This window comes from Temnothorax americanus, unplaced genomic scaffold (genome assembly GCF_048541705.1).
Source record: "Temnothorax americanus isolate GAGA-0224 unplaced genomic scaffold, ASM4854170v1 Scaffold22, whole genome shotgun sequence".
Classification (NCBI taxonomy): Eukaryota; Metazoa; Arthropoda; class Insecta; order Hymenoptera; family Formicidae; genus Temnothorax; species Temnothorax americanus.
Window position 1 is genome coordinate 256,479 of NW_027509360.1, and position 563,598 is coordinate 820,076.

General features: G+C 39.6%; 53 protein-coding genes, 4 long non-coding RNA genes and 1 pseudogene across 180 annotated transcripts; 26 read left to right on the forward strand and 32 right to left on the reverse strand.

Moving 5' to 3' along the window:
• Positions 1-33,211: 33,211 nt before the first annotated feature.
• LOC143898024 (membralin) lies at positions 33,212-83,654 on the reverse strand. 3 transcript variants are annotated; one of them, XM_077407041.1, is made up of 14 exons: positions 83,426-83,654; positions 82,086-82,495; positions 81,694-81,929; positions 81,366-81,591; positions 80,968-81,097; positions 80,488-80,722; positions 80,266-80,356; positions 77,914-77,971; positions 72,467-72,550; positions 65,760-65,892; positions 63,752-63,874; positions 41,244-41,343; positions 37,027-37,414; positions 33,212-36,060 (listed from the first exon to the last, which is right to left on the reverse strand). In XM_077407041.1, exons 2-14 carry the CDS (start codon positions 82,350-82,352, stop codon positions 35,882-35,884), a joined length of 2,250 nt encoding a protein of 749 aa, XP_077263167.1. In that variant the 5' UTR covers positions 82,353-82,495; positions 83,426-83,654; the 3' UTR covers positions 33,212-35,881. The 3 variants fall into 3 exon arrangements, with proteins under 3 accessions (XP_077263167.1, XP_077263169.1, XP_077263168.1); XM_077407043.1 differs by lacking the exon at positions 63,752-63,874 and having other exon boundaries at positions 81,366-81,588; positions 83,426-83,652; XM_077407042.1 differs by lacking the exon at positions 63,752-63,874 and having other exon boundaries at positions 83,426-83,652.
• On the reverse strand, positions 74,538-77,009 carry LOC143898027 (cytochrome P450 9e2 pseudogene; annotated as a pseudogene).
• Positions 83,655-84,252: 598 nt separating the features above from the next.
• LOC143898070 (FYVE, RhoGEF and PH domain-containing protein 3) lies at positions 84,253-86,996 on the forward strand. Of its 5 annotated transcripts, none has more exons than XM_077407152.1 (8): positions 84,253-84,588; positions 84,654-84,784; positions 84,882-85,103; positions 85,281-85,479; positions 85,587-85,999; positions 86,083-86,220; positions 86,428-86,682; positions 86,766-86,996. In XM_077407152.1, exons 1-8 carry the CDS (start codon positions 84,459-84,461, stop codon positions 86,904-86,906), a joined length of 1,629 nt encoding a protein of 542 aa, XP_077263278.1. In that variant the 5' UTR covers positions 84,253-84,458; the 3' UTR covers positions 86,907-86,996. The 5 variants fall into 5 exon arrangements, with proteins under 5 accessions (XP_077263278.1, XP_077263281.1, XP_077263283.1 ...); XM_077407155.1 differs by having other exon boundaries at positions 84,253-84,555; XM_077407153.1 differs by having other exon boundaries at positions 84,254-84,588; positions 85,293-85,479.
• A 392-nt stretch (positions 86,997-87,388) lies between these two features.
• LOC143898023 (E3 ubiquitin-protein ligase Topors) lies at positions 87,389-93,577 on the forward strand. Its single transcript, XM_077407039.1, has 7 exons — positions 87,389-87,649; positions 88,600-89,058; positions 89,189-89,416; positions 89,544-89,815; positions 89,895-90,110; positions 90,249-90,465; positions 90,666-93,577. Exons 2-7 carry the CDS (start codon positions 88,637-88,639, stop codon positions 91,777-91,779), a joined length of 2,469 nt encoding a protein of 822 aa, XP_077263165.1. The 5' UTR covers positions 87,389-87,649; positions 88,600-88,636; the 3' UTR covers positions 91,780-93,577.
• Positions 93,328-95,196, reverse strand: LOC143898035 (putative dimethyladenosine transferase). The gene is made up of 5 exons (XM_077407069.1): positions 94,998-95,196; positions 94,539-94,911; positions 93,901-94,246; positions 93,651-93,757; positions 93,328-93,464 (listed from the first exon to the last, which is right to left on the reverse strand). Exons 1-5 carry the CDS (start codon positions 95,053-95,055, stop codon positions 93,422-93,424), a joined length of 927 nt encoding a protein of 308 aa, XP_077263195.1. The 5' UTR covers positions 95,056-95,196; the 3' UTR covers positions 93,328-93,421.
• A 14-nt stretch (positions 95,197-95,210) lies between these two features.
• On the reverse strand, positions 95,211-125,021 carry Wun (wunen). Of its 5 annotated transcripts, none has more exons than XM_077407063.1 (8): positions 124,471-125,021; positions 111,314-111,465; positions 107,068-107,172; positions 106,632-106,834; positions 101,757-101,814; positions 100,957-101,133; positions 100,359-100,466; positions 95,211-95,919 (listed from the first exon to the last, which is right to left on the reverse strand). In XM_077407063.1, exons 1-8 carry the CDS (start codon positions 124,529-124,531, stop codon positions 95,827-95,829), a joined length of 957 nt encoding a protein of 318 aa, XP_077263189.1. In that variant the 5' UTR covers positions 124,532-125,021; the 3' UTR covers positions 95,211-95,826. The 5 variants fall into 5 exon arrangements, with proteins under 5 accessions (XP_077263189.1, XP_077263190.1, XP_077263193.1 ...); XM_077407064.1 differs by having other exon boundaries at positions 100,349-100,466; positions 124,471-125,020; XM_077407067.1 differs by lacking the exon at positions 124,471-125,021 and adding an exon at positions 124,214-124,301.
• Positions 125,022-126,133: 1,112 nt separating this feature from the next.
• Positions 126,134-136,973, reverse strand: Raptor (regulatory associated protein of MTOR complex 1). 3 transcript variants are annotated; one of them, XM_077407037.1, is made up of 23 exons: positions 136,418-136,973; positions 136,165-136,267; positions 135,228-135,469; positions 134,981-135,127; positions 134,712-134,887; positions 134,554-134,613; positions 134,367-134,467; positions 134,158-134,291; positions 133,628-134,011; positions 133,451-133,525; positions 133,095-133,352; positions 132,637-132,780; positions 132,302-132,560; positions 132,153-132,194; positions 131,787-131,932; positions 131,612-131,709; positions 131,424-131,529; positions 131,070-131,224; positions 130,790-130,960; positions 130,455-130,699; positions 130,091-130,255; positions 129,664-129,946; positions 126,134-129,505 (listed from the first exon to the last, which is right to left on the reverse strand). In XM_077407037.1, exons 1-23 carry the CDS (start codon positions 136,664-136,666, stop codon positions 129,316-129,318), a joined length of 3,933 nt encoding a protein of 1,310 aa, XP_077263163.1. In that variant the 5' UTR covers positions 136,667-136,973; the 3' UTR covers positions 126,134-129,315. The 3 variants fall into 3 exon arrangements, with proteins under 3 accessions (XP_077263163.1, XP_077263162.1, XP_077263164.1); XM_077407036.1 differs by having other exon boundaries at positions 136,406-136,973; XM_077407038.1 differs by lacking the exon at positions 132,153-132,194.
• A 560-nt stretch (positions 136,974-137,533) lies between these two features.
• LOC143898029 (uncharacterized) lies at positions 137,534-141,305 on the reverse strand. Of its 2 annotated transcripts, none has more exons than XR_013257086.1 (7): positions 141,023-141,305; positions 140,588-140,748; positions 140,201-140,360; positions 139,539-140,108; positions 139,139-139,429; positions 138,705-139,038; positions 137,534-138,471 (listed from the first exon to the last, which is right to left on the reverse strand). XR_013257086.1 is itself a non-coding variant. In XM_077407050.1 (7 exons), exons 1-7 carry the CDS (start codon positions 141,078-141,080, stop codon positions 138,433-138,435), a joined length of 1,488 nt encoding a protein of 495 aa, XP_077263176.1. In that variant the 5' UTR covers positions 141,081-141,298; the 3' UTR covers positions 137,534-138,432. The 2 variants fall into 2 exon arrangements, 1 of the variants encoding a protein (XP_077263176.1); XM_077407050.1 differs by having other exon boundaries at positions 138,830-139,038; positions 141,023-141,298.
• A 203-nt stretch (positions 141,306-141,508) lies between these two features.
• Positions 141,509-144,834, forward strand: LOC143898028 (malonyl-CoA decarboxylase, mitochondrial). Of its 5 annotated transcripts, none has more exons than XR_013257083.1 (12): positions 141,509-141,609; positions 141,760-141,916; positions 141,995-142,135; positions 142,410-142,550; positions 142,680-142,832; positions 142,928-143,081; positions 143,181-143,320; positions 143,458-143,593; positions 143,663-143,875; positions 144,010-144,115; positions 144,183-144,445; positions 144,648-144,834. XR_013257083.1 is itself a non-coding variant. In XM_077407049.1 (11 exons), exons 1-11 carry the CDS (start codon positions 141,524-141,526, stop codon positions 144,298-144,300), a joined length of 1,545 nt encoding a protein of 514 aa, XP_077263175.1. In that variant the 5' UTR covers positions 141,509-141,523; the 3' UTR covers positions 144,301-144,834. The 5 variants fall into 5 exon arrangements, 1 of the variants encoding a protein (XP_077263175.1); XR_013257082.1 differs by having other exon boundaries at positions 144,183-144,374; XR_013257085.1 differs by having other exon boundaries at positions 141,527-141,628; positions 144,183-144,374.
• Rga (CCR4-NOT transcription complex subunit regena) lies at positions 144,478-149,084 on the reverse strand. 4 transcript variants are annotated; one of them, XM_077407052.1, is made up of 9 exons: positions 148,596-149,084; positions 147,491-147,565; positions 146,903-147,413; positions 146,585-146,811; positions 146,001-146,243; positions 145,615-145,876; positions 145,147-145,254; positions 144,830-145,055; positions 144,478-144,584 (listed from the first exon to the last, which is right to left on the reverse strand). In XM_077407052.1, the coding sequence occupies exons 3-8, from the start codon at positions 147,226-147,228 to the stop codon at positions 144,836-144,838; spliced, it is 1,386 nt and encodes a 461-aa protein (XP_077263178.1). In that variant the 5' UTR covers positions 147,229-147,413; positions 147,491-147,565; positions 148,596-149,084; the 3' UTR covers positions 144,478-144,584; positions 144,830-144,835. The 4 variants fall into 4 exon arrangements, with proteins under 4 accessions (XP_077263178.1, XP_077263177.1, XP_077263179.1 ...); XM_077407051.1 differs by having other exon boundaries at positions 144,478-145,055; XM_077407053.1 differs by having other exon boundaries at positions 144,478-145,055; positions 148,577-149,084.
• A 682-nt stretch (positions 149,085-149,766) lies between these two features.
• LOC143898100 (protein MEMO1-like) lies at positions 149,767-153,936 on the forward strand. Its single transcript, XM_077407237.1, has 8 exons — positions 149,767-150,250; positions 150,728-150,809; positions 150,899-150,967; positions 151,306-151,418; positions 151,627-151,738; positions 151,935-152,154; positions 152,258-152,362; positions 152,453-153,936. Exons 1-8 carry the CDS (start codon positions 150,199-150,201, stop codon positions 152,588-152,590), a joined length of 891 nt encoding a protein of 296 aa, XP_077263363.1. The 5' UTR covers positions 149,767-150,198; the 3' UTR covers positions 152,591-153,936.
• A 242-nt stretch (positions 153,937-154,178) lies between these two features.
• Positions 154,179-163,360, reverse strand: Obe (activating signal cointegrator 1 complex subunit obelus). Of its 5 annotated transcripts, none has more exons than XM_077407221.1 (13): positions 163,220-163,357; positions 162,329-162,763; positions 161,764-161,911; positions 161,551-161,639; positions 161,210-161,358; positions 160,875-161,120; positions 156,584-160,786; positions 155,998-156,489; positions 155,722-155,912; positions 155,474-155,636; positions 155,095-155,355; positions 154,644-154,986; positions 154,179-154,562 (listed from the first exon to the last, which is right to left on the reverse strand). In XM_077407221.1, the coding sequence occupies exons 2-13, from the start codon at positions 162,330-162,332 to the stop codon at positions 154,474-154,476; spliced, it is 6,378 nt and encodes a 2,125-aa protein (XP_077263347.1). In that variant the 5' UTR covers positions 162,333-162,763; positions 163,220-163,357; the 3' UTR covers positions 154,179-154,473. The 5 variants fall into 5 exon arrangements, with proteins under 5 accessions (XP_077263347.1, XP_077263346.1, XP_077263351.1 ...); XM_077407220.1 differs by having other exon boundaries at positions 162,329-163,123; positions 163,220-163,349; XM_077407225.1 differs by lacking the exon at positions 162,329-162,763 and having other exon boundaries at positions 163,220-163,360.
• An 80-nt stretch (positions 163,361-163,440) lies between these two features.
• Positions 163,441-168,909, forward strand: Sccro3 (defective in cullin neddylation 1 domain containing SCCRO3). Of its 3 annotated transcripts, none has more exons than XM_077407234.1 (4): positions 163,441-164,366; positions 164,824-164,990; positions 165,206-165,513; positions 165,715-168,909. In XM_077407234.1, exons 2-4 carry the CDS (start codon positions 164,906-164,908, stop codon positions 166,312-166,314), a joined length of 993 nt encoding a protein of 330 aa, XP_077263360.1. In that variant the 5' UTR covers positions 163,441-164,366; positions 164,824-164,905; the 3' UTR covers positions 166,315-168,909. The 3 variants fall into 3 exon arrangements, with proteins under 3 accessions (XP_077263360.1, XP_077263361.1, XP_077263362.1); XM_077407235.1 differs by having other exon boundaries at positions 164,933-164,990; XM_077407236.1 differs by lacking the exon at positions 163,441-164,366 and adding an exon at positions 164,409-164,570 and having other exon boundaries at positions 164,933-164,990.
• Positions 168,910-169,578: 669 nt separating this feature from the next.
• Positions 169,579-184,375, forward strand: LOC143898096 (uncharacterized). Of its 2 annotated transcripts, XM_077407226.1 has the most exons (16): positions 169,579-170,507; positions 170,966-171,149; positions 171,277-171,511; positions 171,642-171,881; positions 172,268-172,434; positions 172,542-172,925; positions 174,462-174,723; positions 174,856-175,105; positions 175,206-175,512; positions 175,854-175,923; positions 176,044-176,331; positions 176,418-176,666; positions 176,764-177,069; positions 180,876-181,127; positions 181,304-181,537; positions 181,779-184,375. In XM_077407226.1, the coding sequence occupies exons 2-16, from the start codon at positions 170,984-170,986 to the stop codon at positions 184,306-184,308; spliced, it is 5,940 nt and encodes a 1,979-aa protein (XP_077263352.1). In that variant the 5' UTR covers positions 169,579-170,507; positions 170,966-170,983; the 3' UTR covers positions 184,309-184,375. The 2 variants fall into 2 exon arrangements, with proteins under 2 accessions (XP_077263352.1, XP_077263353.1); XM_077407227.1 differs by lacking the exons at positions 169,579-170,507; positions 170,966-171,149; positions 171,277-171,511; ... (1 more) ...; positions 172,268-172,434; positions 172,542-172,925 and adding an exon at positions 174,154-174,384.
• Positions 184,376-184,784: 409 nt separating this feature from the next.
• On the reverse strand, positions 184,785-186,386 carry LOC143898101 (centrosomal protein 20). 2 transcript variants are annotated; one of them, XM_077407239.1, is made up of 3 exons: positions 186,222-186,386; positions 185,714-185,923; positions 184,785-185,556 (listed from the first exon to the last, which is right to left on the reverse strand). In XM_077407239.1, exons 1-3 carry the CDS (start codon positions 186,247-186,249, stop codon positions 185,420-185,422), a joined length of 375 nt encoding a protein of 124 aa, XP_077263365.1. In that variant the 5' UTR covers positions 186,250-186,386; the 3' UTR covers positions 184,785-185,419. The 2 variants fall into 2 exon arrangements, with proteins under 2 accessions (XP_077263365.1, XP_077263364.1); XM_077407238.1 differs by lacking the exon at positions 186,222-186,386 and adding an exon at positions 186,010-186,176.
• An 81-nt stretch (positions 186,387-186,467) lies between these two features.
• Positions 186,468-187,426, forward strand: Rpii18 (RNA polymerase II subunit RpII18). Its single transcript, XM_077407240.1, has 3 exons — positions 186,468-186,631; positions 186,890-187,042; positions 187,130-187,426. The coding sequence occupies exons 1-3, from the start codon at positions 186,603-186,605 to the stop codon at positions 187,338-187,340; spliced, it is 393 nt and encodes a 130-aa protein (XP_077263366.1). The 5' UTR covers positions 186,468-186,602; the 3' UTR covers positions 187,341-187,426.
• A 618-nt stretch (positions 187,427-188,044) lies between these two features.
• Tom7 (translocase of outer membrane 7) lies at positions 188,045-188,713 on the forward strand. Its single transcript, XM_077407242.1, has 3 exons — positions 188,045-188,304; positions 188,378-188,426; positions 188,516-188,713. The coding sequence occupies exons 1-3, from the start codon at positions 188,205-188,207 to the stop codon at positions 188,529-188,531; spliced, it is 165 nt and encodes a 54-aa protein (XP_077263368.1). The 5' UTR covers positions 188,045-188,204; the 3' UTR covers positions 188,532-188,713.
• A 142-nt stretch (positions 188,714-188,855) lies between these two features.
• On the forward strand, positions 188,856-192,020 carry LOC143898098 (aurora kinase C). Of its 3 annotated transcripts, none has more exons than XM_077407230.1 (5): positions 188,856-189,474; positions 189,827-190,438; positions 190,562-190,696; positions 190,780-191,170; positions 191,239-192,020. In XM_077407230.1, the coding sequence occupies exons 2-5, from the start codon at positions 189,849-189,851 to the stop codon at positions 191,329-191,331; spliced, it is 1,209 nt and encodes a 402-aa protein (XP_077263356.1). In that variant the 5' UTR covers positions 188,856-189,474; positions 189,827-189,848; the 3' UTR covers positions 191,332-192,020. The 3 variants fall into 3 exon arrangements, with proteins under 3 accessions (XP_077263356.1, XP_077263358.1, XP_077263357.1); XM_077407232.1 differs by lacking the exon at positions 188,856-189,474 and adding an exon at positions 189,481-189,763; XM_077407231.1 differs by lacking the exon at positions 188,856-189,474 and adding an exon at positions 189,481-189,675.
• A 144-nt stretch (positions 192,021-192,164) lies between these two features.
• Smid (nuclear valosin-containing protein-like smid) lies at positions 192,165-196,915 on the reverse strand. Of its 2 annotated transcripts, none has more exons than XM_077407229.1 (11): positions 196,579-196,915; positions 195,814-196,056; positions 195,327-195,710; positions 194,913-195,218; positions 194,445-194,664; positions 194,086-194,368; positions 193,540-194,002; positions 193,140-193,307; positions 192,729-193,055; positions 192,414-192,632; positions 192,165-192,337 (listed from the first exon to the last, which is right to left on the reverse strand). In XM_077407229.1, exons 2-11 carry the CDS (start codon positions 196,051-196,053, stop codon positions 192,206-192,208), a joined length of 2,742 nt encoding a protein of 913 aa, XP_077263355.1. In that variant the 5' UTR covers positions 196,054-196,056; positions 196,579-196,915; the 3' UTR covers positions 192,165-192,205. The 2 variants fall into 2 exon arrangements, with proteins under 2 accessions (XP_077263355.1, XP_077263354.1); XM_077407228.1 differs by having other exon boundaries at positions 196,229-196,915.
• Positions 196,916-197,516: 601 nt separating this feature from the next.
• Positions 197,517-200,798, reverse strand: Lic (dual specificity mitogen-activated protein kinase kinase lic). 6 transcript variants are annotated; one of them, XM_077407135.1, is made up of 7 exons: positions 200,664-200,798; positions 199,912-200,081; positions 199,664-199,829; positions 199,352-199,588; positions 198,961-199,140; positions 198,648-198,865; positions 197,517-198,552 (listed from the first exon to the last, which is right to left on the reverse strand). In XM_077407135.1, the coding sequence occupies exons 2-7, from the start codon at positions 199,974-199,976 to the stop codon at positions 198,408-198,410; spliced, it is 1,011 nt and encodes a 336-aa protein (XP_077263261.1). In that variant the 5' UTR covers positions 199,977-200,081; positions 200,664-200,798; the 3' UTR covers positions 197,517-198,407. The 6 variants fall into 6 exon arrangements, with proteins under 6 accessions (XP_077263261.1, XP_077263260.1, XP_077263262.1 ...); XM_077407134.1 differs by having other exon boundaries at positions 200,578-200,670; XM_077407136.1 differs by lacking the exon at positions 200,664-200,798 and adding an exon at positions 200,645-200,663.
• A 983-nt stretch (positions 200,799-201,781) lies between these two features.
• LOC143898144 (uncharacterized) lies at positions 201,782-205,688 on the forward strand. 7 transcript variants are annotated; one of them, XM_077407400.1, is made up of 10 exons: positions 201,782-201,911; positions 202,069-202,255; positions 202,440-202,510; positions 202,635-202,771; positions 202,951-203,065; positions 203,212-203,267; positions 203,347-203,633; positions 203,730-204,001; positions 204,112-204,231; positions 204,377-205,688. In XM_077407400.1, the coding sequence occupies exons 2-10, from the start codon at positions 202,193-202,195 to the stop codon at positions 204,867-204,869; spliced, it is 1,614 nt and encodes a 537-aa protein (XP_077263526.1). In that variant the 5' UTR covers positions 201,782-201,911; positions 202,069-202,192; the 3' UTR covers positions 204,870-205,688. The 7 variants fall into 7 exon arrangements, 6 of the variants coding, with proteins under 6 accessions (XP_077263526.1, XP_077263527.1, XP_077263525.1 ...); XM_077407401.1 differs by having other exon boundaries at positions 201,809-201,825; XR_013257120.1 differs by having other exon boundaries at positions 201,832-202,255; positions 203,730-204,015; positions 204,377-204,517.
• On the reverse strand, positions 205,416-210,075 carry Fer1hch (ferritin 1 heavy chain). Its single transcript, XM_077407419.1, has 5 exons — positions 209,730-210,075; positions 206,463-206,581; positions 206,189-206,350; positions 205,928-206,083; positions 205,416-205,847 (listed from the first exon to the last, which is right to left on the reverse strand). Exons 1-5 carry the CDS (start codon positions 209,800-209,802, stop codon positions 205,692-205,694), a joined length of 666 nt encoding a protein of 221 aa, XP_077263545.1. The 5' UTR covers positions 209,803-210,075; the 3' UTR covers positions 205,416-205,691.
• LOC143898150 (uncharacterized) lies at positions 206,823-208,866 on the forward strand. The gene is made up of 3 exons (XR_013257121.1): positions 206,823-206,948; positions 207,037-207,305; positions 208,718-208,866. It is a non-coding gene; the product is annotated as an uncharacterized LOC143898150 (long non-coding RNA).
• A 157-nt stretch (positions 210,076-210,232) lies between the features above and the next one.
• On the forward strand, positions 210,233-212,419 carry Fer2lch (ferritin 2 light chain). Of its 2 annotated transcripts, none has more exons than XM_077407417.1 (4): positions 210,233-210,568; positions 211,166-211,270; positions 211,532-211,809; positions 211,911-212,419. In XM_077407417.1, the coding sequence occupies exons 2-4, from the start codon at positions 211,171-211,173 to the stop codon at positions 212,199-212,201; spliced, it is 669 nt and encodes a 222-aa protein (XP_077263543.1). In that variant the 5' UTR covers positions 210,233-210,568; positions 211,166-211,170; the 3' UTR covers positions 212,202-212,419. The 2 variants fall into 2 exon arrangements, with proteins under 2 accessions (XP_077263543.1, XP_077263544.1); XM_077407418.1 differs by lacking the exon at positions 210,233-210,568 and adding an exon at positions 211,082-211,106.
• Positions 212,420-212,817: 398 nt separating this feature from the next.
• On the reverse strand, positions 212,818-224,207 carry Sl (small wing phospholipase C gamma 1). 7 transcript variants are annotated; one of them, XR_013257114.1, is made up of 22 exons: positions 224,030-224,204; positions 223,812-223,931; positions 223,535-223,652; positions 219,358-219,555; positions 218,723-218,872; positions 218,497-218,635; positions 218,171-218,333; positions 217,760-218,073; positions 217,469-217,675; positions 216,933-217,353; positions 216,482-216,793; positions 216,166-216,341; positions 215,899-216,076; positions 215,707-215,778; positions 215,412-215,603; positions 215,101-215,322; positions 214,820-215,026; positions 214,308-214,689; positions 214,070-214,209; positions 213,869-213,976; positions 213,650-213,762; positions 212,818-213,561 (listed from the first exon to the last, which is right to left on the reverse strand). XR_013257114.1 is itself a non-coding variant. In XM_077407395.1 (21 exons), the coding sequence occupies exons 1-21, from the start codon at positions 224,171-224,173 to the stop codon at positions 213,748-213,750; spliced, it is 3,978 nt and encodes a 1,325-aa protein (XP_077263521.1). In that variant the 5' UTR covers positions 224,174-224,205; the 3' UTR covers positions 212,818-213,747. The 7 variants fall into 7 exon arrangements, 1 of the variants encoding a protein (XP_077263521.1); XR_013257115.1 differs by lacking the exon at positions 213,869-213,976 and having other exon boundaries at positions 224,030-224,207; XR_013257116.1 differs by lacking the exon at positions 224,030-224,204 and having other exon boundaries at positions 223,535-223,705; positions 223,812-223,827.
• On the forward strand, positions 220,658-245,943 carry Klp3a (kinesin-like protein 3A). Of its 3 annotated transcripts, none has more exons than XM_077407397.1 (13): positions 220,658-220,929; positions 240,739-240,964; positions 241,084-241,519; positions 241,661-241,926; positions 242,038-242,478; positions 242,565-242,952; positions 243,028-243,394; positions 243,534-243,828; positions 243,936-244,063; positions 244,174-244,308; positions 244,417-244,608; positions 245,019-245,198; positions 245,303-245,943. In XM_077407397.1, exons 2-13 carry the CDS (start codon positions 240,739-240,741, stop codon positions 245,354-245,356), a joined length of 3,108 nt encoding a protein of 1,035 aa, XP_077263523.1. In that variant the 5' UTR covers positions 220,658-220,929; the 3' UTR covers positions 245,357-245,943. The 3 variants fall into 3 exon arrangements, with proteins under 3 accessions (XP_077263523.1, XP_077263524.1, XP_077263522.1); XM_077407398.1 differs by lacking the exon at positions 220,658-220,929 and adding an exon at positions 235,624-235,765; XM_077407396.1 differs by lacking the exon at positions 220,658-220,929 and adding an exon at positions 239,972-240,113.
• LOC143898147 (putative odorant receptor 65b) lies at positions 222,106-223,527 on the reverse strand. The gene is made up of 5 exons (XM_077407416.1): positions 223,174-223,527; positions 222,969-223,097; positions 222,748-222,838; positions 222,415-222,551; positions 222,106-222,342 (listed from the first exon to the last, which is right to left on the reverse strand). Exons 1-5 carry the CDS (start codon positions 223,428-223,430, stop codon positions 222,150-222,152), a joined length of 807 nt encoding a protein of 268 aa, XP_077263542.1. The 5' UTR covers positions 223,431-223,527; the 3' UTR covers positions 222,106-222,149.
• LOC143898146 (odorant receptor 22c-like) lies at positions 224,204-227,892 on the reverse strand. 5 transcript variants are annotated; one of them, XM_077407413.1, is made up of 9 exons: positions 227,281-227,892; positions 227,056-227,175; positions 226,273-226,390; positions 225,896-226,157; positions 225,699-225,827; positions 225,435-225,600; positions 225,191-225,333; positions 224,969-225,101; positions 224,205-224,888 (listed from the first exon to the last, which is right to left on the reverse strand). In XM_077407413.1, exons 1-9 carry the CDS (start codon positions 227,425-227,427, stop codon positions 224,838-224,840), a joined length of 1,269 nt encoding a protein of 422 aa, XP_077263539.1. In that variant the 5' UTR covers positions 227,428-227,892; the 3' UTR covers positions 224,205-224,837. The 5 variants fall into 5 exon arrangements, with proteins under 5 accessions (XP_077263540.1, XP_077263539.1, XP_077263541.1 ...); XM_077407415.1 differs by having other exon boundaries at positions 224,208-224,888; positions 225,435-225,525; XM_077407410.1 differs by having other exon boundaries at positions 224,359-225,101; positions 227,281-227,527; positions 227,632-227,892.
• LOC143898176 (uncharacterized) lies at positions 228,424-234,893 on the reverse strand. The gene is made up of 17 exons (XM_077407478.1): positions 234,394-234,893; positions 234,211-234,330; positions 233,565-233,682; positions 233,212-233,473; positions 233,028-233,144; positions 232,839-232,929; positions 232,553-232,689; positions 232,229-232,484; positions 230,728-230,928; positions 230,547-230,666; positions 229,953-230,070; positions 229,567-229,828; positions 229,349-229,486; positions 229,140-229,230; positions 228,842-228,978; positions 228,632-228,764; positions 228,424-228,559 (listed from the first exon to the last, which is right to left on the reverse strand). The coding sequence occupies exons 1-17, from the start codon at positions 234,535-234,537 to the stop codon at positions 228,509-228,511; spliced, it is 2,496 nt and encodes an 831-aa protein (XP_077263604.1). The 5' UTR covers positions 234,538-234,893; the 3' UTR covers positions 228,424-228,508.
• On the reverse strand, positions 235,033-239,472 carry LOC143898145 (odorant receptor 22c-like). 3 transcript variants are annotated; one of them, XM_077407407.1, is made up of 9 exons: positions 237,774-239,472; positions 237,563-237,682; positions 236,714-236,831; positions 236,340-236,601; positions 236,046-236,177; positions 235,795-235,885; positions 235,568-235,704; positions 235,294-235,426; positions 235,033-235,208 (listed from the first exon to the last, which is right to left on the reverse strand). In XM_077407407.1, exons 1-9 carry the CDS (start codon positions 237,915-237,917, stop codon positions 235,158-235,160), a joined length of 1,188 nt encoding a protein of 395 aa, XP_077263533.1. In that variant the 5' UTR covers positions 237,918-239,472; the 3' UTR covers positions 235,033-235,157. The 3 variants fall into 3 exon arrangements, with proteins under 3 accessions (XP_077263533.1, XP_077263532.1, XP_077263534.1); XM_077407406.1 differs by having other exon boundaries at positions 235,033-235,426; XM_077407408.1 differs by lacking the exon at positions 237,774-239,472 and having other exon boundaries at positions 235,033-235,426; positions 237,513-237,748.
• A 159-nt stretch (positions 245,944-246,102) lies between the features above and the next one.
• On the reverse strand, positions 246,103-252,908 carry LOC143898089 (uncharacterized). Its single transcript, XR_013257094.1, has 3 exons — positions 252,722-252,908; positions 249,878-249,912; positions 246,103-246,264 (listed from the first exon to the last, which is right to left on the reverse strand). It is a non-coding gene; the product is annotated as an uncharacterized LOC143898089 (long non-coding RNA).
• Positions 252,909-253,178: 270 nt separating this feature from the next.
• LOC143898086 (monocyte to macrophage differentiation factor 2) lies at positions 253,179-258,749 on the forward strand. 6 transcript variants are annotated; one of them, XM_077407209.1, is made up of 6 exons: positions 253,181-253,840; positions 254,218-254,617; positions 254,690-254,737; positions 255,788-256,033; positions 256,203-256,455; positions 256,632-258,749. In XM_077407209.1, coding segments are annotated over exons 2-6 (807 nt in total). In that variant the 5' UTR covers positions 253,181-253,840; positions 254,218-254,615; the 3' UTR covers positions 256,890-258,749. The 6 variants fall into 6 exon arrangements, with proteins under 6 accessions (XP_077263332.1, XP_077263335.1, XP_077263334.1 ...); XM_077407206.1 differs by lacking the exon at positions 254,218-254,617 and having other exon boundaries at positions 253,179-253,840; XM_077407208.1 differs by lacking the exons at positions 254,218-254,617; positions 254,690-254,737 and having other exon boundaries at positions 253,186-253,840.
• Positions 258,750-259,166: 417 nt separating this feature from the next.
• LOC143898076 (katanin-interacting protein-like) lies at positions 259,167-264,593 on the forward strand. Of its 2 annotated transcripts, XM_077407168.1 has the most exons (14): positions 259,167-259,789; positions 259,906-260,019; positions 260,135-260,547; positions 261,121-261,470; positions 261,617-261,754; positions 262,008-262,151; positions 262,258-262,414; positions 262,528-262,790; positions 262,878-263,064; positions 263,164-263,325; positions 263,534-263,673; positions 263,748-263,849; positions 263,943-264,049; positions 264,128-264,593. In XM_077407168.1, the coding sequence occupies exons 1-14, from the start codon at positions 259,695-259,697 to the stop codon at positions 264,231-264,233; spliced, it is 2,478 nt and encodes an 825-aa protein (XP_077263294.1). In that variant the 5' UTR covers positions 259,167-259,694; the 3' UTR covers positions 264,234-264,593. The 2 variants fall into 2 exon arrangements, with proteins under 2 accessions (XP_077263294.1, XP_077263295.1); XM_077407169.1 differs by lacking the exon at positions 262,008-262,151.
• A 72-nt stretch (positions 264,594-264,665) lies between these two features.
• On the reverse strand, positions 264,666-268,751 carry LOC143898075 (kinesin-like protein KIF23). Of its 5 annotated transcripts, none has more exons than XM_077407166.1 (14): positions 268,498-268,751; positions 267,820-268,374; positions 267,535-267,705; positions 267,240-267,438; positions 267,012-267,150; positions 266,724-266,923; positions 266,535-266,639; positions 266,376-266,455; positions 266,147-266,277; positions 265,837-266,045; positions 265,599-265,745; positions 265,346-265,507; positions 264,995-265,231; positions 264,666-264,901 (listed from the first exon to the last, which is right to left on the reverse strand). In XM_077407166.1, the coding sequence occupies exons 1-14, from the start codon at positions 268,506-268,508 to the stop codon at positions 264,725-264,727; spliced, it is 2,523 nt and encodes an 840-aa protein (XP_077263292.1). In that variant the 5' UTR covers positions 268,509-268,751; the 3' UTR covers positions 264,666-264,724. The 5 variants fall into 5 exon arrangements, with proteins under 5 accessions (XP_077263292.1, XP_077263293.1, XP_077263290.1 ...); XM_077407167.1 differs by having other exon boundaries at positions 265,358-265,507; positions 268,498-268,750; XM_077407164.1 differs by having other exon boundaries at positions 266,376-266,449; positions 267,820-268,751.
• Positions 268,752-269,235: 484 nt separating this feature from the next.
• On the forward strand, positions 269,236-271,288 carry LOC143898082 (uncharacterized). Its single transcript, XM_077407185.1, has 3 exons — positions 269,236-270,041; positions 270,167-270,651; positions 270,726-271,288. The coding sequence occupies exons 1-3, from the start codon at positions 269,585-269,587 to the stop codon at positions 271,014-271,016; spliced, it is 1,233 nt and encodes a 410-aa protein (XP_077263311.1). The 5' UTR covers positions 269,236-269,584; the 3' UTR covers positions 271,017-271,288.
• On the reverse strand, positions 271,222-272,102 carry LOC143898087 (uncharacterized). The gene is made up of 3 exons (XM_077407213.1): positions 271,942-272,102; positions 271,566-271,669; positions 271,222-271,480 (listed from the first exon to the last, which is right to left on the reverse strand). The coding sequence occupies exons 1-3, from the start codon at positions 272,008-272,010 to the stop codon at positions 271,306-271,308; spliced, it is 348 nt and encodes a 115-aa protein (XP_077263339.1). The 5' UTR covers positions 272,011-272,102; the 3' UTR covers positions 271,222-271,305.
• Positions 272,103-272,223: 121 nt separating this feature from the next.
• LOC143898088 (uncharacterized) lies at positions 272,224-273,594 on the forward strand. 2 transcript variants are annotated; one of them, XR_013257093.1, is made up of 3 exons: positions 272,224-272,468; positions 272,750-272,847; positions 273,520-273,594. It is a non-coding gene; the product is annotated as an uncharacterized LOC143898088 (long non-coding RNA). The 2 variants fall into 2 exon arrangements; XR_013257092.1 differs by having other exon boundaries at positions 272,224-272,847.
• On the reverse strand, positions 273,479-276,971 carry LOC143898074 (ankyrin repeat domain-containing protein 27-like). The gene is made up of 2 exons (XM_077407161.1): positions 276,138-276,971; positions 273,479-276,064 (listed from the first exon to the last, which is right to left on the reverse strand). The coding sequence occupies exons 1-2, from the start codon at positions 276,482-276,484 to the stop codon at positions 273,769-273,771; spliced, it is 2,643 nt and encodes an 880-aa protein (XP_077263287.1). The 5' UTR covers positions 276,485-276,971; the 3' UTR covers positions 273,479-273,768.
• Positions 276,366-284,033, forward strand: LOC143898080 (uncharacterized). Of its 4 annotated transcripts, XM_077407179.1 has the most exons (10): positions 276,366-276,505; positions 279,697-279,832; positions 280,203-280,343; positions 280,880-281,129; positions 281,493-281,645; positions 281,754-281,889; positions 282,217-282,344; positions 282,464-282,754; positions 282,889-283,146; positions 283,544-284,033. In XM_077407179.1, exons 2-10 carry the CDS (start codon positions 279,749-279,751, stop codon positions 283,663-283,665), a joined length of 1,563 nt encoding a protein of 520 aa, XP_077263305.1. In that variant the 5' UTR covers positions 276,366-276,505; positions 279,697-279,748; the 3' UTR covers positions 283,666-284,033. The 4 variants fall into 4 exon arrangements, with proteins under 4 accessions (XP_077263305.1, XP_077263308.1, XP_077263307.1 ...); XM_077407182.1 differs by lacking the exon at positions 283,544-284,033 and having other exon boundaries at positions 282,464-282,767; positions 282,889-283,071; XM_077407181.1 differs by lacking the exons at positions 276,366-276,505; positions 279,697-279,832 and having other exon boundaries at positions 280,260-280,343; positions 280,856-281,129.
• On the reverse strand, positions 283,726-301,016 carry LOC143898083 (band 7 protein AAEL010189). 15 transcript variants are annotated; one of them, XM_077407196.1, is made up of 11 exons: positions 299,837-299,851; positions 299,598-299,758; positions 298,418-298,541; positions 290,381-290,487; positions 289,716-289,788; positions 288,907-288,989; positions 288,440-288,643; positions 288,282-288,337; positions 287,635-287,713; positions 287,444-287,545; positions 284,699-287,291 (listed from the first exon to the last, which is right to left on the reverse strand). In XM_077407196.1, the coding sequence occupies exons 3-11, from the start codon at positions 298,497-298,499 to the stop codon at positions 287,190-287,192; spliced, it is 888 nt and encodes a 295-aa protein (XP_077263322.1). In that variant the 5' UTR covers positions 298,500-298,541; positions 299,598-299,758; positions 299,837-299,851; the 3' UTR covers positions 284,699-287,189. The 15 variants fall into 15 exon arrangements, with proteins under 15 accessions (XP_077263313.1, XP_077263322.1, XP_077263319.1 ...); XM_077407187.1 differs by lacking the exons at positions 299,598-299,758; positions 299,837-299,851 and adding an exon at positions 300,365-300,789 and having other exon boundaries at positions 283,726-287,291; XM_077407193.1 differs by lacking the exons at positions 299,598-299,758; positions 299,837-299,851 and adding an exon at positions 300,854-301,016.
• A 1,120-nt stretch (positions 301,017-302,136) lies between these two features.
• On the reverse strand, positions 302,137-311,563 carry Gdh (glutamate dehydrogenase, mitochondrial). Its single transcript, XM_077407170.1, has 8 exons — positions 310,828-311,563; positions 306,683-306,883; positions 305,006-305,239; positions 304,525-304,682; positions 304,237-304,392; positions 303,763-303,973; positions 303,519-303,673; positions 302,137-303,137 (listed from the first exon to the last, which is right to left on the reverse strand). The coding sequence occupies exons 1-8, from the start codon at positions 311,273-311,275 to the stop codon at positions 303,021-303,023; spliced, it is 1,680 nt and encodes a 559-aa protein (XP_077263296.1). The 5' UTR covers positions 311,276-311,563; the 3' UTR covers positions 302,137-303,020.
• Positions 311,564-312,280: 717 nt separating this feature from the next.
• Positions 312,281-316,216, forward strand: Dic1 (Dicarboxylate carrier 1). Of its 4 annotated transcripts, XM_077407203.1 has the most exons (10): positions 312,287-312,649; positions 312,808-312,869; positions 314,103-314,218; positions 314,290-314,459; positions 314,657-314,812; positions 314,909-315,075; positions 315,148-315,355; positions 315,451-315,531; positions 315,605-315,661; positions 315,749-316,216. In XM_077407203.1, exons 4-10 carry the CDS (start codon positions 314,364-314,366, stop codon positions 315,863-315,865), a joined length of 882 nt encoding a protein of 293 aa, XP_077263329.1. In that variant the 5' UTR covers positions 312,287-312,649; positions 312,808-312,869; positions 314,103-314,218; positions 314,290-314,363; the 3' UTR covers positions 315,866-316,216. The 4 variants fall into 4 exon arrangements, with proteins under 4 accessions (XP_077263331.1, XP_077263330.1, XP_077263329.1 ...); XM_077407205.1 differs by lacking the exon at positions 312,808-312,869 and having other exon boundaries at positions 312,281-312,649; positions 314,304-314,459; XM_077407204.1 differs by lacking the exon at positions 312,808-312,869 and having other exon boundaries at positions 312,282-312,649; positions 314,295-314,459.
• LOC143898078 (uncharacterized) lies at positions 315,961-320,878 on the reverse strand. Of its 6 annotated transcripts, none has more exons than XM_077407174.1 (10): positions 320,578-320,878; positions 320,238-320,413; positions 319,754-319,830; positions 319,138-319,274; positions 318,861-318,969; positions 318,699-318,757; positions 318,307-318,617; positions 317,973-318,217; positions 317,752-317,871; positions 315,961-317,621 (listed from the first exon to the last, which is right to left on the reverse strand). In XM_077407174.1, exons 2-10 carry the CDS (start codon positions 320,361-320,363, stop codon positions 317,180-317,182), a joined length of 1,626 nt encoding a protein of 541 aa, XP_077263300.1. In that variant the 5' UTR covers positions 320,364-320,413; positions 320,578-320,878; the 3' UTR covers positions 315,961-317,179. The 6 variants fall into 6 exon arrangements, with proteins under 6 accessions (XP_077263300.1, XP_077263299.1, XP_077263302.1 ...); XM_077407173.1 differs by having other exon boundaries at positions 320,238-320,431; XM_077407176.1 differs by adding an exon at positions 319,916-320,046 and having other exon boundaries at positions 320,238-320,878.
• Positions 320,879-321,021: 143 nt separating this feature from the next.
• LOC143898079 (uncharacterized) lies at positions 321,022-323,773 on the reverse strand. Its single transcript, XM_077407178.1, has 9 exons — positions 323,487-323,773; positions 323,291-323,361; positions 323,071-323,207; positions 322,806-322,908; positions 322,632-322,690; positions 322,256-322,554; positions 321,911-322,167; positions 321,669-321,788; positions 321,022-321,539 (listed from the first exon to the last, which is right to left on the reverse strand). The coding sequence occupies exons 1-9, from the start codon at positions 323,553-323,555 to the stop codon at positions 321,092-321,094; spliced, it is 1,563 nt and encodes a 520-aa protein (XP_077263304.1). The 5' UTR covers positions 323,556-323,773; the 3' UTR covers positions 321,022-321,091.
• Positions 323,774-323,998: 225 nt separating this feature from the next.
• Positions 323,999-336,511, reverse strand: LOC143898165 (uncharacterized). 2 transcript variants are annotated; one of them, XM_077407457.1, is made up of 4 exons: positions 335,617-336,511; positions 329,648-329,965; positions 328,757-328,935; positions 323,999-328,550 (listed from the first exon to the last, which is right to left on the reverse strand). In XM_077407457.1, the coding sequence occupies exons 2-4, from the start codon at positions 329,913-329,915 to the stop codon at positions 328,089-328,091; spliced, it is 909 nt and encodes a 302-aa protein (XP_077263583.1). In that variant the 5' UTR covers positions 329,916-329,965; positions 335,617-336,511; the 3' UTR covers positions 323,999-328,088. The 2 variants fall into 2 exon arrangements, with proteins under 2 accessions (XP_077263583.1, XP_077263585.1); XM_077407459.1 differs by lacking the exon at positions 335,617-336,511 and adding an exon at positions 330,766-330,902.
• Positions 330,907-333,198, forward strand: LOC143898168 (uncharacterized). Its single transcript, XR_013257129.1, has 3 exons — positions 330,907-331,009; positions 331,818-332,253; positions 332,314-333,198. It is a non-coding gene; the product is annotated as an uncharacterized LOC143898168 (long non-coding RNA).
• A 150-nt stretch (positions 336,512-336,661) lies between the features above and the next one.
• On the reverse strand, positions 336,662-343,970 carry LOC143898164 (dual specificity mitogen-activated protein kinase kinase 4). 2 transcript variants are annotated; one of them, XM_077407456.1, is made up of 10 exons: positions 343,146-343,970; positions 342,834-342,884; positions 339,738-339,809; positions 339,514-339,628; positions 339,336-339,431; positions 339,092-339,269; positions 338,840-338,959; positions 338,464-338,763; positions 338,150-338,376; positions 336,662-338,063 (listed from the first exon to the last, which is right to left on the reverse strand). In XM_077407456.1, exons 3-10 carry the CDS (start codon positions 339,778-339,780, stop codon positions 337,898-337,900), a joined length of 1,245 nt encoding a protein of 414 aa, XP_077263582.1. In that variant the 5' UTR covers positions 339,781-339,809; positions 342,834-342,884; positions 343,146-343,970; the 3' UTR covers positions 336,662-337,897. The 2 variants fall into 2 exon arrangements, with proteins under 2 accessions (XP_077263582.1, XP_077263581.1); XM_077407455.1 differs by lacking the exons at positions 342,834-342,884; positions 343,146-343,970 and adding an exon at positions 339,947-340,492.
• A 736-nt stretch (positions 343,971-344,706) lies between these two features.
• On the forward strand, positions 344,707-346,260 carry Mrps7 (mitochondrial ribosomal protein S7). Its single transcript, XM_077407460.1, has 5 exons — positions 344,707-345,202; positions 345,334-345,519; positions 345,591-345,825; positions 345,891-346,028; positions 346,132-346,260. The coding sequence occupies exons 1-5, from the start codon at positions 345,138-345,140 to the stop codon at positions 346,210-346,212; spliced, it is 705 nt and encodes a 234-aa protein (XP_077263586.1). The 5' UTR covers positions 344,707-345,137; the 3' UTR covers positions 346,213-346,260.
• Positions 346,248-347,512, reverse strand: LOC143898167 (transmembrane protein 186-like). The gene is made up of 2 exons (XM_077407461.1): positions 346,690-347,512; positions 346,248-346,607 (listed from the first exon to the last, which is right to left on the reverse strand). Exons 1-2 carry the CDS (start codon positions 347,015-347,017, stop codon positions 346,303-346,305), a joined length of 633 nt encoding a protein of 210 aa, XP_077263587.1. The 5' UTR covers positions 347,018-347,512; the 3' UTR covers positions 346,248-346,302.
• A 503-nt stretch (positions 347,513-348,015) lies between these two features.
• On the forward strand, positions 348,016-374,322 carry Fra (neogenin protein frazzled). 6 transcript variants are annotated; one of them, XM_077407450.1, is made up of 26 exons: positions 348,016-348,695; positions 363,330-363,495; positions 363,623-363,762; positions 364,739-364,906; positions 364,999-365,121; positions 365,213-365,375; positions 365,453-365,580; positions 365,666-365,825; positions 365,923-366,038; positions 366,295-366,709; positions 366,777-367,053; positions 367,139-367,345; positions 367,437-367,746; positions 367,828-367,986; positions 368,078-368,283; positions 368,404-368,559; positions 368,635-368,797; positions 368,856-369,050; positions 369,277-369,306; positions 369,492-369,621; positions 369,710-369,939; positions 370,230-370,334; positions 370,538-370,743; positions 370,820-371,030; positions 371,413-371,552; positions 371,685-374,322. In XM_077407450.1, the coding sequence occupies exons 1-26, from the start codon at positions 348,638-348,640 to the stop codon at positions 371,781-371,783; spliced, it is 4,461 nt and encodes a 1,486-aa protein (XP_077263576.1). In that variant the 5' UTR covers positions 348,016-348,637; the 3' UTR covers positions 371,784-374,322. The 6 variants fall into 6 exon arrangements, with proteins under 6 accessions (XP_077263576.1, XP_077263579.1, XP_077263575.1 ...); XM_077407449.1 differs by having other exon boundaries at positions 348,017-348,695; positions 370,532-370,743; XM_077407454.1 differs by having other exon boundaries at positions 348,021-348,695; positions 366,535-366,709; positions 370,532-370,743.
• A 19,073-nt stretch (positions 374,323-393,395) lies between these two features.
• LOC143898113 (uncharacterized) lies at positions 393,396-408,706 on the forward strand. Of its 4 annotated transcripts, none has more exons than XR_013257097.1 (17): positions 393,396-394,952; positions 396,730-396,924; positions 397,930-398,219; positions 398,515-398,791; positions 398,871-399,290; positions 399,841-400,441; positions 400,682-400,857; positions 401,004-402,073; positions 402,486-402,671; positions 402,750-402,903; positions 402,993-403,183; positions 403,272-403,445; positions 403,528-403,690; positions 403,763-403,943; positions 404,037-404,140; positions 404,316-404,436; positions 405,208-408,706. XR_013257097.1 is itself a non-coding variant. In XM_077407318.1 (17 exons), exons 2-16 carry the CDS (start codon positions 396,909-396,911, stop codon positions 404,342-404,344), a joined length of 4,032 nt encoding a protein of 1,343 aa, XP_077263444.1. In that variant the 5' UTR covers positions 393,397-394,952; positions 396,730-396,908; the 3' UTR covers position 404,345; positions 405,208-408,706. The 4 variants fall into 4 exon arrangements, 3 of the variants coding, with proteins under 3 accessions (XP_077263443.1, XP_077263444.1, XP_077263442.1); XM_077407318.1 differs by having other exon boundaries at positions 393,397-394,952; positions 404,316-404,345; XM_077407317.1 differs by lacking the exon at positions 404,316-404,436 and having other exon boundaries at positions 402,759-402,903.
• A 1,067-nt stretch (positions 408,707-409,773) lies between these two features.
• On the reverse strand, positions 409,774-487,117 carry Pio (zona pellucida domain-containing protein piopio). Its single transcript, XM_077407345.1, has 9 exons — positions 486,119-487,117; positions 482,224-482,261; positions 475,546-475,612; positions 444,990-445,204; positions 414,580-414,750; positions 414,125-414,330; positions 413,824-413,986; positions 413,329-413,511; positions 409,774-413,102 (listed from the first exon to the last, which is right to left on the reverse strand). Exons 2-9 carry the CDS (start codon positions 482,257-482,259, stop codon positions 412,899-412,901), a joined length of 1,245 nt encoding a protein of 414 aa, XP_077263471.1. The 5' UTR covers positions 482,260-482,261; positions 486,119-487,117; the 3' UTR covers positions 409,774-412,898.
• LOC143898090 (uncharacterized) lies at positions 453,061-456,567 on the forward strand. The gene is made up of 10 exons (XM_077407214.1): positions 453,061-453,251; positions 453,448-453,567; positions 453,687-453,804; positions 454,358-454,631; positions 455,155-455,271; positions 455,339-455,429; positions 455,674-455,813; positions 455,971-456,103; positions 456,295-456,406; positions 456,517-456,567. The coding sequence occupies exons 1-9, from the start codon at positions 453,108-453,110 to the stop codon at positions 456,340-456,342; spliced, it is 1,185 nt and encodes a 394-aa protein (XP_077263340.1). The 5' UTR covers positions 453,061-453,107; the 3' UTR covers positions 456,343-456,406; positions 456,517-456,567.
• A 1,799-nt stretch (positions 487,118-488,916) lies between the features above and the next one.
• Positions 488,917-492,579, forward strand: LOC143898123 (gamma-glutamyl hydrolase A-like). Its single transcript, XM_077407348.1, has 8 exons — positions 488,917-489,510; positions 490,367-490,490; positions 490,873-490,923; positions 491,008-491,082; positions 491,157-491,311; positions 491,499-491,605; positions 491,743-491,971; positions 492,048-492,579. The coding sequence occupies exons 1-8, from the start codon at positions 489,381-489,383 to the stop codon at positions 492,209-492,211; spliced, it is 1,035 nt and encodes a 344-aa protein (XP_077263474.1). The 5' UTR covers positions 488,917-489,380; the 3' UTR covers positions 492,212-492,579.
• A 356-nt stretch (positions 492,580-492,935) lies between these two features.
• Positions 492,936-509,088, reverse strand: LOC143898115 (uncharacterized). 11 transcript variants are annotated; one of them, XM_077407325.1, is made up of 11 exons: positions 508,549-509,088; positions 507,131-507,236; positions 505,814-506,239; positions 504,685-505,190; positions 504,471-504,612; positions 504,052-504,384; positions 503,725-503,969; positions 503,262-503,527; positions 499,037-499,174; positions 496,739-497,124; positions 492,936-496,424 (listed from the first exon to the last, which is right to left on the reverse strand). In XM_077407325.1, exons 2-11 carry the CDS (start codon positions 507,179-507,181, stop codon positions 495,945-495,947), a joined length of 2,973 nt encoding a protein of 990 aa, XP_077263451.1. In that variant the 5' UTR covers positions 507,182-507,236; positions 508,549-509,088; the 3' UTR covers positions 492,936-495,944. The 11 variants fall into 11 exon arrangements, with proteins under 11 accessions (XP_077263451.1, XP_077263447.1, XP_077263452.1 ...); XM_077407321.1 differs by having other exon boundaries at positions 498,953-499,174; positions 508,549-509,086; XM_077407326.1 differs by having other exon boundaries at positions 498,953-499,174; positions 505,814-505,913; positions 508,549-509,085.
• Positions 509,089-510,764: 1,676 nt separating this feature from the next.
• T48 (FU domain-containing protein T48) lies at positions 510,765-538,322 on the reverse strand. Its single transcript, XM_077407341.1, has 5 exons — positions 538,091-538,322; positions 513,639-513,963; positions 513,403-513,555; positions 512,934-513,078; positions 510,765-512,656 (listed from the first exon to the last, which is right to left on the reverse strand). Exons 1-5 carry the CDS (start codon positions 538,182-538,184, stop codon positions 511,985-511,987), a joined length of 1,389 nt encoding a protein of 462 aa, XP_077263467.1. The 5' UTR covers positions 538,185-538,322; the 3' UTR covers positions 510,765-511,984.
• A 1,233-nt stretch (positions 538,323-539,555) lies between these two features.
• Positions 539,556-551,954, reverse strand: LOC143898112 (uncharacterized). Of its 9 annotated transcripts, none has more exons than XM_077407306.1 (7): positions 551,801-551,954; positions 548,251-548,418; positions 546,764-547,984; positions 544,547-546,685; positions 544,269-544,450; positions 543,615-543,936; positions 539,556-543,492 (listed from the first exon to the last, which is right to left on the reverse strand). In XM_077407306.1, the coding sequence occupies exons 1-7, from the start codon at positions 551,856-551,858 to the stop codon at positions 543,290-543,292; spliced, it is 4,293 nt and encodes a 1,430-aa protein (XP_077263432.1). In that variant the 5' UTR covers positions 551,859-551,954; the 3' UTR covers positions 539,556-543,289. The 9 variants fall into 9 exon arrangements, with proteins under 9 accessions (XP_077263432.1, XP_077263438.1, XP_077263433.1 ...); XM_077407312.1 differs by having other exon boundaries at positions 548,295-548,418; positions 551,801-551,951; XM_077407307.1 differs by lacking the exon at positions 551,801-551,954 and adding an exon at positions 551,352-551,400.
• A 1,141-nt stretch (positions 551,955-553,095) lies between these two features.
• Positions 553,096-562,661, forward strand: Inpp5e (Inositol-3-phosphate synthase). 3 transcript variants are annotated; one of them, XM_077407336.1, is made up of 6 exons: positions 553,096-554,954; positions 556,072-556,287; positions 557,226-557,538; positions 557,609-558,168; positions 558,272-558,740; positions 558,852-562,661. In XM_077407336.1, the coding sequence occupies exons 1-6, from the start codon at positions 554,480-554,482 to the stop codon at positions 558,964-558,966; spliced, it is 2,148 nt and encodes a 715-aa protein (XP_077263462.1). In that variant the 5' UTR covers positions 553,096-554,479; the 3' UTR covers positions 558,967-562,661. The 3 variants fall into 3 exon arrangements, with proteins under 3 accessions (XP_077263462.1, XP_077263463.1, XP_077263461.1); XM_077407337.1 differs by lacking the exon at positions 556,072-556,287 and having other exon boundaries at positions 553,097-554,954; XM_077407335.1 differs by lacking the exon at positions 553,096-554,954 and having other exon boundaries at positions 554,994-556,287.
• The last annotated feature ends 937 nt before the right edge of the window (positions 562,662-563,598 follow it).

Sequence of the window (563,598 nt, forward strand, 5' to 3'; positions counted from 1 at the left end):
GTAATGAAACATAAGAAATAAGAAGTTTCCTTACAATTGAACTCACACTTCCACATTAAATATGTATAAGTACTATTTCCATATAAAAGAATCTATATCAAAAAGAATAAATTTTATTTCCTATATGAAGGGAAATATGAGAAGTAATTTCTCATCAATGAAAAATTTTATTTTTCATTTTATTAATTCTTTTAAATATCTTCCAAAATATCTCAAAAAGGTAAAAGTGTATACTTGTTTTGAAATCCGACTTACTTTCCTGGCAGGAAACAAGATTTTGACCAAAAGTTTGATCTATCTAGCACGAGTAAACGCAGAAGTAAGAAAGAGTAAGAGAAATGAAAAGAGGATGGGAGAATGCACAGGAAGGGATGGAAGGGATGGAAGGGGAAAGAACAGGAGAGGGCTGGCGGAACAAAATTCATTTGGCCAAATTAAACAGAGTTTAGCAATTTGCGCTTAATCCATTTGTCGGGGATCCGCCGTCCGTCAGTCCGTCCGTCTGTCTTTACTTCAACCCTCTCTCTATCTCTTTCGCATTCTCCCCTATCTTTCTTGTGTCCCCTATTCTGCACCCTTCTTCTAGCCGTTCATTCTATATACCTTTTCGGTACCTCGATTTCTTCGCCTTTTGAAGCTGCACGTATTATAGATTTTATTTCAATTTCTCTTTAGAGAGAGAGAGAGAGAGAGAAAGAGACTTATCTATATATATATGTCATGGCCATTTTTCTCGCGATGATATCATTCTATTGAGTTGTAACACTAATATCAGATTATGTATACGTATTATATTAATTAGTATGTCATACGAGACATCGCGATAAAAAAGCAATGAGCTAAAACATGTTACGCTTTGTTCGTTTATGTATGCAAGACACGACGTTGTGTTTGTTTTTTTATTTACTTAGTATGCAAATCATTTTTGCGCGTACATTGAGCGTATCTTATAAAGAGAAAGATCTCAAATTTATTCCATTAGGGTGAATCATAAATCATTATTCCCTCTCGCGAATATTCCCTCTCTCTCTCTCTCTCTCTCTCTCTCTTTCTCTCTCTTTTCTCAACTATTACGCCTTAGCATTACGCCATTCCGTACCGTCTTGCACGTTACAGTACGAACGCTCTTTCGCTTGGATCTTGTTATCACGGAATTGTTTTCGTTCTCCCTCTCAGTTCCACACCGCCGTCGAGCTTTCTCTTTTTTTAGACCAGCAAGAACAGCGAATCTCACCTAAGTGTATTGGCAGTTGTGTCCACGTTTTATTTCCATTCAATCGGGTGAACACCTTTAAGATCACTTTCCCGTAAAGTGCTCGGCATTAGATGTTCTTGATTCTTGGTCCTGTGGCAACCATCCATGGATCCGTTTAACGCCGGTGTCCAGCGTTCATTTACCAATCGGTAGCATTGGTCCACTGATGTTTTCAACGTTCTTACACTTTACGTCTTCTTGCGATTATGCGTACGCTTTCTTTATCGATCTTTGTCGAATGTGCGTTTTCTTTGAATGTCTTAAGTAACATTTTCTGAATATCATAACGACAAAATTCCACGCACAAAAACCTATAAACTGCTATAATGAAAGGTTTTTGAAAGATGTCTAAATCGCCAAAAGAGAACAAATCAAATGGATGAGTCGCGCTCTGATACGTTACGTGTACCTACTGATTTCTGGATTTCTCTAGAAATAAGCTCCTTCCCTCCTTTAGATGGGGAAAGAGTAATATACTTTACAAACCAAACACACAGTAAAAGGCAATCATATTTGTCTTTAGATGCGCGAATGGTAGACATTCATAATGGTTCATAAATTAACCGTTCCACAATCGAATCACTAAGCATCGTTTCTCTTTTTACCGTTCCGATTGTTCCCGCTGCTAGTTTTGTTTTTCGATCAGAGGTGAAATACTGCAATGCGTTTACATACAACTTGGATATGTACAATATAGATGTGTACGGATTGTGCGATGTAGTGAGAGAATGTGAAATATATATATATATATATATATATAGGTTTCTAAGAAACGCCGGCGTATTTATCAGATAGCAATTCTTAAATTGAACGCTCATACATTAGCGCGGATATCGCGCAGGTAATGCGCTTCGTTTTTAAGACTAACACGTTTTTAATATTTCGATTTACCATCCCCACGCTGCCAGTAGTTTATTACGATCGAATTTAAAATGCATTCTGTGTAAATGGATCGTATTAATAAACCGCAAGAATGAAATAATAACGTAACGACGTTTAATTTATCGCATGCACCGTATTTCCCGTTACATTAAGATTTTACTTAACGATTTCGATACTAATGCCTTTTTTTCCGTTAGTATATATAAATCTCAATGATCCGAGCGTAAAACTAATGGAATATGGGTGTATCGGTACAAAGTCGTACGGAATGAACTCGAAAGTTGTCGCGCGTATGCTCACGGTGTACTCACACAAGTCACACATAACGAGAGTTTAAGTATCCGTGAGGAGATGGATACTAAAACACGGATATATAACGCGCGCGACTAAAATAGACGAAGTGAATATTATTGCTGACTTTCTGGCTCCTCGTAATACTCGGTTCACGAGCTTAAAATCTGACATATATATCGCCATATATCCGGCTATGGTTCCATGTGTGATTTATTTCACTGAGTTATTTAATCGCGCATTTATCGCGCATCAATGTCCCTCCCATCTCTTCCGTCGGCTGCGTACACTGGCGTTGCACTCGCTTAAATCTTTATTTCTAACATCCATAATTCTCCATAATTTCTAGACTACTATATTTATTACGTTTTGCAGGACACGTCGGTCCGAGTGTAAAAAACATTTACATATAGGTCGCAAAACGGATTACAAGCACAACAAATTGATGTTGGAAATTTTTTTTATAATAAATGTAGTTGGGTGATGTGTGTGTGTCGCTGTCGCTACGTCATATTTTCCATTCTCACAAGAGTCGAAAATTCTCATAATTCGACCGAGAACGGAGTCCTGCATTCTCCCGACTCGATATATTTTTGTCTTATCCAAAATATATCCTTGATACAGCCAGCTTCTTTTATTAATTCGTATAATTAATCAGCTGCTAGTTCTGTGATTTTAACTTTTTATGTTTTAGAAATATTTATATGGTATGTTTTCCTGGTGTTTATCTCTCTAATTTTGAGATTTATATCGATATTTTTCTTGAAAAAGCCAGTAATCTACGCACGAATTACCGATTAGGGCAAAGATTATAGCAAAAATTATAGCAAAAAGGCATGTGTGTGTGTGTGTGTGTGTGTGTGTGTGTGTGAATTAAATAATGTCGACATACCAGCATCAAGTGTCATCGATTGTCATTCTATATGTACCTATATCCAGGAAGCAATATCGGCTTGGACCTTCAAGAAAGAAGACGACGGACGCTTCTTCGTAGGTCAGGTTGGCGACGCGTATTCTTGGGGAATTAACACACATTTGCGATGTTATTGCTTGAGAATACACGTATTTGGCCTGGCCGGTCACGTCACACAAGCAGCGACTCGAATAATCGTCCGCTAGATTCCTCATGAATCATCAGGCGCGTGAAGGAATTGAAACTATTCCTTATTGCGTACCAACGAAGTAGTACGCTCAGTGATAGTGATATACTATATAATATTCGTGTTAAATAATAACCACGTGTATAATTTTTCCACATTCTTAAAACTATAAAAATTGATTAGTGATCAAAAACATGTTTAATTTATTAAATGAACTGGATTTTTTTTCAGATGTTTGAATAATGGCATTTGAAAAGTTCGATTTAATTGACCACTATCATATATTGCACAGTAATTTCCGCTTAAATGATCAATTTGCGATTTTACTATATTCTCGAGGTATCGGATTTTATATCGTGCTTGAAATCGTAAGCTGGCACAATACAGCCGGACAAAAACCGCGATAGAAGCATGGCGAGAAGAGGGAGTTTATCCCGGCGTGTAAATCACTCTTTAGCGTGGGCTTTGTTGAAAACTTAACAGGCCGAGTAATGAGCAGGCCGTTTTCCCGCCTTACGGACTACATTGGCGCCTCAGGAGTGCTTTTACTTAATGCTTTCAAGTTGTTTGGAGGGGCGTTGAATAACCGACTACCGATGTACATACAACTAAAGGTGTTACGCTTTACATGAGAGACGAGAATTGTGTCACTTTCTTTTTATTATAGATAATTATTGTTTTCATAAAGAAATCAAGTCCAAATTTAATACAAAAAATCACGTTAAACCTATTATAAGTGATTTTCTTTGAGTATCAGAGAGAGAAGAGAGAGAGAGAGAGAGAGAGAGAGAGAGAGAGAGAGAGAGAGAAAGAGAGAGTTGAATAAATAAAGACAATTATGATCGAGTATTATGCTATGATGCTTTTATTACGGTCTTAATTTTAGATAAAGAAAGTATCATTAAAATTTATTATAAGAATACTGACTTTTAGTAAACTGATACTAGTAAAGTGATATTCATGTCTCTGAATCGATATAATCTGATGCGTTCGAGTTTATGCAGGAATATCAGTATCGCAGCAAAATAATAGAAATAATCTAGGCTACAGAGCGAAATTATGGCAATCGCTTGTTGATTGTCGATCATTTCATGCAGCTGGCAAATCTCACGGATATATTCTCCTCAATAGGATCAAACGTACATATTAGGGAATATTGCGCAGTTAATGAGGAGTAATACATACCAAGAGCGCTCCAGAAGCTGCCTTCAAAGAGACGCAAACATAAAGCATACATGGTTAATATGTATTCTGTTACAAACACACACACACACATATGTATTCTGTTATATATATATATATATATATATATATATATATATATATAATATGTAACAGAATATGTGTGTGTATACACATGTGAAATAAGGACTCTATCCAGACGCACTTAAATATCTGTAAGATATGACTGAAATCTATTATTATTAAGATTTAGTCGGTCATCTCAGTCCAATAAAATTGTAAGAACGTAGAATCTTTTGTTAAAAGAGTGAAATCTGAAAAGAGAAATGTTTATGAAACAATTGTATAAGTGTAACTTTTTTAAATATTGCCCTCCACTAAAAAGATGTGAAACGATTAGAGATGTCTTGATAACAGATTTTGCGGATATTATCACATGTGCTCGAGAAAGGATTGCTCAGGCAGTAGCGGATTAAACGCAAATCTTAAACACACGATCGCGCGTTAATTGTGTTCGATTGAAGATATTAAGGAAAGCTAAACGACATTGTAACGCGTCGGAGGGAATGCGCGACACTGAGAGACGTAGACTCCAACAGCCATAACTTGGACGCACGTGTACGTGCGCGCATAGATGTGCGGAGGGATATATCTTATTAGACACCCTCTAGTCCAAATCATCAAAGGGATCTTGGAGTAAGGCCCGATTAGCTTTGGCATCCCGTAGCACCGGGATAGGATATGGAGTTGATGTAGATGTTGTCGAGAGAGCAAATTGACGGTGGATAATGCCGTATAGGTTGCTTAGTTGGGCACTAACTAACTAAAGCTAAATAGGTATAACCATAAACGCACAAATGGTCTACGCTGCAGCACGGTATATTCATGATTGAATATGCGACAAATATTTTCGATCTAATTTTGTTTCCGCAACTGAAACGAGCGAAAGCTTAAAAGCTCTTCCGGCTCTTATTGATCGATATTTCCGGATTGCACGATTTAATATGCGACATTAGATTAGATTATGGTAACAATTGGCATTTAATGATAAAAATATATGTAACATTATATATATACATATATATAAATTAAAACTTATGTATGTAAATATTCTAATAATAATAATAATAATACACACACACATTTAAATCTTCTACAATTTCCCCTTTTTAGAAAGAATAAAGGTAGTGCGTTTTATTGCACTATACCTTCAAATCGATCGTTTGATTAAGGAATACAGACATGGTAGCACTCACGTTTTACGTCTCTTATGAAGTGTCTACTATCGATCAGATAATTCATTTTAAAAGCCCGTGCCATTCGTATGCACTTTTCGAAGTAATACGACATTTACTAGATAAACTCGGGGCGCTTGTATGTACACTTCGTAAACCGTCTTTTACATATTTATTACCACCGATACTGCTACGTGTCCCATGGGGCACATTGCGCTTTAAACGGCCGATCTCCTTTATACGTCTCATATTTACCTAGCGAATGGTAGGACAGATCGGTTGATAAGAAATATACTATGTAATAAACTTCAAGGCAATTATCGCAGCACGAAAGTAAGAGGGACGGAAATAACGAATTAATTGTATCGTAATTATATTTTTCTTTAAAGCTATAAATTCGAAGAAATTTATAAGATATAGAACTTACAAAATATATATTTCATTTCTGTGCCGCTAGACCCGCTATAGACATTGTCGCCGATAGCATGAGAACATGCGCGCATACATATACTTTAGTAGAAATAATTTTATACTAATATCACTCCGACATTGATCTCGTACAACCTTGGCTTCAGGCAAGACGGTACATTACTCCTATTACTGCGGTACGCAATAATGTCGGTACATACGAGCTGCCGCCACAACCGCCTCATTTAATAAGAGCAAGAAGTTCGTACGCGGGGCTGTACAAAGCCGGCTGTTTACGTCGGCGCCGCAGTGCAATTATAATTATAATGCTATTGTCGTTGCATTGCGGTGGTAAAAGGTGGGGTAGCTGCGCGGCGAGGATGGCGACGGGGGACAACGGTGAAAGCCGATGTCAAATTAGCAAATCAAATTTCGCCCGGAATTATTTCAGTACGAGCTGCTAAACACCCTGCAGCGAAACGAGAGACGACGAACCACGCGTATAACAGGACGTAGCGAATTTAATTCCCTCCTCCCCCCCCTTATTCGTCCAGAAAGAAAATAAAGATCATCCAAGTGACGTCTTACAATCCGTATATCTTCTTCGTATCTTCATTAAATTAAATTCGCAGTAAGTCATTTAATGAAGACGTTCAGCAATATAGCATCAAATTTTTTCAATGTCTCGTCAATTTCGAGAATTCCATGTTGATTACCTGTATATTCCTTTTCTTGTTAATTTTTTATTTAAGAAATTACCTGTATCTTTTAAAATATTTTGCGCTCTTATAGACCGAAATAAACCGATCTATAGCTATCTCTAGCACGTTAATTAAGATTCCGACGGTCCGTCTGTCGCGAAAGTCAAATCATTCAGTTGAAAATGCAGGCCTATTTACTTTCTGACACGTGAGATTACGCCAGACCCGTATTACATCGATTACAAAGACGTTCATGAATATTTAAATAGGGTAGTGCAGTTCAATATCTCACGCCAGCGGTCTGATGCGCCTGAATAGCTAATGCGCCTACAATTTTCGAACCGTCCACCTGGTCGATCGTTACGTGCGAGTAAGCTTCCACGAAAATAATTTTATGAGCTTCTCATTTTTCTTCGTGCACTCCAAGATAAAACCATTTTTTGCGTGAGAAACCGAAATCAGTTTATTTTAACACAAATAAAAATTAATTCTCTGACGGCCGCAAAATATATATAGAAACATACTCTATATAAATCGACATGGCTGATTAACTCACTGCATCGGTAATTCCACAAGAGCTATAAACTGCAAGCTGCAAGCGAATTCTTTACAAATATCAGTCTAAATGTAGTCACATCCATCAGACAAAATATTCAGAAATTTAACGTACTTGGCTCTGTTGTAATATAGATGTAGCATGCGCATGTCAAAAAATAACATCGCATTAGTAGCAATCGTTACAATGATAAATGTTCGATTCTTGCAACTAAGTATCACCCATCAAAACATATTCCGGATTATATTGTGAAAATGCAAACCACCCTCTGTGTCATAAGTTTTCGATTCTCCATTAGACGAGAAACAAGGGGTACCGTTCTTTCCCTCCCCCCCTCTCTCTCTCTCTCTCTCTCTTTCTTATAAACAATTATAGATAGATAAATAGATCGATATACAGATAGGGTAGATAAATAAATAGATAGATTCTGATCAAGGAGAACGCCGGAAGTGGAACTGTACTTGAAATTATCTTCCCTAAGGGATCAAGCAATCGTCACTATATCGACTCCCAAGATAAACTCTTGGCACGTCTTCATTAGAGTTTTCCAGTCTATTTACGAGAGAAACTGAACTTCTTTTATTGCCTGGTCAGAAACAACACACGCACATTCACCGCAGCAGTTCTTTCCGGCTATATATTTAAGGGTATTAGTGTCATATCTGGATTCTATCAACACAAAGCTATCGATGGTTCTATATCACTTTATCTTAAATTAACATTTATTTTACGAATCATTATTTCTACATTCGCGGATTTCTTGACAATAATTGCTCAAATCTTTTTAGACCTTACATCTATAGGTCTCATTTCTTTATACACAAATCTCTAGAATGGAAGTTTACTACGTAATATTCTTTTTTTGATTGTTTGCATCGCATATTGAATCGCAAATTTCGACCAAATATTCGTTTAATAGTGCTTTAAAAAAAGCTATTCGATGGCAGAATATAAGAACACTCGCAAAATGAGCCAATAAAACTAATCATTCTTTTTAAGTGACGTTGTCGATAATCGTCTTCCGCGCGACAATGGAGAAATAATGATTACACTAATATTATTCTACTATATACAATTACTTGTTAACTGACTTTATTTCTTCAAACTTTATTTGACAGAAAAAAAATTTAATTCACTAAATATTTAATTGTCCTCTAAGTGTTAATTGCAAATCGTTATTTAAATGTGCCATATCAATTACAAAAACGAAATGAGCAATTAGGTGGTATATTTAAAAATTAACGAATAAAATTGTTTACTATACATACATTCTTTCGCTCTGGTAATGTTAAAATTTTTAATATTACAAAATATTAAAAAATATTTGTACGCTATTTATACGCCATTAAAAGTATAGAAATTTTTTAAACAGAAAATTGAAATATCTACCGCTCGATTTAATAATATTCTTAATATATAGCCACTTTTGTTTCAGAATCTTTTTACCAGGTAAAAAGAACCGAATTTGCTTGATTACAGCATACACACTATCCATGCGCATTAAGCGAGTGGTGTGTGTAATTTCTAGTAAAAGTTATAAGATATGTGCGGTTACGTAGTTTTCCCCGCAATAAGAACTGGTTTACTCCATGACATTATACCCTACATTACCTCACCGGGGGGGAGGGGTTGAAGTTTGAAGTAATATGAAGCTACGCGATGTTGCGCGTAATTAACAATGTTGGCCTATCCCTGGCCACCAACATTGCGTTATACGTGCTCTTTCGTGTTCACAATAAAGATCCCGGAAACGCTACAGTCGACTCAAATTAATAAAGAGAGAGTCTTCACTTCTATATTTTATGTTATTTAATTACATTGATTACTTTGTACGTTGCTAAATACAGAACATTCATATGATAAGCAAATGATAAGTGCCTGCTAAATTTTTTCCCATTTATTTGCATATATTCCTATTTATTTGTGAAAAAGTATATTGTTCAAATTTTATATAATTTTTTTTTCAATATGTTTACCACTTGTGTGATTGTGTTTCATATTAGAGTATTATTATAATAAAACATGAACACAAGATTTTTTTGCCAAAATTGATCGTTCGAGAATTATTATCGGATCTTCTCAGAAGAATCATATGTATGCTGTTTAATCGAGAAACGCGAAGGATAGAACTTTAAGAATAAGTAAAATGTGACCCAAGACGAAGCAGGCTAGAGAAAAGGGAGATTCGTGAACGGAGGAGAAATTGAACAAGAAAAATACTTCCTGGGAGGGAAATTTCAATATCCTGCGGCTTGTGCTTTGCCTGCCTACCTACAATCCCCTTGCTTTTGCGAGAGGAAAACGGAGTAACAGCGGGGACTTTCTTAACACTCTCGAGAGGTTCCTCTTCGTTCGTGACTCCGGTAGACATTGGGGGATCACTTCTTCCTTTTTGCCAAGCTCCACAGGACAGCTCCACGAGCAACGACTAATTTAATTGTTAAACCGGGTACAGAAGCGACGAGTATGACGAGAAAAAGACAGCAAGTGCGTATCGAGGGTGTCGTCGCGATAGGACACGGCCGTCATTGTCGCAAAAAGCCCGCTTTTCTTCGGATTTGCGTTTCGACCGAAATAAGCGTTCATTACTCGAATCAATATCGTATTTCCGATAGTTACCGATAGTTGCCGTCTCTCTTCCTCGTTTCATAAGAAAGAAAATACGCACTCAGAGAGTTAATTTATTTGGCTTTCTTTATACAAGATTATACGTAATTAATACAAAAAATGAACATAAAGAAGCACTTAAAAATCTATTATAACTTAAATGTAAAAAATCAGAGTTAAAATTGCAATTGTCTCAAATCTCTGTTTTTTTACATTCTCTATTCTAAAAAATAAAATAATCGGACAAGGGAATTTTGTGTGAGACTCGCATATATGCAAGATACTCGCGCCAAGTTTGCGAACTTGTCGATTGCAATGATTTGCCATTCTCCGATGTGCTTTGGTCCGATGAAACTCCCAGAAGTGTACGAGTTTGGTGAGTAAAGGTTCTAAAATATTTGGATCTTCCACCGAAAGAAACTTTAGTTAAGGAACACATTTGTGTGACATGAAAGCCGGAAAGTAGACGTCGTCTGGTTGGCTGAAGAAAAAATAAAATTCTCTACTGATTTTTAGTTACCGTTACCGTTGAAGATTTTAGTCGCAAAATATATTTTGCAGATCAACTTAATCGACCTATATACCCAAATACGATTTTTATGTTACTATAAACTTGAGAAATAATAATCAGTTAAATTGATAATGGAAAAATGGTGCAACGATTATTTAACTAGAATTAATTAAAAGTTTAGAATAAGTATACTCGATAATTCAGTTTTACTGTAAGGTAATAAAAATAAGTGACGCATTTATATCGTAAGCAAGCTTGAAAGCAACACACGAGCGAGCATAACGACGTATCGTGGTAAACGCGTTAGACTGCGAAAATAAATTATTTTATCCGCCTTTTAAGCTGTCTGCTGAGAAAACCGGCATAGCTGAGAAAGGAACGAAAGACACTCCCTAACGACATTGCGGACACTGGTCGACCACACGTCTTCTCTACAAATATTATTAGAACGTGAAAATTACAGTACGGAAAAATCATGATAACACATTTATAATTTTAAGTGAAAATATTCGACGTTACGCGGGCAAAACCCGTTCGAGTAGGTACTGACGTACTTTCGTACCTTCGTTCTCTCTTTACATTCGCAGTTCGCAGCTCCTGGAAAATAAACGATAGTGGAATAAAAAAAATTTTAATCAATAATAGTTCTGACAATAAAAACTGATATAAAAGAAAAGCGGAATATATGTATAAATACGTATATTACATTTTTTCTTAGGATATATCTCTTTTTTAGAGTCGATTAATGCTGCATTCATCATATTGCATTCTGATGGAAAATAATTGATTGCAGAAACGCGATGGATCATTGTCGGATTGTTCATTGTCGGAGGGAAAATATCGATAGGCGAATGTGCACTCGTTGTCTTGTAACCTTACCATATCTTACCTCGTAAAAGCGCATCTCGCGACGCGGCGGCGGCGGCGGCGGCGGCGCGGGTCGCACGACGACGATCGACGGTCAACGGTCGACGATCGACGATCGACGGACGACGGACAACGGGCCCCTTAACAAAGGCGACATACGTTACATAAAGTGGCCTCTTACGTTCCCGCACGGTCGGCTATTCTTTACCGCGACTTCGATACAAAGGGCACAGGCGTCCCCGCGCGCCCGACACCCCCATGCTCCCCGTCTACCACGCGTATACATGTTACATACGTTTTCACGAAGAAGACGGAGTCATCGGTACATGTGTGTGTATAGAGAGGGTGTAACGCGGGTAACGAATGTTATTGATGTGCGACGTGGTACAACGTCGGCCCCGTGGATGGCACGCCCTTATTGTCATTTTATACGATACCTGCCTCTATTTCCGGCCACAAATATTCGATAACGGCGCGACAGCGCCGGCTACGGGGACGTTCCTTTTTCGGGACGGAACACGGACGACGACGGCTATTGGCTTTGAGCTCTGACGTACACACGACAGCAAATTGGACGACGAAGCGCGTTGGCGTCTGCGTCGGCGTCGACGTCGTCCTCGTCCTCGTCCGACGTGCACAAGGAAATTCGTTGGTCGTTGAAAAGAATCGAATCCAGCAATGAAGAAATTGCTAACATATACATATTTGCGATTTGATGCCCCCCTTTAACGGTAAACGTACAATCCAACATATAACTCCAAAAAACGTTCCTATCATGAATCCACCCTTCTCCATTCGTAGTTGATAAAACCGTGTCCGATTCGAGCTCGCATTCCCTCCGAAAAATACACAAACGGCGCACTTCCTGGCGCGTACAAATTGTACGATTCTACCGGAACCCAATGCGACTGCCGAAGAAACGATTGATCGCGGTACAGAAATTCTTTTTTAGCAAATTGCTCGGCCGTATCGATATATCTGGCCGAGCATTTCATAGTTTGAGCGATGCAGCAATATACGTATACTAACCGTTTACATTTGACAGAGCTTGTAAAAAAGCTAAAATCAATGTCGAATCCCATACGTGTTTAAACAGATTTGTTTATCAAAATGGCAAAGACACGGTAAACCAATTCTATTTTTTTTTATCTTTTATTAAATTACTCTTTTATTATATTTGTGAATTTTCCAAACAAAATGTCAACAATTTTTTCTCCATTTCTTTGTTCTTGCCGCGAAGTCTTGGCTTCCCAAACGAGAAAACCATTCAGCCACTACCGCGCGACAACGCGACAGATATTCAGCATCTGTTGGCACGTGGATTCATTCTCTCAATATTCTCTCACTTAGCACGATACGTTCGCAACGTTGCAGTCCGATATGGTTTCGTTGTTTCTATATACTCAACACAACAAAAGGAAACTTTAAAACGGAGAAAACCTGTGAAAACAGCATGTTTAGTAATTAGAATGTCTATTGATTATATATACAAGACATTATTAAATTATAGAGAAAAGACAATTTATAAAGACATCCTAGTAATAATGCAAAATTCTTTTTACAACTTAAATAAAAAAGATCGAGACTTTTCTTCTTTATAAAAATACTAATTTTCGATGTGTTTGATCTTTTTTAATAATAATACTATTATTATTATACAGTAAAAGTATATTGTTGAAATACAATATTAAAGTTAGGTTCAAAGTTTTTTTTTAAACAATTTTTTACAAGATGTGACAAGTTCAGTTTCCAAATGCTTAGTTGAGAGCCTCTGGCAATATGCGAAGAATGTAGAGCTGACCATGGAATCTCTCATCCTCTTATCCATCCTTGGTAGTCTCTTTCTCCCTCTTCCGGAAGGTTGATTAACTCGACGAAGCTCGCGGCATACTTACTTAACAATACCTGCAGGACCCAAGCGAGGTCCAGAAGGAGCTCTTTTCCTTCACAGTGAATGCAATCCAACATTGCATTCTTTTTTTTTTATTTTCGGGAAAGGGTGACTGAGAGACCATTGTCTTCGCCGCAAATGTAAGACATTCCTAAAACAACGGCAGAATCTGCTTTAAAATCGAAAAATTGAACAGTTATTCTAGGACTTGCCATTTATGGCAGTTATTGGCAATAATATAGCTTCCTGGTAATATAGGCCGAGAGTAATTGTCCAACATTGAACAATTATAGACCGATATATGGCCATTACGGAATATTAAGACCGCGAATGTGGTACGAGACAAATATATGTAATAGGCTTATAGAGAGAGGTCGCATAGCGAAATAGACTAATATTAATTCATGGATTAGGTATTTCATTTTGCGTTTTATTTAAATTCCGCAAATTTAGACATTAATTTTCTCAATTCGTTACATTATTTTGCTTTAAAATACATTGTTATAAATTAATCAAAATTTACTTACTTTTTCTACAATAATTACCTACTTGCGAAACTGCAGTTATTATTCTATCGGCAGATTGTGCACAGTTTCGAACATCACGCTTCTCATACATTCATACGGAAACTATACCGTTTCGAAACAAAGGATGATTCATGACACAAAGTTTTCAGACATCCCTAGAAAAATTACGGCAATATTTTTTTCGATGCTATGCTATCTACCGAAATTATCAAGCTTTATTATATTATATATTTTTTATTATATTAAAACTGTGTGTGTGCGAAGCGGATGTAGCATAGCGTCGCGTCATCCATTCACGGGATTCCTTCACGAAGGCAAAGAATTTTTGATGCGAGATCGTACCAGTTTCCTCTTCGAAGGGGATTATGGAAATGATTCTCTATATGAATTCTGCTTATTTCAACGCTGGTGAGAAATACTTATAACGGTAGAGAAATTCGCATTACAGAAGCATATTTCCAGGAAGGAATGACTCTGCTCTATGTAATAAACCTGCGTTACTATAATAGTCTTTTTTATGAGGTAAAACAATAATAATGTTTGTACTTAGATAACACGTTATTTTTCCGTGTCTCTGAAGCCACAATATATATACGAATCCAAGCAATACAGATTGTCATTGCTAGAAAACGTTGCGTAGGTATATGTGTGTGTGTGTGTATGTACGAGTATATTGATATTAAGTCTACATTGACTTAAATCATAAAGCTTATCTCAGGACAGCTACGCGGTTGAGTGGATCGCAAATATTGCATGCCCAGATCCACTTTTCTACGCGTCCGTCCTCCCGTATCAATTCTTAGTATCCACGCACGATATTCGCCTTCGATTCTCTTTCGAGAATGTACAGTTATACAGCGTTTCCCATTTTCCGTTTCTCGTCGTCGTCTTCGGCACACTTTATTTCGCAGTGCGTACAAACGATAAAACTGCGTTTCCCATTTACTTGATGCTGCGGCTCTGAATCATCAAATATTTACCCACGAAGGCAACTCCGCGCGGAAGGAAGGAATCGCGTTTACGGATTTGTTACGAAATAAACCGACTATTACGAAGGAGATTCTGACTGGCAAATGGATGCACCGTACGAATTTACAATGTGAGGGAATACTTATCGCATGGCACGACAAGAACGAAAGTCTATTTCTCGACTGATATTATGCAGGTTTCGTGACAAGAGGGATTTGACGAATGCTATTCAGAAATTGTAAGTATTTCTATGCAAAAATGCATACCTAAAACAATTTGTTATTTAATTTAGATCTTTAGGAGAAAAATGTAACACAATTAAATAATTCTTTTGTTACCTAATAAATACGATTTAAATTGTGTTAATATTTTATTTTTAATAAATCTCTGTAAAATATTCATTTTTCTTTTACAAGATGTATTGGCTACAGATGACGTAATTATATAAACTCATTTTATATTGGTTTTAAAATATATAATTTAAAGCTACAAACAATAAACGTGCATTTATAGATCGTAATGTATTCTGTTGAAGATGTATAAAAGTTCTCAAAATTTATACAGTCAATCTTGTCCTATCAAACACTATCAGAAATTAAAAACATTAAATACTATATTCTACATTTATTAATTGTTATACTGTATACAAGGCGCAATCCTCGAATTATCCATATTATATCTTTTTATTATAAATAACGAGAAGGTAGATAATATAAAGCTTATATTTGTTAATATGCTTAAGCTTCCAAATCAATTTTAATAAAAATAGCGCACTCTTTTTTCTCGTATGCAGATAACTACATAGCTTAAAAAATGTTTTAATGTTTAATTATTAATGGGCCAATTATATAACTTGATAAGAAAACTTAAAACATCTGCATTCCATTCGAGAACTGTAATTAGCATTTAATCTGCAAAACAAGTTAAAACACATATTAAAGATGTATCATGGTATTAGCAAGAAAGAAGTCGACTTTTCGTTAATAACGAAATGATGTAGCTCGAACGAAATCGGTTTAACGAGCCAGATCCGTATAGCGAGAAAAATCTCTGCAGCTTTATCCGTGAGTGCATCGTAAAAGTTTAACGCAAAACCGAGAGTACTTTCGTATGTGCTGGCCTCCGCCTTTAATTTCTTCGTTAATCGCCCTTCCTGTCTTTGGAGAACACAAAGATCAGAAGTATCGAAGCTGAAAGACAAAAGAAAGACAAAACCCACCGTCATGTTTTCTTTGGAATAAATCTTCAATTCTTTAATTTTAAAAAAGAAAAGAAACGTACACTGGGGGGGGAGGCAAAAAATGTATACGCATATAATCAGATTAGCATGACTTTCACATATTCTGTATAAGCACAATTTTTATTTTTTTACTAAAATTATCTATAATATAAATGTATTCTGGCAGTAACACAATATACTTTGATTATTTTTTAAATATTATGTGAATTCGTTTCTTTCAAACGTTCTGATTTAAACTCGTTAGCGTGAAAAATCATCTGGAATACCATTGAGACAGCAGATGTCGAGGAAGCTCAGGTGGAGAACGAAGGATAATCCGGAAATAGAGGAAAGCAATAGCGGGCGGAAGAGAAATAAGATTCGTAACAGGAGCGAAGACGATCGTCGCGCACTAGTAAACAGATGCCACGTATATAGTAGTAGCTTCGTGTAGCTTCGTCCATTATTCTATCTTAGTGTATATATAATATATATACATATATTCACAATATATACTATATACTGCTTCCTTCTGTATGTGGATTACGTCATTAAATTCCTCGGTTGTAGCTGTATAACGTCTGATGGTTAACATTGCATCCTCATACGTCGACATGTACTTTCTTTTCTGCAGTTTAAATTTGTCGACTCAGAAATTCTTCGATAAACGTCCAAAAATGTTGGCTTAATATTGGAGGAATATTTCGCACGAAAGTGAATAATCTTTGATAAGCGATAGTAGATAAGCTAAATCCTCAACTTCCCTCTTTTTTCATAAATTATATATTTAATAAACTGTGCTACACATATTCTATAATTTTATACACTTCTCTGGCTGCAGTAATCTACGAATTAATTTATACGCTGAAGGGTTTTAATCGTCATTATATCAAAGAGCGTGCGGGGATACATCTTTCCGGCAGTTGAACGAAACGGATTGTTTTATACGTTTCACTTACTTGCGCGGTTTCCTACCAAGTGGCAACATATTGGCACCTACGCTTGCCGAATAGATTGTCCGATCGATCACAAAGTTCGCACTCGATCGACCGGCGAGATATTTGTTCGGATGACAAAATACATTGCACCACGGATGCTTGACGTCCACGACCGATCGATCATCGAATGGCATGTGATCGATTCGCCCAACGTCCGCTGAAACGAGGTTCATCGCTTCGGATGCGTCATTCGATTACACGTGAATTTGTACATGGCATATCGTAGAAAAAATATTTCGCGACCATGTTGACGCGAGATATATTTAATTTCTAAATCAAATACAAAACTTTTTTGTTAACACAAATTATATTTTGTGAAAAAATAACGCGATATGGTTTATATTCCATTGATTACATATTATTCAATTATTTTTTTGTCGTATCAACAAAGGCAAGATGAAATAAAGTTTATAAGCAAAAATATAAAACGCAAATCGAAAATACATATGTACAATATTTTTCATATAAATCTCATCAAGTGCATCATCCATTGTTTCGTATGCGATTTTTATATACTGAAACTTTCATTTCGCAGTTCTCGGAAAATGGTATTTCCGTTGTATATCGTGAGAGCATATTTGTTTTATTACCGATTTGTCGACGCTCTCCATAGCGCGTAGCGCGACTTGATACATAGACAGGCAATATCTTTACTTTAGTATATCGCACATTGTGGAAAGACAATAGGTACTCCTAGTAACCCTGTATGACAATCTTGACTCCCATAATAGCGCGTATAGCGTGGCATCCATCCCGCATTCGAGGGTTCCACGCGCGGCCACCGATGGATATAGACCATGCGAAATCCCACCTTGATGAAAACCCCCATGCTCACCCCATATATGTCGACCCAGCTGACTGGATTGCGGCGGTGAGACAGTCATGACATTGCTCCCCAATTGCATAGGAATTGTCGGATATAATTTCGGAAACCCTACTACGCAATGCAATCGTTTGATTTGATCCTCAAATCGACCGCCTGCGCCTGTCGAGCTATATGTCAAAATCGATTCGCTCTCGCGTCCTCACCCTCACACACACACACACTTTCCATATAATTAATATATAATTAGAAACGCAAATGAATGATAGAGATATGGTATCTCGTACATTCAATCAGTTTGCAATTTGGTAAAAATTATTAACTTCAAATTTACGGGTTTACTATCATAATAATATATTCCGCTACCATAAACGCGCATTATTCATCTGATTTATTCATTAGATTAAACTCCATCGGATACCTACTTGACGCGCACTGCTAAATTAATAATACCCTACACTACACCCATGCGCTACACTATCCTAATACTTTTATTAATCAAGTATGCCGTGCTGGCGTGCTTTGCCGTTAACGCTAAGATCTTTGCATTCTTTTTTCGTCGTTTGCGCCTCGTCCTCGATGTAATTGGTTGTCAGAAGGTTGTCTACGTAGGAGGGGTCAGGCTAGGTGCCTCGAAGCAAATTACGAGGGGCTGATTCTGTCCATTGCAATTCGCCTCCAATATATTATCTTATCCTCGTGGCTTACCCGCCGGCCCATCGACTTTCTTAAAATTACTTTTATCAGCGCTTTGTTTCACCAATTACTAAGACTTTCATCTTTTTTGTGACCGGCCATGCGTATTGCCGTCCTCACGACGAAAATTAAAGAAACGCTGATTTGACGTGAAAAACAATTCAAATATAGTTTTAAATCGCAAGATTTGTTAGGTGTTAGAGAAGTAGCAATCCCCGTTTATTAAACATATTTTTGCTATTAATTTCTACGCAGTTAAAATCCATTAAATAACTTCTTTTGTCAAATAATCTTTAATTGTTAAATAGATCAATTTTGAGATTCTGTTAAAGCAAATAAAAACACGGATCGATCACAAGGAAGGATAAAACATAATGTGAACGTAATCCAAGATGAAACATCAGGGATACATTACTATAGCATGTTACTCGGCCGATCTATTTCCGTCCAGCAACCACCCACGAAATAACGAAAGTTACATCATTAAGTCTACACTCAGCTATCGTAAACGAGGATAGGATTAACGTGACATCGGCATACATATACATATAGGATCGGCATGAGGACCCTTGTTTTAAGTGCCGAGCAGTGTCCGACAATGTACAATCGAGACCAAGTCCTCGCAATTAGCAGTGCCACGTCGAGTTGCACCATTGAGTTTCCTAGGAACGAGCATGATGATAATTATAATTAGTACACGGCGACGAGCCTGAGCGCCGTTACAGCGACGAGACGCGCGACTTCCGAGACCAACTAGGAGCAGGATTTTCGCTTCAATGGGACGTAGGTATACCAAACGTAGTCATTAAACCGCGCTCTATTCACTGGCGCCGTCCTCGTCCCCGAACCTGTGTCCACTAAAGGCGTCCTTCGTATTAAATCATTGATGCAAAGTGTCCACAATGGACACTCTCGCTCGGTCTTATAATTAATAAAGCTGATTTCTCATATCGCACACTTTATATACTCATGATATGTGTATATATATACATACCTATATATATACTTACATCAAATAAAATCATTGCATAATATCGCATGTAAAAATGCGAAAGATACCAGTTGAACGTTGGTATCGTGACTACTTCTTTCGGCTCACAATAAGACAGAGGTAAAGTAGAAAAAGAGAAAACGGTGAATTGGAGAGAGGGGGGTAAGAGGTGAACGCCAAGCGCGCGGATTCTGGCTTTTAGGACGCAACTTTTCCGACTTATTGGCACTGCCTGAATAAATTTAATTCCAACGTTTCCTCCCCCCCCCCTCTCTCTCTCTCACTCTCTTTCTATCCGTCTGTCTCCGCTTATCTCTCTTTCGATGTGTGTATGTGTGTGTGTGTGTGTGTGAATGGCGCTTTTCTATTCTCAACAACCTCGCTAAGAATTTCATCCTTGTCTCCTTTCCTCTGTGTCCTTTTGACATCACTACGCCTTTCCGATCAACAATATCACTTGAAATAAATCCTAAGAAAGAGGCGAAAATTAATCAATCGTGGCATGTATTATAGCGTATATCATTAATGTGTATAATTTGTAGGAGCATTATTTTATGTGGAATATTAATCTCTTGATTTACTATTTTCGTGAGTTGCAGAGAATCGAAAAGCTTAAGAAACATTTACCGTTATAAATTATGGAAGATAAAAATTTTAATTTTTCTGCAAGATTTAACTTAATCGAATAATAATAATAATCACAATTTACTTTCAATATCTACATTCTCGCGACACGCGATGGCGATATACAAATTTAATTAAATGCGATCGTACGAAATGCGAAGAGCAAATACGACATTGCATTTGATATGTCAATAAAGGGAAAGATAATAATGCGACAAAAACGGCATTTTATTCGATGGAAAGCATCGCGGAAATCTGTATCTTGCATTCGCGTTCACCCATCTGTAAGAAGGACGCAATGCACACGATATTAAAATTACCCGTAGAGATTCCATATTTATTAGACCGACGCGGCACGGCGGCGCGACGGGGGAGGTGTCTGACACGTTTCCTCGCGCGAATCTATGTGTCTTTCGATGAGTTTGTTAATAATTCGCATGCTTTACCATTACGTACATACATACACATACATATCTCATCGATCCAATCAATGTGACAACAAATGAATGAGCATCGACGATTATTCTCTCAATTTGCATTTTTATTTCTTCCTTCATACAATTCATATAATTCTAATAATTAAAAAAAAAATAGCTTTGTATACGATGCAGCTGGAAAGCTGGCGAATATCGATAATTCTCATATGAAAGACGTACTCATGTATGTACGCATAAACACGTCGCGTACGCACTTACGCACGCATATACTCGCCACTCGGGAGCACGAAGCGTATAGTAGGTATGTGAGAGAGAAACGCACACGCACAGATACGCACGGTCTACTTACGCCTTACGCGGGACTCGGGACACGTTGCGGTTCACTATAGGTATGTTACGTCCATCGCGATGTCGCGTCGCGTCACGCGTGTAGCGTGTACTCGTATGTCGTATCGTATATATACGGGCACGCATGAATACACGCGTGTCACATAGCTCGTACGCGCAATATACGAACTGTTCGCGCGGCTTAACGCGATCGGCCACGGCAGTTTCGCGAAAGGAAGAAGGGACGCGTTGCTGTTATAAATAAAGCGCCACACCACCTGCTACACACTGATAAACTCGAAAGGCCAGTCATGCGCGAAACAAAGGTTAACTTCGACGGGCACTACCCCTATGCGACTCGTAGCGCTGAGAAAGAGTACGCTCTCGTACCGGATGTATCTTTCGATAAGTATTATAGACGCTTCCGCCTGATGCCATTAATCCGTCGACTATGTAATGCCACATTTATTTACGTCCTGCACTCACTCGCCGATCACTCATACAGCGCAAAATGATATGTTAGTTTCATATAGATATATTTAAAAAGAAATATACATATTTATATTATTCATATTATATATACACAATGCTCCAGAATGCTCCAGAATACTACGATTAAAAGAAGGATAATTTCTAACGAAAGAATTAATCGCGAAAATAATATGGAAAATAATAGGATTTCTTTTGTGAAATTTCATTTTCGAGTTATGCTTTTTTGAGAAATCGTCCCCCCTTTTCGATTCTTTTTTCAAAGATATATATTCTCAAAAATATTTTCAATCAATCGTCAAGTATCAGGCAGAGCTCGCTTCGCGTGCTCCAATTGTTCTTCATCTAATTGTTTAGTAATATCCTTTTCAATCGACTGTTTTTCTTCCGTTTATCATATAGTTGCTTATTTTATCGTATGCTAATAATTATACTTATCTTTTCTATAGTTTTTTTTCCATTTTCCAATACTGCGTATATATAGCATTGTGTCTTGTGTTTGCATAAAACTCGACAATGCATTATAGCATAGCGCAGTGTGATTTTTCGTGACGCGACCACTCACTTTAAAGCACTTTCTGAAATGCCACGGCCATATCGCGCCCACTCAGTCGTGAATTCATTCGCATCGCACATACGCGTATACAGTATAATTTGCACGAAGAGTATATGCATACGAGGAAGGTTGACCACGGGTGAAACCGGTGATCGATTAATAGTAAAGTGAACGAACTCTTAATTTCGTTAGACCCAAGTTGGAGCAAATATGCGAACGTAGATCGTGAACCCTTCAAGATTACGTTTTGCCGATAAGAAATAGAATTAGAAACGACACACCGATCGTTTGCCTAAGCGATAATATTTTCCGTTCCAGCGCGTACGAGCTAACGCACGACGACGCGTCCGCCACACGTGACTGCTTGATTCAGCGCGTCTCTCCATGCGGAAAACATTATAAATCGGGAATTTAATGCAAAACGCCGCTCGACATTTATGCGTAAATAGAATAAATTTGCGGTAAATCGATGGAAGAGACACTCGACGGGAGGACACAATCGCGTCTCTCGTTAATACACACATTTATAGGAAAGCTGTATAAAAATTTCATAAATTAATAACAAATTCAAGCGATTTTGGATATACGCGTCTACAGATATAATTTCTTCTTATTCTTTTATTTTTCTAATGCATTGTACTTTGTTACAATAAATATACTTTCCTGTTTCTAGTTTTCTGTATTTTCAATCTGACGTTTTTTCATATCAAAGGCACAATTATATTATAATGTATGTTGCATAATGCGCCATAATGTACATTTTAACAGCTCGATTAGCGTGAGAACGAATCGTAAAATATTGCGCGCTCTCCGTCAGTCGGAGACAACCGATTGCGTCAAACGCGAGTGTTGAAGAGTGTCGAGTACAACTAGGTGCACCATAGATCGTAGTTTGGATGCAGCATGGCACACATAATCATATTGGCATTCTATTAGGGGGTGTCTTCTCCCTCTGCCGGCTTCTGCTTCCTCCCTTCCATCTAACGCGCACCCTCCTTTGCCTCATACCAGGTCATCCTGCAACCCTCCGGCATACGTCAATCGATAGTGTACAACATGATTATAATATATCTCGTACGTCGAAATAAGAAACTGTCCTGCTTTTTTTTCGGACGTCAATTAATAAATTAACATTTACGCAAAAGAACATTATTTTATATTATCGGGTTAATAACTGAAAAAATGGTGCAAATCGAAGATTTCGATCGTTAACTTTTTTCTCACAGATCGGGACCAATGACATGCATGCGCACAATCTTTCTATCTCTTTTACATATAATAAATTTATGTAGTAAATAGTTGTAGTATTTATATAAATTATTTTATATATGAATGACTAATTTCTCTTTATCAACACATTCAATCGTGTTTATCATGTTTGGAATCCTAATAATAAGAATGAGAAACACCTTCTCAACGATATATACAATTATTTATTTGATTTAGAATACGTTGATATGTTAAATCGATATGTATGAAAGAGAAGAAGAGAAGAATCGAAACAGAGCAGTATCGGGATACACGGGGGACAGCAGAATAGACTATAATATGCGTTAGATATAAGCGCTTCCATTACGCGTCTTCTTTCAAACAGTTCGAAATGTGGATTATAACGTTAGGCGGAATTATTAGGTAACGTGAATGATAGTGTTAACTTGCTGGATGCATGGATTATTAACACGGCTTACATAATTTACGGTTAATAGCTAATAACCACGTATTACGTAACGACGTTGATGCGGTTACCATCTGCTATTTTGGTCTTGATTGCTGACTATGTGCCTCCACAACCAATTCAGAGGTATGATACTATAACGTTAATAAACAACAATTACCATGGAAGATAACGTAAGATATTTGTGCAAGAGTCACAGTCTTCATTTATCACTTCCTTCTTCGATACGTGTGTTCTTTTTTTTTCAGGGAGGGAAGCTTTTTTGATCTAAATGAGACTAAATTACATAAGAGTATTATATAATTCTGATATATTAAAGTGCGCTCAGTCGTATGCTAATATGAGTTTTATCTCTTACTCACGAAAACGACCAAAATGTTTTCATTGCGTAACTGCTCGAATGAAAGGAGTCGATAAGACAAATTTATCAAATTTAAAAAGAAATCGCCTTTGTGTGAACCGGAACGGCATGAGTGCAAGTGTACGCAAATAATAACAGCAAACATTTGCCGACAAATGTACGTTAGAAGTTTAGGAGGAAAGTGAGGAACGACGATAAACGGTATTTAGTAAGATACACATTCTCTCGACCGCATCATACATAATTTAACGCAAACACGCGCGAAGCGAGATCAAAAGTCAGAAATACGTAATTTCACGCGATGAACGAATGCATAGGGATTATTACAGCCGAGCTAACACGAACTATGAGATTCCACCAATATAAATCATCTTTCATCTCTTTCATCTCAATGTACATAAGAAAATTACTCAAATTTGTCTCTGTTTGAAAAAAAACTGGGAGATGCATTGAAATGATAAAAAATTCCGAGACCTATAAAGATGTCCAAGCAGGAAATTCTTTCTCGATTATTCAGTTATCTATATATATGAAATAAGGCAAAGAAAATTTCATTTATTGAACGTACAATATTATCTGCCTTAAACGTATAATAATTGTCTATTGCATTACGAGTCCGCGTGCGTACTACGAGAGAGAGAGAGAGAGAGAGAGAGAGAGAGAGAGAGAGAGAGAGAGAGAGAGAGAAACAGAATACAAAGGTTAAACGGAGTGTAACACGCGTGGGTGGAACTGCGCTAGAGTGGTGGAGTTGAAGAAAAACGAGAGGGAACGAGTAGAGAATAGAGAGCGAATTCATACGATCGACTGTGCGTAAAATTATTCCAAAACTTATTACTCTTGCTGGCTATGACCGTAGCTATGGCAACGAGACGCGGATATGAAAATTAATACGCACTGGGAAAACAGAAAGTTTTCAGAATGTTTTCCCATTACCGGCAGCACTCGCGATGTTCGTACCGATTCGTTTCTGACTAGCAACTAATTCGTCCGTAGTTGTGTAATTAACTGCATTTTTATAACGACGCGACGTCGTTCGTGTCGCTTTTTTCTTTGAAGAAGCACACATCATCTATGCTATGTCGCCGTCTCAAAATCAAAACTAATACGACTTTCAAACTTAACTTCAAGTTACTTGATTGTCAATTATATATCAACTAATGATCAGAACGACAATATGTGCTTTAAAAGAATATTATATTTATATTTATTGTTGAAATTACCTCAATCACTTTAACAAACTCGTTATACACGCTAAACATTTAATTCGTCCAAATCGTAAAATGCAATATCTTTTCACGATTATGGAATAAATCTATGATTTACTATGTAACTCCAAATATATTTCAGTGCGCATATAACGGTTACATTGTTGATTATCATGCAATTTTATTCTTTTCAACTAATAACAAAAATCATTTCTTAATTATATGTCATTTTATGCAACAGAAATAAATAAAAAAATCTCTTGGATCTGTAGTTTTTTAAATTATTAATTATTATAAAAAATACAATTAAATACAGAATTCCGCAAGTAAAAAGAATTGTAATGTGTATGGTAAAATAAAGCAGCGTTGAGCAACTCAACGTGTATTCGTGCATCGTGAAAGTCGCTTGAATATTTTAATCGCGAGAAAATGATAAGTGATTTTAAAAGGCTTATAAATAGACCGCGTTTTTTTCCCCCCAAAGACTGCTTAACGTTGCTACATTCTTTCTGCATCTTGAAAAATACAAAAATTTGTCGTATAATTTTTAACATAACACCAGCAGCAGCGGCGACACCGAACAACGAGAACGAACTAAAGTGACGTGAATCGATAATCGAACGCTGAGAGAGGGTGTGAAGCACGTAGAAATTATATTATCTTTTTCTTGTCGCGTACTACGTCGAACCTAATAGCCTGACGTCATCGATGGGAATTTATAGTCTTTCATAACGAAAGATTTATTTTTAAAAATTATATGTCCTGCATTTTGAATAATACAGGAAAATCCAGATTGATATAAATTTGTTTATAATTGAATTTATAATGTAGATTTATCTCATGCTGTATTATAAATAGATTCATTTTTTTTAGAGTACGCTATAAACAATTTCGAAATATATTAACAACGGTCAGCTGATTGCGTGTGCAGTACGATTTGATTTATGCATGAACTTATATAGAAAAGTTAATAGGAGGCTCAAGATTCAAGCATTGAGTGTTATATAGAGGTGTCGTTTGAAATTTGCATACATTAATAATATAACAACGATGCGCGGCGACACTTACAATTAGTGAAATACGCATTGTAATACGTGCGAGTTATTAATCTCTAGACACTGTAAAGATTATTTTAATTGAATCTTAACACAATATTGAATATTTTCATCGAACGAATAATCGTATGTGATACAAAATATGTAAAAAACAATATAAACAATAATTCTAGATTTTTTTAGGCCTCAACAGTCTTTTCTCATATTCTCAGAATTTTACCCTTTAAACACAACCATCTCACATATACATACATATATTTTAATTTTATATATTTCATTTACCTGATATTCTTGAATACTTTATGAATACAATGCCAACAAAAGATAAACATTCTTGACACAAGATACATGACCATGAATAGGATATTGCGACATACAAATTTTTCCATTCTAACAGAACTCCAAGGTCCGATTTTCGCTTGGAGACAATTGAGCTACGTACATTATGTTTATATATCTTTAAATAAAGGACAATATTGTCTCGCTTTGCCGATATTTTCTGTTTCCCTCTTTTTGTGTATAACTGGTTATCCTACTTACCCTATATAAGCCTTATTTCGTCGCAACTGTGCGAAGTGACGCATCTGGCAGAAGGCAAAGCTGAAACTGGTGGTTGAATGGTGGCAGTAGCGAGAAAAGATATTTAGCATGCACGGGAAGCGACCGCTGCTCATAAAGGATAGGAGGAATCCACAATGAACCGATAAGCGAATAATCTCGCGAGAAAAAGGGAAGAATATGAAGGGGTAATGGAGCAGGGAGAAAACCTGTCAAGTTGAAGCAAGGCGGAGCGAGTGCTTTAAATTCAAGATCGTCCCCCTGCCCCTCTAAATTTTTTCAAAAAATTCATTAATATTTAATACTCTGAGATACACGTCGTGTTGTCACAATACTACTATACTACACATAACTACTGCTAAGTATATAATATTTTTTACAAAAATATGCACAACCATGATAATAAATATAAACAATAAGACCAATCGTCTTTTACATTTTCGAAGTATATACGAATAGTTTTATATAATATATAATGGCAGATATAAATATGAATACTTGGAAAGATTTATTCAAATATCAAACGCACCTCACTGTCGCGCTCTTCGTTTTTTCATCCTCTCGATTCACAGTTTTTTGCTTACATACGCGCACACTCTTCTTTGAAACGTCAGGCAATTATATTTATCCTTCCACATCGGCACCGAGAGATCGGCAGAATTGAGCGCAAACTACTTTCTCATTGGATTAAGAGGAGGATTTCCAGTTCAACGCTCACGTGTCACCTGCGTAAGAGAGAAAACGACGAGTTTCTATATATAGAAGAAAATTCATCCAAACACGGAACAACTTGTCATTATAAAGTCGTAAAAAGAATCTGCTTTCCAGATTAAAAAAAAAAAAACTAAGATTGCGTTATTGTCTCATTTTGGTCACGCGCCTAATTGCGCCGGATTGCGCGGGAAAATATGTATTTCATTGATATTTTCAACTGCAACTAGCGATATTTAATGACCGCTACCAATGCTGACGAAAATAAATCAATATGCAATAACAAAAATGAAAATCTCAATCGAAGAATGATGTATAATATCGTTATCGTTTAAACATGATTATTCTATATTCGTTACAAAATTCACACGTGCATGAAGCGAGTGAATAAATGCTTTCCGTCAGTATGTAGCATAATAAAGTATAATAAAAACTTGTACGCTGATTCAATTTAGTCCATAATCTAATTAACAATAAATTATAACTAATGAGAAATATCATGCCTGTATTAAAAATTCCATCGCGTTCCGGGAACTGACGCTGTTTCAGTGCACAATGAGTACTTTATAATTGGGACATAGCGTAACATCGAACCCCATATAATTTCGCTGAGGCTGAGAGGAAGCCCGGCGAATAGAAGTTATACTTGCCAGAGGAGTACCTCGGATATGTTATCTCCATTAAAACATTGCGAGGATTCGGCGTGAACGTCGTATTCTAAAAAGTATAATTATAATTTGCGTATATAAAATTCAATCTCTTGTCTATTCAATGTTTCATTCGCTTTATTGAAGGAGCGTACGAACCATAAAAAAGAATATACATCACGAGAAGATAATAAATCAACTATATATACGGCACGTGTATAAACTTTTGAATGACAGTAATTGCTTATGATTAATTCGACATAGCACCGACAAGATATTATTTCGTACGCAACTTATCATTATCGAAAATTTCTGGAAGGCAAGACTTTGATATACGTAATTGTAGACGTGACACAAACGTTTGACGCTTTAAACGATCATTTGATGTAATTATACAAATTTTCAATATTGTGCAGCTTTTCCCTTGCGATCTTGAGGGATCCTGTTACTTATAAAACTTATAAAATTACCATACGTGCGCGTTTTTAATGACACGTCTGTCGATAGTATATGAATGTTTATATCTTTCTTTTATCATTTTAATAAATACTATAATATATATAATACATTATTATTTTATGCAAAATAATTAAAAAAAATTTTTTTTCATAAATCATAATTTCAAGTAACAAAAAGACAATGTTAAAAGTAATAAATACAAGTTATATGTAACTTACCTTTGAAGCTATTAAATATTTGCTTTAAAGGTATTGAAGATAAATTATGAATGTAAATCTACTATAGCCGTAGCTGCAATATTAGAACACGATGAAACCATGTAGCGTTCTATTTGTACACTGACGTCATTACGAATCAATAACATTAGTGTCAAATTGCAAAACAATTGAGATAGTATAATTCAGAAGAGCAATGCACTGTTTTATTCTGACATGTTATTTTAGACCGTTTTATCTCACGCGCGATTTTTATTCATTTTCTTACAACGCTGCATATGCATGGCAGATATTACAAACGCACATCTTCTGTCATAAGAACATCACAATAGGATGTAGAACCTAACAAATTGATTTCTCGACATATATATACTCGAGAATGATAAATATATATTACGTTTCATTGGATGCATATGTATATGTATTATAAAGCATACGATACGTCTCAATGGTTTACGTTTTGTCAATTTGTTATCATGAATATTCGAGATAATTGAGTATTACTAGACACGTTCAGACGCACGTTCGAAACAAGCTGTGAAAAGTATCGATACGGTGTTCCCTGAAAATAGTTCGCATGTGAAATTAGACGATTCAAGCGATTTGATTAAATTGGAAATGGATTAATTCAATCAAGCAGAATCAGGAGATACAAAGTTAGTATATAACCTCTGGAAATCAAGGGTAGACTCCTTGATATGAGAATAGGCAGCGTAAAATACGTGAAAACCGTGAAGTTATATTATGCAATCGTTATCTCTATTTTTATATGATACCACTTGTCAATTTTAGCTTTGTGTGTAAAAATTTATTGTAAAAAGGAAAAAATCTAATGGTAAAATCACTGGTTCATTTGTCGTATTGCTAACAAACGAATTTGCAACCATGACAATTTAATGACACATTAGAAGTAAGAAGAATACCGATACTCGTTGCGTGTACCATATGCAGCATACATATACCTGAGAAGACTCGGAAAGCCATTAGCTAATTAATGAGATATCCTCCGGCGATGCTCGGCTTAAAGTCCGGAAAACACGTACCTAATGCTCCTCGAAACTGTGCAGCCGACTTTCGAGCACCAATGAAAAAAAGACGCAGAACAAAGATACTTTTTTTTACATTATGCTTCCAAATGAAATGAAGATACAAACTCATAAAGAAATGAATATGGCTGAATATCATCATTCATCCTAGCAGCTAGCTCAAACTACCTATTTAAAATATATAATGACAAATTTACATCTATAGTTAAAATTGTTAGAAAGGCATCGACCTATCAAGCATCTTATCATAGTATCTTATTATTTCTTTGCCACTCGCATTTGCATTGCTTATTCAAAAATAATATAATTATCGTATATCTTGTGCATGCGCTTACGAGATTCGATATATCAAAGAACGCGGACTCGGTGTTATCGAGCGACGCGTCGCGCCGCGCCGAAGCGTGGAAAGGAAACAACGCCCCAAATATAAAGACCCAAGAAAAGGTCAACTAACGATAAGATTTAGCGATTCATTTTTATAACGAATTTATATTTCTATACAGTTATCATAACTTTAATATTCGTTTTTATACTTGAAAATCAAATTCTAAAAAAAATCACGTAAACATTTTTAAATATCATTTTAAATCATTTCCATACTTTTATGACTTTATGTGATTTAATATGAATCTTAACTGATTTTTTTTTTTTTTTTTTTTGCATTATTTTAAGCAAAATAAAAATTCAAATGTAAGATATACAAATGTATAGAAAATATATGTATGGAAAATATAAAATATATAAAATGTAAAATACAAAAACAACTGCAATAGCAATTGTTTTTGAAAATCAGTTTTAAATTAAAGGAAAAAATGTCTTTATCGCGAAGTCTTGTTAAACAGAGAAAAAAACGGATTTGATCTGATTTATAAAACTTGGCAATATCTCATAAAAATCAATAGATCGCTGGCATCTCGTATTTTTATGTGCCACCGTGAGTTTTTTCATTATGGCTCGGAGCATGGTAACGCGTTTCCAAGAATTAAGTTTTTAATTGCGTCAGGAAGAAGATTTAATTTCAGGTACGCCGTGGAACTTGAAGTGGCTTCGTATTAAGATACCTTGTTTTAGCGCGTAGCGAAGTAAAGCTAAAAAACGGCTTAACTCTTAGGAAGAGCCGAATGAACGAGCGAGCGGACAAGGTAGGTATTCTCACGAAAGACAAGCCACGATGCCGCGACACCACGTGCTTGACGGTCCTGCGAGCGACAGTCCATTGTTTCGCGGATAAGCCGTTTTTATTAAAGCGGATGATTATTTCGACGTTGAGCATCGTTGCTGGACAGGACGAAAGCATCGATCGATGCCTCTGCCATTATCATTACTACCATCTTGGCCGTTTTCACGTTTTACATCCGATCAAGCAACAAAGTTACGACATCTTTATTATCTTATTCCTGATATCTTTATTCCTGCAGCATTATATATTTGACTTATTGTCAAATGTTTGCGAGTAATTTAACATTGAGTACACATCGCGCAGAAAAATCTCCATATAAAATTTAGTCGAGGACAAATATTTGTTATTTATTTCCTATTGAATTTTAATTTACTATTCTAAAAAATATCGGTTATCAATTAGAATTAATCAAAAAGCACGTTTGTGAATTTTCGTCAGTTAATTAAGAATATCCTCTAGATCAATTTCTTCAAAAAAAAAACGCTCTAAGAACGAAGCTGCTAATGCACGATTCGTTGAAGTGCGTTTCTCGCGACCATCGTCGATATGATTCCGATAGGAAACCTATCTAGTGGTGAGCAAAGTGGCCGAAGATGAGAGAAAGAAAGAAAGGGCAGAGGGACAATTCCGAAAAAACAAAATGACAAGAGAGAATGAGATGGAAGTGAAAAAAAATAAGACGTGGACGGAGAGAGGGAAAAGAGAAACACGGAACGATCCGTGTAGGTTCGTCCATGTAGGGACAGAAGGCAGCCCTGCGGGCAGCCAATCAAATAAAGTAGTCCGAGGTTGCTTTGCCGGATGCAAATTTAGCCCCTGTGGGCTTTCTGTTTCCATCCTCCTCCTCCTCCTCCTCCTCCTCCTCTTCCCGCTGTCGTTCTGCAACTGCTGAGCTGAGACTCTATACGAGTTTCCGGGACATATGGAAGTGGCTCTGTAGCCGTTCACCGATACACAACCCACTATACCCTCCTACTTCTCCTTCGCGTCTCACCCTTTCGTCAGATTATTCATTCTGACCCTTTCCAATCCCGATCGTCGAAGAATCGCTATCACAAGGAATACGTGGAATCAGTTGCGCCTTTATATGCAACGATCAAATCTTTTTGTGACACTATAAGAAAAAAATGCACATAATTAGTTATATATAATTTATTTGCTTCATGTTCATATACGATGAGAATACAGATTTACGTTTCGAATTACTTTCCATTAGAAAAGAGATAATCACACAACGCGCGATACAATAACAATAAATTCCATGACAAAGAAGATAATCCTCGAGATAATCTCTTGATAATTGCTAAAGAAAATGCTATGTATATATATATTCGCGACAAAATTACACATCTTTGAAATATTAAGCTCAAATGGTACCAATGCGGCGTGTCGCGACGTGCTCCATACCTATATATACCATACAACGGAACAGTGATACAACGGAACGGAGGAGGATTCGAGCGACGAATCGGATCGCGATGCGACTCACTCCTATAATTATGTCTTAATGAAAATAAATCGCTACATTTGTAGGAGCACCATGTCTCTTTGGGCATTTCCACGAATCACCCGTACCTCCAACCTTTGCCCACGCAGTTCGTCTTCCCCTCCACCTTCTCTCTCTCTCTCTCTCTTTCTCTTTCCATTCTATCGTGTTATCTTCGTACTCCACGCCACCTGTTTGATTCCTTCAAAGGGATACCAGTGTCTATTTGTCTATTTCGGTTTGTCCCGTCCTTCCCCGCCAATCCCATCCACACGACTTGGACGGAATCCAACACAGTTCTCCCTATCCACCGCACATCCTCTGCCTTACGTTCCAAGTTGAACAATCAATTTCAATTTCGCGAGAATCGCTTTTAAATCTCGAATTTGCCGTGGTGTTCGAAGCAACGCGATAGTATAGGGATGGGACGAGTTAAATGCTGAATCGATAATAAATCAAGACGAAACATAGAATAAGATCTCTGCATTTATTTATAATCTAATAATAACAGCAGCAATAGTAGCACAATAGGGATAATAGTAACAATATCTAATAATATATATACAACCAAAAGAAATAAAATATATAAATAATAAAAAAAAAATTTTTTACAGAAGCGCTCGTCTACAAATGTGACTCGGGAGACAACAAACAAAACGATAATCGGAGCTTTTACAGTTGATATTCTTAAATAATCTTCTCTTTTCGAGCTTCTTTGTATCTCTTAACTGAGCACATTCGTATAATTTGCGCAATTGTTTCTTACGTTTCGTTATTATGTCATTCGTCGGAATATCGCTTAGCTCAGCATCAATATCATTTATAGTTTCATTGTTCCTAACGTCGGTCTCCAATGAGTGTGCTAGCTCGTCTCGTTTTCCTTTGCACGAATCGTTTCAATATTTCACACATGTCCCAGTCCACGTAATAAAAAAAAAACATGCCATTTCACTTGCCAATGATACATAGTATATATCACTAAATGACAAATCTCCGGAACGGATAAATTATATCACTGTAAACTTACATTATAACGATTATCGTTAATCCTAAGTAACAACGCATCAAGGTGGAGAATGCGGCACCGGCGATTCCGTCAGAAGCGGTTTCTTTCGCGATTTATATGTTTCCGATCTTTCTCATTTTCTTTATCTTTATCTTTATTTATATTAATAGCACGCAACGTTTTGTCATTCCAGCAAACGGGAATTGCAACTCAAGCTTAATTAAACCCGTGTTAAACTGATTGGTTAATTATAAAATAATAAGTTAGAAATATCCGTGGAATGAACGAAACATTCGAAAAAATCCCAGATCCCAAATACGCTATATCATAAAGAATAAGGGGGAAAAAGGACATGTGAAAGATATACTATCGATTTTACTCGTTTTATCTCGCTACATCCTTATATATAGCATTGTCGTCCGAATAATTTGCTACTAAGCACAAGACAAGATTAGCTACATATGAATTTATACCAAAAAAATATTCTTACCCAGTCAAACAAATGTTTACATCATTACAAGAGTATTCGGTAATTTCAAAATGTTCATTAGTCAAAACTCGATTGCATGTTTATTCCATACCTGCGTGCTCTATCAAGGCAGAGTCTAATCGAACGAACACAATCGAGCATCGAAAAATATTATTAAGAAAAAAGAGAAAACACACCAATTGATCGCATAATGATCTTCATGCATGTACGATTTTACTTATCGTAGTTATGTCCGTTGATCTAACATTATTGATATAATTAATACATTTATCATGACATAAACCGAAGAAATCGCTTTATAATATTCTCTAATGACGCGATCTTTTTGTTCGATACTTAATTGTTTTAAAAAATTTACTTGCGAAAGTACTTGTTAGCTACTATCTCATCTCTATTTCGGTAGGTCGTAATGTATATGTAGAGCAAACAAAAAAGGGAATCGCAAAGAATATTCAGAGGCATTCCAATTGTGCTGAAAAACTGCAATCTTAGCGGTCTCGCCGACAAATGCTTCCCTAACATTTTCAAAAGACGAAGAGTGCAGAGACAAGTGCGAAGAACAGTTCAACGTTTAACTATCTCGCTGTAAGAATTTGTACATAAAATTATTCGTCAAAAATTTTGGCGCATTCCAATCAATCTCAATGTAAATATAATTTCCAGTAATCTCAATTCTAAATATAATTTCTTGTAATCTTTTACTATAGTCTTTCGAAGTTCGATAAAAGTAATAATTGTAAATGTTTCTTATTTCAACCATGTTAAAAATTTTATAGTCACCAAATGAATGAGACAGAACAAATACGAAGAATAATTAAATAGAAACATATATATGTGCGTGTGTGTATACATATATATATGGAAGAAAAATGTCAGAAATTATTCATCACTTCATGCAATAAGAGAAATATATTTATAAAGTGAACAAATTACAAATCAACAAGAATCTTTAGACTACTCGCAAATGTGCATTTCAATCGGAAGATAATATTTATCGTAATATATTTTGCACTCGTGTTTAACGTATCTTTCAACAAATAAGTACAAAAACTCTTGTATCTTGTATCATTAAATATAAAATATATGGAATATTAGATACATAAAAAAATTACACGTATTACGTTACAAAAAATCATTATATAATTCACGTACAACCGCGATAAATTAAAAACTGAGTTAAAAACATAGTGTTTTATCATTTCTGAAATTACTATCTGAATTCATACAGGTAACTTTGCTATTGTACTTTGACTTGTAATGAATCTAACATGGAAACGTGTAACTGCATAAAATAAAATCCGATCGAACCCTGATATTGCCATATATTACTGCCATAGAAAATGTATTTCTATAATTACATCACTGTAAAAATCTTTGCCTCTTCGTCCATTATTTCTGATTTCGAAGCGTGATATTTATGACATTTTCAAAGAATCGGTTTCTAAGTTTATCCTGATTGAAATTAAACATTGAACACGTATCTTGTCCATTCTCTTACATAAAGAGACCATATTACTTTATAGTTAAGTTCCCTTGACAAAATAACTGCGCCGATTTTCTGCGAAAGGAAATCGACGGAAGCAGTCATGTGGAAATGATACACTCTGTGCTCTGACTGTCACGCACTTGGCACGATTCAAGTCTAATGTTTCTTGTCTTCGACAGACACTTCCTTGCGTACCACTTCGGCAGACTCGATGACCTCGAATCCTTCGGAGGACGAAATATCGGTGAAGGAACTCGTAGATCCAGGCGCTGAGGGCACTGCTTCCGTTTTCGCAACGGAAGCCGATGTGGCGAGCACTGCCGTGTCTTCCGACACTGCGATTTAACACGCAACATTGTTTTTTATTATATATCGCCACATGAAGAAATATCATACTTTGAAGATAATACGATTTAGAAGTTTTAGATGGCAAATATCCGTAATAAAAGTCGGTGTGGTATAAAGAGCGCGCATCAACTGTAAGTCAAACCGCAGCTGTAAATAAATAAACTGGTTCCCGACGCTCGCGGTAACGCTCGCGCGCGTGTTAAAACGATTATCGATTATCCGAGCCACGAACGCGAAACGAGAGGTGAAATTAAAAGCCCAGAAAAATAATCAGTGCTAGTTGGATCGTTCGAATTGAAACACGATAGCGCGGTATCGCGTGCCAAACTATGTAGGCGCTCCAAAGCGACGAGTGTCAGTGACACAGGATCTACAAAGTGCTCATTCAAAACTCTAAACCGATGAAACGCGCGCGTGATTTCGCGAACCGGCACGCGGAATGCGTAATCACGGAATTATTGACGATTACAACACGGTTATACGATATCTCAAAAATTACTCAATATTTTTCTGGTATCGTTGAAGCCCCAAGAGGATCATTTTTCGGCTGTTGGCTTGTCGTTCCAACAAAGTTTTTTTTTCGTCGTTCTCAATAATGTGTAAATCTTAATATGTTTCATAAAATTAAACTCGCGAAAGCGCAAGTGTCAGAGAGGAAAAAGTTTTTTCCTATTGTATAAAGTTGTATAAAAGTTGAAATAGCTATACGTATATACATATATCTATATCTATGTATATAATTAAATGTGCCATTTTTTAATTTGTTTCTCTACATTTATAGAAAAAGTATGTTGAGTGTCGAAATTTGATCAAATATACTGCAATATCAAATATCCGATATGGTACGCGTTTAATTCTTTCAAGACACTAGGAAATAAAATTTTACTTGATCTAGCCGGTGACTCAATGAGAAATAACGCAAACGTAAGATAAAAATATTAAAATTGACTTACCTCGAACAGAATTGTCTCGACGGTCAGCCGCCATTGTCGCGGATGTTTGCTCATTATCCGCATTCGCATGTTGTTCCTCCGCATTGCTAGGTTCGAAGTCAAGCTGAGAAAGCTCAGTAATGTAGTTTTGCTGTGTCTGTTCCGTCGTCGGAGGTGTCGACGGATTCGAACTCGACGAAGATGAAGGCAAAGGCGCCGCTGACGGCGACGGCGACGGCGTTGGCGAAGGTGACGGCGACGACCCCGGACCCGGGGTGGCCGGGGCCGTACTGGGCGTTGCTGGTTGCGCTTGAGGCATAGCATGATTACGAAACAGGAGCTGCTGAAGCTGCGCCTGCTGCAGAATTACTGGTAGCTCATAGTGATGAAAGAAGTATAGCATTGAGTGCTGAAACAAAAAAAAAGAATGACATCTATAACATGCATGGCATTTTGTCTCTCTGTCGCTATATATAATATAGAATATCTCGCTGTGTAAGAATTCGCCACACCCCCTGCATCCGTGTGTCGGACACCGTTGGAGAAACCGAAAACAAAAATTCACCTGGCGAGCTGTATCTCCCGGCACACGTGGCTCTATGCATTCGTTTATTCCATGTATGTGAGCCGTGTGTGCCGCTTGCGCCTAGCAAATTTATATGGAAATTCGCCAAATTCGTTCTACATCAGCGCTCTCTTTCGCCGCAATCGCTTCGAACCTTGTCTCCGCCGATCGGTATCGATCGTGATACGTGCATCGTGATAACGACGACTGCACACACAACAACGCAGCTTCTCTTCACACGTACCGCGCGGAACCAAATCCTCTATTCCTAAATTGCAAAATCCTACTACTTTATTAGGTAATTTAGGAACGTCTCCTGATTAAACCAAGCACGCGAGCTGCGCGCAGTTGGAATTATTTATAGAATCGAGACGTGACAAACTGTGTCAACGAGAACCATCCAATCGCATTTATTTTGACGTTCCCTCTTTTCAAGATTGAAAAATCTAAAATGAACAAATAACACGGAGGTAGAGGGGCAGAAGCTACAGAGGTAGGAGTGAAGGTGGCGAGCGGATGAGCGAGAAGAAAAACCCTGGATATGGAAAATAGATATCTCGGGTCCGGGCACCTGTCGACGACGCGGAGAAAATGGTATTCTCGGTGATTCGTCGGCAAGAGCGGAACGATTCCGCACCGTTTGAGAAAAAGAAGACTGGGGGGAAGATTGGTGAAGAGCGGGAAGTGGATCCCAAGGTGGATGGGGAAAGAATGACGGGGAGCGGAGTGTAGGAACGGTTGCGGGAACGGGAACGGGAGCGGGTATATCGAGTTTTCGTTTGGTGGATAATCAACGCCAATGACACCGATATCGAATCGGTGTATAATGACGCCGCGGGGCTAATCGGCTGAACTCTGACCTACAGCAACAGCCGGCGCCGGCGAGAGCTTTGCCATCCGGGAATCAAAACGATTCTCGGCCGACGTGCCCCCGCCGGGCTTTTCGAATTTTGCCGCTGCACGGTATTCGTGAACTCGTTGCCAGGAAATAATTGTCGCTCGTTAAACGGTCGATCATGTTAACGAACCTGTAACTCGCTTGTCGAGCAAAGACCGTCATCATCGACGTAGGCTTAAGCCGCGGTCTATTTACAAAGCATACTTATATTCGATCATATTCTCAAATGTGCCGACATACTATTTTTACCTAGGCGCTTTTGAAAAATCACTACACCACACATACGTTTGATAATATTCTATATAGTAAAAAAATTATTGAAAATTATTGAAAATAAAATTATATAATTAAATAAAGTTATAATGTACAAAAACAACAATAACAGATAATTGTTGTCGTAATACTGACACTGAATTTTAAATTTTAACAGATATATAATCTGAAAAATCATGGATTATATCGTGGAATACATTCTGAAATAATTATCAATTTGTTTTATAACGATAAAAATAATTTCGAGAAAAATATGCAATTTTTGATACACTATATTTCATGTAGAATTTTATCAAAATTATCGCGCTTCGACAAATCTTCTTTACATTAGGCTACTTTTTAGACTAATTTTCAAAATAATTGACAATAAATATGTTCAACAATTGAATGGCGAATACGACATAGTAATGTAATCTTTTTCCCCAGCGCGTAATGATGCAGTATCGTGATGCATTTACACCTTTTATCGAGTGAATTAACCACTCCATTAAACTTTAATGGTATTCAGTTTTTACGCGTGAAATGTACACAGTACATATCGAATGTAGTTATTAACGTAGCGGCTATCTATCGTAACGCCGTTATAATAATACCCGTTAATACGGCCATCGCGATCATCTAATTATAAGTTATTGCGTTATCAAAGTACGCTCTCCAATCAGATTACCCATCGTATTATTGGCATAGCAGGCAAATTTGTTTCTAAAATTCCGGCGGCTTATAGCAAATGTTCTATTACGATCGATCGTTTGTCGTAACTCGATAGATATACTTGACTTATTATGCAGAGAGAACGCACAATTATAACCGATGACTCGTCAACGTTGGACATGATGACGCGAAATGCAAAGAGCGAAAAAATCTCAAGTATATATAAATTTTGTCGCAAACAATGCGATACTGATGACTGATGACAAATAAGGGCAGTAACAATCCACTTTATAGTAGATATAAAAGACAATAGTAGCGCGCGGCTTAATAAATAAAAATAATCCTAAAGTTGCAAATGAGTAAGTTTTAAGGTCAAGAGCATTAACGTATACATATTATTCCTAATGGAACAGCCAATGGGAAATGACAGTATCTCACGGTTACTTAACGGACTGTGTTCTTAATGGAAGAAACGGGATACGCCCTTCTCGATGAGAGAACGAGATTCCCGCATTAAAGTATCCTTACGCGCATTTGTATATGGAAAGTGGAAACCAAGAAGCCGCATTAAATTATTTCTATCGATCGAGCTGTCAGGAGCATTGTCCCGGTTGCGTTTACGTAAGTTTGAGCGATAGCGGCTTTAGGCTATCCAGTCAAGCGACCACGGTCGTGGCACGGCTCGTTCTTCGTCCTGCTACCGTTGCTGTCAATCGCAAGACTCCCAACGGTAGCCGACGAGATCGCATGCAAAATATGCTCCCATTCTCCCTCATCTATCTCGACGCGATTCCTAAAAGCGGAAGTAGCCCAGTGAAATGACACGAAATTTGTCGATCTTGAGGAAATAATACTGACTGGGCTGAAACTTTGTAAACAAGCTTGTTTTAGGGTACTATTCAACATATTAAAAGTCCCCACGTGTAGACGCTACGTTGCGGGCAGGGGAGGGTCCAAAATAAATTTATGTTTTTAACATTAATTAACGCAATATAGAAACAATGAAAAAGATTAATGTTGCATCAGGCGTACATTTATTTTATCGAAACCACACTGGACAATAAATATAACCTGTATCTCTGATATTCTCCGGTATTCTCTCTTTAATGCTTCAATTCAAATGTGATTTATATTCGAAAGCGCAGCACTATAAAATTTGATTTTTTTTGTCCGCTGCAGATTTTAATTCACTCTTACTTCCCAATGCACGAAACTTATATATAGTCGCTAATTTAAACAGATTATTCAGAAGTGAATATAGCGTTCATCAATGATCGTTCATCAATCTAAAGGTCAAATATCGTCTAATTAACGTAATGTAGAATGCCTATATTACTGTCCGGAAAGATAGACAAAGAGTACCCATGACACAATTTTTCAACAGTTCAATTGTCGCATGAGTTTCTTGCTAAACTTAGCCCGACCATATCGACTAAAGTATTCGCAAGTAGGTCACGGAATATTCGTGATCAATGTCCGTTTCAATGCAAAAGAGCAATTTTTCTTGGGAAAACTTTTCTATTTTCTCGTAGGAGTTTCTTTTCTTTTATTATTTTTGTTTTTTAACGCGAAGACGATTGATTCACGATCCGACGGCGCGCCACGCTTTAATCCCAAAATACACCGCACAAATACTTGTGCCTCTTACCAAGTACTCGAGTTCGCACACTTTCACCAAGCAATTTATTCCCAACCGCATCATTCTTCCTTGATCATACTTTGCGGGACCGTATCAAGGGTAAATTTCTCAAATTTAAATAGAGACTTAATAAAAGGATCTTATATCCGCCGTCTATCACTGTGACGTTTAATGAAATAACAAAGATCGATGAACGACAACGAAATACTCACCTGTATAAAAAGCCAAGATGTGACCAGCGCCAAACTGCTGTACTGTCCATTAAATCGATAATGATAGGCGTAAAAAGAGAAGTGATACAGGTAGAAAAATCTGAAACAGAAACGACATGTATATACGGCTTAGACAGCTCAGAAATGAGAAAAGAGCACTTATACCTAGAAATTAGTACGAAATAAAAATACGAGCTTTTGTAATACCGCCGAGACAAATAATAATCGTTATTACGAATGCACATCGCAACGATATATGAATAAATAGCGAATTAAAGCGCCGCACGTACATACGTAAAATCACGGAATGCAGCGAGATTTATCCCGTTGATGTACGCGATAATCTCTAAAATCCGTAACAACATCAAGCCACTTAACAGGTTACATAACGTAACGATATACATGGCACGTTCCCACCCCGTGGCAACAATATGGACGAACTATCGATCAGATCGTATCGAGTTTCAGCCTATTGAAATATCGAGGGTGACGCGGCGCGTTGCGCGGCTAGCGGCTTTGCGCCGTTATTACGCCCGAAAAAAATATCGTATAGGTAACGCAATATACGTTACCGAACTATAGTGACACGCACAATTCTCATAAAAAGTCAAGTAAAAAGTATCGAAAAGTATTGGAACAATTCTTCGACCGGCATGCAAGCACAAGTATATCGTATTATGAGTAACTGAATAAAAGCTGAATTGGTATAACTTGGAGGTTTTAGAACTATAGGAATTAAATATCTTCAATTTATGTTCGCAGAATCCACGGACAAAATGAAGCTAATATCTAGACCTTCTTTTTAAGGATTTCTAATTAATGTAATTAAACAATTCTACACAGTTCAATTTAAACTCAAAAACTTCTCGTCAATTTCATATTCCTAAAAATGAATTGTATAAACATCTCTCTCATCACGTTGAGAATTAATTCACTTTTACGGTTCTACGATTAATAAAATGTCAAAATGCGATCTCTTAATCTTCACTTTTGTTACGCTATTTTCTAAATCGCTTTTCAGTCACGAAGCGAAAAGATGCTTTCTTCGTAATCATCGTTCTACATATTATTCGGACCAAACTAGCCCCGATTATTAAATCTGATTATGACCATCAGCGATTATTTTAAAAGTTAAAAAATATGGAATTTAAACTAAAAAATTCTCAATTTTGGCATAATTTTGTCACGGTTAAAATTATATACACGAATAACGTAATCTTTTTCACTATATATTTTAAATAATTATATAAAAAAAAGCGCTAGCGCCTACTTTTTATTGCAATTCTCCGTTGATGAACGACGTTTGGATGATGAAGGGAGGGGTTGTAATCAAGTGATTTTTACGAGGAGCTGTTACGGGGTCGCCAATATTTACGGATCAGGGCGAGGTTGAGGCAACGCCACCACCCTTAACCGAAGAAAGAAAAGCGATCAGCAGGGGTGTGGTGGAGGATGATAGAAAAAGAAGTCCAGGTTTGTAGGTATATCCCTTCGACGAGTACGACGAGTACGACGACTAATTTTCTAGAGTATATGACGAACCTTTAGTGTCTCAATTAACCCTTATATTGGTTACGTGTACCATAAATTATTGTTACATATTGTCATACTGAATAATATTTTACACTTAATAAAACATTTTCGCGATAAAAATACATATTATTTTGTAAACACTGTCAGAGAGATTATAATAGAATTATAATAATAATACATGTAAATAAATACATATAGTACACACAATATGTAAATTAAATTAAATTTATAATAGCACACAAAAACTTCTAACGACGTTACAAAAAAATTAGAAAAAAATTAAAAAATAATAGCAATGGTAATAGAACGTATAATAATAATAATTAAGAAGACAGTTATACAAATATGCTGCATGCGTCGATATCGCGAAATCTGGAAAAAAAACCGCCAAGATTTATATGTATGTGGTATATATATATATATACCACATGTATATATATATACAAAAATATTAGATATAATATGCACTTAGAAATTGAGGATCTTCTTCTATTCCTAAGTTACGACAAAATCATTTGTCCTTAAATAACACGTACGAAATGCATTTGTCAGTTCGAAATCTTATGACGTGTAAATTTATGTACGACGGGCGTTGGTTCGTAAACGTTTTGCATTACGTTTTACGACGCTGCCAGTCGTAAAGCGCAGTTTAGGCGGCTGGTGCATCCTATTTTCGTTCGCGACGACACAATCCCGGACAAACATCCAATAAATCCAACCATGTTTTGTTAAGATCAGAAAAGGCCAACAAAATATCGCTATGGTTAAAGCGATGTGTTGATATCGCTTTTTAATTGGTTATTGACATAAAGTAGAATGTTGTTAAAAACATGCATTTAAGTAAAATATTCATTGTATTCTCTAATGTGTAATGTCGACAAGTTATATTTTTACACTATAATACGGCGGAATACTGATCAGGGCAGTTCATCTAACTCAATAATGAAAAACTTATAATTAATTAAAAATCTATAATTTCTAATATAAACAGAAATAATACGATAAAAATACTATTCGAAATACAATCGCGTGAGTCTAATAAATGTGGCGCGCTTGCATAAGAGAGAAAGATGATTTTAATATCCAAAATGCTGAAAAGAATCGCGACGAAATAAAAGGTGGAACGAATGAAGGTTGGCAGAGGGATGAGAAAAAATGCGCCACCGAAATCCCACGTTACGTATTCCGGGGACATAAGCTCTAAAGTGTCCCACGCTCAGGGAACCGCAACCATCCGACGACGATTCATACGTCTTTTCTGGAAAAAGGGGTGGGCAAAGAAGGAGCTGGAGACTCTCCAAACGCATTCTGAATTCATTGAATAGTGCTACCCCACCGAAGAATGGCAGGGGTTACTTTCGGACTTGAAACGGACTCTGAACAAGTCCCAAGCCGCCCGACCCGCGCCCGATGCAACCGAGAAACTTTTCATGCCGCGTAATGCTCAAACCATAGTTCCATTAATGTCGGAAATCGCTATCGAGAATGCATTAATAATTATCATTCGATTACAATGCGATTAATCAAGTTAGTAGCGCAAAATCGCTTTATCGACTAATTGCATGTGTTTACTATAACGATGTATCAACGCTTGCCGCGTTATTTACTTTGTTAAGCGTAGGATTCCCACTGCCGAGTGCTAATAGGAAATGTCTATCACATAAAAGTGTAAATTATATCTTCAAAACGTTTAATTTTAATACGTACATCAAAAAAATGTTTTTGCATGTCTGTTTCTTCGTCAAAAAAAAAGCCTAGTATATAAGATGTAACGTGGAAAAGAAGAAACACTTATCCCCGAAAATTTACGTCATCGCTCGGAATGGTCATGAATTTATGATATTATAGGTCTTTTACGTACGTACGTACGTACGAAAGAATATTCACTAGGCCCACTAGGGCATACTTTTCTTATCCTCGCCTTTGACCGGATGCAGTTCGTAACAATCAGTTTCGGCATAGGTGTGACAGATTTACAATATAATAAGATTTACAATACGAAAGGTAGAATTCAAAAGAAGCATCGTAAAATAAATCCAATAAATATATTATATTTCAAGAAGCCCTGTGAGTATTCTTTTATTTTGGAAACAGAATGAATAAATAAGTAAACTATATATTATAGTTAATTATATATGTATAACAGAATTAAAATAAAATGCCGCACAATCATAATTATAATAACCAACCAAGAATTAAATCATTCTTATCAATCTTATCCGAATTCTAATAAATTCCGTTCATAATAATACAAAATAAGTTGTTGTAGGTAAGCCATATTCTTAAAACTGTTTTAACTTAAAGCTGCAGTTTGTAAATTATATTTACAAACCTACCAGCTACCACTACCAGATCAATACTATTATCTTTAGTACACAGATCGTTTCGATGAAAAGATTAAAAAGTAATCGTATTATATTTGATTAGCACATGCGGCGCGCATCCGATCACGAGAGTAAAACTGTACGCTTGTCTAAGAACGTGCTCGTGTTTTCTTTCGGAAAACGGTATCTTTCGAAAATCGCTTACTTTCACACAAGTGAATGAACGAGGAAGAGCGAAACGAAAGAAAAGGAAGAGTAGAAAGATTCCGCGGCGATGTTCCAGCGAACAGAAGAGGGTCGCGCTTTAACGGCGGTGGCACAGGGTGGAAACAGGAAGACGGAGAGGGTGTAGCAGTCTCCATAACTGTACGGTCCACTCGGCTAACGTAAGTATATTGTCAATCAATCCATGGTATAAAAGCAATCTGAGCTTCGGACGACGGGGTGGCGGGTTCCCGCGGGGCGTAGAACCAAGGGACTAAGGTGAAGCGATGGAAGAGAGGTGAGTGCAAACAATCCCCCACGCGTTCGTTTCGAAGAAAAGGAAAGAGGATGACGAGGAGGGAAGGAAGAAGAAAGGAAGGAAGGAAGGAAGGAAGGAAGGAAGGAACAAGTCCTTTCCTCTGGCCACTCGAAAGACCCTATCCAACAAGTAGGATGAAACGAAACTCGCAGCGCCCCAGTATCAGTCTCGTACACATATATGTACACACATGCGTCTGTGTACGCGCGTATATCTATATGTATACAGGATGCCTCAGAAGTTATACGCCATAAATAAATACATTAGATATTGTACCGTCATACGAGCAAATTTTCACGATGAATGTTAACAATTACGGGGATTAATAATTTCAAACAATTCTCTGCTAAGAGAAACTTATGACAAATTAAAAATGTCTGAGAGAAAAGAGTGAGTGATTCCTGAGCGATCCTGTATAATGTACAGGTTTACGCTATAGTGCAAGCGAGTCTGTATGCATGTGTACGTGTGCGGTCAACCCGGCGTGACCGGGCGGATGTGGCCGATGCGCGATGGTAGGATATATCCGAAGAAGCTGGTAGAGGGTCCTATATAGCGTTCTCAAGGCGACGCGGTGTTCTGTTCACGGGGAAGCCCCGAGTGCTGAGAAAATATATCGGTCTGACCGCCAAGAGACGACGACGACGACGACGACGACGACGACAACGTCGCTGTCGTCCGATCGCGGATTGATAGATCTTTCGAAGAATCTTCCTAAAAGTTGGAAAAAGCAAGATACTGATATAAAAACACGAAAGAGACTTTTGGCAGAGTTTATCTATTTTAAACGGAAATATGTCATTAAAAATATTAAAATCTTTGTTATTAATTATATTGAAAAAATCTCATAAAAAAATGTAGCAATAATCTAATTTCAAACTAACTTTTGAAAACCGAGTAAACGACCTCGCGCGTTCCTATATTTAAGAAAATCGCAGAGCGATTCTGCCAGTCCTATAAACGAATTTACAGTTTATCGATCCTCGAGTGTACATCGGGAAAACACCAGTAAATGAACACAGCCTTTATCTTGGTCAAGACAGCGGGGGTGGTCGTGCACCGGTAAATAAGGTTACGCCCCCATTGTGGTCCGATGGGAGACCGCCGCGTCGCGTCGCGTCGCGTCGCATCGCATCGGTCCCGTTGTGTCCCGGGACGGCAGGACTAGCGGAAAATGAAATAATATCGATGTAAACACATGGGATCGTACGGACGAACGCCAAAGAGGTCGTACGTAAATAGGTAAGAGAGTTTACGGCTATAATACAGAAGGGAGAAAGAAGAGGGACATCGAAGGATAAGGAAGACAGAGGGTGGAAAGGAAACGTCGTGGGACACCACCATGTGGCGAATATCCCCCGAGAACCGCAGATTGTCGATATAACAAATCTGGATAATGTATTTACAAAATCCCATGTTCGATCCTTCTCACATCGAACATCGAACGGACCATGAGGAAATGATCAAAGTAACGTATCGAACAAATTGAGCTTGCAGATATTTGGTTAAATACTGGCGGCTGTTACCTTATTTGGTCATCCTCGACGAGCTCGCGCGTAGCTAGTTGTTCAGAGAACAAAAAATTGTTACGCATCCCGGATTACTTGGATCAAAAATCATGGGAGACAGTCCATTCAATTTTCAAACGACCGAGAACTCATGAAAATTCTAACGCGAAAGGGAGCCGTCTTAACGACACACGGAGAGCGCAGGCATATATTGTTCGGTCAGCATTGTCACGATATTCTCCCTCACGCATCCACGCGGCATTATACAACGTACGATAATCCCGCACTTTGCGGAATAAGCAACGATTTTCGAGTCCTATTCTATATCATTGCGGCACGGAGAGAAATGTGTGTATAAGCAGCATAACGCGGCGGACGCGATAGGCTGCATTAAAGGGCGGATAAACCTGCCAGGCATACAATAACGCGCGCGCGCACGCGGGCTTTGGAGATCTCCTCTCAATGCCATTCTCGCTCTTCTTTTTCGTCCGCAGGTGGAATCGCATGATTAACGATCCTCAACGACGCCTTACTCGGCCGGCTCACTCGGAAGGGGATCATTTTATCACGCTCAGCGGATTTCGCCGACCGGGAGTACGTATTTTCGCAATTCTCGCGTAGGAAGCACTCGGCTAGGAATTCAATCAGCAATTGTTGAAAAAGCCCGAGTCCATACTACGACTAATATAAATACTAGTAGAGAGAATTCTGTTTCCTAACATACAGTATCTATAATATCAAGCTCCAACGTTAGAGAGATTTTGCTTCTTTTATTCGTAATTTACGTGTTTCCTTACGTGTACCTCGTGACTAAACGTCTTCTTCCGATAAGATTCCTGCACTATCGAACTAGGCGTCAGAAACCCGCGAACATCTCGACGTGGTCATCGGAGTTACGACCAGTTACAACATCCAAAACTTTCTCGAGATTATTTACGATCGTCGACGGACCATTCGTGTCCCCGCGGAGTGCGTTGATTACATGGATATGAACTCGTGACTGGCCGGTAAAGCAAATTTCGAAAAGTCGTCGAAAGGTCGCGCCAATCCCGATAACCGGACTAGATATCGTTAATATTTCATCTCGCACCGGCGAGAAACTTGACGGAAATACGTTCGCTACTAACGATACCGATTTTCGTGCTTCCTGGCGGTGCGGCGTCACGTGGACACGTGGCTCGTAACAACTCATAATCCGCGAGCTGTATTTGCCACGTGAGTATACTCGGCGAGATCTACATTTGTAACTGCGCTCACTTTGTCGGTCCTCCTTTCGAGAAATACTCCACGATTAAACTATTAACTACCGCGAGTTAGAATACCTTTACCTGACTGCCCGCCTAAGGGGATAACGAACATAGTTTCCTTTATATGAGTTCCATTTGCTTTCACGGGTCAGTTAGTGTATAAAATATATAATTAGTATTAGATGATAGATATATATATAACGTTACAGAATTTTTCGCGCTGATCTTTTCACGCGATTATTTGACAATTGATCGCGTTAACAAAGTTGCAGGTTGCAAAATCGAAGAAAAAATTAGCGTTAGGTCGGACAGAATACAAGCTTGTAATAAACATTGAAGGACGCGCTAATCGTCTCGAAACGTTATTTAATCATCTTTAAACTTTTGTGCTATTCAATTAACGAGAGTGTACGGCTTTGTAGCTGCTATAATTATATCGAATGTAAAATATTGCACATACCGCGCTGTTTTGCAATTTCATAAACACTGTACAGCTTTGAATCGAAAAGATCACTCGAATTACGAATTACTGATGAGAAATGTAAACCAGTCGCCTTCCATCCGCGGGGAAATGAGTATTAATGTCGAAGCTTGACTGCGAATTGACCTCGCGTTTCGCTCGGATCGACTACGTCGCGACCGAATAAAGAGAGAATTGCTTATTTTCCTTCCACAGTGGCGGCGGAACGATAAAATGAGTCTTTTAGGTGCCATAGTGGCCACTTTGCGGCGCGGGCGGCCACTATATGTGGCTGAATTAGAGTTTAAGAGATCGCTGGCTATTGGCAGGCAGCTCGTGTAAGCCACGGATGGTCTCGCGTAGGTCCTCGGACCTACACGAGACCGCGCGTTCTTTTCAACTATTATAAGGTAAAGGTACCAATACCCGCGGGACATGTACCTATATCCGGGCTCCACCTTTATTATTATAAGTATAACGCGAATTAAAATCAAAGATAAAAGTATTTTTTCTTGTAGTTTGAAACTTTAGTTATAATATCCAAACGTTTATTTCCATAAATTTATATTTTTTTAAAGGTATCCAGACACAGATACGTGTGTCCAGGTATTGTTACATTTCCTACGCTTAAGTGTCCGGGTATTGGTACCTTTACCTTAACAATACTTTGACGTTCCTTTCACGTTTCCGTTCAGAAATGTTCATTAAAAATGAACATTTCCGAAAATAAAAGTACTGCGAGGAAGGGGAAAACGTAAAATTTATATCATATACATTTTATCCGCATTTAATCTGCGATCTTCGCGTGTCGTCGGTGCGCAAAACAATGAAATAATATTGGTTAAGTTTCAGCGACGTTAAAAGAATACTTAACAGTCTCTTAGACGTGGCGCGCTATATGTTATTGCCCGCACAGATAGGCGTCAATCGCGCGCTTGTATCCAGATTGAAATGAAAAGAGCCGATCGACGGGTGGCCGATGGAGTGACACGAATGGTGCATTACCTCGCACCCCCCGAAGCACTTTCTCCAAGGACTCCTATTGCGCACGAAATCGATATGCTATTCCTCGGAAAAAAAAGATCGTCTTTTACTTGAAACGGTTATTGCAAACGAAAAGCTCACATATGCTATAATTAATATATGTATAATTGCTACAAGTCGTTATAAAAGTTACGCGACGTGATGTAAATCTTAATTTAATAAACATTGAAAAATATAGATATGTATCTTTCTTATTAATTATCACCGTCGACCCAAATTCGAATAATTGACGAACGGCAGTATTACTACATAAAATAAGGTACAGACATGTAGCTGCCGATCAAAGAAGCAATGATATTATCGAGTGCAAAAATGGATAAACATTAGGAAGCGAAAAAGAAGCACCGCGCGCGATCTCTCCTCCGCCTAGTTACCGCTGGCGCTGCGCGAGTTATTTTTAGGATAGATGAGTAGAGGAATAGAGAGTCGGCGATAGCAATGGCGAGAGCGACGACGGCGATGACGATGGCGGTGGCGGTGGCGGCGACGACGGCGACGGCGACGGCGACGGCTACGGCTTTCGTCGCGACGCGATACCACTCCACTAATTAGGCATTAGCGCAACAAACAACCCCGAGGTACCGTGTACCCTGCCTGAGCTCCGCCGTTGCCCCGCTACCGCCCTGCCGCCCTGCCGCCCTGTTTCCCTTAGCCACCTCTAGAAACCACCCCGATCTCCTGGACGGAATGCTCAAGTTACAAATTAACTTGTAGAGATCATCCGTTTCCACCTCGTGCGGTTCCACGAACCCGTCCCCGTCCACGGAAATTCAAATGCCGAGATGCAGAAGAAGGAAAAAAGTGAAACAAATGGAAAAAATTCCCTTTCTACCCTGACAACGTTTGAACCGTCGCGGTCGAAATCCACAGATGCTCGGATTACAAATAAACTTTGTATTAGAGTGATTTCGAAACTAACACAAGCCTTGTTATCTCGTAGCTCAAATAAAATCCAAAGCTGCATGATAATAATTTTTGACTTTGTGAAGAAAAGAAAATTCAATTCGGCATTCTCCGATGACCATAAGTTACAATTATCACGATTCCTATATCACCTGTATCACCAAACTAAATCGTTAAAATAACGCAACATGTTTGGAAAAGGATAAAGATAAAAGAGGAAGCTATAGCATTTTTTCCCACAAGCGGAAGCATTAGCGGAAACTATTCGCCCCGTAAACGTTAAATCGGCTAGATGGAGATACAGCGAATTTTCTCGCCTGGAATCTCACAACCGTTGGCGCGAGCATTTCTTTCGCGTCCTTTATTTTCGTTTCTCGTTTTTCTTCGTTACGCGAACCAAAGGAAGCACTCGTTAAGAAGTATCGAGCTAGGAAGGTCGGCCTCTCCCCGCGAAATGACGAATCAGCGAGGCGTCTCGATTACGTAAGAAATCGGGAAAGTAACGAGGTCTCGACGATACACTCTGATCCCATGGTAACGCCGCCCAATAGACATCCTCGTACGCTTCGTAGCTCGAGGCGTTTCGAATCGTCGCAAAGAGGAGAGGAAAAGCGGGCTGAAGCGTCGCGTCAGCGTCGCGGCAGCGAGCCGAATGTTACCAATTATGAGGAATCACGCCTGATCGATTTCAGGATGTGAAATCACGCTGTACGGCTCTTGCTACATCTTGTTAAGGGTCTGAAATTGAACGTCGCGAGAAACACGAAAGACAGAGAACAAAGAGATAAGACGCGGAGACGATATCGGGGACAGATTCGTCATGTTCTCTAATCTTATTAAGTTTGATTTTACACATTCTAGAAAACAATCCGTCACAGTTCCGTCGTCAATTTAAAAACATCTTGTCGTCAAATAAATAATTCTGGAAAGAAATCAAATATATCTATACATACAACCTTAATATCAGCTCTCTTTCATTTTTTATTAGACTGAATTTTTAAATCTGCACGCGATATTACACGCGATATACAATTAAAGTTTCGCAATTTAACTCTATCTCTCGGTCTAACTAATATAATAAAAGTTTAATACAAAAAAATTTACTCCAAGAAAAACTACGTACAAATTTCCAAAGTCGAGTTCGGATTTGTCGGTAGCTTTAGAAGTTATCGCCGAAACAAGCAAGTAGATCATGGAAAGTCGAGAATAACCCTTCGAGAAGAGTCACGAAAGGCAAGAGTAAATGAAGTCCCTTTAAAGTTCGAGTCCTGCTGTCAAGGAGTAAGAAATTCGTACTTCCTTGGCTCTCGCCTCGAGAAATATGCTAGTTGTACGGCGGCAAAGTGCCGAGCGCAGACAAGTAGACGATGTAATTCCACATTTCGCGAAACTTGCTACCGCGAGCAGGCTCTGATTCCGTCTATGATACGCGAAAGGAGTTGTAATTTCTTGGCGATAATCGCGAGTAAAATTTCCGTCTACAAATATGAGAGGCTTTCAGCCTCTCATATTTACATCGTTAGTCTTCTCAATGTTTGGGCATCGATTATGTTATAATTTACTTGTATACCATAAATATAATATAAATTTGATGCCGACTTGTTGAAAATAAAATTATATGCGTACCTATATTGTATTACCTATATAAATCAAATTTATATTTCCACAGAAAAAAATTATCGTTATTAATCGGTTATAACATGCATAACATTTTTATGTATGATAATTAACTATAATAGAAAGTAATTTTTCTTAAATTTATTATATTACATTATTGTTGCAATGTCTCTTCAAAGTTTTATTATTCTACGCTGCATCCTAAAGTAAGACGATTTTCAATCGCATGGAGAAAAGCGGATTAATAATGATATTTTTTGTTATAAGTTTCCCAATAAATAATAGCCAGAAAATTTTGGAAAGTTCAGGATTATTCGTCGATTCGATGCGGAAAGAACGTAAAGTATGAACAACGTTGATAGCGGAATTAAAGAACACGAGACGACCGAGTTCTTATAATTGGAGGAAGCTTCGATTCCTTTGGGTGTGACGGTAGCTTGGCAACCAAAGAAGACGCAGAAGATGGTATGGAAAGAGAGAAAAAGAGAGAGAGAGAGAATACAGGATTTCCGATACTTTTTTTTATTTCCGATAATCTTCCCAATCTTCGCAATCATCCCTCCGTAATTAACCTCCATTATGGTTGTTTTCTGTGTATTTTTCCCGCTCTCTTTTTCTCTCTCCGTTCATCGACCCGCGTGAGAGGAGTAAAGTAGCTGGTTTTCTAGAAACATCACAGAGAGAGCGAGTTATCGGTCATAGTTCATTGTCGTCATAACAAAAAGCGAGCGCATCGTTCCTGCCACCTTGATCGCCGTCTATGTTTCCCCGTTCGACATTTTCGCTCCTTTCGAGCTCCCTAATTATTGCGAACTTTGTCCCGGGATGTGCTCTCATGGAGAGCTAAGACGGAACATCGCGGATTTTCGCGACGAATCAAAAGTGAGGGATAATTAGGATTACGATGAATAATTGGGGATCGCACCTAGTCGCTCCAGCGAGCACCGAGTCTGACGTTCTGTTTCTTGCTCGAGGAAAACCGGTGCCGTTTTCAATAAGATTCTAATTATCACAAATATCCCGCTTCGCGCGTCGCGTCAGGTTTGCACAACTTCCTTCGCTCGACTCAATCCTAAACTCTCAAGTGCCGGAACTATAACTGGAACGCATCTCCCGAGACAATCTCCCGAGATAGCTAATTTCCATTCACGATTATTTCGAATTTACGTTGTTTAATTTCGTAACGCGAAAAACGATGCTCGATTTAAATCTTGAGCCTTTTTCAAAAGGACCTGTACATCACGCGCACGCGTGTGTTATTAGTTATTATATATGATAGTCGTTATAATATTCGTCACGATTCGTTCCGATTTGTCACTAAGCAACACAATAGCAGCTTCAAAACTCGTTGTAGCTGCTATCTGATAAGATAAAGTTACTCTCTTATATTCGTAATCACAAACTGTTGCTAGATACGACCAAAGATATCATATTTCCAAGACAAGCTTGTCTCTTAACAAACGACGAATGACGTTTTATGAGAGATATACATTTCGAGCAGCGATTACTGCAAATAAGCAGCTCATATCGAGAAATTCTATCGAATCGTCGCGAAGCAATTAGCAACGACCCTGTGCTATCGCACATATATTCACTGTCGGCAACATTTCCCAGAACATCCTGATATTATCAACTCCTGACGTTATTAATACGCTCGTTTGAGTTTCGGGCATCTTCCGCAAATTATCGTATCCTATTACGAAATGCTACTAACTGATAACTAACAAATGCAACACCAATCTCAAGATCGTTAGCGTAAAATGATATATAAGGAATGGAGAATACACACTACAAACTAGAAGAATCTGACAACTATTTATACGTGTTTATTATAAACATGATAACTTGATAAGGCATTGCAATTGAGAATGATTCAGAAATTCGACGTGTGCAAAATATACGGTAGGACTTAAATCTAGAAAAACCACATTAACGCTGATCCCTCAAATTTATGCAATGACTATTCTCGTAGAGTGTTTTCCAACGAGGAGAGAAGCAAGCGCTTTCGGAAATCTTTCACGGCCACGGGAAGGAACAAGGCGAAGGCTTCGTTTCAGACGGACGGCACTTCCTATGACAGTCCGCAGCGGTATTTATACGTAAAGGGGTTGGAAGGAAAGCGACGCGCGGCGCCATTACTATGCAAATAGATTCGGAGTGACACGACGAGAATGGGCTATACCATGGTGCACCTAACTGGCGCCCGTCAGGACACCGTTTAATAGTGTAGTTTCGCCTGCACACGCCACTGCGCCCTCCACTACCACCGCGTACCATCAGCAACCCCCCAATACGAGTAATGAAATTGTCCATGCGCGAACCAACGGGACGGGACGGGACGCGAAGCGACGCGAGGCGAGGCGAGGCGAGGCGGATGCGACGCGACGCGCCGACGAGCTTCCGCGATCGAGCGAATACGTCGTTGCGTGCCTTTTGCGCGCCAAACTAGATTCACGAGGATTTGTTGGAATTTCAGGTACACAAATGAGTGCAGGTACGCCTGTACATTCACAATGGAAACGCAACATGTACGACACAACCATACCTCGACCGCGATACGCATGAGGTCAAAGTAAACGTAATGGTGATACGAATAATATTATAAGCGCGTGGAATTTCTGATGGCTCAACTACTATTTATCTGCGATAAAGATATTCCAGTTTTACGAAATCACAATCATAGGTACATATAAAAATCAGAATGCATGAAAGATAAAACTAATTATTCCAAGCTGAATTAACGTTCTTATACAAGTTCTTACAACACAATGGAAAAGCTTGGAGCAGTTCTAGAAATTATTACATACAAGAATAGATCTAACAAAAATGGAAAACCAATTGTCATTCTTGTCCCACGTATTACATCGCTATTCCTCTCTCCTCGTAAAGAATAAATATCCCATTTAGTGAAAACAATGTAAAGAACACAATAATCCCAGAGAATAATTCATTTAATATTCATTATATGTATAAGGAACATTGGAAATGGACGTACGTCCCTCTAAAAGTGTCGGGATTAAACAAATGAGTTCTGTAGCAGATACGCAGACACGCAAATACGCACATAGGCAAATACCAATTAAACTTATAATCTCAAAACGTACGATCTCATGTGAAACTGTCCACACGTGCCATTTACGTTCAGCGGCAGATTCGCGAGGATTTGCTAGAATTTGAGATACATAAATGGCTAACTATATGCGCGTACGTTGTACGATGGTAGTGCGAGCGAATACGCATCGACGGGCAACGGGCATGCGAAACAGACGAGGTGAAAATAGATGTGATAAAAATACAAATGGAACGACCGTGACGAGAGAAAGGAATCACGACCGGTGAAACAAATATCGTGGGAAATGTTTCCCGCTAGATTTATCGTGTATTTACGCTTGCATTATATTTTTCCGGTCGGTCTACTTTTATTTTATTTTATTTACCAGCCGCAATTTTTTATCAATTTCGGTATTTGATTTTACTCGAATTGCAATGCGTCCTTAGATTTTCGTAGCGAAACTTGGAGAGATTTTTTCTTATATGAGTTACTTTTATATCTATAAAAAAAATTAGCACGTCACTCATCTTATCTCTTGGCATTTTGACATGTTTCTATTTTTTCGCCATAATCTTCCGGTAGTTACGAACAATAACAATTCAACGCGATATATAACGTAACACGGTCTTCATTGTTTATTAATTTTTACACAACACATTTTGAAAGTCCCAAGAATTGTCGCATAGCATCGCGTAGCATCTCCGCATAATTCCCGCGAAAATTTAACAGTTCTCCCTTCGTCTTACGATATTAATTAAGCGGAATATATTACCATTCCTTTTCATAAAATACGCTTCGTAAAATGTTGACAAAATATACGTAGCAACGACCATTTATGCTCTGTTCAAAAACCCGTTTTGAATTACATATGCCGAATGAAAATTTCATTTTGACAACGTCATAAAACCAACCTTTGGCAAACATGCGCTGAAACCCAGTTTTAATGACACGCTGAATTAATACCCGCATGACGAATCTTCTTTCTGTTGCTTTTTATTGCCATAAAAACCCGTGTATGTTAAATCTCACATGTGAAGCTTTGCACACTTACGGAAAATACAATTATTGCAAACATTAAGAAAAGAATAATTTACATATCATAAACTATAATTATTAAAACTGTATAAGGTAAACTAAAATAATATAAAACCCGTTATAGTTTAAAAATAAAAGTTGAGATGTCTTATTTTAAATAAGTTTAAGGTATGCTCCTCGATATCAAAATGTGAAATATCAGTTATCCTATACGAAGTAGAACTCAACGAGTAGATTTACTCACGATAGAAGCATCATATTTTGCAAATTAGGAAAAAAATCAAATGTGTTACGCGAGTCGATTTACTTTGTGTGTGTGTGTGTGTGTGCGGAACATGTCGAAATATATTCGGTTCACTGTTTCGTGCCTTTTTAGAGTAGCTTAAAAGTTACTCAGTTGAGAAATGAGAAAAAAGTCAAGGACGATCACAGAGATTTAATGTTAAGTGGCGAAAGAGGATGCTTAAAAGTGCACGAGAAAGTGTCGAGAGTGCTTAAAGTGCGGTCGGTCAGGAGTACTCCCAAGTTTCGAGAGTGATAAAATTACCGTGTTGAATGGCGATACGAGTTGGCTTAGGCGACCTAACCGATCGAGTTGAGCGAGCGTGTGTAAAGTGTATAATACGACGATAATAGTCATTTATATAGATCATAGAAGAACATAAAATAAGTAACGCTTACGATAGGGCGCCTAAGTAAATAAACTAACAATAAGACAGAGAGAGTTTATTCCTGAGAATGTCTCGCATAGTAAACGTATATATACACCGCGCTTTTTGCAATCTTTATTGATAGTTAAAGCAATGCAGATTTGTATTCATTTTACAGCAGCATAGAGATCGGTCTGTTCGACCGATCTCACACGGAGAAGGCGGTATCAAGGCGCGCGCAGATTGCTGTCATCGTCGTTAATTCTCATTATCTCTTAATTTTATAAGCGCGTCTCCCGCGCCTCCCGCCACGTTGGCGCGGCGTTCAGTGCATACACAACCGCTTCACTTAGGATACAAAATTGCAAATTTCTTTGTTCTTCGTTTCACTCTAGACTTTAGAGTCTAACGGAATATCTCAATCTTCTTTTGTTAATTTCTTTCGCCTCTTGTGTTTCCAGGATATTCGCGCGCGACAACAACTTCCACAATTAAGTAAACTAAAGTCACATATCGTTTCTTTTGATATCAAGAAATTAATAAGTTTTTCACAATAAAAAAAATAACGGTAGTTTTATCATATTTCTAATTAAATCCGAGGAAATGAACTATTAAAGTGTAGAAGCGATCAGCTGCGAAATATAGCCAACTTATTAGAATCTACCGATTACTAAAGGGTGTTTCGACTCAAGATTGATGTTTCTTCGCTCTGTAGTTCCAGCAGATTGAAACGTGAAAGCAACACCCACTGTTACCGCCAAATCACTCTATCGATTAACCCTATCTCGTATCAAAATATGATTAGTCCGCCTCGATGACGAACAAGTGTACTCGTTCACTTATTCCGTGCATTTTCCTTCGTATTCGCATGTTATCGATCAATCTGGTTATCGACATAAGGAAAAATGTGAGACGAAAAGCATCAATAATTCCAATATTTCGTAAGATTTAAAATTTAGGTATAACTCTCGAAAATATATTGGTTTAAAGTAACAATGGCAAAAGAAAGATAATGAGCCTTCAGCCGAAAGACACATTTTTCTGGGCACGGATGACAGTCTGTTTAGCATTCCAAACTGTGTGGTTGGGAGTCAAGACGATTAATTATACTGGTTAATTATCTCACGAGGACTAATTTTCTATCCGCTGTTTACGATTAATCATGCACCTTGTCACGTGGCAAATACCATCCCGACTTTTCATTTTGGACGGAATACCGTAAAACGTACAGTGCCGTTAAACGATATTAATCACGAGTTATAACATAATTGTTTCTTTCAGCGCGTTTGGCCAACCATTAATGGCAGAAAATATAGTTTCGAAATATATAAAATATTTCAAATACGTTATTGATAAATAAATAACATAAAAAGATAGATTTTAAGTTAACGTATAAATTTACGTATGTACATTTCCAAAAGCTAAATAATTGATATAAATAGTAACAAATATGCAAAATATGCTTTAAACCAATTTTTATTTGTAAATACGCATCGATCCCAAACAAAAATGTTATTTGATATTTCATTAAAAACACCATGAGTTTAGCATCAGTTTTGCATTAATATGCAAACTAGCGTTTTTGAGATAATAATGGATCTTTGTTACTACGAATAGACGAATCAATAACAAAATGTATAATATTATAACAAATGTTAACTATTTTCTAGTTTTATATACGTCATACTTTTATGAAATAGAACCGCGAATGCTGATTTCAGACTTATATTGTTGAACTGGCGCGCAAGATATTAATTTATTTTTAAAAAATTCATGTAATTTTTTGTTTCTCGCATAATAATTTGTTTCTTGCATAATAATTCAAACAAAGGTCTTAATTTTCGATTCTCTATAATTTTACAAACGATTTGATAACGATTGGTTTATGACTCGGCCTATGATTATTCCGTTTAATGTTTTTGTTTTCTAGACATACTAAACAACAGATATTCCTTTTTCGAGCGTCAAACGTAAATGTAGATCCATATGTAGGTATCCATATAGCACGAGGAACCTCCGTAGAGACATTGTACTGTATTTTGACACCCTGTCGCGAGGACAAAAGTGGCGACCGATCGCGTACGGTCGACGGAACGGGAGGATGAGAAGACGGTCCGCGAAAAATAAAGTCAGTTCTCGGTTCCATCAAGCGGCCGTCAGGGAGTCGATCGTCTGTACCGTTCGCCTGGCGCCTGTCTGACGCCCCCTTTTTACCACCCTTTCGACTATCCTCTCCGTCCCTTCGCCCTTCCCCACCCCCTCCCTCTCTCTCTCTCTCTCTCTCTCTCTCTCTCTCTCTCTCTCTCTCTCTCTCTCTCTCTCTCTCTCTCTCTCTCTGTGTTCGAGATATCCGAGACCGAGACGAACGGGACACCCTGATTAAAACGCCAACTCCCAGGATATCGAGCTTCGCGTCTAATCTTCTTTTTTTTCTCACCTCCGTCTTTCTTTCTTACTTCCACAGTGTCCACCTTCGGAAAGTAAATATCGATAGAATAGAAAAACTAATTATAGTTCCTCAGACGAACGTTCCCGCGCAGTCGAATAAAGAGACATGGCTTAAGGTTTCACTGTTGAAATCCGGTTGCCGCAACGGGGTGTACTCGTAAAATAGAGGAGTGGCCTAAGATCGCTCGCGGGATTAAAAGTAGAAGCTAAAAGAACCCCTGAGACAGAGACCGATCGTGGGTGTTCCAGGAAAATATTTTCCTACGTTCGTCTCGCTCCATTCTCTTCGAAATATACTAAGAGCGTATAGAATCTCATCGCAAATGTAACGAAATTATATTATTTTTCAGAGAGAATTATACGTGTAACGATATGATTCTATTTCTATTTTACTTGGGCAGAAAATCCGTTGAAACAAATTGTCGAATCAACTTTTACAAAAATCGATATCATAAAGCAGCTCTTGCAAAAATTATTAATTACGACAAAGCAGACTATTAAAGTACGGCGTGGAAAATATCATAATCGTATGATATTTATTACCTTAACTCGATCAACGCTACAATATCGTCAAATCCTCGAATAAAGTCCCATAGAGTGGAAAATCTCTAAGAAATTATTCGCTGATAGACGAATCGGAATCGACAAGACGGTACATGACAATCGTGCATGACACAACGTGCAATTTCGAGCCAACAATCAGATCAGTTTGTCATGACAAACGCGATAAATGTTGAACGGTGGACACTATTTTTTAATCGATTTATTCCGCAGCGTGATATAATTTGGCGATGCGGCCAAGATTTTGTATAAGCGCGAGCAATTGGAGATGATCGGCCCCGCCTCACGTCACGATATATAGGTATATACGTTATGTTTGCACTGTAATTTTCCACCCAACTCGTCGGGGCGCTCCCGGACGACGGAGTGGCGGAGCCACCCGACCATCCACCCTTCACCCATAACGTTGAAATAACACCCCACGCAGCCGCGTCGCCACTCGTGCTATGTGTTTACGAGTGCCTACATCCGAGCGTGAGCGCGTGTGTACTGGGTCGTGTGTTATTTATATAATTGCTCAATAGCCTCAATTACGGACCTTATTCAATCATAATCATCCTCCGGTGTTATTTGCGGACAAGCCCAGCTGATTGTAAGCACTCGACGCTCCGCTCGCGTCGCGTCGCGTCGCGCCACGCCGTCGATCGACGCGCGCGACGCGTGGCGTCGTCGCCGACGCCGACGCCTGCGGGGCGCGAATATAGGCCCTTCCGCGAAGCCCTTCTAGGGAAGGTATAGAAATTTATACGCGTCATCCTGTCGTTTCACTGTCTCATCGTTTCACCAGATTCATCTTCGTCTCTCTCAATCTCCTATTGAATAGTAAGAAGAATGCTGTTGCTTATTATTCATTACTCTGTGCTATACTTCATTTTCTTTTCTATGCGATTGTTTATCATATTCAAAATTATCGTTCACTCGCTCACTTTGGCCTCGTTAATAAAGAGAAATTAATTTGTTGACAACTTATCCCTCCCGTGTGGACATTCTATGTTCTATTAGATATGTCCGTGAGACGGAATGCGCGAAATGACGCAGCGAAAGATATTCTCTGTACCCAAGTTCAAATGGAACTGAACGTGCATGCGTTCGAATCAAAACGAAAACCGTGAAAGATTCTGGTCTACATTATGGATCTAAAGTGCAAGGCTCTCTTGGCTCTAGGTACTCTTATGGTTCCACGTATCGCGAAACGTTTCACTCTTTTCCCTATCTTCGACCGTACTGCTGCCGTACTCTCGTAAAATGGACATGTCCTAATTCCATCAAGAAAGTGAAATAATCATGGATATAGAGAAACCGCGCACAGCCGGATGAAGAAAATATTACACCGCATATATATGTGTGACGCTGAGATAACTTTCCTTAAGAGGAATGTTCCACAATACCAACGTGTCGTTTCGCTAATACCGATGAGAAAAAAACACACACACACACACGCGTTCGATATTTACTCGGTATATATTACTCAATACTCACAAGTGCAAACGTCATCCATTATACTTGTTCATTTCTGCCGAATTTATTCGCAGAAAAATGTCTGTTTATATAAATTTATTCGTAACCTCGTTACGTAAATTTATAGAAGAATTTTCAAGAATACTAGTCGTATACCGTTCGACGATTAAGAACGCAAGAGTGTACATACCCTGGCATCCATCATATTCAACGATCCATTCACTTCAATCCTTTGTGAAGGATCGTCTGACTTTTCATATCCACTATTCACTTGAGCAACTTCACTTGAAATTAATTTCAATCCTTAGATCTATTAGCAATTACATCTATTTGCAATATATTAAAAATGTACAACAGTAATTTTCAGGTATTCAGAATACTGTAACTTGATGTTGTCGCGTTTTGATAATCGCAAGCACGATGAAAACAGAATTATATTTCTATGAAAAAACAAGCGAGAAAAGAAAACGGCTGAGAAACTTGCTTTGGCGAAAGATAATAGAAAAAAGACTAAAGAGAGACCTAGCGAGAAGCTCTGCTTGAGTTAAATTAAAAATACATTCTTTTCAACTACCGAGCACCTAAGACCATCTCCGTCTTCGGACGTCACAGTGGTCGTTTATAAATTCTTGGTTGCATCGCAATACATTCGGAAAAAATTATATTTCTCATGAAATAAATCCCACTTCGTGCCCTACTATCGCGTGACGTAATACGCCGCAAACGAGCAGAAAAGTGAAGAGTCAAGTCAGATAATTGGCAATTTTATCATGATAACGCGCACTTGTCAACATTTTTGTTAGCTTTTGTGCACAGTTTTTTATCTTTCAAAATAAAACTCGATCTAAAAGGAGAAATATTTAACGAGAGATACTGAAATCATAAAACACAATAATTATTGTATCAATATCAAGAATAATCTTCCAAAAGTGTACCGAGTAAAAGAAAAGTCACTGTGTGTGTGCGCGTGCGTGCGTGTGTGAGAATAAATGTGTGAAGTGACAGAGACATTAATCCGCCGAGTTTATTTCAATCAAAGTCGAGATGGTTTTTTTAACAGATCTCGTGTAACGAAAGGCACGTACGATCAAAATATTACGAAATATCTCAACAGAATTGTTATTTATAATTCCGCTCTTCAATCCATGATGAACAATAATAAATGTCTCGTAATTTATCACGTATACAATCTTTATGAAAGCAAACATTGATGTTATATACAATTAACTCGAGTAAGATAACGATGGATTCGAGATTATCCAACGAACTCCAGCGAAACTCTTTTCAATAAAGCACTTTTCTAATTGTTTTCGAGGACGAACTCCGCGCGGCTTCGCATGTGTGGTATAGTGAACCTCCGTCGAACAAATGGATGAAACTCTTACTACGGGGTTGAGGTTTTAATGTCGATCGTATAAAACCAATTGTTCAATTGCATTTACCCTACAATTTCTCGGAAATAATTCGTAAACATTCAATAAACAATTAAAACGTAGGAATTAGGAATGCTTGATTCGCATATCGATATCAGGAGACGCAATCATTGAACTTTCTCAGTAATATTCGCCCTTGGCAATATCTAGCCGCCACATCACGCATGGTACACGACTTTTCCTCTCGTATTCTTTATTCTGACTTCACTTCAGTTTTATTTTAACCCATAAGAATGACGTCGGCAGAAAAAACCAAACTTACCAAGTTTTCTACGATATATAACGCATACAAAAGTGATATTCAAGAAAAAAAATAAGTGAATTAATCCAAAATATCTGCTGCATTCGACACGCATATTAACGAAGATCGTTATGCATTTTCCTAATTCTTTCCGTTCAACGCAATTTTTCCTCCGTCGTCTTTGCGCGGAGATTTTAGTTTTATAAACAGCAGCAGAAACATAATAGAAACTAAATACGGACTATTTGACAAACCGTTCGTAAGCGAGAAGTCGGATTTCTAATTAAAAGCGGATGACCCGTGAAAACAGTCGACGGATAGTATTCATTGCATTGGCATCCTAATGCACATTTAGCGTAACTCGCGCCTAATCCGTGAATCGCGTTTAATGCAAAACGCCGTGTACGGAAAGTCCGCGATGCAATTACGCAAATACTTCAAACATGGGGAAAGTCGCATTAGTCGACTTACAGAAACGAGTTGCCACAGATACTATAACGCCAATCTGACAACGTCAAATGCTCATGTCGGAAGATGGTACTCAATAGCTTCTCTGCATGTACGAAAGATGTTGGTGTTTGGTATTTCATAAACCTTGAAAAAATTAGTATAAATCAATAGATACTTTCGTTATAACTGCTAAAACTGATGATACCAAAAATTTCAATCCCGCTGAATGTTATAACGTTTAAGGTTATTGTCGTCGGCATAATCGCTGCTCGCGATCAAACTAGTTTTCTCTTGTTTTTTTTTCTCTCACAATCAGTCTTTTACATATCGCACAAAGTGATAGTAACATAATGATCGTTTCGTTACGTGAGTAACAACACGTTTCACGAGACAATTCGATTTGTCTTGCAGACACGCGTCGCCCTCGATAACGATCTCGATTACTCCTGCCCGAGACACAGCTTCGCTCACGCGATTAGAATTGATTCTAATTAGACCTCAGTGTAAATCCCGTATTAGAAGACTACGAAGCAGGACGCGCGACGCGTACTTGGGCTGTTCGGAGACTCGAATACTATTACCGGCGTCAGATCTATTTAATTGTTGCTAATGCCAGTTCTAATGATCCGTTTCCAATCTCCAGTCCGACTGCACATCCAGGTTCCACCGATTCTCACCAAGCCCGAATACAAATCGAAAATAGATCAAGCGTAAATTTCTCGTCTCGCGAATTTTGTGAAACGTTGCGTTGATAATTTTCCAACGCAAAGATCCAACGAGAAGATGTGACTTTGTGCATTTTTAAAACAGTAACTCTCTTTAAAATATTTAACTAAATATTTAGAATTAATTGCATTTTTTTCATGAGATGCAAGCAAAAAAGTCAACGAGAGAATGAGTTTAAGAATTTCTTGTATTTATATACTTCAAATCTTTAGAAGAATCTATTTAGGACTCGTAAAAGTAGCTTCGTAAAAGCGGACCAATAATAATAATCCGTATCATAGGAGTTGCGTCCGAGTGGAAATACAGGATTTCTGGACCAGTGTAAGTTTGTCGTTGGTGACGGCTTTGTTTAATCGTCACCTAATGTCTCTCTAATGTCCCAGTCTAACCCTTCGTTCGTCCCAGGGAAATTGCCTCGCGGTATAGTCCTTCTGGGAGATCTAAGCTATACCGAGCGTAAAGCCCGATCACTATTGTGAAGTTCTCAGCCCAACCTCGCTTTGACGTCTCTACGTAGGATCAACTAGATTGTTGAATCACCGAATTGCTGTTCGATGTTTGCGGAATGTACATCGATCGTCGTACGTTTATAACCACAGATCAACGGGCAGCCCCGTACAGAAAGGACGTTCAAATCCGATCGAACTCGACGGTTAATCGCGCACATCATCAGAATACATCAATAATCAAATATAAAATACATTCGTATGTATTCACCGAATCGTTAATATAATCATAGTTTTAGGCTACTCAAAGTTTACGGAACCGAGCAAAGCTCAGGAAAAGCAACAAAGAGATTACGGGTAGATAAACACATTGAACATTATATTTTCTTTCGAATATAACTATATATATATAACGCAAGACATATGCCTCATGTTTCATATTTTCACATAAAATGCCTCTGTTGTTCAAAATATATGCACCTCTCTCCGTTTTGTGCAATCACAATTATAAGGATTCAAAATTCCCTTAAGACATTTCAAATATATAGTTTTGAAAGAAGCCTGTGCCGGAATAGGTCGTGGCAATTTTAGCCGTGCTATTGGATTAAAGCGAAAAAGGTTGCTCGCTAGCAGGTTAGCTAACATATCCGACACGCAAAGCTCACTTTACTTAGTACAACTTAATCCTATTTAATTAAATGCCCTCCCGATCATCTTGTTCTCTACCGAAAGCTCTCTTTTAGAGATTTTTCTTTTTTACCAATAAACCTTCTACTGCTCGCGATAACCGCAACGCAAAATACGAAAAAGACATTCGGTATTACTAAAATTGGCGAAATTAATCATTAATCACATACCTTAGCCAGTGTCTCTTCGTAAGAACCGTGTGACAGCAGATAGCATCGTATTGATCGGCAAGCCACACTATCAAGATTATGTAAAACGCAGTGGTTGTGTCATTGAAAAATTCAGACATAAGCGCCTCCATCCCTAAAAAAATAAGCAGAAATATCTAATGTAAGTAATAACAATTAATGAAAAACTGTCGCTCTTTTCCGATATTTTATATTAAATAATTTCTCTTTTTGAGATATTTAAAAATGGTTCAACACTTATAAATTACAATGATATTATATTTCGAATTCAAAAATGCCCAAAATGCCAAACAGACAATCGATCCCGACGTTATCGAATGGATACGAGCATGTCCTATTAATATCGGATAGTTTCCACGCAATTAAAACTCCGACAGTGTGTGAGATTCGTTCTACGTAAATTTACCGTCAATGCATGGCCGTTATATGTTTTAAAAACGATGCACCGCATCGATTTTTCTTATCGTTTTACAAACGCTAAACATTCAATCTTTCTTAACGAGTCAAACATTATTGTAAATTAAAATATCTACGGAAACACAATGAGAATGCAAATAAAAATACATATATGTATGCATATACAACATATTTGTCAGGGTGTTTTCTAATGGCTATGTAACGATACGAGCATTCGTGGGAAATCATGCAAAAGTGACAAAAGAATATGATCAACAGCGATCAACGGCGATTAACAACGAGAAACAAAGGAAAGAATTCGTTCTTGTGTGCGATTATCGCCCTTTATTTTCGCTGGTGCGCGTGGTCGAACCGGTATTGGAGTTAGTCAGGCTCCATTTAGTCGATTTTCGAAAAATGCTCTCGTAAGTCGGAAAGGAGTAGACATGCGCGTACATTACGCGAGAGATCGTCGTGGCAGTGCTAGATGAAGGCGCACCAAGCGCGCGACCAGGAAGGATGGATGATCCCGAGACTAAGGGCGCGACGTTAGATAATTAGTTTCTCGATCGGACACAACGCGACGGAACATGGAAAGAAAACAACGCCGCGGGAATGCTAATGAGCGGGGCTCACGTCGCTCGTATCCGAGCCGGGACGTACACGCAACACGGGCCAAGATACAGAAGTACAAATCGACGAAGAGACGTGGTCTGACAGCGCTCACGGGGGTGACCCGACAACGTGAGAAATTACTTCTTAAGAGAGCAGGGCGGCCGATTGTTCCACGAAGAAAAGGAAATCACTTATGCCGCTATTGTAACAAAAAAGTAATGTTTGCATTGGGATTTTTACAAATATACAAATGCTCTGCCTACAAATTATCGTGTTTATTTTTATCTATAGATCCTTCGATAAATCTGGAGTCGATTTATCCCTGTCAAAAATTCACCGAAAACGATCGCTCAACGCGATCTTTTCATTTTTCTTCTTTTTTTCATCCACAATGTCAAGCACCTCGGTGAGAAAGCCACGAATAAAAAATTTCTGTTAATCCTTAATAAAGTACCCTTGATAAAATTTCGCATACCCTGGAGCTTAAATTTTATTTTCCATCTCTCGTTTATATAAAAAGTAAGTAAATAATTAAAGATAATAATTTCAATGCAATAATCTTTTTCGCCTATTTTTCATGTTTCCCGAGACCTTAGAGATAACGTAATAAATATTATATTTAAAAATTGGCCGTAAAAAGGATAGAGAAAAGACATAATTGCATCGACTTTTTCCACGTTACACCAAGCTAAGGATCGAAGCAACTTTGGGATCCATTCATCCGACTTGGTTGATAACAGGATGCGCGTGAATCAGTTACATATTGACCTATGCCGAAAGGATCGTTAATATCGAATAATGCGCGGATAATGCACTCGTTTAAATGCATACTAGTCGAACATTACCGCACCGCGTAGGTAAGCTTCTCGCACCTTTAACGCGGTATTTTGCCGGAGAACCATCTAACTCTCTCTCGATCGCTCGATCCTCATTCTCCTTCCCCCTCAATTTTTATAAAAACGCTCAAATTCCGGACACGACAAACAGCGACTACGTACAATCTACGTAATGTCCAGTAATCTTTCAAGATTGAAATTGCACTCGGTAACGTTATAATTTATATTCGCCGATATTTTTCTTGCGATAAAATACTATATTCACTTGTGTGTAGAGCGCCTATTTTCCTTTTGACAAGAGCGTAATTCGCCCCTTGTATTCAAATCGCAGTCAAGCTTGGAAGCTTCAAACAAAAGACTTGAAATTTATTACATCACCGGCGGAACCGGATATTGCTATAATGAAGGTAAAACATTGCGCAAAACATCGTGCTCCAAATTGACGACGGAACGGCACAGTTACAGTTATAGTTTCCCAAAACTGCTGACTGACAGCTGACAGCGGGTTCATGAGTCATAACTAATTCGAGGCCGTGCGCGAGAGCGCGCACGGCCGACACGGGCTCACGCGTAATTGAATGCGTGTATATATGGTTCACGCGCGCCGTCCACCGGTCCACGGCTCGCCGACGCCGACGCCGACGCCCAACGTCGATGTCGGCTGATCGAGCGTAAACTTGGGCCTTGTAAATAGGCAACAGTTCCAAATTAATACCTCTGTTGATTTTATGTGACAATACGAGAGCGGTGGAAATGCCAAACGCTTCGAACACGAAATCTTTGTCTCGTCTCATAAATCCTATAAATCTATAATGGAAAATTTACAGATAACAGTAAGGTAATTGCACAATTTCCGAGTACGGTTATACTACAACGACTTTTGTCATTTCCTGCCGTATCTCCTTTAGGAATGTCACGTTTAAGATAGATGTTTGAATATCACAGGCTATCAGATTTCGAAAATAGCTTCTATTGGTAATTTTTATAAAAGTAAATTATAAAAAGTCAAATGTTACGTTATCAGGCTTCTAAGAAGGAAACAAAATATCAGTGAAATATTATTATTAAATAGCACGCACCGTTGTCCCAAGCTCATCCATTAGTGCGATTATAGTCGCGCGAAGAATTATGCGTATTCGTGCGTGTATATATAACACGTACGTAAATACATATCTGACGCAACGCGAAATAATACTGGAATGTTCGTCGCGCGCATATTTTCTGAAGAGGCGGTAGCTAATAATGTGGTTAATCAATGGTCAACTGTGTACGGCCATCGCTCACGTGTCATCAGCATCGAATCGAACTTGGCCGGTGCCAATATTGCGCGCAACTCGGCAGAATTCACTCCCTCTCCCAACCCCTCCCCCTTCGCTCTTCCCATCTAATGGACATAATATTTCCCGTTGACCGACCACTGCGAACACGTTTGAGCCTGATCGAACGCGAGATTCGATATATTTGATCGAATGCGAATAAATACGAGCGGCTGGATCCTTACGGAATTCTTTTGCCAAAGACTACTGTCAAAAATGTCAAAATTTCGACACTCGCTTGCCAACGTTACTCATCGATCTCTTGTTTTTGCGGTATGAGCCGTATATCCCAGACGAAAACTAATCTCACTGTCAGATAAATTCGCGAGTATTATGTGCGAAAGAAGGAAGCTGCTGTTACAACAAGACATAAGCTGTAAATTTCTTTGAAATAAGTTTACAAAGCTCATTATTGCGGATCTGTTACCTAGATCTACTGGCGTATGATTGTTAGCCGCTGCTGCGACTGTAAACTATACGGGTTCTATCTCCGTCGAAGACACGTTCGCATCTTGTATAACGCTCGACTGTATAAACTCGCAGATCTCCTTTCGCCAAGTGACTGTTGACGAGATAATTAGGAGCGAAATCGTATTCGTCAAAGCATGGAAGATTTAATCAAGGACCAATCGGGACTCGCGTTAACCGTCGTACGTCAGAAGCAGAGAGCGGTATCGCGGAGCGGCGAATCCCGGCCAAATTATCCGCCGCTATACCAGGATGTACCAGGATCTTCGCCGTTGATGCTATTTCAGCACGGCGCGGCGCGCGTGCGGCAGAAGCGGTTTTAGAGGGAGGCAGAGGGCTATAGACTGCAGTTTAATCTGCTCTAGCGCCATGATCTAGCCATCCCATTGCATACGTCGGCACCTCGCATACGCGGAACCGTAATCACGATAATTTGCCCAATCGTATAAGCATTACGAGAGCGAACTATATTTTACATTACCAACATTATATGTGTGATATTGTGAAAATCACACGAAAAGCAAACTTGGGGAGCAAGCTTGCTTGATACGTCATCGGTCATATATGTAAAGAACACGCGTAAAGATGCGCGCCTGGAGATATCCTGCTTTCAATCATTTTTGGGATCGTTAATTTTTACACCGTTTACACCGTGAACCGTGATTATGCCATGTCCTAAGCATACCTTGGGAATTTTGTGATCGTTTTATCGCGATGACAGTCAAGCTAGTCAACTTTATTAAGAGCTATTTATCCCCTTTAATCCACAAAGGTTGCGACGCTCGCGCAGACGCTCACGCGCCTGTACAAAATATGCTAATATGTATACGGCAGCTTCGCATCGACGTTGTAAGCAGATAAACGGAATGGCTCGACGTAGTGCAACGTGTTCTGACCGTCTCTGAAAATGTGTTTACGGCATGTTAGGCGGTCGATCATGCGTCACTGATGCACAGAGGCGCCGGTGTGCCTTCGTTCTTTGACGTTCCATTATGCAAAATCGTCTTCCACGTCGTACCTGATGCCAAATGCCGAACGACGCGTGGACGATTTGACGTGAATTCACGCTGATGATGCCGCAGGCACCCGCCAGACAAAATACTGCCCGCATCAACGGCATAAACGCAAGGACGAAAATTGAAAAAGAATATACCGAGCGTTTGGAAACGCCGTTTTGAATATAGCGTTGAGAAAACATTACGCAAGATATGCGATATCGAATGTAACGTGTAATCTAAATGCTAACGTAAACAATGGCATACATTGTAAGATTATTTTTAAAATTACTAAAATACAAAATACAAAGGCGTCGATGATTATAGAGTTACTTGCGCTCGAAAATTCAAGGACTTTTTTATATTACAAGGCGTGTTATATTATTGCAAAGACATTTCAAGAATATTCAAAAAACTCAAATTTTTTAACCAAAAACATTCTACAACACTGCTAGATGGTATGACTTATATATAGTGCTTTCCAACTTTCCATGCTTCTGATTATCATAATAAATTGGGAAAAATTGAAAAAGAATTAAAGAAATACAGAAATACTTCAAATACGAGAAAGAAAAGTAACGATATATAGCTTCTTTAACCGAAAAGTAACGTGTGACGAAGGAGTGAGAGAAGATTCAGAAGACGGAGTGAGAGAGTCACGGGATGACGGATGGAGAAAGCAGGAAGCGACATAGGAACCGGAACCTATTACTCCAGATAACAACTTCCCTAAGACTCCCTTCCCTTTTCCTACTACTCCAACTACGTTACATTATATATATATGTATATATATATATATATATATATATATATATATCGATTTTTGTACAGACGATTCTCTTGGCAATTCCCGCAACAGAGGGAGAAGAGTGCGGATCCGGAAATTTACCATTTCTGTTGCCATTTCGCTTGGCTGCCTGCTGACCACGCAACTGTTGATATACGTATAAATGAATGGATTCCCTACTGGACTGTATATAAACAGTTTTTATCGTGAAATATATAGATAGAGTTGCGATCTTGATCTTTATTTAATAAAAATTAATGACTAGCGTGTTGTTATGGCATTGATAGATAAGGTAGAAGAAAATATCATCGATAATGCTGCGAGCACACAAGCTGAGATGTATTATACACTTGAAATATATTGCGATTCTCTGTGCTTGTAAGTGTGCAGTTTTACCAAAGATAAGAAATAAGAAGAGTTCAGATTAGATGGTAAATTGAAATAGTATCTAATGTTTCAATATATTATGTCGAAACGGACATGAAAATTCATGGGATAAAAACGGATCAACCAATTGAAACTTGAGAACTGGAAATGATATATTTCTCGAGAGAAATAATTTATTATGTACAAAAGTATCGCGATGCAAGAAGAGGAAAGGAAGATTGTAAATCCAGATTTTATCAATGTTTTCAGAGCCGTTGGATGGGCAGAAGGATATTATATAGAAACGTCGTATTTTATGCAGATCAATTGGACCATTGGTACCAGTGGACACGCGAAGCGTGAAGAGGAGATATTCAGGTCAAAATGGAAATGGGTGTCGCGCAACGTCGGCGCCGCGGCCACCGCCACTGCTGCTAAATGCCATGGGCTCCGAGCGGGTTACCCAACTGTTGCGCCTTCATCAGAAATTTATGCAGAATCCTGGGTTAACCGTCCCGGCCAATCAGCTTTGTAACCGAGCTAACGTTCTACCGGTGAGAATACGAGAGAGCAAGGGCAGTCGTGATTTAGTAAAAAGGTATTTAATATTTCACTCGCACATCGTGCGTACCAAACTCCAACGTTTTCGCTCGAGAATTCGCGACCGATTGATTATTCTAGCTAAAACGAATCACCTCTCATCGAACCGTTTTTCACTTTCAAAAAATTCGCAATATAAGAAATAAAAATAACGCACGAAAATCTAAGAAACATGTTTGCATATAAAGTCCGATGAATGTAAACGCTATTCGACAATATTTCACTTTCCATGAAACATGACAAAAACATGATATACAAGTGATATACAAGTAATTAAAACTGAATACCTAAAAGATATATGAAACTTACCTACTAATGCCAAGACCACTGTCAGTAGGGAGGCAGCTGGCAATGATACAGTTAAATTAAACTCCAGCATTTGTATGAGATCAACTGAAACAAATAGAAGAAAAATGAGTTTTTAAGATATTTTCTATATATATATATATATATATATATATATATATATGTATATATGTGTATACACACGCACATGCCGTCGCATAAGTTTATCGCAAGGATAGAACGCTATGTGGAAATCGTTATTCCGGTCGAGAAGAACGGCTTGAATTTAATATTTATCAGGCACATCGTGGCGAAGACTTCGCGAGCAGAAGGTTATTACGTAAGTTTAACAACACCGTGAAGGAATCGTGTCGCGTTCGACGAGTCGACTCAAAGCTTGATACGAATTAATTTCGAAACTTCATCAATTCTGATTTAAATTTCACGAAACTTTCTATCGACGCTTTAAGCACTCCTCGCACACTTAGTATTGATTTATTTCTCGCGCCCATCTTGCCAATAAATAAATCAGTAGGTATATGTGCGTAATCTCTCGCATAATCGTTCAAAAGCATTCACACACGTAGATATTAATAATTAATAAATCTAGAAATTGATGCTGATTTATAGGGGCGCGACAATTTTGTGTTTACAACTTGTTCGGATAATCTGCGACACCGCGTCTTGCAACTCGATGGAACCAAGACTCGAGGATAAATTAAAAATTCATAATCGCATCGTTCCGTGCCGCGCCCGCCATGGGTGCAACAAAGCAATTAAAAAGTTAATACCGTCACTCGTCCTGTGCGGACGACCCACCGCGAGCCGCGCCTTCTTTATATAGGATACGCAGTGTCGTACCTTACTTTGCGCGACACTCTTGGCGGTTCAATTTAATGAATTTTAGATTTTAACTTATCATCTACTAACTCTCTACCCTCCGGTTATTAAAACTTCGCCGCAATCCTTCGTCCTGTCCCGCATAATCCCCTCTCTAACCAACGCCACGTGTATCCCTTACGTTTATTTCATTTTTCTTTTCTTTTCTTTTTTCTTTTTTTACACTAACCGCTCTATCCGTTTCGCTTCCGCTCTAATTAGACCGAATATATATATCATTGAATACATTATACATTGTACATTATTATATGCAGAAAGCAGTTGTAAAATTCATGTCTTAAGCAGCTAAATTATATTAAGCTTCAATATCGAAGAAGTTTAATACGAAGTTTACATAAAATTATGTTTCTTTGATTTTTGCAAAAAACACATTTGACTTTTCGATTCAATCACGTTTTGCGTTTGACAATCTAAAGTAAATTTCTTAAAGAAACATTAAATACAAAAAACAAAAAAATAACAAATAAAAAAAATAATGTATTTCAATATATATATCCGGCATGAAATACCCAAAACTCGCAAATGGATGAAGGAAGCATACCGCCTTTCACGCTGTTTTTCTATGCAAATTTGTATTTCAAACGATTAACCTGCGAAAATAACTTCCCTCGATGCTCCTGTTTAAACTTTCAAGTTTCTCTTTCTTTTTTTAAGCTAATTCCCGAACTGTGGCCTTGAAAAAAATCATCGAGCACACACCATTTTATCAAACTTACCAAAAACAGCGATTAAATTAAAATCAAAACTCTTCGATTCATCGATGATATTGAGTCTTTTCAAAAATCACTTAATAAATATTGTTCCAGAATATATTACAAAAAATATATAACTTACCGATTACTTTCAAACATGATTTAAATACAAAGTGACTGGTTTTTGAAAGTAATTAAAATTGAGAAAACTTCATAGTTTATGGAAAGTAATTAAGAAAATGCGAACGTTGAACGTCTTATTATTTAAGTTACAAAAAATATTATCCAAAAATATTATATCAGTGCGTAAATAGCAATAAATTATTATTTTTTAAACCGGTTTTTAAGTTGATATATCAGGCCAAATCAAAACGATTGAACGTCGCTCGAAATTAATTTTAACAAAGTGACATTTTCAATAAAGAAATAAAAAAAGTATACATGTAAATCCTAATTACTAAAAAATAAGAATGAAAAGGAAGTTAAAATATATACAACGTATATTTACGAAAGAATAAGTTGTATTTATATAATGTAGGTGGCTTTCCAGAACATTGTTGCGATAGGAAGTCCATCTTATTTCCACATTACCTTATCATTCTCGCATGATACATCATTTGATAACAATATGACAAAATAACATTATATTTCTTTAATCTCATAAAAAATCCCTATCAACGTTAAAAAGATATCTCAGAAATATCGCAACCAATAACAAATTTTTATTTGTAACGTTTGTACTGATAATTAATTTAATTATTATCTGCGCATTAGATATATCTAATCCCCTAGAGAATAAATCATATCTGATTAATTATCTTCAAAACATGTCAGATGCAATTATGCTTAAATTTAGAATAAATTACATAATTTAAACTTTTTATATAATTTAAATAAGAAAATTTTTTCGAAAGAAAAAATAGTGCGAAAGACGTTTGTGCGATAGAGATATTCGTTCTTACGTAAAGAATAATATCAACTCTATTATTTCTACTATACTTTTGGCGACAAGTGGAAGTTCAGGAAGTTATATAAATCATTAAAAATGACTGACAGTTAACAACACAATCGACTAGACTTGAGAGTCTACGCAAATTATGATGTTTATCGCAAGTAATTAATATTTAATTGTTTTAATTCCTCATTATCAAAAACTTGGTTATTCGCTTTGAACATAATGACGTAATACATCGCAAATAAATCTTATTGTATCTATATATCCTTCAATCATCTTCCAAAGTGCATACACGCGTTGAATATCTTGAAAGTTAATAATGCGGCAATATTTTTCCAAACACAACTATATCACACGATAATGTATTGCGTACAAGATTTTCACGTTTCTCTCTTCTCCAAGCCGATCCAGAATCCGCCAACAGGTTGCAATGGAAATTCCTTATCGTATATGATTGGATTGACGGTTCGTTCCGTAGCCTTCAGAGTAAACTTTTGTAAAAGATGAGCTATCAGAATCTTAGTCTCCATGAGAACAAATCGATTGCCGATACATTTTCTAGGTCCATGACCAAATGGTAGATAAGTGTACGGTAAAATGTTGTCTTTGTTCTCCTCGCTGAACCTTTCGGGATCGAACTTATCCGGGTTCGGAAAGTACTTCGGATCGTGATGTAAAGCATAAACGGGAAACACCAACACATCGTTAGGTTCGACGATCACATTCTTGCAGCCTGGTTGCGACGGAGGCAGTTCATATCTCTTAACGCAAAGCCTATCGAGGAAGATCACCGGTGGATGCTTTCTGAGAGTCTCGGAAATCACCATATCCATGTAAGACATCTTCGACAGCGTCTCGTAAGAAATCTTACCGTTTCCTTCAGCAAGATGCTGTTGTACTTCCTCGCGCAAACGATCTTGTATATCTCGATTAATTGCCAGCTCCTGAGCAACGAAACACATCAACGTCGAAGTTGTGTCGAAACCAGCGAAGAAAAAGCTAAAAGCTTGCGAAACTATGTCATCCAATGTCATTTTGTGTACATTGGCACCTTCTTTGTCCCGAGCCTGCATTAATAAATGAATCATATCTGGTCTGACGATATCTTGCTCTTCCCGCGCTCTAATGGTTTCCCCCACGATCTTCTTGAAAAACTTGTACGTAGCCGACGGGAAGAGGTTCAGACCAATGGATTTGCTGAACCGTGGACACGTACGTATAAATGTAAATTTGATGATCGCTAGAGCTCCAGAAAAAACTTTGCTAGCTTCCACTCCTCTTGTGTAAAACTCATTGTTTCGATCCTTCATAGAATTCTCGCTTATGCCAAATGCTGCTGTGGCGATTACATCATTGGTGTACCGTCTGAAGGCCTCCTTCGTATCGATCGTATGACAGATTTCCGGATGATCGACCAAATAATTAACGAAATCGTGAGAGCATTCCGATATCAAATCAAACATAAACTTCATTTTGCTGGCGGTGAAAGAGGGGCTTAATGTATTCCTCATTTCTTTCCAACGGTCTCCGCGCAAGAAGAAGGTGTTCCTGCCAAATAGCGGTTCCACGCTTTCGTCAACGAAACTGCGATGATCCGGGAAATATTCAAAATCCTTCACCATGACGTCTTTAATCAGCTCAGGATCGCGAAATAACACATTAGGCGTGGTAATATCCATCATTCCTACATATTTTGCGTCCGGGAAGTAACTGTATATATATTGGCTATAATCGACAAAACTGATGCGACCTAGAAATACTTTCCAACCCGTTGTAAAAGATGATAGCGAATCTGGCAGGTAAGGTAGACTCTTATTCTTCCAGTAAAAAATCATGTGATGCAGCACAGTGACAACTTTCAGGATGCCGATGACGACCAGAGTAGTCAATAATAGCGCAAACGGCGACGAAAGCAACGACGAATCCATCGTGATATACGATGTACGACAGTATAACAGACAAACGAGATACTTGGTCGGCCGTCAGCCGTTGGGCGCGGCGTAGAACGTTATAAATACGTGTTGCGTAGATCTTATCGTGAATAAAACGGAGATGGGAGGGAGAAATTATCGCGGTATTATCGCGATGATGCATGTTGCATCAGTATTGCGCGGGATTTATCAGTCAGTTTAAACGCACGAACTTTTGAATATATCGTGACACAAAAAAATCAATCATTAATCTAATTCAAAAAAATTTATTTCATATTTCAATAAAAAAATTAACGACGTTTTCGACGCGAAAATAGTTCTTAATCCTAATAATCGTAATCACATATAATCGTTACTAAATTCATGCACTTGCGTATAGTGGATTTACTATCTGACTGGGCCGTAGAACGAGATAGAAATAACCAATACAGATTAAAAAATAGCAAAAGAGTATGAAATGAAAGGTTTCATTCTCTTGCTTCATTCTCTAAATCGTCAATCGTCATTGTTTGAGAAAAGAGAGATCAATATGCCAGATGACTTTTTTATCTCTGCAAATTTAGATGAATTTTTTATTCAAAATCACACAACGCAACGTACGCGCAAAATACTTATGATGAGCATCAATTAAGCTTTATAATATAATCCTTATAATCTTATTAATGTACTCATAATATAACTCGAGTTACCTAATCTCAAGTTTAAAATCACGCGGATTTTAAATAGCTGAACCGATTACGAAATAAGAAACGTCATTCGATTAACTGAAAAAGGTAAGCTCATAAAATATGCTAACTAAACAAATATAGAAATTATCAAACTTGGATCTTTACCTCTGTTAATCATATAATAAAACTTTCAATCAATTGTCATCAATTTGTTTTGCTACTAAAATACACGTACACATTTTCTCTCTCTCTCTCTCTCTCTCTCTCTCTCTCTTTCTCTCTCACGGCAAAAATAAATTAAAATGTTTAAAATTTTATCACTCACCGATAAAGACAAAGATCTGGTGATGCGAGTAGCGCAGTAACATTGAGATTGACACCGTCTGAAACAATAAAGAGCAAAAACTTTATATCAAATATATCTGAAAATACAATCACGTCGCAATTAACACAGACACGATTGATATTGATTAAAAATGTCAATCGGCATTATAAATTACTATTTTGAAATTTTGCCCGAGTAACTTTGACAAAGTTACGGCGTCACGTAAATTGCGAACTGGTCGCTCGTAGTCGGTTAGCGCGTTGAGCGAATGTTGAAATTGAATTGCGATCGGTTCAGATTGAACCAGCACCTGACACCCTCGAAGATAATCCGTTATTTGCAACAGGCAACCTTACTAGAGTCGTTCGATTCCATCTTATACAAATGCGCAGATGTTATTAAAAAAAAGGAACAAGAAGAAAGCAAAAGCAAAAGAAAAAGAGAGCTAATAAAAACTATTACCTTCTCCGAAAGAATGATATCGATGTAGTAACTTGGCAATTATTTTTTCACTCGAGCAAAATATCATATTATTAATATACAGAGTAAGTGTGGTGTAGTGGGATCTATAATACTAACAATAAGTAGATACTTATATACATAAATACACGAGGATTTTTGCAAATCAAATTTTCGAAGTAAAAATGTAATTCGGAATAAACATCTTTATCTCTCCGCGTCATCTTTGATTTGATGTAAACTGCATTCTTCGTATATCTTTTTACGAGTTCTCATTAAATTAATATTTTTCTAAATTAAATCCTCTTTCGCTTTTTTTTTATATCGCGCGACTAATAGACATCTTTATGGTAAATCTGAGTATTCGACGGTATCTGTCACGGTACGCGGTCAATCGAATTCGATATAAGAGATGCGAATTCACCCCGGAAGATGAAGCACGAATGCGAGCGACAAACGCGCAAACACAGAGGCAAACAAGGAGAAAGATAAAGGAAGAGGGAATAGTATTTCATACTGGATCATATTGTAACGGAGCGCCGGACGTCGCGTGTACATGACAGAGGAGATACACGATGATACATGCACGACGACAGTCGTGTGCACGTGACTCGACGGCGCGGCGGGCCAGCGGGGGTGGCTCAGGGTGAACCCTCCAGGCAGCCGGGGCTCGAATTCACGTGTCGCGGCACGAGCGCGCAACCCTTTATCCGATATCGGCGCCGCATTCGCTCCGCTTCACACTGTAAAGCGAACCACATTGTTCGATCTAAAGAACAAAATATCTCACCGCTGAGCGGCAATCCGAGTCACGAGTTGTACCGTGGACTGTGGAGGCGAGGACGCGAACCCTATCATGTCTGATGGCGACAGCGAGGAGAATGAGCTCTCCCGTGACGTTCAGAGACATTCAGCTCTTATAGTTGGTATGATAGAAAAATACCTCCTTTTATAAATGCCATTATTAGAATCTATGAGGTTTTTTTGTTGTTGTAGGCAAAAAGCAGAAAAAAAGAAAAGAAAAACTCGCGACTGATGCGTAATTGTAAAGAGTAATGATTTTAATTATAATCGTTATATCGCCCGAAAAATATATACATTACTATTAAAAGTATCGTGTCATCATTAGGAGTTTCACACCGGTGATCTCGACCATAGTATGCCGCAATCTATTCCACCACAATTTGATACAAAATTACCGACATGGGGCCACTACGACGAATACGATGCCTCTAATAACCTTGATTTATACCCGACGGTTCAGCTCCAAAGGGATCGCGCGTGGATGAGGACACTGGGGATAGGAAAGCTATGCGCAGACAGGTTACTTTAGTGGATGGTTAGCTTGGATTGATTGCTATATCATTTTACACGTGTTAGACTGTCGTATAGGTGAGCGTGAAATCGTTTCTCCGATGGCGAGAAATTTATTATCGTCAAAAAAAAAAGGATACAATCTTGCAATTCGATGGCACAATGATCTTAGAGTTTCGTATTTTTGGCAAAATATACCGTGTACTTGGATGAACTCATTAATTTTGTACAAAAAAAAATCATTGTATTATATCAAGTAAAAAAACTCAGATTTGTGTTATCGAACATAAATGATAGACAGGATAGCTTTCATTTGCAAACTGATAATTTAGTCACGCAAGCATGCAAGTGCGCACGCGCACGCGCATGTATAGGTATAGCCTAATGATAAATTAAACTAATGGCTATTTACTATGGTTTGGACAATTTCTTGCATTTCATATTTTTTCGCCAATGTAACGTTTCACGTAAATATTATTTAAATATTTAAAAAAAATATATATATATATGTCAAATTCTATAAATATATACGCATACAACTAACCGACAAGTCAAGCATAAAATTCATAAAATACTTACAAATACGAGCATAACGAAAAATGCAGCTAAATATGATGTTCGTGCCATCCACATGCTCACAAATCGATAATGTTCTCCCGTTACCACGTTCCTGTCAAAGTGATCAAAGTTTAAACAAATTATTTTTTATCTCAATATCTGTGTTTCTAACACGTTTTAATACATTTTTAAAACGGTTAAATAACCATCATTGTATGTATTAAACGTAAAAGTCATACCTACCGTAAAAAACCTTTGTTGTCTTCATGTTCCGCTAGCGTCTTGATACTTGCCATCAACAAATCGTCATATCCCAAAAATTCATCTAATATCAACCGCGAAAACGCATCACCAAAACATTTGTCGTTCAATGGATCCAAAGTGACAATTTTGACCGGAATGTTTAGTCTTTGTCGAGCCGCTGGTGATAATCGTAAGAAACCATATTCCAATGAATATTCAACAATATATCCATCCTCTGGAATATAATAAAAAATTTGCGTTAGTAAAAAAACATTAATTTATCTATCCATATATATATATATATATATTCCCATATATATGAAAATTAATGTTTTATTCATATGTAAAATATTTTTGTATTAAAATAATGCCATTTAGAATCACACACACACATGCGTAACTTAAATGTGAATTACATCTGTAGTAAAACTCTCGCACTTAAAATTATATAAAATATATTTTACGTCCAATGTTATTTACCTATCCTAGTTGTTTTATCAACATCTGAAGTACGATCTTTTAACCGCACAACATTATCTTCATTTAAATGATCAGGCACTTCCGTGGAGTTACCTTCCACATTCGTAAAAGATGACTTTTCTCCGGACGACTAAAATAAAATGTATATAAATATTATTTCATATTAGCAATTTATATTTATTGTACGTATTGCTTTTCATATAAAAACGTTACATGTTTATCTAAGTTAATAAAAAATAAGTATCAAACATTTAAAAAAATGATTGCGTTCAAATTGTTCCCTAATTATAAAGTGCTACGATATTCCAAAGTTTTCAATGTTCGTATAAAATTAAAAAATATTTTGCTAAAGTATCAAGTATCGTTGTTAATATCTTTAAGACGGAAGACATACGTACTATTTTTTTAGCTATCGTTAAACCATCCCAAAGCTTCGTCGACAACGATGGACTCATCGTTGTATTTGATGGGCTTAGATCAGGATTTTGCGTCTCTCCAGAGATTGTCGCACTTCTCATCAGATCTTGCTCAAGTAATGTTAAATTCTCACGATTCCCGTCGGCAGAGGTGTTTACAGTGTCCCGTTCTTCATCAACAGCCGATGGTTCAATATTTATAAATCTGCTACAACAAATAAATAAAAATATATGTTTACTCTCTATACACAAAATTAACAAAAGCATCAATGCATTTTTATATCTTGTAAATATTTATATTTTAACTTACCCGTTTCTGGTCAACAATGCTAAAGCAACAGAAAAATCATGAACATTTCCTTGTCTCAATTTCTCCTCTTTGGCATAACTTTTCTCTATGCTATAATCTTCACCGCCATTCCTAAGAATTTCGACTCTCAATATGCCATCCCGTGGCCAGTCGTCTCTTATATGTTCTAAGCAATTAGTTGGCGCGCGTGAAAATACTATATGGATATAAGCCAACACAAAAAATGCCAATATAGCCTGTAAACAAAAGAGATTTATGAAATTTTTTTATCAATATCCGTCTAGTTTATTTTGTCACTCGTCTTATTTATATTTATATACAGAAATTAGTTTGGTGTATGTATATATACATATATATAATACAACTTTAACAATAAATAATGTGTCTCGTACCTTTAAAAGGACTATAAATTCTATAAATCTCCTGACAGGCCTCGGAAATGTCCGTGCATAGGCTAGCGCCGCTTTGACGAATAACGTATGAAATAACCTATCCCGTACGTTAATCAGCGGATTTTGATTATTGTTATTTCTAGCTATATTCATGTTATTATTATTCAGGACCGGTCCTATAACACCAGCAAGACTGTGAAGATTATGTGCTATCGCACCGTTTTGATTATTAGGCACTGCGACAGCAGCACCATCTCCTTGCGACATTTTTAAATATTACATAAGTAACTCTCCCACAAATATGAGAATTCAGAAGAATTCATATAATCGAATAATTATCTACGTAGAAATCACCATATTTACACATACGTTATTTGTCACTTGCAGTTAATGCAACAAAGCATTGTATCCTGAAACAAATAACAGATTTCCAATTAACAATTTAATTAGCAATATCAATAAATTCGTTAGACACACGTGTGTGCGCACGCGCGCGTGCGTGCGTGTGTATAGATTGAAGTATAAAATTTGCGAGTACCAAGATATAAAAAAAAATCATTCCCCGTAGAGAAACAACTCGTAAAATAAGTAATGTTCACGGTGCATAACCTTGTTATTTTGCATCGACATGAAAATATTTGGAAAAGAAAGATAAAAAAAATCTTGAGAAACGACGCTTTAGAAATTGATCTTTAGGGGAACAACGAGATTATTTGTATAACCATATTGAATACCACGTACAACGAAACATAAAAAGTCGCATACATAAAAACACATATGCAAAACAGTAAAGCCTGATCTACAATGTGCTCTTTGCTTTCTGTTTTTTGCTCTTAACCTGTTTGCGACTATCCTGTATTTCGCAATTGCGTCGCGTAACGCGATGTTTTTTGCTCTCTGTCGCCTAAGATAAAAATTGACGAACTTCAGAAGAGACAAGAAACATCACGTTACGCGACGGAATTGCAAAATACGAGATAGTCGCAAAGAGGTTAAGAGCAAAACACAGAAAGCAAAGAACACATTGTAGATCAACCTTAAAGTAACAGTGACTGCTGTTTATCACGTTTGTTATGTAATTTCCTGGTCGAGAAAAAAGAAAACCCATCGATCGCCCAGACTGAATATCAATCGTACTGTGCTATCTCCTCTCGTATGATCTTCTCAATGAATATTCCGCAGAAAGAAAGAAAGAAAAATCAAAAACCGTGTTGGCGATCGGCAATCGGCAATCGGCATATGACACGCGTGACGTTTGGCGCTTGTCAATAAGACATGGTCAATCGTCGCGAAATTTTCAGCCGTCTTTCAAGTAGAAGAACGAATCTGGCATGTCGTACCTCGTGACGAACGCGCGCGATAAATACGTCAACGCCGTGATTCTGAATTCCGATGGCACCGTCGGCGTCGCGTCTTCCCACTACTTTAAATCGAATCGTCGCGTCGGTGCGAAAGTCGCGCGTTTGCCTAGCAGCAAAGCGTTATTCGCGAAATTGTCACTTCATCGTCGCATATGTTTTCCATCAGTTTTGACGCGCACCGAACGTACTATATACTATAGATCGTATATTCGCTAATTCCTACACGCGCAGGTCTACCAATCGCGAAAGATTTTACCAATAATTTGCAAAGGGAGCCTTTGCGTTCCAAAATTCACACTCGCTGGATTACTAAAATCTAAAATCTATAGTTTACGTTTACGCCCACGCACTATAGTATTTTAGTTAACTCTAGAATGAATTTTGGAACGCAGGAGGTCGATTCTGTATTTTGAGATTTGAGACGAGTAGGTGAAAATTACGAAAGTAAACATATTTATTAGATTTCGACAAATGAAATTGTAGATTCTCTAGTGAGAATTTCCTCACTTTTGTAATGTTCTGGCGATCTTGCCTTGAGGACCCTTGAGCTGCCTTTGAGGGTCTTGAGCTTGAGCCTTCTTCCGTATCGACTGTCGCGAATAAACATGTCCAATAGAAGAACGCGTTTTCCCTAAAGCTCGTATCAGACTACGGATTGGGATTGGGATTGAGAATTGAGATTGGATTGAAATTTTACCAATCGGAGCAAGGTTCACTAAACTAGCAGGTGTGTCTGTCGAGCAGTCGAGCACCATTTAAATTTTTACCGGTTGTGCGCACATAACATATACGTTGCATGCATATACATATACACATACCCACTGTGTCAAAGAAATATTGTGTAGTAACGGACGTAACGGTAGCGAGTTACGTTTACTCCAATTTTGGAAAGAAACTCCGTAACGCTACTCACTCGTGTTATATTTTAAGAGTCATGGAATAAAACACACAAAGTTTAATCATATTGCTTGTTAATTTACTTTCTAAATACACGAAAGTAATTGGTACGATCATGTATTCACCATTGTCGCCTCAAGCCAGCCTCAGTTCAGAATTAAGACAAGTTATAAATGAAAGAAATATGTTGAGCATGCGGAGTCGTATGAAGGGTATAATTTATTTATCGTATCTCTTTTATGTGTGTGTGTATATTCTTTTATAATTGTTATTATTCAACTCCAAGTTCTATATCGTGATTTTTTTTCAGTTCTACACGCTTTGAATAAGGATAATGAGAGGTGCGCGGAGGAAAAGGAAAGAACTCTGAGGTCACAAGCTATTCGAGAAATATTAACCACCGAAGTTACTTATTTACAACAATTGGAGACCTTGACAGAGGTATGATTCTTAGTACATATTTTTTGTTACAAAAATTACATAATATTATTAATATTATTATTAAGATATGTATGTGTGTGTGTGTGTATCCCTTCAGTTTTTTATACAACCTATTCTTGAGAGAAAGTTATCGGATCACCCATTACTCGCTACGCTGGGCGAGAACATAAAGACGTTGTATAATGTGAGCGGCGAACTGGTGGCAGGATTAAAATGTAATCCTGATAATATAGCTGGAATATTTCACAAACTCGCACCGTTCTTTAAATTATATTCCGTTTATGCATACGATTATACACAAGTACTGAATCTACTACGGGTAATAACCACAAATATTGTGAAAAAATTATTTGTTAAAATTTATTTGCATGCGAGATTTCTTGAAACTTTTTTTAATATAGATATGAATATTTGTTCAAAAATATAAAAACGATATTTTTATTGAGAGTAGAAACAAAAAGATAGACTTTTTGATATTAAAGTTTGTCTATAAAAGTTATCCTTTCAGACAAGTCAAGAGAACGATCCTGCCTTAAAAAAATTTATTTGCGATCAAGAAACAAGACCAGAGGTAGGAAGGAAATTGTCTTCATTGTTAATTACACCAGTGCAAAGAGTACCGAGATATCAGTTACTTGTTAAACAAGTGTTGCGACATACCCCTTATGGACATAGAGAATATAGACATTTGCAGGGTAATTATATATCGTTATGATCGTTGTCATATTTACCAGATAACTTATACATATGTGAGAGCGTATATTTTTTATCTATAATTTTAACTCGGTCCTTTTATTTGTAGCATGTTTGGTTGAAATTGAAAAATCTGCGAGACACATAAATACTTTAATCGCACAGAACGAAGAAACGCAAAAATTGTTAAATCTTCAGAAGCGTATTGCTACTTCGATTAATCTCGTGAAGCCTGGTAGAATATTAATCAAACAAGGACCATTGATGCGCGTTTCAAGACGAGGCAATTCAGCTTATAGGAGATATTTTGTTCTTTTGAACGATACTTTGCTATATTGTAAAGGCGAACCAGGAACATCGTTGAGCATATCTTGCGTTCTACCGTTAAACAAGTGCAGTTTAACTTGTGTTCTGAGTAAAAAACTGTTCCGTATAACGTGCTTACGCGAAACGTTCTTACTGTACTCGGAAAAAGACGATAGCGACGAATGGATACAATCTATACAAAGCGCTATTAAAAAAGTATTTGTTATGTTATTAAAAATGTAGATATCTTGATACTTGACTTTTCTATTAAACATATTTATGTACTGTTTTGTTTTCAGTATACCGAATGTAGGCAAACCTTGAGAAAGGAGAGTAGTTCGAGAAAGCCACTTAGACATAAGAATATTAACGAATTTTCGTCAGATAATATACCAAAAAAGTCTATTAAAAGAAAAAGATGTACGAAAGATGAACAGGTAAACATTATTATTTCTCGTGTGTACGTTACTAGTACTACTTTTGAAACATTTAATACAAAGTGCCAATTAATTTAAAATAGAGAGTGCGTTACAGATTTATATATATATATCAATCTATAACGCACTCTATTAAATAAATTGGCACTATATATACACACACACATATCACATAATAGTAAACTCTTTTTCTATATTACGTATTAGGTATCATTGGACACTTCCAGCATAATATATTTTAGAAAGGATAATGAAATGGACGAGGATGTTCAAAGCGATAATACTTGTTTACCTCGTTGTACCAAAGCCAAAAGATTTAAACAAGATGAGTATTCCAAAGTTGGCCAAGTTGCTTCTGCAGTAAAAAATACGAAATTAAAATCATGTAAAAACGGTAGAAATAAACGGTATACATCTGCGTATAGATGTTTAAAAAAGTCAAGTAACTGCAATTATAACGAGGTGAGTAGAAATTTATTTTATATAAATTTAGAAATGTGTACGCGCTACGCATTTACTGAAATAACATTCGATCTTTTCTTTAGATTCCAACGACAACGAGGATATGTGGAACCAGTTTATGTTCGATCACGTCCAGCGCCGAAGAACACACGTCGCCCTTCCAAATGATCAGTGATTTTTTTACATTTATCGGTGCGACGATAAAAGACCTTTTCACATTCTAATAATACAGATGTTATGTATAAAATAAAAGAAATTTGTATCATAATTTATAGAATTATAAAAATAAGTGGGTACATATTATATTTTATTTCAGATTCACAGATAACTAAATTTTTTTTTACGTGATAATCAAATTTTCAAGAAACTAAAATGAATGTAGCGTTGAATAACATCGATTTATGCGAATGATACGAAATAACTGAATTGGACTCGCACTAATTTTATTTATTGACACTCACTCAAAAGTGATTCAAAATACGTAGCGAGAGAGACTGTCCTCGGTACACATTTGAATTAAAATATTTATTTTCTATAATTTATGAGAGAGAGAGAGAGAGAGAGAGGAAATATCTCCCTAGATTGAGACAAAATGCACGCATGCCGCGCATGCGCAGTAGCGTCAGCTCGTCGGACGTTTCGTGGTTGAGTAGTGAAGTTTTTTCCTCGACCCTGTCGCCCTGTCGGAACTGGGAACATTGCGTTGGTAACACCACAGTGATACACGACTATCATCGTATCGTAGTCGTAGTTTTCGCTTTATGGCTAGAGGCTGGAGCGGCCGGAGTTACCGTATAAAGTTACTGGAGGTTACGCGTTACTGTGAGAAGTGTGAGAACGTATTTGTTCGCGCAGGCAGGCGGACATCACGGTGAAAACACTGAAAACGGAATAATCGACATTTGCGAATTTTTACGCACAGTATCGTATGCCTAACACCGGAAACGAGAGACGAGAGCAGTAGCAGGTAAGGAGGCAGAAGGGTGGAGAGCAACGCTCATACAGAATACAGAAAAAAGTCAGACACCGACGCGACGACGAGAAAAAACGTCGACGATGACGATACGTCGTACATCGCGAACAGTCAGTACTGTCAGGTCTGTCGGTCACTGTCAGTAGATTTATAACGCTTCTTCTCTATGAGGATTATATATTCCTCCTATATAATTATCTACGGTGTGAGAAATTATATATATGGATGATCGTTCCATATCCATATGATTTCTATATATATATATATATATATATATATATATATATATATATATATATATCTTATATATATATATAATCGGACATTCGCTATTCTCTGCACCAAATCTGTCACTTTTTGTCTCGTTATGTCTGCCATAAAATGAGAAAACTCTTGTGATGCACAGATGAACACGACTAGACGCTCTATAAGCGTCCGTCTCTGATATTGTTTCCCTTTCACGCGCAATACAATACCAAGGTATGTCGTAATATATACGCGAGATATAGGCTGACACTCACGCGAATCAAAGATTTGTGAAAGAATCTTGTAGAATTTTTTATGCTGCAATAATTGTAAGTAAGTTTTGAAAATCAACAAACAAGTTGAAAATAGGTTTTACTGATCGACTCTATGATTTTTTTTAATAATCGGATTTACATTTTATCATCGCTAATTAATTAATTATTATTTTGATATCAATAATGAAGTTTTATGTTTGTACAATTTTAAATATCCTAGTCATCTTTTATTTATTTGTATATACAACTTGCTTTTGCACATGTCTACTTAACATCTTAACTTATTATGTATTAATAGGATTAATAGTTATGTGATTTATTTGTAACGACTGACTTTTCTACAAATGTCTTTTAGATTTCTTCTATTCTTGAATAAAAATTACCGTTGTATATTTATATATGTGCACCTTTTTTATTTTACAGAAATTTCTTTACGAATGGACATTTGCAATAGATAACGATGGAAGGCCCATTAGAAATGAAAAACTCCAATGCAGGCACGGAGGAGCCTATAAAATCCGAAGCTCCCGTACAAAATTCTGATAATAGCGAACGAAACGACGGTGCAGCCTCTCCACCTCCAAATTGTAGCATTTGCCTGGGAAAGCTAATTAATACATCCTTCACGGATAGTTGTCTGCATCAGTTTTGTTTCACTTGCTTACTTCAATGGTCCAAAATTAAAACGGAATGTCCTTTGTGCAAACAAACATTCAAATCGATTATACACAATGTGAGATCGGAAGAAGATTACGATCAGTATCATGTACCGCACGAATTGGTATCGCAAATTCCTCAGCCACAAGTGACTGCTACTTTGGACGTCAACTTTGATGTCGGTTGGGATGTTGCCCCTCTTGCCCCTCGTCGATTTGTTTACAGGTATACAATTCATATTGCGTATACCAAGTATGATTCGTGCACCGTAGTAGAATACTTGTACCGGGTATTATAATTTGTTATAATTTGAGTGCACATTTATAACATAATTCTATACAATGCTATGTCTCAGAACAACGATGACTGGCAATCGTCGACATGGAGTGTTGTTAAATCCAGAGCAAGTTACAAGACGCGAGCAATTGCCCAGTATAGCGCTTCAAGTGCCAAGGGAAGAACGTAGACGTAGACGTGCTAATCCTACAGATTATCGTCGTACTATTTATAGGCATGGTATATGGGCTACTTCATTACCTGACATATTTGGACGTTTCCGCGAATGTAGCCCTGAATATTATAGGTAAATAAATATTTCTTATAACTTGATCTTTATTATTCCTTAATCCAAAATTATATAAATCTGCATCTAATATTTTAAAATTCTCTTACACGTAATACTCGAATTTTTTTTATCAATTTTATTACAGAAGACAACCACAAGAATTAGATCGCCTTATACCATGGCTAAATAGAGAGTTGCAAGTTTTACTTGATAATGAACCAACCCATGTTGCATATGTGTTGAGCATAATAATGGATGCCTTAACTCAATACGATATTAGAAGTCCAGAATTTCGGAATATTGTGCGGCCCTTTTTCACTGTACATACAGATCATTTTGCACACGAACTGTTAAATTTTGCCCAAACTAACTTTGATTTGGTTGGATATGATCAGTCTGTTACTTATTTGCCACGTGGTTCGTAATTATTCATACATATAAATATTAATAACTGCAAATATCAAGGTACATAATTATATACGCGTCATAACTATAGGTTTATCAAATGAATATGGGACTCGTATTGAATCACCCACTAGTAGTGTCGGCAGTAGCAGCAGTACCAGTAGCAGCAGCAGCAGCAGCAGCAGTAACGTCAGTAACAGCAATCTTATATCTGACAACTCTGATGTTCGAATACTCGCCGAAGCGATCGATTTGAGAGTAAACGCTGAGATTCCGAATACGTTATCACATCCTATTAGCATGCCAGGTGAGAAATAAATGACAAATCGCATCCTGCGTTACATTTTCTATGCCTAACGTATGCATAAATATAAACTTTAGTCGAATCTTAAGATACTTGTATGTATTACGATAAACGCATATAATTGCGTGTATAATTATTTAGGTCATAGTGCAGTGGGACAGATGTTTCGCAGAGTAGAAACATCTAATAATATACCAGAGCTCTTAATCATTTCATCGAGTTCCTCCGAATCGGATGGAGAATGTGAAATAATTGGCTATGTAAAACCACGCCATGAAAGAACACCGGAAATCATAGAGTTACTTTCTTCTGATTCTGAAAATGTGTCTGTTCCTCATACTTCGAATGGAAATACGCAGTAAGTTATAAGTTATAAAACGATCATATAGCAATGCGTTCACAATTTTTTAATCGTTTCAACATTGATATTGTAAGGCGTTTATATATATATATATATATATATATATATATATATATATATATATAAATCGTTTTCATATCAATGATATAAACGTAATTTGCAGCTTTAAATGTTTGTTATCATACTTTTTTTACTAGATTGGCCGTAAGAAGACATTTGGAAAATGTGTCACTACCAAGCACGTCTCATGTCACAAAAGGATCGTCTTCGTCGTCTTGTTCGGCAACAAGTAGCGATGCTACTTCTGACAGTGATTACAATCTAAGACAAAATAGTAGGCGAAACCGTCCGAAGAAATCAGAAAAAAAGACAGTTGCACAAAAACATAAAAGATCGTATGGAACAGAAAGCCGGAATAAACTATCTAAGAAAAGGAAAATATTCAGTTCTAGTGAGTTCTATTCCAGCTCGTCTGAAAGTTCACTAAAGAAATGTAACGAAAAACGAGTAAGAAAGGCACGATATAAGGTACAGGCTAAAGGTACAGGACGAATAAAACTGATTAAAAGACAAGAGAGTTATTCAGATGAGGATTCATCTAGTAGTGACAGTAGTAGCACGGAGACCGATAGCATGACGAACACCAAGAAGTGTTATAGAGAATATAAATCGAAAAGGGATTGTCCCTCTAGTGCAAATAATCATACAGCGAAAAGTGGGAAAACAACGAGAAGCAAAGAGAAGAAAACTTTGAATCTGGAAAAGTTGAAGTCTAAGAGCAAAGATTCCAAGTGTAGCGAAAATGGACAATCTAGATCTAGAAGTAACAGTGTATCTTCTAATACTTCTGAACGAAATAAAAGGCCGAGCTGTAGACACCGGGAATCTCGAAATACAAATGAGTTTGGAAGTCAAGACGACAGTGCCTCGATAAATAAAGATATGTCAAGAAGTGGTGAATATAAATCTAAATCAAAAAAGAAAATGTGTTATTCTTCGGACTCGGAGGATGATCGTTTAAGGTCTAGTAGTCAGTGTAGTAATTATTCTAATAAATCCTATTCGCTTTGGAGAAAATCAAAACGTAAAGATAAACATAAAGATAAGGCGCGTCATAGATTCAGTGGTAGAATATTTAATTTATCGCAATCCAATGCAAGTACAATTTTAACGATATCATCAAAAAATGACGTGTATCCAACGAAACATTCCGATTGTAAAGAAAAACACAAATCACGCAAAGAATCGAAGTATAGAAAGTCCGAAAATGAAAAAAAGTCGAGACCAAAGAAAAAATGGCGACGTCTTTAATCTTCTTCTACTTCGGGATAATATCATATTATGCAATTTGTGTTGCTTAACATCATAGAATAAATTTTGATTTAACAAAATGACATTCAAATTTTTGTAAGAAAAATGCAATGAATAGTATTTAATCGGATGAATTTCACATTACTGTAGATTGTGTCATTTTGTTCGTACACATTGCTCTCCATCATGATGCTAATGTCACTTTATGACTCACAAATTTGTTATATAATTTCAATAATGTTCTAAAAAGATTATCTTTTTTTCTTACAAATTAAACGTTTATATTTTATCTATTTGTGGTACAAAAATATTTCAATTTATATTAATAAAAGCAAGCAACATCTTATTCTTCATAGTGAAATGTGTATATATTAAAATAAATTTGTATTTGCACACTGCAAATTTCAACATAAAACATTGTCTTGTTATAACATCTGATGCAAAAATTGTTACTGTATAATTGCAATACGAAATATGTACTATATTATCACGATACCTTTCATGGGAATATAATATTGCGCACAGTGATATATATACATAAACATGCAATATACGTATGTGCGTTGTGTATGTATGTGTACATGCGTGCGCGTGTACAATACCATTATGTTGGCAATTAAAGAACGGTTTGTGCATATTTTATCGGAATATTGTAATAATCCATATGGAGACCCAAAGATTGTAAATACGTGTATCTCGTAAATTATTAGTTTAAATAAGATTTTTGCACATTTTATACATACCATGTGTACACGTACATACATACATACATACGTTTAAGATATGATAAGGATAATGTTCACACATCTAGTAAAATTAGAGATATACGTTTATATATTTTTGCTATGTATGACAATGGCTTTTTATAAAGTATATTAGAATAACTTTTATTTCTTTTCTCCAAAAATTTTATTAAAATTATTTTTCATAAAGAGATAAATTCCAAAAGAAAGGAGAAGAGAGATTCTTCGAAGCATTTGTAGCGTTAAGCGAACCGCAGCTATAACGATGAAATGTTTCATTATTGAATTATTGCTTTTTCATGGATGAGCTGAATTTTAATCCGTTTTGCAAATCTCACGTTTTATAATATCTGAGATATAACTGAAAAGATGAAAGATGTAAGACTACAATAAAACAAAAAGATCAATGTGCGTAAAGATTATTATGAATTTGTATCGTACAAACATTTACGTGTATAAGATTGTTTTATAATATGTGAACCATAGATAACAGTTAAGTATAAATATATTGAAAAATAGATCGGTAAAAGAGTATTATATCATGCCTGTGAATCATATAAAATGATACCTATAAGTAATTCATATATTTTATGTATCAAATATAAATATATAGGATGATTCTCAATTATATATCAATATTTCACGGGGTGAATCTAAAGTCCGAAGTAAAAAAGAAATAAGCGACATATATGAAGTTTTTTTTTTTACATACGAACGATTTTTTTCGTTTTATTCTCTGAAACATAAGAATTGCCTTATATAACAATGAAAAAACCAATTACAATTCCAAAACAAATGCTTCTTAAAAAAATAGACCAATTTATTTCCTTAACAAATATTTATTTGCACATTGTTTATAAAAATTCGTTTACAAATAGTGTGTATCTCAATATGTAAATTTATGTAAAATGCACACCTTCCGCATTAAATGCATGTAAAAGGCTGAAAAAAAGATACATTTTTGTTAATTTTGATATTTTAGTATTTATAAAGTAACTGTATGTGTGATCATATTATATAAAATATCTAAATATAAATAAATCTTTAGATTTAAATTTTGGATAATGTTTTCTACTAAAGTCGATATACACACGACACGTACAAACTCGTATATTAACTTGTTTATACCTGATAAAATCATCTATGTCCATAGTCCTAGCTCGTTTATTCTTAGCATCAGCTTTTTCTAGTACGTGATTTATCAATTGCTTGATATCAAAATTTTCTGACATAATCTGTGTAAATGTGTGACAATCAATATAAAATACGATAACAAATATTTTAATATAAACAAGCATTTGGTCCATATATCCAGACTTGGCGTCTGGACCATGTATTTTCACATCTGTCTTCGTTTATAATAATGTGTCAAATTTACCTTGTTGTTCAAACTACAATGAATTTTATAATTTTTCTCTAACATAGTGACAACTGTGGTTTGCTTGAAAGCTGCAGATAGCGTTTTATTTTTTCTCATGAAACCGATTCGTGTCAGACTATCCCATTCTTGGTAATTGATCGGAGGTGGTGGATTCCTCGGTTCGATTCTCACTACGTTTGATTCTACCTTAGGTGGAGGTCTAAAGTTATTCTTCCCAACCTTCATCAACATATCTACTCGTGCCAATAATTGCGTGTTAATGCTTAAGCGACAATACAATTTGTCACCAGGTTTAGCTACCAAGCGTTCTGCAAATTCTCTTTGGAACATAAGTATAGCACATCTGTAAAAAAGAAAAAATTAACGTGGACATCCCTCTCGCATTGTCCGCGTGTTAAAAATTTGTTAGGTCTACCTAAAATATAAATTGTCGCAATATACTTCTCAATGCTGTATAGTTTATAAATTTGTAATCTATTACTCTTTCAGAACAGAAACAAGTATCTACCTGAGAAGTAGAATCTAAAATATATCTGTATGGTAGAAAAAGTAATGCCTGCTTTTGGGAACTCGTATTTCGCTTACGTATCTACAAAGATCTATGCCGAAATAAATATTCACAAATATATAATTACCTGAAAAGTGGTTTATGCGAAAGTAATTTAAACACTAATGGCGATGATATCTGATATGGGATATTAGCGACGCACAAATCGAAAAAAGGTAGCTCTGATTTTAATACATCTCCAAGTACTATTTGTAATTTCGATTGATGAGCAGTTCTCTCTCCTTGAACACGCTTTTGTAATTCTGCTACCATTCTTGGATCAATTTCGCACGCTATTACTTTCTTTGCTTTCTCAAGCATTTTTACAGTCATATTGCCGGTACCTGGACCGATCTCCAGTACGACATCGGTCGGCCTGAGCGCAGCTTTTTCAACCATACTTTGAATAATTAAAGGATTTTTCAGTATATGCTGACCCTTATCCTTATTGAATAAAATTCCTGTAAAAAAACATACACACACACACACACACACACATAATGTTTGTGTTAATTTGTAAATATGTAGAATATTTTAACAAACATACCTTGTCTCGCTACTTCTGTATGGACGCGAGAAGTAATTTGCGTGCGAACTTTCGGCATTATGTCCGATTAGAAATCAGACGGAGTATTTAAATTATGTGTAAATAAAATAACAATTTGATAACCACATGAGGTCCACTGTCCACTACAAACAGTACGTAAGAGGTTATCCCGGCCAATCCCGGCCCCGGCCTTTTTCGTGTGTCGCGTCACGCGTGTCGCTGTGTTGCATTTTCCGACGCGCCGCCTGAGAAAGTGCAATTCAACTACGTCGTTTCGCTCGGTAACCGCACATGGTTTGCGTCCGTGCTAATGGTTCGTAAATTTACATGATGTTCCAAAATTAAAGACAGAATCTATAATTACACAGGATAATAAATTATTAGATACATAAAATACATTTGAAGTACGTCAGAGGGTTTTAAAGTTTTTATTATATATATTTAGAAACTAAAAATATGTATATTGCTGTGTATTAGTTTAAACATATCCTTTTCTAGATTTACATATTATATATATATATATATACATATATATATATAACTATACTAACTACATTTACTTTCATAAAACTTAGTTTTAAATATATAAAACAGATTTATAATAGGAAACCCTATACATGTATATGTATATATAGGTATATGAGGTAAGATAAATGTACCTAAATACATATCGAAGAGGGTCTTAAGTACACTCAATAGTTACTTGTTTTCTTATATAGAGAGATCCTTGTCTTAGTATTAATTACATAAAGAAAAGTTCGATATCTAAAAGATGTAATCAAACTATGTATAAAGTCCATTATATTGAATGGATCATTTATGTGAAATTTTAATTAGAATCGCGTCTGCGTGTGAGATCTTCCGTATTTCTATTAACTCCGCCATACGTTTGCATTCTCATTTGCAGCGGGCTTGTTTCGTCCTGCAATTAATAAAAATAATTGGTCAGATCAGAATTGATAGAAAAAATTTTTTTTTATATGAAACATTAAATTATGAAAATAAAATTTTAAAAATTATACAGTATAGTATCATAAAATATGTGAGAAATGTATATATAGAATTAACGTTACATTTAATGATGAATTATTATCAGTGCAGAATATAATGCGTTTATACAGTAACAATTATAACGATTACTATACAATTTAAAAAAAAAACGTAATAAACTTATTAATTATATTTATTTGATTAAGAAATATATACGTGAAATATGTAATTAATAATTAAATGAGTAAAATGGGATAAAATGGGATTATATTTCTATATTTTACGTAAAAAAATAAGTATATTATGTGAATAATATAGAAGCATGTATATGTATATAATACGTCTTAAACAATAAGATTATTACCTGGAATAGCTCAACAAAATTATAATGCCGCGAAATAGAAATACAAAAGTAATTTATCGTAAGCAATCTGCGATAGCGGAATTTAAAATGCGTTTTACATAAACAACATTTTAATACAATACATATACGTCTATTGCAAAATACTACTGGTATTATCTATTATTGCCAAATTCGTATACTTACAGTTACTCCGTGATCAGTTAAAATTAAAGTAACTTTGATTTATTGCGTGCAAAAGTTGATGATCCATATCTATTTAATGCAACTCACATTCCTTCTTTTCTCAAAAGTTTCAAAGCTGATTGTTTCTTAAATTTTTCCTATTTTACTTATAATTATTTAATGTTTAGCATTAAATATTAATTGCCGTGATAAAACGGTGAACTAAATTTCTGTTAAAAGAAAGCCGAAATAAAATTAACGAAATGAAGTACTTAATTTTATTTTTATACTTTAATCGCTGAAATTTACTGCAAATGTGCAATTCTTCTTTTTACATATCTAATTTGTTATAATCTCTTAGTTTATAACATTTAACATTTTTATATCCAACAACTTTGAAGATAATTACTGTTTTTTGTTCAACTTATAGAAGTAATTTATCGTCAGAACAGCGCGATTGAAAGACTGGTCGATAAGCCTAGGACACTTTGTATAGCCGTGCTGAAACTCACGTGTACAGAAACTCTACCACAGCGATGAACAGCTGTAGAGATTAAATCGACTAAATGACTCGCTTAAACATTAATCACGAGTAGCCGGCCGTGAAAGGTGCTCGCTTTCTGACTTGAAGGATGATGCGCGGCTTATCCCACGATCGCAGTCGCCGCGGCGGGAATGTCTTTTTCGGTGGTGTGAATGTAAATCAAGGACACAACATGATGCGTGATTCATAACTCAATAATTTATTTCTACTATACAGCATTTATATCAGCGAAGCTGCCAAATGATGTGACACTTCGCGTGATTGGAAAAAAAAAAAAAAAAACCAATGACGGTGAGTTTTGTATAACATTTCTTACAGAAATTAATTCGTAACACAATTTCGACGTATGTTTCACGAATTTGTGAGTATATATATATAAGTGTAAATCGCTGAGAGTTGGATCGCAGATTAATTATTCAAAAACTTTAGTCTTGTAATATAGTATGATCCCGTTTCAGTTTTTCAGTTTTAGTATGTGCTATTTCTTAATGCGATCAAACGTATAATTTATCATGTGCGTATCGTCATCTAAATAAAGAGAAATAATTGATCGCGGCGATCAATCGAATCGACGCGTAATTCGTAATAATAGACGTTGATAACCTTACTTGTGCTAAACATAGATTTAATATTAAATAATATAATATCAAACAAATCTTAACTTTAATTTTTGCTCAATTCTTTGATAAATCTCGAATTAACTTACTCTTTATATTTATAGTAACTTTCTAATATTTTATTTTAAACATAGTGTAAAATAATTAAACTTGCAATTAATATTTTGAAACAAAAACTTTACTTGTCCATTTTAAGTAAATAGATAATAAATAACGTTTTTTTCACAACTCGCGAATTATATTAAATGGTTCAGTATTTTAATTCGAGATTCCTGGTTGATCCAAGAATTGATTACTAAAAGTAAAATTAAGAATTCTGAGATATCGTGTATCACGCGCTTATTAACAATATTTGAATGCACTATATCATTCAAAAGATAAAACAAATATCTTACATATAATACAAATATTATAGGAGCAAAATATAGTTATAACAATCTTCGATTCAATTTAATAATTAAAATTTCTTTATCGAGATTTTTAAAGCTCTGCTCAAACCAAGATAACAACAATTAAAGTATCGACACGTGTGTGTCCATATAGGAAATTTATATACATAATATGACGTGTAAATACAATTTTTCATAAAATAAATAAAATTTTATATATGCGGCTAGTCTTATATCGTGTGATTTTCTATACCATTATTATTGAATAATGAATACTTTCAATATTAAACTATAATATATTGCCATTGTACACTTAATTAGAATTTTAAAGCACCATATACCATGTATATTTGACTACTTTAATTAAATACATTTCAGGATTAAGATTACGTAGACATCTTCAACATTCGCGCATCGATTAATGCCGTAAAAAGTCATATAGAAAGTCGACCTATGGCAACAATTCCTAAATATAAGAACCTACCTTCTATTAATCAATGTACCTATATATTTTAAAAAGTCTAGTAATAAATTGACCGAAATTGGAAGTAAATTAGTCTTCCTCGCAAAAGTCAGATGGATTAAAAAAGATTGGTACAAATTTATTTCATAGATTGTGACAATTAGATTCCTAATTGTCGGAATTAGCGAATGGCTTCAATAATATTGAACTTCGTCTTATCTTCATTTGTCCATTTCATAATTATCGCGCGAAAAACAATTAAATTCTAGAAAAAAATAAATTCCTTATTTACCTTCATCATCAAAGAAATATAACATTATAATATATTATAGTAATATTAATATAATTTTTATTTAATACAATTCATTGTATAATATAATATTGTTATTTAAAACAATAAATATTTATTTCATTTATTATTAGATATAAATTAAATTTTATGTCAAACTTTTTTTCGTTAAAAATGCTTGAAATACATATATTAAAAAGAAAGAAATAAAATAAAAATTAAAAAGTTATAAATAATCAATACTCCTGATGCCGAAGAGTTTAAGTATTTATTGTCACATAAATAAAATTTATCTCATCCGCGTTAAACCGTAACACGTTTATAGAGTGAGATCGAGAACGATTTAAATCTTAAACATTATCGACATCTCTTTCCAAGTCTCTTTTACAATCCGAATGCACCGGCGTCATATGGCGATTCTACTACGATCTATCTATTTTGCAGATTAGGCCAATGTAAAACATAATGAGGAGATTTTTGCTGTTTGTAGAAAAACGGTCGTCTCCTCAATGTATATTCGAAACATTTTTCAATATATACCGAACACATTTTAATTATCGCACGAAATAGGCGAGCTATTAAAGTAATAAAGCGAAGAGAATAATATATAAAAAAATTGTAAGAAAAATATACATATATTAATATAATACAAACGTGTACTTCCGATCATCGAGTTTCCAGTACTCATAAATAAAGGAAGGTTGATCGGTCTACATTACGCTAAACGTAAAAGGATCAAAAGCACCGATCTATCTATTAAAAATAAATATGTCACAATAAAAGAAAATAAATACACCTTTATCGTTATATATCTAAAACTCCGTAAATATCGACTATAAAAATAAGAGACATTCCTCTTCATTTTCATTCAATGCAAACTGATTCTTCGTAAGATATTCTGATCTTTCGCTAACCAGTCGCGAAAAACGTCACACAAACATACATCTATCCTTCGAGCACTACTAAAAGCTAAAAGATAAAAGCATAATAAAGTAAAAAAAAATTATCACTCCTCGTTGCAACAAAAGTCACTGCGTTCCATATCAGACACGTTCGCATAATAGATCACACAAAGCTCAACGAAAAACAAACAGTATTTAGCAAGCCGTAGCTACATTGCGCTCTAATTCTTTTTTCTTCTCTTTCTCATGATCCGTACAGCGTCAACGAAACTCAAATAATTTGTATAACAATTAGGAAAAAAATACGGCGGAAATGTAATGGTTGGGAAACGAATTCCAAAATAGTAACATGATTTACTATTTTGGAATTAGAAAAGTATTTCCTGAAGGTCTTCCAAAGCTCTCTCTCTTTCTCTCGTCGAGAGCTAAAAACGTCTGAAGAAGAAACGCTGGAGAAGGCTACGTCGATAGACATGTCCGGACTATCTGAGATCTAATCTCATCTAATGTTTCATGAGAAATCCAGAGATCTTTTTAGCTTCTCGAGGACAACTAGAAGACAGTTACGGCATTGTTGAGATCAGCAAGCAAAGAGCGAGCTCGTTATGTCAACAGTTGCGATTACCAGTACCATTATTCACCTGTATGCCGGTGACGCCAGTCTCTGCTTCGTAATCGGTAGTTCGATGCTTCTCTGTGGGGCAGTGTTTCTCCCTGTCCTCTTTGAAAAGATCTGCCACGCAGTGTGCCTAGGGAAACATTCATAAAAATCGCTATCGCTCTATTTTGCCTTGTTAAGTAAGTTTATATACGTACGTCAATCAATCTGACGACATCACGATTAATTATATTTATATATTAAAGGGTATGACATCTGATCAGATTTTGATAGAAAAAAATTATTTTAGTCTTCAACCAGAGAAATATTGTTGACCAAGTGTTTATATTAATATTTTAAATTACTAAACATCTAAATATTTTAAAAATTTAATCATACAATTATCATATTATTTCCGAACCTTAAATAATAATTATATATATATATATATATATATATATATATATATATATATTCAAACATCTTTCATAATTCGCGCCAATTATACGTATTAGATCTTAAGAGATTGATATTTCAAAAGATTAATTTTTAAAGATAATATTATAAAATCATATACTTCAGAATTATGTTTTGCAATTAATCTTCTGCCATAGGAATATTGTATAATATGATCGACTTACCATCACTAAAGCGCTGATTATGCCGAGGACAGATCCAGCGAGCACGTCGCTCCAATGATGTTTATAATTGGAAATTCGTGTCATCGCGGTAAACCAGGCCATGAGCAAGCATAGAAGTTGAAGAAAGTGTCTAAGCAGTTTACTGCCCTTCCATTTCATTCTTAACTGTAGATACATCTAAATAATCCCAAATTCGATTATCCTAAGATATTATCAACTTGATCAATTAAAAACTTGATCGAATCACGCGGCAGATAGTTTTAATTAAAGTTTTAATTAAACAGAAAAAATCAGCCGAAACATTTTCCTAAATGCTATCTTGTTATGGATACAAAATAATAAAAATAACATACCATATAAGTATAGATAAAACGCAAATAGAAAATTTCAGAGCGCCAAAGAAGAACTCAAACAATTTAACAAAATTCTACAATTCAATTAAATAATTCGCACTTTTACTTTATTCATTACAATTATTTTCGTTTATTATATGTTGATAAAATATAAAATCAAGTAATTCAAATTTAATTTAATATATTCGGAGTATAATTACTTTTATAATCACCAATATGATTATCGTATTGACTTAGCTTTGTCACGAAAGTGGATCGAACTGTAACCGAATGTAACGTAATCGATGCTTCACGTATTAAATTATGTAAATTGGTCCTTGCAGCCGGAGATTTTAAAAACCGTCCGCAGACTGACACGCTCGTATTAGGTCAGTTGAATGATTACGATCCGACTCGTACGAATTGTATAAATCAATGCAACACTTGCGTAACATGAGGATTACTTACCGCAAGATAGATCATGGTGTAGGCCGAGAAGGACGAGTGACCGGAGGGAAACGATAATCTGAAACGATCGATCGTGCTGCGTCAAATAAATCCCATTTATCGATCGGAGTATATTATAGAAAGAGTGGAAAAAAAAAGAAATTCCTTCCTCTCCTTCGATCTCTTCTCACGATCCTCGCGTATGTACGCGCATGCATTCCTCCTTGCGCTCTCTCTCTCTCTCTCTCTCTCTCTCTCTCTCTCTCCCCCCTCCCCTCCTCCCTATTAATTTTATCGCGATTAATTCCGAGGCGTATAGCGTGCCGATTACGATCGACGGGACGACGAAGAGCAGCGTACAGCCGCGAGCGACGGAGAATACGAAGAAAAAGAGGCCGAACCGCAAATAATACGAGCAAAAAACGCCAGAGAAAGGGCGGAAAGAAGACTCGATACCTTATATCTCCCTCTCGCCCTCCATCTTTTCTCTGTTCCTCTCGAGCTCGAGAGACTTGCTCGTAAAAAAAATTCCGACGGCGCATTACATTAATTAGGACCTGCAGCTCGCTATTCGGCAGCGACTGTCGGTTTGAAACTAAAAATTATGACAGCTGTATAAAAACCCTTGGGTCACGCATAAGAGTGCGTGAAAGGTTTTCAAGACTTGTGACAATATATTTATTTTTATTCTTCCAATAGTTTACAAGATCAAATTTTCACCTTCCTTTAAATGATTTACAAGAAAACTTTAAAGCGCTATTTTTCGACAGGATCTAATTTAAAATTATAAAAATCATTCTTCTACTATTTTTTTGCGAGTTTTGAGAAAATTTATTAAAAAAAATCACGCATCCAAGATTTAACCAGATTGTAAGGAAATCTCTGTCGGAGAAGTTTTCGTCGTTAAAATTAACATCTCGCGGAGTTGTACTCTAAATATATATCTCTCAACACGCTAACGTAAATTCAAGAACGTAACGATATTGGTAGAGTTACGTTTAAGTACCTTACGATATTGGTGGCAGCGAACGAAGAAAAAAGTTCTTTCAAAGTGTATTTCTGCGCACTTATGTACTCGTAAGTCTCAAGGAGCTAGACAACATTGGTAAATGATGGATCAATGAAAGATACTGCTCGCCCTTTTCGTTTATTCAGAGCTCCCTTTCTCCTCTCTCTCTCTCTCTCTCTCTCTCTCTCTCTCTCTCTCTCTCTCTCTCTCGATTCTTTCACTTGGCGCGGTCCCTTCGCCTGCTACCGTGCGGAGAAAGACGACCGAGGGCTCGAACGCACCAAGGGATCATGAATGAATTCTCTGTGTGGCGTCGCCTCTTTATCGTCAAGATTCCTCAAATCTCTCTATATACATAAAACTGTCCCTGTGGCGGCCGGGCCACGCGAACCAAGAGCGGATGACCTGTGATACGGGCGAGTACGCGTGTACGTGGCACCGAAAGAGTACCGGCTTCGTTAGAACTCGTAACGCACAAACCGTCCCTTCTTTTTGTTCGCTTACACTTTACACGATAACGTCCGCTTCATCTCCCCGTCTTTCTCGAGGGCGAGGAAGAAAGGAGGAAAACAACGAAAAAGAAGAAAGGCGAACACGCATGACGTATAAGCTCGTATAGCGCTACAGTATACAGTATACGCTACGCTGATCGCGACTCGCGACGTTTCGTGGACTCTGGAACCTTGGAGTCTGGAGACTATACTGAAGACGGAGACTACCGAATGCGCGGAGAGAATCGAGATCGATCCCCTATGTAGCTGTATAGCTGTAGTTGTAGTTGTAGCTTTTCTTCTTGCATATTCGACCTCGCGAATCCGAGTTAGACTACTTTCACACGATTTCGACGTAACATCGGGGTGCTATGTGCGATCGACACACATGTTGAATACACACGTACAGTTCATGCGGACTAAAATGATGTTAAGAAGAATTTGGCGCAGCTGGGCACTGTGTATTCCATCTACTTGCCCCAGAGAATTTCAAAAGATCAATACAAGTTAAGCTTGTTGCGAATGAATGAAAAGTTAAGAATGACAAATATATATTATACGATATGTTATTTTGAGAAAATTAAGTTTTCCAATATTAATTTTCTTAATTAAAAGAACGACTAAAGCTAACAATAAATGTCGGCAGTCTTTCAGGAAAGAAGCAGGGGGGTTTCGAGGAACGCTACAACGCTTCTCCTTTCCAACCGTCTCTGTTCAGCATCCAACATCCGAATGTGATCCGTCACATCAATCCGTTAAATCAATTTCGCGAGTCGCGGGCGTTTATTTCTTACGCATTTCCTTGACTTCTAAAAGATAATGACGTAGGTAGGTATGCGTTAGGATGTGTTGGTGGGCTCGGGGTTATTTCTAGTAATAAGCCGTATGTAATCCTTCGCACGTCTCCTCGAATTCACGCGTGTCTAAACGTCCTAAGTCCTAGGCGCGTCTCGCGAACCCCTTACTTTGAGCTCTTCGCACTTCGTCTCTGAGACTGTCCCTTTTCGCGTTTCGCGTTCACTGGCACGGTAAATCGGAGGAAATTGCGGAAATTGCAAATGTACAAAAAGAAGAGTGACTGAGGCACCTTTCAGAAACTCCGCCTTCGTTTCTGCTTTCATTGCAGTTTTGGGGAAAAAAAAAAAAACTTATATGCTCAGCTTATTGTTAACTACTCCTCGCGAATGTCATCATGAAAAAATATTTATCGTATTTTTTATACCTTAATCCCGAAAGTTAATAATGACGATATATACAGTGTTTCATAAACTGTAAGAATTTCTAGAAATTCAATAAAAAATGTAAATCTCGTTAAATCTAGTTAAATTGAGAGAGTGTAAAATTTTTTCATCATTTATCATTGATTGTATTCACTTTCGCATTACGAGTTTTCAAATCGCCGATCGCTATTATTGTATGCTGGCGGCAATAAGCGGGATGCATACGCGGATAATTCGGGCGTGTAATAGCATTTCCGTTAGCCAAGGGAAAGAGAGAAGAGAAGAGAAAGAATATTATTGCACGATTTGGCATGAATCTCGTTCATGCGAATCGTGTCGGCAAAGCCCGCAGGCAAAGCGCTGCTCATTGTCATTCGCCATTCGCCATTCGCCATTCGCTACCGTGGCTCTTTTTGTGTGCGCGTGCCCGTATCCGTTAAAACCGGCCTTCGGGGTATGTATGTATGTATATCCGGAATGCGCAAAAAGGTTTCCCTACCCGACCAACAACAAAGCTCGCACACGCGAAACAATCAATTCAGAAAACGTTATGAAAGCTTGAACTTTATCCAAACTATAAATAGCGCGTTAAATAACATCAGTGATGTTAGCAAATATTTTTTCAGATACAATTTTACCAGGAAATAAATTTCACTTTTTAAGTTTACTTCAATTTTTTATAATCTTGAAAAACTACCATCTTTCTGCAATATTAATGAGATAATTTAACACTATTTCAATTATATTTTATCTCTTTAAAATATTTAAATTTTTGAGGTTTTTAAATCAAATTTTTCTCATAGAGCCTAATTATTATTTTTATAATATAAGCGGAGATTTTCTTAATTTTTCTATCCAGACAAATGTATTTTAATTTCAAAAATTCATATTTCTTGTTTTTCTTCCGAAAGAATCAAATTTCTAAATGATATTTCATTTCAGAGTTACCGCCTACAAAAAGAAATACACAAACGAATACTGCTATAATTAAAAAGAGAAATGCGTACAAATAACTCGAAAAGACATAAGCGGGATAAATGAACTCAAAAATCAATTCAAATGACAATCGCGACCGTCTTTCTTTCCGCCCCTTCTTTTTGCCTCGAAGGGAGTCCCCAAGGGGGTTTGCTCCCTTAGACTATAGCGAATTCGGTTAGACGCACCAGTGCGCACTCAGTGCACATTAAAGCCGTCGTACGCACAAATCAACGTAAAGCGTATGTTTAAACGAGTCAAGTCACGAAATTCTCAATATTCTTTATTGTGCTATTTGGTAAAATATGTATTGGGCAATTTGGGCATTTTACTTTAAATATTAGAGATTAAATCAGTGTACACAATGGCTTTAATGTGCACTGAATGTGCACTGGTGCGTCCAACCGAATTCCCTATTTTAGATTATCGCAAATTATCGTTTCGTCTCGTGTTCATAAACTTGTTTCGTACAAGCGCAAAGTCCGTAGATCATTAATAAAGTAAAAATAATGAAATACGACGATTTCCCTTCTCGCTTCTTCGTTCAATCGCACGCCTCGCCTGTAATTGTTGGCGCAATTGTCACCGTCACGCGATCTAAGTGACAAGTAGCCTTATGTCAGGCTTGTATTGTCGAACAGCATCATTTCAGGGTATTGCCCTGAAGATCCATCGATGCCGGCAGTCGGCTGGCTGCTGCCGACCGCATCGAGATCGAGAATAAAACTGCGAAAAATCTGCGATATTTGTGTACCGAAACTATATATAAACGCTGGCCGTATCGCCTAACTCTGCAGCACGATTAAGCTTTATCGATTTGCCACGAGCAAGTTCACGTCACGATTCATATGCAGTCGCCGTGTAAAGAGGATACTTTCTCCCCGATCGATTATGTAACTTCAAAAGAAAGGAAAACTTTACCTCGCGGTTAATTGATGTTAATGAAGAAAATCGCGGACTATGTACATAGTAATATAAAAAGTTATATATTTCCACGTATAAAATATAAATATACTAAATATAGTAACAAATTTCGAGTAACTATTTGTCAAAAGATTATACGACGGATAGACACACTTCGAGACACGCGGGATTACGATCGAGAGACCAGATAACATTCGTGTTGCGGCAGATTAAGATACTCTATCTCCCTTTAAGCTGATGAGAAATTCAGAAATGTTTCTCGCAACAGATCTCTTACCTGACTTCCTTTAGCAACTTGGCCGAGATTCCCGATGCGGTACAGTGAAAATCCTCAATATATTTGTGTTGATACTCAGGCAGGTTGCAGTCAACATTGGGTACGCAGAGCTTCATGAAATGTGGCCGTAGCCGACCTATGCTGTACTTGGCGATGTCCGTAATTAAAACGGTGCAGGCTGCACCGAAACCGAACACACCAACCTGCGAATGTTACGTTATTTTTTATATAGTTAATTTACATTATTTTTATAGAGAGATACGAATTGATGAAAAAAATGATTGATCAACTTTTAATGTAACTTTTAATTAATAACAATTGGAAAGTTAGGAAAGAAATCTGGATAAAAATTAAAATTAACTTTATATATGATTATTTTAATTCATAAACATTTTTAAATAATACACAAATAACTTTTAAAATTAATAAAACAAACCTTTTGATAAGCATTCCACAGCCATGGAGGTATGGTGTATCCAAAAAGCACATTCGCCGTGTGTCCAGAGAAATGCCTCCAGTGCAGATACTCCCCTATGATCATCTAAGATCAAAGAAGATCGAAATTGCTTAATCAAAGATTGCGTAATATCGAGCATCATTTATACAGTTCTTCATTTATTAATACGTTTGCGACGTTAAAAAACGTCCCGTTGCAATATTTTCCTAACATTGATTATATACACAGGTATTTGTAAATACTATAACTTATATGTATAACAAAAAATGTGTATTTCACAATTGTCATAAGTAATTTAAGAAAAGACCGACTTTAGCTTCGTGGAAGAATCGCTACTCGGACATCTGACATGTTCCAGACAGATGTACGACATGTAATCTGATATAATTTTTTTTTCAACATTTTAAAAAACTGATGCCAATGTCAGTGCCTTGTGTCAAGAGCATTTTGTGAAACTTCAGACCACGAGGAAATCTCGATCGAAAAGGTATTACAGTTCGAGAGAGAGAGAGAGAGAGAGAGAGAGAGAGAGAGAGAGAGAGAGAGAGAGAGAGAGAGAAGAAAAAGAAGAAGAAACTCAACCCTCTTTCTCCTCCCTAGATTCTACCGATTGGTCATATTTCTGACGAAAGCGAGTTAACTAGGCCAGATCCCGGATAAAGGTCTGCCGGGTGATACAGCGATACAGTACCCAAAGTTCACGAGGCATGCGTAAAATACGACGGTGAGCGCGCGGCCGTCCTTCTTTCTACCTGTTTCTACCTGAACCTGAACCCCTCCTTGATCCCGAGGGAACGTATCGTGTAGAGCGCGAGCAATCTGTTTTCCCTGCGAGTGTGAGTAGGGAGAGATAGATAATAAAGGTAGCCGGCTCCGCGAGAGACTCGACATTCTCGACAAGGACGAGGAAGGGGTGAACCCTTCTCGGATTGCTGCGCGTCCAGGTACAGGAATGCGTATATCTATAAAACGTATAAAACTGCACCAAGGAACGTCAAAGTAGAAGGTGCAAGAGAAATAATAGGAGAGATGCTGAATAGAGACAGCCCCAGTGTCAAAAGAGAAAAAATGATGGATACAAATAAGCCATCGTAAAATCTATTTATTATGTGGTCAAAACGTCAGAAACGTCAGAAAATAATAAATTAGCCTTAAATCTTTTCACAAAAAATTGTTCAGATAGGTTTAAATACATAATATATAATTTTAAATGTAAAATCGTACAATACATATATATATCGTGTATATATTCACCTATTTTTGTAGGATTCTCAATTGCATTTTTTTAAACAAATGTTTTCCACTTAACAGTTCTTGGGATTTTGTGCATTTCGCGAGATCGTATCTTGCGCGCAGATTAATGAGATTGCGTTAGACCTAGCTAGGCCAGTTGGATTTTTCCCCGAAGGACTTGTCCATTCCGAGGAACTCTTTGAAATCGCGGAATGGATCTCACAACGTGTGCAATCCCACGTGCATGAAATAAGAGGGTTGAGATTTATTTCGGCTTTGATCACGACATATTTTCTCGCGCGCGATATAATCACTTGTCATTCTTTCCCAGCATAAAACACGCTCGCTTAACGAAGTAAAGGCGATTGTGGAATCGGAGAAGGATTCTCTTTCATCTTCATGCTTTCATACTGCTACGTAAATAAGCGTGACCACATCCCCCGAGAGAGAGAGAGAGAGAGAGAGAGAGAGAGAGAGAAAGTCAGACGCGGCATAATGTGGCGAAACTATTACTTGAATAGACGCTGTTTACCGTTCATTTTAGCAATTATATCTGCTAGATTTGTAACGGCCACGCGAGAAAACGTTTATGAGGCGCGCGAGCGGAACATTACATGACTATAATCCGAGACTGATTAGATATTCGTGCATCAAATTGCGAAAAATAAAAGATTGCTTCAAAATCGCGGTAATTCCAAAATTGTTTAACCGCTGAAAATAGCAAACATGAAAGATAATAAGATTAACACGATATAATTTTTTTCTTTAATTTCTTTAACTTCATATTTTCATATATTGATTTCATTATCGTTCTAAGTACATCATTAATTTCATAATTATTATTCTCTTATTAGAAAAATTATTTAAGATTAAAACGTAATAGAATTTTCTCTCTCTCTCCCTCGGACACACGTACACATTCTTTATTTTTTGTTTACACACACACATACACATATATGCACGCAATTTCACATGCTTTGAATTATGCACGACGTTTGAAATTATTTGCCCCGCGGCGACAGCGTTAATTTGAACTTCACGCGACGGTCGAGAAGAGAGCAGAAGAACGGAGTGGGCACCTGACGACCCTGACGTCTGAAGAACGGCAACTCTTTCGTGGCCAACGGTGAAGTGAGAAACGCGCGAGAAACGCCGACAAAAATGGAGAAAACCAAAACGATGTGTTTTATTCTCGTGTAAATCTGATTATGGCAATAACTTCCAGCTCTTCGTTTTCGCCTAACAATAAGATTAAAAAAAAACAAGATTGCATTTATATTTTACGCCTTGCCGCAAAGAGCAGCAATCGTTCCTCGACAAATAATTTGAATATTTGCATAATTTCAATAAAACGCAAAAATAGAAATTTTCCTTAAGTAGCTAGCTTAAAAAAAAACTACATCAGCAATGTTGTAATTAGCGACATTTTCAGGTATTTAATTATATTATTAAAATACGTTCACGATAAAAATATCATTATTTAAAATGGCCATAAAAATGACCACATAAATTGTCTCGTCATATTCTTAATAAAATTAGACAACCACGAACGTAGTTTTTTATTTCTATTTTTCTGACATCGGTTGAAAAGTTAATTTTGGAGTGATGGAATAGACTGTAATATAATAGAAATTTAAGCAAAAATTTATAGAGTAGAAATTCGATGCATTCGTTGAAGCTAATTGTACATTAGATTTATAAACATTCGAATAAGAGAGAATACGTGAAATTTATAAATAGCCGCAAATTACGTATGGAAACGTGCCGATCTCATAAACAAGTCACGTGATGACGATACTTGGAAAAGGGAAAAAGGGAAGAATTATTTGCAAATAAACAGTAAATCATAAACATACATTCCGTTCCCTTTGGTCGAATCGACGACCTCCTTTGGCTTCGTCCCTATATTCGGCAAAGCGCATGCAGATTGCAGTCAGCCTCTTCGAGGATACAGTTAGAAAATACACGCACGAAAAAGATAGTTTCCGTCTCTTTTCACTTTTTTTTCTTTCCCTTATATTCTCTGAGAGCTCGATAAAAATAGTGATACTCGGATAGTGAATACATGTGCTGCGAATTGTGCGAACCCCACCGTCCCCACTCCCCACTTCTACCGTAATTGGTACCGTAAAGTAAACTGATTCCCACAACCCAGCACAAGCACCGAAAACGAGCGTACTCACTTCCCGCCAGTCTACTCACATGTGCAGGCAGCGAGGCGCGAGCCTGATATCACTCGTCTTTCGTGCGTGTCTTTCGTATTCTTAGACCACCACCTCTGTCACCCCTCCTTTTGGGAAGAGTTTTAATAAAAGCGGCACGCGACAGGTCCTTATTCGAGTCGCGTTCGTTCGCGATCGCATCTGCTATTGATCATTGCTGGGTCAACGCGTAAACTCAAAGCACTATGTCACGTTGTCAGAATTGCACAAAGACGTGCGTGACACAGATGGTCTCCTAACATTTTTATTTTCGCCTGAATAGAGAATTTTTAATTTTAAACCAACACGTTAAAATGTTAGTTAATTGTAATATTCATAATTTCAGATTCATTATGTTAATGCGTATCGCGAAAGAATCAAGAAAATATTTCTTTAATACAAATGGTAAACTTCTGCGCATTAATTTTATATTTTTTATTCAAATTGAAAAAAGAATATCAGTACAAATTAATTTTTATTTTCAAGATACATGTAATATCTTTAAAGTAAAAATCTCGGAGAAGAAGAGAACATTAAGCCAATCCCTCTTGAAAATTAAATACCACTTCCTTTCTGAGACGAGAGAAACGTTCAACATTAAATTATAATAACTTGCTAAACGATGGATATATATTTCAAATGTCAACTTTTACATGTTGTATATACAAGCGAGTAATGCACGTAAAAGAATGGTAATGAGAGAGATAAGGTTCTCGCTGTAATGGTAAGTTAACAGGTAATTTCTCACGTGTCTTTTATCGCGTGCGTATCGCAAACGCAAGGTGACTCACCGTGCATATAGGAAGGAAAAGGCCGATGATGTACAACATCGTGCTCGTAACCGTAGATTCGTGAAACGGATGATAGAGTGACTCATCGTTGCAGAAGAAACCGCGTTTGTAAGGTTTGCCGAATAGGAAGAACATCAGCACCGAAATGCCCACTGAAACATAAGAGAAAAACAATCTCGTTAAACACCGCGTCGATCTCACTCACAATATCAATAACAATCCATACAGTAATAATGTTATCGTTCGAGACGCAGTCGATCTATGTATAGCGATCGATTGATCCGGATTGAACGTCGTCTCGTCAACTCCGAATTAACATGCAATTTGTCGCACTTGCTCGTATTACAGCTGTTGCTACTGCTGCTGCTTCAGTAGCAACAGCTGACGCGACGAACGATAATGTCGTGACTACCAATCAAGATGGCATGCGTTAGCATGAATTCGTCCAACCATAACTTTCAATGATGCTCTTTAATCTTCGACCGAATCGAAACCTTATTTCCAATTATATGTTTCTGTAAGTATATCGAGAATCATTATATCTATTGTAGTTTTATTTTATAGCTACATTTTTCACGAATCTCGAATAAATCTTATGTAGCTATATAATTGTTGCTTTGATTAAAAATTTAGGAAAAAAATTAACAACTGTTTTGTCTAGGCTCTGGGCAATTATTATTTCTCATGACTTCTTAATTGTGCGTATTTCGATCATCTAATCATAAAAATATGAATTTTTATTGAAGTAAAAAACCATCGAAATTTTCTAAAAAATATAATATTGTTTCTTCTATATTTATGCTTTCACAATTTATATCTTGAGTCAAAAATTTATACTTCTTGGATGTCAAATATTCTATATGTTTAAACGTGCTTTAGTGTAAAAAATATTTCATTAAACTAATATTTATTTTATTTATTGCAACACGATAATTATCTAAAGATAATTATCTAAAGCTTAAAAATATAATTGGATTTAATTAAAATTATTTTAATCTTAAACTTTTTAACGTCAGTTATTACAACGGCTTCGTTATACGGTTATACATCAGATAATTTCCGTCATTTGCTATAATTTCTACCATGTGTAAGTATACAATACTACATTCGTAACTATATATATCGATACTTCTCATGTATAAGACTTTATTAATACTGGAGGTCCACACCCTGCTGTTAAGGCTTGTTAACGAAAACGGTGTATCGTCTAATTATCGAGAGTGTTTTTCTTCTCGTATACGATATAATTTTTTTCAGCCGTATACCCGTCATCGACGCATAAATTAAAGTTTAAACGCGCAGCTTTACGGAAAATCATTGGGAAATCAAGAGACACGGTAGTGTCTCGCGCCAAGTACACGCGGAGCGAGACCGACCGTGACTCTTTTACGCGACGCGACGGGTTGCGAGTACCCGAGATGTTGAGATCTCGATAACGAGTGAACGGATCAAGTTCTAAGTAGGCTTGATCGATAGCTTGGGGTCCAATTAGGGGGGGGTTTCTCTCATAATATTCCGCTACGTGCCTTACGAGCGGAGATATTGCGACGCAAAGTCCAAATGTGAAAATTTATTTTTAAGATACTCCTCCTAACGCTGCAATCTATCAGAGAAACGTCACTTTCACTTTTTCGACGCTGGCGGCGCAGGTATCGCCAGTTTCGATATCGCGCGCGTATTTCAAAATTAGGTCGATAAACTTATCGGTCAGGAGGAAGATTTCTATTTAAGTAAAAATTAGGTATATATATAAAATAAATATTGAGTCAACGGAAAAGTAGGTTCTCTATGCTTGGCAGAAAGTGCCGCTAGGGAATTTTTAAGTCGATTCTTATGAATCAAGCTTGAATTTGATGTCTATGTATCCCAGGTTGCCGATGACAAGGTCCAGATAGTGCGCTTTATAGTTTTCGGTGTCCAGGTGTAATAATACGTTGAATTCGATGTCTACGTGTCCCAGGTTGCCGATGACGAGGTCCACATAGTGCGCTCCGTAGTTTTTGGTGTCTACGTGTATTAATATCTTGAATTCGATGTCCACGTGTCCCAGGTTGCCGATGACGGGATCCAGATAATGCGCTTCATAGATTTCGGTGTCCAGGTGTAATAATACGTTGAATTCGATGTCTACGTGTCCCAGGTTGCCGATGACGAGGTCCACATAGTGCGCTCCGTAGTTTTTGATGTCCACGTGTATTAATATCTTGAATTCGATGTCCACGTGTTCCAGGTTGCCGATGACGGGATCCAGATAATGCGCTTCATAGTTTTCGGTGTCCAGGTGTAATCGTACGTTGAATTCGATGTCTAGGTGTCCCAGGTTGCCGATGACGAGGTCCACATAGTGCGCTCCGTAGTTTTCGGTGTCTACGTGTATTAATACCTTGAATTCGATGTCCACGTGTCCCAGGTTGCCGATGACGAGGTCCACACAGTGCGCTTCATAGTTTTCGGTGTCCAGGTGTAATAATACGTTGAATTCGATGTCTACGTGTCCCAGGTTGCCGATGACGAGGTCCACACAGTGCGCTCCGTAGTTTTTGGTGTCTACGTGTATTAATATCTTGAATTCGATGTCCACGTGTCTCAGGTTGCCGATGACGGGATCCAGATAATGCGCTTCATAGATTTCGGTGTCCAGGTGTAATAATACGTTGAATTCGATGTCTACGTGTCCCAGGTTGCCGATGACGAGGTCCACATAGTGCGCTCCGTAGTTTTTGGTGTCCACGTGTATTAATATCTTGAATTCGATGTCCACGTGTTCCAGGTTGCCGATGACGGGATCCAGATAATGCGCTTCATAGTTTTCGGTGTCCAGGTGTAATAATACGTTGAATTCGATGTCTACGTGTCCCAGGTTGCCGATGACGAGGTCCACACAGTGCGCTCCGTAGTTTTTGGTGTCTACGTGTATTAATATCTTGAATTCGATGTCCACGTGTCTCAGGTTGCCGATGACGGGATCCAGATAATGCGCTTCATAGATTTCGGTGTCCAGGTGTAATAATACGTTGAATTCGATGTCTACGTGTCCCAGGTTGCCGATGACGAGGTCCACATAGTGCGCTCCGTAGTTTTTGGTGTCTACGTGTATTAATATCTTGAATTCGATGTCCACGAGTTCCAGGTTGCCGATGACGGGATCCAGGTAATGCGCTTCATAGTTTTCGGTGTCCAGATGTAATCGTACGTTGAATTCGATGTCTAGGTGTCCCAGGTTGCCGATGACGAGGTCCACATAGTGCGCTCCGTAGTTTTCGGTGTCTACGTGTCCCAGGTTGCCGATGACGAGGTCCAGGTATCGCGCTCCGTAGTTTTCGGTGTCTAGGTGTAATAATACCTCGAATTTGATGTTCACGTGTCCCAGGTTGCCGATGACAAGATCCACATAGTGCGCTCCGTAGTTTTCGGTGTCTACGTGTATTAATATTTTGAATTCGATGTCCACGTATTCCAGGTTGCCGATGACGGGATCCAGATAGTGCGCTTCATAGTTTCCGGTGTCCAGGTGTAATCGTACGTTGAATTTGATGTCTACGTGTCCCAGGTTGCCGATGACAAGGTCCACATATTGCGCTCCGTAGTTTTCGGTGTCTACGTGTATTAATACCTTGAAATTGATGTCTAGGTGTTTTAGGTTGCTGATGACGAGGTCCACATAATGCGCTTCATAGTTTTTGGTGTCTAGGTGTATTAATAACTTTAAATCTGAATGGGTGCGTTCAGCCGATACTCCGCTAGCCTAGCAATCGTGAGCAGTTGCTCGTTTTTGCTCGTTTCTTCTCTTTTTAATCCAGTAAGTCAAAAAGAGGAAACGAGCGAAAACGAGCGACTGCTCACGATTGCTAGGCTAGCAAAGTATCGGCTTAACGCACCCAATGTAGGACACGTAGATATCGAATTCGAGGTATTAATACATGTAGACACCGAAAACTACGAAGCGCACTATGTGGACCTCGTCATTGGCAACTTGGAACACGTGGCCATCAAATTCAAGGTATTAATACACCTGGACACCGAAAACTATAGAGCGCGCTATGTGGACCTCGTCATCGGCAACCTGGGACACCTAAACATTGAATTCAAGCTTGATTCATAAAAATCGACTTAAAATTTCCCTAGCGGCAGAATTAAAATTATGTCATGACATAATAAAAATCGCTGAATTAAAATTATGTCTAGACATAATAAAAATTGGACAAAAATTATGTTTAGACATAATAAAAATTGGATGAATTAAAATTATGTCTGACGTAAAAATAATTATCAAAAATATCGATACCTGAAGATATCGGTACATATACAGTGGCGAACAACATTCAGTAAGACACGCAAATAAAAATAAATAAAGAATTTTACAGTTAACGACTTATTAACATTAATCATGCTTTATTGCGATTATGTTTTATGTTGAAATTGAAAAATATATACAAGGTGTACAACTAAAAGGGTTACAGATTATTATTTTTAAAAAACTGAGCAAAATATTAAATTGTTGTTTTCTTTAGAAATAATAGTTCGTAACACTTTTAGCTTCATACCTTGTATTATATACGGTTTATGAAATTATAAGATATATTGTTTATAAGATTAAGTTGCGTAACACTACAAAAAGGCGTGATATCCGTACAAAATTACCTTTTTAAAAAAAAGGTAAAATGAGCGCCAAGTACACGCATAATAGTGTATATGTATTATGTTGTTACCCTGTTATGTTGTTACCTCGAAAAAAACAAAGTGGTAGTATTATACCTCCAAATAGCTTTATCCTGTACATACTGTTTATACAATGCGTAATATACTACAAAAAGGCGTGATATCCGCACAAAATTACCTTTTTTAAAAAAAGGTAAAAAAAGGCGCCAAGTACACGTATAGTAGTGTATATGTTGTTACCTAAAAAAAAAAAAGAAAGTGGTAGTATTATACCTCGAAAAAACCTAAGTAACAAGTGTTAGATCTTTATATCTCGAAAAATCTCGAAAAATCTAAGCAGTAGTATCTTTATTTCCGAAAAATTATAACCCAAGTGATACACGTCACAAAATTATGTTACCTTATCAAAAAGAAGAGTCGCGCTTCAAGTGATCTATTACAATTACAAAAAAGAAATGATATCTCTTTAAGTTAGAGCGCCAATTACAGAGAGAACATGTATATTGCCTCAAAAAATAATTGTTGCACTACATTGAAAAATCTTTACATTGTGTCAATTAGAAAAGAATGTATAATAACAATTTTATAAGATTAAAAAATTTTATTTAAATTTAACAAGGGAATACAAGATATTTAAATACAAAGTTATTTACATGTGTATTTTTTAATGGCCACAAAGAATTACAGAAGTAACAGTACAAAATAAAAATATTTTATTAAAATACATAAATTTTTCTTGTAAAAAAACTTGGCGCTGCTAGACCTTGAAATTTTAAATAAATAAATAAACTTATTCTATACTTAATTATAAGCCGCATTATCCGCCGTCCGCGTAGTCACGCACACCCATATCACTCACTCCCACATCCACGCTGATAATCATTTAATATTACTCCCATTGTATTCTTCTCTGAATTATTTTTATTTATTGTTGTTTTTATTTATTTAAAAGGTCTAGCAGCGCCAAGTTTTTTTACAAGAAAAATTTATGTATTTTAATAAAATATTTTTATTTTGTACTGTTACTTCTGTAATTCTTTGTGGCCATTAAAAAATACACATGTAAATAACTTTGTATTTAAATATCTTGTATTCCCTTGTTAAATTTAAATAAAATTTTTAATCTTATAAAATTGTTATTATACATTCTTTTCTAATTGACACAATGTAAAGATTTTTCAATGTAGTGCAACAATTATTTTTTGAGGCAATATACATGTTCTCTCTGTAATTGGCGCTCTAACTTAAAGAGATATCATTTCTTTTTTGTAATTGTAATAGATCACTTGAAGCGCGACTCTTCTTTTTGATAAGGTAACATAATTTTGTGACGTGTATCACTTGGGTTATAATTTTTCGGAAATAAAGATACTACTGCTTAGATTTTTTCGAGATTTTTCGAGATATAAAGATCTAACACTTGTTACTTAGGTTTTTTCGAGGTATAATACTACCACTTTCTTTTTTTTTTTAGGTAACAACATATACACTACTATACGTGTACTTGGCGCCTTTTTTTACCTTTTTTTTAAAAAGTTATAGACTACCTAATAATCGGCCTGTGAATTTATTTGCGCACGTTACACCAATATATGAAAATTACGAGCGTAGCCGGTTATTGAGATAATTGTTACACCGCTTTCAGCAAGAAGTAATACACATCAGTGCACGCGGCTAAAGTAACTGCTCGCGTGATCGCTTATTATTTATGTAGCCCATCAATCGGCTGTTTTGCAAGCCAAATCGCGCTCCCCCGAAAAATTCCAACTTCTAACATAATTATAATCTAGATTTCTAGAAAAAAGAAAAAAATGCCACGTAACGGTATCGACATTTCACATTACACTTTCTGGTCTATAAGTAAATTAAACTTAGAACTTGACGACGTTATGCTCTTAACAACAAAAGTATATTACTTGCGACTTGTAAATAAAAATAATTCAATACTTTTGCTTGGAAATATGCATGCAATATCGAAGATATTTCATAATACGTATAATAATTCATATAACCATGAGGACTGTCTGCATGGTAGTTCTTTGACTCTGTGAGTCAAGTGTGAACGTATAATAAAAGAAACTCGCGTCCCATGGCATTTATGGTTCGTTGCGCCTTATATACATTTATATTACATAATAAGAAGAAATTATCATATGCTGTCAAGCGTTATAACGTCGTTCGTAACACGACGGAAAAGGGCCAAGGACGATTTATTTTATTCGACAATTAAATAATACGAAGTCAACGTTTATAATTGAAAACTTGAGGAAATTCTGGAAATAATTTGTGTATTACGAACATATATGAAAGATATTCGCGAAAAAAAACTCAGAGTGGGCGCATAAAATACAGAAATATCGCATAATATGATGTCACAAGGATGATCTAGCAAAGATAACGTTTATAAAATGGTTACAAAATGTCAAAGTTTGTAAAAACAGGAAAAGTTTCGTTGTACTTTGATTATTCTCGCATACAATTATTACACGGATGCAATGACTGCAGATGCGTTACGTAATAACTAATAAGAGATACATACTTTTTTAGTATATATATGTATACTTTGCGTGGACATCTAGCTGCATACGCATCACTCTATCGATGGATTCAGATTTTTAGATTACACCTTGACACCCATTTATAGACGTTCGTGTTTTGTCATCATTACAAATTTGTATGTATACGTCATTGTTAGTGGTGATGACTCAATGCGAAACCGCTGCCTTTCTCGATCCATGAATAAAGTACTTCGTATTCCATTAAACCATATCCCTCTTTGTGAAATATCGTTTTTCTTTTGGCTACCGAAAAAAAAGATGAAATACCCCTTCAATATTTTAATCTTTATTATTTATAATTTATCTCGTAATCATTGGTCAAAGTTTGTAATTATCTTACTATGATACTCGTATTTTGTGTTTCGTTAATATTTATCGAAACAAATTGATTTTATTATATAGCAGTTATATTGTATGTGTGTAAATATATTGCTAAACTCGATAGTGAATATATCAAATTTTTGCAAGTTGAAAACTTGTTACGTTTGTTGCATTATAAACACTTCTCCCGCGAACATAAATCTGGTTTTTTCTCTCCCTCTCTTTGGTATGCAAATATAAAAGAGCCTGCGGCTCATAATAAAGGTCCGAGAGTCCGTTCAGTCTTGGTGAAAAATGTTTTAGCAACGTTAAATTTCAAACTTTTCAATCTCGCAACACACGAATAATTCTTCATCGTTATTTTTACATTGTTTTATTGAACATTTTCAATTTTAAGATGCCATAAATGTAAATACTCATAATTTGTACAAAAAATATATGAAGAGCATAATAAATTCATCATGCTTAGCAATTTTGACAATTAAAAAAAAATGGATCATCTAGATTCTATGGTATACCAGATTTATCTGTTTTACATAATAATTAATTTTTAAATTAATTAAAAAAAATTAATTTTAATAAGTAGTAAAAGTAGTAAAATTCAAACGCATGTTAATTTAGGAGGATATAATTATAGCAAAATTATAATTACAATGAGAAAAATTCAACATTATAGATTATAAATATATATATTATATAATGAAATCCCGAAGAGACGGAGGCGCTTTAACTCTCGCATCTCATAACCGTGTGATTTTTATTCGTACACGTCCGATATAATTACGAGTATAAAATTACGAATTATTACAAAATTTCAGAAAAATTCTACGTATTAGATATGCGAAATCACTCGATCTGTTACGGAGAAAGAAACTTGTCGCAACACAAAATATTATCCGCATGTTTACGATACAAATGTAGCAGCAATACCATTACATCTATCCCGTATACCTATCTCGTTATAAAGGGTTTGTTTCTTTCGTCGTCATGCATAATGCTTCCATAATCATAATGTCAACGGTCCTTCAAAAAAAGCCATCGTCTCTGCTACTGATTCAAGAGACCTGCTTATTTCAGCGCAACACGCGCTATATATCACACGGGAAATCGCCCGCATAAATCAGCCTACGAACAAAATTGCGATCCATAAGGAATGAAAAAGTCTACGAAATACAAACACCGCCATAAATCTTGAGTCGATTAAGATGAGAAATGTAAAAGAAAAGAAGAAAATGATGCGTACGTGCGATTATGCTGAAATTTTGTTATTATTAATTCCTCACGCAAACACGCGACTAATTGAAGCGATATATTTCATTGGAGAGACAACAAAAGAGAGATGTAATTGAATAATTACGCGTATTATTCATTAATGCAAAGCGCGCGCGATCTCGGTCCCGGGACTATAGTCACCAAATCGAGAGAAATCGACTTATTTTAATTGTTGTAGCTCTCCCTAAATGAACTCGACACACACTTGCCTTACAGGGCATACAAGTGCCGTAGGTTTGGCCTTTTCACAACCTCTTCCTTTCGACTGGTCGAGACCGCCAGCTCTTAACGAACTCTGAAAGGAACCGATTATTGAGCCGGACGCATGAAAAATGGTCACGTTTCGCGTAACACATTTACGCTTAAAAGGAAAGACGACCCGATGTGGCAAAATAACGACCAGCCTAAATTGATTCTAAGCAGAACGACCCGCACTCTATATGCGTGCATGCAATGCGCGCATGGTACACGCGTTGTCTGTACGTCTATAAAAATATATTAATCTTTCAATCCGTTCCTACGGAGGAAGAGAGAAGAAAGGCTCAAGGTTTCTTCATCGCGGACCGATATTAAATTGCTTACTACACGTTTATTTTTACCTACATGTAAGCTCGAGAAAACAGTTTACGCGCGGCTGCTCTTGTGATTTTTTTCTACGAAAATACGTCACGACACTTCAACGCACACGAGTGCAACCTAATCGGGTCGTCTAATTTGATTCGGGCAAACTCACAATCGAGCTTACAACTTATAATAAACAGCGTCGTGCAATGATTAAAAATTTCATCGCCACTTTATCGTTCTTAATATATATCTAGACTTCACACAATCATTCGTTAATACGCATAGGCTCTCAATCTCTTCAAATTTTGTAAAAAGAAATATTTATACATTATACATTTATATAACTCAAATATGAGGATTAAGTTCATAAATGATACGATTCTTATAATGATAATAAATATACTTTTTATTATGATGCGCTCCATAAAACTTGTTTTTTTCCCCCTTTTCTTTTTCTCCTCTTTCAAAATATATAATAAATTACGATAAAATTAATGTCCATTGCAATGAATGCCAAGACTTGCTTTTGAAAGCGATATTTGTGTGTAATTTTTTTTCCAAAGTAAATTCACTTATCAAAACTTTGCCGATTTGGTATGAGGAAAGATTATTTCATTGATTCACATACTTGAATGATAAGCTTTTCTTGCACGATGACATCATTCGTCGCGATTTTAACGTATTAAAAAAACTCGGATATATATTTATCTTCATTCTGCGTAATGTGATTAGAAATCATTTAAAAATGATACAAAGTTCGACCATCATTTTATGCGATTATCAACGAATGATTTCGAAGTTTAGATATCAAGAACGATAAAGTGGCGATTTTTGATACGCTCCGTTGTTTTCGATCTGGTTTTCCCATCGCACGATTCAAAAATTCGAATCAAGAGACACACAGCAATGTCTCGCGTCAAGTACGCGCGGAGCGAGATCGACCGTGACTCATTTACGCGACGCCGCGACGCGACGAGTTGCGAGTACTCGATACGTTGATTAACAAATTCTCAGATATCAAGACTCAAATTATTCAGACAATATCCACGAATGGACTTGAATCATTATTCACGTTGTATATTTCTCAATATGCGATGGATAATAATTATCTTTTTCTTAATATTAAATTTATATTAATCTTTGGATATTAACAATGTTGATATCGAGAACCGCCCTAAAATTGATGCGGCATACCTATTCATTTATTTGCATCTCATTAAAATTCAGAATTACATTAGCGTTTTTTTCAAGGTAAACGAGTCACCTGTTGAGATAACGGCAAACATTTACATAACTTGCCGTTATCTCAACAGGTAATTCGTTAATTTAATCGATAATTTATATACAACATATATATATATATATATATATATATATGTTGTATATAAATTATCGATTAAATATATTTTACAATATCTCCGTAAAGTTTACGAACTTCTTTATGCGCAACAACCCGAAAAGATAACGGTCTAAACAAGTAAGTTGATCTCATAGGTTAGTAAGCAAAGTATACGTGTGACAAAAGTGGTATAACGAGCTGTTAAAATACGCGTTTCTGAAATACAAGTTATGTAAGCGAAACATAAAAGACCTTGCCTTCCGATAATGTTATCGTAACTTTACGGAACGATTTGCGGCTTCGCACAATTTCCTCGCGACTATTATAAAAAAATGCGTCATCACAGATTGTAAGCAAAAATATGTGTATTTTAAAACGTTACCGACTTATCCACTTTATTTAAAAAAAATAAAAGTGTTATCGTTCACGAGAACGATATGAATTAAACATAAATTAAAAATCGCTCATCAAAATCAAAGATCGCGATAATGACAAAGTCACTAAACTTATGTTTCTTATCCGTGCAAAAAAATTTACTTAAAAAAGTAACCGATTAAAATTTGGTTCCGAACTCTTTGTGATTAATTAATTTAAGTTGATCTTGTCGTCACAAATATTACTAAATACGAAAAAATGACCAAAAAATTTACTACTTTATCAAAGTTATTCATTGTTCTTTTGTTCTCTCTCTCATCTCTCTCTGCGGAGCTTTGAGCAATAACCATTCTTCGCTTCACACGTAGTACTCGATACTTGGATATTTTTTCCAAGAATGTCGTATACGTTTTCACGCCGAGGGTAATATTACAGATGTAGTTTCGCGATGGACTGTATTTTAACGGGAGCGACGAAACGTTATCGCGCAGTTTCGCGAGGTAAAGTTGCCGTATCGTCTCTCCGTATATCGCGAAACTGTGTCACCGCGGTACCGAGACCGAGAGATGATATCGATCGAGCAACAGCGATTCTATATGCACCCCGTTATTTACCGGATGCACATTCGCGAGATGTACTACATTTTCGCGAAACATCGCGTATGCCGCGCTAATCAACAGTCACGCCGCTATTACGATGAGAACTGATAACGATGGAAAACCACGCGGAGTGCGTGCTTCCCCTCGCGAAACGCGAAATCACACGTAATTAGGCTTAAAACGCTGAGACCGAGTGTTAATCTATTAAGACACTCGCACTCGAACGATTTATCTTTCGTTTCTTTCGACGGTATATCTATATCTGTATACGCTTACATTGTTCCTACTCATTAATATGTTATCATTAATCCACGTACACGCGGTCATATGGGGATGGACGAATTGCCGCGACGCGGCAGAAAGAGATGTACCGTATCGCACGCTAATATTGCGCGCGCGCGTGTGTGTGTGTGTGGCTCGTAAATCAACATTCGTGTAAATCATAATTTAATTATAATATATATATGGAACGAGATAAAAATATATCTATTAACAATAAGAGAACAAATATTTGCAAAAAAGTTTTGTAAATAATATAAATGTATTATAATTTTTGTGAGTTTGTGAGTTTACTTTTATTACGTGGTGCAATATCAAGCGCAATATGCACTCTTTTTTACATTTATTAACCGTGTTAAATATAAAAACTGTTTGCTTCCGGTTTCTTGTATCGCTGCAGGTCGCGCAAGTCGCCTTGCAAATTTACACAAGTATACGAGAATGTTCGCGGTCCTTGATGGAAAATCTATAATATAAAAATCTCTATAAATTCCGAATGACTAATAAAGTTTTGCGACAATAAACTTTATCTCCGAGAATTTAACAATCTTTTTACACGTATATGTACGGATGTTCCGGCGAAGCGTATCGTTTTGAAAATTTCCTCCCCGAGAAAAAGCACCTTTTAAGTAACGCCAAGATTAAGACCGTTAGAGAGCTCTCGCGCACGGTATAAATACTATAAATTGACCGAGGAGATTCCATTAAAGCCCGAGTCGGCCTGAGTGCTACTCCGGAATGCATAGCGCCTAAGAGTTGAAAACCCGCGTACTTTCGACACGGATCGCGCGCGCGCTCTTTCTCTCTCCCCCGTATCGCGCCAGCGCAACGCGCTATATAGGTATCCGTCGAGAGGCAATTCACGGAAACCGCGCTCGTATCGCAACGAAGAGAGAAGCGGAGAGAACGGTGCTTTCGCATGGACAAAACGCACCTGCCAATTAAGAGGTCACACCCTCACGTCGCAGCCCTGACTCGGCGCGGCCGGAGTGGCCGGACGTCAAACGAACCGCGTGCATACACGGCGCGGCGCGACGCGACGACTGTCAACGCTGGCAATGCTGACAGCCGGTCGCTCGACGCGCGACGCGTGTGACGTTTGAGAATCGTGTGCGAGACGCGTTCCTTGTTTGAAACATTGTCAAGTTTATAAGCGACGATTCCACAGACGAATCTGGTACTTTTACTCACCGACGAACAGGCAGAGGAAGTCTATGACGAGCTTTAGAATCAACTTGGACGATCGATCCATGGTGCCGCGCGCGCTCGTTACGGCCGGGGCCCGTCGAAGTCGAATGCCGAACGCCGTTGCCTGGTTGCCTCCTCCGTGGGTGTCTTCAGGTGTCTTGGGCCGGTGACGATCCGACGATGGTCGTTGACGGAGTCTCAGGTCTCAGGTGCGGGTGTTAACGCGCGCGCAACACCTGCGCGAGACAAACGTCGCGCGACACGATTTCTCAGAGCAGACCGAGCCTACTCGCTGATCCGACCGATGACCGTGTCGCTGAGAACACCGAGCGCGACGAGCGTGGCCGAAAGCCGAAAGCCGACTGAGCGCGAAGCGCGGCCGCGAGGCCCGCGAGGCCCGCGCGCCGCGCTCTCCCCCCCCCCCCCACTTCGTCTTTTGCCTCGCACGGCTCGCACCGTCTCGGGGTCTCGGGCGTCTCGCACTCTCGCCTCGTCTCAGTCGCCTTGAGTCGCCTCGTCGCCTCTCGCAGCTCGCGGCGACGTTCGCGCGTTCGCACACACACAACTCCTCCCTCCGGGCGAAGGGATGGCACCCCGCACCCATCGCCATCGGCCATCGCTGGGTCGCGATACTCGCGATTGTCGCGAATCACGAATCAACTCGATCGAGAAATCTGACCGCAACGACCAACGACGATTGACTTCTCGCAGCTGCGTTTGACGATTGACAAGAGACATATATGTATAGGCCTAGTTTACATCGATCTCTTAATCTCTTGATATGCGTAAATCAGCCAATAATCAAACTAATTTTTACTAATTATTTACTATTTAATACGCGTATATCAAGTGATCGAGTGACACAGTACATATACATATTGTGTACATACATACGTATGATTCCATTCTACTCTGATTTTTTTATTCATCCCTCGAATTACGCGTTCTCCGAGAGAACGCTGCACAAACAAGATTATTAATCTGATTTTCTGTTTATCTAACGAGAAGAGCAGCACATTCCCCGATTCCCTCCTAATACGGTTCGTTATACGTTGTACGTATATATATAATCGCGAATAATGGTCGCTCTGTACGAATAGCGGAAATTTTTTCAAACAACGAGGACAGATAAGATTAAAATGTGAAACCGAATAAAGCAAATATTTTCGGTGCAAATAGGAGCGCCCGTCGCGGTAGGGCACGGGCCATTAACCTTGATTAACCTGCAGAGCGCAGACCTGCCTGCATATCCACAGCCGGATGCTTTGATTCTGCAGAAATACGCTCAAGTTCTCGACAATCGTTTGTAAAATACTCGATCACGACAACGCCCGCGCCCTTACGAGTTCAACTTATTGTTGGCGAGACTTGAAGCGGTGGCCGCGGTGCAACGCGAATAAGGGAGGCGAGGGCGAGCCTAAACGATATGATTAATGCGACGCGAACGATGACGCACCTATTATTAGCGTAAGGTGCATTATCGTTCTCGTGCAAACCATTGAATTATGTAGCTCTCGAGGCATGGCACCTGTCTTACGCAACGAAACGAGTCGGGTCGACATCGACGTCTGATTGCGAGCGGGATCTGTATAGGATTTGCGGAATCTGCGGGATACGATGATTAAGATTATTCAGAATATATAAGGAAGTATGCGAAAAAGAAAAATGAATGTTACGAATTTATGTTATTAAAACAAGATCGGCACAAGTAACGTCATCATATTATATTTTACTACGAGGCAATTACATAATTACACGAATGTACAACGGCGTATACGGTGCCAAAATCATTGATACTTGGTATTCTCGCCTTTTCTCCAGCCTTATCCCCTAAGTGTCTGCGAATCCTCAGCGCGATTTTATATATATATATATATATATATATATATATATATATATATTATTGCTAGTTAACAATATACATAGGTATATAATAATAATAATAATAATAATAATAACAACGGCGCGATCCGTCGAGTTATATCCGTATACGGTAGAGCGGCTATCGTGCGAGCAACTATTTTGCATTATATTTACATTTGCCGAAAAAATAAGACATCGACCGGTATAATTTCGCCGAGTTGATATTTCGAAAGAACGCGATAAACCACGTGGTTGCGAAAGACGTATGTATCGTACGGTGGAAAAAAGAAAGGATTTCTTCCCCATTTTTCGCTACTGACACATCTAATCATAATTTTCAGTCAGAGGGCTACAAGGAGAAAACGAAAGCTAAAGCTTTACCGTTTAGAGATTAAACTTGCCGAAATTATACACTGGTTTAGTTTCTTACGCGTCTTATTTAGATCTAGTCTCCTCTTCTCTCGAAAGTTTAAACTTGAAAATTTATAGCTGTTACATAACCGTAGCAAAATTTTCAAATCAATCTTTCTCGTTTACTTTGCTTTAGTACTTACACGTAATAGCGTTTTCCTTTAAAATCAACCAAGATGTGTTTTTTTCCATAGCAACATTTCAGCGGCAACGTAGCTTAAAATGCTAAAAGGGTTCCCGACTGGAAGCATCTCAATTAGTTCTCTTGTTCTATTATAATTGAAATGACTCAAAAATTCACTCTTGCAAAACTCGTTTGCTACTGGCAAAAACGGGAGTTGAACGACTAATTTAGCAGGCACAGGCACAGTGGAACGTACTAAAAATAGATAGCGTTTATCGAAATAATCGCGCAATGGATAATGTTAACGCCCAAATTCGTTAGTAGCGAAATGTAGAACGAACAAATCGTTTTGATAAAAAGAAAAAGTAAAAGAAAAAAAGAGAGAAACGTATGATTTTTTTTCTTTCCCCACGATCGACGGTGAGCGATTAAGTACATCTAGCGCTACGTATTGCATCTGCATATCTATACAAATCTGTGATCGGTTGCGATACCGTGTGCAAATCCATCGATCCCCGACACTTTATCACGCATGCCATAAATTACGGCGACGTATCGATAACAAAATTATCGTTTAATATTAAGTGATACAAAGCTATCTGTGCACTTCTCGCACCTCCTCCCTCTTTCTACGGCGAGAGTTTCCTATTACGTATTTATGTATTTACAATGTATTTATCATTACATACTAATATAACCGATTTTTGTTCGTATAACGTCAACGTGCTCTACTTGTACTGTCCTAGCTTAGCGATATAACTTGTCCTATATATTACGCACCGTAAAGAAGCTAAATTGCTCTTTCTTTTTTTCTCTCTCTCTCTCTCTCTCTTTCTGTCCCCGTGAATATCGGCATATTATACATTTTTCGCGAAAACGGCAGCAACTTCCACCGAGAATTAAACGGAACAAGCTAGTATATATTAATAACATAATTGCTAAATAATCATATTGTTGTAAAATAAATTAACGACCTTGTCGTTATTTTTCGACGATGCAATTGCGCAACTGCGATCACAGATGCGGTCGTTAATATTTTCTAATAATTTTGCCACATATCGTTTGATGCATCAGAGGAAAGAATTGCGGTAATCTCTAAATACTTTGCTTAATTCTTAATGAAACATATGTAAGATGGTTAGATTTTTTTTCCTAATGGCTCTTGAGAAGTAAAAATTCGATCGATACGCTTCGTTGTAGACGCAATGTGTACAATTAAACATTCACGATTAAATGCTTTTTGTAAAATAAACTTATATAGATAATAAGTATAATTTTGTTAGAAAGTTGCATATTTATGTAAAAAAATATGCGCTTTCCGCTCTCTCCCTCCATAATTTTTTGCGTTTTTTCTTCTTTTTCAGCTTTATAAATATATTTTGCGATTTCTGCTGTGCTGTTGTGTATCTAGATCGATATATCTAGACGACGATCGATCTACAAATATTGCACATATACATACAGTTTATATCTAATATTGCCACGCGAATAAACATATAAACGTAACAAATATGTCCTTCGTCAAAATCTTACCGTTTACAAAATTATACTTATTTAAGCAAAGCTTTGTACGATATTGGTAATGGCTAAAATTGTTCAAAACGGAACTAACGTGTTTTATTGGTCAGGAACACGATGATAGAAGTATAATATTTAAAAACGAAAGATGACAATATTATGTCGACAAACAACAGCGAAACGTATATACTCTAGCAACAATTGTCACTCACGTAGTTTATAAAAATGCATGTAACGCGAGCCGTATTTACACAGCCACATCGTGCTCGGTTCGGTAATTAAAATATCTTTGTTACGTCAAAATCTGTATGGAAACAGCTTAATTCTGCTGCAGTAGGAAAAGATATTACGTGGCACGATAGATGAGTTTATCTCACCGTACAGTTTTCGTAAAGTTTTCGTTAAACGTTAATCTTTCTCTCGCTTGCACACAAACTCGCCTTAACCTTTTATCACAATGTACATATATTATGCAATTATGCATCAGCATTTCCCGGTACACCAAAGTTCTGTCGACAGTCACTATCTTATGCGCAAAAATCGTACCAAGATGGTTAATCGTATCTCATTCTTTGGTCGCCTCGAAATACTTTGGTTAACCCCGCCCGTCTCTCACTTTTATCACAAAAGCTACAACTATGTCTTCGCTCCATCTTTTGCGCGTGATACCAACCAGATTATCGATTTTCTAACGAGAAGCTAGAAGAAATAGCAGGAAAAGGGAGGCTACTTTATCATCGTCATAGGAATTATTCTGTGTTTCTCTCGCGGAAACACCGAGGACGAAAAGGCCCTAATTTCGCCGATAATATCGCAACAGCGTTCGCGCAAAGACGGACGCGAACAAAAAATAGGGAAAAATATATGTATATAGCGCTTTTATAAATTTACAAAATTCTACAAGGCTCTTACACGAGTTCCATCTCTAATAGTCATCTACGTGGCTCGTATACCGTGAAGGTACTGTCCACGAAGCCGGCCGCCAAAGTTACGCGAAATGGATGAAAATTCAGACAGCTTACCGGACTGAGGCGCGTACCCATAAATCCTTCGTGAAATTTTATCGTATTGAGATGTTGTCCCGATGTATTGTAGACGCTGATGCAATGATTTGTGGTGCCACTAAAACAAAAACATATCTTTCTCTAATTCAAGACAACGCGAGAGATATCGTCATTAAAGTAATATCGGGAATTACAGCTAATAAAATCTACAATGGTCATATTGACACACAAATAATACTAATATAACTAGAAAAAGATCAAGTTAATCGCGCTTACCAGGCAAAAACATCAGCTATTTCGTGCACAGTCAATGCCGCGATGCCCGGTGTTATTTGAATCGTGTTCACGGAGGAATGTTTCCTAAGATCAAAGATTCTTATGTCGCCTGTGGAGGATCCGGTGAACAGTTGCGGTGCGGCTCCTTCGGATTGTCTTAAAAATGTGCCCAACACCCAACCGGTGTGTTCCCTCCAAGTCATAACTCTTGCATCTGCCGGAGGTAATCTTCGATCCAAGAGTCGAACTGATCCGTCGCCGCAGCCCAGTGCCATTATTGCACCTGAAAAATTTTGCAGAAAACATTTTTAGATGAACAGGATGCTCATTTTACATTGTTACTGGCGTAACAAAAAACGATATACAGTAATATATAAAATGTCTCGTAATGTGAGGATAGAAAATATCTCTTCTTTAAACAACCAACCTGTGCCGTCAACGTCGATGCACGTGGTACAACAATCGGCGCCTGTTGGAATATCTTGCTTCTTCAATTCAGTTTCCGCATCCCAGAGCCTTACAATACGGACATCGCCCGTTACCGCTAGAGTGAGCGATTTCTGTTCCCATTTTGTGACGAGTCGTGCTGTCACTGTCGACAGGTAGATTATTGACTATTATTCGCTGCAATACTGAATATAAGTATACTGTACGAAAGTATACAGAATTATTATTGAGTAAATATAATGTAAAAAGCTAAAAAGATGTAAGAAGCTAAAACAGCGGTTATATTCTAGGCATTCTAGAAGTAAATTTACAACCGAGTCTTAAACATGCTCGCTGATATGTACCACTAGAAGTCTTTGTTGCGGGTTGCACGTCCGCCAGCGCCTGCCAAGCTGTGAGTAAAATCGGATCGCGACTTATCGTGCCACTGTAATTCTTCCAGATTTGTACGGAACCGTCGTCGGAACCTGCCATCAGCAGAGTCAAGTCGTGAGAGTTGATGAATTCAAGTGCCGTGATGCGCGATTTTACTTTGTTTCCGTAACTTGTGCAATAAGTTAATTTTGTGCCACTCTGATAATCCCATATGCTAAAAGAATTTTTAATAAATGTTAATTAAAACATCTTTTTCGTATGTACGTTAGCAATTGTTTATTACGGTGACAGAAAATTCAAATACCCGAAACAATCTTTCAGCGCCACGGCCAAATGTGGTTCGAATGGATGAAAAACCAGAACTTGAGGTGACTGGGAACACCTCGCGTGACACACTTGCGATTCCATCTTATTTTGCGGCGCGCGTAATTGTTCCTCCCTTGCGTCTTGTCTTTGCTTCGCGTTACGTATAAATCTGCAACGATCATGTATAACATTTTATGTAAAAACGCAAAAGCTCATTTTATAATTAGAGAACTAGCATTTTTAGTAGACTTTTATATACATATATAAAAGTTTCTTACCGCCATTCTCGCTCGAGATATGGTCTGCTCTCTACATCGTCCATTTCGTCCTCTAGACTGACGGGCTGAGCAAACTGCGCGCAACTCCATTCAACAAATTGGGAGGTGGTCAATGGAGTTTTAGCTCCAGGTGCTTCGTCCGTCTCTTCGGATATCTAAAATTATAAGTGAATGATTTTTCATTATATGTCAATATTTCTAGTACTTGGAATAATTTCTTAATTTATTGTAACTTTAAAAATAAAATTTAAACGATTTATGTTTGTACGTCCATTACTTTGCTGTCTTGGATCGGTTACAAAAGTTAACGGTTCAGAAAGAGATTAAAAAAAAAAGAAGACAATCGATTCTTACCGTATTAGGAACAGGTTTCCTCGAACGACTACTGTGCGATAGAACTCTCGAAGAACGCAAGAGATCCGTTCCAGAGTTGACAGTCGCTGGTGGTGATTCTCCTTTGCTATTGTTAATACATAAAAATAATTGTTAGAGTTAGAGATGAGACAGAGATTAAGTCTTATATAAGGTAAATCTTGACTGACCTCAAATAACCAGTCCGATTTGACGGAGACGGCGGGAGAGACAATGACGAGGAGATTTTTGTTTCAACTACTTCCTTAGGGATGGACGATGCTTTTACCTGAAATTTTTAATAACGTGCTATATAACGAAAACTTTACAGCCGAGTTTTAAGTGACACAAGTTTGATATTAATACCTTGTTACGAATATGATTGGTAATTTTTTGAGACATAGCACTGACTACCGGATGAGGATCGTTGTCGAGATTGCACAATCCATGCCATAATTTCATATATACACTACCATAGGAGAGACTCGGTAAGTTCCCAAGAGAACTGTGACCTACGATGAACGATTTGATAAAATTCACGAAACGTCGTTATCGTTTATCTTAATAAAATTTATTTTAATAAGAAAGAAAAAAAAATGTCGCTATTATATACAAAGCTTGTGCAAAAAGCACTCTATCAGTCTATCAGAAAATGCACAGTTGCAAAAACAAAAAGCATAATAATAAATTATAGGTACATGAACGTGCAATGAAACTTCCAATCATTATTACCAAGTGACTCGCAAGGTTTCCTCACGAACTCCCAATTATTACCTGACACACGAAAGAATCAATGCAAATAACTGTTCGATCCAGTGCTCAGACAGAAAAAGTATTAATTGATTTTCGACTTTTCTCGAAAATCGGCAGGCACTCCTTACCTAGACTACTAATGGATGACGAAGACGATACTCTTTTGATGCGATCCTGCGGTCCAAACCCATCGGTCGTATCTACGGTGTATGTATTGTTAGGGGACAACATCTTCAATCTGTCGCGCGAGCTAATGCGTCTCATACCACTAAATGGGGATAGAGTTTCTACGACGAGATCTTTCCGACTGTTCTCCTCGGCCATAGCTAGCGTAACGAAGGAATTTTCAAAATGTAGCACCATCCATTGGAGAGCCACAACCAATTCCTGCATAACAAATTTCGTAACAATTTGTCAGTAATTTGTCTATGTTTACCAATTCCATATTGCAATCCTGACTTACTTTTCTAACCAATGGACACATGTCGTGAGAAACTGTATTGATAAGTGTCATAGCGATAATTTGATCGATATTATTCGCGTGCTCGCTTCTGGTCGTAACACTGTTTACAAATGTGCCCAATGCGTACACACTAGCTGCCCGGACCTGTATCAAACAACATTTCTTTAAAATTACGAAATTGATACGTAACGTTATAATAAAACTGCCATAAGCTTTCTGGCTCGTTATCACAATCATATTAAATTTATATTAGAAATTTAAAAAATTATATAAACTTTTTTGTGCTATAAAATGGCGTTATGAAGTAACTGTAAAATAAATTGATATAAATCACAATTATCTATATACATGCAAGTCTAATTCTGGAAATTTATAGATATATGCAATTATTTTATTGAGCGTGTGCGTGTGTGTGCGGTGTACATATATATTTATATATATATATAGTGTCGTGTAACCTCTGGGACGGGATCCTTTAACAAGGTGAATAATTTTTCATGAGCAATGTCCCTGACGCCGCACCATCTCGCCTTATCGAAATTATGCCAAAGCCGCGCTAGGCACAAGCAAAGCCATTGCCGTAGCAAAGAATTTGTATCTCCTAATTGTTCCAAACATATCGAAACGAGATTGCCTTGATTCGCAGCCACTTGACCCGGCCGATAATCGTTTACGATACTGGCCAATACAAACGCAGCTAATGTTCTGTGCTCACTCTGGAATCATTATCAAACATACTTTCGTTACGAGAAACTTTAGCCGTTGTAGTCCGGGCTTAGTTACCGAATCAAATTAAGTATAATATATAAGCTACCGGGATAGAAGTATCCTGCAGCACGGACAAGAAATATTTATGACCACCATCGCGTACAAGGTCTGCTTGGCAAGTCTGCAATTGAGAATCACATCTAAAATTAGAATTGTTACATATGAGGAATAGTGTGTCACATTATACGCGTAATAAATAATAATACAGAAATATAGGACTCACATTATCCACCGCTAGAATTTTTGCCCATATATATACAAGCAGGGGTCGAAGTTCTCTGGCGTTGCTTTGTAATAATTTTAAAACATACGGAAAGATGCCGACGCTAAGTGCTAAGTTCACAGCCCACGGACCAAGGTCAAGGAAACGCCCTAGCAGCTCCAGCGCTCTCAGTCTATGAACTTGACTCAACAGCACTTGGAGGACAATTGGAAGCTGCTCAGGCGGACTGCGATTTTTCGATCCTAAGTTGAGCCATACTTGGAAAGCTGTGAGTTGATCTTCAAAGAATGACGAATGCACGTATCGGTCTTCATTTTCCAGAACCGTTGGCAATTGTGCCAAGCACAGATCAAGCGCCATGTCCCAAGCTTGCCACATACGGTGCTAAAAAAAAATGTGTGTGCAGGAAAATATTAGTTTTATTCCAAATTTAAAAGCAAGAAAAAATAATTCAAAATTTTGGCACATTTAAACGTTACAGCAAAGAAATACATTTATACGTTATTTTTAGGGATAACAAATCAATTTACCTGATAAGTTGGCGGTAATTTTGGGGAAGAAACTGGCGTGCAATCGTAAGAACGAAGTATCCTCTCTGCCAGCAAGAAATTTCTGAAGAGACTGGCAACCAATAAATCTTGTCTAAATAATCTTTGAAACAAATCTGTAAGACATTTTTATAATTATCATAATCATACTTTTAATTTGCGTTAATAAACTTTTAGCTGAAATCTCTTACCTCTTGGTAAGGTATTCCACGCTATCGTGTCGGTAATGGCGGTAAATATCCAATTAAGCTCGCCTAGCATTGTTCTTCTATCGGTCAATTGCCCAGGAATTCTAGACCATGTATATATAAAGATATTTATAGACTAGTTTCTCTCTACAAAATGATAAAATTTAATAAAAATTTGACATAATCTTACTTGTCAATGAGATCAAGCGATATGTTGGGAACTAATTTGGATGTGGGCTGCATTGCAAACCTATGTAAAACAAAAAATGTATCGTACGGGTAGGTGCGTACACTTCTCAAACTAGCGTAGCAATAGAAAACAGCCCCATTATTTTTAAAAATTCTTACCAGCGTATCGCAATTTTTATGGGTGTAGTGAGACACGAAGTAAATATATCTGCAGGTAGATTCGGATTCATAGGTAAAATCTGATTAGCCGCGCATGCTGCTAATTGAATACAATTTTTGTAACATGGTGCTGCAGGACACGTCACCCCGGTCGCGCGATTTTGCTGCTTTTCCATCTGTAACGCATAATCTCGCTCAATAATTACATTTACATTCTTTATTAATATTTAGAATTTTTAATTAAAGAAATTTATACACATCATTATTACCTCGTACTCCTTTTCATGTTGGTCGGCAAATTGCTGGAAAGATTCTACTATAATACCCGCATTGGAACAATCGTATACATAAATACTAGGCGCGCCCATCCAAGTCTGCAAATCGTACACCGACAATGGAATGTATTGCGTATATGTCTGTGTAAAAGCGGATAAAAGCAACATTGTTAATATAAACCCGAATTGCATCAGATACGACGAACATAAATTCATTTATTTATACCGAGTCTGTACTGACCCTATTAAATACCCATATTTCACCATTAGTAGTAGGTTTGGGCACTCCATGACCGTTATAGTGAAACAAAACTCTTTCTTCTTTGGCATTTCGCCTTAAAGACGTACATAACTTTTTAACTTCCTCAACAGTTGGATCCAAACTTTGTTTATAGCGGGCTCTTGGCTGCCATCGTTCGTATTGTTTTTGCAAATTCGAACCTATAGTCTCGAGAGCTTTTTGAGGGCTTACCGACAACGGATCTGGAAAGAGATATCAGTCTTGACAATTTTGCATCCAAGTTTATCGTAGAATTATATTGATTATACAGATACATAAAAATTTGCGTACGTTTATACGTTGTTCGATCATCATTCGGTTAGTATTTACAATTATTTTGCAAATAAGAAAGAAAAAAAGCCTTATTCTATAAATAATGTTATAAGATTTTTACATACGTTTCTGCTTTACATTATAGTAATTAGAATATTATCGTTATAACAATAAAAACGATTCTACTTTATATCGCATACAGAGTTTGAAACACAGTTTGGAGAAGGAGAACGACATTAGGGTAAAAGCCAATAATATTATAATTGATCCTAGTACATTTGTATATCAAACGATAAGTATGCAAATGATAAAGCATCAAATTTGAGTGTTTCTTCTATGAATGTGTCTCTATGCCGATATATGCATACTATACGCAATATTTGATTCTTTTTCTCATTTTTCGAATTTTTTGGTGTCGGCATATCGCATCATTCCGTATCGTATGTATAATCGCGGTCTAGCTCTAGCTGCTCCAGTCGAATCACTCGGCACTCGGCACACCGCGCCGCGACGCACGGGACACATACCTAACAACCTAACCTAACCTTAAAATCGCAGTTACATAACGATAACGATAGAGAAGGAGGAATGTAAATAAACTAGGAAGGCTATTTAATTCAGTTACCTATCCAGCATTCGAGGCGAGCGCACGGCTGCGTCTTGACGATGTCCGGGGGGTCAACGCCAACGTTTAGGCACAACACCAGAGCGACGCTCACCGTTTTCATCTGAAGAGAAAAAAGCACATATAAAGCATGTACGCGATCACATAGCTTCATTCGCGCTCTCGTTTTTCTCTCTCTCTCTCTCTTTCTCTCTCACTCCGAGATGAACCGTCGCGTCGTAACGTCGCGTGTAGTACGTACGTATGTACGTACCCGCTCCTTCATGCGCCAAGTCTGACTGATACAATTGACGTATTCGATCGTGGCGTTGTGACGGGGCTTGCAGAACGCCAGCTGCATCCGCCAATCCTCCTCGTCGCCGGCACGCCTGGGCGCGTTACTCGGCGTAGTCGTCGACGGCGTCGTTGGCGAGGTCGGCGACGTCGGCGTCGTCGGCGTTGTCGGCGACGTTGGCGACGATGCCTCGTGGCACGATTTCATCCTAGCGTAGCTGACCGACATCGTGGCCGTGTTGTGCTATCGGTCGCGTCACGGTCACGGGTCACAGAACCACGCAACAGCACGCAACACTTTACACCACACAGCACAGCACCACGTGCAGAGGCGGGAAGACGCGCGTCCTCGACGTCTTCGCAACTGCACCGACACGAACACGAACGACCCTCGACCTCGAGTACTCGAGAGAGCCTCGAGTCACACGCACGGCGCGCGTCAACGTCAACGTCAACAAACGTTCACCATGCGATCGCGACTGCGACCGCGACCGAAAGGGCGCGACTAGCCCGATTTACCGCACAAGTCGCCATGTTGATATTCCTTCCCCCCTTTCCCCTCTAGCTGTCACTCTCGTCACGGTATATGTATATAACCATGGCTGCGTTCCGACAGGAGAGAGTGGAGACCTCTGTCGGGTTGAGTGAGCGCTCATTATGATCGGTTCTTGCACTTGGATCCGGAAAAGAACCAAAGGCAAGAACCAATCATATTAAGAATCACTGTGCGCTCTGTGCGTTCGAAAATCTATTGCCCGTGAGAGAAAAAAAACAAAAAGTAGAGATAAATATACCTATCTTTACAAAAAATGTTGAGTAACATATTAAATTAAAGTATTTCAATCTTGATCAAAATCGCTATATCGATCGATAGTTTAATGCCCGATTACAAAGCTGTTTTACCTGATGTTTACACATCACGTCTTATTTTTCAAAATTAGGATACTATTTTAATGAAGATATAATTCAAGATTATTACAATAATTTAACAAGTTACATAACTGCGATGAGCTCGACGTAACGTATCGATAATACCATGACAATCCCCCCCAAAATAACGATAATGCAGAAACGGCAACAGCATAACACTTCTCCGTCCATTAACACTTGTCTTTATTAAAGATATAGCAGATAAGTAATTACTCTTACGCCACAATAATGCGATTATTACATTTCCAGAATCCTTCTCGCTTATAACGTCTCGTAACGTGTTCACGGTAGTTCGCGCTTCATCTATAAATGAATTTCTAAAACAATTCTATTCGGATCGAAATCTCTTGAAAAATCTACTTGTTAACAAATAATAAATACAATGTAATATTTAAAAAATTTCTTAGCACGACCCTGATTTTACTCTGCTTCTCAATAAAGCCTCTTCGTATTAGCAACTTCTATGTATACGCGTGTGCGTATATATGTGACATGTGTGTGTAAAAATGTTAGACAAGTTAATAAAGTGTACTTTCCTTACTATTGTTTTCTTAAACTCATCGCTATTGTATCCCGTACGTGCGCGAAACATATACAATCGCTAATAAACAATAAACAATTGAGAATAACGCAGGACGAATTATAAAATGGGATGTGTAAGTTGAGATAACTCCTGTGTTGCGATTTTCTAAAAAAATATAAAGTTCTCCCGCGTATCATGTTAAGAGCGACTCTAATATATCGTTGCGTACTATATTCACAGCCTATATATACATCGTAACTTCCTCATCTATGTACAATCTCGATTTGATCATTCGCTGGTTGATTAATTATCGTGCAACGTTGTCTTCTTCCTTTCTTTTTACAATCGCTGTTTATCTTTATTAAACGAATTTGCCCAATGTTTGTTACCGCACAACATTCGACAGACCTCTTCATTAGCAGTGTTGTCGAATTTGCCAATGGATATTTCTGCTTGGCGCATTACTCGTTTCCGCTCGTTCCTCACAAAACTTTGGTTACAGTTTAATGTCGTTTTTAAGAACATTGCTTCTCGTTCACGCATCACTGAAGCGTTTGTGGATTGCTCAGTGGTTTATATCCCTACAATAAACATAGTTTATATATTAGTTACTAGCCGATCGATACAAATCGATAGAAATTTGCGATCAAAAGCGGAAGAAAGTTGTCTGTCGTTGAAAAAAATTTCGTATTAGTCGTTCTAACCAGTTCTCCCCTCCCCCCCTTCCCCCATCAGACTAAATCTGCGACAAGAAAATAAAAGTTAAGCATATTAAGATCAACCAAAAGATGAAACGAAAAGAAATAGATCATACTGCATTTAAAGGTAACGGAAAGATTAGATGGCGATAGAGATCACATAGCTTCGCACAGCCTGTACGTTTCAGTGATTCGTGCTGCCATAATAGGGTACGCTTAGCCGTTTGCTGCCAGGTCTTACAGTGTTATTAAACGAGTCGCGTAAGCGTTCCGTAAACGTTTTGTACTCCATCTCTGGATTACTTTGCCCAAAATCAAAATCCGCGACTTCTATCGTGAATCTCGCTCTGCTTTGGATGTAATACGCCACGCCGAACACTATCAGCACCACAGCGACAACCGAGCAAGAGACTGGCACTATGATAACCGATAACTGCGGTTTTGTCGTAACTGTAAGAATGTTAAATGCAAATATTATTGTAATCGTGTCTATAAATTATAATAAGGAAATTTGGTAAATTTGATAAATACATCGCTGATAGAAATTTACCTTTGTAAATGTTTATCGTTAGCGGATAAATTTGCGTACTAACTTCGTTGTTCAATATGATTAATATCGTGTAGACACTGGGCTCGAGGAAATAATGGACGATGGAAAAATTGCAAAAGTACAAGCGTTCCATATTGTCACACGTTTCATTTCCCGTTGCGTTATACTTGCCACGGTGAAATTGAAGACACTTGGAAAACGGACCTGACCCTTTGCAAGTCACGTTCAAAGATAGCATGTCCCATGGTTGGATCCAATTCGTACCTTCCACTGAGATATTTGACACGGGAGCTAAAATCATTTATTTTGAAAAATTGAAAAATTATAGATAGATTCACACACAAAAGTATATTCAGGATGATTCGTCTTCTATAATAAAATATTAATTGCATATACTAACCACGAATATGAATCTTCTTAGAAAAGTATCCATACGTTTTGTTAGGATCCGGTGGAATAAGAGACGTGTTTGAGCAAATGTACGGCAACGATACGTTGCCAGGATCTATCGTACTTGTGTCAATTGGAAGCACAGTTGGCGTAGGCTTTATCGATGGTTTCGCACTCGTAACAGGTATTGGTAATGTTACCACTGTAACACGAGTCCCATTGGAATTTGCCGTAGTAGCATTTGGCGCGATTGTCGTCACGTTAGCAGGTACGGCCGTAGTTGTAGGCGTCAACGTGGTCGTGGTCGTTGGCAGATCGTACGAAGCGATCACTAAAGCTCCTATTTCGTGCGTTACGCCAGGACTGGTAAAATTATAAACGAAAGCGAAATCATTTGTCTGACCGTAATACTTGCAGTCGATAAACCAATACGTCGATATCGCTGTTGCCTCTTGCGTTATAAAGTCGTAATCTCCCTTACGCATGTCTATCATTAGTTTCGTCTCGTTTGCAGAGGAAACGTATTCGCCTGTTGTGGTTTTGTTAGCCTGTTTTATCGTTACATTGCCATTGAGACATTCTGAAATTGAATGATACGATTAAATGAACGACGATAAGACGTGACATTTGAAGAAAAGAAGCGGCAAGAGAAATTTTCTCGACAAAGGTTACCAGAAATCTCAAACTCGATACGAGCACTTGCGTCAAATATCCAAAAAATTGACAAGCTGAGATAGGAAACTTCTAACTCCACCATATAATTTCCAGGAATGTTATCTCTGCGTGGATAACTTATGCTCCAAAATGTTGTTGTATTTGATGTATCTTTGCTCTAAAAGGTTACGCGATGTAAAAATGTAGAAATGTATGTGTAAAAAATAACAATTTACAATATTAATATGAAAAAAAAAACAAGTAAACGGATCCACAAAAAGTCACAAAATTAAATAATATTATTAGATATTAATGTAGCTCTAAATTTAAGAATCTTTTATGCCAAAGGGTAAATAAAACAACTGTTTATAACGCAATTACGTATCATCGTGATATAACTATAACCTGATATTCGTGTTTCATTAACGAATCGTCAGTCCATTTGTATCTGAAAGTCCCTCTTGGTCGTTGGCCGTCCTCTCTGTACAAATCCGCTCTAAAAGTGATCGTCCCACCCAGCACAACTGGTCCATCGTGTGACAGTTTAATATAGTCCTTGGCAGTAACTGAGAAAAAAAACACACACCCGATGGAGAATTGAAAATACGATAACGCTACGCGTGTCTACGATGTCTCGCCTGTCGCAAGCAATTGACAGTTCTCAATCTATAAAGGAGAAGGAAGTGACTCTGTACAACGCGGAGGCTGACGCGGAAGTAGACAGGGAATAAAGGAAACATCGATGTAACGGAACGTGACAGGTGACAGGTGACAGCTGACAGCAGGACAAGAACGGGAAACGTGTTCTAGAATGTGACGCAATCAAGCACGCGTTATCACCTTGGAAGAAACACCAAACGCTCCAAACAAGATGGCAATAAAAACGCGCAGTTTGCATTCTGTACGTTATTACTATTATCGCGGCGCGTGTCACATTTGCGATCGCTTTCAGACTACTTTCATCGAGACATTCGTCGAGAAAACACTGACGATAATCTCCTCGCTGATGCTCATTGCTCACTCATGCCACAGCTCGCTGAGTCGCCGTCACCGCCAATCGCTAATCGCCATTCGCCATATTTATTCGCCATTTTGCCCAGGGATTCCAGAGAATCCAGGGATCACCAGTTCACCACTATTCGTCATGGTCAAGGGGGTAGCGACTGTTGCGCGTCCCTAGCGGCCCCGAACAGAACCCTTCAAGTCGTGTATAAACACAGTCGCTATACCCATGACGAGTCCACGACTTCTTTATCCAAGATGGATATAACCAATATAAAATAATTACGATTTTACCTACAAATCGAAATATATATATATATGTAACAGTGAAAATCTATAATGACTGTGATCTGTGACAAAACAGACAAAAAGACAAGTCATTCAAGTCACATGTCACATCAGCTGATATATGAATATATGTATATGTACGACACCTGTTGAAAATTAAGTATCTAATATCTGCTCTAATTCATCTCGATATAATTGAAAGCGCAGGCAGATATAATTGGATCGCGATTTACGATCATGTTAGGAAAGCTTGCCTTCGAGCTCTTACCGATTACTCGTCGTTGCAGACTCGCGACGGAATTAAAATTCGTCAACAAGTTGAAGCGCAACGTTAAACACGGATATGGAACGTCATCCAGTTTACGTGGCGAAGTGAACGTGGACGAGGAACTGCGGGAAATTTTTAGATTCAAGGACACCAAGATCAGCAACTGGATCATAGAGGTTACAAAAAGCGCGCAGTCTCCCTTTCTAACTTTCTTCTTGCGACAGAAATTGTATAAATGACAAAAGTATTTGCAGAACAAAGCACGTGCGCTGTGCGTCAGATATACCGAGAGCAACAAGGATAATCGCCAACGGATTTTACGCGCGTTAGCTTCGCGGTATGCCGTACAACACGACGATATATGCCAAGTGGCCAAGAGATTGGTCTGCACCGAGGTATATATGGTATACGCATACACATAGTACATACTGTTTTCTGCGAGTTATGTGTGCAACGCTTTAATCAAACTATACGTTCGAGTATCAACTTTTATATCGATATCGACGTAACCAAACGTGTTTTGCCACTGCCACGTTATAAAAGTATTTTCTCTCTTTTGTTATTGGATTGCCAAAGAACTCTGTGATCGTCCCTTATTAAATAATACGCGTATCGCGTATCATATGTCGCACTTGTGCAAAGTATCTATATCCCAGCCTTTTATTATAGCCTGAAAATGAACGACAAATGATTGTCCACGAGAAAACTTTGAAGAATGTTCTTACGCCTGCTTATCATTGGTTATTCGTTGTTATAGGAAGATTGCAGCATGGCGTCAAGTTCTTGGTCGACCTAAGAACCGATGTTCTGGTAAGCAAAATAAAAAAATATTTACCTATCGGGGGTGCATTGCGACCCAAATCTTATCATAAAATGAAATTTGTATCAGAGATTGAGTTAAATTGTTATTTTTATCGATTATTATTTGACTTTTGTTAGGAACTGACATCAGATGTAAAAGATGCCGACGAAAGTATAATAATACAACAACTAAATCATTATCTGCGAGATCTGCTTTTGCTTTGGTTTTCCGTGGGTTTCTTACGCATGGAACGAGTAACTTGGGAAAGCGCATGTGACATATTGCAAAAAGTAATTACAAGCAATTAAATATTTTATCTCTGCAATTCAACATCTACTTTCAATTTCCGACATGTGCTTCTTCTTCTTCGTTCGCAAATCTAAAGGTCTCCGATTACGAAGCTATACATCCCATGAGAAATTGGTTGGACTTGAAACGCAGAGTTGGGCCATATAGAAGATGTTACATATTTATGCACCCATCCATGCCAAGAGAACCTATTGTCGTGTTGCATACAGCATTGTGTGACGTTATACCAGGCAATAAAAAAAATGTTTTTAATTTTTTTAAATAGAATTTGTTTTCTAGGAAAGAAAGAGAAGGGTAACTGAGTACATTTTTTTATGTATATATTACAGATAGCGTAAAGGGTATTGAAGAAGCTGAAACTAGAATTCTGGGGAGCGCAAAAAAATATATAACGTTTCTAGAGGAAGATAAATCGAAGATAAAAGCAGCAATATTTTATTCTATAGTATCCACTCAGAAAGGTTTGCAGGTAGGATCGCAGTTGATTTGCAATAGAGATTTTAATTGGTTAAAAATTTCAAGTTAACATAAATTATATTAAAGTATGTTACAACTCTGCGCCGCAGAAAATATATGTGACTGTAAAGGTGTTTTTTTTTTGCGCAGGGAATTGAGCTCGGTAATTATTTGATCAAAAAAGTGGCCAGCGAGATCATGACTGAATTTCCAGCTATACAACGATTGTCCAGCTTATCGCCGATACCAAATTTTAAGAGTTGGCTATTTGATAAATTAAAGCGAGGTAACTACTGACCGTTGGGGAAAAAAAGAAAATGAGTAAAAATGATATATAAAGGTGTTTGTTCCATAGACATGGCGTTTATATTTACCACGCAAGAATGTAGAATTGCAAAAGATATTTTACAAACGGAAAACGTGACAGTAGCCTTAAAAAAGATTCTGGGTACTTCGTTATGGACAGGGGACAAGCAACTGTCAGAATTTTTAAAACAACCACTGCTTCGAGCTTGCGCATGGTACTTGTATAAAGAAAAGAGACGTGGCTATGCTTTAAATACGGTCGGTACGTTCCGCACTTATTTTTCTTCTCTTCTTTCATACCAATATTATGAATATACAAATTATGTAAATACATTTTTGAAGCAAGATCAACACCGTGAGATAAATAATTTCTTCTTCATAATTTGTTTCGCGTAGCTAATTTCCATTTACGTAACGGAGCTGTGATGTGGCGAATAAACTGGATGGCTGATCCTTCGCCACGTGGAGTGGCAAATAGTTGCGGCATAATGGTCAACTATAGGTATACATTTGAAAATTGACTCGAATTAATGATCAAATCAATACAGAATTATTGCTTTTCTTTACAGATATTTCTTAGAAGATTCTGAGAAAAACAGTCGGAATTACATTGAACATTTTGTCATAAATGCTACAGAAGATGTAACTAATCTCGCGATGCAAGCGGAAAAATTAATTGTATTGTAATATAAATTATAATTGCGAAAGGATCATGAAAACGTGATAAATATCGCAACTACGAGCGGAAAGACGTTACAATGGTAAGGTAGTAATGACGATGATGGATGACGATGAACGATAGATAATGAATTATGACGGTGAAGGGGTGAAGGTATCTAATTGATCGATTAAAAAATTAGGAAATTACTGTTCAAATTTTATGTTTTTATTAAAGATTATTAAATTTGTTCATTTATACAATAGCTGATTCGTTTCCAGCTTAAAGACAGCACAATGGTCTGCAGACAAGTCTAGAACAGATAATATAATCTCTATTATAATTTAAAAATTATCTCTATTGCTTTTTCTTGCAGAACAATTGCAGAGAAGAACACAGAGAAGCAAGAGGAAAGTGCGATAGTGTTGCGGAACGAAAACGTCGAACTTCTTTTCCACAGATTTGTATCGATTGATGTGATACAATTTGTGTGCGCGTGTGTCACGCGTGAATATATGACGTGTTAAAGAAAAGGAGGGAATAAAATCGAGTACGCACCTGTAGTCAAGGCTGAGTTTGGTGAAAGTTCGAAGGAAGATGAGGTCTACTTTCTAGTTTTGCATAATCCAAATGGAATTCCTTAGCTACCTTTCTCCAGTTTTGCGCATCAAAATAATAATAAGTACCACGTTCATACGTCGACGTCTTTTCTACAATCCCCAAACCTGGTGCCTGCGTTATCCAAACTTTTTCCTCCATATGATATCGCCACTCTCTGCTGTACCTGTTCGTATCACGTACAAAGAATTACACAAGTATCGCGCATAATTGCGCTAATATTTCTACGTGTAACAATCAACTTTATTTTTACTTACAGTTCCGCCGCAGCAGCTAATTGCAATACATCCCCAACATTCGTATAAAACATATAAAACAGTAGATCATCTTTATATCGATTTAGTTTAACTGGCGCTAGCTTATCCCTATAAAATAAATATAAGAAACTTAATTTTGTTGATAAAATTAATTATATGCAATAAAAAAACATTATGTTACAAATAACATAATTCTGCTTGCGTATACAATAATAACAATTATATTTTATTTCAATGCTAAATACTATACCATTGATATTTCGTTTTAATACATATATTTTAATATGTGATATAATATAATGGTCATAAACAATTTCCATTCAATATCTACTGGATCTCTATCTAACAATAGAATTTAGAAGCACACTCGCTCACAAATATATGCAATTCACAAATATTTGTAGATTTTTATCACAATGCAGGTAGCTTCAACGTGATAAATTAGATAACGCATTGAAATACCAGTACCTGATCGCGGCATTTATAAGATACTCCGGTGGTACGTGAAAATCTATATCCTGCGGTCGACACGGAGTTTCCGCCCAGGGGCCACCGAAATTCTGATAAAGATTTTCCGGTGAATTCAAATTCAGTCCTAATGCGGTAAGATCTTGACCTAACGCCAGCGACACCAAGTTCGGATCGGTCTCCGCCGCTCTGATAAACGTCAAAAGCCCAACCATGCCGAATTGATCCTTCACCATACTTGCAGGTATGTTCGTCACCTTGCCTGGGTGTACGAGTACACAATTATTACAACGAGAATTAAACTCTGAAGAAACCCAACCATCTAATCGCGTTTAATGATAATTTAATCAAGACAATACGCTCGCGAAACAAATCTCTAATTTTACCATCGGGCGATGTTTGGATGCCTCTTTTAGAAGATTGAGATTTCTCAGATCCAGGTGCTCTGTTGGCCTGCAACACGTCCTGCCCGATTTCCGGACCAAGTCCTACAGGAATATTCTTGTCGCCAGACATGCTGCCGCCAGGTGACGGGCCTTCTCGATTCTGCGTTCCCGGTAATGCTGGAAAATCCTCCGAGCTCATGGTAAATTCGCTCGACTCGGACGTTGGTTGTTTTACCATTCCAACTGTAACACACGTAAATAAAAATTACATTAGCAAAACGATCTTAGGTAGGTAGTGTCATCTTAATAAAATATTTGGAAAGGTCTGCGACGCATATGCATACTATCGCATTATATTCCGTTTAAAAATTTTAATACTTCAACCGAGTATGGTTGCTCGTTTTGCTTTAAACGTAAAATGAATTACGAATAAATTTACCAAATTAGACAGCTTGTAGGAAGCCTTCCAAGTGAGAAAAAAAAAAGACTGATGCTTGAACCAAATACGGTGCGGTATAATTTGATCGTTTTACAATGTGCGCAAAAAAAGTTTGCTTTTGTATCAACGTCTTATTGGCACTAACCATAAGGCTGTTTCCCCGGCATGGGACTAGGTTGCGGCATAGAATCACCTTGACCTCTATTCGTTAGGGAGGGAAACTCCGAGAGATCTAACAGAGGTGGAGTACTCGTATCTCCACCGCCTCCACTCCCGAAAACAGAGTGGAAATTGTTAATCGCACCTTGAGATCCGTAATTGCGACTTGGAGGTATTCCGAAACTGCCCATACTACCCATTGGATTCGAAGCTCTGCAATACAGATGGAGATGATTGCGGAGGGAGGGGGGAGGGGGAGAGAGAAAGAGAGAAATATACGTATAGAGAGAAGAGAAACGCTAACCCAAGAGCAGGCATCGTACGTCTATCGGTAAAAGCTCTCTGCCCAAACAGTCCTCTACTGCCCATAGGAGAGAGTTGCCGTTGTTGCTGATGACTATTTTGTCCGCCGCCAGAGCTCGACGCTCCGGGATAAACGTTAGTGGCGACTATCGCTGAGTTGACCGTACTCGAAGTGCTCGCGGACGAGCCTGAGAACATGCCCGAGGTAGGCGTGACATGACCCGCGAGGGCCACGGTATTCAAACCTCCCCCGCCGCCAGCTGCGCGTGAAGCGAGACCTGCGTTCGCGATACTGCGTGGCGGCTGTTCAAAGTTCAGGTTGGCCATATAGCCCGGTGGCACTACTATTTGAAAAATGTTTTTGCCCGTAAGCAGGCACACCAAGCACTCTCGTTATCTCGCAGATTCGATCAGCGCATCCACTTTTCTCTCTCCGATACAACACTCGACAACTCGATACGTTCGTGGAATCTCCAATGATCCATGACAAAAATCCGTGATTACTCGGTAAGCTGGAACAAGAAGAATCTCTATTAATTCCTGGCTCGACGACCGTTCAGCGACTATCGAGATATACCGCGTTACTTACCTCTTTCTTCGCGCGCAGGGGTCTCAGCGCGACAGTTACATTGAAACGCGGTAAACAGACGCAAACGCACACCTCCTAGAACGACAAACGAAGAATTATTTTTACCAGATACAACCTTCTAACGTCTAACGAACCTCGCGTCACTTGCATACGATACATACTTAAGTTTCCTACGTCTGACACACACGGGAATAAGTATAAATATAAATATGCCTACGGTGCGTACTCGAATTCCGATTTTGCCTGTGTAACGATCGTTGAAATTTAAATGTGCGCGTCAACCTATCCATTGAATAATGTATTTGATCAACGTCACGCGTTCGCCGTAAACAGATCTTTATAACCGTAACAACTATACGGATGGATACCTCTCGCATATATTTTTTACGTGTCACACGTGCGAATCCACGCTCGACGCACACAGCAATGCAAATTCGCAAACGAACGTCGAGTCCAAAACTCTGTCTCCGTAGCCGCTGCTATTCGTCTCGTTGGCGAAGCACGGAATGCCGATTGCCGACAGCGGAAGCGAATATGCTACACGGGTACGCTACTGTCACCGTGGTCAATCGCTAATCGCTACCTCTGCTTTACAGAGACGGATACGCGACAAGGATGCTCGGTACGGTATATGGCGTACGCTCCCGAAAATTGCGAGAGAAACCTAAAGTCTGTCCGCGAATGTAGCCGCGAGTCGCCCCGTCGGCGTCGCCGGGCGTCGAGTAAACACACGAGCAGCGCGAGCCGCTATCGGAGGATTCGGAGGAATCGGAGGACGCGTTGACAAGCGCAAAGGGGGGCGAAAGGTTATACGGTGCGCGAAACGTCAAAATAACGTGAGAGAAAAGCGCGGGGTGTCGCGATCCTACCTGAGACTCTGGGACTCTTGAACGAGCGTCACCGGCTGCGTATCACGACGCCGAACGCCGACGCGGCGAATTCCATCGCGTTCGCAATGATAAATAAAGTGGACGAACGTTTAAAAAAAAAAAAAGAAAAACATTCGCTCGCTTGCTCTTTCTTCCCCCCCCTCTCTCTCTCTCTCGCTCGCTCGCACGTGCACGCGCGCGGAGACGTCGATGTTACCTCTCGTTGTCGAGGTTACCTCTCGTTGTCGAGGTTGTCGAGGTTGGTTGGCGATGTTGGTAGACTCTCGGCTCGACGAGGAGTCTCGCGCGATTCCGACCGAACGGAGAGCCCGTGATTGTTACTCGAGCGCGCGCTCTCTCTTCCTCTCTCTCTCTCTCTCTCTCTCTTTCTTTCGTGCGCGCGTCAAATAACGAATTCGCACGTGAACGTCGGGAGTCGGGACGTGCGCCGATCACAAGCTCATACACATTACGGATCACCGATCACCGATCACAATGCATCGCAGTGCCCTTCGGTTGAGAGGACTTTACAGGGCCCACTGTTCACTGTTTTGTCGGTTGTCACTCCAGTCACTCGCAGTTTCACGAACTTAAACAACACTAGAGACCCGAACGTCTGCCATATTTAACAATTTGTACGACCGTGGTCAAGCGAATGGCCAAAAAGCCAAGTGCTCCAAGTGGCAGACCGGCAGATGCCTCATCAGCCTCGTGCCCGTATTGCCCGTAGTAGGCGTCGTCGGTCGACGGGCTCGAAGCCTCGAAGCGCTGCAATAATATTCCATTTCCATCTCGATTGTGCGTTTTGCCTCCCGAAAATATCCCGCTACCTCGGCGTCGGCACCACGGCACGCGCGCGACAGTCTCGAATTTGACTCTGACTGGAGATTCTAGGGTATTTTCTGGGGAATTCGGTACCAGCCACAACGCGAAACAACGAACTGCGCTCAAACGCGATTGGCTCTTTTGATGAACCGTAGCACGCGAAGGAATTTCAGATGAGACTTCCGCCTTTTCCTCTCCGTCACTCCGTGAAGACCCTATAATGGGTGGTTTTCATTTAGCGACACAATAGCGACTCAAATCGACACGAGCGTCATTGGTCGCGTTCGGCAGACCAAGCCGCTGAGTAGCAGTCGAACGTGCGTGACTCTTTTAGGCTGAGTTTCCACTGAGCGCGTCGCGCGTCGCGTTGTCACAAATTAACCACGCAAAACATCCCATTTCATTACATTCTTGTGACGGGATCGAAATGGGACGTTTTGCGTGGTTCAACTCGGACGACGCGACGCGTGACGCGCTCAGTGGAAAGTGGAAACTCAGCCTTACTTTTAGAACCAACCGCGCAACGCAGAGTAGTGTTGCGAAGCGAAGACGAACTCAACAGTTGTGTCTGCTGAACGCGGCCAATGACCAATCCCAGCGAGATTGCAAATCGGCCATGTTGCGCTCTTTGTTTCTTTCGGTCAAGGGAGTCGAGTAAAGTCGAGGCATATCGACTTTAGCTGACTTTAGCGTTTAGCATTCACCTGTACCTGTATAATCACTGAATAATCTATGGAGAGAGGAGAGACCAGTAGCCAAGGATTTGTGACAACGATAACGTTTTATAAACATTTTACACTCGATTAAAAAAAAAGATATACGTACATACATATTGATATATATATATGTATATGTATATATATATATGTGAAACTCTATCTCGCTTGCCTCGCTTGCGATCGTGATCTCGCCGAGGTTGACAAGGCTCTCCTCGCTCTCCTCGGTGCTCTCGCCGCTAGGTGCTGGTCGAACGCGAAGCTAGAGTACGTGCGAGACAACGCGTTCGGCCCAAAAATGGCATTAATTAGGAGAGCCTCTCACGCTGGTAGTTGGTACTCGGACAACGGTAAGAGATCGAAAAATGCACATTTTACTCCTCGCTCATTCTTCTCCTCGCGCTCGTCGATGACCGTTTACTCGTTACTCTCGTTCTCTCGTTAAGAAATCAATGGATCAATGGAAAATATTTTAAATTGCAAACTTTTGCCATTTAGCGAATTTGTTAATTGATCGCGCGGTATAAAAATAGAACCGCGACGATGTGATGTGGATAAAATAATTAAAATTTAGCTTCATAATTTACCTCTGTGGAAATACATATATACATAGATTATCTCTCTTGCTCGTTACACCCTACACGTAATATCGCATGTGTGCGTGCGTCGGGTGATAAGAATCGTATAAAAATAGGTTTGGAGCAGAGGGTTGTGCGTAAATTTCTATAATTGTCGCGTATAACGAATACACGTACACATATGTATTTATCTATAATAAAAATTTTCGACTTGTATATCGTCAAAATCACAAAATCCACGTGTCGTAGGTTTGGAATTGAGTAAACAGTTGGAAGGTTGGTTGGGTGCGGCCGACTTATCCCATGGACCTGCTAGAGCAATCATTGCCCCGTCAGTAATCATCCGATACAGTATATTCTTCAAGTTTTTCAAGATACGCGTATGTAAAACGGCCATAAAAAAAATGTACAATTTTACAGGCACGCGGGATACAGCTATTGTGGGGCGTGTGCTGGTTTTGCTTACCGACAAATTAGTCCTGTAGTCGTGTAAGTGTGAATTACGTTAGCTGTGTTATTTTAGCATTTTACCAAACAAGCGTCTAGTTGCGGTTTACAAAAAATTATATACCTATATGTATAGAGACACGTGACTTAAACCTGTCTTTATATCTATATTATTTGCATATATTATTTTGTATTTGTAATAACGTTTCTCGTTGTAATCGTGATAAAAGACTCACGTTAGTCTAGGTGATATTGCGATAGTTAAATAATTGCATCGATGTAAATTTTTATCGTATAAAGTAGCCTCTATAATATATAGTTTAGTTTGTAATTTTTCAAATTTCTCAGTCAAATGAACCGTGCAACGTGCTGTTATGCAGCCGTAGGATATTTATTCTAGGGCCTTCTCATCATGTGAGATTACCAGGTTGTGCCCTATCTTCGGCTTCCGTTTACCGAACGCCGTTATACGATCTACATATTGATCAACAAGGTGCTTACGTGTAGATCTTGTTACTATCCCTGCTATAATGTCATATTTTCTTTTTTTGAAATGCTCAACTTGCAACAAAAATATTGGGAAAAATATATATATTTTTTTTTTATGTATGGAAAAGTGCTTCTCTCTTGTGCGTGTGCGTGTGCGCGTGTGTGTATAATTTGATCGATCAAATTCACTAAAACGCATATATGTTTAACAGTGAGAAGAGAACTCGAAGAAACTGGTCATTTTGAATGCATGGATCTGAACACGGACGAAGAGGAGCATAGCGTTGAGATGCAGTTGCCGTTTATCGCAAAAGTTATGGAAGGGTACGTAAAAAAAGTATAAATTAATTCCCACCTATATATACACGTACAAGTACTGAAAATTATATTGATAAAAAATTATAGTAAATAAACGAGGCTCTCTCTTGTACAATCTTTCTATTTATTACTAAATGACAAGATTGGGAAATATAGTTACCTTATTTATATCTCATATATATCTATATATATATATATACAGATTCAAAGACTCATTTACCATAATCCCGATTTTGGTGGGATCTTTGAGTCCGGAAAGAGAGGCGCTTTACGGGAGACTGTTAGCACCTTATATGGCTGATCCGCAAACATTGTTCGTCATTTCTTCAGATTTCTGTCATTGGGGACAACGTTTTCGCTATACTTACTACGATAGATCATGTGGGCCTATACATAGATCTATTCAAAATCTCGACAAAATGGTATGTTTTTGAATCTTTGAGTAAGAATGGTAGATAATCTCGCTCGTCATAATTCAAAAATATCGCAAAGTTTAATTCCATATTTCCACGTTTATCAAATTAGGGTATGGACATTATAGAGACTTTGAATCCTCCGATGTTTACTGAATATCTTAAGAAATATGGTAATACTATATGCGGTCGGCATCCAATCGGCGTTTTATTGCAGGTAATACGAGAAAATTAAACGTTCGCGTTAGATAAGCGAGTTAGATCTATCTAATTCTTCTGGATAATATGTTGTATTTTATCTTTGCAGGCAATTCACAGTCTTAAAGGAAATACGAATGGTCAAAGAATGAATCTGAAATTTTTGAAATATGCTCAAAGTAGTCAATGTAACAATATGAATGACAGTTCTGTCAGTTATGCTAGTGCTTCCTTAGTTCTCGAGTGATAAAATTCCAACTATATATGATTCAAGTATATGGTCGTTGGTCAGTCTGAGTGTAAACACTTTTTTTTAAGTGGAATGATGTTTAACGGTAACATGTGAACGGTAAAATTCTATAAATTATTAAACGAGATTAGGCTGAACGTTGAGATTTTATAACGCAAGAGGAAAATATGAAGACACTGAATTTAACTGCTATAAATCTTAATATTATTTGTATTATGTGGCTATTAACGCGACAGGTGTTGGGGCGAGTGTTAATTCTTGCGCTACATATAACAGATAGAAATGTACCATTATTGAAACGTTTTGCTTAAATGCATTTCGGTTTATTACTTACAAAAGATATTCACGGTACTTCCAGATTTCAATATGGGAAGGAGCTTAAATATTTCTTTGCTTTGATTCTCGATACAACTTTTTTAGAATTAATTTTAGAATTAATAGCCAAGTGTGTTTCATGTGCACTTTTGAGAAAGCAGACTTCAAACTATTGGCAAAGAAGAGAACATCGTGTTGGCATTTGCAAAAAAAAAATAAGATTAAAATATTAAAGATATATTAAAATTGTTAACTTGCGTATCTAAATTTATATTTTAATGTGCTGTTTGTGTTAAACATAATTTTTGCGGTGCTTGAATTTTGTTACGTTTAGGCTATTATGAATTAGCATAATTTTAAAGTTGAATGTTTTTAGGTTGACATAGTTTAATATAGACTAGAATTACGAAAATACATACCGTTATAAAGATAGTTTTTTCGCAATTCTCTCTCGCTCGCGACGCTCTTAGAATCATTTCATTCTTGTTATTTGTCAAATAAACAAGGACAAATAATGCTCACGAGCGTTGCGAACGCCAAGTGGAACGCACCTTAAATCTCTATTTTCTTCAGGTATAATTTATCATATAAACAAAGCTTGTTTGCTTTATTTCAGCATTTTACTGTGATTTAAATTAATTAAATTAAATTAAATGCACCACTGGAATCGGGAACATTTTGTTAAGTCTCTTCTGTGCCCTTAGTACGAACAATCTGTATCGCAATCGATATATCGAGAATTTTTGGACTTGGGATTTAAAATACATATACACATAGTTTTCTTTTTCTTTCTTTTCATGCAAAGCAATGGAACGATCTCATATCCTTCCTATTCTATAATCTATTGTTACCTAAGTGTAGAGGGGAGGGAGGGGAAATAAACCGAATAAGCTAAATGTTATATTACTGTAACACGATGTAAATTTGAAAAGGGGTCAGTATATATATATATATATAACCTACATGTATACAATAATTTTTAATTTCCAATGGTTCTTTTCCTTTTTCTTTTTTTTCTTTTTTTTTTTTTGCAAACTTCTGCATCAAATGTATTTCTCGAGACCATCGGTAATCTGCGATATATAGAATCCTATCTCACTAAAACATTAATTGAAACGAATGATATACTGCAACAGATTCATCTCGCGGTAAGAAAACTCATTTGTGACAAAAATATTGTACGAAATCGTACAGCTGATCCTGCACGTGTTGCTTTTTCTATCTTTATATACCGAGGTAATAAGGTTTATATTTGTATGAAAAAAATATATATAATCCATACATATATATATTTCATAGACGTGTAATAAAATTATGTGAAGAAAAATATACAAGTTTCTGTACACAACTTGCTATAAATATCCCGTAATTATCTCCGTATACAACTATAGCAAATCTCATCTTTCGCTCATTTCAAAATATATATGTGAACAATTTCATAAACTTTCCTTTTCATTTCTTGTAATCCTTATATTAACGATATAGAAAGATTTGCGATAATTGAATACAATATCGTCTGTTGGTTTTTTAGTCTTAGAGATGTTTGGTAACTGTTAAATATATATTTAGCGTGTTACATCTAGACAAATACTGTATTGTTGATCCAATCCCATGTAGCAGTCAGAAATCAAGTAGAACGTTAACTTCGTCAGTCCTAAAATAAATGTCCAAATTTTTATTTCAAGAAACTCGTGAAGATACGAGACAGGCGTTACAAACAAGCTGATAGGTTTACCTAAACTGTCGGGTGCAGTAAATAGCAATTGATGATATCTCTGCTGACTATTTATACCAGATACTCTTTTTAGAGCCCATAATTCTCTATTTTGAATGTCGCCTAGTACCAAGAACCAGTTTTCATCTTTTCCTTTTAAAAACATTGGACAGTGTGCTTTTAAAGTTTTAGAATTGTTCATTCTTTTCAACCCAACAGTTAATGTACACTCTTCATTTCGTCGAACAACTACAGAATCGTCGTTGTCATCAAGCTTCAACGTTATCCTCTTATCGCCGTTCCAAGAATTCTCCAACATTAAATCAACAGATATTATCGGCATATTTTTAATTACTTGATGTATCTAGAAAAATAGACGTTTTAATTTTTTAAATATAGATTTAACATCTCGCATAACATAAGTATAATATAGATAATAGACATTAGAGAGATATCTTTTCAATTCTATTACCTCGCGTATTTGGTCTACCCGATACTCTCCTTCGCGCAAAATCTTTGCGAGTCTGTTATAATTGTCGCATGTGATGGAACATAATAGTGGAAGAGCCGAGTTCAACGGCGAAAACAAGTGCAAATCTTCCTTCCTTATATGTGGTAACGTCATAATTGCAGATTCATCTATCCATCGTGCTTGCACGATCATTTGAAACAGTTGCATTATCCTTAATGCGCTCGTTAACCATCCACGTTCCGCGACTGTGTCGATCATTGCCTAAAAGATCTTTCCTGTTAGTTTATCGAGTCCAAATTATAATGAAAATGAATAATACGTATGAAAGGCGTTAGTATGTCTTTCGTATATCTTTCGTAGGAATCAAATTTATTCGTACCTGTATTATTCTGATTGCTTGATCGAGCACCGATTTCAAATCGGTGATATAATCGGTGCAAGACAACGGCAGCCTTGAGAAATGCGCTTGCAGCAAGAGAAACGCTTTTGTATTTGGAGAATCATACTGATTCACGGAGTAACGGCACAGTTTCGCTAGTTCCCTAATTCAAACATTTGCGCTTGTAGATAACAATAAGCGAAAGAAGCGGATGGTGAACGCGATTCGTCACACTTTCAAAGACTTACTCGTTTAACAATTCCTCGTTATGTCGCACGGGTAACTCGTTGTATTCGTGCGAGTTGCAGAGTATACGTAAGTACTGATCCAACGTCAAGTTTTCCTCGAGCGATTGCGTAAACATCAACATCGTATTGTGCGACAAATAATAGAATGACGCTATCTTACCCATCGGTAATGAAACTAGAGTTTGCTCGTCCTATATAGGTAGAATCGTATCAGAGCGTTACATCTATCTCTACTGTATAAACCATTACGCTACTCCATTGGATTTGTCATCGTACCTCATCGCAATCGACGCATGACGAATCCATTAACGACTTTACGGTAGTTTCTACCAATCTCGAGAGATATTCGTTGATACAGTGAGGCTCCAAGATATCCAGATCGTAATATTTCGGATTTTTCATCAATCTTCGAAAATAATATGTCCACGTTAAGTAATCGAGAAACTCTTGTTTGTTCTTGACGGTGCCAGCAACGATCTCGGCATTGATGTGATCGGGTAATACTCCCATCAGACTCGACTCCACGGGGAATGGTTCGTACAAAAATTTCTTGTAGAAATTCTTCTTTAAGTCGTGAACAAGCACGACCGCCACACCGGAATTATCGAATTGCGGTCTGCCAGCGCGACCCATCATTTGGAGAACGTCCGTTATCGGCATATCTACGTAACGTTTCAGCTTGCCGTCGTAATATTCCGTGCCCTTAATCACCACCAGATGAGCGGGGAAATTGACACCCCAGGCCAAGGTGGCCGTAGTGATTAGTACCTAAGTTAACAATCGATTAATACACAACATTCATACGGCGCGGGATAGTGATTTTTACATTTTTACAATACTTTTCGAAACTGTGCACGCATACCTGTATCTTATTATTGACAAACAATTCCTCGACGGTTCTCCTGTCTCTGTCTTGAAGACCGGCGTGGTGAAGGCCAATTCCAAAGGCGAGCGTGAGCTTTAGGTTCGAGTCATTTATATTCTCCAGAATGTCGTTCATCTGTTCTTCCGGCATGTGTAACCACTGCTTGGGATTATCCTCCGCCGCGAGATAGGCGATCAGATCTAAGGCGGTCAGGCGCGTTTGCCTGCGAGAGGATACAAATACGAGAGAGGGACTGGCGGGCGCGTGTTGTCTAATCGCCTGGAAGGTTGGCCTATTCATGGTCGCCATCCGGGGACAATAGTGGTTGCCAGGAAATCCGCTGATGTGGACCTCCAGCGGCACGGGTCTCACGGACGGCCGGAAATTGTAGAGGCCCATCTCTTTGATGCCGAGCCAATTGGCCAGGTCTATCGCGTTAGCTAGCGCGGTCGAGAGCCCTACGACTCTGACCTTGTTGCGCGTGTGGGAGGATATGAAATTGGTGCGGGAGACGATCACCTCGAGGACCGGTCCGCGGTCCTCGCCCAGCAGGTGAATCTCGTCGATCACTATGAGCGCCACTTTCTTCACGTAGCTGCGCGTTTGCCAGCTCCGGCTAATACCGTCCCACTTCTCGGGCGTCGTGACGATCACACTCGCGCCGGCTATCATCTTTATGTCGGGCGACACGTCCCCGGTCAGCTCCACCACCCTCTTATCTAGCCGCTTCTCCAGTCGTATCTTCCAGTCGTTTATGCGCTCCCTGACCAGAGCTTTCAGGGGCGCTATGTAAACGACCTTCCGATCGGGATGCTGTTTGAACACGCGAAACATGGCGATCTCAGCCGCGATAGTTTTCCCCGAGCCGGTCGGAGCGCCGAGGAGAACATTGTTATCCGTGTGATACAGACAGTGGAAGATCTGCGTCTGTATCGGATTGAAGTGGGAAAAATTGTACAAGCTCTCCAAGTCTGGACTTTTCAGGGCGGTTATCGGTAACGGCTGCAATTCCAGGAGATTGGTGTGCGGGGGAAGAGTCTCCGGAAGAATGAGATCGTGTAAGGTCAACGGAAATGTGGCCTCGCAACCGAGCCAATGATCGCTCGTAACTTTCACCAAATATTGCGACGGCAACGACTCGGACAGCGGTATGGTCACGACGAGTTGTTGCTCGAGGTGCTGACAGACCATCTTCTTCGTCAGGATAAAATACTCGTGATGATAAATAAAGTTAGTGTCCGGATCCTCGATCCATATCCAGAAGGCTTGCGAATTCTTTCCGTGAACCTTGTCGTTCCAGTGGAACTGCGGGACCACGTTCAGCCGTATCCTCAAGACGGTGCGCGTGATAGGTTGTAAACTATAGTCTACGTCCAACGCGGGCAATTCGTCGCAACACTTCTTCACTAGGCTCGCCGCCCGCTGGTCCCGCAAAATATCGCCGACCTCCTTCGCGTCCATCTCCTGCAACCGATAGATCTCGAGGTCCCGTCCCTCGATCTTCTCGACGATCTCCATCGAGAGGCAATCGAATTGGCGCAGCGGCGTCAGAAAGTCCCACTGTCGCGCCTCAAACATCTTGGCTATCCGCAGCAGCCGCCTGGCCATTATCGCGTTGTTGCGCCTGAGCATGATCTCGAAGAGTGCCCTGGCTATCCGGACGGCGTTCTGCGTAACATACGCCTGATCGGATATCAATGACGCCGTGTCCACCCGACCCCTGGACAGATAGGTTTGCAGCAATATATTGACCTTACCGTGGACATTCTCCACGCCGCCTTGCGCCACGAGCTGGCAATCTTGCATCAGCTGGTCCAACTCGTTCACCTCGTCGTCTCGTACCTTGAGCTGCTCGAATTCCTGAGCGCGCGATATCATCGCCAGAATCTCCGCCTCGGTCATGACAGACTTCTGGAGCTCGTTGAAGATCTCGACCGTGTCGTACTTGAGGTAGTAGTGGCTCGCGATACGTCCCAAATCGGTCGCGTTAAGATCACCGGTGCGCGCGTCGTACCTGATCATCCGCGCTTTGTCCAACGCCTTGGCGGCCACGTCCACGAGCTCCTTTCGCTTCTTCTCGAGATTCGTGTCGTTGACGACAGTTTGATATAGCATGCCGTACGCCTGAAAATTCAATTTCATCCGTACGAAGAGGTAGGTGTAGCTCAACCATTCGACCGCTTCCGTCACGTTTGATATCGTGCCTAACGCTATCTCGGCATTCAGATTGTCGGCCAAATACGTGACGAAGCTGCTCTCGATCGGTATTTGATTCGTCAGCAGTGACAGATAGTGCGACAGCTTGTCGTGGGACGTAATGACGACCGCGTGTCCCGACTTGTCGAATTGCGGCCTGCCGGCACGGCCGAAGATCTGCAGGACGTCCAGGATGCCCAGGTCCACGTACGAGCCGTGCTTCGAATCGTAGATCTCGGTACCGCGGATTATGACCGCGTGCGCGGGCAGATTCACGCCCCACGCCAGCGTGGAGGTGCATACCAGCACTTTGATCAGGCCGTCGGCGAAGTATTTCTCGACCAGATTTCTGTCGGAGCGCAGCAAGCCAGCGTGATGTATCGACAGCCCGCTGTTGAACAACTCACCGAGATGCCTGTTGCGCGACTTTGCAAACGCCTTGTTCACGTACTTGGCCTGCCCGTCGGCAAGAAAGTACTTGAGCGTATCGTTCCGCGAGGCCAGTTCCCTCAGAACGTTCGCCGTCCTCGCGGTAGCGTTGCGCGCGTGCACGAATACCATTACCTGATGGCCCTGTCGCACCATCTCCACGACTTTGTTATAACACACGAGGTCCATGTCGGTCATCTGTTGCAACGGCTTGACGGCCTTGACGCCGATGAAGGTTTGACTGAGAGGCACCGGCCGGAAGCGATGATCGAAGTAGAACAATCCCTTGTACGGGTTGACGCGCAAAAATCGCGCGACGTCCAAGTAATTCGGAAGCGTGGCGGACAGCCCGACTATCCTGATCATGCTCTGCGACGATTCCACCTGGCGCAGGGTTCTCGCGACGAGCGCCTCTACCACAGGTCCCCTGTCACCGTGCAGCAAATGCACCTCGTCGACGATGAGCAATCTCACGATACTAGTGAGGGAGATGTCGCCCGTGCCCTTTCTCGTGACGACATCCCACTTTTCCGGCGTGGTCACTATCATCTGAGTCTGTTGGATCTCCCGTTTCGTCAGTTGCATGTCGCCGGTCAGCTCGCGAACGCACACGCCCAGAGGGCCGAGTCTCTCGTTGAAGTTGGCGGTCATTTCCGCCGCTAGGGCCTTCATTGGCGCGATATAGATTATTTTAAATTGACTCTTCTCCAATTGTCCGTCTCGAACGTTCTGCTTCAATTGATTCACCACAGCCAGCATGGCCACGTTTGTCTTTCCCGCTCCGGTCGGGGCGCAAATCAGGAGATTCTCGTTAGTGTTGTACGCCGCGTTGAAAACAATACTTTGAATTTTATTTAACGACGTTACGCCGCTGAAAGCAATTCGGCCGATCTCGTCTAGAGAAGATATCGACACGGGATCTATCTTAACGTCGATAGATTCTTGCTTCGATATCGGTATGTGTACTTGTTCGCAGAGTTCGCTATTCTCCCTTTTAACATCTTCAGCCAGCAGCAACTTTTGCCCCGACACAACGCTCGCTCGCTTAGCGCTCGCTTTAGAATCAAATACAAATGGAAAGTTTTCCTGCGCGCCTCTCTCCAAACTATTTTTCTTAGGAAATAGCGGGGCACACGAGGCTCTCAATGCTTCCCGTTTCTTAAATTGCAGCTCGATCGAATCTCTTTCCTCGGCTTCCGACTTGCCGTCTCGCTTGTTCGCCATTCGGTTGATTTTCTTTTCCTCCTTACGTACTTGCTTGCACAACTGCTTTTCCATTTCAGATTGTACAGTTACCTGGCCACTCATTATAGGCCCATGCGCAGTTGTTCGCGGTCTCTTGGTCACTTTTGCGCACGAATACGTCGATACGATGGTCTTTCGATGTTCAATAATGTATTTGATAAATTCAAAGTGTCCGCAACCCAACATATCGAACAGTTCCGTTTGTATATTTTGAGAGTTCATATATTTTAATTTTTCTATTATTATTATTGCAAAATCCTGATACGACATTTCTGTATCGCAGTTGTCGTAGCAACTTTGTAATCCTTCCGTGAACGTCGCTTTGTCAAACTACAATTGAAAGATGAAAGATGATTAGAAAATTGATCGGAGAAGATTAATTTCTTTTTTTGTTCAAGCATTCAACAGATATACTCACTACTCTCTTCTCTGTCAAAGGTTTCGTTTCACGTATCATCATAGTAAATTTATCAGTATTCGAGCTTGTCTTTTCCGTGGACATATCGTGAAGTTGAACCGTATCTGGCCACATGGCTCTGGCTCGATTATAAGGAATATCTGTGCCAAAAACCTGTGAAAAATCTGGAACATTTGCATTCTCTTTGGATTCCGATAACAATGCTATCGCTTCTTCACGACATTCCGTCTGAATTTTAGTCACTACCTACACAGGAATGTGAGAAAATATTAACAGTCAAAAATAACGTACGTTGCGCGACAAAAATCAAAGTTGTAGAATACATTGTATCATACCCGCATCATGGCTTCCGCGCATTGATACGTTAAATTTCCCGATTTTTGGCCAAGTATATCGTATTTCTTTCGCGACAAATTTTTGTCTTCGATCAATAAACGCAACGCATAAACTGTGAATTCGTTAACAACATCTGGGCAGTCGTTTGCTGGAAAAAAAAATTTTTTTTTAAATTAACGTACAAGTTATATTTAGCTGCAAAATACTTATTAAACAAAATACGTTAGCCAATAGAAAGTAGAGTGTCATTGAGTGTCGTTAGTTTTTCAAATCTAAGTTAAAAAGATCGTAGGTATTTGTTAAAAATAAAAGTATATCTTAATTATTATTTCGTACTCACCTAAAGCTCGTCGCACAATGTTTCTTAATGCTTGCAGATGTGTCATAAGATGTTTAGACGCACTTTTGCTTACGTAATGCCAATCAAGACTGCTCGTAACGTACAAATATACTAATATATTATACAAATAATACGTAAGATGTACGCGCGCGCGCGTACAAGATTTGTCGAACATTCCATACATATTTTTTTCAACGTGATATATCCATTTACCTTTTTAATCTTTTTGTCCGTTCTTCTCTTTTTTTCGCCAAGTCATTTGGTTCCAGGTCTAACGTTTCTCCTCTGCGTTCCAGAGAAGTAAACATCCGCAAAGATCTAGTGATGCGTGGTAATTTCGGCATCGTGTATTGTGTATTATCTATCAATCAAATTAGATATAATTAATACGTAATATTACATATATATTCTATACTATATACAAAATGTCTATTGCCCATATAACGTGGGTGTCGTAAATACACATACGTTATTTTGCATATCTCTGACTTGCAAACTGTTATTTGTAGGTAACATACAAGATTTTCTGCGTTACAGAAAGACGGAGAAGAGAATATTTATCATATTATTGCATAAAAAATAGCTCTTTGTATTAATATTATATTATTTGCTTTCACATTTTGAAACAGATACGCAAACCAAGATAGACGATATAACAAATGAGATTTTGCAGGTTACCAAAATTATCAAACATGACGAATTATAACCTAGATGATAATTTACAATTACATATTCAAATCAAACGCTTAAAATCAAATTGAAAGATTTAAGAGCGCACACATATAATTAAGGCTTTTATCGTCCCAATATCCCAATCATTTGACGACGGTCTACGAACAGTTGACCCAAGTTGACCAACAGTGACGAACCAGACGAACTTTTAAGTAAATCCGAGAATGCGCGGCTTGGCTTATCGCGACATTATGATTCATCATCTCAACGGGACCAGATAATATAAGAATAATACAATATACTTTTTTTATATAACACTGGAAAACTGTTCCGTACACGTAGGCGCGCGCTTCTTCTTCTTCTTCTTTAATTTCGTTGGCTCCTGCCTCTAACCGAGGACAATACGGCCAGCTTTGTCCATCCGTAGGCGCGCGCGTATGCGAATTAATATTATTAAAGTAACAGCGATAGTGATAGCGCCCCACACCACACGCCGCACGCCACACATATGTACGTTACATCCATACGACGCGTCCGAGACCTGTGTAAAAATCAGTCTTCTCACTTACACGATATATAACGCGCAATATTTCCGCGAACACACTTTGGAACGAAAACATATATTGCTCTTTCGTTTGTTTAATTATAATCTTATAATTAAGCAAGTATCGAACGTTGGTTCAAGGAATGGATCGAGTAAACTGATAAAAGTGAGTCGTAAACGCGGTTAAAAAAAAGCGTTTAAAAAACACGGAGGTATATGTCTCTCATCGGAGAAAAAGGTTAAATTTCTCTCTGCTCTCGTAAACGAGTCCGATCACGAGTCGAGGCGTCGAGGCCTCGACGCCTCGATCTCGAGGCGGAGGCGAGGACGAGGGCGAGGGGCGAGGAGCGAGGTAATCTGGAAAATATTGGTCACGCGTCAATGTCAATTTCTATCGCTACACACGCGATAAGATCGGGTTATCGGGTTTCGAATTTACACATATTTACATACCGGAAAGACGAAGCTTCGATAACAATTGAAATTGCGCAAGAAAGACCGCGGATCGTCGACTGGCTCAACCGCTGAGTGCCGATACCAATCTTTTTCCGACTGTCAGCAGTAGCAGAGTTCGTCAGTTGTCACATGTTTATACTGCAGAGTGCAGCGATTCGAATCTGCCCCTGCCGCCCCTGCCCCGTTCATTTTCTAGTCCATTCTAGTTGATTCTAATCGTGCCAGGATGCCAACGTGAGAAAAACGAATCTCTGATTCGCGCAAAGACTCGCCACTCGCCAGCGAAACCCGAAATGCTCGAAACAACCTACAACCGATAACGTTAAAGGGCTTCTTTTCCCTCGGACCTCGGATAGCCCGAGGCCCTGAAACGCGAGGAACGTCTTCGTCTGGTCTCGCGCGACTCTCGCGGTGGTCGCCAGTCGCCAGCGGTGTTTTCCTTCGAGACGGTCTGAGGTCTCTCTGATCTGAACCAGTCCGAAGACTCCGAAGCGGTCGGTCGTCGCTCGCGGTGGTGATTTGTGATTTGTGGTGAATGCGACGCGTGACCCGTGATCCGTGGATTCGCGATCGCTGCAACCGTGGCCGCGTCCCGCGATCGCGGCAGATCGCGGTGGACGAGCGTCGAGCCTCTCGCACGTCGCACGCTTGGATCGCTTGGAATGAGATGGAATGAGATCGCTTCCGCCCGCGCCCGCGCCGCCGTTGTCGTCGCACGGTCTCACGGAGTTACATCCTCGCAAATGACGCAGGCCGAGTTTCACCGCCACCGCCGCGCGCCGGACGCTCGTGTTTGGCTAGGAAAAATGTCCGAGGACGCGAGGAGTAGCGCGGCGACCTTCCTCCGCCAGTTCCGCCGTTGACCCGTCGCCCGCGCGGAGAGAAGAACGACCAAGCCGCCAAGCGTGCGGAGGAACGCGCGACGCGTCTGAGCGTCTGAGCTGGGAGCTGGGAGCACTCCTCTCCTCCGCTGACAGCGCTGACCGCTCTCTTGACTCCAGACTCGGTTGACTCGATCCAAGGATCGACGGATCGATGAAAGCGGAGACGAGGCGACGCGACGCGTCTCGCTTGATTGAGATTATCGCCGAGCGTCCGCGGATCAACCGGAGGAACCACGACAGACGCGTAACGATAAGCTGAGGTATCTTGAGCCGTCGTCTACTTTTACGTCGCGTGCCTTTCTCGCTTTTCCCTTCTAGAATGCCAGTCTCTCTCGTCACTCGTTCTCCACCTCCACCTCCAAGAAGGGCAAGTGGAACTTGCCCTCTCGAAATCGCCCATCTTCCCGCAAACTTGCTTTCGCCGTCGTTACCTACCTACCTACCTACCTCTCCAAGATTAATCGGTAAGCCTAAACCGATCTCGCACCTCGCGCGGTCGACGATTCGGTATTCTTGTCCCTCTGTCCTTGGCATTCTCCGTGGAAATCTCCGCGTGTCGTTAGCGCACCAAATCTTACGTTGACTTGAACGTCGAACGTCCGCGTTTAATCGAGACGAGTCGTCGATTATGCGACGAAGCGGAAATATTAGGATTTTACATGGACGACGAGCGCGACGAAAGTAATAATGCCAGTTATCAATGTTGTCGTTCTTCAGCTTTCCATCGAGACTGCCAATGTAAGACTGAATTACTGATGCGTGGCATAATCGTCTTTGATGTCAAGCACGTTCAGCATCAATGGGAAACTGTTTTTCGTGCTTCAAGGTGCCACTTCCACCGTCGACCAGCGCTGCGCACGCGATCGTATCGGAGCACAAAGACGGTAGGTACAACTGAAATGTCAATATCGATCTCTCGCTTTCTTCCATACATAATTACATTTTGGTAATCAAGTTTGTTTTTTCTTAGCTTTCGTTGGTTAAAACTATACGTGCAAAATGATTCGGTCGTTAGTTTCGTCAGTTCCGACTATCGCTCCTTTCGCGCTACGTAAATGTAAATGTAAATTTACAATTTGTTTTTCGTCACCTTTCGTAGAAACGATGGAACTCAGAGGTTTGTTCCCAAATTCTTGCCGGCACGCCGGTTCTTTCGTGCCCGAAACACATGCGAACGGGAACAGAAAGTCCACAAGTACGTTACCTACGATTAATAATGTAGGCTCGGATAATTGCGGATCTCTACCTAATGCGCAAAGTAATCTGCGTTTGTCGCGAGGATTCTACGCGCGATTGCAGCCATTGGGACGATCTGGTACGTCGTCGGGTCTTAATTTAAATACCGAACCTAGGCAACAAAGGGAACCATCGGAGAGCAAATTAAATGCCCTTTTCGACCAATACAAGGTACGGCATGTGGCGGATACGCACCGATTTCTATTTAGATGTGTGTGTGTGTGTGTGTGTACGCGCTAAAAGAGACGCTGCTATGTAAAAATTAAGAGAACGTTTGTGGAGATTACTGTAGCGAAAAATTGCTTTATAATTTGAGATTATTAAGGATTACGCGATACGCGTGACTAATACGTATCGTGTGTTTGCTTTAAGGATCCTCGCGAAGATGTGATATTAGCTGACGGTGTAGAAAGACTCTGCGATGACTTACGATTGTCACCCGATGAATTTAAAGTACTCGTGCTCGCATGGAAGTTAAATGCGGAGCAAATGTGCCAATTTACGCGCCAGGAATTTGTCACGGGATTAAAAGCGATCAAGGTCGACGGTATACGTGGTATACAGGCACGGTTGCCCGAGATCGTTCAAGAATTGACGATCAACGGTGATTCGTTCAAGGATCTCTATCGATTCACATTCCGATTTGGCCTCGACGTGACGTCTGGCCAAAGAATCTTACCGGCTGATATGGCGATCGATCTTTGGAGACTCGTTTTCACGATACGCGAACCTCCGCTCTTGACGAAATGGCTCAACTTTCTCGAATGTCATCACATCCGAGGGATACCTAGGGACACTTGGAATATGTTTCTAAACTTTGCCGAGAGCATCGGAGACGATCTTGGCGCTTACGACGATGCGGAAGCGTGGCCAAGCTTGTTCGATGACTTTGTAGAGTACGAAAACGACCAAATGAACCAAAATATCGCTAAAGATGACATTGCGAAAGATACTTCCGTCGACGAAGCTTAATGTTCTCGTATTAAGAAAAATGACGATGAGAAGCGAAAGGATTTGTTATCTTAAATCTGACTTTTGAACGGGATCATCTGGAATTATCCCGCAATTGATATTTTATTCTTATCGGTATGATCGAGGAAGCGACACTCCTGATTATTATTATTATTACACTTTTTTAATATCTATTTGTTATTGCGTCATTCTGTTTGTACATATATATTCGGTACTCTATTTCCTTATGTAAATATAGCCTATTTTGTGTAATATTTAATTGCCTGTACGCGTGCGTGCGTGCGCGCGCGCAAGATGCTAGAAATACGCATAGAGAAATCTCCATATTACAAATTTTAATGTGCTAGCGGCATATTGCGTGTTATATATTTGTTTTGTACGAACAAAGCACGTTTATTATCGAAGTTGTATTTTTACACTTTGAACGTAACGATATGTATCTAACAACGTGTCACGTTCTATGCAATTAATACACGTGCTTGTAATAATGAGCGTGATGAACAATCCGTATCGAGAGATATAATTGTGCTTATTTATTGTGGTCAGCTACGCGAACGCGCGATATCAGATAGATTCTTATCCGTCTTACGAAATGGTATTTTTACGGAAAATCTTGGAACGCATACAAATAATTGCATAAGACTATCGCTTTTTTTTTCATTAAGTTGTGATATATAAACAGCGTATTTTTGAATTATACATATGAGTAAAGAAGAGAGATACAAGATTATGAAATTTTGATACAGCGATGAATAGATTACAGCTTTGAAAGCAAATAGAGCTGAATATTGCCAATATCGTGATATCCGTTTGTATATTGAATTATATTTATACCGCGTGGAAAGATGATGAATTATACTATTAATCTAATAAATTGGAACATTAATTTTTAATTCACAGATATAGCATTGTTGCGCTGTAGATCCTTCTTTGAAATCCGCGGCTAAAGGGATTGCGTGTTTCCACGTTATAATACTATCAAACGTGGAAAATGCTAAAACGCGTTATACTTTCAACACGGAGAATTTTAAGTCTATCCTATTTATACGTTAACAGATTAAAATAAGTGTTGAATTTTATTCAACTTTTGCAAATTTATATTAATATCTGTAGAAATTACTTTTGACGAGTCGCAAAAAATCATAGATCGAAAGAAGGATATTGTGCAAGAACTGACGTTAATTGCGCTACGGCACGTCCATAAATTCGTATTGTAAAAAGAACGTTTCGATGCAATGTGGAAATTCTATATTTAAACTAAAATCTCTATAGAGAAATGATAGTTTTAGCAGACAGTCCTGAGAAAATTCTATTCAAAGGAGTTTGTTCACGGAAACGCGAGAAATGTAATTTTACATTTGAGAAGAAAAGCTTAGAAAGAATTCTCACGATTCGAATTTGTGATACAGCGAATATAAATATATACAGTCCCCAATTAACATTTCTTACATCTTTTGGACATGTGAGAGAACAAATTTAAAGCTATATATATATAGTACACAAAAATTTTTAAAATTTACCTCGGATTAACTACATTGATGTATCTTGCTAGGATATATAATGTTGCATATTTAAAATTTACACAAATATACTTAATGTAACGCGATGTGCTTGCTATAAATTTTGGTCATGTGCAACTCTAACATTTATAAGAATATTGCGAACAATGGAAGGTGCGTACTAATTTAACTTTAATTGTTCCTATTTATTTACTTTTTTTTACTTTGTTTTTATGAAAAGTCTTAATAACACGGTCAGAAAAAGATATATTAACTGATGAGTAAGCCAATATGTAGTGACTTGCATATTATTAAGAATGTGGAGGTTTCTTTTACATTTCGCGAGCATATAAGATTGTTTATATATGTGTATATAGTGCCATGTCTTTCTGAGACGACAAGGAGATCTCGATCGAATTAATATCGTGATAATTTATTGAAAAACCAGGATATTACATTGGTTCAACGAGAGAAGCTTACATGACATATAGTGCAATTCAATCTGTTGCAAATATATATATATATATATATATATATATATATATATATATATATATATGTATATAATACTGTAATCTCGTCAATTGCAAATAGTTTTTTATTTCAATGTGAGCCTGAAATGAAAAAGAGTTGACATTCTACAAAATCTACAAAGATATATTTTCAGAAATATCGCGCTTGAAAATATTCACCGTCCTTTTGTCCAGTGTACCTGATATGGGTGCAATTAGTATAAAAGGCTTGGAAGTACGATTTAGATTTTGAAACGACGTTTAAGCAGAAAATTCAACAAAATATATATCGCGATATATGTTTAATATCTCTAAATTTCAAGTATTATTTATGTTAAGGAAATATTATAATAATTTTTCACGTTATCGTTGAACATGTATTTATCTCGTATTTTATGATTACTCTTCCGATTTTTTAAACTTGAGTTTATAAAGTTTCCACACTCCCTCGAACAAATTGTGTGTGTATTTGATACAATTTTTTAATATAATTTCAGTGACGATTTATAATTGAATATGATTTGGATTGAGGTTATTGATATGATGACCGTGTGATATATAAATTCACTTGGATTTATTCCAGAGTCGAGAATTCTCTTTGCGTCGGCATGATCTATTAGCTAATAAAAAATTTTTTTAAACATGTCCTAAATATATATGAATATGCGCTATACTTTCGATAAAAAGAGACAAATTGATATATTTTTGCGTGGTCTATTTGCTGCTTGCTGCTGCAGCATTTCACTGCCCATGAAAAGCCACCTTAATGCCCGTACCACACTAGCGATTGGCGATTGCATCTACGTCTTTTGACCAATCGGAACGGAAATCGCGAATCTCGCAATCGCCAGCAGCTACTTTGCGATTGGTCAAGAGACGTAAACGCAAACGTAGATGCAATAGCCAATCGCCAATCATTGTGCCGCTTTTCCGTAAGAACCACAAGTTTATTGGCTACCGCGTCGCTTCTTGTGCCCCGCGCAGCAAGAGTTCCGGGGGGGGGGGTCGATAAATCTGTTCACTTTTGTAATTTTCGGCATTTTTCACCTCATTTCAAGATACACAATCGATCCCCTGTAGCGTCCTATGTGCAAAGCCATAAAGGTTATTCTACATAGAAGTCGTAGTCGTGAGTTGTAAGAAATTGACCAATCACAATCGAAGTTGAGGAGAATATCCAATCTGTGATTGGTCAATTTCTTACACAACTCGCGACTACGACTTCTATGTAGAATAACCTTAATGCTTTGTATACAGTATCGCTTTAGACGGTCTTGGCAGGATAGAGTCGGAAATCCAACGGGTCAAAGGAAAGGAAAGGTCTTGGCAGGATGGTAGGAATACGATTCGAGCGTCATCGATGCTCTCCCAGCTCACCGTAGATTGCCGACATTGCCCGACATTGCCGTTGGCTTGGTTCAAGTTGGTCGGCGAAGTGGTGCGGTGCGGTGCGGTGCGGTCCGGAACGGATTACGGATTCTGGCGGAAACCGGAGCCGGAGACTGGAGACCGGAGATACAGAGATAGACATCGATATACTTACATAGACGTGGCTTGGTCGCTGGACTCGCTGGTGGAGCACGGCGCTCGTCGTTCTACACGCTAAACCACCGCTCACCGCGCAATTTTCACGTTTCGTAGCCGCACGTTGTCGGACTCTCGGAGCAGTGCCGTTCACTGCCTCTTTAGCATTGGAAAACTCGCGCTCGGCACGCGTACGGTACGCTAGTGCGAGGAGTACGCGCGTACTCCTTATTCCTTATCGCTCCTTATCTCGTTCGCACAGTATTGTGATCCGCCGATAGTACGTCGCGAACATTGGCGCGAAGCGAACAGTGAGAACATTAAAGAACAGTCTTGGTCAGTATCGTCACTGGTCCGACTGGTCACATCTCGCATCACAATCACATCGTCAGTCTTCACTCTTCGTGGAGCAGTTGGGGGTTGGGGCACGTCGTCCGGTCGTCGTTCGTCGTTCGTTATTTGTAATTTAGCCTAGCAGCCTAAGCACCTAAGCGAGGTTTGTCGCTTGTGCACAACCGTGCGTTTTTACGTTTTTGCATTTTCCTCGTCTTGGACAGTCTTGAAACATAATCGCGGGACCGACCCTTTGCGCTCTGTGCCCTATGAGATCTCTTCGCGTTGCCTACCTGCGATCGTCGTCGGCCGTCCTCGCAAGGAGGTACGTTCATCCATATACATATGTATGTATTTCATAGTGGGGATTTCGAGTAAAGCGAAGCTTCTAGTTCTAGGTTGAAAGATGCTTAGATGCTGGTTAATACGCGTGTAACGCACGTTGGAGTTCCGTATTATACCGTCATCAATGTTTCTCTCTCTCTCTCTCTCTCTCTCTCTCTCTCTCTCTCTCTCTCTCTCTCTCTCTCTCTCTCTCTCTCTCTCTCTCTCTCTCTCTCTCTCTCTCTTTCTTTCTCTCTCATATATACATATATTCTTATTATACAAGCTTCTCCTTTTCACCCTTATTATATACAGGATTATACAAGAGAACGTATCAACACGGATCGTTAACGTTCTTCATATTAGAATTAGATAATCTAGATTTTATTTTTTACGCCGACGGGACTAAAATAAAATTTTTGCCTCGATGTCTACTAATTTTTTTGTGCGCATTTTTAGGTTATTTAAGTAGCAACGATGTCCGTACACTACAAATTTAAATCTACTTTGGACTATGATACCGTGTCGTTTGACGGACTGCATATTTCGGTGGCAGATTTGAAAAAGGCCATATTTCATCAAAAACGTATCGGCAAAAATACAGACTTTGATCTGCAAATTACAAACGCGCAAACAAAGGAAGGTAAATGTCTCACATTGTTATGATATTCTTTTCTTTTTGCTTCTGTCCCACGAAACTATGCTACTGAATACTGTTAATCATATATATATATAATTCATAATATTCAATAATTATATTTTCTCGCCAGATTATACGGACGATAACGCGCTAATTGCAAAGAATACCAGTCTTATTGTCGCCAGAGTTCCATTAACGGTACAGCAGAAACGTTCTTGGGATCGAAATGAAACTCCTCCGTTTAGTAATGTAAAGGATGAAACTAATTTAGGCAGAGCCGTAGATCTCACGAGATTAGACGGCTCAGAGGAGGATAAAATCCGTGCCATGATGACGCAGTCGACTCAAGACTACGATCCATCGAAGTACGCTATTTTCTATTGATTTACACAGAAGAAATACTTTTGCACACGAGCCAAATTATATGTGTATAAAATATAGATATAGAACCAAAGTAAGCAAGGTCTGATATATGTATATTTAACATTTTGTTAGTTATATGAAAATTCGTGGAGCCAATCAGACTGGGGATGTGCCTGCAAATTATCGTTGTTACAAATGCCACCAGCCTGGACATTGGATAAAAAACTGCCCACTGGGCACGAATCAAGAGCCGATTGAAATTAAGAAAAGCACTGGTATTCCCAGAAGTTTTATGGTACCAGTTGAAGGACCTTTGGTGCCTGGTGCTATGATGACACCTACGGGACACTATGCTGTTCCCGCTATTGATCAGTGAGTCTCGATTATACTGTGCATTACAAAATTTACATATATGTGCCATATGTACGATACGTCATATGAATAATACACATCGCTCGTTTGCTGCAACAATGACGTAACTCAAAAATTTTCATTTTTGAATCGAATTTTTGCCAAAAAAAAAAGAATGAAAATCAATACACCGAATGAAGAGCTAATATATAGCTAGATATTTTTGTTCCTCTACAATCGGTTACCGCACCAAAATCGCATTTAAAAGTAATGTTAACCAATTTTAATGATTCGAAACATTCAAACTGATTTTTTGGAAAATTTTGTTTCCCGAGTTATGTCATTGTTGTAGCAAATGAACGATATGCTGTATTAATAATTATTATTTTCTTTTTCCTTGTCTTTAGTCAAGCTTACAAGGAAGGTAAGAAGGAACGACCACCATTTTCGCAAGATCCAGAACCTGTGGTAGAGAAGCCCGAGATACCAGAGGATTTGTTATGCAATATCTGCAAAGATCTTTTAACGGATGCAGTGATGATTCCATGTTGCGGAAATTCCTTTTGTGACGAGTGTAAATGTTTATCGTTCAATTATCATATTAACAATTAATTATTGTTAATGTTTCTACGTTAAATCGTTACATTTATATATGTCTTCTTTTTTCTTTTTCTGTGATAGGTATTCGTACATTTTTGTTAGAATCCGAAGAACACGAATGTCCAGATTGTAATGAGAAAGATGTATCACCGGAAACACTTATACCAAATCGATTTCTACGTAATGCGGTAATGAATTTTAAGAATGAAACTGGTTACGCCAAAAGACAAACGTATCGGCCTCCCGCTCAAAATGCTGGACAAACCACTGTACCAACCGATCAGCCAAAAACTGAAACGCAGCAAGTTGCGGGTCACGTATCTTCTCAAGCTAAAACTGTACAGTCGTCCGTTGCTCCTGACGCACCGTCGCAAGAATCTGTAGAACTGCGATCCACTGATCCTGAATCTGCTTCGCAACACTTTCCAACCAACGTCTCTGGTTCGCAGCCACAGTTATCGACCGGTAAGTGTCTTTTGTTAACCGATGTTATCGTTTTGATGTACGTATAGAAAAAATAAATAGATCCACGTAATATAGTAATAGAGGATTCCGCAACATATATCGGACAACGCAATGAAAATGGCTATATCTTATATAACCATAAAGTTTCACGTTTGGTAATATACAACATAGTCTTGATTAGCTTGAGATCGGTACGTGACAGCGTGCGATTGTCATTTCTTGCTAAAAGTGTGGTATTTAGTTAATCGTGTTACAGATTTTTATATAATGATTCCGATAACACGTTTTAGGCACGTTAAAGTTTTAAAATATTTTAAAATTTATCAAAAGTCTACTTGTGTGGTTTACAATTGAACATCTACCTATAATATTTTGTGATATATTATTTCATAAGTCTAACAATAAGAAAAATATATATGTGATAGTATGACTATACGTGAAAATATTTTTACACGTAGCAAGACTTAAATTTTAAAGCAGATTTATTAATTTTGAACTTTTCGTAGTATTATTACTATTCGCGATAATATTTTTAACAGTTATTTTGTGCTCAAAATTTTATACATATATATATATATTACAGAAATGTATTTATATGTATCGTCATACGTATGACTTTAAAGTACAAATGTAAAAGAGTTATGTTATGTCTAAGATATATATACACGTAGTATCTTTTGAAATCACAAGGAATTATTATACTAATATTAAGATAATTTAATTGGAGTTAATGTGTAAAATATAAATATTATAATAATTTATCCATATAAACACAGAATATAATACATTATTAATTGAGTTATATTTATAGATGTTTATTCGTATAAATAACAATAAAAAATATTAATATGTGTACGTATGTGTATTCGTGTGCGTGCGCGCGCTTTTTTAATCAATTTTAATTAAATATTTAATACTTAAAAAAAAATTAAAATAATGCAGGCGTATTGATTAACGATATCTCTTTGATAAAATATTAAAACTTATGCGTGAATTGATCTATCTATCTATCTATCTATCTATCTATCTATCTGTCTATCTATCTATCTGTCTCTCTTTCGTTTCATCGCTCGTATATGAAATATTTTGTGATACGTAGCATATATATATATATATATAAACATGCATAGTGCAATGTGTGATGTTGAATACTACCTCGCCGTATATTTCTCGTACGTAAACAGAAAAGGCAGGCGCCATTATATCCGAGTATGTAATCAATGCAGTTTTGACTTTTCTGATTCATATGGCGCATAATACGTGAAAAAAGCATCGTCGCGATGGAACGTGCTAAATAACGTGTTTAATTTCGCTACAATCCATGTATTGTTGACGATGTATTTCAAGTTATGCCGACCAGCTGACGATATTAAGCACATAACCTCAAATGCACTATGAAAATAAGGAGAGAGCGCGAGAGAGCCCTGTACGCGGCAATTCATGGATGGATTTCATGAATGTATAGCTAATCCGCTCTCTAGTAAGCTATTATCGCTAATTTTATTCGCCTACTCATACGTGATGTGCTTCTGACAGCTCTGCCTGAATCCACTTCGGAGTCACACTTGCAAAGTGACTCGGTAACAAAACTAACAACTGACGAGGAAACTGAGGTGCCTCCTCCTCCAGGAACAGAGCCGCTACTCCCGATCCCCGCCCTCGTGAGTTCGCCAGAGAGAGAACGCGAGCGAAGCGATCCCTCTAGCCGCGATAAGAAGGAACGAGATAATGAATATTCGGGAGAACGTCAATCGAGAGAACGTCGACGAAGTTTCAGTAGGGATGGACATCGTGAAAGGTAAGTGGTGGCAAGTCTTGCTTCTTTTTTCTTTTTTTAGCAAACTTGCAACATCGCGAAATCTCTATCGCTACGTAAACGATGTAGCCGAGTTAAATTGCATTCCACTGATTTTTTGCAACAATTTTGCAGAAGTGGAGAGCGTGGTCGTAGGATTGAAAATTTACGGCCGTTAAATCGCAACCGAAATCGATCCTTATCGCCCAGGCACTCCCAGCACGGCGACTATCCATCCTCGAGCGTGGTGTTACCTCACTTGATGAACCCACCTCCTTCCAAAAGCTATCAGGGACATTTAGCGGACGATGGACATTATCCGCCTACTATGCATTATGACAGTGGAATACATAGATCTAACGAAGACCGTGCGGGCACTCCAACGGTATGTGAGAGCGAGAGTATTCTCTACGTAAAGAATTTGTTACTTGAACATTTTTCCTCATTAATTCCTCGCTGCACCTAACTCCGCTGTGATATTTCAGGTCGATGAGCCGCATTTGCACGTCCCTTCATCCGGCAATCAACCACCGTTATTGCCTTTTCCACCGGGCGAAGAGCGTATTCCGCCGCCGAATTACAATCAGCCACCGCCAAATGTACCTCCGCATAATCCTCCACTTTTGCCGGATCCTTACATGAGTCATCGAATACCGATATATCCACATCAGCAGGGGTCGCATTACGGACCGCCGAGGTACGATAGACCTTATCAGCAGCAGGGATATCGACCGTCTCAGCCACCCCGAAATTATAGCGGGCCACCGAGACCGATGAGAGGATTGCATCACAGTAAGCAATTTGCGTTCAATTCGATAGTTCATTTACTTAAATACAAAAACGTGTTTGATTTCTGAAAGCATTTTCTGTAAATTTTTGTTGCAGAAGCAAACACTTTAGGTAACAAGCAAACGGTTTTATTTGATTTTGACACTTATTCGTATTCTTTAAAGCATTACATATGATTCGTTTGTATGTACTTTGATTTGTTGGTTAGTATCTCATTTTATTTGTATTTTGTCGTTCGGTGAGATATAGAGAAATCTGTTGGTATATTTTTCTTTTCTTTTCTTTTCCTTTCCTTTTTTTCTCTTTTTTCCCATTTTTAGCAACTCGTTTGTATTTTGTTTCAGTGGGGTATAGAAATTTGCAACCACCGCCACCTGGACTAGGTAGAAATATACACAATGGGAATCCACCTGGGTAAGCTAATTTTTCATGAATCCTCCTTGATTAGTGAAAATCTTTAATTGTTCTTTGAAGAACAATTAATACGCGTACGCGTGCACTTATTATGCACCTATAATATACACTTTTCTGCAGAATTATTGACGATCCATTGGAAGCATTCGAACGAATGCTCAGAGAGAAGGATGAGAGAGATCGACGTTTAGGGAAGCACAGAAGAAGAAGCAGAACGCGATCTCGATCACGTAGTTACAGTCGATCTAGATCGCGCTCCTTTGGCCGCAGATCACCTTTTGCATCTCGCATCAGTCGATCTCGTAGTCCGCCGTCGAAGCGGAGATCGTCGAGGTCACCGTTACCGCTCCGACCTCGTAGTCGCACCCCAAAACGTAGATCGAGAAGCGGCAGCTTCTCTATCAGCAGGTATGTACTTGTGTAATTTTAATGAAAACAACGCGATATTCGCTGTGTCGTTGTGATCGATTCTTCAAGTTCATCTGACTTTGCAGATCTAGATCGTATTCCCGCAGTCAGTCACCAAGACTGTCTCCGTCGAGAGACAGAGATAGGGAAAGAGACAGAGATCGGGAGAGGGACAGAGAAAGAGATCGCGACCGTGACCGGGACCGCGACCGCGATCGTGATCGCGACCGCGACCGCGACCGCGACCGTGACCGCGATCGCGACAGAGACCGCGAGCGGGATCGAGATCGCGACTTACTGCCCAGATATCGATCGCCAGTCAGGTCACCTCCAAGGTATATCTCGCATAATATTCACCATCGTATAAAAAAACACCCAAAATGCATTGTAAATACGTATTGAGGTACGATTGCGAATGGCTTAATCTTTCAGATTTCAAAGAGAGAGGGATCGCGAGAGAGACAGGCCGCGATCACGTGAGCCTCGAGATGGATACAACACTTATTACGGCGACTCGCCGGCTCATGATTATCCATTCCGTGACCGTGAGCGCGATTTACCGCCTAGGGAGAGACCACTGCCGAGATATCCTATAGGAAGAAATCAGCCGTCCCAACACAATATACCACCGTTGATGCCGCATCTAGTCACTGGAGGTCACCCACCACCACCACCACCGCTTATGTCATTGGGACCTTCGCCTACGGACAGGAAAGACTATTATGATTCCTACAACAGGTATTTTCGCCTCAATAGTATTTTCATTCATGTACACTACGCTATGCAGATGATCTATCGACATGTTTATGCCACTAGTTTATTTAAGCAAAATAGCTCCGAAACTATGGCTATTGAATTATACAAAAGCGATATGACATATCAATCGAATTGTCTTGTTAGCGAGAAATGCCGACGCACAGAAACGATCCTGAAAGTTATTTTGACAATCCATATATAAATTAAACACGCAGCTACATTGCATAAATTTGACAATAAGCATCTCTATGTTCCATCCAATTTTACATTGATAGTGTATTGTTGCTAAATTAAGAGATTATTTCCTAAAATTTTCCTATGCATACAATATGATATATAGTACAGTCTCTATGTATGCCAAGCGTCTCAGCTCGGACGCAACATATATATGTTTATGTATGTATTGTACCGAGAAAATACAAATGCCCATCAATTTCAAAATTGCAACAATATACAAATTCTTAAATATAATTATTAAAATATAAAAGTTACGAGAATTATTAATCTTTTTCCGCGTCTTCCGTCTTTTGTGCATAAATTTTTCTTTAGCTACATTTATTTCTTTATAATTTCTTAAATTATTATTATTTATTTTTCTCTGAATGAAGATATTTTATTGTTCGTATATATAAAAAAATTATTGAAGAAAAAAGTTATTGAATATTGTAATATAATAAAGCGCATAAAATATGTATTGATATGTGGAGCTTTTGCTGTATGTCAAATTTATGCAGCTCATATATTTTACTACAGCAACGTTTTAATTTTTACAAGAGTGATACGTTGGAAATTGTATGCTGTGAGATTATTATGTTTAATTAATTCGTATCTCGTGATTGTACAAATCGATACATTTTTCTTTATATACTTGTATGCTACTTGTGAATACTGAGAGAAAGACTGAGTTAAAAAAGATTGCGTTTTCAACACCGCATACTTAAGATACTTTTATATCTCAAAAGTAAATTGTTACTTGATCAATTTAGGACAATATTTTTAGGACAATATTGATAGCATATTATGTTTGGGACAGTAATGAGAGAAAATAAAGTATGCTAATGAGAGTGTGATTTATATGCACAGCGAAATTTTTCATCCATATAAATTTTTTTGTATTTTTTTATGTATTTATGTTTTGCTATAGGTCTACTTTTGACAGAGATTTTTTACGTCAAGTAATAATCTACAGGGTGTTTTAGAATTGCACGGCACTATTTTAGGGAAATATTTTATAGGTCAAAATAAAAAAAAAGTTTATATAAACATATGTCCTAAACTTATTTATTAGTAAGATATTAAAGAGTAAAGATTATGTTTAACAGTAAAACATTTAAAGTGTGTTTTCGAAGTGGCCACCGTTTTGTTGAATTCTTCTCGCATGCCAATAGGTCTACACAATAAACTAAAGACTTCATCCAACCCCTAACGGCGTTAGACTATTTTCTATTGGGGGGTTGGATGAAGTCTTTTATTGTAGACCTATTGCCACGCAAGAAGAATTAAGAAACCGCGTAGTGGAAGCTGCAGCCACTCCAGCTGCAGGAATAATCCTGATGCTATAAGACGTACCAGAGAAACATGGATACATCGTGCGGATACTGCATTCAACAAAACGGCAGTCACTTCGAAAACTTTAAATGTTTTACTGTTAAACACAATTTTTAGTCTCTAATATCTTACTAATAAATAAGTTTAGGGCATATGTTTATATAAACCTTTTTGTTTATTTTGACCTAGAAAATATTTCCCTAAAATAGTGCCGTGCAATTCTGAAACACTCTGTATATTAAGATTAATAATTTTTTAAAATATACATGCGCTATCGCCTATACGTACACCTACAAAACACACAACAAACACACACTCACGCAAAATACATATACACAATACACATACATGTCAATATTTAACTATGCTCGTGCGAATCGTATCTATATATTTACGCGAGATCTCATAATATTTAATTATTTATATATATTGTAATAATGTGAAAATAACAATATGTTTATATAGTTGTATTAAATATGTTATACATATATTTGTATGAATTAGTATGTATGTATGTATGTATGTATGTACGTATATATTTTTGTATATGTTATATCTTATACGTTATATTTCATACGTACAACGTATTTAGAATGTACCTAAGTATAATGTAATATTGTCACTATTGTAAATTTCTTTCTACATTACGTTATTTCATTAACTGCGATTCATTAATTTACGTGTGCATTTAATTATATACAATATTTGATAATTATTATACTAGAAATATCAAGTAAGAAATTAATATACTAGGAAGATCAAGTAAGATCTATTTCTAGTTTAATAACTTTACTACATAATTAAGTCTTGTTATAAAAAAAATTCTTAATTCAAATTTAATCTCGATTCGCATATTATGTAACATAATGTATTATATAAGGATTATATATACCATAGTAAGCGTACTTTATTTATCTACGAAATAGCATTACAATATTATTGAATTATAGTTATATTATATAATTATAATTGAATTATAGTTGTAAAATGCATATATATGTATAATTTGCAGTGTTTTATACATGTGTTTGTGTGCGTGCGTGGATGTGTGTGTGTATGACGTGTGCGTGCATGCATGTGTGTGTGTATGACGTGTGCGTGCGTGCATGTGTGTGTGTGACGTGTGCGTGCGTATGAATGTGTGTGTGTGTGTGTGTGTGTGTGTGTGTGTGTGTGTGTGTGTGTGTGTGTGTGTGTGTGTGTGTGTGTGTGTGTGTGTGTGTGTGTGTGTGTGTGTGTGTGTGTGTGTGTGTGTGTGTGTGTGTGTGTGTGTGTGTGTGTGTGTGTGTGTGTGTGTGAGAGAGAGAGAGAGAGAGAGCGTGTGTGCGTGTGTGTGTTACATGCATATTGTGAAATGTAATTAAAAAGTGCAAAAAGAGAAGAAAGAAGCAAAGAAGAGTATCGAGGACCATCGTGGAGAGAAGCTAGCCAGCTGATTGACACATCTGCATGGTTTGTGAATCAGGTGAATTCAGGGCCAAATCAACATTTGTAATGAAAAAAAGCTTGTTTCCATTTATCTTTAATGTCAAATTTGGGACACGTTACTGAAAATTTATCATATCATAATATAAACAAATCAAACGTAAATTGGAAAAGGCTATTCGACGAATCCGGCAATTTCTTAATTTATATATCTGTACTTATTTGAATATTCAGGTGATTCTAGTTATGAAAATACATATTTTTTATTATACCTTAAAGCAGTTCAAAGTTACAAATGTTGCTTTCTGTACTTCATAATTTTATAATTTTATAATTAATGATTTTAACAAAGTCTCGGCAATAGGTGATTGCGATTACGTCCTGTTTATTCTTTCAGCTTGTATGGAGGTTAAAAAGGTGCAACAGTCTTATAAAAAATTAACACATTCCTGTCTCAATTATTTGAATTTTTATTAAATAGGTGTCTTCCGTACACCGCAGGTATAGCAAATAAACCTCGGGATTGGCAGAAGAATGGAAGAAAATTTAAGGAACAAATTATTCTCTTGGTTACTTTTTTCTCTACGAGTACTTTAACACGATTAATTTTCTCGATATAGCTAGAGATTGCATAAATTCGTTACTAACAACTATTCTACGCGTTCTTCGCGTTCTTCGCGCGCTGTGTCATATTTTCTATAAAGACACATCATGTATTTAAGATAGGAAATGAAAAAAGAGAAAGCATAAGCATATATCTAATGTTTAGCAGGATAACTAACATATCAAGTGCTGTACTGACTTTCTGTCAACAGATATTCCGGACCTCCGCCGCCGCAGCGTTTTAGCAGTCCTCTGAGGGATTCTTCGTCACATAAGCGATTTGACGACGTAGCACCGCCTGGTACTGAGGGCTATTACGATCTCTCGCCACCGGGTGTCGAACATTCCGAGAGACCGTCGAGGGACGATCGTGAAAGGCAACGCTCCCTGAGGGATCAGGAAGATAGAGAGCATTCGTCGAAGGATCGCGATAACGACGAACGTGATAGATTGAGAGACGATAGGTAACGTTGTTAGACATTATATCGAGTCTGAGATGACTACTCTTTAATAAGAAGAGCATTCTCTCTAATTACTATGCATTTCACCCTAAAATGAAAAAAATATAAAAATATAAAAAAAAACTCGCAATCGCATTACAAAGGAATATGTATTTATGATGCATCTTGCGTTTCAAAAGGGGTCGCGAACGTGAGGATCGTATGCGCGAGAGGGACGACAGAGATCGCAGAATCGTAAACAGAGATCGCGAGGATCGCGACAGGCAGGTTCCGCCTAGAGAACATGAGGATAGGATACGAGAGAAAGACGAGCGCGACAGAAGAGAAAAGGATAAGGAACGAGACGATAGACACATTCGCGATCGTCGAGATGATGATAGGCATGTCGAGAAGAAAGATTATGACAAAGACCGGTACGTTCTACATAATCCAAGTTAAGCAATACCATTGTCAATTAAAATCATTGTTAATTAAAATTATTCAGCTTCTATTGTCATGGATCAATATGGATGGATGTAAATTTTAACATGTTTGTTACCTTAAAATATCATGCTCGGAAAAAGCACATGCATCCTTAAGTTAATTTGCAATTTGTTGCAAATGTGTCATTGCAAAGAAGATAATAATCTTCCTATGTGATATGTATTGTTACAGTTATAGAGATGATCGAGATCGCCATAGGCAGGACGACAAGAACCGGCTGCGAGAGAAGGAGAGACGCGAACGCGAATACGAGCCAGAGAAAGACAGAGATCGTCACGAACGATACGAGAGACGTTCGGTAGAGCGGAAAAAGAGCAGGAAGAGCCTAAGTCCATACTCGCAAAAGTCCAGGGGCGACCCTAAAGATTTGTCGCCAGAACGAAGTACGAAGAAGAAGGAAAAGGACCACGAGGAAAAGGTGGAGGAGAAGAAGAAAGAGAAGAAGATAAAGGAGAAGAAGAAGAAGAAGGATAATGATGAGAAGGAGAAGAAGAAGAAGAAGAAAAAGGACAAGAAATCGAATCAGAAAGAAGCAGCCAAGGACGATCCGTCGATCAAGACGATGGAGACGGACGACCTGCTGGTCGAGAGTAAAACAAGTAATGATACTTTGTCTTCGCCGCTCAACAAGACCGACTCCGCGAAGGCGTGCAACGAGGAGGCTAACATACAGAATAGGATCGAATGTATCTCCAACCAAATATCTATCGTGCCGATCAAAGAGGAATTCGAGGATAAGTCTTTGGCGATGAATCCGGAACCGCCGGAATTCAACGAACCCAGCCCTGGCAGTGGTCGGCTAGATCGTGCGGAATTCGGCACGAATCCACCGAATCCAAACTTTAAACCGATCCCGGAACTCAAGTCGGATATGAAACCGATCGACAGCCTGTACGGAGGATTGGACGACACGGAGATTAACACTGTGATCACGGAGAAGTATTCTCTACTCTCGGAACACTCGCAGACCGAGACTAAGGAAGCTATCACCGTGCTGGCGACGGAGAAATCACCAAAGAAGGATGAGTTTCTGGCACCACTACCCGAGTTGTCCAAGTGGGAAAGAGACGATACGATCGAAAAAGCCGAGGACGACGACGACGACGACGACGAGGCGAGCGGATCGCCGACGGAGAAAACACAGAGAGAGGACGAGCCGAAATCGACCAAGATGGTCACGTCGGAGGTGCTGAAGCGTGCGGAGAACGCTATATTCCAAAAGGCCATTAATGCGATCCGACCGATCGAGATCAAGAAGATCAGCGAAAGCAGAAAGATATTGTATCAGAATCCTGAGCCCAAGGTGCTGGAGACGGTGGAGCCCGCCAATCGAGAACCGCGAAAGAGCGTCAACGTGACGATCAACGTTGGTAGAAACGAGAGGAATGTCGAGATCACCGAACCGGCGAAGAAAGCCAAGCTCGATCGTACCAAGTTCAAACCCGTGCCAGAGACAGCCTACTCGCCGACCAGGCTGTCCGCCAAGGAGAGACTCGGTGAGAAGATCGAGGACGGCAAGGAGAGAAAGGTCAGTCCTACAAAGGGATTCGTGGAGAGGCGTGACGGCAAGAACGAGAATCAGTCGAGAAGTCGATCGCCCAGGAGGGAAAAGAGGCTCTCCTCTCCGCTCTTGGAGTCGCGACGCGTAGAGTCCTCTTCGTTGGGTTTAACTACGACGAGCGGCGAACGAAAAGTTTTCTTGGAAGAGAGAAAACGGGACAAAGATAGAGGCGATCGGTCGAAGGAGAGATCGGATTTCCGAGGCGACAGACACGGCAGCGAGTTGAAATCCGAGAGGGAGAGTAGAGTCGATTGCAGAACGGACTTTCGTTCCAATAGAAACGACGCGAAAGGAGAACGCGTGGATAAGGATCGCGACAAAGAACGAGACCGCGAGCACAGAGGTAGGACACCCCCCTCGGCTAGCGCGTTTAAGAAAACGGAAATGTCAAAGGTCAGCTTGTTGAAATCGAAAGATGACGAGGAAGAGAAGAAGCGTGACAAGAAACCGCGGGAGGAAAAGAAGAGAAAGAAGGAGCACCGCAGCAGGAGCAAATCCAAGGAGCATAAGAAGCGCAAAGAGAAGAAGCACAAGAAGGATAAGGATAAAAATCAGGAGAAGAAGCAAAAGCACAAGGAGGCCGCGATCTCGAAGGACAAGTCGGATGGTGGTAACGAGACCAAGATCAGTTACGAGAACGTTGAGCCGCCTATGGCAGAATCGTCGAAGAAACAAAGGAAGAATCCGAGACTGGTGTCCGATCGCAAGCGCAGTATACTCGACGAGGCGAGCTTCGAACCGGATTATTCAGCTTCGGACTCGGAATCGGATGGCGAGGAAGGTAATAAACCGTCACCCGCGAAGAAGCTGAAGCTTGACGAAACGCAATTGGACAAGGAGATGGAGATTAAGTCCCCGAAGAAACGATCAAAGTCCAGTAGCAGCGAGGACACGTCCAGCAGTTCCGACACAACGAGCTCCGACTCGGATAGCAGCGACGAGTCGCATAAGAAGAAAAGAAAGAAGCATAAGAAGCACAAGAAGAAGAAATCTGCCAAGAAGGATAGCAGTTCGGACTCGGACACTTACTCTGATTCGTCTGACAGCAGCAGCGATGAAGAGAAACATAAAAAGAAGTCGAAAAAATCAAAGAGCAGAAGCAAGCAGTCAAAGAAGAAGAAGAGATCCAAGCATAAATGACATCACTAGATGTCTTTGACGCTCGATCAAAGAGAACTTTACCTTTTACTTTTTACCTTAGAAAAGGCCAGAACTCTTTTTTTTCTTTTAGAATATTATTAAATATCACGGAAACCATTATTAATATTATTTTGTACTTTGTTGCTACAATTCGGCGTGTGACAAAGTTTTTTTTTTAACAGATGTCCTTTAGTAATAGGGTATTTATTGAATGATTTATTGGTATACAAATAAGTAAACACTTTCAGCACACGAAACAAATTAACAGTTCGAGGAGGAGAAGAATAAGAGAAAAAAGAAACAAATGTTGGAAACACGTACAATAATTAAACTGTTCTAACGTGAGAGAAAGAAAAGAAGAACACGATGGCCTTTGCATAATTATCACGTTCCGACTTGATATGTTATTAAAAAACTATGTACACACACGCGCGTATGTATGTGTAGATATACACATATATATGTGGGTGTGGGTGTGCATGTATATATGTAAGCTTATTATTACAATAAGCCATGTACATTGTAGCTGATGTAATTTTATGGCAATTTTGTCAAAAAGCGATAAGTCTTTGAGAAACTTCATAATTATATGATGAGTATAAGAGGACAATTTTATTTAGAGAGGATCTCTGCTGTCTATCTATATACATATGTATTTCCCTCTCCCTCCCTCTTTCACTTTCCACCATTATATTGTACTTTCGTAATCTAATGTCAATATGTAAGAAAAATCACAAAATAAAATGAAAAAATCTTTCAACACATATTCTTGTATCTCACCAAACACATAAACATTCAAAGAAATATAAACCTTGCATTCCTTATGCGAAATTGTACATTGTGATACAGCTTTGTTGTTATATTAACAAAGAAGTTGCCATGTATACCGATAAGAATACTGCTTTGTTTTTCATTATTTATTGCAACAAGTATAAACCATCTAAGTTTGTGCTATATGTTTTCAAGTTTGTACATATATATATATATATATAAAAAGATATAAGTGTGAGAGATTTGTATGTGTGTAACATACGTAGGAAATAAATAAATAAATCGCATTTAAAAATCGCAATTAAATGTTGAATAATACATGCTCGTGTAGATTTTATAATTAGGTATTTTTTAAGCTAGTAAATGTTTGTACGAGTCCACATAATAACGGTAGGTTTTTGCTCTTCTCATTGTCTTTTACCCCTAAGCCTTGCGCAAGAAGCTTACGATCCAAGCAACGTTTGGGAAGATCGCATTCTGGAAAAAAAAATCTTTTATTCAATCTCGTTGCCTGATCGCGCGCGATTAAATGCATTTGCAATGCAAATGCAAATGCGATACGCACGGTCTATCGTTATTACTTAAATGTGACGATATACGTGGTGTTGCGTGTATATTCCATAAAATAATATACCTGCGCGAAATACAGTGGAACTGTATTTGTAACCCATCCAATCCAGATATTCTCTGACGAGTTCATTGAGGAAAACAATATCGTGAGAAGGCTTGACAGTTTTTGACTTGCTCTCTTTGCTAGAACAATCGAGCAATTTTATCACTTCTGTACGCATTTCTGCTTTTATCCGATCGAGATTTCCATCGGCCTTTAGCGATTCTCGTACAGCTACAAATTGAAAAGGCAAGCAAAGGTACGGATAAACGTCTTTCATATTTTACACATTATGCATGCAAAGAACACATTATACTAACGTGGGACGAGTAGCGTACATATATATGGTATGAGAAAAAGGAGTAACGAGAACAGACAAACAAAAATGAACATAAAACACACAAGCACGAGTTTCCAGTCGCGATATAAAGTATAGAAATAATGAAGCGTTACTTGTCAGATAATTCCGTAATTGTTGATTTCATACAATAATATTTATACATACAATATACACATTAATGTGGTTATATACCATTTACTAAATCTTTTTCCGTCGCCATTTCACCCAAAGTTTCATTCAATATTTTTCGGAAATCCAAAATATAAAAGAATTACACGGAAAATGCGGTAATTGAGCCGAGGAGCGAACGTACCGCCTATCAGTTTAAAACTTTTGACAATTCTCGCCGAACCATGCGTCAGCGTCCGCGTCAGCCAGTACCTAACCTAACCTAACCTAACCCAACCCCTACCAATCTACCAATGCCAGTGCCGCCACCCAGTGACAGTTGGTGCCGCTGGTGACAGTCAGTATACTCACTGCTTTGATCAATCGTAGAATCGCATCGTATTCCAAATATTCGTATTCCAAATTGTATCCCGCACACATCTTCGACAAGTAAATAAATAAATAATGGCCGATGAGGATTTCGATGGAGACGAGTGAGTAATCGAGAGTCTCTCTTATTTGAGGTTTATTCATTAATATATATTTCTACTTGTATGTGTATTTCCGTAATATCGATTAAATATCTGGTCATGCTGTTCTCTAATTTATAGACGTTACTCTTTTTCGTAGGCGTGAAATAAAATAGATGGGAAAAAAGTCAACGGTTAAATACTATTGAAGTCAATACGATTAACGCAGGCATATTCGCCGTCGGCGGTTAACCTAATCTAACTGTCGTAACTGTTTTATAGGGTCGCGGATGATTTCGATGACGTAGACGACGAGGACAACATTGAATTGGAGCCTCAGGAAGATGATGGTGAAAACATCGAATTGTTGAACGCCAACGAAGCTACCGGCGGTGTCCAAAGATCAAAGAGGATAACGACTAGATATATGACCAAGTGTGTAGTTACGTAGTATAAGAAGTACGAGGTACAAGTAACGAGTAGCTTCCCCTATATATATATATCGTATAATTTACATTTTAGGTACGAGAGAGCAAGAGTTCTTGGCACAAGAGCGTTACAGATAGCAATGTGTGCTCCCGTGATGGTAGAGTTAGAAGGCGAGACAGACCCGTTGCAAATTGCTATGAAGGAATTGAAGCAACGAAAAATTCCTATAATTATACGCCGCTACCTGCCTGATAACAGTTACGAGGATTGGGGCATTGACGAGCTAATTATAATTGATCATTAATCTCGATTCATATTTTTCTTAATATAATTATATTTATTATCTATACACACACACACACGGAATAAATAGTGTTACGCGTGGCAAAATCTCTCGTTCTATCTCACTGTCTTTTAGATTATGCTATAGAGGTAAAGAATCATATATTAGGTTCCTTATTTTCCCTTTATAGTCTACTTGAAATGTTGAAATGGCATTTTATACTTGTAGCGTTTTTTCTTGGCTGCACTATCGCCCTGCACTGCCCTGCACTACCCAATAGCGTTGCATTAATGTTGCACTAGTGTTGCACTAGTGGGCAATAGTGCAGCCAAGAAAAAACGCTATTAGTATCTTACAGTTACGTTTGTGTTCTGTAATTGCGCGCTACGCGACACGTGGAACATATTTAATATGTTCAGTAAATTTGCATAGCTTAACGTTGCGTTAATTAATTTTTACTTTAATCGTCCGAAAATATTAATTCGGTCTCATCCTTGTAAGTAAAAATAATAAAAGCCCATTCCCCGCTTAAAGCTGCATCCCCATGGAGATTGAAATAGCGGAACGGAACTAAAACGAAGTCGCACTCTGATTGGCTAATCTCCAGGTGGGGGCTCTCAAGATGGGATATTAGCCAATCGAAGGTGTTCCGTTATTTCTTTCTCCATAGAAATGCACTCTAAACTTGGTCGGAAGTGGCCCTACTGCTCGGCTCGGTGAAACACTGGCTCCAGGCTCCAGGTTAGGTTGCTCCAGAGTCCCAGACTCGGTCAGCTCGGTGCTGTTATTCGTGTTAATTGCTGTTGGTCACGATTTAAGAATAATTTGACGGCATTGACGCAAGTATATTTGACCGCGGTACTTAAAGACATTAAGATAGTCAAAATGGTTTTAAGTCCGACCACAAAACAGAGAATAGCCATCGTCCTGAACGTGAGCAAATTCGTATTTCAATGGGGATTTATTCCTTCTATCCTCTTTTTAGGTAAAATCTTAAATCTTGCGAAGTCATTTTGCTCGCACAATGAAATACTGAAAATTTAAATATTTCATTTTAGGCTTCAGCAAGGGCGCAGACCCAGGCATGCCTGAATTAACCCTTATGAAGTAAGCGATCGTAAGAGACCTTTGCCACGCGAAAGCGTCATTCTTCAAACCGATTGATTTTCTAACATTTTGCTTCTTTTTTTTTGCAGCTTATTATGGCAGTAAGTCCTACTTCCCTAACCCCATCAGACACGTTCGTTCTGAAAGAAATCATGGGTATCATTGACGTTACATGGATACGTTTATTTGAGGTTATAACGCAATGTTTTCAATTATCAAATTAATGGATCGCATCTCACTAAATAAATGTTACGTTATTGTTGATTAAAACCGAGCAATATTGCCAATGTTTCTTTTTTTTTATCGTACTGTAATTTATGTTGTACACCTTTTATCTCCCGAGAGATATTATTGTACACGCGTGCGTGTATATACTCGTATACATGTATAAAGATACATACAAGCGTCACATGCGTGATAAATACATAAAAAGTAAATATATAATTTATATTTTAGACAGTACTGTAAAGCTGGATGCACAATGAAAAACAGGCAATAGGAACAGAATTTCCAAAACGTGTTGGATTTCTATTTTCTATTGCCTGTACATACCTAACCTAACCTAACCAATTAACTAAAATCAAATCACCGTGATTGGTCAGACAGGCAACAAAGAATAGAAATTCAACGCGTCGGAAGTTGGAAATTCTGTTCCTGTTGCCTGTGCTTTTCATTGTGCGGTTGATTGAAAAATTCCTTTCAAAAAATTCGTTTCACACGTACGGCCCGTTTATCGTATGTGTCGTGTCATTTGTTTTTTTTTCTCTCTTTTTTTTTTCTCGACGTGTTGACGCGTTCCCAAACTTATCGGAATCACGCGCATGTCGAAATCTCAATTCCCATCTATATTCCCGTTGTTGTGTGAACACGACATATATTTTAGTTGATTGACCAATCAACGAAAGGCATTCAAAATTTTGAAAAACCGTTTGAAGATGCTGCTGCGGAGCTTCACTGTTATTCACGGTTTCCAACTCCAACTTCCAACGTCGTTGATCACGCTGGTTGACGTCGATTGACTCTCATCTCGCTCAGTCTCGCTGGAGAAGTAAGTGCTCTCGAAGAAAATCGTATCCTGAATTTTCGAAATTAATAATTATGAGGAATGTAATGTCTCGGTGATCAAAAATATAAGTTCTCTCCTAGATGTAAAATTATTAAATTAAAGAAGTTTAACATACCGGAAAAGAAAAAGTTGATCACCAGCACAGCGTGACATACATGTGTACATACATATAAATTGACGTGTGTACGTACAAGTACAACTTACAAAGTATTTTTCAAACTTCGATATAAAATATAATCTTTTTAAAGAGGCACGATACAAGTGCATACGTGTAAGTAAGTCATTGTCAAGGGGGTCACACACATATTTGCCTTATTTATTATCTTAATTACAGAACTAGAATAAAAGTGTCAACTATGCTTGGAGCGGACAACGATGAGACTCGTCGTCAATTAGCTACGCATGCATTGAAAGCCGTCAGCAGTTTGGAGTGCTTGCACATTTCCGAAAAGTTAGTAAAAGACGTCACAACATTGCAAATTGTGGAAAATACAAGTGACGATGGGGAAAACACTTGCAAAGTTTGGTCGATGACAAATACCAAAAACGAAAACGAATGTAAAGAGACCGCGAAGAAATCTATGGAACTGATGCCACCACCGAAATTACCAGCAGCCTGTAAATCGGTAGATTCTGTCCAAGATCAACAAAAGTCTAAAAGTGAAAACAGCGGAGGAGTAAGAGATAACAAGAGTGAAAATGCTCGAAAAGTCAGCGGTACAGACACGAGTAGTGCGAACGAGGAGAAAAGCCAAAAGAAATGGGTATTGACAGATTTCGATATCGGCCGACCTTTGGGTAAAGGGAAATTTGGCAATGTATACCTGGCCAGAGAAAAAAGATCAAAATTTATAATAGCCATGAAGGTGCTTTACAGATCGCAAATAGAAGACGCGAAAATCTCACATCAAGTACGGAGAGAAATAGAAATCCAAACCCATTTGAGGTATCAATTTTTTCAATTTCTATTCTATTTTCATTAGCTGTATATTCTAAAAACTTGCAACATAAAATATATACGGGAACAATTAAGGAGTCATATCTGATACAAATGTTGTCTTTCGTATAGGCATCCAAATATTTTGAGGATGTATGGATATTTTTATGATGACAAACGAATTTATTTAATATTAGAATACGCACCAAAAGGTGAACTTTATAAAGAACTGAGTAATCAACCCAACAAACGATTTGACGAAATAAGGTAGGAATTTCTTATCGGAAAGGTATTCTGTCGCAAATTGAAACAAATTGTGTACTTAGGTTGTAATTTCTATATACTTGTAGGACAGCCACGTATATAGCTCAATTAGCAGATGCGTTAAAGTACTGCCACAGCAAGAGCGTCATCCATCGTGACATTAAACCTGAAAATTTACTCCTTGGAGTAAACGGAGAATTGAAAATAGCCGATTTTGGATGGTCGGTACACGCTCCTTCCTCTCGAAGAGACACTTTATGCGGCACCTTGGATTACTTGCCGCCTGAAATGGTATCTGGGAAAACGCATAATCATACAGTTGACTTTTGGAGCGTTGGAGTGTTGTGTTACGAATGCTTGGTTGGCAAGCCTCCTTTTTATGCGGCAACCAACGATGAAACTTATGTAAACATAAAAAGATTGCGATATACATTTCCGAGTTTTGTTAGCCAAGATGCAAGAGATTTAATTTCAAAGGTAAGACAATTTCAAATCCGTTGCTAATGCGCTAAAACTTGATTAACGCTTAATTAATTATATTTCAGTTGATAGTTATTGAACCTGAAAAGAGATTAGATATGGACGGCGTTCTTGCACATCCTTGGATTGTAAAAAATTTCAAAACAGATGAGGCATAAAATCTTCAATCCTAAACAATATCTAATTATGTTAAGAACCTGCATAAGTATTGTAATAAATAAATGTATTGTAATTTTTGATTATCGTAAATCAACGGAAGTTGGCGATGCATCCATATTATTGATTATGTATTTGAAATATTCCTTTATACATATATAGAGGATTTTGGGATACGTGGTTAATATTTAAGTTTTAGCTCATACCTTTGTCGAACGAGAAGCGATTTATTGAAACGATATGAAATATGTCACGCGATAACGTTGCCATTTTTTTAATATTTCCACGATATATTTCCTGCTTTTTAATTGATTGAATCGGTACGAGTCAAATATGATTGTAGCTACAAGTAGGGAATGTATGAAAAATGTGTATTGAAAGTATTCAAGTAGAGCGTAACGAAGAACTCACAAGATTGATTTTATTTTGAAACACATTTATTTGTACACGTAATTAAAGTTACACATACAATAAAAAAAGGAGATTATTGTTAAATGTAATTGAATGTTAGAAAACAAACTTTTATCAACTAACGGAAATCTTGTGATCCTTTAAAACATGCTACTCTAAAAAATTTATATATATATACATATATATATATATATATATATATAAATTTTTTTTATTTATCTACAGAGAGAATAACGAGGTGTTTTAACCGACTGTATTAACTGTATATCTTGAAACAATAAATCATCAGTTAATGATTAATGCAGTCAACGTTAAAAACTTTTTTTGTGAGACATAAATGCGCTGAAATTAAACTGCACCGTTACGGGAGAGTCTTTCGTCTTTTCTGTGTGAAAGTTTTTATATAAATTTTGGTTTCGGAAGAATTCTTCGGCGATTCTTATAGGCTCTTAATAATTATACTTTTTAAGTTTCCATCGGCTCCATGACTACATCAACGATTGGTGCATCTAGTGGCGTATCCATTGGCGTAACTTCAGGATCAGGATTCTTCCTAACCGAGTACAACTTGCTTAACTTTTCGTAATGTTTAATATCCTGTAGAATTTATATTACTTCTATTATATTTGTGTCATCTGATATAGATTTGCAGATAAATCAAATCAATACTCGCCTTCTCGCGAACGGACGGGTGCACTTTATCGAATGCCTGAAAAATGTGTCGCATCGAAATTTCTGGCTTTCCGAAACCAGCTATTATTTCCTTCAATGCTTCCATACCAGCCTCTCTTATCAAGGCTGCTAAATCTGCACCAGTATAACCTTCACACCTATCGTCATATGCGACTTGATTCAAGTCGACGTCTGAAGCAAGTTTCGGTCTCGTTGCATTCTACGAGTTATATAATTGACGTATTACGTTATCGGGAGAAAATACGCTTTTTTTAAACGGACAAAACAGATAAATGTTTTTCTCTCTTTCTCATACCTTTGTTACCGCGCGTAAAATGTCCACTCTGTCTGAAGCATTCGGAAGACCAACGTATAAAATTTTATCCAGTCTTCCTGGCCTCAAAACAGCTGGATCTATAATGTCAGGTCGATTACTGGCTGCCATAAGGAATACTCCTTGCCGGCCCTCCACACCGTCCATTTCTGTAAGCATTTGATTAACGACGCGCGCTGTCGCGGAATTCTCGCCTTCTGTTCTCTTAGGACACAACGCATCTATTTCATCGAAAAATATGACGCATGGCGTTGAATTTCTCGCCCTTGAGAAACATTGACGAACTGCTTTCTCACTTTCGCCAACATACTAAAAATAAAAATAAAAATGAAAAAAATCAAGACTCACATTTTGAAACACAATATACTTATAACGCACAACGCTGAAACTTGCCATATTTAAAAGTTCTGGTCCTTTAACAGAAATGAAATTGATTCCAGCTTCATTGGCGACGGCTTTGGCCAGTAATGTTTTTCCGCATCCAGGCGGACCACACAGCAATACCCCACTGGCAGCTGTTATACCTAATATATCACAATATTCAGAATATTTGACAAGAGCCTGCAATAAATAAGTAAATTTATATACAATTATACATGTGCCAAAAACGCCGTAAAATGCTGTAAAATAAATAGCGTAGAAGCGAAGTTGTGACTGAAGAAATGTAAGGTAAATGATAACGTTGATCCCGTTTTTCAGGAATTCGTGTTACAAAACCGACAAATAAAATAACAGCTATTCCTTCGCAAGAGACGGAAAGTATGAAGAGACAGAAATATATTGATATACTCACGAGAATTTCTGTTTGCAATTCTTGCCGTATGTCTTGCAACGAGCCGACATCGTCCCACGTTACATCGGGAACTGTCGCAAATCCTTCTCTTTTCGCCGAAGGTTGAACAATGCCTACAGCAGTCACAAAATCACTGTGCTCAATACATAAGGTCGATAGACGTTCCGAGGAAAGTGGAGGTTCGGTACGCAACCAAGCCAACAAGGCTGACAAGTCTGTCGAAGGTTCCCGTATTACGTCCATTTCAGCCGATTCTGGGATTGGACCTTTAGGTAATTCTTTTGGAACCGTGAGATCGTTTTCAATCGTAGCAGGGACTTTGGCCGCAACACTAGTTTCGATTAAATTTTCCGAGTTTTCGGGAATTTCGGGAATTTCAACTTGTTTATCCACTTGTTTCTCGACATCGGTCACTTCGGATAACTTTGTTTCCTGTTTTGATCTACTTAGATCCTCAAATACTCTACAAACAATACACACCATAAAATACGTACATATGCGCGTGCACGCGTGTATGGGTAAAAACCATGTGCAAAAAAGATTTACCTATCTACAGCAACCATGGCAGCTTCCCTAATTAAAGCAACTAAATCCGCACCTACAAAACCTGGCGTAAGGGAAGCTATCGTCGACAAACTAACATCGGGAGCCAATACAACTTTTTTAGTATGCACCGCTAAGATTTTAACTCTCGCTTCTCTATCTGGTATTCCAAGGCACACTTCACGATCGAAACGTCCCGCTCTTCTTAAAGCAGGATCTAATGACTCAGGTCGATTTGTCGCTCCGATCACCAGTACTTTATCTCCATTTTCGTTTAAATTCAATTCTAACAAGAAAACAGAAGGAAAGAAATGTAGCTTGAAATAATGTGAAACATAATAATGGAAACATAAATATTTTACCATCTAAACTTGATAATAATTGTGCCACAATTCTTCTTTCCATTTCTCTTTGAGCCGTAGCTCTATTTGGCATGACGGCATCTATCTCGTCCACGAAAACGACGCACGGCGCAAGAGCTAAGGCTTGCTCGAATAATTCTCTGATACGAGCTTCGCTTTCACCAGATATCCCAGTCACAAGCTCGGGTCCTGCTACTTTTAGTAGAGGCATATCTAATTGCTAATATAAAAAAAATATAAATTATTAATTATCGTGGATTTTCCTATTTTTCTATTTAATTGCATGCAAAGACGAGAGAGAGAGAGAGAGAGAGAGAGAGAATGGGACAGATTCAAATATATATATAACTTCAGTTTCACACGCGTTCATGGAATGTAACAAAAATGTATTTACTGTTCTATTTATTATAATAATTTGTGAATATAGCATATACTTTAAACGTTTTCTGGAATTAAATATTATCTTACTCCCGCAACTGCATGTGCCAGTAACGTTTTCCCACAGCCAGGTGGTCCATGAAGTAAAAATCCCCTTGGTGGAGGTGCACCAAAATGTTTGTATAATTTTGGATGTATCATATGGAATAGTAATTTGCAGACAGTTTTCAAAACTTTGCTACTAACTCCTACATCAAGGAGTGTAACTTGAGACTTCGCGATAGGTAAGGTCTTCGCCCTCTTTGCGACTGAAAATTGTCCATTGCTATTTTCCTTGTCTCTTTGTCGTTTTCTCGTAGCTTCCACCACTAGTGGCTGTTTCGTGGCTTTCGCAGGCTAAAACAACAGAAACAGGTAAGAAGTGTGCGCTTTATCCTCCAGTCTGATTCTCGCAAAAATTTAGCACGGTAAAATCTGAATAATAAATCGCATGAAAATACGTACTATTTTTGATTTCACGGTTTCTGATATTTCTGGTTTTTCTAGTTTTGCTGGTTTTGAGATAGACGTTTCTGGCTTCGCTGCGGCAGTCTCTTGTTCCGCGCTGTTAATCGGCTGTTCTGGCTTAGCGATTACTACTGTTTCCGGTTTTGAAGTGGCAACCGTTGAAGCAACCGACGCGGGCGGAGATTCTACGGCTACCGTACACCCAGGCTCAGACGTCTTTACGTCTTTTTCAGGCTTGGAAGAATCAGCTTTATTAGCGCCATCGTCGTCGCTACTAATGTCTATCAATTCCTTATCGCTCGAGTTTCCATTCTGCTTGTATTGCTTCTTTTTATACATATGTAACAACATGTCACCTATCGAAGTACGTTGCGAATCTGACTAAAATGACACGCGATTTGATTACAAATATAATACAACACGATGTAATATAATACGAATACGAAGGATAATAACAATAATAGATCGAGAACGACAATAATACCTCGACGTCGACATCCTCAAAATCGTCGTCGTCGTCGTCATCGTCGTTGTCGTCGTCGTACGTAGAACACTCGCGTGTCGATGGCTTCTTGGAAAATATCTCGGTAAGCTCGTCGTACGCTTTACGTACCATCGCACGGAACGCCCCGCGTTTCTTACCACGATAATCTCTGTATCGCCTTTGCAACGCATCTGCCATCTCATTCACATCGATGTAAATTTTATTTTCATTTTCGTGCATGTACTGCGAAAGATAAAGACGTAACGTCAAGGAAGTTGAACTTGCAATGTTGCAATCGTCTAACGCTAAACGATCGTGTCGCGCGCAAAAAAAAAAAAAAAAAGTTGCGCGTTCAATATTATTCTAGTACGCACAGAGAGATAACCTCGACCTCGACGCGCGCGATTTACGTTACCGTTTGCACGCGATCAATCAACGATTGAGTCCGGAACAGCCTCTGGTCCATCCTGTGCTTATTGTCCACGTCCCTCGATCTGTAATCTCCACTCGATCCTTGCAGCGGGATAATATCGATGGACGAGTTCAGTTTGCCCATCTTCTGCATCGTTCCAGGCGAAATGAGAAAACGAGGGAGACCGTGAGAGGAGAAACACCCCGCGGGGGCCTCGGGTCGCCGATCGACTCGACTTTCGTCTTTCGTCTTTCGAATCGCACACTTTCGTTACACACGAGCACGTAATCTCACGTCAATCCGTCAATGCGCGTCGACGCTCACTTTTAGGTCGGCTAGGTGCTAGGTCTTACCCGTATTAGAGGACTCTCTCCTAGAGCCTAGAGGCTGGTGCTCGCGCGTGCCCACGCGTGCCGCGATGCCAAAGGGCCCGCCCGCAGGGTGCGAACGCGAACGAAATGTGGCGAAATTTCAGCAACGAATTATACGGAGCGCGGAGCGCGGACTGGACTACAGGACACTGGACAGCACTGGACAGACGGACCGCTGCGCGATGCCGCCGCTGCCGGCGATTAGAAATCGGAGTCAATCAAAGTGATCCCCTTGTCTCCGGAGTTATCAGTTCTCATGTTCTCAGGAGTGCTCAGGAATCTGAAAATCTGAACACCCTGAACAGTTCTATTATAGAGTGGTGGTCGACAATCGAGTTTCGACACCAGTCGACACTAATGATCAATGGGCGCGTTCAGCAAATCAACACGTTGCGTTCGACTTGCTACTTAACAGCTTGGTCTGCTGAACGCGCCCAATGATCGACACATCGACCAATCCAACCGCGTGCCCGATACCAATCACAGTCGAGTATTCTCCTCATATTCTATTGTGATTGGTCAATTTCTTAAGACCGCACTGCGTTCAAAAACTTGACTCGGGCCACTCGGGCGCACAGCCGCACCCCAGCGTCGCATCGTTCTGTCCCTGTTCAATTTTTAGTAAGTAACAAAGACAAAACGACGCGCGATGTGCACTCGAGGACTCGAGTAAAGTTTTCGAACGCAGCCCTAATGACTGCTGCCCACAGGACGCGGAAACGCTTGCCGCGCGCGGCAAGAAGCGACGCGGTAGCCAATAAACTTTTGGTTCTTACGGAAAAGCGACACGTTGATTGGCTACCGCGTCGCTTCTTGTCGCGCGCGCGCGCACGCACGCACGCACAAGCAAAATTTATTATGTGAAGTTATCATTTCTAATTTTATATTAAATCAGCTTTCGAACGATTAAATTTATCGTATTGTTTAAACAATCGTTTATTTAAGATTAAAACTTTTATCACATTACGGAGCGCCGGAACAATATATATAAAAAAACAATATACATATATAGACAAAACAAAATCAAGAATTTTTATAAGACTCCCACTATACGTGATATTAATTCTATAATTGTGTGTACATATGTATATACGACATCCACTGTGTCACAAAATTCAATTTCTATCAGTAATATAATAATCGTTACAATTGATTACTAATAAATGAAGGTTTTCATTAAACGAATACAATTTTGATTACGCACATTCGACTTTACTATGTACAATCTACTGTATATTCAAGGAGCGCGCTATTAGCGCTATCGTATCATTCTATCTTTATCGCTCATTAAATTTAAAACAAGGATAGAATAAGCAAATAGCACCGATAGCGCGCTCCCTGAATCCAGTCCTAGTGTTATATATATATATATATTGATCTAGCCTGTTTTTAAAGATACGCAAATATTTTAACGAGATATTGTTAAGATTTTATATACGTTTTTATTATTACTGTTACCACAATGCCACGAATGTTAACTTATATCTCGTTTTATCATGTAAAAAAACATCCGTGTATTATTTTCCGCGTTTGTTTCGATGTGACAAGATTAAGAGTAGGGATAGTTATTTTCAGACCAAACTTATAAATGCTACAATTGTATCAGATGCGATTAACAATAATAATAATAATAATAATGAACCTTAAAGGAATAATCCTTCGAGTGCCAGTTATATCTCGACATGCAATGATCAAACGCGATCCGATAATATAAATTACATATGGCAATGCCATCGCGTGACTGTCTTGCAAAAAAATACAAAAGTTACAAGTCAAATTATATTGCAAGCTACGTCAGAGTAACGTACGCACTATACCGGTTGCTCGTTTTCTGGTAAATCTAAAATCTCTCCGACGAATTCGGCCACATTCGTATCTTTTTGAGCGTGTTCTCTGACGAAGTCGAGTTCCAGCAATTGACCGTAATTTGGACGGGCAGTATAATTCTTCATCAGACTGAAAACAACGAACGAACGTTTATGTGAAAGGATCAACCATCCGGTTGTAAGATTCCGATTTGTAAGAAATAATCTTGTCGCAATGTCATTTACCACTTCGTGATAAATTCCTCGAACGAAGAAGAGAACTTGCCAGCGGGTAATTTCGGGGCATCGTCTTTCACCACCTGCTTCAGTTGCTCGAACGGCGTACCCCACGATTCGTATGGAAATTTACCAGTCGCTAATTCAACGAGGGAAATTCCTAACGACCAGACATCTGATCTGATATCGTATTGCGATGGGTTACCCGACGGGTCTATCCTTTCTGGCTACATAAAAAGATAATGGTGAAGAATGTATCGAGTGGACAACCGAGTGAAATTTTCCAACTTTCCAAAATCCTGTGTAACGCACAGTTACGTACAGCCATATACGGTTTACATCCAGCGTCGATAGTCTTGGCAACGGAATCCACAAGGTAACCCGATATACCAAAGTCGCAAATTTTTACCTCGCCTTTCCGATTAATTAAGATATTACTAGGCTTTACGTCTCTATGAATCACCCGTAATTGCGAATAGAGATAATGTAACGCGCTTACTACCTGCAAGTATAGATACGACAACGTTAATGTTTCTCGCGTTAAAAAAAGCTCTAGATCGACAGAGAAAGAACTCGAAAGAATTTCAAGTCAAGTCGAGAAAGAGGAAAATCAGGAGGAAGAAGAAGAATGGGAGAAATGCTGGCGCAATTATTTAACATTAGCGAAACATTACTGTGCGAGTGAGTTTAAAGAGTTAACGTTATATGTGTACCGCAAAAGCCACTTTTCCCAAAATATCTTCAGGAATGGCACGACCATGTTTGTACACTTTTGTGTAAAATTTATCAAGGCTCATATCCATCACTTCCATACATATCCATACATCTCCCTCTCGAAATAAGGCTCCATAGAATTGTACGGTGTAGGGACACGCCGAACTACGCATAGAAATATCTAAATCCATGAGCAGTCGCTTTTGCTCCTGCGTATTAACGGTAGCAGCTATCCTCTGTAAAAACAGTTTTGTTCTCTCCGTACGTCCGTGATGTAACAAAGCTTACGGGCTCACTTTTGACAATAATACCTTAACAGCCATAATCGTGCCGCTCGGTTTGTGTCGCATTTTATCAACAATCCCGTATGCTCCACGACCAAGTACGCAAAGCGTTTCCAAATCGTCGGCTTCTACGACAAACGTCTTTTCGTCTATAGTAATGGTAGTCCGTTTGTCTAAATTTCTTGGTGGTGTCCTAAAACAACAACCATATATAAAATATATCAGAAAATGCATTCTACCTTTATATATACACATTGTAGCGGTGCTTTACGTACACTGGTACAGGTGTTTCATCGGAGACCTGCAGTTTCAGATTGCGTTTTCCACGACGTAGAGCCATGATACAAGTTATAATCGACGAAAGGTTGCACCGCCCACGCAACGTTGGCAGTACTCCAGAGGAAATCAATGGAAATTCATGGCTGGTAATGTCACGAGACGCAATCTGCAAAAACAAGCAAGAGGAAACGCTGAATCGTACGATAGATGCCTCAAAACAAACTGACGTTTAGGTTTAGATTTGAGTTAAGGTTTTAGGTTGTAGGTTAAGATTCAGATTTAAATTTAGGTTTAGTTCGCGTCTGAGCAGAATAGCTGACTTATAATTTCAAGACAGTGCTTTATGCTTTAAATCTTTGTTTTTAGCCACTTACACAATACTGTCTTGTGTTTCAAGTCTTAAACGCGAGTGTACGAAGTGTCAACATTGTAAGACTTTTGAGACACAAGACAGTATTGTGTATTGCGCGTTGCTAAAAACAAAGATTTAAAGCACAAAACACTGTATTAAACGTATAAGTCAGCTGTTCTGCTCAGGCCCTTCGGGTTCAGGTTCAGTTTAGGTTTAGGTTTAGGTTATTCCGCAAAAGAGAGTCGGGTCAGGTCGCGTCGCTCGCGCGCGAACATGCACGCCCGCATATGTGCACCGCGAAATATCATACTCCTCGTTCGCGTAGCGCAACAAATCTATTAGCGTCATTATACTGTAAAAAAAAAAAAAAACATTACGCTGTCTCGACAAAATTACCGCGTTATGAAACCCCGAATCTTCGTACCGCAGTTGCACTCCGTTTTGTCTATTGGTCTGTTTTCTGTTGCTGCACTGCTGAACTAGTGCACACTGGTGCAGTGAGTTAAATATAAGTCTTTAGCTTTGGGTCCGAACACACACTTTTTCGTAACAGTAAGGGCCTTGGCACATAGAAAAACATAAGCAGTTAAACTTAAGCAGTAAGAAATCAACGGTATGGATTCGCTACCGCTTAGAACCGTGCCTTAAGTTCTTGACTGTGATTGGCTGATTTGCTTACTGCTTGAGTTTTACTGCTTAAGTTTTTCTATGTGCCACGGCCTTAACGGTAAAGTTTCGACCAATCGCGTTGCCCGTACGTTCCCGATTCAAGCAACGCGATTGGTCGAAACTTTACCGTTACCGTTACGAAAAAGTGTGTGTCCGGGGCTTAACGCAGGCGACCGCGGCAGCGATTGGTCAACGCACTTTGCCGCATGGCGTTTCCGCGCCTATGGAGTCTTATAGCGTTTTTTCTTGGCTGCACTATCGCCCTGCACTGCCCTGCACTACCCAATAGCGTTGCATTAATGTTGCGCTAGTGTTGCACTAGTGGGCAATAGTGCAGCCAAGAAAAAACGCTATTAGCATTAGCCAATTAGCATAAAGATCCGATTATAAGTGCGTTCCACTTAACGCTCGCAAGAGTGAGTTTTGGAACATGACCCTGGAGATTAGCCAATCGGAGTAATTCCGTTTTAATTCCGTTTCGCTTTTTCTCTATCTATAGGGATGCAGCCTAAAAATTGGCAACACAGCTCGGTGTGTTCACTTTTTAACATTTGTTAAAAAATTTTATCGCAGAGATAATGAGATAATATAAATAAAATAAATACCGAGATGAAGGTCGAATTAAATTGTCTTCTTTAATAATAAAATAAATAATATTTTCTGAAACAATATAACACTATATGCTAAAATCTTTACACATGGAATAAAATCTTACAATAAATGTCTTATTATCACTTTCATTTTATGATTTGTTTTCATGTTTATGTTTATGATTATGATCAATTATCACTTTAATGAATACCGGTCGGCGGTCATAGAATTTGGACCCAAATGCCACTGGTCGTCGGCCATTGCTACTTTACTTGCTACTGCGCATCCTGATGTTGACGTACACTTTGTACTTTTAATTTTTATTAATTTTTATATCATGGTTATTACTGTTATCAGTAGATTTCAATTTGCTAGTAATAAAGGGTAGATAGATATTTATCTCATCGTGTTTTTTTTTTGTGGTATCCGTTATTATAGCATTATCACACACAAATATCATAATAGCAGAGCCAAATCCCTTAATTATGTTATTTCAACGGTTTTTCTTCAACGGCTCCTAAATTGAAAACTTTTTCACAAGGTCAATCTATCGGTTGTCATTGTGCAAGATTAACGACGGATCGATTGTGGATGTGGATACGTGGTATCTCTGTAGACCGTGATATTTTTAATAATACAACTAGGATACTTTATCGCGAGCAGTTATGCGCGAGCAAGCTATAAACGAATATTATATTAATCTAGAATATAACAGGAACAGCAAGGAGGTGAGCATCATCGTGAACTTGACAATCTTGGCGGTACATGTACCTATGTATATACCGCATGTTTTATTAATTAATAATAGATTAGGATTAGGAGATTCAATATTAATGTCGCAAACGAAAAGCTTCCCATTTATACTGTACTTTTAGTAAAATGCATTATACTATTTTTGTTACCGTATTTTAGGAAGCATTGACAGAAATATCCACTTTATCTAAGAACGTACAATTTAAGAATGTTAATGATTTTCCAACGAGGTAAATAATAATTTATATATAATCTGAATCTAAGCACGCACACGCACACCCACACACGCGATAAAAATGGCATATGTTGCACCTTGTCATTTCCAATACTTTCTCTTTGTTCTTTTTGCTCCAGATTTCTTAAAGCGGTGTCTATAATAGAAAAAAATTTGTCTCTTTTCAAATCCGCCTGTGAACACGTAGACACGGTTGCTACTATTCTTGAATACTTGACAAATTTTAGTGCAAAACTTATGCTTGGTAATGAGTTTGGTACGTGATAATTTTGCAAAAATATATTAACATCACGTTTTCTGACTGGATCTGTGTATATTTTATTTCGCTCACAAGTATATAAATAATTGCGTATATCATGCAGAAACACATTACACGTGTGTATGAGAAATTCTTTTGTTTGTCGAATTTTCATTCAACATTTCTTTTCTACCTAGATGAAGACATAGATGAAGAATACAACAAAGAAGAATTAATCTTATCGGTAGTGCTTACGATCTCCAATATCAGTAGGGAACACAAAGTGCAATTATTTCTGGAAAATGTTATCCTGTAAATTGTTTTTCTTTTTTATATTTGTTCAACATATTAACAACCAATTATATTTCTCGTGTTAGAATTATAACATCGTTTCACACGTTAAAACACAGCAATTTTATAGATAATAAAAATGTATATATTTATTTCTACAATTTTAGCAAAAATTCAACGCTATATAAAATGCAGTATAACGGTTTGAAAAATGAGCTTTCAAGTAAGAGTAACACACGTTCGTAATGTAACAAAAGTGTGTTTTTAACCAATAATGAAGATTTTTTTAAAACTTTACGTAGATCAAACCAACGAAATGATACTTCTAGAGGATTCAGACGTGTACGCAGTTATCAGCTATTTAAGGATAGTAGGACATTCTCATATAAATAAAATTTGGGTCCACACACCCATTAAGCAGAAATTTTTGTCGCTTATAAAGAAGTATTTTCGTCCTAAAAACTTACCTATTTGTACATGGACATCGATAGAAGCGTTTAATAGCTCCCGTACGTCGTGTAATATGAATATAATATCTATATGGTCGGAAGATATTGGACGTGCAAAATATTTAGCAACAGTTTTAGATGTATGTTTACATTATTAAATCATATAACATATTATATTACGAAATATTTGATCTTACAATAATTTATGAAAGTAATTTTTGCTTTTAATTATTCAGAGAGACGTTATATTCATAAATATGCATATGGATCTCTACGGTGGTGTCGTGCTTTTACCTTGGTTAAAAATTGTCGACAAATTACATAAAAGATTTGAAACTAGTTTCAATGATTCGATACAGCCGAGTAAAAATCAAGTAAACCTCTCAAATATTCCTCCAAACACGAAGTTCGTGTCAATTTATAATTTGTTTTACGATGGCAAATGGCAGAAACCTGTGAAAGGCACATATTGGAAACATAATAACATTTTATGGGCAAGTGCAACGAGGTATGAGAATCCACGTAAGATGTATATTCAATAGAATATTTTTTTTCTTGGATTTAAGAAAAAATCCAACAAACTTCACAAATCAAACGTAATCGATAAATTTATTGTAGCGACGATGCTAGGATGTGTTTTAATTCAGCTATAGAAGGATTGAAGACTTGGAAAACTTATTCTGTTCATAATAGAATATCTATAATGGTTCAATTGCTAACAACGCTAAAATATTATAAGTTAGGGTTATTAAAGTTTATATATATATATATATATATATATATATATATATATAGCCTTTTATTCTATTTGTATATATATATTTGTGTTTCTTTACTCTTGATAACTTTTCAATAACGTTTCCTTTTTTATCTCTCTCTTTAGTAAATCCCTGAGAGGCGCGGAGAACTTGATGACATCCCCGCAGTTCAATGACACATCGTTACTTTATTCTCAAAATGATAGATTAGAAGTAATCCAAAATCGTATTCCAAGAGGCGTTATTATTCTTAAGGAGAGAACTGAAGAAATTTTGTTTGTTCGATTGATGAAAATTTTAATTTCTGGCAATTCCGTTATTGTGCTAACCGATGCAAATTCCTCTAGTTTAGCACCCTACTGCGATATCTTTTCGTTAGCCAAGGTACCTCGAGGCGTTGTAAATGTACTGTCAAATGAAAACACAAGCGATTTAGAATTGAGCTTATGTGCGACAGATTACGCAAATTATGAGAAACAATTGTTCACATCGAGCTTGAAGAAAACATATATAAATCTTACTCTACCAAAGCAAATTATACTCTCTCTCAAATATAATAATTTTACTGACGATATAGAGCATGGGCGTTTAATTTGTGACCAAGACAGAGATACATAAGAGAGTATAAGCATTTTGATATATAATATATATATATTTTTTAACATTACACAATTTTAGAAAAACGATTTCTTCCCTTCGTATTCATTAATTGATTCTCTCGAAAAGCTACAAGTTACATTTTAATTGCGACATAACATGCACTGTAAATCAAGGTATTGAAAGGTTTATATAAGATTTAAAAAATGTAGATCTGTATTTTTATCTATATCTATACGTACAAGTATTTGTAAAATTTAATTGCAATGTTATTACGAATATATTTGACGCTTTAACAAGTTACTCAGATTTCTTAAGTACAACGCGCTTAATATTTTTGCACGTATTATTATATTGGCAATTAAAAAATAAATAAAAATAAAAGAAAAGAAAAGATAAAAAAGTTAATTTTTTCTTCAAGTCCTTGTCACGAGCTGTATCGTACCTATGTATCTTATTGACAATTACACCTTATTGTAGATACATTTCGACTATTTTCTGCCAATGCGAGAAATTTGACAACGCGCGATATGTAAGTAAAATAAAATTATCGTCGGACACAATGCGGCATTTCAAAATAGTGTTTATTTATTTATTTATCAAGGATAATATACTTATTATGGATTAACAAACATTGTAAACATTATGTTCCACATACTCCTATAATATTACACATTAGGCCACATTTAGAAATATGCTCGGAACAAAAACTGTTATTACACAATGTAGTAATCTGAATTACACAATGTATTCTAAATGTGGCCATTATAATTTTATAAACATGTATTTATAGAAAAGAATATCTCGAGCTAAATTTCGGCATCTTGATGTCATTAAAAACTCCTAGACTTCGCCATTCAACAATTTCTTGTCGAATAGAAATTCTCCCAAAGGTCCGTGCATTTGCATCATTTTACCCAGCGTTGAGATCTTCCCGGCAAGATCGCGTTGCCCTTTGTATTGTTCGTCCAAGAAATCGCTAGTGAGGTAGTCCACCAACTGTAAACAATCGCGGCGCGACAGTGAATATTTTTTTCATACAAAATTGTTATTTTCGGGAAAAAAAAACCGATACTTACGTGGTAGTCATTGAAGGAAGATGATTTAGGGTTCTCGCAAGTTATAATTATATCGCGAATGCTGCGCGTAACTTGAGCCTCTAATTTCAAGGCCTCGGCAAGAGCTTCTTCTCCACTGTTCCATTCTTGGCGCATCGGATTTGTATTGTTGGTAGTCTGTATACATACGCGACGTAAGAAAAAACATGTTACCGTCGGTTACACCTTTTTCTTTGTTTTTTTTTCCACGACCTATTTACTCGTGGAAAGTAAAATACTCACCAAGGGATAGTTGAGAAGTTTGCTAACGTCATTTGTAAGTTCTCCACGCATCAGCAAATATTCGATGATCTTTATCGCGTGCTCTCTCTCTTCGCTCGCACTTTCGAAAAAGAACTTGCTAAAGCCTGGGCGATTTATAACATCGCGTGCAAAATGGGCACCCTAAGAAGAAATTAGAAATCTTAATACGTTATGTTAATTTAACAAGTTATAGAGATTACATGTCGAATGAAATATATATATATGCAAGCCGACACTAGCAAGATCTATATACCATCGCGAGATATTTCATGGCAGCTTCCATCTCGGTTTTAACTTGAGACTCCATGATTTTTATGCACGGATCAACCATGTCTATCCATGAATCTGGTATATCAGCAGGTTTAAGTATACCTAAAAAAATGTAATGAAATTAATGGTCGGTTAATCGTTACATATAATATATACAAATAACAATCGTCGTATCGAAACTCGTCTAATAATTATTGCCTAACGAAGAACGTTCTATCGTATCGCGTAACAACCCATCTTTCGCGTCGATAAGAAGAACACGTATTACTCTATCTTTATCAATATATTATCAAAAAGACGGCATTATTTTATCGGTGCGTGACCGATCGCTCACATTGATAGCATCTGCTCGAAAATAAAATGATTAGGAATAATCTTGTTGTAACGAGAGATAGTTTCTTCCGTCTAGCTTTACTCCTATTTTTCTTTGTAGCTACTTGGAGCTGCTCGATACAGAAGTTTATAAAATGTAATTCTCTTTTTCACACGTATAATTTAACTTGCTGCAATATTAGTTGTAAATTACGTTTGTATTACAAATTAAATCTGTTTTACAGAATGTGTGTGCGAATGGATTGGAATCAAACGATCATTTAATATACATGTCGCGGACTCGTATATCACACAGAGACGTAAATCCGTAAATGGGCGTGAATGAGTCGACAGATGGAAAAGGGACTTTGGAATCAGTATACGTACATCGTCATAACAACTTATCGTCAAAAGCTATCTTAGTACAAAGGGACATAGATCAATAGCGAAGTGAATTAGTTTGCTGTGGAAGAGATATACGCGGTATACATCTCTTTCAAGTAAGAGATTACAAGTAAGAGAAAAATCCTTTCTACGATATAACTACTAATATAATTTTCGAATTAAACTCTGTTTTCCTTGTGAATTCTGTTTAATGAGAATAAAAGTTTTATCAGAGATGGAAGACTTGAAGAATGTTTTTGTTAATTTTCTTTCTTTGTACGTATAACATAGAGCACGCGCTTTCCGTTTCGTCAAGCGAAAAGAACGAAATGCTTTCTTCATACGCGCACAAATTTTTGTCTCGGTCGAGTCGCACCATTTATTCATTAAGCTGAGCGTGATATTTGAAATAATCATGTACACATGGCATACATATGGGATGATATATAGATATCGCGAGAGAACAAAGCTGAGGCAACTGCGTATTCGTCGGGTGACTGTACAGCTCTCTTTATCGCGCGCTGATAATAGCTATGTCGATTTCCCGCAAATGATTTTCTCTGACGCGACTCTAGTTTTATCCTCGTTTATACTTGGTAAGTGGCGATAATACTGAATCGGGTCATAAAAATGAGAATAAAATTTCATAAAATCATGGCATCTGCGTGTAAAAATAATACAGATAGCAGGAGGAAATTACCATGACGTATGCGTGACACAGGCGTGTCACACACAAAGATCAAACGCATCGCGCATAACGCGCATTTGCTCGTCGCTAACTTCCGCACGACATAATTGCGACGCTATACAATTGACCCCTTGAATTTTGCTAAAATATTAATATGTTACGATACACTCCATTTACTAATACAAGGTGCTGCGGTAACTCTGTCCAATGTGCGATAGTTGATGAAATTTTAATGTTTAAAATGGTTTTTTTGTTTATTTTTTTCCCGATCTCTCTCTCCCTCTCTCACACAATGATAAATAAACCAGGCTCAGGCGAAGAAGTTGCATTCATAAAACACGTTTGATACAAATTAGTAATATATGTTTTAAATGTTTCGTTAATAGATATATCATCCAAAAACGTGTACGCGTTGCGACCATATCATTGATAGCGAACAAATTTGAAAGTTCCGACACCGAAGATTAATCGCCATGTCGTCATAATTCTATTTTTCTTTTTTATTTACGATATATAAATAAACTTAATGTTTTGCAGAATTTTTAAACACGTACACGCGCGAAAAATTGTCAACATAAATATTTCATAAACCATTCGGCAAAATTCAAGGGGTCCCCTTGTAACATGTACCCAGTCTTACCCGGTTTTGATCTTGCGCGTCATTTAAAGAATATTTTTAAACGAGACTATCGCCGTCAGACATATTTCACACATACATATTCATATTCGCGTATATGTGCTTACAGCAAATATAACTCTTTGCCAATCTATAAACGTACGATTAGTTTACTGGAGTACCTATATACTAGATGGTATTTGGTATATTTATGAGTAAGTATTTTCATCACTTTCAGAATCAATCGAACAAACGAAACTCGAAAACAGAGAATGACGAATATCACGAACGATATCCGTGACACGGTGATCGAGAAGAAACAAAGGCTATCCTTGAAGATCGACACGACCGATCAACACGTTTCGTTTCTCTCTATCTCTATCTCTATTCCTCTAATGAGAACGGATGACTCTCGCCGCTCGCGTGCTCGATATATAGAATATAGATATTATAGATATAGATGATATGATACGACGCCGACGTGATTAACAAGGTAATTTAAAGTTGCAACAGCAACATTTCATAGGTTGAAATATAGAAATGGAATTTTTGTGTGTGTGTGTGTGTGTGTGTGCTTTTCTCTCGGGATAAAAGCGGCATATGTCTCAAAAGTGACAAAACATTGGAACATCGTGCGTACGGACTAAATTCAGTAGAAATAACACGATACATTCCTGTCGAGAAAAACTTGGTTGTCGACAATTTACAAGGGCGCGTACTATTCTTCCTTTATTCATATTAATCTTTCTTCTTACAGCTATCGTGGAACGGTAGAAAGCGCACGAATCAACGGACGATAGAGAATCCATTTGTTTTAATCGAACGTAGCCGAGCGCGAGGCCCGGGCGCTAAGCCGGTCAATCGAAAGAGCTTGGACGCGACATCCAAAGGTCTGATTGCTCAATCGAAACGAACTATTGCGCTTCACGCTTTACGCGGAGTCACTCGGAGCGCTCCACGGAGCCGGAGCCGGAGTAACCCTCGCTTCTCTTTATATCTTTTGGTACCGATGCAAACTTGGGGCACATATAACGCGCTCGATGAAATTATTTTTTTTCTACATCGCGGAGTTAAACGGGACAGCGACCACGGGATGTCAACGTTCCGAAATACGCCCAACCAACGCTACGCCGAACGCCCAGATGTCCGCAAATTAACGCGGCGCGTAGTGACGTGTCGCAGGTCGCGGGAAGCCGATAAGGGACGAGAGGGAACAAAATTACACACGCATGTCGATTGTACAAACTTACACTTGAGCCCATCTCCGAGGGTGCCACTGGTGCAGGCCAGGGTGACGAACAAGACGCGGAGCAGCTTCGTCATAGCGATCTCGCGGGACTAGAAGGAAAAGCGAGAGCGTGGCGGACAAGTTGTGGGTCGCCGACGGGCAGGCAGGTTAGGTTATGGGATCCCGAGAAGGAGAACGCTAGAACCGAAGGGTCCTGGGATCAGGCGGGATCGGCGCGGATCGTTCACCTCGTTCGCCTTCAGAAGCAACCTTTATACGCACTGGTATAGAAGGCTGCCTTCGTCGGAGCTAGATAAGAGTGCGCGGCGACGTGCGAGCGGACTAGACGCGTCTTGCGGTCGTCGATCACCTAACGACAGTAACGACAACGACGATCGTCCGAGGAACGCGCGACATTCGCACTTTAACCACAGGCGGGATAGCACGAGATAGCAGATAGCGCACAGCGTCGGCAGCGGGCAGCGTCGCCAGCGAGAGAGCGAGAGAGCGAGGGGCGTTGAAAGCGCCTCTTTCTCTTTCGTCTTGCCGCGCCGCGCCGCGCCGCGCGTTGCTCCCCTCGCGTGTATCATCTGCGCGTGGTGCGCGTGCGCGTGCGCCGCGCCGCCCCGGCCCCGTCGCTCCCGACTCCCGTCCGCCGACGTCCGTCGTCAGCTGACTGTGACCGTGTGAAAACTCCGTCTCCGCGGCGGGCGACGGTTCATTGTCGGGGGAACGTCGAAGCGAGAGTATTCACGTTGCTTCCCATCGAACGTTGCGCGCCGCTCGCACACCCGAGAGGCCCGAGAGACCCGAGACGAGTATTCGAGACAGCTCGCTCAAGCTTGCTCTCCTCTTCCGCACGTACGTAGATAAAAGAGATATTCTTAAGAGAATTATAAGCGCCCGCGCCTCCTCTCGCACATGTGGCGCGTGGCTGATGTGGCTTTCCCCGTGCCGTTCCCCGTCCCCCTCCCTTCCCGGAGAGGGGGAGAGGACATACGCATCGATCTCCGTTTGTTGATCGATCGTTATTTCGCGCGATTCGCCAAATATTTTCAAACGTGTCCGTTTACCGTAGTAGTGATACTGTCGTGACATTATTTGTGACCTCTCTCTCTTCGATTCGAACGCGTCGCGCACACAAAGAGACAACCTCGCGTTGTTGTGTTGCCGCCAAGCATCGTTATCGCTCGTCTCGTCAACGGATAGTTTTTACAAGTCGGCAGATTTGAAGCGAGAGATTAATCGTCGCGTGTGTTTTTGTAAAATAACCGAGATACATCCTGTATTTTTCTTTAATTTTAATTTAATAATTTTGATCGCTCTTGGAACGTACTTTTGTAGTTTGCGCGATAATTGACGCGCGGTGTCAAGTCCCATAGGCGTGCCCCATCCGCACGTACGTATTTGGAGAAGAGATATTTTTACACTTGACTTTCATTATGTATTAAATTTCAGCCAAAATGTTGTTCTTTGGAGGAGCATTGTCCGTTCTTTTCCTGACCGTTTCCGCGGAATACTGTTACACCGACGTTGAGAGTGCCTGCGGCACCAATCCCAAAAGTATGTGGATTATATTTGTTTGCATCAAGTATATATAGTCGAGTAGTTTAAGAATATTGAAATCATCTTTCGGATCACCCTGGATTTCGCGCTGTGATATAACGTGCGATATAATTGTATCGTTTTTGTTTAATTTACTAATTTCTTCCTATCTCGGCTTGCCATTTTTATACGTATATACGTAACGATTCGATTATGTGCCTCTTCGACAAAAGCGCGCAATCTCGAAAGAAAAGTACATTCTTTTCGATCATCTTCCAGATGGTGGGCTAATATCGAACTGTAATGCCAAATACGGAGCTATCGATGCTCTTCAGGCTGATCTACAGGCGTTCGCGAACGCCAATATCGAAACGAGTTTTGAATTTCTCCTGATGTCCACGCATTTTGGAAATTACGAAGCTGATCGAGAGGGATTTAAGGGGCTGTACCGCAAACTTTCAGATAAATCGTGGGAAGAAGCGATAGATTTGATGAAATATATCGCACAGCGGGGTGGCAAGATGGACCTCAATCAACTTCCACGTTCCAAGAAACCTGTGAGTGTCGTCTATTGGCTATTTTGCTATTTATTTCAGCTCTCCTTCCCCTTACGCGAAAAGACAGCGCGTTTTATCCTAACGTTATTCCTTACTTGCAGATCAAGGATAGCAAAGTGTTGGAATTGACCGAGTTGAATAGCCTGGCTAAAGCACTCGACGGTCAGAAGCAACTTGCCGACGAAGCGCTACGCATTCACGCTCAAGCACAGCATCACACCAAACAGGATGCGGCTGTCGCTCATTATATCGAGGAACGTTTCATGGAATCGTTGTCCGAACGTGTGAGACAGCTGGCAGGTTATTCGAATGACCTCAAGAACATGCTGGAAGAACGTGACGCATCCGTCTCTGTATTCCTCTTCGACGAGTACCTTAAGAAAACTTTGTAAGGAGCTGCCTACAGTTATAACTTACACAACACATATACATATAATTCAATTATATTATCATTATTATTATTATTACTATTTTTTGTCTTTATCTATCTTCAATGTTAGATCTTTCATATGTAAAATACCAGAAATAAACGCATACGGAAATTTATTTCTTGCGTGTGTGCGCGTGCGCGCGCGCTCTGTAATAAATAATAAAACATTGAATATATCTACACACGCACTTTATCCTTTTTATCAATTATTTACGACCCGAAATACTAGTCTGAAAAACTATTTAATTCGATATGCCTAGTCAAATTTGCAACGAAGCAAAATTTACCACATAAAATTTTATATGCATTTGTCTTCGCAGATATATGTATATCTTATCGTAACGTGTATCGCTCGCGATATAAAATACGGGCAACGGGCATAAATTCTGATTTACAAATATACATATTGTATATAAATATAGTAAACGATAGAACATTTCGTTGAATATACTAAACTGAACTCCTTTAATGATGTCTACGCATTTTTTTTTAATAGAGGGAATAAAAGTTTTGCGCATTGCCATTATAGTTATAATTAGATATGTAATGATGTGTATGATACTATCAATTACAGCGTATTTGTGCTATTACATTTCTCTTTTTTTATTTCTAACTAGATCTAATATAGGTAGAATAATAGAATACAATTAATTTTCCATTAAAAGAGGGTGTGAGTGTATGTGTGTGGGAGGGGGGGGGAGGATATGTGATGGGACTTCTTTGTATACAATTAATTTCAGATGTTGACGGTTGCAGATTATAGGAAAATCTACAAATATTATTTTGTTTACTCTTATTATATACTCGCTACATTTACCTTATCAACATGGAGGCAGGCATCCGTATACATTATATGCTATTTCTGTATTTCTTGTTACACATCCATGCAATGATGTGTATGATATTGTCAATTATAGCGTATTTATGCTATTTATTACATCTCTTTTTTTATTTATATAATAACTATATATTCTCTTCGTACAATTATTTCTTTTATCCCAAATTAACTAGCAACTATATTAATATTACAAATATAAAATATGGTGATTTAATAAACTAATTTTTATAAAGAAAAATTGTTCAGTCATTATATATGATATGTGTATAAAGCCATTTTTTTTAACAAATCGATATATGTCATACATAAATTATTAAAAATGTATATCATGTATGTATATGTTACGCAGGCACACACACACACACATACACACAAAATAGTCTTCTAACGATATGTAATCTGATCTAACACATCCTAATTTTATACCGTTGTACACTATCACGATGCATATTCCACTTACGACGACTTGTATCACCTAAAGGTCCTAAAGCAAATGTTATATTAGTATAGACGGATATAAATGTACGTGCGTACGCACGCAAAAGTTATCTAACAAAAAGATAAATACTTACTCTCCATCACTATACTGTCATACGCTAATTTAATAGGTTTTTTACTATTTTCCATAATTAATATTCTACAGCACAGATTTAATTTTTGTTGGTTTATTTTATGCATTGTGTACCTGTATGAGAAAAAAAATGTTTTTTTAATTAAAATGAGACTAAATCATATAAATTTCAATTTAAACACCAATATAATGAAAAACTTGGAATGAAATTTGTTATTACCGATAAAGTTGTAATATTAACGTGTACTAATAAGGAAGCGAGCTCAAGATCTTCGTTATATACGTTTTTTAATGGAACACTTCTATATCCCGTTCTTAAACAGCGTACCTGAACGAAATAAGATTTGAATCGGATACAAAAATCGAACAAAGTAAGAATGTTTTAAACATAAATGTTTTTAGATAACGATTAAATACTCACTGGATAAGTAGCTTGTCCTATGAAATTATTATCGCCAAACATATCTTCGTCTTGTACTAAAAATCGTATAAGAGCAAAATATGGATTGAATATTTCAAATTCACATGTTTCATTCCACATTGGATTAAATCCATTATCCTCTATAAATGTGAAAGTTACATTTAGTAATGTAATGATGTTTAATAAAATTATAATTTGAAATGTATAGAGAGAGATATATATATATATATATAATTACGTATTGTCCTTGTTGTTAATTTTGTTCCAGAGTCAAAGTCTGCGCCTATAATTTCGATCTCAACAGATGGACTGGCAGTGCCTCTTCCTGATCTCGTTAAATGTCTCGCTCCAATAATTTTTAGGCTAATCTTGAGCGATTCAACCCCGTACAATGTATTTTTATCGTATGGATTAAAGTCATCCCTGAACATGAATTCTGGTTTCAACAAATAGCCACAGTTGCCATTTTCCTTAAACTTAGCCTGATTCAATTGCATCGATTTATCTCCTGTCTGATAGTTCAAAGCTACCATCTGACAACCGGAATTCCACATTGGTACAGGATTATAATTAGATGAATCGATACGTTGTCCTTTTGGGTAAACTCTACTAAACTGAATCTATGAGGAAAAATAATTGGTTTACTAAATATCTTCTGATTTACATTTTAACATTTTAATGCATTCACACACAAATTCTCTCTCTCTCTCTCTCTCCCCTCTCCCTCTTTCAAGATTCTTCGCACATTACCTGATGATATTTTATAAAAAATTTATTTTCTTGTTGACACATTAATTTTTCAGCCTTTGTTTCAGGGAAACTACTCATTTCATTGAACGTAAATCCCTTAGTTCTTATTCGTTCTATATTAAATGCGACTGATCTACAATATACTATAAGATTAGACATTTCCTTGGCTATTCTCCATGCTCTTTCCATTTCTTTGTGTTGACTTTCCTAACAAAAACATACATAATGTATAGGATGCTAAGCAATATCTAAATTATACATAAAGGAAATTACATATTTACCCTAACACTTGCATTTTGTGCAGTCTCTTTGATACTTGACATCCATTCTAACGCGGTATCTTGCAAAGGTGTCGCGACTTCAAATACTGAACACATACTAGGATTTTGTATTCTTAAAATCCACTCCAAACCTGGTCTTTCTCCAACCGTTAATTCTACCACAGCACCCATGATATCTAACGAACCTTTTTGCAAGCTACCAAGCATCATAGAATCCGCTGACTAATGAAACAAAATATTCTTAAATTAGACGCGAGTTATTTACATTTGTCTAATCATTCGCATACGTAAATATTAAACTTGAGACTTACATCTGCTTGAATTTCTTGCTGATCAATTTGTTCCACATAATTAGCAGGAAACCAATGTTGTTTTTTACCACCATAATCACCTCTCCACCATCCTCCGCTTTGTGGATTAACGTTAGTAATTATCGCGTGCTTGACTAATGTCAATTCATCGTCTCTTCTAGCTTTATAATCATAAATAGCTTTAACAGTGACCTTTAAAATAATTTATAATACATCGGTGTACATATAATTCTTTTTTTATTACATTATAGAAATATGAATTTAATAATTATCGGCTTGATCTTGGAAAGCTTACTTGTGAGTTTACGTTTGTAAAACTTGTAGGATCCATATAACCTGGGATGCCATAAGATCCATCGTCATTATCCTAAATACAAGGAAAAAGGAATGTTATGGTATTCTTCGTCCCCCTCTCAGCATTCTAATATTTAGACATATAATTATGTATTCCATACGGACTCGAAGAAAAATACAAATATAAACATACCAGATCCATTCTTTTGATAATGTCCTTGTTAACAGGATGGCTTAATTTAATTTTCTTGAACAACGGATGTCGTTCGTAATAACTGACTAATTCAACTAAACTCTCAAATTCTACGGTTCCAGTAGTATAGAGCCTTCCTTCCAGTTTTATTTTACAATGCTTTATCTTCTTTTCCGCTCTATAATAACAGAATATAATTTTATAAGAGATAAATCTATATAGAAAGCTATACAGAGAAGAAACACGAGACGCTTTAAGGAAACATACCTAAATGAAATTGCGTAGCAATTATTTTCACTGGGTCTTACTAAAAACGCACCGTCTGTAGGTATACGCTTTAACATCTCTTCTGCTGCGATTCGAGTACATTCGGGATGCCACCATTCTTTTTCCTCGTGTTTGTTTGGCTGAGGCACTGGCTCTTGTAATGTGATTAAAAATTCCTGTGCATCACAAAGACACGATACAATCACATACCGTCTCGTAGTCTCACGTTTAACAACAAACACTGTTGTTCTTCATTCGAGATAATATATCGCAAATACATTTTTATTATAATAATATACTGCTCTTTTGTACTCACTTGGCTCCTAAGTGGATTATTACGATAATGAGTAATTAAACTGTACAGACTATCAAAACAATTGGTATCAATAAGATAATACTGCGTTTGACCCATTTCTTGCTTCAGTTTAATACGACAATGGTTCACCTTTCCTTTGCGCCAAAATGATAAACAGTAATCGCCCACAAATGTAACGCATTGTCGCACCAGAAAAGTACCATCTCCAAGATAGGAATAACGACGTAATAATTCTTCAGCTTCCTCCCTTCCTCTCGCCAATTTTCCATGAAACCATTTCTCCCCAAAGTGCAACTCGTCATTTTGCGCGCCCTTTTAGAATTATGTACGTCAAATGTTATAATAATATAACACGTTTAAACACATGCATTGCAAATTTTTATCTTAAAAAATCACAGTTTCTAACGGATCGCAATTCATATTATATACTTTGTACGTAAAATGTGCATACATCCAACGATCTTCGAACGCCGCTCTCCTCATCGTCATCGTGTTCGGTTTCTTGCGCTCTTGAAAATGTGTCTGTATAGAACAACTTTTGTTGCGTCAATACGAAAAAATGAGGATTCCATTCTCTGTCAACGGGATCTTCCAGATAAAGAATCCCATTTTTCACAGTATTCCTAAGATCCATCTCTTGTCTGCTTTCATCATTTCGAACGAGAAAAGAGGATTCGTCAACACCATCGGGAAGTTTCTTATGTTTCAATAAAATTTTTCTACGTAATGCGTATGGCGAAGGTAGGCAAGTTTCATTCTTGTCGACAGGTTGGACTAACAACATGTCGCCAAATACCTCTTGCATAGTCGTTGCCATTTTACGTTGTTGGGGTAAGGTACAATTATCCTCGATAGATAAAATAACGGGATACCTGCGAATAAAGCGTCTCAATAGATTAGAAAATAATAGCTATGCATAATTGGTTTCATGTTCATTTGTTTGTGTGTCTCTCTCTCTCTCCCCCTCTTTGTTTTTCTTTAACTCACTCAGATGTAGCAAAAGCATGCTCCTTGATAGTTTTAATAACATCCAAAAATTTGATCTTGGTAGTGAGAGTGTGCCCATGAAATATAAATGGCATTCCATCTGGGCCATCCCAACAATCGAGCTCTATACATCTGCAACCTGCTCTCAGAGCGCGCACGTAGGCCTGACAACTGCTTTCACTGCTGATCTGATCTCCCAACAAGTATCTAGAAAATAATACGTAGTCTGAGTCGTTAGAATGTGCATGACACATGTATTTTTATTTCTTTAAAGAAATAAACATTACATACGTATTATGCGACGACGCTATCCAATAATATGCAAGGGGTCGAGTCATATCTTGAGAAATTTGATTAAATTTTTGATTCCATATGTCATTGTGCTTAGAAAATAGATAGTCTATAAATTCGGAGAAAGTAAAATATGGCTCTTGTATATCCCTTTGAGAATCTTGTAAATACTCTCTAATGAAACGCGACACTTCTGACTCATTATTCCCCAAACTGTCTTGCTGTTCGGTTACTAAAAAATTCTGAAATTCTTGGAGCGTGACAGTCTCTCCAGTTTTAGAATAATTCAACAGTTTATGCCAATCCGCGAGATTCTGTAAAAATCACCATTACACCAATTACAATTACAATTTTTGCATAGACAAATGCCGGTGCTGATCATTTTTCAAAAATATTACGATATTTACTTACATTCTGATCAAACATCAGTTTATGGTATAAAATGACAAAATCATCAAAACCGAGTTCATTCCGGTTTCTCGTGTCCACTTCTTGGAACAATTCTCTAAGTCTATTCGTAGCAATTTTGCAATTGACTCGAGGCAGAAATGCTTTCACATCTTTCAACGTGACCCTGTTAGCCAGCAAAAAAGAAAAAACAACATCAAAACGACATAGCTAATGGCACTAATATTATCTCTCTCTCTCTCTCTCTATATATATATATATATATATATATATATATAGAGAGAGAGAGAGATAATAGATAAAAATAAACTGTTAGAAAAGAAACTTGCGTTTCATGGGAATTTTCCATCGCATAAAACTCTTTTCTAAGCCATCTTTCAACTTGCAATGGATATGGCGCATTTATAGTGTCTTGCACCAAGTGACGCAACCCTTTGACCCACAGCTCACACTCTTTCTCGCTAAGAGCTGAAAATAAATACAGATAATATTATATAGCGATCTGTAGCAAAAGTAATCAACAGCAATAGCAATAGATGCATATATGACATTTACCAGATATGGAAAGAGTTTTCAGTCTAAATTCCGATCCATAATACACCACAAAACATCTTAAATTTTCAATTCTCTTAGCATCTTCAGGCCATTTTTCAAAATCTTTAGATTGTTTTCCTATCCTAACTTCTTTGAATTCTCTTATTTCCACTGTAAATAAATATATTTATCTAAAATCGATACGTGATTCAAATATGCAACATCTGCAACTCTCAAAACTCTCGGTCTTATCCGATATCGCGACAATATACACATAACATATGTGTACGTGCATGCAAAAAATATTGCAAAAAATATATAATGATACCGATTTAATTTTGTCATGGAATAGGCCCCCCCCCCCTATATCCCAATAATAAAAAGTTTAACCGATATAAGTTTAATCGTCAAGTTAGAAACAAAGGACACGACAAACACAAGAGATTTCTCTTGCCTTTTTTGAATCAGTTACAGCTGGTATTCACGATATCAATATTCCGTCAATTTCTGTGTACTGTAGATACATATGTATAAATTTAGTTTTGCAAAATATATACAATATATATATATATATATATATATATATATATGCCTACAAAATATTAAGCGAATAGAATTAATCGAGCCAGATTTGTGGATGTAGGCAAAATCCTTACCTGAACCATCGAAAGGCCGAAAAGTCGCGCTTCTCGACCAAACAATCTGTCTAGTTTCTCTCCTTATCATAAGAGTTTTCTTTTCCGGTCGTTTTCTCGGGAAGAATCTCGTCACTACGGTACCTCTTTCGAGTTGACTAATAATCTGTTCCATTTCGGGAATAATTCCATTCATTTTTGAAGAATTGTACGTTGACGCTGTAACGCGATATGTCTAACTTGAACGATTAAAATCGCCTGGTACCGATAAGTTGATAAATAGAAATGTTCATTCAACTGAAATTGAATGTTGGCCTAAATACTTGAGCCGTAGCCACAAAGATGACATTGCAGGTATGTACATACTTGCACGAACGAGGTATATTGAATGGATTGATAGGACATATGTAGAAGTGTTTGGAATCTTTTTGAGCTCTTTATTATACGGAAAGTAGAGTGACACAACGTGTGTCGGAGAGAGAGAGAGAGAGAGAAAGAGACAAGATTTACATTTTTACATCTTTCCATGTTTACATTTTCGCATTTTCGAGAGCTAAAGCTAATCGGGCTATCTTTCCGTAACCTAACCTCTACGAAACAAACATAACCCAGTCGACTCTCCTCAGGATCGTTTTTGCAAGAGAACATCAGCATGGTGCGTAGATGAAGCGATTAAATTTACAACCGACGCCGAAACGCGTAAGTACGCGTTCTAAAATGCTCCTTCGCTCCTGCTCGAGAGAGCCAGTTTTAAAAGGCGACGGCCAACAAACGTGACGTTACACGTATCGTAAATTTTTCTGTTTTTTTAGTCAGCGCGCACGACTATTTCCATCACTTTTATCACGATGCTTACGACGTACTTAAAGATATGTCATACCTGTCTCCGAAACGACACACTGTTGATTATGCGATATAGAAATATACGTTTCACTTATCATATGTAGGTATCGTTCTCGTAACTCACGTTTCACGTTCACGTATGAATTAAGAGAGACTTTCGATTGTTTCCGGTGCGAGGTGCGAGCGAGAGGACGCTACGTTACGTTTCATACATATGTACATTGATATCACGATATCTAATTCCCTGTTCCTATTGCCCGTTGCCCCGTTGCCTGACAGTGTGCAAGGGCCTTAAAAGTTAACCGACGTTTGTGGAACTGGGCCTTAAGTTTCTACTTTCAGACTAATTGAAATAACGTTTAACCAATCGAAACAAAGCGGACAAAAATTACAGTTATCCGATTGGTCGAGTCAAATATTAAATTTGAGTGGTTTGCAGTCTTCAATCTCTGAACTCTGAACTCTTGTCGACGTCGTCGACGACTCAGTCGACCGTCGAGTGTCGAGTGTCGAGTCACAGTCGAGTGTTACTTATGTGTCGAGCAGGTCGGGCTGTCCTGGAGGCTCCTGAGTCTCCTGTGTCCAAGTGTCGAGGGGATCGAGGATCGAGTGTCAAGTGTCAACTGTGTGTCGGTCGTCAAATAGATCTGTGAAATAATTACGACAAACTTGTGGAAAATCATCAGGTTTATCTCGTCAATCAACAATATCTCTGATCAAACACACCATTGATCGTGATGATTATAATTAGTGAGTAAGACACCTTTTTAAAAAATAAAAATTACCGACGAGATCCACGTATGTACATACACTTTCCTACACGGACGACCATCAAATTTCGTTTTTGATTTCGTCGATTGACATGAAATATTTCATTCTACCTAAATTCTCATTCCTTATATATTATGTGCCCATTCTCGAGCAGTATTATATATAATAAGTATATCGTCGTACTGCGCTACTCGAGAATTATTGACAGATCGGAAAATCAGAAGTAAAAAAAGAATAACCGGAATATAAATACTCAAAATCTCACTTGCTCTCGTCTACCAGATACATATACTATGTGGCATATACTATATAGTAATGTGCGATTACACTAGACTTTTGCACGATATACAAACATACGTATCAACGGTCTTACGGATAAAAGAGCACGATTGTTGACCCGTGGGTATAAAATAAAAACCTAAAAATAAATGCTCTATTGTCTATTGGTAAAAGACAAGTCTATTTATTGACAAAACGTTTCTTTCTTTTTTCCTCTTTTTTTTTCCTCCCTCTTTCTTTTTTCTTTTCTTTTCTTTCTTTCTTTTTTTAAAGGAAATAGACCTCGAGAAAACGCATGGGGGCATTGCTGAAAATAATTGCGATTAACAATTAGGCAATGGGGGGGGGGGGGGCAAGATAGGGATTTGCACAAGAATTTTTTCTTCTTAAGATTTATAATTTATTCGCGTTCGTTCGTTTGTTGCCTCAAGTTAAGGACGTGTCCATCTCGAACGAATTTCCAAGACGACGCGATACTTTCACGCGGATTGCAGATTTTTGCTCGTGAGGAAATAATTTTAGACTTAGACGCGTTTATACGTTGAATTACGTCTTTCATGGTAGTGAAACACAACTGTATAATTTATACAATTTCAACAAATCATCGATCGACAAGTTATCGAAACGGAATCGCTATAAAATAGTAGAGATTGCATTACACATATATTACCAGATATTATAATGGCATATAGATAATAAACTCATCTTACTGTCGTTATCATCATTAAGATAGAAACTAGATAATTTCTTGGAAAAAAAAAAATAAATAAATGCAAGACTAATCGGTGCACCATTTTGCACTGACCATTGCATAATTATTCCAAAGATGCGAGTACCGTGAAGTATGACATCGAAGTTTGCACAACCTTAAAAGTATTATTGAAATTGTATTATTGTATTATTATAAGATACGCATCGTCTTACGATGCCGCGATTGCATGCCGCGCTCTCGCGATGTCGCTTATTCTTTCTCTCACCGAGCTGAAGTTCTCCATTGAAAAAATGTAAATCTTACAGGCGCTCAAAAAAATCGGATGAAGGGCCTTTTCCATCACAATTAACATAAGCATCCTTTGCGACTTGGTGGGCGTTTCGTACCAAAGGCTATTGTAGCTGTAATGCTTGATTGATATACGCTCTAACTAAATTCCAATAAAGTAATTGTCACAAGATCATTCGTCTTACATTTTATCGCGGGTTTGAAGACTGTGATCTATCAGCTTCTGTCCCTCGAAACTGAGGCAGAATAGGTGAATCAGTTGACCGAGGACATACACTACGTACCTCGCCACTATGAAAACACTGGCGTTCCGCTGCGTGATCTCACGTGATTGTATGAAAAGTATAAAACATTTTAATTAATTCCTCGTGCGTTTTCTCACAATTTTATTAAATGTGTATTATGATTATTTCATCCTAATCTCTCGGGTGTAAAAGGACGTGTCTAAATTCTCTTTCTACACCCTTATATTGGATAGAATTTTGAAACAAATAATTTTGAAACAAATAAATACGTACTTGTAACAGGGTTATGCTGATCAATATCGTATTTAGCGCCACTTGTATAGCCAGCGTTAATGAAAACGTATCTTCGATCAGTTGAGCGAATCTATGGCAAAAACGATGGATACACGAGTGATACGGGTAGACATTTCTCTCTCTCTCTTTCTCTCTCCTTTTCCTCGCTTTTTTCCGCCTCTTTGTTTCACTTTTTCTCTTTACCGTCGATATATACTCACTTTAAAGCCTTTCGATGCGTGCACACGGAAAATGCAATTCGTTTACGGTACGCGTCATTTACGTGTACATGAGAATGTAAAGCTTTCACAGCGTCATTACGTTTATACGTCAATCGTTCGAATCGAAATCTGCAAAATGTATTCGCTACGATATTGCGATGTGCGCGATATCAATTTTTCAACAATAATTACGACAAATTTTTACCCGACTAGTGCCAAAATACCGCAGACATGTTCGATGTAAGTTAGAAGCATACAATCGTGAGCCACTACCCCGATCACGGCAATTTCCCAGGCCACGAGAGCGTGCAAAAAGATATAGGTGAAATATTCTTCTTCGTCGACGAAGTAATATCCCGGGTGAGCTGGTAATACGGGGCGAGATTCGTTCAGAGGTAATACGATATCCAGTAGTGGGGGTATAAGAGACGTACACATAAACAGAAATACAGATGTGAACATATATACTGCAAAATCAATGAAGGGATCGTTCAACAACGTCGTTGAATTTTCATTTGAAAAACGGAAAGGTGCAAAGAGATAAAAATTGCACGATTAATTCTTACGCGAATATCCCAAGGAATATCGTCCGCAATTCTCGGCATATCTCTTCATAATTTCTTGCTCTTCCGGTGTTTTCAATTCCTTCCATTCGACGAATAGTCGATCAATCAGAACTTTCATCTAGGATTACCGTCAATTAATAATCAGCTTTTCTTCGTAGCTTAACGCGCGCTCTACGATGAAATATATTAAAACTTGAGATATAATATACCGCGCAATCTCGGGCACGCATAATAAATCGCAGATCGTAAAGCAGGTCGTAACACAGTGCTAACGTACTTTATGTTGGTTGAAGTAACACGTGTACAGCTTCACCAATGTTACCATCGTCAATATATGTGCTGCCAGGGTTTGAAATATACATTGCAGGTCCCCGTCGCATACGACGAATTTAGCCACCTGGAAATATACCGCTTATCTTATCCGGTAAAAAAAATTCCTACCGCCTACGCTTCTTCTCGTCAATTTTAATTTTGATCGAGGATTTTATCAATTACCTGTGGAATAATTATGGAAAACGTGCTCAAAGTCACGAGGCTCAAACAGATTAATTTTGTTTTTGAGTTCTGATACGGCCACTGACCAGCTAACGATGACATTTTCTTAACGACGCTGTAATAATGGCTCGAGGTGAAATTCATAGTTCAAAAACAGCTTCGTCCAATCGACTAACTTGAGAATTTTATTTCACTCGAGTCTTTACTCCCCCCACCTCCCCCCGCCATATACTACATGGGGGCACGGGGTTAATTTAAGAGTTCTTGGACATATTAAATAGTAATGCCACTAAAATGCCCCCCTACAATGTTTTCGTCTATAGTCTACAGCTAATCGCAGTCTGTCTCTACGCAGCAATGAATGACACGTATCTCTTTATACGGGCACGGAGTGGCTTTTATTTCCTTGACAGTAAATATAACGTAGACCGTAGAGGAAAGTGAAACCCTACGGTGACGGTTATGCCGTAACGTTTTGTAAGTTTCCTTCAAATGGAACATATATCGATTGGCTTCAGAAGGTTTTATTTTTTCTCGCTCGGTGGTTCTCTGGAAATTGAACTTTCTAATTTGGAGACTCGCGAGAAGTTAAATTCGTAATGCGGCACGCAACGATACTCGGACATTCGATACTTTCGACAGCGTTGAACAAATTGAACGGTAAATTAATGCAAATTAAAAATATTACGTACACGCGATTAACAATAATATATACTATTCTAATGGGAAAATTTCTCAAAGCGATACACGTTTTGCATCCTTGACAATTTGATGCCATCGCGCAATTAATCGAATGGGACAGCGTCAGCTATTGAAAGGACGCGAGTACCGTACAGTATGACATCGAAGTTTGTAGAACCTTTAAAGTAAAAGTGCCACGTGTCGTTAAAGAAGCTTCAAAGCAACATTTGCTCGTAATATATATAATCCTCGTTTTACCGTGGTAAAGCTCTCCAGAGAGAAAATGTAAACTTTGCCGGCGCTTAAGAAACTCAATCGAAGACCCCTTATCATCACCAATATAATTAATTTTTGTGACTTGATGGATACTTTGTACCAACAGCTATTATACCTATAATGTTTCACACGAATATATGAAGTACATAAGAAATATGCGGATAAATGATAGGATTTTTTTTTTAAGGAAGAAAAATCTCTTACATTTTGTCGCGTATCTGAAGACTATGATCTATCAGCTTTTGCCCTTCGAAACTGAGAAAGAACAAATGTATCAGTTCACCAATGACGTATAACGCGTACCTCATTGTTTCTAAAAAGTTGCTGCTGTCGGTCTGCTGCATCATCTTCGCAAAAAAAGCACAAAAAATATCTATTTTAATATTTTGCAGAGTAGTAAGTGCCACTCTCTCTCGATCTTTTTCATAATAAATGAATATATACGTACCTGTAGCAATGTAATGCTCATCCCTATCGTCACTATCAGTATCTGCATAGCGAAAGGTACGTTAAAGGTATCTTCAAGAAGTTGCGCGTACCTGTGGCAAACGAGCAAGATTCTTGAAAGCCACTTGAATTTTTGTCGAATTTTTCGTCGAGTTTTTCTGGATATTCTTTTATTGTTAAATTGAGATAAATTTTTTTCTGTAGTTACACATATGCTGCTACGACTTATTGTCAATGTTACTGGGCGACTAATCATTCGCTTTACCTTAAAGCTTCTCGATGCGCGTGCACAATGAACGCGACTCTTTTGCAGGGTGTATCATTCGTATTATCAGTATCAATAGTTTTCACTTGGTTGTTGCATTGATTACAAAATAAATGTTCAAAACGAAATCTGCGAGCAATTCGTACGATACTCATTTTGCGTGAAATCTGACTTGATCTGGAAAATTATCCGCTTACCCGACTATAGCAAACATACTGCAAACATGTTCAACGTAAGTAACAAATATGCAGTCGTGGGCGACTAATCCAGTTATAGAAATTTCCCAGGCTACGACAGCATGCGAGAAGATGTAGAAGAAGTATTCTCTTTCATCGACGAAGTAATATCCTGGATACGTCAGTAGAATAGGGCGGGATTTGTTGAGAGGTAATACAACATCCAACACTTGCGGTATGAGAGACATTGACAAAAATAGACAAAGGGCTACGAAGCAATACACTACGCGAGAGATAAAGTAAACATCTGATTATTGTTAAATTGTGTATTTTCATACAAAAGAAAAGGAGCAGAGAAACAAATGCACGGACGGAGATCGCGCATAGTTTATTCTTACACGAGTATCCCAAGGAATATCGTCTGCCATTCTTGGCATATTTCGCCATAATTTTGTACTCTTCTGACGTTTCCAGTGCATTCCAGTCGACAAACAAATGATCGGTGAGCTCTTTCATCTAAGAACCGATTAGAATGGATTCTAAGAATGGATATATCTTTGTAGATTAATCCACTACGATCGATGGAATTCTAAAGCTTGTTGAGATATTGTAAATTTGAAAGTAATTCAAACGCTACGAAACGATTGATGTAATAATGTTATAAAGTTTAATAAAAACGCAGCGTAATCGCTGTGGATTTTCCAGAGTTACGAGTCAGCGCGGCCCTTGTTTCCATGAAATTGATTTTATTGACTCGATATAGACTTTTCTCAATGAGCGTGATATAAAATTATCATTGAGATTCGTTGTTAGAGGATTTTGTTATTATAAAAGGATTATTCTTTTATTAATCACTAAAATACAATTACCGAAATTGATTGAACGCGAGGAGAGTTTGTGCGTAATGTGCGTATCGCAAATATGATCGAAACTATTCATGCCGAAATATCTCCACTAAACGTATTATTATATCTATAATATACGATATGGCGATGACTTAAATATCGATTGGACCTCTTCCGTGTTATCAAGGCTATCTACACATTGAAAAGTTTTATCGCGTGCAAAAAATAAGGTGTATATGCATCCAATTCAATTTCAATTTGTTCGAGAAAGACGAACGCGCTGACTCTGAGAAAGAGAGAGAGGGAGAGAGAGAGAACTTTGTATCTACATAGTACTTTGTAACGATTAAGGTAGCACGTGTACAGTTTCACCAAACTCATGGTTGCTAACATAAATGATGTCATGGTTTCAAAAATACATTGCAAGTCTTTGTCACATGTTACAAATCTGGCCATCTGGAAGTATTATTGTTTAATCGGGCTATAAAAACTTCACTATTGATACATATCACACCTTTTTGTAAAAAATAATGTTCGTAAAAAAAAAAAGAAACCTTTTACCTGTGGAACATTCATAGAAAATGTGCTCAGGGTCACCAAGCCGACACAGAGCAATCTTGTTTTTGGTCTCTGGTAAGGCCACTGACCAGCCAACGATGAGACTCTTTTAACAATGTCATAATGATGATCCCAAATAATGGTATCCATAGCTCGCAGGCGATCCTTCGTCTCTGACCTCGCATGAACGACTGATTTAAAATTTGTCGCTAAAGTCCCCTCGTTTCGTTCAAGTCCTCATCCCATGGTACTATGAGAAATAGCCTGAGATCTCAAACACGTGTCATACAATATATATCTATGTATATTGTACATATACACACATAATATAAAATATAAATGCTATACCCTTACAATAGTTTCTCACAGCAATTGCAGTATGTCTCCTTACGGGTAAAGAGTGACACGCGCGGTTCTCATATAGGAGACAGGGATGATATTTACGTAGATGTCGCGTAGATTGACAAGCCCCATTGACAAGCACGTTCTGCGAATTTATTTTGCGAAGACTCTCCCGCGCACGGCACGTATCGATTATAGAATTTCCAAGAAAACTTGAAACTTTTAATATACGGGCGGTCACATTACTTACATTTCTTCCCTTTTCTTTTCTCATTCTAGAAACTGACGATACAACGTACAGTTTATCGCACCCAATTGCATTCTAAGCAATTGACAGCAGAGAATTCGTTTTCAAATTTAACACCCATCTTTGACGACTCAGACAACACGAGTAAAAGATATACGTATATGTTTATACCTGAGTAGACGTCGCGGAAGACCGTGAGAGCGTAGAAGTGAGTTTACCTTACATTTTCCTCGTGATAACGAATTATTGTTGTAACTTGTATCGCGAAACTATCGGTTGTATCGGTAAGTCCATCTACATATATTGCGTTACGCAATCGCAAAGATTACAGTTTTTCTAATTGTAAGTTAGCAAACCTTACAAATACAATCTAACAATTTTTATGTATATTTATTCTTTCACTGGACAAAACATTTCGGAGTTACGAATATCTTTTTCACGACATGCAATTTTTGTTTGATTTCAAGTATTAATACATCACAGAGATACACAAATTCACTACGGTCAATATTACAATCACGCCATAAATGTTACTTACGCGCAAACGGGCAACAAACCTGCCTTGATATCACATAAGAAATATAATTTTTGCAGACGGACTGGATGCAGGACTGACATTTGGACATTGATCGTTTTGCTTAATTAATCCAAAGACGAGAGTACGGTAAAATATGACATTGAAGTTTGCACGATCTTTGCACGAAAACGCGGATTATTAAATAAACTATTATTCTACGGCAATAACAATGTCTATTGAATTTTTACCATGGTAAAGTTCTCCATTGAGAAAATATAGATTTTGCCAGCGCTTAAGAAAATTGGCTGAAAACTCTTTTGCATCACAAACAGAAGCATCCTTTGCGACTTGGTGGGCGTTTCGTACCAAAGGCTGTTATAGCTGAAATGCTTCAGTGATACGCCAACTAAATTCCGCAATAATGTGACTGTATAAATTACAAAATTTTTTTATCTTACATTTTATCGCGGGTTTGAAGACTGTGATCTATTAGCTTTTGCCCCTCAAAACTGAGACAGAACAAATGAATCAATTGACCAATGACATACATCGCGTACCTTATCACTTCTAAAATACCGGCGTCCTGCTGCGTGATCTTTAAAACAAAACAAAACAAAAAAGAATGATATTTTAACTCCTCGCGTGTGCGCGCGAGGAGCTTCTTTTATAATTTGAAAAAGTATACGGTTATATCTGATTCTAGATGCACGAAGAACACGTATGTTCGATAAAACGTTGAAATGAATAAACACGTACTTGTAACAAGGTAATGCTGATCATTATTGTATTTATCACTATTTGTATGCCGAGCGTTAACGAAAACGTATCTTCGATCAATTGAGCGAATCTATGGGAAAAACGAGGGATACGCGATTAACACGAGTCGACGTCACTTTCCTCTCCTCTTTCTGCCGCCTTTGTCTCACTTTTTCTCTTAACTACGTACCGCTATATGTACTACTCACTTTAAAGCCTTTCGATGCGTATACACGGAAAACGCTATTCGCTTGCGATATGTGTCACTTGCGTGAGAATGTGAAATGTTCACCGGGTCATTATTATTATTACGTTTAGACGAGTACATCAATCGTTCAAACCGAAATCTGCAAATATATTTGCCATGATATTGTGATGATTGTGTGACATGAATTTTTTCAACGATACTATATAGGTCGATCTTTACCCGACTAGTGCGAAAATACTGCAGACGTGTTCGATGTAAGTTAGGAGTATGCAATCGTGGGTAACTATACCGGTCATAGCAATTTCCCAGGCCATGATAGCATGCGAGAAGATGTAGAAGAAATATTTCCTCTCGTCAACGAAGTAATATCCTGGATATGTCGGCAGTATAGGACGGGATTCGTTGAGAGGCAAAACAATATCCAACACTTGCGGTATGAGGGACAGAGACATAAACACATACACGGCAAAATAGCAATACACTGCAACACAGACGAAGCGTTCAACGTCGTCCAACGATAGCTAAATTGTAATAATTTCGCGAAAATAATAACAGACGGGGATAAATATATGAAAAAAGACGGAAATTGCTTGAGCCATTCTTACACGAATATCCCAAAGAATATCGCCTCCCGTTCATGGCATACCTCTTCATAATTTCATACTCTTCTGGTGTTTCCAATTCGTTCCAATCAACGAATAACTGATCAATGAGAATTTTCATCTAGCGATGTACCAACGATTAATGATAAACTTTTCTTTGTGGCCTAATACACTAATACATTCTAATAATAGAACACACACACACACACACACACACAGTAAAAAATTTTCTGTTAATTTAAGACATTTCACATGTCCCAAACGGTCCACTCAAATTTTTGTGTTATTTTAACGCAAGATGAATATGTCAAAAAGTAACACAAATATTAACACTAAGAATGTTTAATATCAATTTAACACAAAATATTCAAATAATATAACCACATAATGTTAAATTAACACTTGGATATGTTAAAAATTCAACACAAATTTTTAACAATTATTTTGAGTAGACCGATTGGAACATAAATACACAATGTGTTAAAATCTATTTTACTATGCACACACACACACAAACATTAAGTTTGAGATATTGTATACTCTCGGCATTTTGCATAATATGTACAAACGCCACAAGAAATGAATAATTTTACGTACTTTACATCGGTTAAAGTAACACGTATACAGCTTCACCAATGTTACGGTTGTCAACATATAGGACGTCATAGTTTCAAAAATACATTGCAAGTTTCCGTCACATGTAACAAATTTAGCTATCTAGAAATTTGAACGTTTAAGCTCTCGCTATATAATTTTTATTAAGAATTAACGATTATACCTGTGGAATAATCATAGAAATCGTGCTCAAAGTCATCAAGATCACACAGATCAACCTCGTTATTGGTCTCTGATAGGGCCACTGACCGGACACTGATGATAGTTTCTTAACAACACCATAATAGTGACTCGAGTTGGCGTTCATAGTTTCAGTCACAAATAGTCTTTCGTCACCGACTTTGTCTAGATAACTGATTTCGAACTTTTATTCTTACCTAGGAGACTCCATGTCATGCCCTTGGTACGCGAGATAATTTAAGATCCTGGACAGGTCATGTATAATGCAAATGTATATATACGCCTACAGTGTTTTCTCATAATTGTCGCGGAACAGCTGTCGCGATCGTTTCCACGAAGCACGACATAGCTTGTATACGGACGACAGTAGTATATTATATTTATTCTTTTGACACTAAATATTACGTAGAGAGAGAAGTAAAGCCCCATGATATTGGTAGGCGTGTCGCTTAGCACATGCTGGCAGGTTCTCTTCGAATGGAACTTATCGATCAGTAAAGTGCTTCTTTCCCTCCTCGTAGCAGGGGGAGGAAAAGAAGGTTTCTGGGAGAAACTTCTTCATTCGGAAAGTAAAATCTATGTTTAACGATGGGACTCTTGATGGTTCATTTTGGAGTCTACAAAAATATTATTCCTTATTCTATAAGAGATACGTAGCAAAAGTTTCGAACCCAAGAATATGAAAAAGATGATAAGACATTTACGTAGATGTTCATTGGTAAGAATAGTTTGCGAATTTTTTTCCGCATGCGGAACGTATCGATTATAGAATTAAAAAAAAAAAAAAAAAGATTTCTCAATCTTTTAATGTAAGGGTGGTAAGATGTTTTTACTTTTCTCTTTGTCTTTCCAAGAACTAATGAAAAAACATATAGACTTTACTGTATACTGTAATTTTATTCAAAGCAATTGACAGCAGAGAATCAGTTTAACAATAAGATCAATCTTTGACGAATTAAAAAGCACGACAGACTACTTTAGCAGACATTGCGGATGGTCGTGAGGAAAAAAGACAACTTTACCTTACATTTTTTGCGTGATAACCGTGAATGAGTGTAAGTTGTAAATACCTTGTAATTGTATTGCGAAATTATATCGATACAAGTTCATATATATATATATTGCGTTACGTAAAGATTACAGTTTTTCTAAATTGTTGAACCTTATTATAACTCGTAACCATAATAAGCTAACAATTTTTACAATGTTTTTTTCTTTTTATCACACAAAAAGCTTCAGAGTTACGTCTATTTTTTCACAATTAAACTTTTGTTTGATTTCAAGTATCAATTAATACACATGCTGCAGAGACGAGCGAGTGATACAAATTCGCTACAGTTCGTTACACTATTGCTATAAATTGTTACTCACGCGCAAATAAGTAATATACTTGCCTTGATATAAACACGTCAAAATTGTGATTTTTGCGAACGGACTGGATGCGGGACTGATATTTTGGTCATTGATCGCTTATTTGCTTAATTATTCAAAAGACGAGAGTACGGTAAAGTACGACATTGAAGTCTGCACGACCTTAAAACACATGTTGCTAAATAAACTGTTGTTTTACAACAATTATAATATAGAATGTATATTATAATTTTTACCATGGTGAAGTTTTCCATTGAAAAAATAAAAATTTTGCTAGCGCTTAAGAAGATTGGTTGAAGACTCTTTTGCATCACAAACATAAGCATCCTTTGCGACTTGGTGGGCGTTTCGTACCAAAGACTGTTATAGCTGTAACGCTTGAATAATGCGCTAACTAAATTCCAATAAAATAATTGTCACAAAATTATTCGTCTTACATTTTATCTCGGGTTTGAAGACTGTGATCTATCAATTTTTGTCCCTCGAAACTAAGGAAGAATATATGAATCAATTGACCAACGACATACATGACGTACCTTATCATTTCTAAAATACTGGCTTTCCGCTGTGTGACCTTCAATACGAAAAATATAATATTTTATTTCCTTGCGCATATATGTATCCCTTTAATTTCTTATAATTTTAAAAAGTGATGTGATTATCTGATTTTAAATGTGTCAGGAACACATGTTGGATAGAAACTTGGAATGGATAAACACGTACTTGTAATAAGGTAATGCTGATCATTATTGTATTTAGCGCTAGTTGTATAGTCAGTGTTAATGAAAACGTATCTCCGATCAGTTGTGCGAATCTATGGCAAGAGTGAGAGGTACAATAATAACACGAATTGAAATCTTTTTCTCTCTCCCTCTCTCTCTCTCTCTCTCTCTCTCCATTAACATTACTCACTTTAAAGCCTTTCGGTGCGTATACACGGAAAATGCAATTCGTTTGCGGTACGCGTCACTTATATGAGAATGTAAAACTTTCATGGCATCATTATATATCAATCGTTCAAACCGAAATCTGCAAATATATTCGCAATGATACACGCGTGGCAACAATTTTGCTAACAGGACTAAATTGTTTTTACCCGACTAGTGCAAAAATACTGCAAACATGTTCGATGTAAGTTAGGAGCATGCAGTCGTGAGTGACTATCACAGTCACAGCAATTTCCCAAGCCATTATAGAATGTGAGAAAATATAGAAGAAATATTTTCTCTCGTCAACGAAGTAATATCCTGGATATGTCGGCAGTATAGGACGGGATTCGTTGAGAGGCAAAACAACATCCAACACTTGCGGTATGAGGGACATAGATATAAACACATATACGCCAAAATAGTAATACACTGCAACACGAAGCGGTAGTTAAATGGTAATTTTGTAAACAAAATAGACAGAGATGGACATAAAGCTGGAAATTGCTTGAGCCATTCTTACACGAATATCCTAAAGAATATCGCCTCCCGTTCTTGGCATATCTCTTCATAATTTCATACTCTTCTGGTGTTTCCAATTCGTTCCAATCAACGAATAACTGATCAATGAGAACTTTCATCTAGCGATGTACCAACGATTAATGATAAACTTTTCTTCGTGGCTTAATATGTTTTAACAATGGAACAAACACGTGCACACGTACACGCACACGCACAATGTATTCGGATATATCATAGACATATAACATCACGATATAAGATATTGAGACTAACGATAAGTTTACACACGTTACCATATTAATCGGGTTTAATAATATCTGATGGTTATAATTTCTTAAAATGCACTTCGTTTACACGAAGAGATATTATTTTATTTCCAAATAATGAAATCTTGATCTTGGCCTTTACACGTTTCTTCAAAACCGAATTTATAAGTCGACATCTCTTCATCGTCAACAGGTGCAGATTAACAACTCTAGTGTTATAAAAATCGGATATATATATATATATATATATATAATATAAAACTACCGATGTTATTAAACCCGATTAATGGTAACGTGTAAACATAGTTATATTGTGTACGCTTGGGCATAATATTATACATGTAATACGAACACCGCAAGAAATGAAATAATTTTACGTACTTTACATCGGTTAAAGTAACACGTATACAGCTTCACCAATGTTATAGTGGTCAATATATAGGACGACATAGTATGAAAGATACATTGCAAGTTTCCTTGGCATGTAACAAATTTAGCTATCTAGAAATTCAAATGTTTAAGCTATCGCTATTGCACTTTTATTATGAGAATTATCGATTTTACCTGCGGAATAATCATAGACATCGTGCTCAAAGTCATCAAGATCACACAGATCAACCTCGTTATTGGTCTTTGATAGGGCCACTGGCCGGTTAGTGACGACAGTTTCTTAACAAGATCATAATAGTGACTCGAGTTGACGTTCATAGTTTTAGTCACAGATATAGAGTCTTTCGTCTCTGACTTTGTCTAGATAACTGATTTCGGCTTTTATCTTACCTAGAAGATTCCATTCTCTCGGTACGAAGGATAATTTAAGATCTTGGACAGGTCATGCATAATGCAAATGTTACACGCCTACAATGTTTTCTCATATATTTGCCACGACACAGCTGTCGCAATCGTTTCCACGAAGCACGACATAGTTTGTATTCGAACGATAGTATAGTATTTATTCCTTCGACACTAAATATTAGGTAGAGAAAAGTGAAGCCCCATTGGTAGGCGCGTGTCGCTTAGCATGTTAGCAAGCTTCCCCCGAATGGAACTTATCGATCAGTCGAGTACTTCTTTTTCTTGTCACGGTAGTTCTGGAAGCAACCTCTTCATTCGGAAAGTAAAATCTACGTTTAACGATGAGACTCTTACCTTTGATAAAACTTGATACAAAGTTAGGTATACAAATTATCAGTATTACGTATATATGGTTAACAAAAGTATATTATTATGTAATAAAAGTATTAGAGAGAGACACGTATATTGTTTTCGATGGCTCAATTCGATGTCGACCGTTGTCGCTCGATTGTTGGACGTAGGAAGTTACGTGGTTATTGAAAGGATGCGAGTACCGTAAAGTACGACATTGAGGTTTGTAGAATCTTTAAAGCAAGAGCATCGTGTGTCATTATATAAGAAATCTTCGAGAGACAATCGGTTTGCGACTCGAAACAATTCTCTCTTTACCATAGTGAAGCTTTGTAGCGAGAAAATATAAATTTTTCCGGCACTTAAGAAACTCGGGTGAAAACTCCTCATCATCACTAGCACGACTATCTTTTGTAATTTCATGGATGCTTTGTACCAAGAGCTGCTATACCTGCGATATTTTTATTTTAAGATACACGAAATACAAGAAATAACAAAAATATACTTACATATGACGTATGCATGGTATAAATATATGTAAGTCACACGTATCTTTTTTCTAGTGAATGGAAAATAATTGCAAACGTCTTACATCTTATCGTGTATCTGGTGGCTGTGATCTATCAACCTTTGTCCTTCGAAGCTAAGGAAGAACAGATGAATCAGTTGACCAACGATATAGAACACGTACCTCGTTGCTTCTAAGATATCGCTAGTGTCCTGCGTAATCTGCAGCACGAAAAATATAACGTCTGATTACATTGTACAGAGATTGGGTGTCTCGGATCTCGTAAGAATTTTTATTATTGTTAAACGTACTTGTAGCAAAGTAATACTCATCCCTATCGTTACTATCAACATCTGCATAGCAAAAGGTACGGTAAACGTGTCTTCGAGAAGTTGCGCATATCTGTGACAAACGGGAAAGAGAAGAGCGAAATTCTAATCGTGAGCCAGAGAGTGAGTTCATTTACACATGCGTCCATTTCTATGCCATGTAAATGTGGGCGTTACGTTTTATGAAATTTTATATACTGTTCACGAGACTCGCACGTCGCGTGCACACTCACTGTAAAGCTTCGCGGTGTTTACGCACAAGGAATGCAACTCTCTTGGAATATGTCGCGTCGCCGTCGCTGTTTATCGATGGCATAAATTCAATTTTTTTCACACAATCGTGAAACAAATGTTCGTAATGAAATCTGTAAATATTACCTGTATACATAAACATGTACACATAGCTTATGCAATCTTGACTCTGTTGAATGTGAGGCACATGTTCAACGATCGATGCTTCGATGTGTGCTTTGGCGTGAGCCTTTTGTGCGAGCTCACTGTGCGACGATTATAAATTCGTTCCTTACCCGGTTATAGCAAACATGCTGCAAACATGCTCGACATACGTTACAAACAAACAATCGTGGGCAATTATACCGGCTATGACGATCTCCCAGGCCACGACGGCATGCCAGAATATTTGGAAAAAATGTTCTCGGATATCGACAAAGTAGTATCCTCGATACGGCGGTAATACGGGGCGAGATTCGTTGAGAGGCAGCACGATATCGAGGGTATACGGTATAAGGGACATTGACATGAACACCATTATCGCCGCGAAGCAATATACTGCAACGTATAATACATACACGAGATATATAATTAGCGAAATACCTGGGAAAATCGAGAATTAATTAACGCGCGCGTTCTCGCGTTCGGATATCTCATAGTCATATCTCACCGGAATATACCAAAGAGAATCGTCTACCATTCGCGGCGTAAGACTTCATAATTTCATACTCTTCAGAAGTATTTAATTCTTTCCACGCCCAGAACAAGGGCTGAGTGAGGCCTTTAATCTGGTAAAGAGCATCGATCGATGTAGTCTTGTTAACGTTAAGGTACGTCTCTAAATTAAGAGTTAAGGAGTCATGCCTAGTCAGGAAGCCGAAAAATAGGTGATTTTTGAGAATTTTTGTTGCATAAACTATAAGACTTGTTTCAAATTGGGTTGGTCTATGTGAGAGAATATATTTTTATGAATGTATATAATTTTTTTGATAAAAATATAAATAATTAAAAAAGATACGGCTCCATCCTCCTGAAGGCATCTGAAATAAAAAATGCGAAAATATTTATTATGTCACACGCGTGGAAAGTGGCCCATTACGCACGCGACGCGCGCGTGATAGGCTACTTTCCACGCACTTGCAACATAAAATAGGGTATGCAACACGTGCGTCCACCATTTTGTACCAAATCAATATTTCGAAAAACTGTTCATATTAAATAAATCTTTTCGCATTTTTTTTTTATTTCAGATGCCTTCAGGAGGATGGCCGTATCTTTATTAATTATTAATATTTTTTATTAAAAAAATTATGTTACATTCATAAAAATATATTCTCTCACATAGACCAACCCAATTTTAAACAAGTCTTATAGTTTTTTGCAAAAAAAATCTCAAAAATTACCTATTTTTCGGCTTTCTGACTAGGCATGACCTCTTCTGCTTTTTAAATTTCTAATTAATTCGCAACCTCTTCGGTTGGACATATAATCGCGTACTTATATATGTTACGAAACATACTGTACGAGTGTTGAATTGAAAGGTGTACACCTTCAATAGAGCCACGATTGACAGTAAGTACGCTGTCATTGCCTGAAAAGTGCAATGCAAGTTTCTCTTGCACATAAATTGATATGCTAGCTGGAAAAAAAAGGTACAGTCGGTTACAGTCGGTTTTTCTAACAAATTCTTTCGTCGATTCGTCGGAATCGGTAATCATCACGTGCGTTACCTGCGGTACGAGTATAGTTAATAAGACCGCGGTTAACAAGGCGATACGTAACGCTCTTGTTGTTGGCCTTAGATACGGCCACATACCGGTGAGAGATGATATTTTATAAACGACATCGTAATAATGGCTAGAAATAGTTTCCATAGCTCCCGGAGAAACCCCGCACACCTCGGCTTGGCCCACGTGCGCCGTCAGCCGTGCCGTGTGCGCCAATCAATTCAAAATCCAAACTTTTCTCAACCACCCCGGTTGTATCCTCTGTCACGATCACGATCAACGAATTTACGAATTATAAGACCTGCTGCTGCTGCTGCTGCTGCTGCTCCTACTACTATCGGACGTAAAAGAGAAAAAAAGACTATCCCTATGTACCTGCCGATTCTCGCTAAATAATTTTGCATGTGTCATTTTTGCATCTCTCGCGATGATCGACACGTAGATCGTGTGGTTAAAGCTGTAGCATTTGTTTTTTTGACACTAATTGTAAGTGCCCCATGTCCACTAGCTATTATATATATATATAGTAGCTATTATAAAGTAGTCTGACGTTTCCTAGCTTCCCTGGCTTCCCAGATGCCGGTTTCCCAAGTTTCCCTTCAAAGTACCTTATACCTTATAGCTGAATATATCGATCGGAAAAAATAATACTTATACGATGAAATTAATACTTTCCGTTCCTAGTGGTGTGCATGGTTGGTAGGGTGCCCTCGCGTCTCGCGTCTCGTGTCACGCGTGTTGCGGGTGAATCGCTGCTTGTTGCGCGGGTAGCCGTCTGCCGAGAGACGCTTTCCGCCTCCTTCCTCCTTTTCTTCGGACTCGGAGAAAGAATATAAGCGGCGCGGGTGATCCGCGTTCAACAATAGAGCGTTGTTCCAACAGAAATTAAAGGCTCTGTTTTAAGCGTTATATATGTACAATATATCTATCTAGCATTGTAACAATAAACTGCTCAAAGCTGAATCAAACCGCGTTTGTTTTTCGTATTATATAAAGTTTACATAATCATAATACGTATAATTTTTGTTACAAGTTTGTGTACAAGTATAGTCAGAGATATATCACTGCAGACTACGTTTATAATAATAAGCGGCTTATAATTATAATCCGGTTTAATAACTATATCGCGTATACTATAGCTATATCCGATCCTAGGTTTTCCTTCTTTTCGTTATAATTAACGATCGTTTATTCGTTTACAAATATACATGAATTCCTATAATTTTGATACTCTAAACATTTAAATCGATCTTTGATGCACACGTAAACGTATATATATATAGTGAGTAAAACTATAATATATAAAAGGTTGTAGAGAGTTCAAGTATCAAAAAAGGTTCATAATATCTAAATGATTATATTGTGATGAAAAGAAAAATTTTGGCTCGGGTAAGTACATATTAGTATATAGTATACGGTATAGTTAATAGTTATATTAAACCAGATTATAAGCCGCTGTGTAAATATATAGTCATTATATAGTCACTACGATCATTGGCTACTGCCAATCGCGTTTAATTGCTCAGGGATAATTTTCTGATACTTCTGAAACACACGAGTATGTATACGTACGTACATACATAACAAGGTTAGCGAAAGTTAATCAGTTGCGATCCAACTTTTCCAACGTGATCTTTTTTATCGTGCGATCGCGTGTCGTTTTCATTTATCTACGAGCATACATGTCTTCTTACATTATAGGACATAGGAAAATCGAGAATCACGGAGAAGGAGAATCATTTAATCATTACACAGTCATTCATTAGTCATAAATGGCACGAATCCCGTCAGCGTCAGCTGTCAGCCTGAGTCAGCCATGATTGATCACGAAATTCGATTTCGAAGGCTCGAACCTCGATTCTCGAACCGCTCGAAGGAGAAGGGTCATCTCTAGGGGCAAAAAAATCGTGGACAATTTCGTAACTGATACAACTAAAGTTCCTAGAAATATATCAATTCTCCAATCGGAGAATACATACGTCAAAATGTCGGATATTGAGATTGCGCAGATGGACCTTCCATCGGGATTGGTTACGAATGATCGTTCCTCTAGTTACGTACCCCTACTTCGCTGTGTCAAGTGAATTCTGTGAATTTAAAATGGTTTGAAGTTTAACGTCTTTCTGTGCCCTGTACATACGACGCATCTTATGTGTGTATACGTCCGTACTCTTGCGTGTCAACAGTCCGCAACAGCCGCCGGAACGGCGGGAACCCTCGCGTGCCCTCGCGCTCGCATTGTCTTTACGAGACCGGTAGAACTTTCTTCTCGGTTCTGTCACGTTCTGTCACGCTCCGTGCGAAAACTGCGAAAGCACTCGATAGTCGAGACCGACCCTAAAGGTAAGCATGTCTTGACGCAAAACGATTTTCTTCAATTCCCTTGGATTCCTCTGTGAGGATTGTGAGGCTAACAAACATCTCAGGGGGGTCAATTGCTGTAGATATGGTAAATGTGGATAGATGTTGCGTTTCAACGATAACGCAGTTCGTGCAACAATCTTCCTTTTTTCTCTTTTTTTCCTTTTTTTTTAAGAATATACATAGTTTTGTTTTTTTATTCCTCTGTATCATTCCTACAACGTTCCTTTTGTCGAAACGTTATCTTACGTTCAACAATTATTTGTTTGCCTAATGACGGTAACGCGGCTGAATATTTGTTTCGCAACTTTGCAATACCCCGACTTGACTTGTTTTCCTCTTTTTCTTCGGTGTATTTTCACGAACAACGGTCATACGACCGTCGGGATCCCTTGGTGAGAGACTTTTTCAAAGACGTTGAAAGTGTGTGTCGTCGGTGTAAAAACTCGACTATAACTATAATATTATTTCATGTCGGAGGCTACTACAGCAAAATGTATAAGTGTTGTAACAAACATGGCTAAACAGCGCGACAGGAGTGATAACGTTATATATGTGTCTTCGATGCGTCTGATGTACCTATATTGAATGTAACATTTTCCTATAGATGTGCGACGATACTGTTCGCGTCGCTCTACGTATCCGTCCATTGGTAGAGAACGAGCTAGAGAAAGGCTGTCAAGCATGCTTGGATACAGTCCCCGGAGAACACCAAGTTCGCATATGCAATACCGACAAAGCATTCACGTACAATTACGTATTTCCTCCTCACGTTGGACAAGAGGACTTTTATAACACAGCGATCAAACGACTCGTAGATAATATTTTCCAAGGTAAATATTTCTCTCACCTTTACCAATCTCTGCAAACTCAACTTTTTCGATAATATATATTGCCCTTGCGCGTTGCGTTAAAGGTATATAAATAACGGTTCTCTTTCTTTCTTTATCAGGCTATAACGTTACGATACTGGCATATGGACAGACTGGTAGTGGTAAGACCCATTCCATGGGCACCGCGTACACAGGTGTGGGAGAGAAGGGTATTATTCCGAGAGTTATCTACGACATATTTGACATAATTGAATCCAAGGAAGACTGGAACTTTAAAGTTGCAGTCTCATTCATGGAATTGTATCAAGAACAATTGTACGATCTCTTGTCCGACAAGCAGAAAAGTCAATCCATCGTAGATATTAGAGAGGATGGAAAAAGCATAAGAATTGTTGGCGTAACCGAGAAACAAGTTGCGAACGCTCAAGAGACGTTGGAGTGTTTGGCCCAAGGTTCCATGGGTCGCGTAACGGGAGCTACCGCTATGAATGCGCATAGTAGTCGTAGTCACGCAATATTTACGTTATGCGTACGCCAGCAAAAGAAAGATGATCCGTAAGTAATTTTCAATCTCTCGCCTCGCGATAATTCCTACCGCTGCATTTTTTCTTTTCCTGTCACGTCTACCGCGTCTATCTTTTATCTTGCGTCGCCAAATTTGTGAGATACGTCGATTTTTTATTTTTTTTCAAACAGGAATTCAGCAACGGTGGCGAAACTTCATTTAGTTGATTTAGCTGGATCCGAACGGAGTAAAAAAACTCAAGCCACCGGGGAACGGTTTAAGGAGGGTGTAAATATAAACAAGGGTCTACTGGCTCTAGGGAACGTCATCTCGCAACTCGGTGACGGTGCCTCTGGGACTTACATAGGATACAGGGACAGCAAGCTTACCCGATTGTTGCAAGATTCTTTAGGCGGCAACTCCATGACGCTTATGGTCGCCTGTGTCAGTCCAGCCGGTTGGTATTCGCATGCTAATCTCTCCTGTCTAATCTGTCCGTTTATCTGTCTAACTAGAGTTGCGCCCATTCGTATCTTAATGTATTTCGTTACGAAAAATCGATTTGCAGATTATAATTTGGATGAAACTCTTAGTACGTTGAGATACGCCGATCGTGCGCGCAAGATAAAGAACAAGCCGATCGTGAATCAAGATCCGAAAGTAGCGGAGATCAATCGCTTGAACAACGTGGTTCAGGAACTGCGGCTGGCCCTTATGAGTCAAGAACTCGGCATAACGTGTCCCAAGGAGCATGAGGCACTCGAAGAGAAATATCGCGTATTACAGCACAAACTCAGAGACATGACGGAAAAATTAAATTTGAATTTAGGAGAAATTGTAATTATGCACGAACGAGCGGAAATGGCGGAACAAGCTCGAGAAAAAATTAGAATTGCCATGGCGTTATTATTAGACGAATTCAAGCAAGTTTTACAAGATTTCGATACTTGTTCTGAAATCGATGACGAAAAGCGTAATAAATTAAAAGCGATATACGAAAGGATGTTGGGTAAGAGCTCTTTTCGCAACGTGAACCGTCGCAAATAATAAATTTTGGTGCGAGTCTGTAACTCTTCTCTTATTTTATCCGCACAGATATCCAAAATGATGAAAGGAAGGCATCTGAAGAGCTTATAAATCATGAAATATCCAACTCCAAAAATTGCGTCTCGCACGTGGCGGAGGATGTAGCGGAATGTGTACGTACAGAGGAATCGAACAATGTCGAAGACAGTTTGGATTACTTTGACAAAAAGGAAGAGGAACACACCTTACGGCAAGCGGAGCGAAACAACGAGGTGCAAAATATTAATAAGGAACTGGCGCTTAAAGAAAGCCTCGTGTCGGAACTCATAAAAAGCGCCACGCAAGAAACTGCCGAAAGCCGTAAGAACATTATTGAGATGGAGCAAGAACTCAAACGGCTACATGCGGAAAAAGATGAACACTTACAAGCGGTACACGCGCACAACGTCAGCTCCAAGTAAGTCGAAAGTTGATGTAATTGGCGAGACGCCCTAATCCCCTTTACTTTACTCGGAATTCTCTTTGCGCACAGATTGGCTGAGACGCGTCGTAAAAAGGTGCAAGAATTGGAAAGAAAGATAGCGGAATTGACACGCAAGTGCATGGAACAGAACAAGATAATCAAGGGGAAAGAGAAGCAGGATCAAAGGATTAAAACTCTCTCCAGTGAGATACAGTCGTTAAAGGAAACGCGAGTCAAGCTTATCAGGCAGATGCGCAACGACGCAAATAATTTTACAAAGTGGAAACAATCCAAGGAGAAGGAAATCAATAAATTACGGACACAGGATCGTAAGCGTGCTTACGAAATGGTACGCATGAAAATAGAACATAATAAACAAGAGAATGTCTTTAAGAGAAAAATGGAGGAGGCCTTTGCAGTTAACAAAAGATTAAAGGTACGTTTCTTTGCCGACAATCTATCCGACGGGGGTGGCTTGCTTATTAAATAGATTAGGAAGGCTCGTTAGAAGCTTGCCTTTGCGTAACATTCCGTCATTACGCTTCTATTAAGCTAGGTGACTTTGTGTAACACAGGGCGCATTGGAGATGCAGAGAAAGGCGATACAGCGTCAGGAAAGGAAGGCTAATAGCAAAGAGGAGATAAAAACTTGGATGGCTCAGGAATTGGAAGTATTAATGGCCACCGTAGAAGCGGATTATTCTCTTGAAAAACTGATGCAAGATAGAGCTTCGTTGGTGCATCAATTGGAGCAACTTAAAAAAAATAGCGATCCCGATGAAGAGGAGCTCATGACTCTTACCGAATTCATAGAACTGCGTAACGCACAAATTGCAGATCTGCAGCAAAAGATTCTCGAGTCAGACCAGGGTAAAATCTCTTTAAGTTACGCGAGTAACTTTATCGGGCATAGAGGTAGCGAGCCGGCGTTAGACATTACGCGTTAATAAAGAAAATAATTCCGTTCTTTCCTTTAGAAACTAGGACAAGTGCCAGATGGAATATAATACGTACAATAGCGGACGCCAAGGCGGCATTTGAAACGGCATTCCATATAATTACGCAAGACAGGAAGCAACAATGTTACAAGTATGACGAATTGAAAGTTAGTATTATACATACACGTGTATAATTTTTTTTACATATTAAATAATTTACATATCTAAAATACGCACTCGATTAAATTAATTACAAAGGTAATTTGTGACATTTCAGGAGAAGTATCGGAACTTGGAAGCGCGACTGGAGGAATATGAAAAACGGGATAGAGTAAATGAAATGTCTCGTCCGCGAGATACGTCTGACACGTCCTCTAGCGATACTGAAATTTTGACAAAATCTAAAAGACAGGTAATCGAATAAAGAATTTTACATAAAGTAATGTCAGAAACAAACATGTTCTTCGAGTGTGCGTTTGCCGAGAAACAAGTTGAGAGATCACGTCATCGTGCGTTTTAGATTTCAACAGAGAATAAGTTAAATACAAATGAAAGATCATCGTCTAAGAAAAGAAAGAGGGAAAGTAAAATAGAGGTAATCAACGAGAATGCTTACTTATCGCACGATGATAGTTCAATGATGGAGGACGATGTAGATAAAGATCCAGATTGGAAAAAGACACCGCTTTACAGTCGCATACAAAAGTTGCAGGTAAATTTGTGTTATATATATATAATATAAGCGTCGTCTACAATGGCAGCAGGAGTATGCAGTGAGATGTAAGCAGTAAGCTATTGACCAACCACAGTCGATTATTCTTAAATTGTAAAAATCCCATTAGTCAATAACTTACTGCTTACGTCTTACCGTATACTCCTGCTGCCATTGACGACGAGGTTTTTTCGGAAGCTATTTTACAGAAGTCTTAATCTTAACGACAAATGTTACAAACGTCGCGAATATCTCACGGTACTTTTCCATTTCTGCACAGTTCAGTTTTTTTTTCGTTATCAAGTAGACAAGTGCAAAAGAGTTACGTACTTAGTATAATTGCGTGAAATTATTATTATTATTTTTGAGAGGGGGAATTATCTTTTTTCTTTGTCTTCTTTATTCTTTAGAATAAGTCAAAACTCTCCATTCAACGATTGACTTTTAAAATGGAACCCGATTCGAGCCCGATAAAGTGCGCTTGTAAAACTAAATGTGCTACGCGGATATGCACGTGTCGCAAGAATGGAGTTACTTGCAACAACTGTAGCTGTGACTCGGAACAATGTCAGAATAAAGACAAACAGAATGTAAGTGTCATACATATTACCAATGTATGTATCTATCTACCTACCTACCTACCTACCTAATATATGTACGCGCCATCAATTTTTACTTGTACTTTTCTTTTCAGTTGCGTACTACGCTATTTTCAGATGTCATGGAGGACGAACCGAAATGTGATTAGAAAAGAAAAATCACATCTTATCTTTTTTTTTCTTTAATTGTGAAAAAAAAGTACATTTAGGTACTTCGTAGCGCATCGTGTTCGATATCGCGTTAAATATTGTACAAAATCCAATTTCTCGTTTCGTAGACATTTATCTCATTTTTCACATTTCAGCATAAAGACGATAATTAATTCAATTGTATAGGAAGGAATTGTGTATAGGAATTTGTTTTCATTTTGCGCGTTTCGTACAAATAATGTTAATCATAAATTATATAAAAAATATAAAGCCTAATACCGCATTGTCCTTCGGCGTTGAAGTATCGATTTTATAATCGAATGTATCATAAACTCGGGTGAATCGAGTAAACGTCCGCGTTGGAAACTTTCTCCTTGATGTTCACTTTTATAACTTGAACGATACACCTGGAGTAGAAATTTTCTCTTCATTCTGCGCGATTAAATCGCGCAAACGTGAGTAATCTGAATCGTGGATCTAACAAAGCTCAGGGCAGAATCTTGAAGGACATTTAGGTAGTTTGTCACAATGAAATACGGATATTCGACTGTACTTGATAATAAATAAAGTGGAAACTTATCAATTTCTTCCGACCGATAAACCAAGACCTTTCGACGAATCGTGGTTGTGAGTTGTGACGATCCTGGCTGATCCTGGCGTCCCTGGCGACCGCTCGCGCGCCCGCGGCCCGACTGCACCGACTGGCGCGGGCGCGGTTGGCCGCCTAGCGGCAGCATTTTACGACGTTACCACAGTATATACAGTAGCGCAACTCTCCTGATTTCTTGTTGTCTAAAATGGAGTGCGCATGCGCGAAATAAGTAAGCGCCCACTAACCCCATCTGAACGTCGTTCTCTGAACTTCTTTCTCAATTGCTCTTCCTTTCTCCGTTCTGCTTCGCTCCCTCTAGAATTTAAATGGTCAGTTAAATAAATGCCTATCTGTATTGGAACAGAAATTTGGAGGGAATTAGCTCAATTAGTCACTGAATGCTATTGAGAGCTGTTAGAAGTGTTTGACAGACTCTGAATACGTTTATGTGATTAAAGTGAAAAGAGTTTACAAAGTATAAAGACAGTGAAAGAATGAAGTAAAGAAAAGTGAAGGAAAGTGATAAAAGTGAAATAAATGATAAAAGTGATAAAAGCGAAGGAAACATAAAAGAGAAATTTTTTTCTAAGGGAATAGTTAACCTATATAAATATTATATAAGTTTTCAATTCTCTTGGAAGCACTTTGATCTTAGCTTTGTTTCAGGTGTTGCTGCATATAATAATTAAAAATAAATGCGATAAGAAAGCCAAGCTGTGCAGTACCAGAGTGCGTTAAGAAGTTTATTGATGTGCAACGACATTTTTTTAAATTTCCAAAGGAACAAGACAGGTATAACACATTGCTTTATATAATATTATTATTTTTTATATAAATTATATTGCTTCCTCATAGAAGAAGCTTTGTTTTTGTAAAAAAAAATTTTTTTTTGTTTTTCTGAATGCGTTCAGAATGTTCTAAAACGTCGAAAAATTGCAGTTTTAAAAAATATCTGTATGCATGTATGTGTGTGTGTGTGTGTATGTATGTGTGTACGTGCCAAATTTACCGAAATTTCTTTAACTCCAGAACTAATCAACCAAATCTTAACGAATTATATATGAAATAGGGGTAGAAAAAACTGAAGAATATAATAGAATTAATAAAAATTGCTAATAATCAAGGGGTTCTTTTTTAATAAAATTTTGAATTTGCAGAAATGATTGTTTATGCTTTAATTTCCGCAAATTTGGAGATATCGATCTATTTCTAATTTTATTATATTTTTCAGTCTTTTCTACCCCTATTTCATATATAATTTGTTAAGATTTGGTTGATTAGTTCTGAAGTTATAGAAATTTTGGTAAATTTGCTCTAACTTCCGCAAATATTGAGATATCGGGCTTCTTGATAGTTTTTAAGTGTGCAAGTAGAACCCTTTGCTCACAAAGCTTCTTCTATGAGGAAGCCAAAAAAATAAATACTAATAATTATATATTAAATAAAATAAAAGTTTCCTCATATACATTAAATTTATACATTAAATGAAATAAGCTTCCTGTATAATAATGAGGAAGCAATGTGCAAGTTTGTAATTTGCACCCATTTTTTTCAATTGTAATGTGTGCATTACTTTGTCATTGGTAAAATGGTACAACATTTACAGATGGCTGCAATGGGTACGAGCATGTAGAAGGCTGGATCTAGAACCTAAAGGTCCAGAATATGCCCACCAGAATTGTCGTTTGTGCCATTTGCATTTTGAAAACAAATGGTACAAAATTAATAAAGTTAGGGCTCGTCTTCACCCAGATGCTGTACCCACTATATTTTTTGGACCAGGTTTTCAACAACAGTGAGTTTTTACTAACAAATAATTATTAATTTTACATATTTTAATTTAATTAAATTAGTTTTGTTTCATAAAAAGTATAAAATTGAATAATACTGGTATAAGGTGTATAAAAAATAATAGCAACAATATCTAACAATATTTACATTATTTTTTATGTATTATGTGAAAGTAACATATAAAAACAAAATAATTAAAATCTTTTAGGGACAACACAGCACCCGAACAAACAACACAACAAAATGAGGAAAATGTGGTTAAAGAGAAAGTAGATAGGTATGCTAAATATAAATGTTCTATTTGTTATAATATTATATTTTATAATAAATATTATATGATACATATATATATATATATTTTTTTTGTTGTTGCAGAAATACATGTGCTGAGGCAACTGTTGCAGAAATGCAAGTGCAAGAAGATAATAGGTAATTTATATTAATAAGAGACTTGTTTACGTTTATTAACAATAATGGCTAAAAGAAAAAAAATTGTATATTTTCAGCAAAGCAGAAACTTCACAAACAATCGTCCCAATTATTGTCAGTGACGTAGAAATAACTCAACCGTAAGTTTTTCTTTACTAATTTACAGTTAAACATGTATTTTTATTTTCTTTATTTGTTACGTAATAAAAGTTTTCTTATAAAATATAATTGTCAGGATATATGTAATTTATTTATTAACACTTTATATTTAAATTTTTTTTAATTTTAGATTTTATTTAATATTATTTTGCTGTTTTTGTCTCTTACAGCAAAATAGTTACATAATTACATATATCATATTTAAAAATAATCTTTGTGCTATGATCTAACGTTTGGAATATATTATAGGAGCACATCCACTATCAAGAAGCCTGCAGTTACGACTAAATCGTCTGATGATAGCCCGAGAAAAAGGAAATTGCGAGAGAAATTCCAAAAATTAAAGGCGCAAAATAAAGTAATGCGTGAAACAATCCGACGGCTTCGTATGGAAAACAAGAAGAAAGCTACAAAAGTTGAAGAAGAAAACGAATTCGATCAACTAATAAAATTAGGCCGTAAGTTATTACCGGAAAAATTTAATAGATTATTAGCGGCACAAGTCGACGCACAATTAAAATGTAAACGTGGCAGAAGATATGATCTCGAATTTAAGAAATTTGCTTTATCATTATTTTTTTTAAGTCCACGAATGTACCGGGAATTGAAAGATTCAATTGCATTGCCTTCTGTACGTTCTCTACAATTATTTACGCAAAAATGGAATATTGAGCCTGGTATAAATGATAAAATTTTTGAAGCACTTAAATTAAAATTGAATACGTTGCCTCTTGTAGAACGTCATTGCATAATATGTGCCGACGAAATGAGTTTAAAAGCTCATTTATTTTATAATATATCACGGGATGAAATAATTGGTTTCGAAGACATTGGTGATAAAAAATCATCTAAACCTGCAAGAAGCGCTTTAGTTATTATGGCACGTAGTATTGCAGGTAATTGGAAGGTGCCTATTGTTTTTTGTTTTGTAGAAACTACATGCCATATGAACTTTTTAAAAAATCTGATATTTAATACAACAATTAAATTAAGAAATACAGGTGCTATGGTGCATGCATTGGTTACGGACATGGGTTCTAATTTTATACAACTGTCCCGTGATTTAGGAATATCTACACAAAATTCAACTTTTTCAGTTAACGGAGAAAATTTAGTTTACATTTTTGACACTCCACATTTAATAAAAGCAACCCGAAATAATTTGTTAAAACATAATTTTGAATTTAATAATAAAGTAGCTTCGTGGGATCATATTAGACAGTTTTATATGCAAGACGTCAAACAATGGATAAGAGCAGCTCCTAAATTATCAAAAATTCATATGAACCCAAATAACTTTATAAGAATGAAAGTTAAATATGCCGTACAAGTACTTAGTAACCATGTATGTGCAGGAATGTGTACACAGATGTCTGTCGGTCTTCTTCCGACTAAAGTCGTTGGAACTATAGATTTAATTGATCATTTTAATAAGTTGTTCACCGGCCGCTCGACCGAGTGCGTGAACCAAATGTCCGAACCTGCGGTTCCTCTCGTACTGAGCAGGATTACTATCGCAATGACTGGTCATCAGTAAGGTAAAACTAACCTGTCTCACGACGGTCTAATCCCAGCTCACGTTCCCTGTTGGCGGGGTAACATGGAAAAATTTTTACCGGAAGTGAAAAACAAATGCAGTTTTTGCAAGAAATGTCAGATCTTATAAAAAGTATTAAAGTAGTTATTAATAATAATAATGGTAAATATGTAAAAGTTAAATGCTTTGAATGCTGGCAGATAACAATTAATAGCATCATTCAGCTTTGGGAAACATTAAAAAATCATAATTTTCCATATCTCCGAACACGTAGATTGAATCAAGATTGTGTCGAAAATTTTTTTGGTTCTGTTCGGAAACAAGGCGGTAATTGTCTTAATCCGACACCTATACAATTTAAGCGCGCCTTTAAAAAACTTTTTAGTACAACATTATTAAAACATTCAGATACGCAAAATTGTGCTTCTGATAATGATGATATGTTAAACCTTATTGGAACGTTAGATAATAACAAAGAGTCCACTGTTTCGGAATTTACTGCTTCATCATCGGCGCATAACATTTTAAATATTCCGACTCATGAATATCGTTCAATGGATCTGCCAGAAGAAAATGCATTTAAATATGTTTGCGGATTTTTAATTAAAAAATGTACAGCAATACATTCTTGTGATATATGTACAAAATATATGAATGATAATATGGCTGTCTTAGATAATACAACATTATATTGTTCTTTTCGAGCCTATGAAAACGAAGAAGGAAATTTGTTTGGGAAATTAAACATACCAAGTAATGACTTTTGTTATTATATTCATAAATTAGAAGAAGTATTTGTAAAAAATTTTGAGAAGAATTGTTTCCAAAAAAATATTGGCAATTATTTATTCCAATTAACACAAAATATAACTTTTGAACCGCCATGTCCAAGTTTCCCTACTTCATTTTTAATAAAATTATATCTTTGTATGCGTATATATTACACATTATCGCTGCATAATAAATCGTGCAAACGGGTTACCACAAAAAATAGGAAACTTTTAAACGTTTCCCATTTATAAATTTTCTTCTTATAATGTTTAATTGTCATGTTGAGTTATGCGTTACGGGCATATTTTAATTATTGAGGCTACTGTTTTATTGATTCTTATTCTTATAATGGATTGTGATATATTACTTGCCCAGTATTGTGTGTTCATTTATTGCATGTTTTGTTATTTGCTTGCAAATAACATTATATATAACTTTGCGTGTTTCTTTATTGCATTTTGTTTATTTTCAAATTATATTGTCTAACTTATATTGTATTTAATAATGTATTGATTGTATTGTTGCGTTTTACATTTTAGTTTTAATTAATGGCAACATGTATGTGCAATTTTTTCAGTTGCGTTAATATTGATATTGTGTTTTGATATTATGCGTTCATATTGTGCGTTGAAATTATGCGTTACTATATATGTATTAATAAGTGTGCATTAATAGACTTTTATACATTACGTTACTTATTAAATTTTATATTGTGTATGTTATATAAATTAATGTATTCGTGTGTGTTAAATAAATATATATGTATGTATATATATATGTATGTGCGATGGTGCATGTGTATTTGTAAAGGCATGAATACACTGTTAGTGATACATTAAATTAATTAATTTTTTTTTTTTTTTTTTAAGTTCTTACATGCCTCAAGGATGAATAATCAAAAGGTTATACGAATGAAAAACTTGGAGAAGAAATGGAGCTTACTAATATTACATTTTATAGATTCCTTGTTTATATTTTAAGTATTTTTTGTTCTACATTATTGTACAGTAATTATTGTAGCTTGCACTTTTATTGCCCTTTTCTTTTTTTGGGTTGTATCGAGGTGGATCGAGTAGCTGAGATACAGATCAATGAAAGAATTGTACAATAAAGTGTATTTAATGTATTTTTTTGTTCTGTTTCTCTGGTCTGTGTTGAGGTGGATCGAGTAGCTGAAGCATGGAGCAGTGAATAAATTAAAAGAAAAAAGACTACAATTTGGTACTACATAATATGTAATTTCTTATGTATTGTAATAAAGATACAATTTTATTTTATATAAAAAATGTAGTTTTTTTATTATATTTATTAATAAAACATGTACTTTTAATATATTGCAGTTATATTTATTACGGGTATATTCTTTTTGTATAGATATACTCCCTTACAGAAATTTAATACTGTAAGTGATTATTTGGCTAGTGATTAATTACTACTCATTTTGAGTATTAAAAGTACTGTTTTTAATGATTTTAATACTCAAAATAAGTAATTAATTACTAACCAAATAATCACTTACAGTATTAAATTTTTATATATAAGGGCTTAAAATTATTTTAAAATGTAATATTAACATATCATCGTTGTATTAAAATTAAAATTTCATTTATCGCATTTTAAATTAAGCATGAATATATATCTCATTTTTATTTTGGATGCATAATTAAAAATCATTTATTTATTTCATTTAATGTAATAAAACTATTTTATATTAAATATTTTATAATTATAATTGTTTTCTTATAAGTATAATATATAAAATATTATATTTTGCTTTTCGGTTGTTCAATACATGTTATATAACATTATATTTTCTAGTAATTTATCTCAATACATTTATATTATTCAATCTGCACAATCACATTTATATAATTTTATTTTTTTTCATTTATGAATTTTTTATTTTTATTTTTAATACATAATAAATATTTATCTTCATTATTTTTATTAAATTCAGATTAATTTCATGTAAAAGTAGAGTGAGAGCGGAGAAAAGAAGAGCAATTGAGAAAGAAGTTCAGAGAAAGGCGTTGGGCGCGTTCAGCAAAAGCGCTCAGTAGCATAGCACATGATTGGCTCTTATACTTTTAGACCCAACGAATCAGCGTAGCGTGTCGATAAGACGACACTCAACAGTTGTGTCTGCTGTACGTGGCCGTTTAGTTGGTATTAGTGGGCGCTTACTTATTTCGCGCATGCGCACTCCATTTTAGACAACACTAACTTCAAAGGCGCCGACAGAGAGTTGCGCTACTGTATATACTGTGACGTTACCACTCACGTGGTCACGTGCTCTAGTCACGTGTTGTGCACAATGTGGCACCGCGCGCACGCGGCCGGGTCAATCGCTACGTAAAGAACGGATGGCTGATTGGCCCTGGCCGTATGGGTGGAGCCTAACCGCCTAACTCTCCGCCCGGTGCCATTGGTGCCATTCAATCACGAAGAAGAAGCTGATTGGTCAATGGTCATGGTCTCATCGGGGATGGGGATCAGAGCAGTGCTGCTTAGTGCCGCTGGCTGCGCTGCACTCTGCACTTTGTACCGCACTGCAACGACTGCAAACTGCAACCAATTCATCAGCTGATCGGTGCTCGGGCCGTTCGGTCGTCCGGTGTCGGCAGCATTTGCAACACTTGCAATTTCCATTCGCATATTTGCAATTGGCATCGGTGATCAGTACTGACTAGTGGATCGGTAGTCAGTAGTAGATCGGTACTCGGTACGGTATTAGAACATAGCGAACGAGTGAATGAGTGGGTGCTGGGGCAGTCTGGGCGCACCCGGGCGAGTGGCCGCCTTCGTCAGGATTTTCGAAACGAGTCTCCGGTTCTCCAGTTCTCCTCGAGAGAACCAACAAATTGAGGGCTCGGGGCTCGCGTCTACGCGTCTACCCATCGTTCGATGTCGAGCGTAACGCGTCGTTACGAGTCGGGCACTAGCGATATGCGATGGAAGACGCGGCTGCTCCGGCAGCTGTTACGCCGCCGTTAACCGCGTTACCCGAGACCGAGAGACTCGTCGGACACTCGTCGGGATTGGGAATATTGAGAATACTGGGATACCGACCGATCAGATCTCTCTACCGTTCGATTGTTAAATCTCGCCCCGTTGCAACTGATCTAACGTCATGGACGGTACCTGCCTTCGTCAGTTTGTCACAGCATCTATCAAAAATTTCCTGCAACTACAACGGATCAAAGAGTAAGAGACCCGAATACGGACTATGGAGACGGAGTATTAATTAAGCGCAGCGAAAGCTGAGCTTTGAAAGTGTTGGAAATCCTACTTTTTATTATGTTTATTTATTATGTCTGCCTTTCGAGAGAGAGACACGCCTCGTTATGTTACCTTTATAAACGTAAACATAATCGTGGGCGATGTTAATAATCTTTATTACATGCAGTTCTTCAAAACTATATACAAAACGGAAGAAAAAGAATTAAATTGGGGCTCCCCTTTAAAGCTTGCTAGCCCATTTGGCATTACCATCTTGTTAAGTTAGATTAGGTTAGGTTTAGGTTAGGTAATCCGCTCTCCGCTCATTTTTTAATATTTTAATCTTTATCCTCTCGTTATAGTTTTGCATTTTTGCATCCTTGGAATTCGTCTGGACGTTTGGCACGTAGCATCTGTTTATACGCAAAGTAATTTATATGTGCATGCACAGCATGCATGAGTCAATGACGTATCGATGATGTTGACGCGGTCAGTCTAACCGACGACCGCGATTAATACTTGATCGTGTTGTACTTCTTATGTGTATATAAACGCGCGCGAGAAATCCAACTGATATATGTGCGGTATCGCTGTCTCTATATTCTGTACAGTTATTGTGGGTAATATTGTTATCGGTCATAAAGCTCCGCGAGAGTAGTCGTTGCCTTGCTACTGATTGTGGGCTACCCACTAGTCTCAGTCCCGGTCCCAGCCATGGGTCGTAGGTCACGGGTCACGGGTGACTAAACAGCTGTGATAAATGTACGTTATACGCATGCATGCCACGTTTTGCCATAGCTACGGTAGTTAAGAATGGAATTCTTCTCTGTACAGGTGGATACGATGTGCGAAACAAAGGACCAGTCGCATTTTTCGCAATACGTGAGAAAAGAGAGAGAGAGAGAGAGAGACAGAGAGAAATATATTATGCACTTTAATCTCGACATCTTATTATTATCTAATCGAACAATTCCGCGTTCAGTTTCTCCATTAACCCTTTCTTGCAATCGTATGGCTTTTACTCGAGCTTAAAAATGATAGAAAAGCATGCATATATCGAAGCCTTGAGGCTTAAGGTAGAGTGTGAAACCTTTAACGGAATGTACTAGCACCGCTTGTAGGAGTAGAGATGGAGAGAGAGGATCGGCATCTTCGAGCGGCATGAGGCGTCTTCTACCATTCTACCGATATGAAGACGCGGAAAGAAATCCTGTGTGTGTCGTATGTCGTAGCGTGGATTACTTGGTGGATTACAGGTTTCCTCTCTTCTTAAAGTAGTTCAGCAAGCAGGTATCTCGCAGTTGATATAACAACTCGTGTGTGTCACATGTGTATGTACATATATGGAATTGGAAAAATAAGCTTAAGCTCTCTATGCCAGGAATGTATCACTTAACCATTTCATCATTCACTATGCTTTTAATCTACTACTGTACTGTACCATATACGTGTAATCAAAACCTACACAGTAACATGGTATAGTATATATATTTTTAGAATTCTTTAATTTCATTATCTGCTTTGCACGGATTTAACTGAATAGTCTTTTGCGTAATAACTAGGTAATCCTCTTTCGTTTTATGTAACAACTGCTCATGTTCCGTGATTTCTTGTGACGTAATAGTTTCCTGTCGCGTCAGCGCCGACCGGCAAAATATGCCATTTGCTTCATTCGATATCGTTTTATGATGAAATAAATTGTATATACATAGTAGCATAGAATATTTATTGGTTTTTATGTTGTCAATTCGCAATATTCGCATCTAACGGCACAGCACGATTGCACGAACGTATGTAGTTTCATGATTTTTAATAATTTTTCCATAATTTGACGTGCAATTTTTTTTATGAAAAATTTCCGCGCGGAGCTTACAACGGAAAAGAGGAGGCGCAACCTGAAAACGAGATATGCAACTGTGAATGTACTTGCAGGATAAAGTGGATGAATCCGAGAGCATGCACAAACGAGGCGTATACTCCTACATCCATTGAACACATGGCAAATGTGGCGACTCACGGAATATGGATTGTACCTTCGGTAATCGGCAGTATCGAACTGGTACGGCGTTCAGCGACATGGGCTCAGTTTGTTTCCGCTTGCGTATACGGCACTTCCTTGATCCTTGTCTTTGCAGTGTCAACTTTCTTCCACAGTGTGCACTACTGCAATCACAACAGGTGACACAATTACATTATTTGACCGTTATTTATAATCACTTGTTCCTACTCATTGTCACAATTAATACTTACAATTAGTTTTCCTTTTTTCTCTCTCTCTCTCTCTCTCGACACCTTGCGTCACGTAACATGGTAAACGAGGTAATATTCATCGCGTATGATATTTTAGACAACTAAAAGATGCGTTGCATCGTTGCGATCGTGCTATGATTTACATCTTCATAGCGGCCAGTTACTTTCCATGGTTAAATATAGAACATTTCCCAGACGACGAGCTTTTGTTCGCGATGCGATATGTCGTCTGGATCATGGCTATAATAGGTATCCTCTACCAGCAGATCTTTCACGAGAGATACAAGATGCTCGAAACTATTTTCTATGTGGTTATGGGTATTGGACCTAGCGTCGCGATCCTCAATGCTGTAAGTAGCGAGTAACGTTGTCTTCGGATTACCCACATTGAATCTCTCATTTTTTAAGAGCGCGAAAACGGAAAATTTTTCGCTCGAGCAAGATAGATACATTTCAAATAATTTGGCTTCGAATAATCTTATTAATTAAAGGTACATCGAATAATTGACGATAAATCTTTTTACAGTATAACTATTACAATATTACGGAATTGAAATTGGGTGGACTGATATACGTTCTTGGCTTAGTATTTTTCAAATCGGACGGCCGTATACCTTGCGCTCACGCAATCTGGCATCTTTTCGTAGCTGCGGCGGCTGGATTTCACTACTATGCGATTCTGAACCACGTGTTTCCTGAAACAGGCCCGACGAATCTTCTTGGACCATCTGGCACAAGTATGCCACAATTATCTAACGTGCTAAAGCCTCATGTGGAATTATAGGAGTTGTATACTATTGGAATTGTATACTATTTTCTACACTATTTCTTCCAAATGCTAAAGATTCTAAAATGTAGTTTCATTCCCAGTTTTAAAGAGTAAACTCTGTATATTTTCTTTTATCTTTTGATAGACAGATTTATCTTTAATTTATGTCTATTCGGAGTTTTTGATACGAACAAATTTATTTTTTAATCGTGATTTGTACCTGCTCGTGCTAGACAGCTACACATTTTTTCATAATTATTCCAAATGTCGGTAAACTAAAACCATACACACACACGCGCACACACAGAGTGTGTAAATATATAAAGAAGACTAGTGAATTGTGTATATGTATTAAAAAGAAAGGGAAAAGAAGATTTTTAAGTACCTGACGGTCATATAAGACGACCTCTATTCATATATTATGAATGTGTTGTGTATTAAACAAAAGGAAACATCAGATATTACATTAGCGGAGATATTAATATGAGTCAGTTATTGCTAATTATATGACGAGTTTGAATATACATTTATAGCGAACGTTGTATCTTTCGTATTCGATTTAATGTATCCATTAGTCTCGATATCATTCATGAACGATGCCAAATTATTGTAAAAAAGAAAATTGCATCATGTCTGTACTTTTCCAAATGCAAGAATATTATAGAATATTTTTGGGAAAAACATTTTGTTTTATACTTCATAAGTTTGATAAAAGTCTCTACATTAGGATCTATATAAAATGTAGATTAACTTAGTATTAGCTTAGCGACAAATGGAAATCAAGTTGACTGAATACACATCTTTATTCTCTATTAAAAGGCTTTCTGTTTGCAGATTTATTGTGCCAAAATTAAATTAAACTCGCATCTTTATCTAATATAGGATTTCCAACACGCGCCATTTAAATTTTGTGATGGAAAAAAGAATTGAATGTTATATTTGTATCATACAATACTTTGGCAAATATTTTAGTATGTAATCACGAAAAAGCAAAAATACTATGTGATAAATCAGGGTTGTTTAAAAAGTTCATGTTCTGACCTACATGCAGGTGTGAGATAGGGACTCCGGTGGTATTTAGTATATATCCTTTCTACATGTTCTTGTAAAATTTCAGCCTAATTGATTAAGTTTTTCTTTTTGTGCAAATGTGATAAGCGTTACATGGTGAAAAATGCACTCGTAAAATATCTGTTCCTGAAAGGCATGTCTTCTCAGCACATTCACGAGAATTAAGAGAGAGAGAGAGAGAGGGGGGGAGGGAGAAATTTGAGATCCGATTCAGATGTGATGGCTATTGTCGACAAGTGGTTGGACAATCAGAACAAAGATTTCTATGCCAGAGGCAGCAAGAAGCGCTGGAGCACCAATGGGCCAGGTGCGTTAAAGTAGGAAAGAACTACGTTGAAAAGTTATGATAAGAAGATGTCAGAAAGTCTCCCGGATATAGGTCAGAATATGGACTTTTTGAACAATCCTCGGACGCAATTGAATAAAATCAGGTAATTCAGTATATAGTTGTGGTACTTGTAACAGTCATATTACAATATATTTATACATCATAAAATAACTTGTGCATCTGTAATGTGCATCTATAAACATATATTACAAAACATTCTAATTTGTACTTCCATATGTGTACACATTAATTGTGTATTTAAAATTAATATGTACAGTAATACTTATCGCGTCGCGTAAAAGAGTCAACGGTCGGTCTCGCTCCGCGTGTACCTACTTGGAGCGAGACACTACCGTGTCTCTTGATTTGTATGTATTATAGCGTGTAGCGCGCGCACACACACACACACACACACACACACACACACACACACACACACACACACACACACACACACACACACACAATGTATAGAATGTACAATACTGACAATTTAAAATACGAAAGTCTTGATGTAACAAAGATATTAATTTGCGATACATGTATACCGTGACATCGCAATGACAAGCAAAGTACAAAATGATGATCAGTTACGAGTTATTCGCTGTCTATTTTTGTTGTTGTATAATTCGTGGACCAAAGTATCGTGGAGTAACATATGTAGCATCGCTGTCATTGACATATAGGTACTTCCCGAAATGAGTGTAATACTTGTAAAATATAGTAAGAAATAAAATATTATATATTGGCCAAAGACTGCTTCTCATATTTGATAAAACTGACTTGTTATCACAGCAGAGATGACAACAGTTGCGCGCGCGCGCATTAATCGTTACACTGTAACGTAAAATTAAGTCTGTTCTTTTTAACTGAACTTCTTGCACGGTCATCTTATCATCTTTTCTTTTTTTTTTTTTTTCATGTGGGGAGAAAAAGATAAAATATATATGTATCGTACAAGAGAAGTTCAGCTATAAAGAGCAGGCTTTGCATAGGCTCATAGGCTTCTACATATCTAAAGTACATCAGGAAGGGTTTCCTGGGTTTCCATGGTGACGATAGCAAACAAAGCGAGAATGGAACGAGCCGACAATGGATAAGTGTTTCTCCGACTCTGATCTCTGACCGGTTATATTATCGGTATTGAACATCTAGTTAAACAATTTGGAATCTGTGCAGTCATGAAAATTAATAGGCGTACGTCTTTCGAACGTGAAAAAATTGCAATTGGCAACTTTTCAATAAAGTATAAGTAATAGATTGTACGTACGTACGTGTGTGTGGGTGTGTGTGGCGCGCGTGTGTGTGCGTGTGTGTGCGTGTGTGCATGAATTTCGCGATCCATTATTATTATTATTATAAGAGTGGTCGAGTTGTGGCGTACCGAGGATCTTATCAGCGACGAAACGAGAAAATAAAATATGGATAATGTTACGTATGATAAGACGGAGAGTAAAACTACATCCTTGGCTGCCAACACGCTTAAAATGCCATCGTGGTTACTGGAGATGACCGAGTATATAGCATTACTTTGCATATTACTTATTCTCGCCTCTTAAAAAATGAATATGACAGTATTGATTATATTTTCTACCCTTTGTTTACTCTCGCCTTTTTAATCCTTTGTATTAGCGATATAGAAAGAATTGGCATAAGTAACGATGCCGAATCGCTACAAATGGAAACATTTTTAATCGATGACCAGCATTGTTTTAAGAATATCACCGTCGAAACGGAAAATGATACGTAAGAGATCTATATATACAATTAAACAACATTGTTTAAAGAGTTATTCATACAGCGGTGTGTACAGTAAGTAGTAATGTGAAACATTTCATTTTGGTGGTATTTTTATTTATAGAGATAAACAACCTAGCGCAAGCTTAAGCGATTTTTACATCGATGCTGATATTAAATTACAAACGTCCGCAAGTAAATCACTGCCGAATACACCAAAGAACGAACAAGTAAAAGTTAAGCGGAGAAAAACGCGTGCTTGTTCGGCCGTTTTAAGTACGAAACATCGTACAAAGAACGATTTTCATGGATTTGATGCATGTTTGGAGAGGAAACAGATGGAAAAGCGCGGCACGCTCCACCAAAGCTTGGCAAGCTCCGATAAAAATTATTGGGACGAAGAAGAAATTTACTTCGAGCATCAAATACCAAATGTCTCGAATCGTGCAGATACGCGATTACATTTGTCAGATGACAACTGTTCCAACAGTTCTGCATTTAGCCCGCAAAACGAAGAAAAGTCGACATTACCATCTGGTCGGTATCGGGAAGCTTTTTCAAATCTCGTACCAATTACTTTGTGTGCGAAAACGATTTTGTTAAATTATTTGTCAAATAATAATCAGCCTTCTAGCAAATTGACATACATTCATTTTGAAATCATAAGTAGATATGTGCCTTTATCTTCACATATATTATATTATACACGTTAGAAGCATAGAAGCATTAACGCGTCGTTGTCTACCCAGCAAGTAGTATTTTTTGCATCTTACCTTTTGGACGCCAAAGTAAAATTTTAATTGTCTCGAGCACGTAATGACAAATAATAAATGTGCGTAATGTGATTAAATAAATGAATATCGTCACGGAGTAAGTACCGTGTTAAAGTTTAGCGCACTTTTTACTTTACATTGCTACATTGCCAACTATTTATTTATGTCACTTAAAAATTTTATATCAGACGACACCACACACTTAACTATATATTATACTTACAAACGCTTTAAGAGATTTCGGTGACGCCGAGCGTGTTAAAGTTTCGCATTTTTCTGCGTTCTCGTAATATATGCGAATAATTTAGTGAAATAATTTAGGGTGCATTATTTTTAGGTAAACCTTACAAAAATTTTATTATTCCCGAACTACCGTCCGGAGACTCGTTGATCATTGATATTCTCTCCACCTGGGGTGACAAACATTACGTAGGCCTCAATGGTATCGAAATTTTCTCAAATACTGGAGAACCAGCCAGAATAAAAGAGATACGTGCACACACGACAGGCGCTAGTCAATCACTGAACAACGATCGTGATCCTCATATTATAAATAACTTAATTAATGGTATTAATCGAACGAGAGACGATGCAAATTTATGGCTAACACCTTATGCGAATGGCGACCATCATTACGTTTACATGATATTTGAATTCACGATTACTGTAGCAATGATCAGGATATGGGTAAGGCCCCTTACCAAATTTTATGACTGTCGTAAAATAATCTCTAGATATAAAAAAAAAGAAAAAAAATGCGTGCGTACGTGCATAAAAGTACACTTCACCGCGATCTGAAATTATTCTCTCTTTCTCTTATTCTCTTCTTCCAGAACTACAATAAATCCAGAATACATTCCTTTAGAGGAGCCAAAGATATTATTATTAAATTAAATGACATTATCATCTTTTACGGAGAAATCGCTAAAGCTTCGGGAGACGACATGGGTAGCCTCGATTCCTTCGGCGATGTAAGAAATTTTGTCAAATAAATCACAAATTATGAAATATATAGTTCTACAAATTATATAGTTCAATATCATAGAAACGTTAATTGTGCGTGTCACTATATTAATTCAATAGTGATCTATTAATTTAATACGTACGCTTGTAGTGTACCTTAGTATTCTCAGTCTTCAAACTTCTTTTCTTTGTCACGCATAATAACAAATTTTACACGAAATTAATTTTATACGTAATGCGCAAAAATATTGGCTGATGTAGACTATATTATTTACGACGGACGAAAATATTCTGGAATTGATATCAAAACATGATAATACGTTCATAGAATTCAATAATGGGACGTCCGATTGCGAAGAGAAAGAAATAATTCGCCCAATAACGGCAACGATAACCGGTGACAATGTAAGAGAGCCACGCGCGTCGATACATTTATTTATAATAATGCACATGCATGACTAACACACACACACGTAACGAGATAGATATAACAACTAGGTGATCTTTTTAGATTACCTCAGCGAGACGTAAGAGCAACGATTCTATTGAGAATTCTCCCAGCTTGTATAGCGATAGCAAAATTCACGATACCCGCACTCTTACCGCTCTATCATGCAGAGAGATTCGGTTAATTATTATTTCCAATTGGGGCTTACAGCATTTGGTTGGTAAGTAAATAAAAGTAGCGTCATTAAATAAGACAACGCTGCAATCTATTATGCACTCTCGAATCGGAATCTTTATCGGCATCTCGGCATCGGCATCGGCTTCGGCTTTGTAGGCCTTACCGGTATAGAATTAATCGGAGATCAAGGTACAGCAGTCCCGTTGGTAAACGCCAATTTGCATTGTAATGTGGCCGATACGCATTTAACGAGACTGATCGATGGGCACAATGTTACAACTGAAATGGATCGCATGTGGCTAGCGGACCTGACGTTAGATAAGAGGATCACTATAACTGTTACCTTCGATACGGATGTGTACCTAACGAGAATGCGGATTTGGAATTACAACGCATCCTTGGAGTTATCTTATTGCGGAGTAAGATGTATACATTGTTCAAACGCAAAAACTTATTATTAATAACGCAACGGCCAGCTAAACGAGAGAGAGATTCTCTTTGCACAGGTAAAACAGTTACTAATTAAATTAGACGGTAAACAGTTATACGCCGACGAGAATGCCGACGGCTTCCTGTTAAGACGCGCGCCGGGATCTTGCCATTATGACTTTGTCCAAGAAATCAGTTTCCTTAAACCACCTGCTCAGGAACATTTTTTGGATCGTATCACTGATTCAATTAAATCGCCCGAAGGTACGTGTCATTAGAGACGGCAGCGTGCAAGAAGTCGACACGATAGAAGAGTATACACAGGTTCCGGGAAAATGCTCGTGTGTCGTATACGATTTTCAGAACTCGAGCCTTTGGATTCGAACTACGAAGCTCCGTCGATGCCGCGAGGATTCGTGTATCAAATAATAATTTTCTCTACATGGGGAGATTCTTACTACGTTGGTCTCAATGGGATACAGATATATGACAATTATGGAAACGAGATAAAGTTAACTACAGACAGTACGTTCAGTTTGTACGAAAGTTTATATAATTCTGTTATACGCTATAACAGAATTATCAACTTTATTTTATACACTTTCCTCTCTGAAGAAAAAAAAAGAAAAGAATTTCTAATTATAATTTGCATTTGTAAATTATTTCCATCGATATAATTTATGTTTCCACCACCAATGATTATGGTTAAGCAATGCCGATCATATTTCACTAGACGTAGCCGCATTTCCTGAAAGCGTTAACATAATCGAAGGAATAGACAACGATATTCGTACACCGGACAAACTTATCGATGGGACAAACGATACTCGAGACGGACGGCATGCCTGGCTGGCTCCTATACTTCCTGGCCAAGTAAACGAAAATAAACCGTCAAAAAGATAATAGTCAGTTATTCGCCATTTAACATTCCTGATACACTTTTTCAGACAAATCGTGTGTATTTAATATTTTATCATCCCATTATGGTATCAATGATCAAAATCTGGAATTATGGGAAGACCCCACAAAGGAGAGTTAAAGAATTTGCGGTAAGAGAAACAAATTACGTCAATATATCAAGTATATTCTGACTGATAATTCTCCAATTTGTCAATTGTACTGAAATCATTCGTTTCTTGTAGATACTAGTGGACGACTTGCTAGTTTACAATGGAACGTTGGATAAACACAATTCATACGGATTGGTAACGTTTGTAAAGGAATGCAGTAATGAGAATCTCGTAAATCGGTAAGTCGCAAGAGCAACGCTAACAAGCAGAGAAAATTTGACTGCGATTGCATGTACATATAAATCATATAATTGTAGCTCGGAGCAAGAGGGCCGTCTTTTAAACTTGCGAAGAAATACCTCGGGCACTAATTCATTACCAGATCCATCCCTTCGCCCACATACGTCTTTACAATTTAAATAATCCTTAATAACGCCACATATGTTTAACACTACATACTAAAATTGTACATATATTTTTACACTTACACATCGCGACTTTTTTATTTTTATATTAGTGTCCCGTCTTAATAATTAATGGCTACGGTAGCATATACATATATATCGATGTATAATATTATAATAATATTCATACATTTCCACATGTTTCTGTAATGACCATCCCATACGAATATTAGATGTACAAATGCTGTTTATCTTGAATATTGTTGAAAAACAATAAAAATAATTGCAATATAGAGATTTACGATATAACGATTTGATTAGGTCGTAAGAAGGAGTAAAAAGATATGTATACATGAAATATATCATACGTCTCGTCACACATCACGAATTTTTTTTCCTTACACGAGTTACTATATAATAATGCGAAGAGAGAGAGGAAAACACATTTTACACATGGATATCTCACTTCTCTGACGCTCTCGAGTAAATTATGATGAATGACACGTTCAGTTACGAGGGTATTACTCGTGGTCTTTTCGTTTCCGTTAATGTAGAAATATCTACTTGGTCCATTCCCTCTTCACGAGGTCCAGTACGTTTCCTCGCCTTCGGTGACGATTGTTTCAGACACTCCATATCGTTAAATACTACTTGTGCTCCACCACCACTCGTTGGCAGTATGTCGCCCTGTTTAAAGGAAAAAAAGAAATCTTGAACTTGTGTATATTAATAATAAAGATTGCACGTGTCAACATTCTCTGAATGCACAAATTGCGAAACCTTATATAATTTCGTTTCAAGTTCTCCGTCCGTATCGTGCTCTTGCGCGACAAGACAATATCTAGACGCGCCATCCGTAATTTCTTTCGGGGAAGTAAGTTGCGTTACGCTTCGCCGTCTTTGCATCAGTGGTTGCAGTACAGTCCCGATCGGCACGAGAGTCTGAGGTCTATGATCGATCCATCTGTCGGCACTTTGCGATCGTCTGTACCTCGGGTTCGAAACGGCTATTCTATCCTACGTATAACAAAATTGTTATTTTTTCCCCCGTTTCCCCAACTTTTTTATACATACAAAAATTTTCAAGTTTATACGACGATATAAAGATATTTAAGAGGAAAGAGTAATTACATAATAGGCAACCTTTCGTGATATTCTGGTATCTCTATCAGGACTGACCACTCTCGTCGTCAACTCTGGAGCTTGGTCTCTCGATGAGGCAGGATTAATGTAATTGTCGCCGACAATTTGCTTTACTTGGCGTAACTTGTCTTCTTGAAGCTTCATTTGATTCTAAATATATTAATGACATATTAAATTTTTTTATTAATGTGCGCAAAAAAGTTAAAAACAAATATTAAATATATAAAGTCAGAATAATTACCTGAAGTTGTTCGCGCTCTTGATGCAGTTTTATTTCTAACTCTCTGGTCAGTTTATTTGTCTCGACTCGCATCTTTGTATTATATCTCTGCTTCACTCTTTGCTTATCTATTGAACGTTGATTTAATGCCAACTCCCGATCTCTCACCTATGCACGAACATCGTGTATATATATATATTAAATTTAAATTAACGTTGCGTACGAGCGAACGGATACATTGCACACATACGAATCTCACCTCTTGCTGTAAGTTTCGCACCATATCATTAGCATTGTTTAATTCACGTGAAAGAATATTGATTTGCGTTTCTGTTTTACAGAGGTGTCCTTCTAATGCCGATATCTTTTTTTCCTGGTGTGTATTTATATTTTTCAACACAACTACTTCACTTTTTAAACTTCCATTTTCTTGCTCTATTCCATTTAATATCCGTCTAAAATCCTCTTCTATAAATGAAATGTACACGTCAATTATCATCATCATCGCGTTATAGCACTTCGTTAGTTAGCTAATTATGAGATAAGTTTGCTAAAATTGTACGTCTTACGTTTCTTTTGTAAATCCGCACGAAGCATGTTGCGCTTGTTGATACGTTGTTCCAAGAATTGTATTAAAGATAGTATTACTTGATCATTGTCCGAGGTGATAGTCTCCAATTGAGGAAAGCGTCCGCCCAAACTAAAATTTATGAAAGTGTGATAAAAACATTAGATTACATCATGGGAAAAGAGAGGGGGGGAATTTGAATTATAATAGCTGTTCAAGTTGCAACACACCTGTACACTGGACCTATGTCAATGTTCAAATCAACGGCTTCCACTCGGCCTCTCTCCCATTTTCCTCTCGTTTCCTTGATCTGAAAATGTGATGAAACTTGTACTCATGCGCGCGCACATTTCAGAATTGTAAAATGTTATTCGAGTTACAGCCATTACCTTATTCACTTGTCTTCCGCCAGGAGTGAGACCGAGGTCCAATTTTACAGGATTAGACCTCGTGATATGCACTTCTTGAGTCATTTCCGCAAATTTCATGACTTGCTACACACAAAGAGAAATTTTTGTAAAAATTAATGACATTTTATATTTCTTTATAGATAAATTACATAGTATCTTACGACGTACAATTGTTTCGTCATAATCGTCCGCTCTTGGATTTACACAGACTATCATTCTGACTTGTCCTTCCCCATCAAAATAGTTTTTAAATAACTGCGTAAGCTTGGAATCTCGATAGGGAACCATTTTATTTGTACCCTGAGTCTGATTCTCTCTCAAAATTTCCAAACACGATCGCAGGGTCATTAAAGAGTTATTAATGTTTCCTACACACAATTATATATGTACACATTGTTTGGAGGTTTTCATAAATTTCACGAATACGACAAATAAAATGTGCAGATGCCATCTCACCTGCTTCTCGTAAACGTTGACCGGTATTTTTAGTGCGATTCGTTCGCTCGCTGCCTGCTAAATCTACCAAAGACAATTGACTTACGCACACGACCGGTTTATACTGCGTTACATATTCGCCTTCGGGATCTAAATGTGCCTAATATGCAGGAGAGTAATCATTGTAATCATTAAAGCGATTGTATTTCACTCTGATGTAGCAAGAGGTTCAAAAAGAGCGTGTACTACCTGTACAAGTCTGATGGTGAAAACGCTGTGCGATCTACTCGATTCTGCATTCATTGCCGTATGCGCGACGCGTCTTTTCCGTTGTCCACGTTGAAACAGATCAAAAGCTTCCCCCGCACTTTTCACTTCAACTTCCGTGACGGCATGCACATACATATTTTTGTTGCCGTCTTCTCTAACAAGTTTACTCTGCAGTGTCCTATGTTAAGTATAAATTAAAGAAATAAATAGGTGCTTTAAAAACACATAACGAGATTGCAAAAAAAAAATTGTTTTCCTCAGGCGATGCTCTTACCTGTTTCTGTTATCGTCCTCCTCTAACAAGTCGTATACACTGTTGTTGTATATTTCGACATACGTGACAAATACAGCATACACTTTATCCGTTTCAACCGCCACGCTTTGCGATTCATTACGTTCGTGAGCTACCGTCGGATTACTATCCCCGTCGCTGTCCACCTTACGCCTATTGGATGTACGTTCACGAGCGATATCAGTTCAACGTTATTTAACACCTACGTGATCTAACACAGCAAGACTAAGAATTCTATTAGGTATCAAGCGTTAGGAAAAAGCTTACCGTTTGCCGGGTCTCCCAGTTCTTTGCAACAGTTCTTGATGCCTATCCTGCATAGCGTCAGCCTCGCTTTGCACATCAAAACCATTTAATTTATCAGGTTTAAAGACAAACTTTTTCGTTTGATAATTCGCGATAGTATTGAAAATAACATCCAAGCACCGAGGCATGACACCAGCATCCTGCAGTTCCCCGGTCATCGTATAAGTTTTCCCGCTACCTGTCACACCATACGTAAATAGGAGACCGTTTCTTCCGTGAATAAGATTTTCAACCAGGGGAAGGGCGACTGTTTCGAATATCTTCCTCTGCTTCACATTGGGCGTAAATACATGACTGAACGTCGTTTGTATCTCTTTGCTAGTTGTAGTACGAAAGTTGGCTGCTGACTCCGGCGGTGTTATCACCACCGTCGTATCAGACGTGACTCTCATGCACGATACATCCGTCGGAAATTGCATGGGCCGTAAACGACAATAAACTTGCACGGGATCTTTGGCTATCGCGTTAGATCCCTTCGGCCGACCGATCGGCTTACGGGCTGGAGTCTTCGGACGTCTGAAACATTTGTTACGTCGGTCCATCTCAATCTCTTATCTCTTTATTTTCTCTTAAAATTCACATGCGTGTACTTGAACGGAACCTCGGACTTGATTTTACATTTTACGTTACAATACTTACGCGGGCTTCATTATATTATTTATAAGTCGATCCGCTCTTTTTCCGTCGATCAAGAGAATGCTGCAACAATTGTGAGAGCAATTCCTCGTTCCTCGATGAGAGTGTTGTGACGCTAACTAAAATTAAGGCAACACGCGTGAAGATCTGTGAAGATCGTTACAATCTTTTCAAATTGAAGTTTGGCATGCATAGATGACAGGCCAGGCGTTTAATATACAGTGCTGCCAACTTCATTTATCCATCGCGTCCACACCATAGACTGGCACAGACATAAAAATCGGAACAGCTTTTGGAGAAACGTTCCGATTGGTTAGTCTCAGGGCGGTATTCATAGGCTGCGGTCCACTTGACGCTACAAATGCTTTGAAGCGTTCTTCATCTCTTTCTTTCTTCGTTAAAAAAAAGGAGAAGAGAAATACTTGGGAGCGTTTGTAGCCGGTAGCGTTAAGTGGTGAGCAACGCGATTGGTCGAAACCTTACGTTCTACGAAAAGTGTGTGTGCCCCGCTTAAGGTGAAATTTCATGGGCAGTGAAAAGTAGCAGCAGATCGTACTGATTGGCTACAAAATAGAGAAGTTCTAGGAACTGGAGAACTTCTCTATTTTATAGCCAATCAGTACAATCTGCTGCTGCTTTTCACTGCCCATGAAATTTCACCTTTAGGTGACACTACTGGGCTGCGTTCAGAAACTTTACTCGGGTGTACACCGCGTCGTTCTATCTTTGTTATTTACTCGAAATTCAACAAGGACAGAACGACGTTGGTGTGCACCCGAACCCGAAACGGCCGAAAGCCGAAACCCGAGTGAGGTTTCCGAACGCAGCCCCTGGTTATACCGTGGCTGTCGTGTCGGTATATATTTTATAGTTTAGAATGTTTAGATCGTTTAGATAAAATTTGAATTTCACAGTGAAACATTTTGCGAAAGGTATTTTGATTTTATCACAGATTTTAGAGATTCAGACAATATTTTCCATAACCATATTATATGAGACTCTGAGACGTTACGTTTAACTCGCTCGTTAAAAGGAATATTTCTATTCAAATTATTAGTCTAATTTAATCGCGAAGTCGCTATCTCGCGCTATGACGAATAATATTAAAATAATTTCAAGACCGAAAGTTAGATTCCGTCAATTTTCCGACAACGCGCGAAACGAGGAGGAGATCGTTGAACATTGTAAAAAACAGACCGTTGTGCAAGCGAATGGTCCAAGGATCAAGGAAATCTTATCTCTCAAAAAGTCCATCAGAATTGTAGATCCTACAAAATCCACAAGTGTCGGTGACAAAGATGTATCTTTGAGTAATTGTAACAATGACATCTCGTCATGTCGCAGCATTACGTGTGGCAATGTCCAGGATACATCTTTCTCCGATAAAAATGTGACAAAAGTCGAGAGCACGATGATTTTGCGTGATGCAAATGGTATTCAGAATACAGGGAAGAGCTGTAAAATGTTGCAACATGATAAAAATTCACGAGATGACGTTTCGAGAGAGCGCGTAAAGTGTTTGCAACAAAAGGGGAAAGAAAATAAAGGTAATTGTCCATTGAAAAGAACTATGTCTAGCTCTTACAAAAAATTAAAACGTCAACGAAACAACAACGGAAAACTCGCAACAAGGTACGATCAATTGATCGATTAAAATCTAAACTTTTTACAGGTATTTTGCAGGCTGGTTGTATGGAAAAAGTAAACGTTGCAAGACCAGCGTTTAAAGGGTCGAACATGACCAAGTCGCAATCTGCACCAAGCATTATGAAAAGAACGAGGAATTCAATGATCCAAGGGGGAATTTTTAATGCAAAACCTGCAACTACCCTATCTCGTGTTACGTCGCGTTACAAGACTGTGGCAAAAAATAAAATATCTCCGGTCAAGAAAATCGTTTTACGTAACGTATCGGGCCCTAAGATCAAAACATCCGTGGGGCCAGGAGTTTTTCGCAAGAAGCAGAACGATACAAAAGCAAGTGACGGAAATGAAAGACGTACCGTCACATCGGATGTTACCGTAGAAGATTTGGCGCAACCAGAATACAACTCTATCGTGTGTACTGTTAATAAACTGAAAGAACTCGAGCAGCAGAAGATTGTCACGGATGTCGGTCATTTGTCGTCTACGCTTAAGAGTTTTCTAAACGGAAAGGTAAATCTTTATATAAATTGGCCCTACGTGCGCGTATATGTATACATTGGAAAACGTTTCTCTTTTTGTCACAGATTTCCACGGCACTCGATTTTCCATTGGATGAAGCAATTTACAAAAATTTAGTGGATTTGAGTATAGATGAAAGACAATTGCCGTCTACCGTTATGCGAAGTAAAGATCCAGAACCACGGCAAAAAGACGCAGTACCGAAACTTTCAGATTTTTTCACACCCGACGATACAAAGGAGATTTGCGAGGCTGTGCACGTTAAATCTCGCGTATCAAAGATCAATGATAATTGGAACGCCTTTAAAATTAGCGATAGGATACTTGAATGGAAATATAGTATAGATGAGATATAGGATTACGTATAGGACTTGTTTGTCAGAAGTGTGTCAAACTTTAAATTGTCGTAATATAAGCGGCAAATAAAAAGTTATACATGTAAGTTACGAGAAAAAGATCAACTAAATACAATTACTCGGTGGAAATGTATATAGAATGTAAATGCAATTTTCTCGATACGTATATTTTTTCAACGCAGAAGAATAAATTTATGGACGTGTATAATTTTACCTAATTTACTGTTGTTTATAATTAAAAGTGGAATATTACATATTTGGTATGACGAAGAGATTCGCTTAATTGTATTTACTCCTGAAATGATAGTTTTATTGATTTTCCATCGGAATCAAATTCTGATGGCATCGACACGGAACTGATGCCATAGTATCTCTTTTGTAGATAAAGGTAGATACGGCATAGATTATAGTAAAGACATGTACCAGCCAGTATCATCCCAATTACAACTCCAGCTATGATGACCCTGTTGAAAAAAATTTTGTTAGATCTTAATACATGTGAAGTATGACGCGTTTACCAAATTCATATCTATTTTATGACGTATTTACACAGTGATCCATATATCGTAGTCTCTGTAGCTGCAGCATACATTTTCGTCGCAGCAATACTGCGACGATTCACATAAGCCCCATACACAGTAATGCGCGGTAGTCTGAAAAAATATATATGTGCGAGGAAACCGAAAATCGAATTTGTAGACAAGTCGGAAAAATTATAAATTAAGACGTAAACATTTTCATGCAACGTTAATTCTATCGACATCCAAGTTGGTTGATAAACGTTGATACACGGGTCATTCTTCTTAAAAGCATGACATTTTCTACGAACGTTTATCGTGATTTCGCGATATCGCGATATCACGTTAAAATACGAAAAGAAGAATGACAACCGAGAAAGTAGAAATAACGCGAAACACAGACATACCGGAGAAATCGCGAAACTCCAAGTTAATATAAATAATGTGTTGCTTGACACTCTTGACAGATACTCCATTGTGCGTCATAATCCCAAACCTATCTCAACCTCAACCTAGCTTGAAACTACAGATACACGTACATTAGTGCTGGTTCACAACCTTGCTTTAAGTGCCCGTCTATAATAGGTGTTTTAAGCCCTAATGCGGGGGGTCTACAACGCGAGTCGCAATGTCGTGAGTCACAAGAATTGACCAATCACAAACTAATTTCAGGAGAATAATCGACTGTGATTGGTCAATTCTTGCGACTCCCTGTTTGCAATTTTGGCGAAGGCGAGAAGGGAAGTTCTAGTGCAGTCCAGTGCAGCGAAAACAGACCTCGTGTGTTCCGATATTCACTGCCAGTACTGAAAATCTATAGTTTGCGTCGAAAATCTATAGTTTGCGTCACGTATACCATAGATTTTCAGTACTGGCAGTGAATATCGGAACACACCCACTGTTGAAAACTTTCTTCTTTTTTTTCTAGGAAACGGTAAACCAAAAACAAGATATACGTATTACAAAGAATTTGAGTAAATGTTATGTGGAGTGTGAAAGATATAAAACACAAGTCGGTTCAAACCTCACTAGGATTCAAAAGGAAACAAAATTTTTCTGATTTATTTCTCAAATAATAAGTATAAGAATTCTAAAAAATTTATATATATAATATAAATATATTATAAAACTATATTTATAACAAGAATTTTTTTTTATAAAATAATGTCATTTTGTTTTTGATTTAACTAATTTTTTCTATTTTTTTTTTTTCAGAATCTAATGAGAGCCTATATAAACACTACAGCATTTGAAGTTGAAAGTGCCATAAAATTGTGGTTGGTCAAATCTAAAGAAAGAATGCAAAAAAAACAGTAAGTGGTCGATTACTATCTGTCTGACTGAGTACATGTACATGTGTGTTAAAAATATATAAGTGCAAAGTGTAAAATGTATTAGTTTTTATGCATTTACTCTGTACAATTCTCTTGTCACTCTCTCTCTCTCTCTCTCTCTCTCTCTCTCTCTCTCTCTCTCTCTCTCTCCTAAGTTACAATATCTAAATTGTATAAATAAAGCACAAATTGTACGAATACATATACGTATTATTTATTTCGTACAAAACAAATAATTTATAAGTTTTATTCCTTTAAATATATATTTTTATATAGCTTCTGATTATATTATATAAAATATATAAGACTATATATTTGTGACCTGACTTATATTGCACTGTTTATCTTACTTATTTACTAATGTTAATCTCACTAATATTGCTCGGCATAGTGTGTACAATTTGTGCAACTTACGCAAGCGATTCTCAAAAAGAAATCTCGTTCAGTTTGGAAAAATATATCAAGATGCGCATGAGATTTAATTTTAGAATTGCAATTAACATACGTTAGAGCAAAGTTAAGTTACATTCGAACAAAGTTAGAATTATGCTAGAAGATACAAATAATCACACATTTATAAGATACGTATAATAAAGAAATACAAACAAAATCACTCATAGAATAAAAATTTATCATCGTCTTTCTGTGCAGATATTTCTCTCAGTATAATTTACAATATATTGGAGCAAGCCTGAATGGACAATTTTTTTGTTCAACCGCTGCAACGAGAAATATCAGATCAGATGAAGAAATTATGTGAGTATTACGTTAAAGCTACTTCTAGCAAAACTGTTCTGACTAATTTATGAGGTAAGTAGAAAAGACGTAGAAAAGACGTAGAAAAGACACAGGAAAGGTAGAGCAGCTTAAGACACAAGGAAGCGGAATGGCTGGTGCCGGTCAGTCGCTGACTGGCTGTGCCGAGTTTTGTTTCAGAATCTTCAGTATACCGGTGCGATTCGCGGAGAAGACGAGGGACAGCCTCTCCTCCGCCTGGCGCAGCGGAGTCCTGTTCTGCAAATTGCGCACGTTGGTGCACGCACCGTGTCTGATGAGCAGGCCGACGGACTTGACGTTGCCGGCCACGGTCGCCAGATGCAAAGGCGTGTCGCCGTTGTGATCCTTGGCGTCCACGTCGCAGGTCGCGCAGTTCAGCAGCAGCTTCGCCGCGTCGACGCGGTCGTTGAGGCACGCCAGGTGCAACGGGGTACGATCCTCCGGCCTCGTCGTCACGTTCACGTTCGCGCCGGCGTCCAGCAGCAGCTGGACCATCCTGGTGCGACCGGTCGCGCTCGCCACGTGTAACGCTGTCTCGCCTAGGCCGTTGCAGGCGTTGATCGTAAGCGCTCGTCGCCGCTGCCGTTGCTCCAGCTTACCCTCGCCGATCGCCGAGCACCGTTCGCAGTCGCAGAGTGGATGATGGCACGGATTCGCACGGGCGCCTGGCGCCCGCTCGCGATAAACTTCCAGTCCCAGGTAGTAACACGCCAGGCATACGTCGCCGTCGGTTATCGCGGCGAATAGCTTGTCCATCATACGATGTTGCATCGCGTTGGCGTAGCTCTTAGGACGCGACGGGCTCTTATTCTCCAACGTGGCCCAGCGACGTTGCTGAAAGGGCACCGATTGACGAGGCTGTCCGAGGGCACGCCGCTGAGACGGGGCAACGTCGTCGCGGATGTTGCTCGACGTCGCGTTACATCTGAGCGATTCGGCGATGGTCTCGTTGTACGTCACCATCGACGGGCTCTGACCCTTCTTGTTGGTAATCTTGCAGCTCGCGCCGTACTCCAGGAGGATGTCGACGATCGCGCAATATCCCCATCTGGCCGCGAGATGCAGCGGCGTGTCGCCGTTGTCATTCGCGACGCTCGCGTTGATCGGCATCCTCATGTGTTCCGACAGGTACAGTAACGCCTTCACGCAGCTCTCGTGACCGCGGTCCACCGCCAGGTGTAACGGCGTGTTTCCCCGCGAGTCCGTCACCGCGGGATTCGCGTTCGCGTGCAGCAGTAGCAGCAGGATGTTCTGATGGCCCTTGATGCAGGCGTAGTGGAGAGCCGTCATGCCGTTTGAGTCGACGGCGTTTATATCCGTGTCGCGGTCGAGAAGATGGTCCACGATCACTATCCGATCGTGCAGCACAGAGACGTGCAACGGTGTCAGACCCTTGTCATCCTTGGGATACGCTTTTAGGTCCCGTTGCCTCGTCCAGTTTCGCTCGCAGGACGCACAGGTACACAATGGATGGCAAAGCGTAACGTCGTTGACCCGATTGGATCCGTCGTAAGTCAAGATTCTCTTTACCTCGGACAGATTGCCGTTTTTGATGCACGCGAACAAATAACCGACAGACGAACGTTCCGATTCATCCATTGATCGACCATATTTTTCCAGATTATTCGCGCATTTCTCCTCGCCGTAAATTACCCCGGATTTGACGTGCACGATCGCGGCTTCCAGCGAAGTTATCAAGAAGCCAGTCTCGTCCGCCTCGTAAGCGGAGCTCGTGGAGAGACGAAACTGTTTCATGAAGCATAGCTGCGCCGTCCAGTTCGACAGGCCGGCATTGACGACGAGGAACACGAGCACCGGCAGGAGATCGTCCGACGTGACGGACGACGACGTTCCGCGCGACACGTAATTCACGGTCCTCCTGAGGCACTCGATCTTGCCCAGCACGGTCACGAAGCAATCCAATCGCGACAGTTCTACCTTTCCCCCGTGGACACGGGACTGCAAGTCCGATCGTACTCGGAGATCGCTCAGTTGGATTCCGTCTAAATTCCTAATAATCTTGTTCAGATTCGCATCCTCTATGGCAGTACAGGCGGACACCGATTTCAGCAGGACGTCTCTTAATGCGTAGAGAACGTACGTCTCCAGTGACACTCTGACGTTCCACCGATACTGCTCGTTGCCCGGAGCCCTCTCTCTCAACGACGCGTTCTCCAGCAGCATCTCGAGGCAAGTCGCGTACAGCTCGTGCACCAGATCCCTTTGCGCCTGCAACGGTTTACGCTCTAGATTCTTATTAACGTACAGGAAGTCTTTGATCTTGGCCTCGAAGTCGTCGCGCAGCTGCCCGTCGGGCAGTTCCGCCTGAAGGAAATTCACCGCCTCCTGGAGATTCGTAATCACGCTCACGCAGTTGTCCGAGACGCACATGCTGGCCTCCAGGGGCCGCTCGATGCACCTACGGGGCACGACAACAACGTCAAGCCAACATCCGAATGATCCGAAATTGTATCATTCAAGTGCCAGCTTACCATACACGATATTTACGCAAATCATCGCTGTAGAAGATCTCCTCGAAGAGCAAGCGCGAGGAATACTGCTCCACGTCGTTGTGGTTGACGCGCAGGACCCGGTCCTCGAGTAGGATCTCCCTGCCGCTCAGGCTGCTGAAGCGGGCGACGGAGAGGTCCTGTCCGGGAACCAGGATGTGAGCGTTCACCTCGTTCTCCCGCAACCTGCGGCTGGCGAAGCTGTCGCTGCGCGGAACGCAGATGATCCAGCCTTCCTGGACGGCCCGCAGAAACATGGCGCTGTGTTCATCCCGGAGAGCCTGCAGGAACCGATTCTCCGACAGATCCTCGTCGTATCCCGCGTTCATGATCGGGGACCGGCAACGGGGGTGAGTGTCACGTGGAAGACGATGAAGCGAATCGACACAGCAGGAATCGCCGGTGTCGTCGGCGAAGCGCCTGACATCGCGCACGGCGCACGGTGCAAATTTACGACAGCCGGACGAAACTGCGAGCTGCAAGTTGAGGTTAAAATTAAGTTAGGTTAGGTTATACTAAACACGGCAATTCTGCAGTGTTCTGGTCGTGTCGTCGTCGTCGTGTCCAGCCGCGAACCTCCGCTAGCTAAGCCGCTAGGTAATAATTGAATGTGATTCGTTCTTTCCTTTGAATCCAACCAATCACACTTAATTGCTACCTAGCGGCTTAGCTAGCGGAGGTGCGGCAAAACGCAGCCATTTAACCAAAAATTTCTCTCACAGTTTTTATAAACTTTCGTCTTACAATGCTTATATGTATGTTGTATGAATAATTTACTTGCATGATGGAGGCAAAATATGTAAAGCGACATATATTGCAAGATTAGCAATAAAACGACAACAATTAAATATAGATCAACGATAATGAATATCTTTCCTTTAAATAACGAAGTATATCTTAAAATTTCTTTAGAAAAGCACTTAGTTTTATTAATTATTAAACATATTATATTTTCGGTGATAACTATTAATTCCGGTAACCACAATATTTGTCAAAGTAATCTTTTGCACTCGCTTTTATTAAATACGAACACTATTATATGAGAATTATGAATTTTGTTCTCACGCTTATTTCACAGCGTGCACGGCGATAAACCTACAATAGACCGTAGAATTATACATACGCATATAAAAATTGCTCGGCAGTAAAACTCAATCATGAAATAATACAAAAATGACTCGCCGCGAATCTATCACGAACAATCGAAGATGATCATTGCTAATCCCGCGAGAAAATATGAAATATTCATCTTGTTCTCTCTCCAATGACCTTTCCAAAATCGTCGATGTCCCGACAAAATTAAGCGAGAGCCACTCTCTTAATTCACGGTTGATTAATTATATTATGTCAGTGCCCAGGAAAATCACCGTCGGATGAACGTTTTCCCCGGATAAGACGGTTTAAATAATGGAATATCATGTAACATAATACATTTGGTATATTAGGTTATATTCACACGTTTAATTATTATTTTTGATGCTCTTATTATATTCTATTTTACTTATATAGGCGCGCGCGCTTACGCAGCAAGGGAGAAAGAGGGGCGCACACATTTTTCTTATTTTTACTCTATGTACATATTCAACATTTTTTTAATAATCTTTGTTTTAATGCTTTTTCGTATAGTGTAAGAGTAAAAAGAGATTAATGTGATTAATGTAAGAAAAGGGACGTATGATTTTGAAAGAATCACGCTGCTTTTGAAATCAATATTAAAGTAAAGACATGACAAAATTAAAAAAAAAATTAAAGTGTAAATCCCCTATTTTTATATTCTACCATATTCTATTTGAAAAATAAGAAAATCTACGTTCCCTCGTTATTTCACAAAATAAATACTTATTTAGGCATTATTTAAAACAGTTTGTCTAAATTGAGGAATAACTGAGACATATCTGTGAAACATTAAACGATCTATCTTTATGCGAGAATATGTATTCTTCTAGAATTGTGTGGGATGTGAAATATGACCGCCGGAGTAACTTCAATTTCTTTGAACGAGAACGTACAACGAGTGATTGATGTCGACGATATCGAACGAATGTCAGGTAACGGAGGGGAGAGCGATATAAAAAGTGAAATCGATGTAGACTCGTATACTGGATCTATTGCTTTTCAAGGCGTTCGGAATCTAAACCGCAGATCTTTTAATCCGCGAGAAGATGAAGCATTAAATCATCCGTTTCTAAGTGAACCGTCTTGGCCGCGTGTCGATCGATCACCTCCTCATGAAAGACGATGCAGAGAACAGCGACGAGGACGGCGACGACGATGGAAACTTAGTAATTGCTTTCGGTGTACATCGGCTGGGAGAGACGAGGCACATAACTCGCAAAAATAGCCGCCCGAGAAATCTCTGATATGTCCGCGAAAATACCGAGATCGGTTTTTACACGAATGACTAAGACACTCGCGCTTCAAAGAGAATCCTTACTTATAATACTTATACCTAAAATACATATTTTGTTTTGTAAATGCTAATGTGTGCGTATACACGATGGACAGATCTATATAATATTTCTGGAAATAACGCAATTTAGGAAAACATATTTTAGACTAAAGTTGTTCGCAGATTCAAAAAAAAACTTGAATATATATATATCAATGCTTCCATCGATGAATGATGGAATATTTTTTCTTTTCTAAAAGACGCCGCATAAAGAGTATTTAAAAATTATTAATTTCTTAAAACAGAATGATTTATTACTAGATCTCGTTATTGGTATTATTATTTATTAATTTATAATTAACATGCAGGTAATTATCTGCTGTCATTAAAATTTTTTAATGTTTCTACACAATAAGCAATTTTAACTTTGCCTTAAACTTTCTCGACAGTACTATATATTCAATTTCTTATTATACAATTTTAGCACCACACATAAGTGAGAGATATATTACAGGATACGATATTAATCGAGTTGGAATTATATCTACTTTATAACATGTAATTATTTTATCGCAGGACATTCCCTCCTCGAGAGACGCACCACCCACGTACTCCTCGATATTCGCCGATTCGCTCTCGCGCGAATTGACCTTCCCAGCGAATGATCGATCGTTCGTCGTGGCGCGAATTCCACCACCCACCTATACCCAAGCGCAAGGAATCGGTCTCGTGGAACCCTCGTCAGTGGATCCATTCGTCTCTGTATCCCGTAAAACGATCTCGAGATACCTTCGCGACCAGCTCTAAAAGATATTGTTTTAAAGCGGACTTTCATTTGAGATACGATCGCATGCCTCGTTAAAGTTTCCCTAAGAAAATCTTATCGTTATAAGTTATAATTATCGACTAACTCGTATGAGTTTCAACAATTAAATGGTTCTTAAAATTGCGAAGTATTTTGACGAGATATAAAAAAGATATTATATAACTCCCTCTCTCTCTCACTTAAAATATTTTTTCCAGGGAATTCGACAATTAACGATTAACTCGCGCGCTAGCTAATTAAAAAATTACTTCAATACAATATACACAAATACTTAGTCCTGAAACGGCTAACGAGATGTATGATTGTGATCTAATTTTTTTTTTCAGCAAACACCACGAGTGACTGGCCGCGAGTACCCGCGGCTGCTATTTGTCCCCAATGCTCGACGCTTATTATCACTGTCGTGGTGGTGCGTCGATCTACGATTACTCACCTTACCGCATTAACGCTCTTTTTGCTGGGGTACGTTTAACATGCGAAAGCGACAAGTGAAATTTCGCCTTATAATAAATCACGCTTTTATAAAAGATCGCACTTTCCATTACACAATTCTTTATCGGTAATTTAATCGTTTATTATTATATACTAATACTTTTTTTTGTCGCTTGTTTAATTCTTAGTCCCCAACATCGCTGATTAATTAACGTCCAAATGTGCCTAGTGCTTGAAATAATTAACAAACCATTTCTTTTGATAAATATTATAATTAATATAATACACGACATTTTTAGCTTTATAACAAATGTATAGAGATTGTTTATACATAATATAGTATATAATACATCAGCTATATAATAATAAATAATAATTTATGGCGTTCTTCTTATCGCAGGTGCTGGCCATGCTGCGTGATACCGTACTGCATGGATTCCTTCAACAATACGGACCATTACTGTCCTATCTGTCGCGCGTATCTCGGAACTTACACGCCGCGATAAACGCGAACGTCACGCGCGAAGCAATTTGGAGAGCGGTGTGTAGCGACTTTCATCTCGCGTTCTTCCCATTATTCTTCATCTCGCGATCAAAAATGTGAGATGACGAAATAATATATTTATGCAAGCAAACTTTCCAAACTGCATCATGTTTAAGGTAATTGCTCTTATCTAACGATATGCAGCAATTATGATCAATAAGCGGCTAGAAAGTGAAGCGCTTATCGCGACTCAGGGGACAAACACAATGCGTTATTCGGGGAGTCAATTAAATTTCTCGACTTTCTCTAAAACTCTTGCGCGTGGGTGGACAATTTAGCCCCGCAGTCGGACATTTACAGTTTGCTGCATGGTATATAGACCGTGTAAACAGTATTTCTGGGTATATTTAACTTGACACTTGGGATCCCCGTGGAAGTTAGTTGACGTCCCGTCAAGTGAAATACGCGATCGGCCTTCGAGAATCGTGGTTTTCGCATTTCAATATTTTTCGAAGAAATTTTTTAATAAGGAAACCGTAATTTTACCTGCGATATTCGAAATTTCGTAGCATCACCTTTTCGACTGTATATAGAAACGCGCTGGGAATCTCAGAATGATCAAAGATTGGTCATTAATCGCGCTTCTGATGTGCTGCATCGTGTTTCGCGTTTACGTCGATGCCTGGAACAATCGCGGCAGGCACAGAATCGCGGACAGAAGACGATTGTGGCAAATGAATGATAACGGACCTGCTCTTTCCGCCGCTGGGACGACGAAACGTAAATGGGAATTGTCAAAATTTCCGAACAATAATCGCACTCAAATCGCCAGGGAGAAAAGACGTGAGTGCAACAATAAATATCGCAGCTTAAGAAAATCCAAAGGAAAGGGAAAATTACTCTTTTTACAGTGTTCTTATATTCAATAATGATTTTTTGTGTCGTGTCAAAATTTTGAAAAATGATATTAAAGTTGTAAAAACGATCGATATATAAATAAATTTTTAAAACTATCAAAAGGCTACCTATCTTGGAGAATATCGCGTTCAGCGTTAGAAAATTAATGAAGAACAACCGCTCTCTTCTTTCTTTTTTATCTGTAAAGAAGATCGTTTCTTTGTTGAGTTGTGTGTATTCGACAGCGTGGTAAAGAGAGAAACATAATATATATATTATGCAATTATTACGCACATTTGTACAATATAGTCCTCTCGCTGTTCACGCTGGTGACATTCGACAACACCATCTGCGGCGGATTGAACGGGGAGAACGGCACGTGCGTCGCCGCGGCGGAATGCGCGCAACGCGGGGGTGTCGCCAGCGGTGTTTGCGCGAATGGTTACGGGGTCTGTTGCATAGGTAAATATCTACATTCGTTCTCCAAATTTGAACATTTCGACACTGACCTGACTGGCCGTTTTTACGATGAAATTTCTCAATCCACATTTTTACTCCGTTCCCTCGTAGTCACGGTCTCCTGCGGCGGGATAACCGCCGACAACAACACACACTTTGTCAACCCGAATTATCCGTCCGCCTTCGACGGCATGGACTCGTGTCAGGTGACACTGGTGAAATCGGATCCAGATGTATGCCAGTATCGGTACATATAGCATATATATATTATTAAGAATATTAAAACGTTCGACTATAAGGGTGCAAATAATTAAGGAAGTAAAGTAAAGGGTGTCGAGCTTTGAGAGTAAGTTAACGTTATAATAATTTTAATTACTAATAAGATACGTAATTATTATATAAATCGGACGTTTTGGCTCTGCTTTGAGCCATCATCAGCCATCATCAGCGATAATAGTTAAATCAAAGTAAAAACTTCGACGATATAATTGTCAATTAACTTTTTAAGTTATTTATTCATTTAAGAAATTTTATGAAGATATCACCTTGCTCAGCTTGTTTTCCTTTTTCGTAGATTGGACTTCGTACAGTTTAATATCAGGGGCCCGGAAACGACGAATAACGTCTGCACTTACGACCAATTCATCGTTTCCGGTGGCAATCCGGTGCCGATAATATGCGGTAACAATGACGGAAATCACAGTAAGTGGCAAAAAAGGAGAGAGAGAAAGAGAAGAATATTCACTTTATCTTTTCTTCGTCGATACTATATCGTTTAGGTCGCGATTCGATTCTCTAAACGAGCTAAATACTTTTTACAGTGTACATAGACACGGGAGTCGGCCAAACCAACCCGGTTACATTGACTTTCGTTACGAGCGGCAACTCCTTTTCGCGATCGTGGAAGGTTCGTATCTCGCAGATACGATGCAGCACGATATACCGAGCTGAGGAGGGCTGCCTTCAGTATTTCACCGGAGTCTCTGGCCAGATAAAGTCCTTCAACTACGATCCTACGACCGGGCTGCAATTGTCGAATCAAGATTACAGTATATGCATCAGGATGGAGAGGAACTTTTGCGGAATTCAATACATGGCGTGTCCCGACGATGGTAGACACTCTCTGTGTGTATATAGTGTAGAATAAAATAATAATGACTCTCCAACAATTTTTAACATATATATAGCTTTACTTTATTTGAATCTCTTTAGAGCTGACGGTATATCTAGTGCAATTCATTTACAGCTCAAGGGATGATGATATCCCCCGCATTGGGTTCAGCGGGTCAAATAATGCGTAGCAACGCATTCACGCTGACAGGAAATACACAGGCCACACAGATCGTGTCGATGACAGGAACATCCTGTATGACCGATTGGCTGTCGATACCGTGCGCCACGAATCTGGGTCGGCTACCCTCGTCGCCGATGACGTGTGTCGATCGATTGTGCGGCGGTACCTTTAACTCGGAAGCTCAGAACTTGAATGGATCATCTGTTATCAGTGAGTACCTTTGTCGCTGATCCTGATCAGAAATCCCATCAATTCTTTCGTCATTGAATTACTATTAAATTGTTTTTGGCCCTGTGTATGTGAAAATCAAATCGAAACGTAAAAATTGAAAATGACGGATCTAATGTACATGTAAGAAATAAAATATTTTTGTTTAATTTCGATCATATTGTGTATTATAAAGTTTCTTGGATCACTGAATATGAAAATTATATCAATGTAAAATGCTTATAATGGCGGATTTAATAATAAATGAAGAAAGTAGAATATTTTCAAATTCTAATAAAGTTTGCATTGAGACGCTTTCAAGATGTTCTTATGCAAAATATGTATACAAGTTCTATATAGGTATATATACATATATCCACTTCTTCAATTATTCTTTCAGGCACTGTAAAGCCGTTCAGATTAATTTTTCACACGGACAGCACCGAGGGACCCGGCGACGTTGGAAATAGAGGCTTCTGTCTTAATTACGTACAACAACCGTGCACGACGAAATTAAAATAGAGGCCATTCCGTTAAGCATAATTGAAGGGACTTAAGCGTAAGGATTACGGAATTCCCCAATTATTTCGGAACTTTTAACACATATATTTTTTTCGTAACAATCGACGTACAAAGAATACGCTTAAAAAGCAACTGGTAACTTAGCTTTATACATAAATGTGCCGTCGCGTATAAATAAAAAAGTATGCGTGTCTCTCCCAACGTGTGCGAACATTCTTTTACGTTCGTATCACGGGAACTCACCTGAGAAGAGAGACGCATCTTTTCAAATTTTTAGCTGTATCGTGTACTTAATATATGGAATCGATGACAAAGTACAATATAGTATCGATAAAATATTGCGAACTATAAAAACGGGACGGTAAAGATCATCGTCGTAAAAATTATCGTGCTACCGTAATTAATCGATCAATTATACAGAATAATAGCGGTAGAATATTACAATTACAACATTTATAATATTCACAAACTTTGCATCATTAACGTCTGCAGATTGGTAGGTTGATTAAAAAGGGGGCGGAGGAATATAATGTAATTTAAACCAACGCTATATATAGATGTGTACATGCATTTATACATTTAATAAAATTGGAGAGAGACAGCTTTCTCCATCTTACTCTTACTATTAGAAAGCACAAAATTCCAGTAATGTGTGCTTGTAGACAAAATGCACATATACACGCGCGCGCGCGTACGTATGTGTATAGACTATATATGCATATAATATTGTATGTATACATATAATATACGGTATATACAAGCCGCATCCCATCAAGTTCGAAAAAATTTGATGAGAGACAATAATGAAGGGTATCAATTGAAAAACGAGAGTAATTATATATGTTTGAATATAATATTAAAGATATAATGATTTTTAAATAATATCGATTAAAATTGATCGTTCGCTAGTACCAATCACCGTTTAGTTACGTTTATAATTATACCACTGCTATACGTTTCTGAATGCGGAAACAGGACCTCGCGAATGGCTAACTCATCCTTAATCATTTATTATTTAAAAATTGTCATATACTTTACTAAACCATTCGTTCAAGCAGTCAAGTAATTACTCTCACCTGTATCTCTTTTACCATATATTAAATTTTTTTAATCTAACAGGGGACACATACTGTATATATATGCAGAGAATACGCATCGGGACACAATATATATTATTTCGTATGTAATTACCCTTAAAAGTGATCAAACATCTTAAAAACCTTATGATTTTTATATATATAATATTTTATTTATATAAAATAAAGAGAGAGAAAGGAGAAGTAGTGATGGGTCTGAGTATTAATTCTCTTCTTCTAAATGTTTTCGAACAATTCTATCGTCAAAGACTCCGGTTGCCTTTGGATATCATTTGAAATTACAAATTCTAGAAAGTCTTGAATTTGTGTCTAGAAAATCTTTTTTTTTTTTTTAAGTTCGAGAATATATCTAAAATATTTTACAAATTCTTTTAAAAATAACAGTATATGTATAAAATAAAATGAATTGTGTACGTGAAACAATGTAAAGCGTTATGAAAGAAAGGATATACACATTTCAATATCTTCAAAATTTTCAAAACTCCCCGCACTTTAGGTATATTCAAGACTCTTTTAAAAACTATTTGGTTTTAATTTATTATAACTCCATAATTAGAATTATAATATTGAAAATTTGTGTTATATGTTCAAAATTCGATATACGTTGGTCCCATCACGAAGAAGAAAAGAGTATATAGAAACAAGCTTTTTGCAGCTTGCTTGAGAAGGTACAAATAGAATACGTTCCTCTGAAATAATAGATTTCTAAAACTCTTCTTCAAATGTTCTTGGAATGCTTGGTCAATTTTTCGTGAGACGCATAGTTATAATATATCAGACGTTGGAGGAACAACGTTAAAACCATAATTCTATCGTTTAACCGTACAGCGGTATTACAATCGTTTCTCGTTATCGCTTTACGCATTACAAATCCAAACGTTCTCTATTTTAACGCAAATCAGATACCATTCGCCTTTAAAACATACTCGGAAGTGCAACGACGATCGGCTCGCTTTAAGAATGTTATGTCAAGCAAACTGATCTTATTCTACAGTCTAACAACCATCACTGTTACAATAAATTTCCCTTATAAATCTTTTAAAAACGGTACAATAGTTCTTCCATCGTTTCATTCGATATAATTCAACATGTGATTCGCATTTACCTTTGAACAGCTAATGTTAAAACGTGAAAATGTTATCCCCTTATAATAACTACAGAGCAATAACATTGAAATTATTTACAACACAAAAAATAAATTAAAGAAGTCATGGGGTAGACGTCCGAAAATAAGAAGAAATTTATTAAGCGAAAATGTTATTAGATGCACACGTATCCTTCGATGATTTGATTATTATTTAATTATTCTACGTGCTTTTACGCGAATATAGCTATACTTATTCAATTCAATTTTGCATTTTATTGAATAAATAATACTGAACGTTCTCCGAGATCATCTCTAATTATATATGTACCCGATACTTTTCTCTTCCTTTTCTCTTTACAAGATAACCGTAAAAATATCAAAGCGTTAGTGATTGATTGAGTAAACAATGTATTAATATCCCTAGCAAGAGTTGCCGATGTTGGACCAAGCAATCGTTACAGGCCGCTAAAGTATATATATATATATTTCTAGTGACTGTAAAATTAATTATTCTTAACACTTAAGCGCCCGTGGCAATATTATCAGTATTAGCGATAAGCGTTTTAACTAGCACCACATGATCAAAGTGTAAAATTATCGAGGGATATGTATCGTGAAATGAATCTTTTTCTCGACCGAACGTAATTTAGTACCGTAAGCGAAATAGGCAAAATTTAAATTGTTTTCATTATTGATTATTACATGGTAGTAATTCAATGTTGTCGCATATCACAAAATTGACAAGATAGAAAGAATCGCTCCTTGCCATTTATCTGGAATAATTATTTGTACTAAATAAATTTAATTTATACGGATTGATTGGTTAATGTCGTAAAATCGATATCGCATTTTGTACAAATCTGGCATTAGTGGCAGTGCAAGATCTGTGATGAACGGATTAACTGTTTTCGATCATTGCATTTTTTTCACCATTTGAATTTATTAATTACAAATGCATACTTGACGTAAATAAAATTATTGCCAAATATGAACCGAATATACGCAAATATTGACGTCGTTCGATTACAGTCTATGTACTCTGTAAGATTTTCCAAAAATATGTGTTTCAGTCTGTGTCGTATAGAATTCTCGAGTTGATTCTGTGCGACGAAAATCACACGCGCAACGTTACAAATCACTATGCTACAGCCTGTTAAATTTGAAATTGTTAGAGATTGGTCGAATATTGGCAACTCTCTGTCGTCAAGATGTAATACACAAACATATCAAATATACGGATAAATCGCCAAACAAAACACCCCTCAACGAGACTCGGGGGAATTGTTATTTTTCTTTTCGGTCATTATATGCTGCAAGACGCACGCAATTATTTCATGCAATTATTCTTTATTCGCATGAGATTTCAAAAAATATGTCATCATGTCGATCGGTAGCGGAAACACAATGGTAGAGTTCTTTTCCGCCGATATCGTATTCAGTGTCTAAAATTAAAAGAAGAGCGTGGAAATGAAACGGTACGAAGATAACGACGACAATGTTTAATCATTAACAATACGTTCGATCGATAGCAATAATATATTAACAAAGATAATCCCGCACATATGCACAAAAATTGACTAATAATAATATTTACCTGCAAATAACGGAGTTGCAAGGCAGCCGGTGAGTCGCCGATGACTTCCGATGCTTCCCGCAGAGCCCTGCTGGCCTTCTGTTCACCTTCCGCGGCGATCACCTGATGAAATAATTATGAGATCGCGGATATTTAATGATATGAATAAAAAAATTTTGGTTTTCTACATTATATGTATGTTAACGTCTTACTTTAGCGCGTGCTTCACGTGCAGCTTCGGCTTCTGCCGCCATAGCCCGCTGCAATTGAACAGGTAGTCGTACATCTTTGCTATAAAATCATAAAAAAGTTGCAATTTAATATTGTTGTTATGTAAGTCTTTATCAATTTTATGATAATTACGTCTATTAAGCTATCACTTAATCCAAATATTGGATCTGTTACAATAATTGGTTGATTAATATCAGACTTGTATTTAGCATTTTGAAGAATGTCAATATTATAAATTTTTACAATAGGATTTTTTATATAGGTCCAATTTAATCACAAAAATCTTATCAATCTTAATGTTTATACAAATTTCTTCCAAAGAGCGAAAGTTCTAATAATATACCTACTCAGTTTTAAATAAAACTCAGAAAATTTATTCCAGCACGTCATTAGCTATAATATATCTATTAAAGTATGTCAAGCATATTTTTAATGTTTATTTTTATGTAATTTTTTAAGATAATTTTAACTTTAAGTTTCTCAAAATTGTGACACAAGAGAGCACTTTAGAGGCAATTATATTCAGTCATTAAAAGTAATTATTTTTTGTTGAACATAAAAAGTTACATTTTACTAAATACGTCATTACTGCTATATTAAACAGGACAAACGTTGTACATATACTCACATTTCTACTCGTTCTACCTTTATTCCCCAAGTATCAGTGGCTTCGTCTAGAGAAACCTAATATGAACGCGATCATCAAAATGTCATTAATGCATATTAATTCACTTTTTACACTTAGGGAACGTAGGGAGCAGATTTGTGCATAAATATCTTATATACCTGCATATTTCCGGAGATCGTTTCCCGCTCGCTTAATATTTCATGAAGCGGTCGCGTCCCCATGGTATTTCTCAGGGTTGTTTGAGCTAGCAGCCTCGTACTATGATGCGCGTTCTCCACATTCGCAATCGAAATGGTCGCATTATTAACGCGGTAGTAAACTACCGCATCAACGGATACTGTAACGCTATCCTTCGTCAATACCTAATATGAACAGACAGATAAATTTTTACATACATCCACATTCTATATTTAATACAATTCTTAATTTCTCTCCATATAATATTTCCAGTTCTATAATTTTTTGTTTTTAATTTTAATTTTATTGTATATATATTTTTTCTATACAATTTCCATATTTTACTAATATTAACCAAATAAATAAAAAAATCTATATTTATTAGACAGGAATGTAATGTTCAAGCAGTATTCAACGATCTTAATGGGCAATAATTGCGTGCAATTACCTCTTGCGGCGGTACGTCATATGTCCGCGTTCGCAGATCAACGCGCGCGTAGTTGTCTATGCACGGCAGGATGAAAAAGATTCCTATAAGCGTGAACACGATTATGTCGCTTCGATAGTCGATAACAAATCGTGCGTAAAATGTTTTGAAGCGGTGACATAATATAAAAAAAAGATGCGCCGTAAAAAAGGGTCGTAAATGTCAGCCGAATTATCTCTCGCCTTGTATATCTTCAAATTCTAGTCGCGTAGCGAGTACGAACAATATCAAGTTTTCTCTTATAATATAATATAGCGTAATTGTAAATGCTGTATATATATATCTTAATAAGTGCAAGACAACTTTACTTTGAATGTACGACAAAAATTTCAAGCTGTTTTTGGAAGATTATTATGAGATTCTTGGAAATCTTAAACATTCTGAATACTTTGAAAATATCTTAAAAGTTATTTCCTTATCACATGAACGATAGAAAAATACTTCTTCTTTATCATTTTTCTTCTCATTATTTATTTTAAACGTAGATAATAATTTTATTTTAAAAAATCCTTCAAATATCTAAACATTTGTAAGAAAACACATTTTCCAGATATTATAAAATCTTTCAAGTATTTCCAAGCATGAAAAGCTCTGAAGAACTTTCAGTAGCAAATAATATTTAAATCGATTCGAATCTTCGTATATGACTGAATTACTTGAAAATTTTCGAAGTTTAGACAAAGTTTAGGATCATTAGCCGTGCAGTAATAATTAAGCAGATTATATTTTTTTCTAAAACAAATGAATTAATGTAATGGTGTTAATCTTACCGGGACCCTTAGCACCGCCCGATAGAAGACGCCCCAGTCGAAATATGACGGCCCTTTCATATTCTTGTACGACCTAAAAATTAAAAAAAATATATGCATTTTGTATCGTAACTTGCAATTTCACTAGAATTTTGTAAATTAAAGATAATATAATTACAATTAATAAATATCATTACATTTAATTAATTTAATAAATACAATTGTGTAATTTAATACAATTTAATAAAATACAATTTCGCTAATAATCAGATGAAACCAGTCAAATTGATAACTTCACTTTATAAAAATTAAGGTTGCAGAGTAATCGATGACTGGCACTGCAGTGCCGTAAATTAATGCTCATTTTTATCGCGGAATTAGTAGGAAAGATCGCCGATACGGGCTATTAATAAGATAGCTTAATGAAAGCATATGATATAGCTGCGCATTGATACATATCGCGCTCAATGAGCCGCTTTAATAATATCGCTGTGAAAACGAGCACTGTGGACAAAGGCAGTATTATACACAAACTCCATGTAACTATAGTTACACTGGAACAACATTGCTAATTAAAACGCTCGTCGTCGCAACCGTCAACGAATAGCGAGAAATTTCGCAGACGAGAATAGCATTTCGAGGGATTTTTTTTTTAACTTTTCTCTTCCTCCGAAGAAGACTCTTACCTTAAAGCAAACGAAGAGGGAGAACGGCATCGTCAATATTACGACAATCCACGATAATACCACCAAGATGTTCCCGCATGTCGTCGAGTCTGACTGCGCGCTGTCATCTGCTACAATGCAATTTTTTGCAACGTTATTCGTTAAATAGTCGAAACGATTTGAATACGCGCATGAAATAAAAAATAAGTGCAGTCTCGAAATTAAAAAATTGAAGAGTTCATTTTCAAACCGTATTAAATCTCAAGTAAATAAAAAATGTACCAATATGTAATATTATTCGCGTGAATTTATGTATATTTTCTTCGCTTAGGGCCATTACAGTCGGTCTTTCTTATTTACTTGAATGTTGTCATAAACGGTTATTATGACTCACTTAATATTAAATTACTATTAAATCTATTTGGATGTGTAGTTCCAAAAAGATCCACTTCCCGATTTTATGAAAAAGTTAGTAAAAACGTCCCAGATGTTGTTCCCAAATAAATACCTTTAAAATGATTTTTGGCACAAATAACATTTAGTACACACATAAAATGTATGCGTGTACATATACATGTGATACAAAACCGACTGATACGTCAGTCAAAGAGTGAAAGGTTGAAGTGTTTTAAAGAAAAATTCAGTAATATTGATAATGATAAAATTAATAAATTTCTACGCACTTATTTTATTATTGTTCCAATAAAGGGAACGTGTAAACACATGAAGGGGCAGAATTCCTTCCTACGCACCTCACCCTACAGAAAAACTTAACTTAACACAATCTAATCTAATTTAGCCTAAAATTAGACTAGTTTGCGTGACGACATGTTCCATCAACCTGAAGCAATTTTCGCTTGAGTTGAAATCACATTAGAGACGTCAACTGGAACATTTAAGGTCAGGATCGTCCTATATCCGCGATTTGCGAATTCTTGCAAATAACTTAACGCCATTATTTTAATGTTATTCCGATTAATTTTTACTTTTACCAAAAACTCTTTTGAATATATTTATTTAAAAACATATACTTTTGAGTTTCATGAGAATCGAAAGTTGGTCCTTTTCTAACCTACAGCTCTATATTTTAAACAATAGATTTATTGTATAGAGATTTATGAAGAGGAAATTATATTGAGGTGACCTTAGCGATCTAATTTCTAATTACAGCACTCGTCAATAGTTGGGCGAAAGTTGAGCGTGTATCCTAAAAAGTTGCCATCGGATAACGACAACGTCAACACAATTACGTCGTTGTCGCTTGTCATAATTGTCCGTGACGGCTGTTATCTAGTTTTTTGAGTGTATACAACGTCTGATAACGTCCAGTGAATATTTCCGATTCTGACCTAACTTTCATTCTTGTCAAATAATTCAGGCAACAACTTGCAGTTTGCTTCTCGTCTTTTACTCTATCTCAGGTTTGCAATTGATGACATTAAGGATAAGAACTTGCCAGTTATATTATTGGCAAAATAAAGCAGTCAAAATATTTGTCTCAATCAATTTTTTAATTGAGTCCTAAATTAAAACTTAAAACGGAAATTTAAAAAACAAGATTGAATTTTTTAAATAGAATTTATCTAAAACTGAGAGAAGATTAAAATTAAACAGTAGCTTTATTTTGGAAAAAAAAAAATAAAAAAAAAATTATCATTATTTTCAGCCTTCGAAATATTTTCAAAAATAATTTTTATATCATATACTCCTCCCTTTTGCAATGTGTGTTCCCTGGAAATCTATAAGTACAGTTCTCAGAAAATTATCGCATTATCTGTGATTCATTTGCATATAGAATTCTGTCGTCTTTGAATAATATTAATGTTGACTGTTGCACAAGAATGCGAAATTACTTTGTGCGACAAAGTACGGCCTATATAGGTATGCTTCATCCTCATCGTTCCTGTTGTCATAGGAATAAAAAATACATTATAGTCATTTACCCAGCTAATCAATATCGATTAATCTTGTAAACAATATTTATTTATCCGACACTGATCTCATAGGGTATGATAAAATTCTCTACGATATTATAACAGGATAATTAACCAGCCTCGTTAAGCATTCCGGATATGAAGCACAACGCGATTGTAATACGTAAATAACGTGTTCGTAAACATACACATAGTCTCTATTAGAAGTGGTATCGAAAAGCGTAATTTTCTCAGATAATTTTCATTATATAATATTATAGTAAATGAATCTAGAAGCGTAGAACTCTTGCGCACACGCGCAAGTAGTGCAAGTAATTCTCGAGGCACAATTGCACAACAGCATGATAACAGTACACGTACATACACGATGATTGATTATTTTCGATCGCAGGAGTTAACGTGCGATCATCTTTTCGAAGCTAGACACTCGCGTGCAGATTTTTAATATCGGCAAAATAATTTTGCAATTATTTCTTCCTTCACTGAATTTACACGAGCGACAATGGATAAGCTGTAAAAATATTTTTACAAAACGCTCTTGTGTGTCCACACACATACACACACGTGCGTATGTATGTAAAGTAATATACAATTGTCATTGATTCTATACTAATGCCTTCGGCTGCTCTACAAACCGATCAATATATGCATACGTCATAGAGAACACACGTGCACACAACCTACATTCGAAAAATTATTCTAATTCTACGATACTGTGTTTCAGGGAAACGCCCAATGAAATTTCGGAAGAAACCCCCGATCGATTTTTATTTAGCGCTTATGATACTCGTCCAAGCGAAATATTCACCGCCGGGACATAAAACGCCAACGTAATCTCGGCGAATTTCGATACTCGACGGTATCGAAATTGCAGGCGCACGAAAGTGCGATCATAATCTTTCGAAAAGTGTGATTTGGCTTTCGAAAGATTGTCGTGCAGGCGTGCAACTTAAGATAATAATTTTATTTTTGTTGAGTTTGCGCAATATAAGACTTATCGTAACCTTTGTAGCCGAACTTCTTGCACTTTTTCTTTATTTTTTTCCAGTAACGTTTAATTATATATACTTATTTCATTTTAAGTACAAAAAAGTTTAACGTAGTTAAACAGCTACAAAGGATATAGACTTGCAGTGTCTAACAAGCGTAGAATAAAATGAACATTTCGACAAATCAATTATCTCTGAGTTGCATGTACAATATTCGTAAACAGACATAATCTCAATCTGGCTCCCAAAACGCATCGGAGAAACGCGACAATTTACAGACAAAACGGTAATAATAGCAATTTTTGTTTCATCCTGAGGAAATATAAATATATAAATGCTTGCGCACATTTTTCTTTTTCTTTTAATTTACGCTAATTTTCTTGACAGTTTTTTTCTCTATTCTCTATTTCGTTCTTATTATGTCATCTTATTTTAATATTATGCCATTTTGTACGAACATAGTAAAAATATATTTTATACATGAAATATACATATATTTATATATAACGTAAAAAATTTAGAATTTAGATAACAGATAATATTCATCAAAATAAATAAAAAATATTTAACCAGCGTAAGTTGAAAAAAATAATTGACATAAATTAACCAAAGGAAAAGAAGCATGGCAATAGATGTAAGAAAAAAAACTTAACATTAGCCAATATAGCCATATTGTAACAGAAAAGAATTGTAATAATCAAGAGACACGGTAGTGTCTCGCGCCAAGTTACAACGTACGAAGGGAAAATGGAGACAAAGCGCAATGAGAATGATTAATAATTCGGTCCTCACTGTTCAGCGTTTATAGCAAGTACGTTAAGCGTCTCCGTGTCATCGGTCTGCGTTAAATCGACAGAATTTTGTCAATCCTCACTTCCAGTCGCTCACCTCGCTCACCTTCCGTCATCTCGGATACAATCGGCAGCGTCCTGCACTATCCACTCCACCGGACCGTTGATGCCAGCGGCTCGGGAAGATGGTAGATATTTCGCGTTTCACAGGAACGAAGTAGGGATGGAGAATCGAACGGACTGGATTAGGAGCGCGTTATTCACCTCTCACGCGGTTTACCGCGACTAGATATTGCTGCCAGGGTAAAATCTCTCTCTCTCTCTCTCTCTCTCTCTCTCTTTCTCCTTCTGCCCGCGTTTCCCTTTCCCTTTCCCTCTCGCGCAACCAGCTCACCCTCGCTCTTTCCCTTTCGGCCCAGTAGCCACCCTTTCGTCTGTCCCTTTCCCTCGTCCTCGTCGAGGCAGCATGCGCGAGATGCGCGCTCGCGGCCACCCTACCTTCGCCGGCTCTGCCGCCCATCCTTCACCCTCTTCGCCACTCTTTCATCCCTCGCTCTCTATCTCTACGTCTGTCCCTCTTGTCCGCAAAACTCTTCCTTCCTTCGGTTAATCATTCTCTCTCTCTCTCTCTCAGTCTTCCCCCCTTTTAGTTTTCCCTCCGTTCGACCACCCACGTGCCCGTTGTTGTTCACGAGGGTGAGACAACGCTCGGGTAATAACACGCGCCCATCATCCCAGGGAAACAAACGAACTGGTTTATATAGTTTCAATTTTTCTTTCGACACGAGTAGATGCGCGCTGAAACTTCAGCGTTCAACCATGAGATGGTCTTCTTCCCCAAAAAATGGGGCAGCATTTTATTTCACAATTCGCGCTACAAAATAGAAAGATGATTTCGGAGAAATTCCTGATAACTCAGGCTTCCCGATAACATGAGGGTGATTCAAAAAAAAAGTTCTGTAAATATTGAGAATTATGAGTTACTTAGCTATTCTAATTTTATATTTCCTTTGTTTTATTTAAGTTAACACAATATAAAAGGGAAATTCTTTTTCTGCCTTTAGTCTTCAGTATCTGACTTGCGGGTACAGTGTCATATCATGACTCGTTGAATGTATTTGTAAGAGCTTTATTCACCTGAAGAGGGTTCGAATTTGGACCAAAATGTCGTTTTATTAAACGTCTATTAATAAATTTGCCAGTTATGGTCAAGGAAGTTTGTTCATTTTGATATTTTATATTAACTGGCGAAGAAAGTTTCCTATCATTATTGAGAATTATAATAAGCAAACGTCGCTTGTTCTTAAATTACCGACAGATTTCTGTCCTGTGATAAAAAAATATCATATTTGTATAATCAAAACGAGGTATAAAAATGGCAATGAGAGCCAAGCGCAGTAAGTAGGACGCGTATATTTTTTATAAAAAATAATTCTTGTAAAAACTTTTGTAGATATAAGATAAGTATCGTCAATAGTATATAGATAGCGTAGTTCTTTCAACCGTCCTTTTTTTGCATCTCTTCAGCGCAATTATAATATAATATTAAACATAGATAAAATCGTAACGCAGTTAAAAGTGTACAAAAAAAAACAAATTAAAAAATTAATCGTTAGTATAAAATTTAATCGAAGGTCTCTTACGTCATCCTATAAAAAGTAAAGAATTCTGTATAGTTTCCGATGTTTCATATTTTTATCGTATTTAATAATGTCCATATAAAAAAAATTAAAAATAAAACGTGCTTTGGGACTTCTCGCATTCATTTTCATTGCAAAGAGCGTAGGCAAAGATAACTGTTCGTATCACCAGAGATATCAGAGTCATAAGGTAATTTTTTTTTAAAGATACTTTCGGATTCTCTGAGAATTCATAATTCGCAGGAAACGCGCTAATTTTACCGCAGTCTTTATGTACTTGTTTATATCGTATAAAATGTTCGTGCGTGCTAGATCAGCTAGATCATCGTCGGAATGGTCATTTACAGGTGCTCGACTGTTATCATCGCCCGATCAAATTGTGAAAGTCGAAACAACAAAAGCTTATCGAGAATCTATCGGGGACTACTCGACGGCGGCGACGGCGACAGTGTTATACATCGCCCCGAGGAAAACAAGGCGACATTACGTTCGTCGCCAGCCCCTAGGGTAATTTCTGTCTCCGTTCTGGATATTTCATTCGACTTATTTTCCCGAGTATAAGCATCAGCCGCGTGCGACCGGCCGGTCGACGCGAGCTTATAGCGAGTCTATAGAAAGCGCTGTAATACAAGGTGAATATGCTAATGCGTTCCAAGTTCACGTATTCTTGTAAAGGGTGTACCAGATCCAGTATTTCTTTCGATTAATTTAGACTTCGATTTTTCCTCGATGAAAATGCCGAGGGAAATCGTCGTCGGTCATTCCGGTAAATTTGACGACGCGAGGATAGCTCTCGAAATCATTTTAAGCGTGTTGTATAAATTTCTAAACGACGGTAAAAACCAAACATCAATAATTTAATATTATTATTAATTCTCATATGCCAATATATTACATACGAATAACAAAAATCACAAAGATCACATTAAATTAGATTAAATTACGTACGAAAGTTAAACTAAAATTCTTAATTTTGTATTTGTAGCATTACTAATGAGACTACATATCTGTAGTAGTGTTCATAATATAAAAACTGAAAACCGCTGAAAAATATCGTAATCTAAGATTTTTTTCCGTCGTTCTTTTACCTCGAAATTTGACTAATTAATTAATTAATTACAAGCAATTATTAAATCACGCTTGCCAATATTATTGAAATTTTGTCTATCTCATCCGTCGAGTTATTAATTACTGTATTAATATTAAAAGTACATCAAACATTTTAAAGTAATAAATATGCATGGATAAAAATCATTTAAAATTGATTGAAGAGTATGTCGATCTGTCATCGGTTTTCAAAATTAAAGCTCTTTTTCACTTTTCTATCGGTAAACATATCAGAAATTACAAGCGTCCTGGTTATTTCCGCGAAAGAGAAATTAATATAAAGAAATACAATCGACCCAAATATTTTCAGGATAAAAAACAGATCTGGACAACAAAACTGCTCGTTTCGGGATGTTAACGACACGGAAAGAACGGGCGGCCAAGATCAGCCGTATATGCGCGGATTTTTTCACCTGAAACGAAGCGAGTTGCCCCCGTAGCCGATTGTTCCACTTACTATGTTTGACGCGCGATTATTACTGATCACCGACAGCCGTGAGACGGTAAAATTGGAACGCTTTATCGCGAGCCGCAAATTATTAGGTGACACAGGTATGAGAATACTTGGCTCGAAATGATTTGACAAGAAATAGAAAAGTACGGACGACAGCGTGCCGCTTCTTTTCACAGGCATCTTTGCGAAGCGATAATACGCTCTACTTCCAACAGCCTGAATTTCACGAGAGCATATAGCTACTATTTTCGTCGGTATTAGTCTATAATTACAACCTGATGGATGCTAAACGCGCGATTTCGCATTTATTCCGCGAGTTTCAACCCGATAATAAAGGGAAATTTAGCTATACCCTTCTATCGATGTCTTGTTAAAAGTTTGCCATGTCATATGTATATATATATTTTTTTTACTGATATAAGCAACTTGAAGATATATATATATTTGACCGAAACAGTAGGGAATAAGAGATATATATTATTTGCTGAAAAATTTAAGAAATATATTCATATATTCCTTAAATTTTTTACATTTTGTAGATAATCACCAATCAGTTCTAAGCCCGCCCCCAAATCAGTTTTTTTTTTTTTAATAAGATAAAATCAAACGATAAAACTATCGACGGACTATCGTACAATGTTGAAGTTCGGCCACATATCAAGAATGACCTTCTTTACACTCGTGAAATAATTCATTTGTCGAGCCTATAAGGTTGAACAACGATGTTATAACCTTTCGTCTGACTTCCGCCACGTACACGCTCGGCATAATCATTAGTATTAATGGTTACATTCGTGAAACGAAAATGACGCGCGTATTAATGTTCATCGGTTACACATTTTTCAAAATAATTTCAAGATAAAACAAAAGAAATGGATAAATAACGACAAATAAATAAGGACAAAGTAAGAAGTAAAACAAACCAGATAAAAAAAAACACTTTCTTTATATCTGAAAAACAGACTAAAATTAGGAAAAATAGAATAAAATAAAAGTAAAGAAAAAGAATTATAAAAACTGTATACGTGCGTCACACGTTATTCTTTCTTTCCCGCTTCGTAATCGAAATTAGGATATGGCATACAAGTTCCATCGTGCAAATTTCTCTGTTATACAATAATTTAGTTGTCGTAAAGAACTCACATCCAATAATCCGTTTGCGGATGTCGTCGGGCCGGGTGTTAATCTGCATCGTTGATCCATTGCTGTTGCTCATGGTCGCCATAGGTATATCGGTGGGATTGACGCGCGATTCGAACCTCGCCACCTGGATAAACAAAGACCAGTAAGTAAATAATAGAATTCAATTAGCTTTTTCATTATACTTCGATATAACGCATTTCATTATTATTAATACATTGCAATATGCGTATAAAGTGCGACGCGCTTGAACACGCACTTATTTGATTTTATATCAATCTTCATCTCTTTTACATTATACACTTAGAATTAATAATTGTTATAAAAATACCGTTTAAGAGAGTTCTCTTCTAAAATCTTAGTCCTATATATAAAAAAAGATTTGCAAAGGCACCGTAGAAATATTACATCGCCAAGATTGCAATATATATGTCAACTTGGTACAAACGTAGATTGCAGAATTGTTAAAATGTCTGCCTTAAAAGGATCACAATTAACATCGTGACATTGTAATTTGTCTTATATAAGTAATATTGTTGTTGCAAACGAGCAATAATATTGCATAACAGAGAGATCCATTGTAATCCGAAGAAAACGATATAGCTTTAATATTGCTCGTAATATTATATAATATTATCTTGCATGTAGACGCAAAATGTCTATTATCTAAAACAAATCTAGAATTTTCATGAAATTTTAAAGATTTGATAAAACTCATGGAATTTTATCATATCTTTTCTTGGAAACTATCTCTTTGAAGATCTTATTGTCATGTCACAGATATCAAGTGCTGAAATTTTAATATCAAAGTGCTGTATAATCTGTTTAACATTTTTTCGATTTTTCGATATAAGCTTCGTTTTCTTTTAAACCTATCTTTACGATACATCATGTTAATACCACCCTTGTATTCATATAACAAAGAATTATCAATCCTATTATATTCGTTGGAGATAAAAAGACCAAAGTTTTACGCAAAACTCCTGTGTTCTTCTCTCACTCGTATTTTTTCAAATTTTATACTTGAGACGATTAACTCCTCGTTTCTTTCCCATTTAATATTCTCCAATATGTAAATTTAAAAAAAAAAAAAAAAAAAAAGGAAGAACCAACATAGGGTAACTTACTTTAAATTTGCCTTGAAAAATGTTCTAATTTTGTTTAAAAATTAACATAAAAATACCTGATAAAGAGAACTCTGAGAAAATTTTTGCCAAGATTCGAATAAGCGTTTCTGACTAATCAATTACACTTTTCGTTAGATAATAATTGCTATCTTCCTTTATAGTCGTCACATATCGTATCGTATGACGCGAAACTTGATCGCGTCTTCTATACATCCGCCTGTAATATTATATTACAATTAATTATAGCTTCTATGTCACATGTTAAGTTGGCTATTATTTTTGGAAAAATACGCACGGAGAATGACAGAATTTTTTTTTTTTTTTTTAATCGATTCGTTAAATGTCACCGCTGTATTTACAATATTATTGCATTATCGTAAATATATCACGTCCAAATATTAACTTCGCAATTATTTTATAGAAAACACGCACATAGAGCGCGATAGAGAATTCTTTTTCCAAATCGATCCGTTAAACGTCACCATATGTCACCACATTGTTTACTTCGTCGCAAACAAATTACGTCCAAACGTTGCAACGTCAATAAACCGCGATCCTTCGGAAGATGAACGGAACATTTCGACCACATTCGCTGGTGCAGCGGCTGCGGCGCGGCGTATACCATACGCAATACAATATTTGCAATCTCACGACGAAATACCTCCGCGGCCGTCCCGCGTCGTGCGTTAATTTTTTAACTGTCGCTTATCGCGGTATTTTCACAATATATTTTTAATCGGCGTTCCCGAGATATTTGCTACAATATTGCCGCGACCTGGTTACTTTACGATCCCGTGTGTCAAACCGCTCGAACGAAGATCACCTCCGATGCGCGGCCAACGCAACGTTTCTGCGCGAGCGAGATAAACGCGCGGAAGCCGAGTGATTGATGGCACATCCGCGATACCGCGCTCGCACCTCCGCTCCCTAGTCCCTAGTCGGTGCCACGTGACGCGGTGATTAAATCACGTCTTCGATTCTCGGAGCACGAGCACGCACGCGAACCGTCCGGCCTGAGCCTCTCCTCCGTCCAGCTTACTTCGCCGGGAATGCCGCGCCGGGATCGCACAGACGCGCAAATTCGCGATGCCGAGAGGTCGTTCCACTCTCTCTCTCTCTCTCTTTCGCCCGTCCTTATCCGCCTCTGGGGGAGCATCCCTCTCGTCGGCAGGCGGAAAGGATCAAATTCCGTCTTTTTTTTTTCTCACTTGTCAATGACGGGCGACAGGGAACAACTCAATGGGAACAACGAGCTCGGATTCGCGAGGAGAGCGGAGAGCGCGATTTTTGTTTTGTTTTCTTTTTCCATCACCTTGCTTCACTGTGCCGACGACGCGTAACTTGTTGACGGGGGGTGTAGAATAGGCAGGACGGGAGTGAAGTCGTCGTCACGGCGTCGCGACGCTTTATAGAACGAGAACGGTCCGGGCGCCGCCCCGACGAGCGGGTAGTGCACGCGACTTTGGTGCGCCTCGCGGGTACGAACCGTAGCCGTCCGTTAATAGTCACCCACACCCACACCCCCACGCCCGTCGCCCGCGTCGCTCGTTTCGCACGTCCCGCGCGAGCCTAATTTGCGGCAACATTGCCGCGCGAAATTCGTCCGCAGATCGGAACGAGAATATTTCGTCCCGCTGTGCATGGGCGTTCTTCCCTTTGGTTTCAAAATTACTACAATTTATCCGGATATATTTTACGATTACTTTTGTAATTGAGAAACTCATTTTTTTTTTAATTATTATTAGGGATTTTATTCGTACGATATTGCTAAAATGTATTTTTTTATGCAAAATATTGCTGATATTGTACTCTTCGTTGCGAAATTTACTTGCTGCAGCTCGGGACGAGAATATTTATTTCATCCCGCCGCACAAAATCTTTCCCTCGGTTTTAAAATTATTACAATTTATTTAGATATATTTTACGATCATTTTTGCAATTGAATAATTTATTTTGTAAAATACGTTCCTATGTGCGAAATTTACTCACTGCAGATCGAGACGAGAATATTTCACTCCGCCGTGCGTTCTTCCTTTTGGTTTTAAAATTATTACAATTACATCAATATATCTAGCAATTTCTAAGGAACGCAACATGAGTTGGCAAACGCACACATTCGTGCAATACGATAAGATGTGATAGCTAACTGACAGAAACGCTAAAAATAATTTTGTTATCATTAATGAATAGCAGCAGATTATTCGCTCAAGTAAATAACTTATAACTTTTTATATAATTTGTGAAAAAATAAATAAAATATGCACATGTATAAATCAAATTTTTCAGTTTTTCAACATAAAGTCAATATAAATCGCGTCTTTAAAGAGGCGATTTATATTTATTTCATTGAACAGATAAATTTATTCTATTTCGACCGTATTTATATGTATTAGATCTAATGTCGAAAAAATCGTACTATTATAAGATAAAACACGTACGTATTTTGTGCACGATTCATTGCCGTGAATATTGCATGTGGGAAGGAAACCATTTGCCACCATTTGCAGAGGAACTTACCTCCTTATACATATATCTGATAGAGAAAGGCAAGTCAAGGATATAGGCGGAAAGTGCGAGGTCAATAACCAATGCAAATTAAAATCGACAAAACGGTATTAGTTATAATCTATCAATTTTCATATTTTTATACTTGCAAAGTGTAATGGATAAGTACTACACATTCGTTACGGTAGTAGCATCCGTTAGTATACGTATATGATGTATCAAACGCAACCACACAAACGACGCATTTACGTATTCGTTCGTATATGTGTGTGAAAGAGAGTTTACTTTCAGAATTTGAGTATCTTTATTAATAGAATATCGCACATGTATAACAATTATGTTGCGTGTAACATCCGAGAAATATCGTTCATTGCTCTTTCTCTCTCTCTCTCTCTGCTCTGTAAGAGCCAATCTTGTCGTAAGATAAAATCACGAATGTTTCCCTTATGCGAGTGCAATGAAATACAGCGATATCATTAAAATGACATACTCGAAAAAAATGGCGAATTACAAGTCCGCTATTCATAAATAGCGAGTTATCTCAACGGCAGCTTTGCACAACGATACTTCTCCGTATCCTATACGTAGAAGTAAAATATAAAAATGCATTGAGCCTGGCCTTTCCTACCTTACAGAGAAAAAAAAAAAGTCGATATATCGACCTTCCTTCGGGAGTTATTTCGTACTGTTGCTCGACGGTGTCATAATATCTGATCTACGAGGCTATACGCGTAACTAGGCAAACCGTCACGATGCATAACATGACGAGTAATGATTCTGCATGGGATACGCTTCCATCGCAAGTTTCGGATACCATACCTCTTACGACTTGGCATAACCGTCAACTGTTCGTGAATATCTTTTGGATGATAAATCCAGGTCGCTTCTCTTGCTGCTTATACTGACGTAAAAACTGACTTTGTCTTTATCGTTGGTTACGATATTCGCTGCGTACGATCTAACGACTAAAATATTTAAAAGGCGAGACCAGCTTCCGAGTAAGTAGTAAATATCTTCTCAATCGAATTGGCATATGCGGCTGTCCTCAAGTCGAGTCCGAGATTGAATTTCATGGCAGTCTTCATAATAGCCTATTAAAAAAGAAAATATATACGTTGGATTTCGCTTTGTCTAATTTATATTGATTAGTCTAATTAATTGTGGCGATCGTGGCGCAGAGTGATGTGCACTGCTTTGGTGAGTCGAAAATTCAGGTTAAAATCTGACCAAAAATTCGTCGCTTTTTATTCTATCGCCACGATCGTCACCTCTCGGATGGCGATGGCGAACCACCGAGAGCCTCTCTGTATCTGGAGAGGAAACCGACCCTCAAGGTTGGGGGTTGGGCGGTAGACTGACAACCTACTCCCAGAAAACGAAATCTTGCCTCGAAAACCTCAAAAAATTTAAAGAGGCCCGGGTCCTATTTGGACTGTAAGTCATTGATTGATTGATTAAGTCTAATTAATTACCTTAGCGGATCTCTCCATTGTATAGTCTAAACCAGAGTGGACAATGTCTTTTTCGGAGGCACCAGATATACGTTTCTGGAAGGCTTCGGACGGTGTGACGGGAATACGGCCGCCAACGCGACCAAACCTACGCTCTAGAGACTCTTGCACCGATTCTACAAAGATAAATTTGTAAATTATTTGTTTATTATTTTAAAGGCCGTGCTTGTACATCAACCTTAATTAAATTTGTTGTCTAACGTACCTAAGAGATGATAATTAGACTCCCTTTCGTATTTGAAAGTAAGGCGGCCATATGAAACGTGATTCAAGTTCTTTAACCACTCAAAGAACGAGACTGTGACACCACCGGCGTTAATGTACAAATCCGGGATTACAAGGATATTCCTGTCGATCAGAATCTTATCTGCGGCAGGGGTAGTCGGTCCATTAGCAGCTTCTGCGATAATCTTTGCCTTCAAAAATATGATTTGGATTAATTATCATTTTTTAATTACTGTCCGAGATCTTTTTTAAGATTTCATTATTATGCAAATGGTGTATCAAAGCAGTTTTTTTTTCGATAATTTTTAGAATAATACGCAAAATATATGAAAAATAAAAATACATTTCCAAGAAATCGATTAAAAATCAGATAATTTTAACGTTTCGTCAATTCAAAGTGAAGTTTAATTCAATATCAATATAAGTTTTGCAAATGCGGTAAAATAATCTTTACCTGGATACGTCCAGCATTCTCTTTGGTTATTACTTTCTCTGTGGCCGCAGGTATAAATATATCACATGGTTCGTACATGAGATTTTCGCCTTCGTATGGTTTGGCACCAGGGAAGCCAACGATAGTCCCGTTTTCTATGCGGTACTCTTCCAATTCCTGAAATGCATAGAAATAACTATCATAAATATCAATATGTAAAAGAAAAGGAGTTTTATCATAAATCCTGTTGTGTAATTATGTTGTGGAAAAAAATTAGAATAGTTTTACATAAAACAAATTACTGTTTACCTTTGGGTCGATACCCTCTGGGTTATAAATGGCTCCATCGTGTTCGATCACACCTATGCATGCGGCGCCCGCGCGATGTAAATAACGCATAGAGTGCAAACCAACATTACCGAAACCTTGGAGAATAAATGATTTACCTCCCCAGCCGGGCGTAGTACCTACGGATCATTATACTTTTCTTATTTATTCAGCGCTAACGAGCCACTAAAAATCTCAAGATATTATAAGATGATACACTAGATAGCAGGTATAAGCTTAAATTTTCATAATCTCAATGTAAAATTTATTTTTATAATAATTTGACATTTTTCTGATAAAATGTTATCTCTTTTAGTGCGACTAAAAAAGATTATAATTTATATAATTCTTACAATGTTTTGTTACTATGTTGTATTTATGTATTTGTAATTTAGAAATAATTAATTTAATATCGTACGATACATTTTGACAATTAAAACAGCTAATCAATTTACAAGCGTACCGATCATGCCCATGTAACCAGCTTCGTTGATAAAATTTGCTAATCCGTGAAACACTCCACGTCCTGTCGCGGAAATACGACCATGAATACCGCCCTGATTGATAGGTTTGCCAGTAACACAAGCGTGCGCGTTGATATCGAGATGGCCGATAGTTTTTGCGTAAGTATCGGCTATCCACGACATTTCCCGTTCGCCAGTGCCCATATCGGGAGCGGGAACATCAACTCCAGGTCCTGGAAAGTACAAATTCTTTTTGAGAAATGTAAAGATGTAGAAATAGACAATATTAATTTACAAAATCTCGATATTTCGTTAATACATAATTATTCCAATTCAATACTGAAATATCTTGAAATAATAAGAAAAAATATTACAAGTTTAAATTTTATTTTATTATTAGTTCCAAAAATAGTTGAAAATTTTACTCATTTCAAATTTCACTTATTTCGAAAAAGGAATGATAAGTTATGAAACGATAATTCTACGTTTGATTAATTTCCAAACCCGCCTTACGCACGTATTATATGCGAGTTTATCTCATTAGCGGTTATAAAGATATACAAAAAGGTAAAGTTTTTGGTAACTTTAAATATTTTATATCGTCATTTTTGAATGCCATACTTGGCATACTTCAATCAACCACTGTTGAAAGAACTTTGATGACATATAACGCAGGAGATCGTTAAAACTCATTCGATCTTGTAAAAGTACAAAGCGAAAAGAGCGGTTTTCATCGAAACAATTTCCAATAACGTCATTCGCTTCAGATCAGATTACCCACAATCTCGATTGCTAACAATCTTTATTGCGCACAGAGCGACTGCCTACAAGCATTATTGCCCGTAATAAGTTGAAATACAGATTGATTTCTCGTTCGTGCACAAGCACGTTGCTTGATACTGTTAGCGATCGTTTAGTCGGCAAATGGAATCTTCTTGGATTTACTATTAATTTTATAAATTTCACTCATTTATCTCTTGAAAAAACAATTTGTTCAACATTTTCGATTTTTTTTTCAAGAAAAATCAATATCTTTTTGATTCTACTAATAGTTTGAAAGTTGTATACATATATGTTTCTTCATGCATATATAGTATCAAAGTCTAGTTATACAAGATTGCCGCGAGGGGGTATAATTAACTTGCTCAAGCCGACAAAAATAAACATTTATACAATGTTAGTTATACTATACTTAGCAATCCTATAACGCGATACTTGTTTACCCATATTTTTAATCTTGCATCGGTATATTTATCACATTTATCTATATATGTATCTTGGCAATTAATGTTTCTTTTTGCACAAATATTTCACGCGAATAAAAATGTCAATAAGTAAAGTGCGCTTCAAAATCTACTCGCTACATTCGCGTGTACCGTTCGCTAATAAATTTTCATGATAATCGGGCCGTGCAAGCCAGCTGTGCCTCAGCATTTGGTTTGTGACGCAACGGCGGTGAATTCTGTATAGCGATTGGCATTACGAGAGCAGTGGTAGAACCTAAGATGTTTTCACGTCTTCTCAGCGATGTCTATAATTATCGTTCAATCGTCACGCCTCCGTTCGCATCGTTTATGATGATGTTACATCAGAGATTGTCTTCGTCGAAGCTTCGGTCGAAGAACAGAGTTTTTCTCGATTGTTTTCTTTTTTTTTAGCTCGACGCAAATTCTTACCGATGAATCCCTTCTTCGCTAATTCCAACGTAAATCTTCTGGTAATTTTCTCCAATTCGTGCTCCGAATAGTTCTTCGGATTGATCTTAATTCCGGCTTTTGCGCCACCGAACGGTACATCGACGCACGCACATTTGAATGTCATCAAGGCCGACAGGGCCTTAACTTCGTCCCGTGAAACGTCCATCGAGAAACGAATACCTATAATAAAAAAACCATTTTTGTAGAGAAAAAAATTGATCTTATAGGTATATCTTCTATATACATTCTAATAATAAAATTATAATATAAAAAGGTAGGAAGTGTACGAGCACATGACACATTTTTTTCCTTCATTTATTATCTCAAGAGAACTGCCCGTAGCAGTAAAGCTATAAAAAAAGAAATCTAAAAATAATATCGACGTTTCGCGAACGTTTTTCCATCACGCGCGGATAGTCATATTTTATTTGCTCTCCAATTTATATTCTACCTCTAAAATTTCACGTGACACGCGTAATGCCGCCTCGATAATGAATTTATTTAACAGCTGGTAAGCCACTTGACATCTCTTTTCGAGTACCTTATAAACAGCGAACAAATAGTTTGCTTTATTACATCATCTATGTATTATAACAATTTTTATTTTATATCTCGTTATCGTTATCTGTCTCAATTAAAAGTTTTATGAAACATGATTATACAAATATCTCAGAAAACAAATCAATTTATTTTTAAAATAAATAAATTTAAATTTAAAATTAGATATATAAATTTTGAAATATGAATTTCCTTAATGTATCTGCAGCTATAAAATAAAGTTTTTCTAATCGCGACATTTCTTCTCGTGACATTTAGCAGCAAATAATAAATTATATATATATCGCCAGATGAAATAAATCATAACTTGACATAACGTTTATAAAAAAAAAGTCGAGACGCACGAGAACTTGTTCTACAAGCTCGTTGATCCGAAATATCATATGTCATTGTCGTTAAACGTGCCCGCCAATTAATTTATTTTAGGGCGGTCGCTCAGGCAATGGCCCTGACATGAATAAACAAAAAGCTCAGAAAACGCCTAATATTACGTGCAAAAGACACGACGTAATATTTTAAATATTGAACGAGTAAAAACGTTGTCTCTCTCGACTAAACTTTATTCAGACGCCTATACATTTGGCAAACAAATTATTGTACTACGCTTAATTGTAAATGTGTGCGCTACTGCGCTACGAGTTACTATATATAAGGCCGGTTCTTCAAAATACTTTTCTTTCTTCTATTCTGTTTTTTCTTTGTTTTCTATAGAAATAAATCCTGGAATAAACCACGCAACGCGATTCTTTGAAGAGATTTATAGATCCTTCGTCGGAAAAAGAATGGCACGGAAGTGTCTTTCATATTTTTCTTTTCGGTTCCGTTGGTTTTTAAATTAACAGTTTAAGGTAAATGTACCAATGCCTGGTCAGTTAGAGTCTTTAAATAAGTATAAACGAAACGAAAAAATAAACTCTTGAGACAAACCTGCGTTCAACAAAAAGACGGATGTTTGTTAAAATAATAATAATCCATAGCGTGTGTCCTAAAAAAAACGATGATTTATGTGATTTTCCGAAAGGAAAAGTCCCTTTGAAAATTGAAGAAAAACAAGATCAAAGATCAATATACGCGAGGGATTCATCAGGCAGGAGAATATTTTTTTACAGCTGTGTCGGAGAAATGTTTCGGGGACGGAAATTCTTTTTATCTTTTCTTTTCAAACACAAAAGATAATACAGATGGCAATATAAAAGATTTTAGTATTGATATACGTTTAAACTCACATATTAAATCGTAATTTTATCAATCTTCGTTTTCTGTTGACTCGAACAAACCCGACTTTCTGCGATTAGACGTTGCAATAATTTGCGTACAATACCGAATCTTCGGGGGGAATTCCGAATTCGTTTATTCGTCCGTGAGCATTTCCGACTTGTTTCGCGAGAGAATAAACGATATTATCTCGATTCAGATGGCAAACACGATATAATGGTAATTATATCATTATCTAAAAGTACCGTCCATAAACGTGCCGCCCGCGGCTTCAGACTTTCGTTTAAAAGTTATTTAACAAACTATTATGTCTACGTATTAATGCTACATATGCGTACATTACTCCTCCTTTCTGTCAGTCGATCCACAACAGGTTGAAACAAGAGATATGTAGCTAACAAATGTGAGAAGCACTTTTAATTCGTCAGCAACGTAACGCGATCAGACAAGGACTATATTACTCTTTTTTTCCTCGTGTAGACGAATTATTGCAGCAATTAATGCGTAGAAGTTTGCGAAAAGTTATAACTAATCTTCTTTTTTAATCACACAAGAATTTAATCGAATATACATGCAGATGTATTTGTTGTAAGACGTACTTTTCATAAAAATTATATGCGGAGTAAAAATGACAAAATGTACCGTACTATATTGCAAATATACTGGAGATATATAGAAAAGGAGATGTATACAGAAAAAGATATACGCGTTGCTCAACCCTTTCGTTCCAGCTGTAGCTATATAGCTATGTATTTAAAACATTATGAAATAAAATATCGTTATAACTATATTTTCGTGTCTGTGAATACATAGTTTTGTATATATGTATCGATATACACATACGACTAAAAAATATTTTAATTTCATTAATATCGTTGGAACAAAAATCTCTACTTGTATTCTTTTTCCAACCTCTTCTCGTATCCTTCATTTTTTTTTGCAACTCAATGGAAGTTGGAATTATATTTTCCAGTTTTTGAAAATCCATCGAAAAGATGGCTTGGCTATTTTTTTGAAATATCATAAAAGACAGACAATAATATATATATATTTAAAAAAAAAAAGTTTACCCGTTTGCAACTTTTTTTACTTTAGCCAAACGTTGTCGAATATAAAAATAGAGTCTTTCTCGTTTTTGTATTTTGTTCGTATTTTGAGTCGATCGAAAATTAATCGAAATTACGATATTTTTTAAATAACATTAATAAAGCTGAAATATTTCATATTCAGATACTGGTTACTTATTAAAATTGTCTTCTTTTATTTTTAACTCTTTAAAATACAAACGAAACAAAAAAATGTTAAAGATAGGTTGAAAACGAAGTGTTATATATTATAAACTTATATCTATATATTTTTTTATAAAATCAGGCGACGAGTTCGTGTTGTATGAATGTGTTTCTGAAGGTATTTACAGTGATATCGCGAAATCATGTAGGAAAAAGAGGCACGTCACGCGTTATCACTCGCGTGTATCAACGATAATATCTTCAATCGCTTACCATCCTATCATTACGGCACGGTTTCAAGTATCTTGAAAACGTGAGAATGTTCAAACTCTTTTAACCCAAGAACATTCGTCTGATTTTCACACCCCAGTAGCGAGATAAATACTACAATAATTTCTTGATTTAATCTGACTAAATTTTTCCGTTTATCTAGATTGAATTTTTCCATCTATCCAGATTGAATCCTTCGGTTCGCGATAAAAAAGTAAAACAAACCAACAAACACATAGCGATAAAAGACATAGCTTCTTATATGTCGAAATTAATTCCCTGCAATTCTTCCCGTATTTTCATTTCCTTCCTATTGTTGTTCACGATACGTATACGGGCCCTTCTGATCAAACTCCAATTAACTTAATCAAAATCAGTTAACTGGTTAACTTGTCAAAAAACATCATGCGTTGTTTTGTTATAACGGATAGAATTATCAATGTTTTATAAAAAGAAATATTAAATTAAATGATACATTTTATACATTATAGTTAAACATTTTGCCGTAAGCACTCGTGCCCGCTCGTGCCGATCGAATCGAATCATCAAACTCGGTCTTAAAGCCTCGTTAGTTTAACATTAAACACAGTGACTCGTGAAACTGATCGAACATATACCGCACAACAATTATCCAGAACCAATTCGACAAAGGCAATCCACAAAAATGACCTTTCGATATCGACGTAGCATATAAACGAGCGATTATCTACGATTCTGTTCTCAACTGAAGAATTCAACGACAAGGACGATTCGATCAGTTCCCTGAGTCACTGCGGCTATAAAAGAGACAGTCACTGAGTCGGGATACCGTCGACCACAAAAAAAATAAGAAAGGTCGCGTAATCCCCGTACCTCCTTTGCACGGCGTTCGATGGGTGGAGTGCTGGGCGCGATAGCCGGTGATCATCTCGTAGTCGCCGGAGTCGCGCCTGAGCGGGAACGTGGTCTCGAGTATGTGGTCGCACGGCTCCATCAGCATCAGGATACCCTTGACCTTCTTCTTGCGCTCCTCGATCGAGACGCGCGAGCGCTTGTCGAGATCCTCGACCAGCTTGTCCTCGATGATCTGGCAGGCGCGATGAAAGAAGTACTCGACCATGTCGAAGAAACGCGGATTCGGCGCCTCGGCCACGTCCTTGAGACGATCCGGGATCTGGTGGTCGGCGTAGCCGCGGCGGGCCGTCGTCGCCGCGTGCCAGGCGGCCGGCGTGACCCGGCTCGGCGTGCTCCGCGCGTCGTTACCCGGCGCCTGTCTCAGGGCGATCGACGACGACCGCGCGAGGCTCCGCAGGTGAAACATCTTCTCGCGGGCGGCGCGACGATGGAGACGCTTCGCGACGACACGACGAACGCGCTGACGGCGACGGCGGGTTTAGCCGATTCTCACAGATCGCGAGCCTCACCGCGAGCACAAAGTCAGGTCCGCCGCGACTCCAATCGGCTCTAACTGACTCTGACGTCTCTGACTCTGACGCGCACACCCGACGCCGTCCCGCTTGCTTCACGGCGTAACGTGGAGTAACGAACGACGAAGTCCACGAAGTCACGAAATACGTCGTCGGTCGTGCGTCGTGTCGTGCCCCAGTCGGCAGAAGCGACACGCCGACTCCGGAGACCTCATTCGGGCGAAAGCGCAAAGCTCCGGATTCAGGGATTCAGGCTTGTCCATGTCCATATAGCAGTATGTACTTAAATAGGAAGATCGCGCGTTCCCCTAGTTTTATGTCCATATAAACGTAAATTCGACTCTTTTTAGAACTAAACAAAAGGAAAGGATGTAAAATAAACAATTTATCTGTCACTTGTAAAATTGAACGTGCATCGTATGACGAGAAATCGGCGGTATTATAGATGTATTCAACAAGAATCGATCGAATCATCAAAATATGGTACTGACGATTACTGTTTTGTGATATACATAATACATATTATAATGGAATTATTTTATTTAAAAATTTGGAATTATTATTTTCGATTAATTCATTTATGTATTTCACATTCCCCCATTTATGACACAAATATAACTATTATTCATTTTTCAAGTTAGGAACATGAAAAGATATGTAATAACACGTAAAATAATTAGCTAAATATTAATTATACAATTTCGCAAAATCCTTTGTTAATCTAGATAACGAATACGAAATACAAGAGAAGCCGCCGTATAAGCGGAGGAGTAGAGGACGACGTCGAGTCCAGAAATTTCAGACTAATTTCGCTTTGGAACATGGCCTGTTTTTTTTTTTTTTTGAGGAATAACACGTCCCGCGATTGCAGTGAGACTTTGTCAATTCCGGTCAAACTCGCCGTGCAAATCGGCCGCTTATCGCTAGGTCAGGCGATAAGCGGGAATGCCGACAGTAAGGAAGGACATTGCGCGGTTATGACCGGCGCGCATACCGCTTCCATTTCCACTTCCACTTTTCTCATATGGGTATCTGTGCCATTGGGGACACCCGGCCGTTGCATGGACGAAGATGGTACTATTGCACGTGGCCGTCAGCTGATACGTGTCGCGCGCCTGCGGCACACGTCGTCTCGCAGCCTCCTTTCCATTCCACCGAAACGTTTCGCATCCGTTACATCAGTCGGAGTCCAGCTGTCGACTGGAACGGAGGCGTTCCTCTGCCTGCTGCCTGCTGCCATCGCTCGTTGCCGAGCTGCCACAGGCTTCGTGAGTATTATACGCTTTGCCTTATTTCACTCGGGAAGCTCAAGGCAATCGAATGACGATCAAACGATCCAGTCTCGATTTCCATAGTTCAATCGACCTGCCCGCGTGCGAGGGAAGAGGCAGTTTAAAAATAAACATATATTAAATTCGTCTTTTAGAACGAGATTGAAACGAGAGAGAACGAAATTCGCCCCGAGTGAGATCGAGTGAAAAGCTACTGGTACTATATCTCATATATGGAAGAATGAATATTCGATAACAGAAATCTGAATCCCACAACTTTCGATAAGATTAGCGCCTGCACTCGTCGATTTTATCAAGTCTTTATAGGAGAAAATCGAATCCGAGGCGCAAAGTGTTGGAGGAGTACGCTAGCAAATTCCGAGCGGAAAGTCGGGATAGATTGGTGTCTACCGCGTCCGTATCGCACTAGTGTCCTGTCAGCAAAATCTGTCGACGTAATCTGACGACAAGTCGGCCGCGGAAACCGAGCGGAATCTGTCGTTTCGTAGCCATTAAAATGGAACGTTTCATTTAAATATGAAAGTAAATCATTTAAACGGTAGATTTCTGGAGTCTGTATCGTCATGTTTTGTTAGCGTCGTTTTGCGTTATATTTCCGCTGCCATTCTGCAATAAAATTTGTAGCGGACACTTTGTGAAGGCTTTTGAAAAATTTTGCTGTCTATATGTTCATTTCTGTCAATGCTCAGATTAACTTCAATCTCGGTTATTTAACTTACTTTTTATCTTCTTTTTTTTAGTTCTCAGAATTAGAAAAAGATAAAATCAATAGTCCGCATTGAAAGAAATTAACGTAAGAAGCTTGAAACCTTCGACTGTTTTTCAATTGTTCCCAATGATCGCTGACTGGGAAATTGTCGCAATTATTTTTTTTCCAACGATTAGACGAGTACAACACGTTTCTACAACCTGCAGATCTTAAAATTAATCGTCCTCCAGACGCTTAAATTTACATTGATTACGATTGTTAATTGCCGATTGTCATGAGTGACTTTCAGCTTTTGTCTTGCGTACATTTTTATTGTACAAAGATTCGATAGCGAAGTTTTTCACACAAACGTGGTTTCGAGAAGCCTCCTCCAAAAATGCGTGCCAATCGCGCGTTTAGAATCGCCGTTATCGCAAGCTCGTTTTATCGTGGCTTTAATTTTAGCACGACTCGAGTTACTTGTTCGGCAAGAATTTCCGGTTTATATTTGCGCGTGGGATCGTACAAAATTGCAGGATTTATCGCGTTCTATGTCTCAAATAAATTTCTGATTCAGAAAAACGGGGAGCAGGAATTTCGATATATTTAATATTATTTGCTACAAGAGAGATATACATGCCGCCAAAAAAATTGCATTATTTTTCATTTTTTTGTGGAAAATACATGTGCGTATCTTTCTATCTTATGATCATCGTTAACTTTGATACTATAATTTTTCAGCTTTCTCTTCTTCCCGTAAAATATTTTCAACGTCGAAGTGGGAGCCAGCGTTTCTACACGATGACTAAATAATATATTGACATTCCGTTTTATTAGCATACGTTAAAATTTATCAGGTAATATAAATTAATTATACATTTTCTTGATAAATCAGTACAGATTTTAATTAATTGTTCTGTGCCCGTAGCACAGTGCCCGTACCAACGCCATAGAAATGTTCCTAATTGTCGCTTGATACAAGATAGAAAGATAAGTAGAACAATGACCGACAAGAGTAAAAAATTATCCCGCTGGTACTTCGGTGGCATCTCTTCTGCAGCTGCTGCGTGCGTGACTCATCCTCTGGATTTACTGAAGGTCTGTTTACATCCTTTTTTTTAACCAGTACTTTTTCACTTGTTAGTAAAATCGGCGAAAGATATTACATTTGTCAATCAGTTTGTATAATTAGAAATTGTTTCAAATCACTGATAAATATCAATTCTCTTTACATGTAGTATGTAGACACGTTGTGGAGAGATTTGCGAGACTGAATGATCGGATCTTTCTTCCAGGTTCACTTGCAAACTCAACAGGAAGGCAAGCTATCGATAGTACATTCTACTATCGGGATAATTAGGAAACAGGGAATATTAGCTTTATACAATGGACTCAGTGCTTCCCTACTTCGCCAACTTACGTATTCTACGATAAGATTCGGCGCATACGAGGTCGGTGCATGCAAACCTTACACACGTTATTTATTATGCATAAACCATTTTTCCTTTCAATTTATTATACACGGATCGTGTTATTGAATATCATAGGTCGGCAAACAGACGCTCGAGTCGTCCGATCATCCGTTACCATTTTACCAAAAGCTGCTGCTGGCTGGAGTTTCGGGTGCTACGGGCGGTGTTTTTGGAACTCCCGGCGATGTGATTAATGTACGCATGCAGAATGATATCAAAGTAGCGCCAGAACTAAGAAGAAAGTAGGAACTGACGTTCTTATGCTTGCTTACTATATTTTGCTGGTCTCGTTAATATATTCCTTTATCGCGCAGCTATAAGCACGCTTTGGATGGACTGTTCCGTGTAATTCAACAAGAAGGGGTCCGCCAATTGTTCAGTGGATGTTCGACCGCGACCATGAGAGCAGCGCTGATGACTATCGGACAATTGAGCTGTTACGACCAGATTAAAACGATGCTGTTACAAACTGGCTATTTTCGGGATAATCCTTCGACACACGTTTTATCTAGTGTATCGGCAGTAAGTATCTGTAAATAATACTAAGATTCGTCATTCCGAGTCCATGCCGCGCTTGAAGAACGATAACGTTTCATGTTATTTTCTCTTTTTGATAGGGTGCTATTGCGACAACGCTTACGCAACCTTTAGACGTTCTGAAGACACGAGCAATGAACGCTAAGCCTGGAGAATTTAAGGTCAGTACATACCAAATGGAATAAATTAAAAAAAAAGTATATAATTCGTAACTATATTATTTTCTGTGTATAGAATTTAATGGAAATCTTTCTATATACTGCCAAACTTGGGCCACTGGCTTTCTTCAAAGTAAGTATGATGGAAACAAGATCCTTATATCGATACTGACAAATAATTTTATTCGTAAAGTTTAAATAAAAATTGTTTTTATTTTAGGGCTACGTACCAGCTTTCATCCGGTTAGCACCGCAAACCATTCTCACATTTGTGTTCCTTGAACAACTTAGATATAATTTTGGATTCTATCCACAATCCGTGAAGCCATCGTTATAAATATTGAAATAGTTTTGATAAGCAGGATTTTGTTGACCAAAGTTGAAACGAATTCGTTTCTCGTAGCAGGTTGTACAGGAAAAAAGCGGGTAGTGTCAAATTTTACTATATATTTGGTTACACATAAAAAACTGACATGTGAAAACATCTACAGCGAAAATATTTAATTATTCAGTCGCACACAGTTTAGTTTAATGATTAAGCTTTAATTAGAAATTAACGTCGTTACGTCTCTGTCTACAGATATTTGAGTAAAAAATCCTCTTACAATCGATACATTCCTTAAATTAATTGTGACATATATGTTTACGTTATATTATTAACACAAACACGCACATATTTTGAAGTATATTATTTAAAATGTGTATATATAAATATACATATACATATTTTAAATAATAAAAAAACAATACAGATTTATACTTTTATTTAATTGTGTCTTTTACACGTATACGAAGTGATCTTTTAAGTACAAAGAATGAAGGATATATATTTACTTACCAAAAAAAACTGACTTTTATAAATCCATCTTTTTTAAGGCTTCATATACTTCAAGTTATTCCACTTATGCTGTATTATACCAATAACCAATGAAATGTATAGTACAATTCGTGAAAGAGCTTTAGATAATTATATATAAAGAAAATATTTTTCTTAATTATTGAGATATGATACATATAAATTATTTTAGCAGTATGAATAGTTTGCTATTGAAAATATAAGTTATTTTTATGATAAAGATGTTCCAATGAATTTTTTAAATTTCTGCATACCTGTATAGACTGAGAGTGAGAATACAAGACGTATTCTGAATCCAATACGCAAAATATTAATGTACTAGCAAATTGGTAGTAAATTCGATTAAATATTTCAGTAGACTTTATTAGATGTTTTAATAGAGATAGCGTAACGACAGATTGGCGACATAAACCAAGTAAAATTGATTATTTTTCAAAATTTTGATAGAATATTTAACTTAAACGTATATAAAGATTAAATACGAAATGAGACTTTCTCAGTTTTTGCATCCAATCAACATGTCACATTCTGTTACCTATTGTTACGTTTCTGTCAGCATTCTGTCGACAAAATTTTAAGTATTTTGTAAAATTCTTCCAACAAGACCCGGTAATAGCGGTAATCTTATTTTCTAATCTTGAATTATTAGCTTTATTCTAAAGAATTTATGGATGTGTGTGTGTGAATGATGGAAAATATAAAATAAATGTAGAAATAAATATATGCATATTATAAATGTTTATATGAATATACCCATGTTTTTGTTACAAACAAATTAGAAGTTACATATTAAAATTATTTAAAAGGAACTATAATATGCTTCGGTTTAGAAAGGTTTATGTACGTTTTCTCGAAATCGTCTTCTGAGAAGAACTGTTTTGCATAACTTTCGTAGTCCATCCCGCATAAAGATAATTCTAGCTCCTTTACATCTTTTCTAGACAATAAATTTATAACACCTGGTGGTATCTCAGATATCGGAAACATGTTACAATATGGTACTAAACTACAAGAATTTGCATCGCATATCACGATGACAGAATTGCCAACAATTAAAATTTGCATCAGTCGACTAAATAAAATAGCTTCATTTTCCTCCTTCAAAATAATAACGCCTCTTGGATTACGAATTTTTGCTACATCTAACCCTTCATTTGGTGAAACGCAAGATAAAGACCTTTCATAGATACATGAGAATGTTATCCATTTTGATGTTACATCTGCCAATAGAGATTTCCTAAAGAGTGTAACAAGAAAAAGCGACAATTAATAATTTATCGTTGAGAACAATTAAATCCAGATATAACAAACTAAGACACTATTAATATGTATAAAAATTTTATAATAACTTAACGCACAATACATACCCACTGCACTCTAATACAGATGCAAATTTAGATAATATTTGCGTTCTACAAGCAACAGATTTATTGCTCCAAATTTTGAATCCTTTCTCGGCTGAATTAATACATTTGTTAATATCATCACTACAATGATAATATATCAATAAAAAATAAATCATGTATGAATTTTACCAAACATCATAAATTTGAGGAAATCATATTAAGATCAATAAATGCATCTGTACCTTGTTGCATTTGCCCACTGTCTATCACCATGTATCCAATATGTGATGCCTTTTACAGGCAATTGCCACATACCGTCGTAAAATAAATTGTAAACTGAACTTTTTACGACAGTCATCTTTTTTATAGAATCATCAAAATCAGGCTTGCACAATTTATGCACCGTTTTGCCAAATATTCTTGTAAATGGCAAGAGTACGATACCATTGTAAAAGTCCATGTAGGTATTTATAAATATCACATCTCCCTAAATAGTCAAATACAGAAATTTATATTAATAATAGTTGAATAATTTCTCAAGCAGTATTATGTTAATGTATAACTACAATACTATACATATAAAGACATCGCCAAGTTTTTGGCAAATGCAATATCTTCCGTCCACATAGATATGGTGTTCATTATTTCATCTGCAGTCCAGGCAGTCCAGCAGGCTGTAAATAACTCTTCCTTCGTTCGAAATGTACAAATATAAAAAATATCCTGAATATTCTCGATCCCGCCGATGTTATTCATAAGCCATAAAAACTTCTCTTTTATTGGCTCTTGAACCCAAATACGAGTTATAGACATACAGACGTATTTATAATATGTAATGAACGCATATAAATCAGAATCTGCCAAAATTATTACTGCATGGGTGTCTCCTATAACAAAATATTTAAAATCTTGATTACGAGAAGAGAAACAGATTTTTATCACATTAATTATTAATGTGCTTATCTTACTATTATACGTTTGTTTCAAATGTTGATATTGATACGATTTTTCCAATGCTGATTTTCCACTAAAATACAAAAACAATTTGTACATAAAATTGATGACAATATTAATTTGGTAAAGGACAATTAAGTTAACATATCTAAGAGCATAAAATTTTTAATAATTACATGATGGCATTTCTTATAAAATGACATAATATCCCATTATATTCATCACATATTTTCAGGATTGTAAATAGTACTAACAAGACTATCTCATCCTTCTCATATTCTTCATCTAAAAGAAATAAAAATAGAAAAAGATTGTTTAAAACAAAATTCGAATCTGACGTGGTTTTGTGCACTACTGTTATTCAGGGGAACAAAATAAAATTTACATAACGGAAATTTACATATAAATAACGGAATATATTTCTTTAAATTGTGATTACAGAGATTATATTACCATATTTACCGTGATGAAGCATAAACTTTATGCCGAAATAATTTAAGTATTTGATAATAGTCGTAATTATATCCGTAAATTCAACAGCTTTAAACAATGATAAATTCTTTTCCATTACAGAGGCCGTTTTGAGAAATCTGTAAATATACATGAAAAATTGACCAAACATGTACGCAACTTTTTCATCGTGTTGCTTATACTTTGAAATTGATCGAGCACGTTTACCCACTGAAATCTACACTAACTGGAACGAGCGCTGGGCTTGCCTGCGTGATATGAGAGAGAGCATGTCAAGGTGTCTCGAGCAGCGCTCGCTTTGTTCTTGTCATTGTCTGGTCTTCTTGATCGATCTGTACTTTATCCTCACTCCATCCTCTCTACTCTTGACTACACTGTGGGTTAAACAAGGAGAAAAGAGGAACTTGGGACCTCTCTCTCATATCATTCCCCAGGTAGCAGAATAACGTACGTCTAAAAACGTTTTAATGACATTTTATTGAGATGTCATTAAAACATTATTAATATGTCATTTGACATCACTTTGCTACCTGGGTCGCCTACCGTGGATTTCTATAGCAACGCTCATTCCAGTTTGTATATATTTCAATGTGTTTACCTATCTGAAAAGTCGTTAATGTCCGCAAAGTTCATTTCCTTCCCTAAAGTGGATATTTTCCTTTCCGCTGCCACTATCTAAACATATACATAAAAAGTGATGTTATATCTTTTACAGACAATAGATCAATTCGAGAAAGGGCACCTGGGACTATTTAATTACCCCCGTGTCGAAAAAATGATGTTTACGTCACAGTAATTCTAATGTGCTTCTTTCGTTTTTTGAATATTTTTTTTGTCTTTCCTTACTTTTTTCCAAAAATGTTCAGTAAATCTATACACGTTGTCCTCAAACTGATAAATTATAGAACCAAAATATGTAATTAATAACAATAATCCTTAATTGGGGAGTGTAAAAGTAGTCCCAAGTGAGTTTATGCAAAAATAAAAAAAAATAAAAAAATAAAAAAAAAAAAATGGAGCGCCTTCTCCGGTTATAATGCGCACTTATTAATATTTATTAACCAGTACGTTCATATACATACTTTCCATATTTTATCTTCGATATGTGTTCCTTCGCCGTCCTCATCTGCCAAATTAATTAGATAATATCTCAAACCGTTATAACATTCCTGTATAGCTTTCAGTCGTTTGTCCCCTATAGCTTCCATGATTATAATAATCAATTCCAATATTGGTAAAGAATTAAAGATTCATGCACCTGCGATTGACAATCGGTCTAAAAACGATAAAGATAACGGATAGCTGTTCACGCGTGTAAAAATACTTCAATGTTCAGCTGTAAATCAACGATCTATTGCGAAGCACTTTATAGCCGATTCGACTGACAATGACTTATAACTGACAATATCTTCTAGTCCTTACTTCTGTTTATTAAACTTGTGTTCTTGTGTATTGAATCGGAGAGGGAATCTCCCGCGTATTAGCGACACCTGAATATGTGAAACAGTCGCAACTACTTTTCGGCACTGTCGATATACCGTTGTTCGTAGACAAGCAAATTAGTAAATTTAATTAGATATTTCCGTAGACTTGATTAGATGTTTTAATAGAAGTAGTGTACGTAATAATAGATTAATGACATAAACTCAGTAAAATTGATTATCTTTTAAAATTTTGATAAATTCTATATTTATTTCTATTCTAAATTTAATTTTTAAACATAAAAATTAATACAAAATGAGATTTTTCTCGGGTTTTACCGTCAATCTACTATATGTCGTAGTCTGTTACCGATTGTTACATTTCTGTTGGCAATCTGTCGACAAAATTTATAGCACTTTGCAAAATTGCACATGCAAAATAAACACATGCATATCATAATGTTTATACGTATAATCATGCCTGTGTCACAAACATTAGACGTTACATGTAAAAACTATTTAAGAGGGACTATAATTTGTTTCGGTTTAGTAAGGTTTACGTAAGTTTTTTCGAAATCGTCGGGATTTTCTGAGAAGAACTGTTTTGCATAGCTTTCGTAGTCCATCCCGCATAAAGATAATTCTAGCTCCTTTACATTTTCCCTTGACAACAAATTTATAACACCTGGCGGTATCTCAGATACTGAAAACATGTTACAATATGGTACTAGACTACATAAATTTGAGTCGCATATAACGATAACGGAATTGCCAACGGTTAAAATTTGCATTAGTCGTTGAAATAAAAAGATTTCATCGTCCTCCTTTAAAATAATAACACCTCTTGGATTACGAATTTTTGTTACTTCTGACCCTTCACTTTGTGAGACCCAAGATAAAGAATTCTCATAGATAAATGAGAATTTTATCCATTTTGATATTACATCTGCTAATAGAGATTTCCTAAGGAGTAACAAGAGAAAGCCAGTTAATAAATTATCGTTTAGAACAATTAAATGCAGATATAACGAACTAAGACACTATTCATAACACGTATAAAAATTTTATAGTAACTTAACACACGATGCATACCCACTGCACTCTAACATAGATGCAAATTTAGATAATATTTGCGTTCTACAAGCAACAGATTTACTGCTCCAAATTTTGAATCCTTTTTCGGCTGAGTTAATGCATTTGTTAACATCGCCACTACAACAATGATATATCAACACTAAATAAATCATGTATGAATTTTATCAAACATTATGAGAGAATATAATTAAGAAATATAAATGAGATATAATTAAGATCAAGAAAATGTGAGTTTGTACCTTGTTGCATTTGCCCACTGGCTCATACCATGTATGTTCTCTACCGTGCAATATGTGCCTTTTACAGGCGGTTGCCATATACCATCATAAAATAAATTGTAAACTGGCACACCTCTCTGCACATTTAGCTGTTTTATAGAATCGTCGAAATTCGGCTCGCACCGTTTATACAACGTTACGTCAAACATTTTTGTATATGGCAAGAGCACGGTACCGTTGTAAAAGTCCATGTAAGTATTAATAAATAGAACGTCTCTCTGAATAAGTCAAATACCAGAAGTCATATTAGTAATAGTAGGGAAAATTTCTCGAACAGGATTATGTTATAAAATTGAAATGCTATACATTTAAAGACATCGCTAAGTTTTTGGCAAATACAATATCTTCCGTCCATATGGATACTATGTTAATTTCATTTGGTGTCCTGGCTGTAAATAACTCGTTCTTCGTTCGAAATGTATAAATGGGAAAGGAATATTCGACATATTCCTTGACAAGCCACAAAAATTTCTCTTTTATTGGCTCCTGAACCCAAACTTTATTTACAGATGGGATAAAATCAAGAGTGGATTTTCTATTCCTCAAATATCCAATGACGGCATACAAATCCGCATCTCCCAGAAGTATTATTTCATTTGTATGACCTATAACAAAATATATAAAATCTTTATTACGGAAAGAGATACAATTTTCTACTTCATTACCGATGTGTTTTTCTTACTTCTAATTTTATGTATTAAACGTTCATAGCGAATCGATTTTTCCAGTGTTGAATTTTTGCTGAAATACAAAAACAATTTGTACATAAAATTGATGACAATATTAATTTGGACATGAGAAATATAAGCGACAATTATATATATATATTTAAAAGCATAACATTTTTAATAGTTACATGATGGCATGTTCCAGAAATGAAAGCATCTCGTATTCGCCACATATTCTCAGGATTGTAAGTTTTACTAACAAAACTACTTCATCCTTCTTGTATTCTTCGTCTACAAGAAATAAAAAAATAAAAAAAGGATATTTAAAACAGAATACAATCTGACATGTTTCTGTGCATGTGTACTATTCACGAACAAAATAAAATTTGCACAAAATACAAATAACAGACAATCAACATATTTCTTTAAATTGCAATTATGAAGATTAATTACCACAATTACTGCCAAGCTTAAACTTCATGCCAAAATAACGCAAGTATTTGATAATGGTGGTGATTGTATCGGTATGTTCACAAGCAGCTTTAAAAAGAGATAAATTCTCTTCGATTACAGATGCCGTTTTGAGAAATCTGCAAATACACAATTAAAAGTGACATTTGTGAACGCAACTTTTTCATCGTGTCACTTATACTTTGAAATTGAGCCTATTTACCTCTCTGAAAAGTCGTTGATGTCCATAAATTTCAGTTCCTTGGTTAAAGTGGATATTTTTGGTAGCGCTTTCTAAAAACACACATAGAAAGTAATTATAGATTATCTATTGGTGCTATTGACTTTCATAATTAATTATTAACAGTAACATTCATACAGACATATTATATCTAAGTACTCATATTATTTATACTCACTACCGTGTTGTTTTCATATTCCAAATTAGTATAATGTTCCTCTATAACTTTCAGTCGTTTGTCCATCATGATTATAATAATCAATTCCAATATTTAAAAATTAAAGATGCATGCACCTGCGACTGATCATCGATATATGACCACGCGTGTAAAAATATCTCAATATGGAGCAGTAATTATGTAAGGCACTTTACAATTGATATTGTTGACAATATTTTCTACTATTTATCTGAGTACTTTATCATATAACCTATAATCCGGATGTTCCGCACATCAGCGCCAAGCGCCAACTGGCAAAGCAGACGTGAAACTACATAGCCGCATCTACTTTTCGATATTATCGACATACGATTGTCCGTGGTGCGCGTCCGTGCTACAAATCCAATTAAAAAGAATTACGAATACGCACCTATATTACAATCATTCAATATATTACATTCTTATATAAACGTCAATGCGTATTTTCAAGTTTTATGGAAAATAAGGAGAGAAAAAAATATCCCGAGATAAAATGACGTTTCCTCCGCGATATTTATTTCTTTTATGTCTTGTAAGAGAGTTTACATGTTAAATTATATATATGGATACAAATCATATGGAGACAACCACACGTTGCACTGATCCCTTATATTATTTATCGTGGGGATAAATAATTAGGTAGGAGAGAAAAAGAAAACACACAACTATATACTTTTAGTTTTACTTATCACGCAAGGCACATATCCACTCTACTCGCGATTAATCGCGATCAATACCAGTTATACCTATATATGTTCGCGATCGCGTTGGTTTTGTTGTTGTTTGTCGTCTTTCGTATTTCGACAGTCAATCTTCAAATTCATATTTCCTGTTATTAACGCATTGCGAACGTGATGTATAAATTCCTATTTACCCGCTGCAACCGTATCGAGTTACGACGTGAGAAGCGAAAAATTACGAATCTCTTTCTCTTGCATTATATGTAGACATAAATTAATACTTTTTTATACACCGTCTCAAGTAGCAAGCTGATCTTATTCGATGTTTTATTTTGATGTCAAAAGGTAACGCGCGCCATTTAGACATTAAAGTAACGACAAATAAAACGTCAGCTGCTACCTGGGACGCGCCGCATGTTATATAGACTCTATATAGACTGATGAAATATATTATATAATATTTTTATTTGTAAAGATACTCCTAACATTTTTCTTCTTTTTTTATATTTTTATTAATATTATTAGTCATTCTTTACTATCATCGATTAGTAATAAAAAATATAATGGATTAAAAAGTTTCCTTTTCGACTTGTGGATTAATAAACAGCTATAAATCTTGACTAACTATCGTATGATTCATTTTTGACGGAAATACAGATTTATATAAATTATCATACCGAATTATATTGATGATATAATGAAAAGGAAACATCGAATCTATTTTATCAAATCGTAATCGAACATGGTTGTTGACACAAAAAAATCAATCTATCTTAATGTGCATGAGAGAAAATTCCTTCAAAAAGACGCTTTTAACGTTATAATTCAATACGGCTGCAATGAAGAAACGAAGGAGCCTTAAACTGCCCTCCGGACGGACGAACTTGGACGGACTCTGAAAAGGCGTGAATTAGAGCGTAAAAATTGACACACCAATTCAACTAAATTAGTTATTATATCACACACCAGGATAATTAGTATCGTCTCCGACAATTGTACTCTAATGTTATCGTGTAGTCGTACACGTGATAATAAAACGCGAGACTTATGTGCGGGGTGTCGCTTGAAATACCGCGACGTCACGAAAACTTCTCTTTTATCATTACTCTACTTTCTTCTAATCGATCTTCTTTCGTCACTGATAAAATTCCCCAAAAATCGATCAAAATTTCAAATTGAGAATCGCAATCGACGTTCTTCGCCAACAATTCATTTTCTAGCTGGAATTTTGTTTTTCGAATTACCTTTAAACTTTTTTTTAGAAAGTATTCTTATTTTATTCGTCATTAAGTTGTTTAGAAAATATTAACGACGCGCTTTGCTAGCACTGAGAAGAATTGTTCGTTTTGTATTGCATTTGGTAAAATGACCGCTGCTGAGGCGAACAGCTCGCGCTCTCAAAACTGCAACTAATAAATCTAGCTTTGATTTATTTCGTTGACATTTTGTACGTATTGTTTTTAAAATCGCCTATTTTATCATATTCCCAACATGATTTGGAGTAGAATTCTATATACGTTGAACAATCTTTCAATCGTCGAGTGGCATTTCTCGAGACACCCCACTTACAACAGTGTAGGAATCTAACGCATACTTCTACGTTTCATCTATGAGTACTATGGTTCCATACAACGAAACATCGCCGTAATCACGATATCACTAATTATGGTAATTAATAATAATTCCTAATCGTCCAGAAAGAGAGAGAGAGAGAGAGAGAGAGAGAGAGAGGGGGGAAGGGAAGGACGACATAGGAATAATAAAATAGAAACCGCAGTTGCGCTGTGTATCCTGCTCGATATATACAGAGTTATTAATACTTTAACGTATAAATTTATGAATTAATGATTTGTTAACTTCCGGAATCTAGAAATGCTATTTTCAATCGGGCGCATTATGTTTAAATACTTGTCTGTATCTTTAGATTCCGGAAGGATTAAAGTGTCAATGAACCCTTTGTAATACTTGTCGCAACTGATTCGCAATTGATTGATTGCGATGCGTCTCTTCTAAGATGCGTGTTATACATTTTCTCCTCTTGCGCGATAAAAATCGAAGCAGGAGACACTGGAAAGTGTCATTTAAATGCAACGATAGAAAATATCGTATGCATTACGCTAATCGATCGATCTGACATATATATAACGCATTTTGCTTAAGAATACACAAGGGATACTTTCTAATTATTCCAAGGCACGATGCGTGAATTGTTTTGCCGCAAGGAGTACGGTCATTCTCCAGGCAAGGAGGAATATCGGTGCAAAAGAATGAAACTCCAAAACAGACTCGACGATTAAGAAATCAAGAAAGAAAATCGAAATGGATCACCAATGGCTAAGCAGGTGCGAGTTGAATATAAATGAAGAGATGCGGCGAGAAAACAAATGTCCGAATAAATATCAAGAATTGTTATACAAAACTGCAGAAACTGTATCTATATTTATAGAAATAACGAATTTCTCTCGTTACATCGAAAAGAATGCCGCTTATGTCTCTAAATTCATGAAATATATCAAAAGCACTGATGTTGCTCATCCGTGTAACACCACCGATTATGGCGAATATTTCGCGGCATAATCTAATAATCGCTTCAATCGAATTACGATGTTCCGTCATGAGTAGCCGTTTCTCGGCATTAATTATGTATCAGTTATATACGTTATGGTTATACGTAACGGCGATTGCTGACGGCGATAATTCTACTGTTTTTCTCTGCAGCCATATTGTACTACGACATCAGACACGAGGGCTCATGTAAATTTTTTTTTCACACAAGTTTACACGTTACATTAGTCATATGTACATACTATACGTATACGCTACGTACTACGCGTCGGAATAAATTAATTTTCTTGCACACCCATACCACGTTTAACAGTAATCGGTAAAGTTTATCAAGGATTCTCTTCTCTTGATTAATAAACAATTGTAAATTTTGATTGGCTATCTTAAAGTTAATTTTCGTTGAAATATACATATATGATTGACTTAACCCATTAAGTCCTGCGAGATCCTTGCGCGCTTTTCTGTTTTACATTTGTAACTCGGATTCTAATCAAAACTTTTAAACAATTAGTATTTAGGGGTAAAATGACTTGCTCCTCTAAATATCAATCGCGGTATAAAAATTTTGAATTAAAACCCAAGTTACGAGGATAAAACAGAAAAGCGCGTGGTCTGTTAGAATTTAATGGGTTAAAGATCGAATTAATCCAGAATAATAAACGCACGCGAATAAGTATACGAGAAAGCTAATTTACTTCAATGTATAAAGAGGAAAGAAAAGGGAAAAAGGTTGACGTGCCATGCGATTCGCCTCTCGCTTCTCGCGTCACAGTTCAATGCGGTTCCAATAAGGAAACAGGAGCTTTAAGACCATCTGCCTGAGCGCGTTCAAATTGCGACGTTACAATCATTCGTTATATCGTTTACGCTTTTTAACTCACTGTTAAGGAAGAAGAAAGAAGATACGCTCGCTTTTCTCTCTCTGGCCTTTCTTCCCTAACGGCACTTCTGTTCTCATCTCGCCTCGACCTCGATCGCAAATTAATATCTGACATTTTATATAATAAATACACGATCGAATCAAACTTTTGCGTCTGCCTGCTCTTGGACGTAAAATAGTTTAACGACATAATTGCCATTCGCGCGTTATATCGCAACCACGGAATGGAACGCTCTCGCGAATTCCGATAGAACCAAAAAACTGAGATTTCTCTCAGTCTATTTCGGAGTTCGGAAAATGCCGTTATTCACGCCGTAATTCATCATCGTGTGAAACGGGAAATCGAGGGACGCATGCAGAGAAAACAAGAACGCTTCCGTTCTGTACGAAGAACCGATGATTCCTGAGAGACGGGAAAGAGAGAGGGAGAAGGGAAGGGCGGGGGCATTTAGAGGGAGTTTAGAGGGTGTCCAAGAGATCGAGAAGCTCCAGCTGATTATTCTCGTCCCAGCCAGCGATCAGCAGGCTCGTGAAGTCGTCCTCGCTCAGGCTCACCTGCGTCGACTCCGGCACTTCCGACAGACTGTCCGGGATGGGGGGTGACACGCTACTAGGCGGAGTCTCGTACAGGGTGTTGGACAGGCAGCTGGTGGGCGGCGTGCAGCTGCTGCCGGTATTCAGAGCGTTAAGCGTCGTCGTCGCCGTCGTGGTCGTCGCCGTCGTCGCGGTCGTCGCGGAGGGGGATTGCCTCTTGGTGCCCCGAGATCGCTGCGAGATCATGGAACGCTGGCGCCTGGACCGCTTGCCCTCCTCCATCCTTTCGAGATCCAGCTTCCAGAAGCCGCCCTTGCCCGGCTCGTCCTTGGAGCGCGGCAGCTTCACGAAGCACTTGTTCAACGAGAGATTGTGCCGGATCGAGTTCTGTTCGCGATAAGCGATAGAGATTATTATCGGCAATTTAACGATGTTTGGCACTGAAGCGGCAGAGCCAAAAGTTTTCCTTTTCAAAGTCAGAAAGCGAGTGAAACGAAAACTTATACAAATTAGATGAAGTAGGTACATTTAATTGTTGATTAATTTCAGGAGAAAAAGAAAGATGGAAACTACAAACGTAAAGTCCGCTTTACCTGCCAGGCTGGATCGGCGTACTTGTAAAACAAGAAATTCTCTCGGATCCACGCGTAGATGTTCGAAAGGGAAACCTTGTTATTGTTGGCTCGCATCGCAAGACAAATGATTGTGGCGTAGGAGAACGGCGGCTTCGCATTGGGATCCGTTCGATATTTGTCGGCATTTTCCGCGAGATCTAATAAAAATAGGGAAATCGAAAGAAAATTTATACCCGCTCAATTGTACACATGTGCGACATTATTACGGGTTGTATTTTTAGCGATTTTCTCATTCCGCGATTCGAAGATCGATATATCATCTAGACACAATTATCCGCAAAAAATTGATCAAACGACTTGAAAATTTCATCGAGGTTCTCGATATACAGCGAGAAATAAGGCAGGAGACAAACAAATTTTTATAACTTGTATATCTCTTGGACAGCATTTTTTTATAAAGAAGCGATAAGGTTCCATACAATTTTCCTCAATTTTTAATATAGATTAAAAAGTAATAAAAAATTTTATTTTATAAATTATGTTTAAATTATTTTGTTAATTTTCGAGATTTTACCGTACACTGTTAAATATTAAAGACCAAAATTGAAACCACAATACCTTGCTTGAGATAAATAACATTTTGTTATTTTTAGCTATCATGTGTGTCAAAATTTATTATTTTAACACAAACAATATTATTCTAACTCCACTTGGTTTATTTAAATTAACGTTGTTTTAATTAAATTAACAACATATTTAGCAGAAGCAGTGGCGGCCTATAAGAATAGTTAAAAATGACTAAAATTGAGTATAATTTGATACTATGATGTTAACAGTGTATAACGATAATAACGAGGGCACGCGTGCGGGGTTCTCCGGTTCCGAGTTAAATCCTTGAAACCTGGTTACCTAGTTCGGCCTTGACCAAGGGCGACAGCTTCTTCGGGGGTTGGCGGGCGAGCGGCGGTGGCGATGGCGAGCAGGGTGGCGTCGGCAGGCCGGACGCGCTGGTGATATCAAGCGACTGCAACCAGGAGAGGCTCGTTAACTCGGCCTCGACTCCGTCGTAGTCGTCTGTGCTGTCCATGCTGCCGATGTCCGCCGCGGCGGCGACGGCGATGGCGGCAGGCGGGCTGTCCTCCGTCGATACTTCAACTTCCGCTAGGTCGATCCTCATTTTTGCTGTCTCTCATCACCCAGCCTCCAGCGTGCCAGCGCGAGAAGCGCCTAAAAATCAACGGTTCCCCGTTTCCGCGTTAATTTCTGCTCGGAAGAAGCGTTTCTTCGCGTTTTCAGAGGTATCGTCGATCGAATTGTTCGAGTTATGGGCTTCGTAAATAGGTGACGAGGGCGCGAATAATTTTGTTCGGAAGGCAATTCGATGATGGCACTACTTTTCTGGTCCACTCGCAAGCTCGCGATACAAGGGGGTTTGTTCGACGTTGAATTCCGATTGTACTGGTTTCCGGAACCGCTCACGCGGTACCTAGAAACTCCATGATTCACCAGCTCGTGGAAATGTCTCCTGACGTCATAGAGACGACGACCGTGTTCGGCGTAAAACTCTCTCTTTCACCTTTCTTCTTTCATTTCATCTCACGCGCTGGTATTACACGCGTGTGAATAGCGTCCTGCGAACTGATTTACACGCAAACCAGGACCGAGAACCCGAAGCGCTCTTCGGGAGGCAAACGGCGTCAGATAATGCGTCACCCGTTGACACTCGTTCGCGGAAGGGCGCAACATCGATCACAATCCCGCGAGGGTTGGAGAGTTTGGATCGAGAGAAAAGAGAGAAAGATCACAAAAATCGTGGTACCACACTCGAAATTGAAATTATTATTCGCACTTGTTTCCTGGCCGGATAGCGACCCAGGTATACACCGCACGTATGTGCGAAATGAGCGATTAACGACGACTGACCGCGAGCAGAGAGTGGCGCGCACACGGCCACACGGTACGGTCGGGCAAGTTGGACTGGTGGTAGCAAAGGGGTGGAACGCGCTGGCTGGCTAGCTAGTGCCTACCTGCGATCTGACGGAGGCACCTTAGTGCGCGCGTGTGGTGACAGGTGTGCTAGGTTCCCTCTCGCACAGGTGGACCATGCACACGCGTCGGCCAGACCCGCCGACGACCCTCTTTCCTTTTCGTCGACCCTCCCCTAACTAAAAGCAACGGGGGAAGCTCACCCTTCTGATGCCGATCATGGCGTGTATATATATACGAACACGGGCGGCGACGGACGCCGAAATATTTCAGGTCGCAGATGACGTATGTCGATAAAACTATTATATTAATTGAATTAAGAGATACGTCGCTTGCGTAACACCACGTTTTAGCGCCTTGAATCCTTCTTGTAAATATTTGGATACCTACACAGATCCAATTGTTCCGAATATCGAAGCCGGAATCTTTTAAAAAATGTTTAATGTCTTGAAAGTCTTGAACGTCTAGAAAATCTCCGTCTATTAAAATATGAAGTGTTTATGAATTTTTGTTAGCGAATAAAATAGAGAATAAAGTGTTGTAATTACAACACTTTATTCTCTATTTTACTCGCTAACAAAAATTCATAAACACTTCATATTTCCTTAAGGAAAAAAATATATTTTTCTTTCTTAAAACATTCAAAGGTTTCAACACATTCAAGACTTTTAAAATAAGTAAACTTTTCAAGACGCTTCCGTTTCGAATGACATTAGAAAAATCCGAAATTCATATCACATTTTCAAAATAACTCAACGAGTCTTGAATCCATCATTAATTTTAAGTTATCGCAAACTAATTATTTGATAAAAAAATATTCGGTTCTTTTGAAGAAACACGATTCAAATGGATAAATGTTGATATATATATTGCAGTCGCACTTACAGATATCGTTCGGTCTCGATCTAATTACGCGAATATATGTTAAACAGTTTTTTATATTAAATAACACAGAGACACTTATATATATATATATATATATATCAAGTTATTTTAGCAGAAGGCTAAAGCTCTCTGTATAATCGCTGCTAATTATATTCATATCCAAGCGTTTGAACGCGATAAAATTTACAAAATTTTCCTGGCTTTCCAGGAATGGTAATAATTGATTTCAGATTTTCTGAATGTACCATCTACGCGGGAACGTTTCTGATGTCCTCCGAGAACGAACGGTCGGAGGCGGTGGCGGTATACGCGTATTTTCGTCCTGTCTGCGCCGTAAGCGGGGGTGGACGCAGTTCGCCCACTTGCCTTGGTACAGGCGGCCTCCATTGATCGAATCGGGGGAGGCAGCGACCGCCAGTTACGATAAAGCCGGCGTGAGAGAGGGGTAGGAGCCACGGCCATTCGACCGAGACGAGAGAATGGCGCGCAAGATTCACCCCGGACCCTCGTCATCATTGGTCGGCGTCCATGCGGGATCGTTAGTACGAGATTTGTCAGTCCTACTGAATCAACACAGACGCAGGACACGTACACGTTGACGCTTTTGGGCGTTCTACGGAGGATGGGCCCTTCTTCCGGAAGCGGTAGGAAAAATATATCATCCACGGAAAAGTACATCGTTGCAATAAAACGTTGAATTTTAGGTGGACGCTTCCGACTTCGAAATGTGCGCGACAAATTGTTGCTGCCAACAGTAGCCCTTAAATGCAAACATAATTTTCTTATTAACACACATTTCTTTCGTAATGAGGATAATATTGGATTCTCGTCATGCGTCTCGCGAAGAGGTCGCTATCAAACTCACGAAGTTTCTGAAGAGATATATCTCGAAATGTGTTCGTTAGTTACGCGAATTAGGGGATAATTTACTTCAGATTAATGCTATATAAAGTTTTAGACAAGACAGTAGGAAAAGCGAGGTTTTAGTAATTAAGTAATTAATTTTGTTAGTTATATGTATAAGAATCCTATTTGCCTGTGCAATAAAATTTGGCAACCAAGAGAGAAGCAAAATATTATCGTTACTGTATGTTTTACGATGTAACTCATCAACATTTTCTTACGTTGTTAAATCTTCTAGAAAAAATAATTTGCTACACTCTGGTTCAATATCATTTCTCGGACTCGATACATATAAAATATACATAATAATTTTGTAAAAAATTATTTAAAATTGAATTATAATCGCATGCAGCATTTGAGAGGCGCTCTCTTTTTCGGTGTACATGTAATTCAACTTCTTATTTTACATACCGCTAGCTCTTTAGCGACAGAATTTTATATATTGTACTTTCACTTCTGTACCTTTAGAGGTAAAGAATCGTATCTCCATATTATTGTAAGTGTAGAGAAAACAGGGAATAAAGTATAAATAATAAAGTAATTTAACTGACATATTTTTAATAGTTCAACTATCAATAATACAACTGAATTATAATATAGACTAGACTAGACTAGAATAATATAGACATAAGGCTCTTTATCAAAGCTCGTGGTATATTAAAAAAAATATATAAACTCCATTTTGACACAAACTGGAGATACAATTCTTTTATCTCTAAAGTACAGATATATATATTCGTGATTTAACGTATAAAACTGAACTTTTGTCGTTTCGGTCGAAAACGAAAGAATTCGAACCCGAGGAGAGAATCTCTTCACGCAGGGACAGAACCTTGCCGGAAGAGCAAGGAGGGCCCGAGAAGAAATTCGGACGAACGCCATCGCCGAGGACCTGCCCCATCATCGCGGCTACATCGTCGTCGGTGGAAATATCTGCGCGGCCGATCAATAATCTTCTGGGAACATCCGCGCGGGGGACGCGAGGGAACGTCCCCCTGTCTGCCATGCCGTGGGCCGTGAGTTAACCCGGCTGGCCGGCCACCACGTTGAAGGCAGAAGGTGGTGGTAGCGGAGCAGCAGCACCCAGCCCAGTATCAGCAACCGGCGCGGCGGCAGCGTGCACCTGCCGCGTTCTCCCCGCGCGGCGCGCGGCAGGTCGCGTGAGTCACTACCACCACGTTTCGTTTACGTTTTACGTTTTACGTTTGCGTCGCTGCACGCTTTCGCGCAAAGCGACGTATTACGTGCGACAACGTAACATTAGGCGTCGCGTAATGTAAAAAGACGTAATGAGACCGGTATAGCGTTGTACACTATATCCGCGTTCGCGCGTTCCGAATCGATTCGCAATGTCGCAAGACGATCTATTTCCGCTGACGTTCACCGCGCTTCGATTACGTCGAATAATATAACGCGCGTTATAATCGCGCGATTATAACTATTGTAAGTCGATCATGATTCATGATTTCAAGGGGGATGGGAAAATGGGGGGTATTATAGCGCGCGACGAAGCAGCGCTTATTGCTCTCGCTGCATTCCGTCGACTTTTTGGAACGATACGAGATTTTTTCCGCTTCTTTTGCCGAATCAAAATGCGATACGCGCCGCAGGGGATGCGAACGGATGGGGTCACGCTACAGGGGTCTCCTTGGGAAAACGCGAGGGGGGCTCGGTGTCGGTCGCGCGTCCTCCCGAGAATGTGACGGGTCATCGCGAATAGGAATGATGTGGTCGCATTTCAGTGGGCGATTTAAAAGACCGGACGGTCTATCGCGCGGTCGAGGGGGGAGGGAGAGGGCTTACGGATATAGACTCTCCGACGCGGACGCGCGCCCGGAGTTCCGGGAGGGCGGAGCGGCTCGCGCATCAAATATTCAAGAGAATTGATTCCGGGGGCAGCGCGGAGCTGCAGCAGCAGCAGCAGCAGCAGCAGCAGTAGCAGCAGCAGGCATAATCTACGACTATTCGCGACGATAATCGTCGCCAATGTATGTCCGCGAAGCCGTGAAACCCTTACGGTCAATCGTCTCTCTTTCTCGGCGTTAAGGACGCACGAAGAAGAAAAAAAGAAAGAAAAAAAAGATACCGAGCGACGTTGCCGTCGTCTAAAAAATTCCTATTGCTCTGTCGAGAGATATATTCCCAATATTATTTTTTAACAATCTTTTTCGAAACACTCCCTGTTTCCAATCGTCTCTCTCACTCAAGAATGTATCTGTACCTTATAGCGTTTTTCACTGACAGAGCCAGGGCGCACTCAGTGACCATTAAAGCAATCGTAACAAAACCAACGAAAAGTTTATTGTTAATATAATTGGGATAAATCATGAAATCCTCAAAATTCTTTATTGCACTATTTGGTAAAATATGTACTGAGTATTTTATCAGTCAAAATATTTGCATTTTACTTTAAATATTAGAAACTAAATCAGTGTACAACGGCTTTAATGTGCACTGAGTGCGCACCAGTTCTGCCAGTGAAAAACGCTATTTGATGTACCTGTAGGTAAAAAATTGTAGGTTTTGTTAAAATAGAGTTAATATAGATTATACCAGATTAATACCGTTTTCAATATACCAGAAACTTAAATTGTTTAATAGTAAAAGGTTTTACGTCTGTTATTACTAGTTCCTAAAATACAATGTTTGGAATAAATCATATTGAAAATGTCTTAATTTCAGTGTCTTAATTTTAGTCAGGTATACAGCATGTTATTGACAATTGTACTATTAAACATGTTAGTTAAATTACTTTAAATTTTGTTTTCTCTGAATTCACATAATAATGGAGATACGATATTCTTTATTTCTAAGGTACAGATATGAAGAAAAATACCGAGCAACGGTTGCCGTCGTCTAAAAAATTATCCTATTGCCATCGAGAGATATATTCCCAATATCATTTCTTAATAATCCTCTCGAAACGATCTTTTTGTTTTCGAGCGATTTCTCGCTAGATTTCGGAATTTGTTCAACAAAACAACCAATCGTTAGAAAATCGCTATGGCGCATTTCTTTTGTCACGTAATTTTTTATCGCGCTGGTTTTCACGGCAGTTCCACGTCTTTTTGACAGTCCAAAGAAACATAAAATTATTTACTCACCCTGATTCGAATTAGCGCGAGCTACTGCTTCCTTCGAATTATAAGCTTCGCCGACCGACGGGGACGGGGACGGAGAATTGTCAAACGGCGGACGGTCTTCGCATCACACTTTGGAAATATCGTCCGTGGATTATTTCAGTCTGTTTCAGTTCGAAATTGATGAATATTTGATCAATCCTCGCGATGTTTTACATACGTTATAAATTACAATGCAACACTACCTGCCAGTGTCACGCGCGACGCTAAGTTATCAGGATATTAACTGAATATTCTTGTTCGATTGATCACAATTCTGCGTCGACGACTCGGCGATTTCGTTCGTCACCTCTTCGCAAAAATCCGAGATCGTTTCAGCGAATTGGCCGCGGTGGTTCTGTCCGAACTAACGACCGGTCACTGGAGGCGCACTGGCACCGTCAACCACCATAGCGCCATTCTACCGCCATCTTCTTACCTGTGCAAACGGTACCACTACGACAGGTACGGCAGGTGCGCGTACACGATCGTCCAGGGTTATCGATCACAGTCATTATCTCGCTCCGGCGAAGTTTGCTCTCGCGCGGGAAACGCGACGAGACAGTTCGACCCAGGACGAACCTAAATACAACGATCTGCGAGGGTTGTGACACATAATTACCCCTATTTTGTCGAGAGAACATCTTCTTTCGCGAGAGGTAGATTTGTGAATTCGCGGCACCAAATTGCGCGATCCTTCCTTTCCCTTTTTTTTTTTTTAATCACTTCGAGTTATTATTTTGAAGAACGATTTGATCGGATAGGATCGAAGGAGGAAAGTGTGATAATCGGCAGTCCCCTACCGCATTCGCAACGGCGAAATTACACCTGGACCCGCAGCTTTTAGAACCTGCCGGTAGACGAGCCGCCACGTGGAAGATAAGAGGGACTCGCCGGTTGTGTGGTGTGTGTGTGTGTGTGTGTGTGTGGAGTCACAAGGAATTAGCAAGGCGTAAAAACTTGGCGCACGCCAAGTCGGGGAAACTCGGGCGAGGAGAGATACGAGAGAGAGAAAAAAGGAGAAAAGAGCTGCGAGTGTCGATGATTTATTTCCATTACATTACAGCACTCCTAACATTTGATACTCGTATTTAAATCTGTCCTAAGAAAATCCTCAAAAAACAGCCAATGCGAGTGTATCTTAGATTTATCATCTTGGCGACTAGTCCGCCGAGCACTCTTATAATGCTCCTTACAAAAGATCGTGGAAATCAGGACTTTAGGCAAGATATAATTATGCGTATATACAGGATGAACTGTAACTCGTGAGGCAAAGACGAAAAGACCGATTGTCTGCGTAGAAATAAATCGGATAAGACGTTTAAACGCCTTCTTTATGAAGCGTCATTTTCAATAAGAAATCAGATTTGTAAAGTTGAACGCGCACTATTTATCTTGATGATAACCGGCAGTTAAAAAATTGTTCTTTGTAACATCTATTATTGCCACATCGCAAGTTCTCGATATTCTATTACTTGTATCATACTGCGAGTCATACTATTGTAACTCGCGATAAGATAACTTGAGGAAATTTTAGTAGAATCGCTTTAGAAAGTAAATCGTTATGAACATTTGCTGATACAAATAGAAATAACAATAGGCAGATATTTGATGAATTTTTAAATCTGATTTTCTCAAACAAATTGCTTCATGTACGAAAATGTCATATTTTTTTTCGACTTATCTCTACACGAATCGCTTCTTTTTCGTATGTACCACGAATTGCGGTCCGCTGTACAGGTACAGGTACATATATATACACATATATCCGCATACATATGTGCATACGTACGTGCATACGCATACGTATGATCCGCTGGAAATTCACTTGGATAAGTCGCGCTATCGCGAAAGTTACATGAACTGAGGGAAATGCTGTCGGGGCGCGACGTGGATCTAGGAATCATATTGAACGAGCGAGAAAGAGACGAGAAAAGAGGATGACGGAACAAGAGGAGGAGAAAAGGACGTACGCGATCACCACTCGATACTTAACAAATGCCAGCTCGCCGACCTACATCTCGATACTCGTTCCATCGCGTATACAGTGGTTCCACGACCACGAGAATACAAATTCTAAGTGAGACGACGACGCACGTCGACAAAAACAATCGGTCGGTTTCGCTATCTACATTAGATCGTTGGGAGTGCGACAATACCGTTCGTATCGGTATTCGGAGGGTGAAAGTCTGAAGAGGACTGCAAAAACCGAGGTACTGACGTGTGACATGCCCCGCTGTCGCCCCGCCGCTTTAATTACCGACTCTTATGGTTGATTGGTAGTGAACGGTGTCACTCCGTTATTAGCCATATTGTCCAGAACACCGCTGATGTACGCCGCGACGTCAATCGTCGCTTCCTCGGCTTGCCTGATGAACGGATGCTCCAGCAGTTTATTGTACTTCGGTCGCTGCGTCTCCTCCTTAATTAAACTTAACAAACAATACAAAACAATTTTAATTCCGAAAGGAATCGTCTCGATTGTCTCGGTGTATAGGAAGATACAAAGTTACTCTACCATGTATTCACAAAGTTCACAAAGTCCATAGTGAAGTGATTGCCGTTCTCATTGGGGGAAAGCCGCGGCGGATCACCTTGCACTACTTGATAAAGTTGTTCGAAGACAGAGTTCCACTTTGGGTACGGAAAGTATCCTGTAGCAACCTCCATCATCGTAATACCTAATGACCACACATCGCTCCGCACGTCGTAACCACGTGCGCGTTGCGGGTCTATCCTTTCCGGCTAAATAAATACAACGATATTTATAAAGCACGGACAAATAGCTATCTCGTTTCAGGGTTATTTAATTTCACCCGCTGTAAAACTTACAGCCATGTACGGTCTACAACCAGCATCCCGAGTCCTCGCAATCGAGTCTACAAGCTGGCCAGATATACCGAAGTCGCACAATTTTATATTACCTCGACGATCCAATAAAATATTACTAGGTTTCACATCCCTGTGAATTATTCTCAGCTTCTCCTTGAGGTAATTCAGCGCCTTCACAGTGGCCACTGTGATTTTGCCTAGAATACATTCCGGTATCCTCTCGTTTAATCTCTCATAGATGAACTTGTAAAACTTATCTAACGATGTGTCCATAAGTTCCATGCAAATCCAACAATCCCCCTGTACGTGAAAAAAGAAAATAACTCCAATTGTTTGCGTCATTGATACCAACGATATCGTCGAGTTACACACATACCTCTTTAAACAAAGCCCCATAAAATTGCACGATACACGGGCACTCGTTTGATTTCATCACAACTTCTAAATCCATTAACAGTTGCTTTTGTTCTCTTTCGTCCACGGTAGAGCGGATTCTCTGAAATACAAGTAATATAATTAATATAATTAAAATATAAATTCAAATAACTTTTATATACAAGTTCTACCAACTAGTTTGAATAGAATTAAGTGAGATGTGCAAAAGAGTGACAATCAAATCGCCGCCTACCTTCACAGCCATAACGGTATTGCTTATCCTATGAATCATCTTATTTACAGTTCCAAATCCTCCCCTTCCTATCTCTCCGAGATCCTGCAGATCCTCGCTCGTGAAATCATACACTACGTCTGTAGATAACTGTAATTTACCAGTAGACTGCATAGACTGGCACATTCGTAGTTTGTCTCTACAAACAAGCTCCATTGTAATTTATCTCAAAAGATATGTCTCCTTTCTGTTTTTAATTCCATACCTTGCCTTATCAGGAAGAAATTCTTGCTGCTGTAACGTATTGCGAGGTCTGGCTGGCAGCTTAGGTAGAGATAAAGGCAGACTTGGGCGGGAGGATCTGTTACATCACGAATGGAAAAGTCAGTCTTGTTACGCGGAAGTGACAAACATGAAATTATTTTGCTTGCTAAAAATCTCACATTGGTGGACACGCCGTGGCTCCTGTCGAATTCGACAACGAGGAATTTGTGGAATTGGCAAACGACAAATTATTGCCCTGCGTTTGGAAACTAAGCTTCAGCTGTCTTCGCCTCTCTGTAACAGAAGGAAGAAGTAGAAAGAATGTAATGAAGAAAATTGTCCTAACAGCTCAAAGATCTCTGTCTCTTTTTCGTTTTCGGAGATCGCGCAACTTCCAACGTACCCGACATCTCGTTCTGAACGTCATTGTTTGTTCGAAAGTCCATTCGTGGAAAGCTGAAGGATCTGCAGGAACCTGCAACGTCGAGGATTCGATTAGAAGGTAAACGAAAAACAACCCTGGTTGGTAAGCTGGTCCTCGCGAGATTCGCCGCAATCGCACCGCGGTCGATCAGGTTAGGTTTTCCATGATCGCGGTCGACGGCAACGTACCCTGGCCGGTCTGACCGGACGAGTTGCCCTGATTCTCCGCCATTCCGGGCCGCAGGCAGGGATCGCCCACGAGGCTCGCGTTTCGCGACCGCACGGTAAACCGTCAAAGGCGCTCCTCTTAGGAGACCTTCTCGCAGGATCTCAACGGTCTGGCATATGCGTTGCGCGACAGTCGCACCATTTGTAGTATTTGTACGGTCTCGCGCGATCCGGAAGCGGCAACAGCGATCCCGTCTCCCTTCACCGCGTTGGCGTTCCGTGGCCCGATAACGTTCGCGCGCCGAGTAGAATTCGTTAATCCTCGCGCGACGATCTCGCCACTCGCCGTAAACCGTAAACCCGTCACGAGCACTCGGCCGCTCCGCAGCGGACACACACACACACGGCCATTTTCGTGTGTTGCATTTTCCGACGCGCCGCCTGAGAAAGTGCAACTCAACTACGTCGTTTCGCTCGGTAACCGCACATGGTTTGCGTCCGTGCTAATGGTTCGTGTCCGAACTAGCCAGCAGGAGGGGATATTCTAGCCGCGCCGGCCGCGGCGGCCGCGCTCGACAAACCTGTAGAGGCCCTCCACCACCCCCCCCCCCGACTTTAATCGGCGGTCCTCTTTTCTTTCCATGTGTGCTTTTTTATTATTTATAATTTTTTCTTATCATAAAAATTACATTTAAAAAATTTATTTTACATTAAAAAATAGAAAATGTACAGAATTGTTATACATTTATGTAAAAGACAATAAATTTAAATATAATACGTTACAAAAAAATTCGAGATATTTATATACTTACATTTATATTACAAATACATTTTCTGTTTCGCGAGGTAGAGGAGCGGAAAACAATAAAATTCATAATTCTCATATAATAGTGTTCGTATTTAATGAAATAAGCGAATGCAAAAGATTACTTTGACAAATCATTATGGTTACCGGAATATTTATTACCGAAAATATAATATGTTTAATATATCAACGCGACGCGATTTTGTAAACGCCTAACTTTCCCGAGCGCGGTGCGGGTGTGTCGTTCCGCAGACACACAACGCGACGCGATATCTTAAACGCCTAACTTTCTAAGCGTGGTGTAATATTTAATGTGTACTTTTTGAGTTATTATTAAAATTATAATAATAATAAATATAATTATATTTATTATTATTATATTAAAGTTATTACTATTATTTCGTCTACATCTTTTTTCAACTATCGAATTATATCCTCTTGTCCCTCTCTCTGCCCGAATCCCTACCTATACCGTGTGTATCCCTACCTACCCGTATTTCGATCTATAGTCCTACCAATATTTCCATTTTACCCCAAAAATATTTCTATTATTAATTCCGTTATTTATTTGAGAATATTGATTGTCCGTTTCTTTGTGACCCGTTCTTTTAATTTGAAATTGTAATCGAGTACGGACAAAATAATTACTTTGCGTTATATAAATATCTCAATTATATTGTACAAAAAATTAAAATTTATAATGTTGACAAAATTAAAAAATAATGGAAAATTTCTCGATGTAAAAACCGACCGCGAAAATACGAAGATGCGTTCATGCAGTATACGCATCTTGAAAGTGCGTATCAAGTAAGATATATAAAATAAATGACGTGAAATCCGAGAAAAAAAAACTTCCCACGTGATATATATTAATATTATAATTGGATATTTTTTATAATAATCAACAACCGCATTGCTATAATCAAATAATATAAGTACGCAAATCTTTACTTATCGACATAAATGTATCTCATTATATTTTTCACTTTCTACCTGCAACATTATTTTTGATATAATATAGTTAAATATAGTAAAATTGAATAATTATACTATACAATTAATTTTAAAATAATTTTAAAAGTTTTAGTGTTTCTCGACAAAATATTTAGAATCTCACGTCATATATGCTTGACTGGCACAAAGCCAATTTCTCAATCAAAAATAGATATGGATAGATTACAAAAAATTAGGGTAAAATTGATGCTTTATTAAAATAAATTTTAGCAATTAATAACAATTATCAAGTTTTCCATAAAACAAATTGCATAATAAGACCAAAATATGTTTTATTCGTGTCTAATTTATGCATATTGTAGCTGAAGTTAAATAAATCTTCTAATTTATCCATATTGCACGCTTTTCTTTATACTAATATTTTATATATATATATATATATATATATATATATTGTTTCCTTGCATCAATTTATATTATATTTAATCTTGGATAAACATATAAAAAGGAATAAATGAGAATAAAGGAATAAATAAAACATCCTAACTAATACACAATTTTTCTTTATCTACAGATACTTTTTTTAAACATCTAACATAGTATCTCTTTTGCTTATAAAAAAATAATTCTTTAAAAAAATCAAAATAAAAATTTATCGACTACAATACAATTTAAAAAATCATGACTTTAATTATCAGAGCATTATTTTATTTCTTGTTTTTCTTTCTTGGTTTCTAGTTTAATCGTAAATGGAATTGATCTACGTAAAAAGATTTCAAAAATTTAATTTTTTATGTACTTACAAATTATATTCAATAGTTATTTATAAAGAAAAACGCGGCAGTTCGTCAACGTAACTCGACGAACGATGTTGAACTCTTTGCGAGCTCCGTGCATGCGAAGTGTGCGAGTATTTCCTCAAGCACAATTGCATAATATATCGATAAATAAGTGTGATACCAAGATTAAATATATGCCATAATTAATTTTAACCCATCCATTTTAAGGCACAACGGATCTACGAGATGCAATAATATTTTCATATTATAAATTATTGTAATTCGACATGTACCGGAGATATATTTTTGCTCTGTATTTAATTATTCGTAGATTCGTTACCTCAATATAAAAAATGTCTCATTGACTCACCGATTCGATGCGCAACGGGCGGAGTTATGCAGCCACGTAGCTACGGCGATACTATAACATACAAACGGAAGATTTAAATTAAAAAAGCGCTCAAAATTATTAGCATTTGAAAAGTTGATTGTCTTTCAATAAAATATTTAGCGATAAACGTATCTGTTTATCGAAACAGATCTTTACGGGAATAAAAATTTAGATAACAAATTCTCTTTCTTTAATTACTTTTAACTTAAATATACTTTTAACTTTAAATTAAACACGTCGATTAAATGGAAACACATTATTAACTTTACGTAGCTAAAAGATGATACTTACCCCAAGGTTGCTCCGCCGGTGCCCGATGCCTCTCTCAGGCTTCCTCCTCCTCTCGGGACGTCAGGCTTTCTCTTTCCTTTCCTCCTTCTCCTCTCAACGCACAGGACACTCGCGAGAAACACTCGCGGATAATAAACTACACGCGCGCGCGGACTACGTATCGATAAACGTCTTTCTCGCGCGATACTGATGTACGGCACTCCCGTTTAGAAAAGTCCTTTGGTCCGCGTACTTGAACGGCACTCCCGAAGCAAACGCGATCGACGAACCGGCTACGGTTCGTTTATTCAATTAAATCGGCGGACGCGAGTGTACGTTAGCTTCCCCGTCTTTAGATTTTTATCCAAGCGGAACAAGTGTTTTGCTTGGGTAAAATCTTCGTATACCGATGGGTATACTGAGCCTTCCCACCTCGCCATGGTCGTACCCATGGGAAGGAAGTATACTTTACTTTGTAATTGAAATTAAATATCGCACGCACAAAATCTCGCGAAAGCAAAACTGCGTTATTAATATGCACGACGAAGACGCGTGACGCGAGATGATATACGGAGATTACGAAGCACTCTCGAACGCCGCGGGCGCGATGTATCACGGCTCGAATCACTCGCTACACTCGGCCCTCTTTTTCCCTATATACGAAGAGAATCGGAGATAAATCACACGACGGTCGACGCGACAATTCCGGCACAGCGTTCAAAGCGCGACACGAGATACACATTCGCGATTCGCGAGCTCCAGATATGGCGGGACGAGCGATTATCACCCGCGAATATCACAGCGAAACCGCGTCGTTCACAATTGCCGTACATACCTTCGCCTCGACGTCTCGAGCGAGCGCGTCGCGCGACACGTTCATTTCCATTCGTTTCGACAGACACTTGATACGCACGCTTGTCAATTGTTCGACACGCACAGCGCGTACTCGCGTAGCGCGTATTACCGCTTACCGCGGCCCGCGAAACGAGGAAGCAGGATTGCCAATCACCGAAACGTCGATGACTCGAGCGCGCGCGGACCACGAACACTTCCTAACTTCCTACCTGTGCGAACGTCCTCGGGAGAACGATTAACCGAGTCACTCGCGCAGGTAACGCTACTCCGAGCGTTGACGGAAACTAGTGGCAAGTCCGCTCGTCGTCAAAAACAACGTCGAAAACGCGCCGATCTTCGAGGTGAGGTACTACGGAGCTTTCGAGTTCAACGGTCGCGCCGCTAGTACGGGTTGGTACGGACTGCGCGCAGTGCGCGCTGTGCGGTGCCTGGTGCCTACACTGCCTACTACGTCACGGCGCGGCGTCACCGTATCGATCCGCCGCGCCGGCGGCGCGGAGCGGCGGAACGTGATTGGCCAGATTCGGGGGCTCGACTCAACGCGTTCCACCTCTCGCGGCTCGGCGGTTGAGTTGCACTTTCTCAGGCGGCGCGTCGGAAAATGCGACACACGAAAAAGGCCGGGATGGCCTCTCTCAGGTAGTACAGTTTTTCCTACATACGTCAATTTGACGTGCGCGCCAGTTACCAAGTTAGGGATCTCTCGAATTTGGGGAAGATTTTGTTCTCGTCGAGAATCTTTTGGGAAGAATATATGAAATTTAGAGGAATTTTATGAGGGAAACATATAACAATTTACATCTTTGAAGAATTGTTAAAAAATTACGTGCATACAAGCGAATGAAAAATAACTTTAATTCTATTCTAATTTATTATTGCATTGGCGATTAAAGATTATGCGAAATAAAAATTCGAACAAAAACTATTATTTTATTCTTCCGCAAAGATCTAAATTTTTATATTTTTCCTAAAAATTTCTCTAGGCTCGTATTTCTAAAAAATAAATCTTATCTTCAGTCCGCCAGCCTCAAATCTCCAATCGCAGACTTTGGGCCGCAAAGAATATAGAGTAGTGTAACGAAGTGTAGCGAGTGTAGGTGAAGAGTACAGGAGTACGGTGAACGTGAGATCGTCGTGAACCGTCACACGATTAGAAGAATGGCTAATTTGCGTTTATTTGTCGCCTCGGCTGTGAGTTCATCGAACAATTACGGATTGGCAAGGTACAATGGTGAAAAAATTACCGTAAACTATAATTCCTCTTTCTAATAATCTCTTTTTCCAACAATTTTCTTCAACATATTCCACGATCGCTGTCCCATACAATTTTCATACGTTTATCGAACGGTTTCAGATATTACCCGACGAGTCTTAAAAGAGGATACAGCGTCTTTCCGCCACATTATGTTCAACCGATACCCAGGAAAGAAGATCAAGAAGCTCTGTTTCAAAGCGACGAAGCGAAAAAGATAGCGCACGAGCAAGTGAAGCCAGCACTGGTCATGGACACTTGCTCCGAATTTTATGACAAAAGAGTGCTGTGAGAAACTTTTCCAATTTTCTTTAATACGGATTGTCGTGCCATCTCGTAATTTACCCACGTGTGTTCAGGAAATTTATCAATACTCTCATGAAGAACGGAAATAGAAAATTGGCGACGACGTTGGTAACTAATACTTTCGAGAGCGTCAAAAGATTGCAGTTGGAGCGCTATCACAAGGCAACGACGAGCGAGGCGAAAGAGAATATTGAATTGGATCCGTTTGCAGTTTTTCACCGTGCTGTTGACAATTGCATACCAATTCTACAATTAAAGAATTATAGAAAAGGAGGAATCACGTATCAGGTAACATACGTTATTAACTACGTTACGTACGTAGCTGCGGACAAGCTAAAAAATGATCTTTTCAGGTTCCTATTCCAATCGCACCCGTGATGGCGCAGCACAAGTCCATGTTGTGGTTGATACAGGCTGCGAACGAGAAAGACGACGAAGAGAGATTTTATCGCGCACTAGCCAAAGAACTAATAGCAGCTTCTCAGAATCAGGTTCGTAAGCATCTTCTAATAGAAACACATAATTGCTTCTATATCTCGATACATATACCGTGCGCGAGATACGTGTATTACAACGATATTTCTATTGTCTCAGGGTCGTGCGGTTAAATGGAAGCAAGAATTGAACAAGAAATGCCAAGCTAATCGGGCTTACGCGCACTTCAGGTGGATGTAGTTAAGATAGGTTCTACGTATACGTAAATAAAATAATTCTGAAACGTAATGACGCTTTATGGAAGTATCTTATACGAGTTGGACAAAACTGTTAAATCGTTCCCAGAACGTATCTAAAATTTTCAACGTCGACTATCCGTCCGTACTTGATATTTATCTTTAATTTCGGCTTTTGCGAGGCAAACACTATTTTTCTGTATAGAGAATCGGTGATGCTGATCGGATTATCCGACATGGGAAAGATCTCGTCGAGAGGCGTTTCCAAGTCTATCCTCTTCCCCCAATAGTCGACGTAAGATAATATCACTTTCTTTTCGTCCAGTTTCAAGTATACGTATCCTACGAGGTTGTTGCAGAAAAGTCCAAGGGTATGCAACCATAGTGTCATTATAGCTCCTGCGGACAAAAACAGAAAATGTCTATAGGAATCGTATAATCGTTTTGAGAGAAATCTAAAGTAAGTTTACAAGAATTTTACCAGTCGTTATCGTCACGACGGTCAAGTTGAGAGGCAAGATACCAGCCAGATGAAGTCCGACGATCACAGGCGTGGCTGCTCCGGCGAATGTGGTAACCCGACGTTTTACAAAGTTTACACCGCAAACTTGCTTGACAAAAGGAAATATGTAGATTATTTTATAATCGGGGAACCTCGCGGAGACAATTTTCGCCTGTTGCTTTTCTTCGCTTTCCTTTTTCGTTGCGGCGTGACTCAACGTTTTAACGTTCAGCGAATTCAGTCCGATGCTGCTCGGAGCACGATACAAAGACCGTTTGTAAAGGTTCGACAAGAGTCGAGGATACATTGGGCGTTATGTCATAATAAACTATACGCGAACGAAATTGCAACAATAGCGATCCTTCCTTTTTTGAAATGTCTCTCCAGTTGAGGACCGAAGCACCTTCGGTCTTCCGTTAAATTATAATATTGAACCTATTTTATTGTATCCACTGTAAATACATATAGCTAGTCTTTTAGATTGTTCTTCGTGTCTTCTTAACAAAGTTGCATATTAAGTTTTTCTCCTTTATTGGCTCGAGTACACTTTCTTTATCAAAGTAGCAATCACCAATAAAGAGGTTACGTACGAAACGAGATTAGAGAAAGATCGAGCGTTTCCGTGCAACGATAATCGTGAACGTTATTTATTTTTTTTTTATTATCACATTACGATTATCACATCACGAAATGAAATGAGCATTCGTATATTCGAGAAAGGAGCGAAAAGACGAGGACTGCAAGAAAGTACGGAAAGCGCAGCTGTAAGGAGCAGACGTGTAGTGCGGAATGCCATTGCGGGCGTTTTATTCTCTTCCACAAGTCATTTTCGTTTTCTTTTTATACTTAAAAACTGCAATTCTATTGCTGTTATTCAGGCTTAATTACCCATAGAACTGTAAAAAAATGCTAAATAATGAATCTAATATATTTAAAACATCGACAGTCGATAATATCAATACTCTTCAATTATCTCCAGGCTACCGGAATAATTTTATTGATCACGATAATTCGAATATTGAGGATCTTTAATCTCATCGGTGATATACTTTCGAGGGAATGGAAAAGCGAAAAACTAAATGAAGAAGATGCAAACGAAACGGAATTATCTGTGGTACAGCGTGTAAGATTTTTCTTTACTATTGAATTCTTTTTTCGTACACATACACTTGTGCTTGTGCATCAGTCGTCTTTTTTTCTCTTTAACATCCGATGATACATCTATTTCATTTTAAGCATAATAAATGCATTTGCATTGAATTTCTTTTTCCATAAAGGAAAGCTCGCCGCGCCATTGGCGATTGGCTGATCGGTCAATCTGTCAGAGACTCAGAGAAGAGAAAATCGCATCCGCATCCGCGAGGCAGACAGAGACGGCGGGAGAGAGGAAAGGGAAAGAGAGAGAGCGCGGAGAAGCGGACCGCGCGTGCGCCACGCCACGATTCTCGTCGTTGGAATGGTTGGACTGGCGATTGGCGATACTGGCATCACTGGTTGTCCCGGACGCTGCTCGACGCTCCGCTCCGTCCGCGTTAGCCATGTTTTACGTTTACGGTCAGAATAGTCAGATACGGTCAGCGTGCAGCTTGTCGCGCGTCGAGAATGCGTGCCGCGAACGGCGTCCCGAGTGCCGAGCTGCCGTGTGAACGGCCGCGACGACGGTAAGGCGGGCGGCCCGTGCGAGGGCGAGGGCGACGGCGGACGCGCCGAGTGGCATGCGCCCGCGCCTCCGGCTCGCACATCGCGCGCGCGTGTAACGGCGGTGGTCGTCTCTCCTCTCGGCGACGGCGACGGCGACGGCGACGGCGACAGCGACGGCGAGAGATCTCGGGGGGGATTGGGGAAGTTTACCGGATCCCGAGGCCTTTACTCTCGGCGACGCGCGTCGGAGTCTGTGCGTGTGCGGACGGACCTGCTGCCGACCCAAATGGAGCCGCGTCCCCTCGCCGTCCTGCTGGCTTTGTTGTTGACAGCGCTCGCACGAGGTGAGTTGCTGCCCCTTTCCCCTGCCTTCTTTCCGTCTTTCCTTCTCGCCCGCTCTCGTCCCGGCGACGCGGGCGCGCGGCTCGTTTCTCGGCATCGACGGCGCGGCCCGCGCGGCGTGTCGCGATTTATTATCCTCTCTCTCTGATTCTTGTTGAACTGTATTATAGATTTGTAATCGTATCCCGTACCACCGTCCGGATCTAGCGGATCCTCGACAAACCGTGGCACCGCGACCTCAAGTTCGGAGAGCTACGAGAAGAAAAAGGGAGAGAATCGTCCTGTTTTCCCGATTCCCGGCGACGAATTGAATTTGAAGGCTCGTTTGACGTTTATTTTTCTATCTGCCACGTTAGATTCACTCTGATTTCGGTCTTTTATTTTGTTTCTAGCTCGAAGAATTAGAAGAAGGTAGAAAATGCGTGTTAAATCGAGATTAAAGCTAATCCGCATCGATTAACTTTAATCGCGTTTAAACGGACACGAAGGATTGAATTTAACGCGAGAGAACGCTCTCGCCGCCTGGCACGGGACAGAAACGCCGCCGCGCGTATCTCGTTCGTTTTATCGTCTGAAATTTCAATCTAGGGCCCTTCGGGGAAATTTCCGCGCGGAGGCGAGCAGCCGGGAGAGCCGCCGGGAGAACGATCGACCTGCGGTCAACGGGCGCGCGACGGCGACGGTCGACGGTGATGCTGGAGGCGCCGATTTGCGCGGAGGCGGTTCTCGGCCGCCGCGCGACAATAAATAGAATAAAATCGATAGAGAGAGAGCCGATTCGGAATAAACGCGACGATCCTCCGCCGTTTCGGCTCCGTGTGTGCGCGCCATGTATTACGCGCGTCTCTCTGCATCTGGAGGCCGGCGTAGGCGAGTAGGGAGAAAAATAGGGGGGAAGAGCGAAACAAAGTGCGCGCGGACGGGCATGTAACTGACGGCGAACGGATACGGAAAGGGTTCAAAGGTTCGCCAATTTTCATTCCTCTCGTTCCCCGAGCTGGAAGCATGCCGCCGCGTCCGTTTCGCAATTCTAGCTTTCGTCTTCAATTTATTTCGTCTGTACGTTAATTTCATTCGTTTTAGACCATGGAGGAAGCGGGCTCGTTTAATGATTCGCGAGACTGAAGGCGGGTGTGCGGAAAACTGAGACGAGATACGTTCGCCGAGTCTCATCGACGTGTTCGAATCGTTCCTTTTTTTTATTCTTTTTTTCGTACGATTGGTTCTATCTTGTGATCGCGCTTTGATGCTTTTTTTTTTTTTTTTTTGAAATAAGCCCTGTCCGGTTTGTAGTCGTGATTCGAAAAAAGCGGTCCCTTTTGTAGCTCTGACAAAATTGTAATTTTTTTTTTTATTACAATCAAATCACAGACCATTTATTTCTGAAAAGATTAAAGAAAGTTATAAAAGTATCGATTCTCGATGTATTTCTCAGGAAAAAAATAGGTGAAGATAAAAAAAAACGTGACTTTACAGAAGAGTTTCAAAGGTTTTGACGTTGTTTGCATCGCTTGCGACGATTTATCTTCTTTTTCTTTGTCTATTTCAAATAAAGTAGAAAGTGCGATAACAGAGGTGATATTAGATGAGATAAAAATGTCAAAAAAAATGTTCTTAATATTGTGTTATTTTTTGATTATCCACTTCTAATCGTTTAGATTGCGAAATAATTATATGCACCACCTCGTTTTTTTTTTAGATATTTAGATGTATCCAAAATTCATGTCACATGCGGCTCAAAATGTGCGAGAATTAATCTACGTTTTTAATCTAAAAACTTGATATTTTTGTTTGAAATTGAACTTCTTTAATTGGATCAGCGAGATGAGATGAGAGCTCAGAAATTTGTTGGGACTTTTGCGAAATTCAGGGAGACATCGAGGAACGCGTCGGACGAGTATCGAATCCTCCGTTCGCCTTTGCAGAGTACAGCACCAGCTTTCTAAGAATTATTCGTCTGTCGTCGAGTTCCGAATCGATTTGTCGCGCCTTGCCTTTAATAATGTCTTTAATATTCGTATAGGGACGCGCACACCGTTTATATACTCGGATCGCGTATAAAGCGATAATTCAGCCTCATCTTACAAGGACCGTTCTCCCCCTTTGTTTCTCTCTAATCTCGACTTCCTATGTATGTAGTCCCGTTTTCTCGCTTCTCGCGTTTAGTTTCGAACGCAACACGTCGTCATCTCCGAAGCACTAAACACTCTTCCCTCGTCTCGTTCGTATTCGTCTTGCTTAAAAAAATTACGTGATGTTTCGCAAAGCCGAGGAAGTTGCCGTGTAATCAAAATGCATTGGCACGCGATACGTAACAACGTGTATTGTACTTCTCGCGAAGGCATTTTCGGGAATCGTTGGAAAATCATTGTTACGTTGCTTCTGTTTGTTTGTACAGAGGTACAAATTCGCCTGAGATTCGGTCGTGCGTTGCCGACGCATCTCGCGCGGAGGAGAAAATCGAGTTGAGAGACCCTGCGCATGGGGTGACTATTATTGATGCAGAGAGCAGGGAGAAAAAGAGAAAGAGATGAAGGAAGAAAGGGAGAAAAAAAGAACGCGGGGAAGGCAGCGAAAGAGAAGATTACGCCGACGAGAGCGTTGGGGTGACTCCTTTCGGGATGTACTTTCTATCGCGATGCTGGAGAATCAATCCGCGGAATCAAATTGACACCTTGTTTACAGTTTAATGACTACGAAATGAAGTTTGACTTAATAAACTTATCTGTCTATCTAGATTTTTATTTGTCACAATATATATACGATGTAGACACGTAGAGAGATAATTTACTCAATTCAGTCCGTGTAGCATATAATTAATAGCGTGGAACAACTTCGATGTCATAATTGTTTTTTTAGTTTTTAATTAAGTTTTCGTCATATCTTGATCGTTAATATAAAAGCTGATAATCTCACGAGGCCTTTGATTTTGATTAAAGACTATAGAAATAAAACTGAGAAAACAGGGATAACACAGTGCCCTTTGGTACGTGACGGCGATATAAATTGACATCATTCGGATTCGGGACGGAGATGGGACCCTTATTGTTGTTCGCGCCCAAGTTATCGCAGCATCTCGTAAGGATTCATTGAGGTTCTAACGGCGCGGGCGGCGAGAACGGCGATCGCAGACGCGTGAAGTTAGCCCCTCAAAATTTTGGAAATAATTGAATTTTCATAAATGATTCGATTGTTCACTGTTTGTAATAAATGTCTTGTTTTTATTTTCGTTTGCACATTTATGTATACCTGTACAGTGTAAATTTTCGTTTACATATATTGCTTTCTCTTTTGCAAACAAAAATTTTAACTGTACGTAAATGTGCAAACACACAAAAATGAAAATACAAGGCCATATGTGCGAACAATGAACAATCAAAATCAAGTATAAAAATTCAATCATTTCTAATATTGGGAAGGGGGAGGCTAATAACTTCACGCGTCTGGCGACCGACGGCATCAGGGAACAGAGCGAAACATTCCGGAGCCCAGCGCGCGTTTGTACGGTTTATCGCGCTCGCGAATCGCACGCGGTAAACATCCGAACTCTCGGCCGTCCGCGATGCCTATCTCAGCGATACCAGTCTCTCGCGCATTCGAGCGTCGAGCTCTACGAGACCCACGAATCGAACCCACGATTCTCTTTCTGCGCCCTACGTGATTTCACGCCGCCGCGCCGCGCCGCGCCGTTTTAACGGCGATTTGCACGATGCTCTTCTACTGGGAATTAGTATGATAGCATTAGTTAGCAAAACAGAGTATTGTATTTAAAAACGCTAATAAACTGGAGTGTATTTTTCTCCATCGCGAAGTAGCACGCGCTAATATGTCACATTTGTATTCTAATTTTGATTTCATTTTAATTTTATTCTCTTATTACAGTTTACCAATTACTTTTTTAACTTTATATGCTGTTGCTTTTCTGTTCTGTTTGCTAGTTTTATTCCATAAAGCTCTGTATGGATTGCAATTAGCCACTTTTAGTAATTAACAGACATATCTTAGATTTAATGACATTTTTGTTATTGCAGTAATATTTATTGTAGCAAGAAAATGAGTAAAATGGAATTTAGAATATATTTCAGCTAGAAACATACAAGCAATATCCAATATCATGTTAAACGTGCAAATTATTTAGATAAAGATATTTAATTGTAAGATAAAGAAATATCCCCGTTGAGCTGCCTCCCTCCTCACCTTGCAGAAATTAAATAACAAGTAGCGCACACTTATGCGCTATTTATTTAAGCTTTCATATCCCGCAAACTAAAAATTTTGAGCTCGTCAGACCGGGCAGGAATTTAATACTTTTGCATCAACGTTGACTCAGCCTTCCCACAAAAAGTACTAAATTCATGCCCGGTGTGACGAGCTCAAAATTTTTAATTTACGGGATGAAAGCTCATAAATAGCTCATAATTGTACGTTACTTCGTCTTTAATTTCTACGTTGTGGGGGGGGGGGGGCAGCTCAACAGGGGTCGATTTGTAACGCGATTAAAGCGGCTCACATTAAAGACGGTTAGGAGAAATCGTTTCTCCAGACACGCGGATTCGCCACGACAAAGCGTCGGAGATGTTGCCCGGGTTTCGAAATTCGACACGCAAACTCATCTCGCTCGTACGAGACGCTCCGCGCTCTTTAGATTTCCTCCGCCAACTGGCTTTGTGTATATATTGCTTTAACGCGCGCGTTCGAGATCGTTTCGTCGACCGCTCGTGCGATCGTAGTGATATCGGTGAAAGTTGCGGCCTGTTTCGCGAATTATTTCACCGAGGACTGCACGCGGGCGCGCACGCTTAGTGTTAAATGTTGAATTACGTGATATTCGTGATATATATGTAATACCGTTCTTTGTTACGTTTCACCATCCGCGCGCTGACGAATCTTTGCTGCCGCTTTTTGGCGATGTGCTTTGATCGGAGTAATGTCGAGCTGGATTTGAAAAACAAGCGAAATTTTAAACAGTTGGTTCGAAAAGAACGTTGTTTTTCTCCTAGCAATTTTTACGACTGTTGATGATACTATTACCTCAATCGAATTCTGACCTTTTCGACAAAAAACACATGTTCATAGCACATGTCATATATTTCGATAGGAATATAAATAAAAATTGTATAACCGGATCAGATCCATAGACTACACTTAAAAAGAGTATCTTTTTAATCTGTACTGCTAGTGTGTCAAGGATGGATAGGACATGTGTAAGATAATTACCATACATAACCACAGTTTTTTTGTACATAACCAAATTTATATCTCTTTCTTTTTATGCTACTTTTACATTTATACTTTTATTAAATCTAATTCTAAGTATTAAAAGTTTATGCGTTATTTAAAAAGAAATAATCTGTTGTTATTACTTTTTCTCATGATTTTGTAAAATGTTATATTCTTGGACAGAGAAGTCATAGCGTTTATATCATTCTGTTTTACCAGTGTCCATGTTCAATTAACCCGTTTCCTGATCGGGGTCGTGAAATTTTTAACTACGATGGAGGGATTCTCGGCAGCGGGCTGCTTGTTGTTCAAACAAACCTGTTATCCCCGCCGTGAGAGAACTTGTCCTGCCGACGTGCAACATACACCGCGGAATAATTATGAGAGCCGTACAAATAGAACGTTATAAACTAAACGGTACACAATAGTGCCGATGTCTGATCCTGATCCCCGCGTATACGTCCGTACGCCCGTCGTCCCTTTCTGCCGGATCCTATAATACAAAAGATCCCGCGCTACGGGTTCGCGATACTACCTGCATAACAGCGGCGCGCGAGGTGTCTTTACCTACCGGTTTTATATTCATATAATAAATATTTAGATTCTCCGTTGCCGCGCAGTAAATAAATATTATCGAACATTTTTGCCCACTTGTTCTAAACTAAATAATTAAAAATTAATTATAAGTGCTATAATTAAAATTGTAAACATATAACATCGATATGTAACTTTTTCAGAGTTTACTTTTTAGAAATTTGTTACACCTTGGAGGAATGCTTGCTCCACTCTAAAAAAGGTCTTGGCGGAGGCATCTTCAGCCCGCGGGGCCTCTGAAACGTCATCCTAATGCCAATGCCAGAGCGTTCGAATTGACGGAAGACTGAAGTCCTATTTATCCAATTTCATCAGGTTGCTAAATCTGCAACAAATTGAATTTAATTTGTATTGAAAAATATTTACTTCCAAATCTTTTTTTAATATTATTTCGTCGTATACGTATAGATAGTAGATAGTCCCGAATTATCGAGATGTTGAAAAAGGAGTTACCATTAGCGCACATATGTGGTACACACGTCCACGCGTAAACCTGATGGTACCAGTGCGCCGGGACCCGTGTACCGCACGCGCGACATACACGTATGTCGTAACGACAACGGCACACTACCGATCGACGCCCACTCGACTTGCACGCCGGATTCCCGCGTGTGCACGCACACCGAATCGCGATCGCTTTAACCCCTAACGCATTGCGCGCGGGTCACGCGAGATATCTGTCGTGTCTCGCAAATCGGAGCGCAAATCGCGAACGGATCGCGAGGTATATCCCGTTTCCGCGTTCTTCCACAGAATTCCCACAGAATTTCTTACGCAAGTTGTATATTATTTAGTGATTAAGTATCTTACAAGTAGATTCGAATCCGTTGACATTGTTTTCAACTATCTATGGTTACTGAAATAAAAGCGAATCGAATCCTCTATCTACGAGTATCTCGAAAAACAAAAGTATTACTTCCCAAATGGACCCTCGAACCTGGATCAATATGGCCGAATCTTTTTTATGAGTACTTTATTAGAAATTTTACGTACCGTCGAATCAAAACATTTATATGAAGCGAAAAGTATTTTTTGATAATTACAAATATTAGATTGTCAATCATTGAGATTATATATAATGAAATTATGATTAAAAATATAGAATGAACGTGTAACTTAAAATCTTTACATTTATACATTCTTTGAAATAACAACTTCATTCTTAGAGTTCGTGTATTACTTGTAGTCGATTCTTTATGATCGAAGTTACTTATAAGTACATTTCGAGTCTTGCAGGCATTCATTCTAAAATTCGAAACTAAACAGTCGGGATTGATTACTTCACAAATATAATGTGAAATATTATGTCTCATGAATATTACTCAAATCTTAGAAAATGAAACCTGGTTATTGGATTTGACTTGGATTTTTAAATACCTACATAATGAACTCTCTCTTGACTCTATGTCTAATATTATTATTATATTGGTCATTGTGAACATGTTTACTACCTAGACAATTTTGAAAAATCTTCTCAGGGTTCTCAGAGTTTCTTTCGTCTAGAGAAATCGGGAAATTTTATCAGGATATTTGAAAAATCTTTTGACTTCTCAGAAAATTATTTTCCGAAGAAATCGGGGAATTTTATCACGAAACTTTACATAACTATTTGCGATTCCGATCAGAATTGTGAGTTTCTGGATTGCAATTCCGTCCAACTCAACGATTTTTATTGAAAAATTTTTCTTCGAAAATTTTGTTTTTTTTTTTATTTTACGAACATTAAAGTATTATGTTTTTGTATCAAGTTCTACTTGAAGCTTCTAAATATTTTGATACGTTCTATTTGAATATTTAGTTTTACATTAGCTGAATTCTAAATATTTTAAATATCCATCTAAAAAGAAACTTTATTTTTGGAAATTTGAACGAAAATATCTGAAAAGTCAAGGAATTTCCGGGGAGCTTTTTTCCCAAGATTTGTGTATTATGTTTGTGGGTGAATTGTTAACCAAAGATTTTACGATAAGTTTAAAGTTCCGAGAAATAGCGACCTGCGCAAATCCGATCTTACGGAATGCTGCTCGGAGAACTCGGCGGGGCTGTAAACTTTATCGGGGATTTCCTCGAAGAGAACGTGACGAAACTTTCGCGGAGTACATCTCCGTATTATCGTGAATCGTCCATAGAACTCTTGTGAAAGCTCCTCGCGATCGGGGGGAGGGGAGGGAGGAAAAGCAGACTTGGGCGACTGCGAAAGCGCCGAGCGGGAAAAAGATACTTGCCGAATTCTTTACTTATCGATCGCGAACGGCGTGATTAAGGAACGTCGTCCGTCTTCTTCGGAGGGCGGCAAGGGGGCCCGATATCGGTGTCGCTCGGTCGAATTAATTGATCCTCGCCGAAGGGAACATCGCTACGTTCTTTCGCGCGGTCCCTTTTTCCTCCTCCGTTCCCCCTTTTGTCGAAATTTACAAGACACCCTGTAGACGCCTGGACTCGCACGCGTCGCGTACCTTGCCTTCCTTCACGGTCTGTTCGTCACATGTCGAGTACTTTTACCGCACTTTTTCAACGTTCTCTCCCCTGACTGGGACACGGGAAGGGGATGGGAGAGGCAGGGAGGAGAGCACGCGGCGCCCGGAGCCTGTCGTCGGGAGTTTTGCGCGCATATTAATCCTCGTCGCGAGAAAAATCCCTGAGATTTATCGTCCCGTAAAAAATTCGTGTACGGGCGGCGTGCACTCGCAAATGCGTGCGCGAGTGCGTTTAAATGCGTAGCAATCCGTCCCCCTTTCTCCCTCCAAATGCGTGAGGAATTCGCTATTCTCGTCATATCTCGTTTCCTTTGCTTTTGTCATTTAAGTTTTCTTCTAGTTTGTCATTTATCGTTTTCTCTTTAATCTGTTTGGCCTTCTTTTTTGATAAATAATACTGCACATTAGGTAAATAATTTCATAAATAATTAAGCAGTTAAATAATTTATTTCTTGATAATTTTACTATTTAATGCCGTCACGTTCGTTCCAACATTTGACGGCGGTTTGACAGAGAGATACCGTTATACCAGCGTTCTGTTTCTCTAATCCGTTTTCAAACATTTTTCTAGCGTTAACATTTGTTCGTTGCGTAACAAGCAGATAATGCTATCTATTCCGCCGTTTGCTCGCAAAAAAGTACGCTGTTCGTTTACGGAAAATGTACAGAGGCGTGAAAAGTCACGGCTGTGCTCTATCTTGCCGATATCTCGTCTACTGACTTGGCCGCCGCGTGTCAACTACGCGGGACGAGACGACTTTTGCGACGGTCGAACGGAAACAAACATTTAGACATGATAACGAATCTTGTCTGCCCGTAAAACCGATACGTATAAGCTCGGTAGCGATAGCGGCTTCTCTTCACCTATCGTTCCAGTCGCGTGTCGTTAAAGTTGAACATGAAACATCTCGCAATCAGATGATTCTTCGCTGTTAAATTAGTGTCAAATTATACTCAATTTCAGTCATTTTTAATCATTTCTGTAGATCGTCACTGCTGTTCAGTGTGTCTTTAATTTAACTAAAACAATGTTGATTCAACTAAACCAAAATGGACAAAATAATAAACAACACACGTGACAGTTAAAAATAACAAAATGTTAACATTCAAGGTTTAAATTTCATCCTTTAACATGATAGTACTCTTCGCAGCGCCACAAATTAAAAAAATAAAAGTTGCAAGTGTAACAGAGATGAAAAAAAGACAATTTTTTGTAGATAACATATCTTCGTAGCTGTTAATCGGGTTTTAATTTAGTTTTTACGACTGCATCTTGACATGGCCATCACTTCGAATCATAAATTCATAGCTTACAGTCGCGTGGCGTGCGCAAACACACACATGCATATACCAGACGGACGTATTTGTACCGAACACCCGGTGCATCGGTCGCAAGGTGCGGTGATCGCGCGCGCGCCATTTACCCCGTATATACAATACACACACCGTAATAGTTCACTCGGTCTATTTCAGTATCCCGTGCGGTAGGTTGTCGCTTGTACTCGTAAATCAAACGGTACAGCACGCCGAATAGTTTATTTTCCTTTCGAGCGCGCATTGCCGGCATCGCAGCGCCGAATCATGCCCCTTCCTTCCTTCCTTCCTCTTTTCCTTCTCTCTCTCTCTCTTTTTCTTTTCTTTTTTCCCCTTTTTCCCCTCGTCTTTTTCTCGGGAAAAGCTGTCGGCATCTTGACCAGCGAAGCGCATATCGTAAGAATGACAGAGGCAGTCCCTGAACTTGTGGAATATACGGAGGTCGTGACTGTGTGTGTCACGAGAGAGTAAAACGCGAAATGAAATTGAATGGAAAAGAACGTACAGAATATATTTTAATACATTACTTTTTAATATATTTTAAAGTTTTCTTAGAATGTTATGTTAAGTTTAATGTCACATATATAATATCATAGTTTAACAAGTTTAATAATAAATTGAAAGTAAAAAAAAGAAAAGTATAAATAAGATTTTAGGGACTAATAATAGTAATAATACATGAATTAAGAAAGATATTGAGTTAAAAAATAAATTATAAAATATAGCATTGCAACCAATAGAACAATATAAATCAATACAATTCAGAAGATACGAGAGCGAGCATTTAAATAAATAGAGTGCAATCTTTATAGAAAAACTTTTAGAATTTCTATATAGTTAATGGACTTCCGGTTTTTTCTTAAATAGTTTTAGAGTCCCCGATATGGTCCATAAAGTGTTTCCGGCAAGTTGTGAAACTGTCAAGAAATTGTCTCAAGCTCTCGAAAAAATGTCAGGTCTCCGAGAAAAATTTGTACAAGACATGAAGGTTCTTGTATATTCAAATTTCCATTTTTTTTTACACTTAATTGCGGGAAACGCTTGAAGCGTATCCTTAAATTGTTTATCTAATTATCTAGAAATCTAATTAATTAAATAAAAATTCCGACAGTGTACTAGGCCTCACGAAGCTCGGAGTGTATTTTTAGGAAAACACATGCTATTACTTCCCGTTAATCTTATCGGAAGTTATTGCACTGTCACACACGTCCCGCTGTCACAATTACCTCCGTTGACCCTATTCGTCAACTAATAATACATGATGAAGATTGACGAGTATTGACAATACTAACTTCTAATTTTGCCTCCTAATGCGTTTCGCTGTCCAGTTGGTGATGGATATTTATCTCTCGGAATATATCTTACGCGCTGCCACACGAATGAAATAAAGTTATGCGTATTTTCCACTTGTGCTCTCTATGCACACCCATAATTTTTCAGTTCTTCGACCCTACTATTTTTTTCTCTATATTTCATATTTTTCCCCCATACACACACACACACACACTTAATCTTCATGCTCGCTGATTGACTTACGACCAACTCCATTACAATAACAAAATTCGCGCGATATACATTATTCGGTTTGCACATTGATAAAATCCGGCGCGGTGATCGAAGGATCTCTGATTTTCCCGGATTTAATTTTTCCGTCGCTGGAAAATGCGTTTGACGGCGCGGATCGGGTCATCCACGGGGATCATCGGGCGGCTTCCACATCGGAACCTTCTCTCGCGCTCACTCTCGCACGCTCGAAGGTGACAGACCACCGTGAGCGTGAAACTGTAACCCAATAACCGCTGCCAGTGGCGCTCAATCGGCCGATTGATACGGCGAGAGCGCGGAGCGGCGGGATCTCGTGGGGGGAGGGGGGTGGGGGGTTTCCATCACCGCGATGCTGCGGTTATGGGAAAATGTTCACCGATTGGAGCCCATAATCCAATAATCCGCTATCGGTGGCGCTCAATCGGCCGATCGAGCGCGATCAGTATTCCGTGAAGCTCGGCTATTTTATACAGCGGGGGGAAAAAAATGTTCCACTTGTCGTTTTTAGGCCGCGAATAAAAATCGTTCTCTCGCTTCCCACGCGCGTGAAAAATCGCGGCGAATCCGTCCGATATCACACCGGTTTTGTTTCTCGCTTACCCCGTTCTCCATTCTCGCGGAGAACGTGCCCCGCTTAATCGGGCGCTACACTAATCGGAGATTATTATCGATTACCCCGCCCCGCAATTACCGTACCGTTATAATCGGTAATTCGACCTGTTGCTCCTTCGTTTAAACGCGTTCGCCAAGGTCCCCGCGGTTTTTTTCCTCGCCGCAACGTGTGTCTGTCCCCCGCAAAAATATTTGTCCCGACGTATGTACCTACGCTAGATGAGAATAACGGTTCCGATATGGCCGTCGGTGCGATATACTCGATTAATCGGCCGCAGGTATCGTTTACCCGATAACGAACGGCTCGCGGTCGTTTTAATTCGAACGCGTCTGTTTAATCGAAATGTTCGCGGAATCGAGGGTGTAGCCTCTAGAAATATCACGAGCAACGCGAACGGGCAACACGGAATTTCTCACGATATTCCGAGGCCGCGTGCGAGAAATTAAAAAAAAAAAATCTAATGCTGCTTCAAACGCCGCTTGAACCTCGACCTTGAGTCTGGTGCATTACCGGATAAAAATGATGATACGTATGCATTCCGTTTTCCGGCGACGTCGGCTCTTTTGCGAGCGTGCGGTTTCGCTTATTCTACTCCGAGACATTCTCGGAGCGCGGAACGTTCCGCGCGCGGACGGCCGCGGCAGTATTTTATTTACGCGTTACATTCCAAATACCCGAGAGAGATGACATGACATACGCGCCTCGAGCGTTTAAAATCCTAGATGCGCGGCATCGCGCCGGGATGTAAAGGAGAGGAAGGAAAAAAACAAGAAGCGGCGATTAGAGGCCGTACCTCCCGGAGGAAACCGCGGGACCTGAATACCCCGGGCGTTTTTGCCCGCGAGGATCGAGAGGACCAAAGGTCCCGCGATGGCAGCATCTGCCGCGATTGAGGCAGAATGTTGGTGGAATAATATCGCGCCGGGTGCGTTTTCTTTGCGTTTTACGCGCGTTTTCAGGAAAGTCCGCGGCGGTATAGACGGTCCGTCGGCAGAATTCCAATTTAGTCACGCGCCGTTCGAGGCGATTTCCAAGCGCGGCAGAATAAATAAAACCTTCGCGTTTCCGCCTCGGCACGTCCCTTACGTCGCAATAAAAGGGAGATCGCGCGCGCATAAACGCTCTTTTTCTACAAATTTTCGAAGGAGATTTCAGGAGGGTTCCTCTGAAGCGTTTTCAATCGCGTTGAAATTTACAATGAAACTTTTGTACTTGCACAAAACTTTTGCTGTACAAAAGTCAGCCAGCGAAAGAATAAATCGAAGAGATGTTACTTTTAAAGTTGTTCCGCATACAGAAAATTTTTTCATTTTTCTCTCATTATTTTTCAATGCTTTCTTTGATCAATTAAAAGTTGTTTTTCCCCCTCAAGTCGGCGGAAACGCCGACTATATTATAAAAGTAGTTATACAAAAATATAGGTTACAATAAATTTATATTTGTATTCAATTAATTTTTATATATGTTTGTGTATAATTATATCTTAAATTAGAATTTTATTAAATCAATCTCTGTTTAAATTTAATCGAAAATTATTAATTATTTTCGTTATTTTGCTAAGAATAACTTGATTCTAAACTGGCGAAAAATTTACGTATATTTTTAAATAGCGTAATCATAGCTTACAATTAGAAATACGGTGGTATCTCTTCTAGATTTATCAAAGTCACATCTTAGAAGTCTACATATTTTTTCATGAATATATGGAACTGGTATATAATATAATAATAAAATAATATGACATATTTTCCGTAACCATCGTGTACACTATGTTAAATATTAATAAAGGGTGAAATTTAAATTAATGTCTTGAGCGAAATATCATTTTGTTATTTTTAACTAACATGTGTGTTGAAATTTATTATTTTAACAGTATTATTTTAACTCTATTGGTTTAATTGAATTAACATTGTTTTAGTTAAATTAATTACATTTTGGGTAGGAGCGATGACGATTTATAGGAATAGTTAAAAATGACTCAAATTGAGTATAATTTGACACTACGAATTTAACAATGTAGTATTACCTGGGAAATAAAAGACCATATTCCAGCAGAATCATTATTCAGCCTTTTTCTCGGAACATCTCGCAGTATTGTACTGTCGAAAAATATCGCGCGCGAGTCAGCCTCTCGTAAGAAAAAGAATCATTCTCAGAGGCGATTTCTCGCTACGTCGCTTATAAAAATACGTCGGCGAACGGCGAGCAGTCTTTTTCTCGCTTTTCTCGTCTCCATTTCCCTTTTCGCGGTCGATTCACGATGTTAAATCGTCTCGTATCGCGATAACGCGATCGCACTAGGGGTCACGAGGGAAGGACAGAAACAAAAAGATAGAGAGAATTTAGGCATTCGGCCGCGTCTCGCTAAGCTGGCAAGGCAGGCAGAAGCGTCCGTCCCTATATAGGGTGGACGACCCTTTGTTCGGATGGTCCCCCGCCCCCCCCTTTCCTTCGCAGCCGGTTCTCCCTTCTAGACGAACCATCCGATACGCGCGGCTCTTCCTCCTCCGCCCCCTTTTAACATCTACACCCCCTAACTAGCGCGCGCGTTGTGCACGAATGGGTCACGAGACGCACAATGGTGGGGTCCGAAATTCGATAGCGCAATAACTGCTGCTTCTAACATGGGGGTACCGGGTGTGATCGTTAAACATCCCCCTTCGTAAACACGCTCAAAGTGGGGGGGGGGAGGGGGAGACAACCCCCCGGGGATATCGTCGCGACTCTTATCCGGAAGCGCGAATCGCTCTATCTGACAAATTGAATTTCGGCTCGCGGGGACGATAGAGATTTTCTCGTTGCAGGATCTCGTTATACGGAGACGATTGTCCGTTTCCTCCGTCATTAATCATCTCTCCCCTTTCTGTTTGCAGTCAACGCGGGAGGCTTGGACTTCATCATCGAGCCGCGGGATGTGGTGGTGGAACAAGGAGGTCCCGCGAGGCTGGACTGCGAGGCGAAGAGCGTCTTTGGGACGCCGAATATACACTGGCGTACGGACGACGGTCAGCCGATCACGTTTATCGGGGACAGTTACCGGTAATACGCGTGATGCATCTCCTCTTAGGAGAGATTCCTCCCTCCCCCCCTCCCCCCTATTGCTACGTCCACCTGCCGCCTCACCGTCCAGATTCTGACGGAACGATTCCCGATTCTGTTTTTGTAGATCAAAGCTAGCGAACGGGTCCTTGTACATAAATAGCGTGTACGCTGGTAGTGCAGAATTAACCGGGAGTTATCAGTGCTTAGCCTCCATAGACAATGTCGGAGCGATTGTCTCTCGGACAGCCACAATCAAACTAGCAAGTTAGTATCCGAGCTTTTGTTCGTAGTGACACGTGCTTGAAAACTTCCCGAGAAAGATCATGCTTGATGCCTTTGATCATGCTTGATCACTTTGATGCGCGAACGATCACTTTTTGGAGAAAAGATAACTCCTTAAACTTAACTCATTAAAGAGACTCCTCTTGGGCTTTTACTTGTCCCGAGAGATTGTGGTTCAACGAACTCTAAGGGAAATTTATTTGCAAAATGTATTAGGCGCTTTAAATATCGATTTTTTGAGTTTTTGTTGCTTAATTGTTTATAAGTTTTTATGATTGCTTCAATAAGTTTATAACTATGAAACGTTAAATGATAGAAAGTCCATTTTTATCTAGAAATCTTCATAAAGATTCAAAGCATCTGTTTTATAAAACAGATATAAGAATAGCTTATTTGTTGCTTTGCAAGTCTGTATAAATGCTATAAACAGTTGTGTTTTTTTTTTTAATATTTGTGTCGGGAGAAAACTTTGATTTTTTTAAAACAAGGTTCGGAATATGTTTTGAAGCTTTTCGATATCGAAAACAACATCGAAGTGCAATTGAAGCATAAAAAAAAATTGTAAAAGCGCGCACAGATCCGCTTTCGCCAATCGCGCTGGATTTTCTATCACTTGTCGTTTTACAACTACGAGTTTTTTAAAACTACATGCACAATTTGAAAAATGTAAAAAGTTTAATAAAGTTGATGTTATATATTGTTAACTAAATATTATTACAATTTTGTTACTTGGTATTATATAAAAGCTAATATTTAATAGCGCGTATCTCCAAAAATCTCGCGAATATGATAAATATCGGATATAAGATAATCTTGGAATTCCTTGAACTATAATATATCTTAAATGATTAAATTTAGACAGAAGATAAGGGATAAGAATCCTCTTTGCTCTGAAAAGTGATCGCTCACTTCCGGTAGCACTTATACGATAAATGTATAATATTGATTTTCTTTGAAGGCCTTCCCGGCTTCGAAAGAGAACCTCAGGACACCATGGTTTACGCGGGACAGATTGCATATTTGAGTTGTGCGCTACCCGCTTCCTCGAGTTTGTTAAAGATACAATGGTTAAAGGACGAACATCCTTTAGTGCTCGATAAAAGTCGAATGACAGTCCTGCCGTCAGGTACGATGATGGACGCCTACGGTTTTTAATTTAAGATTTTCTTTCACGTTAATTATCGTCATTGATAATTTATCTCGCTGATCCTCCCACAGGCGCGTTGGAAATCGACGATGTTCAGTATCACGATGTAGGATCGTACAGATGTAACGCTAGCGGCTACGGCCAATATAGACTGAGCAACAAAGCACAATTAGGATTATTATCTAGTGACATCGGTAAGTCTTTTCGCTAATTGTAACTAATAAACGGGTTAAACACGTCAATGGAACACGGTCAAGTTGACGGGTGTTTTATTCGGCCGTACAGATGAGGGATCTAGCGCTCCAGTATTCATTGCACAACCCTTGCAACAAATAGCCACCGAAGGGTCTGACGTGACCCTGGAATGCGCCGCCAACGGCTATCCGAAACCGACGATTCTTTGGCTTAAAGACGGCGTCGCTCTCGATTTGACGTCACTCGACTCTAGGTATGTTAATTAACTTCGAGCAACCAACGAGATACGAATCTGAATGTGGTATTTACGAGAGGTAAATCTTTTTCAAGATATCGAAAGATCGCAGCATCTAGTCTTATGATCATAAATGTCCGAGAATCGGATCACGGTTCGTATCAATGCCGCGCGGAAAACGAGGTCGAATCTCTGGATGCAGTTGCTGAATTAATCGTACAAGGTATTTTTCTGGTGCACATGAAGTCTTTAGTTATTACCCTGCTGTGATATTAAAGTATGACGCTTTAATTTGATTTGACCCTCAGTTCCGCCGAGGTTTCTAAAGAAGCCGGAGGATAAAGTGGCGAGCGAGAGTCAAGATCTAGAATTCGAATGCGAGATTTATGGAAAACCGGAACCGAAAATTACCTGGCTGAAAAATGGCGAGCGTATCACGTTGAGCGCGTACTGGCAAATTGTCAATGGGTGTGTGTTTAGAGAATGTTCTTACTTCGCTGAAGAAATTCTTCGCGAAATCGTGTTCGATAAGTTATTTCAAAATTTCAATACTTCCGTTTTCCAGATACAATCTGAGAATCAATGGACTGTTACCCATAGATGCAGGAATTTTCCAGTGCATGGGAATGAATCCTGCCGGTAGTGTTCAAGCCTCAGCACGTCTCACAATTAACCAGCCCAGTGAGTTTCGCGAGATAAAATGTAGATAGAACCTGTTTTTCAAACGCATACACTCTCTTTTCTTAATATTTATTGGTTGATAAATATCGAAATTTTTTTGTTTTGTTCATATTTTATTTTCTATATTTTTAAAAAATTACATTCTTATTCTTTACGTTTATTTCTATTTGGAATTTTAATTTTGTTTTTATTTATTTCTCTCCCCCACGTGTTCCTCGTTAATTAACTGTTCTGCATGCTAACGTCACGTATGCAGAGAAAGCAAATCCCCATAGAACAACAACTCCCAAGACAGTTCCTAAGAAAAAATTATTGCTACACCGGCAGTTGTATAATAAGACATGGCAACACCCGAGCACTCTCTTAGGACACACGTTCTCGTCGCACATGCCGAGTCCTCCACTTTCAATCAGTCCCTCTGACGATCCCGCGGATCTCCTCCCGAGCTCGTTTAAGTATCCCAACTCCCTTTACGACCCGGAATCCCGTTTTGTAGATGACACAGATACTCTGGAAGCGTTCGACGGGGGTGGCGTACCCTCTCCACCGAGGAATTTGAGCCTCGTCATCGTTACCGCGAGATTCGTCACGCTACGCTGGCAAGAGCCGGAAAACGCGAACAGCGATACTCTCAATTATTTTATACATTATAAACAAGAAGGGGCCATGAGGTAATTATCCTATGGAAGTAAATGAGGACGTGTGAGTGTGAAATGACCGATCATCGTCTATTCGTAGGGAGAGAGTTGTCAACACGCAGCAGAAACTGGAGGCCATGATACGCGGTTTACAGCCCAGTATGACGTATCAATTCCATGTGGTCGCGCAAAATTCTCGAGGCACCAGTGCTCCTAGTGAAGTATTACAAATTACAACGCTAATAGAGGCCAATGTTCCTGGGCCTCCGATGAATCTGGAGGGTCATGCGACAAGCAGCATGAGTATTACTTTGTCGTGGGAGGAGCCACAAGTTATTAATGGACGAATATCTAAATATATTATTACATTTATGGAGGTATACACACTTTTTTCTGAAAACTACTAACGTTGAACTGACAATGTCAAACGTCACTAACTGTTTAATTTTGTCATATTCTCAGGGCGACGGTGAAGAGATAACGCGTGAAACTACTAGTACAACGTATGAATTGGTAGATCTCGTGCCTTATACGGAATACAGTATTAGAGTTCAAGCGGTCAACGAAAATGGCCCGGGCGCGTTTAGTAAGGATATCGTAATTCGGACTCACAGTGCACAACCGACGCAACCACCGCATAACGTTACCTTAGAAGCAGCTAGTTCAACGGTAATACCGCGTATTCGATTATACACAATAAATAATTTAAATCGATAGATACAGATAATTCAAAGAGTTTCTCTAAATGTTTGTTTTCCAGAGTATTATCGTAAGATGGGAACCTCCACTCGAGGGACAGAATGGGATAATCACGGGTTATAGAATACGGTATCGCAAATACCCGCACGATCCTCGATCCGGGGATCGGCGATCCCCGATTACGGTGACAACTGAAGGAAATCAACGTTTGTACGTGCTAAATGGGCTCGAGAAGCACGTTGTGTACCAAGTCCGCATATGTGCCTTCAACGTCAATGGAACTGGGCCTTGGACGGAATGGACAAAGATAGAGACATACGAGAACGATTTGGACGAGACGAAAGTACCTAATGCGCCCAGTAATCTGAGAGGTGAGAATCCATGTGCGAAATATAGGATGGCATTTTAATTGTTAATTTGTTACAAATCATCTTCGTGCTTTGTTATTACAGCGAATGCCATGGCGGATTCTATACTAGTATCGTGGCATCCCCCGAAAGATCAAAGCATTAAAGTGAGAAAATATAAGTTAGGCTGGGGCAAAGGCTACCCCGATGTTGAGATACAGGTTCTTGATGGAAAGCAACGATCTTACGCTATTAAGCCTATAGGTAAAAAGAATACACCAAAATGTTCTACTTTTGATATGAAATATTTTGCAATTTAATTTTTATTAATCTCTTTCTTCTGTCATGATATTAGAACCAACAACGGAGTACGTGATATCTTTAAGAGCAACGAATAATGTTGGCGATGGTCAGCCAGCATACGCGAATGTAAGAACTCCCGAACGTTTTGTATCTGAATCCGCAGTGCCTTTAATACCACCCGTTGGCCTTAAAGCTATCGTGCTCTCGGCTTCTACCGTTGTACTGTATTGGACAGACACGACCTTATCGAAAAGTCAAGTACGTTTACGTCATATATATATATATAATCGTACTGTATTATAAAACCTCATAAGATGTGTGACGCATGTAAGGAAGAGGTCAGGCAGAAATATCTGTAACAAGAACATTTATTTTTAGTATATCACCGATAGTCGATACTATGTGGTGCGTTATACATTCTACCATCACAGCAGTAGCCCAAGATACAAATATTACAATGCTACCGATCTCAACTGTATGATTCACGACTTGAAACCCAATACGCAGTATGAGTTTACAGTTAAACTGGTCAAGGTACGAGACATGTGGATTACATACAGCGTAATAAAGTTAAGGAAGACTATTATCTTATAAGCATCATTTCCACAGGGTAAACGAAGCTCGCCGTGGAGTATGGTCGTTCTAAATCAAACGCAAGAGGCTGCACCTAGCACGGCACCTCGGGATCTGATCATTCAAACCGTCGAGGATCGTCCGACCTCCGTTCTGCTGCGATGGCAACCTCCTAAGCAACCCAATGGACAGATCACAGGTTGGTAATCCTAAATTTGAAAAATAAAATACGTTTACTAAGCCACATCAATTTCTAGGATATCTGATAATTTATTCCACTGACAATACGAGATGGGATCGCGATTGGTTGGTCGAAGGTGTCATTGGCGACAAGGTGGATGCCATCGTAAAGGGTCTACATCCTAACACGATGTATTACTTCAAAATCCAAGCTCGTAACTCCAAGGGATACGGACCATTCTCTACGACAGTCTCATTTAAAACACCACAAAGTAAATAATTCGATTTTCATTTATCATATCGATGTTGATTGATGTTAAATATTTATGTTTGTACAGTTGTAATATATACAGGATAATGCCTGCATTAATTTAACCATAAATGATTGCGTAGCATTATCTGCATATATATTATTTCTATCCGCTTTATATTGCATTCCGTTGTCCGTTCACAAATCACTGCGTTAATTATTATGTTTATTTTTTATTTCTATGGTAGGCAATGGCATGGATGATGAATTGCATGGAGGTAAGACATTGTCCCAATCTTCCTTTTCCTCTGTCATCCTAATTTGCATGTTTAATCATGTTTTGTTACAAAACTTATAATTAAATCTCTTTGAATATAAAATAAGAAATAATCTCTGTTTTAAAAAGAAAATATAGGATAATAATTTCAATCATCTAGTAAAATATATAATTGTCTTTTTCCAGATGGACGAAGCTTTTCGAATCTATTGATTTACATCATAGTAGGTCTCTCGATCGTCTTTATCACTGCCATATCGGTAGTGGTCGTAGTGTGTTGTAAACGTAATCCAAGCTCGCCAGATCGAAAGAAGGGGTATGTCTTAGTAATGGAATTACATGTTAACACTTCTAATCATAAGATATAATGTGTCAATAATTCATATTCTTTTTATATCCCTTAGATATATGAAAGATTCGAATCAGAAGACGAATATCAAGCCGCCGGATTTGTGGATCCATCATGATCAAATGGAGCTGAAAGCGCTTGAGAAATCGTCGCTAAATGGTGAAGCCTCCACCAGCGGCGTCACCAGTAATACATTACCTAGGTCGAGCAATCCAGAATATAATCAAGATATACATGGGAATTCCAGTTCGCTGGATAAGCGTACTTATGTGCCAAGTTATATGGGTAAGTCGTCGGGGAATACACTGCTGCAATATCAAACATCACAGGAAACATTCCACATCGCGAAACTAACAGCAGTTCTTGTTTAGTTGATTTGCATAAGCAAGGATAACATAATTTCTTTGTTACCACACTATTTTAGTAATTTTACTTTTGAATCGCGTATTTCAATTATTTCAATTTTTCCCATGCACAATGCACTTAAGAGAGAGAAAAAGAGAGAGATCTCATACATTTAATTTGCAGTTTTCCTAATTTTGTTATTTGGTTGCTTTTTATTGATTTCCTATTAGGTAACACTGACGAGAAGTGCTCAACCCTGAGCAGGCAGCACAGTCGTGGAAGCCACAAACCTAAATTAATTACACTCCCCGTTGACAGTGCACCTTTGCATCAGCGTAAGTAGTAGTAGGGTTGTCACTCGTAATCTTGCACAATATCCATAATGATGTAAAATGCCTTCTTATATTCCAAGCGGTCAAACCATTTAAAGTATTATTTTACAACAAAGCAAACGTACACAGCGATAAAACGCATAATTCATATCAGCTATCACCGTTGCAATGTGGATGTCAAAGTTTCTGACCTGTTGCAGCTATAGCTACGGCTACGCCGATTGTGAATACCAGCATGTCGCAGCCGACCATCCACACCTCGTGCAGCGATACGTCGTCGGTGAGACAAAACTATCCGCGAACGGTCGCGCAGTATAGCTTAAATCGCGCGCACGTCACGTTGGAACCAACCCCGGAGTCCAGCCCGGATTCTTGTAACATGCCTAGCTCGTACGAGCCGTTACAGAGTCAGGTAGGATCTCAAGTACGTGCGTCAATTGTTTGACGGCGTGATAGCGAGATTGTGCATTGTTTTCCTATTTCCTCAGTTATCGTATGGTACGAGCGGGCAATCGTACAGCGGTAACACTCAATACACCCCCGGTCATTATGGCAATAGCACTCAACCGATGAGCAGTGCCGTTGGGGTGGAGAGCAATGGTAGCAAGCGGCTGCAAGGGCATCCTCTTAAGAGCTTCAGCGTGCCGGCTCCGCCGCCGCAGAGTGCCCCTTCGACACCGGCGCAACAAAAGCACGGTGGTTAGTGCTGTTTATTGATTACACAATTTAATGTAAAATATCCAAAATATATTTTTTTCAACCCACCTCGCCCCAAAAAACGAAAGAGAGATTTATTCTACATAATTTTATTGGTACTCAAACTATGATAAAAAACTATGTTGGTCTTTAAAATGTTTTAGCAAAATGTTGAGAAATTTATAATTAAAGTTTATAACAAATGAAAATTTATAACAAAGGCTGAAAATTCAATCTGATGATCTCGAATCTTTCTGCGCGATTGTAATGTATTGTATTAGAAGATTTCTGAAGTTAAAAATCTACAAAGAATGATTATTTTTTTCTTCGTGTTTCTTTTATTAAACTGTTGAACGCTGACAATTATTATTTTCCGTAATTACAGTGTCACAAGTGACAGTGAGGCCAACGATGTCCGGGAGTCCGTACAAAAAACCTCAAGGTTCGTCGTCGCAATTAACGAAGAATCGCTTAGCCTCTGTGTCAAATCCGGCACATACTTCGGAGGAAGTTGAACGGCTAAAGGTAAATCACAGGTCTTTTACGTACGTCCGTATACGTTGGGTGTAACATGTGTTGACTCGTGTAATACAATATTACTTTATTTGCGACCACTTTGCGCGATTGTGTCTTAATCAAGCTTAATTATGGTTGCAGCCTTCGTACAGCACCGAAGAATTAAATCAGGAAATGGCCAACTTAGAGGGTCTTATGAAAGATCTGAATGCCATAACAGCATCGGAATTTGAATGCTAAAGTAGGTTCCTAAGCCTTGTGCCATCCTAACTGATGGATAGACTGCAACGCCACATTCTCAATGTTAGTACTTGAGAGGTAAATTAAATTGTCACATTTTTGCCAAATTTCTCCGCAATAAATTTGTACGATTACTATCAGGAACACGTATGGAAAACGAATATTGTATAGTTAATTAGCGTCGATGAACGGCGCAATTAATGCGTGACCCAGACGTTTGATTTAATTTTGGGACACGGCGATCAATGACTCGCTAAATCATACCGTCACGTTTCTCTTCTCTCTGGTACTAGCGTTGCTCGTCTTGAGTGTAAAACTCAATATTGTACTTGCCAATGTATAATCTGACAGCGTCGCGTTCTTGCGGCGTATTTTTGATAACGCGAACAGGCAAGTATTGTGCCGCAATCGGCCGCTCGAGGGAACTCGATGAGCCCGCTTTCGTGTTATAGACGTTACAATGTAATCGCGTGTAAATGTGCTGGACGCGTATACCGATCGGGACATAAATTATCTAATTAACACGATCGATTTTCCGGCGTGTTTTTCTACGATGTGTGAAAGTCAATGTACAATAATTGTAGTCAAGAACGCGCGAGCAAAGAACGTCGCGACTGTCTTCGTCATATTTTTTTCTTTGTCATTTACATAAAGACCCAGGGTGGTTTAACCGAACGACACCCCTCTTGAGTATATGTGCTTTTATGCGCGTTGATCCGAGCGTTCTTGCCTAAAAGGGAGAAAAAGAAAATCGCCTTGTTGCCCCGGCGAAAAAGCTCACGCGTCGCTCACAGCTATTCGTATAATTATATTCTACGTCGACTCGCTAATGATGCCATATTTACGCTTGAAAAAGACAGGGCGTGAGCCGTTCGGTCAAGTAATTTACGGTCCAAGACGATATAGGCGGAGAGTAGAGATATTCATTCTATTTTTGTATATATTATCGGTTCGCGATGAGCTTTATCGTGCACGTCTTACATTCGGGGGCTTCTCGCAAAGCTTGCTCGCATTTCGTATTTCCGCAGGATCAATTTGTTCAGAAACGGGGTGAGCTTTTACATCCAGCGAGACCGATTTCGCCCGTTTCGCCGTGAAACTGACGACTCGCTCGTTGTAAGCGCGACACTTGGTTTCACGCTTTGTGGACCGTGAGATTTCCGTGACTCGTTTCGGACGGCCTTTGTAAGATGTGCTTGTGTTAAGTCGTTCTACTTGACATCCCAGGCAGCTCGTATTCAAGGACGATTTCGTGCGCGTATCTTTTGCTGAAGCAATCGCCTAATATATATATTTTACGATCTCATTGGAAAATATTACTTTAGAGTTAATCGTTTACAAGCGAATAATTATGGGTATTATATGATAGGCTGTTTGACGTAACAATGATCGACTCTTAAAAATCGGTCGCGAAAGGCACGCGGAATTTTTCAACGATTCCGCGAAATTTAGCGGCCGATCTGTCTCTCGCTGTGCTTCAAGCAAGAATTCGTATATTTCATTGCGAGCGGTAAAAGATTGCGTTATTCGACGAACACAGTCCGCTTAAGTAAAGTAAGTTTCATTCTCTCCCCCCGTGTCGCCCTTGCGAGTTAAAGTATTATCGATAAAGGAAGAAAAAAAAGTTGTATACAAATATTTTTAGCGGGATATATATACATACTTCGTATGTGGATTTTTGTACGTGGACTTTTACTTACTCGGATCAGGAACGGCTCTTAGGAGAAATTTTATAAACTTATAAACGCAATGCTCAATCCGGTGTATGAGAATCGTCGAGATAATATATATACATATGTCCATATTTCTATCCAGACACATTTTATATAAGCCATTTACTGCCAATTGATTAATGCATATCTATCGACGTACACACGTATGTTTTCCTTCCAATCGCTAAAGACTCTCATCCGATGAAACATTAACGGGACGCGCGGAAGCGCGTCCGAATTCCGAAATACAACGATCGTCGCTGCTTCTGCGAAGTAACAATATGCTTGTAGAATTTCGAATCGTACTCGACCACTCTTTCGGGACACTTTTATATTTTCATAGCGTTCGAGGTGTTGTACAAAGATTTTGTATGTTAATTAAGGACGTTGTACGCGACGCAAGTTGGGACGGACTCGAGTGATAGTAAATCAAGCTCGTTTTCTCATCGAGGCAAAATTAATACCGAAGACGAACGTGTATTAAATTAAGAGAAGCGCCGCAATTCTTGGCTACGATTAATTACGTCGGCTCTTTTTAAACACATATATCACTCGAATTCTGAGCAACTCGCGTGGCACGATTTCCGGATGCGGACCGCAAAGTAAGAGGTGATACTCTCCTAGGCGTGTTAGGCGCTGCTAAATTTTGTGACGGGATTCGGAGCTTTCCGAGCGTGACGAGGAGAGTAATTTTCGTATCGTAATGTACGGAGTATTGCGTATTACTTGCCGGTGCGATAACACGTAGATAATACCGCCCGATACACGCCATTATAGCGCGGGGGAACGAGCGAGAGTTCTTCCGCAGTCGACGGGAACATTGCGAGGGGATTGCCAGCGTTTCGATCCTGCCGGGCTTCGCCAAACGTTACATTTTTACTTCTTTTTTAATACGTATAAGTTAGCTGTAAAAGAGAATGCGTTGTTGAGTAAACGCGCGCTACCGTTTTTCTCAGAGAAACGCCTAATATTTTGCACTGCGTTGTTGTTTTTTTACGTTGACGATGTCGAGCTTTGCGTAAGCTTTTTACAATCGCGAGTGGAGGAACCGATAAAGAGAACAGCTTGTACATTAAGTATATATAATATATATATATATGAAAGTTGTATCTATATATTGCGCCGTTGAAAGGCGAGAAAAAGCGTCAAAGGTACTTTTTAATCGAAAGACAAGCCTACTCGAAAGGCCTGCGAGAATATTTTACCACAAAAGTATAATTAGCGTATAGCTACGTTAGATAGCGTATATATTTATCTATATAAGATTAATATTATTTATTGATTCTTTTTTTTTTTTTTTTTTACGTATGTGCGCGCGCGCCGATTTTTCCGGATACAAACGAATTACGCGAGACATTAGAGGCTGGCTTGCATCCGACCGTCGCGTCGCGTGAAATACTTACACCTCCGATTCTCATTACTCATCAACGAATCGATCATCCGCATCTGCATTTAATTAGTTAGGTAAATCGATTATCTAGATTATTCTAGATTAGCGTTCAAACGTAAAATTCGACTCGGTATAATCGCGATGAGGGAACGGCCGGCTTATCGATGTACATAAATATAAAAGAAACAACACCGCCACTTTATATAAGAGATGATCAAGTATTTATATATATTATATATATATACATATAGCCATTATATATATATATATAATATTGAATATAATTCTTATATTGGTACGATATACGATATAAGAAAGCCCGCCCCGCGAGATGAAACATTCATAACAAGTGTGTGATAATATTTGTAAAACTTGATATTCAATAAACAATTTTATGTTCTTTACAAAATCACCCCGCGTCGTGCGAACGGAAATAGTGGAAACTTGTATCCCAAAATCAACCCGATATTATCAAACGGAACAATCGAATTCCTTTATCTGAAGTTTTTATAAAACAGCTGATTTCTTTTAAATTAATTCCTATTCTTCTATTGATATGTATTATTTTACACACACATGTATGAAGAATACTCTAATAATTTTTCTTGGAAAACAATGACCGTAATACCGAAAACTATTGAAGTAGCGTTTATGTCTTCACCTTCGGTGGTGAATTTAAGTATTATTGGAAGAATTAAAAAACTTTATAATGATTCCGGCGAGGTAGACAATGTGTAAAAAATAACGTGTGTGTAAAAACGGAATTAATGTAATATTAATAGCACAAATATATATACAGCAATTCAAATATGCATGCAATTAAGTTTTAAACTCACTTTGTTATAATATTTAAATTTCAACAAAATTTATTTTTTTTTTAATCTGCGAGAAAGTAGGGTAAAGTTTAAAAATAATCCTAAATCATATCTGAGAAGTTTAATTTATTAAATTTACATGTAATATGGAGACAATAGGAAATTCAGAAGTGCGAAAATATACGAAAAAAATATAATTATAGAAATCACGTTATATATGAGAATAAACGTTAGAAAAATTATGTGCCTGTTAATTCAACACATTGATGTCGAAGAAAATATCGTTTTATTTATTTATATGCTCTAAAGAAACGTTTGTCTTTTTATCTCAATTGATAAAGTCTTAAGAAAGGTTTATTAAAGATTTATCAAAGACTAACCGTTTTTACAAGAAAAAAAATCAAATAATTTTAGAATAATAACAAGAGTACTTAATAAGAAATGAAATAATCCTCAATGGTAGTAATAATAATAAACAGTATCTAAGAATTATTTAAAAATTGCGATATTTGGCGCCAATAATTAAATTTGCAACTCGCCTAGGGACATTTTGGCGCGTCAAGAGCCCCCCGGCCCCTTCGCCGAGAGCACTTCACTCTTCGCAGTCTTCGCCCGATCGTCGACAGATAGCATTAGTGCGCGCTTCGAGCGGTTTCAAAAAAGCGCAGGAGGACAACAATACTCGCGCGGCCGAGCGCGATGAAAATCGTCGAAATGGTGATGCTGCGGCGTGGGCGTACGCGGAGTTAGGTGAGTAGCGTTATCGCGCATACCCTAACGTCGACGATAGCGTTACCGGGAGGGAAGGACGAGGCCGCGGGACGGTGTCCGTTCGTGGCGTCGCGCTCGTAACTCTATCCTTTCCGCGAATCTGGGTTCCCCCCTCCGCGTACGGGGGAAACACTTTGGCCGCTGGCGAGAGATCGCTTCGCGCGATCGTTTCTCCGGGCGATCGCGTCGCCTGGCCGGCGACGAGACGAGGTCCCCGGGGACGATCGTCCGGGCCCCCGACCCGATCGACGCATCTCGGCCTCGACGCTCCGTCCCGTCGCGTCGCCGTATCGGCAGGTGCATCATAACCTATTTTTCTCTCTCTCCGGCGCGAGACGTGCACGAAGTTCTCCGAATCGTTTCGCGACGCACGGACGGACGGACGGACGGACGGACGCACACGCGCGTACCGTCCCGGCTCCTCGTCGTCATCGTCGTCGTCGACGTCGTCGTTGTCGTCGCCGTCGGCGTCGTGCCGAACACGACAGGTGTATATACGCGACGATTTGCCAGACGAGTCGTCCGCTCGGCTGATTTTTGTTTTGGGCGCCGAGCGAGATTCGAGTCTGCTTTCATTCTCGTTTCCAAAACGGAGTCCGTGCGCCAGTTTTTCTCGCGATCCCGAACGTTCAGGGCGATAATATATTGTAACGATGCGGAGGAGAGAGAGAACGAGAAGACGAGGAAGAGCGATGCCGCGAAACATATAATTGCGATAATGGTTTAGATCAGAATTTTCATCTTTTTTTCAGTCAGTCGTCATGATTGATCTGTCCGAAATACGGAGCTATTCGATCACGCATATCTTTTTCTACTAGAAATATATATTTATATACGATAAGAGTACAAGATTCGTGTAGAGATCTTCCGATTGCCGAGATTTAAAGGGCGCTGAGGATAAAGATCGATCGTTTTAAAGGAGAACCATTATAAAGACATTGATCGATCGCGCCAGGGCATGAGATTTAGAATTGTACGCGTACATTTATCATTTCAAAGGCGAAAGGCACGAAGCATCGGTCTGCATATCGACAAACATAATATTCCCGATCGAATTTGCGATCGGCACTGCGGCAGAACCCTCGTTTCCGGATTATATTCACAATATCACAACCCGATCTTACGTTTCAAGATCGTTTCGAGTATAATCTCGAGATGCTGATCAATTAATCGGCTGGATGGAATTTTAAGGCCGTCTGCGACTTGAGACGATCTTGAATATAACATCATATTATAAATATTTCTAGAGAAGCGCTCGAGCGATTATTCGTATGTGAACGAGATCCTTTGAAGGATCAAGAGACCTTTTAAAAGGTCAAGATACATTCGATTCCGCGATCGAGCCGCGGAATTCCGTAGGCCTATTAATCATTTCGCAGCGCGATATCTACTCCCGATATCTCCCCGGGGGTTGAGAAGCCGAATAAATAACCATTCCCTGACAGTAAATTTTTCCCGCGTACTCAAAATTCCATGTATCACAACCGCGACGTTGTGCGTTAACGCGAGGAAGGATCGGCGTTATTCGCGAATCTTTTAACAAAGCCGCTCGTTCGCGCAGCGGTTCATAAGGATTAATGAATTCGCCGAGGGGGAGAGAGCGAAGGGGGACACTTCCGTTTGGCCACCCCCATCCCCTCCCACCTGTTTTCCCTCCACGCGCGTCACCAAATTTGCACTCCGATTTTAAACCCCCTCCTCTCCTCACCACCTTTCCCGTCTCCCTTTCTTCCCGCTCGCCCTACCATGATCCAACCTCTATTGATTGCTCCACCGCACTACTGCCCTACTTTTATGGCTTTACCCCACTGCCACCCCGTGTTCGACTGCCGCCCGTCCCCCTCGGGCCGCCGCCATTCTCCCGTCGACGTCACGTATCATACGGCTGGTGGACGCGCGCGGGAGGGTTGCGGGACGCGTCCGCTCCCTTATGGAGAAAGGGCTCGCTTCTGCAGGTGCGCAGGAGGCGCACCGTTGCCAGGCTTCCGCGCGAGGGCAGGAGGAGGGAAGGGAGCGCGGCGAGTCACCCCCAAATCTCAGGGGGTGCGGCCCCTCGGGAGCTGAGATACGCTATTGCCGACATGCGTTTAGCACCAAATACGGCTGTCCGCTTCTCCTGCCGTGTCAGCGTATCGAGGAGAAAGGGGGAGAGAGAGAGAGAGAGAGAGAGAGAGAGAGAGAGAGAGAGAGAGAGAGAGAGAGATTCGCGCTGGGAAAATGCCCAGAATCGCGAGTCGAAGTCAAATGCGCAGTCAAATCGCCAGTTACAATGCGCGAGATCATGTTTTGACTTTTCGTTTTCGACGTCGCATTTAGTGATGAACGCGACTCCGAACGGCGAGTAATTCCCGGCGCGAGGATCCCGCCGACGCCGACGCGCGAGGTAACAGTCCTTTTCTTCTATTTTCGAGTCGTACCCTCGTAAAACTGCGGAATGTACACGCCGCTTCAAGAGGAGGCACGCGCGCGCGTTGTCCCGTCATCTTTTCGTCATCTCTTCCTCCAGCATATTTCGCGAGAGAAGACTCCCCCGCCCCCATTATTTTCCGTCGTTATTACTTCAAAAACTGGTTTGCGCTGCAATTTGAAAACGAGGTGCTCGGCGGTGAGAAAAGCGCGTTCGGCGAGCTCGGGTACGCGCTAATTTCAGGGGGGGGAGGAGAGAGATGCGTACGTATGCCATCCGCTCGCGCGTACTCGAATGCGCAATCTCGGCCGTAAATCGCGGACCTTCCCGGGCCCGTAAATCGCTCCGTAACGGAACATTATGCGCCGGCCTCGCGTGCACGAGGATCAAGGCTGCATGGTGGCGGATGTTTATTTTTGAGGGCCCTGTAGGGGCGCGATATACCTTCGCATCAGGGACGAGGCTTTTTTCTCCCCCTTCTTACGAGCCGCCATCGCGTGCCGAACCCGGCGCGCGGTATTTATACGATTCTCCGCGTTCCGTCTCCTCCCTCGTACCCTTATCCTCGTTTACTTCGCGTTGAAACGGAAATGCATCACGTTAATGCACGTATACGTATGCATTCTACCTGCCGGCGAGCTGTTTTTTTAATAAGTCGCGACTGGCCGAGGAGACGATCGCGCGATTTGCGGCGCGAATCATTTTTGAGTAGAGGAGATGCAATTTGCTCGGCCTTGTCAGCTGTCTGACTCCTGCGAGCACTATACGCTTCTACTATACCGCGGTATCGGCTGTCAAACAAATTACCGCCGTGTGGCGTGACCGGTGGCGGTGAGATTTCTTTTTTAGCGTGTCAGCAATCGATAGTTTTAACGGTTCGCCGAAACCGAACGGTCCGCCGGGGCGCGTTTTGTCGCGGCCGCGTATTTCTCGGTATTTTAGCGGCGCTTTAATTCGCCGCATCCCTGTAAATTGATCCTCGCAATCCTGTCGCCTCGGCGTTTCGCGGGACGCTATATAATATAATAATCGCTGCGCGACGAAGTGACGCGACTCGACGTGAGGTCGGACGCGGCGCGAGTGATGCGAGCGCGTTATGATCGTACGCGCGTCAACTCCGCGCGAGTAGTAACGAACGAAGCCTGATCGGACACTATGACTCATTTCCGTCGTTCGCAAACGGTCCTGAGCGGAATTCCTTTCTCCGGAGGAGGATAACCGAGCGAGATTTTCCCCAAGGGGATAATTCCTGCCGCATCGCCGGAATATTTTCTCGTTTATTCCTTTCTGAGTGTATTTAAACGTTGATACGAAATTTATATATTAATTTCAGCGTATGTAAATGATATTGATAGATTACATGGAATTTTGTCTCTGTAAAATTAAATAATATGATTATTAAATTATAAATAAGTGAGTGTAAACGCTCGCTATGTGTGAAAACAAATCAGAAACACAAATCACAAAAATATGAAGTTACAGCTACCATAACCGTACCATAGCTAATTTAACCGCGACATCTTTTGTTTGCTCATATTTGGCCATCTGACTTTTTTTATTAATAAATTTTATTATTATTATGAGATATGCAGAGATGTTTCTGTATATTCTTATATTTTTACGGGCTTATGATGTATTTAATTACACTTTAACTGTAACATCTTTCATTTTCTCGTATTTGATCCTTTGATTTTTTATTATTAAATTATATTATATTATTAATTATGTAGAAATGTTTCTGAATATTTTTATACTTTTGCACGAAGGGGATGAAGAAGCGATAACCGTGTCGTCGCATCTGCGATGACGTAGTGAAAAAGATTCTCGTTTATGGGCTTACCGTGATGTATTTAACTACGAGTAGCAGCGGCCATTATTTGTAGGACGTTTACTCGTCGCAGTTCTTCGCGACATATTTCGGGAAGCGTTGTTATATGCAGACGCTATTTCTGTTTGGCGATACGGTATTTAACGGTATATATTTGCTCTTATACAAGCTCACTGACATTACTATTTGTAGAATATCTATGGTATGCGGCTGAAACAACTTCGTTTATGTCAGCGAGCGTAATTTATCTTCTATTTCGGACCCGCGAGCTTTTATGAGGTGACAAAAGCACATTTCGTGCGACAAGAATCCAATAACGCGAATACCATTGTATAGCAGGTTGTATAAAACAGATGAAGAATCGAGATGCAATTACGAAGTTAGCGTTATCTATAGGATCTCAAAATAAGTTTGCCCCTTTTCACGCTTTTTAAGAAAACGTATAGAAACCGTGTAATTTTTTTATGGGTTTTAAGAAAACGCGTAAAAAATATTTTCTCGATGTGTTAAGCCTTGTGTACACGATACTAGAAATCGGTCCGAGTTTCGGTTTAAGCCAATGAAACTGCTGCTTTTCCGTAAGAGCTGCAAGTTGATTGGCTTAAACCGAAACTCGGACCGATTTCTATAGTATCGTGTACGCAAGGCTTTACGATTTTTATCTTCTCGATACTCTCGATACTCGCGTTATTTCGCGGAGCTCGTTACCGACACCGTTGCACCGTCGCGAACTCGTTCCGCGGAGGGTAGCCGTACTACCCCTGTACTTCCGGATCGCGTGGCTCCCGTTTGAGCGGTCAGAGAAATTTCGGGGAACGCGGCCGCCTTATCGGCCCGCGCGCGCCGTTTGTACGAATTACATCGATAATCCGCGCGCGTGGCCGATGTCTTTATTCCCTCAAGGTCATCGTGACGGAACGAGCGAAGGCAGCAGCGCGAGGCAAGATGACTCACGCGCGGGATTCGCTGAATCGCGGCCGGATCGATCCGCAGCGCGCGCGCGTGTGGCTGCATCAGGGGCGAATTACGGAATTTTCGGCGATCGGAATGGGGCAGGTAGGCAACCGATTTTTTTCAGCCCCCCCCCCCCGCTTCCTTCTCCGCTCCCTTCTTGTTTTCCGTTATCATGTCGGCGCACGTCATGTGGCACGTGGGGGGATGCGGCAGCGTCACGCGTGTCCCGTGAAAGGGGTAAGGTACCCCCGATAAACTGTTCTTCGAGGGAATTCCCGTTTCCTGCGGACTCGATCGAAGGTACTCGGCCGAGGTGAAGGTCAAGTTCGTCAGTCACCGGTCGATGATATCTGATGATTTACCCGCCATTACGATATATCTCACGGGATATCTCGCTTTGTCGTGGCAAGGGGGCAATTTGGATCATTGCGCGTCACGATCCCCCCCCCGCCCTCTTTTTCGCGGGGATTCCGTCGCGTGGCGTATGTAATTTATCAGGGGATAGGCACGCGGAGTCACGATCCGTGTAGGGAAGGGGAGAAGTAATTTTTTTGACACTTATATATTGTATTGTATCTCTAATTAAAATTTACATGATTAAATGCCTCTATAATCAAAGAAATTTAAATATAAATACATATAATTATAATATATTTAATTATACAAATGTAATATGTATATATATGTAAATGTAATTTAAATATATATTTAAATATATAAATTGGATTTGATCGTACTGAATGGTTAATAATGGTTTTAGGATTTAAAAGGCGGATAGTATCACTAAACTGAGTGAGAAAATCTAATCAATATAGGTCGAAAAATTAATTTTATCAGAGATAATCCAGCAATTTTCAGTAATGTAGACGGACTTGTTGGTACTTTTGATTCTTCGTGATTATTCTAGTGATTTTGCATATAAAAGTATCAGAGTAAGGCGATCAAAGCGAATGCTTTGCGAAGTATTTCTATCTGAGACATTCTGACGTAAGATATGAAATATTTGAAAGTATTCACTCTTTGATATTCTTATATAATATTTTTATACGTTTATAGAATGACGGGAGGGATCGATTTGTGCGAAAAGAGATATACGATAGACTTGCAAATACATGATCTTATATTATCAAAACCGAAAATCCCTGCTGTCTCTGACAAAATAAATTTATCGATCTAATTCTGACGAGATTTTTACCGACAATGAATTTGGCGAGGATTATTTGCTGTCTGACGACAGATTTCATTTTTCTTGCGTGTAAACTTGTCAAGATTTTGATTCAATAAAATAAAGTTTTAGTTTAAACACCTAGAATATGTCATCGATATTGCGTCCGTTGATCTTACGAATAACCGTCTCTCAATTACGTGTAAGTCTTGCAACACGGTAACCGGTATATACCCCGATAAGATCGAGTGACTTTTAATTTTATCGTCGATATGACTCGGCTATTATTTAAGCCGACCGATATACGCACGTGGGACGCGCGTTGGTGTTTCCTAGATATGAGCCACTGAGTCATAACGTTGTGGGGTCGAATTGCATCCATTAGTTGACCGCAATGGTGACAAAAGTAACACGTATTTCGAGCAGTTTGACCTATGGTATATTAATTTCGACACGTCACTGCTAAATACATCGCCAGGATATATCTTGGCGATTTAATTATTTAGCGCTTTTATAATTAGCGATTTTCGGTACCTTCCCGGATCTTCACTCGCTTCCTTCCATTTTTTACTTTTCTGGATTGTCACACAAACCTGAGTTTCCTTTCAACTATAATTGACAAATATGTGTTATTCGCCGTTACGTATAATTTTACGGTCGTACAATACGGCGTATAAGAAACCTCGCGTTTCTCCAGGCTTGAATTCTGAGTCATCCGACAGGCTAGATAAATTACATTGTTCCTTCATTATACTGACGACCTGCGCTGCGGGTAGAAAAACCAGGCCGATAGTTCATCGGATTTCATCCGTGAAATGTCACTAGCCTGGGGAATTGAGAGCGAAAAGAGCAGAGCGGCGCAATATTTTACTCATATATATATATATATATATATATATATATATATATATATATATATCATACAATATCCCAGAATCGGTCCATCGCGACTCTCATCATTTTTCAAAACTTTCGGAGATCTAACTTTTTTTCCGTCGAGATATCTCGTTATCCTATCGGGAGATATCGGAGAGATCAATTCGCGAATTCGCACTAACTCTATCGCGTGCACGTGGATTCGCATTTGCATTTATTATCGCGTGCACGTTGTTTACGAAGGGCGAGCTTTCGATCAGGTATGAGGAATTGTGGGAAACACGTGATCGTATCAATAGACCTTCGCGAATTCAACCTTTCGCCGTGTTCACGAGAGATCCGGCGAACGTAAAGTTATCGCGAAAACGACGATTTCAGTCACGAGAGTTCAATTTTGATATAACGATATCTTGCGGCAATTAATTTATTAATTAATTGCCTCGCCTGCCTCGCTTCAGCTCTGAGAAACACTTCGTCCATTTTACCTGCGCCACATATTTCCTCGGACGTTTCTTACACGCGCACATCCGGTCGTTCAACCGCAGAACTTACAGGAACTTTTCCGCACTCGTGCGAAATAACGGGCTTCGCGCCTCTCGACCTCGGTGTCTTTGCTCTTGGGATGCAACGACCGCGCGCGGCTGGCGTGCGTTTCCGTATGAATACTTTAGAAGACAATCGGCATATCTCGGAGATAATTGTTAGGGGAAATGATATATAGGCTAGTGCGACATATACCACCGTTCGCACCGCTTTGTTCTTCGTAGACGTTTACATATGCTCAAGGAATTTCAACGGCATTGATTTATCACTTTTTATGCGGGAAACTCGCATTACGGAAATACTTACGCTTTTATCGCGATTTTACAACTAATATCAGAACTTTGCCTGGCATTTTAAATGTTGTTCTTTGTTTCGGAGATGTACCAACGATCTTTAGGTTTTCGCGATCATGAAAGGAACTTTACTTTTATAATGCACGTGTCCGGCTCTTCTTCACGTGCATCCGACGTCAATGAATCCAGTCAGGGAAAGCGGTAAAACAGTTGAATATTGCAAAGATGTAAAGACTATGCAACTTGCAAGCTACTTACATTCTACTGGCGTTTATCGTAAGCTAACGGATAGACTTCCGTGAACACCGTCAAGTTCCCCCATGAAAAATTACGACGGTTTCTTGGCGAAAAATTTTTCTACACTGGAAAAAGAAAATACTTAGATCTGAAAAAGAAAATACTTAAATTAAGTAAAAATCTAATTCTAAATATATATATATATATATATATATATATATATATATAAATATGTGATTATATTAAGTAAATAAGACCATTAGTGAAAAGTATTTTTTTTTTTCAGTGTATAAGATATCTTGGAATGCGCATGAAGCAAGTATGAACCGGTTTATTTCTTTGATGTGCTCAAAGTAATTTTCAATCTTTCGGATTTTTCGAGAGATTATATATGAAATCTTAAATCAAATTATATATTGTTATGCAATAAATATTTTGGCACACGCGTTAATGTATCCAAAAGAAGCAACGAGAAATTTTAATGTATGCTAATATCTTTTTTTTGTAATGATTAAAAGTTATAAAAATTTTCGGTAATTATTTACAAAAGAAAATAGATTACCTACCTTTATTTTGATACATACATATATACGTATACAAATTCACAGGTGTCCTATTATAAACAATCTATTTTACACATTAATTTTTTGATAATTGCCTTTTAATATTTTTAACCACAGAATAATAAGATGAATCAATTACTGCAAAGAAAACACATAGAGTTGCTTTTCAAAAACATACGTAATTGCTTAAGTTGCATAATTTGCAGTGGATATTTTTGTGTTTCCCGAGTTTATATAACGTTTAAGAATATTTTGTCGATTCAGAATTATAATATAATCAAAATTAATATAAAATCTATAAGGTTTTACTTTTCGTACAATTACCAAAGTTTTTTTTGTACAAATATCGAAAGAATCTTTGATTACATGATCGATGTTCGTCTTCTGATCAAAATTATGCCGATTATGGTGAGAGTTGTTTTGCTCGCGGTGCCAAGAAGTTGCGAAAGTCAGGTTGACGTTAACTCACGTCTGGTATTTTTGGTCAGGCCTACAGAGAGATATAACTTCTCGGCTGTTGGAGATCCACTCGTTCTTTCATTGATGCTGGCGTCAGAGATCATCTTGACGTAGATCTGAACGCGCGCCAAGAGTGATCACACACATTCTTTGCGAGATATAAACCAACGTTATATTCAATCTCCCTCGAGCGGTTTGCGAACGGTAAAGAGATAGGCGGTCGATTATTTCTTCGTGGAAACTTGGTGATAATCTAATCGCGAGGAGATGTAACAATAATTGCGTCTAAAGAGAATTGTTATTAGAAAATGTTGCGTTTTTGTTTCAACATATTTATTGGTTCTGACGCGAATACTTTTGCGAATTGAATTTTATTTTTGAAGAGTCTTCTTTAAGTCCCTTCCCGAGACATCCCGATTTATCGAGCGCTCTGCGAAAAATCGCTTAGATACATCTCGCGTGTCAGACGTCAGTTTTAATTCCCGTCGCTCTCGCGCGAGCAGCGCTTAATCTCCGCCACTAAATTATCGAGTGACACGATAATTCTACGGAAAAGGATTGGGGCTCGAGCATTTCTCAATTTTCAAGGATTCTTCGCGGAACAGCTGATTGCGTTTTATTTCTAGCTATTTTTTCATTATTCGCTCAATTTCAAATTGTACCAAGTGCATTTTCTTGTACCGTTTTTCGTTCGTCGAAACTATTCGGTCTCGAAATAAGGCGTCGTTGAAGTTTGGAAGAATTCGATCTCATGTAGAATTCACGCAAATCGCGCGCGCGCCCGCGCCGGTTCACATTCGGAGCATAATGGATTTTGAATGGGAGGCTGTCAACGTCGGATCACGGGATGACAGTAAATGCAACTTGTCAGCCGGAGAGAGAGAGAGAGAGAGAGAGAGGGGGAGAGAGAAGCGACACGCGGTCGGTATTGATCCGCGGGTGCTGTGGTCCGCGCGCGGCGGAAACCGCACACCTTTTCGCCAGCCCGCTTCCAATTTCGGCGCATTCTTCCCGAGCGGTCGTCCGCGAAGTGACGTTTCACGCCAACCAACGCTCCATCGCGTTCCCCGATCATTTTTTTTCCCCCGACGGCCATAGATAAAATTCAGCAAAATCGAATCCGAATCCCGTCCTGTGGGAAGGCGAAACCGAACTTTTGCCCGCGAACGATAAAAAATATAACGTCGACGTTCGACGATTGTATAGACATTTTCAATACTTTTATGACGACTGCAAAAACACGGTCCAATCAAAGAGCCAATGGAAAAATCTCGTATCCGGCAAATCCGCGAAACAACGCCGCCGGGTGCGTTAATAACCGCGATTAATAATCACCCCGCGAATGGCCGGGGAACGGTAGGAGGGTAGAGGGAGAGTAAAGACGTCAGAGACGGTTGTGTACCTTATCGATGAAGGTGCATTTGCGTATCCTTCTCGCTTATTTTTACGATAAACCGATAATTTTCGCGAGGCGCTATTATCGACACGATTACAATGACCAAGGTCTTAATCGGGAGAATGTAAGAAAAGATGGGGAAACGATTTTCAGAAAGAGTAATGGGATTTAGCTCGTTTAATTAATAATTAACAGGTCTCTTGGAATATGGTCGGTATAATTTTTATTTTAATACCGTTTGACGCGATGTCGCGCTCGTTGCACGCGAGAAGGGGTTGCCGCGCGAGCGGGAGGACGATCGAAGGGGAGAGAAAAAGACGTCACGTTACGAGAGATCGACGCTCGTATAGGCGCGCTAAAAGCGCGCCGAGACGTGTATCCGTCGATGGATATGTGGGCAGTCGGTCGGTGTGTCGGACCGGTGTGCAGCGCGCGGCAGGGGGGGGTGATTGCGAAAATATTTTCATTATAAATAGCGGCCGACCCCAACACCACCGCGCGGGCGCGGCGTTATCGGTCGGCGCGGAAGGCGCGAGCGAGTCTTCTTCCGCTCGCTGATCGCTACGGTCCTGAATGCCAAAGAACGCTCCGGGGTTAGACCTTCGTCTAACGCCGGATTTCCCCGGACGTAAAGCAAACGGGAGGACTGAGATTCTCTTCTCTTTTCGACAAGCTTCTTCTTCGCCAAGAATTCTTCTTTTTCGCGCCCAAAATAAATCATCTTTGTCACGATGATCGTAATAGTAATATTCTATTTCCTTAATAGCTTAGAGGTCGGTATTCGATTAGTCGGAAACTGATTAGTAAAATTGAGAGAGGAAGTGTACTTAAGAATTTTGCGCGAATTGTTATAATATTATACGTATTGTTATCTACAATTTTATTTTTGATTATTAAATTGTCTTTATTATTCGTTAAAGCTTCTTTACAGAGGTAAATAATGGGATCTTTTTGAAAGACTTTAAAAGCATGCTTCTTTTATATGAGTTTAAAGCGGCACATAATAGTGCAGCTCATTCAGATGCATGGAAACAATTATATTGCCATCGTCGAGAGTTCTGTTGGCGAGAGGTGTATTCGAATAATTTTAAAAATTTTGTTGTGATAATCGAAATTTGGAAAATAAACCTCATCTTTTGATATAAAATTTATTCTTCCTAAAATGCAGCATTTTTATATTTTAACCCATAAAGATGGTAATACATGTATTAACCTAATACATAACAATATAATAAAAATATTTAAATATGTAATTAGAGAGAGAAATATATGTGTCTTATGTTGCGAGTATAATACCGATCTCTAAACTAACCGAGAATATAATTATTGATATAGCACGACATTCCGTTTTGTTCGTAAATTGCCTTCTCAAGGGACGTTGGATTTGTAGAATTCTGACAGAACCACGCTTGGATTACATTCAAGAAACTCGATTTTTTTTTCGTTTATCGCGGAAAATTGTCGAGCGAGAGATGACATCAACACGTTCACGTTCCACAACTTGTTCACAATCTCGTCTCACATTTGTTATTGGAACGACATGGCTGAACGAGTCGTTTTAATTTTTTTTGCAGCGGAAAGTACTGGGAGTTATTCGCGTCAGAAGCTAAGGGGATTTCTCCGTAAAACTCGCGCGTTCCATAAAATTTCGACGGAACAAATAACTTCCTCATCCTCAGTGACTTGTCCATCGAACTTTCGTCTATATTTTATTCGTTGCCGGTTTAACTCGGCCTGTGGAACTCGGCCTGGAATTGATGAAAACGTGAGAACCATGAGGGTTTTCTATACGGTTATTTACGATCAAACCGAAACACGAAGCTCTCCATAAAACCGAAAGCGGACTACCCACAAAGGCAGTCCCGGTCGCGGGGGATGAGCTTCGTAAATGTCTTCGTCGTTTATTCTCTGACCTATTTGCCGATATATGGGTCATGGAGTTCAGCAACCCAGGTCGGTATCCGAGTATCCGACCGCTATAACGGGTGACCTGAGTAGAAGTGATTAGACCGCGTTTTGTCTCATTTGTTCCCTTTGCTGAAAGTTCTTTTCGCGGGATGTTCCGGCGCGAATTTACGGCACGAGTCATCCACCCTCTCGGCCTCGTAGATCCTTCGTGAACAGAACAATTTGGAGACGTTTCGGATTTTCAAACTGTCAGCTATATATTTTGAGGGGAACGTGCCACGAGCTTGCTTTTGGCAGTGCGCGGCGCTCTAATTGGACAACTGTGTATCAAAGTATATTATATACGTCGCGATATCTCGTTGGAGTCTGCAACGTATCGTTCAGATCTCTCTTTCTCGTCCCGAGAGCGAGACGCGCGCGCATCTGCAAATTGGAACGAAGGCAGCGTTCATCTCGTTTCGCGACGACATCCGACGCGCGTTACGCACTTCGTAATCTTGGGGCAGACAATGCCGAGACACAGCTGTTGTCGCGTCGAATGATCATTGCAAAACAAACGGTCGCATCAATTTTAAACGGATGCGCACGACGCGTCCGTCGTGTCGTTGCTCTTGAAATATATCTCGTAGGTTGACGCGCTCGCCGCTCGTCTGAGATCCGAAAGTTCCGCAGATTTCCGCGGAAACTTTAGAAACGGGGGAGAATTGTCGCGAAGAATCGACAAATCTCTAAGGAAGACCGAGGGGGTTGCTCGCGGAGCAACATTTTGACCGCATTTGGACTCGTTGAATTTCTCGTAGCCAGTCGAGCAGAGTATCAAGTATTTATCCACAGGTGGCCGCCGGCGTTAAATACGGGGTTGGTCCGGATATAACGGTCACACAGCGGCTGCTGCGAGAGATCGGGGCGGGGTGTAGGAGGAAGAGTTCAAAGGGCGCCCGAGCGGATATCCTTATTCGAATGTTTAACTTGCGCGCGCGAGGGTACCCCGATGCGCGTCCGTCCAGGGAGAGTAGGTCGTTTCCATGGCGACAAGGGGGTGCATCGGACTGGCACTGGTATCGCTAAAACTGAACGGGGTACCCCTTCTCTCTCCTCCGCCTACGTCTTTCCTTCTCCTGACGGGACGGCCTCTAAAGCCTCTCGCTCTCGCTCTCCTCCGCCTACGTCTTTCCTTCTCCTGACGGGACGGCCTCTAAAGCCTCTCGCTCTCGCTCTCGCTCTCTCTCTCTCCCATCCCGCGGATACATCCCACGCCTCCTGCGGAATATCCTGCCGTACCTGCGCCTGTGCTCTCTGCCTGGCTTTCCCGTGTATCTGCACCTTATATAGGTCATCCCGCGAAAATTGGGTTAGACCTCGGAATTAGGTGCCGCTGACTCCGCCGGCGAATCCGCCGACGTGTAGAGACGTTTCGAGGGAAATGTGATGTCACTGTTAGATATCGCGGTATTTACGGTAATAAATACAGTAATAATATATTATTAGAGTCCATATCTTTTATTTTCAAGTAATCTTTCTTGCACTTGAGACGTTTATTGTTTCAGAAGACCAACTGAACTTTTTAAGCGAGGAAAGAATTGGCAGACAGGATACATGAGCGATCAATAATAGAAATGTTTGTGTATTTTTTTGTTTCATTTATTTATAATTAAGAACATTTAGTTACACAGTAAAAACTTTCTATTCTGATTATTGTGGTAGGGGTAGATTATTTCAGATCTATCAAACTTGAACTTGACCTTTATTTAACAAGAAACATTGTAACCAAGAGTTCGTAAAGTGATAGAAAACGAAGGTGTTTTTAGAAGTGCGAATGGCTTTACGTAGTTTGATGGATTAATTTAAAATGACGATTAGTTTGAAGGATCTGACAAAAAACTTGTGACGAACTAAAATCTCTCAAGTTTTCGAGCGATTTAAAAACTCGAGTTTTCTTTAAAGAAGATTCCACGTCGCTTAAAAAATTCGTAAATATAAGAAGATTAGTGAGATTTAGGACACTGCAATATAAATTCATAACTATTCCGTTTGTTTCCGAGATTAAGTATTACTTTTAATTTTATCGAAAACGACGCATTTTTTCGAAAGACTGATGTCTCGACGAACACCTTGGCGTTGTCGGTTATTAATCGCGACAGAATTATCCAGTGTCCAATTAATCACGGACTTCACCTTCCGCGACGGACGGGAAATCACGGTCATTTCTCTTCCTCTCCCGCCCGCGTCGCGTAAACGTGCGGTCGCTCTCGCCTGCGATCGATTTCTATCACAGGGAGTTTTCAGGTCCACAGGGAAGATATTTGCGCGGGGAGAACCGGGATGTTGTCGTTGGTAAACTGAGCGCCTCCCACTCACGTCCTACGGATCCTGATAGAATCAACCTCGCGCGGGACAATATTGTCCTTTATATCCGACTCCGATACCGTCCGAGATACCGTCTCTTACGTCGTCGACGGCGATCGATATGTTGCAATTTAAGCTCTGCTCGCGGAGAAAATTTTTAATCACATCTTCCGGGATGTCACCTCATCCCGACTCATCCGAAGACGCAACTTTACCCCTATTCGATATTAATACCTTCTTTATTCGGGCTTAATTTAGATAACGTAACGATCTACTACCAAGCTTGTTCGATGCCGCGCTTTCTTTCTCGCTTTTTGTTCGAGCGAGGCTTTTTTTTTTAGACCGGATCGTACGCACACGACTCCCGCGAATCGATACACCCTGGCATATTTTTTCGAGCCGGACACCCTGTATTATTCCAGGGAACACAGGGGTGCACGACCTAGTTACGCTTGGGCGTGTTATATGGGTCATAGACACCATTCGCACTCGGTTGCACGTGCGCGCGCACACGCTTCACGCGTGCCGACTGTGCACTGGTTCACGGGAGCAGCCAACTCACGAATGTAGGGCAAGAAGGTTTTCTCACCCCGCTTTCGCCGTTTCTCAGCGATTAACGATTGAATGGGACGTTGCGAGAACGCCGGCCGCGAAGAGGTCGGCCCTTTCTCGATTAAAATTCGAGAATTAAGAATCTGGAGAACGGGTTTGCGCCTCCAATTTATTTATTAACGTTTTTGAATTCGCAGTTGAGAGTGCGAAATTCGCGGAATAACGTTGACGTTGTCGTTTGCGTGCGAAATACAAAAACTATTTCAATCTCGCGTATCGCGACTGTAACGAGAGAGAGAGAAAAAAAGAGAAAAAAAAGAAGCAGCGATAGTAACGTCCGTTTCTCAGCGAGGCGGGGAATCTATTGACAGCCGACAAATACCGTAAAACATGATTGTGACAGGGCTTTAGCTCGAGTGCTCGCCGATAGTCTGGAGCTTAAAGCAAACACAGACTTCCACGTTGTAAACTACATTGCCCCCGAGAACGCGCGCGATACCTTTAACATTTATCGGAAAGGTTTCACCTGATCCGTCACTCGAACAACAAATGGTTATTGCGCGGCAATGAGTCCGATTTCATCGGGCCGACTCCGATTTCTCGCCGCGGCGCTCGTTTTCCCCAAAAACCATTGTCAAAACGATCGCCCGATCAATATCGTCGGAAGCTCCGCTTTTGTTTCGCGCGCGCGTGTGTACATTGTTGCCTTGGAGAGAAACGCGAGCTTTTCCGTTTTTTTTTTCGCGGTAAGTAGACACTCTCGTGTAATGAACGATGGCCGCAGAGAGCAGATATTTACATTTCGCCGAAATAATTCCCAGGTTCGAAACCAACCCCAGGGGTTCCCCAGATCAGTGGTTTCTTCGTGTACACCGGGTACACATGGACACGCGCACGCGTGTACTCGGCCAATATACATCCCATCTCCCCTCATCCCTTTCTTATCTCTCTCGGCCGTTATCACCTGTCTCCGTTCTCCGCCACCGTTCTCCGCGCTTCTCCATCTCCTTCCGATCATTCCGATCGCTCTTGCCCCCCTATTGTTCCCCCTATTGCCTCTGCATCTTCCTCGGTGATGTCCCCCGGTAGTGGCGACGTTTCTGTCTTCATCCCCTCGTCGATCATCGAGATCCCCCATCTCCATCGCTCTCGTAAGGATTTTGCCTCTCTCTCTTTCTGTCTCTCTCACACTACCGACTCGCTACGTCTGCTCCTCTCCTCTCTCTCTCTCTCTCTCTCTCTCTCTCTCTCTCTCTCTCTCTCTCTCTCTCTCTCTCTCTCTCTCTCTCTCTCTCTCTCTCTCTCGTTGGCTTCTCGACGCTCTCGTTCTCTCCGAAGTGCCAGCTACCCCCTCGCCGCTCTCTCGCGACCCGGGTGAGCCGCGCGCCGCGCGCGCCTCTCTCTCAGTCTCTCGCGCAAAGCGGTGCCGCAGCGACGCGACGTTACAAGCTCGGCAGAGCTTGCGGCTGATCCAGGTTCTCTCCTCTTGTCGGCGTCGCTCGTTCGCACCTTCTGTTTTCCGTCACTCGCACCTCCATCGTCCGTTTCTGTCTTGCTTGAAGGGGGATCGCGCTTCCGTTCCGTGAATTCCGCGGAAACACGAGCACGACACACGGAAGAGAAACGTGCGACGGCACTAGATCTCCCGCGCGCGGAAGGAACGAGAGAGAAGGAAGGGAGAGAGAGAAAGAGAGAGAAGCGTTCTACTATTTTCGAGACGCCGCGAGGTCTTGCCAAAACGTGCCCTCCTCGACCCGCGCGGACGGCGAGAATCGCGGCCGGAAGGTCGCGGCGGTAGCCCGCATTTCCGCTCGGATCGGGTCCGAACCTGGGATCGCCAATCGATCCGTCGAGTAGCGCGATCGCGGTTATCCGGAGCTCGTTGCCGACCGTAAACCCTTTCTGTTCGGTTTGAACATCCCGCGATGTCCCGACGATCAACGATAAAAGGAGATCTGAATATTGTGATAATCTAGAGTTATTCTCTTAGATTTGCCTCGAGAGTAGTTCTGGTTTAATCCGATCGACGATAGTTTTTGGTTAATTAATCTCACGCCTGGAGTAAAGCCGTTGTTTAATATCGTTGGAGACAACCGGATCGCCACGGACTGAAGCGGGAAATTGGATGGTCGGCCGTGATCCCGAGACGACCGACGCGTTTCTTGCCATTAACGGAACCATCATCGACGTACCACGTCTCTGGGCTTTTTCTGGTGATCATCGTACGTCCCGACGATATCTCGCGGTCGCTTTTACGAGCGAGACTCGGGGGTATTTCAGGCGATAACAGCCGGACAACCGACGAAAAGAGACTGAGGAAGGAAACATCTATCATCCGTGGATCTTCGCGCTCTGCAGATCGACGAACAACTTTCGGATCGCTAAAACGCACGCGGACGGTCGATCGTACCCCGCGAAATCACTTCAGGCACTCGAGATAACATTGGTATCGGAGAAGAAGAAGAGAATTACGAGGAATACGTGAGCCAGTCGCGCGGGTAAATACGAAGAATCGAGTCGATCGATGTGATGCGACTAGGGGGGAACAAGTAAAAGTTCAGCTGAATGAAAACGACCGGTGGGAGGAAGCGGGGACGGATGAGCGATGTGCATGGCGATCAATAGTCATTGAGTACGAACGGGACGTTGTTTCGTCGATTAAAAAGACGTAGAGAAAAAGTAAAGAGAGTGAGAGAGAAAGAAAGAGAGCACTGAGAAAAGATGCGAGTCGCGGCTGATCGATGGCTATCGAAAGCGGCTCGTGATCGGCGCGTCGTCGCCGAGAATGGAGGATAAATTTATCCGCGTCGCGAGGAGGAATGCGGCAGAAGCGTGGAGGAAGAGTGGCGCGAGCACCGCGGAACGCCGCAGTCGCATTTCCGGTTTAAATTTAACGCGATGATACGTACGCTTTCGCAATTAGCGGCTATGGAAACTGCCGAATTTAACTGGAGGTTCGTTGGACCGAGAGAGAGAAAGAGAGAGAGTTATCCTTAGTCGTCTGGCTTGTCTATGTGCGAATCGCGAGATCGATAATTATCCGCTTTCCGCCTTTTCGTTGCAATCAGCATTTTTGTCGAGTCTCGCTACGCGTCGTTTTCCCGTGAGCTTTAATTATGCAGTTAACGAAGATTTCGTCGGCTACGTAAAGAACGATCGTAATCTGTGCTAGCTGTAATCGGCGATAATGGTCCCCGCACGCTGATTAGATCGCGAATTAGACGTTACCTAATGGAGAGAGAGCGATAAATAATATTCTGTGCGATGGTCAACAACTGCGAGAGCATGCCGATGCCTGCGTTATCACTCGTGCAAAACACGCTCATTTCGTTCATGCGCGAAATATTTATCACGTTATTTACACAGCTATTACATCGGCAATTTGCCAGATATTGGAGCATCCACCCACACGGTCGGGTTATTAATTCTAGAAACGCGGGGGTGGGAAAACATCGTGCATTAACTAGCGGTAATTATGCCCGAAGTGACATTTGTTCATTTCACGGGACAGTTAACTTCGTAACGCGATTAAACGTCACGGGTAAAGCTGCTTCCGTAATAACATCTCGTTATACGCACGATGATGATGCGTAATAACTTATAACCCACCGATGAATACTTTCCTATCTGCCGCGTGTATTGCCGTACGCGCATTATTATGGAAGCGGCTCCATCATTTAATAATCCAATAACGTCGCGCGAATAAATGACTCATGATGTAACGCTGACCTATAGAAGCTCGTGATTCACAGCTCAACGTTTATACCTTTGCTACGTAATAATTATCTCTTTGCATGAAGAGATACGACGACAACGTGACACTTCTCTTCTATCTAAATAACAAACGGTTCTCTCCTCTGTAGATTCCTACGTAATAATCGCAAAATTTTGCCCATTTATTCTTTCAACGGGTAACATATGCCGTAGCAGTAACGAAATTATTTAACAATGGCGTGACTACTTTCGGAACATTTGTGCGATAAATTGTAAAAATATACGGCGTCGCTGTCGCATCCGCGCGATATATTAACGGGGGGTATTTGCCACCTGGAAAAAATCTGGAATTCTCGGGAAACTTTTTTGTCGGAACGGTCCCCGCGCGAAAACTTGCTTTTGTTTCGCGAGTAGGAGAACTACATTTTTCAACGCGAAAGCGCTACGTAAGTTTTGTGTCGTGAGATAAGTTTGTTTTAACCGATCCCTTTAACATTTAAGTGTTAATATTTTTCTTCGTTTACGGTCTTACTTTTTTTATTAGACTTCTTGAAAGTTTTATGCCAATTTTATGAGTGTTCTTCCGCCCTTTTCAATACTTTCTCAGATCCGAGATACCTCGAGTAATTTTTTCCTCATGATTTTACAAATAGAAAAGAAGAACCGGGCACCTTTATCCCTGCCGGATAAAATTCGTATAAGTATTTAACTCCCGCCTGAAAATTTTAACGAAAAATGTCTGAAGGATCGGAGAATTCCAGGGAATTGGTTTTCAAGGTTGAGCAGATATCCCAGATTAGATTCTGCGAATCGAATAAGAGTGACCGATTGAAAGAATGATTAAGCTCGCGCGGTACGAATTTATTCCTCGCGCGCGCTTATTTTCTTTTTTGTATCCCGAAGAGGGATAGAGGCGAAGCTTAATATTCAAATTATGGGCAAAAATTATTAAATTCGAGCGAACGTTTACGTTGTCCGCAATGAGAGCGTTACGAGCGTTGTTGTGTCTGCTTACAGAATATACGATGTCGGAAAGTGGACGTGCAGTGATCTGGCACCTAGTATCAGCCCCTCGTGCTGCACGCCACCCGAAAGATTCACATACTAACTGCTAGTCGCACCCGCGCGTGTGTATGTTGAAACCCCCACCAGTTGCAGGGTGTACTGCACTGTAACCCCATGACTACATTTAACACATGGCTCGCCTGGAGAGTAAGTGTCTCTTTCACAAGTGTCCTCGACATTCTCGCGGAGAGTCTTTCGTCTCGCTTTATTTCCGCGTCCGACATCGCGGAAAACGGTTCACACGTATACACATACATTTATACAGAGAAGGGACGGGACGGTAGGGTCGCGTGAGAGCACGTCGGAAATGAGAGGAATCTCATCGTTCATTAATGCTAGAGATTGATAAATTCTGCTGTAGAAATATCACCTGCTCTTAATTAAACTGCTTCTAGTTACGCGCTCGGACGACGATTACAAATTGCTTATTCTGCACTTTTTTTATTTAAGAGCATTAATGTAGAGAATTATTAGATCATAAAACACGAAGAAGCGATAAGTAAAACGTATTGACCTGTCGGAACAATCGGATGTCTCTTTCACTGCAAATTCTTCGATCGACTTGAAATCGATTTTTTCTCAGCAAAAATGCACCAAGCATCTATAATTTTATGATCAACAGTTAAGTATGAAAAAGAAATGAATGACGCAATTGTATTTTTTAATTAGTTTCGCGTTTTCTTTCATAATCATATTTTAATTTAAAGCTCAGCCACAAATATATACTGTACTGTTAAATATTGGAGAATGAAATTTAAAATCAGTACTTTGAGTTAAATAACATTTTGTTATTTTTAACTATCATGTATGTGGATATTATTTTAACACAAAACTATTATTTTAGCTCCACTGGTTAATTTTAATTAAATTAACATTATTTTAGTTAAATTAACGACATGTTGAGTAGGAGTAATGACGACCTATAAGAATAGTTAAAAATGACTCAAATTGAACATAATTTAACATTACGAATTTAACCGTGTGCAATTTAAAAAAATATCGAAAGATTGAAAGGCAATCTAGCCTTCTCTAGCTTTTAGCAATGACTTGACATTTTTGTTGAGAATAGGTCGTTTCCAAATCGGCCAAGAAAACTGGGACTGGGACGGGAGAGCAATGTAATCGCGATTTACGTGCGCTTGATGATTCCAGTACCGAGCATAGTGGTGTATAAAGGAAGCAGGTCGCAGGACCGACCTGAGAGTCTCACGGTGGTGGTGCGAGGAGGAATGCCCTCACTGCCGTCCTCCAGGCAAGGCCTCGCCGTAAGTGGCTCCGGTGGTGGTGCACCTCACCAGGACGCCTCGGAGTCGGATATGATAGACGGGAATGCCAACCCCAACGTCGGCAGCACCCCCGCACCGAACTCACTCCACCGTCCCGCGTCACTCTGCCCGCCGCCCGACAAATCGGACACTGAAAGCAAGAACTTTCGCAATCGGGTATGTGTTCCATTACTCATTGTCGCCCCATTTCGCTCGCCCTCGTTAGAAACTTCAAGGTACATTTGGAAGGAGTCGTGTGTCAAGCTAGCGATCGTTCAGAAGATATGCAGATGTTGAAGTTGATGTTCTTATAAATGTTTCGTATAAGTTAACATAAAAAAAATATATTAATTTTCTTTTTATTTACGTCGGTGATGTGAATATCGAATTGCAAACGCGAATTGAAAGTGCTACATCGACGAATCGATATTACGACTCGCCGAACGTGCGTAAAGGATTCTCGATGTTGCAGACGAACACGAAACTGAAGCTATTAGTCAGAAGCCATGCCATGAGAGAATCGACGTCCCCACCGCGGGAACCGCACGGCAACGGTCCACCGTCGCCGCACAGTCCGCAATCGGCGGATGGCGAGAAGAAGATCGTTTGTAGCCTCTCGCCCAACTCCACCGGTGCCAAGCTCAACAATAACGAGTCCATGTACAACAGCAATCTTTGTTCCGCTCAACCTCCCAAGCAAATGCGCAACACAGCGACCTCGCCGACCTGTCGGACACCGTCGCGAAATGGTAAGCGCAATTTTTCCTTTTCTCCCTCCGCTGTGCTTCAAAGGTAAAAAAATTTTAACCCTGAAACTTTGCCGCGCAGGTCAATCTAGTCCCTCTCAGGTACACTCACCAAAGAGCATCACTTCTCCGACCAATAGCAATAAATTGGAGAACCATCGCTCCAAATTCGCTAGCGCGAATATCATTGAGAAATGCAATAACTGTGTGAAGAACAATCAGAATGAACGGCCAGGTCTACTACAGACTCCGATATCACCCACCAGATCCGGCCAAGCGTTGCAACATTCGCCAAAGAGCACCAATCTTGCTCCGTGCGGTCAGAATAATCAGCACAGATCCGAGCAACGAAGGCCGAACACGTTGAACATCTGTAACAATCAGTGTTCGGCACAATGCGGCAACACGCTGTCAGTTAGCAGGCCCGGATCTAGGCACAAGCTGAGACATCAGAATTCGTCTCAGGGCAGTTACGACAGCGCGTCACCATGCCTCTCGCGCGGTACGTTGCTCAAACAATGCGCTCTTCACCTTTTTCCTTAATCCATTTCCATTATACAAGCTTACAGTACACGTATTGATCGGAATCCATGAAAGATTCAGCATGTCTCAATATATATAGTAATCATTTTCATAATTTGTTGTCTTAAATATCTTTTTCAACCTCATAATGATGGTGATATTCCAGTCGAATCTGATATTTCAATGTTTTTTTCTCAATTAGAAATTTTTCGTAATTGACTCCAATTCTTCCCCACCTTCACAGATTTTTCTTCAATATGTGTCAATAATCTCCTATCTCCAAACTCAAATAACCTTGGCCTGTTTATATTTTTGAAACTTGTAATCTCCAATTTGTGAAGGAATAACAGTGAAATAATTTTATTTAAATATGCGGGATTGTGGGACCGGGAATCGAACCCGGATCTCTTGCTCGACAAACAACTGTTTTGTTATCGAGGTATCCTACATTTCTAAACAATCACGCGTGAAATTCTGTTTTCGATTCTTATATCACGGTCTGTTATACCAAGTTCTATATTTATTTGCAGACAGTAGCACGGAGCTGTACACGGACAGCACCGGGATAGATCTCGAACAGTTCATTGCGGAGACTATAAATCGCAATCAGAAAGATCGCACAGTGTTGTTGAAGATTGAGAAGGATTTAATCGAGTTCGCGAAGGATCGACAGAAGGTCTCTCACAAGTTCCCGAACATGTCGTCGTACAACAGGATGCTAGTGCATCGAGTGGCAGCTTACTTCGGGATGGAGCACAACGTGGATCAGTCGGGTCTGAGCGTCATCGTCACGCGGACGAAGAACATGCGAATACCGGACACTCGCTTCAAGGAGCACATCAGGGACGATCTGATTCTATCGGAGGAGCCACGAAGAAGCATCCTGAAACGGGATTCGAGCTCGTTCGAGGATAGCTTCAATTTCAAATCGCCTGACAGACTGTCGGGCGATTGCTGCCGGCGCAGCAAGAGCTTCGAAGAGCGGGAGGAGGAATACGAGCGCGCAAGACGGAGGATATTCAAGGACAGCAGCGGCGAGAGCAGCGAAGTCACGTCTTGGCCGTGGTCCTCGACGGAAAGCTCGGATGCCTCGGCAAGATTTCGCTTGCTACACCCGGATCACCTAGTCAGGTAAATCGCATCTGGATCTTCTAATGATTACCGCGCGTGACAACAATTATAATATTTAATATTATATATATATATATATAATTATTTTATATAATTATATTATATAAAAAATTATATTTATATATAATTATATTATATAATTATTTTTTATATAATATATTATATAAAATATTAATCGTGCCCCTTCCCCCCCCCGATACTATCATTGCCTTAGAATACAGTTTATTTATGCATTTGCAGGCCAAATCGATTACTGAAGGGCGAATCCTTTGACGGAAGGGATTCGTTCCGCGGCGCGGTGTTGCGCCCGTCCGTTTCTAAGTCATTCAGTTTCGGTGGATACACCAAAGGCATGCTGTCGAGGGGGGACAGTGTCACGTCCACACATAGCGCGGGAGCTCGCCTCATGAAGCAAGGTAGTTATTATTTATAATTCTACACGATGTTGTGATCAAAATCGCAATAAAAATATTTTAATGCAGTATGCTGTATAGCAATATTTTGCTGCATTATTGTGCCTTTGCTCTCTTTATCCTAATATCACGTTGAAAATGTGTCGTAGATTCGGGGGCGAGTATGTGTTCACGCTTGAGCCCGAGCCGCTCGAGCAGTGGCTACAAATCGCAGAGTCAGCGCAGCGATGCAACGATATCACCATCTCTGTCACCCTCCCCCGTGCCGGCTCCCATGACGTGCAGCCACACTCAAGTATCTAGTCAGGATTTAGTCTCGCCGGAGTCGGGCGGCGGCCAGACGGTCATGTGGGCAGTCACCAGTTTGTCCAGCGTGCCACCTGGTAGCATAATAATAAACCCGCAGACCAATCAGCCATATACGAATCCGGATGGCACGATTTACCGCTACGACCCGGACAATCCGCCAAAATTCTTCACTATGGAGAACGAGAATAGCAGCGCGACGCTATCCGCAGCTAACAAGCAGCAGCAGCAACAGCATCATCATCATCATCATCATCAGCAGCAGCAGCAGCATCAGCACCAACACACGGAATTGCCTTCCGAGCCGTCCAGAACGACGAATGGCAACTACAAAAACGACGGCAGAAAACAGAGATCGCCACAATCGAGGATCAACGTTACGGGGGCGACTTCCGGGGCCCAAGTAACGAACACAGCGACATCGCCGAGCCTGCCATTCACTCCGCCGCCACCGCCACCACCTCCACCTCCTCCTACTTCTGCCCCGCAAAATCTACCTATTCCGCAACAGCAGCAAGCGCATCAACAGCAAGCGCATCAACAGCAAGCGCACCAACAGCAAGCGCACCAACTGCAAGCGCAGCAACAGCAATCGCAGCCGCAGCCGCAGCAACAGCAGCAGACGCAGCCGCAGCAAAGTCTAGTCAAATCGTCACCGACACTACCGATGTTTAGTCATACTAACCAAACAGCTCAACAACCGTACGCGACCTACGTACCTACCTCAGAACCGTATAATCAGGGTGTCTATCCGCCCCCCATGGGGCAACCGACTGTGATGATGGCGCCTCATCCGACTCAGGGTCAAGCGAGCATGCAAAACGGTGGTCAGGGGGACGTTGTCTTCAACCAGAATCAGGTCTACACTAATTACGCGGTACCTATGCACCAAGGACCAATACCACAGTCAGGGGTAAGTGTATCGGGGAAGTAAGAACTCTCTTGTAATAATGTTAAATCGACCGAGAATGTCAACATATCTAAATAAGTTAAACTCGCCGGCCAAAGGTAACAGATAAACATCAAACGTGCTACCTTAATACGCAAACTTAACTTTATCTCTCACTTTATTTTACCTAATCTGTTCTAATCTAATAAAATATCATGTTTCATCAAATTAGATTTTATATCTATTCAAGCGTTTCTCTATACCTCCGACTAACAATTTTAATAATCTAATTTAATTAATCTATCTAATTTAATAATTATCTGTGCAAGTGATTCATCATGATATAAACAATCGTATAATCGAATAAACTTGTAAAAAGTGTCATATAGTCGCTTCTCAAATAATTCAATTATAATGATGTAACCGATGTTTTCAGGATATGGCCGAGTTGTCCGGATATTTCTTGGGGATGAACATTTACGATCAACGTGGTAGTGGGGACAGCCACCCCACGCCTCCGCATTCCACGTATCCGCCACCGCCGCCCTCCGCGAATCAGACTGTGCAGAACGTGCAGTCGATACAGCCGAATTATTGGCAGCCGCCGCCGAATCAAATACCGGTATGAAAGAAGAACATATCACGCGGTTCGCACTCTCCAATTGCTGTTTGTACGTTTCTGAAAAATGACTCCTTTTAGCCCCAACAGACCATGTACTTCGTGCCTCCTCCTGGAACGGCAATCTCCGTCGGTCAGAATCCGGGGGACAGGCAGCAGCTACATCAGCAGCAAAGGTTTTCAACGAATTACTCGTTCAACGCGCAAACGATGACTCCTCCGAGCCAAGCAAGTTGTACGTTGTATCGAACGCGAACTTTATATTAACGTCTTTTTGTTTTTCTCTGCAATATATCTGTCAATAATTAACGTTGCATGTTTCAGCTAATTACGTCGGCAGTTACCCGGTACCTTTCAATTCGGTGCCGGCGGTGACTCCGACGCCTGGCGACTATACGTATCAACCTCCGGTCCAAATGGTTCCTACGTACTATCCGCCGGGGCAGCCAGCGATGCAACCGCCGCCTGTGATGTACAGAGTACCCACGCCACCGAACACGCCGACGTCTAGTCAGGTAAAGTTTAAATAATAAAAGGCTGCGTCAATATATAAAATTATATAATATTAAAAAGCTAATGTAGTGCATGTGATGTAATTAATAGATACCTGGTATGCCGTTGATGTACGTCAACTCGAACAGCTACGCAGCTCCAACAATGGTGACTGGTGGAGCGTTCGGACACCAGGTCACCCACAACGGCACGTCTCCGGCGCCGCCTAGTGCATACATGACGCCCACGCTGGTTTCCAATTTCGTCTTTAGACAAAACGTTCCTGTGAGAATGCGATAGTAACGACCATCGTCGACTATTTGTTACGTTACGGGATAACAGAAAATGTTTTTTTTTTTTTTAATAGGTCGTTCCCAACGTGCGGGCGACAACGCCAGGTAACTCCCAAAGAGCTAGTCGGTCTCCAACTCCAGCGCACGAGTTCTTTGGAGGTGGGAGCGGGGATCGAAGCGCACAATCTCAACCACGTTACCCACTGCCAATGTATCAGGGTGTCCATATCGTGCAAGGTGATACTTATAAATGCAACGTATGCTAAATCGTATTTTAAACGATCGTTGAAATATCGTTAAACGCTGCAGGGGACATGAGATTGATGCATCCAGGCGTACCACCCAACCCCCGGTTGCAGTATGCACCAGTATCATCACCGCCTGTTGTTCAAGGTTGCCCGCGGCCGTACAGGCCGCCTTCGTCTAACACCTCGGGGGCCGGCACGCCGACTTCCTTCGATGGTAGAAATCAGAAAATTCGCAAACAGAGGTAATCTTGGATCTTTCGTGATTTCTGTGTGTTCTTGATAAACATTATTTTCTGTTTCTCGGTGAATTTATACGCTCGTACAATTGATTTCAGGTCCAAAGTAACATCTTTGCCACCGAGCGGCGCACGACCCAATTTCTATCAGGCACCTTCCATGTCATCGCTCTCATCAAACGTACCCAAAGACATCAGAGAAGGTATGAAAAGAAAAGTTGGCAACAAGCATAGAGAGAAAGAGAGAGGGAGAGAGAGAAATTCGATGTTCGCGCTCAGTACGTTGCTTAAGATTTAGTTATTTTCTGCTTTCATTTTGCTTACGAAGGATAAAGTATATAAACACGATTTTGACACATTCTTGTCTCCCTTTAAAAGCGAAACCTGTGGAAGACAGTATGATATAAGGTACAGAACTTAAGTATAAAATACTACACAGAACACAGTGTCTTTTTTGTACGATAGAGGCTTCTTGACGTGCGTTGATTCATCTTTATTGGTATTTGTCGTTTTTTCGGTTTTTTACGATAACGTGCTTGAAAGTGATTCCTACTTCCATAGATTTAAGTGACTGTCTCTCGAGCCAATTACGGTCCTCTAGAGCTCTTATTGTTACGGTTAACGTTTTGCCATAAATATAAATTCGTTTGAAGGTTGTGCGAAAAACTAAAAGCTAAAAGCTTTCTTACGGAAGAAAGTAGGAGAGATATCTTTTCATTGCACATGTATTTTATTGTTGCACCGTACGCTTAAACAGCAAAGCGCACGGGATAATATTCTGGACTGGTAAGGAAACGTTCAGAACTGTTTTCGCATAACGATGTTAATTCTTTTTTCTTTCTTTCTTTTTTGTAAAAATGCATATTTCTCGAAAATTGAGGAGAAACGGTTCTGAAATGTTTCCTTGTAGACATTTCGTCATGATGACATTGAATGTGTTCTTTGCCACTTTTTTTCTAACTTTTTTTACATTACACCTACCGTACATTTTTTTCATGCTTATTATCGCACTCGAATCGACAAGATACAGATAATATCACGTCAACTATGACCACGCATGGCTGCAATTCGTTGTATGAATCATTCTTTCTTAGGAAACATATTTTGCTTTTATGTATGAAGCTTCTTTTAATCAATTACAGTTGACATATCTATAGATTCTTTGCTTTAATGACATCCATTTATTTGCTTCAAACTAACTCACTCGTATTACATGTCGGGGGGGAATAATGACTTCTATTCCGTCCTCAAAGATGACGTTTCTTTCCAGGAACGGTGAAGGTGACCATCACCCGTCGGAATCAGGTATTTTGAGCAAATGGATCGGCAGGAACATCGCTAATAATGCGAGTCACAGTCTCGATTATGAACAGCACTCGAGATTGGCAGCTTACTTTACTGTTCAGAGAGACACGTATTCCTAACATGCCATATTAATTATTACCTTGAATATCTATTTAAAGAGAAGCAAGAGAGACGTTATTAGAAGAATACACGCGTGCACGCGTACATTTTCTCAAGTGAGAAAAAGACTAGCATACTGTTATGCGAATTGGTTTTTTTTTCGGAGGAAAGCAGGGGATGACGCAAAAGATGAAGTTTAACCCTTACTCGAGAGACTTTCAATCGCACTGAATTCACAGTACAACTGAATCACCATGACAATGCAAGAGCGCGAGACGAGGAGAAGAAGGACAAACCGTGGTCACGAGTATGTGCCCAGACGTAAGAAACGAGCGGATCAATGGTGCACCGAATAGAGAGAGTTACTGGACAAAATTTTAATTACTATTACAATATTATTGTACGTGTGTGTGTATATATATATGCATATGTGTGTATGTGTGTGTGTATATACATACATATACATATGTAATACTTGAAGATATTTTAACTGCGGTTTTACAGATACTATATGAATGTGAGATTTACTTTTAAGGAGCATTATTGTTAAGGTCAAATAAACACACGAATTTCTCGAGGTGGTCGCCGCGGTGATTTCCGACCGCCGGGAGAACATGTATGACGATTAAACTAATGTGCGGCGAAAAACGAAAAAAAAAAAAGAAAGAGTAAACTTTTACTGAGTACGTTTACAAGGCGCGCGAGTCTTTCGGCATAGCGTTAGTGGCGATCCAAAAAGGACGTTCCATTGTCTATCTTATCCGCTAATTTTGATACACTCGCTGCCATCGCATCGGTCAACGAATGTTGCGTTAACGTCGCTGCCCATTCCGAGTCCATTTTTTGAACGAGTTGTCTGCTACCTCAGCGTAATATCTATGAAAATTCTAAAAGTTGGCCGCGCGTTGACGATGCCAGCCCTTACGCTTTCCTCTAACACGTATTTATTGTACGTGAATAACGAGAACATCTTACACTCTTCGCAAAAACGTTTACATAAAATTTCTACAAGCGTGTACTCTCTCTCTCTCTCTCTCTCTCTCTCTCTCTCTCTCTCTCTCTCTCTCTCTCTCTCTCTCTCTTATTTTCTTGTATCTTTAAAGTTTCTATTGTGTTTTACAAAACGCTATACATGTATCGACTTTGCAAGGGAAAACAAAATGATAATCACCCCGAAAAGATACGAAATCTAACATTTTAAACTTTCGCGACATTCTACGATGTTCAACTAGTTATGTCTCTAATCAGTCACAATTCACGGTTAAGTGTGGTGTCATTGACTATAAATATGTAAACGTATTCAGTACATAATCTTTATGTATAGTTTGAAGCAGTAGTTAGTAGCGTGAAGCCATCACAGCCTCTGAATTCACCATCCGCGCTTTGTACTTGCAGAGAAAGAAGGTCCGAAACTACCGTACTCTTACTTTTGCAATAATAGATAATTTCTCTTGCGTTTGACACCGATCACGGATCACTGTCGGCGATTTCGTCTGTTTTGTAATCATTCTTCAGTCTCGAAAGTTCGGAATAAGTTAAGTTGTTCTTTTGTATCACTATGATTCGTCTTTCAGTATGCGAGCACGCTTCATGATTTTTGCGGAAAAATCTCTTTATTATTTTCGCGCGCGCACGTGTGCATGTGTGTGAATGTGTGTATGAGTGTATGCGTGTGTGTCATGTGTGATTATATGTATGTTGTACATAGAGTACATCTGTTGCATATGTGATATTTTATATATAAATATATATATACATAAATTGTATAAATTTATGTTTTATTAACATTTGATATTATATATATATAAAATCACAAGCTCCAGATGTATTTACACGTATATATATACATTACATACATATATATAGATATATATCACACGACAGATGTTATTTTTCTCGCACACTCGTTCCAACGAAATAGAGACATACGCGATATATATGTATACGTATATGCGATACATATGTACTATACCGATAAGGGGTGATGGTGACACGCGGTCGCGGTAATTAATAACGTCTCCGTCTGTGAAAAACTAGGCGGTGCGGCGCGGGCCGGTCTCGCGCGACTAGACTATTACGCACTCTCGCAAAAACAAGTAGAGTAGTCGCCAAAAGAAAAAGTAGCAATCGATCGTTAATCGTTACCTCGTAGTGTAGATCGCGATCGCGAGGGATGCCCGCGTTGCTCCGCGACACACAAAGAAAACCAAGTGGAATCCATCCAGAAGCTTCGCTTACGGTGATTGTACTTCAGAAACGTAGGTGAAGGTGTGCCTATCTCTTTATGACGTTTCAAATAATGCGAGAAAGAGCATGCGATATAAATGTTATTTAGCCGTTAAACGCGAAACGTGTGACCGCTACTTTTTCTTCGTGAAAAAATGTGACAAAAGTTTTAATCTTGTTATAGGCTGAGAAGAAAAAAAAAGACGAGACTCGAGCGGATGTAAAAAGATGTAGGCACCAAGACGCACTTCGATTCGTAAAGAGATGGGCGCACAACCATAGTATTAAACTGTACCTAATGTCGTCGTAGTGAGTTAAAGAAAAAAAAACAGAAGCATAATTATACCTATTAAGCAGAAAAGCAGTTCACGCATCTCTTTAAGATAATGATGACGGTAGGGGTAAGAGGAGATACAACGTTGAAAGAAAACTCATCGACCGTCGAACGCGGGATCGTCATCAAATAATCGTCCGACACGTCGCGGCACCATATATTTCGTAGGCGTATTTAATTCATGTGATCTACCGAGTATCTTTAACGCGCGAGGGACCGGTGGAGGCATGGAGGAGAGAGGAGAAACGAAAGGAGGAATTGTGTCAGGGTGCGGACAACGTCGTGTGGGACGTTACATTCGTCGAGGCTGCGGCTTCTCTCCTTTCCGATGGAGTTCGGCGAACCAAAAAAAGTCACGTAACGATCGAGCGAACGATGCCGCGTTTACTCGTCTCCTCGTTTCGTTTTAACGCTTTACCGCGAATGTATTCGATAAACCTGTTTGGCGTCGCGTCATCGCACTCGAAATTTTTTATTTCAAAGAATTTATTCTTATTTAAAGAATGTCTGCATGAGATTATTATCATTGTATTTATATTTGAATTTATTTCGTTATGCTGGATGTGACGAAAGAGATATTTTCGCGACTATCTTCAAGTTCGTCGCATCGCATTTTTACTGTCGACGTGTATTATTCTCAAGGAACATTCATCTCAGATTTTTATCTGAAAAGAGGGATTGAGTTACCGCATACACAGCAGGTGTGACGAACCTTTCATTATCACCGCTCTCGAGTGACTTTTGTAATTTCCCCTTCGCGCATTCTAGAGATTCAACGAAGAGACGGGGAAAAAAAAAAGAGAAACGCGGACAGTCCCAGGACTCAGGTCAACCTCCCAATCGCGCACCGATTACGAACAATTCTTAAAGAGGACGGGTAATATAAGCTTGCGAGACCTCACACATTCGTTTCCTACTATTTTTGTAATGCGACGTAAGATGATTGACAACGGCGAGCAATAAATCGGTGGAAGACAGGAAGAGAGCAGAAGGAACGATCGCGATCTAAATGAAAGGGTTTACACGCGAGCTGTAATATTTCTCTCTCTCTCTCTCTCTCTCTCTCTCTCTCTCTCTCTCTCTCTCTCTCTTTCTCTCTCTCTTTCTCTCTCCTGACCGTTTGGCGGAGTCCTTCCGTTGATTTGAGCGATTGTCGGTCATCGGGCATGCATAACACAATGCGTACAAGTATTCAGGAAGAGATATAAATATATAATTTATATTTATTACAAAGTTAGAATCTCCGATGAAAAAAACGAACGGATATTTCGGACATGTCCACCGATTTTTTTTCGGCTGCATGGGGAGAGCTACAAGCGCGTTGAACTACGTGTAATCTTAATTAAGAGGACGGGATAAAGAGAAGTTGAGGAGAGGATGGTTAACGAGGAGAGGAAAAGATCGACCTGAATTATCTGTGTATAAATATAATTTAGGGTAACGAGAGGGGCAACGAGAGAAGGGAAAAGGCGAAGCAATTGACAATTCTGTGGCGTTAATAAAAAAGAGCTATATTATACTCATCCGAAATGCACAACATCATAGAGAGCCGGAAAGAAATTTGATATAGAAGTCATGTCAGTCTAATTATATTTCTTGTTATATTATATACATATATATATTATATATATATTATATCATATTTTCCAAAAACGAATTATATATATATATAATTCAATAAAAAAAGAAGACACTCTCGTTTGATAATTTGCCAGCTCGCGTCGATTATTTTGTGACGTTTCAAGAAACACCTGTTCCCCATTCCAGATTTTACCTAATCACCTAATCGTAATCTATTAGACGACCGGCAGGACTCACCCAGGAGTATCGGCATCAGGAGGATCGACGAAGGGACATTGAGAGAACGTCGTCTTACAATTACCAGTTTTATTAGGTTTTTCGTTATTTACACAGATTCGTTGTAGATTCTTTTGACAAGGGTCCAGAGGAACATTGCGGGAGCATCGGGACCCCGCGTTACCTTGTAACGCGAGAAAAAAAAAAATTTTATACAAGTATTTTTCATCCCCAATGATCGCTATGAACCAGTGCCATGGCGCGGCGAGGGATCACGCGCGATCCGTTCGCCGAGCGATTCCAACCCTCGACAGAAATTCCGCGGGACCCACGGGACGCTTCGAAGTTATTGCACTTTTCGAGAGGGATAGTACTAGAAGGACTGGAAGCCATTTTACCGTGTTATCGTACTTCGTTATGGTACAAATGGAAATAATAGTATCCTGCCCCTGCGTAAACGTAAATTCGTGCGTATCGTCCGAAGGCCCGCACCTATGTACGCGAGATACTCTCGAGAGATTCGAGAAAACGCTGGGAAACGCATCTACTGCGTGTCGTTTGTTAAAATCTATAATTTTCTGCTATGTAGCGATTTTTAAGACACCTTTTAACGACGCTTTGCATACAGCTGTTTATGCGCACATAAAACGGATGGCGATGGGCTCAATCATTTACAATATTTAACGAAAATTCGAACATTATTCAAAACCAAAAGATCCCTGAAATGCATGAATGCATCGAAAATTACTTTGTTTTACAATACCTTGTTATTTCAATCTACTTTCATAGACATAAAAATCTTATTTTTATTCTAAATGTTTCAAATGTTCAAATGTTTTTAAGGACAGATTTTGTGGACATTTACGATCCAAAAATTTTTCCAATTGCGAATAATATTCAAAGCAACTCAATCATAATGTGATCGAAAACTTTCAAAAGGAGGATTTAACGCCCATCACTGTAGACAGCCTTTAGACCGGTCAGGGCCGCGTCGCGTGTAAGCGTTGCGTTTTATTCGACGCGTCAGGGTCCATTCGGAACAGCTGTCGCAATACATTGTCATTTCCAGGGAACTATACTATACCGCAACACACCGTTCCTGCACGGTAGCATATTAGCGCTTGACGAGAAGTTAACGAGTTACGTTACGGGTGTTGGTTTCTCTCTAAATGTAAAATTTTACATGTCATGTACCCACCACCACGTTGGACCCAGTTACGCGACTGCGTTGGCAGTAGAGCTCCCTTGTCTTAGTCAATTAATATCTAAACGCCCTGAGCTGCCGCAACGTCGGTATTCCTGGCGTCCCTGCTACATTTTCCCATGTTTAATTAAATCCGGATAAGCCGGATTCGGATTGGAACCGTTCGAAGCGCGCATCTATCGTTAGAGAACACTCAATGTTACTTGCTTCGTGAACAATCACTCTCGAACAATCCGGGACATACCGACGTTGGAGTAGCGCCTCGTCTCAATTAGACTAATTAACATTAATGTTTAAGCGTTATAAGTGAATTACAATCTGAATATACTGAGCGCTCGCACACGTCGCATTCATTCGAGTATCGCATGGTCGTAGACGTCGGAATAATTTATATGGGGGGGTAGGTAATCTGGGATTTTTAATTGACTTGTTTCTACAGCAGTTAATTATGATTACTTTACGTCTTTACGACGGGCGATGGTCCGTTCACACGCAGCTTTATCGGAAGCTTATAATAACCGACACATGCACACATCGTATTAGATCTTGGTTGCGTCCTTTTATAATTTTCTTTAAGCTTCATCGCAGATGCATTTCCGATTACGTTTTCAGAGTTGAGCCGTTGCTGCTGATACATTTGCAGCAAGTTGTACATAATGCAATTAGCAAGCCGTCATTGCTATTGATTTATCTACTAAAAATATGAGTTGTAACAATCTGCTGCGTTTTTGTGATTTTCGAAAACGCTGAATTGTTCTCTATGCGTATTACGTCGTGTGTGTGAATGATTTAAAGTGTTCGCACGCACGCATGTCGATTCGTTTTTCATTCGAAGAAAGGTTTCAAGTTGGAAACCGTATTAGAGAAAAGCGCAAAGATATCGGCGTCGGAAACATCAACGATCGCACGCGGGGATCACCGGAGTATTTGATTGAGTTATTTGAGAAGTTCACGCGTAGCGTTGACTTAAACTTAAATCTATAATAGTAAGAGCGAGTTTGCGCGCAACAATCGTGTTAAATCGTCGAGAGACAACCGCGACTTAGTGTTATCGCGTACGCGCGACTGTGTGTTTAGTGCGATAGATATGTGTTAGGTAGGACAGTGTATACCGGACTAGTGTACAGCATAGTATATTAGATATATAATATATATTAGAATGATGCAACTCTCGACGGGAAATGAGCCATGTCGATTCGTTAGACGTTCGCGATCGGAGCAAATAGTAAGAGTTTCGCTAATATACATATATATATATATAGCTCGGACGGAATAGTTATTACTTCAATCACGACTGAAGTAGCAAATTGGATGGATTGTTTTCGAAGCGATCTTGTTCGAGATAGGTCTTAATAATGCGCACAGAAAGCACCGATGTATATAAAGTACATCTTTCTTCTTTTATAACAATATAATTGTGTAATTTTTTCTACGATATTGCTTGCAACGTGCTATAATTTTTATTACATGAGGAATTTTATACCTTTCAATTTGTTCTTTTTATTTTTATCTAATTCAAATATTGCACCACTGAAACTGGACGTGAATTCTTCGTTATAGATTCAACTTTATGAATTATAAAAACCGCTGTAAAACTTTTCCGTGTTCGAAAGGAGAGGGAGGAAGAGATAGGAGATTGATATCCAGGATCGAACTATATCGTCAGTTCCCTAAATACCTTGAAACATCGCCGAGGCCGTCGTGCGAAGCGTCGAAAGGGGGTACAACAGTACGTCAATAGTTGAGCAAGAGATCCGCGTTTCGTTCGTTTCGCTCTGTCTAACCTCGGGCGCGCGGTGGCTTCGATCGTCGCCTCAGAATCGACCTCGCGTCGAAAGCAATTAAAATCTAATTAATCTTCGTTCGATCGAGCCTGCTCGAGAAGACCCGCCGCGAGATCCCGCGTCGCTACGGAGGGAAAGAAGCCGGCGGAACGCGGGTATCTTTCAGGTTGGGGTGTCTCGGGTATCTCAATCTCGCGCCGAACGAGGCGGGCTTAGCTACTGTGGCTGTAAGCGGTATTCGTGTACGGTCCACTGTAGATGGACGATCCCGTCGTGGATACGCTCTTGTGCCGTCTCTTGGCGAGCAGTACCAGGATGGCAGCTACCACCGCCAGCATGAGGATGAGACCGGCGACGGCAATCCCGATAGCGAAGCTCCTCTGCGATATGCAAATGGTGTTTGGGTCGTCAAGTGCCTGAAAGAAAAATCCGGAAAATAATTAAATAAAACGAGTTTGATTTCATTTTATTTAAAAATTCTGTTATTCAAGTTCTCCCAGATGGCCAAATAAACTACTAGTACCGTTAAAATCTCGCTTATTGGATTGATATTTGAAAATACGTCAGAGTCTAATAAATCATTTCGTGATTCAAAGTTATTAATTTTGCCTCCGCAGCGGATATCAATTAAATTCGAATTACCCTTTCTCGGAAGACGTCGTCGGAGAAGTCCGACTTGGAGCCAACATCTGAGGCCTCGTTGACGTAAAGACCACTATAAACCTCGATCGTTGCCGGGGTGCCGTCTAGGCCTTCGACACCCTTCACCTCGTCCTCATTTGCGGTATCCCTACGTCGTCTGGCTATCGAATTGCACAACGGCGGCTGCAAGCGGAAAATAAGCGATGAATATTCCGCGGCGCGAGTCTTCGAGGAACGGTTGATGTGGGACTCGGGGTCTTCCTTCTCAGGGTCAGATGTTACATAACACCTCGCGTGCGTTTGTATAACATACTACATGAGCAAGTTCAATCGGATAATCGTGTGCCAGCGAAGTGGATACCCCGATAATTTCGAACGATAGGTAGCCATTATAAAATCGTTAAAGGATTATTATAAACGTAGTACTTGGTAGTCCACGCGGAATCATTATTCAAGCTAGCTAGCGCTCGTGTATCATAATAATAACGGCGGTACCGTATTACTGCATCCTCCGCCATGCTTGACGCACAGCCTAACGTTGCACTGATAATACACGCTCGCCGTGTACGGGAACTTGTGCGCCTGGAAGTTCACCCTGGCCTCCGTTTTGTCCTCGTTGTAGGTGAACTGTCCCATTATCTCGCCGTCGACCGGACAACTGCGAACAGAGACGAAGCCGAGTGATCTCGTCGTGAAAGGAAGGAGTCGGAAACGATTCGCCTCGTTTATCGCTACTATTCTTGTCTCTTTGTTTACTGAAATCTTTTTAAGGATTTTTCATCACGATTTGACTTACCCCTCGTCGTTTATGAGCCGTTGCTCGCCCCACCCGAGGCCGTCGCGTACCAGGCAATCGGAGATCTTCAAGCCGAACATCTCTTGTTTGTCGATGCTAATGACCAGGGTCAAGGGATCGCCGATCTTCACATTCTCCGCCACGTGATGCTGCGTTGGATCGCCACTGAAGATCTTCATCGTGCATCCCGGCATTGGCGCGGTCGCCTGCGGGCAGTTTGCGGTTTAAATATTTCACGACGGCTTACTTTTGCACCTCAAAGCTCTTCGACATTCGCTTATCCGAAAGTCAATAAGTATATATACGTATAGACGAATAACACGTGTCTTCGCAAATAAACTGCGAAGATCATCGGCGTAATTTCACGTATTAATGTTTTAATCGATTGACAAGGTCTAATATTAACTTTCCAGAAAGATTTCTCATATCCCATTATCAGTCGAACGCTTCATTACCTGCAACGGCAGAGGAGACTGCATCATGGACACGTGGGTCTGATCGTTCGTTACGACTTTGTCGCGCGTCTGGTATCTGCATCTCACGTGAAAACCCCTGCCCTGGTTCGTGACCAGCTTCAGGTGTGGCTGGACCACAATGGTGTTGAAGTACTCGATACCACCGTCCTCCTGGAACAAAGGCGACAGAGCCGAGTGAGTGTCGGTTTTAAATTCTCCGTTACGATCGCCATAACCCGAGGATAAATGTCGCGAGAGAAAGAGAGGAACGGTATTATATCCTACCTTTATATTTTTATTCTCACTTATTTTTATTTATCTATTTATTTTTTTATATACAGTTTTTGGTACATTGTCTAAAAAGGAAATATTCGGTAGACTTTATTAATCTCCATTGTAATAAAAAATTAATTTTTTTAACATAAATTGCAAAAAAAAAGATTTACATTACACTGCGATGTCCTCAGAGCTTCTGATATCATTATTTAACATAGTTACAATGAGAAAACAAAAAACAAAGATTTAAAAAAAGCAAAAAAAGATATAATAATTATTAAAAATATCAAATTAACTTAGACTTAAGCAGTGCTAGATGGCAAGTAAAAAATGCCTATATTAAATAAAAGAATATTCATTCGCAATTACTGAGAAATTTAAATCTTCCGTAAGAAGTACAATGTGGTTCGAGAAATTGAATTTGCTTTCAGAACGAGCGGTGCCCCGTTCAGTAGCTTACAAAGAAACGTGAGATCCCACAAAGACATCCTGTTATTTACAATTAGTGTTACACGTAACGCATATACGTGTATACATTATTACAGGGCCGATCAATTTGTCTTTATCCGAGAACAAATAAATTCGCCGAGTCACGATGAGCGCTCTGAAACGACGCCGAATTAAGGTGGAGAGAACCACCGGTCATTGTTCGACCGCCGCGTATCCGTGCCACGAGTGTCGCAATCCGCGCGGACCGGACCGACCGGACTCCACGTTTTACTATCGTTTCAAGGAGTATATAGTAATCGCGAGTGCGCGCGGCCACGTTTCTCTGACCACTGTGCAGCAGCAACAGCAACCGTCGTCGCCTGTCCTTGCACCCTGCCAGCAAAAACCGGACCGAACGGGCGCTGCGCTCTTTCTCTCCTCTCGTCGATTCCGTCTCGCTGGCCCGAGATACCCGCGAGAAAGGAAATATTTACTTTACACGTAATTTACATTCCCTCTCTCGCCGTTTCCTCTCCCGTGGAATGGTACCCGTACTCGTCGCTATTTTAAACGTTCTTTCTTCCCGGATTTTCCTTACGGGAACTCTTTTCTCGGAAGAATTATATATTCTTTTCGATCTTTATTCCATCCGGTATCGTTCTCTCTGTTACAGCGTTAAAAAAGGCACTTGTGCTGCCTGTCCTTCGCGAAAAGTAGGAATTACATTATCTCTGGATGTCGCGCTGACTGAAAATTCTTTTCGATCGATTATAATTAGCTTTCCGTCGTTATTCAATATCTCATCTCGCAATACCTTTTTCGACGAACGAAATTCCATTTCCACTCTGGTTCCCGTCGTTAAACGATTTGCAAGTATTTCACTTGGACGCGGTTTTCAATCGTGATTGATTCACGATGCCTTTCTGCATCCTGCCATGGGATTGAAGTTCCTTCGCGAACAAGTCGTTTTTCAGATACCACCGATCGGATTTCAGTAGTAGCCTCGACAACGGTCATTAATGGCCAGCGATGGTCATTAACGAGGGTAGTAATCCGTAGTTGAAGAATTTCCTGCCATTTCCGTGGACAATGAATGTAATCGAACGGATAATCATCGTCCTTAGAGGCCGATCGTCCTCGAGGGTCGAAAGGAGGTCTCCGACTTGAGCCACGGTGACTATTCGATAGGAAACATGATGGTACGGTAGAATTTTCTCCTTGGAAACTACTACTGTTCCTATATTCCAAACTACAGGCCATATCCGTGCGGTACATAATTCGTCTTTGTTATGTAGAGACATGGAATTTGCCGTTGCTACATATTTGCATAGAAAATTGGATGCGCGCGCATTTTTAACCGATCTTGATAAAATTTATGCGATCTGAATAATTAAAGATATCGGCAAGTGAAAAATGCCACGGTCATCAGATACATCGACAATATATTAAATGTGTGCAGGCGCTCGTGTTCTGCATCAAATTAATGAAAGTTTATTAAAGCCGCAGAGAAAAATCGAACAAAGATATAAAGATTCGTATCTTCGAGATATAATTCGAAGATTTATAAGATGTAAATGTCCCAGGACTTTATCATCATTAAGATAACATTCTTCAATAATTGCTTTTCGAATTTCAGTTCGCTTCCTTTCTATTAAATGTCACTTTTTCGCGGCAACCGAGCGGCGCGGATTCCTAGACGAGCACCGGGTATATCGAGCAGGCAACGACCTTCGACGGAGCATCGCAGCGTTCGACCTCAGCAAGGATACTCGCAATCTGCGGTGCATCGGCCCGAGAGAGCCCAGGGAAACGTCGGATCGCCGACTTTACGTTTCACACACCCACCTATAGCAACGCGGGCGAACCGAGGATCCCGCAGCAGCTTTATTACGGTCGAGCGGGGGAAGAGAGGGATATCGCGCGCGCGAGGCGGATTCCAGTGTCTCCAGTCACAATCCCGACCGGTCCTTTTTCCTGCCGCATGCCATCAATAGCAAGACACTGCGCCACGCGATACGGGCTGGCAAAAGGAAGACCAACCACTTCGGTCTTACTCTTCGTCATCCCGCGGTCGTCGAGTATACTTCAAGTTCACGTTTTCATGTTTTCTCGGCGCTAGTAAAAGATAGCTCGTTTCTTTGGGCTGTCTCTTTCAAGTATTATACTGTGTGTAAAAATATGTTTTACTTCGCCAAAAGAATGGGCTGATAAGTTAATTAAATTGTTTCAATTTTGGTTTGCCTCTCTTTCGTAATTTCTGATCTATTTTTCTAGACATCGAGAAATGACAATTTCTAATCTAAGATTCTTCCTAATTAAGTCGCAAATTATTGCACATCTATACAAGCCACATTCCTAATTTTAATTCATTTTCTTTAATTCGTAGTATCAAATCTTTGTAAGCAACATAATTTAACAAGTTTACTTTATTTGCAATTTCTGATTGCAATAATAAGACGGAACTCTGCAGGAAGGACTCTCTCGCGATCGTCGTTACGTTGTCCACAAATCATGATTTTCCGCAGGTATTTCAGCACGCTCTAGAAGGGATTTCCATTTCATTTACATCTCTGCATTCCCGACCGCTCTTCCAGGCTAATACATATAAGATAAAGATATATAAGATCCGAGATGCCGGCTTCCCGAGCGGGGAAGCGCTGAGAGACGGTATTTTTGACATTGAATTCCTGTCCGGCGCATCCTCGGCTACCATCCTCGTCTCCTCCCGCGGAGACGCGATAAATCGCGTTGCCTCGTGTGGTACACCACGGCGCCCGTTGCGAGATCGTTCACTTCGATAGCCAACACATCTCAAACGTACATATTCTCGAGCGCATCCATCCTCAGAAAATTAGTTGTTTTCTCAACTGCGGTATTGCTTCCAACTGCTTTCAGCGATCGTCGCGGGACGGTCGTGATATCGCGGAATTCCGACTCGGCCAGTGACCCTTGAACGAACTCCACCGCGTTTCGATTAAGCCAAATTGCGAGAATCATCACGAAGGTCAGTCGGCTATGCAGTAACTGTGTCTAGCGCGTCGTTGCCTCGTTTATCAAATGCTTATTGCTTGCGGATGAGGTCATCGGGGTTCTCCTCGATTAATTCGACACACGACACAGGACGTCTAATAATTCATTTATTTGGATAATTATTTGGATAATTATCAGAAAATTGTATCGAGACTTGGGAAAATTTTGTTTAAATTATTTCTTCGAAAATTTCATTTTTTTTGTAAATATAAAAGTATTATTTTTTAATCGATTAATCCGATATACGACACTTCTCGATTAATTCGATACATGACACATAATGCTTATTACTATATAGGAAAAAAATATGAAATTTTCAGAATTTTTTCTTCTGCCCGGAAAGTTATCCAAAAATTTTATCGACTGAAATTTTTATCGCAACACTTCGAAGAAGTTGCTTTTATTTTGTAAGTCAAATACAAAAATACTATTATAATATTATAAAAGTGCTATTTTTTTTTAGTATCAAAGTGCTATTAACTTTGCTTGAAAATTTTTCATGTTTATAGATAAGTTTTGTTTTAATCTTTTCGATATTTATGTATTGATTGAAATTAATTTTTTTTTTGTTTATGACAGATTCTTTCTTCTCGTGTAAAACCATTTTTTAAAATCTGAGAAAGAGCATTAAACATAAAGATATGAAATTTTATACAATGTCTATTTTAGAAGAATCTTCTATTCGATACTTTTTCAAATCTAACATTCAATTTCTTCTGTAATCATGAGAATAGAAAAGAAGAGAAACAAAGGATTAAATAATTAAATTTAAAATTTGTAACTAAAAATGCTATAATTTTGTCTGGAAATTAAAATAAAAATGTCTAAAAAGTCAGGAAATTCTCATAAAAATTTTTCCCAAAGTTTTAATAAACACTTTTAGCTGTGATATTATGTAATATCTCTGATTAGCACTGGCTCGCGGTGGTTTCGATCACTGCGAGCCTTATCCCTCGCCGCCGCGAAGACCGTTTCCACGTTTTCTCGCACGTGTACACGCCTGATTTATTCGCGGGGATCGAAATATGACCGCACTCAAAGTATCCTTAAGTAATAAAGGTCCGGTACGCACGGTGAAGTACGTTTTGCGCAAATGCATGCTTTGTACGCAATTTATGGACATCCCTCCGAGCTGTATCCATTACCATATGTACATATCCATTTTCAGACGATCGACGATCGATGAGCACGCACGTTTCGCGCGTGAATCAGCGTTCCTCAACAGCGATCTCATCAGACCGTCGCGTCGTGAGGTGTTTCGCGTGTCGCGGCCTTTGCTCCTCGGCGCGATTCATCTCGCACCTCCCGACGTATCTTAAAAAACGTTGGGATTTTTCCTGGACCGCCGGGATCCTTGATCGATCTCGGAGATCCGTTTCGGCGCGGCTAACGAGCAAAACCCTCGAGAGCTCAACGGAGAACCCAACGTGTACGAAAAAAATTATGTAACGGAAGAGTCGAGAAAATCCGGGGCAGGGCAAATGCACGCACGCATGCATGCATGTAATACACGTGACGGCCGTGTAATGCGCACGAGAGTGCATGCAAGAGCGAAAATTACTGATGTGCCGGGTATCACTTGACGCCTATACTTGACTAGCGCCTGGCGGCGATCCCTCTGTCGTTTCGAACTTCAATACTTTGGAAAATAAAGTACGAGACGCGGTCGTTCCGATGCATCGCGAGCGACGCAAAACGCTGGAAATCGCCGGCGTTTTTTTCACACGGTCCCGGATGAGTCGTTATCCCTAGCTCGCGAGAGTGGCGAAGGGTATCATCTTCTCGCTGTCATTAGTGTCGCTCAAGAGCTAATATCGATGATAATAGAAGGTATTTTTAGCGGTTTTCCCCCTGCACCCTTTTCTCATTAGGGCCGCGAAGCGGCTACTTCGAGCTGCGATTAAGCGGATTGCAAAATCGCGTGACCCCTCGGCTCGCAAAAAGGTCCCGCCATCAGTTTCTCGGGCCGCTGCCGTCGCAACCGTTTTAAAGGCTCCTCTCCGCATGAAGGTGAATTTTTCTTGGTACTTTAAAGAGCGCACCACTTGCTTACGGAGCGGTCATTATTGTCTACACGCGGCCGGGATCGTTCGACCTGCGCGAGAGTGGATCTGCTTAAAGGCTATCTCGGGAGGGAGGCGGCACGTCCATTACGGACGTATCCGCTTCTCTGCCTCCCTCCGGCCATGAATAGAGAGTACAGTAGCTAAGAGGCTCATGCAAATTGGCTCATCAACCGACTCATCAGCACCGCCTTTTCGTCATTATTATTAATGCTCTCGCGAGTCTCTCGCGCACGTGATACTTGCCGTAGCGCCTTAATGCGAGATAGTTTCGTAATGTTGCGATGAGCGTATTTGATTAAAGAGGCAATCCTGAGAAAGAGCGCCTGACTCGCTGATCCTAATTTATTTCAACTTCATTCTAAGATGTATATCTGTGTTTTCAGAATCTTCCTCCAACGCAAAAGCGCTACCACATAAAATATTATATTTTGTACATCGTAATACAAATGTTACGCAGAGAAAAAAGAAACTGACGCACGGCATATTTTACGCTGTCATAGCGAATATCATTATTTATTATATGTATAGATAATTAAAAAATTTGTTGAAGATACTAATTTTATTTGCCGAAGATAAGCCTCTTAAATTTGTAGAGCATTTCGTTGCAAACATTAATAGCAATTTTTTAATTTGACCCAAACTGGCTATCTTTATTTAATATAATTGTCACGACATTTCTCTCTCTCTCTCTCTCTCCCTCCCTCTCTCTCTCTCTCTCTCTCTCTCTCTCTCTCTCTCTCTCTCTCTCTCTCTCTCTCTCTCTCTCTCTCTCTCAGTAAGCAATTATATTAAATAAAGATAGTCAATTTGGTCGAATTAAAAAGTCATTATTGTTAGTTATTTACTAACGCGAAGTGAAATATCAGCTAATGGCACAGACTCTATACTTCGCTTAAAAAATAAATATTTTATGTTCCTTTGAAGAAATTTAATTCGGCAAAATTTGTCAACCAAACAAATTTCGATGCAGTGTAAAACAATCGTTTAAAAAGTTTAACGGTCTTCGCGTGGAATGCGCAAGCTACGGTTCGCACGGGATGGCAACATCCTTTTCCTCCATGCGTTTTTTATCCCAACGCAACGGCACGATATATCGTTACGCATTTGTATACACGTCCGAGGTATGTACCTCTCGGAAGAGGCGAGCAAAACAGGAGAGGGCTAACGGCACCCGAGGGAAGATGCATGCTAAAACGTCGTCTCACTCGCCTGCATCCGCCGCCGAGCTACATGCAGCCGTTTCGCCGACCAGGAAGCTGGCGAAATATTGTAATTATAATTCATGCGCACGTAGTAAACTGTCACGGCAAAGTCCCGCCGTCCGCGTTGCATCGCCGCCGTGCCGTATGGTTCCGTTCATTCCTCATGACGTCGGTCATGTGCTAAATGCTAACAGAACGTTCGTAACAGTACGACGCGCCTCTTACAAGGATTACGTCAGCGGCGACTGGCCTCTGGCCAAATTCGCGATCGCGAACCAAGAAGCCCGCTGGACGAAGGTCGTCGAAGCACACGACGGAATGGAATACCGTCTAGAAACGGAAGTTATAAACGCGGAAGATATTAAAGCGACTTTCGAGTGTCTCGCGTTAACGAAGCCACCCGTATCTTTGCGTGGGTAAAGGATCATTCGGCGTAGAAAACGGAAAAATTGCGCGGCACCTTTACCGCAGGTAAAGGATGAAAAGTGCGCGCGCGCGGCATATAAATGTCCGTATTACACATTGTTAAATATTAAAAAATGAAATTTAAATCAGTACCTTAAGTTAAATAACATTTTGTTATTTTTAATTGTCATATGTGTCAAAATTTATTATTTTAACATAAACAATATTTTAACTTTACTGGTTTAGTTAAATTAACGACATATCGAGTGGGAGCAGTGGCGACTCATAAAAATGGTAAAAAATGACTCGAACTGAGTATAATTTGACACTACCAATTTAACAGTGTATAATCGTGCCGTCGCTATTAGCGATCGCAATCGGGATGCAGCGGTCCGATGGCGTTGGCGTGCGCAAGGTGCATACGTTACACCGCGCTTTATATTTACGTCCCGTCGGGGGGCAATAAAAATGTATGTATACCGTAACGCTAATTCCAACGTAAACCAGGAAGCCGCTAAACTTCTTATTAGCCGAGGCAATTTCCTTCCCGAAGCCGCAACCGCGACGCGCGACGCGATGCAACCGACAGGAGTGGAGGCCGAGACACGACGCGTTGCATGTTCGCATGCGTGCAAACGGGGCCTCCTCTGCCTTCTGTCTTTCGGCCTATGATTTACGCGAGAGGACGATCGTGCCGCACGCTAATGTCCCTCGTCCGCGGACCGGGAACCGGGAGAATCGTTCCCCCGTGCCTCGAGCGACTAACGGGACCTCGTGATTGGAAAATCACGGGTTTTTCTGCGCTCGCGGTCGATGCGAGCGCGGAGTGAAAAATTGTTGCGGGTGCCCGATCTACTATCTCGGGGAGAGACCGGAATCCGGGCGAGCGGAATTTAACGTTGTTTATCAAAGCGTTGCTCGTGCCTGAGAGAGAGAGAGAGAGAGAGAAAGAGAAAGAGACAGAGAGAACGGAAAAGAAGTTCCGTCAGAAGATGGATGCAAATGCATCCTCCGTCCGGACTCGCCCTGCCCGCGGGGCACTTTGTGCACTTATTACGATACATCTCTCGCGGAGCATTTCTCGGGTTCGACGGCCGGTCAGTTCAGCGGGCGGCGGTGGCGACCGAATGCGGCTGCAGCCGCTCGCTCGCTCGCTCGTCCCCCCGCTTTCCTCTCACGCCAGCGACGTACGAACACCGGCGGTAACCCCGGGTGATGCCTGGAATTTTCGCCTTCACGACAGGTAACGCATCCGTCATCGAGAAGATTGGATTGATCGTCGATTGACCTTGCGACTTTTCCCACAGCGCGACTCCGTTTCTCGCGTGAGAAGAGCGCGCGGGCCAGGATCGTTTTAACCCTTTGCGGTCCTACGTCGAGTTGGATTCGACATGCACGTAACGCGTTGCGTGGCCTATCGCATAATTCCTCGGGCGAGTAACCTTCACGCCGATTATCCAGCAAACTATACTTTTGGGACCTATATACGCTGTTAAATTTGTAGTGTCAATTTCAGTCATTTTTAATCATTCCTATATAGGTCTCCTACTCAATATGTTATTAATGTAACTAAAACGATCTTAATTTAACTAAAAACTAACGGAATTAAATTAATAAATTTCAACACGTGTGATTTAACTTAAGGTATTCGTTTAATTTTCATCCTTCAATATATTTAGCTGTGTAAATTCTTCCAAGTAATAAAGATTTTTTTTGTTTCACGTTAAATCAGGTTGATGAAAATTGAGGAAGAAATATTTGATCTTCGCTTTGCGAGAAGTAGTTTGAACCGCGAAGGTACGCTTGATCCAAGCCTGGGAAAGAATGTAATCGGAAAAACTTGTTAGGTATTTGGTCAATCGCTTCCAAGATGTTCATTTCCAATCGAATTGAAAAAAATCTCCCTCGGCAGTCACGTCGACGGAAATAGCGGCGCGTCATCAGGAGATGAAGTCACGCGGCGGGCGGAGCGACTCGGGCAAGGCGGACGGAAACGCGCGAAACGTGAAAAAATGCCGCGGATCGGCCGCGCGATCGACGGGGCTCGTTATTCGGTCTCGTCGAATATTCCGCGCGAGTATATTCCCGCGCGGAGATCCTTTTCTCGGACTTTTTGCGTTGGCGACTCCGGATTCCCCGTTCGAAATATGCGCGCATCGACGAGAATAGCCCCGCGTGAATCCGGGAATCGCGGAATCCGCGGCGCCGAGGACTCTCGTTTCATTCTCGCCGAGGGAGAACGGTGCGCTCGTGTCCGATGTATCGCCGCGGCACGCAGCGCGGAATTATCTTACTTGCTAACGTCGGCGTCAATTACACGGTAAAGCCGACGATCGGCATCAGCATTGGCATCGCGGTATACGAGCTAACGGTCGCGTGCGGCCGGTTAGTTACCTTGTATAATTATCGGGCGCGGTCCGTCCGGGAAAGAGAAAGAGAGAGAGAGAGAGAGAACTCGAAAAAAATACACGACAGGTTTAGCAAGTGCGTGAATGATCGATGAAAGAGAAATAAAAAGAAAGAGAAAGAGAGGGAATCGAATCGTCAAATCGTTATATTTATTAGACACTCTATAAAGTCCCTTAAAGTGTAAAGACATTATTACAAAAAAGAAAAACAGACAGTATATAAACTATAATAATGCACATAAAATAAAAAATAATATAATATATATGTATATTCGCAACTTAATTCTTTCACGATTAGAGTGAGGACATTTTCCAGTATATTTAAAGAATCATGTCTCTGGTAATTATCGAACCCTTCAGAGATAGAGCTAATTTCAAAAAAGGTTGTAACCCGCTTTTTGCTACCTTCTGTCTACCTAACAGATAATAAAATTTGCTGCAATAGCATAACATGTGTTAAAACTCTTTCCTGCGTAATATTGGGAACAAAAGAAGGAACAATGCTTTTCAATCGTGACGGAGATTTGGGATTTATTGTAATGCGTATAAACGGCAGAGAAACGGGCGTCTCCGTTGGTGCAATCGGTATGGCGTTGCGTGCCACACCGCGGTTTGGCAAAACCGTACGGCTTTACATACTGGCGAAGTATGTCAATGAAATTCCAAAAGTGGCTCACGGCTGCTAGCTAATACAATGAGGTAGAAACGCAATGCGCGACGTGCATGTGACATCTGGTCGTGACGTAAGGACGCGCTAAGAAAATGACGAGGCCGTTGTCCGTCGGCACAGGCGCTTTTATAACTTCTTGCGTAATGTATGTTTTGCGCGCGCGCGCGCGCGCACAGAATGAGGCAGCCGTTTTATCGTGCCCCACGTATCGACCTTAAGTAAAAATGTGACTCTTAAGAGTCAGTAAAAGGAAATCGAAGAAGTGTGCAGTGTTTAGAACGAACCAGATGAATCTTAAACAATCGGGTTACCGCGATAGCGCGTGGGCGGGAAGGGATGTTCGCGTGGAGAAGCAACGAAAACAATGAATTCTAATTTTCAAACGAAAGTCAGACCGTCGACGACGTGGGCGAGGCGTCCCAAAACTGGTATTCGCGTCATTATAGTCTTTTTACTCGACGAGACATCGCGACCTCCCTCCCCCGCGTGTCCTTGCGAGCCTCGCCCGCCGAAAAGAAATCGAGTTTCGCCCACAGTCGAAATTCCCCTCGAGGGCCTCGAGCGAATACCTAAATCGGATCTTCCACAGGGGAACACGCTGCCCCCTTCCCCCTTCGAAAGGCATTATAGATACCGCGAGGTTAATCCACGCGAAGCTAAACTACCCACGTTTCGACACGAGCCACCTCTTACCATCGAGAAGCTGACAAAGTCGCGATTTTGTAACGCGCTCGCGCTTTCACGCCGAACGAAACGTCGGCGTCATCGACGTTTTTGGATGACCGACGTCTTTCCGAGGAATGGCCTTGTCGCCGCGACACGCAATGTATTTTTGTCGCTTTCACGCTCGACGTGCATCTACACGGTGGTTGCTCGCCTGGGCGAAATCTCTACGTTGTCGCTTCATGGACTTACGAAAAACGATCGTCAAAACTCGGAATCATTGATAAAACAGCTTTGATAGGTAAATCGTATTACCTTTTTTTCAAAAGTGTACGTATCATTTCATACGAGATCGGAGAAAAGTGCGTGTAAGAGATTATTATGAGAGCACTGAGAGCGTATCTCCCTCAAATATCATCTTGATTCTTGATCGGCGAGTTACCGCAGTTATAATTATCTAATTATACCTTACTTCGCAACATCCTATCTGAGCTACCCATCGAAACTACAATTCCCTTGAATTCTCCGATCCTCCTTACTTCCAATTGCCTTCTCCTATCACGAGGCAGCAAAGCAGGCACGGGCAGTTCGTCATCGCGTAAATACGGCTACCGTGGCATCGCAACAACCTTCTCCTCCTCCTCCTTCTTCCCTCCCTCGAAGGGAGGTCCATGGAACACGGAAGGTAAGTGGAAGCGGAGCTGAAGGGAAAAAATGGATTCAACTTCAGGGCAAGAAACGAGTTAACGACGAAAAGGAAGAGTAAGGAAGGGGAATACGCGGAGGGAGATACCGCGCCGCGCCGGCGAGCCGCGCAGCTTAATGACGCGAGAAGCTCGAGGGAAATGATTTCAACGTGGTCGTCGCGATGATTATTCTCCTTCTTTGTCGAGTCTCGCCGCTTTTTCCGAGATGACACATCTCTCGCGCGATTTCGCTCCGTCCTTTGCTCACCTTTCTTACATTCTATCTCCCTCCCTCCTTCAGTTCCGTTCGGCATACTTGGAGTAAATGTCCGTCTCCCCGTTCCTTCCTTCTCGTGCTTGGATCTCGCGATCGGCTCGATGATTCTTTAATTTGCCTCCAGGATCTTCTTAAAGCCTCGTCCTTTCAGCAGAATGACGCGCGATTCTTGTATGAATATGTTATGAATATGTATGAAAATACAGATGTACGTGTTTTGCCTGTTAGCAGGCAAACGTCGATGATCTCACGATTATTAATACGTCTTTATGCGATGTCCTCGTATGAATGTTATTAGACCGGATTACCGTTATTCCAACGCTTGAATAATGATCGTGGAACGCGACAGCTGCGACCAACATTACTTACGGCTGGTCAAGAAAAACACTCGATTCTTTTCGAAACGAAGTCAAACGAGCACTCGACGTTCCTCGTAACTAGTGTACCGGGCAATCATTCGCAGGCAAACACTTGCAACGCGTCTCGTACTCGAGCAGCGCGTTTATGGGATCCCTCCCCCCCCCCGCCCCGACCATCGGCCGCTGCTCTCGTTGTTCAAGAAAGTACGCTTACGAGATTGGTACCAACGATCTTGGTTATCTACGCTTATGGGATTTAAGCGGCGACTACTTTTCGTTTAGTCACGCGGGCTCGTATAATTGCGCGAAAAATGCAACGCCCGCAACGAACGTTGTTACAGAGCCTGCGCACGATGATAAGATTTGCTTATGAGCTCACGCGGAGAACGAGATTTACCTGCGAAAATAATTACGTTCATTTCCTACGTTCGCCTGGCTATTCTGTAGGCGATCGCCTTGGGAACGTGCGCGAGTGGCTGAAGTGTATAATCTGCAAAATCTTTTAATTACAAAAACAATTTTTATATAGCGTTTCATTCACCAACCTCAGATTCAGATTTCGTGCGATTTCAATAATCTTCTTAAATCTATTCAAATCTTGACAAACAAAATTCTCTAATGTTCTCAACATTTTGATTCAAGTTAACAAATTAAAATAAATCTAGTTCTCTCTTACTTATACGTGAAAAATATTAAGAATTTGTTTCTAAGATCAGATTTGGAAAAGTATCAAAAAGAAATAGATGTCTTCTTGGCATATCTTGACATTGTATGTTATGTAAAATTTTTATTATTTTATTTCAGAAAAATACAATAAACAAAATAAAATCTGCTACAGTACGGTCAATAAAAAAACTATCAATATTTAGGTGCTGAAAAAATATTCTTTACAATAAAACATAATTCATTAAAAAATCTAAGTAAAATTTATTTAGAGAACTAATAGCACTTTGATATTAAAAATAGCATTTTCAAAACAATAATAAAATCGAAGAGACGAATTCGACAGAAATTTTTTAACATTTCTTCTGACAAAAAGATCCTCTTTTAAAGTTTCTACGTTTGAAAAATTTTTGCAAGTGGCGGACAGTACATTATTTTCCTTGAAATATCTAAAGCAATTTATCATTTGCAGATCCTTTTTTACTACCGCACTTTGTGCAGCACAATTTATGTAAAGCTAAAAGACCCTCGCTCTGGGCCACGCAAGATTGGCGCGCAACCTCGCAAGGACTCTGCGAATAAGGAAACCGGCGAAGGCAGCAGGTTGCCGGGGGGGGGGGGAACTTCGGTAAAATCGCCATAAACGTTTCGCGTTCTATCGCCCCGCGATTTCTTTCCGGCACTCCTTGCGGCGCGACTGCGAGCGAATTCTTCGGGATAACAAACGCGCGGATCCAGCCGGTCGGTCGGAGTCATCCGACGCGTGGTGCTTCTTCGAGAGGAAGCCGAGGGAGCACCCCTATGAGTTATGCCGCGCGTTTACGAGCCGCGCCCGCTTTTCCCAGCTCGCATTTACGAGCTCGCGAATGCCAGTAGCGGGCTCCTTCTTCTACGCGGAAAACATCCTCGCCGGGGGATTCGCCCGCGAGATTGAATGGCCGTTCCAGCGATTATTTACGGCGTGTGCCCCACCGGGAGACCGCACCGCGCCCGCGGAAACCCCGTCCGCGCGGGCATCGGTATTGAATAATCGTGGGAGAGATCCCGGCCGTGATTCGAACGTCCCCCCGGTTCTCCCGTTCCGACTGTGCACTTCCTGCACGCCCAAGATCAGGCATAAATCCCAGCTATGAACGTCACGACGTATAACTTAATCCCTGAACCTCGACCGCGGCTGGTCGGATCGAGGTTTCTGATCTTCCGGATAGGCTATCCGGATAGCGGATTTATGGGAAACGTCTATCACACCGACAACTTATGGATTGTTTCCCGGGGAGAGAGCCAAGGTATATCCGATAACGTTTTAACGCGCGAATGAAAACCTTTCCCGATGGGTCGTCCTATTTGGGCATATTATCGCGTAGAGTTACCCTCGTAAACTCATCGATACGCGCTCTTTCCCGAAACGATCGTTTAGCCAACGCTTCCCCGATGATAAACGCGAAATAATAAAGTGCTTATTTAAGTTCGATTTTCTGGGCGAGTCAAGCGAGACAGATGACTCGTTCCGAGGATCTCGCTCGAGAGGCGTACAAGCCTGTCCGGTGAGAGATAAAGGCCTTAAAAAGAAGCAGAAAACGCCGGAATGACGCTCGGGGTCCGGTATTCCGGATAATGCGGCACGACGCTCGCGGTCTCGGCGCCGGCATTGTCCCCCTCCCCCTCCCCACCCTGGACCCGCCGTCGGAGCGACGAGGATCGATGGCACTGTGGATCGCTGCCGGATAGAAAAGGGGCGCCGAGTCTCTTCGGTAAAAGAGGAGACCGGTCTCGCCGCGGTGTTACGGGCGAGTGTATCCTTGCGAGCAGCCGTCCTCGCAGCTGGCTTTGAAAAAAAAAAGTCAGCCGAGGTGCCTGCTCGCCCTCAGTCAGAGGTCAACGAGGTTGAGAGGACGCTGGTCCAATACACTCTCAGGAGCACCGCGTGCCTATAATGCACGCTAGTGGCTCTCATCGAGAAAAGACCATCTCCCTTTTCCCTTAACTAAAATTTTCCCTCAAAAACTTGTAAGAAATTGACGCCTTATTATTATACGATTTATTATAATGTCTATCATTAAATTGTCACGGATCAATGATTTATGTAGCAATTAAGATAAAAATATGTCACGTTTGCCTGCTGCTTCGAGTCACTGTCGCTCATTCGACACGTCGATTTATAAGTGAAAGTTAATTAGAATTGCCGATCTAATCGTTTCGAAGCGACGCACGTCGAATTTTCCATCGGGTTAATGGAAAGTTTACAATCCTGCACATAAATTCGACTTAGACTGCAAAACAATGGATCGTTTAAAGAGGAGTTGTCGTAGTGGACGCAGCGTCTCTCGGCACCCGCCGTGCGTGCGGAAAGCGGGCGGCTTCTTCTCCGACCCTTGCAAGGTTCGCAGAACCTTGCAGAGTCGTCACGTATGCAACAGTGATTCTCAATCTCGAACGACGTCCACGAAGTGCCTGATTCACATTTTTCGCGCCAGCCTTTCCTACCGTCTTGCCGCTTGTCCACGTGCATTAAAATAAATTAATTGGATTTTTTTAAGCTGAACCTTTCGGGACCGAACGTCACGTTCGAGCAATTTTGCGTCGCGTCGCGAAACTCGAGCGTCAATGATCGTCACGCGGAGAGGGTGAGAGGGCACTATACACGACGACTGATACGGATCTCCGTTCGTCACTCCTCGCAATCTTCATTTATCGCTTACGCATCGCGAAGTGAATCGGTCTTTTCCTCCCGGCGTGGCGCGGCGGGTACGGCGAACCCGTGCCGTCGTGAAAACGTAACGGACGGCGTAACGGTGTTACTATTAGAGGCCGTAACGCACCATGACAGAAACGTTGTCCGGCGTGCATTAAAATGCCGCGTGCGACTTCTTTTGCCGAAGCGCAAAAGAGAGGGCGGAGGAGGGGAATCGTTACAGCGTATTCAAGTGCACGCGGCTGCTTCGGGCCGAGATACCTCGATGTAACAGCTCGTTCCGATTTTATTTCGCGGGGACGAGAATCAAAAACGGAAAAAAAGCACGGGATGTCCGTTAGCTGTGTTTGCTGAATCTGTCGGGCGCATAAATCATATACGTAAAATGGCCGTCACGACGGTCGTTGTCTCGTCGTTACTCTGCATCTCGCAACGCGACGTTATCGGGGGATACTTTTCGCATGCCCGTGTTACGTCCGCGTCTACTTGTGGCACTTGACGCATCGAGGTCTCTAACTGTTAAAAGCAGAAGGAACGCATTAATCATAGAATCGTTAAATTACAATCATTACGAAATCAGGGAGCAAAACTTAACTTTACCGTTGCAAGAAATATTATGTTATTATTGAGATTATTGAGATATTATGTTATTATAAATAGCGACCGATATAACACGCAGATAAATATCGAGATTCTCGTCGGGCGGGACTTGTGTCTAATAATAATAATTTCCGCGAGTTCTTTTCATACACTTCGTTTTCTATAGTTTTCAAATCAGCGCACTGATTACTGTTCAATTGTGAAACGTAATTTCGCCAAGGCTAGAAATGTAATTTCCCATTATTGAATTGACGTACAATTATATGATACTGATGCTAAATGGGCACTTTATGTGTTATTGTTATATTTATTATCGCAATCGCGTCCCAATTATAGCTATTGTAATTGACTATGCTTTTCCAATCTGCGATAAGATTCTGAAAAATAATAGGCGCATTAACAAATTTAGCGACGTTTAATGGGCGGAACGAGAAGTCGCGATCGATTATAGTTTCGGGCGAAACGAAAGAGGTGAAAGCCGACCATTAATTCCCAGGTTCCAAAGATACACCGGCGCGACGGCATGTATGGGCAAGGTAAATCGCGAGATGACCACGTTGCGCATTAACGAGTCCTTTCTCACGACGTTTCCTTACGCCAATGATTATACGGCGCGTAAGGGTGCAAAATTATAGCCGCCCATGCTTCAAGTGACGTTGATCCCCGGAAAGACTTTGTTTGTACATTTTGCAGAGTATCGCGCGCTCTCTTACACGTTCGTAATCTCCGATGTCTGAAGTATGTACTTTGTCCGTCGGAAAAATTGTAAGCGAACGTTGTTCGGACGTCTATGAAGCATTTAACCAGGAATTACCATATCTAATTTCCGTTTTCATACGATATTCACAATCTCGTTTAAATATCTCAAATCAAGATTTATTTTAAGACTTTAAGACATCAATTAAGGACACAATCAAGTTATACGGAAACGTATATACTTAATGTCGCCCGGACGATCTAGAATTAATGAAAAATCTGCTTCGGTAACGCGAATTAATTCAACGCGGAAACTTTCCGAGTCTTCAAGTTTAATCGTCGATCGCGCCGCCGCGCCCGTAAAGTGGAGTATACAACCCTTAGAAACGATAAGTCGAGAAAAAAGGGCTGTCGCTAAGGGAAGCGACCAGCGAGAGCGGGGTAAAAGCGGCGTGTAATTTCCAAGCCTCGGGGCTACGATTTTACGATTTAATTGGGCCTCGAGGAGAGGAATGGCGGGTTCGCCTGTAACCGGTGGTTACCTCACTACTAGGAAGATATTATCCGGCCTTTCTGTATCCCGCGCGAGCGCGAGCGCGAACGCGCGGGCAAGGGCACCGTTCCGTGCGCCCCGGCTTAATGGCGGTGGTGCGAGCAGAGGACGTGCCGCCTGCTGCGTAGACGGATACGATGCCGGGGTATACCGGCGGATTCCGTCGGCAAGAGACGGATGCTGCTTCCCGTCGAACAATAACAACGCCTCAGAGACGAGACTTATTAAACCTTTTTAATTATCTCGCCACGCCAACCGGATGGATGACCATCAGCGAATATTCAACGTTCATAGTGTTCATACCTCACTGTTTACGTTTCCCCGCAGAGACGCGTAAGTAGAGATTAAATTCAATAACTTGCACGACGTGTGTGCGTGCGCGCGGCAAACTTGGTTATTTATCAAACGAAATAGCTCTTTACGTGTAGACGCATGTCATCCACTTATCTTTTTTATACATCAGCTACTTTTTGCTTAAAGAACTTATACTTGGAAAATTTCTCTCTTATCTCTCTCTAACAGTCTCGGGTCCGCGACATCGTATTAATTTGAATCATGACATCAATCGCGGTGAAACGTGAATCGACGGGCGTTCTCGAACAAGTGCATCCGGGTGGGAAAAACGCCGTAAAGAAACGCCCCCGAGGTGGCTGGGAGAGCGGGAAAATGAAAATGGAAATCGTTATCTCGATGTTGGGCAACGCGTTCCGCGAAACTTCTGGGAAACCGTGGGGCGCGCGGCTTTCCGTCGAGAAACGAGATCGCGATTTTATGGGCGAAGATACACGAGAACGAGAGTGAGAACGGCGCTCTCGACGCCATCGGGCGAAAGCTTAACGCCGCGCCGCGCCGCGCCGCGCGCGCCACGGATACTGCCGGGTCGTTACACGGGTTACGCCTAATGCGATACTCGCGATAATCATACCCACGCGAAGCTCGTACTCCTCGGCCGAAGCCCTTCGAAAGCGTCGCCCGCGATGATCGTTACGCGATCGCAATAAACTCGGCCGCGTCCGATTAATCGCCCGGCTACCGCGCGCGCGTGTCTGCGGCGCGTATGCAGCTGCAACGCGATGCATTTGCAAGGCCGTAGTCAAGGACACCGGCCCGGCCGAGGCTGCGCTCGGAACGGGATGCCAGCGACGCTCTATGCCGCGAGCGAGCTTCGCGCGCGATTCGCGCTTAACACGCGACACACCATGATTTAGCGTATAAGATATCCACGCACGACCGCGATATCCTCGCCGTTCCCCGTCCTATAATTCCGCCGCCCAACGATTCCGTTAACGATTTTTACGACGCTAGTCTGATGATCTCGTCACGCCGCCCGGCGATGTATCATTCGCGGGGATCGAGGGACGGCGGCAATATAATTGAATCGCATCAAAATTAGCCTGCGACCACACGTGACGGTTACACGGGTCCGTGGAATAAATTTACCGGGGCTATTGAACGGTCAATTAAGCGCCACCGTAACTATTAATCCCGATTAATTTTAGTGACGGCGGCACCGTGTTCGCTCGCTATTGACACCGTTATTAAGAGATGACATAATCTCTTTTCATATCTCTTCTTTACGGACGACCCCGATGTCGCTGATGAAAAATTTATGCGATTTATCGTTTAGCCGGCACTGCGCATCGCGCGATTAACATTGCAAGGTGCTGCATATTGCATCAAGCATTCCTGCATTATTCGCGTGCAATTATATCTAACGCACCTCTGTTGTCTAAATATTAATAGCTTTATTATTAGTAATTCCAGAGTATTAACGAATTTAAGATCTTTTAACCACATAGTCATAACTTTTTTATATACTTATGATGCACTCAGCAAATAATTACGAAAATGACAGGAGCGAGTATTATTATTATTTTTTTTTAAGCGTTATGTATTTAAGTATTTTTACGTTTGCCAAGACAAACGAGACAAAGTCTTTAAATAATCGAATTCGTTCCGCGGCCGTACGAGTGTGTAGGTATATCTTGTAGACGTTTCTTCTTGTTTAACGACATGCCTTAAATTAACGTCATTCGTTAAGTTGAAGTTTGTCTGTGCGTTCTAAATTAGTCGGTGGATTTTTTAACGGAACGTCAGCAGATAAATTAAGCGCATAAAGTCCGGGTAAAATAAACGCGCGCGCCGCAGGTAGGCGGTGCATAAACGGCGAATGCGTTGTATGCATTGTCGAACTGGTCTGACTACCTCCGGCGAATTTTTCCCCCGCGATTTGGTATCCTCTTTGGTCAGAAAAGAGTTACCGAGCTGATTTTACGTGCGTAAAGATCATCGGCCGTGATACGAATCCTCTTAAGGCGAAAGCTATTAAACAAGACTTGAGCGAAGAAAAACAAACAACCCGTAAAAATCAAGGATATTCAATATATTTCGGAGAAAAAAAACGGGCGAGAAGTAGAGAAAGGAGGCTCGAAAAAATCAAATTATATAATAACGAGTCTCTACAAGTGGTCCACCTTTTTGAGAACCGAGAGAAAGTTTGGCGATTTCGACAGACTGACTGACCATTTAAATCTCGCGTAGCCATTTCTGGCGAGAGACGAGACTCCCTCTCAGCAAAATTTCACACGATTACTCTCGGCTAAAAAGCGAGGCGAAATTTCTCGTCGACCATATTAAAATTATAAGGAACTTTGCTTCACATTAATATCTGTGTCTCGGTTAATAACAAATTCAACTTCTTTCAACTGTTATTTTGCAATAAATAGTTATATATAGTTGTAATGTTTTTACGTAGTTATTTATCGCCCTGTGCCGATTAAAGCAAAAATATATATTCGCATTATATGTTTTACATCTATTTGCGGCATATATATCTTAATGATGAACCTGTTTCGCGGAACTTCGGGAAAGAGCTATGAGAATTTATATATAAATGCCAATATGCACTCAAGGATACAAATTAACCCGGCCACAGACTTTTACTTTTACGATACTGGCGTGGGCAAAGCTCACGTCATTGCCTTTAAGATAGCAAACCGGCCCACTCGATGTTCAACCCAAGTCCTCATAGCCGATAGTAAATTTGCAAATGGAGAAAGAAAAAAAACGTAAAGCCTCGTAAAATTCATTACAATTACAAAAAAGAAATGATATCTCTTTAAGTTAGAGCGCCAATTACAGAGAGAACATGTATATTGCCTCAAAAAATAATTGTTGCACTACATTGAAAAATTTTTACATTGTGTCAATTAGAAAAGAATGTATAATAACAATTTTATAATATTAAAAAATTTTATTTAAATTTAACAAGGGAATACAAGATATTTAAATACAAAGTTATTTACATGTGTATTTTTTAATGGCCACAAAGAATTACAGAAGTAACAGTACAAAATAAAAATATTTTATTAAAATACATAAATTTTTCTTGTAAAAAAACTTGGCGCTGCTAGACCTTTTAAATAAATAAAAACAACAATAAATAAAAATAATTCAGAGAAGAATACAATGGGAGTAATATTAAATGATTATCAGCGTGGATGTGGGAGTGAGTGATATGGGTGTGTGTGACTACGCGGACGGCGGATAATGCGGCTTATAATTAAGTATAGAATAAGTTTATTTATTTATTTAAAATTTCGAGGTCTAGCAGCGCCAAGTTTTTTTACAAGAAAAATTTATGTATTTTAATAAAATATTTTTATTTTGTACTGTTACTTCTGTAATTCTTTGTGGCCATTAAAAATACACATGTAAATAACTTTGTATTTAAATATCTTGTATTCCCTTGTTAAATTTAAATAAAATTTTTTAATATTATAAAATTGTTATTATACATTCTTTTCTAATTGACACAATGTAAAAATTTTTCAATGTAGTGCAACAATTATTTTTTGAGGCAATATACATGTTCTCTCTGTAATTGGCGCTCTAACTTAAAGAGATATCATTTCTTTTTTGTAATTGTAATAGATCACTTGAAGCGCGACTCTTCTTTTTGATAAGGTAACATAATTTTGTGACGTGTATCACTTGGGTTATAATTTTTCGGAAATAAAGATACTACTGCTTAGATTTTTTCGAGATTTTTCGAGATATAAAGATCTACCACTTGTTACTTAGGTTTTTTCGAGGTATAATACTACCACTTTCTTTTTTTTTTTTAGGTAACAACATATACACTACTATACGTGTACTTGGCGCCTTTTTTTACCTTTTTTTAAAAAAGGTAATTTTGTGCGGATATCACGCCTTTTTGTAGTATATTACGCATTGTATAAACAGTATGTACAGGATAAAGCTATCTGGAGGTATAATACTACCACTTTGTTTTTTTCGAGGTAACAACATAACAGGGTAACAACATAATACATATACACTATTATGCGTGTACTTGGCGCTCATTTTACCTTTTTTTTAAAAAAGGTAATTTTGTACGGATATCACGCCTTTTTGTAGTGTTACGCAACTTAATCTTATAAACAATATATCTTATAATTTCATAAACCGTATATAATACAAGGTATGAAGCTAAAAGTGTTACGGATTATTATTTCTAAAGAAAACAACAATTTAATATTTTGCTCAGTTTTTTAAAAATAATAATCTGTAACCCTTTTAGTTGTACACCTTGTATATATTTTTCAATTTCAACATAAAACATAATCGCAATAAAGCATGATTAATGTTAATAAGTCGTTAACTGTAAAATTCTTTATTTAATTTTATTTGCGTGTCTTACTGAATGTTGTTCGCAACTGTATATGTACCGATATCTTCAGGTATCGATATTTTTGATAATTATTTTTACGTCAGACATAATTTTAATTCATCCAATTTTTATTATGTCTAAACATAATTTTTGTCCAATTTTTATTATGTCTAGACATAATTTTAATTCAGCGATTTTTATTATGTCATGACATAATTTTAATTCTGCCGCTAGGGAAATTTTAAGTCGATTTTTATGAATCAAGCTTGAATTCAATGTTTAGGTGTCCCAGGTTGCCGATGACGAGGTCCACATAGCGCGCTCTATAGTTTTCGGTGTCCAGGTGTATTAATACCTTGAATTTGATGGCCACGTGTTCCAAGTTGCCGATGACGAGGTCCACATAGTGCGCTTCGTAGTTTTCGGTGTCTACGTGTATTAATACCTCGAATTCGATATCTACGTGTCCTACATTGGGTGCGTTCAGCCGATACTTTGCTAGCCTAGCAATCGTGAGCAGTCGCTCGTTTTCGCTCGTTTCCTCTTTTTTGACTTACTGGATTAAAAAGAGAAGAAACGAGCAAAAACGAGCAACTGCTCACGATTGCTAGGCTAGCGGAGTATCGGCTGAACGCACCCATTCAGATTTAAAGTTATTAATACACCTAGACACCAAAAACTATGAAGCGCATTATGTGGACCTCGTCATCAGCAACCTGGGACACCTAGACATCAATTTCAAGGTATTAATACACGTAGACACCGAAAACTACGGAGCGCAATATGTGGACCTTGTCATCGGCAACCTGGGACACCTAAACATTGAATTCAACATATTATTACACCTGGACACCGAAAACTACGAAGCGCACTATGTGGACCTCGTCATCGGCAACCTGGGACACGTAGACATCAAATTCAACGTACGATTACACCTGGACACCGGAAACTATGAAGCGCACTATCTGGATCCCGTCATCGGCAACCTGGGATACGTGGACATCGAATTCAAAATATTAATACACGTAGACACCGAAAACTACGGAGCGCACTATGTGGATCTTGTCATCGGCAACCTGGGACACCTAGACATCGAATTCAACGTACAATTACACCTGGACACCGAAAACTATGAAGCGCACTATCTGGATCTCGTCATCGGCAACCTGGGACACGTGAACATCAAATTCGAGGTATTATTACACCTAGACACCGAAAACTACGGAGCGCGATATCTGGACCTCGTCATCGGCAACCTGGGACACGTGGACACCGAAAACTACGGAGCGCACTATGTGGACCTTGTCATCGGCAACCTGGGACACCTAGACATCGAATTCAACGTACAATTACACCTGGACACCGAAAACTATGAAGCGCACTATCTGGATCTCGTCATCGGCAACCTGGGACACGTGAACATCAAATTCGAGGTATTATTACACCTAGACACCGAAAACTACGGAGCGCGATATCTGGACCTCGTCATCGGCAACCTGGGACACGTGGACACCGAAAACTACGGAGCGCACTATGTGGACCTTGTCATCGGCAACCTGGGATACCTAGACATCGAATTCAACGTACGATTACACCTGGACACCGAAAACTATGAAGCGCATTATCTGGATCCCGTCATCGGCAACCTGGGACTCGTGGACATCGAATTCAAGATATTAATACACGTAGACACCAAAAACTACGGAGCGCACTATGTGGACCTCGTCATCGGCAACCTGGGACACGTAGACATCGCATTCAACGTATTATTACACCTGGACACCGAAAACTACGAAGCGCACTGTGTGGACCTCGTCATCGGCAACCTGGGACACGTGAACATCGAATTCAAGGTATTAATACACGTAGACACCGAAAACTACGGAGCGCACTATGTGGACCTTGTCATCGGCAACCTGGGACATCTAGACATCGCATTTAACGTACGATTACACCTGGACACCGAAAACTATGAAGCGCACTATCTGGATCCCGTCATCGGCAACCTGGGACACGTGGACATCAAATTCAACGTACAATTACACCTGGACACCGGAAACTATGAAGCGCACTATCTGGATCCCGTCATCGGCAACCTGGGATACGTGGACATCGAATTCAAAATATTAATACACGTAGACACCAAAAACTACGAAGCGCACTATGTGGATCTTGTCATCGGCAACCTGGGACACCTAGACATCGAATTCAACGTACAATTACACCTGGACACCGAAAACTATGAAGCGCACTATCTGGATCTCGTCATCGGCAACCTGGGACACGTGAACATCAAATTCGAGGTATTATTACACCTAGACACCGAAAACTACGGAGCGCGATATCTGGACCTCGTCATCGGCAACCTGGGACACGTGGACACCGAAAACTACGGAGCGCACTATGTGGACCTCGTCATCGGCAACCTGGGACACGTGGACATCGAATTCAAGGTATTAATACACGTAGACACCGAAAACTACGGAGCGCACTATGTGGACCTCGTCATCGGCAACCTGGGACACGTAGACATCGAATTCAACGTATTATTACACCTGGACACCGAAAACTATAAAGCGCACTATCTGGACCTCGTCATCGGCAACCTGGGATACATAGACATCAAATTCAAGCTTGATTCATAAGAATCGACTTAAAAATTCCCTAGCGGCATTTTCTGCCAAGCATAGAGAACCTTCTTTTCCGTTGACTCAATATTTATTATATATATACCTAATTTACCTAAATATAGAAATCTTCCTCCTGACCGATAAGTCTATCGACCTAATTTCGAAATACGCGCGCGATATCGAAACTGGCGATACCTGCGCCGCCAGCGTCGAAAAAGTGAAAGTGACGTTTCTCTGATAGATCGCGGCGTTAGGAGGAGGAGGAGGAGGAGGAGGAGTATCTTAAAAATAAATTTTCACATTTGGACTTTGCGTCGCAATATCTCCGCTCGTAAGGCACGTAGCGGAATATTATGAGAGAAACCCCCCCCTAATTGGACCCCAAGCTATCGATCAAGCCTACTTAGAACTTGATCCGTTCACTCGTTATCGAGATCTCAACATCTCGGGTACTCGCAACCCGTCGCGTCGCGTAAAAGAGTCACGGTCGGTCTCGCTCCGCGTGTACTTGGCGCGAGACACTACCGTGTCTCTTGATAAGAAGGCGACTTTACATCTCAATCCTCGCGGATTTTATTGCCAGCCTCCAACGCGAAATTATTTATGAAGAGAGTCTCGGGAGGTCTCGTGAGAGCTAGACGAATAAATTGATATGCGATAATGCAGATTTGAAGAAAGCGTCTGTAATTTCTTCCCGCGTATAATAATGCAAGAATTTTTTATAATCGGGATTCCTCGGGTGGATGGATTTATCGGACAATCGATAATGATAATCGAACTTTGTACGTGGAAGAATTTGATAGCATGACTCGCTCGTAGGTTTTCTGTGCGAGGAGTCCTTTATTGCGTAAGAAGACATCGAATCACGTGTATGTACATGAGAATGTGCACTTGAAGACAATTACGTAAGGATCGCGCTTGATCGCCATAATAGCCCGCCTCGTCTCGCGTATCATTTTGCTGGGGCTCAACTTACTTGCGCAAAGAAGGGAAATAAACCGCACCTGATTTCGGACATTCAAGTTATACTTGTAAAAATTGTTATTAGATTTCTATTTTAGTGACGGCTTCTCTATAATTAAAGTCGATTTGTTTTAATTTAAAATAACAAGGCATTGATTATTTTCGAGTCACGAATGACTATAGAAAAGAAGAAATTCTTGCGAACTAAGAGGAGTATTAAACGAACCAATGATAAACAATAGAATTATACTGTTTGTCTGCTTTCAAGTAGACAGTATTATTTTACTTTAATTAACATAATTTTAATTCGAAAATAAGGATATATGAGAAAATTGAAAAATTGCAAAAAGATGAAGATTTTCGGACATTCTCGTCAAGGAAAAATCGACTTCAAAAAGATATTCTGATATTCCGTCTGAGATTAAAATCGCGAGTGCATTGTAAAAACTAATATTGTATTTTAACGTCATGCATTCGCGCTTTTTTATCCAAACATAGCAAGTTTGTGCGAGAACGCCAAAGTTGTATGACGTCGATTTAACGCACACGTGCGAAAACGAACGACGCGACTGCCCACGATGGTACGCGTTCGCGACGCCCACACCGGGTGAAAGATCCGTCGAGAATCACCGGGAACCGCTCGTATACGCGGGGGTCAAAGACTCCCCCTCACCTTATCCGACCTCGTCTTATGAGCGTGCGGCCGCGTCGTACTGGCCGCGAATTATTGTTCCCTTCGGCGTGCCAGCCCTTAAATTATGCAGCCTCTCGGTGTCGGCGGTATAGGTGTTGCTGCCATTAGACGCCAGGGAGAAGGATAACCAGTATCCTCCCCCCGTCGGGAATCCGTCGTCATCGTCGTCGTCGCACCTTCGCCCTTCCGAGGTGACTGCGGGTGACGCGGGACATATTGTACGTTGGCAAAATAAAATTGTCGAATGCACGCTCAGGTGCGCTTACACCAAAGCTAATTCTCGACGCCGCGCATCGCGCGATTCACGTTCGGATATGAATGCAACGACAAATGTGCGAGTCCGGTGAATTCAATTCGTTAAAGCAATGATGCAATCTGCCGCTAATACAGACGGCCCCCGCCAATCCGTCGTAACAAATAATTCGTTGAGATATAGACTCGCAAGAAATGCTGCTTCAATCGCAGCGTATACTTTAGTTATTAGTGTTTAGCGAGGAATACAGACGATTAAATATATTTCTCGATTACGATTTATGTGAGATCATTATTGTCTGCAATTTTTCGTATATCTTCGTAATTATAGGTTCTTTAGGTGAATAATAATGTTGTTCAACATAATTTCATAATTTTTAAAATGTTAAAAATGTTTGTCAAAGAAAAGTGTTAAAATCAAAAAATTGCGCCAAAATTGACCTGTTAATGTAACATGACACACACGCGTATCTCGTATATGCTCATCGTATTTATTTATTTATTCCGGCCGTACTTGGTTCAGCGACGCTGTATAATAAACGTTAAAAATACGTCTTGACAATTAATATATCAATATAATTTTCGATTACGACATTTCACTAATACCCTAACTCACCTTATGTATCATCGTTTTATTCTAATTCTACTATTTCTAAGTTCCAGCATCCTCGATTGAGTTGACGGCATGAAAAGCACGTTATCGTCACCATGATCATCGCGGCCGCTGAACGTTTCTAATCATCGATACGCCAAGAGGATACCGAGGCGGTTCCGCATCGCCTCCGGGATCAGCTCGGCGTCGTTATCGGCCCGATCGAAGGAGAGAGCGAGAGCGATTCGTTAAGAAGTCAGCGACTCCGGCGTGCCTCGCATCTGCGTTGCAGAAAAGGAGTAAGGGACGACAGCTGCGAGTCGTCTCTCGTTTCTTCTCTGCCGAAGATATCGCGTTAGTCAGACGCCGAATGTGATTCACAGCCGCGCATTTTACATACACACCCGGCGATTACTGCTGTCCTTGCACAAGAGGAAAGTACGTTTGACATTTACTGTTTGTGTGTGTGTATTTATGCGAGGGCTCGCGGGGAAACCGACGATTAGAAATCCAACACGTGTCTCTGCGTCACGCGAGATGTTTGCTGCTCCATTATATCAACCCGGAGGGCGTAGACAATTATTCTAAACAACGAAGTCACACCGCGATGCCTAAGCCAGGCAATCGTTCACGTCTCGCGGGGAATACGTTTATGAGAGGTATAAATTAGGAGATAAATTTTGAGACTACACTTTAATTACTTGTTCCCGAGATATTATTAATAGGATGCAGTTTCCAATCTTAATCCGGGAGAATGAATAAGAAACGGACGTGAATTTATTTACGCAGTAATATCGTCATCGTATCGGCGTTGGACTTACAAGCCGCGGTGATTAGATTGTAAAGTCAAGCCGCGTATTTTTGAATGTTTATTATATTAGGTAAAGGAAATAAAGAACCGAGCACCGGCCCGTTACAGCACAAACAGTGAACATCGATTTAATCTTGTCTAATTTGGAAATAATTTTTCCTCGACAAAAACCTTTAATGCATTTGCTTCTGGCAAACGAAGTTTAAGAAGAGAAAAAAAACAAATTATAGAAAATATTTCGGATAATTTCAAATGAGTTTTAAGCCAGAATCCTCATTTAGAGCCAATTAGAGATATACAAAACATTGCCGCCTAATTAGCCGAAAGAGTTGCGATTGAAAGCACCCGTTTTGATTCCGGTACACCCTGTATATCTCTCGTAACGCTCCCAAGAAGAAGGCCGTAAGTCCGGTCACATAACGGTCCAGTTATGGTATAGCGAGGAAACGATCTCTCGCCTCGACACACGATTCCCTCGTTACACGAACGTGTCCTCTACTCCACCAACACCACCACCACCACCACCACCACCATCATCATCATCATCACACCATCGCCACCGTATTTCCGTCCACCACTTTGCTTATCCCCCCGGCCAATACTGATGCGCCTCGTTTCTTCGAGCGTGTACACGCGCGTGTATTCACGTCTCAATATTTCCTTTCTTCTTTTTTTTCTCATCGCCGACGAACGCGTACGGACGATCGCGATCGTTGCAGCGACCGCGATATACGTGTCGAGATATTCGATCGCAAATAACCATATGTTTCTTCCCTTCTCGGAGTATACATTGAAGCTGTGATATTAATAATAATGACATAATGACGTAATAACAATAGTTGCGATAACATTAGGCATGTTAATAGCGCTTGTTCGCGTGACTGTTGCGATAATATCGCGCTTGTTACACGGGACCGTCTATCTACGTACCAGCATTTCCTTCCTCGAGATATTCGTCAACATCTTTATAACGAATGTTTTTATTCATCGACTTAATTTTTTTCACGTAATGTTAGCAGCAACAATTGTATTAGCCAATTCGAATAGTCATCCATAGCTAAAAAAAATTCAAACGTTAATTTTTATATATAAATTTTTATTTTCTTGTATATACCGCGACTTTCAAGCCTTCTCTCTTTACAATTATACTTTGACAAATAACAATTTTTAATTGTAAGGTCTTTTAAATTGCTGATCCATCGTGATGTTATGAGTCATCGTCTACAATTTATTGAAAGTCACGAATCTATTGCTTATATACGTACATATATTTATACATCTTTTTAATGTAAGAAATCGTTGAATTTCTAACAAACAGATTTTAAAAAGTTAATCTTTTATTATCTTCTAATTTTCCCTCATCAAAGGATTAAAGATTACGAGATTTCATTACACGATACATTATAAAAATAGTGTATAAAATTATGTAATTTTAAACTTATGCAATTTTCTACAGTTTACTTTCAGTGTACGTAACAATATTTTAATCCCGATCCGAAATATCGTGATGCCGCGTCACAATGGGCGCGATAAGTCTAGTTCCTAGTAAGGAGTGTCGGAATAAGCGGGGAAACAGAACGAATGAGGCTTGCGTCACAAGTCGAAGATTACGGATATCGCCTCCACTTCCACCTCTAATCGAACCCTCTAATCATGCCTTTCGGATAATTTCGATCCGTGTCTGTCATAAAGCAGAAATCTTAGGGTAATTACCGCCACCGATACCGGGAAATTGCTGGGAGGCACTTAAACGGGTGGAGAAGGCGATAAACCGAATTAAAACGATCGGTCGAAGGTGCGGACGGGTGATGCAACGTTATAACGGTTGCCTCTCCTCCTGCGCGATAATTCCATGGCGCTTGTTAAGATAATGGGTAATAATCTAATTGGTTCGCACACGATAATTTACGCCGCAAGTCGATCGGCACGTATACCATAAACGGGAGGATATCAGTAATTAGAAAAGCTAAAAGGTAACTTAAAGGCTAACTTAAGGATAAATCTGAAGAAATTGGAATGCGTCGAAAAAATATACGCGCACATGCACACGCATACATACACGGAGTATCTCTGACGATGTAGATGCAAATATAGATTTGTTTATATAGGGAAAAAACTCACCAGTTCGGTGGGCATGGTGTTGCAAGACCTGAGCGGCAGATTGTAGGTGATCGGAGCGGGCTGACTTCTGTACTCCTGCAGGCAGGTACTGTTTTTCGACAAGCCGCGCGGATAGACCAGACCGTGGAAGTCCGTGTTGCCCTCCGTCAAAATGTGAACGATTATCGACTCGCTCGCGCACTCGATCTGCACGGTGCTCGCTATCGCCGCGGTCGCTGAAAAATTAAGATCGACAAATATTTTAGATATTAATATAATTAATATATAGATGCATATGAATATGTATTCATGTATTAAATGTGCACATTACACTAGCAAATTATGATGAATTCAAACCGTAAAATCCTAAGTAAATTAAACTAATAAATCTAAATTACAAGTCTGAACTTGCGCGGGTCTGAACTAAAGTGATGGATCTTATCATCGCATTTAATATCTGAAATATAATTTAGATTATAAATGTTAAATTAACATATCGGCGTCTTCGAACATTGTGTCGATTTCTCAGGCATCGATAGCGTAACGGTGATTACCTCACGTGATTAATTAATTCGATATCCGTGTGCCGTATTCGTACGCGCTAGATATATTTGAATGAGCAACGACGCGCGGCGATACGAATCGAATACATCCATCGAACCCCCGGTATATCCGTATCGCCCGGGCATTGTACTCGCCGTACGGTAATTTATCGTTATTTACGCCTGACACGTCGGACGAATCTCAGTTAATATAGCTCGGGGTTTAATAACCCCAGTTCACCTGTTACGAATCGCTCTCGATTTCAAGATAACTCGCGAATCGAACAACGCCAGATGCTCCGTTGCGCGAAACGGGTCCAATTACGTGAAGTCCGACGAGCTTTTTTTTTACGATTTTTACTAAAATTTCCGCCACGAGATTGCTTCCCGGTTTAACGGCACAAATAAGCCCGCCGTAGCCGTCAAGAGTGCCTCTCGAAACGTATATACGCGGTCCGCGAAGGAAAACGAAGTCGGAAGATGAGAAGATTCTTTGATCGGTGCAGCGGGCAACGATTATTCGAGACGAAAGCGAGCGCGCCGCGCAATTTCGCACTTTATGGGAATCATAAAACGCGAAAATGAGCAAAACTTCTGCCGATCGCGCGATCTTTACAGCCGGACGGACGGCAGCAACGCATATGTACGAGAACTATCGCTTTCCGTTTAATCGATTTTCGCGAGGAACAAGCCGGACCTCGTCGACCTTACGCGAACTGTCGATTATCCTCGCAGATCTCCTTCTCCTGGATATCGTGAATCATCGATCTCGGTAACAATTGCGAAAACTTAAAAACTTACATTACGCGAAACGTCTTATATATTTTGGAAAATTATAATTTAATTGTGATTTAATGCACGCTTTCACGTGAAAATTTCTGATTATATTCAGTTCTATTATAGCAATATTCTTGAAATACTTTTTCAAACATAAATGTACAACCGCAAATGCAGCTTTTTACGATATTTTCGACAGTTTACATAATTCGAATCGAAAGTGCCTGAAAAGCGAATCGTTCTTCGGTCAATCGATTTTCCGTGGCGAAATTCCACGATATCGATGGAAACTTGTTTGTGGCCGTTGGCTTGTGACTGATTAAGCAATAAAAATGCGATTCACGCACCGAAACGCGTAAGGATTGCTTCTGTAGCGTGAAATCATGCTGATGCGGCCGCTTGGCGTTGCAATTCCGTATTCATCAACTTCGCGCGATCGCATTAATACGATCAGCGACGAGAACTTCAATTAAATGTATTACCGCGGCGCAATGCAGAGCGAGATTGCAGACCCGCGTGGTATTTTTGATGAGCGATGAAAATTAAACACGTATAGCGAAGTGTATGATTATAATTAACAACAACTCGACGGCTCGTACATCGTTACTACATTGTGGCGCAACGAAATACACGTCTGATTTATTTCACGTATTACATTTCGATTACGCGCGGAAAAATCGTCCTCTCGTTAGTGCGACGCGGGGGAACATAATCGACCAAATGTGCCCATTACCAGCGGGCGATTAAAACGGCGCTCGTGCACATTCATCGAGTCTAATGAGACCGGGGATTATCGCTCCCAGAAAATTCATTAGAGCCACCTCGAGGCGACGAGGCGGGGAGCGCGGCGCGGCGCCGGCGGGCCCCCGCGTGAGTAAATTAGGATGCTCGCATATGCCTCATCCCGAGCGCGAGTCGTATAATGACAATAATCATCGGCGGATTATCATTATCAGCCCGCGGGGAGACAATGATGAGAGAGTTGTGAACTTGACTCGCTGACTTTGTAGGCAGTCACGTCGGGTATACCCGGCCGGCGCTCTCTTCCTGCTCTTGTCGCGAAATGTATTATCCAGCGCATTATCCGTGATGGAAGTATCGCGACGAAGTTACCTATGATTGCTTCCGCGAAAGAAGATACTTTCCGCTAGAATAATCCGAAATGTCCGTCCGTCATCTGTACCGTACGCGAGTGCGGTTCTTTATATTTGAACTTTAAACGCATTATATTCCATAAATCATGTTCTACCATGTTTTTTTGTTCAAGTTACTACTAATTTCAAAGTAAATTTTTCTCAACAATTACGAAGAAGCATAATAAGAGGTGTTTAAATATAAATATCAAACGCAACGATATGAAAGCTGTTATATTGAGAAAGTACGTTATTTATATTCACTTTTTACTTTCTCTCATCTGTCCCTCTCTCGCGTCCACGTCTTGGGCAAGGAGGATAATTAAAACGAAAGTCCCAATTTTTAAAAGTCACATTTGACGAACGTTTCCTTGACGCTATTGAGGTGTCCTCCCTCGTCACTGAATTGAGGAACGACGCCCGATCGCAATGGGAAGCAATTAACGGCACGCAAAAAGCTAAATGCCGCCGCTCGCCGCTCCTCGCAAACGTTGGGCCCCGATCATCGTTGAAAATATCAGCTGTGTGAAGTTGGCCTCTCCCACTACTGAAAATTCAATAATAACTATAACCATTCGTTTGGTGGTCGTTTGGTGGTGTTTGGTAGTCCATTCCCGACGTTTGGTAGTCAAAGCTGTAACTAATAATGCGAAAAAAAGACATATGCGCGTGAAGTTAGCCCCCCCTCTTGTAAAACTCGGCTTTCCAGACTGCGTACATCATTTTACCTGTACGCATTCGTTTGGTGGTCGCGTGCTGACGTTTGGTAGTCCATTCCCGACGATTGGTAGTCAAAGCTGTAACTAATAATGCGAAAAAAGACATATGCGCGTGAAGTTAGCCCCCCCCTCTTGTAAAACTCGGCTTTCCAGACTGCGTACATCATTTTACCTGTACGCATTCGTTTGGTGGTCGCGTGCTGACGTTTGGTAGTCCATTCCCGACGATTGGTAGTCAAAGCTGTAACTAATAATGCGAAAAAAAGACATATGCGCGTGAAGTTAACCCCCTCTCTTGTAAAACTCGGCTTTCCAGACTGCGTATATCATTTTAACCGTAAGCATTCGTTTGGTGGTCGCGTACTGACGTTTGGTAGTCCATTCCCGATGATTGTTAGCCAAAACTGTAATTAATAATACGAAAAAAAATACTCGCGTGAAATGATTATTTCTTTTATAAAAATCGATTTTGTATTATAGTCTCGTCATTCTGATAACGGATTTTTATCTCGAAATAATTTCCGAAGTCTGTCATTGACAGTCACGAAAGATCGGGTATTCAAAGAACAAACAGGTATTCATAGTAATCCTAGTCTCACTGACAGAAATTTTTTAAAGGGAATTGATCAGTCTTAACGCGATTATTAAGGTTTTTTCCATTAACGACTAATTATAATTCTTATACTACGCATATATATTTTTTGTATTATTCAATATGCATAGTCGTAAAAATCACAAAACATAATTAGTCGTTATTTTAATTACGCTCTACAATTCTAAAAATTAAAAGATTATATATTCTTTGACATTTCAAAAAATAACTATGAAATATGACTACAAGAAAAATTAAAAACTTTTTATGTTATTTTATTGTATCGATTTATTATAAAAAAAGCTTGAAAAAACGTTTTAATGTTAGAAGAGGATTACACCAATTTGATCCATATGTATTTAATTATTAATTATTAATTATTAAAAATTAACTACCAAACATCATAAAATGCTCGTTAAATAAATATTAATGATTATAATTAAACATGCAATCGTACAAGAATATTTATATGAAACGCATGGTTACACACATATATATTTTATTTTCTTTAACAATTATATTTTTAATTACTAAATGTACCAAACAAATTCTTATAGTTATAATAATATATGCAGGTTAATTATTTATTGGTAAAGTAAATGTTGCTTGTTCGGTTTGATAATATATGCAGTCTGGAAAACCAAATTTTATAAAAATGGTCTAATTTCACGCGTGTATGTCTTTTTTTCGCATTATTAATTACAGTTTTGGCTAACAATCATCGGGAATGGACTACCAAACGTCAGCACGCGACCACCAAACGAATGCGTACAGGTAAAATGATGTACGCAGTCTGGAAAGCCGAGTTTTACAAGAGAGGGGGGTTAACTTCACGCGCATATGTCTTTTTTTCGCATTATTAGTTACAGCTTTGACTACCAATCGTCGGGAATGGACTACCAAACGTCAGCACGCTACCACCAAACGAATGCGTACAGGTAAAATGATGTACGCAGTCTGGAAAGCCGAGTTTTACAAGAGGGGGAGCTAACTTCACGCGCATATGTCTTTTTTCGCATTATTAGTTACAGTTTTGACTACCAATCGTCGGGAATGGACTACCAAACGTCAGCACGCGACCACCAAACGAATGCGTACAGGTAAAATGATGTACGCAGTCTGGAAAACCGAGTTTTACAAGAGGGGGGACTAACTTCACGCGCATATGTCTTTTTTCGCATTATTAGTTACAGCTTTGACTACCAATCGTCGGGAATGGACTACCAAACGTCAGCACGCTACCACCAAACGAATGCGTACAGGTAAAATGATGTACGCAGTCTGGAAAGCCGAGTTTTACAAGAGGGGGAGCTAACTTCACGCGCATATGTCTTTTTTCGCATTATTAGTTACAGTTTTGACTACCAATCGTCGGGAATGGACTACCAAACGTCAGCACGCGACCACCAAACGAATGCGTACAGGTAAAATGATGTACGCAGTCTGGAAAACCGAGTTTTACAAGAGGGGGGACTAACTTCACGCGCATATGTCTTTTTTCGCATTATTAGTTACAGCTTTGACTACCAATCGTCGGGAATGGACTACCAAACGTCAGCACGCGACCACCAAACGAATGCGTACAGGTAAAATGGTGTACGCAGTCTGGAAAGCCGAGTTTTACAAGAGGGAGGCTAACTTCACGCGCATGTCTTTTTTTCGCATTATTAGTTACAGCTTTGACTACCAAACGTCGGGAATGGACTACCAAACACCACCAAACGACCACCAAACGAATGGTTATAGTTATTATTGAATTTTCAGTAGTGGGGGGGGCCAACTTCACACAGCTAAGTTTAATAGCAATTTAATCGCGATTTTACATTATATTTTCTACGCAACAAAACATGTATGTGTTTGACATGTGTGCATGTTCATTATTTATCGCAATTTTTTAGTCTCTGAAAATGTACATATTACTTTGATAACTGATTTCTTTATTTAAATTTTGCACGTAAAACTTGAATTTTCTCCAACAATTTTTATAATATTACGAAAAGATATCAAGCAGGAGTTGCGACTGAGAAAAGACTCGCTTTCGTTCTCATGCGGATCTTCTTTTTACAAGAATACGTCTCGATGACATTGAAATACGTTTTGATGGAATTTATAAACTTCCGGGACGCGAAGAGAATATTTTTCTCGATCGGTTGGCTATATCGAGCGAGAACCGCGAGGAAAAATAGGGATATCAGGAGGCGCCGCGTAATGTTTTCCTTTCTCCAGCCGAGGCGTATCCGATGGAATATCGACAGATTCACGCGCGAATCCGCGAGACGAGCGAACTGCTGAATATATCTAATGCAAAAGAACAGCTTGCATTCGGAAGGAGAAGGAAAAGAAGAACGATTTCGGATCGAGAGATTAAGATTCGATTTTGTGAGAAAATTCGACATTTCACACTATCTTGTTCGCGAATTGATATCCCCTGGTCTAGTAGAAATATCGCAAATTAAAATTGAAAAAAAATATCAGAGAAAGATATATATGTATTTCAATTTTAGATAGCCATCTGTCCCAATCGAATATATCGTGTTTCATACAGAATAAATATAATTATTATAAGAAGAAAGTTTAATGATTAGTCCTCACAAATTAAAGTTAAGGAAAAAAAATTTTTTTTATAGCATTATGAATTATTCGATTTTAATGTAATTAAGCGCCATTATTATATTATTATTATTATTATTATATTATTGAGTTTTTTGTATCTATTTTATATCTTTTCCTAAATTATTTTTTCACGTAAAAGTTTATTTTTCTGTACTCGATTGATTTTACCGAATATTCCCGACGCTTCTAGCTAGAAAATATAAGAAGGAAGAGAAGATCTTTGCCAAAAAACGCGGATCTCATTTCTCTTCGTGCAGTGGAAAATGCAGCCAGAATATCGTGTTACAATGAAACAAAGCACTCGCGTAGTAAATCGAAGAAAACTTGCTTTGAAAGTTTGTATTGTCGACTTGTTAAAGAAACTCGCTAAGTCAATATAATTAACTTTATAATTCTGAGTTTCTTTGGCACAAAGCTGACAATAGATAAATATTTAAAATAAACTTGTAACGTGTGTAACGGTGTTTTTGCTTGTTCGTAAAAGCTTTACCAGCTTGTTTTATCTTCCTTCTGTGTATAGTAGTGTATATGTTGTTACCTAAAAAAAAAAGAAAGTGGTAGTATTATACCTCAAAAAAACCTAAGTAACAAGTGGTAGATCTTTATATCTCGAAAAATCTCGAAAAAAATCTAAGCAGTAGTATCTTTATTTCCGAAAAATTATAACCCAAGTGATACACGTCAAAAAATTATGTTACCTTATCAAAAAGAAGAGTCGCGCTTCAAGTGATCTATTACAATTACAAAAAAGAAATGATATCTCTTTAAATTAGAGCGCCAATTACAGAGAGAACATGTATATTGCCTCAAAAAATAATTGTTGCACTACTTTGAAAAATCTTTACATTGTGTCAATTAGAAAAGAATGTATGATAACAATTTTATAAGATTAAAAAATTTTATTTAAATTTAACAAGGGAATACAAGATATTTAAATACAAAGTTTACATGTGTATTTTTTAATGGTCACAAAGAATTACAGAGGTAACAGTACAAAATACAAATATTTTATTAAAATATTTAATCCAAAAACTAAATTTTATATTTTTTTCAATTATCTTATAGTCACCGTTGAACACATATTTTGAATTAGCGTCCCCGTTAATATGCGAGCGAAAAAAATATGTTATTGACAGTAGCAAAAATTGATTCATTGAAAGTATAAACAATTTCTTAGAGTATAATAGGTAAACGTACTCAGGTAGAATGTAAGAAAATAAGTGCTTTAATTTATTATCCAAGGTTGTTTTTGAGATTTATAGTAGGTAAGTATTAACATTCAGTATATTTTGTACTTTACCGGTTGCAATTTTATAGTGCGGATATATCGGCGCAATAACACATGGCACTTCCATCAAACGTATCTTACCAATGCACATATCACAATGAGCAATATGCAACCGCGATGTTGAGAGAGAGCGAAACATGCGTTTGCGCGAGTTTCAAACGAAAAGTTGTCTTGTATTTTTCTGTGGGAAATGGACATCTGTTAAATTGCTTTCGGCATTAAATCGATCGAGCTTAATCGTCTATTCTTTTCCACCGAGCAAAAACATGAAATTTGTGTGTTTCGATTCTCACGGTAGTATTTTCTTTTTAAATTACCTTATGTTCGCAACATTAAGCAATTTTATATATATTAGAATTTATATTAGAGAAATAAAAGAGTTTTAAAAGTCATTGACTCTCTCTTCATAAAAAGAAAATATGCTATTCTTCACCAACTTTTTCGCAGTCAAACGCGATACGTTTCTCACAGAGTGATGATCTATATTGTGACTCAGCACTTCAGTTTGAATCGGATTATTTTACTATTAATTGGCTTATGGCCTTATCAGTGTTCGAAATTAGTTCAGCTTCAGATAATCTTGTGCTTTAGTATTCTGATTAGTAGTGTTGTGTATCAAGTAGGTCCAAATTTCTAATCATATTCTTTCTTATGGCTATTTTATATATATGTAACACTTATTTTCAAAAATTTTTTTAATATTTATATTTTATTTTTATTAATATATATCTAATATGCACATATAGTGAAATTAAATATCTATACTTTACTGTAATTATTAAAAGTTATTTTTCAAAAAAGTTTATTAATTATAGCTTGCAGTATTTATTTCTGCAGACTGTACTATTGATCTTATCCTTAAGGTTTTCTCTTTCGCATTATTTTTTTGTATGTACGTGATCGAATACAACTCTTTTCGAATTAACAGACAAACTGTAAGTTGATCTTTTAATGTATTTAACTAGATAAATAATGTGTCGATAAATTAGTTTGTAAATTCTTTACAATATTTATACAATGAGTCGAATATCGAAAACTATTTTTGACGCTATAGATGAAATGGTCATTGGAGCAACTTCAGCGTATCTGTAACGAGTTAAAAGACGAAAAAGAAATCGATATCATGAAGAAGTGCGGGGACAATTCGAGACGTTATACAACTCTACTTATGTGTAAGAAAGTATTGACATCTCTAGTACATTTGTTGTAAATAAATTAAATTATTGATATATTAGCCTGGTTATATATATATATATATATATATATATATATATATATAACCACATGAGCATTTAATTAAAATATTTAGGTATTATAATCTAACAGAATGCAAAATTTAATTATAAAATTATATTGTTATACACACACACACAATGAGAAGCACATATAAATAAATAAACATATTTGGTATATATGTATATTTATTTATATGTGCTTCTCATTGTGTGTGTGTGTATAATAACATCATTTTATAATTAAATTTTGCATTCTGTTAGAATATAATAAAAATATTTTCTTCCATTATATATATATATATATATATATATATATACTTTACTAGAACAATTAGTATTTTAAAAATTAGGATTAATTTAGCATTAATACTGGGAAGGAAAGTGGTAAAAGGGCAATAAATTTTGAAATGTACTTATACCATTTAAGGATATAATTTTTTGGATAAAAAACAAACAAAAATTTATATAATTATTTTTTAAATGTCTTTAGGGCTTAATGTGTGCAACATAATTGCTATTATTTTATTTACACTTGTGCTGTACATTTTTGATACTGTCCTCCGCATAAATGAATATCATCTAACAATAAATCGCCTGATACAGATGCTTATACCTAAGCACTTTGTCGGCCGAGAAAATTATATGTATATAATTATCTTGCATTCGGGCTCAACGATTATAATAGGAGGGATAATACTGGTAGCAACAATGACGATGTGCGTAGCATACATTAAACATGCTTGTGGCATGTTTAGAATCGCCAGGTGAAGAAATATATGTAAGAATAAATGTAGAAATTGTAATTTTACACATAATTTTCTTCGTTTTTATTTGAAGCTATTTTATGTAGACGAAAGCAAATTGGCAATTGTAGCAAAATTATCGCTATTAATACATTGAGTATGGGAGCGATGAGCAATTAACTTTGTTTGTATAGTAAATTATTCCATATTGTAGGAACATTTTTTTTGGTAAAGTAGAAAAATTTTTTTGTTAAAAGAAATATGAATTTTATTCTAAAACACAACAATCCCCCCTTATCTTCAAAAAATGTATTTTACTGTTGCAACTAGATCTTTCGATAGTAAAATAAAAATCAATGTTATATAGTTTATTGGTAAATATTTACAATAGTTATTTTTAGCATATTATATTTACAAGTCTTTTTTATAACAATCGATGTAATGTGACGTTATAAAATATATATAAGTATATACATATATGTCAGTAAATCGATTTCTTTCATAAACTCCACAAAGATAATCATAATAATAACATTCTTTATAGTTATCGCATTGAGAAAGCAATAGCAGTAAATACGCTGGAAAATGTTAGTTTGGAGAACGAGATTATAATGTATAGAGAGATAATTCATGCCGTAGATATTCATCGTAAAGCTATAAAGTTAGTTAAATATTTAGTAACAAAATTATACAAAAAGAAATGTAATAATATTCTCTTCTTATTGAAGGGCTACCGCACTTTTCTTTTCTGGGTTCCAACGATCGCGTTTCGTCTTATTAATAATTGGAGTACTTACTTTAAGCCTGAATCTTTATGGAGTTAGTTTTTCTAACGTTATTAGATATATTTTTGGATAAGTGTTTAAATTGGAAAAAAAAGTTTTATTATTTTGTTTTACAAAAGACAGGCAAGAACTAGAAAATCAAATGGCTTGAAGGAGAAGATTGTCGCAAGAACAAAATTTCTTTAAATTAAAGCTTATTTTCTAGTTCTTGTGCTTGCATCTTGCTGGTAAAATGATTAATTATGAAACAAAATATTAATTCTGACGTTATATTTTAGGTTTCTGAAGCTATTTCGCACGATATTCATGATCTTGTATTTCACTTTCTAATCGTAATTGACATTTTTGTATATGTGTTTGTATTTAATTATGCTGGACAAGAATTTATGGATCATAATGACCACATATTTTCCACTGCGTAAGAGACACTATGTATGCTTATAAATATATGTCAGTAATATTTTGACGAACTCTAGTATAATCGAAATTAAGAAATTAATTCATATAACTCTGTATGAAGATTATTATTGTGTATCTCCAATTATCAATTTGTTTTTCTGATCTTTATTTTGTAGATACAATGTTCGATGGTATGTAACACCATTACACGTACAGAAGCTAATATTATTCCTCTTGCAAAGGGGTAGCAAGACTGTCAGTCTTAATTTTGGCATAATGTTCGTGTTGTCCTTAGAATTATTTGCAGCGGTAAAAGATTATTATATGGCCTATGTTACGTGTAGCACGTTACGTATATTTGTTATGTATAAGTGTGTGTACATGCATGTGTAGGTACTATATATAATATGATATGCAGTGTATATATGGTATTTATATATATGTACATGTATAAATATGATACACAGACACACGATGCAGATATATACATTTCATTCTAGTTAACGAAGGCATCGATATCTTATTTTACCGTTATCTGTTCGATGTAATAGCGAAAATTTTTGATCCAACAACTGCAGTTGTATAAACGTATTGCAATTTGCGATGATATAGGTAAGTGTAAAAATAAATTTTTTCGTATCTGTTTGACTATTGGACAAGATTATCGAAAAAATAATATTTCTTGCTTTTTTAATTTTAACGCGTACTGTCCATGACATAAGACGTAAGTAGAGAGAAGTATAAGTTCATTTTTATATTAAATCGATTATACCTACAAAACCTGAGTATCAAGTATCTTTCACCTTTGAATACCTAATATTAATTTTAATGAGAAGATTTCTAACGTTTTTTTTTTGTCTAAGCAAGTAAAATATCAGCCACATGAATATTGCATAGACAAAATAATACATACCATTAACAAAACGCTGATGTCGTCATATTAGTTCGTTGTACTATTTTAATAGTCACAAATCCACGTGGTACGTTGCTTAAGTCTCTATAATCTCTATCTACTTCTTGCTTAAAAGGTTTCGTTATTATGCAATATAATAAGAGATATAACAGGTGAACGTGTAATATTTATATACATTTAGAAGAGAAGCTGAAATACGAATAAACAGAATATGTTCTTTATGTTCGGACGAATAGATAATTTTTGAGTAATTTAGTACTAGAAGTATAAAGAACTCTTTATACTTCCAGTACCTATAAGAAGCTCGAAGAGCTACATTTCGTATATTTTTCTTGGTGATACTCATGTATGTACAGTTAACACGACACATACATAAAGCTGTGTGAAGTTGGCCCCCCCACTACTGAAAATTCAATAATAATTTATAATAACTATAACCATTCGTTTGGTGGTCGTTTGGTGGTGTTTGGTAGTCTATTCCCGACGTTTGGTAGTCAAAGCTGTAACTAATAATGCGAAAAAAAGACATATGCGCGTGAAGTTAACCCCCCTCTCTTGTAAAACTCGGCTTTCCAGACTGCGTATATCATTTTAACCGTAAGCATTCGTTTGGTGGTCGCGTACTGACGTTTGGTAGTCCATTCCCGATGATTGTTAGCCAAAACTGTAATTAATAATGCGAAAAAGACATACACGCGTGAAATTAGACCATTTTTATAAAATTTGGCTTTCCAGACTGCATATATTATCAAACCAAACAAGCAACATTTACTTTACCAATAAATAATTAACCTGCATATATTATTATAACTATAAGAATTCGTTTGGTGCATTTAGTAATTAAAAATATAATTGTTAAAGAAAATAAAATATATATGTGTGTAACCATGCGTTTCATATAAATATTCTTGTACGATTGCATGTTTAATTATAATATTTATTTAACGAGCATTTTATGATGTTTGGTAGTTAATTTTCAATAATTAATAACTAATAATTAAATACATATGGATCAAATTGGTGTAATCCTCTTCTAACATTAAAACGTTTTTTCAAGCTTTTTTTATAATAAATCGATACAATAAAATAACATAAAAAGTTTTTTTAATTTTTCTTGTAGTCATATTTCATAGTTATTTTTTGAAATGTCAAAGAATATATAATCTTTTAATTTTTAGAATTGTAGAGCGTAATTAAAATAACGACTAATTATGTTTTGTGATTTTTACGACTATGCATATTGAATAATACAAAAAATATATATGCGTAGTATAAGAATTATAATTAGTCGTTAATGGAAAAAACCTTAATAATCGCGTTAAGACTGATCAATTCCCTTTAAAAAATTTCTGTCAGTGACTAGGATTACTATGAATACCTGTTTGCTCTTTGAATACCCGATCTTTCGTGACTGTCAATGACAGACTTCGGAAATTATTTCGAGATAAAAATCCGTTATCAGAATGACGAGACTATAATACAAAATCGATTTTTATAAAAGAAAGAATCATTTCACGCGAATATTTTTTTTTCGTATTATTAATTACAGTTTTGGCTAACAATCATCGGGAATGGACTACCAAACGTCAGTACGCGACCACCAAACGAATGCTTACGGTTAAAATGATATACGCAGTCTGGAAAGCCGAGTTTTACAAGAGAGGGGGTTAACTTCACGCGCATATGTCTTTTTTTCGCATTATTAGTTACAGCTTTGACTACCAATCGTCGGGAATGGACTACCAAACGTCAGCACGCGACCACCAAACGAATGCGTACAGGTAAAATGATGTACGCAGTCTGGAAAGCCGAGTTTTACAAGAGGGGGGGCTAACTTCACGCGCATATGTCTTTTTTCGCATTATTAGTTACAGCTTTGACTACCAAACGTCGGGAATGGACTACCAAACACTACCAAACGACCACCAAACGAATGGTTATAGTTATTATTGAATTTTCAGTAGTGGGGAAGCCAACTTCACACAGCTGAAAATATCGAGGTGGGACCCGTCGAGAGAGAATCCCGGAATCCGCGAGGTCGACGACCGGCCACGTTCACGCTTCCACGCGATTATTTATTTTGGCTTTTCGACGTATAACAGGTTCGACGAAGAAGGGAAGAAAAAAATCCGAGCTTCTTCACATTTCACCGCACAATTGCAGAAAATTCGCAATTTTTTGAGAATAAAAGCCATTGTCGCAACTCGAATTTCATGAGATTAAACGATATTGGCAAATAATGCTTGTCTCTCAGTTAAATGGTTAAATATAGTTTCATCTTCCTACTTCAATTAAAACTGCATAAATGACACGTTCGTTAATATTATTCTTGTTGGATGTTACGAACGCGCGAGATATTCTCGCAAAAAGATGCGCTAGCTTTAAGCTAAGGATAATCGTATATAACCGCAAAAATATCCCTGGCAAATCTATATCATTATATCATTAAGGCTGCGATTATCCGGTATCATCATCTAGAATCAATTTCACAATAGATACCTAAGAATACCACCTAATGACGCGGTTCCGTCACGCCATCTCGCGCGCTGCCATTACTCTCGAGCGGAATGACGCGCCGTCGCGCCGCGTGGTCCAAGCCGGGCCGGAAGTCGAAGGTACTTGACCTTTAAGACGTCTCTTCTCGTGCCGGACGACTTGAAAACGCGATTCGCTCGGAACACGTACGCCGAATTTCGTCGACGCGAGATAAAGTAAAAATGTTTAACGAGTCCCTTCCCGCTCGCGTCGCCTTTATTCGGTTTTCCTTTCCCTCGCGACGGCCGCGCGCGCGCGCACACACATCACGTGTCTGACGTCACGTCACTCGGGCTTTCACACACGGGCGCGGTATTCTTTTCTTCTCCCGCCTCTGACTCACAATCAGCCGGGTTTCCGAAGGGCGTAACAAAAGCGCGCTGAAGAAGACGTTCCCCCCGCAATTTGCAAACGACACGCGAGCCTCGCTCGCTACGCGACTTCCGGCGTTAGAACGCGCCTTCGCGCGTTTCCCGCTGCGTTCTTTTTTTTCCATCCTGTTTTCGTTGAAATTCTTCATCTTACGCGCTTCTGAGCGAGAATTGCCTGCCGGCGAGATCGCCCTGATTGCGGCGACGCAATGAGAGAGCGGCGCGGCGCCGCGGTGTCAGTTCCACAGCGACGTGAACTATATTACCGGATAGTATCGAGTCGAGAATAGACTGCACGCGCAACGTGTTATCGTTACGAAATGACTGCCACGTGACGTTTGCACGTTCCCTTCTACATTTCGTCCATACGGAGTAATAGCCTAATAAAGCGACGATGATGTAAATTGAAAGACGCGTCGATTACCCACGATTATACGTCTGCGCAGAAAGAAAAGAAGCGTCAAATCAACGCTTATACTCGTATGTACGCAACAATCTATAAATCTTCTTACAAGAATTTCAACTTTTTATTCAAACTTTTTTCCTTGATTAAACTATATAAATGACTTTTATTCAAGCAAGTTTTCTTTACGCAATATAATCTCGTTTTCTTTTAACGCCGTATAGTCTCATTTCAAGATTATAGATTGTTGCGTATACATATACGAGCACATAAGTCTTGATTTAACACTTCTTTTCTTTTCTGTGTGGTCGCGATTTTTCTTTCGAGCACCAAGTGCGCGAATAAAACTGCAGAACTGCAAATGCAATTATAATAAATTCTGCGGTGCTGCGGATGCAGTTTTTTTTTTTAAATGAACGAATTAACGGACGTAATAGCGCCTGTATTTCGTAATCACATTCGCGCGGAACGAGTCGTATATCCTAACTGGATCTCGCTTAGATCCTTCAAGATAAAGAATGAAGACAAAGCGTGCGTTGTACATACGTATGAGTTACACAACAATGTAACCGCCTCTTATATACGTTGTGTCACGGATTTGCGCGTGAAAAATCCGCTTCGGCTGACCGTGCCTTTGGCAAAGCGCGATACTTTTCTATAAATTCTTTCGCGGTTCAGCGACCTCCGCGGTTACGGTATAATTAATCTGAATCGCGCTGCGCGAACACGCCACATAATTCACGATGCTTAAATGTATAAGAGAAAATTAACAGCAATCTTCCGTAAATGCCGTTGCGAATTACATTGTGTTCCACCGGCTGCAATCTACACCAATTAAATCTCCTCAGACGATTCGAAAAACAAAAAAAATTAATTACGGATAACAATTAGTGATGTAAATACGAAGCGAAATGCATAATAAAAGTACCTTTAATAAGATGTTACGCACAATACGTACGTGTAAGATTCAACGCGGATGCGGGCTTCTTAACGGAACCGAGAATTACAGAGCTTATTCACGTCGTAAAGAACGCCGGGTAATATATGTATACGCTACTGATATATTGAGGAATTAGCGAAACCGATCGTAAGAACGGTGAAACGCCGAGTAAACCGCGAGAGCCGCAGTACAGACACGCACAGTTATGCAAGAACCCCGGTGTGCCTTTCGTGCGTGAAATTTTAATGCGCCGCGTGATGGACACGAGTGGCATAAGATATCGGGAACACAACCCGAACGCCAGGGCGACGGCGACGTCGCGCTTCCTGTCGTCGAACTCGCTTCGCCGACTATACGCGCGGGGGAATGCCACGCGGCAAATCGCGCACGCGATTCTTCGGAAAACGCGCGAGAAAATTGCGCGAATAATAGACCATTCGGATTTTGTTACAGCGCGCACACATGCGCGAGACGAGAAGATTATGGAATTTGTTTCTTCCTCAATTGAGAATAACGTAGTAGAAACTGCAGAATTACGTTTTCGTCGAAATCGGTAATTACCCGCGTCGTAAACTCGGCATCAGGATCTTTCGCGGATATATAATCGATCCAATCCTAAAGACAAGACGATTCGCGATGCAAACTTTCGGACGGACGATTAGCGACGCGATTGCGAGAGATCGTCCAGCGAAACGGGGTTAACGGTTAACGATCCAAAAAATCAACGGCGATTAATTTGCATAATTGTCGAGTCATCTCGCTCGCGAGGAACTCTCGTGGCGAAATCGAAGGAAGGTTTCGGCCGGCGGCTCCGGAGAGCATCCGGAGAGGAAGCACCCCGGTGAGCGAGCATCCACGTAAAACACCTAAGTCGTAACGCTCATCGTTAAGATTTTCGGCGGAGATCGCCGGATGTATCTTTACGAAATTCCGCTGAAATCCTCCGGCTCGCCTCAGATCGCGAAGATATTAGCATTAGCGTCAAGTTTCATAACGTATATTCTTCCGATGATCAGCCCGACTTTCTAATTCGCCGCTGCGTTACGGGAATTGCATCTTTCGTCCGACTGTCAATTCATATCGTCTAGCTTCAGTTGTAATTTAATTATTGCTAATGTAGAAAGTTCCAAGGCTAATAAACAAAAGATGTTAAATCTAAAAATAAAAATAGTTTAATATCTCTTAAAATCATATAGGGACGTTTGTTTTTTATTTAACATCTCTCGCGATTGCTCGTTTATTAGCCTTTGAACTTTTTCTACAATTGTTTTGAAACACGAGCTTCTCTTGATTCTTTTTATAATTAATGAATTACCGCTGTCTCGTATTTTCCTTTTAATTAATTTAATCGTCCGTCTGTTATTTCAACTTCGTGCAAAACTCATTTGCGGAAGAAGAAAATTATATCGTTCAGTAATATCGCGAGGCAGCAGTTTCGCTCTTGAAAATCGTGAATAGCGGTAGTTTCTGATCGTCGGCGACCGGCAATTAGACAGGACGAATTATGCAGGTGTGCACAGGCTCTAACGATCGGTCGGTCGGTGTGTTCCGTTAGAATCGCGATACGCGTCTCCATCTTATAACTGTCATATTGCACGCGTTTCGCGTCCGCATCGTCCGCATCGCAGTCCCGCTGAGCAACCGGAAGTGACACCGGCGTTCCTGCGGAGCCTCTCCTACGCGGAAACACTATAACTCCTACGTTATATAACGCGTTTATTATATCATCGTTTATCGCCGTGGACGCATAATAAGGAGATACTTCTTTTGCGAAAAAGCGATTTCTTTTACCGCACCGTTTGCGTTGCGTGCGTTTTATAGGTACGTGTGCTTAAGGCGCGCCTGCACTTCCGTTTGATGATCTCTTCCGAGTAACGTTCGAAGAAGAGATGCACGCATCGCGCAAGTTAGTGTACGCATAAGTATAGTTTCCACGAAGGATGCACCGGGCGTAAACACGTGTACGTAAGTGCACCCTTCCGGTGCCAAGAACCGTCGTTTTCCGTTAAGCCGGAGGTTACAGGCGCGACGTTCGGTCTTTCTCCCGGCGGGATAATCGCGGCAATTATTCGTCACACCGTCGCGTAATATAATTCAAGATAATGGTCGCGACCCGCACGGCGCGTTTGCCAGGTGTAATTAGAAATATTTTAATAAACGTGTCCGTTACTTTCCAGCACGCAATTAATCATTTAATGCCACAATTCGTAATCAATCACGAGCTGATACATAACGGGCTTTAATTCCAACAAGACGTGTAGATTGTGAATTATATTTGTACTCTGTCCGTTATCTGAATATAATTAAGAAGACAAAGGGTTAAAAGATGAAGAAAAACGTGTCTATGATGGAGAGCAAAATAGAAACTTATGGTAATTAATTTCAGGATCATACGCAAACTATACACTGAGTTTCTCAGACCCAGTCAAATGTTTTTATAAATAAAAATGTGTGTGTGTGTGTGTGTGTACTTTTCAATTTTTATTCCAGCGGAATGCCGAACACACATTTAACTGAGGTCTATAATATCGAAAAGATCTAAAGAAATCTTTGACTGTGATTGTATTACTTTCCAGACTTATTGTAACTTGTTTTTACAACTTGTGACTTGCTTTAGTACTGTCAATTTGGAAACTGTGAGTTCCTAAGAAAAATATTAAACTTGAAATTTTCACTGCGACTGTCATATAAATTTATATGTGCAGTTCTAAGATTATAAGCATGCATATAATTATACTCATGTCAATTAAAGTATAACATTCTTATTGTGATAAGGATGTTAAAAATTCATATCATGCAAAATCGGAAATTCAAATGAACAAAATAATACTGTTACGCGACTGTGCGCGAACCCGGCGAGACTAATGTAAGTGTCTGAACTGTGATCGAGATTACGGCCCTAGATGCATAAACAGAACGTGTCTAGCGTACCGAGCAAGAGATCCTGTCCTTAACGCGAGATCCAGGACCACTACGGACGCTTTGTAGATGACGATTGCGGGAGTTCAACACGATCTATAAAAGGCACCGCCACGTTATCTCGTCTCGCGTTTTTCAATTATCACACACAGTGATTTTAAAAGAAAAAACAATTAATTTTAATGGGATAACCGCGAGAGGAAAAGTCCGCGAGTAAAATGATATAGGCGATTCGCGCGACGAATTGCGTTACGTAAGGAAGTTACGTATGCGGTTACGTGAAGACGCGCAAGGTTACATCTGACAAGGTTGTAACCGGTATACATCGCGTAATTTATGACCCACAATCCGTTATGCGGACTACCTCCGAATATCTCGTTACGTGTGACCGGCGAAAGATTGGCTTTTTTTTCGCTCTATCGCGCTCACTTGTACTCGCTGTGCTCACTTATGTAAGATTGGAAGATTCTCCGTGGCCAATCGATAATTTGACACTCGCTGTGCCAAAGCATGAATTCACGAAACAGTGATATAACGCGAGAATCGGTAGAAAACGGCTGGAGATTCCGACGAAATTGGATTAGGAAACGAAATCGTCGGCAGTTTCTCACACGCAAAGGTTTGAGAGGTATCGGGGCAATCACGATCTCGATGATCCCTTATACCCCGTTGGGAATACGAGAAACGGTATAAGATCAATCCGGCAGACGAACAACGCTCTGAAGAAATTGTTCGTGCCGGGATACCTGAGTAATTGCCGCGACCTTGGAAAAACGTGCGAATTATGTGAGCCGACGTTATCCAAAAAGTATTCGATCAACTGTCCGCGGAACGCGGGAAGATAGTATCCCCGGAAGATATTTATCGGGCTCGATGATACTATATACGCGAAACTTTTTATAAGTAAATAACGTTGCGAACGGGATCGATATTGAAATAGAAGAAGATTGCTCGGTGAAAACGTAACTTCAAATCTGATCCCGTAAACGTGATTGCTGTGGCTGATGGGTGGATTTCAATCCAGCCTCACTCCACAAACGTTCCCTACAATCGTTTTGATTCGAGAAACGGTACATACGAAACTCGGGTAACGTATATAGCGATTCGGTTTCCATAAAACGGTACCGCCGAAAAGTCGTGCCTTTATCGCGCGTTCACACGGCACGTTCTGTTATATCGTTTGGTCGAAATCCGGTGTGCTGAACAGTTAAATGAATGGCCGAAAGGCAACGCAAACCGGGGGCCGGAAGGAAGTGGCAATTTAGTAATCATCCGGACTGCGAAATTTGACGGCCGAAAGTGGAGGAGGTCCGATCTACTTTCGTGCTTTCGAGACAACAACGCCGCGCCGGATCTATCTTTCCTCGTCGGGGGTTTGTCCTTCCCGACGCGAACAAAGGCACTGATTGCCCGCTCGGTTCTCGCGATGCTTATCCGCGAATCAACGCGTCGCATCGCATCGCCCCGCGGCCCTGGCCGGCTCTCTCGTTATCTCTTCGCGATTTCCTCGCTACTCGACCTCCCATCTTCGACGACCCCATCCGCCGTTTAACTCTTCGAAGCACGGATATTGCGTAATTAAAAGAATTAACAGTTAACGTTGCACAGAGGCTCTTGTGAATAAAAAAAAAATCTTTGTCCATATTGACTGCATGATTTCTTTCTTATGATGCAAATTAACATGCTATCGTGCGATAAAAAATTGACACGAATTAATAATGGAACATTCAATTTCATATGGCTCATTGCTGGCCATTAAAATTGCAACAATGGAAAAAAACGCGTCTAGGTCATGGTAAATATAGACATCATATTGTAATATAAAAATGAGCTGAACATTTAAACATGTACCCCATATATCATAAATAATCTGCCATATAAATATCACTTTAATATCTCGTGTCTTTCTTGGAATGCAATTTTAATGATCAGCAATATATATTATGAGTGCTTTTCATTTATGTGTCTTTTAACGACACTTGTGTCAGTTTAGATTAGCTCAATTAGAGCTACAAATAACAATAAATTACAATAAAATACAATAATTGAAAAATATTTATCATATGTAAAAGTCAACGCACGCAGTAAGTTTTGAATAACTGAAAAATATGTAAAACAAACTTATTTTCATGTTTATGGTAAAAAGAATGTACATTTATATCTCATTAAAAACAGTTTTAAAAAACACAATTCTGTTTGTCTATTTTTTTTATCTTTCAACTCATTACCGAAGCAAAATTAGAGTCGGAGACTTGCGTGACAATGATATACTTTAAATACAAAGCAGAAACAGTCGAAATTAATTTGTATCAAAGCTCGTGTCGCGCGCTAACTCATTCGTTATCATTTTCGGTGTGATAGCCGCGCATGATCGCACACTTGCGTAGCATCGCGAGGAATTGAAAAACGAAGACTCCTTTTTTTCCAACATCGAACGATTCCCGCAGCCTTTGCGCGATCGACTCGCTTCGGTGCATCTCCGTACTCGTCGCGGACTCCGAAGGTACTTTTATATCCGCCTTCAACGGCGGTTCTACAGTCGCTGCACGCCCTATCATTCGTTACGCTGCCAGCCACGTCGGGTCGCTTATTTCGAATAATAGTAAATCGACGCCGGACGCCCCGCCACGGACGTTTCCGTCTCTTCGCGAAGGTTCTTCGACGGTTGCGGTCTGACAACCTTGACGCCCGGGCGTCATCCTTATACACGGGGAGGAGATTCCTTGCTCTGGTTGTCGTTCACAATGGCGTGCGGAAAACGACCGTTGAAGTAAAGCGATAGATCGGTAATCCTTTTCCGGATGCTTAACTCTTTCACTGTCCTTGTGATACACTGGCGTAACATCAAATGCCCATGTATGATACACGAGTTTTATTTTTGGGACGATCATGCGTCAGGATCACTGATCCTTATATTTCATATCTCTCTTTTAGAATTTACAGCATTTAGGTTTTGTATTTCAAAGCTTCTTCTAGAAATATTTCTACGTTAACATTACAAAAAAAATATTTCAATATAAAGTTTGGTTATCACACGGGAAAAAATGAAACTTTGGCTTAAAGTTTTACATTTTTAAACAAAAATGACTTTTTTGTTATCTTTAAAGAATAAAATTTTGTATTCACTAGTATAATAAATGTCCATCATAATCTTCATCATAACCAGAAATCTTCATCACTGTGTTCTTATAACAATTTAGAATTTGAACAAATTTCTCACCAGTATGTTTTCTTCTATATAGCCATTACAACAGCTTTCCTTTTTTATTAAATGGTAATTTGAAATTTTAAGATTAAAATCTTAGAACAGTAAAATAATAACCATAGTCTAACATATCGACTACTGCAAGGACATTTTTCCTAAAAATTTTTTAATTGTAGCTAAAAATATTTAGAAGTTCAACCTTTAATATATAATAAAAAAAAACAACGGACAGGACATTGACAGGGTTAATTATTTTTGTACACAAGAAAACACAATAATTGGTTTGTACAATTACTATCTAGTTATTGTGTAATGTGTATACCCCTCGTCCTACATATTTCGCGCGATGCGTTGGTGGCGGCCTTCGTGTCGACGAATACCCATTGTTCGAATTACGTTCGCTTTTTATTTTCAGAAGGCCGTCTCTCTTGACCGAGTGTGGGATATAGAAGTTTTAACACGTGATACTCAAAATACATTAAAGAAGTTATGACTAACTAAGGACCCCTTTTCACGCATCAAAAATTTAAAAAAATTTTTATCTATTTTTCATCTATATATCTCGTTTCATCAAATTATTTTGTTTTTACATTTTGCGTGATCTGATAATTTTTCACGCACAATAATAATTATTTCTGACATACGTACATCTGATAAATTCGCCGCTAAACGCGTCTAAAACCTCAATCAATAATAAACATCGCGAGGAGCATCGCGCGACGCCGATATTAATTGCACGCCGCACTCCGCGCCGGAATTATCGCCGCGCGTGTGCAATTACTTCGATTTACTATCCGAGGTCGGCGGTGCGCAGCGTGGAGATTCCTGCGTGCAGTGATATTTCCGTCGACGCCATTCGTCACACGAGACCTCGCGTTCCCACTCTCGGCGCAATCGCTTGCCCAGCGTTAAACTTCTCGCTCCGGCCGATTTACCGTGTCGACGTGACGTTCATTCAATTATTAATGACCCTTGCAGTCGCGTCTGTTTCTAGTCACGGCGAAATCGCGAGGGATCATTGAGAAAGAAGCCAACGATTGATTGTCCAGAATTGGTCCCAAGGTCTTTCGCATGCCTCCCCGCGATTCGTGAGAATCCATCGCTCATCTCTCGCATAAAAGAAATTTATATCGTGGATCTATTATCTTATATTTTAACCGACAGATACGTTCGCGCGCGCGCGCGCGCGCGCACGCCAATTAGGTACTCCACCCAGGACGCGGTAATCGATATGCTTCAATGTGATCGTATCCTCAATTTATTTCAATCTAAGTTACTTGTTTTTATTACTTTTTTTAGTACCTCAGTGCGAAGAGTAAAACGGAAAAAAATTATTGATGAATTGTTGTATATTAAAATAATAGGTAAACTTTGACTATCCTAAATCAAATATAACAAAGGAAATACAAATAAAGATTGAAGAGCAACATAATAAGAATGTTAGCTAATAAAAATTAATATCAATACAGTATTAAATATAATAAAATAATTTTCAAAGGAAAATTTGTATTTCTATGAAGTTAGAGGACATCGTAGGAAACAGAGACGTCGAACAGAGTGCTCACACGATGGTTTCGCCGCGCGATTCTATAACGGCTCCGCTCATCCAAATTGATTCTTACGCAAACGGCGTCTGGCCATGTGCCGCGGACGTGTGGCACAGATGAATTGTCGTGGATTCCACGTAAGGTAGTATACCGTTATCGGTTCGGACATTCTGAAGTAAACGGAACGGTATATCCCCCCTGGCGCGCGGTGCGGCCCCGAACGCGCGATTCTTTTGCGCGCGTTGAACTTACTCGTACCTTCCCATCCGTCCCTCACTGCGAATGCCGTGAATCCTTCGACGATATCCCCGCGTATACCTGTTCCCTGTGATCGAAGATCCTGGTTAAATGGCGCGCGATAGCGTCCCTAATTCTGACGGCCGTTTGTCGACACCTCGGAGCTTCCGGGGAGAAACGCGGCGGACCGTAACGCGGATCGATGCCCGCGAATCTCCCCCTCGATCAGGCACACAATCGCTCGGACGATCGCTTCACAACCGATTCATTATTGGCCTCCACCACCCGGATTACCCGTGACTTACATCGCGGACCGAACGACGATACCGTGACGAAAAAAACAAAGCGGCGTCTAAGCTGTGGGAACGCAATGTTACCATCACTATATCGTCATCGACGAGATTAAGATCAAGGAGGTAGTCTATAATATTATTCCTATGGAAAACTTTCTGAGTTTGAGAAATGCAAAAGTAAGAAAGAAATGCAAAAAATATATAAAAATCTAATAAATTTTTGCAATAATTATAAAATATTATCCTCAAAATTTAAACGGTAAATCAAAACAAAAATAATACATTGTTATCATGTTTAAATAAAAAAAAAACATTTATCTTTATTACATTGATAAAGAGTTAAAAACTATTATTCCTAATTAATGATTTGTCTCTGATTTGAAACGCTGATTTGATAAGGTTTATATAAGAATGTATAATACATTTTTTCATAACTTTCAATCAAATAAACTGATATTTTTTAATAATTAGTAGTAAGTATTAAATAATGAAGTATAATGTTGCGACCTGTATATGTAACTTTAATTTTTCATTTTATTAAACTCAATACTTGATATAAAAAATAGGATATTTTCATAAAAATGTACCAATTTTATTCGTGAAAAAAAGAGACACGAATTCTTGTATTATTTCTGCGTTTCGATTCTGAATACCAAATTCTTAATTGGAATAAAAATAGATTTCCTAATCGATATCGCAGTGCGATATATCTATTTAGATCAAATTTAGGCATTTTGATCGGAATCTATGCTATGTTGGGAAGAATTTGGGCAATTTCTATGCGAGTTTCCGTCAAATTTAAGAAAAGATATATAAAAGAATATATAAAGTAAATCTTTTTTTTTTTACCTTCTTTTATAAAGCGTTAAATCGGAGGAGAAGACTTCCTACAACTTCAATCCTTCAATCTTCAATGGACCGAAGAAATATTTTAATTGGTCGAGACTAACGGAACCGCGACCGTTAACTAACTTACGGGCTATCGTAATTGCACGTGTCAGGTGTTGATTTTCGCGGGTAAATGGATTGCGAAAACCGATCGGAATAAATTCGCGGGTAACGGGACACCGGGAGACGAAAGGGGAACCGCCGTCGCCGCCGCGTCGGTTGACCGTTTAACGATTCTGATGCAATCGTCATTAGGCAGGATCATTTATAACCTCCTGCTCTTATCCTATTTACGGTCGTACCTACCGTAACGCTGCCCGCCGGGTCATTGGCGGTAATTGCCGATTTACAAGCGTGCGGTCGCAAGCGGGACGAGCGACGCGGCGCGCAAACACATTATACGCGTTCGAGCATATTCGCCGGTCGCTATATTACGGAAAGAAACTTATCACCCAAGGTCGACGAAGTCAACGGTAACCAGTTAAGTTCATTACCACATCCGAATTAACATGAGGCTCGAAAGTGAAGAGCGTAACTGCGAGGATCGTAACACGCGTCTCTCCAATATGCGAAGCAAGAGCTCTAATCGCGACACATTAATATAGCAATTTTACAACATTCTAATTTTGACATATCGTTCTATTAATTATCGTTCGATAATTATTTGTACTTCGTTGACTTAATTATTGCTTGAATTGTTTGCCGAAGGTACATCTTGAGGAGTGAAATCCGACTATATATCGATATAACGCAACATTAGCGGTGCTTCTTAATTGTCGCTTAAAAGAAGACATACAGGTCGAGAAGAAAACTGTCGCTTGAACGTAATGATCAATTTGTTATATAAGACACGGACAAGAAAAATAGAACGGATGGCTGTATCTAAAAAAGTCACCGTGTCATCGCGTCTAATTTATCGAAGGCATCGAATTGATCGCCGACCGTGACATAAGTGCGCCGTAATGATAAAGTCAGATTAAAAGATAATGATGTCGAATCAACGGTAAAGCGTGAAGTACATTAGCCGCCTAGTACATCGTATTAGGTATACGTAAAGTTAAGCGAATAACTAATACGACGCAACGGATCGTAAGATCGATCGACGGAGATAGGTCGTGATAAATGACGACGATATCGTACGAAGCTTCGCCTATGGCCGCGAATAATTTTCCATAGTCCTCTTCCCATAAAAAAAAATTCCGATCACGTAGACAAGACAAATTATCACGAATTGTCGCTCTGATCGTGAAAGATATCGATTGCTCATTAGCAATCACCGGCAATCACTGTCATTCGCGCAAAAATCTAGCAAAAACAGAAAGTCGTTTCGCGCAGGCGACATATTAACCGATTCAACCGGCTGGATTTCTTAGAATTGAAATAAAATAAAAGTAATAAAACTCGCTAGTTCCACGTACAATTACGTCTTCTAAAGAAGCGTCAAAACAATGTAAAGCTAATCAATAGAAATATCCCTAATTAGAGATTTCTTTTTGATAATCCTTCCTTATAATTATACCGATGCGATAACACCCGTGGCCTTTAATTATCGCGCACTAACGAGTCTGGCGACAACTTTATCCCGCATGAACACGACGGCGGTGTGAAAAATTCCTCGGGGACGTAAGAAGACGACGCATTCAAATGCGCAGAGCGCGTTAAACACGGACAATCCGATTCGCACGACCTGGATTTTTTTTCACGCCGCATCGCACAACTGCGTGTCCTCTATTATATCAATCCGACGTATTCTCATAAAAAATTAAGCGATCTGCAAGTGCTGCTTACGCGTTCGTTAGAGAGATTTGTCTGCCTCTGACAAATTGGAAACTTACGCGATCGCTCGCTTTCTGTAAAATATTTTCTACTCCGTGATTTTAGAATGTTTATGAAATAGAAAAGCGCGTCCAATTAAGATCGCAATTTTTTTTCTAGCAAAAAATGATTTCTACGAATCCTCGTTTTTAATGAGCTTTTAATGTACGTCGGTCAATTGTATCAGCGGAATAATCTGTTTTTTAATGCTTCAAATTCTTTATGGTGTATTTATTTAATAAAATAGTAAAGTAATGAGCATTTATATATAATGAGATGGAAGACAGAAAAATAAGGATAGAGTGCTGTGGCAATTAAATCTTTTTAGCGTGGTGATCGGCACGACCAGGCTGCATATATAGAAACGCGATTGCAGGTATTGTAATGCATGTGAGAATAATAGTTTCGTCCTCCGCGAGAGCAAACGAACGTTCGCATATGCGAAGGTAGCAGCAAAAAAAAAATGCTTTCTTCGAAGGCGCGGTTTCTCCTCGAGAGTGCAGAAACAACGGTTTGAGAGGCACTAAACAATGCTCTACTCGATCCCGACAGTGATAGCGCCTTACAATGCAATAATCGGAATGCAAATCTCACCAGAACAACCGAAAAAGGACTGCAAGTGCAAAGTGCAAAAACTGCAAAATACGAATTTGGAATATTATGTTGGTTTATATAGATTTCTAATGTAACTTTATGAAATGAGTGATAAAAGAAATGTTGAATATATATAGGCAAATTGATTATAATTATACTTATATTATAATAATTCGTTTACTCATTTATTATGATGTGATTAACTTAAAGATGAAAAAAAGATATGTAAAGTAAGTGTAAGTTTATCGTACACGTAAAAACAGTACATTTAATATAAATATTTAAATGCGTAAATACTAAATAAGTGTAAGAAACGAAGAAATAAGCTGTCACTGAAAAGAAATTAGATTATCTACGTCACAAGAGAATGTCTACGTCTGTATAGATACTATAGATAATTGTAGAAAAAATCAAACTATAACTTAATTTGTAACGATCCATTTCTCTCCCTCCCTAACTCCCTCCCCCCCTCTCTCTCTCTCTCTCTCTGTGTGTAAAACAAATTGGTAAAAGAGTGGAGAGTGGAGATGCCTTACGGTAGCAGCTATATGAAGCGCACATTGGAATTAATCATTTGAAGAGCGCATGAGCATCAATAAATGCAGCCAGTAATGAGCTTAAAAGAAATGAGTCTGCGAGTTTTAATAGCTTGTAATTTAAACCGATTTAATATATGTGTGTAGTGAACCAATCTGCGCATACTCAAATCAATCTTATGCAAATGCAAGAATTAATGTGCAAATATAACGTTACTCAAAATTTAAACAAGAATTAATTACGTAGAATATTAAAGGTGTTTGTCTTTAAAATTTAAATCAAAACATTTGAATTAAATCTGAAGATCTCATCAATAATATTATTAAAATTATAATACATAAATTTTTTCTTAGTACAAAAAATTAATTGTGTGTGTGTGTGTGTGTGTGTTTACCTAGAAATATACGTATATATAAATAGTAAATTTAATTATAATTACGTGAGAATCTCATATAACGGAGTATTTGGAAATATTCAATAAAAGCTTGTTTGCATGTCGCATCCAAAAACAAGCCTGTCTACAGGTTGGATCATGAAGCCAGTGTTAGAAAGTAAATTAGCCTGCAGATATAACTTAAGATCATCAGCATAAAGCAGCGCATAAACGTGTTCAAGAATAGGCGCCAAATCATTTGTAAAGAGAACAAACGGAAAGTAATAATAATATGATGTGCAAGACACGTGCCTAGTTTCTTATCAGGGCAGAACGGAACAATTTCATTTTCCTCCATCTCCCCGGCGAAACAAACGACAAAAAGTAAAAGTCCGAAAGCGCCCGCGGCCGCTTCAACGGAGACTTTCGATTCATCATTGTCACGAGGAAAATAGTATGATCGTCCCGCTCATTAATCGTCATCTCGTGAAGCATCTAGAGGTATTTGAGGGATTACGAGTTTGCAGTCTACTTGACTGGAATATTGAGCTGATTTGCGTCAGCTCAAAGAGTGTAGCTTAACACGCTTATTTCAAACACTTGTCACAATATTTTACGGAGATATTCTTAGCCGAGTTACTTCAATATCTAATTAAAAAAACTCATCTAATAATAAAAAATATTACTCTCATTTTCACGCGCAACTTTTCCTTCTTACAATTAATTCCAGCACGCGAGCGGAATTAAGAGAATCGCGGCAGATCCGATATAGCGGATTCGCGCAGGATCGAAACGAGTTTGCGAAGGCAGGTTTTGCGATTTGCGAGGCGAGTCCGCATCGACGGCGCATTTCCGCCGATACGATGGGTGAAATTTGACTTGCGATCGCTCGACCGCGTGAAGTAAAAGGCTGAAAGTGTCCGCCGCCAAGTGCACGCCGTGCACGGCGCGGCGGGGACTTTCGATTCGCGTCGATGTGCCATGCCGCGGCGGATATCGCGATGCACGATGTTGTGCACGCTCGTCGTTCGTCCCGGTTATAATCGTCATCTCGTTTCATGCCGTTTATATCTCGTATCGCTCTTTCTCCGTTCCTCCCGCCGTACCGCGCGCGCGGCTCCGTTCCTTTCCACATGAGAATCTAGGTCGCACGGCTGCGTTCACCTTCCAGCAAAAGCAATGTCTTCCAAGGAAGGTCGTCGCTCGATCCCGTCTGTGGAAAGACTCTCTTCCGAACGACGACGCTTTTCCCTTTCGTTAAAATTATCCGCCCGTCAGCTGGATTAATTGCTCTCCCCGATCTCGCTGACGTAAGAAAAATCTGTAGCCGGTCGGAGATTCCGACGGTGAGCTTAGGCGGATACAAAGATATTCCTTTCGTTCTTATTAACTATTAATAAATGATCCTTGAAAAGCGTTAAATAATTCTCTTCGCCTATGAATTATCGTTGCGACGGTATCGCTCATTTTTTAGTTAATTTATATAACGAACAGATTTATCTAATGATTTTGCAGCGATTATCTATCTACAAAATTGCCAAAAAAAATTTAAACTTACATATTACATATTCCAAGCTTGCTTTTCGATGGAATTTCAACACATTGATAAGAGATCAATATTTAAATTATGTGATTAAATGTCAAGGGCAGATAAAATCTCGAGATAATCTTCGGGTACACGTATCCAAATGAATGAATGATTGATTGAGGCACGGAGGTAATTAGCCCGAGTAATTAATTGAGCCTCTCTGTCGGGCGTTAAGAAAGTATGTATACGAGAGAGGTCGATTACTTTCTATAGTAATTACGTTTATTTCCAAACCGTTATACTTCGTTACCACAAGCATCCCATCTCGAATCATTGTCATCAGGCGGTATTGTGCCGTCATTAGAAAGTGCGCGTCGTGTGGAAAGCGTCCACTTTTATCTGATTATCCAGCAATTTGGCTTTGCGAAGGGGAACTGCGCGCGATGCGATTTTTCCGCGGGAGAAAATTCGCGCCGCGTAACGCGTTCGAGACGACCGACCGAGGAAGAAACAGAGCAGATGAAACAGTGAGGTGTATCGCGAATTTCTTCCGATTCCGCGTACGCGAGATCAACGGTCTAATTGATTCGCCCTAATTAGTTGTCGTCGCCGTCGGGACGGTTAGAAAGTAAGTTCTCGCAAGTTGTACTCACACGTCGGCGGCTGCTGAGGTATCTGGGCTGCGTGTGTGCTGCTACCGCTGTGCCTCGTTATTGTGATCTGAAAATAGGGGAAAGGCGATGTTTTAGATCTTCTCGCTTAATAAGATAGGATTGTTAGCGCTGACTTAGCCGCGCTATTGCCTCGTGTTAAGCCGGTCGGTGGTGAGCGTATCGCACAAAACGCAATTAGAATAGCGCAACGCACACGATATTGTAACACGAGTGTAACACGCGTGGCGCAAGTACTTAAAATACCAAGAACTCATGCTTACAAGCTTCGGAAAGTTCCCTCAAGGCTGCCTCCTAAGGTACGACCGGCGAGATTCGCGGACATGAATATGGAATAACGTTAGTCTCACAATGGATGAGACGCGGAAAGAGAATTTATATAAAAAAAAATAGAAAAAGGAATCGTGGAAAAAGTTACGTAAAATTCTAGATATCCAGCGTTAGACCGGGAGAGGCGTGGAAAAAGAGAGCGGTGTCTCGCCGTCACTTTTACCAGTTAGATAGCTCGTATTTATCAGGATCAGGTTATTCCCCGGTGACAGAGCAAGTTGCCACAATTGGCGGTGTGATATCATCGGCGTTTGCGGTGAAGTCAATGATGAAATAAGCACGACTCGGGAGAAAGAAAAAAAAAGCTACCCGATCCTCGAGAACTATGAAACGCTTTGAGACAAATATATGTGCGCGGTGGTTCATTAAAGTAATATCCCGATTAAGATTTAATTTGACTCCCATCCGTGAACTTTCTGAACAAATTCGCGGTGTCATTATCCATTTGGCGTAATGGATCCATTAACTGTCGCGCGTCGTTGTGAAAAGATGGGAGCGTTGTGTCTTTAATTGCGACGATTAGGGAAGAAATGATATTCCGCGAACCTCAAACGCGAAAATTTATCGCACCGCATCGATATTCCCCGTTTAACGCCTCTCACGAACAAATTGATTGTGGAATTCTATGATTTACAGAACTGCCAATTTCAAACGCGTTTTAAACATTTTTGCAGCGCGTTATGTATGTGATCTCACCGAGGATCTCACATCCACAGGTATTAATTTAATCGACGTTGGATCGATGATCGATCGCCATCCCGATTAAAAGTGCGCGATATGAAAGTCTCGCGAAAATGTCATGCCAGAGTTACGATCGCCTCTCGCTGGCTCTCACTTTCCGTAATGTATATGAACCGCACTGTTCTTATACTTTTCACTGTCGTCGTCGTTTTATAAAAATTCACGTAACAGAGCGAACTGCTTTCTTAAAAGACTAAAATAATATTTTTATCGTGGAATATTAAAATTAATGATCACTCGCACGAATGTGTCGTTTATAACAGCCTGCGACATTCGCAGCAGAAAGAAAAGATCGTTCCGCGCACGCAAGGTCGCTGTCGCTTCTAATAAAATCATATACACGATGGCGTCATTTTAATGAAGAGAGAAAATGAAGTAATGAAACCGCGATGATTGATTTCTTGCGTGAAACATGGAAGTTTCTCTGCCTTTTTCTCTTCGCAAGCTTGTAAATGAGACAAGTGGAGTCATTGTGGCGCGGAAAGACGTGTGCGAGTCTCTGGTCCGATAATGGAAAAGACGTGCAGCGCATTAACGTCATTAACGTGTATCCGCGACTAAAATCACCCGCGATTATGCCATCCGGCGAAACGCAATAACGTCGCGATAATTTATTTTTAGATTAACAGCGACGGGAGATACACGAGTACTGTAATTGCCTTCCATCAATCTGGTTCGAGATCCATTCCCGCGGTGCGTGAATCGCAGGTAATTTCGCGCGATGCGTAATGCTCGGTCGTAATGTAACTTCAACGCGGAAAGCACGCGGACTCGGGGAGACGATTTAGGCCCGATTGTTTCAACCTGTTGGTAAACTAACTAATAGTTAAATCATATATATGATATGTCTTTATTTAATATCCTCGAGAATATCTCCTTTACATTAGACAAAGATAGACATATGATTTAACTATTAGTTAGCTTACCAACAGGTTGGAACAACCGGCCCTTAATCGGGAAAGCGGCGCGAATCGCCGCTTACGCGCCCACAATAAATTGGTTTCATCAGCGGCGCGACCGATCGGAGATCGCACGTCCTCTCGCTGATCTACCCGAGTCCGTGGAAACATCGGTAAGCGGAGCGATGGCGAACGCCAGAGTAAATAATAATACAAGGACGATCGCCGTCGCGCCATGTAATTTCCCCTCGACACACTTTTATCTTTACGTCGTTTCCAATTTAGGTATCGCGGCAACGAGCGGTGTATCGGAAAGCGATAGTTGACCTACGAGAGCGCAGAATCGCAGAATCGCAGAAGCTCTCCCGCGAAGCGCCTCTCGCCTTTCTTTTTCCCACGCGGGACGATCTCGCGCTCGCGCGTACTTAACTGGGATAAAAGTTATCTCTCCTGCGTGCACAGCGGCGGTAAACAATCGCTTCGCGCGTTCGCTTTAACGCAACGGAAAGTTTCACGACAAGAGTCTCCGCGGCGAACGCTGACGTCAGTATGGCCGGCGCTTGTTCGTCCGTGCAATGAAAGTGGTCTAACGAGTCACTGGCCATTCAAGTGTAGTATACATACTCGGAACGACATGGCCCCTGCACTTCTCTCTCTCTCTCTCTCTCTCTCTCCCTCTCTTGCGGATTATATTTGCGACTATATTTACCAGAACGCCAAAGTGAAGGCGATAGCGAGAGAACTATTGTGTGTGTGTGTGTGTGTGTGTGTGTGTGTGTGTGTGTGTGTGGGTGTGCGCGCGCGCGCGCTTTATACTGGCTGCTGGCCGTCTTTTATCGCGGAGCACTGTGTCCCATTAATTTGACGAGCGCCCGTGGCGAGGTAGATTATCGTGAGATCGATGCTGCCCGATACACGGGTACAATTGGATCGAAACGCGATGGACGTGATCCAAACGCAAAACGCGGAGTCGGAGATACCACGATAAAGCGCAGCGGTGCGCGGAGTTGGTTCGCCAGCAGCAAGACCGGACCATATAAGGTTCGCGACGTTCCGCGTCCGATGGAATCCATCGAGGACTGACCTTCCTTCCGTCGCTTCGCTCTGTTCGCGAAACGCGCATCTTCACTAACATAAACCGAAAAGAAATCGCTCGTGGAATCTTCGATGTTGATAATCAGTTAATTGCCGATTTTCTTATCGTCTATGATTGATACCATTAATCGTTCAATTGTAGCAAGAATTTCCGATAATAATACGATATATTAGCACTGACAATGAGACGTAATCCTTGGATTTAATTAAAATAAGAATTTTCGTTAATAATACGACGTATGTTGGCTAAAATTAGCTCTGATGTTGCCTACGGACGTATTCCTCGGTTATGCACGGTTAATTAGCATATGAATTTAATTAATAATAATGCGACATATGCTAGTTCAGATTGATACTATATAATGTCGCGTTACCCGACAGCGTGATCCTTAGACGTCAAGTAGTTCAATAGGTAATTGGAGCGGCGGACTACGATCTACAGCCGTCATCCAACACGGATCTAACGTGGGCCGGGATCTCCTTGAGATCGCCGCCCATTACTCGCTATTGCAGACACACAGTCCGCGACTCTTGCTAGTTAGTCATGCACTTTCGTACGCAATCGCGGCGCGTGCTCCCGTGACGTCGTGATCTGACGCCGCGAGCAAAGCCGCGATTATGTCACGATGGTATTTAAGCATTTAATGTAGACGTGAAGCTCTGTAGAAGGACTCTCGGGAGGATTGTCGCTACGCGTGGGCGAAGAGATTGCACTCGACTTAATCGCAATGACTTCCGAACTTTAAAACGAGCGCCCACGCGAGTCCTCCGAATACGATCGTATCGATCGAATATACCACGCGATTTCACCGATCTCTAATTGAAACGGATGACTCGCGTCAGCGAATCCTAATTTGGGCGCGTACGATCAAATTCACATCTCTTAGTCAACACACTTAAATCGGATGACGTTTATTTCGCGGAAAGAAATGGGATTTGTCGGACGAGAGTTTTTTTACTTTCTCCTCTCTTCATCGGCATATACCTACGTTTCTATTGGACTTGGTCATATTAAATGTTTGCGTTATCGTATTTGCGTTTCTGGTATTATTAAGCGAGAGCACGGCCCACGAATTGTTTGAAGAATCCTTTCGACGAGAAGCTATTAACGAAGAATAATCCCTGATGTTTTTTGAAAGAAAATATTTAGAAATATTATCATAACCTTCCGCTTTCGAGGGAATTAACCCGTTTCGAAATTATGACGTAATATATGTCGAAGTTTTCACGTTGTTTGCAGAATTCAATCGGCAGGTTCTCGTTTCGTTAAATTGTACTTAACAAAGAAATAAAGGAACGAACGGACGCATAACATTACGAAGCGCACATTCGGCGTTACGTTTCCGGTTATCGACGGTCTTCCACCGTGGAGTGAAACGTTTATGGAAACGTGCCAGCGAGCGTCGGGCTTGCCAAGATCTCGCGTCGATATTTAAAAGAACGCGAAGTAAAAGTGGGCGTGGCGACTTTGAACGGATTGTCTTTTCTTCTTACGTGCAACGGGGTGTTCCGATCAAGCTCGGTACGCGGATTCGCTGCATCTTACAACGATTTATCAACAAAAAAAGAAGTTTCTATATAATTTAAGGAAAGCTTTTTCGATAATCACATTCGAAATAATGGAATTGATAAATTTGTCAGAAAAGGGGTTTGAGTTTCTTTATTTATTATAATTTTTATGGGATAAATTTTTATGATAACTGAAAACGATAAATAAAATTAAACGAAGTATAGGCTCTCTAGACTAAATCAACGAAGATAAATGAGGCAATCGGAGCCAAGCTAATATATTTATTTATTATTATTTGTGTCTGCGCATTGATTACCGCGCTTGGCTCCGATAGCCTCATTTATCTCCTTTGAATAAATAAAAATTGGAGAAAATAAATAAATCTAATTTATGTATCTTTCTTTTCCATAGAGGAATTAAAATTTGCATACTGTTGAATATATATCATGTGTTTTTATAGCATTCTCTAACTGGGACACAGATAAAAAGTTGACTGTGACGGCTTGAATTTTGGGATTTTATTTCGTGTCTTGTGCAAAGTAATATGTGCTAACAATGAAAAGTTCCGTGATAATAAACGGTATGGCACTCGGTTGTTTTCTATGGCATATATTAACGACACAAGTTTCGAGGCTCCTGTCGTGGAAACTTAAGCTACACGTAAACGCCAAGTTTAGCGTAATTGTCAATTATTATATGTTACGTAACGCCGGGATTGCCGCCTCTTGAATGGGTTAACGACATTAGACCCGTCAGCCTCTCATCCACAGAAAGCGATCCCACGACTATTGTCGGTATAGTGACATAACGTTCTCCAAAACCGCCGTGAAAGACACCGTCATACTTAAATACCTGTATTACCGCACTTTTTGTTTATCTTCGACGTCGTCTTTCAATGCCATCGTAAAATATTTTTGCTTTAAAAATCGGTTATATTGCGTTATAAATTTTAAATACTTCACCGTAAGTAAAAAATTTTCCCCTGGCATTTCTCTCTTTCCCTTTCGCAGTTATAAAACACAATTATCCACTAATTAACAGGATATTCATTAGCCAGAAAACGTTTGCAATTTACTTTTCTTCTCTATTTCAGTCGTTTTCTACACTTTCATGCTCGATGCTATTTCTGCCGTAATTAATGAACTTTCGAGAGCAACATATCTGATACGAGAGAGGAGAGAGACTCAAATATAAGTCGGACTTGCTTCTGCGTTCAGCAGTCACAACCAGACACCTTTCTCGGATGTGTCGTGCGCCAACAAAGGATTACATAACGCGCCGCATATCTTTGTAAATCACACGCGTGTACGACGCGGCACGTACGGGAGAAAGTGTGTGTACATATTACGGATGCTGTTAATCCGCGCCTACCCAAAACGACGGCGAGAGCCGTATTCTCGTCTCTCGATTATACATTATCCGCTCGCCCTTCGACTTCAGGACTGTCGAGTCAAGCGCAAATCCGGCAAATCCATAATCCATCAACCGGTTTTTTCAAACCATAACTATTAATGATGGAATCGCACGATAAACGTTACCGTTTTGAGCGAGTATTTTCTACAATAATGTTATTAAACGTTATATCAGCTTTGCCTCCACGCGAATTACATAACGCAAATGAATTTAGAACAATTGCGTTTAAATCTAATTTAAGCGATTATACGATTACACTTAAGATGAATATCGTACATTCGTTATGCAGGCGTATTTTATGCGAAAAAGAGAAGGGACAGAAGTTTGACATATTTTTAGAATAAATATACATATAATAAAATAAACTGAGAAACTATTGATTCTTTAATAGCATTGCGTAATAAAATAAAAGAGCGACCTTTTATTCGAACTATATCCAGCCAGATGTTGGTGCAATATTTTTTTTTATAACATGAAAATTTTTAGTAATAATGTTTCTACAATAATGTAATTCTATAACATAAACAGATATACTTTAATTTTTATTCTGTAAAAATGTGAGGTAAAAGAAAGCAAAAGAATCAAAAGTCGCTCGGGTTAAGATATCTCGTTCGTTCAAGGTGAGCCATCTTGCACGCAGTCGAAAAAAAATAATTTTTTGTGTTTACTCACCACCAGAAATGCCAGCGCGAACCCCCTCCAGTCCATGGCTAAAATAAAAGAGAAAGTCTTATTAATAACTGGGTCGAACTCGCGCAAGGTACGATCGATCGCGCAAACATCGTCTCCGTCGCACGAGAGGCGGCAGATTCGAAGATTCGCCGCTTCTTATCAAGCTTGCACGCTCGTTCAAAAAATATCCCGCTATTCGCGGCAGTTAAAGTCATTAATTAACAAATTCATTAATATAATTTAGTCTCTTCTTAAGAAAATATCTTAAAAACGTTATATATTTATTAAGAAATTATTAAATATTATAGTAGAATCTGTACATAACACAATATTTCCAAGTATTTTATTACATATAGTTATAAAGATGTGTGACGGATTCTGAAGTTCCGTTTTTCGTACAAGAAACTCCTTATGATATGTTATCGTTATCAGAATAAGAGTACGGATGCTTTGTGTATTTGTTTATTTAAAACACACTTTAAAAGACCTAACAGTGAAACAGTTTCGTTCCGCAAACCGGATCATTCTTTCTTTATTACCCTGTCGCTCTCTCCATCGACCTTGAGCTCGTTTCCAATTGTACCCCATATCCTCTATCCTCATACCAGTTCTATCTAATCTAATACAGAAAGGGGGGGCCCGTGCAGAAAAACACCTAGCGTTCCTTTGTTCTATAAACTCAGTTTGGTACACGACGATATAACCTCTCGCATTCCTCCCTCGCCTCATTCCACGAATCGCAAGTCCGGAGTAGCTGCGGCCGGCCGGGCAAAAAAAAATAATCGCGGCGCTTCCCCGCATCGCGACGTCACCCCGAGCGAGGGTTAAGGCCAATCTCGGCGTCGAGGTAGCCGGTGAACGTTTTCAGGCGGGTTAGTATCGCCGAGCCCCCCCCCCCCCCCCGTTCGGGTACAGGCGCTCGCAGCCCGTCGAGAAAGCGACACGCTTGTTCGCGAAGGCGGCGGCGGCGGCGTCGACGGCGATGCACGAAGCAACGTTCACTTTTTAGTACACCACGATAGGCAGCGGCGACGGCGGTGGAGCACGCGGTCGACCTCGACCACCACCGGACCACCATGGTCGGCTATGGGCGGCCGTGCGGCCGCCATTTTCGCGCGCCAAGCCCTTTTTCGATGGCCTGGCGCCGGATGTGTATCGCGGCGTGATTTACGAGACCGCCGGAGATCGACATCACGGCGAGGATGTGCCCGTGGTCCCCGCAGCTTCCACCTTTCTCGCGGTACGGGGAGGAGAGGACACACCGGTCGGATCGGCGATCGCGGCCAGGGACGTGTCCCTCGTGGCGCGCGATTCCTCGCGGGATGCGAGAATAGTTATTTGTGCAACAAGTCACCGCACCCGGGAATTTTCATCTTTACGCACGACTCGCATACCCTATTTTATGTTGCAAGTGCGTGGAAAGTAGTCTATCACGCACGCGTAGCGCGCGCAATGGGCCACTTTCCACGCACGTGTTACATAAAATATTTTTCTTTAAAAAAAAAAAAAGAGCAACGTGCATCTTCCGAGAGAGATAAAAACGAAATGATGATATATTGATAGCAGATTATTACCGAGAGGAAGACCGTTGTTATATTATATTTAAAATTATTAAAAAAATACATTATTTGCCTCTTCTACTGGCACAGTTTATAAAATCTTTTTAAAAACATCTTATAGATACGTCAATAGAGTCGTATACCAACAATCAAATGATTTGAGCAACGAACGCGCACGGGTATCTTGACAGCGGAAACAGCCAAGGAAACAGCTGTCGCGCAGGTGATTTAAAGTGTCGGTTCGTCCACGGGAGAATCACTAATCGAAATATTCAAGGACGGTACAATGGTACTCATGTGGGAATTCCACACCTGTGTAAATTTTCTTCTCTCTATCAAAAAATTACGAGGAAAATAGCAGTAACTTATGTATTGCATTTTTCATTAAGACTCGAGTTGTTTCTAAACATAAATCCAGCTATATTTACGTACATGTATCATCTAATATTCCCATGCATTACTCGTAAACATATTATACAATTGAGCGTAATATGTATCGAATAAATATTATTTAGAAATAATAATCATAATAGAAATAATACGACCAAAAATTAGTGAAGGTGAAACGATTGATTAATATAAGAACATTTTGGCTGCCGGATCTGTGCCCGATATCTGTGCTAAATATAGCGCAAAGCGTTAAAGTCACCGGAGACGTCGATGCCTGCGCGCCAAGGTGCGCAAAATGTGAAGAAATTTCCGGAGCCTTCAATGCCGCGGTTTCTACAACGATATAAGAAGCTGCATTTTTCCTCCTCGCCCCATTGCACGAATCGCACTTACCCTCAATTGCATAACGGAAAAATTATCGTCAATTCTACAAAACACTATATAAACACGTATTCGTTTGGAAAATAAATCAAGCATTTGCAATCACTTTGTTGCGCACCATAAGCCCACTCTAACTTCGCTTTCCATATTCGTAACAACTTCATAATATAACTTTGTAATATTTATCCGACAAACGGCATCGTAGAATCCTGAGCCTTGATACTTACGTATTTGGTTAAAGGCTCGCCCACAACGCGATGAGCTCGACGAACAGGCGAAACCTTGGGCCCGTTTCCGTTGCACAACGTTTAACGTTTAATGTATTGAAATGGTCGTTAAAGCGACATTATCTATCCGGCCATTAATTAATCGTTGCGCATATCTTTCGGATATTCGTTTATCTAGGGACGCTATCAATGATTTCCCAAAGTTATTTTTATTATGTCGAAGACTATGCCAAATTGTCAAAATTTTTGCCAATCGATAAAAAATAGAAACAATATAATTCCTTTAGAACAGATTTCTTTCTGTCTGATTTTATAAAAAGTTTGAATTTATATAAAATCGAAGAAATATATGCGAATTAGATAGCAACATTTATAAATAAAAAAAAATAAAAGACGTATCTTGACACATCTATCTAAAACGCTGTGTATTATTAAGGAGGTTTTAAAGAGAATTAGAAATGTGTTGAGAATTGCATAAAATTTAAAATATAACCTTTTTTATAAATAAGTATAAACGCGCATCAGATTTACAATTAAATCGGGGTATAAATTGATAGAAATATAAAATTAATCTTCATTGTTTCTTAACCATTTAATAGCGAACATGTTGCTTCATACTCTATCTTTCAATCACTTTTTAATCGAGGTAGCCGTTGCAAGCGCCGCCCTTGAACATCCGCCAACGTAATCGTTGCGGGATTTATTCTTCAAGAAATACCGCCATAATTTAGTTCCGATATTTAACCAATTTAAAAAAAATTAAGTAATCAAAATACTTTGTCGAAGCGCCCTGGAAGATCTAAGGTCGATTTAACGGAGCAAGAGCGATTTGTAACAATATTCTGTTATTCCGTATGTAAATCAGCGAATCGGAACTCTGCTGCGACGATTTAATATTTAAATGTTTCAGTTCTTTTATTCGTTTTATCACAAATATTCGTAATTATAAAGTATTCATCACGTGGATATGAATCGAACGAGCGTGCAAGTTAATCGCACTGATAAATATCTCTGTTATAAAGTGCGAATCATAATTTGCTAAATTAATATAACATTGCCATTAATAAAATAAGGAAGTATTATATTAATTTTTATAGTTAATATAACATAACTACTTTTCATAATTTTCTAAAAATTTGATAATTGAAAAGATCCTACAATTCAAAATAATTTTTATAATCAATACGACTATATCCTAATATCTTCGAGACATTTCATAATTGAAGAGATATCCCATATTTCGAAACAATATCTAATTATACATCTAATTAGCCTAAAATCTAATTCGAGATTTTTGCGGACAGTAGTAGTTGTGCAACAATAATAAATGATTCTTACCTGCGGCACCTTTTTTCCGAATCCCCCGAGAACAATTCCGGATTACTCAGCGCCGCTTAACGCCGAGAGATCCCTTTCCGCCGACAGACGGTGCGTCGAGGAGGCGTCGAATCGCCCGAAAGAAAGCTCCCGCGCCGTGACAACGCCCTCGAATCAATCCGGGCGACGTGGGCGGCGGATCTCAGCCGCGACGGATCGTCGGCGATTTCGTCAGGTGTCGAAAACGCGTCCTCGCCGGCCGCGGACTCCACCCACCGTACGCCGACATCCCAGAAGGATCGCCACCCTCTCAGTTTCCGCCCCTTTACGTCGCAGTTTCTTCCGCACCGCTCCCGGAAAATTTCACCGATCTCCCCCCGCTTCTCGCGAGCTTCCTCCCCTCGATCGTTCCTCCAAAACTTGACGCGCGGCCACGCGCGATCTCGATCGCTTCTCGTGAAGCTAATTCAATTTGGCGACGAGCCGATCGATCATAATCCGGACGTGGCTGCTGCTCCCTTCTCGATCAGCCGAATCGTTTGCACGGGCGACGACGCCGCACGCGCGCGGCGCCGACCTTTTCGAACGGCACCCTCCTCGCGCGCGACAGGTGTCCTCCGAATCAGGCACAGCGGAGTGCTGGTTCAACAAATAAATATGTCGAGCGGATATTTCGACATGCCGAGAAGTCGGATCGGAGTCGATTACCGCGATCGAGTCGTTGCCGTCCGCGTCGCGAGCGCGCGTCTCTCGTCCGTCCTTCGTTCCTCGCTCGGTCGAAGCCGTCGATCGTCGATCCTCCCCCCCGATCTTTTCCCGCTACCTGTCCTCAAGAATTCGTCACACCGCACTACACCTGTCAGGCCCACGGCTCTCCATGGGTCCCCGATCTCGAGCGGAGAACGGACGGCGAAGGAACGCGCCACGGAAGAGAAACCCGTAACGACCGACGCAGACCGACGCGAGATTCGAGACTGACTTCGCTTGACTGAAACTTGCTGAAACTTGAACGGACGTGTTCGTTCGGCTCGCGGCGCCGCACTTCGGGTTTCCTCGTGGGGCGCGCGCGCAGTGCGCGCCGCGCTCACGGGAGCGTGGGAGGGGAGAGAGGAACGGCCGGGCCGAGTCGGACGGAAACGAACGATCGAACTGCGCGCGCGCGCGCGAGAGAGAGAGAGAGAGAGAGAGAGAGAGAGAGAGAGAGAGAGAGAGAGAGAGAGCGAGGGTTGATCGCATTGAACGGAGATAAACTACCCAATCGCGCGAGAGAGAGAGACACTCGTCAAAAGAGAGAGATAGAAAGAGAGATATGCCATTTTGAGTCTCGAAAAGAACGAAGACAGCGATAAGGCGATCGAGAATTGGTGGGAGTGATAAGAGCAAGAGAGTTCTGCACGAGAGCCGCTTTTCAAAGAAAGGAAACGAGAGGGAGCGAATAAAGCGGAGAGAGAGAGGGGAAAAAGAGAGAACCGTATGTTCTACGTGGAGTATATTTGTGGAATAGAAGTAGCGAGAGGGATGTGGGAGCGAGAGAGAGTACGGGAGGGTCGAAGGGAGATAGCTACAGCGCGACCGGTACGGTAAACGACCGAGATAGACGATTGCCGATAAGACGGAGATGGAGCGCGATATAAATGTTAAAAGAGAGAGAGAAAGGAGGAAAAGGGGTAGGCGCGTATACACGCGAGAGAGAAAGAGAGAAAGAGGAGAGAGGGTAGAGAAAGAAAGGAGAAATCGCATCTCTCTGGCTGTTTCTCGCTCGATCGGCGAACGTCGGGCGCGGGGCGAAAAGATGCTGCGCGGGCTCGAGGGGTGCGGGAGGATGGACGAGGACGAGAGCGAAAGAGGAAGACGGAAAACGAGCTTACGACGCTTACGTCATCGTTTGAATCGGCGTACCGTGTCGTCGCCAGCGGCGGTCCCTCCGCGCGGTGACCGAGAGAGGGTATTTCCGCTCGATTGTATAAAATTGCTTGCCCCGATTAGAGCGATTCCCTCCTCTCAATCTTTCTCAGGTCGAACGAGTTCCGGTCTTCGTTAAACGCCGACAGCCGATAGCCGACCTCGCGAAATGCCACTCTGTTTCGTCAAGCAGCAATTAAGTTGACGTCAAAATGATATTTTTCACGACTTCTGACGCACTGGGACTGATGGAATAGTTTCTAAACAATAAATCAGTCCGCATTTTTCGATAAGCTCACGCGATTACGTTTCGATCGAAAATAATTCTTTTTTAACTAAAAAATCTATTTTAGACGATCTTTATGCAGTATCTAGATTTCAGGATAGAATTTTATTATAAATATTTTAAATAGTTTTGTAATCTTACAAGTACTTTAATTACTTTCTCTTATCTTAATTACTTAAATACAAATGTGATTACGTTTGTTAAGTGTGAACCGTCTATAGTGCGCGATATAACTTTTTCACGAAAAAATTGGCGTTTAAATTTTCTAAACTTGTATTTAAATTTCCTTTATACGCGATCTCCCTTTGTAACTTTTTTTCAATATGTATAAATACAGAAAATTATTTTACTGAAAAAAGGTATTTTTCTCATATTGCCAATTAAGATACATTTCTATATCGGCATCATGTATCTAATAATTTACAATTGTTACGCAAACATAATGTATAAACAATACACGTAAACATATAATCTTGAAATTTACCACGCAAGCTTGGGTTTGTCCTCACGCTCTGGGTTATTATCGGAAAACAGATGGCAGCGGTGCAGCGTAGTGAAAAAAGAAAAAGAAAGAAAATTGTTCAGAGATAGTCAGCGACAATTGCGAAACTTCGTTACGAGTACATTCGCTCGGTTTTATTTCAAGAGTCTTTTCGATGTCTGGTGAATATCCTGCCCTAGAATTCTCAGAAACCCCCGTCGCTATTGTCGCAAAATGCCGTGCGCTCGTCGCATCAAATTCTCCGGGATATGACGCGAGACACGAGTATAAACGCGATCGATCGATGCGACCGCGATGCGGCTGCGGCATCACGACCGGCACGGCCAGTTTTTTTTTTAATATTATCTCGGCGAGCGCGCTCGGTAGGGCATAGACCGGCACGAACTTGGCACAGTTTATATACCAGTTTACGCCGATTTGATACACGCGTGCACGATAAGGCACGACCAGCGACAATGCGCACGGCCGATAACGCGCGACGATTGCACGAATTAATTAACACGACGAGCTTGTCGTTATTCGATTAGGAACGACGAGAACGCGCGCACTCCTTTTTCCACTCCCTTCTCCTCGATAGTGTCGCTGGAGAGAGAATGTCTAGGATCTTCTTATCATTTCTTATCGTGTGTTTCACGATGAGCGTTCTGTGGCCGATTCTACTTACGGCGTTTGTCTTTACAGTCGCGAGGACTGAGAGAGAATCGAACAATCGGCCCATTGTCGGTAAGTCGTTCCAAAGGGATTCACGTAAATCGCCAATGTATGTACCTTTGCTATCGCGAAAAGGGAGAGGTTAGGGTTCGCCGAGAGACGAACGTCTCGTCTCCGAACTCCGAGCTCTCTTCCTCCTAGGCTGGGCTGCGTTCGGAAACGTCACACGGGTATACTCCCTTCTCCTTCTAACTCGCTGAGGTAGAAAGAGAAGGGAGTATATACTCGTGTGTCTCGCGTGCACTCGGGTGACGTTTTCGAACGCAGCTCAGGTGGAGAATTCGGTTTTTTGTGCGAAAAAAAAAACGGATCGAATGATTGTCATGGAAATTATCAGAAAGTCGCCAAATTCGTTTTTTTTGTCTTTATTTTTATACGGTAGAAATAATTACTCCAGATGCACCAAAAATAAAAATCTGTACTATGAGATAGCTTTCGACTTTCTCACATTCCGAAACTTATCAATAAAAGGACTGTCCACGCCCATGTGTGAACCAATCGGCAATCTCGTTTTGCTTAAAAATATATTTCACATTTCATTAATCTCATTTATCTAATTAATGGCAGATTATTTTCATTAATCTGCCGTTAATGAAGAGAAAACATGTAATATACATGATTACCGAATTGGGATTTACTGAACTCCAGTTAATCTAAGAATCGTAATATGATAACATGAAACTTTTTAAAATATATTAATTATAGTACCCTTTATCTTTTTTTAGTAATTTTAAATTAAAAAGCGGCGATTTATAGTCTGATCTTTATATTCAACCGAAAATAAAAAAAAAGAGAGAGAGAGAGAGTATCTTTTATTTTATATATCTTTCGCGCTAAAATAATATTGTGCCTCGTTTGTTCCTTCAAGGTATTCTGACGCAGGAGATAGATTATAAATTAAATGAGAAGTTTCCCAATCAGTATCACAGCTACATCGCCGCGTCGTACGTGAAGTTCGTGGAGGGTGCCGGCGCTCGACCCGTCCCGATTTGGTAATCACAAATATTTCTGATGTCATTATCCTCGATCATCGACTTGATCGGCTTAAATGCTCTTCTCCCTGTAATCCAACTTGGAAAAAAAAAATCAACTTGTTTGTGACAAAACTACATGATTTAGAACAGGACACGTTATGAATTCGTCACAAATAATGAATAAAATAATTTAATGAGCCTCGAAATTAGTCAAGTAATGCTTATCGAACGAGTCTTTGGTATAATACAAACATTTCTTAAAATCTCTCGCGTACAAATAGTTGCAGAAAGTATCTCGGTTTAGATTAATGTGATTCGTAGATATATAAAAGATGCCTCGGTATTATCAGATTTAATTCATGGATACATGGATCGAAACATGACGTAACTTTGTATATAGGATTGGCAGAAACGATTCGTACTACGAAGATATCCTGAGCAAAGTCAACGGGTACGCGGTATTCTATCGCTTTTAAAACATTTCGCTGCGTTACGTATACGCATAATCATATTCTAAATGCGCATATTTTTCTAGAGTTCTCTGGCCGGGAGGTTCGACGTATTTCTTTCAGAAGGAAGGATACGCCGATGCGGGCGTTGTGATTTACAGGTCGCTACAAAATAAAAGACCGAAAGCGACTTCAGTTATTCGATTATACATTTTCCTATCTGTTTTGTTGATAGAATCGCGAAGGAGATCAACGCGAGAGGCGAGTACTTCCCGATATTTGGTATCTGCCTCGGCTTCGAGCTCTTGACGTATGCCGCGGCGAATCGCGTCGAGCACAGATCGAATTGCTCCAGTAGAAATCAGCCCCTTCCGCTAGAATTCACACATGGTAAACACTTCCTTCGAGATATATCATCAGAAATCACATATTCTCTTCCGCTATTTATTGTCCCGAATTTTTTTTATTCTTCCTGTCACTTTTATCTTTTGCACATAAAATATCCGTCAATTCTTTCCGGATTACGATGTTATATCTTTAACGAAAGCTGCTTATGTAAAAGTTTTCTCTGTTTCAGACTTTAGAGAAAGCAATTTGTTTAAGAACGCTCCGCCGGATGTCTTGGGGATCTTGGCCGAGGAGTACGTCACGGCGAATTATCATCGTTTTTGCGTTACGAGGAAGGCAAGGATTTTCCTCAGAAATTATTAGTTGAGAAAACGCGAATCAAGAAAAGCAATCGTGCGATATAAATTGTTAATTCCATAAAGGATCAAGGATAGTATTAAGTTAACGTGCGTATACCGTTTTCCGCTTATCAGGATTTACACCGTGTCAATTTAACCGACGAATTTCACGTGTTGTCGCTGAATCGCGATAGAGAGGGTTTGGAATTCATCTCCACGCTGGAGCACAGGCAATTCCCGTTTTATGGATTGCAATTCCATCCGGAGAAGAACCTTTACGAATGGGTGACCGGGAAGAATATTCCTCACGGGACCAGTGCTACCGTAGCATCTCAATACTTCGCCAATTTCTTCGTTAACGAGAGTAAGTGACAATCGGACTTGACTGAATTTTGTTACGCGCGGAGAAGAGATAACGTTGGATTTTCTTTCTTGCGTAGCTCGTAAGAATTCGCACGAATTTACGACGAAAGAGGAGGAGGAACGGAGTCTGATCTACAACTACCCCGTTACTTACACAGCGCTGTGGAATTCGTCTTTCCAGCAGTGTTACATGTTTAAGAAAAGCGATCGCAATAGCCTCCTTATAGAGAACGATGTGTAGGACTTGACGTAAGTTTTATTCTTAAAGTAGGAAACAACGCACACGTCGCACCTTTTTCTGTATGACAAGCATCATATCTTCTCCACCGTCTTGTACAAAAACGACGTGAACGAACTCGACGAACTTTTACTCGCATCGACGCATGACAGACGAAAAAACCACGGTTTGTTAATTTGATGGAATATCGAGTGTCGTTAGTACGATGAGACAGCACTGGGGAAACACACAAACAAAAGAAGATTGGTACGCGTAATTTCCACATTTAACATAACACCAGTGTATATTGTGTCACAACTGGGATACATAATATTACAATGGTGCATAATAAAATTCTATACATATTTTTGTTCTATCTAAAGTAAATAATATATTTTTTAAATCTTTTTTTTTCCCTCACCACGTTTTTCTCGCTCTGAGCCGAAGCGCCGGCCGTTAACTACGTTCGTACGTTGCATGGTTGTTGCGCTGCGACTTCCAAGGTGCAACGTAACGTCGCGACGAAGGACGACGGGGAACGACGATGCCCAGATCACCGGGGCATTGTGTGCGAACGCGCGAACTCGCTTCGACCCAAAACGTCGAACGCTTGGATCCTGACTGCTTGCCGTTAATCTTCATCTTTATCTTTAAACAAGCACGAAACTAAACCTCTTAAAAGCATGAATCAACTCTTAGTTTTTATCCTCGTAACGTATGATAGTATCATTATTAATAATCATAATAATTCATATAAACATTATTTCTATTTATTCCTTGTTACATATTCTTCTTAGCAATGTCGTCGCGCGGGATGCATAGGTCAATTGCAGAGGAATTGTTGCTTCTTCTTCCATCCTTCTCTCTTTCTTTACACGTATGTCTTGTCTCGTCGGAGTTATGGTTTCCCCCCCATCCGAGGAAAAAAAATGGCTCTGGTCGTTTTTCCCCCCCGGCGATTGCCTCACTTGTGTATGTTACAGAGTATACATACATAATGTATATAAGCACGAGAGCGCAGTATATATATTATACATATATATTTGTCCATCCCATGTATAAGTGTATAAGTTCCGCGATGACTCGCGTGTCCTCTCTTTTCTCTCTTTATCTATGCTTATCTATTACCGCGCCCTCACCTATCTTTCTTATTTTTTTTTCCCGAGAATATAACAAAGGTCTACGCATAATGTAGGTAAATTCCGCACGGTATTTCATATATAAGATGACCCTGCAGTACACTCAAGTTTTTCACTGTTTCGTTACTTTAAATAGTACATATGATATCTAAACTGTATTTCTCAATATGCTTATAGTATAATATATATTCATTATATATAATATAATCTAGATTTCTACCGACTTGCGAACTTTCGTCGCACGCGGGTCACGCGTGACGCCCACCCAAACGCGCGTTAATAAATTTGTCGTCATCTTTATATAATGCCTATTTGATAGGTACTATTAATATTATACATAATTATATATTTAACGCAAAAGCGACGGCGCGATGATCGATCAGACGCGATTTTATCTCCGTTCTTACATCGCTCCGCATTTCCGAACACTGAAACCCGATTGAAATTTCACACGGGACTCGGTATACGCGCGTAATCGTTTACCGCGCTGTCGCACTTGTTTATCTCTTTACTTTTAGCTTAGCGGTAAAATACGAAATACATGGCCTTACAGGTTGATCGCTACAGTGATAGTGTTCCTCCCTTCTCGCGATAGATGGTAAAAAAGATAATCATTAGTAAAACTTAATAACGAAACTTAAAACGTGAATATTTGCTCTCGGTAACGCGTGAAACTCTACTCACACATACATCAGTTTACTATTTGTTTATCTGCCGGTTTACCGGATCCGGTAACAGTGGTATTCGTTTGCAGTTGCCTCTGCCTCCTTAAACAAAATTAGCGGCTCAGCCATATTGCACTCGATTATAATAACTAAAACTAAAAATCATAGCGAATAACGTTTAAGTCAAAGGATTGGACATAAGTGTTTATATATCGTGTTTCCAAAGTAAAAATGTAATATTTTTTTCAAATAGAACACAATCCTTCGTTTTGCAGCCTTGCAGCTAAATATTACAATTTCATAATATTTTACGATAGCAAAATCTATACGCTTGCCATTTTATTAAACATCAAGATATTTAGACAAGAAACATCAGTTTAGAATTTCAGAATCGTACGAGTGAATATATATAATCATGTAGTAATTTTTTTCCTCGTGAGAAATCAACTCGAATAAAAGCATTTTATAATACTCTCTTAAAGTATATCTGTGCAGATATAAAAATAAAACTCACAATTCGAAATACCACTCCGGATCGAATGAAATTCTTGTGAAAGTAACGATACACTTTCATACAAAAATTACGGAAAAGTCAATAATTAATGCCACTAACAATGTACTATTAAAGACCGACAGTGATCACAGGACCGAAGTTCGTTCGGTTGATAAAATTTGGAGGACTAGTTCATATAGTGTAATATTGACTTTTATCCTGATGTTTCACAGATATACGCGCATATAATTATAACGAAATATTAGGTTTTTATTCAAAATTGCATTTCTATTGTCATCCGTGTTTGAATATTCATGCAAATAATAACTACGGAACAGAAATGTAATTTCACAGCATTATATTATTGCGTTGCAACAAAAATACGTTTATTTATGAAGCATATATATATATATATATAAATAAATCGTCGCTGTAGATGCAGTATCGATATCAATACTCTCTTCAATTACGAAATTATTTTCGTAATTGATCCAAATCTGATGGTCTTTGATAGTATTTCGTCAGTGTTAATGTAAAGCAATCAATATGACTATAATCTTAGCTATAACCATGGCTAAACTGCATTCGCCTTGATTTGCATCTGGATAATCGCCTGTACGTCCCAATATTGGCTGAAATATATTTGCAAATAATTATTTTCTAATACATATTTTCACAGGAAAATATACATATATACTTAAAGTCGTTATTTCCGTTACTTGCAAATATATTTTGCCCGACACTACTATGCCAGCTCATTAATTGGCGAATGCACGCAGATACATACATTCCTCGCATGAAAATAACGTACAAACATAATCCGAGATATTGACATTATAATTAGTGCCTCTTTGTTAAAATTATGGAAGGTTACTAAAGTAATAACGAAGAAGAATTATTACATGTTCATCATATAGTCGCAAAATTCTTTTACAATAGGATACCCCACTTGCACAAATTTGGAGCGAATACATTAATATGCTCGTTACCACAATCGACTTATCAAGTACAAGTATAAACGAAGCAAAATCAAACTTTGGATAATAATGGTTATGGATAATAATCGCCGTAGCAATAAACAGTCATCAACGTTCTAATGCGCGTTTTATGCGCGTATTACGAGCAATCGCTCCACATCGTCCCGAACGAAGTTCACTGTGAATCTTACGAAACGAAAATGGTGTGCAGCTGCTGCGACATCACGAAGCGAATTCAATCAGCACGCGAGACACCGTTGATTCAAATAGTGCGTGATAAATCCACTGTAATCCAGGTCCTTGAGGAAACGATGAATGGCGCACAATCTTCACACTTCTTCGACGCAATCATATATTAAGTATACACAGCATGTATCATCTTCAAATGCCTTCTTAGTTTGTTTGTTTTTTTTTTAGTTTTTGTCTTTCTCGTTTTTTTCCTTTTCCTCTTTCTCTCTATCTGTCTCTTTCCGGTATGACGATCTAGTACGACGCCAATCCGACACCGGGCGGTGTCGGCACGACCACCGTATGTTGCGGCACAACAGGCGGCGCCGGCGGTGCTAATGGATGTCCAACCAGGACTGCCGCCGCTGCCGGTATCGGCAGGACACCGGATTGCGGTATAGCTGACGGTGTGCTAACTTGTGTCGGTGGGCCTTCGGCCGCGTGTTTGCGCAAGTGTCGCAGCATGTTGCCCTTCTCGACGAAGGTCTTGCCGCAATCCGGGCAACTGTGCGGCCGCTCGTCTGAATGCGAGCGCCGGTGCGAGACTAAGTGTCCTTTGCACATGAAATCTTTGGGGCACAGGTCGCAGCGGAACGGCCTCTCGGCGTTGCTGCCCTTGTTGTGCGAGCGCATATGGAAGAGGAGATTGCCCTTCAGCGGGAAACTCTTGCCACATTCTGTGCACACGAACGGACGTTCACCGGTATGGCAACGCATATGATTCACGAGATGCTCCTGTAACAGAGAATTAAGAAAGGGACATGATGAATATTGCCTACGATTAAGGAGACTCAATGGATAGAGAGACGCGATTAAAAGTTATGAAATAGGTTTATATTTATGATAATATTAAAAATAATGCAAAATTTTACGCGATACAAAGAAATCTAAGTATTTTATCCTTTAGCGAGTATTATAAGACAAAATTATCTTTCTCTCCTTCATGTAAACCATTAATGTAAAAACCATGATCTAATATTTTAATAATAATAATAATAATAATAATAATAATAATAATAATAATAATAATAATAAAGAAGCCAACGTACCTTTCTTGTGAATGGTTTGGAGCATACGTTGCAACAGTGTGAAGAATCTCCGGTATGTTGACGGAGATGATTATTTAGATGTTCTTTCCTAGTGAACGTCCTCTGGCAAAACTCACACCTATGTGGAGATTCGCCAGTGTGGATGCGCACATGATTCGTCAAATGCTCCTTACGAGTAAATGACTTGGAGCAGAAGTGGCATCGGTGTGGCGATTCGCCTGTGTGTTGACGCACGTGATTGGTCAAATGTTCCTTCCGCGTGAAGGATTTGGTGCAATACTGGCACTTGTGCGGTGACTCACCCGTGTGCTGCCTGACGTGGTTCACCAGGTGATCCTTCCGCGTAAATGCTTTCGGACAGTATGAACAGCGGAAGGGCGTCTCCCCTGTACATATTTTGCAAGCGAATTCGCAAGGTTTGAGAAAAAAAATGTGTTTCCGTCATTCAGAACTCAGTGAAGTTATCCTGCACAAGGCGAGTTTTGCCTGACGCAACGCAATAGAGAGGGCACAATATCGAATGGGATAGAAATCGGGGCAGAATTTTCGATACCAAGCAAAAGATAAATCTACGTATCGAACGTATAAAATTTATATCCAAGTTAATATACATTCCTTCTAAAATTGGACAATGAAGATCAGAGGATCAATCAAAAAGCACGTTGTGTGTTGCTTGGTCTATTTTAATAAATTAAAAACAAATTTTAGACCTTAATGTAGAATTAAAATATCTAGTTGAAATGCTTAGAATCACTAAACAATTCATCGTTGCAAGAAATTATTGAATCTAAATTGTTACTCGGGGAAAAAATTCTGTGTTTACAGATATTCGATATTGCCATGTCCTTACGTTACATCGAAGGAAAGTCAGCTTGTACAGCAATATACTACAGTGTACTCTGATATAAGATACTCTCTAATTTCGTGTATCAAATACTGAAATGCTATCACACTACCATTACTTTAAGCATGAAACTTTCTATTTCGCGATTATATTAAAAGCAAGTACGTATCGATTCCTCTCTTGAATCTCACATCTAATCTAATTGACATTCTATATTAGATATATATTTGAACTAAAACGGAACTCGAGACTTGTGCCACCCACGATGATGAAGACAAAGTTACAAAAGCTATGGATATTATTTACAAGTCTCCGACAGTATGAGATATAAAATTCGTTTTACATGGCAACTTTGTCGGGAATGCGGAATGAGAGCTGTGAACACTTAAAAATGAACGTTGAAGTACTACTGTTAATAGGAGGCGTGGCAATGAGAGCGGTGTATTAGGCAGAACTGCAGTAAATGTCCCTGGGAGATTCGGTGATGATGGAGCTTATGCGATGATCGTGTTAGATGTAAACGCGCGACGGTGTAAAACGATAAGTGACGATGAGGAGCGACTGAATGAGCGAGCGAGACTTTATAGCGATCCCGTCTAAGTGAAAATCAATTCCCATGCAAGTGTCCCGATCCTCAGCTGAATGCGCCAACGTACAGGGTGTCCCACTTCTAGCGGATCAATGATCGTTATAACGATAGAATCTCTTAAGTAACGACGACAGGTCTGATATTCAAAATAATCGTGATACAGTCTTTGAGTTAGCGAACGACAATGAAGAACTTTCGCGATGCAAGCTTTAGAATCTCAAATAATTTCGTTTTTATTGTATTCCGATATTAATTCGTTTAATTTCAAGTGGAGCCGCTATCCAAATTCACGTTTCTACTTCAGAGACGCGGAACGATCGCGCACGATATTATCGTCGAGGGGATAATCGGCTCCAAAGAGCTCGCGAAAGATCGCGCCGTTAAAGCCGTGAATCCAGTAGAAGTAAAATAGCCTGCGTGTAAAGCCAGATGTGTGAAACCGGAAGCGTGTGGAGAGATGCGTGTCTCGACTCGCGTTCGATCGAACCACCTAAATGCGCTGCCTGATGATGTTATATGAGGTGTGACTACCCTCACAGTCCCCCCCCCCCCTACAATATCGATCTCTTAGCCTCTAGAGAGAGAAAAAAAGAAAAATAAAAAAAAAGAAGAAGAAAGGACAAGATGAAGTCTGAATCCTCTTTTCTCTTTCTCAATGCATACATATATACATATGTATATATAAATAAGATCACGAAAACACAACTACTTTTAATAGAGATACTCTTAACAACGATTATATCGGTTGCCCGTGAAGTGAACATCTGCCAACCGCTCTCACCTGTGTGTTGGCGGATGTGGTTAACAAGGTGTTCCTTTCTGGTGAACGATTTGGAGCAGAAGCCGCATCGGTGTGGAGACTCACCCGTGTGCTGGCGAACGTGGTTCAGGAGGTGTTCCTTTCGCGTGAACGTCTTCGAGCAGAAGTCACAGCGGTGCGGCGTCTCGCCCGTATGCCACATTATGTGGTTCGTGAAGTGCTCCTTCCTCGTAAACGACTTACCTGCGTACGGCAGCGTTAAACAGAAAGAAAAGCACCGAGAACAGGCGCGTTTCATTAGATTGTCAGACACGCCGGGAGATTTTTTTTTTTTACATGATAGACGCGTCGCAAATCGCGCGATTGGGACGATTCCAAGACACGGGGGACTGTTCGCAATTAATCTTCCATTACTAATAATCAATCACGCGCGAGGCGCGAGTGCTCATCGCGATCGTTACGGTTGATCTTCGCCGAATCACGCCGAGCCACATCCTTCGAAAGATGAAGCAAACATTACTTAAAATTACAAGTAAATTGCAAGGAAGCGCGAGGAGATCAGCGAGATCTCGGCTGACGTTCCAAGCGGCTCGAGACTCTCCAGGGAACTTTTTCAGCAAGAGAGACATAGTTGACACAGGACACAGTGCAACACAGTGAATTATTTCATCCTTGTTTAACATTCACAGCCGGACAACAAGGATGGAAACGGTTGCTCTTGCTGGAAAACGCCCCGTATTTCACTCGTGTAAGATCCACAAATCTTGAAGGTCTTACACGGAAAGAACGATTTTGCCCAAGTATCCAAAAATTTAGCTGTAGATACAGATTTAAAAATAATCTTGTTAAATTATCAAAATAATTATATAGGACTTTGCAGCATTATTGTCATGCTTGAGCGTTTTACTATAAATTATTTTGATGGTGCAACGAAATTATTTCCTAATCTGTATCTCTGAGCGTTGGAAAACGCCCCGGATTTCATTCGTCTAAGATCCATCGATTCGAAAGTTTCACACGGAAAGATGGTTCTGCTGAAGAATCTGAAAATTTAGCTAAGTAGATCTGAAAATAATTTTGTCGAACTATAAAGATATAATTCTGTAGGACACTGAAAATGATTGCTAGATTATCGAAACTTTTTGCAGCGCATTATCATTATACCTGAAGGGTTCTACTACAATTGTTTTGTGCGACAAAATTATTTTCATATTAGTATCTAGCAAAATTTTTAGACACCAGTAAAACCATTCCTTTCCGTGCGGGAAATGCGCGCGCTTGAGGAACAAAATCGTGGTCGTGCGCGAGATTTCTCCCATTTCGAAAAACGAACGTCGGACCGCGGTGAACGCGCGCTTGTACGTATACACGTGTCACGTGACATGTATAGATCGGCGCGCATGCTTGCGACTCCGTAGAACGAAAATACAAATTTCGAATTTCGCCACACTTTGCGGACGCGAGATTTCCATCACTCGGCGTCGCGATAGCGCGAGGTGTAATCACCAACGAGCGTAATTAACACACGATGCGCAATTAACCAATCGCTGCCTTAACACAATCGACGATCCATGCGTATTTTGAAACATTACGATTTTGCATCCAAATATCGAACTCTCAACACTCGCGGGAAGAACAAATGAAATCGGGCTCCGCGTCGTGCGACGTCGAAGATTTTAATATTTTTTTTTTCTCAGCAACACGATTAAACGATACACTTTGCGGACGACTATCGCGATTTTGGTTCGGACAAAGATAACAAGTTCCACGAGGACCAACGTCCTGGCGCCGCTTGGAAAACCGCGAGACGGCGATCTGCCGGCGGAATTAAATTCGACGCATCGCCGATAAAAATGGCACACGCAAAACGTGATCCGTATCGGGGAAACGACCCGGGAGGTCGACACGCGAGCGAATTGACTGATAAAACGCGGGGAGAGAGAGGCGGGTAGGAAAAGACCTCGTACGAACCGCTTAAATTTACGAAATAGCAAGTCATGCCATCACAGTTCACGACCAGACGGGTGAGAAATGAAGGGCCCCCTTTTGTAGAAAGCCGGCTGGCGGGTTGGAGCCTCGCGCGACTCCCGAGAACTGAGGAAGGAAGAAAGGGGTATCCCCCGTCGCCCGTCGCCGTCGGGGCGATTGGGCGGGCGGGCGAGGGCAAGCGCACCGACGCGACGCGACGCGACTCTCTCTCCTCCTAAGGTTTAGAGGGGCGCGCCTCCTCTCGCCTCCGCGCCATCGCGAAGGAATGCGCACGACCCGCGGGAGCCGGCCGGCCGACCGGGCGAGGAGGGGGCGGCTTACTCGCGTTGCGCGATCAATTCTCGCGAATTTTATTTCACCGCCGCGGCACCGGCTGCGGCTGAACACATACACACGCATACATACACATCCATATGTGTGTGCACGTGCACGCGCACGTGTGTGTGTGTACGCGCGCACGGAGCGCGTTCGACGTAACTCCCGCGTCCGCGTCGCAACCGCTCGCGTTACCGAGCGCGTGCTCGATTTGAGAGAGAAAGAGAGAGAGAGAGAGAGATACACTTGTCAAATCTCATCGATCGCGCGCATCTACGCCGACGCCGGTCCGCGGCAGCGTCGATTTATCTCCTTTTTTTGCTCTTGCGATTCGGGGAAATCGTTCGCTCGCGATAAGCTCAACGATCTCAGAGATGCACAACTCTCCTTGGTCCTCACTCGAAATCTCTTACATGCATGAATTATGAGATTCTTACTAAAATCGATACCTTAAATGTTGAAATTGATTTAGAAATTCTGTTGTCCAATTATAAAGACAAACTTTTTGTAATAGACACGAATCTATAAATAGATACGTCAAATCAAATTAGTACAGATATTCGAGCAATGTAACAATTTCAGTTATTAATATAATTTTTCTTTCAATCTGCATTAATTTATTAGCCTTGGAATAGATTGTGCATCTCTATAACCGAATATTCTGTTTTATTATCTAATATTAAGTAATCAGGATATATTCGCAAAAAATATATATGCAACAATAAAAAAAAATCTCAGTACTTCGAAGCTTACAATGCGTTCTCTGAAAAAATGTACACACTGTATCAGTTTTTTCAACGCAAACGTAAATTGAGAAGCGTATACTTTTCATGTCTGTATGTAAAAATCATAACAAGCAATTTGTTATATTGAATCTAGTACGTAGCATAAAAAGTTTAGAATTAGTAAATTTTCATTCCAGTTGCTTTTTTAAACCCTAGAACTCCAAGTTTCCTGAAATAACATTAGGTGCATCAGAATTCGGCAAGTTTTACAAGATCGCAATTTCAACGATACTTTAACTCCAGCGTATACTGTTAAACATTTCATGGTAAGAATAGATATTTCAAAAATTTGCAACAAATCGATAAATAGCGGGAATTCGTTGTCGATTTCTAGGGTTGAATCTAAGCTTCTAATTAAATAATTTTCGCTTCAAGAATCTTTCTGTATTTACACTTGACTAATAATTGAAAATAGATTAATGATATAAATAGTATTTTGTCGAATACATTATTAAATAATATCACATACTTACCTTGTTAATGCTTCGAATTTCACTAAATCTACATTGATCATATCTCGGTATATTCGTCTTTCGTAATAAAGTATTTGGTGACAATCTATCGATAGTCATTACGGTAACACGATTTTTATACTATATATATAAAACAACTCACGATCTTTTATTTTATTATAAATCGCTAATTTTAACGTCGAATGCAAACGTGTTACCTTTATGAAGTGAAAATTAAGATGTAATCTAAATAGCTAAGAGTAAAGTCAACGAGACCTCAAACGCATTTATCTCTGCAATAATACACTCAAGTTTCATCAACAATGTTGAGAAATGTCAAATTCTTATTTGGTTTTACTTTAACCGTGATACATGATGACTATAAAAATAACATATGTATTTCGGTTAAAAAAGTGCTAAATAAGAATCGGAAAGAATCAAAATGTTACTTTCAACATCGCCGATGGTTTGAATGCGTATCATTGCATATATTTGCGATTGATGACTCATATTTTGTTGCCTTTTAATCAGTTTTTATTTTTATTTTTATTTCCTGAAATACCAATCAATTTTTTTTCGATTTAGATTAAATATTGACCTCGCGGGAAGTTTAGAGAAAGACAATGATCGCGTCAATTCAGAAAGCTTCTGGAATCGTCCCATCAAATATCGTAATTTGTCTCGTTACTTATATCTTATACAATAGAAACTTTTCTTGTTCGCGCGAATTAATTTTCAAACTTACGTCCATGATTATGGGCAGAAAAATATGAAGGACAGACCACTTACCGCATATTTCGCAACGGAACGGCGTGTCGTTTGTGTGCGAACGCATATGGTTAGCGAGATGCTCTTTGCGCGTATACTTCTTGCCGCAAGCTTGGCAATGATGAGGGGTTTCTCCTGTATGCCACATAACATGGTTCATAAAATGTTCTTTGCGAGTAAAGCTCTTCTTGCAAATATCACATCGATGTGGAGTCTCACCAGTGTGTTTGCGAACGTGATTTACCATATGTTCTTTTCGGGTAAATGTCTTCGAACAGTATTGACATCTGCAAGAATCATGTCAGAATATTCCTTTCTGTTATCTCCAAAACTGTACGACTTTTAACGATATCGGGATATAATTATTAATTTTATGCCGATTTTTGTTGAGAAGTTAATTGTCATTCGCTACATTTATCGACTAGCTTCAATCATCATACTTGGCACCTAGATAAATTTATATGAGTGAACAAAAAGGACCTACCTATATGGCGTCTCGCCAGTATGACATCTCGTGTGGTTATCCAAATGCTCTTTGCGCGCGAAACTCTTACCGCAGACCGTGCAATTGTACGGTTTGTCGGTGGCATGTCTCTTCATATGACGTTCCAGCGAAGGCGCATTCGCAAAGACGTGAAAGCAAACGGTGCAGGTGAACATGGATCCTCCTAGATGACATTTGCCGTGACGCGTTAGATCGTTCGCATTTGAGAACGCTTTGCCGCATACCTGAAATCGTTACACATTCAATACCGATCTGTGTATTTCGAATGAATTGCTACACACATAAAAGATTCGTCGCGTTGTATACCTGACACGTGAATGGCTTTCTCTCGGTATGATATCTGCGATGTACAATAAGCTGATAACGAAACTGGAAGATCTTTCCGCATATCTCGCAAGCGTGGCTGCCAACCGACACGGGCGATGCGCTCGGGCCAGGCGTTGCTTCGCCGTCGCTCGACTTTATATCGAATTTGTTCAATTGGACCTGCTGCACGATTGGCGTGCCATTCTGTATCGTGGTAACTGTCTGTGTAGGCACAGTGCTGCCCACTAAAGTCGTTCCAGCTGCAATCTCGCTCTGCAGCTTTCCAAAAACCTCGTGATACGCCAACAGTTGGTTAATATCTTCCACATTGACCTATCGAGCGGAAGAAAACAAATGCAACATTCTTAATAATCTTAAATATAATTATTACGGTGATTTTTTTTCACGATATCGCGTACCTTGTACATATTTTGTACCATTTCGACGCCGAGAGTCTTGGCTAAATCTTGCTCGTTTCCTGCGCTGATTTTGACAACCGATCCGTCTGCTGTCCTCACGTCCATCATGTGTCCCCCTGGTTTCAAGTCAGGGACTTGAAATCTATAAAAATAGCAGTTATATATTTATCCAGCATCAATAACGACTAAAAAAGTTAAACGTCTTCGCACATACTGGGTCATGTTCAATTGCCGCAACTCCTTCTCTTTCTCGGGTTTCTCGGAGTTGTTCTGGCTTCCTCCCTCGGTAGTGGAGTTACCGCTGATGTTGACCCCGATCTGTTGCTGCTGCTGCTGCTGTTGTTGCTGCTGTTGCATCAAGCTTTGTTGAAGATCTTGGGGTGGTTGTAACTGCAGATCGCATTGAACTTGACAATGAACCTGATTGTCGCTGCAACGCTCGGTGGTGCAACTACCGCCCTCGTCTTTGACTTTGTTGTCGTCTCGCTGCGCGTTCTGGCTATGCGCCGTCGGCCCATTGTTCTGAGCGTTCTGATGATTCGGCATCTGATGATGAGACTGCTGCTGCTGTTGCTGCGGCTGCTGCTGTTGCTGCTGATGCAGCTGCTGCTGTGCTTGCGCCTGCATTTGTTGTTGCATTTGTGCATGCGCAGCCAGATGACTGACACTCGCTGGTATATGTGCGCCGTCTAAATTAAGGCCAGGAAGAGACACAGGAATCTGCCAAACATACATAAAAAGGCCTATGTAATACAACGTAATATTTAAAATATATATATTTGCAATTATATATAATTATATGATACACTTTGCTTGTGCGTATAAAAATTAACAGTTTTAAATAAACAGTTCACGTAGGATTAAACTTGTTCGGCTTTTTTTTATATATTAAAATACATAATCTATCGAGCATCCTTCATTAGAGAGGCCTAAATAATTTGCGCACGCAAAACATACTATATGGAACCACTAGAATAATAACTAATATTTAAAAAGTAGTTTTTGTATGTGATGTGACAAACTATACAAATGGAATATGTACAGGAATATAACAAAATAAAGTTCTTTGTAAAATTACGAGAAAAATGGAAATTTTTAAGTGAAATATAAAGTGCCAATATTCGAGCGCTTTTCGATCGTTACAGTTGCCTATAATTGTGCACCTACATGTGCGGCGTCACACGCATCCCAAAAAAAAAGAAAAAAAAAAGAAAAAAGAGGTGCGCGTTACCGCAACTCCTGCAAAAGCGTAAATCTAACTACTCCAGATCGGAGTAATTTGTAAGCCGCATTCAGTCTTTGTCGTCGTTACACAAAACACGTGCCGCTACACATTAACAAACCTGTGGATTCGACTGCAGGGAACTGTGGTGGCTGCTGCTGCTGCTAACTGAAGGCTGATGATGATGATGCGCGGCTGTTGACTGTTGCTGATGATGCGAGCTGGAAGTCAACGCCATTTCCTGGTTCAGTGAAGAGGCTGGCTCTTTGGAGGATGATGCCTCCCCACCGCCACCACTCCTATGCGAGGAGTTGTGGTGGGAATGGTGGTAGACCGAGACTTGAGGTAGCGGTCCGGGAGGAAACAGATTGGTGAGGACCCAATACTTAGCTACCGAGGAGGCTACCGAGGAGGCTAACGCTACGGCAGTACCTACACGCAGGTCCGCGGATGAATGGGGAGTACTCCCTACATTGCCAAGACTCGCGGTCGCAGTAGCCAAACCACCTGGGTATGAAGGACGACCACTTTGACCCGCGTTTACATCCTACCGATATACATTCAGACATTTGTACAACATTGATAGGGCATGCAGCGGCATGCACCAGGCTGAAATCCAATCGACAAATGCGCCACTTTTGATCGTGTCTCTCTCGCTCTCTCCCTCCCTCTCTCTCTCTCTCTTTCTCTCCCTCTCTTTCTCTCTCTAGCACGACACGAAGGATTCCACGGATATTCGTTATCGAAGAACTTGGTCTACCGGAGATATAGTGGTGTTTCTGTGTTATATACAGAATGTGAACCTTGAGGAAAACGCTCTATATCCACACCTGTGTCGGGTCGTACGAAGTGATCATAAAAAAAGGAGCACTCGGTTTTCAAACTTAAGTACATGCAATCTGTTAGAACTCGATACGTTAAGATATTACGTACAAAGAAAACGGGAGAAAAGCAATGTATTAGAGTTATGAAGAGTAGTAAAGAAGAGTAGAGAAGAAAGCGTAAGCCGTCTTGTATATGGATATATGTACGCTACAAGCATTTCTAATCTAAGAGCTATAGATCACAGCAGTTTGACTCGTGTAGCCGCGCAAAAGTAAAAAATATGTATACTCTAGAGGCATTTATCGTAGGACAAGATAATCGAGAGCAACGAAACGTAAAACGTTGAAAAACGTTGCGTTGAAACAATAACCAAACGTAGTGTGCGAGCTTTACAAAAAAAAAGTTGTGTAAAATCAAGAAATCTAATCTCTGGCACGGGGGCCGCAAATTCGTTTCATAGCAGACTGAAAGTGAAACAATCCGTAAATCAACAAAGCTCCATTATACAAATGTCTCAATATATCTAACGTCAGCATGGTGCATCTGTGTAATCGTCATTTGCGCATTTGTAGTTTGGTGTATAGCCTGTTTTGCGACTTGGAAGGTACCTCACCTCTTGTTGTGCCTGCGTAGTCGCTGGCAATGCATGCTGCTCACTATTCATCTTCGCTCACTGAAGAATATTAATTAAACGTGTCTGACATACTTCATTTCTCATCCTGCAAAATGCATTATGTAAGGATTAATCTCGGGATCGTTTTGCATCTGAGAAAATAACGACTAACGCGGGGAACGGGAATTCAACGCGAATGCGAGTTCACTCGAGGTTGAAGGAACCTTTCGATCGGCGACCTTTAGCACAGGCTTTGATTGGCGTGCGAAAGTGGCGCGCGCGCGCGCTAATTAGGCAAATAATGCGCAACGGCAGGCGTATTGAGTATTGTAACGATTATTTCTCGCGCGATATCGATTCGCAACGATATCTAAGTGCGCACCATATTGCTAGATCGCGGGAAGATGTCTCGGTGCTCCCGATATAATCCGCGGCTACTCCGAGCGCGCGTACGTTCGAGAGAGCGTGGATTTCGGCGCGGTCGGCCGTCGCGTCATTCGAGAACCGCTCGCGAAAAACGTGCCTATCGTCCGTTTAACCTCGAAAAGTCCAGCCCCGTGCCACGGAGGCGGGCGGCGGGCGAGCGGTCGCGCGTACTCAATCGCGCCCGAGTCCGCGTAAACATTCGGCGCGAGAAGCGGGAAGAAGGCGCCATTCGCGCCGATGACGACGACGACGACGACGACGATGACGAGCGGGAAGGAACGCCGCCGCCGCCGCGTCGATATATACGCGATCTCACGATTTTAACCTCGCGCGGCGCTCTCCTCCGCTCGAGAAACTCGTCGCGACGGTCGCGAGCGGGAAAGGGTGAGTCATCCTCCGCTATACGACATACGACTGCTGCTACGCGCCATGCCGCGCTGCGCGCTGCGTCGCGCGACGCGACGACATCGGTCCCTTTTAGCCGCGACTTTTTTCCCTCGTCCCGCTACCGCGCCCTTTTTCTCTCCCGCGGTTAGAATAAAATTGTGCCCGATATCGCCGCGGGCGCGAGCGCGAGCGCGAGGGCGAAGAGACGGGTCGCGGAAGGCGCGGGATCGGGAACGGGACCGTGGGTCTCGATAATGGCGCGGGGCTGCGACGGAGAAACGGAGAGGCGCAGAGGCGAGCGCGCGTATCCAGCGGCCAGGACCAGCAGGATTTCGCGGCGCAACGTCATCGTCGTCGGAACGCCGCGGCGCCGTCGGCCTGGCCGGCTGGCCTCGCTCGCCTCGTTTCGCTCCTTCGTGTCCGCGGGGACGAGCAACGAAGCAACGGGGACAAGGGGCCGCGGCACAAGATGGACGGCGCTTACGCGGACTCGGGGCGAGGGGGATTATGGACGCGCGGTGTGGCGCGGAGCCGCGAGGGCCGCGGCCCCGAGCTCCCCCGGGTCTCCGGAACGGATATACGCGGGCTTGGGGTTGGAAACTCACGTGGTGCGCGGTGCCGTCGGCGGTTCTCGCATCTCGGTTCTCCGTGGTTCTCCGTCGGCTCCGGGGGCCGCCTCCTCCTCGCCTCCTCTCTGGCACAAACACACACGCGCGGCACGGGGGAGAGACGCGCGCCCGTCCTCCCGAAACAGGGAAAGGGAACGCGCGGGGAGTGGCACGGCACGCGGTGGGGAGGGAGATGGTCGTCGTCAACGGGGGGAGGGGGAGACCCGCACCGCGCACGGGCCGCCTGCCGCGCCACGCCGCGGCTCGGCTCGGCAGCTCGGCTCCTGTCCACCGCCTCTCTTGACGTCTCACCTCGCCACTGGCGCCCACAAACGAATCCCGAATAATGGCTACGCGTCCTCGGTACCGTCTTCCCCGACACTCCCGACAGCCGCGACGGGCAGCCCGACTAGGCCGGTACGCGGGACCGTCGCTCTCGGTCGCGACGGATGCTAGGTCGCGCGAGAATTTCACGGGAAACGTCGCCGGCGAGGCCTACGTGTGCTCGCGGTTTACGGAAAATACGACAACTGTCATGGCGGCCCCTCGCCCACCCCGCAGGAACTTACGCGCGCGGGGCATTGCCGGCATTGTCGAGGCGCGAATCGCGCGGGACCGGTCGATCGGCCGGCTTTCGCCCGGCGGGGGGGATTGCGGGGACTCGGCGATGTCGAAAAATTAATTACGCGACCTGTTTTGCGACGAAATGTCGCGCGTTTGTTTGAATTCCTTCGAGGAAACGCGCCTGCCGGCCCCCCTCTCGTCCCGCCGTGGCTGCGCGCGCAGTCCGCGATTGCGCGCGCGAATTGCGCACTTCCGGTGGCGGGAATACCGCGCGTATTACGAAAGCGCGTGAAATCTCGTTGGTTCGTTAAGCTTGTGTCACGCCACGGATTGGGATTGAGATTGCATTGAAATTTAATCAATTGGAATAAAGAGAATTAATTTGACGTTTAGGAAACTGCTCTGATTCTTTCAATTCAAACTCGATCTTAATCCGTAGTCTGGCTGGGTTTTATACGAAATACGGACTTTATTCAGAAGCGAGACCTTATAGTCTGTTTTATGACGCCTTGTATTACATTTCAGAAAAAACATATGACCTAAAAAATTCTTATGTCTGTCACATCACTCTTTGATATTAAATTTTGGTACTCTGATATTTTGTATTATTTCAATATCACAACGACATAATTAAAGAAAAATTTCAAATGTGTTAACAGAAAGAAGAATGGAAAAAAGGGAGACGAAACCTGAAATATAGTGATGCGCCAATAATAATACTTAAATATCAAGTACACTTTGTCGATCTTAAAAATTTAGACTTTCGCAATTCGAGGTAACAAACGTAAGATCTTGGAAAGTCTCGAAATTGCATTTTTTGAAATTTTTATAAAATTCTTGATTTTATAATAACGTTTTCTTATTGATTTTACTGATATTTTGTGTGCGTTATCGATTTTCGATACTCTTGGTTTTCATGATTCAACATCCCCAATTTTTAGAAAACGTACGCTATTAGAAAATTCTTGGAAATATGTAAGCAATTCTTGCAATTTTAGATAATACAGTCTTCTTGCTTATTATATTTTCCGTTCTTTGTCAATTATTCAGACTTGATTTTCGCGATTCGAAATCCTGAATTCCTAGAATTGCAATTCTTTTAGAAGGCTCTTGGAATGTCTACAAATCGGGAAATTTTTAGGTTTTTTAGTAGTGCGACCTCTTGACTGATTATATTCTCCTGATACTTTTAACAAAGAGAAATCTGAGAAAGGCCATCCCGGCCTTTTTCGTCAATTTTCGTATGTTGCATCAGAGAGAAGGATGAGAGGCGCAATGACGGCGATTTTCTTGGGACGCTTTTGCAGGCCGTACAGTAGCGCCACACGTCCACTTTCAGAAATTGGAACTACGAGTCACATCCACTTTTCGAGGCTGTCGATGAGAATTTGGTTCATGTCCGTGCTATGTATACATCCACTTTTCGATATTGTCGGTCTTTGATGGTTCGTGTTGTCATAAACCACCAAAGACTGACAATGGCGACAATATCGTGTTGACACAAACCACCAAAGACTATGATAAATCGAAAAATTATGATTACAAAAATTCGCAAAATTTTAATTTAATGAAATTTGAGAGTTCGCAAATGTGGCGAATCTAAACTCTCAAACATTGGCAAAGAATATATATATATATATATATGTATATATTTGATACTTTCTTATATTTATTACTAAAATATTAATCAATATTTACATCAATTTGTACAAGTGACCACTTTGGTCATACGTATATATAATGACACGTTCAACTCGATAGTGTGTGTAGCGTATATATGTATTCGTTCGTATATAAATAAAATTGTAACTGTAAAATTCGCTTTTCCCCACTTTGTCGTTATGTTTGTCGTCGCTACACAGCATCCACTCGGCAATCCGAGTGAAATGTGACGAGTTCTTAAAACGCAGTTTACAATGAACATTATAGTGCGCAATTATCGGAAATCACATGACACTGTGATCAGTTCCATTGTCATTGATCGCATACAAATTTGTACAATTACAAATTAGTCACGAGAACAAAGTCGAATGAGTCGTTATAGTCAAATAGGTAAATGCAGGCGTGAAGCAAGCAAATAATAAATATGAAAATCGCAAAGATGCGTTTCGAATGAACAAACGGAAACGTTGACTAGTACACTATATAATATACAATGATTGTTATTAGACGTGTACAATGCAGAGGAATTGAATAAAGACCAATCTATATTTATATAAAGCTCTTACAATTTGGTATCATTGTATCTTTTCTATTGCACACACAGTGTACTTGAATATTGAATATATAAAAATTAAAGATATAATTTTTTGTAAAATAACTCACTATTTAGAACATAAATATAATTTTGTAGAAATCTAACGAGATTTTATGAAAATGTATCATTAATACTCAACATTTCACGTGAGATCGTCCTAAAGAAATAAAATGAAGACGGAGTTTAATCCTGGATTTTACAGATGGCAAATCTTTTTATATGGTTATTTCTTCCACAGTGGTGTGATGAGAGTTCTTCATACATTTAACGATATTTATCTGTGTCTCAACATTGACCATGGAATCATTTATTACTCATATACTTCCTAATTATCGATCTTACCGATATTACCGATAATATCGATAATTAAAAATATATGCCGATTATTGAGTATAAACTGTCCAGATGTAGCAGGTATTATTATTTCGTACGATATTTTTTCACGAGTAAGGCAACTGACAAATATCGTAACACCGTTACAGGATTGTTAAAAAATTGTTGAGGAAAAGAAAGTCGAAATCGATTGTCTAAACGACGACATTTGGAACATGCGAGCATTCGTTACCACCCCTATACAAGTCTCGTTTGGATATGTATCACTGCCGGTCGATATTACAATTCCGTGGTGATTTCGTCCTGTGGTCGAAAACCAAGAATCGTGAAGTCGTCGATGAGATAGTCGCGACCGGGCGACCAGTCTGACAGGATGGTGTAATTGGCCGCCTCTACGGGGCTGCTCTGAAACTTCCATTGGGGATTCAAGTCGCGGTCCAGGCCGTCGTTCACCTCGCACTCGTCGTGCAACGCACGGATGCTGTTGGTCTCCAAGGGTAGCGCGCCACCGTTGTAACTGCGATTAAACGCAGAGATCGTCTGCAGTTCCTGAAGATGCAAGTCACTCGTCGTCCTCGAGCCTCCTCGCTTCAGGTTACTACCGTAGACGAGGGGTGTCGTTTGGCCGATTGTCGAGCCGTTCGGGCTGAGCTTCTCGCTGTTGTAAACGCCAGAAGCGCTGTTCTGACCCAGACTCGAGCCGAGGGGACTACAGTCCTTCGTGTAGCCGAGGCTCGAACTCGCCGGACTGATGCTCGACTTGTCGCTAGCTTGAAACGTCGCGAGCGGCACGTTCGCTTGGAATGTGGTGAGATTAGTGGGGGTGCTTCGCGGCTCGTACACGGGCTGATGAGGCGGCGGTTGCGACGCCGCGATCGGTTGCGCCGGTGACGAGGTCATTTGGACGGGGTTGCTCGTCGGCTGCTGCAGGAACGTCACGAGCTGAGCCACCTTGAAGTTATAAAACAACGATAAATATTACACAATTTTGAACGTTGTTTCATACATGTTTTATGCAAAGAAAACAGCCTGCCGTTCAGAGGAAGAAGGGAGTTTTTACGCGGGAAAACATTCTCGTCTAACGCTACACTTCTCGCATACAGCTGAGGTATGTGACTCACCAAAGTGCTTTAGGGACTGGCGTGAAAAAGAATTGAAAGTGTGAGATAATATCGGTAGTGCTCGTTTTCGTTTCACGCAGAAATATTCGCGAGAATAACGATCTTACTTCTGGAGAACTGTGCCTTTTGTATCTTCTCAGCAGCCGCTCTGCCCACGAGAATAATCGTTGCCAATCGTCGGGCGGAAGTGGTATCTCATCATCTCTCCTGTTCACGAGGACCAATATCCTCGCTAGGTCACGTAGCACTGGTCTGCAACAATATTAATGAAGATTAATAGGGGTATACGCATGTCGTATACACAATTTTTTATTAAAAAGATATTCAAGAGTTTTTTATTAGAAAAATGACATGCATTTCTCTTTTTCTCAATTTTTTCTTTAAAACGATCCAACATAAAATATTAAGTATTAATAATACATTTTTTATCAAATTATAGAAGCCACTATATATCGAGCATACTTTTCCAGAATATTTTATTTAACGCGCGACAGATTAATTTCAGCCGCAATGATTCAACGGAGTAACATATTAGAAAAAATACTCGATGACCCGATTTCTCTACTGCGCTTGTACCTGTAGGCCTGAATTCCGACGGCACCGTCTCCGTTACCTCCCGAATAGTACAACTCTCGAACCTGTCTTCTGGTGTCGTTGAGCATAGCGAGGAAAGTATTGGCCTCTCCACGGAGCGTCGCCAGGTGTTTCAGAAACTCTCTCCGCTCCGCGCTGAAATGCACGAGAAACGCTCTCAATGAATGTCGCCGTAGGACAGAGCGACCAGAGTGACGAAGAAATCACGAGAAAAGTACCTGTCTTCGAACTGCTGGGCCAGCTTCGCCGCCTTCTTCTTACGCCGATGCACAACTATCGCGCCGCAGAGGATGATGAAGATGCAGATGGTAGCGCCGGAGACCACCCCCACCAGAATCGCGACCTGGCTACCGGTGAGGCCGAACATGTAGCCGGTCTCCCGGCAGATGCGGCCCATGTACTCGTCCCGGGTGGACCAGTCGGCGACGAAGCCCGGTGGGCAGGTATGCACGCAGGTACCCTGATACAGCAGCACGGCGCATCTGGCGCACGTCCCGTCCCTGCATCTCTTGCATCCCGTCTCGGACTCGATGCATTCTCCAGCTGCAATCGGTGAAACGCAATCTTTTATTAATCGAATCGAAACAGGGAGCTTTCAAGGAACGTGTGAAAAATTGTTATTTAAAAATAGCTTAGAGAGATGTCGAACGAGAATATTGATCTCCTCTACGAGGAATTTCGCCGCGCTTTCCGAACCGCGTGCTCAAAATTGCTCGATTTGTCTAAACTTCTCGGAGCTCCTGTTGACGTTAACGATCGCCAAACTTGGGTCGGAATCTCACGGTGTAAACTGTAAACTTTAGAGTTTTACTCTCCGGCAGTGGAAGTTTGCGGCAGTCGCTCTCGGCGGTGGAAGTTTGCGCCGCATACAACGGAGTTGACAGTGTTTTTCAACGCAAACGGATCTACCTGCGAGCGAAGTCTCTCTCCGGGAACGATATTCTTATACTAGCTAAACTTTCGAACGTATACTTAGCCTTAGCAAAGGTCGGTGCACTCGGCAACTTTGACCGACGTACCCTGCCACTCTCACGATAGGTCATTGCCAGGGAAAAAAATAGTTCCGCGCGATCGCCTAATATTCCCATTTGCGACCGTTTCGTTTCGTTTAGTACATAACGGCGTGAGATGCAGACGTGGATCGTAGTGTGAGTGGCGTAGCTACTTCGTTTGCGGGCAAACGTGCCTTACACTTATGCCATTCTGCTATCCCTTCTACGTGTGACCTTCTAGTGCCGTAACACCTTCCGATGTTTCTATAAGTACATTGCAGTTGCTCCGCGAGTTGTAAGGCAATTTAAATATACAGGATGTTCGAGACCTAGAGAGAATCACTTTTTACCCGTGGATTTTCTTCGGCCAATTTGGAGTCGACTTTTCTTTAGCAGAACCGTCGCATTCAGAATGCATAGAGCGTTACGATTCAATTGATTACTGGAGTCGTGAATAATGCAACACGCGATGGTGTGTAAACAGGAAAATCTTTCGGCCGGGGACTAATAAAATTCTCTAAAAGTATCTAGGTGGTGCCAGCTACGCGTTATGTGTGTCAAGCATTTGGGCCACTGCTCGGGGCTGTGGATCATCGACCGCGACGGAAATTCGATTCGCGCATTACTTTCCTCGTATTCCCCGCGGCACTCGATCGGCGCAATTACGTTTTTATTTTAACATCTCCATTCTTCCTTTTTCTCGATGGGATTCTGCTATTTTTCCTGGATATCGTTCTCCAGGCATTGCCATCTTTTAATATCGTTTATTCTTTTACACTACTCTCTTGAAGAAAGATGCTCCTCGATATTTTCAATACTTTTTAACAAACATCTTCATCGCGGCATATTGCGAGACTCTTTCATAATCTCGTATTTTTTCCTCTCGGCCCGGCTCGTTCCGTTTCTCTTTTTAGTTACTTCTTTGATATTATTTTAATATCTTTGCTCCTTCTCTTTTTTTTACTCAAATTCTGCTATTTTTGCTGAATATCGCTTTAAGCGTTATTATCTTCTGGCAATAAGTATCGTTTACACTGCTCTTGAAGAGAGATACACTTCACAGTAGCCTCGATATTATTAATACTTTTCAACAACATTTTCATCGCGGCATATTGCGAGACACTCGTTCGTAATCTCACTGGCACAGGCGTATTTTCTCTTCTCGGCCCGACTCGTTCCCTTTCTCTTTCTAATTACTTCTTTGATATTATAGGTATTTTAATATCTTTGTTTCTCCTTTTTCTCGCTGAAATTCTTCTATTTTTCCTGGACATCGTTTTAGACGTTGCTATCTTCTAAGTATCGTTTATTAATACATTGGTTCTGAAGAAAGATATACTTCGCAGTATTCTCCCGATATTTTTAATACGCTTTTCAACAACATCTTTATCGCGGCATATATTGCGGGACGCTCATTCGTAATCACGCTGGCGTATCTTCTCCTCTGCCGGGCGTATGCGTCTCTCTCGTTCCCTTTCTCTTCCTAGTTGCATCTCTTCCTCTACGCTCGGTGACCAGATATACATCACGCGGGGTCACGCAAGAGTGCCGGATGGACAGCGAGCGAGAAAATTGAAAGACCTCGTGCTTGCACAAGGGGGAGAGACCGCGGTCCATTAGTACGCGTATGAGGAATGCGGTTGCTGGTTTCTCGATTATGTGGGTCTATAAACGCGCGCGCACCCGCTCCGTGCACTTCGAGACGACCGGCACACCACGACCGCGCGCGGCCGGTCATACACATTCTCCAAGTTGAGAACACTAGGTCGGAGCCCCGCGCGGAGTCCCCTTCTCCGACGTGGCGTGCTCTATGAAAAAATCACGGGGTCGCCTATTTATTTTACCGTCAATATCGCACGACTCCCTCGACGACGAATATGACGGGGAACACTTCTGGACGCGCGATTCCCTCCGGGGAATCGACTTTCTATGTGCTTTTCTCGCGCGTGACAGATGGTTCAGCTCTTCGGAAAATGTGCCGGACGGACGATTCGTCGACGAAAGCACTGCTTTCAGAGGATCTTACGATCGCAAGAAAAAATTACGTTCTATTATTGGATGACTATTATTCGCGTTAACGACGATCGATTTCTATCTCGCGCTATCTCGACGGAAAGTACTGCGCCGATAATTTAATATTATTTAATGGAAAGTCATGCGTGACGTAGTTTTGAAAGTTCGCTGATAAATAGTTCGGGACGAGGAAAAAACGGATATTTGCGTTACTCGAACGAGTCGATGAACTGAAACTGTAAAATATTAAAGAGTGAAATTTTAACCAATATCAATACTTCAAATTGAATAACATTTTTGTGTCGATAACCTTGTGTGTCGAAACTTGTTATTTTAACACAAAACAGTATTTTTTTAACTTCATTGGTTTAATTAACGATATATTTTTTGAACAAACACAATGGTGACCTATATATAGGAATAATTAAAAATAACTCAAATTAAATATATAATTTGATGCTACAAAAGTGAAAGATTAACGTAAAATAAAAATGTCACGATAACAAAAATGCGATCGCAGAAGAAATTCATATTCTTAAAGATCAATTCCAGATTTAAAATTAATCGCGCTACATTCTCGTGTGGTTTTTGAAATCGGTCTCCATCGATAAACGACTTTCCGCGATGTCCATCTGCGCGTTGTCGGGGAGCTGTTAGTCGGTTTACGATCGTTGAGTTTTAATTAGATAATTAAAGGTCGAGGAGAGAAGTCGCCGCTTCTCGAACGGCCTGCGCGATCGAATAATCGGCGCAATTTTCCATCTTCCCGCGGACAAGTCTTTCCCGTCGTTTTTTTTAACCCCGGGAAAGCCCCGGGAAGGAAAAAACGTCTCGTTTGTTAGTAGACCGTATATCGAGAATTTTATTCAGCACGCTTGATAATTTCACGAGTTAATGAACAACCGTTTATAAAGGAACTCGTGAATGTTTGCAGCCGTGGAGCTGCTGCACGTATGCACTCGTTTTCGTTATTAATTAGTGTAGTTAACTAGACCGCCCATTGTCTACCGCTGACGTTTCTTACACGGCACTTAATAACTCATATGTCTAGAGTTCTGGAGTAATCTTTGATATTATGTCGCGAGGCACACATGGCTATGTGTGCCGACTTTCCAGTATAATTCAACTCGTTTCCTATGCAACCGAGATATTTTCTTAAAACGTAGAATCAGTTTCGAGTTACATTATATATACGTTATAATTCCTCATACAATGTAATTTAACGCGCGTCCTTTGTAGATACAAAAAAATAACACTGATCCGTATTACATCATACAACTTATAAACGAGAGAGATGAGCTTCAATTGATGCGATCGAGTTTTACGATATCTAACGTAGAAACGGTGAAGATATTCAATATCGTTATTGAACGCCAAGCCGAGTCGACTAAAGTGGGTCTCTCTCGCCCGTCCTGTCGCATCGTCAGCTTCGTTTTTCGCTACTACGCCTTTTCTATAATACTAACCCACATATACGCATCGGCGCGGCGCGGCGAAGAGACAAGCTTTCCGGCTCGCGTGCGTAGCGTCGATTCACATTCGGTATTTAACAACCGTCGTAAACGTTGTCGCCGAATTACGGAGGATTCACACGGTCGTGTCCCATAGAGAATCCCGGGGCATGGACTCTTTTCGGGCGCACAGCACACACGAGGCTCGTGTGTCAGTCGCCCGTATGCGCTCCGGTACGCGCGAGAGTACAGTTACTCGCGTCCGCGCGACGCACGCACGTGTGGAGTGTACGCACGTCCGACGCGCGACAGCCGGAGAGACGGGATTTTAAGTATCGCGCAAGTAGGTGCGAACCTGATCGAGTAGTTTCGAACTTTATTTTTATTTTTATATGTACGATTGCATCGTGAGACGAAGCGAAGCGGTGCATGCGTTCAAGTGGAATCGAACCTGAGCACGTATTATGGAACTTTGGTAAATGAATTCCAATCGGAATTGTTGAGTTACTTTCTATTAGATTTCTATTGTGTTTTCTAGGGCAAGCGGAATAATTCTGGTCGGAATCCATTCCGAAAAGTTCGTGCCCTGCCCTGCGAGAATGGAGAAGTTGGAAGTTCGAATCTTTTGTCAGGGTATACTTAAAGAAACGAAGGCGACGGCCCTAAATGCTCCGGGACCTAAAGGCTCCCGTTTCTAGGCTCGAATCTCCTGACAATGCGTTACCGTATCGTCATGTGTCGATGACTTCCTGTTCATTATTGTTGCAGGCTTCCCATGAAATCGTCGTGCTTCTTTGACTCGCGAAAGATTCTTCTTGAAATCGTGCTGGGTTCCGATGTTTTATCAAAGAACTTGTTTAGTCCAAGTATTTCAAAAGTACAAATGTAGTAATGGCTTTCATGATATTTTTACGACATACGTAAATTTCACGAAGCAAGACCTGGATAATTGGAGTGGACTTGTACGAGATAACAGAATCTAATAAAAAGATATTCTTTTATATTATGATTGCATTATGTCTTTCTTTAAACTTGTTATTTATTGTTACAGTGTTTAATATTAAATTGTCCGACATTATCTACGTTTTCCAAAATTATCACATGATTAAAAAATACATTGTTTTTTTTTATAAAATAAAGTAAAGATTAATTAATCTTGAAAAGCACGCGTAATACATTTTTGGATTTCAAAAGCAGTTCTTCTATATTCATTGCATAACATCTTTTTTTAAGTTACATATCTTTGTTATATTATATGTATGGTATATTAAATAAAAAATTCTAATGCTGCAAGTAGTTTTTACAAAATAAATTTTTGCCGAATTCTATCTTGTATTTTTCATATTACGTTAGAACATACTATTTGTAAGAAACACACGCATTAAAAGTAACGTATTTCTCTCTTCCGCCCCCTCTCTCTCTCTCTCTCTCTCTCTGTTTTCTTTCTTCCTCACCTACATTCGCAGAATCTCGAACGTGCATCAATTAGCTCGAGCCACAGTAAATTTTCAATACTTAAAATTTTTCGTAACTCCATTATTTGGAATGTTTTCTAAACAATTAAAGACGTGGCAAAGGATAGACAAATAATAAAAATAACGCAGTAAAAATAAATAGATAAATATGTAGAGTAAAAACTATATCCCAGGAGTTGAATCTGAATTGTTGTAAGTGAAAATTGCGTTTCATATCTGTATACTGCATTCCTATAAGGCAAAAGAAAACACAGCGATCGAATATGTAGACACCGGATAAAGCAATCCGCATATTGCACTTTCTATTCGTGAACTCATTACATAATAAAGCGCAATATTATCCAATAAGCGTAAGAGTAACTCGTGATACACCAAGATATCTATTTTGCCATTACGCAATCGCTGATAATATTGGACATATTGGTTAAAAATTGGCTGAAAATTGCCGTTACTTGTCGAGACATTTACCCTCTCATCGTGTACTCCGAGATCGAAGAGGATGACGCAATATTGAAGCTACATTGTCGCATAGACATCGAGTATCGGAAGAAGTGCATGCCTTCCGCAATCTCTGATAAAAAGTTTCATTAGAGGCAAAGTGCATTCGAAGCGTTCATACGGTGAACACGTACTACACAGCACGCATAAAAAGAGGCTCAAAAAATCCGACCGCCGCGCCGCGCCGTCTAAGATAGATGGATAAAAAAAGTGAACACGACATATACATTAAAGAATATATCTCCGCCGTGCAACATAAATTTCCCGTCTCGTCACGGTGTTTAACAACCGTCAAAAAGTTCCGTATGTCGTGCGTAAACAGGTATTAACACACGAGATATTTTATGAGCTCGGAGATATTATACAAAATATTACAGGAATTTAATTTACACTTTGATCAATTTCGGCTTTTCCTCAATTAAAATATCACCCCGTTTTCTAGGCAGTTGAGAATAAAGTCCGTTATACAATTTGAGTTATTTTTAATCATTTCTATAGGTTGCCACTGCTTCTACTCAAAATATGTCGTTAATTTAAACCATATCAATAGAATTTTGTGTTAAAATAATAAATTTCGACACACATAGTTAATAATAACAAAATGTTATTTAACTCAAGGTACATTAGTTTAAATTTCATCTTTTAATAATTAACAGTGTACGGTATCTCCAGGCTTTCCAAATTTGGAGCCGACGTCGCGTCCGCGGGAAAGGCCCAGAATTATTCCAGTATTTCTAGTTTTTCCAGAGACGACCACAGCGAGGAGCCTAGAGAGGTAAAAATATATATTCACAAACACCGGCTTAGTCGAGAAGTGACCTGCGCGGAGATCCAGATAAAAAGCTTTCGCTCAAAAATTCCTTTTATGAACAGACACAGGCAGGACGGAGAACAGTATAAAGTGCCACGGTCGCGCGTTTATTTCCAAGATACATGAGAAATAATATAAAAGTAAAGACTGATGTGTTTTTAGTTGAGTAAAGAGAACTGGTGAGCCGCAAAAAAGGAGAGTTATGGAGTTCGCGAGACGTGTATGCAGACAACGAAGATCGATGCTTCCGCGTGCGGTTCCCGCATGACAAATTCCGGCGATACTTATATTTCGCGGATCGTTGGGAACTATTTACGTTCCATGCAGCGGTCGGTCGGGGCCGATATATCCTGACGGTTCGTATTATACCTGCCTGCGTCGGACCGAGGCACTTCCACCTGACTATCGGGAAGTACCATTACTGGCCAGGTGAAACTTCTCTCTCTCTCTCTCTCTCTCTCTCTCTCTCTCTCTCTCTCTCTCTCTCTCTCTCTCTCTCTCTCTCTCTCTCTCTCTCTCCCCCCTCCCTCGACCGACGATCGGGGCGCACTATTGCCGATCATTGGTGCAGCGCTCATGACACCAACTAGCAGTGATTTACGTCAGAGTCTCTCAACCCAGATCGCTGGCGCTTTTCTTGCGACGACGACGTACGCTGATTAGGACTTTCCCTTTGGCAATTTCTCTGAATCATTTACTTCGATGCAGAATATTAAATTATGCATGTGAAAATGTAGGATGTACTCTCGACTAAAGTGAAATGTACTCAACAGCGAAGAAGAGACTTTGAAAAAATGAGAAGAAGCCGCCACACGACCTCAAAATCATTTTTTGACGTGCGAATTTTATGAAGATTGAAGAATATTTAAAGATATTATGTGCAGGTTCGTTTAAGACATTTCTTTCTGGGAATAATGCCGACGGGAAAGTTAAAAAGAATTTTTCGTTTAAGAGAAAGACGCTTCTCTCGGCTTCTCTTTTCTCTCTTAGGAGTTATGTGCTAAAGTTACTCAAAGTGACAAAGACGGATAACTGTCATAATTCAATTCAGAAGATATACAGATTACGCGAGATCGTTTTTCACGTCCGCAAATATTAATTCGGTGCATTTAGCCGACAAATATATCGCGTGAGATTAGTTCCTTGTTTACGTCGAAAGCACACAGCGCATTATATAAGTGAAACTTGAAACTGGCGGACCCACTTATCTACATATAAATGTGCACTATATTAATTAAAATAATCCCGTGATATTTTATATTCGCGACGCGCGTTTTATATAGTCTTTCCAGCGTCTTTTCGCCGCCTTTTAAGTAAAACGGATAGTTTACGACGCTGACCAATTTACGAGCGCTAGCACGAAATTGCTCGTCATGTAGCCTTCTTTTGCAGTGCTTTTCAAACGTGGCGTCATCAAACTTTCCCTAATAAATGTTACACGTATAGAAGATCAGATGTGCGCGAACTACAAACGATACACCGATCGATGTTGTTACTTTCTAAGAAATAACAGCTCACTTTTATTGTGAGCTTTTATCATAATGCGAGCGATGCCACTACAATTTACGACGGGTATAAAATATTCCAACATCTTTTAGCAAAAACGTATCAACAAGTAAAATGTTAAACGTTTATAAATCTGTTGAAGAATTTTTCAAGTTTTTTTACAAGCTACGTTAAAAATTGTTAAAAAAACTCATAAATAATTGCTTATAGTTTCCAGATTTAAATGCTAAGTTGTATAATTCGCACGTGTATCTAAAAATGGGTGCACATTGAGCAAGCGTATACAACGAACAACGCTATTAGAATTCGAAAGATGTGTAAGTACGCTGTGACGAATGCGAGCACAACGTTCGTCGGCGTTCGATTCGCGTTTGGATCGATTCACTCATAAAGCGGTACTTCAAAGAAAGTCCGTGCGCGATGTAGACGGAAATACGATATATTTGCTTGTTCGCCATTGCGGTGTACATATAATAAATCTTCTTCGTGTGTATAGCGAAGTTAAAACGAGGGGATGGATTGAAGAAAACAATTCAATTACGTTGTACTCGGCTTAAATATTTTACAATTTTGTGTAACAAGAATTTAAAATCGTTTAGAAATATTCTACAAAAATTGCGAAACTGTTCTACATATTTTTTTTTTTTTAAATTAGTTACTAGGTCATTTCCTCTGTATTGCACACGACTTTTGTACAATGATGCGGCATTCACTCTCACCTTTCTTTTCTCCCTTTTTTATTTAAATTCGTAATTACGCAATAAAACTTGCATTCGTAATAATCAATGTATCGTCCAATATTTTTATACTTTGATAGCTGCAAATACCGAATTTTGACCGAATCTAACCGAATTCAATTCGGGATGCAATTCGGGTTTATTTTGCAAACGCAAAAGAAACAAACATATTTGCGTTGGTTGGTGTGCACCCACCTTAATGGGTGACATGCAAATGTATACACGCGGGTTTTTCGACCGTCTGGTGCACAGGTCCACTCCAGGTACATTCACCTCCTGCTCGATATTCGAACAGTCGCCGACACACTTTCGAGTGCGCACCGATTGAGCACCGCTGCAAGGCCGCCGGGGAGGCGAATAAGCCGTGGATTGCAACGACTCTATCGCAAAAGTAAAATGCGAAACGCGGGAAACACTAAACGTGTCAGGTAAGTGCGGATGTTGTTCTGCATACGGTAATTTTACGATAATGGAGCGAGCGAAGATGCACCATGTGCAGTGGCAGCGAGACGGACAAAAGAAGAGAGAGAGAGAGAGAGAGAGAGAGAGAGAGAGAGTCCGAGCGTTCTCAAGGAACTTCTTCAAAGATACCTAAATGTACGTAATATACTAAATAATTAGATAAATAAGAAAATTAATTCAGGAAATTAACTTAATTCGCTGTCAAGGTTGCCGTTAAATAATACGTTTATATGACATCAATACAATTTTTTTAAAACGAGACCTTCTCTCGTAATAACAGGCTTAAACGAATACGGCGGATCGTCGTGCCTTTTTGGCACTTGGTCCCGTTTAAAATTCGTCAAGACGCTCAATTAGCGCGAGGCAACGACTCGCTGTGAAATTAACAAGCCACAATTGGCAGACCGAACGGATGGTCGGCAGATGCTCGGGGCCTCCCGCACACGCACGTCATTTGCACGTGTGCAATGCGATACGCGAACCGTCGTTTTCCCATGTTTAGATAATACGACGTTGCAATTATCGCCCTACGATTTGTAGTAGGTCGTTTCTGAACATAACCAATTGGCTACATATGTACGATTGCGAAGCAATCGCAAGTTTATCCGATAGCCTTATTCTTTTTGTCAAGCTGAAACCTATTTTCGTGCGTGCCATTATAGAATATATATTTAATACCGCTATACGGTTTTTTAAATAATTCACTTTAACGCAACATATATATTTATCCAAAACATACATTCATTTAATTAATTGCAGTAGTATTGTATTATTTTACAAAATTGCTTAAACATATCAAGATATAAAGTAAATTCGCACCTTCCCCGTCCCACAATAGAAAATGAGAAAAATGTCATAATCTATACTACTAAAATTAACTAAAATATCATCATACTCAATCACTTGAGCAGAGAGAAGTCGCCCATCTTCGGTCGGGCTGGATCCCAGTAGCCTAATATTTTGTGTGAATTTTGTACTTTTTTTCCAACTCAGCAAACTGCGCGCCGATTATTTGTCAGCCTCAATCATTTATTGGCATATATTCGAGCCTCGGAGAACCATCTCATATCAGAGTCCGTATATATATTTTCCATTACATGAGTTAAATTCACGCGAAATTTCCCCACGAATTTCACTCGTCGGTAAATGTCAAATTCGATTACATCCCGATGATATCACGCGCATAATTTCAGAAGGTCATAACGCGGCCTATAAGTGCCGCCTTACGTCACGGATGTAAGGTCTTCGCGAGGTGACCTGACGCGAACGATGCGCTCATCGCTCAAATCGCATCAGACAGGACGGAATCACGACGTGAACGTGCTTACGTGCGCGACGTGAAAGCGTAGCAAAATTAATTTTCCATGAACAAACGTGTTTATCGCGCATAGCCATCGCTCGGCGACTTCGCGGGATCGCGCCAAGTCCCCCTCTGCTAAGTCATAAGCGGACTTGGCTCAGACTTGTCATTCTCGCGCGGCCGCGACGATATGCAGACGCCATTCATACGCTGATTAAAAGATCGCGCTGAAAATACCTCGACGATGGCATTTCGTACTTTCTCTTCTGTGCGAAGAATTATTTATATCGGGAGATCGATAATTTTTGCATTATACGTACGATCGGTTTTATCCTTTGAAATATATGTGTGATCTGAAATAGATAGTCTCTTGTATTGTAAAGTTCTATAGAGATTTGTGACCTGTATAAGAAAATATTGTTCGTTTTAACGCGACGAAAGTCAAATTGAAGTCCGAACTGCATCGATTGACAAACCGGCCTGGTCACTGGGCGCGTTTAATATGACTCGTATCGGACTAGCCCGAATAGCAACGCTCTTGCTTTCCGATATCCCGCACGAATTCGCGAGGGGGGCGATGGGCGAACGTCGTTACGAGAAAGCGCACGATCGCCCCCCCCCCCCTGTCTCGCGCGGTATTAGGCCCGTGAATTTGCGAAACTTAATTCCGCGGCGGTTTCCCGTCTCCCTCCCGAGAAACACTCGGAGCGAATTCACAGCCGACGAGACACTAATTATTCGTACTGTCTGGTTATTACGGCTCATTTACGTAACGCCTGCTTCGAGAATCCAACGATGTTTGCGATTATGCCTCGCAATTAAAATATGCCGTTTCGACATCACGTGATTATAGAAGAGATACGTATTTTCGACTCAAGAGCATTGTAAGAAAATCGAAGAAACAATCTTTCTGTCTGTGCGCTTAAAGTTTTCCCTTTCATTTCTCTATGTTTTCTCTTTTGCTTTTTTCAGAGATGTACGGCATCGAATGTGAAATAGAATAGCGAGAAACACAAAAATGCTTCTCTTTCGAATCGTTGGTACAATATATTATAATAAAACGAGGATTCGTACACTCTACAAATTGGATGCTCCCTCTAAAACAGTTTTCTCTTGAAAAACACAAATGCACTCATATACTCGGCAATTAAGAGCATGCCCGAAGGAAAATAAATCCACTAGTTCACCGGTAATTAGTAACGAGCAATTAAATGGAAAATTGCACACCACTGCTACACTACCTATATGTTAACCTGTTTAAATCACAAAGCGCACACGTACATACGTACTAAACAGACTGAAAATTTTACGATCGATAAACGCTTCGCCTATCTATGCGAAATCTGTTTCAATCTTTCCGCGCGATATAATCCACGAAAATTTTCAATCGTGCCGTTTTGATGAAAGATAAATACACACGTGTCGACCGCAAATTTCTTTTGTTTTACTTTTAAATCAATTTCGTAGGCGCGTGATTGAATAGCAAATTTTTTTTAGCAACGGTGATTGAACGCAGTTGATAGGTAAATGGGAGAAATTTAACTTGGAGGTTCTTATTTACAGTAATTGATTATAGGATTACTTTCCGACGACTATATATAAGATTAATCCTGTATAAATTCAATCAGAATCAATTCGATCTAAGAATTTTGAAATCCGATTCGTTTTTTTTCAATGCTATTCGTCAATCTGAAATGACGATGCAACGTATCGGACTTGAACTGCCATACTTGAACTCTTAAACGTTTCCGCTTTTGCGAAACGTCCTCGCTTTCGCACGACGCGACGAATAGCACGTACGTATCGTGCCGTCTGATTGCCACATCGAATCGAGCGCGTGCACTTAATATAATCTCGCATATCTCCTCCTCTTTTACTCATCTTTTTCCTTCTTATTTCGCGAAGTTGTCGCAACGAACCGCGAAATGTTATTGCACGACGCTAATGCATGCGAGACCAATTAAACTCTGATGGGAAAGCGTGCGGACGCGATGTCGAAATGCGTTTAATAATTCGAAATTAAATCCGCGATCGTTATCGGGAGGGAAAATTGAAAAACGGGAGACCCGGTCTGGCCAATTTGCACGCATTCGAACTCGTTTCTGAAGCGCGACTTATGGACCGTCCGGTCCATAGCAAGTTTTCTGTTAAACGTCAGAAGTGGGTCAACGTAAATTGAAATAGATGAAAGAAGCTAATTGCCGCGGAGGGCACAACGGGTTTACCGTTTCTCAACACAAAAAGACTATTTCATGGCGTACGCTCGCTGCGAAATAATCTCTAATTTGATCTACAGCAGCAGTCTTTTAAAGACTGATAAAGAAAACTGCACACGTGGTATGATATTCTATTCTCGACTCCGACGTCTGAAAATCGATTTTCTCTTGGCGAGGAATTTTAAATGCGTGCCACATTTTGCTCTTAACAAACAATGAAAATTAAAACGGCAGGATATGCCCGTTATAATTCCAAGCACGTACTTTAAACTTTAAATCAGGATACAGAATAAATTAAACATCGTAAAGAAACACAAACAATACCGTGAGTAAAAAATGTGTACGAGAGAACGCGATCTAATATCATAATCTCATCAAAGATTACTTTTTCTTTAACAAGTACTTGTTTTGTTTTTCTATTCGCTTCAAAGCGCGTTATAATTTCACAAACTCAAACTTTCCACATTCCAATAGATATAATAAACGCGTGATATTTTCACGGGAATTTTTCAGAGCTATACAAAGACGCGGTGCTGAAAGAGCTAACGCGATCCGCGGGTATCTATCCGCGCCCGAGTCCTCTCTACGGCGCTCCTACAAACGGATATATAACTGTACTTCGCGATTTACTCCTCCGCCGCGGAGGAGGCGCGCGTGCGAGCGAACGGGGCCCGAGCGCGGGGCCCGTCGATACACAACGAGATGGTAGACAAACACGCGGAGATGGAGAGAGAACGACATGCACCACGGGTACCGTCGTCGTTCGTCGAGAAAGGTATAGAGAATCGGCCATTACGCAACTTGGTTAATGTCGATGCCTCTATATCGCGAAGGGACCCCGCCAGCAATGTATACAGTTATAATTTATCGCCAGGTGTCACGAAGTATACATAAGTATGAGCACCTTTGTTTATAATCGAGTAAACATTTGCTTGAGTATCTATACATGTACCTGATGTTATAGACGCTAATGCGACTTCTGCAATTAAAATATATTTCTGCTCTCTTGCGAAAGCATGGCATTGCGAGTTTTCAAGAAGTAGTAATTTTGTTGAAACGTAAGAAATTAAAGAAACTCATATATAACGTAATTCTCTGACTTTAAAGATGATCGTATAATATCATACGGGTAGCTTGTAACAAAAAATCTACATGTGGAAAATTGTGGGGTTAACCGTTAATGTAAAAACAATTTTCTGCGAATTGACAGGAGCGATAAATTCGAGACTGTAGAGCAATAAATTAGCACTTAATTACACTATATAGCTGAATTTGTTTTTAACCAGTAAAGATGCTAAAAAGAATGAATGTTAACATTACGAAATTTAACATTCGAGATAAAATCAGAGAAATGTTTTGGTATTTTAATTCTTTAACTTTTCTAATACATTATATATTATATTTCCTCATTTTTATATATATCGTATGTATGCTTTTTCCGGGAACTATCAGCAAATCCTCGATACAAAAGCAACACATCACGGGTAACATATATTCTAACACTTCATTTCAACGAATATTTCGTTTCAAAATTAAGTACCATTTATGCATCCATGGCATCGCTCGCGTCGCCGTACCGAACGAAACACGCGTGAAAGAAGGAACGATATCGACCAGCGCGCGGGGGTTGGTTAATGGTTCTGCCAGAAAGGAACCCTTCGTAGGCCGGAGAGGGACCTCGCGCGACGAGCGTGGCACGCGCACCCTCGCACCCCTCGTGCTCTATCGATCGCGGAAACGCAGGTGACCATTGTTGAAACGGCGACTCCAAAACACAGACACAACTAATTTGAACCACGTGCGCGCGCCGAGAAATAATCTTAATCTCCCGGACAAGTATAACAAAAGCGAAATTAAGCCATTCTTCTTCGTCAACGTTCCATTTCGTGACTTCCGCAAGAGAAGCTCGCGCGCGCGAAAGAGGAAGAATGCTGCGGGGGAGATGACTCGGGGAGGCGCGCGATGCGAAGTCCGTTTGTTCGCGGATTCCGAAGTCGCGAAAGTCGCGATGATAACCGCGCGGCGGATAATGACGAGAACCGCGAGACCTCGACGGCGATGATAGTAATGATGATGTCACGGTAGAGACGTGATTGGGAAATTATGCGGTCACGACGTAGCGTACGATTACCTGCGCCTTTGAAGCGTTCTTACTTCGTGTCAAATTCGCTCGTTTCCCGCCGAAATGAGAATGACATGAGAGAGACATAACGTTCACCTTTTACATCGCGTATACCTTCTCGCAGTTCCCTCGGCGGAAATGGCGAAATCGCAAAACGTTTCTTTCGTTATCTCTCACGGCTCGAGCTACTTTCCGCGTAACAATACGCGTTTCTGTCTTTTAATTCGACAAATTTTCTGCGGGTGTTCCGAGATACAATAATGCATTTTTTACATCGAAGCACGGTAAATGACATTAAACCCGACGTTATAACTATACAAATTAATAATGTATTTCTTTTGTTCAACGTTCGATAAGCTGGACAAATTAGACAAGCGTGCAATGAAAGAAGGCATTGTTTCGCGCGTCTCGTAACGAGATTGCGGTGAAAACTTTAATCGCGGGTGAACAAGATAGTGAGGAAAGGCAACAAAGAAAGAGAGAGAGAGAGAGAGGAAGGGGAGAGATCGAAGAGACGAGCAAGACGACGACGAGGAGGATACAGATGTTTCATCACCGCGTTACCGGAGCCCGGGACGGAAATGGACGGACCGGATGCCGATAGCAAGACCCCGCGCGCGCGTATACGCCTTCTGGCTCGTAAAGGGAACACGTTTTTAGCCGATAAAGGCGCGTTTTCTCTCTGTCTTCGTAGCGAACACGTCGAAAGAGCGGCACTTCTGAGCGCGCGTAATAGCGTCTGCGTCGAAAGCGCGCTCGTCTGGTCTCGGCGACGTGTATATATAAAAGCCACTTTACTTTCAGTACGCAGGATGTAAAACGATTACGAATCGCGGTTTCCTCAAATGAATCTCCGCTTCTTGTTCAGCGGATTAATTTATTTCTATGAAACGCGCATGGGTGCAAAACTGGCGTATCATTTCGCAGAAATCCGTTAATTATTGAGAATGCATGGCTTCATGTCAAATAGTTTTATACTTCTGGATAGGATAAACATAATAGTTCTGGCTAGTTAAAGCAAGAAATTGCTTAAGAACAAACTGAGATGTCAGGTTCACGTCTCACTTTGTCTTACGAAAGATTACTTCATAGTTTTTGCCAGATTTCAAGAGATTTATAGTTTTACATATATCGTTAAATGTTAAAGAATGAAATTTAAACCAATATTCTAAGTTGAAAAACATTTTGTTATTCTTAATTACCATGTGTATTGAAATTTATTATTTTATTAACAGTATTATTTTAACTCTATTGGTTTAGTTAAATTAACATTGTTTCAGTTAAATTTAACGACATATCGAGTATGAGCAGTGGCGACCTATAGGAGTGGTTCAAAGTGACTCAATTTGACACTACGAATTTGACAATGTGAGTTCCAGAAAGAGGTACTGCCTTTTAAAACCAAGAAATATTGGTTAAATTCGAACAAAGATGAACAAACGTTCTCACTAACATAACAAGATAAAAAAATTATACTCATATGACCAATTGTTCTACAATTCGACTTATTTTAAATTAGTTCTCGTGTAGTTCTGAACTAAACTAAATGTATGAAATAAAGTAACGTAGCGAAGTGTAAACTCTCTGACGTCGTCGATGTACAATAATTTCCAAGTAAAATAATTAATGCGCGTCTTCTGCATCTCAGATTAATCTACTAGACTTTCAAACGGAAAGAAAATGCATGGAACGTTTCCGTAATTCAATCAAGTATAATACTTTTGTTCTGCCCGGATGAGCTTCAACGTTGCGTGCGTCGGGTTTCACGGCCGGCTTCTGTGGTGCAGCGCAGCGGCGAATGTCACGACGCGCACAGCACGGAGTAAATCACGAATTCGCGCGATGCGTTACAAAAAGCACGTTAAAATTGCATCGGATACGGGTTTCTCGCGCGAGCGCCGTTCGCGCGGTGAATCAAGAAACAATCGATGCGATTCTTATTCAGATTCGCAATCCCCCAAAATCATGCCGGTTGCGAGAAACATTCAAAACAATTTTTTAATGTACTCGAATTAAATTATTCATCATATTATACGCGGAGCGTCGCCTTAAAAGTATATTTCTGTTCCCGATTAGAGCGCAGCATAAATTCTATTGGCTGTAAGAAACTCAGCGCGTTTCTTTCGACACGGATGATACCTATCCGTTAGAGAAGAGATGGATGTCGCTACGCGGCACAGTATGTTGACTTTGCTGATTTAATTTTTATCACGCGGCACACCGGGAGAGAGAATTTAAAGCGTCAGCAAGCCCGGCGTAGCAGAGGCTCCGCGCGCGCTGCACATTGCAGAGAAACAGATGGATTGCGCTAGATTCGTAGAAGAAAACGGTACTTTAGAAAATCAAATGGGAACTGCTCTCTCTGGAGGAGAAAGAGAGAGAGAGAGAGAGAGAGAGAGAGAGAGAGAGAGAGAGAGAGAGAGAGAGAGAAAGACGAGGGAAGAGACTATCATATACCCCACCTCTAATCCACGGAACCGTCACCCGGACCCGGACCGGTATATACCGGTCAAAAAAGTCTGGATTCCCGCTTACCTACGGTTCGCCGGAGATCGAGTAAGGTTCGAGATAAGAAAATCTCACGAGCGAACGCTCCGTTAACCTTTCCAGCCGCAGCCGACACTTGTACGGAGAGTTTTTGCTTCACCTCGTGGCTCGTAAATGAAGAGTATCGACGACGAAGAGCAATTACATATTAATCCGATTGCGGGCAACAATATATCTATTAATATAATTGTCACATCAAAAAATCATTTTACTGCGAAAGGATAACATGGATCTATAGAAATTACAGTGTAAAGATATGTCAAATTATTGTATTATTGAAAGCTTTTATATTCAAGCTTTTACATATTTAAGTAGAATATTTATACGTACGAAAATGTATGCACTTGTAGAAATTCTAATAATTTTCTCATTTTCACTTTAAATTTATAATAAATTACGAGAGACGGACTTGTTTGAAGTCCATTTAATTAAATATCTCATTTGAACATCTGAAATATTAATTCTACATTTTAATTACTTGTGGACTTAATGCACCATGTACTATATAGCGACATATTTTATATCGTTATTTCCCAATCAGGCTGCAAATACTAATGATTGGCATTTGTAGGTGACCCAGGAATTAATAACTGTCTGCTAATTAAAAACGACTAAATAACGAGGATGTGAGAAATGTGATAATTTATTTAAACATGAAAACAACGCAAGTGGAACACTTTGCAAAGAAAGTTAATTAAATTGTATGTCATAATTGTACATTGAATATTAATTATTTACTGACAAATTGCCTTCATTAGAGGTAATTAACATATTTAAAATTGTTAAACATGTGTATATTCAATTATTCATAAGTTGAAATTATTTTAACACATTCATTAATGATACTTATTAGGTAATATACTCATTAAGGTATAAACAATTTTGTTATTCATTGAATTATTTTACGCTGGGTAAAAAAACTTTACGCGTGATACTATAGCTGACGTTACAAGTTTTTGTTGTTGCGCCCTTAATCCAGCTAATCTTGAAAGTTACGTATTAATCATACTAATTAAGCCAGACGCATGTCTGATGACTCAACGTGCGGACTAGTGACTCTCCCGGAAATATTGTGCCATTGATAAGCATTCCGCTACGATGATTTCGATAAGTCGTTGCGTTTACCGTTATCTCGAGAAGCGGTAACTTTATTAAAAATTTATAAATTATACGTATAGAATCTGTAATTCATCCTGTTAAACGATGGTTAGAGCTATATTTTCGCAATAGCGTAATATAGACAAAGTTTAACCGTCTCAAAAAAGGATACACGATTCAACGCACTTTCATAATTACACGAGCGATATTACGTGACCTATTCGCAAAGTTAGGTAACATTCGAATCAAGGAGGATCGTTCTCAGAGACGACGGGGCGGACCGTCGCACGGATAATTATCCGAACGGTGAAATACGTGGAATTCTTCTCTTCCTTCCAAGGACGAACGAGGGTTTCGCGCGTACTTCGCCTTTAATCGGGGCGGTGCTCGCGAAAGTGTTAATAGATCGCGCGTTGCGGGAACATAACTCGTCGCGCTCGTATGCGAAACAATAACCGGTGAAGCGGCGACGATGGTACGTGCGATCGGCGTTAATTACGAAAACTCCAGGCCAATCATCTCATCTGCGCGATAATGGCTAACCGGCGTGGCCGTCGTCGATTCGCATTGAGCTCACAGGATGCTGCCGCTCATCATCGCTGGGACGGCGACGTCACGTCAGTGACGCGTGTCGCACGCGGATCCCGGACATGGTGGCCCAGTGGACGCGGCACGGGAATGAGAGAGAGAGAGAGAGAAAGATAAGGAGAGAGCAATTTTGCGTCGGGGAAATGAGCACGGGATAGAGCAATGTAATATGCAGAAAAGCGTATCCGTGAATTGCGCGCGCGCGCGCGCGCGCCTCGCGAAGAGGAAGGAAGAGGTCGAGGATTGCGAAATTGCGTTCGCGTCAGTAGAAACGGTATCGCAACAATGAACCGGAAATTTGGAAGAGAAGTAGTATTCCGCGGCGAACTGTCGCACGATTAAAGCCGGTTTCAAACGATCCGCTATTCACCGTCATTGATACAAAACGGCGAACGTTCCATCCTTCGATTCAAACACTTGCGAATAATTTTAAATCGAGTTCCGTCTGTATTAAAATTATATTTTGAATCTTACTGTGAATCTGGCTTTTAAATCGCTGGCTATAAATTTATTATTTAACGTAAAGATAAAGACGAATTTCCTGTCTTAAAAGAGGCTTTATTCTAAAAATATTTTTACTGTAAGTGAAAAAACAATGAAATCCTATCATATAGGAGGTATGATCCGATATGTGATTAGATACTCGGCAATTCCAGATTTTCCCATTTGTCGTTTATGCCTTTTTGGGAATTTAATCGAGACTTGACCGGAACGTTTATTTTCCTAATAAAACGACGGTGACCGTTAAACTTTCACTGGTGGAAAATAACTTGGCATTACGCTTACACTATGATTTTAAAACGAGAGTTCGTTTCAACTGATACTATTGGGTTTCAACTGATCTTTCATGAAATTAATATTGCGTGCAATTCTGTATTTTATACGCGGAACGGAATGATGATCGTTAACGTCTTGGCAAAGAAAAGATAAAAGTAAAAACTCTCTACGGCCAGGAAAATTTATATACGTCACGGTGCGACGTACCGTGACAGTGATTAAAGGGGTAAATAGCAAAGAAATCCCTGTGGTTAACGACGCGACATAAATCGCACTTTAAGTATATACAGTTCGCGATCAATGTGGTAAATAAACCTTTATATACGAAATATCCAGCAGTTTTTGTACGCGCTCCGCGCTGTATTGTTGTTTATACCTAATCCGACGATCGTGGAATAAAGATTGAACTTTCAACGAGTATATACGTGCCTCCCGTATCTGCGATAGGAAGATAATGTAGGTACAAAGCGTATGGACTCACTTCGACTTCCGAAGTGCGCGAAAGGGTCGAATCCCTTCAGCCGGGCATTCACGGACCGTACGTTCGAATGAACATCGGGAAGGTGCGATGGTGCAAATCGCCGGAATATCCTGCCATAGAATTTTGCGGCGCGGCCAGGTTCCTATCGGTCAGGGCCGTGATCGCGGCTGAGTTTTCTAAGTCGCGGTTGCTCACGGCACGGCACATAAAGGAGCACGGTCGGGCGAACGCGAAAACGGTTCTCGTCCTTTCACTTCCACAAACGAGACAGACACATCGACCTAATCGCGCTCCGATAGCACCAGTGGCGTAAATAAAAAAGCGAACTTTTCATATACCGTCTCCCCCTCGGGTAAGCTAGACGCAATTATCATTCCGCGATTCGCCAAAACGGCGAAAGCTCATTAGCGTTTCTGATCGAAGCAGGATTGCGTCGGTTAATCAACGTAGGAAATTGCATCGAGCGATGGTCAGAGGGTCTTCGAATAAGGAATAATCTTGCATGAGTTTTAAATGTGCAGCATAAAGTACGTTGTATCTTGTATCCTTCACGAATGCTCAAATAAAAACGTTGCATAATTCCAGCTACAATTGCATTTCGAATTATTTTTATCTTATTTAAGCATAAAGCCACATATCAATAAGAGACCGGTTTTTCGTTGCGTAGCACGTTGTTCGCCACGGTTTTTGAAAAAATAATTCGATTGCGAATAGAAACGACGATGGAGGCTCGCGCTTTACGGATTACAGTATAGATTAAGAAATTAAGAGATCTCGCTGGAGACGAGGATAACAGCTATGCAACGTTTTCGCAATCTTTCTCTAGCGTGGCATATTCTACGCCATTGAGCGGCGCGAGCATGCACGGGAGAGGCGAGCAGAGCAGAGCGGGCACCGGGAGAGGATTTCTGGTGCAATGCACCTGTGAACTCGCGAGAGAGCATTGTGCAACAATTAGCGGTTGAGACGGCTATGCCGACCACCGGCCGATGATGGTCGAGCCACCGCGCTTCGCGCTCGCCTTCAGGAAGGAACGCGGCGTCCGCGTCCGTCACGCGCGAGATCGCGAGAACGCCGCCGTCGGCGTCGTCGCGTTGCACGCAAAGGCAGAAATAAACGGAACAGAAACCGAGCGCTCCAAAAAGATGGTCTTCCTCCCGCGAGGACGCGAGGACGTTGCTAAAATCATCCGCATCAGCTACTCGCCCACCCCGTTTTAACATCGCCTTGTTAGAAATTGTCAGTTGCTTTATTTCGAATCATTCTATATAGTTCTGAATAGAATAAACATGTAGTTTCTGGCCATTGAAGCAAGAAATTGGAGGAAGGCGCAAACTCTTAATGTGTTTAGTTTACATGTAAAATTCTTAAAAACTTTACATGTTTTTCACGATTAACTGCAACGATCGTTAAATTTAAAGCGTCTAATAGGCGAGGCGATTGTAATTCGGGAAGTCACGTGAAACACAGAATGGAATTAACAGGTCTGAGGGATGATTACGCATTCCTCCTATCGCGCTCGCGTTTTATTGTTGACGCGCCACGAAAGCGGCAAAGGATCCCACGAACGTGACGCACTTACTGTTAAATTATACTTAATTTGAGTCATTTTTAACCATTCCTATATAGGTCGCCACTATTTCTACTCGATATGTCATTAATTTAACTAAACTAATGAAGTCACAATACCGTTTTGCATTGCGCCGTTCCGCGCAGTTAAATTAATTAAGTACGACACACACGGTAGTTAAAAATAACGAAATGTTATTTAACTCAAGGTATTGGCTTACGTTTCATCCTTTAATATTTAACAGTGCTGCGACTCTCGACAGTTATTACGGACGCGAAGTCTCTTATAACTTAAGAAGGCACGTAATTAAGCCCTAGAGTAGTTTAAACGCTCAAGGGAGGATGAAGCGTCGCTTTGAATACGGTATTACTTACGCTAAATGTTGCAGGAGCGAAAACACGCGAGAGAAATTTCGGTGCCAACTACGATAATTACGCGATTTACCGATATTGAACGGAAAAGTGTCGAAGGTTACCTTCATTCGGATATTTTCCGTGTTGCAAGGAATTGCGTTTATAATGTTACGTCTGGAATGTAATTTATCTCAATTAATTACCGTTGGTTAATTCAACTCGATTTTCGCCCGTATCTCGGAGAGAGAATAGAATATATTGCTTTAATATTCTGCGCACCGCAGTAATCCTAACATATAATAGGCCTCGTCAAGTTAATGAGATCAGGCACTTCTAAGACTCGAGATATATACCGTGAACCTGAAATTATAGCGTCGAAGTTTGTTGACGAAGCATAGTAATTTAATCTCCATGCGTGCAACTTTAACGAGACCCTTTAGATATACCTATACGCTCCGAGATACCGCGCTCCGAAACGGATCGTACCTCGCTGCAACGAACTATATACTCGTTGCAATTTTTTTCAAAGAAACGGATCGAGCATGCAAAATTTTTACTTAACGGCCGAACGTATGTACATCAGGCGCGCATACCGAACGTATGGAAAAAAGCGCAGGAGTTAATAATGTTTAATGAATGTAATTAACTGATCTTCGCGTCTCGCGTCTACATTTTAACTATCGGGTACGCTCGATAAGTATCTCGAGCGAAACGCGCGTTTTCCCCGTTGTATTTCGATAGGGAAATTAAACACGCGCGATATAGAGAATGCCCAAGTCACATTTCACGGTCACGAATTGAATCGTGCGTGATTTTCAGGTTGCGATTTTCCTTTATGCGCGGCGCAGCGTTGTTATACAAAATGATGTTACACGTTCGCGCGCGCGCGCGCGCGCGTATGTAAAAACACGTACAGACACGCGCGTTTTGCACCGAGCGTGCGCGCACGCAATCGCTTACGAACCACGAAAACGTAACGTCTTGTGACGTATACAAGACGATCTGTGTTATTGATGGCGTAATCGAGAGATCGCGGATAATTCCACGTGAGAAAGCAAGTCGCTTTATTTCCGAGAGACTCGTATTCGAAGTGTCGGATCGGAGCATAACTTCTCTCATTTTTCTTCGACAAATTCACGTCAACATATTTCGGAATACCTAAAGAGAAAAATACTATATTTTAAATATGAAAATATCTATTTTCAAATGCGAAGAGACCGATTCTATTTAAGAAAAAAAGGAAATCTCTTGATATTTTACGAATAATCCCGTTTGATAGTTTCAAAATTATCTTATACCTGCCTGTTTTGTAAAATGTACCTTTTAATTCATACTTCGACAGCCGCCGATGCAAATAACAATTGAGACGATCCAAATTATTTAAAAATGACACTATTGGTTAGCCGATCTTTAAAATATCCACCGTTTCGAAGGGAGCTCGTTTTGCGCGTTCCCGACTTATTTTCTCTCCGCGCAAGAATTCCGGTCCGCATTGTTAGCGTACTTCGGGCCGTCCCCGAACGCATAATTGAACAACCGAAACGTCCGGCTGTGCGTACGTACGTACACGCGGCCCCACGTGCGGGGGCATTAGTCACGCGAGGCATGAAAACGCGCGGCGATGCGCGTCCGCGTCTCGTCTCGTCGCGTCACTTGTCACAGTTCTCACTTACCCGTCGCGTTGTCCTGGGCCAGGCTGTGATCCGCGTGACAAGCGAGGAGGAACGCGGCACCGAACTTCGCTAGTAGCGTCGCCAGGTTACCCATTTCTCCGTGTCGACATAATTCCCCGTTGCGGCGGCGAGATATTCACGGCGCGATACCGCGCGAGCTCACGACCGTTCCCCCGTTACATTCGCGAGCGCGCGCGCGACAACACGTCCACGCCGCGCGACGTCCGATGGCAAACTGAGGAGGCGCGATGGGAGGGGATGCCGCATGCCGCGTGCCGCGCGCCGCGAAACGCTCGCGCGGTACATCGGCGCGACCTCTCGCGGCTCGCGGCGGCTCGACATCCGGGCGAAATGATCGAGCGCGCGCGAGCGTGAAAAGTTTTTCGTCGCCATTTTGAATGTCTTATGTCCACTCTTTTTAGCAATGTAGAATTGATTTACTTGAATCTCGGTTTAACTTACTCTTTTTATTCCTTTCTAATTCTTAGAACTAGAAAAAGATGAAAAGTAAGTTAGATCCGAGATTATATAAGATTATTCTTTATCGGTGGAAATGGAATTTCGTTAATATAGGCGAAGGAAGATTAGAAACTTTGTTCTAAACGATTCTGCTGGACTTGAACTAATCGGCGATTAACTTATCGAATGTTGCTCGTACTCTGTTTTATTAATACGGATAGAATTATAATTAATCTTTTGTCGTTTAAAATGTTGGAAGAAAGATTAGATCAGGAACAATGAATCGTACAGATAGACAGCGATTAAATTAATTACTGATCAATTAAAATCCCAATTAAGCGACTGTTATGCGCTTTTAAATCCTTCGTCATGCTTGTTGAAAATTGGAAGCGGAAAAATGTAAAATATATGTATATACATTGTACTACATATACGTACCTGACGATCATTTCTGAGGAAGTAACGTGGAAGAGACGAGTCAGACGAGGCCCATCGCAATCAGCATACATGAAAATGATCTCGAAATAAAAGCGGACGCACTTGCGTACTTTAATGTTAAGACCCGTGCGAAGTTCCCTTTTGAACGATAAATAATTGCTGACACGATGTACGTACCGTCGCGACGCGTTCCGCAACTAACGCGATTCGAAATCTCTATCAAAACGCGACGTAGCGATTCTCTCGAGTGACGCTATTGAAATTTGAAATTGAGCCTCGTTCGATCCGGAAATACCTCTGAACAAGAACCGGAAGGCGATTAACGAGAGGGCGTTAGGTGCACGGCGACCTTTTTTTGAATTCGCGCAAACCACGCGCGAAGCCCGTTGATTTATAACAAAAGATTTTGCACTAATGAACAACGCGCGAATCACCATTACGACCGTGAAAAATTCTCGTTATTACAACAGCAGCAGTCGGGATTTATAATTGGGAGAACTTCGCTTAGACAGCTTACGCAGCACACGCGCGCGCACACGCATACACATACACACAGCAGGCGCACAAATCGTGTTTTATTATTTATTATATTTATATTACACAAAGATGTATATTTTTTTCTCTCTTAATCGTATTATTGTATTGATCTTCAAATACAATTCGCCGATTTCTCTACCATTCCGTATTATTAAATAGCGTTTAACCAATATCTCTCTTAATAATTATTACATTAAACCAGGTCACAAAAAAGAAAGATTGGGTACATCTGTCCGACTCGCGAAAGAAGAAGAATACGACAGGACAGACGAAAAGCCAGAAAGAAGAACGGAGAAAGAGAGACAGATGGAGCGGTGAGAGCCGGGAGGGGGGGAAAAGAAAAAGTAAACTCTAACAAAAGAAAAACGAATTAGACTTAAAGTATACGCGCGAAGATCAGGAATAAAGAGATACCTAATCCTCTCGTTCTCGCCCCTAACGATGATGCTTCCGTTTACCTGCTGCCAATTCACCATAGCGACCCTGTCGCTGCCGCGATTATTTTCCCTTTACGTCCACATATGACGCAACACGCGTTCGCGTCTCTTGCTATACAGATTCGTCCTTTTTTTCTTTTTTTTTTATGCAAATTACTTAGGCATCGTGATATTCTCAGGTTTCTCCCTGCGCTCGACTAATTCTCTCGTTTTGACGCCTCAACGCCTACGCCTCTCACTCGTTAACGTGCAATTTACAAGCCGCAAGTATGTCCCATTTATACAAATCGTCAAGATAATAATAATAAACGCGACAAAGACGCCTGTTGTCGCGCAGCGCGCGTCTCGGCGCGCACGGCTCTGCGTACGGAACGAGGGATCGGACGAAGAGGTTTCCTAAGGGATTTTCTTTTCTTTCTCTGCAATCTCGGTGATGCATTCACTGCCCTTAGACCTTACCTATCCGCAAGACATGCCTAAGTGACAATGTACACAGCGCTATATTACTGACATGCTACAAAAGTTCTACTGTACACGGGGACGAACGCCGCGAACCCCCTTCGTGTATACGCAAAGCCATGTGCGCTCGACGACGAAAAGAAAAACGAGCTGAAATATATATCTCGCTCGTCGTTTTCACTCCGGAATTTGTCTCCTTCCTTTCTTCCTTCCTCTCTTTGTATCACAAGTAATGATTAATATTACAGTTACTCTGTCTATATAAGATAAAATTTTGTTTCCCTTTCATACACAATTGTAGATTATAAGCGTTTCGTTTACATATATTTCCATATCTCTCTTATTACATCTAAGCGGTATTTTTTGGCTGCATCCGTCCGTTTTATACAAAGATCACCCTTAATGCCGAGGAGTGTCAGAAACCGTCTCGAAAAAATCTCACAAAAAGAAAATTAGGCTTTATGCATTTTTTCTACTGAAGTGTGAACGTGTCATTCCTTTTATTACTATTTCTTTAAAACATGATTTAAGCTTCTAAATAAAAGATTCTCTCAGAGATAGTCTTTCTTTTTTACATTTGTTGCTACGCACTATATATGTACAAAGAATCTTTTTTACGCTCAATAATTTTATCTTCATCTCTGAATATATATAGTTACTATTTAAAAATGATTATACCTAATTTATCGTACTCTGTGCTGTGTGGGAAACGTGACGGCTATTTTCAATATGTACTTAATTTGTGTGGTGTATATTTATACATGTATACATACATACATAGATGCATATGTATATATATATGTATATTATATCATATTATACATGTATATATACTTTATTCTATGCAAATTAATATTATATATATATATACACACACACACACACGCACACACATCCACACATTGTATCTTTCTATATAATATTATTTTTATACAATTTTCTTGATCTTTGCTAGTTCTCCCTGATGTAGGAAGAGAATCGCTTGTTATATTCTTACATTTGTCGAAAACCTGCCTCTCTTACACTTATAAAATACAATGAGAACGATGATGACGACAACAATGATGACAGCAAAGATGACGACAATAAATTTTCATATATTAATATGAAAAGAAAATTAATATAAAATATACATGTATTTAAATCAGCAATATAATTATTACAATTCCACAATAATGTGCAAACTATTAATTTAATCACTAACAATGAATCATATGTGAGACATTGGATCTGAATCACTGGTTTCACGACCGATGATAAAAATGACAGTGAATGTGACGCGATACAAAACGCATCACTGAATGCAACGAGATGTGTTCTTTGTTATATTATATTATATACAGCGGCACTAAAGTCTTACAAGTGTTCTCATTTTAATCATCTCGCTCGATGCGAGTACAAAAATATTTCTCTATAAGAAATTGTCAACCCGTTATAACATGCAAAATTAAATAAAAATTTGACAGGATAAAGTAGCTGCAAAAGAAATATCAATATCAAAATGTAACGAAAAATAGACTTTATATGGACGATCGTGTGTGCTAAGCTATATATATATGAGCTAATGACTCACGGAGCGACATAAATAAAAAGAAAATCAAATTCTTTAATATATCAAACTACTTTGCTACTTGTCGTGAAACATATGTATGTATTATATTTTTTTTTTCAAAAACAATACATACAAAGTTTTCTAAAACTTCCAAGTATAATCATGATGCTTTACTAATACAATAGTCCCTTTATTCTTGCTATATATACAAACAGTTCTTTTTTTTATATTCATCAGAGAACACTTGCCTTACATGCTGAATCTTCGCGAAAAAGAAAAGAGAATATTCCATTTTCGCTTACATCACTGACTTATTCCGTCTTACTATATTTATAATGCATCCGATTTTTGCTGCCACAATTTTACAGATGTCAATATTATTAAATACAATATGCCCTATTTGTGTATTCCTGCGTACATGATGTTATTAAGAAAATCGACAATATTTTTAGATCTTCATAAACATGCATAAAAAAAGCAAACGTCTTTATTTTTGATTATCATTGTTCCTCGATATAGCGATCCGTTTATTCTACAAATTCGAAATTAAAAAAAAAAATCTTGCTCTTTTATATATCTCTGGTTTTTATATTAAAGTCGAAAAGGCCACCGTTCAAGGCCACACAGGCCAAGAAAATTAAATTCAATTCAATCACGAAAAAAAATATCTATTTCTTCGTTCCTCTTTTTTTCCCTTTCTATAATTCTCAGAAACAGTTCACAGAGTTTTCGTTTAAACATCTTGTACATCGGAAGATATTTTTCTCGAGCATATTGATTCTAAACTTGATGTCTGGAAATTAGTATAATTGCATTTATGCTTTCATGATACATTTACGCGTCAAATAATATAATGCAAGGAGCAATCTCAAAGCACCTTATAGTCGAACAATTCCAATTCATCGTCAAATAAAAAAATTGATTTAAAAATGGATTTATCTATTAGAACAGAAAAAAATAGAATATCAAATCAACAATAATGTCATATATTTTAGTATTTTAATTTAAATTGTATCTATTTATAAATACGCTGATTACTCTTTCGCATCCGTTGTGTACGTTTCGATCGCGCGACGTAACTTGGTTACGTTACACACAAACTGATTTTCTCGCATGAGGATATTTTGCTCCTTTATTAACTAGAACATACCTTACTAACTAGTAAGGCTATCTTCAGTCATAAACGGATTTATATACCTAGTCTCTTACATTATTGCCCATTATTCGGTGCATCTAATTAAAGCCGGATCTCAGTGTGATATAATGTGAATACGACCTACTTCCATATCAGCCTATGGTCATAGACTCACCGCAGTTTCACGTAACTCGATGAAGATTACACTTAGGTATGTACTGATTTGTGTCGAGGTGCCAGCCTTTCGTCAGCGCGCACGGATAATGCGAGACAGCTTTACAGCCACGTTTCACGCAGCCGATATTCGCGCCTGTCAAGCCGCAAGCGTCGCATACTGATTTAGCGGCGTCCCACACAGCTTCTTGCAATCCTGTCACTCTGCCGCCTGCCAAACACAATTCCAATTTTCGTTACACATTACTTACGAGCTTTACGTAAGTATAATTATATTCGCTGCCGTTGTCTTGCCGTTCTACGTGCATCTCCGTCATTCCGATGTTGACTTACCCGCCATGTACACCCCGGCCGCCCATACCGCACACTGCTCGTGAAGCCACACCTCCCAACGTTGTTCCTCTCCGCCGGGATGGAGAGTCATACCCGTAAAAATGGTGTTTGTGTTACTTTCAACGGAATTCCGCTTCTTCTTGCCCATCTTCGCGGAAAACTGGTCAGCCAGACCCGCGTACCTCAAGCTCCTCTTGTTCTTGCCGCCTTTCTTTTGTTCCGTTGTAATTTCTTGTTCGTCGGCCGATAAAATGCCATCCTCCAACCGCTCTTTGCCGATCAAATATGGTCCAAATAAATCGCTTAACACGCCGGCTGGAACCTGTCACAGGCATTTTACCGTATTATTCGCACCGTTAGTGCGTGACTTCTCGCTTCTAATGGCACGTTGCATTTAGTGTCCAATGTCATTTTTAAAAACTTAGTTTTTTTTATCGTTTGAATATCATAAAAATCGTGATCATGCTCGATATGATACGAGAGAATCAGATAAGCGTAAACATAAAATTAAAAATACAATATACAATACGGATAAAGTTTATAAAAATAGGATTTATATCAGATACAGAAATAACGTTTACTCGTCACAAATTAGACGTATCGAGTTGCTATCGTAGCGAAGCATTAAATCATTCAAAGAGAATGTACATGTACCGTGTACGTTCCAGTCGCGATATGCGGTCCGGCCAAATTCGGATGTGGTCTGGACGGATCTCCAGGTATAACAGAATGTGGACCTTGCTTGCAAAATACGCAGACCCAGGTCGAGTCCGTGGTATGCGCGTCGTATCGCGAAGACAACGTTGAACTGAAGAGACCTGCTCTACTGACTTTACCTGCGGATAACAAAAATGAGCGATAAAGTACATCTTCTAAAAATGAACAGAAATAAATTATAAAAATAATTTTTTATCTCGCGTAGATATACGTACCCCTGTAATCTAAATCGTTTTGATGACTGAGCCTCTTGCTTCGGCCTCCGTTTCCGTTGCCGACGCTTTTCCGCTTCTCTTTGCTCTTCTCCTCCTCCTCTTCCCGTGGTGCATTAACCACTTGGATACTCAACGGACTGTCCCTTGGTCCCTCCACGTGAACCACTGGCCCTCGCGACCTGATCGAACTCGCGTTCGAACCAGAATCATACGCCATCTCCCTCAGGCCGTCAATCTTGGTGTTTTTCTTCGCTTTCTTCGAAGCTTGATCCTGTTTCTTCGAACCTTTGGATGTCCGTCTCTTCTTCACCTCTTTCGGCGGAGAATCGTCCGTCGTGCCAAAAATGTTCTCTGTCGACCTAGAGATCTTTCTCTTACCACCCTGCATCTTCCCTTTCTTACCCCTTTTTCCCGATAGTTTCGTGTCCACCGTGGAGGAAACATCGATGGGATTGCTCTGAACGTTCTGAGAATCTGTCATCGGTAGAATACTATTTTCAAGACCTTCGAATTTCACAGCGGTGCTATCGCCTTCGATCTGCGCGCTCACGAGTTCCGCTTTTGATTCTTCATTTTTGACCTCCGGATCCGCTTCCACGATTCCGGCGAACATCTTCGCCAGTTCCGACTCGACCTCGACAAAAGGATTTGTCGTCGCTGTCGCCGTTGTATCCTTTGGACTTATTACTTTCGGAAATTCGGACAATACATCCTCGCTGGATTTTCTTCGCGTTCTCTGATTTGTCAGCGTCGTGTTACTGACCGTGGTTTCCTCGCTACTACTCCGCCTTCGAATCGGTCGACTTTCTTCTGATCTTTCTTCCGTGATCTCGTCCATTGTTGTCTTGTCCGATATTCTCTCGTCTACTCCTCTAGCGATCTGCTCCTCCGACGTTTTAACGTCGGCCGCCACTATGGAACTGGTTGTCTCTTCCAATAACGGGTCGATAGTCCTCGGTTCCGTCGGTTCCGTGGGTTCAAGTTCCATATCCTCGACCTCTGTTTTCGAGTCCTTGCTCAGCCTCACAGGTTTCTCCAGTTTTCGTTTCCTACGTTGCTTGGTGTTGTCGTTCGAGTCGTCATTACTGAAAGCCGGCGATACGACCTCGTCCTCCCGAGTCGGTGATTTAGACTTCTGCCTCTCCGGCGACATACTTTTAACGCTGGACGTGTCCTTTTCCTCTATCGGCATCACGATCACCGAACCGATATTCTCGGTACTCCCGAGCTTCTTATTCCCCCCTTCTAATTTCTCCAACAGAGAATCGACGCCCTTTTTGCCTCTCTTCGGCAAGTTCTTAGGTGACCTCACGCTTGTGTACTCCTCGTGCTTTCTGTCCCTCTCAGAAGATGATTCTCGTTTAGGACTGTCCGTGACATCTTTCTCCATCTTGGACGTGAGATTGACTATAACAGGTAAGACGTTCCTTGGCACTTGCGCGATAACACTCAACGTATCCTTAGCTTTTGTAGAAGCTTCGGATTCCTTTTTGTCCGCGACCACCCTCTCTATCGTTACACTAGGCGGCAAATTTATCACTTTCTGCGTAAAATTATCCACATTCATTTCCTTAATCTTATCATGAAGATTCGCGACTCCCTTTAGATTACTCTCGAAGTTTTTCACCGTTATCTTAGGAGCGGTGACCTCCTTCGTCGACAGCGAGACTGGTTCACTGACGGAGTTCGGCGTCGGTACGGACGAACTGATTCCGCTATCCGACGAAGTCTCCCCGTTAAGCGGTATCGGTGGTGAGATTATATTTCCGTTTCGACTACCTTTATCCACATTTCTCGCAGTCAAGCTGATGGGAATATCTTGAGTTATCCGAGAGTAATTCTCCGAAGTGATCTCCGATGTAGACGAGAGATCTAAGGTGCTCTGAGAACCAGGCGAATTTCTATATTGATTTTGATTTTGCCGATTGTCCACCAACATTTGTAAATTGAACAGGGGATTGCCCGGCGTGTTCGCCGGCGTGATGCTCTTCGAGGGAACCGTGGGTGTATGCCATGTCGGTGGTGCTTGCGTATGAGCAAGTTGCGGAGTGAGTTGAGACGGTAGATGGGACGCTCGTGCCATGGATGGATGTGCGTAGAACCCGGCTGGACTCAACGTAGTCGGGTGCATATTGATGGCTAAAAATGCAAGCATCATGATTAATTTGTTGCATTAATTAGTTTGTCGCGTTAAAAATATCCTGAAATTAAAATTACCTTGACCCGGCGTCATAGTGAGATGGTTCCAGACATTTTGCGGTGGAGGTGTGCCAACCGGTGGTCGGCTATGACCTGGATACTGTCCTGACATTTCGAAACACGCCCAATTGCTTAATCTCGGGTAGCAGGCGGTCACCAGATCGGTATTTTCTGACTCGTGTACCTCTTCCTCACTGCAGCATTCTTTCTTGATATCGTTACATTTGACATTCGACTGTAAATATGTCCAGGACGATGGTTTCGATTTACTGCCACTTAAGCGTGATGGCAATACATGCGTGACGTACTTGTCCAGAACATGCACGCTCTCTTGCTTCAAATCGCCGTTTGATATAACCTTCCCATTTACCTCACCACTACTGGCACGCAATTTACCGATGGTCTTGAATAATTCTTTACCTTTGTCCGAATTACGTGACAACTCATTTAAATCGGAAAACTTCAATAAACCGTAATCCACTGTCTTGTACTTTGCGTTATAAAAACTCTGTACATTAGGGGAATGGTCTAATCGTCTTGAAATGGCACCGTCTGCCGGAAGGGTCTTCTTATCGACACCCGACGAATGCGGATAATCGCAAAGTCGATCTTTCGTCTCGCTGTAAGTATGGCTGCGTCGCGTACTTCCTTTCGAATTTACTACTAAATCAAGTGGCTCGTTATCTACAGAAGTGATGCAATTGGGGTCACAAGCTTCTTTACCGTGCTCAATATTGTCCGACGTGACTTTCAATCCAATACCTCGCGTATCGATTGAACGCTTCGACGCACAACTGAACAGGCTAATATTTGCGTCATAACAAATTTCTTTCTGCGATTCGGACAAAATTTTGATTTTATCTTTCACGAACGAATACGTGGGTTCCGTCGTTTTAATGACGGTTAGCGAGGCCGTCCCTTCACCGAAATCCTTCTGGCAGTTGCTCAGCCTATTCTTTCGTTCCTTCTGCAGATTTCCCGTTATTTTGGACAGCGATTCATCAACCGTACCAGCCAGTACGTTAGAACTCGCTATCCTATCATCGTATGGCGTTGTTGGTGATAAGTTTGCAGAATATATCGTGTTTAGATCAATAGATTCCGTGGTATCTTTCGTTTCGCGATATAAATCAACAATGTCCTCCACAGTATTACGCGCTACCAATGCTCGCAGGTCGATCCACTGCATAAAATTGTTCGGTAGCGCCCATTGTGGCGCAACGTCAAATACACGTAGTCCTGAAAACAAAAATTAATCGTGATTCACCATCCGCCACAGGTCCCATCGTATTACAAGGCAAAATAACACAAGCTGCTATAATTTAAAATGTCAGGAAGCAACAGATCGACAGACGACGATATTCGCACGAAGATTTATTTTACAATTGGAAATAAATGGCGCCGCAATTTACATTGTAACATCGAAACGTTTAATTCCGCGGATCGCTTTGGTCTTAAATAAAGAACACATACAGAAAAATAAAAGCACAATAATTGTATTTTACCATTGCTGGAAACAATAGAAGAGTCGTGACAACTCACACCATACCGTAGGTCTGGACTACGTTTATCTCTCTCATTTGTATCTCGACAATAGTGGTAATATCGCTCTATATCCGGAAACCTATCGAACCTCCCTTCCGGCGATATATGCTTAGACGTTCGCAGAGATTCTGTAATCATAACAGAAACATTTCTCTTATCGATCTAGACATATCGCAGGAAACTTTCTACTACGATTCTCACAATTTTCACGCGCTATTACGAACTCCGACTCGAGCAAGCTGCTAATACACGACACGAGATTCCAGAAATTTAAGCAGCAAATTAAATATCATGGGCTGTGAAATCTGATATCTGATTTTTATCGATAAGAAAACAAAAGTCTGCCTTCGTATCAATATCCCTTGCGGACAGAACAGGCGAAACAGATCGGAACTTAGCAGCTTGCAGTCTGGAAACGTATATTACATACACGGCTCGTACGAATGAATAAAACGTAACAAACATTTACGCCGTTTACGCTCTCATTTATACAGGCGAGTACTCCGAGGGAAAGGACGGAGTCACAGGTAAGAAACACAAGATATGTTTTTGTGTCTTTCTATTCCGAAACGCACACACAGGCGCACGATTCACGCTTCCACCTCTTCCGTCAAGAGTACTCGATTTCATTCGCACGATCCATTGGTATCCGCCGCGCGAATCGGCGACTCGTCAGTGATCGACGTACCCCGCGATTTTCCACCTCGCGACGAGCACCAACGTCGGGCGAATTTCTTTTCTCAAGGCATCGCAGAGGTGCGTCGAGCTACCTATCGCCGATTCAACGACACTCGTTGGAAACTAACGTGGCAATCGAGGCATCGATGTCGGAAGGGCGAGAGAGCGAGAACGATAAAGAAGATCCGTAAAAATCGAAGCGGAAACGTCGCGACGGCGATCGTTCCCGGAGGAAACGGTCCGTCCGCGCCGCGAGGTTGCGGAATCGGCTCGTCGCCGTTTTCCGCGGATGTCAACGTTGCTCCTGGCGACATTCAGCCCGGTACATCATATGTTCGCTCGCGATCGCTGCCTCCGCGAATCGGCCGCGCGCATCTCGCGGATTCCGGCGGCACGCACCGCGCGTACACGCCGTTCGGAGGGTGGAAGAGAGAGAAACTGAGATATCGGGACAGCGAGCGAGAGAAAGAGAAAGCGAGTACGGCGCATACACACACACGGATGTAACGTACGCGAAAGCAAGCGACGGCAAACACGTTTATCCCGCCGCACGTATCGTACACTTGCGCGGCCGTACGCATCGATAGCGTCGTCGCGCGGACGCGGACACCTATGCACACCGCGCGAGCGAGAAAAAGAGTGACAGGGATGGACAAAGAAGAGAGGGAGGGAGGAGGCAACACGGCAGCACACCCGTGCCAGCGGGATCCGCGATCCGCGCCGACGGACGTTCCCGAATCCCGAAGGAGCACCCGCCGCGTGTCACCGTCGGCACGACGTCGCGTCGTCGCGCGAGTCGCTCGCGAATTCACCGCGCGAGTAATCTCACCGGGTATATCGCGGCGACGAGACGGGACGGCCGGCGTGCCTCGCGCTTTTCACGCCGCGCGCCAGCAGCACAACGAATCCACGTATCCACATATGCATACACACACACACACACACATACACACGAGCGTGCACGCACGCAACGCATACAACGCGCGATGGATGAACGTACGCACGCACGTACGGCGTCGCGTTGCCGCCGGGCGGCACAGCGCGACGACGACGATCACGGGAGCGCCGGAGCGGCGCGGCGGGAGGAAAGAAGGCACGAACGACGGCGACGGGGAGGCAGGGAGAACGGAGGCGGCCGCACACTCGCGATACGCACGTTCCGATGTCGCGCCGACACGTCGTGGTCGCGATGATCGTGGGCGCGATCCGGCGTGCGCGCCGCGCCGATCGCGCGAGCGACACAATCCGCACGACGACGCACCGACGGAACAGAAACGATCCGCGCCGGAACGCGCCGCGGACCCCCTTCCTCACCCTCGCGCACAATGATCGCGATTTCACTTGCGTTTTTTTTCCCTGGCCGACGGTGGAGCTCGCCACCGTGCCTTCGACGACGACGACGACGACGACGACGACGACGACGACGAGGACGACGTCGACGACGTCGACGAGACGGAGCACGACGGTCGGCCCCCCCGAGACGTGCGTACCCGCGATATCGTCGGCCCCCCGTTCGCTCGGGACGGTTCGGCGGGCGAGACACGTACGCGGGCGCGATCGCGAGAGCGGAGTTTACCGCGCACCTACCGCAACGAGACCCTACCGCCGCGGGCACGGGCGAATTTACGATTTTCGGCCCAAAAATCGTCGGGGCATCAACCAAAGCGGTGTTTCAACAATGGTGGCCGTCCACACAGCGAGCCAGACCGTCGTGCGCCCGGCCCGACACCTAGCGGTGGCGGCGCGACCCACGTTTCCGTTTCTCGGGCGAGCCGACGCGACGCGAGACGCGAGACGCGATTTGACGCGATTCACGCGACGAAGACGCGACGGGAGCGGCCGAGCGCGGGATCGCTTTTCGACGATCGTATCTCGTTTTCCCGCGTTTTTTGCGGGGAAGATATGTTTATTGTAAGATTAATTCGTGGGAAGAAACATAACTTAAATAATTCTTCTAACTGGAACTGCATTCCGAGGAACTTTAGCGGAAATGTTCCGCATCGCGACGCATTCGATTTGAAATACACTTTTACAGCATCGGCACTTACAATTAGATTCTATCTCTGTGCCTTTTTCTTCTTTATTTTAATCATAATAGTCTTGCGACTCACTTTTTCGTTCGTAAAACTTCATCCTTCTCTCAAATTAGTTATATTGACGTCGGGGGGTCGAGGGTGTAACTCGAAACGAGGTGAAAATATGACAGATTTATTAGATTTCGACAAATGTCATAGATACTGCAGTAAATTTCCTCGCTTCGGTAATTTTCACCTCGTTTCAGGATACATAATCGATCCCCTGAACGCCAATGGTCATACATTCACTGTAAAATCTCAAAGGCTCCGGAGGCTCAATTCCTTCGACAATGCTCTGCGACACTCACCGAACCGTGAGAAATTATTTGCAAGAAGAGCCATACTCGGCGAACGACAATCAAGGTCGCTTCCTCGATCGCTGGCGCCGCTTCGAGACTGTTAATTCGGATTCGGAGGCGAGGCGGGGGGCGAGGCTCCGGCGCGGAGGACGCACGTGCACGTGCGCGACAGCTGCTCCGCTGCTCCTTCTCGAATGTTCCCGGGGGCGCGAAACGGCGACGTTCTCGCGTCGATTGGCGTCAATCACGTTTCCCGCGGGACGTCGATTCGGCCGATCTTCTTCAACGGGATATGGTTCTCACGGTCGTCGGGATACGCAAACGCATCGGCGATTCCGCGCGAATTCGCGAGCCGGTCCGGCCCGGCGGTTTGTCGTCGACCGCGGTATAATTTCGCGGGAAACGTCTACGATGGAGGGATACGCGGCCTTAATGAACGGAAACCAAGAAGGTTCTACCTTTGTATCGGCCACGGTCGCGGGTCGCCGATCCTCGATTCGCATTTTCGTCGAGCATCCTAATCGCCGTTGTCGTAATCGCTGTCTTCGTCGCGCACCCGATGTAAACAAAACATCGTTATGGCGCAGCCGCAGCCGGCCACAGTGGCCACATCCAAAGTATGCGGCGTATGCGCTGGTGCGTATAGGGTCGCGAGAGAGGAGAGAGCGAGACGGTCCGCCATATTTGGTCCATCGCGCTACGCGCGAATAACGAAATACGTCGCAAACGTACGATACCAACCGCTAGTTGAAAAGTGTTAGGTTCACGTTGCGCTTGTCAATCACGGTTGTCAAAAGAGAGTTGGCGAACTTTTTTGGCGACGGTAACTGGCAATCGGCAATCAGAGGTAACACAATTTACGCTAAACCTGCTCGTAATGCGTTTATTGCAAGAATATTTAACATTTAAAAAAATCTAAATTTTGAAAATAAACTGTATTACGTTATAGAAATAAAGTCAAGAAATATTGAGGATAAAAAGTAATTTCTTTTCTAATTTATACATATAATAGGCCTGTCCCCCCTCTTTAGCTGAACTTGTCGCACGTTTCGCCTTTCCTCTTTCCTTTTACGTTAGAGAGGAGAAGAGAAAAGATGAACTGTGCAAGAAATTCAGCTAAATAGAACAGACCTAATTTTTCATCTCCTCGACAATTTCATTCTCACGAGATGAGGGGCCCGATTTTTAAATTTATTCGCGCGATAAACGTACGTGCAAAATCCATTCTCACGAAAGATCTACAAGTCGATTGGTTAAAAGACATACGGTGGCCAATCAACTTGCAACTTTTCTGTAGGAGCAGAATTTGCACGTATACTACGTTTACGCGAGCGTTACTTTTGCAGTAACTTACGATAATTCCTTCGCGTATAAACGGGATTTTGTAGTAAGAACTTTACGATAAATTTACTCCGCGTAAACGAGTGAATTATATCGTAAGTTACTACAGAAGTAACGCTCGCGTAAACGTAGTTAGTAACTTGATAATAAATTCAATAATCGGGGTCCCAGCTGTCGGGCCGCGGTTGGAGTAAAGCCCCTTGCGCGACAGGCGACAGCGATAGCGACAAAGTTGCCGACAAAGCTACAGCTGTAAAAAGCCCCTTGCACGATAGCGACAGCGACAGCGACAAAGTTGCCGAGAAAGGTATAGCTTTGTCGGCAACCTTGTCGCTGTCGCTATCGCCTATCGCGCAAGGGGCTTAAACATGGCGGTCGTGCCGTCCCCTCGCTCGGCGACGCTCTTCGGGATGATCAATATGGCGGCCGCTCCTGTGTCGTCCGCTCGGTTTGACAGTCGCGCACTCGCTCGCTCTGGATCGCGGATTCCAAGCTTCATCCGGGGCCTCCGGGGGTGCGTCGTCTCTGGTGGATCGCTCGCGGGTCCTCGTGGTGCAGCGCGTTCCATTCCGGGATCGACGACGCCTTCGTTCCCCGAGAAGACCCTCGCCACCCTCGCCGATCGTTAATCCGACGGACGACCGCCGTCGTCCGCTGCGGAGCGCGGAAGCGACGGCTGCGCGGAATCGGCGGTGCGGGCGGCGAGCGGCGATTGCGGTGCGCGCGAGGGTTCTCTCGCTTCCCCCGGAGGGGATGATAAACGAGGGAGGATAAAGAGAGAGAAAGAGAGAGATGAATGCCCGGCGCGACGTGCCCGACGCGTCGTCGCCGTTGCGGGGACGGCGGCCGAGGTCCGGGTGCCCCGTAGACACGTTCGACCGAGTCGCGCGCCCCGACGGTTTGTTACGGATCTCCCTGCGTGAATGACGTGTCGGAGAGTCGTCCGACCCCCGAGTCCCGCGAGCGTGGCCAATGGGACCAAGTGGGACGAGGTTCGACCCAGTTCGATCGTCGGCGATTGCCTGACCGAGACGTGTACGCGGAAGCGTGCGAGACGGCCGACGAGGACGCCCGAGGTTCGTTTGGCTTTTGGCTAACCGTGATGTCGAACGAGAGGCTACGCCGTCGCTCGACGTAGCTCGAGTCCAAGCGGGACGTCCTCCTCGCGGAAGGGAAGAGGGTAAAGCGGCCGCGCGGAATCGCGTTGGACGCGCTCGTCGTATTCTAGTCCAATAGTCCAAAGAGAGTATCGCGTTCGTCGATATCCCCCCAAGTACGATTAGCTGGGTATCACCATGGATATCCTCCCGCATGACCGAACGTTCGACTTAACAGAGAGAGGGAGATATACCAATACAATAGAGTTATGGCCGTGAATACTTAACGGGGGAGACGTTTGTAGCGATTGAGCCCGGCGGAAATTACATGCTACGGCTTGACAGTCGGCGAAGTGCGAGGCGCGACGTAGCGATATTCTTAAAACGTCGCCAAGATGCGAGACACTTCGGCTATTGAATGTACTTCACTTCGGTGCAGCTGCGGAGGAAAGAGATAGCGCGTTAAACCGGCGTAAACAATATATATACTTTTTCTATTTATTGAGAGCTTACTGATGATTTGAAATATAGAAGGAATATTTTTGAGAGTTTTTTCTACGATACATTACGGACGCGTATTGCGAATAGGGTAGAAGAAATTTTTTTTTTCTAAGCTATAGAGGACGTGAGAATTGATCTTGCGGTCTCCGAGCGGATCGAGGCGTAACGTAAACGCTAGATGCCCCAGCCGCGAGTATTATGGAGCGGAGCGAGGGAAACGACGTCTCTAGCGTTTCGAATAAGACAGAGGTTTCCCCGAAGTCGAAGCAGAAGAAAAAGTCCCTCTGTCGCATGCTCATGAACAAGAAGACCAAGGTCGGCTGCCTGGAGTCCTCGTACAGGGACGGGGATTCGAATAAGAATTCCAAGATAGAGAACTCGCAGCACGGATCTCAGACCAGCACCAAGCTGTCCCTGTGCTGCGCCATGACCGAACGTAGCAGGACGCCACCCCAGAGCTTGACGGTCAGCAGACTTTCCCCGACGACGTTGAGTCGTACCTCGGTCAAGTCTGAGATAGCCTCCATCGATGAGGATCGTCGAACGGACGTCCTGATGGTCGAGAGGGAAGACACGCTTGTCGAAAACGATGAGGCTCGGGCGAATCGGGAGACCGTAGTCGGAAGGAGTAACGTAGCGATGGGGAGGGAGCGTCCTATTACTTATATAGAAGGTAAGCTTTGCAAACTGCGTTATAACGATTAAATTATTACTGATTTGTGTATACGTAAAATTTGTATTAAGAATGTCCCATTATGGCAAGTAGACTCTAGTTTAGGAACGCCTAGCGATAACGAGATAACAAGCATTCGGAATAACGGCTGTTAATTTAATAACGCGAAGGAAGAAAATTAGAAAAAAATACTTCGATTACCTCACACATCTAATTTCCACTGAGCGACGCTCCTTCTTTTCCTAAGCGCGTTGCGTAATATGGTTTGATGACGATGACCGGATGACCTTGCGTATCCCTTCCATCTTACATTCTAAAGCCGTGTGTATAGAGCCGTATATAACGCTTCCAGTAGTTCCAGTGTCTCGATAAAGCTGTTGACGTGGAGTTTAGTAGTTATCTTATCTGCCGAAACATGTGCACTTGTCTCTCTTGATCGTTGAGAGTGCGAGTAATTCACTGAAAATGTCAAGTTTGAGTAAGAAAAAGAGGAAAAGTTTTTTCAAAAAGTTACGTTGCGGATTTACGAGGAACGACGACGAGTCAGGTGTTTGTAGCAAGCGGGGAAAAGTACTTGATAGCGGCCGGCAAACCGATCGTTTAGGACGTGCATCTTGTAGCTCTGACGAAAAGGTTGGATCGAAAGCTATTGGCAGTGAAATTCGTGTAACAGCCCCGAGAAATAGTTTGTCTGGAAAAGGAGAGCACAGTGATAAGAATTTGTCAGATATGAGGGAAAATTGTAAGAACGTAGTTACCGTAAGAAGCGAAAGTTCCAGGTCACCTCCTGACGTAGGTGACGATATAAGTGAAAAGCGTCGGAATGTTACAAAAAATGAGCAGGGGGATACCAAGTTAGGATCGGACAGACATATGAGTACAAAAATTGCTTTTCTAAAACAGGATAACGATATAGGCGTAAGTTCTCGGTCATATCTGGGAGATACTGGGAAAGTGCGTCACGATAATGGAACGAAAAGTTACAGTCCCGACTGTAAAAGCGCGCCGTTACAATCCCTCAATCATGCTAGCGTTACGAGCGACGCGCGCAAATTTTTAGTAAAAGAAACAAAGGCGATTTCCCAAGAGAGTAGTGAAGATAGTGACTTCTCTGCAGACTCGACGGAAGACTCATTCGAATACTCTTCAGAAGATGAGAACGAACTGATTGAGTCTGAGAAAGGTCAAATACACTTTAAGGATGAGTACTTTACAAAGGGAAAATTTATCACTTATTTCTTCCTGGAAATGGAACGGCAATTCTACGATCCTACAGATGTTTACAGTATGGTTCAGTATCGTGATACTGCTTGCGAAAAGCCAGATAAAGAAGGTACAAAACGATATATGAAATTTATACGCTGCTTAAAATTTATAATTCTTTATGTTTTTTTTTGCTAGTATTTTCCATTTTGTTCTTGCGGGGTATTGAATTTTTCTCTTTGAAGTGTCAGCATTATAAAAGAATCAATAAATTGGCAAATATATATGTGTTCCGTATGCATATATTAGTTTCTATTTAAGAAATGTGTATATATAGTTATTTTACATCTAGATTAGATTAGAAACGTAAATGTTAAGTAATAGGCATACGTTTAATGCTGTGATGTTGTTTGTGCGCAGCTATAATTGTTTGTGTTTTATATATCTCTATTTTTCTTATTTAGAATACTAGGAAATATGAAATATGTGTATATATATATATATATATATATATATATATATATATCTAATAAGGTGACTTTACGTACATAGAATTTATATACCTATGTTTAAGTTAAACGTAGGCTATTACTTATGTTGGAGTTAGGAGCACGAGCATAGTACTACTTAAAGTTGATCTGACTAATTGCTTGATTCAATTTCACACGGTATATATTGGCTGTTTTAATTCTATATATATTTATCAAAGAATCAAATAGTTTTATATAGCAATGTACATACACATATGTTCAATCATAAAAGACGAGTTCAAGGTATTCGTACCTATGCTAAGCTAAATGTCAACAAATCTCATAATTTCATCGTGTTACGAACTTGCACGTGCCAAGACTGCAATAGGTGGCAATTGAAGCAATTTGGTTTCATTACGGAATGCCGTAATCTCGTTATGAAACTGATTTTGAGGCACGAAGTATATTTGCTCCGTCATTGTATGTTCTTTGCTTTCGAAATAATGGATGATTCTGTTTTTTTTTCTTAGCGCAATTACGATGCACGAGTTCTATTAATAGAATCTCATGCGTAATGTACAATTCTAAACTGTTTCAGGTGAAAATTTTTTCTCCGGATCGCTATCGCCGAGCATATCGGGACAATTACGTCGTAGATTGCTTCATAGGAGATCCGCGGATAATCTGATCGTGAACTCACCTACGAACTCTATGAGACACTCTAGTCCAGACTCTATTAAAAGTGCACCGATCCAGCATAAGCCACGTTCAACGTCCCACGATGCTCTGTCTAAAAAGAAAGACCGTTACTTTTGTCAAACGACAGGGGCATCTATGGATAGCTTAGCAAAGCAATCGTTACTTGCCGCACAAGTACTTAATTTAATTCCTACTCAAAAGGCACGGGAAAGGTACATTTTCCTCTTAAGAAAATTTATCTGGCATGATTATTATCCGATGACTAACGATTGAATTTTGTAGGAATTTTCTTCACGGAAGAATCGCCGCCAATTCCTTACTCGGGTCAGCGGAGCTCGAGAAAGTATTGCCTAATCGGGAATTGAAAATTTTTATCGGCACGTGGAACATGAATGGCCAAAACCCGCCGAAGGAATTGAACGATTTTATGTTGCCCTGCGACATAGAGACCGTTCCTGATTTGTTAGCTATAGGAACTCAAGAGTCGTGTTCCGAACGAAACGAGTGGGAAGCCGCTCTGCAAGAGACCCTTGGTCCTTCGCACGTGCTGTTAACTAGCAGTAACCTCGGTACACTTCACCTCGCATTATTTATAAGACGAGACTTGATTTGGTTCTGCTCCATTCCGGAGGAGGATAGCTTCTCGACGAGACCCGGGACGGCATTCAGAACAAAGGGCGCGGTGGCTATAGCTCTCATGATATTCGGCACCAGCTTTCTCTTTGTCACCGCTCATTTGACCGCGCATCAAGACAAGGTAAAAGAACGAGTCAACGATATAAAGAGAATCGTTAGAAATCTAGACCTACCGAAAGAGTTACCCACCAGGCATAAAAGCAAAGGTATTAATGTCAAGCGTTATAACTTCGATAGTCTTGCATTTTGTATATCGCGCATAATAAATAAACAAATAAATATATATGTATATAATCACAATTTTCACAGATGTAACGCAAAATTTCGATTGCGTGTTTTGGTGCGGTGATTTGAACTTCCGTCTAGCGCAACCGAGAGAGGAAGTGATTCAATGGATCACGAACACGTGTTTTCCGCAAGAATCACCGATAAACATGCACAAGGATCAATTGAAAAATATCCTAAACGAAGGCGCGGTGTTGCGCGGTTTCGAAGAGGCCCCGATTATATTCCCTCCTACCTACAAGTACGATCCGGGAACGCAGAATTTTGATTCTAGCAGCAAGCAGCGCACACCCGCGTACACCGACAGGATTCTCTTCAAGGGAAAAGGTCACACCAGGGGATATATCAGACGCGTCAGCTACGAGAATTCTAATTCGCACAAGGACGGGATTATAGAGTGCTTGGTATACGATTCTGTTCCAAGTATTTGCACCTCGGATCACAAGCCGGTTTGGGGAGTTTTTAAAGCCACGCTGAGGCCGGGTATCGATACGTACGTGTCTATTATTTATTGACGTTTGAAGTGATGATGGTCGTACAGCTTAAATTCTATACATGCACCAGATAACATGCAATCTATATATGCACTGCTATGTATTTTTAGAATTCCGCTTGGTGCTGGACTTTTCAATCGCGAAGTGTATTTGGAAGGTATCAGAAGGCGTGCGGCGGCAATGGATGATTCTCTGGGAACTTCAAAAGTTTGTTCGATTCAGTAAAGACATTCGAGGCTATTGCGCAAAATGGGTAATGAATTTATAGATAGAGATTTGGTTTTTTTAGTGCGAGAGTACGTCAGGCGTACGAAAGAATGATCGCTTTGTATCGTTCTTATAATAGATACTACGTTTCTTTTGTACGATTTATGTACTCGCTAAGTCTGTCCATTTTTTATAGCGGTGACGGGAAACACTTTTCTAGTAAGATTTGTATAATAGATTACAATTATCAGTGAACACCGTAAAAGTCTAGTCAAGCCAGTGAAATAAATTGCTCTTTTAGCGAGAGAAGACTTAGATGAGAATAAAGATTTTATAAATGTACCGTCGGTACGTCCCCGACATTCGTATTGTGCCACAGTATTAGAGAAGTAAAATGTCATTTGGCTTTATGTGGCCGACGTTGTCAAAAGATTACGAAAAAAAATTATATTCTTTTTGTAACGCTGCGAGTTTTGTTAGATACATTTTTTATAGTAACTCTATAGTGCAGTTTTATCAAAACATAACGACAAATATCTTTTAAATATTTAAAAAAAATCGCAAAAGTTTACATAGTATTCTAAAATAATTTTATTAACGTCAGGACATTTTTTATATAATTTGCCGCTACTAATAACACTCGATTACAGATCAAATTTCTTATAAGATGAATATTCTGACTTTTATGTTTGACGTTTATCTTAGATGTAATACAAATTGTAGACCAAACTATCGGGCCAATACAATATTAGAGGATTAATAGTCGCAAGATTTAGATAATACTTTCGTTTATTAATTTTTTATATTCTTATTTATTGGGACCACCCATTGTGTCAAGTTAAAAAAAAAAAGGATTTAAAACGGTAGAATATCTTTCCTTAAGCGTTATATATACATATAACAACTACATTAGCACCTAGTTGCTAAATAGCATTGTCGTTTCAAATAGTGTTGTGTTATCGGTTTTAAAAATATTCTATATATAGTGTTAAAAGATAATACTCCTTGGTAATAATCTATAGCGTTAAAGGATAATACTCCTTGGTAATAGGAGATGCCCTACTTCTACTTTGTTGTAGTAAGTTGTGGGTTATCGATAATAACGGTAAATCATGGCTAATTATAAAACCCCAAATACAATATTGTTACACAATAATAATATGTGCACAAATAAGGTGTCTATACCAGTATTAGATTTAACGTTTGCTATACCAAAAATAATTAGTAGCATAAATATAAATTGTAGTATAATTTTTAAATAATTAACTATGAGACTTCAGTTTACATTATTTACTTAATTATGAGTATTGAAATGATTTCTTAAGTACAAATGCATATTTTTCAATTCGATTATGATTATTACAAATTTGTTATGTCTTTACGATGAATTTATCGCTGTTACTTTTTGATCATCTTATACTCCACACTATTTTCAACAATCTTATATCTAATACATAAAATAGACACAATATGTCATGTATCTAGGGAATGCTGTATATTCCTCTCTTCTTCTTAACATACTAATTGGAAAAAAAACAGTGGCAAAGAGACTACTGGTTGACAAAAAAGCAATATGCAAATTATTAACAATATAATGTAATTATATTTATATGTTGAGATGAACAATATGAACAAACTATATATAAGAATTAAGCTCCACAATATAATACTTGGAGTGGTGTTTAATACGCTTAAAAAGTTCCATTAATGATATTATAAAACATGTATAAATGTTTAATATAGAGAAGAAAGTGCTTAATTAAATAAACCTAATTAAAACATTAAGTATTGGGAAAAAAGACAGATATACGATGTGCTACATGTTAGGCGATAAGTGACGTTGAACTGTAAGTATGTTAAGGAAGATGTGATTCTATAACTTATCACCTGTATTATTAAAACGCAGGATGTATTCTATTATATTACTCGATTACGAGCAAAACATTCAAAATCGCAATATAATTGTGGAGTATGCGCGCTCCGAACAAAGGATAATCAAAGGTTTAATTTCTAATTGGAAAAAAGTACTTCTATGTGTCTTGATGGAGGCATTTCGTGTCACGCATCAGGTGCATATACTTTAGTAACTTGTGATAACTTCTTCTTTGCAATTGCGTGGACAGGTTGCCAAACGAGGTGCCTAAAAAAAGCATCCTTTACTGTTTCTGAGCCTTCTGCAATGAAGCGAGACTAAGAAAACTGTCGGGGTCAAGATATTTAAGTCTGCCGAGCAGGTTGCCTTAATCATGCCTTACTTAAATCGTTACATATGTAATTATGTACTCTCGATCTCTGTGCGCGTACAATTATCTTGAGATTATATTTCATTCAAATCTCCGCTTCGATTAGAAGAGAAAGGGAAAATGTGCGGTACACAATAAGTAATCTATGTTGCAGTCATTTGAATAAAAATTCCTGGAAAGCAAACATATTTTAATAAATATGACTTGGCTTGTAACATACGTTGATTATTTTACCTAAAGTACGTCAATCAGAAGCGGCGAAGGAATATTGCAAAACTCATATGTAATCGCGCACAACATAGATTATTCATTGCCCGTTGTATCTAAAACTTATGAATTTACTTCAATGAGCGTTTGTTAAGTAAAACTAGTTTTATGCATTGCACAGCAAGATTCTTCTTTTTGGATATTTTATTCTTGTAGCGTATAATCTGAATAATGCTACCTGCCCCTTTTACAGCTATCTTGAAACTCTTGTACTGTGATACATTTTCAAACGTACAAGATCCAGTAGTTGGATTTGACGATCTTTTCGCCTTTGTTGTAAAGAAATGGAAAAATCTAAAGCAACAAGTAACAAATAATCTTTCAATATTGCTTTTTATTTGTAAGAATTAAAATCTTAAAATTAAGTAAACGAACACCTGTATATTCGGCTACTTGCAGTCTTTTATTTAAATTTTTCATTTACTTTATCCAGTAAACTTTGATCTAGATATTTTAGATTTAATTCTCGAATTCGCTGTCGCACACATTATTTCTCAGTTGAAAAATATTTTGATCTTTGAACGCTTTTTTCTTCGGGTAAACTTTTATTCATGCCAACAAATTTGAGAAATGGATCAAATCGAAATTTACTGAATCGATTAACGAAAAATTGTTATGAAGGATTGCCAGGATTTGTTAGATGTGGATGTTCTTATTTACAGAATGTTTTATTTCTAGAACTTATCTAATAAATAAATAAATAAATATTGAAAGATTATTTTTCTTACGTTCTTATTATTATACAGGTTTCCAAAATTACCATTCCACTTAAATCCAACTCTACAAATCCACGTTCCCTTGAAAGATCATTCCTTTTACTCCTTCATGTTTCGCGTGTGTTACTCTAGACTTTACCACTCCTTTACAAGCCTGAAAAGATCATCGGATGCCGTCGTCGGATTCTGTACATAGCGATGTCCTCTGTTATCTGAAAACGGCGTGCATCCAATTTAAATTATTGCTGATCGAAAACGCACAGGTGGCACGACGCAAGAGTCGCAACAAGCGCAAGGTACACGAGTTTCCTTTCGCCGTGTAGGTACCGTATAAATAAAAAAAAAAAGATACGAACGCCTATTCGGACAAGAATCGATATCTCGTGACGATCGGCCAAGGATTAGCGAACGACAGGAATTCTATTTGAATGTACTCTGACTATTGTTCAGCATGTGCTTGTACGTTTAAATAAACAGTTCAAAACCATCGACGTCGAGGTAATCCGCAATTTCCTCCCCTGTCCGAATATCCGTCTCCCCGGTCGACTTCGAGCATTTTGAATTTTCCCGCCCGGCCGCGAACGAACGGGTGCACCTAGTGCGCTCCGCCTTGTCGGCGGCGCGACCCGGACGCAGCTCAATCGAGAAGAGAGAAGGAGAAACAATAACGCGATCACTGCGATACATGCTAACGATGCGGTCGGGATCTTGGGCTTTGGGGCTCATCTACGCTCATCTACCCGAGCTTTTTATCTTCTCATCTACGACTCGCGAACACCTTCCCCTCCTCCTCTTTTCTCACCCGTGCACGAAGAAAATAAATCAGCGATTATCCATGCGGCGATCATGCATTTGTGAATAAACATTGACGTTTTTCTCCTGCCGGATATATGCATCTCGGCTGTGTCGAAGGAGAAAATTCTCATTGAGATCGCCCAAGAATTTCCGTTTCTCGTATAGTTTTCTTATTGCCGCCATATTGAAGCGAGAAATCATGCAAATCTTGTTTGCGTCACACGTCGAAGTAAATCGATTGTTTCGTGCCGGCGCTCGCTACTCGCTTTTAATTAATGAAGGCGTATATATATACATGCAATTCGATCAACGTGTATCTTGATGCCTGTGAAGGCTGAACTTCCTCGACGTCGGTAATGTCAACATTTCTAATTCTGGGGGTCGATTGTGTATCTTGAAACAAGGTGAAAATTGCAAAAGTGCAATTTTTTCTCGTTTTCGATATAACGTCGACCACCGTGACCTAGATTTTGACGCGTACTTAAATTCTAGACAAGAATTTTGCATTTCTATAAAGCCACGTATAAAAGATTAGCGCTAAGAAAAAAAGCCGGTATTACAGACGGCTTTAAGATCCCCTTACGATCGAGATTTATTATTTAATTGTTATCGATCCAAATTGAAACAAA

Coding starts and splice junctions, on each gene's coding strand:
- LOC143898024 (XM_077407041.1), bottom strand. CDS start 82,352: ATGTCGCAAGGAGATGGTGCTGCTGTCGCAGTGCCTAATAATCAAAAC. Junction 81,592..81,693: donor GCATTGTTGACCAGAAACGG/GTAAGTTAAAAT, acceptor TATTTGTTGTAG/CAGATTTATAAATATTGAAC. Junction 63,875..65,759: donor ACGAAGAGACACTGGCTAAG/GTATGTGATTAA, acceptor AATTTTTTCAAG/GTTTATGAAATACCAAACAC.
- LOC143898070 (XM_077407152.1), top strand. CDS start 84,459: ATGTATTCACCATTGTCGCCTCAAGCCAGCCTCAGTTCAGAATTAAGA. Junction 86,000..86,082: donor TACAAAGCGCTATTAAAAAA/GTATTTGTTATG, acceptor TTTTGTTTTCAG/TATACCGAATGTAGGCAAAC. Junction 86,221..86,427: donor GATGTACGAAAGATGAACAG/GTAAACATTATT, acceptor ATTACGTATTAG/GTATCATTGGACACTTCCAG.
- LOC143898023 (XM_077407039.1), top strand. CDS start 88,637: ATGGAAGGCCCATTAGAAATGAAAAACTCCAATGCAGGCACGGAGGAG. Junction 89,417..89,543: donor TGTAGCCCTGAATATTATAG/GTAAATAAATAT, acceptor ATTTTATTACAG/AAGACAACCACAAGAATTAG. Junction 90,466..90,665: donor ACTTCGAATGGAAATACGCA/GTAAGTTATAAG, acceptor TTTTTTTACTAG/ATTGGCCGTAAGAAGACATT.
- LOC143898035 (XM_077407069.1), bottom strand. CDS start 95,055: ATGCCGAAAGTTCGCACGCAAATTACTTCTCGCGTCCATACAGAAGTA. Junction 94,247..94,538: donor TCGCATAAACCACTTTTCAG/GTAATTATATAT, acceptor TCTTTTTTACAG/ATGTGCTATACTTATGTTCC. Junction 93,465..93,650: donor GACATAGATGATTTTATCAG/GTATAAACAAGT, acceptor TCTTTTTTTCAG/CCTTTTACATGCATTTAATG.
- Wun (XM_077407063.1), bottom strand. CDS start 124,531: ATGGATCGATCGTCCAAGTTGATTCTAAAGCTCGTCATAGACTTCCTC. Junction 111,466..124,470: donor CTTCCTCTGCCTGTTCGTCG/GTGAGTAAAAGT, acceptor CTTATGTTTCAG/TGGGCATTTCGGTGCTGATG. Junction 95,920..100,358: donor CTGGCGTCACCGGCATACAG/GTGAATAATGGT, acceptor TATTAATTGCAG/GACGAAACAAGCCCGCTGCA.
- Raptor (XM_077407036.1), bottom strand. CDS start 136,666: ATGTCGGTCAGCTACGCTAGGATGAAATCGTGCCACGAGGCATCGTCG. Junction 135,128..135,227: donor AAATATGGGTATTTAATAGG/GTCAGTACAGAC, acceptor GCTTTTACACAG/ACATATACGCAATACATTCC. Junction 133,353..133,450: donor TGCAGGATACTTCTATCCCG/GTAGCTTATATA, acceptor TAATGATTCCAG/AGTGAGCACAGAACATTAGC.
- LOC143898029 (XM_077407050.1), bottom strand. CDS start 141,080: ATGCAAACTGCGCGTTTTTATTGCCATCTTGTTTGGAGCGTTTGGTGT. Junction 140,749..141,022: donor CGTTTGGTGTTTCTTCCAAG/GTGATAACGCGT, acceptor TTTTTTTCTCAG/TTACTGCCAAGGACTATATT. Junction 139,430..139,538: donor TAAGAAGATTCATATTCGTG/GTTAGTATATGC, acceptor AAATGATTTTAG/CTCCCGTGTCAAATATCTCA.
- LOC143898028 (XM_077407049.1), top strand. CDS start 141,524: ATGACTGTGATCTGTGACAAAACAGACAAAAAGACAAGTCATTCAAGT. Junction 141,610..141,759: donor ATATATGAATATATGTATAT/GTACGACACCTG, acceptor TCGTCGTTGCAG/ACTCGCGACGGAATTAAAAT. Junction 143,594..143,662: donor ATTTGATAAATTAAAGCGAG/GTAACTACTGAC, acceptor TTTGTTCCATAG/ACATGGCGTTTATATTTACC.
- Rga (XM_077407052.1), bottom strand. CDS start 147,228: ATGGCCAACCTGAACTTTGAACAGCCGCCACGCAGTATCGCGAACGCA. Junction 145,255..145,614: donor CTTATAAATGCCGCGATCAG/GTACTGGTATTT, acceptor TTTATTTTATAG/GGATAAGCTAGCGCCAGTTA. Junction 145,056..145,146: donor TTAGCTGCTGCGGCGGAACT/GTAAGTAAAAAT, acceptor TGATACGAACAG/GTACAGCAGAGAGTGGCGAT.
- LOC143898100 (XM_077407237.1), top strand. CDS start 150,199: ATGGCATTAATTAGGAGAGCCTCTCACGCTGGTAGTTGGTACTCGGAC. Junction 150,968..151,305: donor CAAATTAGTCCTGTAGTCGT/GTAAGTGTGAAT, acceptor GCTGTTATGCAG/CCGTAGGATATTTATTCTAG. Junction 152,155..152,257: donor TTCAAAATCTCGACAAAATG/GTATGTTTTTGA, acceptor TTATCAAATTAG/GGTATGGACATTATAGAGAC.
- Obe (XM_077407221.1), bottom strand. Junction 161,640..161,763: donor CGGACAAAAAGATTAAAAAG/GTAAATGGATAT, acceptor CGTTACGAGCAG/TCTTGATTGGCATTACGTAA. Junction 156,490..156,583: donor TTGTCAATAATAAGATACAG/GTATGCGTGCAC, acceptor TTGTTAACTTAG/GTACTAATCACTACGGCCAC.
- Sccro3 (XM_077407234.1), top strand. CDS start 164,906: ATGGGAAACTGTTTTTCGTGCTTCAAGGTGCCACTTCCACCGTCGACC. Junction 164,991..165,205: donor CGTATCGGAGCACAAAGACG/GTAGGTACAACT, acceptor CACCTTTCGTAG/AAACGATGGAACTCAGAGGT. Junction 165,514..165,714: donor CCCTTTTCGACCAATACAAG/GTACGGCATGTG, acceptor GTTTGCTTTAAG/GATCCTCGCGAAGATGTGAT.
- LOC143898096 (XM_077407226.1), top strand. CDS start 170,984: ATGTCCGTACACTACAAATTTAAATCTACTTTGGACTATGATACCGTG. Junction 171,882..172,267: donor GCTGTTCCCGCTATTGATCA/GTGAGTCTCGAT, acceptor CCTTGTCTTTAG/TCAAGCTTACAAGGAAGGTA. Junction 175,513..175,853: donor GATGAGAGGATTGCATCACA/GTAAGCAATTTG, acceptor ATTTTGTTTCAG/TGGGGTATAGAAATTTGCAA.
- LOC143898101 (XM_077407238.1), bottom strand. CDS start 186,082: ATGTTCATTTTTGTTTGTCTGTTCTCGTTACTCCTTTTTCTCATACCA. Junction 185,924..186,009: donor ATGTACGCTACTCGTCCCAC/GTTAGTATAATG, acceptor TTCAATTTGTAG/CTGTACGAGAATCGCTAAAG. Junction 185,557..185,713: donor TTCCACTGTATTTCGCGCAG/GTATATTATTTT, acceptor TTTTTTTTCCAG/AATGCGATCTTCCCAAACGT.
- Rpii18 (XM_077407240.1), top strand. CDS start 186,603: ATGGCCGATGAGGATTTCGATGGAGACGA. Junction 186,632..186,889: donor GAGGATTTCGATGGAGACGA/GTGAGTAATCGA, acceptor ACTGTTTTATAG/GGTCGCGGATGATTTCGATG. Junction 187,043..187,129: donor ACGACTAGATATATGACCAA/GTGTGTAGTTAC, acceptor TTTACATTTTAG/GTACGAGAGAGCAAGAGTTC.
- Tom7 (XM_077407242.1), top strand. CDS start 188,205: ATGGTTTTAAGTCCGACCACAAAACAGAGAATAGCCATCGTCCTGAAC. Junction 188,305..188,377: donor TCCTTCTATCCTCTTTTTAG/GTAAAATCTTAA, acceptor ATTTCATTTTAG/GCTTCAGCAAGGGCGCAGAC.
- LOC143898098 (XM_077407230.1), top strand. CDS start 189,849: ATGCTTGGAGCGGACAACGATGAGACTCGTCGTCAATTAGCTACGCAT. Junction 190,439..190,561: donor GAAATCCAAACCCATTTGAG/GTATCAATTTTT, acceptor TCTTTCGTATAG/GCATCCAAATATTTTGAGGA. Junction 191,171..191,238: donor CAAGAGATTTAATTTCAAAG/GTAAGACAATTT, acceptor ATTATATTTCAG/TTGATAGTTATTGAACCTGA.
- Smid (XM_077407228.1), bottom strand. CDS start 196,378: ATGCAGAAGATGGGCAAACTGAACTCGTCCATCGATATTATCCCGCTG. Junction 195,219..195,326: donor AAACCGTGAAATCAAAAATA/GTACGTATTTTC, acceptor CTGTTGTTTTAG/CCTGCGAAAGCCACGAAACA. Junction 192,338..192,413: donor ACCCGTCCGTTCGCGAGAAG/GCGAGTATTGAT, acceptor TAAATTCTACAG/GATATTAAACATTACGAAAA.
- Lic (XM_077407135.1), bottom strand. CDS start 199,976: ATGGCTCTACGTCGTGGAAAACGCAATCTGAAACTGCAGGTCTCCGAT. Junction 199,830..199,911: donor GATGAAACACCTGTACCAGT/GTACGTAAAGCA, acceptor TTGTTGTTTTAG/GACACCACCAAGAAATTTAG. Junction 198,553..198,647: donor GAGGAATTTATCACGAAGTG/GTAAATGACATT, acceptor CGTTGTTTTCAG/TCTGATGAAGAATTATACTG.
- LOC143898144 (XM_077407400.1), top strand. CDS start 202,193: ATGCGCGAGCAAGCTATAAACGAATATTATATTAATCTAGAATATAAC. Junction 203,634..203,729: donor ATTTAGCAACAGTTTTAGAT/GTATGTTTACAT, acceptor TTAATTATTCAG/AGAGACGTTATATTCATAAA. Junction 204,002..204,111: donor TTATGGGCAAGTGCAACGAG/GTATGAGAATCC, acceptor AATTTATTGTAG/CGACGATGCTAGGATGTGTT.
- Fer1hch (XM_077407419.1), bottom strand. CDS start 209,802: ATGACGAAGCTGCTCCGCGTCTTGTTCGTCACCCTGGCCTGCACCAGT. Junction 206,351..206,462: donor CCATGAAATATCTCGCGATG/GTATATAGATCT, acceptor ATTTCTTCTTAG/GGTGCCCATTTTGCACGCGA. Junction 205,848..205,927: donor CTTCCTTCAATGACTACCAC/GTAAGTATCGGT, acceptor GATTGTTTACAG/TTGGTGGACTACCTCACTAG.
- Fer2lch (XM_077407417.1), top strand. CDS start 211,171: ATGTTGTTCTTTGGAGGAGCATTGTCCGTTCTTTTCCTGACCGTTTCC. Junction 211,271..211,531: donor CTGCGGCACCAATCCCAAAA/GTATGTGGATTA, acceptor ATCATCTTCCAG/ATGGTGGGCTAATATCGAAC. Junction 211,810..211,910: donor TTCCACGTTCCAAGAAACCT/GTGAGTGTCGTC, acceptor CCTTACTTGCAG/ATCAAGGATAGCAAAGTGTT.
- LOC143898147 (XM_077407416.1), bottom strand. CDS start 223,430: ATGTTCACATCTGTATTTCTGTTTATGTGTACGTCTCTTATACCCCCA. Junction 222,839..222,968: donor ACGCATCGAAAGGCTTTAAA/GTGAGTATATAT, acceptor TTTTTGCCATAG/ATTCGCTCAACTGATCGAAG. Junction 222,552..222,747: donor TCAGCATAACCCTGTTACAA/GTACGTATTTAT, acceptor CAATCACGTGAG/ATCACGCAGCGGAACGCCAG.
- Sl (XM_077407395.1), bottom strand. CDS start 224,173: ATGAATTTCACCTCGAGCCATTATTACAGCGTCGTTAAGAAAATGTCA. Junction 217,354..217,468: donor CATGCTTTTGCTACATCTGA/GTGAGTTAAAGA, acceptor CTTTATTCGCAG/GTATCCCGTTATTTTATCTA. Junction 214,690..214,819: donor TTTTTATAAAATATCATCAG/GTAATGTGCGAA, acceptor TTTTCCTCATAG/ATTCAGTTTAGTAGAGTTTA.
- LOC143898146 (XM_077407410.1), bottom strand. CDS start 227,427: ATGGATACCATTATTTGGGATCATCATTATGACATTGTTAAAAGAGTC. Junction 226,158..226,272: donor ATATTCCTTGGGATACTCGT/GTAAGAATAAAC, acceptor TCTCTCGCGTAG/TGTATTGCTTCGTAGCCCTT. Junction 225,102..225,190: donor CTTCAGATACGCGACAAAAT/GTAAGAGATTTT, acceptor GAAACATTATAG/GTATAATAGCTGTTGGTACA.
- LOC143898176 (XM_077407478.1), bottom strand. CDS start 234,537: ATGAACGTCAACTCGAGTCACTATTATGATCTTGTTAAGAAACTGTCG. Junction 229,829..229,952: donor ATATTCTTTGGGATATTCGT/GTAAGAATGGCT, acceptor TCTGTGTTGCAG/TGTATTGCTATTTTGCCGTG. Junction 229,231..229,348: donor ACGCATCGAAAGGCTTTAAA/GTGAGTAGTACA, acceptor TTTTTCCCATAG/ATTCGCTCAATTGATCGAAG.
- LOC143898145 (XM_077407406.1), bottom strand. CDS start 237,917: ATGGAAACTATTTCTAGCCATTATTACGATGTCGTTTATAAAATATCA. Junction 236,602..236,713: donor ATTCTCTTTGGTATATTCCG/GTGAGATATGAC, acceptor TATACGTTGCAG/TATATTGCTTCGCGGCGATA. Junction 236,178..236,339: donor AGCATGTTTGCTATAACCGG/GTAAGGAACGAA, acceptor TAATATTTACAG/ATTTCATTACGAACATTTGT.
- Klp3a (XM_077407397.1), top strand. CDS start 240,739: ATGTGCGACGATACTGTTCGCGTCGCTCTACGTATCCGTCCATTGGTA. Junction 243,395..243,533: donor CAGTTAACAAAAGATTAAAG/GTACGTTTCTTT, acceptor TGTGTAACACAG/GGCGCATTGGAGATGCAGAG. Junction 244,309..244,416: donor TGACAAAATCTAAAAGACAG/GTAATCGAATAA, acceptor CGTGCGTTTTAG/ATTTCAACAGAGAATAAGTT.
- LOC143898086 (XM_077407206.1), top strand. CDS start 253,767: ATGGACGGTACCTGCCTTCGTCAGTTTGTCACAGCATCTATCAAAAAT. Junction 254,738..255,787: donor AGTCGCATTTTTCGCAATAC/GTGAGAAAAGAG, acceptor ATGTACTTGCAG/GATAAAGTGGATGAATCCGA. Junction 256,034..256,202: donor CACTACTGCAATCACAACAG/GTGACACAATTA, acceptor ATGATATTTTAG/ACAACTAAAAGATGCGTTGC.
- LOC143898076 (XM_077407168.1), top strand. CDS start 259,695: ATGGATAATGTTACGTATGATAAGACGGAGAGTAAAACTACATCCTTG. Junction 262,152..262,257: donor CAACGATAACCGGTGACAAT/GTAAGAGAGCCA, acceptor TGATCTTTTTAG/ATTACCTCAGCGAGACGTAA. Junction 263,674..263,747: donor CTCCTATACTTCCTGGCCAA/GTAAACGAAAAT, acceptor ACACTTTTTCAG/ACAAATCGTGTGTATTTAAT.
- LOC143898075 (XM_077407163.1), bottom strand. CDS start 268,400: ATGGACCGACGTAACAAATGTTTCAGACGTCCGAAGACTCCAGCCCGT. Junction 266,640..266,723: donor ACGATTATGACGAAACAATT/GTACGTCGTAAG, acceptor CTTTGTGTGTAG/CAAGTCATGAAATTTGCGGA. Junction 265,746..265,836: donor TGCGAAACTTACAGCAAGAG/GTGAGATTCGTA, acceptor GTTCGTGCATAG/GTGAGAGATCGGGAGTTGGC.
- LOC143898082 (XM_077407185.1), top strand. CDS start 269,585: ATGACGAATAATATTAAAATAATTTCAAGACCGAAAGTTAGATTCCGT. Junction 270,042..270,166: donor AAAGGGGAAAGAAAATAAAG/GTAATTGTCCAT, acceptor AACTTTTTACAG/GTATTTTGCAGGCTGGTTGT. Junction 270,652..270,725: donor AGAGTTTTCTAAACGGAAAG/GTAAATCTTTAT, acceptor TTTTTGTCACAG/ATTTCCACGGCACTCGATTT.
- LOC143898087 (XM_077407213.1), bottom strand. CDS start 272,010: ATGGAGTATCTGTCAAGAGTGTCAAGCAACACATTATTTATATTAACT. Junction 271,670..271,941: donor GGAGTTTCGCGATTTCTCCG/GTATGTCTGTGT, acceptor ATATTTTTTCAG/ACTACCGCGCATTACTGTGT. Junction 271,481..271,565: donor TACGATATATGGATCACTGT/GTAAATACGTCA, acceptor TTTTTTCAACAG/GGTCATCATAGCTGGAGTTG.
- LOC143898074 (XM_077407161.1), bottom strand. CDS start 276,484: ATGAACGCGGGATACGACGAGGATCTGTCGGAGAATCGGTTCCTGCAG. Junction 276,065..276,137: donor TTGCGTAAATATCGTGTATG/GTAAGCTGGCAC, acceptor CGTGCCCCGTAG/GTGCATCGAGCGGCCCCTGG.
- LOC143898080 (XM_077407179.1), top strand. CDS start 279,749: ATGCTCGACGCTTATTATCACTGTCGTGGTGGTGCGTCGATCTACGAT. Junction 281,646..281,753: donor TTACGGGGTCTGTTGCATAG/GTAAATATCTAC, acceptor GTTCCCTCGTAG/TCACGGTCTCCTGCGGCGGG. Junction 282,755..282,888: donor CATGGCGTGTCCCGACGATG/GTAGACACTCTC, acceptor ATTCATTTACAG/CTCAAGGGATGATGATATCC.
- LOC143898083 (XM_077407186.1), bottom strand. CDS start 300,439: ATGTGCCATCAATCACTCGGCTTCCGCGCGTTTATCTCGCTCGCGCAG. Junction 289,789..290,380: donor CCCTCTTCGTTTGCTTTAAG/GTAAGAGTCTTC, acceptor TTTAATTTTTAG/GTCGTACAAGAATATGAAAG. Junction 288,338..288,439: donor CGATCTCCGGAAATATGCAG/GTATATAAGATA, acceptor CGTTCATATTAG/GTTTCTCTAGACGAAGCCAC.
- Gdh (XM_077407170.1), bottom strand. CDS start 311,275: ATGTTTCACCTGCGGAGCCTCGCGCGGTCGTCGTCGATCGCCCTGAGA. Junction 305,240..306,682: donor AGCGAAGAAGGGATTCATCG/GTAAGAATTTGC, acceptor TGTACTTTCCAG/GACCTGGAGTTGATGTTCCC. Junction 304,393..304,524: donor CAGAGGGTATCGACCCAAAG/GTAAACAGTAAT, acceptor TATGCATTTCAG/GAATTGGAAGAGTACCGCAT.
- Dic1 (XM_077407205.1), top strand. CDS start 314,364: ATGACCGACAAGAGTAAAAAATTATCCCGCTGGTACTTCGGTGGCATC. Junction 315,076..315,147: donor GCGCCAGAACTAAGAAGAAA/GTAGGAACTGAC, acceptor TTTATCGCGCAG/CTATAAGCACGCTTTGGATG. Junction 315,532..315,604: donor CTAAGCCTGGAGAATTTAAG/GTCAGTACATAC, acceptor TTCTGTGTATAG/AATTTAATGGAAATCTTTCT.
- LOC143898078 (XM_077407174.1), bottom strand. CDS start 320,363: ATGGAAGCTATAGGGGACAAACGACTGAAAGCTATACAGGAATGTTAT. Junction 319,831..320,237: donor TCGAAGATAAAATATGGAAA/GTATGTATATGA, acceptor GTATATGTTTAG/ATAGTGGCAGCGGAAAGGAA. Junction 318,970..319,137: donor GCTTCATCACGGTAAATATG/GTAATATAATCT, acceptor TATTTCTTTTAG/ATGAAGAATATGAGAAGGAT.
- LOC143898079 (XM_077407178.1), bottom strand. CDS start 323,555: ATGATGGACAAACGACTGAAAGTTATAGAGGAACATTATACTAATTTG. Junction 323,362..323,486: donor AATATGAAAACAACACGGTA/GTGAGTATAAAT, acceptor GTGTGTTTTTAG/AAAGCGCTACCAAAAATATC. Junction 322,909..323,070: donor TAAGCTTGGCAGTAATTGTG/GTAATTAATCTT, acceptor TATTTCTTGTAG/ACGAAGAATACAAGAAGGAT.
- LOC143898165 (XM_077407457.1), bottom strand. CDS start 329,915: ATGAGGATCGACCTAGCGGAAGTTGAAGTATCGACGGAGGACAGCCCG. Junction 328,936..329,647: donor CTTGGTCAAGGCCGAACTAG/GTAACCAGGTTT, acceptor TATTTTTATTAG/ATCTCGCGGAAAATGCCGAC. Junction 328,551..328,756: donor ACGCCGATCCAGCCTGGCAG/GTAAAGCGGACT, acceptor TATCGCGAACAG/AACTCGATCCGGCACAATCT.
- LOC143898164 (XM_077407455.1), bottom strand. CDS start 339,989: ATGGCGGAGAATCAGGGCAACTCGTCCGGTCAGACCGGCCAGG. Junction 339,270..339,335: donor TTTCTTCCTGATAAGGCAAG/GTATGGAATTAA, acceptor GCTTGTTTGTAG/AGACAAACTACGAATGTGCC. Junction 338,960..339,091: donor ATACCGTTATGGCTGTGAAG/GTAGGCGGCGAT, acceptor CTTGTATTTCAG/AGAATCCGCTCTACCGTGGA.
- Mrps7 (XM_077407460.1), top strand. CDS start 345,138: ATGGCTAATTTGCGTTTATTTGTCGCCTCGGCTGTGAGTTCATCGAAC. Junction 345,203..345,333: donor AACAATTACGGATTGGCAAG/GTACAATGGTGA, acceptor GAACGGTTTCAG/ATATTACCCGACGAGTCTTA. Junction 345,826..345,890: donor AAGGAGGAATCACGTATCAG/GTAACATACGTT, acceptor TGATCTTTTCAG/GTTCCTATTCCAATCGCACC.
- LOC143898167 (XM_077407461.1), bottom strand. CDS start 347,017: ATGTATCCTCGACTCTTGTCGAACCTTTACAAACGGTCTTTGTATCGT. Junction 346,608..346,689: donor CGTCGTGACGATAACGACTG/GTAAAATTCTTG, acceptor TTTTGTCCGCAG/GAGCTATAATGACACTATGG.
- Fra (XM_077407449.1), top strand. CDS start 348,638: ATGGAGCCGCGTCCCCTCGCCGTCCTGCTGGCTTTGTTGTTGACAGCG. Junction 367,054..367,138: donor ATATTATTACATTTATGGAG/GTATACACACTT, acceptor TCATATTCTCAG/GGCGACGGTGAAGAGATAAC. Junction 369,622..369,709: donor TCGCCAGATCGAAAGAAGGG/GTATGTCTTAGT, acceptor TATATCCCTTAG/ATATATGAAAGATTCGAATC.
- LOC143898113 (XM_077407316.1), top strand. Junction 399,291..399,840: donor GTCACCATGCCTCTCGCGCG/GTACGTTGCTCA, acceptor ATTTATTTGCAG/ACAGTAGCACGGAGCTGTAC. Junction 403,184..403,271: donor ACACGCCGACGTCTAGTCAG/GTAAAGTTTAAA, acceptor TGTAATTAATAG/ATACCTGGTATGCCGTTGAT.
- LOC143898090 (XM_077407214.1), top strand. CDS start 453,108: ATGATCTATATTGTGACTCAGCACTTCAGTTTGAATCGGATTATTTTA. Junction 453,252..453,447: donor TTAGTAGTGTTGTGTATCAA/GTAGGTCCAAAT, acceptor TATTAATTATAG/CTTGCAGTATTTATTTCTGC. Junction 456,104..456,294: donor CCTTAGAATTATTTGCAGCG/GTAAAAGATTAT, acceptor ATTTCATTCTAG/TTAACGAAGGCATCGATATC.
- Pio (XM_077407345.1), bottom strand. CDS start 482,259: ATGGACTGGAGGGGGTTCGCGCTGGCATTTCTGGTG. Junction 445,205..475,545: donor ACCTCAGCAGCCGCCGACGT/GTGAGTACAACT, acceptor TTAATTTTTCAG/CGACCGCGGCGATAGCGAGC. Junction 414,751..444,989: donor ACACCATGCCCACCGAACTG/GTGAGTTTTTTC, acceptor CCTTTGTTCCAG/GAGGACGGTGGTATCGAGTA.
- LOC143898123 (XM_077407348.1), top strand. CDS start 489,381: ATGTCTAGGATCTTCTTATCATTTCTTATCGTGTGTTTCACGATGAGC. Junction 489,511..490,366: donor GAACAATCGGCCCATTGTCG/GTAAGTCGTTCC, acceptor TGTTCCTTCAAG/GTATTCTGACGCAGGAGATA. Junction 490,491..490,872: donor GCTCGACCCGTCCCGATTTG/GTAATCACAAAT, acceptor CTTTGTATATAG/GATTGGCAGAAACGATTCGT.
- LOC143898115 (XM_077407321.1), bottom strand. CDS start 507,181: ATGAATAGTGAGCAGCATGCATTGCCAGCGACTACGCAGGCACAACAA. Junction 504,613..504,684: donor CGGCAATTGAACATGACCCA/GTATGTGCGAAG, acceptor CTATTTTTATAG/ATTTCAAGTCCCTGACTTGA. Junction 496,425..496,738: donor CCAAACCATTCACAAGAAAG/GTACGTTGGCTT, acceptor TCTCTGTTACAG/GAGCATCTCGTGAATCATAT.
- T48 (XM_077407341.1), bottom strand. CDS start 538,184: ATGGGTAACCTGGCGACGCTACTAGCGAAGTTCGGTGCCGCGTTCCTC. Junction 513,964..538,090: donor GGCCCAGGACAACGCGACGG/GTAAGTGAGAAC, acceptor CACCGATTGCAG/CTGGAGAATGCATCGAGTCC. Junction 513,556..513,638: donor GCCCAGCAGTTCGAAGACAG/GTACTTTTCTCG, acceptor CGTGCATTTCAG/CGCGGAGCGGAGAGAGTTTC.
- LOC143898112 (XM_077407306.1), bottom strand. CDS start 551,858: ATGCTCGACGAAAATGCGAATCGAGGATCGGCGACCCGCGACCGTGGC. Junction 546,686..546,763: donor CACTATGACGCCGGGTCAAG/GTAATTTTAATT, acceptor TTGCATTTTTAG/CCATCAATATGCACCCGACT. Junction 544,451..544,546: donor AAACGATTTAGATTACAGGG/GTACGTATATCT, acceptor TGTTATCCGCAG/GTAAAGTCAGTAGAGCAGGT.
- Inpp5e (XM_077407335.1), top strand. CDS start 555,420: ATGTCAAGTTTGAGTAAGAAAAAGAGGAAAAGTTTTTTCAAAAAGTTA. Junction 557,539..557,608: donor ACTCAAAAGGCACGGGAAAG/GTACATTTTCCT, acceptor TGAATTTTGTAG/GAATTTTCTTCACGGAAGAA. Junction 558,741..558,851: donor CTGAGGCCGGGTATCGATAC/GTACGTGTCTAT, acceptor ATGTATTTTTAG/AATTCCGCTTGGTGCTGGAC.